The following is a 576,716-nucleotide window of genomic DNA, read 5'->3' as shown; positions in this document are numbered from 1 at the left end:
TTCAGAGGAAAGTCAGCTCACTTTCATCTGAGGTTCTTTCTTATGTGGGAAGGCTCAGGGTAATCTCTTCTGGCCTTCTCTCCAGCCTCTGGGTTCCAACAACTTTCCTCCGGATGATTTCTTTCTGCATCTTCAAAGGCCTGAGCTGAGCTACGTGTGCTGAGATGAGGCATGCCAAGCTGCTTGGGCTGTGCTACGTCGCGCGCTCTCATTTAAGTACCAGCCAATTAAGTCAAACGTCATTCATTGCTGCAGGCATGCCTCCTAGCTGACTGCAGATGTAATCAGCAACAGATGAGGTTCATGTACCATTGGCTCATGTCCACAGCAACAGAACTAGGTGCCTTTACCTGGCCAAGTTGACAACTGAATTTAACTGTCACAATTAGAAAGCTAGATAAGGCTAAGCTTTTGATGGGAGGTAGAATACAGGAAAACTCATGGTTTGCTGGAAGGATTATAGTCTTCTGCAAGCATCCTGGGAAGGAATCTGGCAGTACTTGGTAAAATTAAATATCCACAAACCCTATGAATCAGCAATCCCAGTCCAAGATGTATGGTCCTAAAGTTCTTACACAAGCCCATGCAGGGACATAAACAGGTCATTTTTGCAGTTTTGCTCATAGTATCAGCAGGTTGGATATTGTTTGGTCATCCAAAGCCTTGGTATGGACAGCGACATGGTGGATGCAATGTGGAGTACTATGCAGCAGTACTAGACCATAGACTCAATGTGCACACGTGTCATTTTGACATGATGAGTCAAAAAGTAAAAATAATTAGCTCTAAAGCACAATATTGTTTTTGTAAGCTTCAAAAGCAAAAACAAAACAATTTAATTTTATATGAGTATATAGAAATAGAGGGATACACATCCAAAACATTAGAATAGTTTGCTATTTTGAGAAGATGGGAACAGGTATGGGGAAGGAGGGTAAAATATAGTAAATAATTATATTGGAAAGAGACTAATAGTGATAATTTGTCATGAAGTGAAGTACATGATTAGCTCAGTTTGTGGAAGAAAGAAACACTGAGAGTGAGGGAAATTTATTATGTAAAATATAGAAGAAATTGGTCCCTAAATCCAAAGCTTTTGCAGTCTTATATTGTCCAATGCAGTAATGCTTTGAGTGATCCTTTCCCTGAATATTTTGATACATTGTTTCAATAAATTAATTTTTTACATTCTAATCAACGAAAACTTTTAGAGCCATGTTATGTTAAAATAAATTCTGAAACACTAAAATTCATTGAGAATTTACAAACTGGAAGAAAGGTCAAACTGCCCTGCAGTTGTGTTTCATTTGGCCTGCAAAGTGTTTCTAAATATTACAAATAATTACCATGGCTTATTCACTTAAATTATACATCAAAGTCAATATTTTTGGCTAAGCTTTTGAAACAATCAAAACATACTGGCGACACTGACGCTGGTTTGAAATGATGTATGTATCCTAGAAAAGCCATGTTTTAATCCTAATCTCATTTTGTAAAGGCAGCCATTTCTTCTAATCCCTATTCAGTATTGAATGTTTGAAACTGAAATTAGATCATCTCCCTGGAGGTGTGATTTAATCAAGAGTCCTTAACCTGGCTTAGCTGGAGGCATGGCTCCACCCATTTGGGTGGGTCTTGATTAGTTTCTGAAGTCTTATAAAAGAGGAAACATTTTGAAGAATGGGAGAGATTCTGAGAGAGCAGAGAATGACACAGCCATGAGAAGCAGAGAGTCCACCAGTCAGTGAGCTTTGAAGATGAAGAAAGAAAATGCCTCCCAGGGAACTTCATAAAATAGGAAGCCAGGAGGGAAAACTAGAGGATGATGCTATGTTCGCCATGTGTCCTTCCAGATGAGAGAGAAACCCTGACTGTGTTTGCCATGTGCCTTCTCACTTGAGTGAGAGACCCCAAACTTCATTGGCCTTCTTGAACCAAGGTATCTTCCTGTGGATTCCTTTGATTGGACATTTCTATAGACTTGTCTTAATTGGGACGTTTTCTCTACCTTAGAACTGTAAACTAGCAACCTATTAAATTCCCCTTTTTAGAAGCCATTCCGTTTCTGATATATTGCATTCCAGCAGCTAGCAAACTAGAACAGTGACCTTCTATTATTCATGAAAACACAATGGTAGTTGGGGAGGAGCAGCTGCTGTCTGAAATTGGGCCATGCCTTCTCTAGGCCAGCCTGTCCTTGCCTGAACCACTATATGCATTTGTATAACCTGCCCAGCTCCTGACGGCATTTGAGGTGGTGAGCCCTGAAAGAGTGCATGCTGTAGACCATGCCATAAGGCTTGATAAAGAGGATTATCTTTCCTCACATCCACAGCCATCTCAGGCTTACCTGACACATCACTTGTTTTCATCCTTGCAAGGACAGTTGGGTGTGGCATGGGCACTGAGCCTTTAGGGATAGGACAAATTGGGAGACAAAGGACAATTTTGGAAAATGACACTAAAAATATCTCTTGCTTATGTAAAACTTAGTTGAGCTAAAATTGATGATGCTTATTATATAAAATTATACTTTATGCTGTTGTTTGAAATATGCTCAGTGATTTTTAAATTCCATGGCCCCCATCCTATTTAATTTCCACATCTTTCCACTGCCCTTATTCAGATTGTGTCATTTTTCTCAATGCTTTGAAAGCCCATCTTTCTCTTTTTCCCACCTCCTATAAATGAAAACAATACTATCAGTCAGGCTGGTGGCTAGAAAACACTAGAAACATATTATTATAGTTCAAAGTGTAGTAACACTTGTCTCGCTTTAACATTGGCTAATGCTGTGGCAGTATTTACAAAATGAATGGTCCCTGGCAACATAATCTACTTGTTTTGACTCATTTCATCCATTTAGACGAATACATGATAAATTCACCAGTTGAAGTGGTGTCCTGGAGACTGGATGTGGTCTGTGTTGTTTGTATTCAAAGTATTCTGGTTTCAGCCTTACATTCATGGTATCATCTGTTTATTATGATAATGAAGGTAATCAGGTATTGATTGACTACTCTTTGTTAGGCATTTTTAGTTGTTTTGTGTGTATTCATCCAATTCTTCTGCAAGGTATGTATTGTTACTTTAAGATAAAGAAATAAAGACACTGACAAGAAGCTTTTCGCCCAAGTATACACTAAGAACCAAGCAATTAAGCCCTGACTTTATGATACCAAAAGGCATTCACTTTCTACTTTACTGTAAGAAAATACCATAACTAAATCTAAAGAAAAGACATAGGCTAAAGTCACTTTCACATACCATATAAATATCAGATATCATAATTGCTCCCATGAGTGAAAGTGTTACCCAGAAACCAGCATTGAAATGACAATAATTAGCAAAACCATGGCATGAAGGAGAAGCCACAGCCTGGACACCTTACAGCATGACAACAGCAAACACTAAGCAGAGCACCATTAGGATCAAAGGTTACAGGTCCAATTAAATGAGCGCAAAATGCAGTCTGAGTTGTTATCTGAACATATGTGAGCCCCATGGATAACTAATTTAAACATACAGCTTCTCTTCGATGGCTCAACATCAGCAGATGCAGAGAAGATTTACTTTAAGTAAAGCCACACTGAGGCAATGCTCTGGTGATGCTCCCCAAAGGCAATGCCATCTGAGGAGTTGCTCAGTAGAAACAGGCTCATTCCAAAGAGGGGAAAGATGGCTCTTCCTTATGATGTGCCTCCTGGAAAGATAACATTTGGAAGGTAATATGATACCTGGTTCCAACTGTTAGGAAGGATGTCACCAAGATGAGACCTGTTCAGAGAAGAGAAAGCAAGACAGTTTTTGATTACCGTTCCATATGAGGAATGATTGACTGGATAAAAGGAGATGTAGGCAGTGTTGGATGTGATAGCTGCTTTACAATTTTTGAGGAGCTGCAACATAGAAGAAGAATTAGATTTTTTTCTGAATGGTTCCTAGGAGTACATTTAGGGCAAAAGTACCCAGGAAACAGGCATTATTTATTCAAGAAAGTATGATCTAACAATCTAAGCTACTCAGGGATGAAATGGTCTTCCTTGAAAGTGGTGATATTCAAATGCATCCTTGACAACCACATTCAAGCTATTAGGGTTGCTGGACTGATAATCCTTAAGGCTTCTGCCAAAAATAATGGGATTCCTTGATTATAAGATCTGATGATTGGAAAGGCAGAAAAATGGGAGTCTGGAGGCATGCTACAATGTTTAAATAATTCTAGCAAATGGTGATCAAAGTCCAATTGAGGATTGTTTTTATAGGAATAGAAAAGGGCACAAAAATAATTTTTGACAACCTGATATTTCACTATAGTGGGGAACATAGAGGGCAGAGCAAATTTGTATGACAAGAAAGAGATCAAAATAAGTGGTAGAAATAGGAGGATATCTGAAGAAAGTTGATAACTAAAGTTGCACATAAACTGTTTCCAAGTAAGGAAGAAATGGAATACTTTGACAACAAAAATATGAGAGAAATTTATTCTAGTTTTTCAGAACCTGGGTTCTGGACTCCAATTGCCTCAGTATCTTCACCTATCAAAAATGATTATAATAATATTAAACTCTTAGACTTGTTTTAAGAGAATTAAATGAGTTAATTAATGTCTAGAACCAAGCACACATCTTGTTTACAATAAATATCATAAAATTGAATTTCTCTGACCCTCACTGTATATGACCCTTAAAGTCTTGCTCCATTATTTCTAGAACAACCTTTTATGTTATCTAGGTGCCTTGGGAATAGGTGTTTAGAAAAAAAGATTCCTTCCTACATAGAGTAAAAGAAAAGAAAATTGATGAGATAAAGTACCAGAAGCAGCCAACATAGATGATTCTTTTGAGGAGTCTGGTCATGATGGTTAGAAGAGGATGTGTGTGTTAGCCTCAGGGGAAGTAGGAGGGAAGGTAGAAGAAACCAGAACAGAGATGAATTAAAGTCACAGCCGCGAATAGGAAGTCCAAGGACCTAAATGCTGTAACTCAGCTACTTATTCACTGAATAATTTGAGGAGTTTCTTTCTAACTTCAGTTTTAAGATGATCACGATGAAGATGACACTACCTTCCTTTATATTTCAGGAAAGTGGGCATGTACCCATCTATTAATTAGCTATTGTGTTTGGCTGCATGTAATGGAACCCCAAAACAGAGGCTTAACCAAATTGCCACGTCTTTTCCCACATAACAATTAATCTGGAGAAAGGAATTCCAATTGCTACATCTCTAAAATATCATTAATGACCTAGGCTCTTTCTTTCTGCTCCAAAAAAGTAAGTCTCCAGTAAACTGCATTTAATCTTTTTGTCCAGTACTATGCTACATGGTAACCTCCCTTGCTCTTGGGCTTTCGTTATGTAAATTGCAACCCACAACAAGGTCAGGATTCCTTGGGTGAAAAAAAGGGGCAATGGATATTGGGTAGGCAACTAGCAGTGTCTGTTACACTGACTGACAGGTTAGATACACTGAAGCAAATCACAGATTTATATGAATTTAAAATTTATTATGCAGTTGAAAATAAACATTTTAAAATGATTTCAAGTGTGATTTAATTGATTAAACTCCAGATTATTCAAGCTGTTTCTGATTTACATATGTACTGCCTGTTGTTCAAAGATAATGAACAACAAACTCACAGGGAAGATTCTTTTTATATCATATGAATGTGCACATCTTTCTGGACAAACAATAAAGATCAGTCTGGTATTGTCTGCAACTTCATGCTTTAGGAAAGCAGTCTTAAATTCTGAGTAGTAAGCCAACGAATATACTTCTTAACGTCAAGAGAAAAGTAGTGAGAAGAGAAAGACTCAAGAAAAGATAATAGAAAAGAGAGATTTGAATAAGAGCCAGAAGATTCTAAGATGAAATTAGTATTCCCTTCATCCATTTTAGAGAATTTCTTCCTGATTTAATTTTTAATGCAATTCTATTGAGTTATATTTACATACCATATAATCATACAAAGTGTGCAATCAGTGGTTCACAGTATCATCACAAAGTAGTCCATTCATCATCATCATCAATTTTTGAACATTTTCATTACTCAAAAAATACATATAAAAATTAAAATGAAAATGAAAAAGAACACCCAAAACATCCCATACACATTATTTCACCTATTATTTCTTTGTGGGTTTTTTTGTACTTTTTAAAAACTCTTTTGTCCATACCCTGGATAAAGGGATCATCGATGAAAACGTTTTCACAATCTTATGGTCACACTGTAAAAGCTATATATTTATACAGTTGTCTTCAAGAATCAAGGCTTCTGGAATGCAATTCAACAATTTCAGATATATAGTTCTAGTTACTCTGATTCACTAAAACCTGAAAAAGGATATCTACATAATAAAAAAAATAACCTTCAGAACAACATCTTGGCTCTATTTGAAACAAGACTTTATTATGTTTCATTTCTCTTCCTCTTTTTGGTCAAGAAGACCTTCTCAAGCCCATGATGCTAGGTCCCAGCTCATCCCAAGGAGTCATGTCTGACATTGCCAGGGAGATTTACACTCCTGAGAGTCATGTCCCATGTAGTGGGGAGGGCAGTGAGTTTACCTTCCAAGTTGGCTTAGAGAGAGGGGCCACTTCTGAGCAACAAAGGAGGTTCTCTGGGGGTGACTCTGAGGCAAAATTATAAGTAGACTTTGCTTCTCCTTTGCAGGAATAAGTTTCATAAGGGTAAGCGCCAACATCAAGGACTCAGCCTATTAAATTGGTAGTTCCCAATGCTTGGGAGAATATCAGAAATTCCCCAGGTGGGGAAGTTTAATATTTCCACATTTTCCCCCAGCCCTTTTAGAGGGAATTGCAAAAGGTGGTACATGGGCTGGAAATCAAACCCAGGTCTCCTTCATGTCAGGTGAGCATTCTACCATTGAATTACCCAAGCACCCTGCAAATACTTTTTATTCTCTGCCCAAAATACTCTGGGATGTTCCAGGGCATCACACCAACCTATACAAACCAACAAGATCTTATTCATTATATTCCAGGTTCCATGTAATTATGGCATTAAAATGAAATGACAACATAAGTTAAATCAGATACTGTGTTAAAGTAAAATAAATTTTGCACCAAATAAGCATCTCTTTCTTTGGTCTTATGCAGAAATTGAAGTTTTAAAACACAGTTGATGTCATCCTTTACCCTTTAGACTGATTTACCTTAGTCCTAACCACATCAGTTTCATTCGTATCCCTAATTGAAGTCATCTCTTTTTCAACTTCTTAAATATTTGTTGTGTGGGGTAATGCTAATTTTCATAGCTGCAGAATTCCAGTTCTGAGTCTCAAGTGCAACAGACCTCAACGTTATAGGGACTGACCAGTTTATATACAAAAACCTCAGCATATCAGAATTTAAAAATAACCATTACAACTCAGGAAATAGATGTAAGTGCAGTAAAAACTTGTAATTTATGAGCTTTTACAGTAAGCCTTCTTCTGATAACCTATTCTCTCAGATTCCATTTTCAGAGTTTGCAAATTATAGTTAGTCATATTAGTGGGGTGTTATAATGTTTGTCTTTGTGTTTCTGGCTTATTTCACTCAACATACTGTCCTCAAATTCCATTTACCTAGTCGCATGCCTCACAACTTCATTCCTTCTTGTAGCGCCTCAATATTCCATTATATGTATACACCACAGTTCACCCCTCTGCTCATCAGTTGATGTGCCCTTAGGCCACCTCCATCCGTTGAAAATTGTGAATAATGCCACCATAAGCACCAGTGTGCAGATGTCCATTCATGTCTCTGCTTTCAGTTCTTCCAAGTATATACATAATAATGGGGTTGCAGGACCATATGGCAATCCTATGCTTAGCCTCCTCTGACTAAGTGTGGAGCCCCCACACTGCCCTCCAGAGGGTCTGTACCATTCTACTTCCCTACCGACAGTGGATAGGTACATCCCTCTCCCCGTATTTTCTTCAGTACATATATTTTCTGTTTATTTTTCAAACAGTTTTATTCACACACAATATGATTCATCCTTAGTAAACAAACAATGGTTCTCACTAAAATCACAGTTGCGGATTCACCACCACAATCTATAGGAGGAAATTTCCATTTCTTTCACAAAGAAACGGGAAGAAGATAAAAATGAAGAACAAAAAATTGAAATGAATAAAGATTAGGAACAGCAACATCAGTACCAAGAATCTCGTATCCCTCCCTTAAGTCCCCTCTTATTGACCTTTAGTTACATTTAGCAGAAGCATATTACAATGTTGCTGTTTATTATAGTCTCTAGTTTGCAGTGACTGTATTTTTTTCATATACCATCCCATTTTCAACATCTTGTACTGTTGACATTCGTTTGTTCACCCTCATGTAAAATCTTTCTTATATTTGTACGTTTAATCACCATAATTGCCCACTCTAGGAATTGCTAAGTTATACCCTCCCAGTCCCTATCCTCTATCTTTGTTTTTAGTGTCATATATGCCCTGAGACCTTCTACCTAAATCAGACTCATGTGCAGCTTTGTTGGGTACACATTGTTGGGTGTTGGTATTTGCTACCATCAAATAGTATTGTGCTATCAATTTCTGGATCTTTACAATCAATCCTGTTGAACGTTCTGTACTCCTTCAGCATCAAATGTTCAATCTCTTCCTTCTTTATTTCTCTCCAATAGCCTGTGTTCTCAACTCTGACTTTCAATGTTCACTATATTAATGTTAGTTCATATTAGTGAAACCATACAGTATTTGTCCTTTTCTTTCTGGCTAATTTCACTCAACATAATGTCGTCAATATTCATCCATGTTGTTGCATGCTTCATGACTTTATTCTGATTTATCCTGCTTTTTTCTCTCTTTTACCCTCACTGATAGTCTTCATTTCCACACTCTTCTCCAGACCTCTCTCTATCTTCTTTTCCTATCTGCCTGTAGCGCTCCCTTTAGCGTTTCTTGTAGAGCAGGTCTCTTTTCACACTCTCTCAGTGACTGTTGGTCTGAAAATATTTGAAACTCTCCCTCATTTTGAAGGGCAAAGTTTTGTCAGGTATAGAATTCTTGGTTAGCAGTTTTTTTATTGCAGGATCTTAAATATATCATACCTGTGTCTTCTCATCTCCATGATTTCTGCTGAGAAATCCACATACCATCTTATCATGCTTCCCTTGTATGTGACATATCAGTTTTCTCTTGCTGCTTTTAGAATTCTTTGTCTTTGACATTTGATAATCTGATTAGTAAGTGTCTTAGAATAAGTCTATTCTGGTCTATTCTGTTTGGGGTACACTGCACTTCTTGTATCTGCAATTTTCTGTCTTTCCTAAGAGATGGGAAATTTTCAGTGAATATTTCTTCTATTATTCTGTCTGCCTCTTTTCTCTTCACTTCTTCTTCTGGGACACCCATAATATGTGTACCCATGTGGTTCAAGTTGCCATTCAATTCCCTGAGACCCTGCTCATATTTTCCTGTTTTTTTTTCCCTATTTGCTTTTTTTGGTGAAGGATTTCAGATGTCCTGTCCCCTGACTCACTAATCCATTCTTCTGACTCTTCAAATCTCCTGTTGTAACTCTATATGTGTTTTTAATCTCTTTGATTATGCTTTTCTTTCCCATAAACTCTGCTATTTGTTTTTTTTTCAAGGTTTTGAGTTCTTTTTTATGGTTGCCCAATGTTTTCTTTAAATCCTTAATTTCTTTTGCCATATTGTCCCTCAACTCATTGATTTTATTTTTTAATTGATTTAGCAAGCTTGCTTGAGAATCTTTTACTTAGTTGTTTCAACTTCTGTACCTCGTTTAAAGTATTAATTTTCTCCTTTGACTGGGCCATATCTTCATGTTTTCCTAGTATGACTTGTAATTTTTAGTTTGTGTTTAGGGATTTGATTTCCTTGATAAGTTGATTCTGGAGATTAATTTCATTTTTTTACCTATGCTTCTTTTGTTGGTTCATTTTGTTCTCTATCAGTTAAGCTTCTTCTAGACTTCTAACCTAAATTCTGTTTATCTGGTCAGAATTTATCAGCTCTTGTTTTTCTGGTTCTTGCTCTTCCTACAGGGAACCTTTTCTATGAGAGTCTCTCCAGATATGCTTGAACCAATCAGTTTTTCCCACATAAGGCAGACCCAGGTCTTAGAAGGAGGTTGTAATTAGTATCAAGTTTCCCTGAGGATGAGACCCTGCATACTGTCTGACTTTCCTATGGAGTCTCTAGACTCTTTGCTTTTCGTACGCTTGTCATCCCACAGTTCCCCACTGGCTGTAAAATAAAGGCAGAGCTTTTAATCCTCAGCCTGCCAGGGTTGTGGTTGAGACAGAGGCTGAAATGGATGGCAAGTTTAAGGTGCTTCAAATTCCCAATCAGTGGGGTCTGAAGTATCTGAAGGAGAGCTGCAACTTTAGCTGGACCCTGCCCCTCCCCTTTCTTGGGAAAAATATGCTGTTTAGCAAAATATCTCCTTAACTTGACTTGTTGCTTTTTCTCTCAGATCTATCTTAACTCTGCTCTTCCCTGGGTCAGCCCTGACAATTGAAAATGCCTAAGGTTTTCTCTAATGAGCTACTTAAAAAAACTTTAGAAAAGGGAAAAATAGAGACAAAATGAAATAAAATCCCTTTTCAGAGTCAGTCCCTGGCTCACAAGATTTGCCTGTTAAGAGCCAGGGTTGGTAGCTGGCGTCACGTGACCCTTTTCTTTGGGCATAACCTTTTTCTCATTTTTCTGGATTTGGCCAACTCCAAAATTCCCAGGTTTTGTTTTGTTTTTCACTCGTTCTTGTGTCAGCCCTATTTCCTCTGTGCTAGGAGAGACCTCCTGCTTTCTCTGGGTTTTTCTGTGTTACAAGGTTGTATTCAGCATCCAATTTTATTAATTAAAACCACAATTGTGCCATGCACCAAAAAACACAAACAAAACAAAACAAAACAAAAATACAGTTGGATCTCAGTTGAGCTACCTTCCTTTGCTCCTGGTAGAGAGGGCTTCTTCTTCCCGTGGGAGCTGTCTCTAAGACCCTACTATGCCAGTGTTGAAGGGGCATCAGCCGCCAGAGTTTGGGATCTCTACTCGCAGTTCTGCATTGTGATCTAAGACCTTCTACCCGTTCCAGGCTGGTGTACAACATGTGTCTGGTGATGGATGTCCCCCAATCAATTGTTCCAGATAACACCTGGCTATAAATTAGTCACTCTAGAGGATTAGATAAATTCCATCCTCTCTATGCCAACATCCTGCCCCACCTCATCCTTGATTTGATTTTATGAGTTTAATCTCTTTGGCAAAGCATGAACTTTCTCACTGCCTGCCACGCTTTTTCTTCAATTATTAAAAAGAAAGATTTTACCTACAATTTAGGTAAAATAAGTGCAACAACAAGCCATATGATCCTTGTGTGATGTCCACTTCCTCCAGTCTTAGACAAGATATGGTCAGTTCTCAATCCCACCTGGCCTAAAGTACAGATTTTGTAGCTCATCCCTCTCTCTCATAGGGGTCCAAAAGTCACCTTTGGGCTTACATAGGACCTTGGGCCATTTCAGGATGGTTTCCTCACTGGTTACTCAAAAGTTAGTGGAACAGGAGGTGGGGCAAGATGCAGCACATTGAGGTGTGTAATTATGTTCATCCTCCAAACAGCTAGTAAATAGCCAGGAATGGTATAGAAAAAATGCCGGCAGACATCAATGACTGAACACACAGTGTACACCACTCTGGAACAAGTGGAATGGCTGAGATTCAACACAGAACTGTAAGTTTCTCAAGCTGCATAGGCTTCCCCCCTCCCCATGGGAATGGCAGACTGGTTCCATGAAGGAAAAAGAACAGACTTTACTTATCACAAGGGCATCATTCAATCAAACTCTAATTGGAGAATTAATTAACAAATTCTCACTATTGAAAACAGGCCCCAAGCACAGATAAACCTGGCATAAGTGCTAAAGGAACCAGGAGAGAAAGGGCAGGGATGATGGGAAAAAAACAAACAGAGGCTTTTTGAGTTGGATAACACAGAATACTGGAAAAGGGCAGAACCCCAAGAAAAGGGGGCATATGGAGTCTGGGAACACATAGAGCCATGTACCAACTCAAGCTGTTGATTTGCAAATTCAGGTAGTGGATTTCTGGCTGTGAAAATCCTCTTTTTGTCTTCCTATTTTTTTCTATTTTTTCTTCTTAACATCTCATTAGGTAGAATTGCAAGCACTCTCAGCCTCCAGAACTGCCTCCAGCAAGGGCAGAATTAAGGCATATCTAAGGTACAAGTAATCATAAAATGAAAGGGGTTAAAACGCATATCGTCTCCAAGAAAAATGGGGCAGGGTCAGATCAAGTGGTGGCCTTCCTTTAATGAATTCAGGCCCTGGGGGCTGGAAAACATAAGCAATCAAAACCTGCCTACTACTTCCACCTCTGTCTAAAGCACATCACTGTCCAAAGAAAAGACTACTGAAATTAAAGGCACCTCATAGCTTTACACTAGAGGGAAGCTGCAGGTGGCAAGTGCCACATACTGAGGAGGATAGTAAAAGCACAGAGTCTAGAGGCTTCATAAGAAAGTCTTACAAGACACTGGATATCACCCTCAGGAAATACTGATCTGGCTATTCTCTCCTCCTGAGACACTGTCCTGTCTGGTCAGGGAAAATCTGACTGGGGTCACTAATATCTGAAGAGACCTCCTCAAAAAAAAAGGCTCCATAAAGGAAGGGCAAAAAACAACCAGAAAAACAAGAACTGAAAAATTCTGATCAGTTGAACAGAACCTATGTTAGAGGTCCAGAGCAAGTTGAACTGAATGTCAAAGAACAGATAGAGAACAAAAATCATCTAGCAAAGTAGGCTTAGGTAAAAGAGTGAAAATAACCTCCAGAATAAACTAATTAAGGGAATCAACAAAACATAATGAGTCATACCAGGAACTTCGAAGATACTGCCCAGTTAAAGGAGCAAATCAGCATTTCAAATGAGATACAGGAATTGAAACAACTAACTCAGTGTGTTCAAACAAACATACAAAACTTCATCAAAATCAAATCAATGAGTTGAGGGAAGATATCAGGAAGACATTGGGTGAAGAACTCTAAAGCTTGAAAAAACAAGTTACAGAAATTATGGGAATGAAAGGCACAATAGAAGAGATGATAAAACAATGGAGACCTGCAACAATAGATTTGAAGAGGCAGAAGAAAGGATTAGTCAATTAGAGGACAGGGCATCTGAAATCTGACACTAAAGCTATAAAAGTCAGCATTACCCCATACTGCAATTGTTAAAAAAGTTGAAAAAGTGATCATACTTCAACTAGAGATATGAATGAAGCTGCTTTGGATAGGACTAAGGTATATCAAAATAACAGGGTAAAGGATGATACTATAACTTCTGTATAAGACCAAAGGGAGAGATGTCTGTTTGGTGCACAATATATATTTAGAGTAGTACATTATCTAATTTAACTTGTATGGTCAGTTTATTTGAGCATCATAATTACATGGAATCTTGAATAGGGGGTGAGATCTTGTTGATTTGTACAAGTTACTGTGATGCCCTGATATATCCCAGAGTAATTTGGGCAGAGAATAAAAAAGTATTTGCAAAGTCCACCTAGGGGACTGGGGAGAAAGGAGGAAATATTCAACTTTCCTGTCTGGGGAATTCCTGATATTCTCACATGCAATGGGGACAACCAATTTCACAGGCTGAGCCCTCAATCTTGGGTTTCACCCCTATGAAACTTACCCTCTCAAAGCATAGGCTAAGCCTACTTCAAACTATGCTTAAAAATCACCCCTATACAACCTTTTTTGTTGCTCAGATGTGGCTTCTCTCTCTAAGCCGACATGGCAAGTGAATCCAATGCCCTCCCCACTATAAGGGACATGACTCCCAAGGGTGTAAATCTCCCTGGCAATGTGCAACAGAACTTCTGGGATGAGCCAGGACCTGGCATCAAGGAATTGAGAAAGACTTTTTGACCAAACTAGGGAGAGAGACATGAGAAAAAATAAAGTTTCAGTGGCTGAGAAGTTTCAAACAGAGTTGAGAACTTAACCTGGAGGTTATTCTTGTGCATTATACAGATAACCTTTTATACTTTGTGGTATATTGGAATGACTGGAGGGCAGTATCTGAACCTGTTGAACTGTGTTCCAGTATCCTAGGTTCTTGAAGATGATCGTATGACTATATAGCTTTTAAAATGTGACCATGAGATTGTGAAAACCTTGTGTCTGATGCTTCATTTATCTGAGGTATGGAGAGATGAGTAAAATAAAAAAGGAATAAATAAATAAATGAATAAGAGAGCTAAGGGGTAAAAAAAATGGGTAAATTGAACTATTGATGGTCAGTGAGAGGGAGGGGTTAGGGGCATGAGATGTATGAGTTTTCTTTCTTTGGTCTTATTTCTTTTTATGGAGTGATACAATTGTTCTAAAAATGATCATAGTGATCAATACATTACTACGTGATGATATTGTGAGCCATTGATTGCATACTACATATGGACAGTATGTGTGTGAAGATTTCTCAATAAAAAAACTTAAGATAAAAGGGATAGTGGACCAAAAATTAATAGGTAAAGGCCAGGTTTGAATCCCAAATGCCAACTGACCTTTGAGAAATACCCCCATGTGTTAAAGTGGACATTAGCACTGCAGTGCACAAGTGCAGTGCAGCTGGCTGCTTAGGGCTTCTTTTCTAGTGGGTGGATAGACGATAAGCATGTAAAATGAGAATTTAAAAAAGCAATGCATATTCTGAAGAAAATAAAATAAGTCTTTGCACAAAAATATTATTATAGGGCTGGAGGACATGCACTATTATATGTGGAATTATTAGAGAAGTCTTCTCTAGAGATTGACATTTGATCTGACTTCCAGATGAGGGAAAGGAACTAGCTTGTGATTGCTCTGGCCATAGGGGATGCAAACACAGGAGTGAAATTCCAAGTTTAATATTCCTTAGAAAAGAGGACATTTTAGGGTCACTGTATACGTTATAAAAGGTTATTTTGAGCCCATCCACCTGAAAGTTTGCAAGGTTTCATGACAAAGTTTCAAGTCGTTTAAAGAGAAAATCCCCCATCACAAAACCAGTTATTCCACAGGTAAATTTTAAATTAATGGTATTCACACTTGTTGAAGATTGCTTTGAAAATTATTGCTCTTTTATTTCTTTGCTTTGTATATATGTCATGCTATACAATAAAGAAGTTTTTAAAAATTAATGATATTCAATCTTAGAAAATGCCATTTATTTGGGGGCAGGAGGAGAAAAAGGATAAAGTGTCATTGGGTATTTTCTCCTATTCTCTGTCTTCTCAAAAAGACATGTTTTTCTGTTTTTGTACTTTTCTGAATGAGCAATGAATCTGCATCATGTTTTTACCATTTGTGAATTGTGAACCATGTTAGCCAATGTGTTTATCACAGAAAAGACATACTTGTTACATTCCAACAGACCACGACAGCTTATTGATAGAAGATTGAGAAGCAACCCAGTCACAGGATGATTTTTCTTCTAAAATTTAAGGGAAAAATATAACGCTGTCTCTTTTTAAAAAGCTGTATGTCTTCATTACCTTGGGAAATGCCTGTCTTTAGACTCTCTGTAAACGTATAAATAAACAGGATGACATGGGAGGAGGGGCTACAGGAATGGCTAAATGCTTTTAATGACAATACAGTAAAATGGAAGGAAATAAGAATATGCAGAGCACAAAATAAGCAAAAGTCTTGTCCTTGCCCAACTATTTGAAGCAAACATCTGTAAGTTAAATTTTAGCAAAACATTAGGTCATATGCCATGATTAAATGTCTCTTTAGGGATTACAACTAAGGAATGAGCATAAACCTGATATTTGGGGAAAGTAATCTTTACAGTCCCTGAAACTGCACCAATAAATGAGTATACAGATCTATAAAGTTTCTATGCTGATAAATGCATATAGAAATTGCTAATGCTGCTAAGTTATTTTGCACTGCTTGACTGGCAGCAAGGTTTGCCTCACTACTTTCAATCATGATTCTTGAGGATGGAACATTGAAAACTTTTGAATCTGAGTTATGAATCCATTCACATTGCTGGACCAGGCTGAAAGCTAACTCAAAATCAGGAATTGGGGCAAGAAAAAAATCATATTGATGACCGGGATGCCATTGTATATACATTGGTTGAATGCTGTTATAACATTGTGACAACTGTCTCCAACTCTTTTAAGAACCAAATCATTGTTTACAGTAAATGATCAAAATAATTAAAATAATTTTGAAGCTATATATAAAATTCAAGTGCTTATAAGTATGGTAGGAATAAAAATGATTCTTTCAACATGTTTTTGAGGTTCAAGATTTATTGCAGTGTTGAAAATCACAAAATAATGGTTTTATTTGAGATATGCTAAACATTTTATTTGTAAAATAGAATGTGAAGTAATGAGAGGATATGCAAATTTGCCATCTAATGGGTCAAACACACCCCTCCCAAACTGGTAGTGGTAGGAAACAGACAGAGATCCCAGAGGTATAAATGTAAGCTTTTAGAAATGAAAAAGATAATAGAATTCAATTGATATACTAAATAAATTTCCCTGAAGAAGAGAGATACATAATTGGTTTGTCAAATTCTATACTTGATTTAATTTTACTTTACTAAGCTTGGAGGGAAGTAAATTCGATTTTTTTTAAAGATTAATTTATAATTCACTTTCTTACAGGTTCTCAATTTTTAAGACCCTTTATCTATAAAGATAACGAGAGATTTTCTTAGTTTGTCTGTCGCCTTTGACTATGGTAATGTCGTTCGAAACAGAAGTGTTTCAATTTTACACAGCTGGCTTCATTAATCTTTCTAATTATTCTGATATTTTGGGAAAGCAATTAGACATATAAATGTGCTTTCTTTATAAAGTGATACAACTATGATTTTCAGGGTTGCGATTTTTGTTTTTCATTTTTCACATTTTTTTAAACTAAGGTATGTATCCAATTTTATTTTTTTTTCAAAATGATTCTTCAGTCACCTCAACATCATTTGTCAATTATTTCCTCTGTGACTTGTCACGTTCCACCAATGATTTGTCAGCTTTATCATACATAGAATTCTATATGCATTTAGGTCTAATTCTAGATTTTCTATTTTATTCCATCCCTGTTATTCTTTTTAAAGGCCACGTCTATATTTTCACAAATGAAAAGACTTAATAGTATGTTTTAATATTTCTTAGGATTAGACCCCCGCATTGTTTATTCTTTTCCAAGTGTTGCTTGGATATTCTGGCTTGTTAATTTTTCCATGTGAAAAATTGGAAAGATTCCTTTTATGGTTTTTAATCTTCCAGCTTCAGTTTTCCCAAATATACCCATTTATTAGTACTCAACAGAAAAAGTGACATGAACAGTTCACAAGAATGGAAATGCAAATGGCCCTTAAACATACAAAAATATATTCAATCTAGCTAAAATTAAAGAAAATTATAATAGATGTATCATTTCTTACATTATTGACAGAAGTCTAGAAGTTTGACAAAGTATTCTACTGATGAGGCTGAAGAAAAGTTATTTCAGATATTGCTGGTGGAAATGCAAAATACACCAGCTCTAAAAAAGGTAGTTTGACAGTATATCCCAAAAATGGAGATATAAAGTCTTTGACTTCTCAAGACTCTGATCTGAAAGTTTACATCCACAAATATATAACATATACATAATTTTGTATTGTATACAAATAAAAAAGTATTCATCAACTTTGTTTTGATAAAATATGGTTAGGGGGCCTAACCATCTCTCTCTACTGCAGTCATACTGCAGAGTAGCAAACCACACACATGTCCTGTTGAATAAGGCATAGAACCAGGTAGACCTAAGAAAGCTTATGGACCTTGCTTCTAAATTCCAATCCCCAGCCTTGATTTCCCCTATATAAGAGAACCAGAAGTTATGTTGCTGATTTCTTTCCTACTTACTAGTTGGTTTGATCTCACACTTACAATCTTCAAAATGTGAGGTTGAGGGAAGCAAGAATCTTGTTGCCTGATCTCTTTTCTCTTCCTGACTCTCCTTTGTTCCATTTTCACAATCCACTAGCTAGTTTGAAAGCTGGATCTTTCTTTCCCTTCTAGTGTGTCAGGAATATCCCTTACATTTTTCTTTTTCCCTAAAACAGCATTCAGTTGCCCCAGTTCTCTACAGGGAATGACTACAGCTTCTGGGAAAGGCTGGAGGTTGAGATAAAGATTAACATATAGGCGTTTCTTTTTTCAAAATTTTACTTGAATTGTACACATTTTGAGAAATACTACAGCAAGTAGTACAAGAAGGAAGAGAGTGCTGCCTCTATCTAGCTGAAGAATGATTATTGTTTGCTTTATTCTGCTTCCTAGAATGAGTAATCAATCTTTTATTGCTAAAGTAATGTTCTGTTACGTGGAACTATTACAAAAGTTACAATGGTTACTTCACCCCAGATTAATTGAACTTTTATCTGTAAAACAATTTCCCCTAAATGCAGAGAAGGTTAGGGCTTGAAAGTTTAATCTAAATACTCTTCTCTATTATTTGTGACTTTGAAGTGAAGGAGATATCAGAAATATTTGGCCATCAATAATAAGCAAATGTACTTCAATGATCATAATCCTCATTAAATGAGAAGAAAACAATTTAGAAAATTGTGGTAAAGTGAAGTGGGTACATGGTACTGTTAAAATTGATTGATATACAATTATATACTTTTATACTTTGTGTTATTCTTTAGAAATTTCAGAAAGGGTGTAACAAACACAATTCACAACTCGATAAAGAGATAAGTCTTCCTTGTATATGCTATGTGATCAGCTGTGTATGTGAGGGTCCATTATTTGAGTGGAATGTTGGGCCTTATCATAGTAATGATGAGGATTGCATTTCTGACTTGATTTTGCTGTTATTTCCTCAAAAAAAATCCATGTTTTTAATGTACTGATAGGGTGAGCTTTTTATTTATTTATTTATTATATTTTATTTATTTATGGGCTTTTTATTGAGCTGCCAGCAAATAATTTTAAATCTTCTTAGAATTTTTTTTTAATTGATATACTTTTTTTGTTTTTTTTTTTGTTTTTTGTTTTTTGTGTTATTTTTTTGCATGGGCAGGCACCAGGAATTGAATCCGGATCTCTGGCATGGCAGGTGAGAATTCTGCTACTGAGCCACTGTCGTATCACCCTCCTTAGTAGATTTTCACATCTGTAGTTGATTTGATGACCTAACAAGATATCCAACAAGAGTATATTTAACTTGGAGTGAAAGCATGTTATCAACGTGCTTGAGTGTGAGTATGTGCTTATGCAAGTTCTCCATATAGTAAAAGATAAATTTATTTTTAATAATATATTTTCCTTAAAACACCAAATACCTATTCAAATGAAGTATCTCTAAAAGGATTTATGTTTAACCTGAAAAAATGTACAATAAATATGTTATTTCCCTTAGGCCTATAGTCTTTTTTTGGATACTCTGTAGTGTAAATAGAGTATTTACTTTTGCCCAAATTAATGATTTGACTCCCTTTTATGTCTAGGTAGAAGAGAATTTTCCATTTTCTGATTTTGTCTATTCTAATTTTATTGTACTGTGATCAGAAATGTTCTTTGCAACATTACTATTGATAAAATAAATACTTGAATGTTCAAAAAGTGCCACAATACCTGGCAATTGACTGGCCAATGTAGTCATTATCCTATTTTCTACATTACCTCATATGATGTACATTACTCCATTTCCCTTACTTAATAAATCAGAAACTGAACACTAGACTACTGCTTTAAGCTTACATAATGCAGTAAGATTTGATTTGCTGAGGGGAATACATGATGCAGGATTTGCTTCCTTGGGTCTCTTTTCCCTTGGTTGGGAGAGTTAGCGCTAATGAAGCTATGATTAGAAAATTATCTGCAACCTTAAGTGCACTTGCTGATAAAACCACTAAATCCATAGCTGCCCAACAAAAATCTCTTCACTCCCTTACTTAAGTAGTGTGGGAAACATGAGGGCCTTAAACTACTTATTGGCAGAACAGGGAGGGAGTCTGTGGTGTGGCTGACATCACGTATTGTACCGGGAGAAAGACCTCTGCTATTAGAAGCTCAATTGCACAAAATTCCTGAGCAGACCACCCGGCCATAGAAGGTTCCTGTCTCTGAGTCCTTCGGTCTGCTTAGGAGTAATTGGTTTGGATATTTAGGACTCTAGTTGAGGAGTCTCCTGTAGTCTCTTGGTCTTTTCCACCTTGCTGTCACTGCAGTGGTCTTTCTGGTACCCTGAATTATCTCAAGACTCTAAATACTTTTCCATAGCCACTAACTCCTCAGATGGTGACAAGGTGACTCAAGCAAGAGAGACTAAAAGGGAGACAAAGGATAGATACCACTTAATGAATCTTTGTCACCTGTGACATCTGCAGTGAGACAAAATATGAATAAACCAGTGGTGTCAGAGAATGGAACCAAAGCCAAGTTTTGGTCAATCTCTCAGAACTGGGAGGATAACCTAAAGAAGGTAAATTTTCAAATTCAGGAGGCCAATTTGACAATTTTCATATCAAAAATGAAATTGGTAGCATGTAAGAAATTTTATCCTTCCTTTTTAGCAAAATCCATTGTGGAACTCTTTGCTATATCACTTTGTACTTTTTTGTGAGTACAAAAAAAACTATGTCCCAGTTTCTTAAAAAAGCATACAATCTACTACAGAGGTAAGGTTAAACTACATGACATTTTATTTAACAATAATAAGACTATCAAAACTCAATTATTTCCATAAGATTTGGCTTCAAATGAGCTTTACTAAAAATTGAAAATGAATGAAAGATATGTTGAGTATCCGTTTTGTTCCCCGCCCCTAACCAACCCAAGAGACAATGTGGGTGGACAGAAAGAAGCATAGCAAAGGCTTTGACAACTGAATTGAAGCCATTTTCTGCCTGGGGACATTACTTGTCAGAAGGGAGCCAGGCCAGGGAATAAGCCTAGAGAGGATGTAACTTTCACGAATCCTTGTTTTGCCAAGGCATGATGGGTCCGGCCTCATCTGTTTGGCTAAACTGCTACACAGGCCTTTGCACCCATTTCCTCAAAGGACGTGGAAAGTAAACATTCTCATTGATTTGACATCAACCATGTGCTTTACCTCAAGGCATATATTCTTGTGAAGGAACTTTTCCATCTCTATGACAGTGATTATTGGACCTTGGGAGACATCGCTGGTGAACTTTCCTACTGCTGATCCCACATCTTGTCAGAACCCTAAGTCCCAAGTATTCTTGGGGTTTTCTCCTTCCCCTGAGGTTCTCACCAATTCAATAATCTTCCCTCCAGGAGTTTCCACTTCAAAAATGTCTCCTTGTCCTTTTCTCAACTCTAGTGGTAGCAGTATACTGGTGCTCAATGCTCTTTAATTTGTATGAGGATGTTTGCTTTTCTGCACACAGTGTATCTGCCTTCTTCTCACTTCTGGGGAAAACAATGGGTATTGTTAGAAGTAGTTTTATGGACATAAGGGGGGTGGTGGCTGTAGGCATGTATAAAGAAAGAGGGGTACTGTGACTGCTTAGACAATCAGGAGCCACTCTGTAGGATCTGGTTTGGTTCATTTCCTCCCTTGTAGGGGTTGAAAAATAATCTGTTTGCATGATGATGTTCTTATACCAAGGCTTCCTTCCTGATCGCTTCCAGGTGTTCTCATCTTCATTTACCCCTACTTCTCTTCCTTTTTCCTCTTCTTTTTCAGCAAATCCAAGGCAAGATGGAAAGCCTGGCAGCTAAAGCCCTCATTGACCCCATGCTGCACGTGTTCCTGCAGCACCTCCAGGCTGGGGAAGACCCTGCAGCAGCCCATGCATCGGAAGCCACTGTCCAGGGCCACTAGCCAGTCGGGGGTTTTGGCCCTGGAACTCTCCTCCAGGGCAGGAATCTCTGCTTCGTCAGCCTCTTCTCTTTCCTCTTGGGCTTCTACCTCCAAGTTGGACTCACTCTCAGTTAAGAGTTCTCTGGTAGATACGCAAGAGTGGGTGGCTCCTGTGTGAATTTCTTCAGGACAAGTCATTTCTTCCATTTTTGCCTTCTTAAGGGGAGGCTCCACTTCTTTCTCTGTATTATCCCTTAAGACAGCTACACCCCTTTTCATCTGGACACGCATGTAGTAAATGTTCATGAGTTTTTCCTCTTTTGTCACGTGGATGGATGGCATGCACGTCTTACTGATGGGATGAAAAGGTAAAGTGACATGTGGCAAGGGGGAGGAAGTATCCTCTTGCTCTGAGTCCTGGGGTTGAGGCATCTCAGAAGACCCAAGAGCGAGGCCACCTTGTTGAAACTGACAGATTCCTGGGAAATAAAATTTCAAACATAAGACAAATTGATTACGTGTGAGAAGTGTGTAGGAATAAAGATGGCCTTGAGACTACGTCTGTGAGTATGTGGATAACAAGTACACATGTGTGTGGTATTTTAGAATTCTCTGTGTGGTGTGTGTTATTTGAGGTGTGTGTGTGTTGTATAAATATGTATTGAATGAGTATGTGGTCTGTCTCAAGAAATTGTATGGGTGCACCTGTCTGAGCCAGAAATGCAATGGTTATTGAGTATGTGCATGTGTGATATGTGGTGTGACAGTACCTGTGAGTGAGTGCAGCAGAGGTGTATGTTGTTAGATCATGACACTGTAAGACTTAGAGCATTAGAGAACGAGTATATGAGCTCTCAGAATGCACAGTTCTATGAAGAACAGAAGGCATTGTGGATGAATTAGCACATGGATGAGAAATACTACATATGAAATTGCATTGCTTTTACAGCGTGTGAGGTTTTTAGGGTATGTTCTTGTCTGAGGGAGTTGAAACAAGTCATCTGTGATGTGAGGTGTTTGTGAGAGTAGGATGTAAAAGAGTGAGTCTGAGGAAGAATTGAGGGAATCAGGGCATAAGGGTATACGTGTTTGCTGCCACTAGGGAATAGGAAGTGTGGATCGAGAGTGCAGGGATGAGCATTTGAGAGAATGAGTGGAAAAGAGAAGTAAGGCTATCCCTTGTGGCATGGAGTCTAGATGTGCGAGTGTGTATGCGGGTATGAGTGTGTGCTGATGTGAGGCAGATGGTTGTGATAAAATTCCCACACATTTATCGGCACTCTCCACTGGCTTACCCACAGTTGTGCCAGTGTTCACATGTTGGAATTTTATGCCAAAGAGCTCAGTTCTATTCTTGACAATGCAGTCCCTTTTTTTCCCTCCACAGAGGTCTCAGTTTTAGTTCCTCTGCCATGAAGCTTTTTCCCATTTTGAAGGGAAAGTGAATGAAGTAAGGGTTGGTCTGAGCAGTTCTACAGCATTCTTACTCAAGCTGAGATCACCCACGCCCACCCTGCCCCTCTCCACATCGCCTTACTGTCTTCCTCATTAACTGTGATCTTGCAGGCAGAGGATGAATATTCAGAGTCAGAGTAATTTTCTCTTGCTGTCTGAGTCCACGCTGAGACCATTACTGACCCAGGCTGCAAAGTATCCTCTTGAAACTTCCAGATTTCTGAGGAATTGAATAAAAACACTGAGGTATGTGATATTTGCTGGGTTCTGTGTCCATTCAGGAAATAAATACATATAGAATAGATACCCTGGGCCTGACATTGCTTCCACCCATGGGACTTGCTCTTAAGAGAAAGTAACCTGACTTTCTCAATTAAAACTTCCAAAATATACGTAAACAATAACAGTTATTATGACTGTGCATGTGGAGGTTTTATGAGTAAGACCGGGTATGCTATGTTTATTTCTGAGGATGTATACAAAGTATTGAAGATGGAATACCATTTCTAAAATATACTTTTCAGTCACTAAAAGTTGGACATTATTTTCAGCATAATTTTCCTCATAAGGAATTATGTAAATAGACAATATGCAATGCAGGTTTTATGAAGAATTTTGCATGTATATATAGAGCTACAGATATGCAGGGTAGATGAGATATAGAGATAAATGCAATGATCGTTTTGAGGGGTAGGGTTTCCGCAGTAACTGGGCATAGTACTGGAAGTGTTCAAATGAAACATTCAGACTTTCTACAAATTCCTTCTCTGGTAATGAGTTTCCATATTTATCCTGGATTTTAAATTAGGAGCCTCCCTCAATGGAGACAGAAAATCTTGCATAGATTGGTCAGAGACCCTGGACTAGTCCATGAGAGATAGGGTGATTTTGCCAGTTGCTAAGCAGATGAGCTCAGTTTGATCTCAAGGCTGTCATTCTATCTTATCTTCCCTCCTGGTCCACCATCTTCAGGCCCGCCTGCCCCCCATGCCCTTACTGGTATGGATGAGATTGTCTGCAGAAGAGGCACAGTATCTTGAATTTGAGTCCTTCTCTGCCATCTGCCTGTTGTCTTGGAACAACCCTGAGGGTCCAGGCTCCAGACTTTCTTTAGTCAGGTCTGGGCATTCTTGGAAAGAGAAGGAAAACCACATAAATGTTATTTCTTGCATTCAGTAAACAGTCAAGTTCTCTCAGGTACAACAATGCCTATGACCTTTGTCTTCATGACGATTATAGTCGAGTCCCTATTCAGCGTTCCAAAATCTAAGGATACAAAAACATGTGTTGGAATGGTGTATATTGTGGGGCTGGATTGCAGATGAGTGGACTGTGTTGTTTTGTGCAGTGTATAAGAGGCTCAACATTTTGCCTGACATAGAATTAGGTGCATGTATTATTTGTTATCGCTATTTCTATTTACCTTGAAGAATAAATTTGATGTTTGCCCATAAGTAAAATGCTTCTGTTTGTCAGTTGTCCATTCTTTCATGGAAACCTAAATGCTTCCTGGGGAAGTTAGAATTTTCAGGAAAAAAAATCCACTGACTTTCCATTTTTTGTTCCCAGCTGCCTCCTTCCTCACGCTAAAGCATCTGTACTCAGGGTCTTGTTGGATGCGGGAGTTGTAAGAACTGCTCATTCTGAGCATGGGTAAGAGCCTCCAACAAGATCTCTGAGGTTGGCTCTAGTTTGCACCTCTCAATATTGTCCACATCTTGCCTCTCAGGTGCCCCCCCTACTTCCTCTGGTATAGCTTCACTTGGTCGCATCAGTCACACCATCTTTCTCAGTGTCCCTTGAACACATTGAGCTTGACTCACTTTCTCACCTCTAACTATTATAGTGATAGTTATATCAGTTATTTACTGATCCCCATTGATCAGTAAATTTTAGTTTGTTGTTTTTCCCCAGGACAATTTATATTTTGAATGCATGCTACACTATTATGGATTAAAATATATCATGAAAATCTCCAGTTAGTTGTTCTTATTTCCCTTTCCCAAGGAACTGAACTCATAGGCTTCAGTAAGTGACTAGGTAAATTTATGTTCCTCAAACAACATCCCATAAACACATTAAGCCCCTTCCTCTGTTTGAAAACTTCCTACTCTATGTCAAAACTTTTATTCTCAAAACACATTCAATCTGCATCTGGGTAATTGTAGAGTGTCACTGTAGGATGGGGATGAAGAATTCAGACTTGCCACAAATTCCTTCTTTGGTAATGAGTTTCCATATTTATCTTGGATTTTAAATTAGGAGCCTCTCCCAAAGGAGACAGAAAATCTTACATAGATTGGTCAGAGACCCTGGACTAGTCCTTGAGAGATGGAGTGATTTTGTCAGTTGCTAAGCAAATGAGCTCAATTTCATCTCAAGGCTGTCATTATATCCTACCTTCCCTCCTGGTCCATCTTCAGGCCCGCCTGTCCCCCACCCCCTTACCGGTATGGATGAGATTGTCTGCAGAAGAGGCACAGTATTCTGAATCTGAGTCCTTCTCTTCCATATGCCTGTTGTCTTGGAACAACCCTGAGGGTCCAGGCTCCAGACTTTCTTTAGTCAGATCTGGGCATTCTTGAAAAGAGAAGGAAAACCACATAAATGTTATTTCTTGCATTCAGTAAACAGTCAAGTTCTCTCAGGTACAACAATGCCTATGGCCTTTATCTTCATGACGATTATAGTGCAGTATTGAAAGAATGAAGTTGTGCAAAACCAAATTTGAGGAATGCATATGTTGGGAAATGAGAGTGTGAAGGTTTAGTGTGTGAAGACATTAGCTTATGTGTGTGGTTGGGAATATAAGCAAGGTGAGAGTAAAGGCATGAGTGTTCACAGATGTGAAAATGGAGTAATGGTGCTGAGATTAGTTGGATGTGGCTTTGGGTGTGACAGCTTAAAGATGTGCATTTCAAATCTTTGTCCCTTCCTCATGCATGAAGGAACCTAAGTTGCAGTACTCTGCTCTCCTCCTGAAGACACAGGAGAATCCAGTGGCCCTTCCTTAAATGACTCAGTCTGAGATTTCTGCCCAACAGTATGAGTCCAGACTTTTCTTGAACTTTTCAAACTGCCTGTCAGGACCCTACCCACTTTGTGACCAGCAGAACCCAACCGCTCAGGTTCAGACTGAGTTAGTCTTCTACTGTTTTGCTGACAACTCTGTCATTCCATCGGTTCTCCATCTGCTCAAACATACCCCTATTCTGATATCCTTGCACTCTTAGATATTCAGATTCCCCATGAATACAAAGACTTTGTTTTATTTAGATCCAGTGCACATCTCCCAGGGGAGAAGGGGAAGACTTTGGGTTACTGATGTGGCCTGGACACCAGTTTATTTACAGGGAGTCTCAGCTGGATTTCACACCCAATCTCCCTTTCCCACACCCCACCCCCAACTTCAGTTCAGATATCTCCACTTAGCAGTTTTCTTGTCCCTTAAGGTGATGTAGGGTAAATCTTCTGAGATAGAGAAGATTTTCCTGATCTTATGGGAAATGTGACCAAGCTGTGCAGCATCATTTTGTAGCTGCAAGTTTTCTGTGAAATAGAGTTAACTTAGAGAAATATGTACAATCTTTCACCTGTTTGGTAAGTATTGATTGCTTACTATAATTCAGATATTCATAAGAGACTGTGTCTCCTTCCTCATTGAAGCTTTAAAACATAAGTATCATTAAGTTTTAATTTTGTCTAGGTTTCGAGTTGAAATCTGGGTGGATGCCTGATTTGTATGGTGTCTATAGAGTTTGCTTCTCGTGTGTGTATCTTGGAACAGTGCTGTCACATAAAGTGTGCAGTCAATATACGATAGAAATTTTAATATTTCTTTATTAAACTTGTATTTACCTGATTATACATATGGCATATATATTATATTTCATGGTAGAAAACTGTGACATGTAAATAATGTTTACCGAGAACTTGCAGATGTACCTCACATGATGAAAAGGACTTTGCAGATATGATTAAGGATCTTGACATGGGGAGATGTTCCTGGGTTATCAGGGTAAATCTTAAATCTAATACTAGGGTCCTTTAAGTTGGAGGAAGATGTTCAAAGGCAGGAGAAGGAGATGTGACAAAAGAAGAGGTTGGAGTGATGAGATAAAGTGCCTGTGAGCTGAGGAATCCAGGAAGCCCCCCAAATCTGGACAATACAAATAATAGATTCTTCTCTGGAGCTTCCAGAAGGAAACAGTTCTGACAATACCTTGATTTTAGCACCATAAGATTCATTTTGGCATTATGAACTCTAAAATTGCATATAGTAAATTACTGTTGTTTCAAACTTGTGAAAATATATGAAAGCATCAATAAGATAACAAGTAAGTGAATATATTAAAGTTAAAGTTCTCTATATATTCAGAATTTAACTAGGGTCTTTCCCATGGGTGGAGTTTTAAATTTTAATATTCCGTTTTCCTGAGTGCAGTGTTGCTTGCTTGAGTCAATGGTTTTACTTTCTCTTTGAGGAATATAAAGAAAGATCTTAAGGGTTTAACTCCCAGTCACTCATCGAACTATCTATCTTACATGCTATTTTGATTCAGTGCTTTAGTTACACCTGTTTTGCTTATCATTTCCAAATTAGTAATCATTTTTGGTGTTTCAATCGTCAGAGATTACTCAATGATGGGAATATCATTTTATTAGCTCACCATTTCTTTCTCAGCTGAAGAAAATTGAATTTAATTTTTCTGAGTAGATTATTTCTGAGTACATTTTACATATTCTTTATGGTTTTATCTGAAAAATTTTCATTTCATCCTTGGTATTGTATGATAGTGAATGTTCCTTATCTCTAGCATAGTCTTTTATATTCTTGTCTTTAGGATGCTATAATTGCTGTTTAGAAGTTTTTGCTGCTTGATGAATCGTCATTCTTTTGAAGGTATTCTATCTTTTTCTCTGGTTGCATAAAGCCTTTGTTTTTGGAGTTCGGCATTTTTTCAATATCATGTGTTTGGGTGTGGATTTATTTTTGCCTAATCTGTAATGGATTCATTAAGCTCCCTGATTTTGAAGATTAATATGCTTCATCACTTCTGGAAAATTCTCTGTGATAATCTCCTTTAACATTACCTCACATTTTCTGTTTATTTTCAGAAACCTCAATTTGATATGTGTCCTACTTTCCACATTTTTTCCATATTAACCTGAATCCTTTCTTCATGTTTTACAGTGACTTATCCCTCTGGTTCATATTGCAGTTAGTTTTTTAGTTTTGTCTTCCAGTTCGCTTATTTTCTTATCACTGGTCTATAATCTGCTGTTTAATCCACAGACCTTATTAAAATGTGTTGGAAAAAACACTTCATTTCTAAAAGTTCTACTAAGTTGCTTTTCAAATTGGTTTCCTTTTTTATTCGATATTTCTTTAATTGTGAATCTTTTGTATCATTCATGGTTTTAAATATATTAATCTACCTTTCCTATAAATTGTTCAACTACATTTTCTCCTTGGAGTCAAAACTTGCTATTTGTTATATTTGCAGACTTGGCCTTAAAGCTGTGTTTTGCAATTTTTGATTCTGAGCTCATCTTCAGTAAAGTATCATATATAGCAGATTCATCACATACTTCAATGACCACCTAGACCGTGTTCCCATTGTCTACTGCCAGATATTACTGAGCTGTGATTAGCTACAGTTCTATTTTGTGTTACTTTTTCATTTTTAGATTTAAATGAAATATATTAGTTGTGGAGAATATACCCATGAATTGCACTTCCCTATAAAGGACACTATTATTCCAAATGAATATCCACGGAATTTTCCCCCAACACATACCTGAAAATTAAAAGGATAAAAGTATTTTTGGTGGGTTACTGTTGTTGGATCAGAAAAAGAAATTTAGGCACTGACTGAAAGGAACGGAGATGAAAGTTGGGACTAGGACCTAAGAACACCTTTCTGTCAGTGCCTGAGCAGAGAGGCAGGGCTGGACACATCTCTTCAGACTCCCACAACCTCATCTAACCAGATTTTAGTTCTTCTTCTGTTTCCTTACCAGCACCTGAGGGCATGGGTAAAGATGAGACACAGGAAAAGTATTCTGATACAGAGGATGTATCTGTTTCCTCACAAGCTGAGTTAGTAGTCTTCAAAGGGCAGCCAGATTGTGAAGTATCTCTGCATAAGTTGGTGATTCCTAGAAAATAGAATAGAAGTTGAAGAGATATACAGGGTTTGATCATTCATTCATTCATCCATTTTATCATAAAATATTTCGAGTAGTTATCATGTTCTGAGCTCTGTGGGCAGAAATGTTTCCTGACCTCAAGAGAAATGAATTCTGTATCCTCTTAGAACCCCAACGTGCATGGACACTAAGATTTTGTGTTATCATTGGGTGTGAGGATTTGGATTGGATTGCATTAATGTTATATTCCTGATAGAGTCAGAATTTGTGAAAAAAAATGCTTTCTTTTTATTGCTTTCTTCTATTGTGTCAAATTTTTCTTCTGGAGTACTACTTGCTGGGAGCCTAGTTGTTTCACACTCCAGTCCTTGATTCCCAGGGCATAATTTTATATTCAGAAGAAACACAATTCCTAAGGGAACCACAGACGTTTATTTAGGTTCCCTTAGGAATTACTTCTTATTAAGTAAGTGGATGTATTAACCTTAAAGGTCTCCATACATTCAGTATTTAGCTAGGGGCTTTCCCATGGGTAGGTTTTAATATTTTAATATTCCACATTCCTGAGTGCAGTGTTGCTTGTTTGAGTCAATACTTTTGCTTTATCTTTGAGGAATAAAAACAAAGATCTTTGATGTTTAACTCCCAGTCACTCATCAAAGTATCTTACGTGCTACTTGATTCATTGATATAGATATGCCTATTTTGCTTATCACTTCCAAATTAGTAATTAATTTTGGTGTTTCAATCATCAGAGATTATTCAATCACAGGCTTATCATCTTAGTAGCTCACGTTTCTTTGCCAAACTGAAGAAAATTAAATTTAATTTTTTGAGTAGATTCTTTCTGGGTACTTTTTACATTTTCTCTATAGTTCTACCTGAAAAATTTCATTTCATCCTTGTTATTGTTTGATAGTGATTGTTCCTTATCTCTAGCACAGTCCTTTATATTCTTGTAAAAATTGCTGTTTATAAGTTTTTGCTGCCTGATGAATCCTCATTCTTTTGAAGGTATTCTATCCTTTTCTCTGGTTGCATAAAGTCTTTGCTTTTAGTGTTCAGCATTTTTTCAATATCACGTGTTTGGGTGTGGATTTATTTTTCCCTAATCTGTAATGGATTCATTAAGCTTCCTGATTTTGAAGATTTATGTGTTTCCTCACTTCTGGGAAATTCTCTACCATAATCTCTTTTAGTATTACCTCATATTTTTTTGGTTTTATTTTTCAGATACCTCAATTTGATATACATCCTGCTTTCCACATTTTTTCCTTATTAACCTTTATCCTTTCTTCATGTTTTATAATGATTTATCTCTCTGGTTTATATTGTAGGTAGTTTCTCAGCTCTATCCCCAGTTCACTAATCTTCTTTTCACTGGTCTATAACCTGCTGTGTAATCCACAGCCCTTTTTATAATTTGTTGGAAAAAAACTCTTCAATTCTAAAACTTCAATTGGTTGCCTTTCAGACTGGTTTCCTTTTTTATTTGATAGTTCTTTAATTGTCCATTTTTTGTATCTTTCATAGTTTTGGACATATCGGTCTACCTTCCCTATAAAGTTGTTCAATTATATTATCTCCTTGGGGCTTAAAATGTGCCATTTGTTATATTTGCAGCCTCGGGCTTAGAGTTGTGCTTTTTCAATTTTTGATAGTGAGCTCATCTTCAGCAAAGCATCATATATAGAAGACGCTTCACATAATTGAATGACCACCTAGAGCATTCACCTATTTTCTACTGCCAGGTATTACGGAGCTATTATTAGCCAGAGTTCTATTTTGGGTTAATTTTTCATTTCTAGATATAATTGAAATGTATCAGTTGTGGAGACTGTACCCATGAATGTCCCCACCCTCTAAAGGACACTATTTTTCCTAAAGTATATATCCACAGAATTTGTCCCCAACACATGTGCAAAAATTAAAAGATAAAAGTATTTTTGATGGGTTACTGTTCTGGACCAGAAACAGTCAGTGCCTAGGCACTGACTGAAAGGAAAAAAGAAAGTTGGGACTAGGACGTAAGAACACCTTTCTGTCAGTGCCTGAGCAGAAAGGCAGGGCTGGACACATCTCCTCAGACTCCCACATCCTCATCTAACCAGATTTTAGTCCTTTCTTCTGTTTCCTTACCAACACCAGAGGGCATGGGTAAAGATGAGACACAGGAAAAGTATTCTGATACAGAGGATTTATCTGTTTCCTCACAAGCTGAGTTAGTAGTCTTCATAGGGCAGCCAGATTTTGAAGTATCTCTGCATAAGTTGGTGATTCCTAGAAAATAGAATAGAAGTTGAAGAGATATACAGGGTTTGATCATTCATTCATTCATCCATTTCACCATAAAATATTTTGAGTAGTTATCATGTTCTGAGCTCTGTGGGCAGACATGTTCCCTGACCTCAAGAGAAATGAATTCTGTATCCTCTTAGAACTCCAACGTGCATGGACACATAAAATTTTGTGTTATCATTGGGTGTGAGGATTTGGATAGGATTGCATTAATGTTATATTCCTGATGGAGTCAGAATTTGTGAAAAAAATGGAAAAATTGCTTTCTTCTATTGTGTCAAATTTTTCTTCTGGAGTACTACTTGCTGGGAGCCTAGTTGTCTCACACTTCAGTCCTTGATTCCCAGGGCATAATTTTATATTCAGAAGAAACACAATTCCTAAGGGAACCACAGACGTTTATTTAGGTTCCCTTAGGAATTACTTCTTATTAAGTAAGTGGATGTATTAACCTTAAAGGTCTCCATACATTCAGTATTTAGCTAGGGGCTTTCCCATGGGTAGGTTTTAATATTTTAATATTCCACATTCCTGAGTGCAGTGTTGCTTGTTTGAGTCAATACTTTTGCTTTATCTTTGAGGAATAAAAACAAAGATCTTTGATGTTTAACTCCCAGTCACTCATCAAAGTATCTTACGTGCTACTTGATTCATTGATTTAGATATGCCTATTTTGCTTATCACTTCCAAATTAGTAATTAATTTTGGTGTTTCAATCATCAGAGATTATTCAATCACAGGCTTATCATCTTAGTAGCTCACGTTTCTTTGCCAACCGAAGAAAATTGAATTTAATTTTTTGAGTAGATTCTTTCTGGGTACTTTTTACATTTTCTCTATAGTTCTACCTGAAAAATTTTCATTTCATCCTTGTTATTGTATGATAGTGATTGTTCCTTATCTCTAGCACAGTCTTTTATATTCTTGTAAAAATTGCTGTTTATAAGTTTTTTCTGCCTGACAAATCCTCATTCTTTCGAAGGTATTCTATCCCTTTCTCAGGTTGCATAAAGTCTTTGCTTTTAGTGTTCGGCATTTTTTCAATATCACGTGTTTGGGTGTGAATTTATTTTTGCCTAATCTGTAATGGATTCATTAGGCTTCCTGATTTTGAAGATTTATGTGTTTCCTCACTTCTGGGAGATTCTCTACCATAATCTCTTTTAGTATTACCTCATATTTTCTTGGTTTTATTTTTCAGATACCTCAATTTGATATGCATCCTGCTTTCCACATTTTTTCCTTATTAACCTTTATCCTTTCTTCATGTTTTATAATGATTTATCTCTCTGGTTTATATTGTAGGTAGTTTCTCAGCTCTATCCCCAGTTCACTAATCTTCTTTTCACTGGTCTATAACCTGCTGGGTAATCCCTTTTATAATTTGTTGGAAAAAACTCTTCAATTCTAAAACCTCAATTGGTTGCCTTTCAGACTGGTTTCCTTTTTTATTTGATAGTTCTTTAATTGTCCATCTTTTGTATCTTTCATAGTTTTGGACATATCGGTCTACCTTCCCTATAAAGTTGTTCAATTACATTATCTCCTTGGGGCTTAAAACGTGCCGTTTGTTATATTTGCAGCCTCGGGCTTAGAGTTGTGCTTTTTCAATTTTTGATAGTGAGCTCATCTTCAGCAAAGCATCATATATAGAAGACGCTTCACATAATTGAATGACCACCTAGAGCATTCACCTATTTTCTACTGCCAGGTATTACGGAGCTATTATTAGCCAGAGTTCTATTTTGGGTTAATTTTTCATTTCTAGATATAATTGAAATGTATCAGTTGTAGAGACTGTACCCATAAATGTTCCCACCCTCTAAAGGACACTATTTTTCCTAAAGTATATATCCACAGAATTTTTCCCCAACGCATGTGCAAAAATTACAAGATAAACGTATTTTTGATGGGTTACTGTTCTGGACCAGAAAAGAAATCTAGGTACTGACTGAAAGGAAAGAAGAAAGTTGGGACTAGGACGTAAGAACACCTTTCTGTCAGTGCCTGAGCAGAGAGGCAGGGCTGGACACATCTCCTCAGACTCCCACATCCTCATCTAACCAGATTTTAGTCCTTCTTCTGTTTCCTTACCAGCACCAGAGGGCATGGGTAAAGATGAGACACAGGAAAAGTATTCTGATACAGAGGATTTATCTGTTTCCTCACAAGCTGAGTTAGTAGTCTTCATAGGGCAGCCAGATTTTGAAGTATCTCTGCATAAGTTGGTGATGCCTAGAAAATAGAATAGAAGTTGAAGAGATATACAGGGTTTGATCATTCATTCATTCATCCATTTCACCATAAAATAGTTTGAGTAGCTATCGTGTTCTGAGCTCTGAGAGCAGACACGTTCCCTGACCTCAAGAGAAATAAACTCTGTATCCTCTTACAACCCCAACGTGCATGGACACATAAAATTTTGTGTTATCATTGGGTGTGAAGATTTGGATTGGATTACATTAATGTTATATTCCTGAATGTGTTAGAATTTGTGAAAAAAATGGAACTATTGCTTTATTCTATTTTGTCACTTTTTGTTCTGGAATACTAATTTCAGCGAGACTAGATTGTCTCACTCTTGTTCCCAGGGCATAATTTTATATTCAGAAGCAACACATTTCCTAAGGGAACCACAGAACTTTATTTAGGGGTAGGATATTCTAGCTGCAACCACTGCTTCCATTTCAATTCCTTCTTACTATTTTTCTCCCAAAATTCCCTTCTGAAAACAATATGTATTTTCCTCATCAGTATGTCTCTAACTTGGGCAGAGAACTGGCTTATTTCTTTATTCTCTACTTTCATTTAGAACCTGACTCATAGCTTTTCATATCTATTCACATTCTTTTAGATTTCTGGTATCCTTTGCCTTTCTCTTCATTTTTCACTCTATGGTAACCTCAGCATCCCACCTCCAAGAGATTTACAACCTCAAATGAAACTTCTGGTATATTTATTTTGTTGAAGAAATAAAACATTCTTGATCTCCTTATTTCACTGTCCTTATTTCGAATGTCAATGCTCACTGTTCATGTTTTAACTGTTCAAAATTATTAATTGTCCTTTGACATTCAAGTTTGGGTCTCATAAGAGTAGTATGTCAAAAGTGGAGCAAAATTCTGTATGGTGAGTACAGTGTACTGGATGTGTACAAGCTCATAGCACTTTGGTTAAAACTGGGTTAGGGCATAAAGTATGATTGAGTTGATATTTGTGAGACAAGTATGGGATGAGTTTGGTGCAAGTGCAGATGATATGGTCAATTTGTTTCCATGCTGATTCTGCATATATTTACGTGTGTAGGTTGCAAATTTCATGATTATAGATTGGTGTGTATGTGTTTGGCATGGAATTCTGTGCTTCAGCTACATAATGTAATTAATATGGATATTTTTCAAGATTAGATAAGTTAGTGTATTTGTGAGATCTAAGGAAATAATGAAAAGACATGAGGCTATGAAAATCAGGGTGTAGAGAATATGGAATTGTGAGAAGAGCTAAAGAAGAAGAGAGTAAAAGACTAAGTGAACAGTAGTATCTGATTGAATTAACAAAATGAAAAGATGAAAAAAGTCTGATTTCTGACTAATTAAGATAGAGTATGAATAATGTTGCCTAGCTAAATCTTAGGCATTCATCAACAAAATGTGTCTAAACAGCATATGACATGTAATATGATGTTCAGAAAATCATAACTGGCAATATCCCAGGCTATAACTATTAACCCAGCTAAGGAGAAACAGTAAAGAAATTAATATACATTCATGCAATGAAATATAAACAGAATGAGAATGAACAAACAGCAATTTCATATAACATGGATGAATTTCACAAATGTAATGGTGAATGAAAGGCAGACCCAAAGGATAGAATGTGCACTTCTATAGAGTTCAAAAATAGGGATAACTAATCTAGGGTTTTATAAGTAAGTGGAATCATTATTCTTTGGATGGTAGTGAAAAAAATAGAGCAGAAGGAGGATGCTGAGATCCTAATAATGCCTCTTTATCTGGGTACAAATCTGCTCTTACTTTGTTAAAAATCATCCACAAGTTATACTTGTGATAGCTGCACTTTTCTGTGTACTTTCATATAATTCACATCAAAATAAAAATTAAGGTAAATATATGTATATTTTAGAAGGTAAGTCATGAGAAGAAAATGGGGAATAAAAATATCCATTCAGGAACAGGTATTATTCATCGGTTCATCAAATATTATTTGAATATCTGATATGTACTTGATACTATGTTCTACGTGTTAAAGATAAAGCAGTGGCAAAACTAAAAAAACAAAACAAACAACAACAAAAACAAAAACAACTATCCCCATGAGGTATGCACAAATACAAAACAAATGTAAATTCACTAGAGGGACTCAATCATATAATTAAATTGGTAGAAGATAGAATCAGTAAACTTGTAGATTTAGAACCTTATGCTATCCAAAGAACAGTGAGAAATAAAGAATAAGGATAGTTGAACAAAGTTCCAGAGAACTGTGGCCTATTATTAAGCTCACCAACATATAGGTGATGGGAATCTAAGAAGGCAACGAGAGAAAGAAACAGAAAAAAATATATATTTGAAATGATGGTGAAAACGTCCCATATTTGAAAGAAAGCATTAACTTGTATAAAACTGTGCATACAAGAAGCTTAATAAACTGAGTAGGATAAACAAAAAGAGATCAACACCTAGACATATCATAGCAAGAATACTGAAAAACAAAGATAAAGATAAAATTATAAAAGCAGCAAGAGAAAAATGACTGTTCATGCACAGAGTGACAACTGACTTCTCATCAGCACTTTGAATATTTCATCCCAATGCATGGGATGAAATATTCAAAGTACTGAGTGAAAGTGGGAACAAAAAACCCTCTCAACCAAGAATAGTATATCCAACAAAACCCATCTTACAAAAGATACTGGAAAAATAAGAGCAAACTAAACATAAAACAAGCAGAAGGAAAGAAATAGTAAAAGTTAGCACAGAGATTAATGAAATAGGGAATAGAAAATCAATGAAAGCAGAAATGCATCTTTGACAAACGTTCAGATAATCTGACCAAGGAAAAGAGAAAATGTAAATTACTAGAATTAAAAAAGATATTAACAACCTTATAGAAATAACAAGAATTATAAGCAAATGAGAAGCTGTACAGCAAATTAGATAAGGTACATGAAATAGACACAACTCAAGAAACATACAATTACCAAAACTTGAATCAAGAAATATTGAAAAATCTGAATAAACCTATAACAAAATAAAGAGGTTGAGTTAGTAATCAAAAAGCTTCCAACAAAGAAAAGCCAGGCTGATACAACTTCACTTCTGAATTTTACCATGTCTTTAAATAAGAGTACCAATTCTTCACAAAATCTTCCAAAATTGGAAGAAAAGGAAATATTTCCCTCCTCATTCTATCAGGTCATTATGACCTAACAAAACCAGAGCAAGACATCAGAAAAAATGAAAGCTACAGATAATAGGTCTTCTGATTAGGGACTCAAATATTCTCAGAAAAATACTAGAAACTTATTCCAGTAACATGTAAGAAGGATGATACAGCATGAACATGTGGGATTTCCCCCAGAAATGTAAGTGAACATCTGAAAATCCATCAATGCATCCCACCATAGCAACAAAATTCTGGACAAAAGCTACACAATTATTTAAAGAGATGCAGAGAATGTTTGACAGAATCCAACACCTTTCCTGATAAAACATTCAAAAACCTAGGACAAGAAGGGAACTCCCTCACACTGATAAAGGGAATCTATGGATTACTTATAGCTAACATCTTAATGGTAAAAAAAAAAAAACAAAAAACCCTGGAAGATAAGGAACAAGATAAGAATGTCTACTCTTACCATTTCTATACAATCTGGTACTACAGCTTCTAACCAGTGTAATTGGACACTAAAGTGAAATAAAAGACATCCAGATTTGAAAAGAAAAAGTAAAAATAGAGGATGAGAGACTGAAAAACTGAACAAAGATTTTGGAAGATTCATGGAACAGGAAGAACAAAAACTATAGTTTAGGACTCAGATGAAAATGTAAATAAAACAAAACATTTCTTGCAGTCCCTCACAGAAATAAGTAGTAAAATATTCAGACAGAAAGAAAATGATAATATAAGGAAGCCCAGAAAAAACTAGGATGCAAGAAGAAATGAAAATCAAGGAAAATATGAGTACTTGAACAAATCTAAATTAAAAATAATTTTTAAAAGTGTCGTTCTATATATATAAGGTTACAGTTGTATATAAGATTATACATGCATATATATGTACATACATGTGTATAAGATTAACATGCACAACAGTAATAGCATAATTTGAAGAGGAGATCAAATGAAAGTACACCCTTATAATATCTTTCATAGATGGGACAATGTAGAAGAGTGCATTTTCTTCTCTTTTTTTCTTATGTCTTACATCCTAAAAATGATTAGTGGTGAAAGCTGTAACATCAATTTATTTTCAAGTTATTCTTAAATAGATAGAAAGACAAAATTTTAAAGTTTTATATCTAGGTGAAAAACGAATGATATATGCCTATTTGTGGTATTGTCCCATTAAGTTTTCCACAGATTTTTAATTTTGCAAAATAGAAAATTGGGAAAAGAAAATAAGAGAATAGAAACTGGAGATGCTGCTCATTGACTGCTCTTTTGAGGGGGTTGACTCTATAGGGAAGCAAAAATGGCAAATAAGAATGTGAGTGCATAATGTAACATTTAATAAGCATCTAGATACATGTGGAGTATTGTAAGGAAATGTGAGGAAAGGATATGGATTTCACGGTGGGACTGTGCAGGGATGAGTGTAAGAACATTAGTTACGATGACATATGGACATGATGGGGTGAAGATGCATTTTTTTAACATGGGACACTTTGGGAGCCTAAGTCTGAACAGGTCTTACAATATCTCTCCCTCATTCCAGCCCACTGCCTCAGTTACATTAGAATCCTATGTAAAGAGTCGCATTCTACTCTTGAAGGCAAAGAGGGAGGAAATTGTTTCTTCTGTCTGGGAACCTTGAACTGGGTGTATCTGTTTAGCATCTCATGTCCAACTCTAGGGGATCCCTCCACCTCTGGCCTGTCCTAAGCTGTCAGTACTTTTACTTCTTCCTGACAATATAATATTAATTCTCCTAGATCATATCCATATACTACTCTTATGTTTCTCTGATGAAACTCTCATTCCCTTTGTCCCTTTCCTGCATTTCCTCAAATAGAAACTTGGTCTCCACTGTCGCCTCCAGCTTTCTCCAGGCCTCTCAGGTGTTTATTCCTTGCAATATGTTGCTTCTATTGCTGATCCCCTGAGCATTTACCGTAGAAGATAGAGAAGCATTTTCCATTTCTTCCTGGACTGGGCAGCCTCTATCAGTTGATGACCTGAGCCACTCAGCTTAATTCTAAGCCATGCTTAGATCCCACATTCCCTTCTGCCTCCTCTTTAGTAGGCTCTCCTTACCAGTACCAGTGAATTTATGTTCAAATGAGATGCAGGACAAGGACTGAGAGGAGCAGGAAGTCCCCCGTGCTTTCCTACCTTGGGTTGTGGCCATCTCTTTGTGCTCACACTGCACAGCACATGTCACTTTCAACTTCTCTGGGAAATTAAAAAAAAACAATTAAATAAGAGAGATGTTGTTCATGTGTATCTTTTCATCCATTAAACAACTGTTGAAAGTCTACTTTGGATACATACAGTTAATAACTACGGCTTTCATGTCAATGGATAGTGTAGTCCGGTTCCTATCACTGAAAGTTTTAAAAGTAGAATAATATTTCTTGTGTCAATATGTGTCACAGATGGGTGGATTTGCACAATGAGTCATCTTTGTAAATTGAATTGTCTCCTTTCTCCCCGGATATGCTACCAGATTAGTTTTTTTTTTTTTTATCAACCTCCCTTGTAGATAATTCTGACCATGTGAATAAACTTTCTGCAAGGTGAAATGTGTACAAATGACCTTTGCCATTTCCAGACATAACCATAAAAGCCTCTTCCATGTCCCTCCATGCCTTTTCCTTTTCTAGCTGACTGGGATACTGGTAACCCAGGTGGACCTTGAAAGCTGCACGCCAGTGATCACAGGTCCCCATTAGCTTGGGACCTCATGGAGGAGAATTGCCCTATTCACCTAGACATATACCCTGAATTTTTATGTAAGCAAGAAATACGTGTGTGCAATGGTCACTAAACTAATTTAACTAGTATAGGAAGTGTTGTGATGCGTTTTGAGAAGGAAAGAATTGTACTGATAATTGCAAGTGGCCAATTATGTTAGACATTAATGTTTAACATTCCCTGACTGATTTGTGAGCTATATGTGGTTATGTGTGAAGAGGTGTATGGGCTTCGTATGTCTCATAGCCAACACTCAATACACTCAGTGAGAACTCTAGATTGCATTAACTTTATTGAAGTTATGCCAGGTATGAACCATGATGTCTTATACAACTTTACCCTTGGATTATATCTCTCTTCATACCACCACCTCTTCTTTGCCCCTTCCCCTGTGCAGCAGAGTTTGGTAAGAAGAAGTAAATAACTGCAAACTGTTTTCTCCATCAACCTTTTCTAAAAATTTGGACCCATGAAATGAAGAAGCTTCACTCTCCAGACTTCTTCCAGGGCCCAGTATCAATATGCAAAACAGCCAAACTTTGTTGGAAATCTCAGGGTCTCTTCTGGATTATGAGCCAACATTTATAATTCAGGGCTGGCTCTATTCTCTCTCCACCCACCACTAAGCAATGGTCTTCCATATTAAGGTTACTTGTTTACTCTTAACTTCCTTAGAAACCAGGACTAAATCTTTCCCATGTTTTAGGAAAGGGTCTGACTCAGATCCTCAATTAAACCATTAAATTTTAACTGGGGTTTAACAGTGTTTTCTTTATGTGCACTGTTTCCTGTTTATGTATACGTTGAAACCAAGAAATTAAGATTTAAGTATGATTTTAATTATTGAATCATATTCCTTTTTTATTTTTTACATGGGCAGGCACCGGGAATCAAACATAAGATCTCTGGCATGGCAGGCAGGAATCCTGCCTACTGAGCCACCGTGGCCTGCCTCAGTCTCCTTTTTGCTTTCTGGGGAATTGGAGCAGAAAGAGGGGAATACTTGAAATTTCCTAAACTCTAATTGAGCTGCCCTGATATCGGGAACGATTGTAAAAGCCCTTATCTTGTGGTTTTGTGACTAGGAGCTGTTACTCCTTTTATCTGGTCATTTGCTTACATGGCAAAGGTCCTAATGATCATGAAGCATTTGAAGTCACCATCAACTAGACTCAGCCCCAGATATTTGTAAATCGTATCTGCTAAACTCTACCATTGAAAGGTCACTTGACTCCCTTCCTTTTGGCTTATACCTTTACTACTGAAGTGATAGCTGTCTCCTCTCTTTTCTACTCATGTTCCCCTATTGAAACGACAATGATAACACTGTCTCCTTTCCTGCTTTGAACTTGCTCTTTGAAATGTCCTCATCTCCCCTTGCTAAAATCCTAAAACCTTGACCCTCCTAAACTTGGGGAGACAGATTTTAGGCTGCTAGGCCATCTACCCTCCTACTATGTGCCTAGTAATAAACTCTCTTTGAAACCCTAGCATCTCAAGAATTAGTTATTGAGCACTTTGGGCAAAAGAATCCATGACTTTTGTCCAAGTAACAACATTTCACATAGAAGCCCCATGGTTAACTACTCATAGTATAGGACAATTTTTACTCTTTAGTAAATAAATCCTTTATTAGTTTATATTCTCATCCCTGCATAACCAGATTTTCAGTGTCCTCACTTTACTTCTTAAAAAATTATTCCCTCAGTTCAATGAGCCATACTTTCTTCTTCTTTAAAAGGAGAAAGCATTAGAAAACTTCTAATTAGGACAGCATCATTTGCTTACCTAATGCTCTTAGGCAGAAATAAAATCAAGGGACTTGGGATTTTGAGAGGATTTTGAGAGGTTGATTAATCAACCATTGGGACTATGACAAAGTAACCTGGGCAGACTTCAGAAGGCTAGCACAAGCCCTAAGCCACAGAGAGAGGAGCAGATTCATCTCATCCTTCTCTTTACTCTCAGGCCTTCTGGACCTTCAGGATGACCAGCATCTGCTTCTCTGTATTTCTTACTCTCCCACCCCACCTCTTCACCTCACCCTCAACTACTAGGGTTCCTTTCTCCATCCCTCCTTAGATGCAGTTCCTGTGATGCTATAACAAGAGAATATGTTTCCAACATACTTCGTGATGCCTTGTCAGTTTTTTGGGAGTCTGTGCTTTCCAGATGTTTCCTTTTTTGTTTCCTTTTCATGCTTCAGCTCTTTGGAAAGGACTCGAATTGAGTCCTTTTCTCTCTGAAATTCTGTTCTTCTTAACTCTCAAAGAATCAGCTAATGTTAGCTCAGTATCAAATTTGTGTACTCAAGAGCAACAAATCACTTGAGCAACTGCCACCTCACCAGATCACTGGTGTGGCCAGTGCTCACTCACTCACAGGGCATTATGATGCAAATGATCACCAGTAAGGCAAGATTCTGTGACATCAATGCATTCCAGTGACTCAGCTGGGACTCAGAGGGAGACAGGCTGACCACATCCCAGAGCTGGGGTGTTTCCTCTTACCAGTGGAGACTATCATTAACTTGACTTTTTATATCTCCCATTTTCAAATTGAAATTAGAAGATAGGTAACTAGACTTAAAAGAAATTCTTTCCTGTATCCAAGGTATCTCCCCAGTGATATGACAGTATCTAACAGACTCCACCTAGCTCACAGAAAATAGTCAGTGTTATACCTCATTATTACTATTTAACTCATGTATAAATAAAAGTTTACATAAGTGTGTGTTGGTGTATAGGCATAGACTTGAAAATAGCTCATGATTTCGTAAGACTCAAACATTTATTGAATTCCCACTGCTATAAGGAACAGTCCCCCACATTTTACATGTAGACACCATGTCTTTGGTCATTCTTCTCTTTGTACTTTCCAAGAGAGGCAGTGTTTTGGTGAAGAGGAAAGCTCCTGGCTTCACATCTTCTGCCTCTCATCAGGAATTCCGTTCTTGTCATGACTGAAAGATCTCTCTCTGTGACCCCATTCCTGCCTTCAGACCACATCAGCTATGAATAGCTAGGCCTTATCTAAAGTTTGAATTGTGGGGTCAACTCCAATCTACCACTGAATAGGCCTTTTCTTTTCGGGGTAATATTGGTATACTTTCAACCTTAGCATTATTGGAACTTGGCCATGACCAGCCTCTCTCAATCTCCTTTAACCCTAATATGTACTGTCACTAGATCTTTGCCACACCTACCAATGAGCTCAGCCTCTTAAAAGTCATTCTTTTCCTTTTAAATCCTTTCATATTTATTGTTACAGACCCCATTCCAGTGGGTTTAGAAGCTCAAATAAATCAACAGTTTGATTCCTAAGGAAATAACATCTCTCTAAGAACTCATGGCCCTCTCCTTGTACAAAATATTTACCAACTCTACAATCAAATTTCCCCCTTCAATACTCATCCAAAACTTTAATTATATTTGGTATAATGTGTGGTATAGAGAGTACAGGAAAGTGAAGTATTTGTCAGTGGATGGATTGTGTGAGTGTGCATGTGTATTCTCTGTTTTAAAATTGGGAATAACCTGTGTTATGTCTGTGGTTAAGTGTTAATACTGGATGTATAGAGGTTGTGGGTGTGAGAAATGCTTGTTTTTGTGAGGATAGCTTAAGTGTTATGTCTCTCTGTGTCTCCAGATATTGTCTCTGTTCCCACAAAACCTAGACTCAGGTGTTACATGTGTAAACTGTGTGTCATAGTCTCATGTTGATTGTGACTAATAGTTAGATATATAGTATGAAAAATATGTAATTTTCATGCTATAGTTTAGATATTGTATGTTATCTGTATGAGATTATAGGACTCAAAATGTTTTCTTAAAACTTTGTGACACACACAGGCTTAAGAGAGTATGCATGTGAGAGGAAGATGGTTATAGAGCCATGGAAACATTTGAATATCTAAAAGTGTTAGCAGTTAAGATGGCAGAGAGGTGAATAAGAGATTGTGATGTCTTCATGGATTGTAATTAGAAAAAAATAAGTTCCAAAGTAGTTAAAATAGAGTGTAAGCATACCATATGAATGGCATGCATATAAGTGTGCCAACATATGGTAACAAGAAAAAGTGAATGTAAGAGAGTAAGTATGGTGTTATGCATTGATTCTTGTACCCAAAAGACATATTCAAGACCTAATCCTGGTCCAGTGAGTGTGAACTTGTTTGTAAATAGAATCTAGAGGATGCCAAATGGAATCCACGGTAGGCCCTAATCCAGTAACATAAAAGTCTTTATTAGCAGAGGAAATCTGGCCATAGCAGCAGTAGGAGACTGAAGGGTCCAGATGGCCACATGATGTGGGGAGAGCTTGAGATGTGGATTTCTAGCCAGTCACCAGCAGAACACTGCAGACACCAGAGAATGCATGATCCTGATGATACCCTGATTTTGGACTTCTAGCCTAGAAACCTGTGAAAAAATAAATGTCTGTGGCTTAAGCCAACCAATCCACAAAATTTGTTACAGCATATGGCAAGCTAAAACATATGGGGATAATTCTGTGAGATAAGGAGTAAGCAAACGTGGAAGCTTGAGAAGATATAAGCAAATAACTATGAGTGAAACTATAAAGGAAGGGGAGAAGCCATGGACATGAGGGAAGTGGGTGCTAAACTTTATGACTGTGGCAGAGTGAAAGTGGATAGATTAATACATGTATAAGTGTGTGAAGGTATATGGAACCTTTTCTAAAGTTCTCTATCCTGCCCTCCCACCCCTTACCTATGAAAGCTCTGTACTACATATCTTTGGCTTAGTATCAAAATCAAATCCTGTGTCCATTGGATACTTCTTTGATACATCATTCTGGTATATTCTACTCTGCACCCTCTGTCCAATCTTCTCTGTATCCTCTTCCTTTCAGCTGTTCGTCTCTTCCACCTGCACCAGGATAGTATCAACAGTATTATAGTCTCTTAAAATACCCTTGTATTTTTAGCACAATTCCAGTGGTTCTCAGTTTTTTTAAAAGCTATTTCTGCATTGTTTCATTCATCCCTGCAGCATCCCTTACAGCTTTCATTTGAGATTATTCTAGTTTGTCTTTTTATTCTTATCTCCTCCTTCCTTCTTCCTTTTCTTTCTCCCTTCTTTCCTTCTTCTCTCCCCTCCTTTCAACTTTCCTTCCCTCCTGCCCTCTTCCTTATTTCCTTCCCATATTCCTTTCCTCCCTCCCTTTTTCCATCCACTCTTCCTATCTCCATCCTCTCCTTCTCTCCCCGCCTCCTTTTAGTTCATTTTTCCACAGCCAGCTTCTCTAAGGCATTAAACTGATGACTTTTCCCAGTTTATTCTCTTCTTTTTCTCATTTCCAAGGTATTATTCAGAGTGCAGGATATAGTTTCTAGGGAAAAATGGCAAAACCCCATGACTTCAGACTTTTCCTTCCCTTCTCCATCACTGATAGGGTGTTTCTTGCTTAACTAACGCTCACTCAAATTTTTGGCCTTTATCTTTATATGTAAACAGTTTTAGTTGTGTCTCTCAGGGCCTGTAATTTTATTTGGGGGAATCTTTACAGTAGTAAAAATCACAAGAGCTATAACTTTAAGCCCACATCACTATATAATATGTAACTTTTGTAACATATACATTTGTAATAATTATTTACTTCTGTAGCTAGAGTATCAATCTTTGATTCTCATTGTTAATTTTGTTGGCCTAAGGGACAGAACTTAAAAAAACCTGCCTTTATACCATAAATTAAAGGCATTTCAAATATAATGATGAAATTCAATGCAAGTATCCTCAGGAAAAAGTAAAGAACTATAAATTACATTAAAATCTAAATTATAGGGAGGATAGCTGTGGACATGTTAATATCCACATAACAGGATTTACATGAGGAAAGAAAATTAAGCAGAGGAGAAGACATAGTTATTAAATAATGATGTTGCAGTACCATGCCTGAAAGAAGAACAACTCTGTGGGAACATTGGACTTTTAGAAGTTTGGAGACTTCTCATGGGGATGCTTGCAAACCAGCAATGTGATTGGCCAATCTAGGAACTTGGACTTCTGCCGCTGAGCACTTGGGAAGGAGCTTATTGGAGGCAGGTCCACATCAGATGGTGTCTGCTGGGATTAATAAGATCAGCAATCAGAGACAGAGACTACCAAGAGAGTGCTATTGCTCTAAGACCAAATTAATTTAAATATGAGGGAAACTGGAAAAAAGAAACATAGAACAGCAAAAAGTAATAAGAAATTTAAATGGTAGCAAAATGACAAAATATATCAATATTCAATATTAACTGAACCACTGACAGGCCTTTTTGTTTTTTAGTCACAGCATAGATTGTTCTATCCTGAATAATTTAATAATTAACATACTTAATCTAATGTATGTGGGGGTGTGTACAATTTTATTCCTCAAAGTATCAAATAGACATTCCCCTCAAACTCAAATGGAACATTTATTATACAAAAATAATCATTGATTGGCCCTAAAGGAAGTCTCATTCAATTTCAACATTAAATTGTAATAGTAAGCGTTACACAGCCTAAATTTTCTGACTCAGTACAATGAAGTTAGAGGTTAATAAAGAAACCGTAAATTTAAAGATCCTAATATACTTGGATATTTAAAAATAATGACAGCCAATTTTAACAGAAATAAAACAACTTAGAATGTAATGATTATGAAAATTCTATATATCAATGCTTGTAACATCAAGCAAATGAAGTACTTTAGGTAAATATATAGCATAAACGCCTATAAAAGTAGATGAATTATGAATTAATTAGAACAATGGAAGGTCCAACTTGAAAATGAACAAGTGAGCAAAGAAAAAAAAAACCAAAAAGAATGAAATCTTTAGAAAAAAGAATAGAAGGAATGGATAATAAAAATAAAAGCAAAAAGCAGTGAAATGAAAAGTATGAAAACAGAACATTGATAAAGAATTAATAGTTCGAGGAGACAAAGTAGACAAATATCTGAAATTATGGACTATTTCAAAAACACAGAGACATATCAAACCCAGGTCTCCCACATGGCAGGTGAGAATTCTACCACCTACCCTTGCACCCCCTAAAATATTTTTTGCATAAGAAAGGGGTCATAACTATAGCCACAGACAAGAACAATAAGAAATAAGAAAATGTCATCAACTTTGTGCCAATAAATTTGAAAACTGACATGCAAATTGTTAGAAAATATAACTAACAAAACTAACTAAGGAAGAGCCTGAAAAGCCAATGCCTATAATAAAAATTGAAGAACTATTAATTAGATGAAAAGTGGTCTTGGATAATGGTGAGAGGAGAGAAACAATATTAGAAGTCTGTGGTAAGAACCTTTCCTTCTGGGATAGGAGGAAGTGGCTCCATCAGCAGCTAGAGCATAGACAGTATCTAAGAAATGGCCAGGTAGATTCCCTGCCTGTGTCAAAAAACCAGGAAATGTACTCTGCTTCTTTACCACTACCAGGAGTAATAGGGGCATAAAGGTAGAGAAACCCAGACTAGGCATGTTATTTTGAAAGCTGCACGCAAATTTACAGCTTTGACATAGTGGTTTTCATAGGGCAAAATAACCTGCTCCCGCAAAAGTTAACAGGAATTGTTTCCACTTTTTATTTCTCAAAGGATTACCGTATGCAAGAAGACAGTGGAGTAACAAAAGTCACATTGAACCTGTAATAGAGGATTAAACAATGAAAATCTTAATGGATCTCTTGGATGATTAACACTCAATAAATACATGTCAAGGCTTGGCTATGTGCTCAGCATTTTTGCATAAACTATGCTTATACTAAACTAAAGCTAATTTGTTAAGATATTACAAATCCCATTTATCTTGGAAAGTCAGAGTTTAGCAATAATGATTTGGTAAAACCAATTTGAAAGCATTTGCTTTTAGGACATATTGTGTTGAAATATTTACACATCCTACTTAATTTTAATGATGGAAGTAATTTTAGTCAATTTCCTTTCTTTATGTGTTAGGAGCCCACAGTGACAATTCTCATTTGTCTTTGACAGTCTTATGAAAGAATTGCTTCTCAAAAATTCTCTTGAAAATTGGCATTGTGCTGTTTCAATGAATATGTCTCCCTCCTCTTCATTTAAATGTATTTTAATACAGCTGCTCTAGCATGCAAGATGCAAAAAGTTATATACTTTCTCTGGAATTGGCTGTCTTTTAGTACCTGTGGCATAAAAACTTCCTATGGTGATAAAACGATATTTAACATTTCATTGTATCAAATTACCTTTAGTTAAGTTTCTTTAGAGAAGTTTGTGCACTAGGAAAAGGTAATGTGCTACTTGTTTTTAATAAACTAGCTCAATCACCACAGGAGATAGTTACTAATAGATGGTTTGCAAGTATAAATGTCTTAACAGAGGCATCAGTGCTAACTGCCTAGCGCCAAGATGTGAAATTTGGGGGGATCCATTTTATATTTTACGAAAGTTATTGAACCTTGGTGAAGATAAAGTAGAACTTTGATTTTGCAAGATTCATTGACTTTTAGAGATGAATAATATCTTGAGGACATCAATTTCACTTCCATTATTTAACAGATGGGGAAAGAACATTACTTTGTGTCAAAGAGATCATTATAGACAGAGATAGACGGAGATTCCAAGTCTCCTGATCTCTAACACAATTTCTGCTGCATTCTGATGCTTCTTAACCACTTATATATTAAGTCAATTTATTCATATAGTTGGTGGTTTGACAAAAAAAAAAAGGAAAGGGATAAAAAGGAAAGATTTCTTACTTTTTTTCCCCTCTGTTATAATTTCTTAATTTTCCTGAAACTGCAAATATGACCAAAGTTTCTAGTTCAAGCTATACTCTTCTCTTTGCAAACTATTCTGAAAACTCTCATTTACTTCATAACTCCAGCTGTCACCTCTGTGCAGATGGATCTCAAGTTTATATCTACAGAGCTCACATAGCCCTTGTCCCCTTTAAATTTCAATTTATGTGAGCAAGCACCACTACAGATGTTAATCTGCAAAATAAAATATATAATGTGCTGCAGAAAAAGAAAGTTCAGGCATTAATAAGGAAGGATTTTATCAAGGGGAACTATTGCAATAGGGGGAGGGAGCTTATTGCAGTAGGGCAAGCCTTCCAACAATAAAATCTACAAGTGTTACAAGGTGAGGCAGAAAAGAGCTTTTCTTTTATTAGGAGTAGTAAACAAGGCTAGAGGAAATAGGGTGTGGGGCAGTGGGCTGAGCACGTGCTGTGATCAGACAGTTAAGCAGGAATTCTGTTGGGGGGGGTGGGCGCGGTTAGCATATTTTTTGGAGAGGTTCTTGAGGAGTTGTTCAGCATCCTAATGTTTTCTTATTCTCAGGGTCAATTTGAATTTAGGGACTGGTGCACAGGGGAAAAACCTAACTAACTTTTGGTCGAGTCAGCTTAATAGGCATTTTATAAAGATTGGTCAGTGGGAAGAAAGATTTCAGTGAATCATTTATTAGCCAAAGATTAGGAATTTAGAGGGTCTGTGTCCTGCCTTGTCAGAGACAAGCAGGGTTTCATCTACAAGACTTACCCTAGCAATACAGGGAAAGAGGTCCTTCTCCCCAGGAGACAAAAGGGCAGGGGATTTCTTAACAGTCATTCTTTACCAGGATCAGATGGAGTGCAGCATTGTGAAAACAAATAAAGATTTCCATATGTTATTATTTTATTCATGACATTATTTCTTCTTTGCAATTTCTCCCTTCATGTCAATCATATTAGCAAGAGAGCAGTTCTGCCACCAGCATCCCATTTTTAAGGTGACTGCTCTGGATCAAATAGCACTACAAACTGGTACAGGGGAACCTATCATCCATGATTCGGTTAAGTGACCTGGCTTGCTGACAGGTATATCAAGACAGTTACTCTAACAGCTTGTGAAAACTCTCTTTCTATTCATTATTATCAGTCATCGAACTCTTGAATGCTTACCCTCAAAATAATCCTTTCCATCAAACCTACTGGCATCCATAGAAACTTCCCTGTCTAACTGGATGATATTTCAAACTGAGTAACTCAGATACTCAAATGATTCATCCTCCACCATATCCATTCAATTAATCACTCAGTATTTAATTTTTCTATAGATTTATTTTAATAAATTCATTTTTAAAATAAATACCCTCTTTACATATTTCAAAAATCAAAATAATGTTTTAAAATATTTCCTGACAAGTCTTGCTCCCATCCATGTCCAAACAATTACATTTTCCAACTCTCCTTGAAGTAACCATTTTATTATTTTCTTGGATATCCTTTCAATGTTTCTTATGCAAAATCAAGAAAAAATGCCATTTATTCTAATTTTATCTCCTTTCCCACACAGAAGGTAGTAGTAGTAACAATAACATTATATTCAACTTGCATTTTAACTTGACTATGTTCCGGCATCTTTCCAGAGCAATATATAGAATTTTTTAATATATAGAAACCTTATATGATTTTTTTAAATTGGTGACTATGCATCATAGTTTAGTCATTTCCTTATTTCTGGATCCTCGTGTTGTTTCTTATCTTTTGCTATTTCAAAAAAAAATTGTCTTGGGCTGGTGCAACAGTGGCTCAGTGGCAGAATTCTTGCCTGCCATGTCTGAGACCCAGTTCAATTTCCGGTGCCTGCCCGTGCAAAAAAAAAAAAAAAAATTGCCTCATTTAATACTAAAGACTATGTCATTTCTTACATGTGCAGTCATCTCTGTAAAATAGATTCCTATTAAAGAAACTGCGGATTTAAGAGGACAATATGTTTATAATTTTGAAGGTAAGGGCAAATTCCACTCCCTTCATTTATATCATATTGCGCTCCCAACAGAAACTGGTGTGAAGTGCCAGTGGTCTCAAAGTTTCTCACACAAAATTGGAAAGTTACAAAGTTTCAGATGAATTTTTCAATTTTTCCAATCTGATGGATGAGAAGTGGTATTTAAGTTTAGATTTTATGTGCATTTATTCTACTAAATGAGGTGAAGCAATTTTTCAGTTATTGTCTTGTGAACTATCCAACCATGTGTTCTTTCACCCTTCTTTCTATTGCGTTCTTGGTCATTACTTGTATAAATTCCTAAGAGTTTTTTTTAATAAAAGAGGTAGTCCTTTTCTTCTAAAATGAGTTACAAATAATGTTTCTTGGTTTGTTATTTGCATTTTGACTTTGCTTATATGGTTCTTCTTTTTTCACTATGCAGATGTTTTTGTATTCATGTCATCAAATTTATGAATCTTTTATTTTATGGCTTCTGGATTTTGAATACTAGAAAGAAACAGCTTCCCTTCTCTATGGTTTTATAAGCATTTACCCACATTTTTTTCTAGTATTTTATGACTGAATTTTTAACCTTTAAAAATTGAAATTACTAAGCCTTTAATCTAATTGGATAAAAAATTTGCTACTCAGTTATTCCAACATTATGTATTAAAAAGTCCAACAACATCCTATGACTAAAGTATCAATTTTATAGCAAATTCTCCTCTATATTTTATTCAGAACTTTCTAGTATTTTTTCATCTGTGTGTCTCCACATGTGTAACTGTGTTAATTGAGTCTCAGTGTGTTAATTGAAACTTTTTTGTATCTTTTGAAATCTGAAAGAATTGGTCCCCTCTCATTGTTCTTAATTTTTCTGCTAGCTTGCTCAATATTTTCCTATATGAACTTTAAAATCAGCTAGAAAAGTTTTGGGGGAAGAAATAAAAGAACTCTGTTGGTATACCTCTGAAAAAAAAACTTTGTTGTCAGCTTTACCTTATATTTATAAATTAATTTATGGATAGTTGACATCTTTTTAATCCAAACTCATTCAAACACATTGAGAGCATTTCTATTTTGCCAGGTCTCCTTTGGATTCCTTCAGAAGCATTTTAAATGTTATCACATAGGTTTTACACATTTCTTGCTAACGTAATGCACAGATATTTTATTGCATTTTGCTGATTTAGATGGAGAATTTTTCCTTTTATTTTCTAACTAGAAAATTTTATATGTGAAGATTTTTAATTTATATGAATTATTTTTAGGTTTAGATTAAACTAAAATACTCAGAACTCTAATATATCTTGTCTAATTATGTTGATTAATACCACAAATAAAACTCTAAACAGCAATAGTGTTAATGGACATCTTTGTCTTATTCCTGGTTATAGAAAGAATTTCCCTAACTTTTCCCAATTAATTAAGTTGCAGGCTTTTAAGCCAATATAGCTTTTAAGTTTAATTTTAATTATTTTAAGAATCAAGAATGGATGTTAAATTTTGTCAAATGCTTCTTTAACCTCAGTGAAGAAAATTGTGGTGTCTTGGGGAAATGTACCTCAGAAAAACATGTTTTTAACCAATTTCTAAGTCCAATTGGAGTAATGAAACAGGGAAATAAATTTTTGTTCATTTTGTTCTGGTGTAATATTGTTCATCATTTCATAGGTTTTAGCCATGGGAACTTATTGTAAGTAGGGCCTTCTGAGGAGGTTAATTCAGGTGAGATGTGATGTGGCCCAACTAAAGTAGATGGGTCTCCATGCTATTACAGGAGGCCCTTCTACAGATGCCAGAGAACAACAGCCTGAAGCTGGAGGTCAACGGAACCCAGAAGCGAAAGGAGAAAATGCTGCCATGTGCATTGTCATGTGATGGAAAAGCCAGCGAGCCCCAAAGATTGCCAGCCAGCCTGAAGACACTGACCCTGGGAAGAAGCCCAACTTCTAGCCTCCGAACCTGTGAGCCAATAAATTCCTGTCATGAACCCACTGTATGGTATGTATAATAGTATTTATTTTAGCAGTTGGGAAGCTAAAACAATCATCATAACGAGCTTATTTTTAATTCTAACGTTACGGTGGATTTTACTACTGTATTTCTTAAGATTGAAGAATTCTTGCATTACTGGAATAGAAACCCTTTGGTCATGATGTGTTGTTTTTTTATATGGGACCATTCCTTGACCTAGTTTAGTTCACAGATTTGTTCTTCAGCTGTATTTTTTCTGCAATTCAACCCATTTGTTGAGTTGTGTTATATCAACTTCACCGTTTTTAATACATTTACTAATAACAATTGTCCATTTTCTCTTCTTCTCTTTCATGGAGGCTATGCTAACACATCTTTGGTTTTTCTCTCTGAGTTCACTTTTTCTTGGGTTCATTGGCTACTTTAGCCTAGTATGTTTCTCTGTGTGGAGAGACCAATGGTCAAATACCAGCTTGTAGAGTATGGAAGGTGAAAATGGGGTTGTTTCTCTGGGCAGATAGCCCTGGCACTTCTTTTGTAAAAGTAATCATATTGTTCTTGTGGTACAGTGTTGTTACCCACATTTTCACTTTAATTGAGCAGCTCTAGTAGAGTCCTGATGTTACCTACTACTCCTGACCAGCCCTCAGCTATAAAGTGAATAAACTTTAGAAGAGTAAATGTTGTGACATCAATCCATTAAGGCCCAAAACAGCAAGACCAGAGCACACCTAAAAACCTCTTCCCTACCCTCAGCTACAAATATAATGCTTTATTTTTTAAAGCAGTTTAATTGAGATAGATTTACATACTACACAATCTATCCAAAGTATAAAATCAATGGCTTTTAGTATAATCGCAACTTGTGTATTCATCACTACAATCAATTTTAGAATATTGCCATTACTCCAAAAAGAAAAAATCCATACTTAGCAGTCACCTCTGAATCCCTCTATCCTTCCCCAGCCTTATATAACTACTAATCTAATTGTCTTTATAAATTTATTTATATTTACATTTTATATAAATGGAATCATACAATATGTAGCACCTTGTGCCTGATTTCTCTCACTTAGCATAATGTTTTAAAATTATCATTTTTTTAAATTATAGAGGTTGCATGTTTACAGAAAAGCCATGTAAAAATACAACATTCTCATATAACCCTCCTACTTTTGACACTTTGTATTTGTTTGGTGTACTGGTTTGAAAGGATGTATGCTCCCTAGAAAAGCTGTGTTTTAATCAAAATCCTACTTCATGAAGGTAGAATAATCCCTATGCAATACTGTATGTTTGAAAGTGTAATCAGATCATCTCCCTGGATGATGTGATTTAGTCAAGAGTGGTTGTTAAACTGGATTAGGTGACAACATGTCTCCACCCATTTGGGTGGGTATTGATTGGTTTACTGGAGTCCTACAAAAGAGGAAACATTTTGGAGAATGGGAGATTCAGTGAGAGCAGAGAATGTTGTGGCACATTCTCTGTTTGAAGCAGAGAGTCCACCACTCATTCGAAGCGGAGAGTCTACCAGCCAGCAATCTTTGGAGATAAAGAAGGAAAATGCCTTCCGGGGAGCTTCATGAAACAGGAAGCAAGGAGAAGAAGCTAGCAGATGATGCCATGTTCACCATGTGCCTTTCCAGCCAAGAGAGAAGCCCTGTGTTCACCATGTGCCTTCTCACTTGAGAGAGAAACCCTGAATTTCATTGGCCTTCTTGAATCAAGGTATCTTTCCCCAGATGCCTTTGATTGGTACCGTTTCTAGTATATTGCATTCCGGCAGCTAGCAAACTCAAACATGTGGTATCTTTGTTATAATTGATAAAAGAATTTCCCAGCAGCAGCCATTAACAGGTCAACAAGAAAAGGCAAAAAACAAAACCCAATCCATCAGTGGCACCTCACAGATGAGTTCAGGCACTTCATTGTATTTCTCAATGTTCCTGTCCTTTCTGGTTCCATATTTGTGTGTTCTCATTCTGCTTTCTTTCAGTTGTCGCTATTCTTAGTTGTACCTAGTGATCATCTGGGAGCTTAAAAAATTCTGGTGCCTGGTCCCACCCACTCCTCTGCCCTCCACCTGCCAGACTCTCATTTAATTGGTCTAGAAAGTGGTCTGAACATTGTAGTTTTAAAAAGCTCCCAAGAGGTTTCTACTATGCATTCATGAGTTTAGGGTGGCTAGTCCCTAATTTAGTGGTTTTCTCCCAACCTAGTGAGATCAGATATTGATTCTTCCCTGAGATCAGGACTGGCTACATAATTTTTGAGACCTAATGCAAAATGAAAACACAGGGCCCCCCCTTATTCAAAAATAAAGAATTTCAAGACTGTGGCAGCACAGCATTATGAAGCCAGCTCTGCCTGGCTAAGGGTAATTGTTGAAGTTTGTTGGGGGGGAGGTGGGGTGGCAAGGGGGCTATTTATTGCTTCTATATTTTTCAGTCTCCCTACTTAGTGTCTTTAGTCCGTGTTCTAGTTTGCTAGTTGCTGGAATGCGATACACCAGTGATGGATTGGCTTTTAATAAAAGGGGATTTATTTCATTAGTTCTTCAGAGGAAAGGCAGCTAGCTAACTTTCAACTGAGGTTCTTTCTTAAGCAGGAAGCACAGGGTGATGTCTGCTGGCCTTCTCTCCAGGCCTCTGGGTTCCAACAACTTTCCCTGGAGAGATTTCTTTCTGCATCTCCAAAGGCCTGGGCTGAGCTGCAAGGGCTGAGATGAGGTATGCTAAGCTGCTTGGACTGTGCTAGATTGAACACTCTCATTTAAGCAACCAGCCAATTAAATCAAACATCATTCATTGCAGCAGACATGCCTCCTAACTGATTGCAGATGTAATGAGAAACAAGTGATGTTCACGTACCATTGTCTCATGTCCACAGCAACAGAATTAGGTACATTCACCTGGCCAAGTTGATACCTGAACCTAACTACCACAGTCCATTTGCCAATTCCCCAAATTGCACTTATCCTCCTTTCCCCCCACTTTGGCAAAAAGACATTATATAAAAAGCTACCAAAGTTATGGTAAAACCTTCTTTTTCTTTCCTTGGCCAGCAAATTTTGAAGTGACATTGTTCTCTTTTGCTTACTTCATTGTTGCTGGAAAACTTGCAAATATTTTTGCTATAATTTAACATTTATTTTGAAAGATTTTGGGGGAAATAATATTCTCAGATCTGGCTTTACTAAATTTTTACCAAGAAGATATTTTGTAATTTCAATTTTTTTCTATTTTAATGTAACTTGCTAGATTTAAGAAATGAACTAATTTCAAAATTAAAAGTGTCAAGGACAAAGAGAGTTAAAAAGTTATCCTAAAGCCACCATTTGCCAAGGAATGGGGATTCTTAAAACAATTCTCCTATTTTTGGCTAGAGAAAATTGAGGCATGGTGTAACTGCCAGATGCATTATGAATATATATGATTCTGCATGCCTCTCTGAGATTATTTTCTTCTTGCTAGTCATACCCATTTTGATTATAGCTCTTTCTCCCTCCTAGCACTTCCAAAGATTTTAAGAAGGGAGAATACAAGATTCATCTCTTTAAATAGATTTAAGACTCATAGAAACTTAGTTAATAATAATTATCTCACACTTCCAGAAAAATAAATGCCTTCTTGGCTCTTGGACCCGGATTGCAACTGAATTTCAGGACCTCACATTCCCTTTCCTCAGAAAAGATGGAGCTGTCAGCACCTCTGACAGGACCCTGCATCTAATAATCGGCTGACCTTGTGGCATGCAGTGAATTTACAATGTACAGTGAGTGGGGAAGGAACCAGCATCCCTGTGATATAGTGCTATGTCAAATAAAATGGAGGAATTGCTGCTCAGTCAGGATTTCAGGAAGATTTTAATCCTTGCAAGGCCAGAGTTGAGGTTTATCTGACAAGGAGATGTGAAATCTCCTACAGGGATGCAGCTGCCCAGAGCTCAACAAGAACAAACTGAAAAAGAGAATAAAGACCTATTAATGTGAGATATGCAATAGTGAGTTTAACAGGTTAATCCAATTGGAGTTGGTCTGGGGTGGTTCCCTTGCTGATATACTTTGCTGAAATGTTTCCTTCTTCTTTTTTAACCTACTCTTCCTTACAGATCTTTAAAGATAAGCTCAAATACAACTGCCTAAGTGTTTTCCCTGATAACACTGACACCATTCTTTCCCTCCTGAACTTTTTCCAACTATTGTCTATTCCCTAATTAAAAACATGTATTTTATGTATTCTTATCTGTTGATAAGTTACTCATTTTAATGTCAATACAGAACACACACAAATAACTTAATATATACACATTTTGTCACACCAATGGAAATATCTGCCTCTTACGGACAGTACCTATGGCTATTTTGGTCTTAATAATTCTGAATGCAATGAGACACTATCATCCAAAACTCAGTAAAATTGTATACTGTAGGATATATTTAGAGGCAGAAGCGATTTCTCAATTCTAAAAGAAGTATTAGTTTAAGTAATATATTCCTTGTGAACTTGAAATAAAACTTACTGGAATTTATGTTTTTTCACCAGGTTTGAAGGTGAAAAATAAAATAAAAGGTGAAAAATACAAGGAAAGAAGGAACTAGAAATTAGAAACACTGTTAGCACGATACCGTGTTAGGTGGATGGAAACGTCCTCTTTCCCTTCTATACCAACTGTGTAAGGGCCAAAACCAAGAGCCTATTCTTTCTCTTGAGGTGGTAGGCAAATATTCTCTTAAGGTGGTAGACAAATATTTTAAAGGCCTCTCTGAACAAAGTCTTATAAACAAAGTTATCTTATAAACACAAGGCATATCTTGGGGTGGAGAGTTAAAATGGACACAGTGCACAGTAAACATATCTTTACTGAATGCCATGAATTGAATTTGTTGCAAAACTTTATTGTCCAGGGTAAAAGGGAAGGCCAGGAGATAATCCAATTATTTCCTTAATTTTAACAAGATCACAAATTTAGTGACCTGATTCTAGTTTCTAACAGAGAAAATATACCATTTTAGGTATATTTTCCGCAAGTAAATTGCAGTTTTGGTTGTTTTAATTTTCCCTGAGTATAATTTGTGTTTCTAATTAACTTTGTCGCTACCGTGGATTTAAGTTTATCATGGAAATCCCCAGTTATCTTTTCTTACTTTAAAAATTATACATGGTTTAGCACTCTTTTTCTTTCTTTCAGCCCCAAAATACCAAGGGATCTGGATTCCTATAAATGCTAGAAGCAAGTGCACATTAAATATTACTTTTCTACTAAAATATATCATTTGGTCCTTTGTGTTATCTCTCATCTCCTTTGCACCCTCTAGTGAGGAAGCTAAATCCTCAACTACAGAGCCTCTGAGTAATGAGAGTTGATTGTGTTCATTACTGTGGTGTTCTGACATACACATGTGAAAAGGTTCAGTCATTTTCCTTGCAGGGTAAATTTTCACAAGGCAGTTGATTATCATGTGATTTTTGAGGTGGTCAGGTGGAGAATTTGCCTTAAGCAGACTGCTTCCTCTTTCTTAATTCAAAATGGATTAATCACTTTATTTATCCTAACATAAGGAAATAAAACATAGGAATCATGTAAGAAACTTGTGCTAAAGTTCTGATGGCATAAAGAAAAGAATTACATTACCCTAGGTGAAATTGAAGTCAGATTTGCTCAGAGATTGTTAGGTTTTATATACCTATACATGCAAAACTATAAAGAATAACTTTGTTATTAAACTTTTTGCAAGAGAAAGTAACAACTCTTTTGTTACTGTCAGTCATGAATTTATGCTTCTTAGATGTCTTTTCAATGGGAAAAATACACAAAACATGAAATTTTAGAAATATGATAATTAAATCTATTATTAGATCTATTATTAGATGGATAATGCCTTGCATGGGGTTCAATAAATAGAAGGCTCAATAAATGTTTCTTCCAATATACCTTTCTTCTCCAATGTATGCAGAATGTAAATAGAAAGAAGGAAAAAAAAAACTCGAAGAAGAAAATAATAGTATGAATTTGAGGAGTCCTTTGAATAAAAATGAGGAATATGGAACATCAATAGAAAGTCTGGCTACAGCTCTGTGGTTAAATGTGAAAGATCAGGGGGTTATTTATGTGGTGAGATGTTTCTGAGGAAGCAGTGAGCTATATGGTAATTGACATATAACTAGGGAAATTTTATCTAAATGTATATTATATTTACATCTAGATAATTCCCTCATAGTTTAGGCATTTTCAGTTCAAAATATTCTGACTGTAAACATAATCAATACTGTAGGATATTATTACCACAGCACATTTCTTCTCAGGAGCTAAAATGGCCTTATAGAAAGAAACTGTCACAATCATTCTCTCAGGGAAGAAATCAATGGAAAAAGAGAGCAGCGCTGGGATTAGGGTGAGTGCTGGTTTGAAAGGATGTATGTTCTCTAAAAAAGCCATATTTTAATCAAAATCCATTCCATAAAGGCAGACTAATCCCTATTCAATACTGTATGTTTGTGTGTAATGAGATCATCTCCCTGGAGTTGTGATTTAATTAAGAGTTGTTAAACTGGATTAGGTGATGACATGTCTCCACCCATTTGGGTGGATCTTGATTAGTGTCTGGAGTCCTATAAAAGAGGAAACCTTTTGGAGAATGGGAGATTCAGAGAGAGCAGAGCAGAACGACATAACCACGAGAAGCAGAGTCCACCAGCCAGCGACATTTGGAGATGAAGAAGGAAAATGTCTCCCGGGAAGCTTCATGAAACAGGAAGCCAGGAGAAGTTAGCAGATGATGCCATGCTCGCCATGTGCCCTTCCAGATGAGAGAGAAACTCTGACTGTGTTTGCTATGTACCTTCCACTTGAGAGAGAAACCCTGAACCAAGGTATCTTGAACCAAGATATCTTTCCATGGATGCCTTAGATTGGACATATCTATAGATTTGCTTTAATTGGAACATTTTCTCAGCCTTAGAACTGTAAGCTAGCAATTTATTAAATTCCCCTTTTTAAAAGTCATTCTGTTTCTGGTATATTGCATTCTGGCAGCTAGCAAACTAGAACAGGGTGAGACAACAAGGCTCCTCAGGCCCCAAATTCAAGGATGCATGCATTTTTATAGTCTTGCAAGTACAAATCTTCTTAATTTGTATATGCCTAAGGTGCCTCTTTAGCCTTCCTTTAGTTCTGGCCCTGAAAGAGAGGTATGGAGATAAAAATCTTATTCCATATGAGGTGAGCCAAAAGAGTAACTAAAAGATTAAAAACCAAAGTCATCCACTTTCATTTAGCATATTAACATTGACATGCCACATGCCAAATATCTACAAGTCCCATTCAATTGTAAATTAAGATAATTTCTAGAAAATATAACTGGCCTGAGATGTTGGTCCTAGAACATTTACCCTATCTAGCCTAATGACTCAACTAAATTAGCACTAAGACAAGATAAAAGAAATATGAACCTTCTGACTTCACTAAACCAAAACCATTACGATAATTTTAACTAGAATTACCATAATGCCCACACTATTTCAACCCTGTGAATCTCTACAGAATGCGGGTAGAAGCTCACTTTCTAAGGGCAAATCCCAGGGATGGAATAGACTAAGAATACTAATGGCAAATTTATCGATATAATTTGTGTTAATTTTACCAAAATCTCCTATACCCTCTGGGCCTCAGCCACTTCATTTCTAATTAAAGCATTGAGCAATAATCTCAGATGCATTCTGACTTGAAAGCATTTTGATCTCATGGTTCTTCTTTGTGATTCTTGTCATATGACTGATAAAGCTCCTTTCCCTCAAACTCTCCTTTGGGAAGATACTGTTTATCCAAAGTTGCAACTATAGGGTTAGCTAATGGGCCTTCCAAAGCCATGCCTATGCTAGTATCTCATAGCCCCAGCAATTTTAATTCAAATGTATGCCATCTCTACAATAATCTTTGGCAAGACAAATAATGGAGATGCTGATGTTTCATTGTACTGCTCTATTAATGAAAGGTTTTGAGATATGAGGTATTTGAGAGAAAGGAAAGTAGACAAAATGATTTTAAGTGAGTGTGCTTTATTGGCTGCACTCCCAGGCAGAGCTCACTGAACCCAAGATGGAGTGAGGTGAGTCTGCGCATGGGCTTTGGTGAGTGCAATTTTTAAGGGCAGAGTTTAGGTGATGACATGAAAGGGGCAGCACATTAAACAAAAGGTTATTATGCTAGTGGGTTGAGCAGCAGGTTGTAAAGACCTTGGTTGTAGGATTCACCTCCTGTCCAAAGTAACTTCATGTGCCCAGCCATAGAGCCCTCCCTTATTCCCCTGACGTAACAATTAATCCTTGCTTTGCATGATAGAATTGCTAAATTAAGCTTAGTTTACATTGATTTTTGAATTTAATATTGTTTTCCTGCTTATCCTTTATAATATCCAAATCACTGTTGGAAACATCAGTGAAGATACTGCTAAATACATAAAGTGCTACCTCTTTCAGAAAAGCTTTTCCAAAAATGCAGTCCTATTTTAGAAATAGTATAGTCTCAGCACCACTTAACCTTTGCTCCCACACCTCCAATAAATTCTCCTTAAATTGAAAAGGTGTTTTACAACAGCTGAAAATTGTTAGCCAATTTTCCATGTTAAGCCACCTCAATTTTGCAGTTTTAGCTGAGTCATTGACCCAGTGACTAATGCTAAGAAACATTAGCAACTGCCAAAAAAAAAACCTTCCTTCATGTAGTAAAATCCTTAGAATCCATGATCATAAATAAAGTGCTAAATTTCCAGGAATTTCAAAATGTTTATAAGAGGGAGAAATATTAGTAAACTGAGATAGCATGCCTGTTGGATGCATACTGTTAAAAGGTAAGATAGGTTGTGGATAGATCAGATGTTTCCTAGTCATCTACCATGAACATTCATTTGTGTGTGGGCATAATTTGAACACTCAACTCCATAAAGTATATGGATCCTCCATGGCCCACTAGAGTAGACAGCATAGCTTTCAATAGGGTGTGTAGAAACGTCTAACAAAGGGACAGGCAAACTGTGATGTGGAGTCCAAATCCCTCCAACTCACTGTCTATTTTGTAAATAAAGTTTTATTGGAATATAACCACACTCAATCATTTACTGTTGTCAATGGCTGTGTTCCCATTACAATGGCAGAGTTAACTAGTTGAGACAAACTGTATAGCCTGCAAGGGTGGAAATATTTATCATCTGGCACTCTATAGAAAATTTACTGATTCCTGATATAACACATTAATTCATATTACTTTGGTTGTGGTCCATAGGAATTGCAAAAGTTATTTGGACTGTTAGAAATTTGTAAAGGGTCCCTCCTAACTCAACAGAAATATTCTAGTTCTCTTCTCTGCTTCCTAATTATTTTACTTTTTAAAATTAAGATTCAGTTTGTAGACTATTTTAACTACACACCTTATGATTATGAACTTAATAAAAAAGAAATAGGATCATTAAATAAAAAAAGAGATAATAGCTATTGGTTTCTATGGATGCAGCTAAGTGAGAGATATACCTACCTAAACTAATACAAACTTGACCTTACATTTATTACAGACTGTGTTACAATGAATTCATTTTCTTCTTTAGAATGACAGGAGATAAACTGAATAAGTCCCCTCTTTAAAAGACCAAGATCTTGAGATTAGGTTGGTTTATAAGAATTGTAAACATCATATGACTAATTTGTGGCTGAACGGGGTAGTTTCCACTTATTTATTCATTAATCAACAATTTATCCCTTTAGCATTATCTATTAATAACCTGGAATTGTCTGCTTTGAAATATGCATACAATGTCAGAGATGTTTCTCTTCATTAAACTTCCCTACTGACAAAACTCTTGCTTTCCCCTAGCACCTGTGGGTGATTCATGTGGGGATCAAATGACGTTATTGTCCTTAGTCAAACCAATGTCCATCTCATATAATGCACAAAAAGCAAAGCACTGCTTAAGTAATGTTTTCCAGACCTAGTCCATGCAATTAGAAAGACCTCAGTCTAGTCCTGGCCCTATTTCTCAGCCAGTTAGCTAAACAGTCACCAGTTTAAGGTGAAAAACCTCTTTGTTATCAGTTGACTTTGAACAGAGGGAAAGAGACTTTGGCGATTTTACCAGTCAATAGCATCTAATGTTGTCACTGATAACACTTATGCAAGAGAGAATGTTCCCTCTTTCTGCATTTCCTTCCTCTCTTTCTGCCTCCCTTGATCTTCATATTCCATTAGCATTGCTTTAATCAACACCACACACACAGACCTGGTATTGCCCCCATATTCAAGGATATATAAAATGGTGGCCTCTGCTTTTAGACTGTGCTACCAGCCCATCACAAAATAATTACATAGTTGGCATACGTGGTAAAAGTCCAAGGGATAAAAATAATTTGTGACTAAACACAGACCCCATTTCTTTCCTCCTTCATTAACAAGCAGCAAAAGAAATTATGATGTTAATTTAAATGTTACTATCATGGCTTTATGCAACACTTCTGAAGTCTTCTAGGTCATGGCTTAGTTAATCTGTAAAATATTGTATGTCTAGCTTTATTGTCATGAATGACAAGACAGAGGATTTGGGACAATTTCTGCTCTGAGGAGCACATAAACAATAGTGACCCATAGGTTAGTTACCCACTATGTAATTTGTGTATTGTCTGCAATCTCTGTTATCATGCACATATTTTCAAACCAGAAAGATGCTTCTTGTAAATATACATGACAGATTGTTCATACTGTGCTAAGTCAGCACAGTGCTTTGCCCTCCAGTTCTTTGCAATACTTCCACAAAGAGAATTCTTCCAAGCACAATATTAATTTCTGACCTTTTGGTGAATTCACCTCATGTGGACATTTTCCAGTCTTTAATGTTCTGATTGCTTTTTGCTGCCTAATGATGGAAGGAAAACATAGTCACTAAAGTATTCATTAAAGCAGAATGTTTACTATTCCTCAGCAACATAATTTTTTTTAAGAAAAGAGCTGTCAGTTTTTTTTTTTCTAGGACTATCCCAATCTTAGCACTGAAAGTCCTGTGTCCTGCAAACCTCTCAATACTGGGCAAACTGGGACACTGAGTTTGCAATGAGGTTTAATAGATTTGTATTCCTCCTTTGGTTTTTCTCTAAGATTATTTGTCTACCATGTCATTAGAATCATAGGCATCTGCAAATGGTCAGCATGTTCTTTATTAAGCTGATGAAACTGCAGAAGATAAATATGAGGAGGGGTGGAGAGAGAAAGAGAGGAAAAAAGAGGAAGAAAGGGGAATAAAGATAAAGAGAGTCTTCATTGTACCTGTTATCCCAGGGAAAGTATAATGCTTAATGTATTTATTTATAAATAACAAAGTATATTTATACAGCCATTGTGGGTGTTTTTTATTTTGAATATCTACAAATGGCTAAATTTAAATTATTTTCAATTTCATGTTTCCTCCAGCAAATGCAAGGATTTGTAAGTATTATATGAAGGATACCAATGTGTTTAGAACAAAGAGAAATGCTTCAAGGCAAAAGCAACTCAGCATATTCTGCAAAAAAGAAAACTGAAAGTTTTAGCAGAACAAATCATTGAACAATCCTGTACAAGTGAAAAGTGTTTGAATTATTGCTTCTGTGAGTACTAACATTTTTATTAACTTCCAAATACATGATAATGATGTTTTAGGAAAATTACCATAGGGGAGAAGTTATTCCCTGAGCCCAGCTTCTTTGACTATCAAGGTAATAAAAATTTCCTGCCCATGACAGCATTTCGCTGGCCCAGTGTTCTTTCACCTTCAACTTGACAGACTCAAGGACAGAGTTACAGAGACTGAAGTTTGAAATTCTTCAGTTGATGCTGTAGCAAAAGTGTGTTTGCAATTTATGTTCTCATACATATAAAAGGAAAAAAAGAACAAAAAGCATGTTTTCACTATATATCAAACAATTTCCTCCTTTTCATAATTTTACACAAATAAGAAAAACAATTCAGATGTCTGAGTTAAAAAGTGCTTAATATTATTTATTCAAATGCATATTACTTTATGGGGAAAATAATTGCTTATTCATAGTCACATAATTAGATATAGAGTTAAGATTTAGAGTATACATTCTTTTCTAATCTTCCCCTTGAATTATTGATCACCACAGACAACATAACATCACTTTTCTATGTCTTTTGTTATTTGACAAATTTATGAAAGCAGTGGATAATATTGTCAACAATTAAATACATGGAGATGATTTCCTTTGTTTATGTCTCATCATGGCAAGGGCATCCAGCCCCCTATTCAACTTGGCCTTTCCTTTATTTACTAGTTCTTAAATTCTGAGTGTATCAGAAATATCTAGGATAGTTGAACATAGAGATGTTTTGGCCCAACTCTGGAAATTCTGCATCAATAAAGCCCAGGTATCCTCATTGGCTCTCAGCAAACCCATCCTAATTAAACAATTCTGCATAACTAATTAAATGATGCAAAATAACATTTTTTTCTTCTGATTATAAAAAGTAGAGCATTTTCTATGAAGGAGATGCTTTTCATTTTGAATAAGGAAAACATATCACCTGCCCTTTAGAGCTCCCTAATCACAGGAAGGTCTATTCCTTCACTGGTTGCCTTTGACTTTGAAATGTGCACATTGATTCTGTATGCCATGAATGAGGTAGCAAAGCACTGACCCAAGCCTCCCTGTGTGACAGCTGTACCATGCTAAATAATGCCTGAAAACCATGCCAAATGAATAACAATTAGCACCTGAGAACCCTGTGCTAGGTGTGTGTGTGGGAGGGGGGCAACCAATGTGAATGTGGTCTGGATCTACCTGGAAATGAAATCCACCGAGATCCAAAATTAGGAAATATGCATTTCCATACACCACTCAGACTAAATACTGCTCATAAATGCTCTTTTATTCAAGGCTATCTTTGATATTTTTATGCACAAAATTTTCCTGATTTGTCTTTTTAAAATTATTTTTCCTTGAGGGAACAGTGAGAAGCTGGTACAAATCAGTGAATAATTTCTACATCCTGTCCCCTTCATCAGCATGGTCATGTACCTGTATTGTTCTAGGAAAGATGCCACCTTCACTGGCAAGAGTGATACACAGAGAAGTCTCCCTTTAGTGTAGAAAACTCATTTCTGAATTTTTATTCTCTTTACTAGCAATCCTCCTTTCCCCTCACTCTTTGGCAGCTTCCTTATTTTAGTATCAGAATTATAATTGCCTCTGAAGAAAGATGTAAAAGCTCAAAAAATTACAGAAAGAAAAGCCACTGAAAAAGATGCCTGACATTTATTGCATTGAACATGGAAAGGTTATAGGGATCATCAAATATTTTTATTCCTTCTTAAGACTTCTATAACTTTCAATTTTTGTTAGGCCATTTGGTTAGATATGTAACAGTGGGGAAAGCACATAATCTTTTGTTTGTTTGTTTGTTTGTTTTTTTACATATAATCTTTTTAAAAGAGATTGGAGAGAAAGTTTGCTGCTAAAAATAATTGACAACTATAAAGCTAAAAGTAACAAAAATACAAAAGCAAATAAAGAGGCAAGAACTACTCAAATCATATCCCATGGGCAACATTGCAGAAACAAAATCTCAGGAATGTCCCTTAAGTTTTGTATGGAAAACAAACTTATAAATCTTATAATCCACTGGATTTACTTTAAATTCGAAGCTATTTTGTAATTCAGCTTTTTTTTTCCTTTTTGCACTCCAGTAAAAGTTCTTTTATGATTTGAATTATTTAGATGAATTCCAGTTTGTAAACCTTTAAGGAAAAAGATAAGAAACCATGATTCCCTTTGTGCCAGTTTGAAAAGATTTACGTGCCCTAGAAAAGCCATGTTTTTAAGCCTAATCAATTTTGTGGGAGCAATGGTTTCTTCTAATCCCTATTCAGTATTATAGGTTGGAAAGTTGATTAGGTTATCTCCATGGAGCTGTGACCCAATCAATTGCGGGTATTAAACTTGATTAGATAGAAATGTGTCCCTACCTGCTCTATCTGAGTCTTGATTAGTCTACTGGAATCCTATAAAGGAGAAGATATTTAGGAGAGAGTTCCTTTTTGAGAATGAGGAGAGAGCCACAGAACCATGACAGAAGGAGGAGAGAACCACAGAGTCCACCAGTGAGTGATTTACCTTTAGAGATGAAGAAGGAAAATGCCTTCTGGGACGCTTCATGAAGCAAGAAGCCTGGAGAGAAAGCCAACAGATGACACCATGTTCACCATGTGTGTTTCCAGCTGAGAGAGAAATGCTGAAATTCATCGGCCTTCTTGAACCAAGGTACCTTTCCCTGGATGCTTTAGATTGGACATTTCTATAGCCTTGCTTCAATTTGGACATTGCCATGGCCTTAGAACTGCAAATTAGCAACTTATTAAATTCCCCTTTTTAAAAGCTGTTCTGTTTCTAGTATATTGCATCTCAGCAGGCAGCAAACTAGAGCAGATTTTTCAATTCTGTTATAGAAATTGAACATTTTTCTGACTAAGAAGATTAACACATCATCAGTAGAACTATTGACATGATCAATGTGAAAATTTATAATTTATAAACCTATGAAATTTAATTTAAATATTTTCTAAATTTCAAGCTTCTTATTCAACATGCAGAGTCTAACTGGCATCTCAATAGACATTTAATGAATACGAACAGGTTAATTGATAAACATTAATTCCTAACATAATGGTTTTTTATTTTTTGCATGGGCAGGCACTGGTAATCGAACCCAAGTCTCTGGCATGGCAGGTGAGAATTTTGCCACTTAGCCATTGTCGCACTGTCCCTAACATAATATTTTTAATGACACTCCTTATGGAATAATAGACTTCATTATATGCTTAATAATATGCAAAAAAGAAACTTCCTAAATTAGTACATTACCTAGAGAAAGGAGCTACACTTGGGTAAATTTTCCATAAAAGCACATTTTCTTAAGTAGAACTACCCACCTCCCCATTGGCTTTTTATATAACTGTGAAAAAAAAACTTAGGAAGATTTTTCACATGTGAATGAAATAAAATGTCTTGTGGGGGATAAATCATTTGAAATTAAATTTAATAAGCAAATGATAAAATTTATGGTAGAAAAAGTGCTAAAATATATTTCCTTACTGCAAATATAATTCTTGTAAAGGTCTCAAAAAAGTAGTCCTTTAAATCTCCAGCCAGGACCCTTGTTTTCTGTACCGACCTACCATCTAACATTACTGATAATAGCATTTTTTTCTTCTTTGTAAACTCCCTTTTACCAAATTTTGGTAATATCCTTTAACAAGATAGGAAGTGAAGGGTTAATGTATCAAATCAGTACTTAATGATGAAGGATAAGGAAGTGGTTCTAAGAATGAGTAAGCTGTGTGTTCACTGGTGAGAAGCTAAGCCTAATAACCAATTTAAGGACTGGAATTAAGTGAATATCATTGATTCCTAGTTAGAGGCCATGCATGGGCTGGTAAAACAAAACAAAACAGAAAAAAATACAACAAAGCAAAGAAAACAAAACAAGTCCAACAATAACAATGGCAAAGTCAAAACTGAGTCATGATTTGGAACAGTTCAGGTTTTGACCCAGCCACTTAATTAAATCTCTCTTGATCTTGGGCAATCTGTATCAGTATATAGTATAAAGTTTTATTATTTGTAAAAGGAGAAGTTTGGATTGATGTTTTGTCCAGCTCTAATCTCCATACTCTTCTGACAAGTAATAATTTCAATAAGGTGTGTGAGCAGAACGAAATTCTACTAATAGAGTCTGATTAAATGCTCTCCAATATTGCTGGAGAGAAGCAAGTTGTCATGGAGTTAATGGGAATCATCTTGATGAAGCAGTGACACACAATCACCAATTTCTTGAGTTGTGCTTTGAGAGTCATTAAATAGAATCTGTGTGAAAACACATGAACCATTGGAATCCTACTGAGATTAATATTTTAGTTTTTCTAAAGAGACCTTAGAGATCAGCTATCTAAACTTGTCAACTTAAGAACTAAGAAATGGAGGCCCAGAGATGTAAAGAACTGCCTGAGGACACACAGAGTTAATTGCACAGTTATAGCTCAGATCCTGGTCATTTGGTTACTCTATTGTGACAACTCTCATATCTCCTAAATAAGGAATATCAGAAATTAAATGGTCAAATACTTTTGGTGTTCTAAATTTAACTAATATATTACGTGTAAAGTATACACAAATTGTTCAATAAACATGCAAAACTAGAACTCTGTTTGAATAATTCTACCATTTTAAAGGAACTGATTAAAATCTGTATTTTCTCTGCTCTCTCATGAATTTGCAATCAAGTGATTAAGAACAATAAGGTAAACTGAAAACCAATGAGGGCAAAGAACAAAAGAATGGGTAATCACAGAAATGAAATTTTGGAAGCTGGAAAACAAAAGAATGAATAGTAGATGACTTAGATCTAGAAAGCCAGATCTAAACTGGTCGTGGCAGAAATCCAGAAGCAAACTAATCTGTACCAAAGAATCAAAGAAAAATTAAGGAAAATACCAGAGTTTTGCTCTCTTGAGAGCTTTAACCAAGAGACACAGAATCAGGAAAGCCACAGCCCTGCTGAGTCTGTAGAAACTATATTGAAAACGGGATTGAAGGAAATTCTCATGGGAGATGTCACATCCTTTCTATATCTGAGAACATTGGCAGCCAAAGTTCTTTGACTCTCCAATAAGGTAGCAGACAAGTGTTCTGCTTTTATCTGAGGCTGGTTGGGTTTTTCTTTCTGGAGAACCCAACCAGCCCCAGATAAAAACTTAAAGACACTGAGAATTAGATATTTGACAATAAAATGGTCTTACTTGAATTCTGAAGGCCAGCAATCCACAAGCTACATCTATGCACAGACGTTTTCAATAACCTTTTATAGTGTCTCATGAACTTTTCAAATTAAAAAAAAAAATACTGTCTAGATAAAAGGAAGTTGGAGACAAATATACAACAACAATCAAAGAAAAGTTTTAAAACTGGCTTAATAGATTCAGAAAGATAATACCTATGCAATTGAATAGTACTGGGTGCATGGGTGATTCCCTGATAGAATGCTCACTTTTTGTGTAGAAGACCTGGGTTCGACTCCTGGACCATGCACCCCACCGAAAAAAAAATTAACTACTACTAAGGCTTTAAGAACATCAGATTATGAAAAGAAACTTTGAAAAGTTAAAAATATTGTGTCCAAAATTAAAATTTCCGTAAAGTATGTGGAAGATAAAGTTGAGGAAATCTCTAATTCCTTCCTTCATTTGTTTGTTCAGCACTTCTTAATGAACTCCTACTCTGTGTCAGACGCTAGAGTATAACAGCAAAGAAAAAAGATGCAAATTCCTTATAAGGAGTTTTTATTCTAGTAAGAAACGCATCATCAAAGTAAATAGGTAAAATAGGATACAATGCAACATTAAGTTCTAAAGAGAAAAAAAAATGAAAGGGACATAGGAATTTTGGTGAGAAGATTGAAGCTGTAGATAGAAGAGTCAGGGATGGTTCTTGTGACTTTTAAGGAAAGCCCCGATGGGAGTGGTGCAGTTAGAGATGTTGACATCTGAGGGAAGGGCATATTAGGAAGAAAGAATAGCCAATTCTCTCAAATGAGAACATGCCTGTCCTGGTCCAGGAACACCAAGAGGCCCATGTCCTGGAGCTGAGAGAAAGAAGAGGAGAGGAACAGGAAATCAGGTCAGCAGGATAAAGGAAAGCAAAATCATGGTGTCCCTTGTAAATCAAGGTGAGGTGGGTGCTAAGTAGAGGAGTGACCTGAGACTACCAGGAGTTAAGAGTGAAGTAAAAAATAGCTCACAAAATTGAAGACAAAACTGGAATGGCACACAAAGGAAATAGTGTGCAAAATTAAAAATTTAAATGTAAAATTTTAAATGTAGCTACCTCGCTCGCTTCAGGTCTTCCTTAAAAGTCACAATGAAGGCTTCCCTGGTTATGCTTTCTACAGTTCAATCTTCTCTTTCATTTTTTTTTTGTCCTTAGAATGTAACACTGCAAAATAAAAAAAGATTGAAAGCTCACAAAAGAAGTAGTGTGCAAAAAAGAAACACAACCAACCAAACAAACAAAAACTTAGAAAAGTGATCAGAATGAAACAGAAACAAATAGTAAAAGGATTGGAGAGAAAATTATCAACTTCCAAAAAAGGCAGAGAAAATACAACATATACAAACACCACTCCCCAAATTGAAGCAAAGTGTAAACATACCTTTCCAGAAAAATTAAAAAAAAAATTTTGCAGAAAACAAGAAAGAAAAGACATGAATGCATATATGGAAAAAATACACTACATGCTTGACAAAATTGACTTCTAATGGCCTACACTGAAATATATTCTTCAAAATTTATTGAAATCTAAAGACACAGAATTCTTTAGACCACATGGCAAAAGTTGAGTAGTTCATAAGTGGCAAAATTAGGTGGGCCTCAGATTTCTACACAATACCATTCAATACTGAACAAATACAAAACATGATTCAAGTAGTTTATTTCAGTGGCCTCCCCTTCATATATAAATGCTACAGAAAATTTTGGATATATAAGAACTCATTTTCATGAATTCTTTTTTTTTTTTTTTTTTTGCTCCAAACAGATCATGAATTCTTAAGAAAATGATTAAAGAATAAATTTCAGGCAAGCAAGACTGTCTAGAAGATCATTGCAAAAGGATTACTGTGATTTATGTAAGTGTAGACATAAGTTTAAAGCAAATGTGGTATTGGAAATACAAAATAGAATGTAAATATTTTAAGCTCTGACAATGCATGTTGATAGAATTGACAAGTTGGAAATGAAAGGTTGAAAAATTATTTGAGACAAAATAAGTTTGCCAATTAATTCATCTGTAGTTATTAAAAGTCAAATACATCATTTATAGTTGAAAAAATTTGAAAATATGTGTGTTAATATTCTATCGATATGAAGGAAATCATTATGAAAGGTAATTTTTTTAGGGTGGGAGAGGAGAAGACGCTTACTCATTTTAACATTTCTCAATTTAGAGAAATAATATGTATTGTTAAATACTGTTTAAAGATATAGGCCATTTACACAAAAATGAAAAGAATGTAAAATATGAAACTATGCTTTACCTATAAATCATCAGGATTATAAACTGAATAAGAGTCAAAAATGTAATCATGGGTAATTAGAAAGTCTTATAAAGAAAGAGCAGACTTTCCCAACCAATGTGTCACAGCATATCACTGATACCAATGGTTACAGAGGTGCTGAGATATCAATTGCATCAGGACTTGTGAATTCAGGAAGGGCTTAGTTTAGCAGCACTCCCTAAAGGGTTGTTTTCAGCCTCTTCTTTTTACCCCAATATTTGTAAAATATAATCATTTTAATATAACATAATGTAAAATGTATACATTACAACATAGTACTGCACATGTCTATAAAATAATCCTTCCACCATTTGTTAGTCACTCATTTGTATATAATTTCAGTGTCTGGAAATAAGCTTAAGAAAATTCTGTAAGTCCTAAAGAGAGTTGCAAAGAAACATATTTAGGTAGTAGAAATTTTGAGAGGAAGAAAAATTTGGTAATGGTGATGGAAATGGTTCTGATTAGATATAAAGTAAAAAAATCTGACTTACTGCGTTGTGGACAAATTACTGTAATACTTTAGGGAGATATTTATGAAGAAGAGTGATACCTGTTCTGGTGGTTTGAAGCTGTATGTACCCCAGAGAAACGTTTGAACCTAATTCATTCCTGTGCCTATTGTATGTAGGACCTTTTGACGGGTCTTAATCCCAATATGGAGTCCTTTATAAGGGAATGAAATTCAGACATTGAGAGAAAAGCCATGGAAACAAGAAGCTGAAATTCAGTGGAACCTGAAAAAGAATGAAGAGGTCAGGAGATGCCACCACATGACAAAATAAGGATCAAGAATCCCCAGCAGCCAGCCCCAGGATGCAGAAAGTATCGCCTTGATGATGCCTTGAGTGGACTTTTTCCCAGCCTCAAACCATCAGTAAATAAATTCCCATTGTTTAATCCAACCCTGTTTATGATGGAAAATTGAAACACAAGGAGGTAGGATAAACACTCACTGTTTCTGAGATTCACTTACCTGGTTAGACCTAATGTTGGATCATAAATTTATTTAAATGCTCCTTTGATCTTGCCTTGGTGAAAGCTGTTATACAATCAGCCTATTTAAAAAGAAAAAAAAAAGAAATGACACTTGATGTTCATGAACAAATTCAGGATGCTTCTTATTCAAGGATAGCAAACTTAGCATTCTACCTAGGACGTTTGACTTTCAGGACATTTGACTTTATGGCCCTTAACCATTTTCCTAAATGGCCCCAGTGATATCACTACACAGCCATCTGTGTTCTAGCCCCAAGTTATCCTTCAACCACAGCTTAATAACCTCAGACTGTGGGAGAGAGTATCCCCAAGGTCCCAGGGAGTATTTTGTCAAAGTCGAAAAGCTACAAATGAGAGGACTGGATGATATAAACTGTATGCACTAAAATCTCTGTGAAATCAAGTTTGATATTTCTTCATATTATTTTCAATGAAATAGCTATATTCCAAAATACTTATTATTAGATATGTATTAATTTTAATGAATGAAAATTAATATAATTTTATTATCTTTCCACAAATATGTAGAAAAACATTAAAATATTTTTGGGAATTGAGAGTTCTGATTATCTTTTTCACAGTAGGGGACATCACAGTAATGTAATTACATCATTTTTATTTCTAGTTGATGTTAATTAAGTGCTAAGTCCATTTTCCTCCCTAAAGTGTATGAATTTTTTAAAATTATACATTTATGTCATGGCCATATATTTTTTAAAAAGATTATCTTTCTTTAATATGCTAGACATTATTCTGTAAACAGTATTGACTACCAGCCTTTGTTAGTTTAAAGGCTTATTTAGGGATCTTACAGGAAATATGACAGAAACCTGTTACCTTGGAGTGGAGGTAAAGCATAGGACTTAATTAAGAACCAGGCAACGTGTACATAAGTTAGAATTTTATTTTGTTTCAAATATCATAATCTCAACATTATCAAATAAACAAACCAAAAAGAAGATTTATTAGATCCTGTAATCTGGAAAGACAAGAGTAAAGTTACAAATATGTAGAACAAGTAGCCAGAATCCATTAGGATTCTATTCCATAATATCTTCCCCTGTAACAGGACATGAAATAAAACTATTCTTAATGGTTTGGAATTTTGGTTAAAATCCCAATGTTGAGGACAGTGGGTGCATTCTGTAGTGAGGTCTTTACTACAACCCTTTTGACTTGCTAAAGAGATGTCCAAACTATCCCTTTGACTCTGAACTCTATTACTCACCTTCATGTAATAGAAAACAAATTAATGTTTTGTTAGAAGTCTCTTAATTGGTCCAGCTTTGGTCATGATATCACAGTGGCCTGGAAATGCATGTGTGTGTGGGAGGAACAGTGGGGGAAGTAGGAGGAAAGTCTATTTACAAAAGGAACTTGAAAAGGTACTAGGCTGTGCAAGAAGGCAAAATGGCAATTTTAATGGACAAGTGGTAGAAAATCAGAACAATGCTGAACTGTCTCAGGATTGTCCAGTAATCTACTGTTTCACTGTTTTTTTCAATATCCCTAACTATAGAGAGGGATGATCCAAATGCACAGATTGATGCTAAGTCTACATGTGGGGATCAATATCTTCAGTTTGGATAATCAGAATAATACAGGGTAATACTTCAAAGAGATCATTATGTTCACTTCTTTAAAGACATGAAGAACCAGATTCTTTACCCTGCCTCTAGACTTAGTTCCAATAACTTCTAAGTGAAAGAGCACTTCTTTAAACAAAAGTAAAATAGTTTTGGGGGATGCCAAAATGTTTAATGTAAGTGCAAACCTCTTGGGTGTATTAAACAGTTGGTGAATAAGCCAACTCAAACGAGCAATTCTCAGTGAAATAGGTGACAATCTCTGAGTGTGCTTAATTTCCTTAGACACTGTTTTCTTTTCTTTTTTTTCTTTTGGTGGGGGTCAGTATTAACAATTGGTAATTTTGCTTAAGCTTCACAAGTATAGTTTTGCTCTGGGAGTATGGTTTGCCTTGAAATAACAATACATGTAATCATGACAATTATCATTGTTTTAGTTTTAATTCCCCAAAAGCAGACCACAAAGCATGGTCTTGGACACAGCTAGTTTCTTGGAAACCTGATAAGAAGGAAGCATGAATGAGGAAGTAGAGAAAGATGGGGGAAGACAGAAAAGCCAATACAAGCTTTGATAAGTACTGGATTACCACAGAGAACATAATTGTCTCAGAATCTTTCCATAGGGAAACAAGGAATGCTGTTCCTAACTGGTTGGGTTGGAGGAGAGTTACCTCTAGTCTAAATCTAAATTGTAGGATACCTTCTCACAAACTGATGAAGCTTCTGCAGCAGTGGAGAGAGCCCTAGGCAGAAAAGCAGACTTATGAAGACACTTTCTCCTTTGATATGGAAAAGAGCATGTACGAGGATAGTCCACTACAACTTGAAGTCAGTTCAGAGGTAAACAGAGAAGATACAGAAGAATCACTAGTGCTTGCTACAGTCCATGTCTTGTACTACTCAAATCAATTCATGCTCCACATTGTATATACTTGATTATTGATATGTCAAGCCACTGGTCTGCCAAATCTATAAAAAATTGGAGGCCTAATAAAACAGAGTCCAACTGCAAAAATGATCCCCAAACAGTACTTGATATTCCTCAACTCTGTTCTATCATCTCTACTAGATTTATTTTATCCTTGGTTAGTATTTCTACTAGTCTAGGTGGTTTGTCTAGTGGAATGGGCCAGGTTTAATTTCTGATGGTAATGAGCCTCAAGTTATCTCATGTTACTACAATTGCACATTCACTGTTTCCATTGGTTGTGGGAATATCACAAGGCACTACAATAGCACCACATATATACTCTGCCCTTTCTGAAGTATCTACTAATAATCCCAGGTCCCCAGGTATTCATGATTATCAATATTGACTACATGCAAAGTAGAATAACTGTTTTCCTAGCTTCTGTTTTGGAACAAGCAGAGCTGTATTTTCTAACTATTGGAGACACCACTATATCATGTATTAAAAATGCATTTGGGCTTCTATCCAAGTCTCTCATCCTATGTTCATTCTTTAGCTTTAAGAGACTGTTCTGATACCCCTCAGGCAGCAGCTTCCAGATGATGTGGTAGGACCAGTGGATCTCCTAACCACATGCCCATTGTCACACCTGTTTTAATATAAAATTCGTTCCTAGGTTCAAGTCAATGTTATGATGGGTCACTTTTATGGTAGATATGAAGACAATCTGCTCAAATCTCCTTTCAAAGAATTTTTTTTCTTTGCTATCAAGAGTTCAACCAACAGATAGCACCCAGTTACCAGTCCCAACATCTGCCTAGAGCTCCCCATGTGACCTGATTCTAGAAAAATTTGAGGAGATTGTTGTGAAAAGTTGCTAGCATGTACATAAATGGTCTACAGAAGTTATTCAGAGGTGGGCAAGGCTAATACAGAGTAGGCAAAGTATTTGCTACAATTACATTTTCATTCCATATAAAAAGATAATTCTAAAGAATTGTGTGAACATATTTCATTTCTGCCTGTGCTGTAATTTTCCAGAGTATGTCTAAAGATAAAATAGGTAAGTTCAAATTCACAGTTGATCTATTGTTTATGCCTGACTTTATGATCAATACAATACCAGCAAGGCAAGTCTAAATAAATTATTTGAGCCAGCCCAGAACAAACTAAATGCTCTACAAAATTATTTTTGTTGCAATCCCCCCTATAATTTAACCTAATGCAGTTCTTAGATATACATTCTACTAAAATGAGTTTTGAAAAGAAGCTCTTTTTTATTAAAAGCCCATGCAGAGCAAGAAATGATGATGCAGCTTCATCTACATTATATCTACCTCTCACAACTCATATCAGAATAAGTATTATTCTTATTTTACAAATGAGGAAAGTAAAGCTTAGAGAGACCACATGGCTAATGACTGCACTGTGGGAGAACCAGTTTCATGAACAGGGTCAAAACAGGAGAGGTTTAAAAAAAAGGTATTGGCCAAAGCTACCAACAACCCACTACCATACTAGAATCATATTAATTGCCAGTGTTTGGCATTTATCAACATCTCTGTACATATTTGAACACTGAAGAAAAATCAGTCAGTACAAAACTTTTAAGAAAGATGAAATATGATACATTAATGCTGAAAGTAAACTGACTTCAAAGAATAGCTACTGACTTTCATCCCCTCCTTTTAATTTACAATAAATGAATAAAGACAAAAAAACCCATGCAAAGAAAGTAGGGCAAGATGACAGTAGGAAATTTAGTTAGTCCTCTAGGGCAGCTAGTAAATAGTTAGGAACTGTCTGGAACAACTGTTTTGAAGGCTTTGGTGACTGGATACACATTGTACTCCAGTCTGGAATGGGTGGAAGGGCCTTAATCACAGCAGGGAACTGTAAGTAGAGTCTCCCAAATTAGATATTGGTGTCCTTCCCCCACTGTCATGGCAGGTTATTTTGGAGACACTCACTTCCTTGTGGGAAAAAGAAGAAAGCTCTACTAGGAGCAAGGTAAGGGAGCTCAAGCAGGTTCCATTTTCAGGTTTAATAACATATTTGGACTGCAGAATAAAAGCTCAAGCACAGATAAACCCAGAGCAAGCAGAAAAAGAACACTGAGGTCTCTCCTGGTAGAAAGGAGGCAGGACTGATGAGGAGAAAAGCAACAATGGGTTTTGGAGTCTGCTGAGGTCCAAATACTGGAAAAGGGCTATGCCACAAGAAAAGGGGTATATAGAGCTGCATGCAAACTACAGCCTTTGATTGGTGAACCCAGAGGCTGAGAACCAGTTCTGAAAATATTTTGTTTTTTAACGTAGCAGCCCATAAAAAAAAGAAGCCTTAGATATTTCCAATTGTCAGCACTGATCCAGGCAGAGGAAGAGTTAAGGGATATCTGAAAGACAATGTAACTAGTCTGGTGAAGGAGATGATTCCTTAAGAAGCATATCTTCCCTAAGAAAAGGGGGACAGTGCCTAGCACAAGTGGCAGATATCATTCAGAAAATTCAAACCCCAGGAATTGGAAAAGAAAAACAGCTTAAGTCCACTTTCTACCTCAGCCTCTGTTTCAACCACAACCCTGGCAGGGACAGGGTCTACTGAGAATTAAAGGCACCAAGCCACTTTATGCTGATGGGGAGCTGAAGGCTGACAAACACTGCCAGCTGGGCAGAAAAGGCAGAGAGCAGAGTCAAGAGGCCCCACAAGAAAGACTGGCAATCTGGTGAGTCTCATCTTTAGGGACACTTGATACTGATTGCATCCCCTTCCTAAGACTGGGGACTGCCTTGTTTGGGAATATCTGATTGGAGTTGACCATGTCAGGGGAGATCTTCTTCAAAAAAATTAGCTCCAAATAGGCAGAGATAGAACCATATAAAGAAGAGCTAAAAAATTCTGATCAGTTAAATAGAAGCTTTTCTAGAGGTCTAGAATAAGTAGAACTGAAAGCCAAAGAACAGATAGAGAACAAATCCAACCAATAGGAGAACCCTATGGAAAATAGTGAAAATGACCTCCAGAGTCAATTAATTGAGGAAATCAGATGCTTTTAGACACCAGCAAAAATTAACAAATCATATGAAGAAAAATGAAGATATGGCTCAGTCAAAGAACAAATTAAAACTTCAAATGAGATACAGGAATTGAAACAAATAATTAAAGGGGTTTAAAAAAAAACTAAATCAAATAAAACATGATGTCACCAAATTGAAGGAAGATATGGCAAAACAGATAAAGAATTATAAAGAACACATTGAATGATAATAAAGAACACAAAGGTTTGAACAAACAAATGGAAGAACTTATAGAAATGAAAGACAAACTAGAAGTGTGTTAGTTAGATTCAGTTGTCAACTTGGCCAGGTGAGCATACCCAGTCTTGTTACTGCGAACATAAATCAATGGTACATGAACCTCATCTGTTGCCAATTACATCTGCAGTCAGCTAGGAGGCGTGTCTGCTGCAATGAGTGACATTTGACTTAATTGGCTGGTGCTTAAATGGGAGATCGCAACCGTAGCACAGCTAAGCAGCTCGGCATTCCTCATCTCAGCACTTGCAGCTCAGCCCAGGCCTTTGGAGATGCAGAAAGAAGTCACCCCGGGGAAAGTTGTTGGAACCCAGGGGCCTGGAGAGAAGACCATCAGAGACCATCTTGTGCCTTCCACATAAGAAAGAACCTCAGTGGAAGGTTAGCTGCCTTTCCTCTGAAGAACCAACAAAATAAATCCCCTTTTATTAAAAGCCAATCTGTCTCTGGTGTGTTGCATTCCAGCAGCTAGCAAACTAGAACAAGAAGAAAAGAAAAGCACAAGGGAGATTTACTATAGCAGATCTGAAGAGGCAGAAGAAAGGATTAGTGTATTAGAAGACAGAACTTCTGAAATCGTACACACAAAATAACAGGTAGGGAAAAGAATGGAAAAACATCAGTAGTTTTTCGGGGAATTTAATGACAACATGAAGGGCATGATGATATGTATTATGTGTGTACCAAGATTGGAATAGAAGAGAAAAGAGGCAGAAAGAATAATACAAGAAATAATCACTGAAAATTTGAAATTTTATCTCTTCTGAAAGAGATAAAATTATATATACAAGAAGTGCAGTGTACTCCAAACAGAATAAATCTGAATAGACTTACTCCAAGATGACTACTATTCATACTGTCAAATGTAAAAATCAAGGAGAGAATTCTGAAAGCAATCCATCACATTCAAAGGAAGGTATCTAAGACTACATGAAGATTTCACAGTAGAAACCATGGAGGCAAGAAAGTAGTGGTATGATATATTTAAGACACTGAAAGAGAAAACTGCCAACAAAGAATTCTATACCCAGCAAAACTGTCCTTCAAAATGAGGGAGAATTTTAAATACTTTCAGACTGTTATTGAGAGAGTTTGTGAACAAGAGCCCTGCTGCACAAGAAATACTTAAGGGAGAACTACAGGCAGATAAGAAGACAAGAGAGAGGGGTTTGAAGAGGAGTGTAGAAATGAAGCCTATCAGTAAGGGAAAAAGAGAGAGAAAAAAATATTTGACATAAAAAATCCAAAAGAAAAGATGTAGATGAAAGTACTGCCTTTACAGTAATAATATTACATGTTAATGGATTGAACTCCCAATCAAAAGACATAGACTGACAGAATGGATTATAAAACAGGACTCATCTATATGCTGTCTACAAGACACTCACTTTAGACCCAAGGACAAAAATAGGTTGAAAGTGAAAATTGGAAAATGCTATTTCACATAAACAACAACCAGAAAATAATGGGGCTAGCTTTACTAATATCAGATTTATTAGCCTTCAAATGTAAAACAATTAAAGAGAGACAAAGAAGGACACTATATGTTAATTAAAAGGACAATTCATCAAGAAGACATAACAAGCATAAATATTTATGTACTGAGCCAGAGAATCCTGAAAGACATGACAAATGCTGAAGAACTGAAGGGAGAGGTAGACACCTCTACAATAATAGTTGGAGCCTTCAATAAAACATTCTCATCAATGGATAGAACATCTAGACAGATCACCAATAAGGGAAAAGAGATTTTGAAAAGTGTGATAAATGAACGAGACTCAGAAATTTACAGCACATTAAACCCCACAATAGTAGAATATACATTTTTCTTAAGTGATCATGGATCTTTCTCCAGGATAAACTGCATATTGGGTTAACAAGGCAGAGCTCAATAAATTTAAAATGTTGAAAATATGCAAAACCTTCCTCAGATCACAATGCAATGAAGTTTGAAATCAATAACAGGAAGAAGGCCTGAAAATTCTCAAATATGTGGAGGATGAACAATACCCATTTATTTTTTTTTGCATGGGCAGGCACCAGGAATTGCCAGGTGTCTGGCATGGCAGGTGAGAACTCTACCTGCTGAATCACTGTGGCATGCCCAATGAAAAATACTCTTAAACAACTAGTGGGCCAGGTAAAAAATTACAAGATAAATCAGTAAATATCTTGAAGCAAATGAAAACGAAAACGTGACAGATAAAAATTTATGGGATGCAGCAAAATGGTGCTGAGAGGAAAATACATTGCCCTAAAAGCCTATATTAAAAAAAGAAATAGTAAAAAATCAAAGAATTAATTGTTTACATGGAAAAACTAGAGAAAAAAAGAGCAAATAAACCCCAAAGTAAATAGAAAGAAGGAAATAACAAATATTAGAGCAGAAATAAATGAAATTGAGAATATGAAAAATAATACAGAGAATGGAAGTTGATTCTTTGAGAAAATCAATAAAATGGATGCATCTTTAGCTAGGTGGATAAGAAAACAGGATGCAAATATATAAAGTCAGACATGGCAGAGGCTACTCTTATGCAGGCTTCAGCTAGATATTGATATTTACCATGGTTTGCCAAACCTCAGCAAAACTAATACTGCCAACCCTAATGAGCACCCAAGAGCTCTATCTCAGATTCTACAAGGTTTCCATGTACTGTGTTTACTTTCCAGAAACCTTCAACCTCCACATGTGTTCCTGGACCAGATAATCCCCGAAACCTTGAGGAGCCAGCCTCTCCAGAGCAACAACTAGTTCCATCTCCCTATCCCATACTTTCAACAGCTCATTCCATCATGAAAAACTTTGAATGGGCATAGCCCAAATACTCATAAAGACTGGGAGAAAGATCAAAGAAGAAGGTCAAGTTATAGCAGAGAAGATAGCATTTACCAAATGAGTATGACTGATGAATCATTATATTGATCTTTCTTTTAGTCTCCAGTGTCTTGGAGCAGCAAGAAATAAAAATCTAAAATTGTGAAACTACAGCCCATACCAAACTCTGAAATCTGTTCTATAACTAATTATTTTGGTGTGCTTTGAAATTTATTTCTTTTTTGTATATATATTATTTTTCATAATGAAAAAGTTAAAAAAGTTATCAAAATTTTCTGTTACTATCTTCTTAACTACATATTCTTTCCTTTTGTGATGAAAAGGCATTTCTCTGTGTTCTGAACTGATATTCTATTTAAAAATAAATTCTTTCACTATAGTAATAAAAATGGCATGTTTATATTACTTTGCTTTTATGAAGTAATAAGAAGGAAAAAATTAGAATTCAGAATTTTTTCATTATTTTTTTCAATAAACAGCATAAGAATACAAGTGAAATGGGAAAATACACATTTAAAATTTGGATTAAAAAGAAATTTACATGAGCAAAATAAAACATCTTCTTCCTAAAAATGATATTAATTTACATTAACATAATCTCTGCAAATTTTCACTTCTGTTATTTGTTTGCATATTTCATTCCAATATCCATCAAAACAGTACAAGTCATCTCATACTAAGTTAATCATTGTCTTACATTTGCTTTGCTTCCTTGTTTTTCCCATCCATCTTCCAGTATTTTCATAAAACTAAAATGAGGCCTGCACCATTATCCTCTGGAAAATATTTTAGGTTCTCTGAGGAAATAGAACTGCCAGATTTCTGTAATTATATTTTCATATGAGTTATCTCATGTGACTGTGGGGATGCACCAGTCCAAATTCCATAAGATGGGTTGCAAGCTGAGAATTCTGAGAATTCCCCTGGATGAATTCTCCAGGAGAAACTGGCTGGCTGGCTGCAAAAAAAAATGGAAGTACTCACCTTTGACTGCTGAAAGCACCACCCTTCTTTTAAAGCCTTCAATTGAATGAATGAGACTTCTGTCACTGTTAAGACAAACTCTTCAGATAATTGTAGATGTAATCATCCATAGATGCAGTCAACTTCCTGATGACATAAAAATGACATGCCTGTGATTTTATGAAGTGATAAGATGGAAAAAATTAGAATTCAGAATTTTAGCATTATTTTCTTCAATAAACAGCTTAAGAATACAAGTCAAATGAAAAAATACATATTTAAAATTTGAACAGTTGTCACAGTAACAATTAAGCCAATGCTTGCTTGTCCAAACAACTGGGTACCATATCCTAGCCGAGTTGACGCATGAACTTTACCACCATAGAATAAATAAAAGGAAGGTTTTTTTCCCTTCGTTTCTCAAAAATGCCTCTCATTTTTATGATTCAGTATCTTCTATCAAAGGAAAAGAGAAAAGGGTATTTTGGCTTAAGTGAAAAGTAACAATGGATACTTACCTGGCAGGGGAGATACCATGATCACAAAAGTGGTTTTCCCAGGGCAAGGCTTATCCATTGTTCTCCAGATGTGCTGACCCCTGTGATTTCTCCAAATGTGGGAAACTTGACTGCATAATTTGTGGTAGTGAGGGACTGTATTCATGCTCTCCCCTGAGAAAAAGAAAAGAAAAGAAAAAAAAGTAACAATGGATCAGAGATGATTCATGTTGTCCTTAGAAAAGCACTTAAATTTAATGACAGGTTATAAAGGACTACAAAGTATCTAGAAATATGAAGTGCAAACATTTACAACACAGGCAATTACTCCAAAACCACTTCTATGCTGCTATTATTCCCAACCATCAGTGGTAAATGACTTTGAACCACTCTACACAAACATATCTCTCATAAATCTGATAACAAGGACAATATTAATGATAATGATAGTAGTAATACTAATATAATTTGAAGGGATATATATATATATATATGTTTGTATATACATACGACTATTGTTACTTGTCATAAGAAACATATCACTTCCACGTATAAGATGATGGATTAGACTCAGAAACAGGTGTTGAATTACATTTCCAAAAGCTGGAATTTCTAACTCTAAATCTTCATATAATACTGCCTTCACTCTTACAAGACAGCTTTCTGTTTTTCACTTATGTATCAGTCTCACACTCTTTACTTCATGGCCCCACATACCTAAGCATTTTCTTTCCTTCCTTTAAGAACACCCCACACATTCACCAGTTATCTGTACAGAGTGTTGTCACCACAAAAAGCTTCTGTAGTACAGATTTCCCTTTGGCCCAAGGGGCATAGTGTATTGAACTCAGCTAGATATAACAACATCAACCATTTATTATATTGCTATTTCCATTTATAAAGTTAAAATAAATTCACCTTTGAAGCTTCCCTAATATCATGATAAATTGTTAAATTTGAGACAGGATTATAATGTTTCTTTTCCGAAGCATTTGATTTATTGTTGAACTCTATCCAAAACTTGTTTGCACTAAAGACAATATCAATGCCAGAATAAACAGAATAGAATCTGTTTAGATATTCTTTTGCCAAAATGGATCAGGACTTGTGTTCTGGAGAGGATTGCCAGAATCTTGACATCTGCATCAGCAGCCAGATATCTCTTCTTCTCCTTGCTGCAACAATCGTGTCATTTTTCTGCAACATAAATGCTTGGAGACAAGTGAATAGAGAATAATTCTCACAATTAAAAGTTTGATTTCCTATATGTATATCGTGTTTCTGGTTGCTATTTAAAGGGAAGTTATAGTTACTAGAATTCACTACAAAAATTGGTCCCAGTCCTAGGAAATTTCCCATAAACTTCTCTGAATAATGTATTTATCATCCCAAATTTTGGCACAAATCATCCTCTATGTAATAACTCTGGTTTAGCTTGCCTGTCCATATAGTCTCAGTTATCTACAAACCCACAGGGGCATCTTACAATTCCATAGGAATCATTAATTATGATAACTGCTCGAACCACTCCAACTTTCTTTCCCATCTAACAGGCAAGTATCCTTTGTTTCCATAGAGTTATGCATACAGGTCTTTCTAAAAATGGAAGAATTAAATTTGACACCAGTTTTCTTCTTCCTTAAGTAGTTTTGTAAACCTAGAATCTACTGGACCTGGGAATTCTAAACTTGTACTCAGATTATTTTGGTAAAGTTGGATTGGCCCATGTTAGCGCCCACAGATAAACCTAATAAGTATAAATATGTCCCTGTCCTTCAGCAATTAAAGTTCTATGTCCTATAGTATACATTACCCATTTAGTTATTTTCATCCAGGTTGACATGTCTGGGTTTTATTCTCTTTGAGGGAATCCAAACTGAGGTTCCATCCTCTGCAATGACAAGAGCAAATCCCCTACCCTACACCTTTACCATTCCTGGTTTCCATAAATCATCTCTAACATCTTTCCAATAGATTGGCTGCAGCTGCAGTTCTGTTTAGGTTGTATCATTTTTCTTTTCCAAATTACTAAAATGTTGTTCTGCAGGAGTCTGTGATGACGTATCATAAATGTTTAAAAAATTTAGAGTAAACAGTGCCTTTGGTAATTGATCTCTAGATGTACTTATTTTCCTAACATCTTCCTGATCATCTCCCCCTTTTTGTTTCAAGAGCATAGACTTTAGTGTCCAGTTTGCTCATTTAATAATTCCTTGACCTGAGGGATTATGTGGAATCCCTGTGATATGAACAATATTAAAAGTAGTACAAAATTTATGAAATTGTTTTCCTGTATAAGTAGGACCATTGACCATTTTAATAGATTGAGGGTATCCCATAACAGCAAAAGCATTAAGTAAATGTGATCTAACATGGCAGAAATGCTCTCCAGATTGTGCAGTAGCCCAGATAAAATGAGAACAAGTGTCTATGATAACATGTACGTAGTGCATTTTACCAAAATGTGAAATATGAGTAACATCCATTTGCCATAATTTATTTGCTTTTTGACCTGGAGGATTAACCCCTGATGCAAATGGGAGTGCATTTAAAGGGCCACAGTTTGGACAAGTCTTAACAATGTCCTGAGCTTGCTTGTTTTCCACTGGGGTGACATATGCAGCCTGCCCAGTAAAGGCAATAATAGCTAGCAGGGAAACCCAAACTATTTTAGGCAAAATCCATTGTGTTGTTTTTAAAAATTGTAAAATTTTTGACATAGGCAAATGATTATCAATTTGTCCTTTGAAATCACTTAATGCTATTTTCCAAGAGGTATTGAAAATATATAGACTTTGAACCTCTTCCTTTGTGAGATCACACACTATGCGATTAGGATCCTGACCTCTTCATTGACAATATCTTTGGCAAACTTTGGCTATTAAAGAAATAATTTTTTGCAAATATATATTTAAACATTTTTGCCAATTGTTTGGTAAAAAAATCCATTTTAAAACACCATCTTGCTAAAAATAAGCCTGTGGGAGATTGCAAGGTAAAGAAAATAATAAATCAATAGGCTTTTTTCTAGATCTATTTGAACAAGCTGTCCTTCTTGAATGCATTGTTCAATTAATTGTAACTCTCGTTCAGCTGCAGCTGTTAACTGCCTTTTGCTTAATAAATCAGAATCTTCTTGTAAAATCTCAAACAAGTTCTTTAACATATAATTAAGAATCCCTAAATTGGCAGGTAGCAAAAATGAAAGCAGAGTGTCAATAAGGATGTGTACCCATAGTAAATGACCAGAATTTTTTTTATTGAATTCATTGGTTTGATTGAAAAAGAATGCAAGAATGTGGATTCTTTATAATTGGTTGTACGTTTTTGCTAATTTTAAATTTATTGCATGCAGCTTTTATGAAATTTTCCTACAATACTGGTCAAATTCCAATTTGCTTACATGACAGGGCCTAGTTGGGTCCTCTGGGAACTGGCTAGGGACCAAGAAGAGCTTCCTGGGACTGAGATATCTTTATTAAAGTACACCTCCTTCTAGGAGGATAGCCAGTCCTCCCAGGCAGAGTGCACATTTTAACTGTTTCTTACCAAGGTCATGTGATTGCAACATCAGTTGCATGTAATGGCAACATCAGGTGAACAAAAAAGACTCCACAAGTATATTTTTTCCTTGCATTCAGCCCTCAAATCTGATCTGCTTCCAACATAAGCCATGGTTATTTTGGGGATAAATTTAGTTTATACATATTTAGTTTATATAAAGACTGGACAAAGCATTAAAATATTTTGGCTTAAAGGAATTTAGGTACTTATATGATTCGAATATGACTTAGCCAGTAATAGATCCATTTATAGTAATATTACTTAGATTAATAGATTAAGCCACCTGGTTTAGGGCAAGAAAAGAAGCAGTTTTTGCCAGTATAATGAAACCCAGGAGAAAATCCATATTTTTTATACAGATAATGACATGATAAAAGTTAACGTAAGTTATTTTGATAAAATGCAGACTGTTTGCTTTTTACACTGATTATCTAGAAAAAAATTTTATATCTTTTCATTAAAACAGGCTAAGAGTCCAAGAAAATGTTGTCATTTTAGACTCATAAAATCTTTTTTGATTTTGACCATAATTTCCATTTTTACAAACTCTTAACAATTATTATATTAGTTTGGGCTTTGTCCTATATTTTTTTGATTTTGTAACAGTTATTCATTTTATCTTAAGATAAACTATTGTTTTTCCTATTAATAAAAGTGCATCTTTTAAGTCATTATTTTAAGTAAATATTTTACCACATACAATCACCAACAAAATTAAATTTGTTAGAATAATTAAAATACTCAAGATACTTTAGTTAATGTTTCAAATATGCATTAACTATCAATATATAGTTTTTAACAAGAATTTTTAGTTTTAAAGTTCTTAAAATATATTTCTTTTTAAAATATGAATAGGAGCTAAACTCATGGCTAGTTTCCAAATTGCTGTTTGTTGAGAATCTAACTCAACAAAAGGAGATGGGGCTGCCATTCCCATTCCTTGTCACAAGATTTTATTTGTAGCATAGGTATAATTTCAGTAGAATAATTATTTAGATTAAACCAAGGTAACTTAACAGAACACTTTGAGTCAGAACTACAATCTTGAATTGTGTACCCCTTAGGGGACCAATCTGTTACATTCAACAGGAACCATTAATTAGTACTGACTTTTGTTCGGCATGGCATTGTTTCTATTGAATATTTTCTGACTCAGGTGCATATGAATTTTTACATAAAGGCAGCTCATATTGATGTAAAATTTTTATAATTATGCATCTCATCTTAAGTTATTTATTGGCTGTCCTTTTCCCTTGCCTCAGGTTCACACTGAACCTGAAAAGTGAATGATTGACAGAAAGACTTAAATTATTCCAAACGATAAGTGGTATCAGCAGCAAGCTGCTATTGATCAAGAATGAAGGGTTCTTTGGTAAGTAGACATCCTGGAAATCAAAAAAAGAAGAATAAAAGTAAATTAGCAAAAGTGGCATTTAGTTTTTTCATTCCTTCTCCAATCACCCCTTCTTCAAAAAAGGCCACTTCCTACCTTTCTGTTCACTCATTTTTATGCTTCTTGCTTAAAATTCTAAGGTAATGTGCCTCAAGGCAGAAAAGCAAGCTGAACTCTCAGGGGAAGAAGGGAAAATGTTGCTAACATAATTTGAGGCAGCTAATGAGTGACAGAAAGGGAAATGCGTAAGGAACTGATTTTTCTTCCAGCCTTCTGGTACTCCCAGCTTGATTCCTTCCCACTAAAAAGGCCTTGCTATGGTTCCAGCCAATGAACCCTGAATTCTGAGATAGCACAATAAAGCTTTTCTCATTTCTACATAAAAAGCAAATTTTCCTTTTTTAAATAAAGCTTTTTCTCTTGAATATATGTAGACCCAATGCAACAAGCCTTCATGGAGCAAAAAAAAAGTTTCCATTAGTAAACCAGATTAATAAAACAATAACAGAATCAGCCTAGCATTATGGTAAGGCCATAGGATCTGGACTCTATAGAGGCTTAAGAGAAAAAAGATTTTTGCAGGAGGATGGAAATGACTTTCTCAAGTTCAGAAATCCCACAGCCATTTACTAGTTGACATTTAATATTTAGAGTCATAGGGACAACTTTGAGAAACCTAAGATGGTTTTTACCCTCAGGGAAATTGGATGACCTGGCTTTAATGATTGCTGGAATCAATTAAATAAGTATAATGTTCAATATTCATAAGTAAAATTTCACAGATAAGTTACCAAATAAATGTCTAAATTATCCTGACTGATGTCTGAATTCCCACCCCCTCCAGAATACATCTACTCTGTTGCTTTAAGATTCAGTTACATTTTCAGTGGTTAAATTTTGTTTACAGTTTAATTTGAATAGTGCATTGCAGATCTATCCCCAAAAGTAAGGGTCATAGAGGAAAGAAAAGAAAAGTGAATGATTGAGAGGCTTGGAGAAGTAAGGTGAGGAAAGAACAATGAATCTGAAAAGAGGTGGCTATTTCCCAAGCTACATAAGAGAAAGCCTATGTGGAAGTCACTTCTGTACTTCAATATTGTTTTATTATGCCAGAAATGAACTTGATCCTTCTTAAAAAAAAATGTGTCTGATAGTTTGAGCTATTATGTTTAGGACGGTAGGAGAAAATGTGCTGGGTTTGTGATATGTTGTTATTTATCTTTCCTGAAATCATAAAGAAAATTCCAGAAACATCCTGTCTTATAAAACAGTTAAATATAAGATATGGATCCTAGTTTTATACTGTATCATTTCATGAAACAACTGAAGATATTTTGCACTGTCAATCAGTTTACAAAATGATCTTAAATTCACTTGTCAGTGGAAGTAATTGTTTATTTTACAGAAAGTTTTATTATCAGTATGACCAAATTGGTTTTATAGCAATATCTTTCATTCTAAAAAGTTTACAAGCTACTTTTATAGCCTCTTGAAATTTGTAATTTTAAATGACTTGCAGAGAGGATACAGCACTGAAGTTTTTAAAAGATAAAATTTATCCAGGGAAGCATGCTGCTTATTTGAAATTCTGAGCTATTCACTGGTTATTTTGAAGTCTTTAAGTTAAAATTAGTTAACTTTCAAACAAAGTCTCTGTTTGCAGCTGTGAGATCAACTTTTATCCTGGATTTATGCAATGTAAAAGCAAGACTTCAGAGACAAAGACAACTGCCCTTCTTAAAGTCATGTCCGTCCTTGCATTAAAATCACAGAGGTTATGCTTTTCCTTGTACAGTTTCTTGAGTTTACTTTCAAAAGAGCCTTAGAAAATGTGTCTACCCAGATCTCTCCATCTCCTTTTCTTTCAATTGGAACCTTTAATAATACATTTTAATACTGGGGCTGCATAAGGATTCAGCAACTAAACATATGGGCATTAACTATACATGCCTGGGGAAAAATCAAACTCACGCAATGTGAAAACCATTAAAATTGTGTTTTAGTGCCTTTCTTTCTAATAGCAATAGGTTGGAAGAATGGGAGAGGTGGATATTCATATAGCCGTAGACTGGATTTTCCTCTTATTTATATAGAACTATATGCTAGCCCAGATTCCCTTAAACATCATCAGTCACTTTAGTTCTAACTTGAGGTGTTTTCCTTTATGACCATATTCTTGCATGCTCTGCTCTTATTAAAAAAAAAAACCTGAAGCTATTCCTTCTGAGTTTTTGTACATGCTATTCACTTCTTCCTCTCAATATGAGACCCATTTCTCTCTTCTAGAAAGGGCTAGATATAATTTCCTACGTCAGTACTTTCCAAGATGGTGTTTCATGGTTGCCCTATGCAAATCTGTTTTTTCAATCAGATAAGCTGGAAAATGCTGTATTCTGCATTCTCCTCATAGAGAAGTACAATAGACATACAGGTATTAAAGTCTCTGAGAAGATCTACAGTTAAAAACAAACAGACAAAATTTGTTCATATAAACAGATTTTTTCCCAAAATTTATTTGACCACAAAATGGTTTCTTCCATGACACCCATGATAATCTTAGGGAAAGGCGCAGTAAAGTGAAATATTTTTCTAAATTCTAGTCTCTTAAATAGCTGCAACTCTTGACAATTAACGATTAATATACAAACTATTTAAAAGCCATATTATTAACAGGAATGTAGATGTTAAGGGGCACAAGATGTATTCCAAAGTACAGAGAAAGCTGTGTTTTTAATTCCTTTGTATGTCCTACTGGAATAGTCTGCAGTGGCTAGAGATGACAATAGCCAGAGATATTCTTCCACAAGTACATAATGGTTAATTAAGGCCTTTTAATTCTTTACTTATTTCCTACAGTTAACATAATGGTGCTGGTGTTTTATTTTGTTGGGTATTTTCTATATGAAAATAGAAGAAATTCTAGAAATAACCCACTATAGTGAAAACTAACTGATCCATAGAATTGGACTCTATGAGACTTAACAGGCATTGAGCAAATAAGCTATGTAATAAAAACAATATTGCAAAAAAAAAAAAAGGATATTGTAAAAACATTGTAGAGAAACCTCTGGCTAGACAAAGAACTCTCTGAAATCTGACCCTTAGAAACTCACAGCTAGTTAAAAGACTAATATAAACTGACAGCTCTTCTTCATAAATTGAATTCCCTCTGAGAGAGCTGATTGGAGATTCTAAAGAGAATGTGACAGAAAGCTTGACCTCAGGATCTTCAGGATTCTTCTCCCTTCTCCTGTGGCTTCTTCTATTCTTCCTGAAGGAAACTACAGGAAGAATAGAAGAACTTTCAGGAAAGGTTCCTCCTCAGACTCCAAACTTAGTTTTGGTACCCATTTGTTTATGTTTTCATTGCACATAACACTATGTTTTGTAACATGCATTGAAACTGTAATTAAACCATTTTCTTATAATTCTATGCTTAATGTCTGTCTCCGATCTTATCTAGACTGTTTTTTTTTTCCACCACAGTAAATTCACCATTTTGTCCCAATTCCTAGAACAACTAGTGTGAATCCTTGCAAGAAACTCTGCTGGACCCCACTACTTATCTAAACTTTGCACTAAACTTCCTCAAATTTTAGTGTGGATTCCTAGAAAGTTAAACTATGTCCCTTGGTGGGCCCCTGATCCTATCCCAAGCTCTTACCTAAAATGAGGCAATATTGTTAAACCACAGACTTCTCAGAAAGGCTGCTTGAAACACCCCCTGATCTTTTCCAGACCCCTCTGATAAATGTTCTAGTTCCTCCTTCTCTTCCCTTTTGTGCCCTTTAAAATATACAGCTACCCTTCTCTGGGCTGGTGGGATGTAAGACATGCTGCTGCTGGCTGGGTTTGTTCCTGCCAGGGCAGTTTGAAGGTCTGTCCTGCCACTTAGCTACTGTTCAGAGCTTTTCTTTGACACTATCCCATTGTAAGGTCATAGAACATCTGTTTTTAAAATAAATAACAGAATGTAGTAAACTAGGACATTTTAGTTTTAGCCTAGGTAAACATCTTTTGAAAGATAATTTACTGTAATTTGGATACTTCCTCACTCTCTGCTATTTTCATTTTACCAGGAGTTTTGAGTAATCCACCCATCCTCTTCTTAAACAGATCACTGCAGGTTGCCCAGAGCAGTGTCACCTTCATGTTACTACTTGTCAAATAGTATTTTGACCTCAGAACCCTTTATAGGAAAGAGTAAGCACATAGCATTATACTTCCCTTCTTCTCGTCTCCTAGACAACACTGACAGGAGCTTTTCTCCTCTCCATGAGAACAGACCTTGCTTAGCTTTCAGTTTTTTTCATTTTGCAGTTGGTGTCTAGACATTATACTTGGAGAACTTTGTCCAATGCAGCAAATCTGAAGCCAGGAATGGCTTCTGACTTAAAAGTGCTGTGTAAAGTATAAAGTCCTGTACTGCCAATGGTTTGTATAAATATTTGCATCAATGTAGAAAACACAGACAAAGAAATAGGTAACATTATGCTTCCTTTAGCAACTGAGACAAAATGAAAATAAAAATAAAAAATTAATAATGATTCAGAGGTTCTCATATATTATTAGGGCAAAACCAGGTTATGAAGGGCATACTCATATAATTTGGGGAAGGGCTTTTCTAAGAAAGAATATAAAATTAGATATGAGGGAATACTTTTTAGAAAAAGGACATACATCACAGTAAATTACAACTTTACACAACTTGCAAATGCCACAAACATAATACAAATCTAGAAGACAGCATAATGTTTGTATTAATAGGCTAACCTGATAACCTCTACACTTTTGCTATTTTTGTTTTTCACTTTGTGCTCTTTACTCCATCATCCTCATATGATGATTTGTAATATATTCTAAGGAACTAATAGAAAGATGACTTAGTATTTCCTCTATCATGATTGTTTTAGTTTGTAAGCTGCAGGAATGCAATATATCAGAAATGGAACGGTTTTTAAAAAGGGAATTTATTAAGGCTTTGAAACTGTCCAAATTAAGGCATCCATAGAAAGATACCTTAACTCCAAAGAAAGAGCTGATGAAGTTCTGGGTTTCTCTCTCAGCTGGGAGGGCACATGCCCACATCTAGTAGTTTTCTCTCCTCACTTCCTAAGCTTTCCCCCAGCGGTGTTTTCCTTCTGTATTTCCAAAGGTCTCTGGCTATGTGGGCTCTGTTGACTCTAAAGCTTTTTCCAAAATGGATCCCTTTTAAAGGGCTCCAGTAAGCAACCCCATCTATCTTGAATGGGTGGAGACACATCTCCATGGAAACCATCTAATCAAAAGTTACCACCCACAGTTGAGAGGGTCATCTCCATGGAAACAATAAAAAAGCTTCCACTCAGCAACACTGAATGAGGGTTAAAGAACATGGCTTTTCTGGGGTATATAACAGCTTCAAACTGGCACGATGACCTATACTGAAAGGCTAGTTATGTGATAAGAATTAATTTTCATTTCCCAGGAGCCTCCATATAATTTAAGGGAATCCTTCCTCTCTGGCCATCATAATTGACTTTGGCTCACCATCTGCCAAATAGGATATGTTTATTATCCCAAAGGACTTAAATAACTGAAGTAAAGCTTCAAGTTTCTTTACTAGATTTCTATGGAGGTATCTTTTGCCACATGTTCACTCAACCATTTCAGTTTCTGGAACATTTCAGGGTTTCCCAGAAGGAAGAGATTTCATAAAACAATTGCATTCTGGGGGGACAAAGTGACCATTAGAACATCTAGCCCAGAATTTCTTAAACTCATCTTCTAAGATTCATCTTCACAAATTTTGCCATTTTCGTATACCACTTTCACTATTATCTGCTTACCATTTATTTTCTAATTTTTTGCTTAGTCACCTATGTAATTTGGGTCTGAAGCAATTATATTAATAAAATCACATATTTTAATTTCAAATTCAACTTCTAATATGCCCTAATGTGCACTTATAACTGTAAAAAAAAAAAAAAAAAAAAAAAGAAGAAGAAGGAAATTATCCCTCTGGCCCAGCTAACATTGCCTCATCCCTGCAGGACATTTAATATGCTGTTGCAGATGTTGCAAAAAGCTAAGTTGCAATGGCTGGGAAGAAGACTTTTATTTAGGGAGGCATCCCAGTGATGAAAACTACATGGAAATCTTGTTATTGTCCAAGGGCAAGGTAATTATCCTTTTTATTACAGTGAAGTGATGAAAAAGCTACGTATGCATTTGTTTGTTTCCTCTTCTCTTTAGACTTTTTTTAAAAAATGATGTTGTTCATTAGACTACAGAAATGCCTAGTGCCCTCAAAAGTCATTTTAACCAAGTAAAGCAAAAAAAGTAAATAGAGTAATTAAGAAAGCAAGTAAGGAAGCCAGACATTAGCCAGCACTAGTGAGGAACAGAAAAAAATTCTTGCTTGGGTCACCACCTGTATGGCTTTCTCTCTCACCTTCCTATACAGTCTCTACAGTTAGAAGCAGCTGTTCCATCTTTCATGCTCCACTGTACCTACAAAGGCTCTGTATTTTGTCCTTTCCCTGTTTCTCCTACAATCTCTGAGCTCAGAACAGTTTTATTCCTGTAGGTATTCCTATCAGCTGGTATCATCCTTAAGTACTTGGGTATTTAATATTGTTGACTAAATAGCCAGAAAGGTTTGTACAGATATAACGAAGACATAGAAAAATTTTGTTTCAACACTCATTATTAATAATGCTTAATAAAATGGATAGCAGTTCTTAGATCAGAGCCCCCATGATGAGAATTGAATGAGTACGGATTTAAGGAGAGGAAATGACTAGCAATATTTTAATAAAGTGGAGAAATACTGCTCAGGTTCTCCTGTTTAAAAAAAAAGTGGGTGGAATTGGATTGAAGTCACAGTCACGTCCAAGCAGTACATACCTCTGAATCTTGATAAAAGAAAAAAATTACTCCTGTAAGGTAATTTCCAAGGCATGGTTTTATCCTTCCATTGGCTTAGTTTTCTTTAGTGTGGTTGATATTTCATGTCCTTTAGGACCTATGCCCATATGTGACTTCTGACCAGATTCTTTATAGCCAATTCATCTCTTAAAGCATTTTTACATAAAACCCTATTTGTTTTAGCATTCCGCTAAAATTTGAAGTAGTAACTTTAAAAACTAATTATTTTTGCTATCATAAAAACAGATATCAGCCCTTCTACCATGAAATTTACAGGCAAATTGGTGACAGATTGTAAACAAATAAATATATATCTATATAGATTGCAAATGTGGGCAAATGTCAAGGAGATACCCAAGATGAACTGACAGAAAATAGTTGGGAGGCCTATTTAGGTTGTGTTTTAGTTTCCTGACTACTAAAGCAAATACCATGGAATAGGTTGGACTGAACAATGGGAATTTACTGATTTTGAAGGTAGGAGAAACTTTCTTCCTGTAAACTGTGTCCTATGGAGACTGGTTATTGCTGATCCTTGGTCCTTGGCTTTGCTGTCACATGGCAGTGAACATGATGAAGCCTTCTTCTGGGTTCCAGCTTCTGGCTGCTCCCCTGATTTCTCTCTCCACCTAGACTTTCACTCTACTTATAAAGAACTCCAATACTCTGGATTCAATCCCAACCTAAATCAGTTGGGCCATAACTTAACTGAAGTAACTCCTTGAAGAGATGCTATTTGCAATGTGTCTATACTCATAAGAATTAAGCCAAAGTCAAGAACTTGTCCAAACTGGAATGCACAATTCCATATATATCAGATGGATGGACAAGAAAGGGCTAGAAATATTTGGGAGACCTATTTAGATAGGATGGATATGAAGGGCTTCCTGAAGAAGTAAAGATCAAGCCAAGGTCTGAAAGAACAATCCTTATAAAAATAATGAGACAGAATTCTAGGCAGAAAGAAAAGTATCCGAAGAGGTTCTGAGTTATGAACACACTTAAGTGGATCTAGAAATGAATAGAAGACCAATGAGGCTAATGTTTTTTAAACAGAGGAAAGAAGGGAATGGGATAAGTTTGCAGAAGGAAGAAGATATTACAGGCCCCAGAGAAGAGTTGATTTTCATTCCATGTGTAATACAAAACACACTAAAGGGCTGTAGATGAGGGGCATGCTCTGATTTATGTCTTCAAGAGATTATTTCTACTACTTTGTGAAGAATAAATTAGAGGCAATAGAAAACATGGGAAAACTATAAACAACCTATTAAATTGTTCAAGAGAGAGGTAATAGAATCTTACATTAGGGTGATGGGAGTAAGCATGGATAAAAATGAAGGAATTAGAGATATATTTAGAAAGTGAAAATCAGTAATGAAAGATAGGATTCAAGATGACTTCAAGTTATTGTCTGAACAACTACATATGATACCAATTATTGAGATGAAAGTGTAAACAATTTGGCTGTGAAAACCAAGATTTTAATTTTGAACACATTAAGTTTGAGATGTTTTATAAACTTTAGTGTAGGTGGGAAGTGGGCAGCCACATACACAAGTCTGGAATTTAGAAGATGTTATAAATATGGTGATATACATTTGGATTATATAAATGCAAATTATTTATAAATTTTGGATATAAATTTGTGACCAAAATTTGGCATATACATTTGAGATGTGATATAAATTTGGGAGCAGTCAGCTTGTAATTGATATTTAAAGAACTGGGAATGGGTGAGATCACCTAGAGCATATTGAAGAGAAGAAGTAGAAGGGAATTCAGAGCCAAACTGAGGGTCACCTTAGATAAAATTAAAAGAGAAAGAGCCTGGAAAGGTGACTGAAGGAGTGGGGGAGATATGAGGAGAAGGATGAACTTGTGTTTGACAGACATGACAAGGATGATAAATTGAGTTTCATTATGATCAAAGAATGTTAGGACAGAAAGGATACTGGGTTGGTCATGTGGCTGAAATTAGAGATGTTGATAGGAGTAGAAGAGGGGAAGTGATTTGAAAATTTGTGGTGCAGCAGAGAAGAAAACAGGTATATTCCTGCCTCTTGAAGTTTTTATCTTCATAGAGAAGCTGTTGTTTTGTTTATCTGTTTCAATATGGAAGATATTAGAGCAGTTTTGTGCTAACAGGAATCATCCAGTAGAGGGGGAAATTTATTATTATTGGAAAGAATCAGTGGAAGGAATAGAGGTTGAAAAGATCTTAAGAGAGAAACCCAAAAACTGTTTCCAGATTGGCCTTTGATAGGGAGGGTGTTAGCTTCACGGTTCTTTGAAATGAAAGTTAGTTCAGGGAGGGAAATATTTGCAGTTTCTGTGCCAGGAAAGTGAAGGAGTTTTCTTCTAAAGGTTTTTAAAAATTTATTTTCGGGATTGAGAGATGAGAAAAATATAAATTAGTTGTCACAAAGGGAAGCACAATAAAAGTAACAGACAAATAACAGGTGTCTTCAAATTTCTAAAACCAACTAAATGGATTGGGTATTCAATAAGTAAGGATATCTGGGCGGAATCAGGCTGTGTTGAAAGACCAAGGTGGAATCCTATTCCCACATGAACTGCCTCTGAGAATTAGTGGAGCAATGGGGAGGGAACGGTTTGCAGGGGATCAGAGCTGCATTCAAATGTGCTTATTTCCATAAAATTCACTTTAACAGGCATTATTTTAGTGCTTAAATAATCAGTAGGGATTTTTCTTGTTCTGGTTCTCTCCTTTGCAGCAGAGTTTCTACCAGAGGAATAATAGAAAGAATACAGTCAAGCCTTAGTATGCCTCTTAATATGCCGATTTCTGGAGGCAAACCCCAGATCGCCGTTTATATAATATCCAGAGTTACCTGCAATTGTAATTAGTTCCCAAAATGATTTTTTTTTTTTTTCTGCATGGGAGGCACGGAGACTCGAACGTGGGTCTCCGGCATGGCAGGTGAGAATTCTACCACTGAGCCACCACGGCACTGCCCCCCCCCCCCCAAATGATTTTGATGAAGGTCGTCTATGGACTGTAATTTGAGAAACAAAAAAGGGGTAAACCTACGTGACAGAAGGAAAAAGTGGTATCAAAATTTTATCTATGTGTGATAAACTCAGGGGTCATCATAATAGAAAAGTACAAGCATATAATAGCAGAGAAAAAATATATATCGTTTCTATAAAATATTAGGACATACGAGCATTGCATTAGAGGAGTATTGCTTTCTGATAACAGACAAATTAAAGACACAGATCAATTCTTAATTCTGATAGATCTGTCAGTACCTACTCTTTGACAAAGATGAATTAGCATCAATATTCATTTAAGAAATAAAGCTAAAATTGATTTGAATTTCAACGAAAACTGTACCATCAGAATTAATGTTAAGTGAGCTAAATCATAAAACAAAAACTTTTTTAAAGGGTGCATTATAAACCTACCAAAAAATTCTGAAATACTGCTCCCCACTTTTGTTATAATCTCTTTACAACTATTGCTTTTTTAAAATGATTTTTTTTTTTTTGTCTCTTTGTGTTAAAACAGTTTACCCAATTAGTCTAACAACATGCCAGGAAAAGGCAGGACACAGCAGACAAGTTGAATCCCAGGTCTTGTTGAAATAGAAAATCAGCTATCTTCATGCACACATTTACATTTTCAAAGAGCATCTTCTTGAAATTCCCCCCTTTTTAAAAGGACATTCTATTGTACTAATATATGTAGGTAGACAGGTAGCTCGAAGAGGAGAGATATGTATATGATGCTTACTTTTTTTTTTTTTTTTTTTTTTTTACCCTTTTTAGAATTATTTATTGCAAGGAAAAACTTATTTTCAGTACTCCACTTTTAGGGATTAAAAATCTCAACATCTGCTTTGCTTTCATGGTACATAAGGAAAATAATATCTGCTTAGGAGCCCAGAGTTTGTAGTCAGAATACCTTTGTGACCAAGAGCAAATTATTTCTTTGTGCTTCAGTTTTCACAACTGTAAAAGGCAATTAAACATAGTACTTACATCATAGGTCATTTGAAAGTGGGAAATGAAGTAATATATAAAAAGCACTTAGATCAGGGGCTGGCATATATTAAAAACTCTGTACTCACTGTTACTATTATAATAGTAATATTTTCATATTTAATTAAAAGTTTTAGTGAAGGAATAATTGCAATAAACAAAATTTTTCAAATAGGAAAAGTTTAACAAAGAAATCTTTGCAAAAGGTGATTTTTTTTCCTTATTGACACAAAAATGCACCTTATACTACAAAAGGTAGAAAGTAAGGGGCCTGTATTGTACTCAGTCACTAAAAACAATTAAGACCAACCAGACTTCCCCAAATCACCTGCACCCAGCACCATGTCCAAAAAACTTCTTTACTTTTTGTACTTGTGTGTAAATACCTATTTCACCTCCTGGCTGCCCGACTGGTATGCAAAGGGGGAGGAAAATTTGTATAGAAAAGGTAAGGGAAGAAATTTTGACTTAATCAAATGGAAACGAACAAGTAAAAAAGGGAAGTGCTTTCATGTGACAAAAAGTCTCAAAGTTAAGGAATATTAAACTGGGAATTTCACTCTTGTGTTTGTATTCCCTATGGCCAGAGTACTCCTCTGTAAGGAGTCATATGGATAGTTCTTTTCCATCATCTGGAAGTCAGACTAAATGTCAATCTCTAGAGAAGACTTCTTTAATAATTCCACATATAATAGTGCGTGTTCTCCAGCCCTATCATAATATTTTTGTGCAAATTCTTATTTTATTTTTTTCAGAACATGCATTGCTTTTTTAAATTCTAGTTTTACATGCTTATCATCTATCCACCCACTAGAAAAAAAGCCCTAAGCAGCCAGCTGCACTGCACTTGTGCACTGCAGTGCTAATGTCCACTTTAACACATGGGGGTATTCCTCAAAAGTCAGTTGGCATTTGGGATTGAAAACTGGCCCTAACCTATTAATTTTTGGTCCACTATCTCTTTTATCTTAAATTTTTTTTATTAAGAAATCTTCACACACATACTGTCCATCATAGCATACAATCAGTGGCTCACAATATCATCATGTAGTAGTGTATTGATCACTATGATCATTTTTAGAACAATTGTATCACTCCATAAAAAGGAATAATAAAAAAGAAAGAAAACTCATTCATTTCATACCCCTAACCCCTCCCTCTCATTGACCATCAATAGTTCAATCTATCCATTTTTTTAACCTTTAGCTCCATTATTTATTTATTTATTCCTTTTTTATTTTTTTTACTCATCTCTCCATACCTCAGATAAATGAAGCATCAGACACAAGGTTTTCACAATCTCATGGTCACATTTTAAAAGCTGTATAGTCATATGATCATCTTCAAGCACCTAGGATACTGGAACACAGTTCAACAGGTTCAGATAATGTCCTCCAGCCATTCCGATATACCACAAACTATAAAAGATTATCTATATAATGCACAAGAATAACCTCCAGGTTAATTTCTCAACTCTGTTTGAAACTTCTCAGCCACTGAAACTTTATTTTGTCTCATGTCTCTCTTCTCCAGTTTGGCCACAAAGGCTTTCGGCATTACTTGATGCCAGGTCCTGGCTCATCCCAGAAGTTCTGTTGCACATTGTCAGGGAGATTTACACCCTTGGGAGTCATGTCCCATATAGTGGGAAGGGCAGTGGGTTCATTTGCCATGTTGGCTTAGAAAGAGAAGTCACATCTGAGCAACAAAAGAAGTTGTATGGAGGTGACTTTTAAGCATAATTTGAAGTAGGCTTAGCCTATGCTTTGTGGGGATAATTTTCATAGCAGTGAAACCCAAGATCAAAGGCTCAGCCTATGGAATTGGTTGTCTCCATTGCTTGTGAGAATATTAGGAATTCCCCAGACAGGAAAGTTGAATATTTCCTCCTTTCTCCCCAGTCTCTTAAGTGGACTTGGGAAATACTTTTATTCTCTGCCCAAATTACTCTGGGATATATCAAGGCATCACAGTAACCTGTACAAATCAACAAGATCTCACCCCCTATTTAAGATTCCATGTAATTATGGTGTTCAAATAAACTGATCATACAAGTTAAATTAGATAATGCACTACCCAAAATCTATATTGTGCATCAAATAGACATCTCTGCCTTTGTTCTCACACAGAAGTTGTAGTTTTAAAATATAGATATATAATATCATCTTTTACTCTGTATTTTGATACACCTTAGTCCTATCCAAAGCAGCTTCATTCATATCTCTAGTTGAAGTATGATCACTTTTTCAATTTTTTTAACAATTGCTGTATGGGGTAATGCTGGCTTCTACAGCTTTAGTGTCAGATTTCAAATGTCCTGTCCTCTAATTGACTAATTCTTTCTTCTGCCTCTTCAAATCTGTTGTTGCAGGTCACCATTGTTTTACCATCTCTTCTATTGTGCCTTTCACTCCCATAGTTTCTGTGACTTGTTTTTTCAAGCTTTTGAGTTCTTCACCCAATGTCTTCTTGATATCTTCCCTCAACTCATTGATTTAATTTTTGATGAGGTTTTGTATGTCTGTTTGAACATCCTGAGTTAGTTGTTTCAATTCCTGTATCTCATTTGAAGTGCTGACTTGTTCCTTGAACTGGGCAGTATCTTTGAATTTCCTAGTATGACATATTTTTTGTTGGCCCCTAGGGACTTGATCCCCTTAATTAGTTTATTCTGAAGGTTATTTTCACTCTTTTACCTAGGCCTCCTTTGGTGGATGATTTTGTTCTCTGTTTTTGACATTCAGTTCAACTTGCTCTAGACCTCTAACATAGGTTCTGTTCAACTGATCAGAATTTTTTAGTTCTTGTTTTTCTGGGTTTTTTTTTTTTTTTTTTGCCCTTCCTTTATTGGAGACTTTTTTTTTTGAGGAGGGTCTCTTCAAATACTAGTGACCCCAGTCAGAATTTCCTTGTCCATACAGGACCATGTCTCAGGAGGAGAGAATAATCAGATCAGTAATTCCTGAAGGTGATACCCAGCATCTTGTAAGACTTTCCTATGAAGCCTCTAGATTCTGTGCTTTTACTATGCTGCTCAGCATGTGGCACTTGCCAACCTGCAACTTCCCTGTAGTGTACTTTCAGTAGCTTTTTCTTTGGTGTGGTTGAGACAGAGGTGAAAGTAGTAGGCAGGTTTTGATTGCTTATGTTTTCCAGTCCCAAGGACCTGAATTCGTTGAAGGAGGGCCTCCACTTGATCTGACCCCACTCCTTTTTCTTGGAGAAGATATGCATTTTAACCCCTTTCATTTTACAATTACTTGTCCCTCAGATATGCCTTAATTCTGGTCTTGCCTGAGGCAGTGCTGGAGTCTGAGAGTGCTTGAAATTCTACCTAATGAAATATTAAGAAGAAAAAAGAAAAAAATAACACAAAGAGGATTTTCAGAGCCAGAATTTCACTACATGAATTTGTGAATCAAGAGCTTGAGTTCGTGCATGGCTCTATGTGTTCCCAGACTCCATATACCCCCTTTTCTTGGTGTCCTGCCCTTTTCCAGTATTTCGTGCTGTCCAACTCAAAAAACCTCTGTTTTTTTTCCATCATCCCTGCCCTCTCTCTCCTGGTTCCTTTAGCACTTATGCCAGGTTTATCTGTGTTTGGGGCCTGTTTTCAGTAGTGAGAATTTGTTAATTAATTCTGCATTTGGAGTTTGGTTGGGTGACGTCTTTGTGAGAAGTAAAGTCTGTTCTTCTTCCCTCAGGGAACCAGCCTGCTATTCCCATGGGGAAGGGGACAGCCTCTTCAACTTGAGAAACTTACAGTTCTGTGTTGAATCTCAGCCATTCCACTTATTCCAGAGTGGTGTATGCTGTGTGTCCAGTCACTGATATCCCCCAGCAGTTTTTCTGTACTGTTCCTGGCTATTTACTAGCTGTTTGAAGGATGAACATAATTCCATACCTTACTATGCTATATCTTGCCTCACCTCCTGTTTCACTTACTTTTGGTTAACCAGTGAGGCAACCATCCTGAAATGGACTGAGGTCCCATGTAAGCCCAAAAGTGACTCTTGGACCCCTAAGAGAGAGAGGAGATGAGTTACAAAATCTGTACTTTAGGCCGGTGGGAATGAGAATTGACCATATCTTGGTTAGGACTGGAGAAAGTGGACATCACACAAGGAAATCATATGGCTTGTTGTTACACTTATTTTACCTACATTGTAGGTAAAATACCTACAATGTAGGTAAAATCTTTCTTGTTAATAATTGAAGAAAAAGCATGGCAAACAGTGAGAAAGTTCATGCTTTGCCAAAGAGACTAAACTCATAAAATCAAATCAAGGATGAGGTGGGACAGGATGGTGGCATAGAGAGGGTAGAATTTATCTAATCCTCTAGAGCAACTAGTTTACAGCAAGGTATTTTCTGGAACAATTTACTGGGGGACATCCATGACCAGACACATGTTGTACACCAGTCTGGAATGAGGAGAAGGTCTTAGATCACAACACAGAACTGCGAGTAGAGATCCCAAACTCTGGCGGCTGATGCTCCTTCACCACTGGCATAGTACGGTCTTAGAGACAGCTCCCATGGGAAGAAGCCCCCTCTACTAGGAGCAAAGTAAGGTAGCTCAACTGAGATCCAATTGTATTTTTGTTTTGTTTAGTTTGGTGCATGGTCCAGGAAACGAACCCAATTGTGGTTTTAATTAATAAAATTGGATGCTGAATACAACCTTGTAACATGGAAAAACACAGAGAAATCAGGAGGTCTCTCCCAGCACAGAGGAAATAGGGCTGACACAAGAACAAATAAACAAACAAAACAAAACCTGGGGACTTTGGAGTTGGCTAAACCCAGAAAACTGGGAAAAGGTTACGCCCAAAGAAGAGGGTCACATGAAGACAGGTACCAACTCTGACTCTTAAATGGAAAATCTGTGAGCCAGGGACTGCCTCTGAAAAGGGATTTTATTTCATTTTGTCTCTATTTTTTCTCCTGTTCTAGTGTTTCTAAGTAGCTCATTAGAGAAAACCTTAGGCATTTTCAATTGTCAGGGATAATCCAGGGAAGAGCAGAGTTAAGATAGGTCTGAGAGAAAAAGCAACAAGCCAAGTTAAGGAGATATTTGGCTAAATGGCATATTTTTCCCAAGAAAGGGGGGGGGGGCAGGGTCCAGCTAAAGTTGTAGCTCTCCTTCAGATACTTCAGACCCCACTGATTGGGAATTTGAAGCACCTTAAACTTGCCATCCATTTCAGCCTCTGTCTCAACCACAACCCTGGCACGCTGAGGATTAAAAGCTCTGCCTTTAATTTAAAGCCAGTGGGGAGCTGTGGGATGACAAGGGTAAGAAAAGCAAAGAGTCTAGAGACTCCATAGGAAAGTCAGACAGTATGCAGGGTCTCATCCTCAAGGAAACTTGATACTAATTACAACCTCCTTCTAAGACCTGGGTCTGCCTTATGTGGGAAAAACTGATTAGGGGCAAGCATATTGGGAGAGACTCTCATAGAAAAGATTCCATGGAGGCAGAGCAAGAACCAGAAAAATAAGAGCTGATAAGTTCTGACCAGATAAACAGAATTTAGGTTAGAAGTCCAGAAGAAGCTGAACTGATAGAGAACAAAATGAACCAACAAAAGAAGTGTAGGTAAAAAAAGTGAAAATGATCTCCAGAATCAACTAATCAAGGAAATCAAATGCCTAAACATAAATTAAAAATTACAAGTCATACTAGGAAAACATGAAGATATGGCCCAGTCAAAGGAGCAAACCAATACTTTAAAGGAGGTAAAGAAGTTAAAGGAACTAAGTAAAGATTGTCAAACAAGCTTGCTAAATCAATTAAAAAATCAAATCAATGAGTTGAGGGACAATATGGCAAAAGAGATTAAGGATTTAAAGAAAACATTGGGCAACCATAAAGAACTCAAAAACTTGAAAAAAAATAGCAGCGTTTATGGGAAGGAAAATCATAGTCAAAGAGATTAAAAACACAATATAGACTTACAACAGCAGATTTGAAGAGTCAGAACAAAGGATTAGTGAGCCAGAGGACAGGACAGCTGAAATCCTTCACACAAAAGAGCGGATTGGGAAAAGAAGGGGAAAATATGAGCAGGGTCTCAGGGAATTGAATGACAACATAATCCACATGGGTATACATGTTATGGGTGTCCCAGAAGAAGATGCGAAGAGAAAAGGGGCAGAAAGTATAATAGAAGGAATATTCACTAAAAATTTCCCATCTCTTAGGAAGGGCAAAAAATTACAAATACAGGAAGTGCAGTGTACCCCAAACGGAATAGACCAGAATATACCTATTCTAAGACACTTACTAATCATATTATCAAACATCAAAGACACAGAGAATTCTGAAAGCAGCAAAAGAAAACAGATACATCACATACAAGGGAAGCATGATAAGATGGTGTATGGATTTCTCAGTAGAAACCATGGAGGTGAGAAGGCACAGGTATGATATATTTAAGATACTGCAATAGAAAAACTGCTAACCAAGAATTCTATACCTGACAAAACTTTGCTCTTCAAAATAAGGGAGAGTTTCAAACATTTTCAGACCAACAGTCACTGAGAGAGTGTGAAAAGAGACCTGCTGTACAAGAAATGCTAAAGGGAGCGCTACAGGCAGATAGGAAAAGAAGATAGAGAGAGGTCTGGAGAAGAGTGTGGAAATGAAGACTATCAGTGAGGGTAAAACAGAGAAAAAACCAGGATAAATCAGAATAAAGTCATGAAGCATGCAACAACATGGATGAATATTGACGACATTATGTTGAGTGAAATTAGCCAGAAAGAAAAGGACAAATACTGTATGGTTTCACTAATATGAACTAACATTAATATAGTGAACATTGAAAGTCAGAGTTGAGAACACAGGCTATTGGGGAGAAATAAAGAAGGAAGAGATTGAACATTTGATGCTGAAGGAGTACAGAACGTTCAACAGGATTGATTGTAAAGATCCAGAAATGGATAGCACAATACTATTTGATGGTAGCAAATACCAACACCCAACAACGTGCACCCAACAAAGCTGCACATGAGTCTGATTTAAGTAGACAGTCTCAGGGCATGCATGACACTGAAAAGAAAGATAGAGGATAGGGACTGGGAGGGTATAACTTAGCAATTCCTAGAGTGGGCAATTATGGTGATTAAACGTACAAATATAAGAAAGATTTTACATGAGGGTGAACAAACGAATGTCAACAGTACAAGATGTTGAAAATGGGATGGTATATGAAAAAAATATAGTCACTGCAAACTAGAGACTATAGTTAACAGCAACATCATAATATGCTTCTGCTAAATGTAACTAAATGTCAATAAGAGGAGATTTAAGGGAAGGGTATGAGATTTTTGGTATTGATGTTGTTGTTTCTCATCTTCATTCATTTTAAATTTTTATTCTTCATTTTTATCTTCTTTCTCTTTCTTTCTGAAAGAAGTGGAAATGTCCTCATATAGATTGTGGTGGTGAATCCGTAACTATGTGATTTTAGTGAGAACAATTGTTTGTTTACTAAGGATGAATCATATGGTGTGTGAATAAAACTGCTTAAAAAATAAACAGAAAAATACATGTGCCAAAGAAAATATGGGGAGAGGGGTGTACCTATCCACTATTGGTAGGGAAGTAGAATGGTACAGACCCTCTGGAGGGCAGTGTGGGGGCTCCACACTTAGTCAGAGGAGGCTAAGCATAGGATTGCCATACGGTCCTGCAACCCCATTATTATGTATATACTTGGAAGAACTGAAAGCAGAGACATGAATGGACATCTGCACACTGGTGCTTATGGTGGCATTATTCACAATTTTCAATGGATGGAGGTGGCCTAAGGGCACATCAACTGATGAGCAGAGGGGTGAACTGTGGTGTATACATATAGTGGAATATTGAGGCGCTACAAGAAGGAATGAAGTTGTGAGGCATGCGACTAGGTAAATGGAATTTGAGGACATTATGGTGAGTGAAATAAGCCAGAAACAAAAAGATAAACATTATAACACCACACTAATATGTCTATAATTTGAAAACTCTGAAAATTGAATATGAGAGCATAGGTTATCAGAAGAAGGCTTACTGTAAAAGCTTCTAGACTGCAAGTTTTTACTGCACTCACATCTATTTCCTGAGTTGTAATGCTTATTTTTAAATTCTGATATGCGGAGGTCTTTGTATATAAACCGGTTAGTCCCTATAACTGTGGGGTCTGTCGCACTTGAGACTCAGAACCAGAACTCTGCAGCTATGAAAATTAGCATTACCTCATGTAACAAATATTTAAGAAGTTGAAAAAGAGATGAAATTAGAGATATGAATGAAGCTGATGTGGTAAGGACTAAGGTAAATCAGTCTAAAGGGTAAAGGATGACATCAACTGTGTTTTAAAACTTCAATTTCTGTGTACGACCAAAGAAAGAGATGCTTATTTGGTGCAAAATTTATATTACTTTAACACAGTATCTGATTTAACTTGTGTGGTCATTTTATTTTAACACCGTAATTACATGGAACCTAGAATATAATGAATAACATCTTGTTGGTTTGCATAGGTTGGTGTGATGCTCTGGAACATCCCAGAGTATTTTGGGCAGAGAATAAAAAAGTATTTGCAGGGTGCATGGGTAGTTCAATGGTAGAATGCTCACCTGCTGTGAGGGAGAACTGGGTTTGATTTCCAGCCCATGAACCACCATCCTTAAAAGCAAATAGTGTTTGCAATTCCCTCTAAAAGGACAGGGGCAAAATGTGAAAATATTAAACTTCCCCACCTGGGAAATTTCTGATATTCTCCCAAGCATTGGGATATACCAATTTAATAGGTCAAGCCCTTGACCTTGGGGCTTGCCCTTATGAAACTTATTACTGCAAAGGAGAAGCTAAGCCTACTTATAATTTTGCCTAAGAGTCACCCCCAGAGAACCTCTTTTGTTGCTCAGATGTGACCCCTCTCTCTAAGCCAACCTGGCAGGTGAACTCACCACCCTCCCCACTACATGGGACATGACTCCCAGGTGTGTAAATCTCACTTGCAATGTCAGACATGACTCCTTGGGATGAGCTGGGACCTAGCATCATGGAATTGAGATGGCATTCTTGACCAAAATGAGGAAGAGAAATGAAACATAATAAAGCCTTGTTCTGAATAGAGCCAAGATGTCATTCTGAAGGTTATTCTTTTTTATTATTTAGATATCCTTTTTTTAGGTTTTAGTGTATCAGAGTAGCTAGAACTATATATTTGAAATTATTGAATTGCATTCCAGTAGCCTTGATTCTTGAAGATGACTATGTAGCTTTTACAGTGTGATCATGATTGTGAAAACCCTGTGGTTGATGGTCCCTTTATCCAGGGTATGAACAAATGAGTTTTAAAAAAGTACAAAAAAATTAAGAAATATTAGGTGAAATAATGTGTGTGGGATGTTTTGGGTGTTCTTTTTCATTTTCATTTTAGTTTTTATACATATTTTTTGAGTAATGAAAAATTGATGATGATGAATGGACTACTTTAAGATGATATTGTTAACCACCAATTGCACATTTTGTATGATTATATGGTATGTGAATATACCTCAAAAGAATTGCATTAAAAAATTAAATCAGGAAGAAATTCACAAAGATGGATCAAGGGAATTTCATCTTAGAATCTTCTCACTTTTATTCAAATCTCTGTTTTCTATTATCTTTTCTTGAGGCTTTCTCTTCTCACTACTTTCTCTTGACTTTATGAAATAAGTTCATTGGCTTGCTACTCAGAATTTAAGACTGCTTTCCTAAAGCATGAAGTTGCAGATAATACCAGATTGATCTCTATTGTTTGGCCAGAAAGATGTGCACATTCATATGCTATAAAAAGAATCTTCCCTGTGAGTTTGTTGTTCATTATCTTTGAACAACAGGCAGGACATATGTAAATCAGAAACAGCTTGAATAATCAGGAGTTTAATCAATGAAATCATGCTTGAAACCATTTTAACATGTTTATTTTCAACTGCATAATAAATTTTAAATTCATATATATCTGTGATTTGCTTCAGTGTACCTAGCCTGTCAGTCAGTGTAACAGACACTGCTAGTTGCCTACCCAACATCCATTGCCCCTTTTTTTCACCCAGGGAATCCTGACCTTGTTGTGGGTTGCAATTTACATAACAAAAGCCCAAGAGCAAGGGAGGTTATCATGTAGCATAGTACTGGACAAAAAGATGAAATGCAGTTTACTGGAGATTTACTGTTTTGGAGTAGAAAGAAAGAGCTTAGGTCATTAATGATATTTTAGAGATGTTGCAATTGGACTTCCTTTCCCCAGATTAATTGTTATGTGAGGAAAAATGGCAATTTGGTTAAGCCTCTGTTTTGGGGTTCCATTACATGCAGCCAAACACAATAGCTAATTAATAGATGGGTACATGCCCACTTTTCTGAAAGGAAAAGGAAGGTAGTGTCATCTTCATCATGATCATCTTAAAACTGAATTTAGAAAGAAACTCCACAAATCATTCAGTGAATAAGTAGCTGAGTTACGGCATTTAGGTCCTTGGGCTTCCTTTCCAGGGCTGTGACTTTAATTCATCTCTGTTCTGGTTTCTTCTACCTTCCCTCCTACTTCCCCTGAGGCTAACACACACATCCTCTTCTAACCATCATGACCAGACTCCTCAAAGGAATCATCTATGTTGGCTACTTCTGGAACTTCATCTCATCAGTTTTCTTTTCTTTTACTCTATGTAGGAAGGAATCTTTTTTCTAAACACCTAATCCCAAGGCACCTAGATAACATGAAAGATTGCTCTAGAAATAATGGAGAAACACTTTAAAGGCAGTATACAGTGAGGGTCAGAGAAACTCAATTTTATCTTAATGGTGGTGATAGCAACTGATATTTATTGAAAACAGGTTGTGTACTTTGTTCTAGACATTAATTAACTCGTTTAATTCTCAAAGCAAGTCTAAGAGTTTAATATTATTATAATCATTTTTAATAGGTGAAGATATTGAGGCAGTCTGATTCCAGAGCCCAGGTTCCAAAAAACTGGAATAAATTTCCCTCATATTTTTGTTGCCAAAGTATTTCATTTCCCCCTTACTTGGAAACAGTTTATGTGCAACTTTAGTTATCAACTTTCTTCAGATATCCTCCTATCTTTACCACTTATTTTTATCTCTTTCTTGTCATACAAATTTGCTCTGCCCTCTATGTTCCCCACTATAGTGAAATACCAGATTGTCAAAAATTATTTTTGTGCCCTTTTCTATTCCTATAAAAACAATCCTCAATTGGACTTCGATCACTATTTGCTAGAATTATTTAAACATTGTAGCATGCCTCCCAGACTTCCATTTTTCTGCCTTTCCAATCATCAGATCTTATAATCAAGGAATCCCACTTATTTTTGGCAGGAGCCTTAAGGATTATCAGTCCAGGAACTCTAACAGCTTGAATGTGGTTGTCAAGGATGCATTTGAATATCACCACTTTCAAGGAAGACCATTTCATCCCTGAGTAGCTTAGATTGTTAGATCATACTTTCTTGAATAAATAATGTCTGTTTCCTGGGTACTTTTGCCCTAAATGTACTCCTAGGAATCACTCAGAAAAAAATCTAATTCTTCTTCTATGTTGCAGCTCCTCAAAAATTGTAAAGCAGCTATCACATCCAACACTGCCTACATCTCCTTTTATCCAGTCAATCATTCCTCATATGGAACGGTAATCAAAAACTGTCTTGCTTTCTCTTCTCTGAACAGGTCTCACCTTGGTGACATCCTTCCTAACAGTTGGAACCAGGTATCATATTACCTTCCAAATGTTATCTTTCCAGGAGGCACATCATAAGGAAGAGCCATCTTTCCCCTCTTTGGAATGAGCCTGTTTCTACTGAGCAACTCCTCAGATGGCATTGCCTTTGGGGAGCATCACCAGAGCATTGCCTCAGTGTGGCTTTACTTAAAGTAAATCTTCTCTGCATCTGCTGATGTTGAGCCATCGAAGAGAAGCTGTATGTTTAAATTAGTTATCCATGGGGCTCACATATGTTCAGATAACAACTCAGACTGCATTTTGCGCTCATTTAATTGGACCTGTAACCTTTGATCCTAATGGCGCTCTGCTTAGTGTTTGCTGTTGTCATGCTGTAAGGTGTCCAGGCTGTGGCTTCTCCTTCATGCCATGGTTTTGCTAATTATTGTCATTCCAATGTGATTTCTGGGTAACACTTTCACTCATGGGAGCAATTATGATAACTGATATTTGTATGGTATGTGTAAAGTGACTTTAGCCTATGTCTTTTCTTTAGATTTAATTATAGTATTTTCTTACAGTAAAGTTGAAAGTGAATGCCCTGTGGTGTCATAAAGCCAGGGCTTAATTCCCCGGTTTTTAGTGTATACTTGGGCAAAAAGTTTATTGTCAGTGTCTTTACTTCTTTATCTTAGAGTAACAATACATACTTTGCAGAAAAATTAAATGAAATAATGTGCACAAAACAACTAAAAATGTCTAGCATAGTAGTCAATCAATACATGATTACCTTCATTATCATAATAAACAGATGATGCCATGAACGTAAAACTAAAATCAGAATCCTTTAAATACAAACAACACAGACCACATCCAGTCTCCATAACACCAATTCAACTAGTGAATTCATCATGTATTCATCTAAATGGATGAAATGAGTAAAACAAGTAGATTATACTGCCAGGGTCCATTCATTTTGTAAATACTGCCACAGCATTAGCCAATGTTAAAGTGAGATGTGTTACTACACTTTGAACTATAATATGTCTTTAGTGTTTTCTAGCCACCAGCCTGACTGATAGTATTGTTTTCATTTATAGGAGGTGGGAAAAAGAGAAAGATGGGCTTTCAAAGCATTGAGAGAAATGACACAATCTGAATAAGGGCCATGGAGAGATGTGGAAATTAAATAGGATGGGGGTCATGGAATTTAAAAATCACTGAGCATATTTCAAACAACAGCAAAAAATATAATTTTATATAATAAACATCATCAATTTTAGCTCAACTAAATTTTACATAAATAAGAGATATTTTTAGTGTCATTTTCCAAAATTGCCCTTTGTCTCCCAATTTGTCCTATCCCTAAAGGCTCAGTGCCCATGCCACACCCAACTGTCCTTGCAAGGCTGAAAGCAAGTGATGTGTCAGGTAAGCCTGAGATGGCTGTGGACATGAGGAAAGATAATCCTCTTTATCAAGCCTTATGGCATGGTCTACAGCATGCACTCTTTCAGGGCTCACCACCTCAAATGCCGTCAGGAGCTGGGCAGGTTATACAAATGCATATAGTGGTTCAGGCAAGGACAAGCTGGCCTAGAGAAGGCATGGCCCAATTTCAGACAGCAGCTGCTCCTCCCCAACTACCATTGTGTTCTCATGAATAATAGAACTTCAGTGTTCTAGTTTGCTAGCAGCTGGAATACAATATACCAGAAATGGAATGGTTTTTAAAAAGGGGAATTTAATAAGTTGCTAGTTTACAGTTCTAAGGCTGAGAAAATGTCCCAATTAAAACAAGTCTATAGAAATGCCCAATCAAAGGCATCCAGGGAAAGATACCTTGGTTCAAGAAGGCCGATGAAGTTCAGGGTTTCTCTCTCAAGTGAAAAGGCACATGGCAAACAGAGTCAGGGTTTCTCTCTCATCCAGAAGGATGCATGGCAAGCATGGCACCATCGGCTAGCTTTCTCTCCTGGCTTCCTGTTTCATGAAGCTCCCCAGGAGACATTTCCCTTCTTCATCTTCAAAGCTCACTGACTGGTGGACTCTCTGCTTCTCCTGGCTGTGTCATTCTCTGCTCTCTCAGAATCTCTCCCATTCTTCAAAATGTTTCCTCTTTTATAAGACTTCAGAAACTAATCAAGAACCACCCAAATGGGTGGAGCCATGCCTCCAGCTAAGCCAGTTAAAGGACTCTTGATTAAATCACACCCCCAGGGAGACGATCTAATTTCAGTTTCAAACATTCAATACTGAATAGGGATTAGAAAAAATGGCTGCCTTTACAAAATGGGATTAGGATTAAAACATGGCTTTTCTAGGATACATGTATCATTTCAAACCAGCAGTCAATGTCACCAGTATGTTTTGGTTGTTTAAAAACTTAGCTATAAATGTTGACTTTGATGTATAATTTAAGTGAATAAGCCATAGTAATTATTTGTAATATTTAGAAACACTTTGCATGTCAAATGACACAACTGCAGGGCAATTTGACCTTTCCTCCAGTCTGAAATATCTCAATGAATTTTAATGTTACAGAATTTATTTTAACATAACATGGCTCTAAAAAGTTTTCTTTAATTACAGTGTAAAAAGTTAATTTATTGAAACAATGTATCAAAATATTCAGGGAAAGGATCACTAAAAGCATTACTGCATTGGACAATATGACTGCAAAATCTTTGGATTTAGGGACCAGTTACTTCTATATTTTACATAACAAATTTTCCTCTCTCTCAGTCCTTCTTCCACAAAGCTGAGCTAATCATGCACTTCACTTCATGGCAAATTATCACTATTAGTCTCCTTTCCAACATAATTATTTACTATATTTTACCCTCCTTCCCCATACCTGTTCCCATCTTCTCAAAATAGCAAACTATTCTAATGTTTTGGATGTGTATCCCTCTATTTCTATATACTCATATAAAATTAAATTGTTTTGTTTTTGCTTTTGAAGCTTACAAAAACAATATTGTGCTTTAGAGCTAATTATTTTTACTTTTTGACTCATCATGTCAAAATGACACGCGTGCACATTGAGTCTATGGTCTAGTACTGCTGCATAGTACTCCACATTGCATCCACCATGTGGCTGTCTGAACCAAGGCTATGGATGATCAGACAATATCCAACCTGCTGATATGATGAGTAAAACTGCAAAAATGACCTGTGCATGTCCCTGCATGGGCTTGTGTAAGAACTTTAGGACCATACATCTTGGACTGGGATTGCTGATTCATAGGGTTTGTGGATATTTAATTTTACTGCCAGATTCCTTCCCAGGATGCTTGCAGAAGACTGTAATCCTTCCAGCAAACCATGAGTTTTCCTGTATTCTACCTCCCATCAAAAGCTTAGCCTTATCTAACTTTCTAATTGTGACAGTTAAATTCAGTTGTCAACTTGGCCAGGTAAAGGCACCTAGTTCTGTTGCTGTGGACATGAGCCAATGGTACATGAACCTCATCTGTTGCTGATTACATCTGCAGTCAGCTAGGAGGCATGCCTGCAGCAATGAATGACGTTTGACTTAATTGGCTGGTACTTAAATGAGAGTGCGCGATGTAGCACAGCCCAAGCAGCTTGGCATGCCTCATCTCAGCACACGTAGCTCAGCTCAGGCCTTTGAAGATGCAGAAAGAAATCATCCGGAGGAAAGTTGTTGGAACCCAGAGGCTGGAGAGAAGGCTAGAAGAGATTACCCTGAGCCTTCCTACATAAGAAAGAACCTCAGATGAAAGTTAGCTGCCTTTCCTCTGAAGAACTGATGAAATAAATCCCAATCCATCTCAGGCGTGTTGCATTCTGGCAGCTAGCAAAGTAGACCACTAATGTAACTAAAAGGATCATATCCTTTTCATTTCTCTGTTACTAATGAACATGAGAAATTATGTTAACAAGCTTATTGCTCTTTTAGGCTTCTCGTGTAACCTCTTGGTCCAATTTTCATTTTATATTGAGATTCTTGTTGTTTTATTGATATGTAAGAAGTTCTGCTATAGTTAAAAATAAATTTAGCCTGGGATGGGGCCCAATATTCTACATTTTTATACATACTAGCATAATGCTAAGCTGCTGAACTGTGAATCATTCTTTGAGTAACAAAGGTTAAGATTACACTTGAATATTTGTAGGCCTTTATCTTCCATTTATATTTCAGAGCAAGTTAATCATATTTATCAAGGCATCTAACTGGGACTTGATTGGTATTGAGTAAGTTAATTAATTTGCAAGTTGATTTAAGGAGAATTGGTATTTTAAAAAGTTTTGTCATCCATCCAAAACCAGGAATATTCATCCATTTAATCAGATGCTCTTTTCTGTTCAGAATTTCTTTGATAGAATTCTTGTGTATTCTTGGTTAAGCTAAGTCCTAAACACATTGTTGTTTTTATGACTGTGCTGGTTTGAAGCTTTCTGTACCTAAGTAAAGCCATGTTTTAATCAAATCTTGTTTGGGGCAGACCTATTGCAGAACCTCTTGATTAGGTTGTTTCCAAGAAAATGTGACCCTGTCCATTCAAGGGGGGTCTTAATCCTTTCCCAGGGAACCCTTTATGAGAGGGAACTCAGACCCAGTACAGAGAGCAGAGAGATGAAACCAAGATACAGACATCTGGAAATGCGGAAGAAACTGAGAAAGCTGTTTGAACCCAGAAGCCGGGAGAGAAGGACAGCAGACAATGCTGTGTGACTTCCCATGTGACAAAGAAACCCAGACGCTACTGGCTTTTCTCCAAGTCAAGGGATCTTTCTCTGAATACCTTAGCATGGACATTTTGATGGCCTTAGAAATGTATACTTGTAAATTCATAAATCCCCTTTATAAAAGCCAATCTATTTCCAATATATTGCATTCTGACAGCCTCAGCAAACTAAAACAGTGACTTATCTGAATAGTACTTTGCTATTGCTTATAGTTGATTATAACTGTTATAGAGAGGGATGCTATTGACTTTTTATTTTCATCATTTATCTGACAGTTTTCTTCAATGTGCTTATAAGTTCAAATAGTTTATTTGTTATGACAGCTTTTATTTTTGCTTTCATGTACACATCCTTAAACTAAAAAATCACAATTTTATATTTTCTAATCTTTATGATTCAGACAAATATATAGTAGTGATTAGAGTAGACATCCTAGTGTTTATCTTTTCTTCATGGAAAACCATCTAAAATATATCTAGTAAGTTTAATGCTAATTTTAGATTTGCAGCAATCTTTGTGCTTATTGAAAAAATGTATAAACACATTATATCTTTTTTGCTATATTTTTCTTAGGAATATATTTATGGACATGTGTGTGTATTTTATATTATTCTAGGAAATACACTTACATATATAAAGATTTCATATATAATATGACTAAATGCATATTGATAATAGACATACATTCACATATATGTTAATTCCCATGCATTCCTAATGTATTGAGATGTTATCACAAAAGTTACTAAACGTCTTGTTGATTCTGGGGAGCAGAGAGCTCGCGAGAGGGGCTGGCGCGCCTTCGCTTAGGCATCTGCCGCCGCCGTCCGGAGTCTCCTGGTGCACTCGCGCGCCAGGCCCGCGGCGCCTGGGACTCCTGGTCGCCAGCATGTCCTCCTGGGCCCCCGCTGCGGAGGGAGAGGGAACTCCTTAGCCCGCCTCGGAGAAAGAGCCCGAGGTGCCCGGCAGAGAAGAAAGTGAAGAGGATGAAGAGGAGGAGGAGGAAGAGGAGGAGGAAGAAAAAGAAAAAAGTCTCATCGTGGAAGGCAAGAGAGAGAAAAGAAAAAAGTAGAAAGGTTGACAATGCAAGTCTCTTCCTTACAAAGAGAACCATTTACAATTGCACAAGGGAAGGGGCAGAAACTTTGTGAAATTGAAAGAATACATTTCTTTCTAAGAAGAAAACGGATGAACTTAGAAATCTACACAAACTGCTTTATAATAGACCAGGCACTGTGTCCTCATTAAAGAAGAATGTGGGTCAGTTTAGTGGCTTTCCATTTGAAAAAGGAAGTATCCAATACAAAAAGAAGGAAGAAATGTTAAAAAAAATTTAGAGATGCCATGTTAAAGAGTATCTGCGAGGTTCTTGATTTGGAAAGATCAGGTGTAAATAGTGAACTGGTGAAACGGATCTTGAATTTCTTAATGCATCCAAAGCCCTCTGGCAAACCTTTGCCAAAATCCAAAAAAACTTCTAGCAAAGGCAGCAAAAAAGAACGGAGTAGTTCTGGATTGGCAAGGAAGGCTAAGCGAACTAAATGTCCTGAAATTCTATCAGATGAATCTAGTAGTGATGAAGATGAGAAGAAAAACAAGGAAGAGTCTTCGGATGATGAAGATAAAGAAAGTGAAGACGAGCCACCAAAAAAGACACCTAAAAGAGAAAAGCCTAAACAGAAAGCCACTTCTAAAAGTAAAAAATCTGTAAAAAATGCTAATGTTAAGAAAGCAGATAGCAGCACCACCAAGAAGAATCAAAACAATTCAAAAAAAGAAAGTGAATCTGAGGATAGTTCAGATGACGAACGTTTAATTAAGAAATTGAAGAAACCGCCTACAGATGAAGAATTAAAGGAAACGGTGAAGAAATTATTGGCCAATGCTAATTTGGAGGAAGTCACAATGAAGCAGATTTGCAGAGAGGTTTATGAAAATTATCCTGCTTATGATTTAACTGAACGAAAGAAGTTCATAAAAACAACTGTCAAAGAGCTAATTTCTTGACATAGAGGTTAGAGACAGATGACTTGTTCCCATGGATTTGAAGATCTGATTTATACCATTATACCAGCAAAGAGAATGTATTTCCTTTTCTAAATCCTTGTTAAGCATTGTATTGGTAGAACTTACTGCTAACTTTGGATCTTAAGTGTTACTTAAATTTGAGTTTGCCATTTTAAATTGCATTTCTATGCAGTTTTTAGTTTATAAAATCTTGCATGGCAGTAATTGTTCTTTGCTTTTATAGTTGTGTTTTGTACATTTTGGATTCCTTTATATAAGGTCATAGATTCTTGAACTGTTGTGATTTTTTTAGTGTGCTTAATATTAGCCTGCTTAAGACATAATTTTAATCAAGTAGAATAAAAGCTATTATAACCAGCACCTATACATGCAGAGACTATTACAGTATTTAGTATATGAAATATTTTGAATACACATCCTGTCATTCTGAAAACTCAATGGCAGTGTGTTCAACATATTAAACATATACAAGCTACAGCTGTCCAGATGGCTAAATTTGAACTTTTCTTCTGCATGTGTATATGTCAGATTGTCAGCATGACAGGAGTGACAGATATTTTTGTATTTTTAAAAACAAATTTGTTGTATATAAAGTTTTTTTATTTCTTTTGTGCAGATCAATTTTTAAATTCATATAGGTAGGTATCTTTCCAGTTATAAACTACAAAATGTCAGTGTTCAGCCAGATGATATGATGGAGTAGTGAAATGTCAAAATTCAGTGAAGGTAATACTGAAGGACAGATAGTTCTGCTTTGCCTTGAAAGTGTCATCAGTTTGTAGTTTTAGTGTTTAACTCTGCAAAAAAATAAGTGTAGATACATTTTATATTAAGGACAGATCAACATCAAAATAATTTCAAAAACTTGGGAAAGTTTTTATTGTTTGGCTTATAGTAAATTAAGTGATTTTTATTAACTGCTTTTGCCCACATAAAATGCTGATATTTACAGGAAGCTGGTCACCTTCACAATTATGATAAAAGTACCAGGTGAAATGTCAAAAGAGAATAATGTGCAGGCAGCAGCAGATTTCTCTGACAAAGTGTTTCTCAAAAGTGATAACACTTATTTTCACAATAAAGAAATTTAACGTATTTGTGGAATCAGGATTGTTGGATATTAAATTTTGGTCAGTCGGGATTCTAGATAATCAACCACTCCTTAATGAGACTAATATTGTCTTTTATATTGACTGTCTTAATCAGTTTAAGTAATCTGTCTCAATTTTAAAATAAAACATGCTTCTTAAGAGGAAATTGGACCTTTGATAAACTAAGTTTAAAAAAAAATCTCTGCATCATAGAATAAATGTGTAAAAATATCATAAATTGAATGTTAACAGGTTCTTTAACAGGTTTGGCTTGTTTCCTGATAACTACTAAGACATTAGGGAAGGGGATACTTCATACAAGTGAATGGAATAAGCAACTAAATGAGGCCTCAGAATTGGCCGATTTTAAATATTTAATTTGTTCCTATAAACCTTGTCAATAAAAATAATAAATCAAAAAAAAAGTTACTAAACGTTATCAAATGAGTTTTCTGCATCCACTGATGTCAAATGATTTTTATCCTTGACACCATTAATAAGGTCAGTTATGTTGAAAACTTTTCTGATGTTGAATTATATTTGACTTTTTGCAATAAATGTATTGATCATAATATATTATTAATTTAGCTCTTGCATGATTTCAGATTTCATACTTACAATTTTAATTATAAAGAATGAATAATTTTATTTTCTTGTTTATCTTTATCTTTTGGAAATAGGATTACAGTGACCTCACAAAATGAGTTTAAAGGGTTGCTTTTCTTTTTTTCTTCTATAGTTTGTTCCCATAATTTAACTACTCTTGAAAGTTTGAATTCCCATGAAACTATATGGGCCTTGAATATTTACATCCAGGTGGTCTTGAATACCATTTTAATATTTTTATTACTTGCTAGCCTAGTCAAGATGATTCCCCTTTATTTTAATTTAGGCATTGTGAGTATTTTTAGGAATTTATCATGTCATCCAAATTTCAAATTTATCATATAATTATGTATAATTCTTTCATTAGTGTTTTCCATTAAATGATTTAATAATATTCTGCACTGTATTTCCTAATTTCCTTTCTAATCCAAATTGTTTAAGAATATGCCACTTAATTTCTAAGTATACTGAATTTTTAATGTTGCTATAAGTTAATTTCTAATTGCATTGCACTGCATTACATCATCATTGGAGAACTTATTCTGGATCAATTGATGCTATGAAATTTATTCAGACTTTTTATTGGCCTAGTGCATGCTCTACTTTGGTAAATGTTATAGTTTTGGGGCATAAAAAACTCTATAATTAAAAGTTCAAAAGTTATTCATTATATGCTTCGCATCTCAAATACCTCGAACTAATACTTTCTACTTGATTTGTCAGTCTCTGAGAGGTGTGTGTTAAAATGGCTGATTTAGCAATGGTTTTGACCATTGCATCTATTGTTTTATATTGTTTTTGAGGCTCTGTGTTTACATGCATACATATTCATAACTGTTATATTCTATTTCCATATTGTTGTTTTTAATAGATCATAAATTATTAACAAGTTATTCCTTGGAGGAACTAGATCATTGCTTTGCACACCGTAAACCTTAATAATGTTTCTAATTGAATTGGTGTGAAGCTAAGTTAGATAGTGTAACTGATTTTAAAGAGTAGTTGAATAGGCAATTTGGGAGATGGGCCAATAGATAAATTAGAATCAACAATAATATGTCATCTACTCTTGACACTTTTCTGAAATTGAAGGTATTCATGGGTTCCTATAGCCAATATATTTTTAGATATTTCTGAATCTGTGAAGTCAGGACTAGATCCCAGGTCTTCTAAATTCAGTTAGAAGAACAGACAGAAAAAAAGAAAGAAAACATCAGAGACTCAGAGAGTCATATGCAAGCATGGGTGAGGAAAAGGAATGTTAAAGATTGAGGGAGCAAAAGCAAGCCAGAGATAAAAAGGAAGAATGAAACAGAAACAGAACAGACCAATTCTTTGGCCAATTATTGTGTGTCAGGCAATGTGCTATGCACTTTGACTTCGTATATGTTATTTTGTTAAAGTGCACAAATGTACTCCACAGTGCCATTTCTAACTGACTAGGAGGAGAAGCCTGGCATAGGCTTTTTCCAAATCAGCTTAGGTATTTGTGGCTTGCATTTTTGCCATCAATTCAATCCACAATGATAGTTCTGCATAATCCAAAAGCAGAATCTGTATCTAATTTTTGTTCGAAATAATATAGCAAAACTTCCATCATTGGCTAAGGAATTTTCTTTAATATTTCTACATATATTCTCCAAACCTCATCATAAAACCATGCATAAGTATATAACATAAAGAGTTCACTTGGAAGAAATGCACTATGGAAAGAGAATTCACATCCATTGGTAACAAAAATACTTGATAATCTCTCATATCATCTATTCAATGCTAAAACCATCCATTCAAAGCTATCTAAAATGTAAACAGTGTTCAAACTGATCCACTGAATTTGGACTGTCTACCACATCACATTCTTTACTCATTGGTCTACAGGTTTCTAATCCAGAGTCCACGAAACCTTAAGATATTTTAGTGGCATCTGTTGTTTCCACTTCTACCCTTTGCATTCATCCTATAACTTTTGCTAACAGTCCCTCAATTGTCCTGCCAAAAATCATGCCTTACTCAACCCTCTGGGCTTCAGAGGTTGGCTAGGAATCACACCTAACCAGCAGAACATTCTATCTCCAGTGACCACAGTGATTTGATAAAAGCTTAGCATGTGATTCAGGTCAATGAGGCTGAATTCTGGGATTTTTGCTGGAAAAAGAAGCTGTTTCCAAGGAGGTTGTTAAAAATGCTAAAACTGTAAGTCTAAAACTATAGGTGGCCAACTTGCCCCTCTTAGGGGAATACAAATTAAAAATAGGAAAACAGAGGCAGCAGATTCCTGTTGACACCATTTAAACACATGATTCCAACTTTGTCTGAAATTAGCTTTACCCCTCAACTCAGCTTTTTCTTTAATTAAAGTCAGCTTGAATTGGACTTATATTACTGCAATTGGTGGAATTTCAACTAATAGTTGGGTCATGGAAAGATATAAGGGGTTTATAATAGCTATAAAAATATTTGCCAAACACTCTGTGTGTGTGCATATATGTGGGTAGCAGTGAAAGTATTTTTTATGGGGTGAGGTCTGCTTTGCTGAATGCTATATCAGATCACTGATTTTGCTAATATGATATATTTAAAGCTTCAAAGAAGTTAAACCAAAAAATAATTAAAAGTTATTTTTCAGCTATTTATTGGACATAAATTATTTATGAATGTTGGTTAGAAGACGGGTCAGGAAAGTTTGTTCTTTAGCAGTCAATATTCATGGTTGAATGAAGATGCTTATTACCAAAATTTCATCCTCCATGTAGGGATTCTATCATAACGATGCACAGAAATAATTATTATATGAACTGAATTTATGATATGTGAATATGTCTTTCTTTAATTCAGCATATTTAAGGCATAAAATGAACTTGGATTAAATGTCAAACAAAAACATATATCGGCTCATAAAAAAACTGTCAAATGATTTGTGGATAGGGCATAATTTTTAAGGTTGTCATCTGGAGATAAGAAATAACATTTTGAAGGTTGGTAAATCTCTCTAATTACTTAAAAAGAGATTAGTTCACAAAGGATTTCAATACAAGTTTTATAGTAGTATTTTCTTGAAATATTTATCAATTGTTATACACACAAGAAATAGATATCTGAAGGAATAATAACCTTTTAGAACAATTATTGAAAACTACAGGTACAGAATACTTACCATATCCTTTGAGACTCTTAGGAAGCTATTCCTTTCTATAAATATAAATGTCTTTACATCTGGACATACAAGTGAAATAATATTCATATGTACACATTGAAAATCAGATTTGTTGCTGTTTGTTTCCATTTCTGAAGAAAAATTACTAAAAAGACAAAGCTTGAAGTAGATAAAATAATCCATTTTAGGGTCTTAAGAATTAGTTATAACTCATATGGCCATATCATTTCTGATTCTCGCTGAGACAATTTTAATAATGAAAGGGAATAAGGTTAATAATTTCACTAAGGTAAAAACTGACACTGTCCCAGGTAAGCTGAAATATATAATTGTCCTAGCTGTAAGAGGTTTTGCGTGCCCCAATTTTACTTCCTTTTTCAGGAAAAACAGTTCTGACAGGCCAAGCTTTGAGGCATTCTCTATAGGATAGGTTCAAGATGGCAAACTACAAGTGTCACCTCCCATTGATGAATGCTTGGAGCACTGGATTAATGGAAAGACTGTGTTGGGGCTTCACTGGAAGACATGCCACCATCAAATTTTAGTGGAAGAAGCAGTGGTGCAGGTGTGGAATATTTTCTCATTGTGATGGAGAGTGCTTTGTTTTACTATTATTTACTAGTTGTTTTATTATATTCATTTTTCTACTTTATTGGTTTCTTGTAGAAGCAGTAATAATTAAAATGTACCTGTCAGTTCTCTACATTATCTACATGTATCATTGAATCTTCAAAACCACTTTTATGATAAATCATTACTGTTAGCCTTGTTTTACTAATGAGAAAACTGAGACACTGAGAGTTTTAGAAACTTCCCAAGGCTGCAAATCTCAAAACTGTTAGAGCTAGGATCCACAATCAGGCAGTCTGATTCTATATGCTGTGGATTTAGCAACAGTAGTGCTAAGATACCTGGAATTCTTAGTTATAATGTCCACGACAAGTGAAAAATCAAGTGTATGACTACCGTATATAAATATACCCCTTGAAAATTAATAGATTTATTTGGCCAGAAAGAAATTGGAAGGCGATTTGGAAATATAGGCAAGACCAGACAGTCAGTGTCCTCATAAGAGAAGACTCTAAAATTGTCCAAAATGTTTTATCCATCTTGCTTTAAAGAATCACTTTGTTGAGTGCTGCACCCACAGCAATTAGAATAACATGTCAGACACACTCGTGGTACACAATAAATAATTATAAATTGAATGACTAGAGATCTATAGATAAATGTGTGAGCTTCTTTCTTTTCCCTTATTTCATGCACTGTCCATAAAAGTCAAGGGTGATGCAGAGCACTGGGAGAGTGGTGTTGTTGACGGGCCATTTACATACGCAGGTGGGAGTGGCAGAGGGAAAAGCCGTGGGTGATACCTAGAAAGACACTGCTCTGGGTTAGGGAGGCAGTGCAGTCCATAAGCCGACTCTGCCTCTAAACAGCCGTCTGATCTTAAAATTGGACCAGAAAATAGATGAAATATCTGAGTTTTTTTTTCTTATCTATGAAATAAGAAGAATAAACTAAACTTTTCTAAAGTCCTGTGAGGTTTTATAATTTTAAGAAACTGCTTTCATTCTCACACAAGTGGCCTATTGTTGCTGCGCATTCAAAGGTAACCTGTCAACCATGGGATAATTAAGTTCTTAGAGGTTTTCAGGCTATTCTGTTTTCAATTCTTTCTTCAATCCAATTTCAGAAACTTTTCATCAGTTTTTTTTTTTCTCAACAGCTGGGTTGTTTCTGAATTACTTTGGATTGAGAAAATCTGAGAAGCATGTTTTCTAACCTTTGTATTAAAATATACCAAAGAACAATGAGTGTTTGGCAGCCAAGTAAGAAGGACATTTTTCCTTGAGAGGATTGATGTTGGGTAAGTGACATTAATGGCTATATATTCATGTTTGTAATTTAGAAGGTGCTTTAGTCTCCTTATTACTAAAGCCAAGACCAGGCAATGGGTTGGCTTAAACAATGTGAATTTATTGGCTCACAGTCCAGAGATCAGGAGAAGTCCAAATCAAAGCATCATCAAGGTGATGTTTTCTTTCCAAAGACTGGAATTCTGGGGATGGCTGCAAGTGATTCTTGGTCTTTGGCTCTTACATCACAGCAATGCCCATAGTGGCCTCTGCTGGCCTCTTCCTTCTCTTCTGGGTTCCGTTGACTTTCAGGTTCTTGCTTCCTCCATCTGTCTGAATTTCATTCTACTTATAATGGACTCTAGTAAGAGGATTAAGGCCCATCCTGATTGAGTTGGGACTTAACCTTAACTGAATAACCTCCTCTGAAGGTCTTACTTACAATGGTTTCACACTTATAGAAATTGATGAAGTTTAAGGGCATGTTTTTCCTGTGCTATGTAGCTCTAAACCACCAGAGACTTTGATCTAGCAGGCTGACTACCATTACCATGTTAGAATAAGTTTATGAAAATTAGCAAATGATATACTAAATGGAATCAGTAGATTTTCTTGACTTATAATGATGGCTGTTGAGACTAAACTGTAGACCCTGGGAAGTTATTTCTAATTCACACAAGAGTTCCAGAAAAAAAAATATCCCATGTACTCAGTTGTAAAAATCAAATGTTGTTTACCTAGAGTCAGAGGGAAATTTATACATCCCTGTACTGTTTGACATATTATCATCAAACTTTTATTTTAAAATATAAAATAAAAAAATTTAAAATAAAATTAAATTTATTTTAAATTTTTAAAATGAAGTAAGGTAAATTAGAGGGAAGAAAATTTTTGCTTTTTTAAGATTATTACTAAGTTAGGACTGATAAATGCAAGTTTATTGCTTAATATATAACTTTATAAAACACACAATAAGATAGATACTATTTATATCTCTAATTTACAAGGGAGTAATTTAGAACTAAGACCTTGTAGTTTAACCATTTAAAATCAAGCAGTCTATATGTAGCTTCAGTGAATATCATTTTATTCATATATATTTACATATTTGACAAATAGGAATATTACCGGGATGAAGAATAGCCATGTCTAAGGTTTGCACATTTTAATTTCCAGCATTTTTGACAAGTTGCCCTCCAAAAGTATTATGTCCATTTACACAGCAATCATCAAGGACTGTTTCTTCATTAGTTTATCAACAAAGATTATTAACCTTTTCATTGTTGTTAAACTAAAAGGTGAAATAAGACCTCATTCTTCAAAGTTTCATTTCATTTATTTTATTCTTCATGAAATTGGCAATTCTTTTAAGCGTCTGTTGGCAATTTATAATTTATCGATGAAGATGAATTTCAAGGGCGGAAACAAAATGCATCAAAGATACAAGCAGGGCTTTTTTTATAGAGAGAAAAAGATACTCTGATCTCTCAGAGTGTATTGACAAAATCCTTAACAAAAACTTAAATTCCCTGACTTTCCTAGCCTGTTTTGGTTCTGTGTTTGCACTGTCTTTGAGTGCAAAGCCAGAGATCAGCAGGTGATGCTTGAGTTCTTATGAATGCAGCCCCAGGAATCAGCAATGTCTGAGGGGTTAGCTGTATACCTCACCCAGGAAGAGTGGGCCCTACAAGAACAACTCAAAAAGATTTTTGTAGGTGTAAGGATGGAGACCATCAAACATCTGGTCTCGATGATTGACTCTGTTGACATTTATGTGTTCATTTACTCAACAAGGATCCAGAACAGCTTTTTCTTATGTCATACCACTTTCTGCCTTAACATATTTTTTCCTAACACCTACAATTATCTGGAGGAATCTTCCGGCTTTACCTATTTAATTGCATCTATTTGCACTATATAAACAAAGAATGTAAACTCTTTGACTACGATTTCTTGTTATTTTGATAACCCATAATGATGATGTAAATTCAATATTTGTTAAATACTAAATAAATGCATAAAGTATTTTCTAAGAGTTCTGTTCTAGGTACTATGTTGAGACTTGAGACCACATCAGGGAACATATAGCTATGATCCCTTTCCACATAGAATTTAGATTGTTCTGCTGGAACTGGTTTATTGCATCTTTCAAGAAATGATCGTGTTATGGTGGAAAAATTTAATCATCATTTAAGGTGAAGAACCTTCTATGTATTCAGTGTTCAAGGTAATCTTCATTGGGTTGCCTTTTGGTATTCATATATTTCTTACTCAGTAGCCTGTCATGGACTCAAATATCATTCACTGTTTTCAGCACAGAATTTTAAATCCATGTATCTTTCTTTCCGTATCTATGTCATCAACTCTATGAATCATGTGAGATTTTCCAATTAGATCAAGGAGAGAAATTTGGAGGAAAGAAAGAAAACATCCTCAAAGCACAAGTTCAGGTAGTGTAAATAACCACATAAAATAAGAAATTATATCTGTGCAATATATATACAATAAGGATCCATCTAATTGCATGTCAATGTGGAGATATCACATTGGAGAGGATCCCTTTTAATATATTTATTAAGGGAATTTGTCATTCAACCATACATTGATTCAAGTTGTGTTACCTCACAGTGAAGAAAAACTCTGTAAGTGTAATAAATGTAGGAAACACTTCAGATATAGGAAACATATTTAATAGAACTAGAATTCTCACACTGGAGAGATATCCTAGAATTGTAATGAATGTAGGGAACAAGTTAGAGAGCAAAACTTTGGAAACACCTAAGAACTCAACAGAAGAGAAACCCTTTATACACAGTGAATGTGGGAAATACCTCAGCTGGAGTTCTCACCTTTATTTCCACAAAAAATTTGCACTGGAGAGAAATCATTTATCTGTAACCAGTGTGGAAGAACTTTCATTAATCCTTCCTCCTTCCATCCACATAAATGAATTCATCATAGAGAGGAGCCATATGAAAGTCATGTGTGGGAAAACCTTTAGTCAAAACTCTCATCTTAGACAGCATGAGAGAATTCACCTTTGAGAGAAACCTATTAAAAGTTATAAATGTGAAGACAAATTACTCTGGAACAGCCAGCTTTCTATATACCAAAGAATTGACAAGGGGAAAATCCCAATGTCTGTAATCAGTGTGGTAACACCTTTAGTAATTCTTCACCTTTCAGTCAACATAAACAAATCCACACTAAAGAGAAACCATGTGAGTGTCATCTGTGTGGAAAAGCCTTTAGTCAGAAGTTTGGGCTTTGGACAACATAAAAGAATTCAACATTGCAGAGAAACTATATGACTGCTATCTACATGGGCAAACCCTTACCTATTGTCTTAACCATAGACAACATTAGGGTATTCACACTGGAGAGAAGCCATATTAATATCACTTATATGAAAAAGCTTTTAGTCAAAGCTTTGGCCTTAGTAGACATAAGAAAATTCATTCTGGAGAGAAACAATATGACTGCCATCTATGTAGAAGACTTTAGTCAATGATCTGAAGTTAGATAGAATGAGAGAAATCACACTATATATGTAATTAAGAGAATCTCCAGGCACATCTCTAACCTCTATACAAGGACATTCACACAGGGGATAACATCCATGACTCTAATCAATATGGAAATATCTTAATTTTTAATATATCCTTACAGTACATGTATAAACTCCATATATACATATGGAGTTCTATGTTTGTGATTACCAGTGAAGAAAACTTTATTGAGCTCTAGACTTTGTGGGCAAAAGAAAACTGAGAGTAGGGAAAATCAGTAAAATAGAACATCAAACAGGAAAGTCTTTATCAGAAAGAGGAGATTGTAGGGGAATATCAGATAATTAACCCTGGAAAAGCCATTCAATGAAATAGATGTGAAAAATCCTTACTTAAAATCAATTTTGTTGAGCACATGAGGTTTCACACTGCATAAAAGACTTTCAGTGTAAGTAAAAAGGGGAAGATTCCCAGGATTTCTGCTTCTTTAGTTCACAAATTTTTCACACTGTGGATACACTAGTACTAAAATCAAAATGAAACGCTGGAGTTAGCATCAGAAATCTAAAACTGGGAAAATCCTCTTTTAAGAGTGCTTTACAACAGAATTCAGCTATGAATTCATAATTTTGTACAATGACCTATCATTGAAATAAAGAAAAGTAAGATAAAGATATAAGATAGTTAAATGGTCTGGGAGTTCCCAGTACAGAATTTCATACCAAGTAATAAGTGATGAGATTAATTTTTCAATAGATTAGTGCTTGAAAATACATATAGAGTAAAAGTCGTTGAAAATCTGTTTTTCAATGAAACTCTGTATGTAATTATGATAAATGGGTACAATCCTAAAATAACCTTGTATGCTAACTGAAACACGTAGAAGACAAGTTAATGTGCTATAACTGTTATATACTATTAACATATATACATAGAAATTTATTAATAGAAAATCAATAAATAAAAAGATAATTTGTAAAAAAAAAAAAAAAGACACAGGCAGATTTTTTTCTCTAACTCTGGTAAGACGATTTTATCTGTAGGATTGTATATGCATTGAGTAACTGACTTCATAAATTTTACTGCTAAAATGCAGCACCTAAATATTTCAATGGCAATTGTAGACTAAGTACAGTTAATTGATACTTGAAGAAAAAAACGTCAATTTAATATGAACATTCAAGTCCATAGGTATAGATTTTATTTCTGAAAGGAAACTGACAAAGAAAATTCCCTATATCTCCTCTTTACTTTCCTCTAAATATTATAAAATATGATTCAAGATTCTGACTTCACTTCTGAGGAGGAATAAAATTGTAAGTTAATTAACATTTGTGAGGCTTGATATTCTAATTTTTAAAATGGGAATAATGTTGTTCTTACCTCAGAGGATTGAGATAATGAGTGATAATGCTAGTAAAATGCTCATTACATTGAATATTCTCAATAAAATTGCTATGATTAAAATTAAAAAGCCAATTGATATCATAGAAGGATTATAATGAATCATGTGTACCCAGGATGAAATTTGTCATGAAAGCTAGAACATGCTAAAGTTGAAATAAACCATTTGAATTTAAATAAAAATGGAGGTGCAGTGCTTATCCTTTAAATCATTATTATTCATTCCAGGCCTTTCAGAGTATCTGATTAAAAGTATCAGGGACTGGGCGGGCAACAGTGGTTCAGTGGCAGAGTTCTCACTTGTCATGCCAGAGACATGGGTTTGTTTCCCAGTGCCTGATCATGTAAAAAAAAAAGTTTTTAAGGACCAAGAAATTCTGTTGAGGAAGTACTTTATCATACAATAAAATATTGCAGGGAAAATGTTTAATAATTGGTTCTATAACAGAAAAATGAAAATAATTATAAGCTTTTTTATGAAGTACATTTCATCTTAATTTGATTTTTTCATCCAATCCTTAAAAAAATTAACATTATTTTACCTGTAATAAATCAAATCTATGTTAATTATTAATGCATTTAGGTTATATAAATATGTTTGTTACATTTTTTCCATGGCTACTTTAATATTAATCTAATTGGCAATTGTTTTGGCTTGCTAAAGCTGCTGGAATGCACTATACCAGAAATGGATTGTCCTTTACAAAGGGGATTTATTAGGTTACAGATTTACAGTTCTAAGCTGTGAAAATGTCCAAATTAAGTATCCAGAAAAAGCTATCTTGACTTTGAAGAAAGACCGCTGGCATCTGGAACACCTCTGTCAACTGAGAAGGCACATGGTGTCAACTGCTTCTTGCTCCTTGTTGAGAGCTTTCAGCCCTTGCTTCCAGTGGCCTCTGCTCTGAGCTTCTGCCTGTCTCCAAGCATCTCCAAACATCTGTCACCTGGTCTCAGCCCTCTGCTCTCTATATTGGTTCTGGGCTTTCTCTCCATGTTTTCTGCCTTTTATTCTCTTCATACAGGGCTCCAGTAAAAGAAATAAAACCTACCTTGAATGAGTGGGTCATATCGACATTTATTCAGAAGGTTCCACCCACAACTGGGTGGGTCCCATCTCCATGAAAACAACCTACTCAAAAGGTCCCACCTACAGTAAGTCTGCCCTTAGAAAAATGGATTATAAGAGCATGGCTTTTCTAGGGTGGATAACAATTTCAAATCAACACAGCAATTATGGATAAAAATCTTAAAATAAAATTAATGAGGAGTCTAAAGATATGGAAACCAAAAATAACTCCTAAAGTAAACCTTTAAATGAACTCTAATTGTAAAATGAATGCAAAATTATTCATTGTGAAGCCTAAAACATAATTCAAAATATAATTATAGGGTGGTACGATGATGGCTTAGTAACAAAATTCTTTCCTGCCATTCAGGAGACCCAGGTTCAATTCCCAGTGCCTGCCCATGCAAAAAAAAGGAAAAGGAAAAATACAATTATAGTATATATGTGGAAACAAAATTGATTGGTCTAAAATAAATGTCAAAAGGTTTTTTATTTTTGCCACTTGATAAAAGAAAAATAAACATTTTAAGATGATTATTGACAATCCCAAGAAAGTAAGTCATCTTGTTAGGTGTTTGCAACATAGCACATAACTAAGTGATTTCAGTATAATTATTGATATATAGACAAAGGAGACAGCATCCAAAAAAGACTGTGCATGTACTGCAATTCAATCATAATCACCACCACAAACAATTCTAAAGTTATTCACACAAAAACTGGACTTAAGAGGAAGTTACTCAAGTTAACACAGCAAATAGCAGATGCAAGATACAAACTCATCTCTGTCTGAGATTAAGAGGCATTAGAACATACTATATATTGTGTGTCCCATGTTTACTGTAATATCAGGTACTTAGACATGAAGTTTATACCAAAATTTTATCTAATTCTAAATGAGCTCTTGTAGCCTAATCCTCAAGCCTGGTTCATTCCAGACTTTTATGTGAGCCTCCAACCCACAGAGATTGGATGAAGCTTCACATTCACTCCTGAGATGCGTAATAGTGAAAACAAATGATGGCCTGCATGGTTTCACACTGTTCTGTCAGAACTGATGTCAGCTTCAAACAAGCAAACTTTGTTGTTATAGAGAATAGAAATTGAAGAGAATAGAATAGAAAGTGATGGATGAATATCAGTATTACTTGAAAACATTTTGGACTTTGACTTTTCCTATATTTCCTGTTTGGCACATCTATTCCAGCCCTTCTGTTCACTGGCCAGACTGCACCCCATCCTTTACAACACAGACAAAAAGTGGTGAGGAAATGCGAAGGCACAAGAGGCATTTGCAGGTTTAAAATAACCTGTTGATGCATGTAGAAATATAATTTCCTTGACTTGTGAATTTAATTTAGGAAATTGTTAACAAAAATAGGCATTTAATTGGGAAACTAAGTTTATTAGTTTGAAAGCTGACAGAATGTGATATACTAGAACTGGAACAGCTTTAAAAAGGGGGAATTTAAGAAATTACAAGTTTATAGTTCTAAGCCTATAAAAATGTCCAAACTAAGGCATCCAGAAAAAGATACCTTAATTCAAGGAAGGTCAATGGGTCAGGAACAGCTCTGTCACCTGGGAAGTCACGTGCTGGCATCTGCTGGTCCCTTGCTCCTGGACTCTGTTGCCTTTGTCTTCTGTGGAGGCTCCTCACTTTGCTTCTCCAGGGCTGGCTTTCCTCTCTTGGCTTCCCTTGGCTCTCCAAGGTTCTGGCTTGCTTAACATCTCATGACAATGTGTGCTGGGCTCCAAGCATCTCCAAACATCCATGTCTCTGTTCATCGAGTGTTGGCTTTGGTGTCAGCTCTGTTGTGAAATTTCTGTCTTTTTAAAAAATGTTTCCCCTTTTAAAGACTCTAGTAAACTAATCAAGACCCACCTGGAATGGGTGGAGTCACATCTCCATTTAATCAAATGTCACACCCACAATTGGGTATGTCACATCTCCGGTGGAGATCATCTAATCAAAAGATTTCAGCCTGCAGTATAGAATGAGGATTAAGAGAAATGGCTGCCCCAAGAAGTTTGGATCAGGATTAAAACACAGCTTTTCTGGGATACATAATATTTTCAAACCATCACACTAAAATAGAGACATAGAGACATATTATGATTTTAATAAAACATATCTTAAATTTTGTCTCACTTATACACTGAATAAAGAGAAATGTATTTATTTCCAATATAGGTTTAAGTGATCAAAGCTGGCATCTTCAAAGAAAGAATAAGTATTAACCTACTTCAATAAATATACTGAAATTTGAGATGAAGAAAACATATTCTTACTTGAGGAAATGAATTTGTGATTTTTATACCGAAAATATAGGGATCAGAAATGTTATTTAGTCTGAAAACTTCTGAGGGAGATGGCAGAGTAGGGATGCCAGCACTCAAACCTTCTATCAAAACAGCAATTAAATAGGGAGAAATCAGTTGAAACAACTGTTCAGGGGCTCCAAAAGCCAGCAGAGCATTATACAGCATCCAGGGAAGAGCTGGAGGAAGAGGCTGATAAACTATGGTAAAGCACAGTAAATTATCCTCTTGAACAGTGGCTGCTGGCATTAATCCTCCAATTTTGTGGCAGGATGCCTTGGAGTCCTGTCCCTGGATAACTTGGTGGGAACATAAAATTCCTCTTCCCCAAGAGCAGAGGTGGGCACAGCAATCATTGATTATAGCTTTTAATTAGCAAATTCAGATCACTGGGTCCCAACTCTGAGTTAACCACAGAAAAAGTCTCAATGAATTTAAAAAGATTGAGATCATACAAAGCACTTCTTCTGACCATAATGGAATGAAGCTGGAAACCAACAACAAGTGGAAAACTGGAACACTCACAAATGTATGGAAGTTAAACAACAAAGTCTTAAACAGTGAGTCAAAGAAGAAATTTAAGGACTATCACTAAATATATTTAGACAAAGCAAATGAGAACACTGCCTATCAAAACATATGGAATGCAGTAAAGGTAGCACTGAGAGGGAAATTTAAAATCAAAGATCTAATTTCACACCTGTAAGAGGAAGAAAACGAACAGTACACTAATGCCAAAGCAAGCAGAAAGGAGGAAGTAACAAAGAGTAGAGGAGAAATAAATGAAACTGAGAATTAAAAAAAATGGAGGAATAACAAAACCAAAAGATGAATAAAATTGAAAATCCATTAGCTAGACTGACAAATAAAAAAAGAAAGAAAATGCAAATAATTAAAATCAGAGATGAGAAAGGGACCACCTTACCCCGCAAAAATAAAAAGGATCATAAAAGAATACTATGAACAGTTGTTTGGCAAAAAAAATTAAACAACCTAGATGAAGTGGACAAATTCCTAGAAATATATGAAGAACCTACACTGTATTGTGTAGAAATTGAAGACCACAACAGAGCAATTGCAAATAAGAGATTGCATCAATCATCAAAAACCCCCCAACAAAGAAATGTCAAGGACCAAATGGCTCAACAGGTGAATTTTACCAATATTCCAAGAAGGATTAGTACCAATTCTACTCAAACTCTTTCAAAAATTGAGTAAAGGGAACAGTACTTAATTCATTCTTATAACAAAGCCAGATAAAGATACTGCAAGAAGAGGAAATCAGAGACAAACTTTTCTATTGAATATAGATGAAAAAAAAACTTCAACAAAATACTTTGATGTTGAATCCAACAGCACTTTAAAGGAATTATACATCATGATCAAGTGGGTTTTATCCTAGGTATTCAAGGGTGTTTGAACATAAGAAAACCAATCAATGTAATACAAATCATTAACAAAAGGAAAGGGACAAACCACATGATCATCTTGATTGACATAGAGAAATAATTTGATAAAATCCAGCATCCCTTCTTGATAAAAACACTCTAGAAATAAGAACAAATTAAACTTCCTGAACATGATAAAAAGCATCTATGAAAAACTCAGTACTCAATGGTTAAAGACTGAAAGCTTTCCCTCTAAGATAGGGAACAAAACAAGGATGCCCACTGTCACAACTGTTATTCAGCATTGTGTTGGAAATTCTGGTGAAGGCAGTTAAGCAAGAAAAAGAAATAAAAAACACCCAAATAGGAAAAGAAGAAGTAAAATTACACTATTTGCAGATGACGGTGGCTTCTATACAGAAAGTCCCAGAAAATTTACAACAATGACGCTAGAACTAATAAATGAGTTTGGCAAACTGGTGGGATACAAATTTAACATGCAAAAATCAGCAGGGTTTCTATAAATAGTAATGAGCAGAGGATGAAATCAAGGAAAGTTCACTTATAATAGCAACTAAATGAATCAAATATCTAGAAATAAATTTGACCAAAGATGTAAAGGACGTGTACACAGAAAACAGCAAAGCATTGCTAAAAGAAATCAAAGGACACCTAAATAAATGGAAGGACATCCCATGTTCATGAATTGGATGTCAGCCTACCCAAATTGATTTACAGTTTCTATGCAGTCCTAACCAAAATTCCAACAACCTACTTTTCAGAAATGGAAAAGCCAATAATCAGCTTTATTTGTAAGGGGAAGGGGACCCCAATAGCCAAAACCATCTTGAAATAGAAGAACAAAGTTGGAGGACTCATACTTTCTTACTTTAAAGCATACTACAAAAGTACAGTGGTCAAAACATCCATAAGGATAGATATACTGACCAACAGAATCCAATTGAGAGTTCAGAAATAAACCCTTACATCTACGGCCGAATGATTTTTGAAAATATTTTTACTGAGACATATTCACACATTTGCAGTCAACCATACTATATAATCAATGACTCACAATATCATCATGTAGTTGTGTATTCATCACCATGATAATTTTTAGGACATTTGCATCACTCCGGAAAAAGAAATGAAAAGAAAAAAGAAAAAACTCAAACATCCCATACACCTTATCCCTTCTTCTCATTGGCCGCTAGTATTTGAATCTACCCAACTTTTTACCCTTTATCTTCCCAAATTATTTATTTATCTTTTACCCTTTTTGCTTTTACTCATCTGTTCATACACTGGATAAAAGGTAAGTCAGATACAAGCTTTTTGCCATCACACAGCCACATTGTAAAAGTGACATAGTTAAACAGTCTTCTTCAAGAATCAAGACTATTGGATCACAGCTCTACAGTTTCAGGCATTTCCCTCTAGCCACTACAATACACCATAAACTAAAAAGGGATATCTATAAAATGCATAAGAATAACCTCCAAGATAACTTCTCAACTCTGTTTGTAATCTCTCAGGCACTGAAACCTTATTTTGTCTCATTTCTCTTTTGCTCTTATTGGTCAAGAAGTCTTTCTCAGTCCCATGATGCCAGGTTCCAGCTCATAGTGGCAGTCTGTCCACACTGCCAGGGAGATTTAAACTTCTGGGAGTCATGTCCCATGTAGGAAGGAGAGTTGGTGAGTTCACCTGCCAAGTTGGCCTAGAAAGAAAGGCCATATCTGAGCAACAAAAGAGGCTCTCCGGGGTTGACTCTTAGGCCTGATTGTCAGTAGGCTTAACTTCTCTTTGATAGGAATTAAGCTTCATAGGGGCAAGCTCCAAGATCAAGAGCTCAGCTTAGTGAGTTGGTTGTCCCCACTGCTTGCGAGAATATCAGGAATTCCCCAGATGGGGAAGTTGGATATTTCCTCCTTTCTCTTCAGTTCCCCAAGGGGACTTTGCAGATACTTTGTTTTTCATTCTCTGCCAAAATTACCCTGGGATATATTGGGGCATCACATTAACCTGCACGAACTAACAAGATCTTACACCCTTTTCAAGATTCCATGCAATTGTGAAAATAGAAAAAAAAATAGCTAAATTTATTTGGAAGTGGAGGGTACTCCAAATAGTTAACAATATCTTGAGAAAGAAAAATGAAGTGGGAGGTCTAACACTACCTGAGTTTAAAGCATATTACAAAACTACAGCAGTCAAAACAGTATGGTGCTGGCATAAAGGTAGAAATACTGACCAATGGAATTGAATTGAGTGTTCAGAAATAGACTGTCTCATCTGATGACCTTTTTTTTTTTTTTTTTTTTTTTTTTGCATGGGCAGGTACCGGGAACTGAACCTGGGTCTCTGGCATGGCACGCAAGAATCCTGCCACTGAGCCACCATCACACAGCCTAGACAATTGATCTTTGATAAGTTGGTTAAGTAAACCCACCTAGGACAGAGCAGTCTCTTCAATAAATGGTGTTTGGTAAACTGGATATCCCTATGCAAAGGAATGAAAGAGTATATATATCTCATATCCTTTACAAAAATTAACTCAAAATGTATCAATTACCTAACCATTAGAGTTAAGACCATAAAATTTTTAGAAAAAAATTAGGGGAATGTCTTATAAATCCTGTGATAGGAAGTGGTTTCTTACATATTATACCCAAAGCATAATCAATGAAATAGATAAAGGGGATCTACTCAAAATTAAACACTTTTGTGCATCAAAGAACTATGTCAGGAAAGTAAAAAGGCAGCCTACACATTGGGAGACAATATTTGGAAACCACATATCAGATAAGGGCTTATTACCCAAAATATATAAAGAGGTTCTTCAACTCAACAACAAAAAGACAAACAATCTAATTAAAATATGGGAAAAAGACACGAATAGACAATTTTAAGAACAGGAAATACAAATGGCTAAAAGGCACACGAAAAGATGCCAACTGATTTTTTAAAAAGGCTCCCATGTCCACTCAGCGGTGTAAGAATCGCCTCTTCAAGCAGTGATGTTGGATGAACTGGACATCCAAATGCAAAAGAATGAAAGAGGACTCCTGTCACACATCACATACAAAAGGTAACTCAGAATGGAACAATGACCTAAATATAAGAACTGGGACTATAACACCCCTAGAATAAAATATAAGGAAGTATCTTCAAGATCCTGTGGTAGGCAATGGTTTCTTAGACTTTATGCCCAAAGCACAAGTAACAAAAGAAAATAATGTATAAATGGGGCCTCCTCAAAATTAAAAACTGTTTTGCATCAAAAAAGGTATCATGAAGGTGAAAAGGCAACGTATTCAATGGGAGAAAATATTTGAAAACCACATACCTAATAAGAGTTTAATATCCAGAACGTTCTGCTTTGAAGGGATTATGTACCCTAGAAAAGCCACACCTTAATCTTAAACAATTTTATGTGGCAGCTTTGTAATTTGATACAATGAATGTTAAATATCTTTTATCACCATAGGAAGTTAGGTTTTTATGCCACAAGTACTAAAAGACAGTCAATTCCAGAAAACAGATATAACTTTTTGCATCTTGCTTGGTACAGCACCTGTATTAAAGTACATTTAAATGAAGAGGAGGGAGACATATTCATTGAAACAGCACAATGCCAATTTTCAAGAGAATTTTTGAGAAGCAATTCTTTCATAAGACTGTCAAAGACAAATGAGAATTGTTACTGTGGGCTCCTAAAACATAAAGAAAGGAAATTGCCTAAAATTACTTCCATCATTAAAATTGAGGGTGTGTAAATATTTCAACAGAATATGTGCTAAAAGCAAATGCTTTCAAACTGGTTTTACCCAATCATTATTGCTAAACTCTGGCTTTCCAAGATAAATGGGGTTTGTAATTTCTTAACAAATTAGCTTAAGTTTAGAATAAGCATAGTTTATGCAAAAATGCTGAGCACATAGCCAAGCCTTGACATATATTTATTGAGTGTTCATCATTCAAGAGCTGCATTAAGATTTTCATTGTTTAATCCTCTATTACAGGTTCAATGTGACTTTTGTTACTCCATTATCTTCTTGCATATGGTAAGTATTTGATAAATATAAAGTGGAAACAATTCCTGTTAACTTTTGTGGGAGCAGGTTATTTTGCCCTATGAAAACCATATATGTCAAAGCCTGTAAATTTGCATGCAGCTTTCAAAATAACATGCCTAGTGTGGGTTTCTCTACCTTTATGCCCCTATTACTCCTGGTAGTGGTAAGGAAGCAGAGTACATTTCCTGGCCTTTTGACACAGGCAGGGAATCTTCCTGACCATTTCTTAGATACTGCCTATGCTCTAGCTGCTGATGGAGCCACTTCCTCCTATCCCAGAAGGAAAGGTTCTCACCACAAACTTCTAATATTGTTTCTCTCCTCTCACCATTATCCAAGACCACCTCTCACCTAATTGAATAGTTCTTCAATTTTTATTATAGGCATTGACCGTTCAGGCTTTCTAGCTCTTCTTTAGTTAGTTTTGTCAGTTATATTTTCTAAAAATTTGCATGTCAGTTTTCAAATTTATTGGCACAAAGTTGATGATATTTTCTTATTTCTTATTGTTCTTGTCTGTGGCTATAGTTATGACCCCTTTCTTATGCAAAAAATATTTAAGGGGGTGCAAGGGTAGTTCCGTGGTAGAATTCTCACCTGCCATGTGGGAGACCCGGGTTTGATATGTCTCTGTGTTTTTGAAATAGTCCATAATTTCAGATATTTGTTTACTTTGTCTTCTCAAACTATTAATTCTTTATTGATGTTCTCTTTTCATACTTTTCATTTCAGTGCTTTTTGCTTTTATTCTTATCTTCTATTCCTTCTATTCTTTTTTTTTTTTTTAGATTTTATTCTTTGGTTTTTTTCTTTGCTCACTTGTTCATTTTCAAGTTGGACCTTCCACTACTCTCATTAATTCATAATTCATCTACTTTTATAGGCATTTAAGCAACATATTTGCCTAAAGTACTTCATTTGCTTGATGTTACAAGCATTGATATATAGAATTTTCATAATCATTACATTCTAAGCTGTTTTTATTTCTGTTAAAATTGGCTGTCATTATTTTTAAATATCAAAGTATATTAGGATCTTTAAATTTACTGTTTCTTTATTAACCTCTAACTTCATTGTACTGAGTCAGAAAATTTAGGCTGTGTAACGCTTACTATTACAATTTAATGTTGAAATTGAATGAGATTTCCTTTAGGGCCAATCAATGATTATTTTTGTATAATAAATGTTCCATTTGAGTTTGAGGGGAATGTCTATTTGATATTTTGAGGAATAAAATTGTACACACACCCACATACATTAGATTAAGTATGTTAATTATTAAATTATTCAGGATAGAACAATCTATGCTGTGACTAAAAAAAAAAAAAAAAAAAGGCCTGTCAGTGGTTCAGTTAATATTGAATATTGATATGTTTTGTCATTTTGCTACCATTTAAATTTCTTATTACTTTTTGCTGTTCTATGTTTCTTTTTTCCAATTTCCCTCATATTTAAATTAATTTGGTCTTAGGGCAATAGCACTCTCTTGGTAGTCTCTGTCTCTGATTGTTGATCTTATTAATCCTAGCAGACACCATCTGATGTGGACCTGCCTCCAATAAGCTCCTTCCCAAGTGCTCGGCTGCAGAAGTCCAAGTTCCTAGATTGGCCAATCACATTGCTGGTTTGCAAGCATCCCCATGAGAAGTCTCCAAACTTCTAAAAGTCCAATGTTCCCACAGAGTTGTTCTTCTTTCAGGCATGGTACTGCAACATCATTATTTAATAACTATGTCTTCTCCTCTGCTTAATTTTCTTTCCTCATGTAAATCCTGTTATGTGGATATTAACATGTCCACAGCTATCCTCCCTATAATTTAGATTTTAATATAATTTATAGTTCTTTACTTTTTCCTGAGGATACTTGCATTGAATTTCATCATTATATTTGAAATGCCTTTAATTGATGGTATAAAGGCAGGTTTTTTTAAGTTCTGTCCCTTAGGCCAACAAAATTAACAATGAGAATCAAAGATTGATACTCTAGCTACAGAAGTAAATAATTATTACAAATGCATATGTTACAAAAGTTACATATTGTATAGTGATGTGGGCTTAAAGTTATAGCTCTTGTTGATTTTTACTACTGTAAAGATTCCCCCAAATAAAATTACAGGCCCTGAGAGACACAACTAAAACTGTTTACATATAAAGATAAAGGCCAAAAATTTGAGTGAGCCTTAGTTAAGCAAGAAACACCCTATCAGTGATGGAGAAGGGAAGGAGAAGTGAAGTCATGGGGTTTCGCCATTTTCCCCTAGAAACTATCTCCTGAACTTTGAATAATACCTTGGAAATGAGAAAAAGAAGAGAATAAACTGGGAAAAGTTATCAGTTTAATGCCTTAGAGAAGCTGGCTGTGGAAAAATGAGCTAAAAGGAGGTGGGGAGAGAGGGAGAGGATGGAGATAGGAAGAGTGAATGAAAAAAGGGAGGAAGGAAAGGAATATGGGAAGGAAATAAGGAAAAGGGCAGGAGGGGAGGAAAGTCGAAAGGAGGGGAGAGAAGAAGGAAAGAAGGGAGAAAGAAAAGGAAGAAGGCAGGAGGAAGGAGGAGATAAGAATAAAAAGACAAACTAGAATAATCTCAAAAAAATCTATAAGGGATGCTGCAGGGATGCAATGAAACAATGCAGAAATAGCTTTTAAAAAAACTGAGAACCATTGGAATGGTGCTAAAAATACAAGGGTATTTTAAGAGACTATAATACTGTTGATACTATCCTGGTGCAGGTGGAAGAGACGAACAGCCGAAAGGAAGAGGATACAGAGAAGATTGGACAGAGGGTGCAGAGTAGAATATACCAGAATGATGTATCAAAGAAGGAGCCAATGTACTCAGGATTTGATTTTGATACTAAGCCAAAGATATATAGTACAGAGCTTTCATAGGTAAGGGGTGGGAGGGCAGGATAGAGAACTTTAGAAAAGGTTCCATATACCTTCACACACTTATACACGTATTAATCTATCCACTTTCACTCTGCCACAGTCATAAAGTTTAGCAGCCCCTTCCCTCACGTCCATGGCTTCTCCCCTTCCTTTATAGTTTCACTCATAGTTATTTGCTTATATCTTCTCAAGCCTCCACGTTTGCTTACTCCTTATCTCACAGAATTATCCCCATATGTTTTAGCTTGCCATATGCTGTAACAAATTTTGTGGATTGGTTGGCTTAAGCCACAGACATTTATTTTTCACAGGTTTCTAGGCTAGAAGTCCAAAATCAGGGTATCATCAGGATCATGCATTCTCTGGTGTCTGCAGTGTTCTGCTGGTGACTGGCTAGAAATCCACATCTCAAGCTCTCCCCACATCATGTGGTCATCTGGACCCTTCAGTCTCCTACTGCTGCTATGTCCAGATTTCCTCTGCTAATAAAGACTTTCATGTTACTGGATTAGGGCCTACCGTGGATTCCATTTGGCATCCTCTAGATTCTATTTACAAACAAGTTCACACTCACTGGACCAGGATTAGGTCTTGAACATGTCTTTGTGGGAACAAGAATCAATGCATAACACCATACTTACTCTCTTACATTCACTTTTTCTTGTTACCATATGTTGGCACACTTATATGCATGCCATTCATATGGTATGCTTACACTCTATTTTAACTACTTTGGAACTTATTTTTTTCTAATTACAATCCATGAAGACATCACAATCTCTTATTCACCTTTCTGCCATCTTAACTGCTAACACTTTTAGATATTCAAATGTTTCCATGGCTCAATAACCATCTTCCTCTCACATGCATAATCTCTTAGGCCTGTGAGTGTCACAAAGTTTTAAGAAAACATTTTGAGTCCTATAATCTCATACAGATAACATACAATATCTAAACTATAGCCTGAAAATTACATATTTTTCATACTATATATCTAACTATTAGTCACAATCAACATGAGACTATGACACACAGTTTACACATGTAACACCTGAGTCTAGGTTTTGTGGGAACAGAGAAAATATCTGGAGACACAGAGAGACATAACACTTAAGCTATCCTCACAAAAACAAGCATTTCTCACACCCACAACCTCTATACATCCAGTATTAACACTTAATCACAGACATAACACAGGTTACTCCCAATTTTAAAACAGAGAATACACATGCACACTCACACAATCCATCCACTGACAAATACTTCACTTTCCTGTACTCTCTATACCACACATTATGCCAAATATAATTAAAGTTTTGGATGAGTAATGAAGGGGGAAATTTGATTGTAGAGTTGGTAAATATTTTGTACAAGGAGAGGGCCATGAGTTCTTAGAGAGATGTTATTTCCTTAGGAATCAAAATGTTGATTTATTCGAGCTTCTAAACCCACTGGAATGGGGTCTGTAACAATAAATATGAAAGGATATAAAAGGAAAAGAATGACTTTTAAGAGGCTGAGCTCATTGGTAGGTGGGGCAAAGATCTAGTGACAGTACATATTAGGGGTAAAGGAGATTGAGAGAGTCCTGGTCATTGACAAGTTCCAATAATGCTAAGGTTGAAAGTATACCAATATTACCCCGAAAAGAAAAGGCCTATTCAGTGGTAGATTGGAGTTGACCTCACAATTCAAACTTTAGATAAGGCCTAGCTATTCATAGCTGATGTGGTCTGAAGACTAGAATGGGGTCACAGAGAGAGATCTTTCAGTCATGACAAGAACAGAATTCCTGATGAGAGACAGAAGATGTGAAGCCAGGAGCTTTCCTCTTCACCAAAACACTGCCTCTCTTGGAAAGTACAAAGAGAAGAATGACCAAAGACATGGTGTCTACATGTAAAATGTGTGGGACTGTTCCTTATAGCAGTGGGAATTCAATAAATGTTTGAGTCTTATGAAATCATGAGCTATTTTCAAGTCTATGCCTATACACCATCACACACTTATGTTAAACTTTTATTTATACATGAGTTAAATAGTAATAATGAGGTATAACACTGACTATTTTCTGTGAGCTAGGTGGAGTCTGTTAGATACTGTCATATCACTGGGGAGATACCTTGGATACAGGAAAGAATTTCTTTTAAGTCTAGTTACCTATCTTCTAATTTCAATTTGAAAATGGGAGATATAAAAAGTCAAGTTAATGATAGTCTCCACTGGTAAAAGGAAACACCCTAGCTCTGGGATGTGGTCAGCCTGTCTCCCTCTGAGTCCCAGCTGAGTCACTGGAATGCATTGATGTCACAGAATCTTGCTTTACTGGTGATCATTTGCATCATAACGCCCTGTGAGTGAGTGAGCACTGGCCACACCAGTGATCTGGTGAGGTGGCAGTTGCTCAAGTGATTTGTTGCTCTTGAGTACACAAATTTGATACTGAGCTAACATTAGCTGATTCTTTGAGAGTTAAGAAGAACAGAATTTCAGAGAGAAAAGGACTCAATTCGAGTCCTTTCCAAAGAGCTGAAGCATGAAAAGGAAACAAAAAAGGAAACATCTGGAAAGCACAGACTCCCAAAAAACTGACAAGACATCACGAAGTATGTTGGAAACATATTCTCTTGTTATAGCATCACAGGAACTGCATCTAAGGAGGGATGGAGAAAGGAACCCTAGTAGTTGAGGGTGAGGTGAAGAGGTGGGGTGGGAGAGTAAGAAATACAGAGAAGCAGATGCTGGTCATCCTGAAGGTCCAGAAGGCCTGAGAGTAAAGAGAAGGATGAGTTGAATCTGCTCCTCTCTCTGTGGCTTAGGGCTTGTGCTAGCCTTCTGAAGAGTCTGCCCAGGTTACTTTGTCATAGACCCAATGGTTGATTAATCAACCTCTCAAAATCCTCTCAAAATCCCAAGTCCCTTGATTTTATTTCTGCCTAAGAGCATTAGGTAAGCAAATGATGCTGTCCTAATTAGAAGTTTTCTAATGCTTTCTCCTTTTAAAGAAGAAGAAAGTATGGCTCATTGAACTGAGGGAATAATTTTTTAAGAAGTAAAGTGAGGACACTGAAAATCTGGTTATGCAGGGATGAGAATATAAACTAATAAAGGATTTATTTACTAAAGAGTAAAAATTGTCCTATACTATGAGTAGTTAACCATGGGGCTTCTACGTGAAATGTTGTTACTTGGACAAAAGTCATGGATTCTTTTGCCCAAAGTGCTCAATAACTAATTCTTGAGATGCTAGGGTTTCAAAGAGAGTTTACTACTAGGCACATAGTAGGAGGGTAGATGGCCTAGCAGCCTAAAATCTGTCTCCCCAAGTTTAGGAGGGTCAAGGTTTTAGGATTTTAGCAAGGGGAGATGAGGACATTTCAAAGAGCAAGTTCAAAGCAGGAAAGGAGACAGTGTTATCATTGTCGTTTCAATAGGGGAACATGAGTAGAAAAGAGAGGAGACAGCTATCACTTCAGTAGTAAAGGTATAAGCCAAAAGGAAGGTAGTCAAGTGACCTTTCAACGGTAGAGTTTAGCAGATACGATTTACAAATATCTGGGGCTGAGTCTAGTTGATGGTGACTTCAAATGCTTCATGATCATTAGGACCTTTGCCATGTAAGCAAATGACCAGATAAAAGGAGTAACAGCTCCTAGTCACAAAGTCACAAGATAAGGGCTTTTACAATCATTTCCGATATCAGGGCAGCTGAATTAGAGTTTAGGAATTTTCAGGTATTCCCCTCTGTCTACTCCAATTCCCCAGAAAGCAAAAAGGAGTCTGAGGCAGGCCACGGTGGCTCAGCAGGCAGGATTCCCGCCTGCAATGCCAGAGACCCTATGTTTGATTCCCGGTGCCTGCCTATGTAAAAAATAAAAAAGAAATATGATTCAATAATTAAAATTATCCTTAAATCTTAATTTCTTGATTTCAACGTATACATAAACAGGAAACAGTGCACATAAAGAAAACACTGTTAAACCCCAGTTAAAATTTAATGGTTTAATTGAGGATCAGAGTCAGACCCTTTCCTAAAACATGGGAATGATTTAGTCCTGGTTTCTAAGGAATTTAAGAGTAAACAAGTAACCTTAATATGGAAGACCATTGCTTAGTGGTGGGTGGAGAGAGAATAGAGTCAATCCCAAATTGTAAATGTTGGCTCATAATCCAGAAGAGACCCTGAGATTTCCAACAAAGTTTGCCTGTTTTGCATATTGATACTGGGCCCTGGAAGAAGTCTGGAGAGTGAAGCTTCTTCATTTCATGGGTCCAAATTTTTAGAAAAGGTTGATGGAGAAAACAGTTTGCAGTTATTTACTTCTTCTTACCAAACTCTGCTGCACAGGGGAAGGGGCAAAGAAGAAGTGGTGGTATGAAGAGAGATATCATCCAAGGGTAAAGTTGTATAAGACATCATGGTTCATACCTGGCATAACTTCAATAAAGTTAATGCAATCTAGAGTTCTCACTGAGTGTATTGAGTGTTGGCTATGAGACATACGAAGCCCATACACCTCTTCACACATAACCACATATAGCTCACAAATCAGTCAGGGAATGTTAAACATTAATATCTAACATAATTGGCCACTTGCAATTACCAGTACAATTCTTTGCTTCTCAAAACGCATCGCAACACTTCCTATACTAGTTAAATTAGTATAGTAACCATTGCACAAACCTATTTCTTGCTTACATAAAAATTCAGGGTATATGTCTAGGTGAATAGGGCAATTCTCCTCCATGAGGTCCCAAGCTAATGGGGACCTGTGATCACTGACGTGCAGCTTTCACAATCCACCTGGGTTATCAATATCCCAGTCAGCTAGAAAAGGAAAAGGCATGGAGGGACATGGAAGAGGCTTTTATGGCTATGTCTGGAAATGGCAAAGGTCGTTTGTACACATTTTACCTTGCAGAAAGTTTATTCACATGGTCAGAATTATCTACAAGGGAGGTCGATAAAAAAAAAAAAAAAAACTAATCTGGTAGCATATCCAGGGAGAAAGGAGACAATTCAATTTACAAAGATGACTCATTGTGCAAATCCACCCATCTGTGACACATATTGACACAAGAAATATTATTCTACTTTTAAAACTTTCAGTGATAGGAACCGGACTACACTATCCATTGACATGAAAGCCATAGGTATTAACTGTATGTATCAAAAAGTAGACTTACAACAGTTGTTTAATGGATGAAAAGATGCACATGAACAACATCTCTCTTATTTAATTTTTTTTTTTAATTTCCCAGAGAAGTTGAAAGTGACATGTGCTGTGCAGTGTGAGCACAAAGAGATGGCCACAACCCAAGGTAGGAAAGCACGAGGGACTTCCTGCTCCTCTCAGTCCTTGTCCTGCATCTCATTTGAACATAAATTCACTGGTACTGGTAAGGAGAGCCTACTAAAGAGGATGCAGAAGGGAATGTGGGATCTAAGCATGGCTTAGAATTAAGCTGAGTGGCTCAGGTCATCAACTGATAGAGGCTGCTCAGTCCAGGAAGAAATGGAAAATGCTTCTCTATCTTCTACAGTAAATGCTCAGGAGATCAGCAATAGAAGCAACATATTGCAAGGGATAAACACCTGAGAGACCTGGAGAAAGCTAGAGGCGATCAGTGGAGACCAAGTTTCTATTTGAGGAAATGGCAGGAAAGGGACAAAGGGGATGAGAGTTTCATCAGAGAAACATAAGAGTAGTATATGGATATGAGCTAGGAGAATTAATATTATATTGTCAGGAAGAAGTGAAAGTACTGACAGCTTAGGAAAGGCCAGAGGTGGAGGGATCCCCTAGAGTTGGACATGCGAAGCTAAACAGTTACACCCAGTTCAAGGTTCCCAGGCAGCAAATACAATTTCCTCCCTCTTTGCCTTCAAGAGTAGAATGCGACTCTTTACATAGGACTCTAATGTAACTGAGGCAGTGTGCTGGAATGAGGGAGAGATATTGTAAGACCTGTTCAGACTTAGGCTCCCAAAGTGTCCCATGTTAAAAAAAATGCATCTTCACCCCATCATGTCCATATGTCATCGTAACTAATGTTCTTACACTCATCCCTGCACAGTCCCACCCTGCAATCCATATCCTTTCCTCACATTTCCTTACAATACTCCACATGTATCTAGATGTTTATTAAATGTTACATTATACGCTCACATTCTTATTTGCCATTTTTGCTTCCCTATAGAGTCAACCCCCTCAAAAGAGCAGTCAATGAGCAGCATCTCCAGTTTCTATTCTCTTATTTTCTTTTCCCAATTTTCTATTTAGGAAAATTAAAAATCTGTGGAAAACTTAAAGGGACAATACCACAAATAGGCATATATCATTCGTTTTTCACCTAGATATAAAACTTTAACATTTTGTCTTTCTATCTATTTAAGAATAACTTGAAAATAAATTGATGTTACAGCTTTCACCACTAATCATTTTTAGGATGTAAGACATAAGAAAAAAAGAGAAGAAAATGCACTCTTCTACATTGTCCCATCTACGAAAGATATTATAAGGGTGTACTTTCATTTGATCTCCTCTTCAAATTATGCTATTACTGTTGTGCATGTTAATCTTATACATATGTATGTACATATATATGCATGTATAATCTTATATACAACTGTAACCTTATATATATAGAACGACACTTTTAAAAATTATTTTTAATTTAGATTTGTTCAAGTACTCATATTTTCCTTGATTTTCATTTCTTCTTGCATCCTAGTATTTTCTGGGCTTCCTTATATTATCATTTTCTTTCTGTCTGAATATTTTACTACTTATTTCTGTGAGGGACTGCAAGAAATGTTTTGTTTTATTTACATTTTCATCTGAGTCCTAAACTATAGTTTTTGTTCTTCCTGTTCCATGAATCTTCCAAAATCTTTGTTCAGTTTTTCAGTCTCTCATCCTCTATTTTTACTTTTTCTTTTCAAATCTGGATGTCTTTTATTTTACTTTAGTGTCCAATTACACTGGTTAGAAGCTGTAGTACCAGATTGTATAGAAATGGTAAGAGTAGACATTCTTATCTTGTTCCTTATCTTCCAGGGTTTTCTTTTTTTTTTTTACCATTAAGATGTTAGCTATAAGTAATCCATAGATTCCCTTTATCAGTGTGAGGGAGTTCCCTTCTTGTCCTAGGTTTTTGAATGTTTTATCAGGAAAGGTGTTGGATTCTGTCAAACATTCTCTGCATCTCTTTAAATAATTATGTAGCTTTTGTCCATAATTTTTTGCTATGGTGAGATTCATTGATGGATTTTCAGATGTTCACTTACATTTCTGGGGGAAATCCCACATGTTCATGCTGTATTATCCTTCTTACATGTTACTGGAATAAGTTTCTAGTATTTTTCTGAGAATATTTGAGTCCCTAATCAGAAGACATATTATCTGTAGCTTTCATTTCTTCTGATGTCTTGCTCTGGTTTTCTTAGATCATAATGACCTGATAGAATGAGGAGGGAAATATTTCCTTTTCTTCCAATTTTGGAAGATTTTGTGAAGAATTGGTACTCTTATTTAAAGATATGGTAAAATTCAGAAGTGAAGTTGTATCAGCCTGGTTTTTCTTTGTTGGAAGCTTTTTGATTACTAACTCAACCTCTTTATTTTGTTATAGGTTTATTCAGATTTTTCAATATTTCTTGATTCGAGTTTTGGTAATTGTATGTTTCTTGAGTTGTGTCTATTTCATGTACCTTATCTAATTTGCTGTACAGCTTCTCATTTGCTTATAATTCTTGTTATTTCTAGAGGGTTGTTAATGTCTTTTTTAATTCTAGTAATTTACATTTTCTCTTTTCCTTGGTCAGATTATCTGAACGTTTATCAAAGATGCATTTCTGTTTTCATTGATTTTCTATTCCCTATTTCATTAATCTCTGTGCTAACTTTTACTATTTCTTTCCTTCTGCTTGTTTTATGTTTAGTTTGCTCTTATTTTTCCAGTATCTTTTGTAAGATGGGTTTTGTTGGATATACTCTTCTTGGTTGAGAGGGTTTTTTGGTCCCACTTTCACTCAACACTTTGAATATTTCATCCAATGCATTGGGATGAAATATTCAAAGTGCTGATGAGAAGTCAGTTGTCACTCTGTGCATAAACAGTCATTTTTCTCTTGCTGTTTTTATAATTTTATCTTTATCTTTGTTTTCCAGTATTCTTACTATGATATGTCTAGGTGTTGATCTCTTTTTGTTTATCCTACTCAGTTTATTAAGCTTCTTGTATGCACAGTTTTATACAAGTTAATGCTTTCTTTCAAATATGGGACGTTTTCACCATCATTTCAAATATATATTTTTTCTGTTTCTTTCTCTTTTTGCCTTCTTAGATTCCCATCACCTATATATTGGTGAGCTTAATAATAGACCACAGTTCTCTGGAGCTTGGTTCAACTATCTTTATTCTTTATTTCTCACTGTTCTTTGGATAGCATAAGGTTCTAAATCTACAAGTTTACTGATTCTTTCTTCTACCAATTTAATTATATGATTGAGTCCCTCTAGTGAATTTACATTTGTTTTGTATTTGTACATACCTCATGGGGATAGTTGTTTTTGTTTTTGTTGTTGTTTGTTTTATTTTTTTAGTTTTGCCACTGCTTTATCTTTAACACGTAGAACATAGTATCAGGTACATATCAGATATTCAAATAATATTTGATGAACCGATGAATAATACCTGTTCCTGAATGGATATTTTTATTCCCCATTTTCTTCTCATGACTTACCTTCTAAAATATACATATATTTACCTTAATTTTTATTTTGATGTGAATTATATGAAAGTACACAGAAAAGTGCAGCTATCACAAGTATAACTTGTGGATGATTTTTAACAAAGTATGCGCAGATTTGTACCCAGATAAAGAGGCATTATTAGGATCTCAGCATCCTCCTTCTGCTCTATTTTTTTCACTACCATCCAAAGAATAATGATTACACTTACTTATAAAACCTTAGATTAGTTATCCCTATTTGTGAACTCTATAGAAGTGCACATTCTATCCTTTGGGTCTGCCTTTCATTCACCATTACATTTGTGAGATTCATCCATGTTATATGAAATTGCTGTTTGTTCATTCTCATTCTGTTTATATTTCATTGCATGAATGTATTAATTTCTTTACTGTTTCTCCTTAGCTGGGTTAATAGTTATAGCCTGGGATATTGCCAGTTATGATTTTCTGAACATCATATTACCTGTCATATGCTGTTTAGACACATTTTGTTGATCAATGCCTAAGATTTAGCTAGGCAACATTATTCATATTCTACCTTAATTAGTCAGAAATCAGACTTTTTTCATCTTTTCATTTTGTTAATTCAATCAGATACTACTGTTCACTTAGTCTTTTACTCTCTTCTTCTTTAGCTCTTCTCACAGTTCCATATTCTCTACACCCTGATTTTCATAGCCTCATGTCTTTTCATTATTTCCTTAGATCTCACAAATACACTAACTTATCTAATCTTGAAAAAATATCCATATTAATTACATTATGTAGCTGAAGCACAGAATTCCATACCAAACACATACACACCAATCTATAATCATGAAATGTGCAACCTACACACGTAAATATATGCAGAATCAGCATGGAAACAAATTGACCATATCATCTGCACTTGCACCAAACTCATCCCATACTTATCTCACAAATATCAACTCAATCATACTTTATGCCCTAACCCAGTTTTAACCAAAGTGCTATGAGCTTGTACACATCCAGTACACTGTACTCACCATACAGAATTTTGCTCCACTTTTGGCATAATACTCTTATGAGACCCAAACTTGAGTGTCAAAGGACAATTAATAATTTTGAACAGTTAAAACATGAACAGTGAGCATTGACATTCGAAATAAGGACAGTGAAATAAGGAGATCAAGAATGTTTTATTTCTTCAACAAAATAAATATACCAGAAGTTTCATTTGAGGTTGTAAATCTCTTGGAGGTGGGATGCTGAGGTTACCATAGAGTGAAAAATGAAGAGAAAGGCAAAGGATACCAGAAATTTAAAGAATGTGAGTAGATATGAAAAGCTATGAGTCAGGCTCTCAATGAAAGTAGAGAATAAAGAAATGAGCCAGTTCTCTGCCTAAGTTAGAGACATACTGATGAGGAAAATAAATATTTTTTTCAGAAGGGAATTTTGGGAGAAAAATAGTGAGAAGGAATTGAAATGGAAGCAGTGGTTGCAGCTAGAATATCCTACCCCTAAATAAAGTTTTGTGGTTCCCTTAGGAAATCTGTTGCTTCTGAATATAAAATTATGCCCTGGGAACAAGTGTGAGACAATCTAGGCTTGCTGAAAGTAGTATTCCAGAAAAAAAATGAAAAATAGAATAAAACAACAGTCCCATTCTTTCACAAACTCTGATACAATCAGGAATATAACATTAATGTAATCCAATCCAAATCCTCACACCCAATGATAACACAAAATTTTATCTGTCCATGCACGTTGGGGTTGTAAGAGGATACAGAATTTATTTCTCTTGAGGTCAGGGAACATGTCTGCTCTCAGAGCTCAGAACATGACAGCTACTCAAAATATTTTATGGTGAAATGGATGAATGAATGAATGATCAAACCTTGTATATCTCTTCAATTTCTATTCTATTTTCTAGGGATCACCAACTTATGCAAAGATACTTCACAATCTGGCTGCCCTTTGAAGACTACGAACTCAGCTTGTGAGGAAGAAGATACACCCTCTGTATCAGAATATTTCTCCTGTCTCTCATCTTTACCCATGCCCTCTGAGGCTGGTAAGGAAACAGAAGAAGAACTAAAGTCGGGTTAGATGAGGTTGTGGGAGTTTGAGGAAACATGTCCAACTCTGCCTCTCTGCTCAGGCAATGACAGAAAAATGTTCTTAGGTCCTAGTCCTAAGTTTCTTCTCATTTTCTTTCAGTCAGTGCCTACATTTCTTCTTCTGGTACAACAACAGTAACCTACCAAAAACACTTTTATCTTTTTCATTTTTGTGCATGTGTTGGGGGAAAATTCCAGGGATACACTTTAGGAAAAATAGTGTCCTTTATAGGGTGGGAACATTCATGGGTACAGTCTCCACAACTGATATATTTCAATTATATCTGAAAATGAAAAATTAACACAGAATAAAACAGTAGCTAATAATAGCTCTGTAATATCTGGCAGTAGAAATTAGGAAAATGCTCTAGGTTTTCATTCAATTATGTGAAGAGTCTTCTGTATATGATGCTTTGCTGAAGATAAGTTCAAAATCAAAAATTGCAAAAACACAACTCTAAGGCCGAGGCTGCAAATATAACAAACATATGTTTTAAACCCAAGGAGATAATGTAATTGAACAACTTTATAGGGAAGGTAGACCGATATGTCTAAAACTATGAAAGATACAAAAGATGGGCAATTAAAGAACTATCAAATATAAAAGGAAACCAATCTGAAAAACAACGAATTTAAGTTTTAGAATTGAGTTTTTTCCAACAAATTATAAAAAGGGCTGTGGATTACACAGCAGGTTATAGACCAGTGAAAGGAAGATTAGTGAACTGGAGATATAGCTGAGAAACTACCTACAATATAAACCAGAGGGATAAATAACTGTAAAACATGAAGAAAGGATTCAGGTTAATAAGGAGAAAAAACGTGGAAAGTAGGATGCATATCAAATTGAGGTTTCTGAAAAATAAAACAAAGAAAATATGAGGTAATATTTAAAGAGACTACGGTAGAGAATTTCCCAGAAGTGAGGAAACACAGAAATCTTCAAAATCAGGAAGCCTAATGAATCCATTACAGATTAGGCAAAAATAAATCCACAACCAAATACATGATATTGAAAAAATGCTGAACTCCAAAAACAAAGAGTTTATGCAAGCAGAGAAAAAGATAGAATACCTTCAAAAGAATGATGATTCATCAGGCAGCAAAAACTTATAAACAGCTATTATAGATTCCTTAAGAAAAGAATATAAAAGACTGTGTTAGAGGTAAGGAACAGTCACTATCATACAATAACAAAGATGAAATGAAAAATTTTCAGGTAAAACTATAAAGAAAATGTAAAAAGCACTCAGAAAGAATCTACTCAAAAAATTAAATTCAATTTTCTTCAGTTGGGAAAGAAACGGCAAGCTAATAAGATGATAAGCCTGTGATTGAATAATCTCTGATGATTGGAACACCAAAATTAATTACTAATTTGGAAGTGATAAGCAAAACAGGGGTATACAAATCAATGAATCAAGTAGCATGTCCGATACTTTGATGAGTGACTGGGAGTTAAACATCTAAGATCTTTTTTTATATTCCTTAAAAGAAAGTAAAACCATTGAGTCAAACAAGCAACACTGCACTCAGGAGTGTGGAATATTAAAATATTAAAACCTACCCATGGGAAAGCCCCTAGCTAAATACTGAATATATGGAGACCTTTAAGGTTAATACATCCACTTACTTAATAAGAAGTAATTCCTAAGGGAACCTAAATAACCATCTGTGGTTCCCTTAGGAATTGTGTTTCTTCTAAATATAAAATTCTGCCCTAGGAAGCAAGGATTGGATTGTGAGACATCTAGGCTCCCTGCAAGTAGTACTCCAGATGAAAAATTTGACACAAAAGAAGAAAACAATAGTTCCGTTTTTTTCACAAATTCTGACTCCATCAGGAATATAACATCAATGCAATCCGATCCAAATCCTCACACCCAATGATAACATAAAATCTTAGTGTCCATGCACGTTGGGGTTGTAAGAGGATACAGAATTTATTTCTCTTGAGGTCAGGGAACATGTCTGCTCTCAGATCTCAGTACATGAAAACTACTCAAAATATTTTATGGTGAAATGGATGAATGAATGAATGATTAAACCCTTTATATCTCTTCAATTTCTATTCTATTTTCTAGGGATCACCAACTTATGCAAAGGTACTTCACAATCTGGCTGCCGTTTGAAGACTACGAACTCAGCTTGTGAGGAAGAAGATACATCCTCTGTATCAGAATACTTCTCCTGTGTCTCGTCTTTACTCATGCCCTCTGGTGCTGGTAACGAAACAGAAGAAGAACTAAAGTCTGGTTAGATGAGGTTGTGGGAGTCTGAGGCGATGTGTCCAGCCCTGCCTCTCTGCTCAGGCACTGACAGAAAAGTGTTCTTAGGTCCTAGTCCTAACTTTCTTCTCCTTTCCTTTCAGTCAGTGCCTAGATTTCTTTTTCTGATCCAGAACAGTAACCCATCAAAAATACTTTTATCTTTTAATTTTTGTGCATGCGTTGGGGAAAATTTCTGTGGGTATACTTTAGGAAAAATAGTGTCCTTTAGAGGGTGGGGAAATTCATAGGTACAGTCTCCAGAATTGATACATTTCAATTATATCTAGAAATGAAAAATTAACCCATAATAGAACTCTAGCTAATAATAGCTCCATAATATCAGGCAGTAGAAAATAGGGAAATGCTCTAGGTGGTCATTCAATTATGTGAAGCATCTACTATGTAAGATGCTTTACTGAATATGAGATCACAATCAAAAATTGCAAAACACAACTTTAAGGCCGAGGCTGCAAATATAACAAACGGCAAATTTTAAGCCCCAAGGAGATAATGTAATTGAACAACTTTATAGGGAATGTAGGCCGATATGTCTAAAACTATGAAAGATACAAAAGATGGACAATTAAAGAATTATCAAATAAAAAAGGAAACCAATCAGAAAAACAACAAATTGAAGTTTTAGAATTGAAGAGTTTTTTCCAACAAATTAAAAAAGGGCTGTGGATTACACAGAAGGTTATAGACCAGTGAAAGGAAGATTAGTGAACTGGAGATATAGCTGAGAAACTACCTACAATATAAACCAGAGGGATAAATCACTGTAAAACATGAAGAAAGGATTCAGGTTAATAAGGAAAAAATGCGGAAAGTAGTATCCATATCAAATTGAAGTTTCTGAAAAATAAAACCAAGAAAATATGAGGTAATATTAAAAGAGATTATGGTAGAGAATTTCCCAGAAGTGAGGAAACACATAAATCTTCAAAATCAGGAAGCTTAATGAATCCATTACAGATTAGGCAAAAATAAATCCACACCCAAACACGTGATATTGAAAAAATGCTGAACTCCAAAAAGAAAGGCTTTATGCAACCAGAGAAAAAGACAGAATACCTTCAAAAGAACGATGATTCGTCAGGCATCAAAAACTTATAAACAGCAATTATAGAATCCTTAAGACAAGAATATAAAAGACTGAGCTAGAGATAAGGAACAACCACTATCATACAATAACAAGGATAAAATGAAAATTTTCAGGTAAAACTATAAGAAAATGTAAAAGGCACTCAGAAAGAATCTACTCAAAAAAATTGAATTCAATTTTCTTCAGTTGGGAAAGAAATGGTGAGCTACTAAGATGATAAGCCTGTGATTGAATAATCTCTGATGACTGAAACACCAAAATTAATTACTAATTTGGAAGTTATAAACAAAACAGGGGTATCTAAATCAATGAATCAAGTAGCATGTCCGATACTTTGATGAGTGCCTGGGAGTTAAACGTCTAAGATCTTTTTTATATTCCTCAAAGAGAAAGTAAAACCATTGACTCAAACAAGCAACACTGCACTCAGGAATGTGGAATATTAAAATATTAAAACCTACCCGTGGGAAGGCCCCTAGCTAAATACTGAATATATGGAGATCTTTAAGGTTAATACATTCACTTACTTAATAAGAAGTAATTCCTAAGGGAACCTAAATAAAGGTCTTTGGTTCCCTTAGGAATTGTGTTTCTTCTGAATATAAAATTCTGCCCTGGGAACCAAGGACTGGAGTGTTAGACAACCAGGCTCCCTGCAAGTAATATTCCAGATGAAAAATTTGACACAATAGAAGAAAGCAATAGTTCCATTTTTTTCACAAATTCTGACTCCATCAGGAATATAACATCAATGCAATCCGATCCAAATCCTCACACCCAATGATAACACAAAATTTTAGTGTCCATGCACGTTGGGGTGTAAGAGGATACAGAATTTATTTCTCTTGAGGTCAGGGAACATGTCTGCTCTCAGACCTCAGTACATGAAAACTACTCGAAATATTTCATAGTGAAATGGATGAATGAATGAATGATTAAATCTTGTATATTTCTTCAACTTCTATTCTATTTTCTAGGGATCACCAATTTATGCAAACGTACTTCACAATCTGGCTTCCCTTTGAAGACTACGAACTCAGCTTGTGAGGAAAGAGATACATCCTCTGTATCAGAATACTTCTCCTGTGTCTCATCTTTACCCATGCCCTCAGGTGCTGGTAAGGAAATAGAAGAAGAACTAAAGTCTCGTCAGATGTGGTTGTGGGAGTCTGAGGAGGTGTGTCCAGCTCTGCCTCTCTGCTCAGGCTCTGACAGAAATGTGTTCTTCAGTCCTAGTCCTAACTTTCTTCTCCTTTCCTTTCAGTCAGTGCCTAGATTTCTTTTTCTGGTCCAACAACAGTAACCCATCAAAAATACTTTTATCCTTTTAATTTTCAGGTATGTGTTGGGGGAAAATTCCGTGGATATTCTTTTGGAATAATAGTGTCCTTTATAGGGAAGTGCAATTCATGGGTATATTCTCCACAACTAATATATTTCATTTAAATCTAAAAATGAAAAAGTAACACAAAATTGAACTGCAGCTAATCATAGCTCAGTAATATCTGGCAGTAGAAAACAGGAAAATGCTCTAGGTGGTTATTGAAGTATGTGATGAATCTTCTATATATGATACTTTACTGAAGATGAGCTCACTATCAAAAATTGCAAAACAGAACTCTAAGGCCGACTCTGCAAACATAACAAACAGCAAGTTTAAACTCCGAGGAGAAAATGTAGCTGAACAACTTTATAGGAAAGGTAGATTAATATATAAAACCATGAATGATACAAAAGATTCACATTTGACATTAAAGAAATATCAAATAAAAAAGGAAACCAATTCTAAGCAACTTGGTAGAAGTTTTAGAAATGAACTGTTTTTTCCAACAAATTTTAATAAGGTCTGTGGATTAAACAGCAGATTATAGACCAGTGATAAGAAAATAAGTGAACTGGAAGACAAAGCTGAAAAACTAACTGCAATATGAACCAGAGGGATAAGTCACTGTAAAACATGAAGAAAGGATTCAGGTTAATATGGAAAAAATGTGGAAAGTAGGACACATATCAAATTGAGGTTTCTGAAAATAAAACAAAGAAAATGTGAGGTAATGTTAAAGGAGATTATCGTATAGAATTTTCCAGAAGTGATGAAGCACATTAATCTTCAAAATCCGGGAGCTTAATGAATCCATTACAGATTAGGCAAAAATAAATCCACACCCAAACACATGATATTGAAAAAATGCCGAACTCCAAAAACAAAGGCTTTATGCAACCAGAGAAAAAGATAGAATACCTTCAAAAGAATGATGATTCATCAAGCAGCAAAAACTTCTAAACAGCAATTATAGAATCCTAAAGACAAGAATATAAAAGACTATGCTAGAGATAAGGAACATTCACTATCATACAATACCAAGGATGAAATGAAAATTTTTCAGATAAAACCATAAAGAATATGTAAAATGCACTCAGAAATAATCTACTCAGAAAAATTAAATTCAATTTTCTTCAGCTTAGAAAGAAATGGTGAGCTAATAAGATGATAATCCTAAAACTGAATAATCTCTGATGATTGAAACACCAAAAAGAATTACTAATTTGGAAATGATAAGCAATACAGGTGTAACTAAAGCACTGAATCAAAATAGCATGTAAGACAGATAGTTCGATGAGTGACTGGGAGTTAAACACCTAAGATCTTTGTTTATATTCCTCAAAGAGAAAGTAAAACCATTAACTCAAACAAGCAACACTGCACTCAGGAAAATGGAATATTAAAATTTAAAACTCCACACATGGAAAAGACCCTAGCTAAATTCTGAATATATAGAGAACTTTAACTTTAATATATTCACTTACTTATTATTAACTGTTCTATTATTATCTTATTGATGCTTTCATACATTATCACAAGTTTGAAACAACAGAAATTTACTATATGCAATTTTGGAGGTCAGAAGTCCAAAATGAATCTTATGGTGCTAAAATCAAGGTATTGTCAGAACTGTTTCCCTCTGGAATCTCCAGAGAGGAATCGATTATTTGTATTGTCCAGATTTGTGGGGCTTCCTGGATTCCTCAGCTCACAGGTGCTTTATCTCATCACTCCAACCTCTTCTTTTGTCACATCTCCTTTTCCTGCCTTTGAACATCTTCCTTCAACTTAAAAGACCCTAGTATTAGATTTAGGATTTACCCTGTTAACCCAGGAACATCTCCCCATGTCAAGATCCTTAATCATATCTGCAAAGTCCTTTTCATCATGTGAGGTACATCTGCAAGTTCGTGGTAAACATTATTTACATATCACAGTTTTCTACCATGAAATATAATGTATATGCCATATGTATAATCAGGTAAATACAAGTTTAATAAACAAATATTAAAATTTCTATCGTATATTGACTGCACACTTTATGTGACAGCACTGTTCCAAGATACACACACGAGAAGCAAACTCTATAGACACCATACAAATCAGGCATCCACCCAGATTTCAACTCGAAACCTAGACAAAATTAAAACTTAATGATACTTATGTTTTAAAGCTTCAATGAGGAAGGAGACACAGTCTCTTATGAATATCTGAATTATAGTAAGCAATCAAGATTTACCAAACAGGTGAAAGATTGTACATATTTCTCTAAGTTAACTCTACTTCACAGAAACCTTGCAGCTACAAAAGGATGCTGCACAGCTTGGTCACATTTCCCGTAAGATCAGGAAAATCTTCTCTATCTCAGAAGATTTACCCTACATCACCTTAAGGGACAAGAAAACTGCTAAGTGGAGATATCTGAACTGAAGGTGGGGGTGGGGTGTGGGAAAGGGAGTTTGGCTGTGAAATCCAGCTGAGACTCCCTGTAAATAAACTGGTGTCCAGGCCACATCACTAACCCAAAGTCTTCTCCTTCTCCCCTGGGAGATGTGCACTGGATCTAAATAAAACAAAGTCTTTGTATTCATGGGGAATCTGAATATCTAAGAGTGCAAGGATATCAGAATAGGGGTATGTTTGAGCAGATGGAGAACCGATGGAATGACAGAGTTGTCAGCAAAACAGGAGAAGACTAACTCAGTCTGAACCTGAGTGGTTGGGTTCTGCTGGTCACAAAGTGGATAGGGCCCTGACAGGCAGTTTGAAAAGTTCCAGAAAGGTCTGGACTCATACTGCTGAGCAGAAGTCTCAGACTGAGTCATTTAAGGAAGGGCCACTGGATTCTCCTGTGTCTTCAGGAGGAGAGCAGAGTACTAAAACTTAGGTTCTTCATGCATGAGGAAGGGACAAAGATTTGAAATGCACATCTTTAAGCCGTCACACCCAAAACCACATCCAACTAATCTCAGCACCATTACTCCATTTTCACATCTATGAACACTCATGCCTTTACTCTCACCTTGCCTTATATTCCCAACCACACACATAAGCTAATGTCTTCACACACTAAACCTTCACGCTCTCATTTCCCAACACGTGCATTCCTCAAATTTGGTTTTGCACAACTTCATTCTTTCAAAACTGCACTATAATCATCATGAAGATAAAGGCCATAGGCATTGTTGTACCTGAGAGAACTTGACTTGTTTATCAAGAAATAACATTTATGTGGTTTTCCTTCTCTTTCCAAGAATGCCCAGACCTGACTAAAGAAAGTCTGGAGCCTGGACCCTCAGGGTTGTTCCAAGACAACAGGCATATGGAAGAGAAGGACTCAGATTCAGAATACTGTGCCTCTTCTGCAGACAATCTCATCCATACTGGTAAGGGGGTGGGGGACAGGCGGGCCTGAAGATGGACCAGGAGGGAAGGTAGGATAGAATGACAGCCTTGAGATGAAACTGAGCTCATTTGCTTAGCAACTGGCAAAATCACTCCATCTCTCAAGGACTAGTCCAGGGTCTCTGACCAATCTATGTAAGATTTTCTGTCTCCTTTGGGAGAGGCTCCTAATTTAAAATCCAAGATTTTAAACTCATTACCAGAGAAGGAATTTGTTGCAATTCTGAATTCTTCATCTCCATCCTACAGTGACACTCTACAATGACCCAGATGTAGATTGAATGTGTTTTGAGAATAAAATTTTTGACATAGAGCAGGAAGTTTTCAAACAGAGGAAGGGGCTTAATGTGATTATGAGATGTTGTTTGAGGAACATAAATTTACCTAGTCATTTACTGAAGCCTATGAGTTCAGTTCCTTGGGAAAGGGAAATAAGAACAACTAACTGGAGATTTTCATGATATATTTTAATCCATAATAGTGTAGCATGCATTCAAAATATAAATTGTCCTGGGGAAAAGCAACAAACTAAAATGTACTGATCAATGGGGAAGGGCCTAAGGGAGGTTATCACTATAATAGTTAGAGGTGAGAAACTGAGTCAAGCTCAATGTGGTCAAGGGAAACTGAGAAAGATGGTGTGACTGATGCGGCCAAGTGAAGCTGTACCAGAGGGAGCGGGGGGGGCACCTGAGAGGCGAGATGTGGCCAATATTGGGAGGTGCAAACGAGAGCCAACCTCAGAGCTCTTGTTGGAGGCTCTTACCCATGCTCAGAATGAGCAGTTCTTACAACTCCTGCATCCAACAAGACCCTGAGTACAGATGCTTTAGCGTGAGGAAGGAGGCAGCTGGGAACAAAAAATGGAAAGTCAGTGGATTTTTTTTCCTGAAAATTCTAACTTCCACAGGAAGCATTTAGGTTTCCATGAAAGAATTGACAACTGACAAACAGAAGCATTTTACTTATGGGCAAACATCAAATTTATTCTTCAAGGTAAATAGAAATAGTGATGACAAATAATACATGCACCTAATTCTATGTCAGGCAAAATGTTGAGCCTCTTATACACTGCGCAAAACAACACAGTCCACTCATCTGCAATCCAGCCCCACAATATACACCATTCCAACACATGTTTTTGTATCCTTAGATTTTGGAATGCTGAATAGGGACTCGACTATAATCGTCATGAAGACAAAGGTCATAGGCATTGTTGTACCTGAGAGAACTTGACTGTTTACTGAATGCAAGAAATAACATTTATGTGGTTTTCCTTCTCTTTCCAAGAATGCCCAGACCTGACTAAAGAAAGTCTGGAGCCTGGACCCTCAGGGTTGTTCCAAGACAACAGGCAGATAGCAGAGAAGGACTCAAATTCAAGATACTGTGCCTCTTCTGCAGACAATCTCATCCATACCAGTAAGGGCGTGGGGGGCAGGCGGGCCTGAAGATGGTGGACCAGGAGGGAAGATAAGATAGAATGACAGCCTTGAGATCAAACTGAGCTCATCTGCTTAGCAACTGGCAAAATCATCCTGTCTCTCATGGACTAGTCCAGGGTCTCTGACCAATCTATGCAAGATTTTCTGTCTCCATTGGGGGAGGTTCCTGATTTAAAATCCAGGATAACTATGGAAACTCATTACCAGAGAAGGAATTTGTGGCAAGTCTGAATTTTTAATTTGAACACTTCCAGTACTATGCCCAGTTACTGAGGAAATCCTACCCCTCAAAACGATCATTACCTTTATCTCTATATCTCATCTACTCCATCTCTATCTACATTTATATACCTGCATATCTGTAGCTATATATATATACATGCAAAATTCTTCATAAAGCCTGCATTGCACATTGTCTGTTTACATAATTCCTTATGAGGAATATTATGCTGAAAATAATATTCAACTTTTAGTGACTGAAAAGTATATTTTAGAAATGGTATTCCACCTTCAAAACTTTGTATACATCCTCAGAAATAAACATAACATATCCGGTCTTACTCATAAAACCTCCAAATGCACAGTCATATTAACTGTTATTGTTTACGTATATTTTGGAAGTTTTAATTGAGAAAGTCAGGTTAATTTCTCTTAACAGCAAGTCCCATGGGTGGAAGCAATGTCAGGCCCAGGGTATCTATTCAGTATGCATTTATTTCCTGAATGGACACAGAACCCAGCAAATATCACATACCTCAATGTTTTTATTCAATTCCTCAGAAATCTGGAAGTTTCAAGAGGATACTTTGCAGCCTGGGTCAGTAATGGTCTCAGCGTGGACTCAGACAGCAAGAGAAAATTACTCTGACTCTGAATATTCATCCTCTGCCTGCAAGATCACAGTTAATGAGGAAGACAGTAAGGCGATGTGGAGAGGGGCAGGGTGGGCGTGGGTGATCTCAGCTTGAGTAAGAATGCTGTAGAACTGCTCAGAACAACCCTTACTTCATTCACTTTCCCTTCAAAATGGGAAACAGCTTCATGGCAGAAGAACTAAAACTGAGACCTCTGTGGAGGGAAAAAAAGGGATTGCATTGTCAAGAATAGAACTGAGCTCTTTGGCGTAAAATTCCAAAATGTGAACACTGGTACAACTGTGGGTAAGCCAGTGGAGAGTGCCGATAAATGTGTGGGAATTTTATCACAACCATCTACCTCACATCAGCACACACTCATACCCGCATACACACTCGCACATCTAGACTCCATGCCACAAGGGATAGCCTTACTTCTCTTTTCCACTCATTCTCTCAAATGCTCATCCCTGCACTCTCTATCCACACCTCCTATTCCCTAGTGGCAGCAAACAGGTATACCCTTATGCCCTGATTCCCTCAATTCTTCCTCAGACTCACTCTTTTACATCCTACTCTCACAAACACCTCACATCACAGATGACTTGTTTCAACTCCCTCAGACAAGAACATACCCTAAAAACCTCACACGCTGTAAAAGCAATGCAATTTCATATGCAGTATTTCTCATCCATGTGCTAATTCATCCACAATGCCTTCTGTTCTTCATAGAACTGTGCATTCTGAGAGCTCATATACTCGTTCTCTAATGCTCTAAGTCTTACAGTGTCATGATCTAACAACATACACCTCTGCTGCACTCACTCACAGGTACTGTCACACCACATATCACACATGCACATACTCAATAACCATTGCATTTCTGGCTCGGACAGGAGCACCCATACAATTTCTTGAGACAGACCACATACTCATTTGATACATATTTATACAACACACACACACCTCAAATAACACACACCACACACAGAATTCTAAAATACCACACACATGTGTACTTGTTATCCACATACTCACAGACGTAGTCTCAAGGCCATCTTTATTCCTACACACTTCTCACACTTAATCAATTTGTCTTATGTTTGAAATTTTATTTCCCAGGAATCTGTCAGTTACAACAAGGTGGCCTCGCTCTTGGGTCTTCTGAGATGCCTCAACCCCAGAACTCAGAGCAAGAGGATACTTCCTCCCCCTTGCCACATGTCACTTTGCCTTTTCACCCCATCAGGAAGACGTGCATGCCATCCATCCACGTGACAAAAGAGGAAAAACTCATGAACATTTACTACATGCGTGTCCAAATGAAAAGGGGTGTAGCTGTCTTAAGGGATAATACAGAGAAAGGAGTGGAGCCTCCCCTTAAGAAGACAAAAATGGAAGAAATGACTTGTCCTGAAGAAATTCACACAGGAGCCACCCACTCTTGCGTATCTACCAGAGAACTCTTAACTGAGAGTGAGTCCAACTTGGAGGTAGAAGCCCAAGAGGAAAGAGAAGAGGCTGACGAAGCAGAGATTCCTGCCCTGGAGGAGAGTTCCAGGGCCAAAACCCCCGACTGGCTAGTGGCCCTGGACAGTGGCTTCCGATGCATGGGCTGCTGCAGGGTCTTCCCCAGCCTGGAGGTGCTGCAGGAGCACGTGCAGCATGGGGTCAATGAGGGCTTTAGCTGCCAGGCTTTCCATCTTGCCTTGGATTTGCTGAAAAAGAAGAGGAAAATGGAAGAGAAGTAGGGGTAAATGAAGACGAGAACACCTGGAAGCGATCAGGAAGGAAGCCTTGGTATAAGAACATCATCATGCAAACAGATTATTTTTCAACCCCTTCAAGGGAGGAAATGAACCAAACCAGATCCTACAGAGTGGCTCCTGATTGTCTAAGCAGTCACAGTACCCCTCTTTCTTTATACATGCCTACAACCACCACCCCCCTTATGCCCAGAAAACTACTTTTAACAATACCCATTGTTTTCCCCAGAAGTGAGAAGAAGGCAGATACACTGTGTGCAGAAAAGCAAACATCCTCATACAAATTAAAGAGCATTGAGCACCAGTATAGTGCTACCACTAGAGTTGAGAAAAGGACAAGGAGACATTTTTGAAGTGGAAACTCCTGGAGGGAAGATTATTGAATTGGTGAGAACCTCAGGGGAAGGAGAAAACCCCAAGAATACTTGGGACTTAGGGTTCTGACAAGATGTGGGATCAGCAGTAGGAAAGTTCACCAGCGATGTCTCCCAAGGTCCAATAATCACTGTCATAGAGATGGAAAAGTTCCTTCACAAGAATATATGCCTTGAGGTAAAGCACATGGTTGATGTCAAATCAATGAGAATGTTTACTTTCCACGTCCTTTGAGGAAATGGGTGCAAAGGCCTGTGTAGCAGTTTAGCCAAACAGATGAGGCCGGACCCATCATGCCTTGGCGAAACAAGGATTCGTGAAAGTTACATCCTCTCTAGGCTTATTCCCTGGCCTGGCTCCCTTCTGACAAGTAATGTCCCCAGGCAGAAAATGTCTTCAATTCAGTCATCAAAGCCTTTGCTATGCTTCTTTCTGTCCACCCACATTGTCTCTTGGGTTGGTTAGGGGCGGGGAACAAAACGGATACTCAACATATTTATTCATTTTCAATTTTTAGTAAAGCTCATTTGAAGCCAAATCTTATGGAAATAATTGAGTTTTGATAGTCTTATTATTGTTAAATAAAATGTCATGTAGTTTAACATTACCTCTGTAGTAGATTTTTTGCTTTTTTAAGAAACTGGGACGTAGTTTTTTTTGTACTCACAGAAAAGTACAAAGTGATATATCAAAGAGTTCTACAATGGATTTTGCTAAAAAGGAAGGATAAAATTTCTTACATGCTACCAATTTCATTTTTGATATGAAAATTGTCAAACTGGCCTCCTGAATTTGCAAATTTACCCTCTCTAGGTTATCCTCCCAGTTCTGAGAGATTCACTAAAACTTGGCTTTGGTTCCATTCTCTGACACCACTGGTTTATTCATATTCTGTCTCACTGCAGATGTCACAGGTGACAAAGGTTCATTAAGTGGTATCTATCCTTTGCCTCCCTTTTGTCTCTCTTGCTTGAGTCACCTTGTCACCATCTGATGAGTTAGTGGCTGTGGAAAAGTATTTAGAGTCTTGAGATAATTCAGGATACCAGAAAGACCACTACAGTGACAGCAAGGTGGAAAAGACTAAGAGACTACAGGAGACTCCTCAACTAAAGTCCTAAATTTCCAAACCAATTACTCCTAAGCAGACCGAAGGACTCAGAGACAGGGACCTTCTATGGCCGGGTGGTCTGCTCAGGAATTTTGTGCAATTGAGCTTCTAATAGCAGAGGTCTTTCTCCCGGTACAATACGTGATGTCAGCCACACCACAGACTCCCTCCCTGTTCTGCCAATAAGTAGTTTAAGGCCCTCATGTTTCCCACACTACTTAAGTAAGGGAGTCAAGAGATTTTTGTTGGGCAGCTATGGATTTAGTGGTTTTATCAGCAAGTGCACTTAAGGTTGCAGATAAGTTTCTAATCATAGCTTCATTAGCGCTAACTCTCCCAACCAAGGGAGAAGAGACCAAAGGAAGCAAATCCTGCATCATGCATTCCCCTCAGCAAATCAAATCTTACTGCATTATGTAAGCTTAAAGCAGTAGTCTAGTGTTCAGTTTCTGATTTATTAAGTAAGGAAAATGGAGTAATGTACATTACATGAGGTAATGTAGAAAATAGGATAATGACTACATTGGCCAGTCAATTGCCAGGTATTGCGGCATTTCTTGAACATTCTAGTATTTTATTATTTTATCAATAGTAATGTTGCAAAGAACATTTCTGATCACAATACAATAAAATTAGAATTGACAGCATCAGAAAATGGAAAATTCTCTTCTACCTCGACACAAAAGGGAGTCAAATTATTAATTTGGGGAAAAGTAAACACTCTATTTACACTACAGAGTATCCAAAAAAAGAGTATGGGCCTAGGGGAAATAACGTATTTATTGTACATTTTTTCAGATTAAATAAATCCTTTTTAGGGATACTTCATTTGAATAGGTATTTGGTGGTTTAAGAAAAATATATCATTAAAAATAAATTTATCTTTTACTATATGGAAAACTCGCATAAGCACATACTCACACTCAAGCATGTTGATAACATGCTTTCACTCCAAGTTAAATGAGCTCTTGTTGGATATCTTGTTAGGTCATCAAATCAACTGCAAATGTAAAAATCTACTAAGGAGGGTGGTGCGACAGTGGCTCAGTAGCAGAATTCTCACCTGCCATGCCAGAGATAAAGATTCGATTCCTGATGTCCGCCCATGTAAAAAAAAAAAAAAAAAAAAGAACACACATAGATCAATAAGAAAAAATTCTTCTAAGAAGATTTAAAATTAATTGCTGGCAGCTCAATAAAAAGCCCATAAATAAATAAAATAAAATAAAATAAATAAATAAAAAGCTCAGTTACCCTATCAGTTCATTAAAAACATGGATTTTTTTAAAGGAAATAACAGCAAAATCAAGTCAGAAATGCAATCCTCATCATTACTATGATAAGGCCCAACATTCCACTCAAGTAATGGACCCTCACATACACAGCTGATCACATAGGATATACAAGGAAGACCTTATCCCTTTATCGAGTTGTGAATTGTGTTTGTTACACCCTTTCTGAAATTTCTAAAGAATAACACAAAGTATAAAAGTGTGTAATTGTATATCAATCAATTTTAACAGTACCATGTACCCACTTCACTTTACCAACAATTTTCTAAATTGTTTTTTTCTCATTTAATTAGGATTGTGATCATTGAAGTAGATTTGCTTATTATTGATGGCCAAATATTTCTGATATCTCCTTCACTTTAAAGTCACAAATAATAGAGAAGAGTATTTAGATTAAACTTGCAAGCCCTAACCTTCTCTGCATTTAGGGGAAATTGTTTTACAGATAAAAGTTCAATTAATCTGGGGTGAAGTCACCATGGTAACTTTTTTAATAGTTCCAAGTAACAGAACATTACTTTAGCAATGAAAGATTGATTACTCATTCTAGGAAGCAGAATAAAGCAAACAATGATCATTCTTCAGCTAGATAGAGGCAGCACTCTCTTCCTTCTTGTACTACTTGCTGTAGTATTTCTCAAAATGTGTACAATTCAAGTAAAATTTTGAAAAAAGAAACGCCTATATGTTAATCTTTTTCTCAACCTCCAGCCTTTCCCAGAAGCTATAGTCATTCCCTGTAGAGAACTGGGGCAACTGAATACCATTTTAGGGAAAAAGAAAATGTAAGGGATATTCCTGACACACTAGAAGGGAAAGAAAGATCCAGCTTTCAAACTAGTGAATTGTGAAAATGGAACAAAGGAGAGTCAGGAAGAGAAAAGAGATCAGGCAACAAGATTCTTGCTTCCCTCAACCTCACATTTTGAAGATTCTAAGTGTGAGATCGAACAAACTAGTAAGTAGGGAAGAAATCAGCAACATAACTTCTGTTTCTCTTATATAGGGGAAATCAAGGCTGGGGATTGGAATTTAGAAGCAAGGTCCATAAGCTTTCTTAGGTCTACCTGGTTCTATGCCTTATTCAACAGGACATGTGTGTGGCTTGCTACTCTGCAGTATGACTGCAGTAGAGAGAGATGGTTAGGTCCCCTAACCATATTTTATCAAAACAAAGTTGATAAATATTTTTTTATTTGTATACAATACAAAGTTAGGTCTATGTTATATTTGTGGATGTAAATTTTCAGATCAGAGTCTAGGGAAGTCAAAGACTTTATAAGTATATCTCCATTTTTGGGAGATACTGTCAAACTACCTTTTTTAGAGCTGGTGTATTTTGCATTTCCACCAGCAATATCTGAAATAACTTTTCTTCAGTCTCATCAGTAGAATACTTTGTCAAACTTCTAGACTTCTGCCAATAATGAAGAAATGATACATCTATTATAATTTTCTTTAATCTTAGCTAGATTGAATATATTTTCGTATGTTTAAGGGCCATTTGCATTTCCATTCTTGTGAAATGTTCATGTCACTTTTTCAGTTGAGTACTAATAAATGGGTATGTGTGGGAAAACTGAAGCTGGAAGATTAAAAAATATAAAAGAAATTTTTCCAATTTTTCATATGGAAAAATTAAGAATCCAGAATATCCAAGCAACACTTGGAAAAGAATAAACAATGCAGGGGTCTAATCCTAAGAAATATTAAAACATACTATTAAATCTTTTCATTTGTGAAAATATAGAAGTGGCCTTTAAAAAGAATAACAGGGATGGAATAAAATAGAAAATCTAGAATTAGACCTAAATGCATATAGAATTCTATGTATGATAAAGCTGACAAATCATTGGTGGAACGTGACAAGTCACAGAGGAAATAATTGACAAATGATGGTGAGGTGACTGAAGAATCATTTTGAAAAAAAAAATAAAATTGGATACATACCTTAGTTTAAAAAAATGTGAAAAATGAAAAACAAAAATAGCAATCCTGAAAATCATAGTTGTATCACTTTATAAAGAAAGCACATTTATATGTCTAATTGCTTTCCCAAAATATCAGAATAATTAGAAAGATTAATGAAGCCAGCTGTGTAAAATTGAAACACTTCTGTTTCTAACGACATTACCATAGTCAAAAACGACAGACAAACTAAGAATATCTCTCACTATCTTTATAGATAAAGGGTCTTAAAAATTGAGAACCTGTAAAAAAATGAATTATAAATTAATCTTTAAAAATAAATCAAATTTACTTTCCTCCAAGCTTAGTAAAGTAAAATTAAATCAAGTATAGAATTTGACAAACCAATTAAGTATTTCTCTTCTTCAGGGAAATTTATTCAGTATATCAATTGAATTCTACTATCTTTTTCATTTCTAAAAGCTTGCATTTATACCTCTGGGATCTCTGTCTATTTCCTACCACTACCATTTTGGGAGGGGTGTGTTTGACCCATTAGATGGCAAATTTGCATATCCTCTCATTACTTCACATTCTATTTTACAAATAAAATGTTTAGCATACCTCAAATAAAACTAATATTATGTGATTTTGAACACTTTGCAATAAATCTTGAACCTCAAAAACATGTCAAAAGAATCATTTTTATTCCTACCATACTTATAAGCACTTGAATTTTATATATAGTTTCAAAATTATCTTAATTTTTGAACATTTAGTGGAGACAAAGATTTGATTCTTAAAAGGGTTGGAGACAGTTGTCACAATGTTATAACAGCATTCAACCAATGTGTATTCAACGGTATCCCAGTCATCAATATGATCTTTTCTTGCCCCAATTCCTGATTTTGAGTTAACTTTCAGCCTGGTCCAGCAATGTGAATGGATTCATAACTCAGATTCAAAAGCTTTCAATGTTCATCCTCAAGAATCATGATTGAAATTAGTGAGGCAAACCTTGCTGCCAGTCAAGCAGTGCAAAATAACCTAGCAGCATTAGTAATTTCTATAAGCATTTATCAGCATAGAAACTTTATAGATTGGTATACTCATTTATTGGTGCAATTTCAGGGGCTGTAAAGATTGCTTTCCCCAAATATCAGGTTTATGCTCGTTCCTTAATTGTAATCCTTAAAGAGACATTTGATCAAGGCATATGACCTAATGTTTTGCTAAAATTTAACTTACAGATGTTTGCTTCAAATAATTGGGCAAGGACAAAACTTTTGTTTATTTTGTGCTCTGCACATTCTTATTTCCCTCCATTTTACTGTATTGTCACTAAAAGCATTTAGCCACTCCTGTAGCCCCTCCTCCCATGTCATCTTGTTTATTTATACATTTACAGAGAGTCTAAAGACAGGCATTTCCCAAGGTAATGAAGATATACAGCTTTTAAAAAAGAGCCAGCATTATATCTTTCCTTTGAATTTTACAAGAAAAATCATCCTGTGACCGGGTTGCTTCTCAATCTTCTATCAATAAGCTGTCATGGTCTGTTGGAATGTAACAAGTATGTCTTTTCTGTGATAAAACACATTGGCTAACATGGTACACAATTCATAAATGGTAAAAACATGATACAGATTCATTGCTCATTCAGAAAAGTACAAAAACAGAAAAACAAGTCTTTCTGAGAAAATAGAAAATAAGAGAAAATACGCAATGATATTTTATCCTTTTTCTCCTCCTGCCCCCAAATAAATGACATTTTCTAATATTGAATACCATTAATTTTTTAGAACTTTTTCAGTGTATAGTATGACATACATAGAAAGCAAAGAAATAAAAGAGCAATAACTTTCAAAGCAATCTTCAGCAAGTGTGAATACCATTAATTTTAAACTTATGTGTGGAATAGCTGGTTTTGTGATGGGGGATTTTCTCTTTAAACCACCTGAAACTTTGTCATGAAACCTTTCAAACTTTCAGGTGGATGGGCTCAAAATAACCTTTTATAACATATATAGTGACCCTAAAATCTCTTCTCTTTGATAGAGTTCCAATGAAATCACAGCTGCTTTTTTCCTCACCTTCCAAGTATATATTTTTTTCCACATTTTCTCTGTATATGTGAACTTTAACTTAGATCCTACCTGGAAGCATCATTACGCATCATACTGCTTGCAGCCTTGTCACCATACTGTCATGCCTGTCTGATCATAATGAATTTTCTCTTCTATGGCAGGGTTTTTCATTCTTGGTACTATTGAGATTTTGACCCAGATAATTCTTTATTGGGTGGGGGTACTTGTCCAGTACATTGTAGGATGTTTAGGAGGAATATGGCTTCCATTTACTGCATCTGTGCAATGCAAACAGCCTCATCCTATCTGCCCAGGGCATAATAAAATGTATCTTTTGTTATTTCCAAATAATTTTTCTCCCTGAGGGAGCACATTGTTTAAAAAGAAAAAACTTTGGAAGATACCTTATTAAATTCAGAAAAAAATAAGGATACTTAAATGGGAAAGGAAGAGAAAACCTTCTAATCTGACAATCAATTTAAATCAACTGAAAAACTATTTGAATTGATGATAGTTGACTAAGGTAGCAAAAGGAAGGCACAAATTACAAAGATAAGAAAATCACCAATTCATGTGAACATACAGTAGGAAGTAAAATTCCATTCGCAATTGCACTCTTATCCAGAAACACACAGGGCCCATTTGAGGAATTTGTGTCACAGAAGTACACAACAAGGGATTTGAGCTAATGAAGATAATGTTTGTGCTATTTATTGCTGAAAATGCATGTATTTATAACTCTCCTTAATTTCATTTATAAGTGCAAAACAAATACTAAATCTAGTAAGATTCTTTGAATGAAGGTTGACATGAAAATTCTTAATTTTATGTTGAAGAGACTTAGGAGCTAGAGGGCAAGAGGACTGTTTCTTCACATGTCAAACATACTAACATATTTAATATTAAAAACGTCAAAATCTTCTAATAAAATAGACAGGTTTTACCTAAGTTCAGAAAGATTTTTTTGCTTTTGTTGCTTGTGTGTTGACTCAACTTTGGTTCCCAGGGCACAGGCTGCATCAGAGTCAGCACACAGATTGTTAATTTGGGAATGCCCTTGAGATCTACCCTTGAGGATGGCAAGGAAATGAAACAGAGTTGAACAAACTGAGAAGCAGAGTTGTGATTCAGGCCCAGCAACTGCACAGTGACTCTCCAGAGTTGTCCAGAGCTGGGCAGAAATGGCCGTGAAACTCCCACGTGGATCAGCTATTGAATATAGACCCACAGATAGGGAATGCCCTAGGGAGAGGCCTTCTGTGGCTGAGGCAATCTCTGAAGGGCTGAAGTATGAAGATATCTGAAGACTCTGCAAATGGGGCAGAAAAGTGGTTCCTTGAAGTGGGGTGTGGGAGGCACAGCATACTGCTCCCCATGTAAAGTGAAAGATTGTCTCACTTGCCATTATGACATATACCACACGATGGGTTGGCTTAACAACAGGAATTTACTGCCTCACAGTTTCTGAAGCTGCAAGTCCAAAATTAAGGTGACAGCAAGTGTATGCTTTCTCCCTGAAGTCTGCTGACCAGCTGCAATCCTTGGGGGTCCTTGGTTTACATCTCTGCCTCCTGGTCATCTTTCTTTTGGGTCAGCTCCTCCAATTTCATTGATTTCTGGCTTCTGTACCTCCTGGTAAGTTTTCTTTGACTGTGGCCCAATTTCTTCCCTTATAAAACACTCCAGTAATAAGGATTAAGGCCACCCTAATTTAGTTGGGCCACAACCTCAACTAAATATATATATACCTTCTAAAGGTCTTGTTTACATGACTGCACACTCACAGGAACCAGAAACTCAGATTAAAAACATGTCTTTCTTTGCAGCACCTACTTCAAACTACCACAGAGTGTCATTCGTCAAATTTTTATTATGTACTTTCTTCTCCAGCAAGAAGTATGAAGGCCTTGCCTCCAATGAATGCTCTGTTCAGTGTCTCTTCCTAATACCTTTCACTTTTCTTGCTCTTGGCTCATATTGTGCTTTGAAACATTCAAACATGTAGAGATGTCAGAGAATAAACACAATAGACTTCACTGTCACTGCAGTGCCAACTTTTAAATTGCTTTTTGTTCATAACATTAATACATGTTCCATGAAGAATATTAGAAAATAAATGTCAAAGTAGAAGTCGTCACAAAAGCAAAAATCAGTATACATCCATTGATATGTGCATTATACTAGCTTAGTTTGATATGGTTTGTATTTCCATAATTTTTTCACTTTATAAGAAATTATATTGCATGTCCATAAATATTCTTATTTAACATGATTTTTATTCAACTTCTGCTTTGTGTTCAGTATAAGGAAGTACAATGACATATTTAATAAAATCCTTGTAGACATTTATATTATCATTTTTTCTATAAAATAATGTAGATATAAAGTACACAATCATATGTAAGCATGTTTCCACATATCTCATTATTGCTTTATTTATTACTAAAGAGATTTCCATACTTTCTTTTGTATAAATGGTGTGCTCTTAGTTCACTTCTTAAGAGTGAATAATCCAAAATAGATTTGTACCCAAACACAGGCTCCTGACACAGGCACTTCACAGGGAGGGTGAGAATCTATAAGCAAAAGCATCAGAAACTATACAACATTAACTATGTATTGAGGACACCTAAGGCAACAATGTGTCAATGACAAATAGCAGGAAAACATGAAGGGATGAATGAATTTCAATAAGAGTCAATCCAATAATGAATTTTATGAGTTTGTATAAGATGATTTCTTCAAATTTCTGGCTGATTTGTTTATTCTATACTGAGTGAATCAATACAAGACAAAATAAATAAAGTATATTCAACAATCCTAAGATCTCTTAGGATCTGATTCTGATGTTAGAACTGTACAGAAAGACCTTACATAAATTTTCTGCAAAAAAAAAAAAAAGATGGATGCTAATATATTGTGTAGGGGGTTTCTATTCCAGTGGAAAAGAAAATTAGAAGAGGAATCTCATGGTCTGGAAACCTGTGCATTTTAAATTTCTGAAAATCTGAAAAAACTTTGTCAAAAAATGTAAGTATCAGCAAAGCAGAGAAGAATTTATAACCTTAGAAACTTATTTCTGTGGGAGCCACATCTTTTGTTTTAACCCTCTGAAAAGTATGTGTCTTTCAAAATGTTGATTATTACAGCATGACAATCATGAGTATGGTAAAACTGAAGTATCCTTGCACAGCTTTAAATATGCATTATTTTTGTTTTGTATTAGCACAAAAGTAAAGAAAAGTGTTTCCATTTTCTTTTCATCATTGCAATGCACTATTCAAATCTCTTTTCCCTCTAGTCCTACCATTTTTCACATCTGGTCTGGATTAAATGACTCTAGTCCCTTGGACTTTAAGTCTGACATGCCAAACAGAAATCTAATAACCCGTTCTTTGAATGTTAAATGTGTGAAAGAGAAAGAAAAATATCTAACTTCCCCTAACATTTTTGCAGTCTTGACTCTTCTCTCCACCAAAATGTCACATTTTTCCTGATATTTATTTAAATTACCTATTGCTTAGGTACAAAACTAAATGGTCAGAGTGCTGATGTAACAGTCCTCCCTACAGCAGACATATAAAAATCAGCAGAATATAAACAATTTTACTAAAAAAAAAAACCATGAAATTTATATGGGGATAACAGGAACTGGATTTTATTACCTTTACATCTCAAGGAAAGCAAACTATATAATGGAATTTTTAATGCATTTTGGCAAGAAATCTATCAGCTTGGTTCTTACAAGTCACTGTGCGTAAACTGTTCATCCTTAAGGCAATAACTTAAATTAATCAAAATGGAATAGTGATTCCTTGATGATGATGCAACATAGTTTATGAAATGGCATCATTATTCATTTAGAAATCTGGTTAAATATTTGAGCTTTGATGGCAACAAGCTGTTGCTAAGTTGTTCGCTAAAACCTAGTCAAAAGGAGTGTTACTAGAGATGGGTTGAATTTCTGCACACAGGTTCATAGTGTGGTTTTGGAAATGATGTAGGAAAATTGAGGCACTTGATGTGTTCTTGATATTTTTCTTTGAACACAACACAAAAAAATTGACCCGCACCCTTTGTGATTTCACTTGTACTGCACATATCACTCAATTTCACAGGCTGTCACTTCTCACCAGGAATCTGAGGATTGAGGCATAATTCACGTTCACATGACAAGAAGTACAGGACCTGGACATTTTACTGGGATCAAGGGCCCTGTGCTGCTCTTCAAACTCACCATTCCACTCCTTTGGCTCTCCTTGACCATTTCCCAAGATTCCCTTCCTGATATCTCACACCTATGAAACTTAAGAATGTAATTTCTCTCTCAAGCACATCCATAAAAAACCCCTATGTTTACCAGCCCCTGAAAGTACCTGCAGAGAGTGCAAGTGTGGAAAGGGCTTTTAGGTTCTACCAGGCTCTTCCATTAGCCTGTGTCAATTTTATCCAGCCCCTTAATCCTGAGGAAGCTAGCAGCATTCCCAGTGAAAACACATGAATCTTATTTACTCTGGTTGTAAGACTCAACTGACTAATGAGTATACATTTTTGTTTTCTTTATTCTTAACACTTTTAATAAAATGGGATTAGTAAGAACACTCCTGGCTTTATCATCCACTAGAAACACTGAATTTTATTTTTGATCTGCTATTTGGGGAGAAGTTTTTATTCTAGCTGATATAAAGCTCCCTGCTTTGGTGAGACCATAGGCAGATGAAAAGGTGCCCAAGTTAAATCAGACTTTACACTTTCATCTCCCTAGGACTCAGGGATTTCATCTTTTATGTCAGGTCTGTCTCCAGCAGAAAATAGTGCACTCAGAAAGGGTAACTGAAGAGAGTTTAATACAGCATTATTTAAAACGTTGATGGAACCAACAGGGAAGATGGAAGAAGCCCAGGGCTAGAAATGATGAAAGTTGCTCCTCTCTATATGCCCTATAGGAGTTGTGGCCTTTGAAAATAACACTTTTGCTGGCAATTAGCTGGCTTGGTGGGAAGGGAGCTGGGAAGAATAAACACCCAAATATCTATGTCCCCCCACCCTGTCATCTTTTCACATTGCACAAACATAACAAAGATAAAGGGCAAAAAAAGCTTTCCTTTTGTTGTTGTCTAGGCAGTTTAGAACCTCCTGAGACACAAGGCAAGGTAGAGAAGAATGGAAAGGAAACCTGAAGGAATAAAAGGGGAATAACAAATACATCTGTAAATTAAAGGGATTAGACCTGAAATTCCTTCTGCTTTACAATTCTGCCTTTCTCTCATGTGCAACTATTTGTCCCATATTAATTATATTTACACAATTTCTTACAGGGTCTGATTTTAGTGTATTAGTTATAATTTGTCATTTATATAAAAATTTAGTTAAAATACGTTTTAGAAACCTTTTATATTTGCAAAATTTTCCAGTACTATTATCTTCTGATGTAAATGGGAATATCACAGCACCTTGAATTTTACACAAAGGCTAATTTAGTCAATTTGAATTTAAGTTTTTGCAAGCTTTTCCCTATAGTCAGAGAGTAAATTGAGGATCTGCTTGGTTCTCTTATAGAATTCTTTAGATTGGCACATTGTTATTTCTTTTATTCCAGCAACCTATACCTTGGAGTATAGGCAAGGCTGAGTTCAATTTCTGGGATTCATATGCAGCATTTATTTGTTAGTTTCTAGACAAATATAACACCATGGAAACATACATCAAAGCAACCTGGGATATTGGATAGAGGTATTTTTGTCCCCTTATGATAGATGAGAAGTACCTATAATGACAGTGATTTTTCTGAAAACTTATAAAAAAAAGAATAAACAAAATTGCTGACTATTATTGAAAGTCTTTTTCAGGAACATGTCTTCCCATATTACTAATAAGGATACTTTTGGGAAGTTGGACTTTGACAAAATGACTATTTGGAAATGGATGTGCTGGTTTGGGACTGTTGTGTTCCCCAGAAAAGCCATACTCTTTTCTTCCTAATTCACACTTGTGGGGGCAGATCTGTTGCTTGGGTGGGATCTTTTTTATTAAATGTTTCTATGGAGATGTGACCCACCCAATTGTTGGTGAGGCCTTTTAATTAGGTGATTTCCATGGAGCTGTGTCTCCACCTATTCAAGATGAGCCTTAATCTGCTTACTAGAGTCCTTTAAGAAGGAATCGTCTTAGAAAAAGCTACAGAGCTGACACAGACAAAGACTGTGGAGATGTAGAACCGCCCCCCCAACACACACACACTGCCAGAAGCCAAAGGACCAGCAGATGCCATCCACCTGTTTTCCTAGCTGACAGATGTGTTCCCAACACCATCAGCCTTTCTTGAGTCAAGGTATCTTTTATTCAGTGCCTTAGTTTAGACATTTTTATGGCCTTAGAACTGAAAACTTATTACTTAATAAATTCCCTTTATAAAAGCCAACCTATTTTTCATATATTGCATTTCCAACAACATTAGCAAGCTAAAACAATGGGATAAAAATATGATTGAAATAGCATGAGGTATGAGCAATTATGAAAACAAATGATGTTGGTGATGGAAAACAGTCATAGTATTAAGCCTCTACATTATAACATTATTTTAGAAAGTTTTAATTTTTTTTGGAAATTTTGTTCTAAAATTTATTCCTTGGGGATCATTTTTAAATTACTTGCAATTTATCCTTGAAAACATATATTTTGTCTGAACATTATAATTAGGAAACTATAGAAAAGTAAAGAAAGTAGTCATGACCATCCATTAACCTTTAACCAGATACGACATCTGTTAATTCTGATATATTTCATTTCAGACTTTTTTCTACATATAACCTCTGAAATGTTAAGTTAAACAAAATTAAACTGATTTTTAATTTCAGAATTATTTGGAGTATTTAATCTGCTAATGTGTGTGGGTGATTGCAAAGAAGGAAATCTGTTTCTCAAATTTATTTCAACACTTTTCAATATCGTTTTTTCAATATATATTTTAAATTGCAGTTTAGGATATTATTAACTTGTTGATATCTCCCTATATTCATGCTTCTATTGCCTTTATTCTTATATGTTCCTTCCTATACTTAATTAAATACAAATTGATGAATTTTACCACTGTTTCTGAAAGACCACCATTAGTCCCATATAGCATTTCTCAGCATCTACACAAAAAGCTTGAAAAGAGGACAGTTTCTTTTACACTTTTGAAAAATTTTCCCCATTTTCCAAATAGATATATTTCCTGAGGACACACAATTTTGTAGATGAGCAAAGGACATACATCAGATCCCCTTTACTTTTTTTTTCTTTTTTTCATTTTATTTTTAAAAAAACAAAACTTTCTCATTCTCCTTTCCTCACTTGTCCCTCTGCTAGTAACCTTTGATCTGCTTTCTATCTCTGAAAATTTGCTATTTCTAGTCATCTAAGTGATATCATACAATTTTTGTCCTTCTATGTTTGCTTATTCAACTGAACATGTTCTCAAGCTTCTCCCATGTTGCAACATATCTTGTAACTACATTTTAAAAATAATCAAACAATATTCTACTGTGTATAAATACCACATTTTCTTTTTCCATTCAGTGTTGGTGGAGACTTTTTTTTACAGCTTTTGACTATTGTGAATAATTCTCCTATCAACACAAACTTACAATTCACTAAAGGCTAATGATGCCAAGCATGTTTTCATGTGTTTATTGGCCATTTGTGTATCTTCTTTGGAAATTTCTTTTCCCAGTTTTTGAGTTATGTTTTATTTTGGCATTGTAAAAGTTCTTCAGATCTTCGGATGTGTAAACCCTTATCTGACATATGATTTGAAACTATTTTCTCCTATACCGTAAGTTCTCTTTTCGCTTTCTTGATAATTTCCTTTGATAAATATTTCTGAATTTTAATGAAATCAACTGTATTAATTGTTTCTTATTTTTGCTTATGGTTTTGATGTCATATCTAAGAATTCATTATCAAATCCATTGTTGGGAAGATTTGTCCCTATCTTATCACCTAAGATTTTTATTGTTTTAGTACTTAAATTTAGGTCCTTGATCTATATTGAGTTGATTTTCGTATATAGTATGAAGTAGGGATCTAATTTCATTCTTCTGTATGTGGATATAGTTTTCTCAGTACTATATGTTGAAGAGAATATTCTTTCCCTGCTTTGAGTATTTAATACACTTGTCAAAATCAATTGGCCATAGAAATGTGCACCTATTTCTAGACTTTCAATTGTGATTCAATTCAGTTAAATTCACTGATCCATTTGTGTATCTTTTTACCAATTCCACACTGTTTTGATTACTGTCAGTTTAATATAATTTTAAATCTGAAAGCATAAGTTCTTCAATCTTGCTCTTTCTTTTCAGGATGGTTTCAGTTAGTCAAAATCCCTTACAGTTCTATGTAAATTCAAGGATTAATTTATCAATTTCTGCAAAAGTTTTCTGGAATTTTACTAGGGATTACATTAAGTTCACTCAATATTGCTTTGGGTAAATGCTATATTAACAACATTAACACTTCCAGCCCATTAATATGTGTTGTATTATCATTTACATAGATCATCTCTAATTTCTGTTAGCAGTGACTAGTGGTTTTCAGTATGCAGTATTTTGTATCTTTAATTAAATTTATTTGTAAGCTTTTATCTTTTAGACACTATTATAAATTGAATTATTTCTTAACTTCCTCTTTGAATTGTTCATATAGAAACGCAAATGTGTTATTTGCATTTGCCACTTTAATAAATTCATTTTTTAGCTCTAAAAGTTTTCTTGGAAATTCTTTTAGGTATTCTATGTATATGATCACGTTCTCTGCAAATAAAGATAGTTATACTTCTTCTTTTCCAATTTGGTATATTTTGTTTCTTTTTATTGCTATATTGCTCTAGCAAGAATTGTTACTTTAATATTTAATAGCAGTGGTCAAAGCTGGCATCCTTGTCTCATTCCTGTTCTTAAAAGTGTTATATCTTTCACCATTGAATACAATGTTAACTGTGGGTTTTCATAAATGACCTTCATTATGTTAAGAAAGTTCCCTTCTATTCCTAATTTTCTGAGTGTATTTTATCAAGATTGGGTGCTTGACTTTGTCAAATGCTCTTTCTTCATCTATTAGGATGATCATAGACTTTTTTTCCCTTTCCTTCTATTATTGTAGGATATTACATTGATTTATTATCATATATTAAACCACCCTTGCATTCCTGTGATGAATCCCTCTTGGTTGTGGTGTATTATCTTTTGAATATGCCATAGGATTAAGTTTGCTAGCATTTTGCTAAGAATTTTTGCATCTAAATTCAAAAGGGAAATTATTATGGTAATTTTCTCTTGTTATAATATCTATACGAAGCTTTGTAATCAAAGTAATGGTGGCCTCATAGAATAAATTTGGAAAGATATCCTTCTCTTGGATTCCTTGAAAGAGTTTGAGAAGGATTTGTATTTATAGTTTTTAAAATGTTTGGTTGAGTACTCCCAATACTTTCTAGTATTTGAGGTTTTTATAGAGAAATTGGAGCTAACCTTATTAAGGATATCTTATATATAACCCATCACTTATTTTCTAATGTTTTTAAGATTCTGTCTTTATCTTTAGCATTGGATAGTTTATCATAATGTGTCTCAGTGTAGATGTGTTTAGGGACATCCTGCTTGTGGTTTGCTGAGCATCCTGGGTTTGCATATTCATATCTTTCACAGGCTTTGGAACTTTTCTGTCATTATTCCTTCAAATATTTTTCTGGCCTTTTATATCTCTCTTCTTCTTCTGGTACTCCTTTGATATGTATATAGATACATATGGTGCTTTGAATCTGTATTTACCAAACAAACAAACAAAACAAACGAACAAACTTGTCCTTAAACCTAATGCATTCCTGTGGATGTAAACCCCATTGTAAGGACCATTTGATGGGGATATTTCAGTTAAGACATAACTCACCTGATTAAGGATGGCACTTAGTCCTGTTACTGGAGTCCATTATAAATGGGATGAATACAGAGGAAGAAAGAGAAAAAAATAGAAGCAAGAAATTGAGAGCCAAGAAATCTGGAGAAGGGAGAGACCAGCAGATGTTGTCATGTGGCAGAGGAGTTGTGGATTGCCAGAAGAAAGTCTTTGGGAAGAAAGCATTTCTTGATGATGCCTTAATTTGGACATTTTCCTGGACTCCAACCATGAATGAATAAATTCCAATTGTTTACACCAATCAATTTCATTGTGTTTGTATCATTAGCCTAGCTAAGTAAAACATATTTTGGTACCAGGAGAATGAGATACTGTTATGACAAATACCAAAAATGTGGAAATGGCTTTGGAATTGGGTAATCGGTAGAGGCTAGAAGACTGAGACGCTTGATAGAAAAAGCCTACATTGCTTTGAAGAGACTCTTGCTAGAACTATGAATGCTATAGGTACTTTTGATGAGGACAAAATGATGAATATGTTAGTGGAAACTGGAAGAAAGGTAATTGTTGTTTTAAAGTGGCAAAGAACTTATCAAAATTGAATTCTGATGTCATAAGGAAGGCAGAATTTCAGAGTGATAAGCTTGGATAATTAGCTGTGGAGTTTTCCAAGCTAAATATGGAAACTGCAGCCTGTTTCTCCTTCAGCTTATAAAATGTGAGAGGAAAGGGTTAAGCTGAGAACTGAACTCCTGGGGCACACACAAAACAGAAATTGATTGTTTGGAAAATTCTGAGTTTCTGGAAAGCAAATCCCCAGAGAATAGTGCTCTACATGAGGGTTTAACTGAGCACGAACCCAGTCAGCCATTTCAGTGGAAGCTAGGATTGGGATGCAGTTATTCAGCAAAGATATGGAAGATTCTATGGTCTAATGGTTTTGGCCCCTGTGTAATATATGCAAAACTGGTGTGATGTGTTTTTGTGAAATCTGTATGGATGGAACCACTGCCATCCAGGACTAAAAGGGACATAAAATGGACAGATTGAGGAAACAATTACTTCAAGGATTGTCATCTTACTTTGCTGAAGTTGACAAAATGCAATATACCAGAAATGGAATGGCTTTTAAAAGGAGAATGTATTAAGTTGCAAGTTTATAGTTCTACGGCCATAGAAGTGTCCAAACTAAGGCATCCAGAGAAAGAAAACAGGCCAATGAAGTTCAAGGTTTCTCTCTCAATTGGGAAGGCACATGATGAAATCTGTTAGTTTTCTCTTCGCATTTCGTAAGGCTTTCCCAGGGATGTCTTCCTTCTGCATCTCCAAAGGTCTCTGGCTGTGTGGGCTCTATTGGCTCTAAACTTTAACCAAAAGGGTTCCCTCTTAAAGGGCTCCAGTAAGTAATCCCACCTTGAATGGGTGGAGACACATCTCCATGGAAACCATCTAATCAAAAGTTACTACCCATAATTGGGTGAGTCACATCTCCATAGACGCAATAAAAAAGATCCACCTAGCAATATTGAATGAACATTAAAGAGCATGGCTTTTCTGGGGTGCACGGCAGTTTCCAACTGGCACAAGAACCATGGAAGTTGAACTCTGAACCAAAGACATCTTCTCATGCCAAGAGAGTGGTCCCACTCATATGTGAGGAAAGAATGAGTCTACCCTAGTGCTTGGAGATGGCAGGTCTTTCACCTCATTGTTCAGGAAGAGAGCTCTAGAGGGTTGAGCCTGTGTCTTATGGATTGCAGAGACAATGGGCATCCCCAGTGCTTGAAAAGGGTGGAGTCTTCTCCCCAGTGTTTGCAGGGAGCATAGCTGCCTTCACAAGGACTTGCAAGCATTGGAGCTGTCATCTATTCAGGCCTGGATGACACAGCATCACACTGTGTATGACTCTAATGGAGTCTGCCCTGCAGGGTTCTAAAATTGTTTGAGGCCCATGACCCTTGCTTTCTCTCCATTTCTCCTATGGGAGTGAAAATGTTTATCCTATGCCTGTCCCTCTATTGTATATTGGAAGCAGATGACTTGTTCTCTAGGTTTCACAGGTCCATGAATGGAGGGGACAGACCACATCCATAAAAGATTTTGATGAGACTTTGTGCTAAGCATTGTATCTGAAATAATTTAAGGCTTTGGGGGATATTATGATGGAATGAATGCATTTTGCGTGAACAACCAACATGTCTTTTGGGGGTCCAGAGGAAGATTGTGGTGGCTTGAAGAGATATGTACCCCAGAAAAAAATATTTTTAAATCTAGTTCTATGGGTATAAACCCATTGTAAGTAAGATCTTTTGATGAGGCTACTTCAGTTAGGATGTGGCCCATCTTCTTCAAGATAGGTCTCATTCCTATTAATGGAGTCCTTTATAAACAGGCTGAAATGAAGCAGAGAGGCAGAGAGAAAGTCATGGATGCAAGAAGCTGAAAGCAATGAAACCTGGAGGAGAAGGGAGAGACCAGCAGATGCCGCTATGTGCCTGGAAAGCTGAGGATTGCTGGCAACCTGTCTTCAGGAAGAAAGCATTGCCTTGATGATGCCCTGATCTGGACATTTTCCTGGACTCTAACCATAAGTGGATACATTCTCATTGTTTAAGCCAACCTATTCCATGATATTTGTTTCAGTAGCCTAGGAAACTAAAACAGTATACTTGATGATGACCCACACTCTGCTCATTACTATTTTTCATTCTTTTTCTTTCTATTTCTCAACCTGGATGATTTCAATTATCTTGTCTTCAAGTTCAGGTGAAATAACATCATTCCATGCCCTTGTATGACACATCTATGTTCACAATTCTAGTGCCTCCATGTTGGAGAATATTTGTAAAGTCTTTCAGAATTTTTTTCATACTTCATTCAAACTTTAGCATGTCTTTGAGGAAGAGGCTTCTGCATCATTTCTGGCCTCCTCTTTAGTTTACTCCAAACTCTATTTCAACTGTAAGACAACTTCTGCCTTTGTATAATGAGGCTGGAATTATTTCCTGAATTTCAGTATAGATTTTTAAAATTTTTCTTCATTTTATTCTTCGACATCATTTGATTTAAATAAAGGAAGGTTCACATACATCCATTGACACTAATTCTTTTTATTTTTTAATTCTTATCTCCCGCCTTTTCAACATTACTTGTGATAATTTTCTTAAATATTTATTCTTTATTGCTTGTGATGGAAAATAAATTTAACAAACCTTAGCAATAGTTTGAATCACTTTTTATGAAACCCTGGAGATTATGAGCCCAAAAAGTAAATACCAGTATATCTGTTTTATTTAAGAATTAAATTGGTCAGGGCTGTGGCTATAAATCTGAAGAATTAAATATATGAGAGTAAAGACAAAATTAATACCACAAAAAATTGATAGCTTTGAAATTACTTCATTCTGGGGGCCTGGAAAGACCATCAGGGTAAGTTTCAGAGTTGTAAAATGATAATGAGCTCAATTTTTGAACTACAGTTCTTTTTTCTGGTCTGTGCAATTGACTCTAGGTTGACACAAATACCTAAAACATTGAGCCACAGACTGAGTCCATGTTATTTACAAGAGCGTGATGCTGCATTATAGTACAGGTGGAATTGTGCCACTTACATTTCTGATGGTTTTGGAATTCTCAATGGACATGCCATGTGTAGAGAGGATATGGGTCTAAAGAAAAGGTAATGACAAAATGTTAAAATATATCAGATTTTCCTGGTCATTTCAAACTAATTAGGCTTTCAGTTGAAAATAATGCCCATCCTGCTGCTCTTTTCCAATCAGAAATCCCATCAGAATCACAGTCCGATGAAGACATAATAGGAATTTTTACTGACACATTTTAGCTTTGTTTCTATTAGACCTTAATTTTAAAATAAGCAGATGTCTGCTTTATCAGGCCTCTCACTCTGTAACTCAGGAAACCATCCTATTCTGAATTCTACAATTTGTATTGTTTTGTCAGGCCCTGCTGTGAGATTCTCATACATGAAAAGACGGCAGTTGTTAAGATTTATTTTCAATCTCAATGTACGTTTAGGAGCTGTACCATATGTGAGAAATCAGGTTTTTATGATGAACATGGTATTAGAAGCAAATGCAACTTTTTTTAGACACCCTTTTTAACTTTTAGTTGCCATGTTTAACGATAGTCAGCTGTGCCTGATTATAACAAGCTGTACCAGTTTTTAAAAGTACATACTTGTACGCAGTCTCAACACTAGAGTTCATTTGCATTAACTTCTTTTTTCGTATGTCTTATGTTGGACAGAGTAATATATATATTTTTTGACCATTGACTGAGCTTTTGTCTAGAATTACTGAAATATATTTTTTATATTAAACATAATTACATTTATTATTTAAATGGATCTCCCACTATTAAATTCTCAATGACAGCATTTTTTTCTGTCAGCATTTACTCAGCCTTAATGTAACTGCAAGAAACAAATGAATTGAGTTAAAAACATTATTTTGTTCTCTATTTACAAATACTAAATTGATGAAAGATAAGGAAGATACTGTATAAAATTAAAACAATGTAATTAATATTCAAATAAAGGAACCTATCAATATTTAGAAAATTCTTTAAAAGTATAGATACAACTTTATATTTTTTATAAAAATAACCCACAATTCAAGTTAAGAGTAGGGTTTCTTATGTATTTTTCTTTACCAGTAGTAAAAAAATTGATGGGTGTAAAATTAGGGTAGCCTATCATGATCCAACTTGATAATTTTGCTAATGAGAATTTAAGTGATTAGCTCATGAGGAATGGATAAAAATGGTGCATATACTTTTTCCTAATAATTGTCCAGGTCAAATCCAGAAGTGTAGCTTTTAGTTTGAACCCTACATTTTTCTCCTGTACCTTATTCATTACTTTGATTAACAATACATTAGTTTTATTTATAACTCTCCAGTGGATTTCATCTTTATTATGTTTGAGCTATTTTGGAGTGAAAAATTATAATATGTGAAATTAACCATAATTAAAAGTGTATGTAGATGGATTTCCAGTGCATTTTTCATTGCCAAACTTATGATTTTCTCATTCATGTAAATCTCCTTTCATGTTTCTCTTTACAGTTGTATTGGCTAAGTTCCTTTTGATATATTGCCTTTTCCCAGGGTCTATGCCATACTTGCACTCTTAATAAGTAGATAACTGCCTTGTAAACCTAAAATTGTATTCAGTAACACCACTTTTTCAAAATTATGACAAAGTGTTTCATCAGAAGGCCAATAATCTCTGGGAAGATCCAAATTACAAATCTTAGTAGCAAAAGAAACCATAAAAATAGGACAGCTGCAAGTGGGTTTTCAAATCAATTGGTGATAGCCTTACCTCTTTTCATTTAAATATGAAACTGACTATTTTGGATACATAAAACACTTACTGTAAAATCAATAATGAAGTAACACTGACACTTTTCCAAATTTGTGATTTTATTTGATTTGTGGTCTTTTTATAGATTTAATTGTGCATTTTGTCAAACTGGTAGCTAGCTAAACACTAATAAAGAAAAAGCTAGTGCATCATGAAAAGTTTCCATCTTTATAGGAAAACAAAACTTGGGTCATTAGCCTTTAATGGCTTTTAATGTCTTGGGATATTGAAACAATTACCGCTTGAAGAAAATAATTTAGCTAGCTGTGAAAGCTATTCAGGAGTGGCTAAATACTTACAAATGTTTTACAGATCTGGTCTGTGTGTTTAATGGCCACCTCTGGACAGATGATCAGCCTTGAAATAGGAATTACTCTACGTGGTAAGGAGGCTGTCCTAGAAAGGTCTGGAATTCTTTTGGTGCTCATAACAAACACAAAAATATTTACCAACCTGTCCAACCATCCTCACTCACGTGTGCATATTCAGAATATAGAATGGCTCAGAAACACAATTTTAATTAAGAAAATGAATTGATTCTAATCCCTTGAAAAGCCGGTTTCAACTTTTTCCCTTGATACACGCCTTTTCAAAGTACAGCCATGCAGGTTCAGCAAAAAAACATACCTTATATGTCTTTTACATCCTAGAAAACTATGCCTTCTTACTTCAATTTATCAGACTGATTTGCAGAAAACTTAGAGAATATAGTGCCTTTCTATAATCATTTGTAACACATTGAAAATCATGTGCCTCCAATAGGTTGGGCCACACTTTCCCAGAAGGCTCAGTAACAACGACCACACTCTGCAAACTGTTCCTAAAACAGCCTGAGGACTAGGTGTCTAAACTTTCCTAGTCATCACTAGTCATCTTCCCCCGTCCATTTCCACTGACTACTTTTCTTCCTTTTTTTTCAGTTCATCACTTTTCCTCACAATAAAATTTCTCTAAGATGTTACTGTTTATGCTGGGTTGTTTTGCTTTAAGCCTAGGCACATTCTCTTCCTTAATTCAGAACATGGTTTAGACAAAGCTATAACATTTCACAAAATCTTTTGAAATACTGGGTGTAAGGAAGTTAAAATTCATCAAAGTAAATCCTTAAATTGAACATTATACATGAGCAAATGCAAGATGCTCTGCATGAAGTCAACTGGTTTAGTTTTTCCATAATTTATACTTACGTGGCAAGTTCATTCTACAGCTGCAACACAGAATGCCTTTGAGCTTGGTCCCTCGATTTCAATCTCTTGGAATGTCAAAAGAGTTTTTCATTAGCTTATGATCTAAAGGCCAAACTTCCAGAAGCATACTAGGGCGGTGGTAGGGATTTCTGTGGTCTCACATCATGTGAAATTATTTCTGGGGGAGATATTAAGATGATGGCGATGGAAGCTCCTTCTACCCTCTCTAGGTGCGTACTCTGAGGATTGCTACAAATTGAAATGATTTTATGATGCAATGTAAATAAGGACCTCAGGCAAACAAAGAGTTAAGAATAGTCTTCCAGTAATCATACCAAATATGCATAGTCTTCCATCTTCCTGGGGCTACATCTGAGTTCTGGCCCCTCAAGCTAGAGATGAGGGGAGCCAGGTCTGACTCTTAAAGAGTTGAAAACAGTCCTTTGTCTCCTCCTCATTTGTTCTAAATACCATGTCAGCTTCCACGTGTGTTGAGGATTTGAGAATGGGATTTTCTCCTTACAAAAGTTATTTGACACACTACCATTAACTTTCAGATCCTTATGCAACACAATCATAGTTAGAACTAAATCTTTTGAGGTGGTCCTTAGACTTATTGAAAGTTGGCAATAGGTTAGAGCAAAGGCTTTCTTGAGGCAAGAAAATAGGGTGATTGCATTATAAAAATGTTAACATTAAATGAAATGGATTTTTATTTTATACTTTAAGATGCTCTACAGTACATACTAATTCTACATTCCTATGAAGTACACATTAATTATTTACTGTTTTGAAATTCCCCATTCCAGAAGAAGCTATTGACAGTCTTGGTATAATCAAACATGCATTTAATATCTAGTTTAATTTTATACACACATACATGAATTTTCTCTTGTACTGAGAAACTGTCTTTTTTCCAAGTTAAATCCAAATTTCAATTTAGCACTCTTCTAGCTTTCAAATAAAAACATACAAGAAGATTGTTTTAGCAAGAACACTGTAATACATTGAGTTTTATAAAGAAATGTATTGTACTGACTCAATCATTTAATGTATAAATTTTAATATTAAAGTGATATTGAAAGGCAAGTGAACAAGTTGAATTTTTCCACCACATTTTTATGAATAGAAGTAAAACTTAGCAAAACTTGTAAGAGCTAGATAGTTACCACTAAATATTAAATATAATTTTATTTAAAATGCACCAAAATTCTTCCTTTTCTATAGAAAAAATTGGCTATTATCATTGTCATTTTGAAGATACATATAACAATAAAAAGCTAAAATGTAAAAGTCTAAAGGCCCATCTAAATTTATGTAATAACTTATTCCTACAAGTCACACTTCATTAAATATATGTTTTAGATAATAAATAAGAAAGCATGTTATAATCAAATTGGCAAATTTATTAGGGATTTCTTTCATTAGAAATGGATTTGATATGGATTCTTTATTATTCAAATCAGAGAAAACAAAATACTTGAATCATTAGAAAAATTACAATCTTTATCACATTTCATATAAAAAGTTGATTTTGAGCTAGAGCAATTGTTTTAAGGGTAGTTTTATAGAGGGTCCTTGATTATCAACAGAAGCACACATCTAACCCATATTTCTTTTTAGCTGTGTACAGGCTTTTTCTGTCTTGCATATTCTTGCAAAATATAGATAGAAAAGCACTCTATTTTAGTGATTTTACAAGAAATATTTTAAATCAAATTTAAGTATTTTCCATAAATATATTCTTAGGCTAAATAAATTAAAGCCTTATATTTTGGTTTCTTTTCCAACAACTAAGTGCTGCTATAGGACTACCTTATTTATATTACTCTGCAACTTAAAGATCTTGTAAGCATACTATATTTTGTAGAATATATTGAGGTCAAATTTTATTCTTGGTGTGAGAAATTTAAGTTTAGCTTTCACACAAGATGGCACAGAAAAGGGCCACAAAACGACTCAAACCAGTCTTACAAGTAGGGAAGGAGAGCACCTCTGATGTAAGCCTAGAACTGGCACCAAACAGGTAGAAACAAGTTTAAATAAGTACTGGTCAGGGTCACTGAACTATAAAGTGTAATCAAAAGTGGGAACCTTCCATCAGAAATTTGAATTAGTTAAACTATCCAGATAGGTTGTAACCTCTGGAGTATCCAATCAGTGGAGAAACAGGGTATGGTCTCCAAGCTAAGCACAGGTATAACCAGTTTGGTGTTCTATTGTTGGGTATGCCCACCACCATTTTGTGTTTGGTTGAGTACCCATTGTTGCAAGATCATGAATAAATTCTTTTATTCTCCACAATTGGGTGAGCATTTATTCACCTTTAAGTATGGTGTTTTTTTCTAACATTGATAGTCTTATTTTCTCACTCTACTTTCTGGGAAATCTCATTGATTCCCCTGTTTTCAATTAAAAATTTTCTCCAAGTTAATGTTTGACAAATAGGATAGAATATCTTTTTGCCCTTGAAATTCTTTTTACCCAACATTCTGCTAAATATTGCTACCCTAATACTCCACAAAACTAAAATCAACAATTCCCATGGAGACTTCATATCTTTCTGTCGATGATTTTTTTATTTTTCATCATAATAAATAATAACTGGAGGCCACCCTTGACTATTTTCTCCTGTATAGATAACATTATTAAAATGATGTGAGTTGGATGCAATAACACAGGAGCAGAAAAATATTAGTCATTTTCCTATGTTGAAATTTTAACAGTTAAACTTTTAAAAAGTTGATTTTAAACCAGACACACTTTGAGACAGCATAAATAAAAAGGGAAGGTAATTAATTCATAAGAGAGCTCTACAACTATATATACACATATATATATATATATAATGATAAAAATGTTTGAAAAACTTATTTTGAGCATCATTTGTTTTTAGCTTATTGTATTATAGTATATAATATAATATTAACATATACAAACTATTTGGGTAGATATTTTGATGGATTCGAACTATAGGTACCCCAGAAAAACATGTTCTTGAACTTAATCCCTTCCTATATGTGTAAACCCATTGTCAGTAGGGCTTTTTGATGATGTGATTTCAGTCAAAGTGTGCCCACCTCAGTCAGTATGGATCTTAATCCTACTAGTGGAGTCCTTTTAAAGTTGAATTCAATTTAGAAGACAAAGAGACACAGATACAGGAAGCAAGAAGCTAAAATTCAACAGAACCCAAAAGAAAAGTGAGAGGTCAGGAGAAGTTGCCATTTATATTGCCACGTGCCAGAGGAGCCCAAGCCCAAGCAGCCAACCTCAGTAAGCCATTCTTCAAGAAAAAAGCATCAAGTTGATGATGCCTTGATTTGGACTTGGTCTCAAAACTGTCAGCTAATAAATCCCCAGTCTTTAAGCTGATCTTTTGCGTGGTATTTGCCTGAGAGTCAAGGAACCAAAAACAGGGACAAATGAGAATTTTATATGTAATGAGTTAAAAAAATAAAGCTAAAAGGATGAGAAATTTAGTGACCCATTTTCCTGCTGCAATCACAATTTCTACTGCCATGAGAATTATACAATGTGTCCATTAAAATAATTGTAGATCCCCTAAATACTAAAGAACAGATAGACACATTCAATAAATTTCTGACACCTTTATGAAGTCTATGAAAATGATGTTAATTTGACTAAAACTCCATTGAATGTTACCATTCAATAACACTTTTTATTTTAGGTGCATGGTCTGGGAATTGAACCTGGGTCTCCTGCATGGAAGTCAAGCAGTCTACCACTGAACTACCTGTGCACCCTAAATGACACTTTCATGATGCACAATTTGAAAATAAAACTCCTTATCCTTAATTCAATTAATAAGTTTAGGAAAAATAAAACAATGAAAACACATTAAAATGTAGGAAATGAAAGCAAGCATCTTCCAATGTTATGATTGTTTAATTCAAATAACATCAAATTAAATTTAAATGATTTTCAAATAGAACAGAAAGTCCATGTACTAAGAATACACATTACCATTTATGACCATAATTAAATTATTCCTTTAACAACACCCCAAACATTACAACTTTTTTTGCCTGACATTTTATAAATATGGCCATATTTTGTGGACAAACATCCTTAAGAAGCTGCCAAACTATTGTCTTTTAGATTCCTTGCTGTGATCTATCTCCCTAAAATTATTTTCTGAAAATTATGCAAACTACTGGAAAGTGTTTTCTCTTAGATAGCTATATTTTTTAAAAAAACTGTGATGCCATAATTCATTATGTGATGACTAATTACATTTCTGAAGAAAAGTTCCCAAATCACAAAAGGCATGTCTAAATGTGTGCATATCTTTCCATACATATCTATATGTATATGTGAATGTGAACAGATAGATGATAAATAAGAAGTTTGCCAAAATGTAAATAATATATACCTCTGAATAGAGGAATGAGAGTTGGGTGTGTTGAAATGGGGCTTTAATATTTTCCTTTATATACTTGTACATTACTGAATCATTACATATTTTTTAGTTTCCTAGTTGCTAAAAAAAAAAATGACATGATGGGTTGACTTAAGCAGTGGTAATTTATTGGCTTCTGGTTTCAGAGGTTAGAAAGTTTGCTTTCTCCAGGGGTTGGTGCTTTCTTGCTAGCTAGCAATCTTTGGAGTACCACAGTGTGATGGTTTAGAACTGGATGTATGCAAGAAATAAATGTTCTTAAACTTAAACTATTCCTGTGGGTATGAACCCATTGTAAGTAGGACTTTTGATGAGTTACTTCTGTTAAGGTGTGACTCACCTCAATCAGGATGGGTCTTAATCTTATTACTAGAAGTCCTTAAAAGTATAATGAAATTCAAGTGGCAAGAGAGAGAAAGCCACAGAAGCAAAAAGCTGATATCAATAACCTGAAAAAAGAAGAGAGAGATTATTAGATCTGCAATGTTCCTTGACTAGGTAGAGAGGAACCAAGAATAACCAATAGCCAGTCTTTGGGAAGACAGCATTACTTTCATTTGGACATTTTCCTGGTCTCCCATTGTTTGACCTCTTGCATGGTATTTGCATTGGGCAGCCTAGGAAATCAGAACACTTGGCTTTTCTGTCCCATGGTAATAAACATGGCTACATCTTCTCCTTTCTCTTCCAAGTTCCATCAATTTCTAATTTCTGGCTGCTCCCCATGGCTTCTTCTCTGTGCTCAATTTCTTTTGCTTAAAATAACCTCAGTCATATTGGTTTAAGGCCCACTCTCATTCAGTGTGGACATACCTCAACCAGTAATAGATTCAAGGTTCCTCTTTACAAATACGTTCACACCCACAGGACCAGGAGTTGGGAGTTGAACATGGCTTTTGTGGGGGCATTATTCAATCCCCAACACATATCTTCAAGTTTACCTGTAAGATTTAAAAAGAGAAAATATAGGTTTGGATATTAGGTCTCAAGATCAAGTAAAAGTCAGTTAAAGCTCTGAAGAGATGAGGTGACCTTTTCTCTGAATGTTAAATTATGAGTAGAGTTTTAGTTAGGCAGAAAGTGTAGAGAGAGGCAGAACAATATGAAATAGGGGCATACAGGTATGATTAGTATATTTTGGATTATATCATTTCAGAGAAACATAACTTTGTTTATTGCTAATACAAAGCACATAAAACCATACAATGAGGGGATTACTGAGAGTGGCCAGTACATTACTCTGTCCTGTACTAGTCCATGCTTTTAAGTGAGCTCTTCTTAATAAGTCCATTTTCAAAGTGTAGCAAAATTGCTTTGGAAATTCATTTATTTATCTCCCTTATAATCACATATTTTTATTTCATAAATATCTTCTAAGGTAAATGAGAGTTTCAGTTTAACTAATAAGGGTTACCACCAGTTGAAAATACCCAACCAAAAGAAGGAAAAAAATCCAGATATTACATTTTTTCTTGTTGTACTAAATTTGTTCATTTTTCAAAGAATATGTCCATTTCCTTTGTATTTTCAAATGTAATGGCAAAATTTTGAAATTTATTGAAGTTTGACTTAGGGCTTTTGTCCACCTTTTTGTTTATTTTCTTTCACATATTAAATATAGTTATTTGTAAGTCTTTGACTGTTAACTTTAACTCTTTGTTTCTGCTTGGCTCTGTTTATATTCACTATTTTATCCTCAATTATCAGTTTATTTTCCTTCCATATCTAGATATTTATTATTATTATTATTACTCCTATCACTACTACTACTACTATTTATTGTGTGACAGCAAAGGATGTGAAGTAGAGGCTCTAGATTATGTTATTCTCTTCTAATGTTCATTGAAAGTGATTCTGGAAAGTAAATTGCCATTTACATCCATGGATACTATTAAGGTTGTTTATTTTTACTTTTTGAGTGCTTACTCTCCTTTTTTTTAATTAAACTTTTTTTTTAAATATAACAACATACAAACATGAACATTCTTACCATATGATCATTCCATTCTTGGTATATAATCAATAACTCACAATATCATCACATAGTTGTATATTTATCACCATGATAATTTCTTAGAATGTTGCATCAATTCAGGAAAAGAAATAAAAAGAAAAAAGAAAACAACTCATACCTACACTATACCCCTTACCCTTCCCTCTCATTGACTGCTCATATTTCCATCTACTCAATATATTTTAGCCTTTGTTCCCCCTATTTTTTTTCCATACCCCTTACCACTTCCTTTCTTTGATCATTAGTATTTCAACCTACTAAATTTATTTTAACATTTGTTCCCCTATTATTTATTTATATTTAATCTATATGCTTTATTCATCTGACCATACCATAGATAAAAGAAGCATCAGACTCACGGGTTTCACAATCACACAGTCATATTATGAAAGCTGTATCATTATACAATCATCTTCAAGAAACACAGCTACTGGAACACAGCTCTACATTTTCAGGCTCTTCCCTCCAACCTCTCCTATATACCTTATGTACAAAAGTGATATCTATATAATGCGTAAGAATAACCTCCAGGGTCACCTCGCGACTCTGTTTGAAATCTCTCAGCCATGACATTTTATTGTCTCATTTCTCTCTCCCCCCTTGTGGTTGAGAAGATTTTCTCAATCCCTTGATGCTGAGTCCAGCTCATTCTAGGATTTCTGTCCCACACTGCCAGGAAGGTTTACACCCCTTGGAGTCATGTCCCACATAGAGAGGGGAATCCCTGGGCAGTCAGTTTGCTTTTTGTGTTGTCTGAGAGAGAGAGGCCACATCTGAGCAACAAAACAGGTTCTCTGGGGGTGACTCTTAGGCTTAATTTTAAGTAGGCTTAGCCTATTTTTCGCAGGGTTAAGTTTCATATGAACAACCCCAGATTGAGAGCTCAGCCTATTGCTTTGGTTGTCCCCACTGCTTGTGAGAATATCAGGAATTCTCCACTTGGGGAAGTTGAATTTTCCCCCTTTCTCACCATTCCCTCAAGGGGACTTTGTGAATACTTTTTTATTCACTGTTCAAATCACTCTGGGATTTACTGGGGCATCGCTCTGGACAAACCTACAAAATCTTATGCCCTACTCAAGATTCCATGTACTTATGGCATTCAACTAAACTGTTCCACATAAGTTACATTAGGAAAGGCACTAGTCAATATATAAATTTTGTACCAAATAAACATTTTTGCTCTAGTCTTACATGTAAGTTAAAGTTTTAGAATTTGAGTTACCATCTATTTTCAACATCCTACAATATTGACATTCCTTTGTTCTTCCTCATGCAAAACCAGTTTTATAATTTAACCACTATCATTGTACACTCTAGGCATTCCTAGATTATACCATCTCAGTCTTGATTGTTTTTCTTTCTTTCTGATTTCATTTGTGCCCCCAGCCCTCCTCCCTCTATCATTCTTATATTCAGCTTCATTCAGTGTACTAACATCATGGTATTACAGTTAGGTGGCATTGTGCTATCCATTTTCAAATTTTTATAATCAGTCCTGTTGCACAATCTGTATCCCTTCAGCTCCAATTACCCCATATCTACCCTATTTCTATCTCCTGATGGTCTCTGTTCTTATCTGAAATTCTCCAGGTTCATTCACTAATGTTAGTTCATATCATACAATATTTGTCCTTTTGTTTCTGGCTAATCCCACTCAACATAATGTCCTCAAGGTCTGTCCATGTTGTTACACACCTCATAACTTTATTCTGTCTTACAGCTGCATAATATTTCATCGTATGTATATACCACAGCTTGTTTAGCCACTCATCTGTTGATGGACGTTTTGGCTGTTTCCATTTCTTTTCAATTGTAAATAATGCTGCTATAAACATTGGTGTGCAAATGTCTATTTGTTTCCTTGCCCTCATGTCCTCTGAGTTGATACCTAACAATGGTATTGCCAGATCATCTGGTAATTCTATATATTAAGTATTGTTTAAAATGGATCTATTTCAATTTGACCCTATTGCAAAAACATGTTCCTTAATCCTAAGGCATTGCCTTTATTTTTTCCTAAAATGAATGTCTGGGGTTATTAAGTTTCTCCACTTTAATTATAGCCTGAACTCCGATGTCTCTTCAGCTTCCTATACACCAATACCACACTACCAATTTCTGTAGTTTTTTTTTTTGTTTTTTTTTTTATTTTTTTTTTATTTTTTATTAACGGAAAAAAAAAAAAAGAAATTAACACAACATTTAGAAATCATACCATTCTACATATGCACTCAGTAATTCTTAACATCATCACATAGATGCATGATCATTGTTTCTTAGTACATTTGCATCGGTTTAGAGGAACTAGCAACACACCAGAAAAAGATATAAAATGTTAATATAAAGAAAAGAAATAAAAGTAGTAGTAATAGTAAAAAACAACAACAACAAACAAACCAACAAGCAAACAAAAACAAAAAAAACCCTATAGCTCAGATGCAGCTTCATTCAGTATTTTAACATGATTACTTTACAATTAGGTATTATTGTGCTGTCCATTTTTGAGTTTTTGTATCTAGTCCTGTTGCACAGTCTGTATCCCTTCAGCTTCAATTACCCATTGTCTTACCCTGTTTCTAACTCCTGCTGAACTCTGTTACCAATGACATATTTCAAGTTTATTCTCGAATGTCCGTTCACATCAGTGGGACCATACAGTATTTGTCCTTTAGTTTTTGGCTGGATTCACTCAGCATAATATTCTCTAGGTCCATCCATGTTATTACATGGTTCATAAGTTTATCTTGTCTTAAAGCTGCATAATATTCCATCGTATGTATATACCACAGTTTGTTTAGCCACTCTTCTGTTGATGGAGATTTTGGCTGTTTCCATCTCTTTGCAATTGTAAATAACGCTGCTATAAACATTGGTGTGCAAATGTCCGTTTGTGTCTTTGCCCTTAAGTCCTTTGAGTAGATACCTAGCAATGGTATTGCTGGGTCGTATGGCAATTCTATATTCAGCTTTTTGAGGAACCGCCAAACTGCCTTCCACAGTGGTTGCACCCTTTGACATTCCCACCAACAGTGGATAAGTGTGCCTCTTTCTCCGCATCCTCTCCAGCACTTGTCATTTTCTGTTTTGTTGATAATGGCCATTCTGGTGGGTGTGAGATGATATCTCATTGTGGTTTTGATTTGCATTTCTCTAATGGCCAGGGACATTGAGCATCTCTTCATGTGCCTCTTGGCCATCCGTATTTCTTCTTCTGGTAGGTGTCTGTTTAAGTCTTTTTCCCATTTTGCAATTGGGTTGGCTGTCTTTTTGTTGTTGAGTTGAATAATCTCTTTATAAATTCTGGATACTAGACCTTTATCTGATATGTCGTTTCCAAATATTGTCTCCCATTGTGTAGGCTGTCTTTCTACTTTCTTGATGAAGTTCTCTGATGCACAAAAGTGTTTAATTTTGAGGAGCTCCCATTTATTTATTTCCTTCTTCAGTGCTCTTGCTTTAGGTTTAAGGTCCATAAAACCACCTCCAGTTGTAAGATCCATAAGATATCTCCCAACATTTTCCTCTATCTGTTTTATGGTCTTAGACCTAATGTTTAGATCTTTGATCCATTTTGAGTTAACTTTTGTATAGGGTGTGAGAGATGGGTCTTTTTTCATTCTTTTACATATGGATATCCAGTTCTCTAGGCACCATTTATTGAAGAGACTGCTCTGTCCCAGGTGAGTTGGTTTGACTGCCTTATCAAAGATCAAATGTCCATAGATGAGAGGGTCTATATCTGAGCACTCTATTCGATTCCATTGGTCGATATATCTATCTTTATGCCAATACCATGCTGTTTTGACCACTGTGGCTTCATAGTATGCCTTAAAGTCAGGCAGTGCGAGACCTCCAGCTTCGTTTTTTTTCCTCAAGATATTTTTAGCAATTCGGGGCACCCTGCCCTTCCAGATAAATTTGCTTATTGGTTTTTCTATTTCTGAAAAATAAGTTGTTGGGATTTTGATTGGTATTGCATTGAATCTGTAAATCAATTTAGGTAGGATTGACATCTTAACTATATTTAGTCTTCCAATCCATGAACACGGTATGCCCTTCCATCTATTTAGGTCTTCTGTGATTTCTTTTAACAGTTTTTTGTAGTTTTCTTTATATAGGTTTTTTGTCTCTTTGGTTAAATTTATTCCTAGGTATTTTATTCTTTTAGTTGCGATTGTAAATGGGATTCGTTTCTTGATTTCCGCCTCAGCTTGTTCATTACTAGTGTATAGAAAAGCTACAGATTTTTGAATGTTGATCTTGTATCCTGCTACTTTGCTGTACTCATTTATTAGCTCTAGTAATTTTGTTGTGGATTTTTCTGGGTTTTCTACATATAGTATCATATCGTCTGCAAACAGTGATAGTTTTACTTCTTCCTTTCCTATTTTGATGCCTTGTATTTCTTTTTCTTGCCTAATTGCTCTGGCTAGAACTTCCAACACAATGTTGAATAATAGTGGTGATAGTGGACATCCTTGTCTTGTTCCTGATCTTAGGGGGAAAGTTTTCAATTTTTCCCCATTGAGGATGATATTAGCTGTGGGTTTTTCATATATTCCCTCTATCATTTTAAGGAAGTTCCCTTGTATTCCTATCTTTTGAAGTGTTTTCAGCAGGAAAGGATGTTGAATCTTGTCAAATGCCTTCTCTGCATCAATTGAGATGATCATGTGATTTTTCTGGTTTGATTTGTTGATATGGTGTATTACATTAATTGATTTTCTTATGTTGAACCATCCTTGCATACCTGGGATGAATCCTACTTGGTCATGATGTATAATTCTTTTAATGTGTTGTTGGATACGATTTGCTAGAATTTTATTGAGGATTTTTGCATCTGTATTCATTAGAGAGATTGGTCTGTAGTTTTCTTTTTTTGTAATATCTTTGCCTGGTTTTGGTATGAGGGTGATGTTGGCTTCATAGAATGAATTAGGTAGTTTTCCCTCCACTTCGATTATGTTGAAGAGTTTGAGGAGAGTAGGTACTAATTCTTTCTGGAATGTTTGATAGAATTCACATGTGAAGCCGTCTGGTCCTGGACTTTTCTTTTTAGGGAGCTTTTGAATAACTAATTCAATCTCTTTACTTGTGATTGGTTTGTTGAGGTCGTCTATTTCTTCTTGAGTCAAAGTTGGTTGTTCATGTCTTTCCAGGAACCTGTCCATTTCTTCTAAATTGTTGTATTTATTAGCGTAAAGTTGTTCATAGTATCCTGTTATTACCTCCTTTATTTCTGTGAGGTCAGTAGTTATGTCTCCTCTTTCATTTCTAATCTTATTTATTTGCATCCTCTCTCTTCTTCTTTTTGTCAATCTTGCTAAGGGCCCATCAATCTTGTTGATTTTCTCATAGAACCAACTTCTGGTCTTATTGATTTTCTCTATTGTTTTCATGTTTTCAATTTCATTTATTTCTGCTCTAACCTTTGTTATTTCTTTCCTTTTGCTTGCTTTGGGATTAGTTTGCTGTTCTTTCTCCAGTTCTTCCAAGTGGACAGTTAATTCCTGCATTTTTGCCTTTTCTTCTTTTCTGATAAAGGCATTTAGGGCAATAAATTTCCCTCTTAGCACTGCCTTTGCTGCGTCCCATAAGTTTTGATATGTTGTATCTTCATTTTCATTTGCCTCTAGGTATTTACTAATTTCTCTTGCAATTTCTTCTTTGACCCACTTGTTGTTTAAGAGTGTGTTGTTGAGCCTCCATGTATTTATGAATTTTCTGGCCCTCCGCCTATTATTGATTTCCAACTTCATTCCTTTATGATCCGAGAAAGTGTTGTGTATGATTTCAATATTTTTAAATTTGTTAAGACTTGCTTTGTGACCCAGCATATGGTCTATCTTTGAGAATGATCCATGAGCACTTGAAAAAAAGGTGTATCCTGCTGTTGTGGGATGTAATGTCCTATAAATGTCTGTTAAGTCAAGTTCATTTATAGTAATATTCAGGTTCTCTATTTCTTTATTGATCCTCTGTGTAGATGTTCTGTCCATTGATGAGAGTGGTGAATTGAAGTCTCCAACTATTATGGTATATGTGTCTATTTCCCTCTTCAGTGTTTGCAGTGTATTCCTCACGTATTTTGGGGCATTCTGGTTCGGTGCGTAAATATTTATGATTGTTATGTCTTCTTGCTTAATTGTTCCTTTTAATAGTATATAGTGTCCTTCTTTGTCTCTTTTAACTGTTTTACATTTGAAGTCTAATTTGTTGGATATTAGTATAGCCACTCCTGCTCTTTTCTGGTTGTTGTTTGCATGAAATATCTTTTCCCAACCTTTCACTTTCAACCTATATTTATCTTTGGGTCTAAGATGTGTTTCCTGTAGACAGCATATAGAAGGATCCTGTTTTTTCATCCATTCTGCCAGTCTATGTCTTTTAATTGGGGAATTCAGTCCATTGACATTTAGAGTTATTACTGTTTGGATAATATTTTCCTCTAACATTTTGCCTTTTGTATTATATATATCATATCTGACTTTCCTTCTTTCTACACTTTTCTCCATGTCTCTCTCTTCTTTTTGTATCTGACTCTAGTGCTTCCTTTAGTATTTCTTGCAGAGCTGGTCTCTTGGTCACAAATTCTCTTAGTGACTTTTTGTCTGAGAATGTTTTAATTTCTCCCTCATTTTTGAAGGACAATTTTGCTGGATATAGGAATCTTGGCTGGCAGTTTTTCTCTTTTAGTAACTTAAATATATCATCCCACTGTCTTCTAGCTTCCATGGTTTCTGCTGAGAAATCTACACATAGTCTTATTGGGTTTCCCTTGTATGTGACGGATTGTTTTTCTCTCGCTGCCTTCAAGATCCTCTCTTTCTCTTTGACCTCTGACATTCTAACTAGTAAGTGTCTTGGGGAACGCCTATTTGTGTCTAATCTCTTTGGGGTGCGCTGCACTTCTTGGATCTGTAATTTTAGGTCTTTCATAAGAGTTGGGAAATTTTCAGTGATAATTTCTTCCATTAGTTTTTCTCCTCCTTTTCCTTTCTCTTCTCCTTCTGGGATACCCACTACACGTATATTTGTACGGTTCACATTGTCCTTGAGTTCCCTGATACCTTGTTCAAAATTTTCCATTCTTTTCCGGATAGTTTCTGTTTCTTTTTGGAATTCAGATGTTTCATCCTCCAAATCACTAATTCTATCTTCTGTTTCTTTAAATCTGTCATTGTAGGTATCCATTGTTTTTTCCATCTTTTCTACTTTATCTTTCACTTCCATAAGTTCTGTGATTTGTTTTTTCAGTTTTTCTATTTCTTCTTTATGTTCAGCCCATGTCTTCTTCATGTCCTCCCTCAATTTATCGATTTCGTTTTTGAAGAGGTTTTCCATTTCTGTTCGTATATTCAGCATTAGTTGTTTCAGCTCCTGTATCTCATTTGAACTATTGGTTTCTTCGTTTGACTGGGCCATATGTTCAATTTTCTGAGCGTGATCCGTTATCTTCTGCTGGCGTCTGGGCATTTAGTCAGTTTTCCCCGGGTGTTCGACCCCACAGCTTGAAAGATTTTTCTGCGCAATCTCTGGGTTCTGTTCTTCCTATCCTGCCCAGTAGGTGGCGCTCGTGGCACACGCCTGTCTGTGGGTTCCACCAGCGAAAGTTGCTGTGGGTCCCTCAACTCTGGAAAACTCTCGCCGTAGGGGAGGTTCGGCAACCTAAGCGTCTTGGAAGAATGCCAGCCGGCCCGGGGTTCCAAACGTGGGGAGGGTCGCCGGCCGTCGCAGCACAGGAGAGCGTCCGGCCAAATTAGCCAGTCGGCGTGGGGCACCAAGCGTGGCGGGAGGGCGCCAGCTGTCGCAGCCCGGGAGAGTACACTGTTCCCAGCCGACGGGGGAGTCACGTGTTTGGAAGGGATCCCCCGGTCACTGTTCTCCGCAGTCTGGGGGTTTCCGACCCAACTATCTCAGTTGTTCCTGGGGGCCTCGTGTGGTGGGGGCACCAGCCGCCGCGGCCTAAGGGGACCGCCTGTCCAATTCTACCAGCTGGCCCGGGAAGGTGGAAGGGAGGGACTCCGGTCGCTTGTCGTCCCACCCAGGAAAGCCCGTGCCCCTTGGTGATCTCACCGGAGCTGGTTCTCCCAGATAGTCAGCCGTTCCAGGATGGGGTCCGCTGTCCCTTTTATCTCCGTCGTGGCTCCGGGAGCTGCTCTGTATTATCTCCACTCCCCCAGTAGCTGTTCTGGAGGAGGAAAGGTGAGGGCGGCAAGGCTGTCGAGGCTGGTGGCGGAGGAGCACGGTGAAGGCGGGGAAGAGGGCACCGTGGTGGTTGGAGAGCAGCCGGAGCAGGAGGGGGAAGAGAGGGGAGAAGGAGGTCGGGCGGCTCGGCTGCTGCGGGGCTTGGGCGCCGCGCGGCGGGCCGGCGGAGAAAGAGGGGGGAGAAGGAGGTCGGGCGGCTCGGCTGCTGCGGGGCGTGGGCGCCGCGCGGCGGGCCGGCGGAGAAAGAGGGGGGAGAAGGAGGTCGGGCGGCTCGGCTGCTGCGGGGCGTGGGCGCCGCGCGGCGGGCCGGCGGAGAAAGAGGGGGGAGAAGGAGGTCGGGCGGCTCGGCTGCTGCGGGGCGTGGGCGCCGCGCGGCGGGCCGGCGGAGAAAGAGGGGGGAGAAGGAGGTCGGGCGGCTCGGCTGCTGCGGGGCGTGGGCGCCGCGCGGCGGGCCGGCGGAGAAAGAGGGGGGGAGAAGGAGGTCGGGCGGCTCGGCTGCTGCGGGGCGTGGGCGCCGCGCGGCGGGCCGGCGGAGAAAGGGGGGAGAAGGAGGTCGGGCGGCTCGGCTGCTGCGGGGCGTGGGCGCCGCGCGGCGGGCCGGCGGAGAAAGAGAGGGCTCTGTAGTTTTATAGTAACTCTTGATAAATGGTAGTGAAACACAAAACTTCTTTTTTATTAGTGTCTTGGCTATTCTTTATCTTTTGCATTTCTTTATACATTTTGGGATCAAGTTATGAATTTCCACCAAAACAAAAAAATTCTGAAGGGATTTTGATAATTTATTATGCTGTTCTATAGATTAATTTGGGGAGAATTTATGTCTTTAAAATATTCAATCTTCTAATACTTGGAAATGGCTTACTTTCCACTTATTTGGTTATTCTTTAATTTCTCTTGGTAATATTTATACTTTTCTGTAACACTAATGAAAATATTTTTAAAAATTTATTCTTAGCTGCTTATTTTTTTATGATAGTAAATGAAATGTATTTTTTGTATATTGTATGGTGGGGTTCCCATTTCATGCTTTTTCCTTGTGGCTATCCCTTTTTTGCAGCATCATTTGTTGAATTTTTTTTTTCTGGGGGGGTTGGGAAGTACATAGGTCAGAAATCAAACCTGGGTCTCCTGCATGGCAGGCAAGAATTCTACCACTGAACTACCCTTGCACGCACAATTTTTTTTTTTTTATACGCTGTATAGCAGGGGTCACATTTCATTTTTACCATGTCGGTATCCTGTTTTTGGAGTAGAGTAAATGAAATATTTTTATAATATCATTTAAAATTTTTGCTTAGCTGGTACCTAAAACTAAATTGACATTTACATATTGATTTTTATTTCAGCAACTAAATACTCAATTTAGTTAATTCTAGTTTTTATCTGAGAACTCCTTTTGGTTTTCCAATATACTCAATTCTGCAGCTGTGCACATCAATTTTATTTCTTTCTCTTAACTTTTATGTTTATAATTTTTATTGCTTTGTCTTATACCCCACCAATAGGACCTCCACTGCAATACTGAACATAAGGTATATATTTTTTTCATTTTCAAATTCAAAGAGAAAGCTTTCACTATTTTACCATCAATTAGGTTATATACAGTTTCTGTAAAAAGATAACTTAGTGATCTTAAAAATCATCACTTTTGTGCTAAATATTTTTTTGTTTTGTTCAAATATGCATGGATGTTAAATTATGCTGAAAGCTTTTTTTATAATCAGCATGATTAAATTACTTTCTTGATTTCTTAATATGGTAAATTACATTGATTTTGTAAATTTTAAAGCTGTATTATATGCTTGAAACAAAACAACCTTGGTCATGGTATGATCAGATTTGCTTTGCTAATATATTTTTCTAATTATTTGCATCTTTATGAGGAATATTGGTCTACACTTTTCCTTTCTTCTAAATTATCTTTCATTCATTGGAATCAAGATGATGTCACTTAACAAAAAGAACAGGAAACTTTCCTTTTTATTTCTGACATACAAATTATTTTGATTGATTTGGCTTTTTTCTAAAGAGTGAGGGAAAATACTTGGATGCTTCTTCGTGGGAAAGCTGTTAATCTGATATATTCAATTCATAATTTGTGTCTTTCAAGGTTTTAGACTATTTTATTTATATTTTGAAATATACTGGCATAAAGTTATTCATAAAATGCTCTTTTTAGCTGATTAATATTTGAAATATTTGTAATGATGCCCTCTTTTCATCCCTAGTACTGCCTCTTTGTACATTTGCTGTTTATATGTTGTTCATTTCTGCCAAGAATTTGTCAATTTTATTTACTTTTTCAAAGAAACAACTTTGTGGATTTTCTCTGTGGTAGATGTTTGTTTTATATAACAAATTTCTACTTTTTTTCATATTCCAACTACATTTGAATATATATTATCTTTGTTTTTTAACTGCTTGAGATTTGCCATTAGACTATTGATATTATTCTTTACTAAAATGTGCTTTCAGTCATAAAAATTGTCCTGTAATTACTGCATTAAGGTCTTACCACATATAAATGCTATATTTTTAGTATCATTCAATACAAAATATTTCAATTTCTATTTTGAATTATTGTTTCATAGTTATAGCTTATTTCAAAATGTGTTGTTCAATTTTTAATTATATGAGTACTATCATTTTTTTTTGCTCCTAGCCTAAATACAGTGTGATGAGATGAAAACCTTGGTATATTTTCAGTTCTTTGAACTATGCTAAGACTGATTTTATAGCTGGACATAGTTTATGTTTGTAAATGTTCAAATTGCACATGAAAAAAATGTGCATCCTAAAATTACAGGTTGAGTGTTCCATATATGTTAATTAAAGTAAAATTGTTCGTTGTCTGTTCAAATTATATCTATTGACATAGATATTTTGTCAGCATTGTCTATCAGTTCCTATACAAGGTATATTAAAATATTACAATTGTAGATTTGTCTATTTTTCTTTTTTGTGCTATCACATTTTGCTTTATGTATTTTGAAGCTGTTATTTGGTTCTTACAAATTAAGAATTGTTGTAGGTTCCTGGTACATAGTACTTTTAAAATTATGAAAATGACCGTTTTCCTCTACAATCTTTCTTTCCTTAAAATCTACTTAGAATAGATATTATATTTTATTTAATAATGTTTGTATATAATTTTTCCAACTACTAACATTCTATTTTCTATTTACTAATATTTAAATAAATCTGTTTTAAGAAATACATAGTTACATTTTTAATCTAGTCCATTAACCATTGAAGTTTTTTGGCATATAATTCTCTTCAAATGTAAAGTAATTACTCACGTATATTACTTAAAAATTACCGTAGCCATATTTGTTTTCTATTTGTTACAGTTATTGACTGTTGTTTCCTTCCTTGTTATGCTTTTTATAGGTGTTATCAAGTATTTGTTTATTAATAATCCCTCCAACTAGTTTTTTTTTTTTTTGTCATATATTCTTCATTCCTTGTTTAGTTACCATGGTGTGCTATACACTGAGACAATGGAAATGACTCTTAATGTAGGACTTGTTGTTCAGTTACCAGGACATCTTCAAGCCTTTCTGGGGATTGCTTCAACTGCAAAAAACTGCCTCACCCAAATTTATGCTTCTTTCTCTGAATTCCACAAACAATGTCTGACTGATGAAGAATAAAGGTCTTACCATCTCAGACCAGCTTGGAACAGAAGGGAAAGAGACATTTTGACCTTTAGTCCATTTAAAATACTAAATATGAAAACTGCACAACTACAGATGAGGAACTATTTTTAGTGCACATAACATATGAAGTATTTTATGTCTTGGGATTTAATGTGAACACATATGTTTTGTGCTGTTGAGGAACCTACAGTAGAAGACACTGATACACAAGATGTTATGTGAGCAGAGAAGAAAATCATAGACTAAAATCAGAATTCAAGACATTTTCTAGAGAATTTTTTCTGTGAACTTGGTATTAAAGGACAGATTAGAATTAGCCAGAAACATTCTCCCCTTTCCCTGACACACATCTTCCCATGCTCCCCAACACACACACAGTAGGGGAAGTTTAAAAAATATGGACCAAATTTCAAAGGAAAATCTTTTGAATTAGTGGTGAATTGACAACATTCCTCAATCTAGCAGTCCTTGCATCCCGCAAAGCATGGGAAATCGTGAAGAAAACATATTCCAGTTCTGTAAAAAATCCTCAGAGAAGTTATTTGTATATGCAATCTTTTAAATTACCCTAAATTCAGAAATTATGGCTATGTCCTGGGAAATACAATATATAACTCTAAGACTTTTAATTTGAATTCGTTGTCATGCAAATTTGTTATACTTAAAGCTATATTATTGAAGGCTCTGAATCTTTGTAAAATTTGTTAAACTAGGAAAGATTTTTGGAATTTATATCCTCTTCTTTTGTAACATAAAGATATATTTAATTGCATGCCTCTACGGATTCCTTTATCAAATAAAGAATTTTAGTATCTTAGTCTCATATACATCAATGTTATTTTATCTGATTTCATCAAGTAGCATGATCAGAGATGATTCAAGGGCATACTTTCATTAAATTTAATTTGTATCTTATTTTACTTAACTTATCAAAGCAGGGGAGTCAGGACAAGATTTCAACCTGACATGCGAGACAAAGAATGATACTGTTTCCATCACACACTGACTTCATTTATTGGGACCTGTCATCTATACTGACTTTGTTCACATATTTTCAGAAATAATTTCTTTAACAGACTGTTGCCATTCAGTGAAATCTCTTTACATACTTAAGCTTAACCTATTATCAATCAAATAGATCTCTTAGGTTATAATGCATAATTATAGCAACAACTTAATGATATCTATTATTTGTCAGGAACTTTACAATACTCCGTATATTAAACAACACTTTTTAAAACAATCTCGGAAGGCATGTTAGTGTAATTCACTTTACAGATCAGAATTCTTAGTTCCAAAAGTTAAAGTAACATACTGACAGTGTGCATGTAAACACTACAAATGGAGGTAAAACCTGTTATCTTTCCACCTCTCCACTTTGAAAGGTATCACTGCAAAGAGATCCTTGTTGGACAATGAGTGTGACAAAAAATGGAGTTTTTAATTAAATGTGACAGCTTCTAGTGCCTTTTATATCATGTTCTACTGATGCTGTGACAAACTGAGTAGATTTCAGTAGTTATTTTTTTACTAATCAATCTTAATATGGAACAGTACAGCTTTTTAAAGACTCACTATAAAACATAAATCATAAATCAACAATGGCTTGGCATTAAGGTTATTTCTTTAAATAAATGACCTCTCAGAAATAAACAAACAATGCTTAAATACATGTGTCTGTGTGTGTGCTTGTATGTGTGTGTGTGTGTAATTGTACATGCTATCCTATTAATGTATTGTAAAATTGGAAATGAAGAATAGGCAAAAGATGAGACTAGTATGATTGAGGTACAAGGCAAATCTTAGAGCTTGAAATTTTTATAGGAAACCAAGGAAGGAATTTAAGCAGCAGCATGGCATGGTCATGCTTATATTTTTAATAGATCACACTGCCTATGTTGCAGAATGAGTTGGAATATCTGTTGAGAATATCACAATAATCTAGGTGAGAGATGATAGGAATCTAGAATGTACTAAGTATAGCTGAACACTGTTTACAAGAAGTTTCTATTAAGTTGACATCTGTACCCCGAAAAGAAAACTTCTTGGAGACATTTCTTAGAGAACAGGAAATTTTTGTTCAGCTTTTGCCCAAAGGAAACATAAAAATTGGCCTTGGATATTTTAGATTCTAGTTGCTTTGCTCTTAATTTTGACAGCCTGAAAAAAAATTATCTGTGAATAAGGAAGGCTATGGATCACAGGAAGCTTTGCAATGTTAGTTTGCCAGTTGCCTCCCAGGAGATGCATAGGCAGTAGAACAGATGCAGCACTTGCTTTGCATTGCTACTTGTCCCCCAGGAGCTGGACAGCTGCGTGGTTTCAGTCCACATTTTCATGTCTGCAGCTTATCCCCAGATGCCACCTAATACCCATTACATCCTGGGGGCATCAACATTTGCTTTTATCCACAAGAATGTGATGTTTTACTAAGAGTTCACAGTGATTTCTTATTTTTTCTGATACTTTAGTATATGCTATATTATTTCAGTGCCTTCTGTATTTAGAAGAGAATCCAGGCATAAAAACCAAAAGTATTCTCATTTATTTGATACAGGCATATTTCAACCTCCACAAAAGGAAATAATGTCATAGTGAATACGTGCTTCTGAATAAAAGACAAACACAGCATCTATCGATAACAATGGACAGCTCCAAAGTAAAATGCTACATAATCTGTTCAAACATGCTGCCATTAGAGTATATTTAGTAGATACAATAAGACAAGCAAAATATGGTAGGGATAAGGGACAAAATAGGAGAAACAAGAAATTCTCAGTTAAATATATACAGTATTGTAAAATTATATGAAGTTGAAATCACACTTTCTGCTTTAACATATAACAGGTAGAAAAGCAACTTATATTTTCTATAATGAAATAATAGTTCATATATTAAGATTTAAAGCACACATGCATTACACAGTTGATTTGGCTACTGACTATACCCTAATACCTCTTGCTTACCCAAGCCAATTCCCATACTGATAGCTGAATAAGAAATACCAGGCTTGGGATGTCTGTGGAGGGGTCTAGAAATAAGGCTCAGAATAGTAACAAATATATACTAATATTTTAACTTTCTTCTTGAACAAGAAATTTCTGCTATATTCTTGGTTCAAGTATAATTTGGTTATAATTCTGTAATTCACACTAAAAGGTGTATTCTCTAAAACCTTTATTAATTTACTACTACTATTACTTTTGCCTACTGTGTGTTTCGACATATCTATGTGAGTTTTCTTTTTCTGGAATGTTTGTAGATAGGTCCAACACAAACATATTTAATAAGCTTGCTTGATTTTAATACATTTTTCTTGTCAGAACCCTGTTTGGCTTATGTGCTGCATGAATATGTAATCTCTCTGATACCCTTATTCATTGAAACCTCTGATAAAAGGGTTTAATGATGTTCTTCAAGGTTAAATCTTTGATCACAGGCATTATTAAAATATAAAACATGCTGATCTAATTTTCAAAAATGAATGGTAAATTATGATGGAACACAGTCTCAGGATTCAAAAGACCTTAGCAAGTTAAAGCGATGATTAAAAACTAAAAGGTACAATTTACTATGACTAAGTATGAGAATCTACATTCAGGTTTTAAAAAGCAAATTAAAAAAAAGAGAGCAAGTTTGAATAAATCTGACATAATAGTAGTTAATAGAAAAAAAGCCTTAAGAATTTGTCAGCTTACTGCTAGGTGGTAGTATCATATGAATTCCTGTAGGAATCTTGAGAACACTTTTTCTGTCTGCTGCATCTGACTGTTTACTACCTGCCCTTTAAAATGGTCTTGCACATGGCAGAAAGAGTTGAATAACTAGGTGAGCATTAAAAGGAAAGGAAGGAAAGTTTCATTCTTCAGTTCTGGCTGCAATAGTTGCATAATTTGTCTTTCACAACTTTGAACCTCAATGTCTCTATCTATCAGATGAAGTGCTCACTTAATTGATTAATAAGATTTATATTAGCTTTAATTTCCAATGCTGATTATGAACATATATTAATGCATATGCAAATGACACTGATGTGTCTCAAAAGAAAGTAATCTGGACAGTGTTGGGATTTAGCCTCTCATAAATGATTTGAAGGACTTTCATATATGAATGCTTAGAAAAAGATTATGTACCCCAGAAAAGCCATTTCTTGTAATCCAGATTCAAAACTGTAGGTTGGAAACTTTTTTTTTTTTTTTTATTAATTAAAAAAAGAATTAACAAAACAATTAGAAATCATTCCAATCTACATGTACAATCAGTAATTCTTTATAACATCACATAGTTGCATATTCATCATTTCTTAGTACATTTGCATCGATTTAGAAAAAGAAATAAAAAGACAACAGAATAAGAATTAAAACAATAGAAAGAAAAAAAAACAAAAAAAACAAAAACAAAAAACCTATACCTCACATGCAGCTTCATTCAGTGTTTTAACAAAATTGCATTACAATTGGGTAGTATTGTGCTGTCCATTTCTGAGTTTTTATATCCAGTCCCGTTGTACAGTCTGTATCCCTTCATCTCCAATTATCCCTTCTCTTTTTTTTTTTTTTTTAATTAACGGAAAAAAAGAAATTAACCCAACATTTAGAGATCATACCATTCTACACATGCAATCATTAATTCTTAACATCATCACATAGATGCATGATCATCATTTCTTAGTACATTTGCATTGGTTTAGAAGAACTAGCAACATAACCGAAAAAGATATAGAATGTTAATATAGAGAAAAAAATAAAAGTAATAATAGTAAAATCAAAACAAAACAAAACAAAACAAAAACCTATAGCTCAGATGCAGCTTCATTCAGTATTTTAACATGATTACTTTACAATTAGGTATTATTGTGCTGTCCATTTTTGAGTTTTTGTATCTAGTCCTGTTGCACAGTCTGTATCCCTTCAGCTTCAATTACCCATTGTCTTACCCTGATTCTAACTCCTGCTGAACTCTGTTACCAATGACATATTTCAAGTTTATTCTCGAATGTCCGTTCACATCAGTGGGACCATACAGTATTTGTCCTTTAGTTTTTGGCTGGATTCACTCAGCATAATATTCTCTAGGTCCATCCATGTTATTACATGGTTCATAAGTTTATCTTGTCTTAAAGCTGCATAATATTCCATCGTATGTATATACCACAGTTTGTTTAGCCACTCTTCTGTTGATGGAGATTTTGGCTGTTTCCATCTCTTTGCAATTGTAAATAACGCTGCTATAAACATTGGTGTGCAAATGTCCGTTTGTGTCTTTGCCCTTAAGTCCTTTGAGTAGATACCTAGCAATGGTATTGCTGGGTCGTATGGCAATTCTATATTCAGCTTTTTGAGGAACCGCCAAACTGCCTTCCACAGTGGTTGCACCCTTTGACATTCCCACCAACAGTGGATAAGTGTGCCTCTTTCTCCGCATTCTCTCCAGCACTTGTCATTTTCTGTTTTGTTGATAATGGCCATTCTGGTGGGTGTGAGATGATATCTCATTGTGGTTTTGATTTGCATTTCTCTAATGGCCAGGGACATTGAGCATCTCTTCATGTGCCTCTTGGCCATCCGTATTTCCTCTTCTGAGAGGTGTCTGTTCAAGTCTTTTTCCCATTTTGTAATTGGGTTGGCTGTCTTTTTGTTGTTGAGATGAACAATCTCTTTATAAATTCTGGATACTAGACCTTTATCTGATATATCATTTCCAAATATTGTCTCCCATTGTGAAGGCTGTCTTTCTACTTTCTTGATGGAGTTCTTTGATGCACAAAAGTGTTTAATTTTGAGGAGTTCCCATTTATTTATTTCCTTCTTCAGTGCTCTTGCTTTAGGTTTAAGGTCCATAAAACCGCCTCCAGTTGTAAGATCCATAAGATATCTCCCAACATTTTCCTCTAACTGTTTTATGGTCTTAGACCTAATGTTTAGATCTTTGATCCATTTTGAGTTAACTTTTGTATAGGGTGTGAGAGATGGGTCTTCTTTCATTCTTTTGCATACGGATATCCAGTTCTCTAGGCACCATTTATTGAAGAGACTGCTCTGTCCCAGGTGAGTTGGCTTGACTGCCTTATCAAAGATCAAATGTCCATAGATGAGAGGGTCTATATCTGAGCACTCTATTCGATTCCATTGGTCGATATATCTATCTTTATGCCAATACCATGCTGTTTTGACCACTGTGGCTTCATAGTATGCCTTAAAGTCAGGCAGCGCGAGACCTCCAGCTTCGTTTTTTTTTCCTCAAGATGTTTTTAGCAATTCGGGGCACCCTGCCCTTCCAGATAAATTTGCTTATTGGTTTTCCTATTTCTGAAAAATAAGTTGTTGGGATTTTGATTGGTATTGCATTGAATCTGTAAATCAATTTAGGTAGGATTGACATCTTAACTATATTTAGTCTTCCAATCCATGAACACGGTATGCCCTTCCATCTATTTAGGTCTTCTGTGATTTCTTTTAACAGTTTTTTGTAGTTTTCTTTATATAGGTTTTTTGTCTCTTTAGTTAAATTTATTCCTAGGTATTTTATTCTTTTAGTTGCAATTGTAAATGGGATTCGTTTCTTGATTTCCCCCTCAGCTTGTTCATTACTAGTGTATAGAAATGCTACAGATTTTTGAATGTTGATCTTGTAACCTGCTACTTTGCTGTACTCATTTATTAGCTCTAGTAGTTTTGTTGTGGATTTTTCCGGGTTTTCGACGTATAGTATCATATCGTCTGCAAACAGTGATAGTTTTACTTCTTCCTTTCCAATTTTGATGCCTTGTATTTCTTTTTCTTGTCTAATTGCTCTGGCTAGAACCTCCAACACAATGTTGAATAATAGTGGTGATAGTGGACATCCTTGTCTTGTTCCTGATCTTAGGGGGAAAGTTTTCAATTTTTCCCCATTGAGGATGATATTAGCTGTGGGTTTTTCATATATTCCCTCTATCATTTTAAGGAAGTTCCCTTGTATTCCTATCTTTTGAAGTGTTTTCAACAGGAAAGGATGTTGAATCTTGTCGAATGCCTTCTCTGCATCAATTGAGATGATCATGTGATTTTTCTGGTTTGATTTGTTGATATGGTGTATTACATTAATTGATTTTCTTATGTTGAACCATCCTTGCATACCTGGGATGAATCCTACTTGGTCATGATGTATAATTCTTTTAATGTGTTGTTGGATACGATTTGCTAGAATTTTATTGAGGATTTTTGCATCTGTATTCATTAGAGAGATTGGTCTGTAGTTTTCTTTTTTTGTAATATCTTTGCCTGGTTTTGGTATGAGGGTGATGTTGGCTTCATAGAATGAATTAGGTAGTTTTCCCTCCACTTCGATTTTTTTGAAGAGTTTGAAGAGAATTGGTACTAATTCTTTCTGGAACGTTTGGTAGAATTCACATGTGAAGCCATGTGGTCCTGGACTTTTCTTTTTAGGAAGCTTTTGAATGACTAATTCAATTTCTTTACTTGTGATTGGTTTGTTGAGGTCATCTATGTCTTCTTGAATCAAAGTTGGTTGTTCATGTCTTTCCAGGAACCCGTCCATTTCCTCTAAATTGTTGTATTTATTAGCGTAAAGTTGTTCATAGTATCCTGTTATTACCTCCTTTATTTCTGTGAGGTCAGTAGTTATGTCTCCTCTTCCATTTCTGATCTTATTTATTTGCATCCTCTCTCTTCTTCTTTTTGTCAATCTTGCTAAGGGCCCATCAATCTTATTGATTTTCTCATAGAACCAACTTCTGGCCTTATTGATTTTCTCTATTGTTTTCATGTTTTCAATTTCATTTATTTGTGCTCTAATCTTTGTTATTTCTTTCCTTTTGCTTGCTTTGGGATTAGTTTGCTGTTCTTTCTCCAGTTCTTCCAAATGGATAGTTAATTCCTGAATTTTTGCCTTTTCTTCTTTTCTGATATAGGCATTTAGAGCAATAAATTTCCCTCTTAGCACTGCCTTTGTTGCGTCCCATAAGTTTTGATATGTTGTGTTTTCATTTTCATTCGCCTCGAGGTATTTGCTAATTTCTCTTGCAATTTCTTCTTTGACCCACTCGTTGTTTAGGAGTGTGTTGTTGAGCCTCCACGTATTTGTGAATTTTCTGGCACTCTGCCTATTATTGATTTCCAACATCATTCCTTTATGGTCCGAGAAAGTGTTGTGTAAGATTTCAATCTTTTTAAATTTGTTAAGACTTGCTTTGTGACCCAGCATATGGTCTATCTTTGAGAATGATCCATGAGCACTTGAGAAAAAGGTGTATCCTGCTGTTGTGGGATGTAATGTCCTATAAATGTCTATTAAGTCTAGTTCATTTATAGTAATATTCAGATTCTCTATTTCTTTGTTGATCCTCTGTCTAGATGTTCTGTCCCTTGATGAGAGTGGTGAGTTGAAGTCTCCAACTATTATGGTATATGAGTCTATTTCCCTTTTCAGTGTTTGCAGTATATTCCTCACGTATTTTGGGGCATTCTGATTCGGTGCGTAAATATTTATGATTGTTATGTCTTCTTGTTTAATTGTTCCTTTTATTAGTAGATAGTGTCCTTCTTTGTCTCTTTTAACTGTTTTACATTTGAAGTCTAATTTGTTGGATATTAGTATAGCCACTCCTGCTCTTTTCTGGTTGTTATTTGCATGAAATATCTTTTCCCAACCTTTCACTTTCAACCTATGTTTATCTTTGGGTCTAAGATGTGTTTCCTGTAGACAGCATATAGAAGGATCCTGTTTTTTAATCCATTCTGCCAATCTATGTCTTTTGATTGGGGAATTCAGTCCATTGACATTTAGTGTTATTACTGTTTGGATAATATTTTCCTCTAACATTTTGCCTTTTGTATTATATACATCATATCTGATTTTCCTTCTTTCTACACTCTTTTCCATATCTCTCTCTTCTGTCTTTTTGTATCTGACTCTAGTGCTCCCTTTAGTATTTCTTGCAGAGCTGGTCTCTTGGTCACAAATTCTTTCAGTGACTTTTTGTCTGAGAATGTTTTAATTTCTCCCTCATTTTTGAAGGATAATTTTGCTGGATATAGGAGTCTTGGTTAGCAGTTTTTCTCTTTTAGTATTTTAAATATATCATCCCACTGTCTTCTAGCTTCCATGGTTTCTGCTGAGAAATCTACACAAAGTCTTATTGGGTTTCCCTTGTATGTAATGGATTGTTTTTCTCTTGCTGCTTTCAAGATCTTCTCTTTCTCTTTGACCTCTGACATTCTAACTAGTAAGTGTCTTGGAGAACGCCTATTTGGGTCTAATCTCTTTGGGGTGCGCTGCACTTCTTGGATCTGTAATTTTAGGTCTTTCATAAGAGTTGGGAAATTTTCAGTGATAATTTCTTCCATTAGTTTTTCTCCTCCTTTTCCCTTCTCTTCTCCTTCTGGGACACCCACAACACGTATATTTGTGCGGTTCATATTGTCCTTGAGTTCCCTGATACCCTGTTCAAATTTTTCCATTCTTTTCCCTATAGTTTCTGTTTCTTTTTGGAATTCAGATGTTCCATCCTCCAAATCACTAATTCTATCTTCTGTCTCTTTAAATCTATCATTGTAGCTATCCATTATTTTTTCTATGTTTGCTACTTTATCCTTCACTTCCATAAGTTCTGCGATTTGTTTTTTCAGTTTTTCTATTTCTTCTTTATGTTCAGCCCATGTCCTCTTCATGTCCTCCCTCAATTTATCAATTTCATTTTTGAAGAGGTTTTCCATTTCTGTTCGTATATTCAGCATTAGTTGTCTCAGCTCTTGTGTCTCATTTGAGCTATTGGTTTGTTCCTTTGACTGAGCCATATTCTCAATCTTTTGAGCGTGGACAGTTATCTTCTGCTGCTGGCGTCTGGGCATTTATTCAGATTTCTCTTGGTGTTGGACCCAGCAAGGTTGTAATATTTTTCTGTGAAATCTCTGGGTTCTGCTTTTCTTATCCTGCCCAGTAGGTGGCGCTCGTGGCACACGTTTGTCTGCGGGTCCCACCAGTAAAAGGTGCTGTGGGACCTTAAACTTTGGAAAACTCTCGCCGTCCTGGGGGTTCGCTAGCCGAAGCGGCTTGAGCCGGCCCGGGGTCTGAACGCAGGGAGGGTGTCCGAACGCAGGGAGGGTTGCTGGTCGCCGCAGCCAGGGAAAGAGCCCGTCCGAATTTCCTAGTCGGCCCTGGGCAACAAGCGTGGCGGGAGGGCGCCAGCGGCAGCGGCCCGCCCGAGAGAGTGCCCGTTCCCCGGGAGTCACGGGGTCACCGTTCTCCGCGGCCTGGGGGTTTCCGATCCAATTCTCTCAGTTGGTCCGGGGGCTGCGCGTGGTGTGGGCGCCAGTCGCCTTGGTTTCAGGGGACCACCTCTCCAATTCTCCCAGCCGGCCCGGGAAGGGGGAAGGGAGTAACTCCGGCCGCTTGCCACCCCGCCCGGTAAGGCCCGCGCGCCTCGGCGATCTCACCCGAGCTGCTTCTCTCAGCCAGCCAGCCGTTCCAGGATGGGGTACGCTGTCTTTTTTATCTCTGTTGTGGCTTTGGGCGCTTTCTGTATCGTTTCTACTCCCCTAGTAGGTGTCCTGGAGAAGAAACTAAGATCCGCGCGTCTTACTAAGCCGCCATCTTCCAGGAAGTCTCCGGTTGGAAACTTTTGACTAGATTATGTCCATGGTAATATGACACAAGCAATTGTGGGTGTGATCTTGTGATTAGATGGAGATGTGACTCCACCCATTCCATGTGGGTCTTGATTAGTTTTCTGGAATCCTTTAAGAATGGAAACATTTTGGAAGGAGCCAGAAGTGACAGAGTTGACAGAAACTTCAGAGCAGAGCTGACGCAGATGTCAACTCTTGGAGAAGAGAGACACAGATGTTTAGAGATGCTTAGAGCCTAGCAGATGTTACAATGAGATGTTAAGCAAGCCAGAACCTGGAGAGAGGCAAGGGAAGCCAAGAGATGAAAGCCAGCCCAGGATAACCCACCACAGAAAGAGAAGCTGAAAGCAATAGAGCCCAGGAGCAAGGGACCAGCAGATGCAAGTAGATGACAGCCATTTGACTTCCCAGCTGACAGTTCCCAGCTGACAGAACTGTTCTTGACCCATTAACCTTCCTTGATTAAAGTATTTTAACCTGGATGCTTTAGTCTGGATGATTTTATATGCATGGAACTGTAAACTTGTAACTTAATAAATTTCCCTTTTTAAAAGCCGTTCCACTTCTGGTATATTGCAATCCAGCAGTTTTCAGATTACCATGATATGGTTAAGAAAACAGACACACCATAGAAACCAAAATGTAGATTAGTGGATGAATATTACAGCACTGCAAGTTTTCTTGAAAGAAAAGTAAAGTAAGAATGTTTCATGACAGCCTGCAAACAGCTTGACCACCTACTAGAGAAATTTTAGGGATTTCTATATGTAGTGGGAAGTAGAGGTAAATCCAGGTTTACATTTGAATATCATTTGTATTTTTGAATAGTGAATACAAGCCTTTTGTAAGTAGGATTAGTCATTTGAAATAATTTGAAAAGGTTCAAAATGAATTCTTTTCACATAATTTAACGAATTATACTAAAATACTTTAGAAAACAGAAAAATGCCTTAGTGATAATGCTTTTGACACCAGGAGGTCTTATACTTATGGGAATGCTGTGTAAATGACATAGGCAATTTATCTCATAATTCATTTGACTGCCTTCTCCGTCACGATTGCTTTGTCTCTAGCTAATCATTCTTCATGTCCTATCAATTTCACTGTTGCTACTGTCAGAATTCATTAATCTGATCCATTTTAAATCCATCCAAAAATTCTATTTGTTTTCTGTCTTTCCTTTTTGTAAGGCAGCTTATTTACTGCCACAAGAAAAGTTCATTAGAGTGAGAAACTTACATGTGATTTTGTGGAGAAAAAAAGCTCTAGATGAATGTTCTTGAGTAATCAAGAATGAGTGGGAAATAGTGCCCCTGAGAACTTCTTGACTTACCTCTGCATGCCTAAGCAATGCCCAACAGATGTCAGAAATGCAAGTTAGGAAAATATTTATAGAAATACAAAAGGTATGCTTCTTTCAAGAATTGACTTTGAATTCATTGATAATATTTTTATTTATTTAATGTACTATAAATGTTATTGAAATATTTAAATAGTAATTGTTAGTTCTAATTTATTCAGCATCCATTTTTATAATCTTCAAAATGCGTGTGCATTGCACATAATTATGATCATCTCTGTTTTAAAGAGAGGGAGCCCTCAGAAATTTGGAGTATTGCATCCAACTCAATAAATACTAAGTTTTTGGAGGTGAGATGTAAACTCTCATTTATTTGGCTATAAAGCCTAATCCTTTTGAATATACTATGCCAAATCTCACTTAAGAGCCCACTTTATTACTTTCAAGCATCCTGGAGTAACTAGAAAGTCAAGACTAACGAATATTAGACATCTTAGAAGTCCATTCAAATTAAGCAACATATTAAAATTCAAACAGCTAATTGGCAGTGACGCAGAAAGTCTTGTGGGGTTTTTTTGTCTGAATATTACAGAAATTCTATCACTATATTCCTATACAATTTTATTTTAATGGCCCTGTGATAGAAAATTCTACCTTTGAAAGGCAAAGAATAAATGCTGGTCTAATTAAATACCTGGAAATGGAATTTTCAGATTTTGCTTTTAAATTTTACTGTGTTTACATAATATAGATGTAAAAAGCTCATGTACTATTAATCTTAACGATAGAACTGTTGTAACTCACAAAGTCAGTACTTTCAACTATCCAGAAAAACTGAAAATTAAATTTCTGAAAGACTTACCATGTGACAGGTGGTAGGTAGATTTCTTATTTTACTCATTGAAATATGCAAAGTTTCATCATTTATGTAAATCAAACATATCCCCTCATTTTATGGATGAGAGAATTAGGATGAGGTATTTAAATTCTTGCCCTGGTCATATAGCTATTAAGTGGTCAAGATAATTAAAAAATTAAAAGAATGCAAAGTATGTTGCATTTTTTCAATTCTTTCAATTCTTCACTTTCCTAATACAGTAGAAGTGTGCTTATCCCTATGTGGTCTGGACTAGTAGGGTATTAGCTATCAATGGAGACCCGTGAAAGCAATGCTTATATAGTTAAAGTATCATTTCAACCTACAACACTGGAACTGTGTGTGTGTGTGTGTGTGTGTGTGTGTGTGTGTAAGTCTTCTAATACAGCTGAAACCTCTTTTTGGAATGTGTGTCCTTTTTCATGTCCTTTTAAAAGAGTTCTGAGTTGTCTTTTTAATTTGGCTTTCTTTAAAATGGAAAAAAGTTAAAGATTGATGCAAAGCAATCCATGTGCATATCATGCTTTTATTATGTTACTCCTTGAAAATGTAGAGTTGCCTCTCCCACATGAATTAAAAAAAAAAATTCAAATTTGAAAATAAGTGGATGTCTGCACGTAGCATGTTATTTCAAAGTCATATTGGACACCATTTAATCGGATCCAACCAAGGATTATTTAATTTTTAGGAAAGTATACTTGCATGTGACCTTCTATTTATTATTTGATTAGAATCTAGATACAGTGAAGTTACATGTTACTCTAGAGATTTCTGATAAAAAGTTATGGTTTGAATGCCTTTTAGAATACTAACCCAGGTTTGTAACTAACCTAGCAACCTATTGTAACATTCTTTTTTTTTTGGTGCATGGTCCGGGAATTGAACCTCAGTCTCCCACATGGAAGGTGAACATTCTACCACTGAGCCATCCGTGCACCCCTAAGCCACCCGTGCACCCTCTTTTTTGGATTTATTAAAAAGCATTTTCTCAAATGCTCTTGGAAATAGTCTTATCAACTTGAGTTCCTTTATTAACGAGTTAACATAGTGGCATTTATTTATTTTCTATTTTTATTAAGTCATATTGTAAACTTTTATAAACTTTATACTTCGATATATAATTCAACAAATAGTCTTGTTTTATTTCACTGTTTTAAATAAATTATCTGAGTCTTTTTAAAGCATTTAACTTACTCTCAAACAGCAATTTTTTAAAATTTTCACATTCATTGGATTATGCAAACCTAAATTGAAATTATAATTATAAATCAAACTGGTATAATCAAAGTTGAGTAAATACCTTGCCCAACTATCAGGAAAAGAAAGCTATAAGATAACCTGAGAATAAACTAATAGCATTGAGAAATCTGCATGTTGTAAGCATCAGTGCTTTGCTTTAAAATAAGAACCTTAATCTTAATCTGGTGAATCAGCAATTAGTTGAGAAAGTAAGGGTCTTAACCTGTGACAGTTTCCACCAGACTACTCACATCTGATAGGCTTTCTGCACACTCTCTTTTCAAATCTTTCAAGAAAAGGTCTGATTAATTCATTCGCATGATTGACTTACCATGTGTCAAACCTCTCCACCGCACTGTACATTGTAGCAGCGTGACCTATGAGGTTTATATGTATGGTTGTGTGTAGAGTGTTTGCTTTTTATTTCTTTACCAGTGGAAGCTATTAAAAAGGATTAGTGAAAAATCTGCTTAGCAACCTTTGGGAGAATAAATTGTCACCACTAAGCAGAAGGTATTACTGGAGAAAAAGGATAAGGTAGCCAATTGTGTTTCAAATCTAAGGTTTGGAAGGTGATAATCAAGCCCTATTTTCCAGAAAAAGAAGTTACTAACTCTATGAATTTAAGATATAAAGGAAAAAAAATTGTGGAACTAGAAAAAATTTCAGGTAGCCTTGGTAGCGAATGTAGCTACAAATTTGGTCAGTGAAACTTTGCAGGGGAACTCTGGGATATTGCAACTAATGGTGGATGACTGAGTATTCAACAATAGCATCATACTGTTGTGAGAAAAACATGAACATTTATAGCGGGGTGATAGAGTGCAGGGATCTTGCCTTGGGAGGGAGAATCAATGGACTCATACTTTGTGGCACAATTTCAAGTCCCTGGAGGTTCTCAGGTCACCACGGGGGAGAAGTGATGGCAATGAAATGACCAACAATATCACAGACTCCCTCTTAATCTACCTAGTGAGGGCTAGAGTCAATTTTAAAATTTTTGAGAAAAATAAAGACTGCGACTATATTTACACTTTGACTTTTGGGTAGACTTTCATATACTAACTTGTTACTACAAGACAAAAAGCCTTACACAATGGAAGTCAACAAAAATTTCAGGCACCAAGGAACAAGATACATGCGATTATTTTATGGGGAAGAGATAAATATTGAGTGTTAGGCCCAATCCCAGTACACATAAAATATAGCACAGTTGTCACTGTGAAACATCAGCTTTGCAAATAGTACTACTTGAAACATAATCATATATAAATGTAATTTACATATACACACATATGCATGCATACTTATATGTACATATATACATTACATATAAGATATAATAAATATATAATATATTCTATTATATATAATAAATAATGTATAGCTTATCATGGTGTTAGGAAAGGTGGTAGTGGCTTAGGAAAGGTAAAAAGGTTTCAGAATTTTTTTGTCTCAGAGTGTTTAAGAAATATGTGCAATGACCTTTTAAAGAAAACTCCTTCTGTATTCTAATTAGAATTGTTAAAAAGATTTTGCAAAACCCAGATTAGAAATTGTTCTGCCAACTGCACTGATTTATTGCCCCCAGAAAGAAAGAGATGATGAATCGTTTCCCTTCCACATTACTCTTTTTCAAAATATTTTAGGGATTTTAAACTGACTGCAACTGATTATATCAAAGGCATTAGCACTTTAATGCAGTGATGTTGTTTGCCAACTTCTAAATGCATAACAGAGTGTAGTCTTGAAATGAGGAGACTTCACTTAGGATACCTACTTTGTATGGAAACAAATGTACTAAAGGGCTAAACAAACAGATTTTGTTTCTCCTTCCCATGCATAAGAGATGGGAAATAAAAACCAGCACAGTTAACCAATTTGGTCAATCATCGTGTTTACTATTTTAACTGCATTTCCTAATATACACCAAATGGCAACTAATGTGGGATATATTCTTAAATTTCAGCCAAAATTCTTCTCATTAATAAAATTGTAAAGCCATGTGTTCATGATGTGCAAGGTAAACTGGTCAACAGAGCAATTTTATTACAGATTTAATTTAGCTAACACCAGTGCAACTCTTGTTTGTTTTACTCCCTGTGCTTTCAAACGAACACATTTTCTTTCATAGTACTGCTATATTAAAAATTGTTGATGGGCGGGCCGCGGTGGCTCAGCGGGCAAAGTGCTTGCCTGCTATGCCGGAGGACCTCGGTTCAATTCCCGGCCCCAGCCCATGTAACGAAAACGGAGAAACAAAATACAATAAAACAAGAAAATGTTTAAAAGATGTTTCCCTTTCTTCCTCTCTTCCTTCCTTCTATCCTTCCTTCCTTCTCTCTGTCTTTCCTTTAAAAAAAAAAAAAAAAAAAAAAAAAAAAAATTGTTGAAATAAATTAGGTTATGTATTTTTCTAACAGCACAGAATGATGGCTATCCAGGCAGGAAAATAAATTTTTTAAATAGATAATGCTGCCTTGTTCACGTTTGTCAAAGTTTAATGGCAAAAGCAGCAGACCTTGAAAGAAGCTTGGTCTTCAGGGAATTTCCTTAAATTGGAATCAAAATCCAACTTAAACTTGTGAAGGGATGCACTGATCTGTAGGCTACCTAATAGTATGTTGACAGTCCATGCATTCGGTGGTGAGAGAGAAAAAAAAGGTAGTATTTTATTGATTATTTACAACTAATTATCAATAATTCTCAATTAACTCCTAGAGACAGGAAATTCAGAAGAAAAAGGATTCCACATAATACTTACGTCATGCAATATTATAGTATATCATACCCGAGAGCATTGCTTAAAATAAGGCATATTTTTACTGTTGCTTAGCAGTGATGCCATTTTTCCTTTTACTCCTTAACTATGAAGACTGTAACTTTAGCATGCATGGATTTGAATTATAACCTCATACAATTCTAGGTCAATTCTCCTAAAGTATGGTTTAAAAAATAAGAAATTGCACCAGACGCTGTAGCAGTCTCTGACCTGTTTTTCGTAACCCCGGAGCCTACCATCACTTTCCAGGGCAACTCTCCCCCTGATGAGGTTGCAAAAATTTCCATTTCTCTTTTCTCTCATCTTCAAAATCCCCACCTACACATCTTATGGATAAAGTTCTTGTTCTTAACAGCTCCAGCTAGACCAGCTTTAATTGGCTTTAACTACCAAGAAATGTGCAATTAAAAAGAAGGTTAACCTAGGAGAGAACTTTGCCTAATTATAATAATAGCAAAAAACACACGCACTTAGCTGTAACCTAGATGCCTTGTTTTGCTGATGCTACATTTTGAAACTGCACCCTATAGCCGGACAATAACAAGACAACTTGAAACAGGCCCCATTTGTATTCCCTTTACTCATTAATATGAGTCAGCCCATTACTAAATACCCCAAATTCCTAAACCATCTTGCTGAGCCAAGCTAGACCTAAAAGAGGTTAGCACATCTGACATGCACAGTAGCCTAAGTATGTAAAGACTCCATACTTATTCAGTAATTTGAGTATCTCTGACCTCATCATCTCAAACTGTCTTATTATTCTAAGCCTGCTGCCTTTGCTTGAATGCTATAGAACACTGACAGTATCTCCATTTTAGGGAGACAGATTTGAGGACTGTCCTCCTGATTTTGTGACGGAAATCTTTGTTAAATAAACATTTTCCTCTTCTCATAATCCTGGTGTCTGCTGATTGACTCTGTGTGCATTGGAGGACCCACTTTTGAGCTGCAACATTGTTACAGAGGCAGAGATGGCTTTATTCAAGAACTGTTGCACAGGAAACAGAGTAGAAACCAAAGGCCTCCATGCAGAGAACAGCAGAGTTATTAAGGGGTAGGGTGTGCCAGTGGGAAAGTACTGGACAACATTGAGGGGGCTTGAACACAGGGACGGGTGACTAATTTACTGAGCATGTAATCAGGGCCATTTGGTGCAGCATGTTTTCTATTGCTGTCATTAGGGTGTCTGGAAATAGCAAGGGGGAGACAGGCAACCACCTGGTTAGCTGCTTCTCAGGCACTTGGATGATGTAAAGGCAAGTGTGATGATAGCACAAGCATGTGGGTTTACAATAGAAAGGCCCACCTGATCTGGCATTGCAAAGAAGAAATATGTTTCTCAGAATGAAGATGATTTATTGCAAGTCACTTACAAGGAACTGGAGGAATCTTTGATAATGATTACAATTCAACAACTTCAGGTATTTTCTTCTTGCTATTTTAAAACACTAGATACTAAAAGAAATATCTATATAATGAATCAGCAGTCGTAGTCATTTGTTAACTCTTAATTTCTCAGTTACACCTTTTTCCTCCATTGGATCTTTCTTTCAATCTTCAGGCATATCTGGGCATTGATCATTTTATCTTCTTCACGCTGAAAAATGGGTGTTGACCTTATGGGTTGAGAATGAAACTGATTATTGTTCTTGGAGAGGCTGGTACCTCTGGGTTTCAAGACATTTGGGCCTAGGATCGATCTGAAAAAATAAACTTCGTAAGAGAAACTTTTATAGAGACTTAGATAAAGCCCAGATCACACCCTAGGGTTTTCAGGAACATTGTTGATTGGGATATAGCATTCTGTGATACTTTAAAATATCTGGCTAAAGCTTGCAAAAGAGTAACCTCCAGAATGACCTCTTGACTCCATTTGAAATCTCTTAGCCACTGAAACTTTATTTTGTTCAGTTTTTTTTTCCTATTTTGGTCGAGAAGGCATTCTCAATCACATGATGCCAGGGCCAGGCTCAACACTGGCAGTCATGCCCCATATTTTCAGAGAGACTTACACCCTTGTTAGTCATGTCTCATGTGTGTGTTATGTGTGTGGCTGTGTCAAAGTTTAATGACAAAAGCAGCAGACTTTGAAAGAATGCTTGATCTTTTGCATTCTTTCTTGGTTGTGAGGTTATTTGAAGATTGGCTTAAAGAGACAGGCAACATCTGAGCAACAAAAGAGACTCTTTGGGACGACTCTTAGGTATAATCATATGCAGTAATAGCCTAATCATTGTAGAAAAAATTTTCATAAGGGCAATACTCAAGATTGAGGTCTTGACTTACTAACTTTGGGAGTCTCTAATGCCTGAGAGAATGTCAGAAATTTGCCAAGTGAATAAGTTTAATAGTTTTACCTTATTCTCCAGTACATCACAGTGATTTTGCAAATATGCTTTTATTTTCTGTCCAAAATGCTCTATAATGTACCTAAATATTACATTCACCTGTACATAATAATAAGATCTCATTCAGTATTCTAGGTTCCATGTAATTAGGTCATTTAAATGAACCAACCACACAATTAAAATAGTGTACTATAGAAAATTCAAATTTTGGAGCAAACAAACATTTCTTTCTTTGGTCTCACATAGAAGTTGAAGTTTTAAAACACAGACAATAACATCCTTTACCCTGTATTCTGATTTACCTTAATCCTAACCATGTCCATTTCATTCATTCTCCAATTGGAGTCTGATCTCTTTCTCACCTTCTTTAACATTTGTAATCCTTAATCATCGATTGCCCATTCTCTGCCCAGCTTCTATATCTTGCTAACCTATGCACTCAAATTCAATTCTCAGAGTTTCCTCATTATAGTTAGTTCATATTAGTAAGAACATATATTATTTGTCCTTTTATTTCTTGCTTAATTCACTCAACATAATATCCTCATAGTTCATCCGCCTCATTACACACCATACAAATTTATTCTTTCCTGCAGCCACTCAATATTCCATGTATTGTATACACCATGTTTTACCCTTCTGTTCATCAGTCAATGTACTCTTAGGCCACCCCCATTCATTGCAAATTGTGAATAATGCCAACATAAGCACCAATGTGCAAATGCCTATTCATGTCCTTGCTTTCAGTTTTTCTAAGTCTTTGTCTAATAATCGGGTTACAGGATTATGTGGCAACCCTATACATAGCCTCTTGTGGAACCTCCACACTGCCTTCCAGAGGGATTGCACTACTCTACAGTCATATGGTTTAAGCACATAGTTATCCCTATGGTATAATAATATAGTTATGCATTCACCACCCCTGTCTATATGAGAACATTACCATTTATTCCCAGAAGAGAAAAGAAGAGAAAATAAAAAAGGAAAGAAAAAGAAAAAGAGAAACAACAACAACAAGAATCCCATACCTTTCCATTATATCCTGACTGACATTCATCTTTGGTATTTTGCTGCTGTTACAATTCATTGAAGAACACTATAATGTCACTGTTGACCAAAGACCCTATTTGCATTAATTATATTTTTCTATATGCTATCCCATTTTTAACACCTTACAGTGATGGCCTTCGATTGTTCTTAAGTAAAATTTTTCTTACATTTGTACATTTAATCACCATCACTGTCCACTGTATGTTCTGTGGTGTGTTATGCAGTTACAGTTTTTATCCTCTATTCTTCCTTCTGGTTAACATACAGGCCCCTGTCATTCCTTTTCCAACCATACTCACTTTTAGCTTTGTTCCTTATACTTATAATATTGCACACCCATCAGATAGTATGCTCCCCATTTCTGGATCTTTATAATCAATCCTGTTGAACGCTGTGTATTGCCTTAACATCAAATATCCAAATTCTACTTTATTTCTATCTCCTGATAGCCTGTGTTCGGAACTTTACCTCTCAGAATTTGCTCCATATAGTTGGATCATATTAGTGAGGCCGTACAGTATTTGTCCTTTTGTTCCTGGCTTATTTTGCTCAACATAATGTCCTCAAAGTTCATTCATGTTGTTGCATGTTTCATGACTTTATTATGTTTTATAGCTGGGTAATACTCCATTGTATGTATATACCACAGTTTGTTTATCCATTTTCTGTTGATGGACATTTGGGATGTGTCCATCTCTTGGCAATCTTCAATAATGCTGCTAAAACATGGGTGTCCAAATGTCTGTTTGTGGCCTTGCTTTCAGTTCTTCCAAATACATACCTAGTAATGAGATCACTGGAATATATGGCAATTATTGGCTTCCTGAGAAACTATGAAACTGATTTCCAGATCAGTTGCACCATTTTATATCCCCACCAACAGTGGGTGACTGTAACTATTTATCCACATCCTCACCAGTACTCGAAAATTCTGTTTTTGTTTTTTTTTTAAATAATGAACATTCTGGAGGTATGAGATGATATCTCATTGTGTCTTTGATCTGCATTTCTCTAATAGCTAATAAAGTTGAGCATATATTTATATGTTTTTGAGCCATTTAATTTTCTTCTTGGAAAATTTTCCATGTCTTTTGCCTGTTTTTTTAAAATTGTTTTTTCTTTTTGTTGTTGAATTGTAGAATCTCTTTATATATTCTAGATATTAAACCTTTATCTGATATATGGTTTCCAAATATTGTATATCATTGCATAGGCTGCCTTTTTACTTTCCTGATCAAATCTTTGATGTGCAAATGTGTTCAATTTTGAGGACATTCCATTTATCTATTTCTTTTTTCATTGCCTTCAGTTTTGGCATAAGGTCTAGGAAACCACCTCCTCTATACAAGGCCCCTATATATTTTTGAAAAATATGGTCTTAGCTCTAAAGTTTAGGTCTTTGATCCATTTTGAGTTAATTTTTGTATAAGGTGTGAGATATGGACCCTCTTTCATTATTTTGGATATGGATATCCACTTCTCCAAGTACTATTTGTTGAAGAGGCTGCTCTCTTCCAGTTGAGTCAACTTGACCATTTTATCAATTGGCAATAGATGGGAGGGTCCATCTCTGAATACTCAATCCAATTCCATTGGTCAGTACATCTATCTTTATGTTAGTACAATGCAGAATTGAAATATGCGTTAAAGTCAGGCAGTACCAGACCTCCCACTTCATTTTTCTTTCTCAAGATATTTTTGGTTATTTGGGGGCATTCTGCCCTTTCAAATAAATTTGATTACTTGTTTTTCTATTTCTGCAGGTGAAACTGTGGAGACTTCAATTTGTATTGCATTGAATCTATAAATCAATTTGGGTAGAATTGATATCTTAACTATATTTAGTCTTCCAATCCATGAACACAGTACATCTTTCCATTTATTTAGATCTCCTTTGATTTCTTTTAGCAGTGTTTTATTGTTTTCTGTGTATAGGTCTTTTATGTCCTTGGTTAAATTTATTCCTAAATATTTGATTCTTTTGGTCACTATTATAATGAATTTTTTTCCTGATTTCCTCCTTAGATTGTTCATTGCTTGTGTATGAAAACACTACTGATTTTGCATGTTGATGTTTTATCCTCCCACTTTACTGACTCATTCATCAGTAGTTGTGCTGTAGACTTTTCTGGATTTTCTACATATAGCATCATGTCATCTGTAAATAGATAAAGTTTTACTTCTTCCTTTCCAATTTGGATGCATTTTCTTTTTCTTGCCTAATTGCTCTAACTAGAACTACCAGCACGATGTTGAATAGCATCGTGACAGTGGGACATCTTTGTCTTGTTCTTGACATTAGAGGGAAATTTTTCAGTATTTCCCCGAGTATGATGTTAGCTGTGGGCTTTTCATATATTCCCTTTATCATCCTGAAGAAATTTCCTTCTATTCCAGTCCTTTGCAGTGTTTTCATTAATAAAAGATGCTGAATTTTGTCAAATGCCCTTTATGTAACAATCAAAATGATTATGTATTTTTCCTCTTTAATTTATTGATGTGTAGTATTACATTAATTGATTTTCTTGTGTTGAACCACCCTTGTAAACCTGGAATGAAACCACTTGATCATTGTGTACAATTCCTGTAATGTGCCACTGGATTGGATTTGCAAGTATTTTGTTGAGAATTTTTGCATTTATCTTCATTAAAGAGATTGGTCTGTAATTTCTTTTTCTTGTAGTATCTTTGTCTGGTTTTTGGTATGAGGGTGATATTGGCTTTAAGAAGGTGTCAGATAGCTTTTCCCTCCTCTTCAATGTGTTTTTTTTTTTTTTTTGAAGAGTTCAAGTAGGATTGGTACCATTTCTTTCTTGAATGCCTGGTAGAATTCACGGTGAGGCCATCTGGTCCTGGACTTTTCATTTTGGGGAGTTTTTTTTGATGACTGATTTAATCTTTTCACTTGTGCTTGGTTTGTTGAGGAGTTCTATTTCCTCTAGAGTCAATGTTGGTTGTTCATGCTTTTGTAGATAGTTGTCCATTTTGTCTAGGCTGTCTAGTTTGTTAGCATATAGTTGTTCATAATATCCTCTCATTATCACCTTTATTTCAGTGGGGTCAGTAGTTATGTCCTCCTTACCATTTGCGATTCAAATATTTGAGTTCTCTCTTTTTTTTCTTTGCCAGCTTTGCTACCATTCTATCAATTTTATTGATTTTCTCCAAGAAATATTTCCCAGTTTTATTGATTGTTTTCAATTTCATTTATTCCTAATTTAGTCTTTGGTATGTTTCTTTTATTCACTTTAGGATTAGTTTGCTGTTCTTCCTCTATTTATTCCAGGTGAGCAGTTAAGTCCTCAATTTTTGCTCTTTCCTATTTTTTAAAATAGGCTTTAGGGCAAAAATTTTCCCTCTCAGCAGGGTTTTGCTGCATCCTATAAGTTTTGATATGCCGTGTTCTCATTTTCATTTGCCTCAAGATATTTACTGATTTCTCTTGTAATTTCCTCCTTGGCCCACCATTTGTTTAAGAGTGTATAGTTTATATACACTCTTATATACACTTCATATATTTGTGAACTTTTCAGTCTTCTGCCTTTACTGATCTCTAACTTCATTACATTATGATCCAAGAAAGTACTTTATATAATGTTGGCCTTTTCAAATTTATTGAGACATGCTGTGTGACATCTTATGTGGTCTATCCTTGAGAATCTTCCATGTGAGAAAAACATGTATTTTGGTGTTGTTGGATGCAATGTTCTGTAAATGTTTATTAAGTCTAGCTCATTTATCATATTTTTCAAAATCTTTTTCCTTATTGGTACTCTGTCTAGATGTTCTATCCATTCATGAGAGTAGTTTATTGAAGTGTGCAACTATTATTGCAGAGGCACCTACTTCTCTGTTCAGTGTTTGCATCATGTATTTTGGAGCACTCTGGCTCATTACATAGTATTTATTATTGGTGGATTGTCCCTTTTATTAATACATAGTGTTCTTTTAATTATTTTATATTTGAAGCCTACTTTGTCTGATATTAATAATGACTCTCCATTCTTTTCTGATTGTTGTTTGCAGGAAATATCTTTTTCCAAACTTTTACTTCCAATCTGTTTTTGTTGTTGAGACTTAAGTGAGTCTCTTGTGGACAGCATATAGATGGATCTTGTTTTGTTATCCATTCTGCCAATCTATGGCTTTTGACTGGGAAATTTAATCTATTAACATTTAATATTATTACTATAAAGACAGTACTTTCTTCAACCATTATTTCTTTCTGATTTTGCCTGTCATATCTTATTTTTTCTTTCCCCCTTTTTACTGTTGCTGTTCATCTTCATTTCTATAGTATTCTCCAAACCTCCTTCTCCTACATTTTCTTATGTGCCTCTAGCACTCACTTTAGTATTTATTGTAGAGCAGTTCTTTTGTTCACAAACTCTCTCAAGGTCTGTTTATCTAAAGATTTTAAAGTCTCCTTTATTTTTGAAAGACAGGTTTGCCAGATATAGAATTCTTGGTTGACAATTTTTCTCTTTCAGTTTCTTAAACATATCATACCACTGCCTTCTAACCTCCATCAGTTCTTCTGAGAGATCTGCAAATATTCTTATTGAGTTTCCTCTATATGTAATGACTCACTTCTCTTTTGCTGCATTCAGAATTCTCTCTTTGCTGTGACATTTAACAATTTGATTCATAAGTATCCTACAGTAAGTATATGTGGGTCTATTCTGTTTGGGATATGAAGCCCTTCTTGGACCTGCAATTTTGTGTCTTTCATAAGAGTTTGGAAATTCTCAGGGATTATTTCTTCCATTATTCTTTCTGTCCCTTTCTCTTCTCTTCTTCTTCTAGGAAAGCTATAGCATGCATATTCATGTGCTTCATGTTGTCATTCAGTTCCAAGGTCCTGCTCAAATTTTTCCATTATTTTCCTCATTTGTTCTTTCGTGTATAGAATTTCAAATATCCTGACTTCTAGTTCACTAGTCCTGTCTTTTGCGTCTTCAAATCTGCTATTATATGTCTACAGTGTGACATACATTTTCTATATCTTCTACTTTGCCTTTCATTCCCAGAAGTTCTGCCATTTGTTTTTTCCAAGCTTTTGAGTTATTCTCTATGGACATCCTGTGTCTTCTTTATACCCTTCATTTCTTTTTCCAAATTTTCCCTCAACTCAAATTTGTTTGAACATTTAATTTAATTTGTTTCACATTCTGCATCTTAATTGAGGTGTTACTTTGTTCCTTTGGTTGAACCATCTTTTCCTGCTTCCGAGGATAAGTTATGATATTTTGCTGGTTATCAAGGCATCTGATTTTCTTAGTCTAGAAGTCATTTTCTCTCTTTTGCTTAGGGCCTTCTTGTTGGGTGGCTTTGTTATCTATCTGTTCATCTGTCAAACTGACCAGTAGTCATATTGTCTCCTCCAGTCTCCCCCCAAAACCAGATGTCCAGAGCAGTCTATCTCAAGGGTAGGGTTAGGCACTGGACACCATAGCAAGGTCTCTGTTTGTGGGTAAAACAAGTTTCTGTCTCCCAGGTGTGCTCTGTTTTTCACTAGCCACTGAGACTTGGATTTGTATGAGGCACTGCTTTAACAGTTGGGTCGTCTGTATTTCTCAGCCAAAACAGGGCTGGATTCCTATCCACAAGGTCTAGCCCAGCTCCTATAAGCTTAGAATATATTCTGGAGAGTCTCTGCAATGTCCTTCAATTCCCTTGCATTTTCTAGTCTGCCCAGCAGATGGTGGTCTTCAGTGACTTAGTCATCCTCCTAAGAATCTGTTTGCCTTTGGAGCCCTGGCTGCATCTGACCAAATGCAGATTTGCCATCCATCGCTGGGCTGGAACTGCAGAGTTACTGTGTGTTCACTTTCCTGGCTCAAATCTGACTCAGTGTAGGGTTATGTCTCCCACCTGGCCTGTAACAGAGGACTTCCCCAGCCATCCCAGTTTTCAGCCAAACTCCAGGCAAAGATCAAGCTGTCCACTGCTGTTTTTCTCAGGGTGAGGGAAGCACTTTTGGACCCAAGGCTGGAAACTCAGTCACTGTTTCACTTTCTTAGACTCTAACTGACCTGGGCCTGGAAATGTCATCCCCTGTCCAAAAGGTGGGTTCTGTCTCACTGCTCTGATAGAATTTTTACTCTGTTTCCCCTGTGGAAGGGATCCCACTATATTTTTCTGTGGCCCTCACCCTCTGTGTGAGATCAATCATGGGGGAGGGGAGAGGACTGACTGGTCCAGGATGGCAGTTTCTTACCTGATATTTTTCCCTTTCTTCAATTTGGCATTTGTAGGGTCCTTCTTCATTCTATATCTTCCTGCAGAGTTCTGAAAAATTTAGAACAGTCTTCTTTTTTCTCTTTTCTTTTTTTTTTTTTTTTTTTGCTGGGGGTGGGGTGCGAGGTACACGGTCCAGCAATTGAACCTGGGTCTGCTCACATAGAAGATGCACATTCTACCACGGAACCACCCATGCACCCTAGAACAGTACTTTTTTGCATTGAATCTCTATGGTGAAATTTTCAATAGCTGTTTATATTACCACGTTGATGACGTCACCCCACAGGGTGTTCTTGGTGCTGTTCTATTATCTTATTCCTATAAACAGAACTGAGAAGTTCTAGTTAAAGTAATTCTGGGAACTAAGCAAAAATACAATTTAGCTAAGCCAAAGGGAATTCAAGGCTGTCTTGTTCAGTATCCCCAAGAGCAAACAATAATAACAAAAAGTTTAAAAACTGCCCCAGATCAAAGTCTTCAAAAGACCATAGTAAGAGAAGTGTAAACTCTAAACATGAAGTCAAAGGAATGTATTCACTTCTCACAATTCAACTGAGATAGGTCCAATAAATATTGTCATGCTAGAGATGAAGCAACTTAGGCAAAGAGGGGACTAATGAGTTTCCCAAGGCCCCACCACTAGAAATGGGCAAAACTGAGACTTAAATCCAACCATCCTTGTTTTAGCTCTCATGCATTGACCACTGCAATGAACTTCAGATACTTGATTGAAAAGGCATTGCATGTGGAATACTATACTAAGTTAAAGAACCTTTCAGGTAAATTGCAGAGCTGATATATTTTTAGATATCTAAATACTGTGTTAATTCACTGTCCAAGAACTGCTTGAAAACATTTTCTTCAGACTGTATTATGACAAGATGAAAATATGGTTACAAGTAGAAGTTATGAAAAAAATTTGTTATGCAAATATGCCAGTTAATATAAATGGTGAAATGTAAATAACTGTTGATTGCAAAAATAAAACAAGTACATCAAGGAAAATAAACAATTCAAGGTGAAGTTAAAAATACAAAGCAAACAAATAACAACAGCAGGCTAGTATCATTTCTATATATAAAAGGAAATAATTGGTGATTTCAAAGAAATAACAATATAGTATCATTCTTTCTTCCAGTTTGGGAAGGTAGAAGTTTTGGAGGAGGATAAATATACACCAGCCACCCCAGGGTTTATCACATAAGGCAGTATTGGTAAAGTCTCCACATAGTCAAGAACTTAAGTTTCCAAGGAATGGATATGCCTACATTACAGAAACTATTGTGGCACAAAGGAAAAGAGAGAGAGCATTAAAAATCATTTTATAAGGTGACTTTACATGCCACTAAAACCATGCAAAGATAAACCAGTAAAACAAAACTGTAGGCAAATGTCAATCATGATGGAAGGATGCAAAACCCTTACATACATATTTCCCACTTGGAATGTCTTCACATATACCCAAGGTATGTAGACATCAGTTTAAAAGCTAAAAGCAAAGAAACTCATGTATTATAGTGCCACTGAAAATACTGGTTAAAATATTAGTTTCATTTGTGAATTCACATCTATGATAATGAAAATAGAAATTTCTTAAAGGGCAGAAATGATAAGAAAGAACACATAGAAGCGTATCCATAAAAAATGAATACTGAAGCCTATTTTGGCTCAAGGGGCAATCTGCCCTGAATTATAGGCTGAGTTTTAATAAAGCCTGGGATTCAAGTGGTTTGGGGAGGATTTTAAATTTTAGATGCTTGAGAAAACTGGAATCTCAGAGAAGCAATCTGCTCTTTGTATGTACTAGAAAACCTCTCCTGCAGAGGGTAATTATAAAGATATGTTCCTGAATTAGTATTGAATTCAGTAAGCATGGAGCAGAAAAATAAACAAATAAATAAACCAAAAAAATAAATTATCTCTTGAATTCTTAACCATAAAGCCAAACTGCTTAAGTAATCACAGAATTCCCATTTCAAAACTGTAGTATGATTGTTTCCAATTTGTTAACACCATCCATGTCAAGAGTTTGGCAGAGGGAAAGCATCTCCTCACTTAAAGAACTTAACTAAAGCTCAGGTTACAACATTTTACCAAATATAGAGTTACAGAGAACCCAACCTCCAGTGTGCCTGGTGATTCAATGGTAGAAGGCTCACCTTTCCATTGCCAGACCATGCATCACCACCTCCCAAAAGAGAAAGAACCCAACCTTTCAATTATATATATATACATGCATACATACATAAAAAATAGTATTAAATATATAGTGGTATACTTATAGTGATATACATACAGTTTTATGCACATTGGTATCTATCTATCTATATAAAGATAAGAGCAAATATAAGAGTCAATAGAAATATAAATAATTATGCACATGAAGACTGCAGATAACAGAATTAACTGAATACAAAGTAGTAAAAAGAAAATGTGATATTCAGTTTATTTAGACGCATACAAAAAAAAAAACTGATAATAAATATGATGAAGCAAGGGTCTATCAAAATAATTAGACAAACTTGAGGATGAACCAAAGAGAAAATTTAGATATGAGAGTTCCAGACACAGGTTTTAAAAGGAAAAGTTAAGGGGCTATATTTGAAGAGAATTTTCCAGAATTAATGAAAGGCATCAATGTCAGACTTAGAAAACACAATTAAACCCAAAATATTTAGCTAAAACATATGGGCACAGGAATGCTAAAAGCCAATAGATGAAAAAGTTTTCTCAAGAAATACCAACCAAAGGAAAACTATTGTAGCTGTATGGGCCAGTTTGAAACTGTTGGGTACCTCAGAAAAGCCATGTTCTCAAATCCTTATCAAATATTGTTGAGTGGGATCATTTTTGATTAAGTTATTTCCATGGAGACGTGTCTCCACCCATTCAAGGTGGGGTTGCTTACTGGACCCGTTAAGAGGAAACCATTTTGAAAAAAGCTTTAGAGCTGCCACAAACAACGACCTTTGAGGTACGGAAAGAAAACACCCCCTGGGAAGTCATTTGAAATGAGAAGCCAGGAGAGAAAACTAGCAGTCATCACCATATGCCTCAACATCATTGGCTGTTGATTGAGTCAAAGTATTTTTCTCAGAAACTTTAGTTTGGACATCTTTTTTATGGTCTTAGAACTTCAAACTTGTAGCTTAATAAATTCACTTTATAAAAACCAACCAATTTCTGGTATATGGCATTTCCAGCAGCATTAACAAACTAAAACTAGCAATCAAAAATAAACTGTAATACAAAAGGCATTACTTCTGATAAGGAAATTTTCATATAAAAAGAAATTACTTGCCATGGAAGATATAGCAATTATTACTTACTTTAATCTAACAAAACAGTTTTAAAATATACAAAGCAGAAATTACAAGGGATTTTGGCAATCTACCATCATTGTGGCATATAAAAAAATCTCAGTATTAAACAAATAAAGCACATAAAAATCAGTAATGTTTTATCAAATTTGAACAACACAATATTTTTATTACAGCATACCCAACAGTATGACAATAGCTTTCTTTTTAATCAAATAAGATCATCTAAAAAATCAATTATAAACAGCAAAAATACACAGGAAATCACAAATATTATTTATCACAGATAACAATATCTCCAAACAAAATGAAATTAAGTTAGAATACAATAGGGCAGAGACTTGAAAAATTAAAAAAAAACACTATTATATGATTTGTATATCAAAGAAAAACTAATACAAATAAATAAATACTTAAACTGAATTAAAATAAAGCTATAACATAATAAGCTATCTAAAGTAGCTCATAGAGAGAAATTTATAACCCTAAACACCCATATTAACACAAAAGAGATGGCAAAATTAATGAGAGAAGTTACCTTAAGAAAGTAGAAAAGGAAGCAACACAATAAATCCTAAGAAGGTAAGATAATTAATGAAATAATAATCAAAGAAACATTACAGAAGTACAATGATGTCAAAGATTTATTTGTTCTTTGAAAAGATTAATAAAATTACTTTCAGGAATGATTAATTCATACATGTAATTGTGTGTGTGTGAGAGAGAGAGAGAGAGGGAGAGAGACAAAATGCAAATAATATCAAGTCTAGAAAAGAGAGCATAAAATCTGAAAGAATGATAGAGCAGAAAATAGGTATAATAACAGCACTTCCACTTTGAATTCTGACATGTAAAAAGTGTGGAAATCTTTATTCCCAGCCTTACAAAAAGAGAAAATTGAACAAACTGAAAATTCAATAACTTTTCTTGAACCCTTCAGAGAACTGAGGTGTCAGGGTAAATAAACCATTTCATCTTCCAAAAATCAAGAGAAGTGAACCCAGAGAGTCACAAGTCAAGATCTGCTTACCAGGAGCAAAAGCGAAAAAGGCCATAAACTACTTGAAACACTTAAATGGTAATTTTGACAAACTGCTGGAGGCTGAAAGGTAGAGAGTAAGAGGGTAACATACTCCTGGGGGCCACAAAGTGTGAGAGGGCTTGACACTTTCTCCATCAAGTACTCAAGGAGAAGATCAGAAGACACAAGAAAGATCCTTTTGTAGCTCTGGCAGGGGGGAATCAAGTAAAATACCCCCAGATCGCTTTCCATAACAAAGCCCTCATCCTTGTGGGAATATATTACCAGAGCCTTATCCCTCCTGTGGTAAGAACATGTCTACATTCCAGTTCCTTTTAAATTTCTTTTCTCATCTAAGGGGGATGAAAAGCTATATTACTGGATCAATACTGGTGAAGGTCAGAATCTCAAGAGACAAGCCTATTAAAATTAGCATATTTAATTGTAAAATTTTGGAATACTTCCTCTCACCAACACCGCAACAATACTGCTTCAATATTATGACAGTGCAGTGAAAAATCCTGCAAGACACAGACTCTTTCTATGGAGGAGTACTTGGGAAAGCTTAAAGTGAAGGTGAGGGGAGAAAAAAGACAAGGATACTACAAGAACTTGCAGTAACATGAAACATTAAACCTAGCCCAACTCTTTGCCAGATTAACAAAAGTCCTCCCAATGAAAGCCTGTTACCTCAGTTTCTATTACCTAAATGAACATATCTGGCTTTCAACTAAAAAGGCAATCTGAGGATTCAAAGCAAATATCAGAGCCAGATTCAGATATGACACAGGTGTCAGAATTATCAGAGAATTAAAAATAACTGTGATTATTAAGACAAAAGGAAATGTTAGACATGAGAAACACCGTAAGTGAAATGATGAATTTCACTTTGATGGCCTCAACAGTAAATTGTACACAAAGAAAGAATCATGACTTAAAAGATAGATGAATAGAAAATTCCAAAACTGTGGTTAAAGATAAAACAAAACAACACAACATTCAAGAATTGTGGGAAAATGTTTAATAGTTTAATATATATATATTTTTCTTTCTTCTCCTTCTAATATTCCATATATATATATATATACATATATATATACTTTTTCTTCTCCTTCTAATATTCCATATATATGGAATATATATGGAATATTAGGAGAAGAAAGAAAAAATATATATATTAAACTTTTATATATATTAAACTTTATATATACAAAATATATATATGTTAAACTTCTAATATTTCATATTATATATATACTTTCTTTCTTCTTCTTCTAATATTCCATATGTATATGGAATATATATATATGGAATATTAGAAGGAGAAGAAAAAGTATATATATATATGTATATGGAATATTAGAAGGAGAAGAAAGAAAGAACAACAGGAAACAACAAATGAATATATATTAATGTTGCAGAACACAAGGTTAATATACAATTTTTCAATTCAATTTTTCCTATTCTCAGGCAATAACCAATTAAAATATGAAATTATAAAACAGCAATAATACTATTTATAAAAGTACCTCCAAAATAAAATATTTAAGTATAAATCTAACAAAATATCTATGGTTTAATGGGATAGGCAGATATCTCCCTAAAGACACTATCATCCTAATCCCTGGAACATGTTAAAATGTGAGTTTACATGACAAAGGAGAATTTAATTATCTGATGAAATTAAGCGTGCTAATAAGATGAATTCAAAATATCTAAGGGGGTCTAATGCAATCACAAGGGTTGAAGGATGCAGAAAATGAAGTCAAGTATAACAGCATGATAAGTACTTCACTAGCTGTAGCTGGCTTTGATAATGGAGGAAAGAGAGCACAAGCCAAGGAATCCAACAGCCTCAGAACTTGGAAAAGACAAGGAAATAGATGCTCACCTGGAGCTTTCAGAAAGGAACATAACCAATGCTGTGATTTTAGGTTATTAAAACCTGTGTCAGATTTCTGACCCCCAGAACTGTAAGATAATATATGTTTGTTGTTTTAAGTCACTTGTTTCATGTTGATTTGTTACAAAAGTCATTTAAAAATGCAATCTATATTTGGAAAAATACAAAACACTGATGAAAAAATAGAATACCTAGATTTCTATTTATTCTATGTTCATGCATTGGAAGACAGTATTATTAAGACATCAATTTCTCCTTCCTTTTGATCTATAGATTCAATACAATTCCAATCAAAATTCAAACCAGTTATTTTGTAGATGCACAGAGAACTGGAGACTGTCCAGCTACTGCAAAGAACTTAACGTGCCACTTTCCAGATGGAATCCCAGAGTCTCAGGAATGCACAGACAGTGAAATGGGGGCTGGAAAGCCCCAATCTATGCCTATACTTCCACTGCAATCCATCACTGCACCGTTGTTCTCCATCTGATGTCCCACATTCTGTTCCACATCCATACTACAAATACTAAGCTTTAATCTACTGAAGGAAACCAACTTCCAAAGTAACCCATCAGTATATCTACATGCCTCAAAGAAAACAGAAAACAGAAGATCAACAACCATATCAAGATGTAGACAGATGTAGTCCAGCCTAATAATGAAATTAAAAAACCCAAGGAGACACAGACTTTGTAACAACTAATCAAAGAAATTCATATAATTCTGCTAAATTAAAAACAATGTGATGGCTAATGACATAATGGGGATCAAAAAGACATTTGAAGAGCATACAGAGGAATTTGAAAGAATAAATAGAAAAGTAGTAGATATCACAGAGATTAAAGATGCTGTAGACCAAATAAAAGTATACTAGAGACACACAATAGCAGATTTGAAGAGGCAGGATGAAGAATAAGTGAACTAGAGGACAGGACAACTGATTTCAAACATGCAAAACAGCAAATGGTAAAAAAGATGGAAAAATTTGAATTGGATCTCAAGGAAATGATAGACAAAACAAAGGGCAGAAATATAATAATCACTGGTATCCCAGAAGGAGAAGAGAGGAGTAAAGGGCTGGGAAGAGTAGTTGAGGAGATAATGGGGGAAAACTTCCCAAACCATACAAAGGACATAAATATACAAGTCAAAGAAGCCCAACAAACTCCAAACAGAGTAAATCCAAATAGGCCTTCCACAAGGCACATACTAATCAGTCTGTCAAATGTTGAAGAGAAGCAGAAGTCCTGAAAGTGGCAAGAGAAAACAAACTACTACATTCAAGAGAAACCATATAAGACTGAGTTCAGACTATTCAATTGGCACTATGGAGGTGAGATGGCAGTAGTATATATTTAATATCCTGAAAGAGAAACACTTCCAGCCAAGCATTCTGTACCAGACAATTGTCATTCAAAACTGAAGCAGAGTTTAAAAATTTCACAGACAAACAAATGCTGAAAGAATATATCAAAAAGAGACCAGCTGTACAAGAAATACTAAAGGGAGTTCTTCAGCTGAAAAAAAAAAAAAAAGACAGGAGAGGGAGGTCTGGAAGAGGGCATAGAATTGAAGAGAACCGTAAGGGTAACTTTAAGGATAAAAAGAGAAAGATAGAAAATAATATATAGATCTGACAAATAAAATTCAAAGGATAAGATGGTGGATTCAAGAAATGCCTTTACAGTAACAGCTTTGAATGTTAATAGAATAAGCTTATCAATTAAAAAAAAGTTGGCAGAATGGATTAAGAAATACAATCCAGCTATATGCTGCTTACAAGATACTCACTTTAGACATGTGGACACAAACAAATTGAAAGTGAAAGGATAGAAGAAGACTATCCACACAAGTTGTAACCAAAAGAAAGCAAGAGTAGCTATACTAATATCAGAAAAAAAAAAAAGACTTTAAATATAAAAACATCATAAGAGGCAAAGATGGGCATTATATATTAATAAAAGGGACTATTCATCAAGAAGAAATAGCAATCCTAAGTGTTTATGCTTCCAACCAAAGAGTTCCAAAGTACAGGAGACAGACATTGGCAAAGTTGAAAGGAGTGTACAGTAGGAAACTTCAATACACCACTCTCCTCCATGGATAGAACAACCAGAAGAGGATCAGCAAGGAAATAGAGAAGTTAAACAATTTGATAAATGAATTAGACCTAAGAGACATAATATATCATTACACCCCCAAATACCAGAATATACATTCTTCTCTGGTGCTCATGGAACATTCTCCAAGATAGATCATATGCTAAGGCACAAAATGGCCTTTATAAATTTAAAAACATTGAAATTACTCAAAGAACTTTCTCTAATCACAGTGGAATAGAGCTGGATATCAATAACCATCAAAGAATGAGAACTTTCACAAATATATGGAGATTAAATAACAAACTCTTAAACAGCCAATGGGTCAGAGAAGAAATTGTTAGAGAAATCAGTACCTACCTGGAGACTAATGAAAATGTGAAAACAACATATCTGAGCTTATAGGATGCAGCAAAGGTTGTGCTGGGAGGGAAATTTGTTGCTCTAAATGCCTATATTGAAAAAGAATAAATATTCAGGGTGTTGAAAACAGATGGTATATGGGAAAAAGTACAATCAATGTAAGCTAGGGTCTACAGTCAACAGTAACATCGTAACATGCATCCACTGAATATAGCAAAAGCATTTTGCCAAAACAAAATGTCAGCAGGCAGGGGAATTGGGAAAGGGGTATAGATTTTGTGTGGAAGAAAAGGAAATGTCTTCAGATAGAGTATGGTGGTGAAGTCATGTCTACACAATTAGACTGGATTGTATCATGTGTGAATAAAACTGTTAAAAAATTAACAGAGAGAAACCAGTGCCAGATAAAATGTAGAGAAAGAGATGTACCTACTCACTGCTGGTAGTGAAATAACAGATCTAGCCTCTAGGAGGGCAGTGTGGTGGTACCAAAAGAGGCTAAGGGTGGGTTTGCCATAGGATCCTGAAATCCCATTGCTCAGTATATGTCTGGAGGAACTGAAAGTGGGGCCAAGAATGGACATTTGCACACTGGCGTTTATGGCAGCAATGTTCCTGATCCATAATGAAAGGAGGTGGCCTAAGGGTACAATACTTGAGAAATGGAAGGGGGAACTATGCTGTATACTTATAATGGACTACTGAGCAGCTGCAAGAAGGAATGAAATTGTGAGGCATGCAACTAGGTGAATGAACCTTAAGAGCTGTATGTTGAATGAAATGTCAGGAACAAAAAAACAAATATTATCATGCTTCGATCATATGTACTAACAATAATATAAGAATTCGGTGAACTAAAGTCAAGAACATAGGTTATCAGGTTGATGCTTATCGTAAAGGGTCCTAGATTGTAAGCTCTTACAGCAGTCCTATATATTCAGGACATGTAACTTAATTCTAAATTCTGAGATACTGGACTGTGAGTATATAACATGGTCTCTCCTAGAAACTTCAAGTATATATGTGACACCTGAGATGCAAAATTAGAGCTCTGAAACTAAAATTCAGCAGTATACATGCAGGAACTGTTTAGAAAGTTGAAAAAGTGATCAGACATTGAGTAGAGATATGAATGAAATTGATCTGGATAGGACTAAGCTATATCAGAAAACTGGGTAAAAGATGATATTGTCCACATTTTAAACTTCAATTTCTGTGTGAGACTAAAGCAAGAGATGTTTATTTGGTGCAGAATTTATATTTTGGGCATTACCTAATACAACTGGTATGGTCAGTCTAGTTGAACACCGTGAGTACATGGAATCTTGAATAGGGAGTGAGATTTTGTTGGTTTGCCCAAGGTTAATGTGTTGCATTAATAAATCCCAGAGTGATTTGTGCAGTGAATGAAGTACTTCCAATGTCCTCTTGGGGTAATGGAGAGAAAGGAGGAAAGATTCAGCTTCCATATTTGTAGAACTTCTGAAGTTCTCGTAAGTAGTCGGGACAACTAAATCAATAGGGTGAGCCCTAGATCTTGACTTTCATCCCTATGAAACTTATTCCTGCAAAGTTTAGGTGAAGCTCACTTAAGATTAGGCCTACGAGTAACCTCCCGAGAACCTCAGATGTGGCTCCTCTCTCTCAGCCAACTCAGCAGATAAACTCACTGCTCTCCTCCCTACATGAGACATGACTCCCATGGGTGTAAATGTCCCTGGAAATGTGGGACAGAAAGCCCAGGATAAGCCAAGACCCTGCATAAAGAGATTGAGGAAGTTTTCTTGTCCATAAGGGTAAGGAGAGAAATGAAAAAGAATAAAGATTCAATGGTGAGAGATTTCAAACAGAGTCTAGAGGTTATTCTTATGAATTATACAGATATCAATTTTTAGCTTTGGGTGTACTGGAGTGGCTAGAGAGAAGTACATGAAACTGTTGAGTTGTGTTCCAATAGCCTAGATTCTTGAATATGATTATATAAAAATATAACATTTACAATGTGACTGTGTGATTGTGAAAACTTTGTGTCTGGTGCTCCTTATGTCCAGGGCATGGACAGATGAGTAAAAAATGGATTGGAAATAAGTAAATAAATCATTGGGGGAGGGCAAACAGTAAAATAAGCTGGGTATATGGAAATACTAGTGGTCAATGAAAGGGAGAGGTAAAGTATATGGTATGCATGTGTCAGGTGCAGATGAGACAGAGCTCACATGCTCGTTGCAGAGATATAGCAAAGCTGTCTCGGTGGGAATAGGCAGCTGATGTCCTAAAAAGACTAAAGTGATGCAAAGCTGCTTGAGTCTGGGGCAGAAGGAGGCCTTGGGAAACATGTGTAACTTTTGACTCATCTGGCCACAAGGAAGCAGATGGTTCCAGTTGTGCTTCCTCTTCCCCCATTCTTTAGTTACATTTTTTACTTTCTCTTGCAGCCTTATAAAATAAACAGTGCTGAACCTCACGGGGTCCTTGAGTCTCCCTCTGAACTCACAGTCCCACCTGGTTCCAGCTTTAACTATATCTTGTCTCGTGTTTCTTTTTCAATTCCCCTTTGCCTCCCTCAGTCCTGACCCTAGCCATGCTGTCACGGCATGCATGATATTTCCTTTTTTCTTTTTCTGGAGAGATGCAAATGTTCTAAAAAATGATCATGGTGATGAGTACACAACTATGTGATGATAGTGTGAGCCAACAATTGTACACCATGCATAAAATATGTGTGTGAAGATTTCTCAATAAAAAAACAAAACAAAACAAAAGAATAGAGAACAAAAATCAAGGACTTAACTGCTCACCTGAAGGAACTTGATAAAGAACAGCAAACTAACCCCAAAGCAAATAGAAGAAGGGATACAACAAAGATTAAAGCAGAGTTAAATGAATGGGAGAACAACAACAACCACAAAAACAATAGAAAAAATAAATAAAAACAAAAATTGGTTCTTTGAGAAAATCAATGAAATCGATGGACCACTAGCAAGGCTGACAAAGGAAAAAAGAGAAAGGCTGCAAATAAACAAAATCAGAACTGAGAGGGGGTTCATTACCACAGACCGTAAAGAAATAAAAGAAATCATAGGAAGATATTATGGACAACTATACACCAACAAACTAGACAACTTAACAAAATGGAGAAATTCCTGGAAACACACATATAAGCTACACTGACTCAGGAAGCAAGAGAAGATCTCAACAAACCAGTCACAAGTAAACAGATTCCATCAGTCCTCAAAAATCTTCCTACATAGAACAGCCCAGGCCAGATGGCTTCAGACGGGGATTTTATTAAATATTCCAAAAAGAACTAATACTAATCCTCCTCAAACTTTTCCAAAAAATTGAGGAAAAAGGAACACTACCTAATTCATTTTGTGGAGCTAACTTCCACTTTAATACCAAAACCAGGTAAGGATACTATCAGAAAGGAAAACTACAGGCCAAACTCCCTAATGAGTGTAGATGCAAAAATTCTCAACAAAATACTAACAAATCAAATCCAACAACACATTAAAAGAATTAAACACCATGACCAAGTGGGGTTTATACCAGGAATGCAAGGATGGTTCAACACAAGAAAATCAATTAAAGTAATATAGCATATTAAATTGAAAGTGAAAAAAAATAACATGATCATCTCGACTGATACTAAAAAAGCATTTGACACAATTCAACATCTTTTTCTGATTAAAAAAAACACTTCAAAAGAGAAAAATCAAAGGTAACTTCCTCAATATGATAAAATATATATATGAAAAACCAATAGCCAGAATTGTACTCAATGGAGAGAGACTGGAAGCTTTCCCCCAAAGATAGAACAAGAGAAGGATACCCTCTGTCACCACTATTATTCAACATTATACTAGAAGTTCTAGATAGAGCAATGAAGCAGGACAAAGAAATAAATGGCATCCAAATTGGTAAGGAAGATGTAAGAATTTCATTATTTGCAGATCACATGATACTCTTCTTGGAAAATCCTGAGAAAGCTACAACAAAGTTACTTTAGCTAATAAACAAATTCAGTAGAGTCACAGTATACAAAATTAATGTGCAAAAATCAGTAATGTTTCTATAAATAAGCAACTACCTAACTGAGGAGACAGTTAAGGAAAAATTCCATTCAAAACAGCAACTAAAAGAACCAAGCTTCAAGGAGTGAACTTAACTAGGGACATTAAAGGACTTGTACACAGAAAACTATATAACATTGCTAAAATAAATCAAAGAGATTTAAATAGGTGAAAAGACATTCTCTGATCATAGATAAGAAGGTTGAATATAGTTAAGATGTCAATTCTACCCAAAATGATCCACAGATGCCACAAAGCACCATTCAAAATTCCAACAACCTACTTTAAAGACTTGTAAAAATCAGTAACAAAACTCAACTGGATGGAAAGAAATCCTGAATAGCTAAACACATCCTAAAAAAGAAGAACAAAGTAGGAGGATTAACCCTTCCTGATTTTAAAACATATTATAAAGTCACAGTGGTCAAAACAGTATGGTACTGGCACAAAGATAGAAGTACTGACAAATAGAATCAAATCAAGAGTATAGAAATAGAACACCAAATCTATGGCCAACTGATTTTTGACTAGGCCCCCAAATTCACTGACTTGGAAAAATAGTGTTTTCGATAAATGGGCTTGGGAGAACCGGATATCAATAGCCAAAAGAATGAAAGAAGGCCCTTACCTTACACCCTATTCAAAAATCCACTCAAAGTAGATCAAACATCTAAATATAAGACCTAGTACCATAAAGCTCCTAGAAGAAAATGTATGGAAACAGCTTCAAGACCTAGTAATAGGAGGTAGCTTCCTAAACTTTACACCCGAAGCATAAGCAACAAAAGAAAAAAATAGACAAATAGGAATGCCTCAAAATCAAATGCTTTTGAGCCTCAAAAGACTTTGTTAGAAAGGTGAAGAAGCAGTGAACTCAGTGGGAAAAAATATTTAGGAATCATAAATCAAAGATTTGATATCCTGCATAAGACTACAATGAGATACCACCTCACACCAATAAGAATGGTGCTGTTAAACAAACAGGAAACTACAAACGTCAGAGAGGATGTGGAGAAATTAGGACACTTATGCACTGCTGGTATGAATGTATAATGGTACAGCCACTATGAAAGACAGTTTGGTCGTTCCTTAGGAAACTAACTGTTCTGTTGCCCTATGCCCTAGCAATAGCACTAGTTGGTATATACCCAGAAAAACTGAAAACAATGACACAAACAAACATTTGCATGCCAATGTTCACAGCAGCATTATTCACAATCACCAAAAGATGGAAACAATCCAAGTGCCTATCAATGGACAAGTGGATTTAAAAAAATGTGATATATACATACAACGGAATGTAATGCAGCAGTAAGATGAAATGACATTCTGGAATACATGACAAGATCGATGAGCCTTGAGGATATTATGCTGAGTGAAATAAGCCAGAAACAAAAGGATAAATACTATGTGACTTCACTTTTATGACCATGGTAAAGCCTAGTAGTTCCCTGGAACTTAAAGTGTCTGTGTTACACCTGAGACTCAGATTTGGTTCTCCAGTTCTGAAAGTTAGCATAGGTCCATACAGCAACTGTTTAAAAAAAAACTGAAATAGATCAAACTCCAATTAAAGATGTGATGAATCTAATCTGGTTAAAATGAAGGTATTGGTTACTGAGCATGTTGGGTAAAACAATCCATGGACTTGTCTGGTCACAGCAGGAGATGCCAGGAGCTGAGGGTTCCAACAGAAGCTAGACAGGAACCAGAGGCCAGCAGACATCACCATGTGTCTTTCCAAGAGATGGTAAGCTAAAAGATGAAACCCAGAGTTTTACCCCAGAGCAGCTAAATCAGATCCACAAATGGTTAGAGAGGAAGTAAGTGGAATCAGCAGCACAAAGCAACCAACCAAGAACAAGGATCTCAGATGCCAGCCATGTACCTTCCCAACTGCTAGAGGTGTTCTGGATGCCATTGGCCTTTCTTGAATCAATATATGTTTATCTGGATGCCTTAGTTTGGACATTTTTATGACCTTGGAACTATAAACTTATAACTTAATAAATGCACTTTATAAAGGCCAAAAAGAAAATCCTATAATTTATGAGATAAGTAGGTGCCAAGATGAAATGTACTTATTTGCATTTGTGTTATAGATAGACCAATAGATATAGAAATCCATAAAGATAGGCATTGTTTCCTATATTTCTTAGAACTTCTTAAATACAATGATACCTAGTCACAATAAATATTCCTAATATCTAGATATTCTTGGCCAAAATTGGCTAGGCTGCTTGAAAACTGAGAGATTCCATAGCTGGAGAAAGCAATATATAAGATATACCTAACCTAGAACATTGTGAGTTATAAAAAAATAGGTAAGTATTCAAAGAAAGATGGACCATGGCCAACAAAACAAAACAAAAGGAAAACAAGCAACCAAAAAACCAACACAGTAGCCAGCTTGAAGGGACAATCTGCAGATTAATTTCTGACAAATTGTACATCAAACAAATAATGATAATAGTAGTTTAGATGTCATTGAATAAAATAACAGTCCAGATGTCTATGATAGCCATGAATAAATTAATAACAAATAAAAAGTGGAAGATGGAAACCCCTTCCTTTGAGCAGAATTTCAACTTAAAAATGGAGAAAAAAGGATGGAACTAGAAAATTAGTATCTGGTATCCACCCCTGCAATAGCTTCAGGCAGAAATCAACAATGGGCATTCAAGCTATCCTGAACTGAAATAGTATACGCACAGCCAAGAAAAAAATTAGTAACTTCATAGTGAGAAATGTAGAAAACACTCTTTAGCCAAGTGATAATAGTTGGCATCACTATTAATAAGCAAATGTGCTTCCTAATAGAATGCCCTGATAGGATGCAGCACCACCGCTGTGGTAGCCTATCAAAGATGAATTACCTGAATCTAATCAAGAGGAAACTTTTGGCAAACCCAAATTAAAGTCTTTACTCTTTATAAGTCCCTTCAAATTAAATTCCTTCAAGAAGAAAAGCAAAACAAGATAAAACAAAACTATGGTTGAGGAACTTTTCCAGATTAAAAGATATTAAAGAGAGATGACAATTAAATTCAAGAGGTGATCCTGGACTGGAAACTAGAACAGATTTTTCTTTCCTTTGCTATGAAGGATGTTGATGAAAGAATTGATAACATTTGAATAAAGTCTGTAAATGGATTTGACTTGGCAAATGCCAGCTTGTAGCCCAAATCTGGCCACACCCACTCATTTGTGCATGGCTACTGCTGTTGCTGACCTACAAAGGCAGAGTCAGGAAGTTATGACAGATGAAATGTGGTGTATAAAACCAAAAATACTTTACTATCTGCCCAATTTATAGAAAAAGGTGGCTGACTCCTGGATAAGATGGTGGCAATTTGTGTCAATTCCCTGATTTTGATCATTGTACTGTATAACAATCAAGAGAATGTCCTTGATTTTATGAAATACACAATAAAATATTTACAGACTGAAGGACATTATGTCTTCAATATAATCTCCAACAGTTTTGAGAAAGAGAAGTAATATTTTTGAGAAGTTGGAAGGAAGGAAGGAAAAGGAAAAAAAAGAGGGAAGGAGAGAAAGAATTATAAAGCCAAATGTGATAAACATTCTAAAAATGTTACCACTAAGGATATATGGAATTTTGGCACTATTTTGCACTTTGTCTTGAACCATTTCAAACTCAAAAGTAAAAAAAATAGGCTTTTTCAGAAAGGATTACATGATAGGAGTTACTAAAATTATAATATAAACTTACAGAATTCCTGCGCCTCATCTCTGGAGATCACTAAAGTGTGTGAGGTCGAGGTTGTCGTATTGTATAAAAGAAGCCCAAAGGCACTGATCTCAAATTAAATCACAAAACATAACAAGCCTGGCTCAGGGGAAAGCAGTTTCATTCAAGGATGCCGCACTAAAATTTTTAGGTATAAAACACCATTCAGTAGGGAAGAAGAAGTAAAATGTTCAGGGTTCCTATTTGGAATGATGGAAACGTTGTGGTGATTGATGGTGATGGTGGTAGCACAACATTGTGAACACAAAGCACTGAAATATATATCTGTATTTGTGTGTTAAACTGCTGGAATGCAATATACCATAAATGGAATGGCTTTTAGAAAGGGAACTTAAGGCGGGCCATGGTGGCTCAGCAGGCAGAGTTCTCGCCTGCCATGCCGGAGACCCAGGGTTTGAGTCCCAGTGCCTGCCCATGCAGAAAAACAAAAAAAAAAGGGAATTTAATAAGTTACAAGTTTACAATTATAAGCGTATGAAAATTTCTCAATTAAGGCATCCAGAGAGGATACCTTTAGTTAATACAGGTCTATGGGTCTGGAATAACATCTGTCATCTGGGAAGGCATGTGGCATCTGCTGGGGTCTTTGGTTTCTGATTTCAAATGGCTCCCCCAGGGTGTTTTCTTTCTTCATCTCCAAAGGTCTCTGGTGGTATGGGCTCTGTCCCTTCTGCTCTCCAAGTTGGCTGCATAGGCTCAGCTCTGAGCTCTCTCCAAAATGTTTCTTCTTTTAAAGGACGCCAGTAGACAAATCAAGACGCACTTGCAATGGGTGGAGTCACATCTCCATCTAATCAAAACATCACACCCACAACTGGGTGTGCCATCTTGTGGATATAATATAATCAAAAGCTTCCAACAAACAATATTGAGTCAAAATTCAAAGGAAAGGCTGCTCCCACAAGATGGATCGGGATTTAAACATGGCTTTTCTGAGGTATATAATAGATTCAAACCAGCACAATATCTGAATGTGATTAAAAGGGGATATGTCAGATGCTATATTTGACAACTGTGCTGGTTTGGAACTGTTATGTACCCCAGAAAAGCCATGCTCTTTTAGTCCAGTCTAGTGGATGCAGAGTAATTATGGGGGGCTGGGCAACTTTTGATAGATTGTTCCCATGTGGATATGTCCCTGTCCATTCAAGGACAATCTTAATCCACTTACTGGAGTCCTTTAACAGAGGAACATTTTGAAGAGGACACAGATGTTTGAAGATGCAGAAGGAAAATGCCTGCAGGACCCTCAAGAGGTGGGAGACCCTTTTGAAAGCAGAAATGAGGAGAGAAGCACAGCAGACCACACCATATGCCTTCCCATGTGATAGGGAACCCAGAGGCCAGCTACCTTTCCTCCTAGAAAGTGTCCTCTTGTTGGTATAATAATTTGGACATTTTCATGGCCTTAGAATTGTAACTTGTAATTTAATACATCCCTTTTATAAAAGCCAAGCCATTTCTGGTATATTACATTCCAGCAGCTTTAGCAAACTGAAATAGTAACAGAATAAAAAAAAATAAAAAATCTATGGAACTGTACTATACAGCAAAGCCTGAATTAAAACATGGACTTTAATTATAGTATGATTATAAAAATGTGTTATCATCAATCATAGCAAATGTTCCACACCAATGCAGGGTGGTGGGGTGGTGTATGAAAATCCTGTACTTTAAGCATAATTATGTAAACCACAGTTTCTCTAGTAAAGAAGAAAGAAACAACTGTCCTTAGAGATCCACAGTGCATCTCATAAGCAAATTTTATTCTGTCCCAATATAAAAAGGTCTCACTAAGTCAGTGTAAAATAAATAAATAAATAAATAAATATATAACATATATATATATATATATATATATATATATATATATACGCATAAATAAATAACACTGCTTAATGGCATTTTCTCAAGTATTTCCATGTTTGTAATAAGATTTGCATGGTAAGACATGAGAGGACAATTTTGGGTGTTGACTCATGCCTCCACAAAAGGCCAGTTCATGTTCCACCCCTGAGCCTGTTGATATGAAGCCAATTATAAACAGGACCTCTAGATATGTCATTAGTTAAGGTGTGCCCAAATGGAATGAGGGTGGGCCTTAATTCATTGTGGCTGAAGTTCTTATAAGCAAAGGAAATTGGACCCATAAGGAGAAAGCCACAGGGAGCAGCCAGAAGCTGGAAGGAACGCAGGAGAAAAAGGAGATTATTCAACCATGTGCACTGCCATGTGATAGAAAAGGCAAGCAACCCCTCAGACTGCTGGTCAACCATAAGAGAACTACCTAGAAGATAACTATGCCTGGAGGAAGCAAGCCTTCTACCCCTGAAACCATGGGCCCATAAATTCCTGTGGTTAATCAAACTCATTGTATAGTATTTGTCTTAGCAGCTACAAAACTAAAACAGTCAATATGTTCCAACTCATGCTTTTTACTTTGCACTTTTCTGTGTGTCATATAATAACTTTTTTTAAACTCTCACTAGTGGCAGTATTGTTGATGGTCTTTGTATAAGAGCAAGGATTCATCCAGACATTAAGGTCTCAATTTTAACAAAGTGCAAGATGGACAGTGTCTGGGATACAAGAGTTTTTATCTGCAGATCTTTTCCTGCACTTACAATTGATTGTTAACCCTCATATTTCTGTCGTGTGCTTCAGATGGTGAAGGATACTCAGGTGAATAGCTGCTATGCTTATCAGTGACATCTCACCAGAGGAACGCCATAGAACAAGACGGCATTCATAATACCACTCAGGCTGAAGCCTTCTGCTTGCATTCACCCTGATGTCCTACCCCTACCTCTTTCTCTAGGGAAGTCAGGAGAGCATGCTAAGTGGCAATCCTGAGCCTTCTGCACCCCCACCTCCTATTCTATTGTGTGTGGTTCCACGACCAGAGTTGTTATGTCTAATGAAAAGATTCAGTCAGACCTTAAACCTGGAAAGTGGGAATTAGGAGCCCCAGATGCTTATCAGAATAGGAATTCTCAGTGGCAGGATCTTCTCCTTTCAAAATGGATAAAAACCCACACTCAAGCAATATAGATGGATCTCTCCTCCTTTGAAAAGTGGTGTGGGCGGAGCTGCATCTACAAACCCTGAGCTGGAATGGTTTGGGTCACCCCGGGAGACTGACAGTGATGGAGCCTCTTCCCCTGCTCTTTTTGGACTCTTTGTGCTCTGTAAATGACCAGTAAATCATTTGCCCTTTCTGGACTCTTTATACTGTGCAAGGAATAAAGGGATCATTTGCTGTAAGTTTCTGTTGTGCCCTAAACCTATGTTGCCACATCATTCCACACTTTCCTTCCCTGAGCTAAGGTTTTAAAAATTATCTTCCATATGCTGAGTCATTTAAGGGTTAGAACAGACATTTTTCAGTGACACGGGGTATGAATTGAGAATTAAAAAGAGCGTGACCTTTTGAAAAAGGAGCAAGCAGAGGGAGATTTGTTCTGCAGCACACCAGGGCAAGAGAAGGAACTCAGTTCAAATGCTTAAGTAAGATTTTCAAGTACCCTACCTGCCATTGCTGTCAATGGTCAAAAAAAACACCTTGGGTAAACAAGCAAGGATGATTAATTGTTATGAATGTGGATTTAGAAGCACTTTATATCAGAAATGAAGAGATTTAGTGTCACATGGATCACCTCTGAAGTCTAAGACAAAAATAAAGTCTTGGAATGAGTTTGTGGCCCTTTTGTCACCTTAAAAGACTGAAAACTGGAGATGACCTAACCCTCATCACTTGGAAGGATGATGATGATTCTGCAAGTCTTGCCGAAAGACATCTGTGCTCAGCAATAACTGAGCCATCTTAGAGATACTAATTTTAAAATTCTAAAATGTTTTATATACACAGTTGCATATGTTAGAGTATAAGTAAATCCTATTTTGGTACATTTTAAAGACTAACAATGAATGAATATTCTCTACATCTGATATCCAGTTTAAGAAATAGAATTTAGAAGATTTCTGAGCCCCTTTCATCAATCCATACTTCTTCCTTCTACCGCAGCATTAAAACACTTTTGTGAATTTTGTGTTCATCATCCCTCGGTAGTTATTATAGCTTATCACATAAATATGATCAGGCAATGTGGGACATGTTTTTTCCCTTTAAATACCATGCTTTGGAGATAAATCTATGTTGATGTTTCCAGCTGCGACTCATTCACTTTCAGTCTTTTATGCAAATTGTTTATGCACTATTCTCCTTATGGGGAATGGGGTTGTTTCCAGCTTTAGAATATAACATTTTGCTGCTATGAACATTCTTATGCAAGTCTCATGATTCACATTTGAAAGAGTTTCTCTAATCTGTGGAACTGCTGAGTCACAATGCATGAACATTCCCAACTTTATGATATAATATAAAATTGATTTCCAAAGTGGCTTTAATGATTTATATTCCCACCAGCAGAGTTTAAGGTATTCAGTTGCAACAATTTCTTAGACAGTAGCTTGTGCTCTCAAACTCTGGGAGCTGGAAGTTTAATTAGTGGAAGCAGAGTAGATTACTTATATAAATTACTTATATATTACTTTATAAGTCATAACATCTTAGCTCAGAGATAGTATATGTTTCTCCCAGGTCACACCACCAGGCAGTATTCCACTTGAAAAAGGAGTTCTGGTCCCCTGACTTTGCAAATAATACAGTTTCATTAAAGCACTTGGATTATCAACTTCTTCACACTAAAGATGAGTTTCCAAGAAGCAGAGGGAATCAATTAGGAATAACCGGATTTTTAATTTAGCCGCCGTGAAGAAGTTATTATTTCTCTTAAAACCATGAATAAAGGTAGAATTTTTTTATTACACTGAAGTATATAAACCAAAGAGGGTAGACTATGTTTAAACACCACTGAGTACTGAAACTCCACAATGCTTAAAATAGGTCAGAATGTCTTCAGTACTTGCTAAACTGAAGATTAGAACAGTACCGAAAAAAGAAAAAAAGAATAGTGAAGAAAGATAGGTGAATCTGATCAAATAAAGGAGCTCTAGCTAAATTTCCATGCTCAAAATAGTGGATTTAAGAAACATGTTACTAGTTCTATTCCTAATATTTAGACTATGACTTGTGAGAAATCAAGGGTTCATGCAGCAGGTTATTTTATATATTTCAACAAGTAACTTTACTACACAAGTTATCAAACTCTTTCCCTGACAAAATGGTTTTTCTTCTACATTATTTCTATTATGCACATATATAAGCATATGTATTTCTACACTGTGTGTGTATTTCTACACTGCGTGTCTATATATATCTATACATACACATACATATATATTTGTGTGTAATATGTACACATTTTTTCTTTAACCTCAGAGAGAAATCCCATATTGGAATTTGATTGTGATTGAGATTTGTACAGAATCACATTTAAATTCAGTTGTGGCCTTAGGATGATTGATTTTAAATTTTCTAGTGCTGAATTTATTTCCAACTAGGTTTAAGTTATTTGAAAGAAGAGAGAAGATTTGGAGTTTCGAGAAATCACTAAGAAAATCACAAACGTTGGAGAAACTGCATTTGGAAACAAGAATATTCATTAAAGTTTATGGGAAGGACTTAGTATTTACTGAGCATTTATATGTTTCCAGATTCTCTGCCAAGCACTTTTCATAAATTTTCTCATTATGATAATATTTTGTGTGGCATGTTATTCTCAAACAGATTAAACAATTTATTGTGGTCACAAATTTATAATTGGCAGATTCTTGAAGGTGACTACAGAAAAATCATTTTATATAAGCAAATCAGTCATTTGTGACTTACATCATTGTAACTTAAAATCAAAATCACAGGGTTTTATTTTGTATTGTTTCATTGTTTATTTTTTAATATCTTGGAATTTGGTCATTAAGCTTGTGGAAACATTGCTAGCCCCCAAATTTCTTATTCTTTTCAAATTGAAAATATTTTTCTTGTAGAATTTCTATACTTTTTATTTGCATTACTGCTCATGTTTCCAGTTAACTTACATAGTCTGATTGGATTTTTTATACTTGTAATATTTTTTTAACTTGCAGAAAGTAATAAAAATCAAGTGTGTCTACATCCATTTTAACTGTATTTAAAAAGCATACTTTGTGATGTAAAGTGTCCCAGTGTTCAATCAAGATAGAAACTTGATACACCTGTGGGCATTGCCAGTGCTCTAAAATTTGTGAAGAAATTAAATAATTCACTCTTGAAACTGGCTTTTTTGTAAAGAAACTGCTGGTTGTCTGCTGTTTAAAGTTCATAAGGATTGTGCAACTCTCGACGCTTTGTCAGTTATAAAGTGCTAAATCAGTAGCACTCATCCAGTAGCTTTTCATCTTGCCAAAATATGTATTGAATTTCTCACTCACTCATAGTCTTTCTTTTTTTTTCGTGATCTTTGTGATTTTTTATACCTTGTTTTTTAAGTGTCTTTACAGAAGTCTTAGCAGGAATAGGTAAAAGCATGTCTGCTCAGTCCATCATACTTACTGTATGTATTAAATATTATTAAAAATTTAATAATATTTAAAATGCTTTGCAAATGTAGTAAATTGTACCTCATTGTTTTAATCAGCATCTTTCGGATTACAGGAAAACAGTATATTTTACATACATATAATTATTGTGTAAATTATTTGTTTATGTGCTCTGTCAGATGATGATTTTAAGTTTTTTATACTCTCATAAATCTGAACATATGGACGCTCATTTTATTTTAATTATGTGTCCAATTCTTTCTCCAGCAAATGCTATTTAAATTTGCAGAAAGTCATGAGGAAGGCCACTAAATATAGTTCCTTACTCCTACATGAAAAACGTAATTTAACAAAATTTTTTTGCCGTTTATTATTCTTTTCTAATTTTCTACCTGAACAGCCAGTTATTTAGTATTAATGTTACTCAACATCTAAGGATCCTGCCAGATTTATTTTTCTTGACTGTGTTATTTCCACTCTACCTAGCCAGCAATAAAATTTATTATTACATTTCAGGGAGGTTTAATATAACTCAGTGAAGTGAAACTACATTAATGTTTTCATTGTGATAATATTTATAAATTTAATTGAATAGTAACATTAGACCAAAAGGATGACCAATGCCAAAGGAATGACTAAACCGGGATGTAGGCAGCGTTCCATGATGTTGGTATAATATTTTCATGTGTAATAGAGGTGTTTTGTTACACCTCATCTGTTTTGCCTAAAACACATGGAGAGGTTCATACTACATCCTGGATCCAGATTGTCTCAATACTGATTAATTGTGTGACGCTGGGTAAATTGTATTTCTTCTATGTTCCTCAACTTCTTTATGTCTAAATGGAAGTAACAATAATAGTAGCAGCTTCATAATATACATTACATTTTAGAAAAGTGTCTAGTAGATAATAAAGACTATGTAAGTAATAGCTGTTATTATTTTGTACTATTATTACCTTTTGACTCTGAAAAATTTCAAAGCTATGTAATTCCAACCCTTATAAATATTTTGTAACTAAAATTGGTGTTTTAGATCTAAATATTTGAATGACTAAATGCCATATAATTTTGATCATGGCTTGTCGTCAATTTTCATCTCTTCTTTCCAAGTGGAACTGAACACAAGTCTGGAAAGTATTTACATGTGTGTGGAAGTTGGGTTCAGGTGTCAGCTTGGCCAGGTGTTATGCCATGTTGTTCTGTTTCTGAGAACATAAATAATCAGTATTTGAAATTCATCTATGGCTGATTTCATTCAAGATTGGCTAAGGGGAGTACCTTCCACAATAGGTGAGGTTTAATTTAATTAGCTGGAGGCTTAAAAGAGAAAGGTCAGAAGAAACCTTAGCAGCCCAGCATACCTCTCTCAGCACTCAGAGCTCAGCCCAAACATTTGGAGATGCAGAAAGGAATCACCCCTGGGAAAGCTGTTGGTGCTCAGAAGCCAGGAGAGAAGGCCAGCAGTCATTGCCTTATGCCTTCCCATACCACAGAGAAACTCAGATGAAAGCTAGCTGCCTTTCCTCTGAAGAACTGCAAATTTGTAACCAAATAAAGCCCCTTATTAAAAGCTGACCCATCTCTGGTGTATTGCATTCTGGAAGTTTGCAGACTGAAACACCTTTGTAGTAAGCCAATGGCAACAAAGAAAAGCATGAAAAGTTGCCAAGCACTCAGACTGAATGGCCAAGAATACGTGTCTCTCCTGGTAAAAGGGCTTTTTTAGTACATATGAGATCTCAATAATAGCCCCATCAGCAATGATTTATGCAAGTGAATTTAAACCTAACCACTGAAGCCAGTTCGACTTCCAGGAACACAGATAAACAGTGACATAATTATATTCTAAGGAACATTACCCACTCTAGTGTAGACACCATGGGACCAAATAACACTTTCTTATTCACTCTCACAGGCAGTGGATTCGGAAACTTTTTATGTTCATTCAGTATACATTTTAATTAGATATTAAGAAAACAGTGGTAAATAGGACAGAAAGAGCCCCGTTCTCTCCTGAACCTTACATTTCAGATGGTGGGAGAGGACAATAAGTATATAAATGAATAAACACAAAATAAGCAGGTAGAAATAAGCGATATGGAGGAAGTTTATAAATATAAGATAATGTGATGGTCTCAGTATTGGAAGGTCAGAAAGTCTCTCCCAGCAGGCGTTATGCAAGCTAATATCAGATGAGTCTGAGATCCAGATCCAAAACTTTAAAGGTTTGCTCTCTATGAAGTCATACAGGGATAAATGCTAAGAACCTTTTTCTATATAAACCCCATTTTTTTTTCTCCTTTGGAAAAATGAGTTAGTGGATTTAGTTAGTTACAACTTATCATTGCTTCCAACTATATTCAGTATGGGTCTGACCTGCATCAATGAAATGGATTATTTCCTTCCTCAGAGAGGAAATCCACACAAGGCATTGCCCATGCTATAAGGTGGTTAACCATCAGTCTGAGAGCTGGGTATTTTCATTTCCCTCGTGCGATCTCAAGTTGTTCTTCACTTAACCAATTCCTTCACACCTTACACAAATGTAATTGAGCCTGGGAGCATCCCATGTTACATTGGAGAGATATTTAATCCACTTAGTCAACACAGAAGCCAGGTAAAAATAATATAATACTTTAATAATGGTTATCAAACCTGATTGAAAATTCAAGTTACCTGGGAGTGCATTTATAAAATATAAATAACCAGGCTGCACACTAGGCTAATTAAATTGGAATCTCAAGATAAGGCACAGGCTTCAGGGTTATTTATTTATTTATTTTAAATCTCTCTGTTTTTTTGTTTTTTGTTTTTTTTTTTTTGTATGGGCAGGCTCAGGGAATTGAATCTGGATCTCTGGCATGGCAGGCAAGAATTCTGCCACTGAGCCACCATTGTACCAGGTTTTAAGGTATTTTTTAGGTGATTATGATATGCAGCCAGAATTAATAGACAATATTTATTAATAAATTAATTAATAGTTTAGAGGGCTTCATTCAAAAGTTATGTTACACGTGTTTATAATCCCACCAAATCCTCCTTTCTGTATAGCAATGCATAATAATACAGCAAAATTTATGAGAACCATTGGCGGATGTATATTATGTACCAGAAAATGTTTAAAAGAACTAATGTGTGACAGCAAATCAAATGCCCATCAACTAGTGAATGGATAAACAAAATAAGGTATATCTATAAGATAGAATCTTATTTGGCAATAAAAGGGAATAAAACACTCACATGTATTACGACATGGATGAAACTTGAACACATTATGTTCAAAGAAGACGGTCGCAAAAGGCCCTATATTCTGTGACTGCATTTATATGAAAGGCCCAGAAAAAGCAAATCTGTAGAGACAGATATTAAATTGTGATCGCCTGGGGCTGTCAATAGGAATGACTGTAAATGGGCATAGAGGACATTTTGGGTTAATAAATGTTCCAAAATGAGTGTCGATGATAATTGCATAATTCTGTTAATTTACTCAAAATAACTGAATTGAACACTTTAAAACAGTTTATTTTCTATAGCTAAATTATACTACAATAAAGTATAATGCTAAAAATGATTATGTGTTCTACCATTTCCAGAGATACTTGATTTGTTATATTAACTTAACTTCAGAACATTATATTTTTCAGGCATAAAAATTATGCCTTTATGTTTAAACAATAAATATTTTAAATAAGATAATTTTTTATATAATTTATTTTGGTTGAAATTAGTTTTTCTCTTTTTTATTTTTTGCGTGGGCAGGCACTGGTAATCAAACCCGGGTCTCTGGCATGGCAGGTGAGAGCTATGTGAAATTAGTTTTTATAACAAACTTGTTTCTTCCACAACATAAGTATTATTGTAAAATTTTTAGGAATACTTTGCATTTTATTATTGTTGTATTTTCTTTTTCATTAAAAAAATCTAAAAGTAAAATAGCAAAAATTGTGAAACAAGGATATTATTACCTATGCAAATTTAAAAGTCCATATCATTATATAGTACTACTATCAACAATGATGAAGACAGAAAATAAATATAAGGTAGCTACGCTCTCATATATAATAGTTTGAAAAAATCACAGGATTTTTCTTTTTCATATATGTTAATTTTCCAAATTCGAGATTGTGAGATGAATATTCTAAATTTACATATACATGATGGGGTTATGAATATTCAGATTTCATTCTACTATCAATTGTTCAAACACAAAAAAATAAGCATCAGCTCAGAAAGATATTAAACTTAATGTCCAAATTAGATTGGTTTATTAGTTTGTCATCCATTAAAGCAGCAGTGTATTTTAAAAAATATTTTGCAAGATTTATCTGAATTTTTCAGGGCATAGTTACATATGAATCAAGGTGATAATGAAAGCGAGCATATTATATGCTCTAAAAGGGCAGAAATACAAAATGGCTGTAAAGGTGTACTTTAGTAAATACAATAAATTTTAAAGCATCTTCACTGATGTTACCCATTCACTTGTAGGCAAATACTGATATAGACCATATGAAAAATCAGCATTGTCCCAACTCTTAGCCAAATTAAATTCAGAGATATGTGAGGATCTCCTTGACTTTGGCTATGGAAGAATACATGAATTTCTCAGCGCCGAGAAACATTTGTGATAATGACACTGGGAAGCAGGAGTGGGAGGAAGTTCCAAATGTTATATTAAGAAAATCGTGCATAAAATTTTCCTGGGCACTAATGTCTTCTGTGAAATATACATTCAGATGTCACCTACAGCAAATATGTAATGATTAGGAAGCTTGCAAAGCCATTTTATATAGATAGTTCATATTCTGATTATATCAAAGCTTATTTCCCTGGAAGTTGAGGGCAATGATGAGTTTAAATCAAGTCACATATGTTGCCAGGCTTGGATTATGGGAAAATTCCTGATTTTTCCAGTTGTTGATCTTAAATATATGATGATATATTTTTTATGTGAACAGTTTTTGTTCATACTTCAGAATTTATCTAATTTAAGAATAGTCTTCTAGTAAAACTGTTTCTATATTTGCAAGGGTTTGTACTTCCTCTAGTGAAATAGTTTTCTATTTCATCTGTTGCTAATTACATATGCAGTCGGCTAGGAGGTGTGCCTGCTGCAATGAATGATGTTTGATTTAATTGGTTGATGCTTAAATGAGAGAGCACAATGTAGCACAGCCTAGCAGCTCAGCATTTCTCATCTCAGCACTCACAGCTCAGTCCAGGCCTTTGGAGATGCAGAAAGGAATTACCCTGGGGAAAGCTGTTGGAACCCAGGGGCCTGGAGAGAAGGCCAGCAGAGACCATCCTGTGCCTTCCACGTAAGAGAGAACCTCAATGGGAAGTTAGCTGCCTTTCCTCTGAAGAACTAACAAAATAAATCCCTTTTTATTGAAGGCCAATCTGTCGCTGATGTGTAGCATTTCAGCAGCTAGCAAACCAGAACACATGGCTAGAAGAACATGGACTTTTGACTTGTAGGAAAATGTGTATGTGTGTGATTCTGTGTAGATGCGTGTGGTCCAGTACAGATTAGAGGTCAATCACATGGGCATAGAGTTTGAGCTTCAGACATCTGAGTATGCTAATGAATCTCTTCAACTCTGAATTTCTTCATTTGTAAAATGGGATGAAATTAGTATGTATATTGTGGGATTATTATGTGTTAATTGAGGTCATTTACATAGAACACTCAACACAAGGGGCATATTAAGCACTCAGTAAAATTTAGCTATTATATATTCTAAATTATTACATTTATGCTTAAAAATTAAGGAACTTTTTAAAAGAAAAATTTTAATTAAATTTACAAATAATATTTTAAATCACTATTGCTTTTATTAACAGAGTAAAGGGTAGTTTTGATTAACACATTTTTTAAATTAAATACTTCATTCTGATTAAAAATATATAATGTGGTTATATAACAGTATGCTATGTAGATATATACAGCTTTGCATGTATATGTGTAGACACACATGTACACATTATAAAAATAGTAAAGCAAATACCCAGCTTAAGAAAGTGAATATTACCAATGTTATTGAAACTAGATCTGTGTCATATAAGGTGACCACTGCTTAGATTCATGCTTATCATTCCCTTGCCTTTCAAAACATTTTGCTACATATAAGTTTAATCAGAAACAATATATCTTAGTTTTGTATATCTTAGATCTTATATAAATGAGATCACATTGTAAATTTGCAGCTCACATTTGCATGAAGAATTATATTCTTGATAGTTACTCATTTTGTTAACATATGTCGGTAGTAAATTTCTCCAGCTCTTATTTGTCTGAAAATGGAGATGACATTCATTTCTGAAAGATTGCTTCATGAAGTGTATGCTTCTGTACTGAAAGCTACATTCAAGAGACTCTTGACTTTTTACAATATTATGGAAAATCTGCTATCAACTTTATTGACAATTTTGGGAGTTATGTGTCTTTTCTGTCTGATAGTATTTAATGTTTTCTTTCTACAATAAAAGTTGGCAGTTCAGCTTCAATTTTTCAGAGTTTTTCATCTCTTTGTATTATCTCATTTGGAATTTATTGCATTTGCCAATAATTGATGGGTGTCTTTCAGCAATTCTTAACATTTTTCAGCTATGAGCATTCTAAATACTGCCTTTCCACATTCTATTTTCCCTTCTGACAACTCAATTAGACTTATATTAGAATATTTAACACTTTCCCTTAGATCTATTACCCTCTCTTATTAAGTTTCATTTCTTTCTTTATGTAGATATTTGGATGATATTTTTCAGATTTACCAACCAATTCACAAGTATTCTATTTAGTTATTTCTCTTCTACTACTATTATGTATTTTAATTTACAAGTACTACTGGATTTTTTCACAAATTGCCTGTTTCATATTGTTGCTCATGATATATTTTGACTTCTTAGTTATTTTAACATATTTTAAATCCCTATTTCATATTTATAACCAATATTTAGATATCTGCAGCTTCCTAAGTACAAATCTGATATTTATTGTCTTTGCTAACTTTGTGTAATTGAGCTATTTTTCTTCATGTCTTTATTAATTTTAACAGTTTTTGAGTTCATGATCTTTGAACTTATATCAGGACTGGATTTAGTGCCTATTTCACCAGATACGATCTGCATTTGCTGGAATCTTACCAACATGGACCAATTTAAAATAGTTTCATCCTTTTTGGTTTTGCTTTTGTTATTTTGGTCTGTTTTAATATACATGGAGTAAATTTTAACTCTATTTAACAGGCATGAGAGCATTTTTCTGGTGGGTTTTTCTCAGGAAAGAATTTTTTTTCTTTTGTTCTTCTCCATCAGAGCTAGGTCATACCCATTAGCTGTGAATCAAGATTTCCTTTCACTCAGTGAAACAGACACTCTTGTAGGTGTGTGCTTCATAGTGTATTTCTTGACTAACAAACTTCCTTGGATATCCCCACCTTTGTGGCCTGGATCCTGATGAACTTTCAGAGATATTAAATCCTAACTCTAGATCCCTTGGAATGAATGCTAGCTCCACTGTTCTTTTAAATTCATGTTTTCTAATGGTTTCTGTCTTCTAGTGTTGCTTTGATTTGTCATTACTAAAAAATTTCTATGGGAAGCTGGAGAGGGGGAAATTGCACATATAGTGCAGTAAAGAGCATAACATTAACTAGATATTTTTATTCTCCAAAGTCCATTTGTACTAGTCTCCCACTTCTCTCGCTTCCAGCTTCCAGCTTCATTTGTTCTCCTCTTTCTACACCACTTCCACTACCAATATTTTGGCTTAGGGGTAGTGGATTTTATAGTTCATCTTTAGGAATAAATCTTTGCAATGTCTTATTTGTTCTAAAGAGATATTCTGCTTTTTTCAGGTAAACATATTCTTCAATTCTAACGTGACATTGATGGTAAAACACAATATAAATTAACATTAGCCCTGGGGTTGTACAAATAAAAGGAGCACTTTGTTCACTCAGTAAAGAAGGAAATATTAGAATCTGTGTCAATTTTTAGTTTGGTAAAAAGTGAGAAGCTTACCTCTTAGCATGTAAGAATCCATACACTCATACTGTGCCAAACTGTGTATTTCATTTCTTCTCACAGCACACTTACGAGGTACACACTGTTATACCTGAATAAAATGAACCATAAAAGAAGTTATTCCTTATAAGAGTCGGAAGCTCAGAAAAAGCTCAAGGTCAAGGTCACATAACTTCAAAGTGACAGTCACTCAACTATGCAAAGCTGCCTTCTTTAGTACACATATATCTCCAAATCAAACAAATTCCTTTTAAAGTCTTCTCAAAGGACCTATCATTATAAATATTGTATGGATAGAAAATATGGTGCATGGGAATTGAATCTTTGGAAGTAAAATATGCATAGTAATGTGACTGTTACCTCATTTTTAGTTCCTTATTTACATCTAGTATAGATTCTTGAAGCAGTAAGTACTTAAAACTTCAATTTCCATTTTAAATATTTATCCAAATATACTGGATTAAAAATGAGTTATGATAGCTGTTATCAGACCTTATATCATCAAGTGAGGCATAAAACAGGGTTAAACTCATCAATTGTCAAGAAAATGAACAAATACATATATATTGCTATATTATGATAATTTTAAAGAGAAAATTTGCCTGACTAGCTTTAGCATGGCAGCCAGCAATGTGGAGACAATGTCAATAATCTAAATATAACGAATTTGAATGTGCATTGTTCCAGAAAATAATGAGCTTACTATAACATATGAAAGTTATAGTGAGGGTTTGGGAGAGATCATTTAAATTAATAATCTAAATATAGATCCATATACTAGAAAGGAGGATATGAACATTTTTGATGGATAGTGCTATTTGAATTAAATGATTCTTTACAGAGGCATTTGTTGAAGTCAGAAAGAAAAGCTCTGCTTTATCTTAGACTGGTCTTAAATTTCTAATAGAAGTGTGAGGAAGGTAAAAAAAAAATATGAACCTTATTTCCAGAAATTTATTTATATTCAGAACTATTTTATATGTTATAGCAATATAGAGGAACTCAATTACTTAAAATACTCTTCATTTGGATTTTGGTATTTTAACTAAGGACCAAGGAAATCTTTGTCAGTATTCAGAATTGCCCTAAAATATTTTAAGAAAAACATTTCTAAATATATATTTTAATGTGCATACAAATTAGAATTTTCATTTCTGGAATTTATTCTGTGAAGATAATTAAAGGTGCATATAAATGTATAAATACAGTATATAATAAAGAATAAATTATATACTTATTTGTTTTCATAATTGCTATTACTATTTAAATTGAAATTGTATTAAACGTGCAACAAAGCAGAGTTGTGAAAATTCAATGAAGTTTAAATATTTGTGCTTGATTAAAATCTAGAAGTATTTTGTTGCAACATATTATTGATCAAGTATAAAACAAATGTAAATTAAGACATTAGAAATGAATCTAAATGGATAGTAGAGAAAATAGTATTATACTGATAGAGAAAACTGATTATCTCAGGTGGAAAAACTGTGAGCCCATTCATTAGCATGTTTTATACATTTTATAATTTCATTTTGCATGTTTTATACCTTTTGTAAAACTAATATGCATAACTCATGTAAGATAAATATTTTTAAAAATAAAAACATAATGAAAAGAGAAATCCTATAGGGACATCAGAGTTAGAGAAAGGCAAAAAAGTGAGAAGCAATGTTTATTAGACATCTAATTAGAGGTAGTAGACAGTACTACAAACAGCATTATATATGCACTCACAGTTAACTTTTTCGGACACTATTTTTATATCCATTTTACTGAGATAGCCTGAGTTTCAGGGAGGTTTAAAATATGCCAGATTACATACATGTGAGAGGCAGAGCTCACGAACTATCCCTCACATATAGCTACCTTTAGGTTTTGTTCTTTTAAATGCAAAATTGTGCTTTTAAACAAAGGGGTCTCTGTGACATAAATAAAGAAGCTATGTTTTGTAACTGAATAGTGAAGTTATTAAAATGTGCCATTATTCACTGTGAATTAAGCCATAGAAATGTATTGCTGAGTCTCAGCTAAGTATTGTGTGGAATTAACTAACATTGGCCAAAGATAAGGCAGGAGGGGATAATAAGAAGATGTAAAGTAAATTTCATGCAGACATAGGCCTTGTATAGAAATAACTTATGTTCCTTATTCCTTCAGAGACAAAAGTGAACCTTTCACACAAAGCATGGAAGCCTGAGTGTCTGAAGGTTTTTATCTGTGAGCATTAAGATTGGGTTTAGAGATATATCAGAAAATTAACTCTATTGCTTTGCTATGGGTTCCTCGACTACTGAAGATTTGAAAATACTATGTATATTTCAAATCCCCACGTATTTAATAAAATATGGGAACCTTATAGACAAAAATTTGAGATTTCTTGTCATGGTTCTTGAGCATATGCAACTAAAGGCATAAAAGAGAGTCCAAATACACATTATCATAGGATACCATTTTTAAAGAGTAATGTCACAAAACTGTACAAGGATCAAATGTAGATTCAAGATGATGACCATGTCATCATGTTAACAGGAAAAATATATTCCAGAATTTAATCTAATTCCATTTTTGCAAAGAAGATATTAGCTCATGGGAGTATTTCATATTTTTCCAAAGACATTTTCCAGGTGTCCAATATCTTCTGTTGACAGAATACACGACAATTACTTTAAACCAGCCCTAGAGGCCATTTAAAGACATAGATTAGGGAATTCCTTTGGCATTAAGTAAATAACAAGTGGTGAGGTCTGACTGATTAAGTGGCAGCTTCTCAACCACTTACTCTTGTTATTTACTAAGAACGGCAAGGACTGTGTAACTCTCCATCTGTAGATGGGATCCCTTTTCCTGCACTGACAGGGAACAGCTTGCTGCTGTAGCTAAATGGCAAAGCCAGTGGAGCAGTGTCTCACCAAGTCTCCATAACATTCTGCATCTCCTTGCCTGGATCAGTGTTGCTTTTTTCTAAAGATGGGCATGGACAGAAGCAGAGGCTCTTCACATGCTTGGAATGGTTTGCTGGAACATCTGATAGCCACGAGTAAGGTCATCTTACCTCCAGAGACATCAGGAGGAGGATGCCCCAGTGCAGGGAAGCCATGAGGATTTTGTCTTCACATTTATCAAGAAACAGTTTCAGTAACAGAGTGTAAATGTATATATGAAGTATTGTGTATAGTGTATTGTATATATGGAGGATTGTTGCTAAAAATTGATTGCAACCCAAACATAGATTTTTTTGTAAAACGAATCGCTGCCTGTGTCACAGTTTTAGACAGGGAAAATGAAATACAAATTTTGAACTAACTTGAATTGTTTTTAGTTAGAACAGCACTATACACAAGTTTAGATAATGTAGATAAGTGTTTGTTTTAAATGAGACTATATGTTAGGCCAATTTTATATTGCAATCCTTCAACTACATAGATTTTAGGTATAATAAATTACAAATTTAGTTCAGTTGAATGAAAATATAGTCTAGTTTATACAACTTTTTGAACAAAAATAATGTTACGAGTAGCCGCTCATTTAAATAAGACACACACACATATCCAATTTAGGATCATATTATAAATTTTTAAACCGAATAAATGTAGCTGTAGTGTAATTAGTTTGTCAATTTATTTAGTTCAAGATGCTAGTGCAAAAGTATTTAAAAGAGCTTGAAGAAATTTTTTATCTTTATACATATGAATATACTAAATTAATGGGAAGAGATTACCACACATCAATCTGGCTGTCAGGAACTCTATGGCCTTAGCCTATCCCATCACTGCACTGTTGCAAAGCTTTTCCCAAAATAAGATGTAGGTGATATTGTCACACTTTTCCCTGCACATGTCATGCATGGTCCCATCTTTGCATTTTGGTGATATCTTGTCTCCCCAGGCATTCTTTGGCTACACAATCTTGAATGTCCAATTCTAATTCCTCCTCTTAAATGAATCTTCCTTATACACTATAGAACACAATCATCTATCCTCTCAATCCCAAATTAAAGTCTGTGTCCAATCCAAACCCTTACTAACATACTTCTTTCTGTCCTTATAGGATCAACGTGTCATTGTGTCTCTACCTTACCGAGCCTGCAATATCTTTAAGGCTAGACAGTGTTTTTATTCCCTCTTTGTTCTGCAGATTCCTTTAAATTAAACATTTAGAAAGCAATCGTAGAACCAAACTGATTTAAGGATAATAAAGCCTATATCTTAACATAGGTCTTGCCTGCACTTCCAATTGAGACTATCTTTTTATAAATCATGGATCTGGATCCTGAGTAAAAATATGTGTATATTCCTCATGACTACCAGAATTAAAAAAAAAAAAAAGCCTGAAAATGTAAGTTCCATTGATAATGAGTCAATTGCATTATCTGGGACAGAAAAGTTCATTAGATATTAGTATTAGTTTCATTATTGCTTGCTTATTTCTTCTCTGGATGCTCTTTGTTTATTTGGCTGGGCCAAGGTCTTATTTCCTAATTATGTGCAAGCATGAAGCTCAGCCTTTGACCTGAAGTTATTTTTGTTCTAATTACTCTCCCTAAGCAAGCAGATCATGTATTAGGCTCAGATGTTACACTATGTTGAGAAGCCCCTACCTCTAACCTGAAAAGATGATTCCACATCTATGCTTTCCCGCAGAACATCTGGACAGCAATACACTGCAGCTAGTTCAAACTATTCATTCCAAAATTTAAGTAGTTTTTTTCTTCATCTAACTTGTCTCTCACAAGTTATATTTTCAGCAAGTACATAATCACTTTGCTAATTATTTGGCTTTCAAAGTTTGAAACCTACTTTGATTCCTTCTTACCCTTTAGTCTTTATCTCAACACATAAGTAGTAGGTCTTAGAGAAGCAAATGCAAAGATATACTGACTGGACAACAAGAATTTTGTAGAGAAGAGATAGGAGGCAGTATAAATACTTCATAAAAATTAATGACATGCAGAGTTCACATTCAATCATATTTCCAAGGCTATCGTGAAGAAAAAGGGTCAAGCTACCATTTTTTAAGCATTATTTGAGTTTATCTTCTCAAGTAGACTTAATTAACCTGACATTATAAAGCAATTTTAATCACATGTGCAAATTATTTAATATTTATAAGTTCCTAACTTCTTAAAATTAATTAATCTCCTTGAAGAAAGAATAGCAACACGCACATAAGTTATGTTTATTAATAAAACAGAAATAAATAAAGATCACTAGGGTGGAATTTGGCTTAGTTCTTAGACTTGCTTTGACATGAATAGAAGCAAATCAGGCAATTTTTGGTATCCTTTTGTCTTTTTTTATTGGTTATTGTAAAACTAGCTGTCAACTGGAAAGCATAGATAGAATGTGCACAAATTTAAACTGAATTATGTCATATCTATAATGCTCAATTAAATCTGTGTAATCATTTCACCAACTTGTCTTCTCAGCAGCAAACAAAAAAGTACATCCCCAAATATGTTAAGGTTATAGACTTTCTTTATGAGGCGACGGCAAATCTCATAAATTACCAATGGGCATAATTCATAAACAAGCTAGAAATTTTAAGATGATCTGATCTGAACACATTTGCAGTGCTTCCTTATTTCAAGTTTGAACTGCATTCTCTTTTGTGATATTGAAAAGTGTCTTTAACATAAATTTCATAAATTTGGCCTTGCCTTGAGGTTAAAATGCACTTGAATGCAAGAAATTAATAAATTTTAAGGAGACATGTATGGAATGGGTCTACACACGTAGGAATCATTAAGAACACCTATTCCCTATGATTACTTGGAGATAAATCGAAATTAGAGTAAAATACTGTTATTGTTGTCCAGCATTAACTTTTTCATGAATTTAACTGTTATCATGGACTTTGGGCATAAGTTGCCAAGAAAAACAAGATGGCCCTATTTAAAGGAAATGCCTATAGAAAAATATTTAGGAAGATTGGGAATGATAAAGATAAATACAAGAAAATTAAGTCAAATAACAGGACTTGCATGACTTTTTAATTTGCTTTGTTTTTATTTAATTTTTTAAAAATTACTATGGACTACTGATATATTTCTCTGTGGCTTCTAGAGAGACCTCAGGTTTAAACTAAAAATAGAAACAGCCCTAATGGACAAGTTACTCCCAAAATTGGTCATGATTTTTTCAGAGACTTCTATGTGCTTTGCCTAGGATTTGATCAACTAAACCCAAGGAGTTGTCAGAACACAGACAGGATGCTTCGCTCATGTCCAAACCCTAATCAAGGGAGGGAGCACAAAGGAATGGAGAAGCATTAGCTCATTTTGTGAAGTGATGGGATCAATGAATTTGCAGTTCTACTCTAGAGCCTTTTGTTATAAAACTCTTTCAAATAAGAATTTTAAAGTCTTTTCACCAGGGCTGAAAACAAAGTAGATTAAATAGAAAAGAATGTGTTCCAGTCTTCATTCCTACTTCATTTGGTATCACACTTCTCTCAACAATACGCTTTTTCCCCATACTGGTTCTGTAAGTTCCTAAGATAACACAAAGGGTTGAATTGTCAAATACGACCCTTAAGAATCAGAGAATTAGTGCAGTATTTTTCAACATTCAAGTAATTTTTAAAAGAAAATCCTGTGTACAATAAAATAAATGCAAATTGGAATAAGATTTAATTTTACAGCCACTGGTCTGACAAGAAATAAAAATTTGTGAGAATAGAGGGAAATAGGCACACTCAAAAACTGTTGGTGAAAATAGAAATCTGATACAAAATTTGGGGGTAAATTTACCATGTCTTTACAATTTTAAAATGTGCATACTTTCTGATACAAAAATTCTCACATACAAATCCATATCGTAAATATACATGCACTGGCAGTGGGTATACAAATATATTTTTAAAAATATAAAAATAGAAACCTAAATAATACTTCAATGTATGCATTAAAAGGATAGTTAAATCAATTAGAATACTGTCATAAATTGAATTCTGAGCAAGAGTTATAAACAAAGATATATATATAAACACACATATATAATAAAAATATATGTATGCATATATATATTATTGATGAGATTTAATTTTTAAAATGTAACACAAATTATGTATGATAAAATGCTATTTGTTTAAGCACTTGTATTGTGCGTACATTTATATATTCCTAGAAATTTTCTAAAAGGCTAAACCAAAAAGATAGTTACTTCAAATGTAAGACTAAAATAGAGTCAAGAATAGTAGTTTGAAGGGAAAGGTGGATCAGGGCCAATATGGTATTCTATACTCTCATATTTTCACCATAAGAATATATTCTTTTATTTTATTTTGGGGGGCCTGCATGGTCTGGGAATTGAACCAAGGTCTCCTGCATGGAAAGTGGGCATTCTACCACTGAAGTACCTGTGCACCCTGGATTATATTCATTTTAAAATCGTATTTTTAGGAAAGTATTTACAAAAAAGAAACTAGCATTTACTTAAATGAAGAATTTAGAAAAAAATGAAAACAGAAGGAAGAAATTTAAAAAAAATCCAAATGTAATGAATCGGAAAAGCAGTGAAAATGAAAAGTCAAAGAGTCATTACTTTGAAAAGACCAGAAAATGGGCAAAAGTAGCTTCAAACACAAATAAACAAAATTCAGCATGATGCTGTCATAAGAGAAAAGAATAAAATAAACCCACGTATATTGATTTGTAGCCACAAAAATACTGCACTCACATCTGTAAATGTTATTTTGTGTTTGTTTAGAATGCCTAGAGAATGTTCTCCTTTATTGACAATATCCCTCTGCTATGTAGCACATAAACTTCTTTAATAGTGAAAAATCAGTAATGCAAAAATTGAATAGTTTAAGTGTACTAAAGTTCAGAATTGCAAAACCAGTACCTGAAATTAGGCTTTGACTTTGAGGCAGAGGCAGACTGTCTGCAGTTGAGTTCATGAAGATCCAAATCATCCTGAAACTAGTATTACATAAATTTCAGCAATTTCTGAGTCATATGTAAGTAGAACATGCCAGAGAAGAAAAAATTTTAGGACAGATTCTTGCCTTTTGTTCCATTTATAATGAATATAGCCATCAATCCACACATCCTTATATCTGTTCTGGCATTATCCTATGCTCAGCTGAGCAAACTAATACTACGTCGGTGAGTTGCAATCTGAACAGTTTCTTTATGTAACCCAGATGGTCAGGTCTCAGGCAGATTCTCTGGCTGGGACACTGAAGACAGATGTGACTAGATCCACCTGGGCTCACCTCAGCTGTTGGCACAAATCTAACAACTGGAATATACTTTCCAAAGGTGGCATAGGTCTGGATCAAGTTGAGCAGAGTAAAAGATAATAAAAATACTTCCTAGGAGCTACCTGATTTAGTTTGGATAACTGTTTGACTTTTTAAAAAATGCTTAATTGTAAAGCAGTGCTATAGCCAGTTAATTAAGGGGCCACTTGGTTTTGTTTTTTTTTTTTTCCATTTTCAACAAGACAAGGTCCCCAGGTTTTTGAGTGAGTAGCTTCTTTATTATTGGTCCACATGATAAGATTTGGAGGAGCTCAATCTGTGTATAATCTAAGCCAGAGAAGACTTCTAATAAGAGACTGTGCAGGAAAAAATAGAGGAAACTTGGAAATCTGATGTCAGTGTAAACTTTAATTGTTCTGGTTTCCTTTGGGCCACCTGGCCACGCACTATATGGAAGAAGTACAGTTGTTGAGAATCAGGGCAGTCTTCCCTGAGAGGATTTCTAGGATGGGGCTTAAATATTTTACCTATCAAAGTCTCAAACAGGAAAATATAATTGAGTGTTATTACAACCAATCTATCACCAAGATTAATTCTCTGCTACTCCAAGGACCTCTATCATTGCTAGGAACCTCTTAGAAATGCAGACTCTCAGGTTCAATCCCAGACCTGCTAAATCAGAATCCAAAATACTCAGATTTGCCCAGGTGATTTGTACACTTACCCAAGTTGGAGAAGTATGGTCTTCATCCAACTAGCACACAGCAAATATTTGACCCACACAATTAAAGAGATTTTGAAGCATTTGCTGTTTAGTCTTGTCATTTGCCAACAAACACTCAAATCTCTAAGCACAAAGTAGTCTGCAAAGATTCTAGTAATTAGTAATAGCACAGTCAGAGCACTCTTTTTAACACCTGCCTTTCCAAACTATGTAGATGGGATCATCATCTGAATTAGTTGATTTCTTTGGCCCATTTTACAACTGGTAATGATAGTGAATTAAGACATGTATGCACTTCGATTTGCGGCAATGGTATTTTTTCTGCCCAACAGTAAGAAAAAGGGATGTTCTGCTTGTGTGCAAAATACTTAGCAATGAGATATGTGTGTCCAATTTCCTTATCACTGTTGTAAAAGTGACTTTCCAGAAAATTTGGTATGGTCTGATTCAGCAAGGGTTGAGGGGTTTTAAAATATGCTCCGTCACCAGAAACCAGTGTGTCAGATTGCATGTGGTGTCTTTATTGTGTGAGATCTTCGGGAAAGGAAACCTTGACCTGTAGCGATAAGGCAAGGCATAAGACCTTGACAATACACGGCTATTTTATTGGTGATACATGCACCCGAAAGTTGTCAAAGGTTATGGGGCAAGGCAAGCAACTTCTTCAGCCTGTCCATGATTATTTTGTAACATTGTAAACCAGTTTCTCTATGTGATATGACCCTCATACTCTTTGGGTCAAAAGCTATTCTTCAGGACATTTTAAATTTGTGTCAGTTTTGTCACATTGTACTTTAACATCCCATTCCTTTTATAAATGTCTTCCAAACTTTGAGAGTGATGATTACAGTGTAGAAATTTGTTATATAAACTTTTTCTATATCATTTACTATCTGAACTATGAGTAAGCACCCTCTTACTGAAAGTGGAAACAGGGCATTTAAATGAGGAATTAATTCATTCAAAAGTTTCTGTTATTATTGTTCGAGTTTTTGCTTTTAGTAGCAGCAATAAATTCTTTTTTTTAAAAGTGGTCTTTAATAAACTCAGAAAATCTGCATACATTTGATCCATAATACTCATATCCATTTACTTTAGGAATTTAAACAAAATCCATTTCTAAGTTTAGGAAAGGCACTAAGAAGTGGAAGTTGTTGCCACAAATGATGGCGTAAACTATAGTTTTATGCTAGATAATTAGCTCTTTAGGAAAAAAAAAGCACGCATTTGTAATGTGTAGTGTTTGCTAATTTTTGTGCTGTAAATACTCTTACCATAGCTGATTCAAGTGATCAATGGTTTAACAACCATCTTGCAAAATTCCTGTAAGTTTAACAATCAACTCATGTAAGCTGGTAGGAACTTGCACTCATACAGCCTTTTTTTTTTTACAAAATTATGAAAATATTTAATGACCCAATATTAGATATTATCTCCTTAAAAAAAGAGAGAGAGAGAAAATATTCTTTTTGGTAGAGTACCACGACAAGTTTCACAGGATTTTAAATCAGGATAGTGTTTCTTCAACCATAACAAGCAACTTTCTATCAAAAATAAGTACAATTTATTTATAATGTACCAAATAACAGTCCTTCTAAGTTGAGGTAAGAAGTTAGTCTATCTAGTTTGGGCTTTCAGATAATATGAAAGAGGAACCAATATTAAACTGATACTATTTAGCTACTTCCATCATTAGTTAGATCAAGAGTAACCTGTTCTTTGACTAATTTTTGTAAAGTGGTAACCATAAAATTTTTCCCAAACATTAATGTTTATGTCTCCAGTGAGTGGAAGGCATGGATAAGTTTGATTATTGCCACAGCCAACTGTGTATTGACCATGTACTGAATTGAAAGCCATAAGCTAGATGTTATTAGGCAAAATAAAGTACCCATGATTCAGGCTCTAACTTGAAGGGATTTGCAATCTTCCTGATGATCTTGGGATGTAGCTAAAAATACAATTCAAACACGATAATGAGAAATACCAGTCACTAACTGATGTTATATTTATTATAAGGGAGATGCATTACAAAGTGTTTATTTTTGTCCTTTTAATTTTAATTGTGAAAAATATGCAACATAAAATTTTCCATTTCAACAACTTGGCATTATTTGTATTAATTAAGTGAAATTAATATTCAAAATGTTGTGCTAACATGACAATTATTGATTACCAAAAATTTTCTCACACCCCAAACTGAAATTCTGGTGCCATTAAGCATTTACTCCCTACCCTGGTAACCTGTTATCCACTTTCTATCTTAGCAGTAGTTTCCTATCTGCTAAAAAAAAAAAAAAAAAAAAAAAAAATCATACAATGGGTTGGACTAAACAATGGGAATTTCTTGACTCCTGGTTTTGGGGCTAGAAGAAGTCCAAAGTCAAGGCATCAGTCAGCAAAGCAATGCCTTGTCCTTCAAGTCTCTGAAATCCTAGGCTTGGCTGCCAGCAATCCCTGGTCCTTTGTTTTATTGTCACTTGGTAACATACATGGCAGTGTCTTCTCCTTTCTCTTCCAGGTCCCATTGACTTCCAGCTTCTGGCTGCTCCTGGTGGCTTCTTCTTTGTGTCCGATTTCTTTTGCTTATAAGGACAGTTATATTGGATTAAGACTCACCTTCATTCTGTGGGGGCACACCTTAACTAAGCCTGTCTTCAAAGGTCAATATATAAAGGGGTTCACATCCGCCTGCATAATCCATTGTATGTATACACCACAATTTGTTTATCCATTCATCTATTGATGAATACTTGTTTGCTTTCATCTGTTAGCTATTATGAATAATACTACTACCAACATTGGTGTGCAAATATCTGTTCTAGTCTCTGCTTTCACTTCTTTTGTGTGTATACCTAGAAGTAGGATTGTTGGGTCTCATGGTAATTTTATGTTTAACTTTTCAAGGGACTGCCAAATGATTTTCCACAGTGGTTTCGTCATTTTACCTTCCCAGCAACAATGTACAAGGTTTCTTATTTCTCTGCACCCTTGACAACATTTATTTTGTTTTTGTTTTTTTATTGTCTTTTAAATAATAGTCAGTCTAGTGTGTGTGAAATGAAATCTTCTTGTGATTTTGATCATTTGCATTTCCCTGATGGCAAATGATATCAAACATCTTTTTATTTGCTTCTTGTCCATTTGTATACCTTCTCTGGAGAAATGTCTATTCAAATCCCTTGCCCATTTTTAATTAGATAATTCTTATTTATCTTGTTGAGCAGTAGGATTTCTTTATATATTAAGGATATTAGACTTTTATCAGACAGATGGTTTACAGATATTTCCTCCCATTCCGCAGGTTGTCTTTTCATTTTGTTGATGGTATCTTTTATATCACAAAAGTTTTTAATTTTGATGATGCTTGATTTATTTTTTCTTTTGTTCCTTGTGCTTTTCGTATAAAGTCTAATGCAAGATCTTGAGGACATTTCCCTATGTTTTCTTCTAAGAGTTTTATAGTTTTAGCTCTTATGTTTAGGTCACTGATAAATATGAAGTTACTTTTGTTTATGATGTGAGGTAGAGGTCCATTTTCATTCTTTTGTATGTGGATATTCGGTTTTCCTAGCATCATTTTTGAAGAGACTATTCTTTTCCCATTGAGTAAATTGATATCTTTGTCAAAAATTAATTTGCCATGGATTTATGGGTTTATATCTAAATTCTACATTTTATTTCATTGTTGTATATGTCTGTCCCTGAGCTGGTACCATACTGTTTGATTATCATAGCTTTGTAGTACATTTTCAAATCAGGAAGTGTGAGTTCTCCAACTTTGTTCTTTTCTTACAAGTAAGTTGTGGCTATTCGGGGTCCCTATATAGTGTTCATTTTTTGAGGAATTGTAATACAGTTTTCCCTCTCATATTTATTTAATAAATAAAATTGAAGACATTGACTTAGCATTTGAGACACTCTTATAGCTAATCTTATTTCACTTTTTACCTTGACTATTAGAAATTTAAGACCCAAATATGTGGCCAGCTTTTAATAAGAATATGATATACTGTCTTATAATTTTTGAGTTGTATACTCGATACCTGCATCTACCTTATTTCCAAATCTTTCCTTTGCGTGTTCCTGCCTGTGTGTCTGTATTCACTCAATACCTAATTTCAGAATACTTTCTAAACACTTTTTGTTACTTGAAATCAACTTTCTTACTCATTTTAAGTAAATTTATCAGGCTGCATTGTTTCTGTATTTTCAATAATAATTTTTAAATCAATATGGAGTTAAAAATAAGTGAATAAGTTAAACCAGTAATGATAAGGAAACCCCATTTTCACAGTATTCACACTTTAAAGTTGTTGAAACAAATAACATCTTATTAGCTGACTTGTCCAATGTCACATGGTATATAATAGGGTCTGGGTCAGAGGTTGAAAAAAATTGGATACAGTCACAATATGATGTGAATTTGGACAAAGTCTAAGTGGGAAATGGGACTCAGAAATAGCCATCTAGTTGTTTGGAGACAACTTTGCTAGTCATGTGTAATTTAGTAATATATGCCCCCAAATAACACCACAATCACACCCTGACCTCAGCCAATTATTTTTCTGCTTTACTGAACCATGCATGCAAACTTTAAGATCAATATTTATTTTAGTATCATCTATTATTAATCAGCTATTCTTTAGAATGCAGGATTTACATTAATTTTCAAGGTAAGTTATTATAGAGTCAAAATTATATATTTTATCAATATTATATAGTATTTGATTTTCAGCCTTTCCTCCAAAATTGAATGGGTTTATATAATGAATTATTGAACATCTGTATGGCTGCACAAATACAAACATGTTAAGGTTTTCATGAATTGATGTGCAATTTAAATCCAAGTGCTATTTTCAAAACGTCCTAGGTTTTGTTTTTTTTTAATGAAACGCAAGCTGTCTTTTGAGGTGTTTGTTGAGAGCTTAAACTAAAATTGACAAACTGACAGCCTATTTTCTTTGATACATCTTCTTGTGACCCATTACCCACCCCCGCAACCACAAAAAAATGGCAGATAAATGTTGAGCATCTGATTTTTCTTTATGGTTACTAGCTTATAAAATGACATTATCAATATTGCTATCATGGGAAAATATGTGTTTGCAAAATGAAAGGTGATCTGAATACTGCATCCTACTTTCATCAGGTCTACTTATTAGTAGCTATGCCATGCAAAGCTTTGCTTCTATTTCAAATCTGTCTGCAGTTTATGTAGATTTCAGCAATATTCTCAGCTCACCAACATCTCTCAGAAATAAGTCTTTCTGACTCTCCTTCCTATCTTTCTCTCAGAATTAACATCTACCAAATGAAAGTGAAGCTGCAGAGTTTATAGGTGGCTTTTGATCACAAATCTTTTCACATTTTGTTAGTAGTTTCCAACAGCAGTAATTCTGCCTGGATGCCTCAGGGATGAATGTACAGCTATTGCAAAGAATCAAGTCAGGAAGCTTAAATTGATGAGAACCCTTTAGTCAAATCATTTGACACTTTGTAAATAAGATGATTATAGCACTTCACTTTATTTTTATCCTATGTACATATTCAAGGAAATTGTCAATTTAAAAGGGCACATAACCTGCAAGATAACATGAGTTGAAGTTATGAATTAAAAAAATCAATGACCATACAAAATGAAATGCAGAGTGACACTTAAAAATCATGCCATAATGACCCATATGCTTTGAGGTAAAGGCCAAAAATTAGGCTTTTTCATTCCAAGAGACAATCAAATAAAGAGAAAACTGTCTAAACATATAAGCCACAGAGTCTATAATATATAAATAAATTAATTGCTTAAAATTATTCCTATCTGTTGTTCTAAGAATGAAGGGAGTTTGTCTTGGCGACCTGCATAAAGAAAATGTGTTGGAATGAAATCAAGGACAATACTCACATAGTATATTCAAGTACTAATTGCATAGGGCCATTTCTCTTTCTGATGCTCAGCATGAGCTGGTGGCATAACATTGAAGTGGAATTAGTCTATGTCATGCTTCAGGCGGCTGAGACCATGTCAGCCTCTCCTTCATGATGCTCTGAGTAAGTGAAAGGGGAGGTGCTTCCAGCCATCCACTTTAAGTGCTGTTTCTCTCAACTGAGCCTTGGAAAAGATGGGATGACTATTGATTAGAGAACAGTTCTTCTGTTGACTAAATAATCACATCCTCAACAATCTCTTGACTTGAGTTGAGATGAATAATCTCTCATGAAAACTGAGAAGACTTTGCTGAATTGAAGACTATGTCAGCTATATGCAGAGGTGGAAAGGTATTCCTTTTAGATAATTGCTTAGAATCTGCTTCAATGCACCAGATGAAATCCTGATAAAAGCTGTAAATTCTACCAAATAACATGGCCAGGAGTATTTTCAATCTGGAGAAAATATTAAAGTTGTTAAAGCCATACATCTGCCTCAACTAAACTTCCATAGAAAACCTGTCAAAAAGGCTAATTCTTGTCACCCATATTGGATAAATTGCATGCAAGATATATACCATGGCATTCACAAAATCAAAGAGGAGATTGGTTGAATAGGATTAATATACTTTAGACCACTTTATTATTAGGGGGCATCTACTAGAAAATATCAGCTAAGTTTTGCGATAGTTTGTCTGTGTTCCTTCTTTGTGAAATAATTATCTGGCAGGACTCAGCTTAAACTATTGCTTCATCAAGTAAATTATACCATCATCTGTTAATAAAAGGCATGTTTATGTTTTCTTCTCTCAGTGATCAGGGAGGGGTGGAGGGTTTCTACTTTTCTTATCGAAGAAGTAGTTTTTGAATTATGAAGAGAAAAAATGAAAAGTACAGGGCACATTAATGAGGTTTAGAAGAATTGAATGCCATTAACAATCTATTTTAAAAGCTATTTTAATGCAAACATCAAGTTATTATTCATTTGTCATCAACACAATAAAGAAAACATTGTTCCTCTTAGACAGTGCTTATTAGATATTCAAGATTTAAGACATTAAATGTTTGGTTATTTTGAAGGGTATAAATATTATATTGGAATTAATTTTTTACTTAAAGTGTAGTGTGTTTAGTCAGCTAGCAGAGTGAATGGCCCTAATGACCTTGAATCCTTTTCAGTTTAATCCAACACATCTTTATCAAGATTCCAGATTCAAGGTACTGTCCTCTCAGCAAGTGAGTCCATATGGAATAGTGGTTCAGATAAAAGACCCTCAAATCAGACGGCCTGGTTTCAACCTTCTTCCAATTGGCATTTTGATTTTGGCCACATTAGTTTATGGCTATTTGTTTTAACATCTTCATCAAAAAAACTGAAAATAATATTTATAATAATACCCTCTAATAAGGTTATTGTGCTAGTTTGAGAGTGTTGGGTACCCCAGAAAAGCCATGTCCTTTAATCCTGATTCAATATTGTAGGGTGGAAAACACTTCGATTAGATTATCTCCATGGAGATGTGATGTTCCCAGTTGTAGGTTTGACCTTTTGGTTAGAAAGAGATGTGACTCCACCCATTCAAGGTGAGTCTTGATTACTTTACTGGAGTCCTTTGAAAGCGGAACCATTTTGAAGAAACCTCAGATGCAGACACTTGGAGAACAGTTGCTTCAGAGCTGACAGAGACAGAGATGTCTGTAGATGCTTGGAGTACCAACAGAAAGAGATGCCCAGACATAGACAGAGCCCAGCAGATGTCACCACGTGCCTTCCCATGAGATGCTAAGGAAGCCAGAACCCAAAGTTGTGTCCCGGAGGAGGTAAGTGAAGGCCCACAGACATGAAGTGAAGAATTCCCATGGAAAACAGAGACTGAAAACAACAGAGTACAGGAGCAAGGGACCAATAGAAGCCAGCCACATGCCTTCCCAGTGGAAATAGACGTTCCAAATATCAGCAGCCTTTCTTGAGTGAAGGTAACTTCTTGTTGATGCCTTACTTTGGACATTTTCATGGCCTTAGAACTGTAAACTTGTAACTATTAAACTCCCCTTTTAAAAACATTCTGTATATTGCATTTCAGTTGTTTAACAAACCAAAGCAGTTGTTACTAGGATTAAATGAGATGATCTCGTAATGTACTTAGTACCCAATAATGTTGATTGTTTATTTTTACTATTTTTTTTAGAATTAACATTTTACAACCAGAACCTCTTTCGTCACTTGTGAATGGTACACCCCTGTATAATTATTATAGGATCTAGTCTTTCAAAAGTACATACCCAGCAAACAGGCATTCCATCAATAGAGATGACTTTTTTGGATCTCCTGGGAAAGCACAGCTGACTATTTATAAAGATTCACAACAGTGGTGACATGTTTTTGGTTTTGGCTCACAACCTATGTATATCTGTAAAGCATTTTCCCAGAAATCAAATCACAAAAACCAATTCAGGAATTACTAAGGAAATAAAGTATCTTTTCACAATTTGCAATGAGAAGTACAATTGTCAAACAGGCAGTAATACCAGTTTTGCATGATCAATATCTTAGACCATAGGAAGTCAAATAAATTAAACTGCAGCCTTGATGAAAACTGTTTGTTTGAAAATTGGGGGGCTTCATGACTGTAAATTTAAATAGAAAGTAGTTGAAAAAGGTAATCACTTTGTCAATGAGATGGCAATATCCAAAGCGCTTTCTTCTAGACTGCGACTAAATAGACGTTGCCATTATTTGCTCCAATCACTGAATTCTTTCTGATATTCCTTAAATCATTATTTCTCTCCCTGCTTCCCATTCCCCAAAGTAATCCACCTTCCAGTAAGATTAACTGTATAAAATTATACCTGTTAATGCATATAGTTAAGCTATGCACACACATGTTTCCTTATAGATTAAATAATTCAGTGTGATTTTTTTAAAGCCTAATAGTATTTCAGAAAGAGCACTACTTTCAATCTCACTTAGTTGTTTTCATGCTGGCATGATGTTAATCATAGGTGATGAATCCATAAGGGGTTTAAACTAATAAGATTTCTATTTAGTTTGCTTTATAAATTTGGAGATAAGAAAATGTTTTTGACAGTATATGAGAAACAAAATCATAAGAAATAAAATCTTTGGAATAATTAGAAATGCAGTCTAGATTTTCATTATTTTATAACAAAAATTGTTTTCCTATTGCATTCAGAGAACATAAAAGAATGTTTATGAAGAAGCAATTATAATGAAGATCTTTTAAAACATAAAGATTGTGAAATTTCATATTATTGAGCCTAGAAAAATAGATATGTTTTAAAGTCAAGTCCGCAAAATGAATTACAATTAGTTCTGAAATTTTCACTTTTATCTTTTCTGTTTGGGATTATTTATGAAAATATGTGTGTCTATTTGACTACATACACACACTGATGAGAATGTATGCAAAACACAAAAAATATATATAAACCTTTTGGTTCATTTAGAGCCCCCATTTAAAAATCTTTTTCTTTTTTTTTTGCATGGGCAGGCTCTGGGAATCGAACCTGGGTCTACGACATGGCAGGGGAGAACTCTGCCACTGAGCCACCGTTGCCAATCCAAAAATCGTTTTAAATGTAAAAACCTGTTGATTATATTTAGTAGGATTACTATAATTTCGATATTGATCAAATTTTTCCATGTTAGGGTAAAAGTCCCATATCAGAATCTTCATCTATAATTGTTTATTTGGATATTTGAACAGTTAATCATACTTGTAGGTGGAAAAATCAACCAGCCACCTGGGGAAGACCTTAACCTATACAAAATTATAGACTCTACTGATCCTACACAATGTCCTATTTTCTTCTATATACTTTCTATATAGAAAATAGAAAGTAGTACTTTCCATTTAAATAATTAAAAAGCCTTCATTATAATAAAAGGCCTATAATATAATAATATTGTATTATAATAGGTAACTTTTATAGGAATATCTTATGTACCAGGTACTTTTCTAAGTATTTTTTGCAGTCATTAGCTTATTAAATTTTCTCAATAATCTTATGATAAAAATTACTCCATTACCCTTATTTAGAGATGAAGAATTCAACGCACAGAGATGGCCAGCAATTTTCCCAAGGCAACACAGCTACTTGGTGACAGAATATTGACCATGTATCCCAGAAGACATGATTAGTCACTCGCACGATGCCTTTATTAGTAGTGGAGATAAGAAGAAAAGAAGAAAGAGAATCTAAGTGTTTTGAAGGCTTACCCTGTGCCAGTATCCAAGCCAGACACTGCAATTATGTTTGCATATGATAATGATTTCAAGCCTTAGAACTTGAGTCTTTTATTTATACCCATGTGACCTGGGGAAATTCTTTAATTGCCAAGGTCTAAGCAGTCTCATCTAGAAATTAGGGTGTTGAACTACATGATTTCCAAAATTCCTTCTAGTTCCGATGTTCTGTTTGTATGCTTACTTATAAAATAAACACTATTTCTTTTTTATTTAACTATATTTGGCCCTGTCAGCTTTTTCAAAAAAAATCTCCATAGATTAGAACATTTATATTCTGATTTTGGAGAATAACACTCTATGTGCATCAGTTCATGTGTTATGATACAACTCTCTCACCTCAGTTTTGTAAAATAAATCTGTAAAGAAAAATAGTACCTTGTGTACAAAACCAAATCACTCACTAGACTACACCTCTGCGATTTATTTTTTAAATTTAAGGATCAACAGTATGTTTTAACCTGACAAGAGGTTATTGTGTTTTAACTTCCAACTCTGATATACTGCAAACATCGTAAAGAAAAATGTTTTTCATGCTGCAAAATAAATTCTCAAAAGCTGCTGAGTCTAAATCTAATCACAGGGTTTAATGAAGTTTATCCAGAGGAGAGCTGGGTAGATTTTGACCTCAATTTTCCAGTGAGAATTTAATACTCAAGCCGTCTCTTAGGAACATTAACAGGATAATACTAAAAGCAATGAAATAACTCCCAGCAGGAACAAGTATCTCTCCCTATAAACCTTGTCTCATACCTAAGGTCAAAGCATTTTTGAACTTTTATTTTCCCAATAATTATATCCTTGTGTGAGTGAGCAGTTCTTCAACAATTTTTTTCCCAGAGAGTTTCTTTGTTTTTCTCTGAATATTAAATATACAAGCCATTAAAAAATGACAGGCAACATTTATTGACTACTGATATGGTTAAAACACTGGGCCTGGGCCTGTGGATAAATAGGACTGTTTCTCATGGAGACAGCAAATGCCTTCTGGGATACCAAAATTTAGTTGGAAAATAAACTTGAGCATGTGGAAAGTTTTAAAATATTCCACAAAAGTGATAAAACTGTCATAAACAATACAATAAATGTCATAAGACAGTGCCACAAGTAAAAGACTGTTTTCTAATGGATGATGCATTTGATCTGGTATTGCCGAATTTGAAAGATATGAATAGGGACAATCAATCTGATGGACAGATAGTGAGAACTCACTTTTCATTCATAAACTCAATAATCTTTATATCAGAAAGACAGCTGAGACTATTTTGATTCCATATGACTTATGTGTCAGATCACAACACAGTAAAATGCATCACTCATCCATCTTGCTGTCCATGGCCAAAGCTTTTCACAACGATTTCTGTGCACAAAAGGACTCTCAAGGAGCACAAAGCAACGGACATGCAAACACACAACCAAATTAATGTGACAAGTACTAAGAGATGTGTGTACAAATTGTCCCTGAAGCACAGACGCAGGAGAATCCCAGAAGTTTTCCCAGAGGACATCATATTTGAATGATCCACTTTGATAACGTCTTACTCAGTCTGCTCTGCCTGCCAAGATGGATACAGGTCAAACAATGTTGAAATAAATGAATGAAATCAACTCATGGCTTCGGTTAAACCCTTCCAACAAGTTCCAGAATTTCAGTCCATAAACTAAACTCTGAGTCATATCATAACTTCCATTTATGTCTCAACATTCTCAAAATTTTGTGAATTTCAGTTATCCACTTTCAGCGTCCATGTGGGTTGCAACCTCATTATCAATACTGAAAAAGTTTTTTTAATGCAAGAAAGTAAGTTCTTCCTTTTAGACTCTTCTGTATACATGAAATGAAATATTTCACCACTTACTGAAGTATTGTATTACTAGAGAAAGTACAGTGTTTGTTACTTTTTTATCTCTGAAATTAATCTTCTTCATAAAAATAATGAATAATGAAATATATATGACACATGGGAGTCTTTTTTTACTTAATTGCCAACATTGGTTCAAATAAAGCACAGAGATACTTTGGATGGCATCATTCTGAAATTATTTTTTTAAGTTCTGATTTGATTGTATAATCTACCTTCATGAATTGAGTGCATCTAGCCAGAATTTTGCATTATATAAATACTATTATTTCAAATATGTATGCCATTTTAGTCATGTTTTCCCATTATCAGATAAAAGTAACATATCAAAAAATTAAAATTAGTTTTATTCCATTTTAAATAATATTATAAAGTAATTTTCTTTAATTTTCAATTCATAGTTGTTATATGTTAACCCCTTTCATTAATCCCTGGATAGGTTTCTATCAAATTGTACTGCATATATTAAATCTCAAGTATTTCTTAATAAAAACAACTCTAAAGCATAATAATAATAATGCCTAACATATATTTCTAAATGTTACATTCCTAATCATTGATAATTTATTAATATAAGTAGTCTTTTCTATTTCATATAATTTTATCTATTTGATACATTAAAAATATTGCTTTAGGGCAGGCCATGGTTGCTCAGGAGGCAAGTTCTCACCTGCCATGCCAGAAACCTGGGTTTGTTTCCTGGTGTCTGCCCATGCAAAAAATATATATATATATTGTTTTATTTGGAATTAACAGTTTCTCTCAAATCATATTGTACATAAAATACTTTAGGATTTCAGAACTATCAAGAACTCCTTATATGGAGAACTAGTAGAGGTTACTTTATGAGCAAGTGCATCCAATCTATGGTCTTCAAAGTTCATTTTGAAAAAAACATCACCCATCTATATGTTGTCTGCAAAAGACTCACCTTAAAGTCAAAGATACAGGTAAGTTGAGGGTAAAAGCCAGGAGAAAAGTATACAATGCAAGTAGAAACCAAGAGAGATGGGATAGCAATACCAATCTTGAATAAAATGGACTTTGAGTCACAAACCATTATAAGGGACACAAATGGCCATTAAATATGATAAAGGGGACAATTAAATAGGAAGATGTAAAATTATAAATATGTATGCACCTGACAGCAGAGCCCCAAAATATATGAAGCAAATTCTCATAGATTTAAAGGGAGAAATTGATGATTCTACATTAGCAGTAGATTCAATACACCACTCTCAATAATGGATGGAACAACAAGTCAGAAGTTAATAAGAAGTACAAGACTTGAATGATACACTATACCAAACAGATCTAACAGATATATGTGTAACACTGCACCTACATTAATAGAATGAAAACAGAACACACATTCTGACAAATAGTCAGAAAACACATGAAAAGATGCTCAACATCAACAGACATCTGGGAAATGCAAATCAAAACAAGGAGATACCATTTCACACCCATTACAATGGCTGCTATTAAAAACATAGGAAATAACACATGTTGGAGAGGATGTGTAGAAATAGGAACACTCATTCATTGCTGGCAGCAGTGTAAAATAGTACAGTCACTCTGGAAGACAGTTTAGCAGTTCCCCAGAAAGCTAAGTATAGAACCACTATCTGATCCAGCAATCCCATACTTGAGTATATATTCAGTATATACCCCAGAGAATTGAAAGCAGATTTTCAAACAGACATTTGCACACCAATGTTCATAGCAGCATTAACTGCCAAATGATGGAAGAAATGCAAGGGTCTATCAACTGATGAATGGATAAATAAAATGTGGTATGGAATATTATTCAGCTGTAAAAAGGAATGAAGTCTCGATATATCGTATCAGCATGGATGAAGCTTGAAGACACCATGTTGAGTGAAAACAGTCAGACACAAAAGAACAAATACTATATGATCTCACCGATTTGAAACAATTAGAATAAGCACACTCACAGAGTCAGAATCTAGAATAAAACTTTCAAGGGGATGGGGTGGGGATGGGGAATGGGAAGTTATGGCTTCAAATGTACAGATTTCCTATTTGGAGTGATGGATGGTGGCAATGGCAGCACAATATTGTGAATATAATTAACAGCACTGAATTATATACCTGAATATGATTCAAGGAAAATGTTAGATTGTACATATAGTAACAGAGTAAAAATTTTTAAAAATACATGGAACTACAGACAAAAACATTGAGCCCTAAGTTAAACCATAGACTTTACTTAACAGTACAGTTTTTAAAATAATGTTATCAATGTTTGGGTCCAGACCCATGCAAAGCACAACCTGTTGCTGCTACAAGACCGAAAAACACACTAGGAACAAAAGCAGACATAGACCTGTTGGAACTTGCAAACAGGAGAGAATCACAAATGCCAGCGGTCCAGAGAAGTAGTGCGCCACAGAGGGCCAGGAGCACAGTATGTATGTGATTTTAGAAAACAGACATTCTATATGGTATGAGGACATCGGGCCTCTAGTATAATCATTAATGGAGCTTAAGATCTGATGTTTTACTAAGATGAATGTTTAAGACTGAGGTATAATCAGTGCTGATTTACAGCCATGATTACAATTTTGTCCCTCCAGGAAAATTGTTTACTTTCTCTACCATTTTTCCCAGTTAAAGCAAACGATATGAGGTCTTATTCTTGTTTAAGAGGGGGCCGGGTGCCTAGACCAAAACAATCCACCCCACATAACAGATTACATTGACCATAGGAAAGGCATTATGCCCATATACCACAACAACAATATACAAAACAACGAAATAGTAATAATCCAACACGTAGAACAGATAACCTTACAGAGAAATGCTGCCAAGGCTGAGTAAGGGAATCAAACCTGGTAAAAAGGGGTTTGGTAGATAATTGATTGAGATTGCATAGGTGCACCTATATATGATTTAAAGGTTGTGAAATATGTGAGCAATCAGGAATATATGTACAACATTGTATGCTTATAAGGATACAGGTTCCACCTTGTGCCACAGATAAAATGTCTAAAGTCATTGTATTTTATAAGTCTACTTTTCATGGCTGGGTGGTCTTATCATTTAACAACGATACTGTAGCTTAGATTCATTATGTGCATGAACTATATTATTAGCTAAGGCTGTTATGCATTAACCATCACAGCTCCCCCTGGGGCAAAAATAGCTGAAAAATAAAAGCACCATGGCTTCACCAGACATCTAATCATTTCCCAATTGCTAGGAGTGTGTGGCAAAGAATTTCATAATGCAGGGACATACACGGGTCCCTATGTACAGCATCCTGTCCAATTGTAAGGTAAATAGGACCAGCCATATGGCCCACAGGTCCATAGCCATCCCACAGGGAGGTATATGCTCTGAATCTTTGAGAGGCATTTTGCCACTGGGAAAGCTCTCATTTTGTAAATTAAAGGTAAAAATTACACACTTCTGAGGGTAACAACCACATATATCGGCTCCCATTAAGCTGTTCCATGTAGACAGAGGCAAAATGGTCTAAGGTTATTGCTTCTACTGTTAGCCATCCTATCCCATCATATACAGCATACCCTAATATAAGTTAGGGCTTATTTACTTGTTCCCTCATAAGGAAAAAATATATAAGCTTGACTCTCATTAAAAGATGGTAATTGTATTTCATTCTTAAAAGAGAAAGTCTCACTCCAGATTTGTTTGTGTGTTGAGTTCTGCCATGTCAGCAGGGCATTCCATGGAGTCCAATTAGAAGGAACTATGGTCCAGAGACGGTTGGAAGTATCTGAAGATGGGAAGTTCATGCAAACCCAACATTGGGTTTGATTGCAGGCATGAGTTATTGCTGAAGTCCACTGTGGAAAGGTGTTTACTAGGAATGATGGGCAAAAAGAAAGGCATTTATGGGAAACAATAAGGGGTAAATTTTGTTGATCTAGTACGTACATGCAAGAGTTCCTGCGGTTGATAGTAAGGTACCAGGCAGAGGGACACTGTGAGAAGGTTTTAAATACCAGATATTCTCCTCCTGTAACTTTAGAGAGTCCTCCACTGTCATGGTCAGGTTCATGTGTCAACTTGGCCAAGTGGTGTCACCTGTTTGTCTGGCTGGGCAAGTGCTGGCCTGTCTGTTGCAATGAGGACATTTCATAGAATTAAATCATGATCACGTCAACTGCATCCACAGTTGATTCCATTGTAATCAGCCAAGGGGAATGTCTTCTGCAATAAGTGTTGCTTAATCTAATCACTGAAAGCCTTTTAAGGAGGATTCAGAAGAGACAGGCTCTCTTCCTTCCTGCTTTGACTGGTGAGCCTCTCCTGTGGAGTTCATCCAGACCCTCCATCGGAATTGTCAGCTTCGCAGCCTGCCCTGTAGATTTTGGACTCTGCATTCCCACAGTTACATAAGACATTTTTATAAATTTTATATTTGCAAGGGTTTCCTGTTGATTCTGTTTCTCTAGAGAACCCTAACTAATACATTCACCATGACATCAATCATTAGTCTAGGGATAAGAAGAGCCCACATTGTTATACACAAAGTACCTGTGAGAATAAGAGGCCCTGGATTGGTGACAATGATTAAGGTGACTTCTACTGCCCATGGACTTAAGAGCTGTCAGAGGCCAGTGTAGAGTTATATGGGTTAGGGTCTGATATAACCTTTTAGTCCTATATGGTAAAGGGACTTCTTATCACTTTTCAACTTTTCCTTTAAGATGCCATTCATTCTTTCTATAAGGCCTGTTATCTGTGGTGCAGGGTGGATGAAAAGTCCACAATACATCATAACCCATAGCCATGGTTGGGTCATTTGTCCAGTGAAAGGGATTCACTTATCACTAGCCATCTGGAGGGGAAGCCGATGTGGTTTTCACAGGGAGCACAGTGGGTATGTCCATTTGATATCTAAATGTTGTTGGCATGTGTTGGGTAGCTGGAATTGCTGTATGAAAATTCCACAAAGTTTGCTACCCTTAGTGTCTGCTCTTTTAATGAAGCCTTTCAGCCACTTCTTGGGTGTGCTGGTTTGAATCTGTTATGTACCACAGAAAAGACTATGTTCTTTTAATCCATTCTTATGGAGGCAGACCTGTTGTGGGTGGGACTTTTTGCTTAGTTTTGTTTCCATGCATATGTGACCCAGCCCATTCAAGATGGGTCTTAATCCTTTAAGAGAGCTCAAGGAGAGTGCAAGCTTAGGAAAAAAAATGCCTTGGAAGAAGCTAAGAGAGAAATGTCCAGAGACATTTGGGAGACAAATATTGGCAGATATCACCATGTGACTTCCTATGCAACAGAGGAACATTGAAAGCTAGCAACCTTCTGAGAGAAGGTATATTCCTCTTGATGCCTTAATATGGACATTTTCATGGCCTTAAAACTGTAAATTTGTAACCTAATAAATTCCCTTTGTAAAAGCCAACCCATATCTGGCATATTGCATTCTGGCAGCTTTGGAAAACTGAAACACTTTTGATATCAGAGAAATAGGATACTGATTTTCCAAATACAAAAAATAGAACAGCTTTATAAATGGATAAGTGGGATATTCTTGAAGGATTGTGAGGAGCTTGATAGGAAAAGAACAGATTGCTTTGAAGAGACTGTTGGTAGAAATATGGATTAGAAAGATACTTCTGATGAGGTCTTAGATAGAAATATTGACTATGTAGTAGCAAACTGGAAAGAAGAAAGTCCTTATTTTAAAGTGGCAGAGAATTTGGCAAAGTTGAGTACTGGTGTTAGATGAAAGAGAATTTGAAAGCAATGAGCAGGGATACTTAGCTGAAGAGATTTTCAAATTAAATGTAGAAAATGCAGCCTGGCTTCTCCTTACAATTCATAGTAAAATGCAAGAGTAAAGGGATAAGCTGAAAACTGAAATCCTGGATACAAAAAAAAAAAAAGAGAAATCAATGGATTGGAAAATTCTGAGTTTCCAGAAGGCAATCCCCTGAAGAATAGAGCACTATGTGAGGATTCAACTAGTCAAACTTGTCAGGACAAGCCAGCATAGAAATAGAGTTATCCAGAAAGGATTTGTGTAGAGTCCTTTGGTCTGATGGTTGGGAACACTGTATGCTGCATGATAAACTGTCATGATTTTTTGCAAGATCTGGGTAAACAGAGCCACTTCCATTTTGGACTAAAAGGGATAGAAAAGGGACAGATTAAAGGAAAAATTACTTCAAGGCAGAACCACGGAACCCAAGGTCTGTAGCTAAGACACCTCAGGCCAGGAGAGCAGACCCACCCATGCATGTGGAAAGGGTGAGTTTGCCCTGGAGTTTGCTTTCTGCCCCATTGTTCGTGAAGACTGTTGCTGTCCTAGGCCTCAAAGAGGGTGGAGCACATTCCCAGGGTATTGGGAAGAGGCTTGTTCTGACACTACTGATCAAAGGCATGGACCTGTGCCCTAGAGATGGCAGAGATTCCAGTTGTCACGCAGATTCTTGACAAGGGTGAATAAGAGAACAAGGTGGTCTCCCAAATGCTCTCCAATGTTGCAACCCTCACCCCAGTGTTTTGATAGAGCAGGGCTGCTGCATAAGCCCTTGAAAAGTGTGTGTCTGAAGCTCTATCAAGCCCCAAATATAAAATGCCATTCTATAAATGATTCTCAAATCTTAAAATCTAATAGAATTTGATTAACCTGCAGGTCTCAGAATTGTTTGGGTCTGATGACTCCTATTTTCCTTTAAAATTTTACCTATGGCAATGGAAACAATTATCCTATGATTATCCTTCCTTCGTATATTGAAAGCAGACAAATTGTTCTATATTTCAAAGGTCCACAGCCAGAGTAGAGCCTTGCCTTAGACAAACCATGCCTGTAACTGATTTTGATAAGACTTTGTACTTATCTATTATTTCTGAAATGATTTAAGCTTTTGTGATACTGTGATAGAAAGAATGTATTTGTATATGGAAAAAAATGTGTCTTTTGGGAGTCTAGAGGGTTTAATGCGCTAGTTTGAATCTGTTGTGTGCCTCAGAAAAGTCTCTGTTCTTTTAATCCATTCTTGTGGGAGCAGACCTATTGTGGATGGAACTTTTGCTTAGATGGTTTCCATAGATATGTGAACAAGCTTATTCAAGGTGGGTTTTAATCCTTTACCGGAGTCTTTTAAGAGAACTCATGGACAGAGAGAGCATAGAAAGAAAATCCCCAAGGAGAAGTTAAGAGAGAAACACTCAGAGACATTTTGGACCAGCAAACATTATTGCATGCCTTCCTATGTGACAGAGGAAACCCAGATTCCAGCGGCTTTTTCTGAGAGAAAGTATCTTCCTCTTGATGCCTTAATTTGGACATTTTCTTAGCTTTAGAATTGTAAACTTATAGCCTAATAAATCCCCTTTGTAAAAGCCACCCTATTGCTGGTATATTTTATTCTGGCAGCCTTAGCAAACTGAAACATCAGATTTCAATAGTATGGCTCCAGACTCCAGCAAGAGTATCTGCCTCAACAATCCCAGGTAACGTCTTAGGAGTGTGGGCAAGGACATGATAGATAGTTACCTTTTGTCACTGGCAAGCATCCCAGATGTCTTGCCATAGTTCTATGATTCAGCTCTTGACCCAGTTTACAGACTTGTGATTGTCTATTTTTCTTGTTTCCAGGTCATGAGCCTTTGTAAACAGCCCAGCTGTCAGAACAAATAGTTAGCATGTCTCCTGGTTCTGCCCCATAACTGTTCATATGGCTCTTAATTCAGCCCCCTGACTGCTTTGCATAGCACCAGTCTCCTACTGTTCTAGTTTGCTAGGTGCCAAAATGCAATATACCAGAAACAGAATGGCTTTTAAAAAGGGGAATTTAATAAGTTGCTAGTTTACAGTTCTAAGGCCGAGAAAATGTCCCAATTAAAACAAGTCTATAGAAATGTCCAATCAAAGTCATCCAGGGAAAGATGCTTTAGTTCAAGAAGACCAATGAAGTTCAGGGTTTCTCTCTAGAGTGAGAAGGCACATAGTGACCACAGTCAGAGTTTCTCTCTCATCTGGAAAGGCACATGGTGAACACAGTCAGGGTTCTTCTCTCATCTGGAAGGGCACATGGCAAACATGCGTCATCTGCTAGCTTCTTCTCCTGGCTTCCCATTTCATGAAGCTCCCTGGGAGGCATTTTCCTTCTTCATCTCCAAAGGTTGCTGGCTGGTGGACTCTGCTTCTCATGGCTGTGTCATTCTGCTCTGCGCTCTCTGAATCTCTTTCTTCTCCAAAATGTTTCCTCTTTTATAGGACTCCAGAAACATATCAAGATCCAGCCCAAATGGGTGGAGACATGTCACCTAATCCAGCTTAACAACCACTCTTGGTTAAATCACATCTCCAGGTAGATAATCTAATTACAGATTCAAACATATAGTATTGAATAGGGATTATTCTGCCTTTACAAAATGGGATTTTGATTAAAACATGGCTTTTCTAAGGGACATACATCTTTTCAAACCAGCACTCCTACCATATAGTGTCAGTACAGAATTGTATTGCCATGACTGTCCATGCAGAAAGCTGCCTACTAGCAGTTCTATCAGTATGTTCAATGGACACAGGAATTGTTCCTGTGCCCTCTATAGTGAGTAGTTCAATAGTTATTTCAGGTGTGACAATTTTGGCTGCAGAATTTTCTATGTATGACACTGGTCATAAAATCTTGTGTACCTTGGAACTAAGAAGGGTAGTATTGAAAACACTGCATTGCAACAAGCAAGCTTTCCACTTTGTTAAGGTACTTTATTGAGCACTTTCAGAGTGTGGCTTGATAACTGTATTCCACACCTTTATAGGGAAGGTAATCCTCAAGGTGATGGGACATTGCTATGTCAGAACTTCCACTTGTAATAGAGCATAATATGCAGCACACAGTTGCTTTTCTCAGGGACTATATCTTAATTCTGCCCCTTTCCATAACTGTGACCAGACTCCTAGGGACACTCATTTAGAATGTTGCCTTTGCCACAAACCCCACCTCAATCCAATGTTGGAGCTATCACATCCAATCCACAGAAAAATTCACCCCCTAGTGCTTGTGCTTCTGCTATTTCCCTTTTCACTTTATCTAAAACAGTCTGCTGGGGATCAGCCCATTCTTAAATGTGATCTTTTCTAATTAGCATGTACAATGGTTTTAATAGTTAAGCCAAATGGGGAATGAAAGTTCTCCAATATCACAGTAGTCATGGAAAGGCCATTAATTGCTTTCACACATGCAGCATAGAAAAACACTATACCTTATAATTACTGCAGAAGGAATAGTTTTTGTCTTACCTGATCATAAAACATCCAAAGATTTGACAAAGCACCCATGGCTTTGTAGTTTGTCATGGTTAATGGCTCATTCTGGCTTTCAAGATGGGATATTAAGATTTCTACCTCCTCTTTTAGCTTTGAAATAAAATCACCGGTTTACATAATATCATCAATAAAATGAAATACAGTCACAAATTTGAGTTTCTCCCAATTAGCAAGTTTTTTTACCACTTGAGCAAGCTGTGAGTGTCCCTTTCTAATTTTAATTCCTCTTCTAAATTGTGGGGCTTTGTTTTTCTGCTTGTTCTGCCTCTGTGGTCATATGTAGGGCATCTAAAAAGGACCAGGCTGTGGATGCCAATACTTGGCCTTCTCTTTACTTTTTGCTAAGATTTCGTTGCCCTGCTATCTGCTGTAAAACAGATAGCAACTCCACTGGAGTTTTTAGGGTGCCCCCATATGCCCTAAGTGGTCCCCATTATCCAAGGAGTTCAGCCACCCCTCCTAACATGGATGATGTAGGCCAATCTGGGATTTCCCCTGACAAATCTCCCTTTCCTGGACCCATGCCTATGCAGCCACTGACATCTAGGTCTCCCGGCTGGCTCACCAATTGTTTGGACCCAGACTGAATTCGTGCAAAGCACTGGCTGATGTTGCTGAGAGACCGAAAAATACACCAGGCACTGAAGCAGAAATAGATTTATTGGTACCTACAAACAGGAGAGGGTCTCCAGTGGAAGGTGGTCCAGAGCGGTAGTGCCCCACAAACAAGTAGGAGAGCAAGGGTTCTATGTCTATGATTTTAGAACAAAGACATACCATATAATATGAGGACTCAAGTACAATCACTAAAGGGGCTTAAGACCTGATGTTTTACCAAGATTAATGTTAAGACTAAGATGCAATCAGTGCCATTTTACATCCTGTGATTACATTCTTCTCCTTCTGAGGAGATTGTTTATTTTTTTAGCCTTTGTCCTGGATTAAAGCTGTTTTATTATGTGTTTGAAGTCTTATTCCCATTTAGGAGGGAGCCCCAGCCTTAGGCTACCACAATCATCTATTGTAACAAATGTTCCACACCTATGCAAGGTACTGTTGGTGGGTGGTGTATAGGAACCCTATATTTTATGTGTGATTGTTCTGTAAATCCAGAACTTCTCTAAAAATAAAAAATTGTCCCTGCATTTTCCTCTGCTGGCCAGGGTTATTTCAGTAAATTTCTGATGCTGGTAAGAAACATCACAGGGTCTGTGTTTTTCCTGTTGTTTGTTCAAGGCCATTATTTACATTTTTATTAAAATTCTTACCTAACTTCATGGTAATTTTTTTGTGACTCGACACTTAATCCTAATCCACTTGGCTGGTAGGACAATTTCCTTTTCCTACCAAAATGAATGAGAGCAATTCAGAGAGAGCAGAGAATGCTGCAGCACCATAAAGCAGAGTCCACGAGCCAGCAACCTTTGGAGACAAAGAAAGAAAACGCCTCCCAGGGAGCTTCATGAAACCAGAAGCCAGGAGAGAAAGCTAGCAGATGACAAGATGCTCACCATGTGCCCTTCCAGCTTAGAGAGAAGCCCTGATTGTGTTCACTGTGTGCCTTCTCACTTGAGAGAGAAACCCTGAAATTCATCAGCCTTCTTGAACCAAGGTATCCTTCCCTGGATGCCTTAGATTGGGCATTTCTATAGACTTTTTAAATTGGGACATTTTCTGGGCCTTAGAACTGTAAACTAGCAATTTATTAAATTCCCCTTTTTAAAAGCCATTCCATTTCTGGTATATTGCATTCAGGCAGCTAGCAAACTAGAACAGAAGTGGAGGGCCTACCAAGCTTCTATCCATTGACCCTGCCCCAAGCATTTTATTCTTCCCAGGATCCTAACCAGCAGATTTCTTCCCCTACTCTTTTGAACCCTTTGTGCTGTGTGATTAATAAAGCTGTCATTTGGTGAATGTTTCTGTGCTGCCTAAACCTGTGTTCCCATGACATACCACACAGCAACTCACTACACAAACATCCATTATTAGATTTCAATATGGACAAAGGAAACAGATATGATCAGTTGATAATAATAGGATTAAAAAAAACTTTTTTTAATGCCAAAGATGTAGGCTACTGTAAAGAGCTAATTGAGCCAAAGGCACAGTTATTACCCACATTTTGTGCTTCTATTCCCATCAACCATTTTGCTATTGTTGTGAAGTTGGTGGTGGTGTAGCTTTCACCAATTTTGCCTCTACCTTCCAATGTTTTTATCTAAGAGCTATTTGATGCCATTTTACAAAACCATTCTAGCCCCCTTCTTTTCCACTTTAGCATGTATTTATCCACTGTGGTGCTACTCCACAGAATTACCTCTTCTGAAAGCCTTTTTTCTCATTTTTAAGAGAAAGTGTTGCCAAAGCAGAGTGACAAAGCTGGGAGCTAGTCAGGGTACTGTGACAGTTACTGTGTTTGAGTGATAGAGAATATAATTCTGAATGGGGATAGGGAACATCAACCAGGTTAATTAAGGTGAGCCCTCATAAATGGAGAGTCTGCAGAGAGAAATGACTCTTTAGGCTGCTCGTCAGGAATAATAGCACATTGCATTCTCAAATACATGTGAGAAAATTTTATTTGCACAGTCTATAAAGATAGATGCCATCTTTAGAAATATCCTTTTGTGGTTCACTTCCAGGGTATATTGTATTTTGTTACTCTATTGAAACAACTTTTTTCTTTTTAGCCAACTTATGATATACAACAACATATGTCAGAAGATAGGCCAATAAACATGAATTCATTTACTCTTTGAAAAACCCTGAATGGAGTACCAGGTTCTAGGCATTGCTAACTCAATCCTTGAAATGATTCAGCCTCTCCGTTCAAGGATTTCACTTTAATGAAGGAGACAAACTCATAAATAACACAATATACAATATTAAGTGCTCTAATAGTATTTTGCAAAGTGGTTTTCATCTTCTTTTTCTACAGTCCACTAGTCCTTCTGCTCAGTTTATACGTATTAGCTCTCTACTTACTTGAACAGTATAGAGATGTATGGATGCATGTATAATATTATTTACAGGAGTGGCTGTATGTCCAATAGGATGGGGTCTCTTGTGAGACTACAAAGGCAAATGGTTAAGGATGTTTGAGCCTAAGATTTTCCTTCAGTGTTTATGCTAGCAAGAGTAAGAAATAAGAACCAACTCAGAATATTCAGAAGTGGAGATGCAAGATGAGTGAAGCACAGTACAATCAGAATTTTTGCTAAAGTCCTCCATACTATAATTCATCTTTGAAGCAAAATTAAAATGAGAAAAAGTGGACGTTGGCTTTATTAGTTTACCCAGTCTCATTTTCTGAATCAAACCATGCTTGTGCGTGTTGCACATTTTCCATCTATAATTGTGTGCTGGTTTGAACGTATTATGTACTCCAGAAAAGCCATATTTTAATCCTGATCCAATCTTATGGGTGCAGTTATTTCTTTTAATCCCAATTCAATATTGAAGGGCAGACACTCTGATTAAATTATCTCCATGGAGATGAAGCACATCCAATTGTGGATGTGATCTTTTGATTAGATGGAGATGTAACTCTGCCCATTCAAGGTGGGCCTTGATTAGTTTACTGGAGTCTTTTAAAAGAGGAAACATTTTGGAGAGAGATTAGAAATGACAGAGCCAACAGAAACTTCAGAGCAGAGTTGACATAGATGCCAACACTTGGAGAACAAAGACATGGATGTTAGGAGACGCTTGGAGGCCAGTGGATATCACCATGAGATGTTAAGCAAGCCCAACCTGGAGAGAGACAAGGAGAGCCAAAAGATGAAAGCCAGCCCCAGAGAAACAAAATGAGCTCCCATAGGAACAGAGGCTGAAAGCATGGAGCCCACAAGCAAAGGACCAACAAGGGACCAGCATACCTTCCCAGCTGACAGAGGTGTTCCAGACAATGGACTGTTCTTGAGTGAAAGTAACCTTTTGTTGGTGCCTTAGTCTGGACAATTTTATAGGCTTAGAACTGTAAACTTGTAACTTATCAAATTCTCCTTTTTAAAAGCCATTCCAGTTCTGGTATATCACATTCCTGCAACTTGCAAACTAATACAATTGCTAATTAATATTCCTGAGAATTCTCATCTCTCATAAACATACACTTTGATTAATCACAATCCTTGATTCACTGTCATTGGTGTTCCAAAGTTGACCTATTTTATTTATTGTGTGTGTGTGTATTTAGCTATTTTCTTTTATATAAAAAATACAAGTGAATCCACTATACAACAATTCAACCTGCATCTAGCCATCCATTCTTGGTCATTTCATTACTTTGCTTTTCCCCACTTGACATAATATTATCTTTCTGAAACCTGTGCCCATCATTCACGTGCTTTCCCTTTTATATTGTTTTGTACATCTAAATATTTCCCCCAAAATATGGTTTCTATTTTAGTTATTTTCACTTTATTAAAAGGCTTCATGTTTCATATGGTCTCAGGGTTCTGATGTTTTTCATTTAATATTATATCACTATGATTCATTCATGTCATTGCACTTTACCATAATTTATTCATTTTGACAGCTTGAAGATGTTTTATTTTGTGTGTACCACAGTTTATTTAGAATCTCCTCTTGAGGAATATCTGGGTTGTTTTAAGTTTTCCTTTCTATTTTATACAGTAGTGCTGTGAATATTCTTGTACAGGCCTATCATATATGTGCAAGAGTTTCTCTCAATATAAATTTAGAAGTAAAAATACTCTTTTGTATGATATACTTGGATGCTAAACTGTTTTGAAAATGTTTTTGTCCATTTGATATACTTGTAATAGAATCATCTATGAAATTCTATATGACCATATCCTCTCTATCATTTAGTGTCAGACATTTTTTTGTTCATGGAGTATTGTAAAATGATATCTCATTTTGATACTGATTTAAATGTCTCTGATTATTTTTGGGGGGATGCTGCATGGTCCTGGAATCAAACCTGGATCTCCCACATGAAAGGCAGGCATTCTAACCACTGAACTACCCATGAATGCTAAATGTCTCTGATTTTTAATGATTTTGTTTCTTATGTTTCTTCTTCAGTAAAATGCCTATTTGTATATTTTGCCATTTTTTTTCCATTGGGAATGTTGAGCTTTCCTTACTGATTTGTAGTGAGACTTTATATATATTTGGTACTATTTCTTCATTGGCTATGAGAAATGTGAATATCTTCCCCTATGTTTCATGTCTTATTACTTTATTTTAGGTTTCTTTTGATGAATGACGTTTAGTTTTGATGTAGTAGACAGTTCTGTGCTTAGTGTTAAATGAATTTGATTTTAAAAAATAACTTACCCCTCTCCACCCTAAAGTCCAAAAATATTAACCCAAATTTTCTACTGGGATTTGAAAGTTTCATTTCTTTGATTAACATTCTTGATTGATCTAGAGTTGAATTATGTATATAATATATAATATATAATTTGGATCCATTTTTACCATATGAATAATCTATTTTTATTCTTAATTTTGTCAATAGTCACTCACTTTTCCAATGACCTCTTGTGCAACTGTTGTCATATGTTTCATAAATATATTATTCTAGTTTTGGACTACCTCTTCTACTTCACTAATCAGCTTGTCTTCCCTGTGCTGATACCACACTGTCTGAATTTCCATTCCTTCTTAAATCCTCTCATGTGTAAAAGAAAGTCCTGTCTCTCAATATTTCTTCAGAATTATTCATCATTTTTTTATTATTTAACATTTTATTTAAATTTTAGAATTATCTTATAACATTACACATAAAACCACGTTGAGTCATTAATTGGAATCGCACTGAGTATTTAGATTATTATTGGGTTAATTGACATTTGTGGTATTATGCATTTTTATCTATAAATAAAATATTTTTATTTTTATTTCATTTTTTATTTTATTTTTAAAAATAAAAAAGGGAAAACTCTTTATTTAGGTCTTCTCTAATACGTTATAATTAGGATTTTGAATTTTCCCTGTAGAAAATCTCATGCTTTCTTAGATTTCTTCCTAATAGACAATATTTTTCCTGATAACATTTTAAATGGTGTTTTCTCTTTAATTTAATTTCTAGTAGTTTGCTGCTGCATAAAATGAAAGTGATTTTTTTTACATTAACCGCACAACCAGCCTGCTTGCTAAATGCTCCTAAAAATGAATTTGTAGTGCTTCTTTTAGTCCTTCAAAGTCTCTGGAGAGACTTTCCCTATTCCCCAATGTTGAAAAGGAGATTTCTCTTCTTGAAACGTGGAAAGAAATACAAAAATTACTTAGATTTGTATTATGAGCAAATACTCCATATAGAATACGTTTGGGAGTGAAAGAACTTGCCCTATGAAGGGGGTGTTCTAGTTTGCTAGCTGCCAGAATGCAATATACCAAAAACGGAATGGCTTTTAAAAAGGGGAATTTAATAAGTTGCTAGTTTACAGTTCTATGGCTGAGAAAATGTCCCAGTTAAAACAAGTCTTTAGAAATGTCCAATCTAAGGCATCCAGGGAAGGATACCTTGGTTCAAGAAGGCCAATGAAGTTCAGGGTTTCTCTCTCAAGTGGAAGGACACATGGCGAACATAGAGATTCTCTCTCATCTGGTAAGGCACACGGTGAACATGGTCAGGTTTCTCTCTCATCTGGAAGGGCACATGGTGAATACAGCATCATCTGCTAGCTTCTTCTCCTGGCTTCCTGTTTCATGAAGCTTCCCGGGAGACATTTTCCTTCTTCATCTCCAAAGGTGTCTGGCTGGTGGACTCTGCTTCTCGTGGCTATGCCGTTTTACTCTGTTCTCTCTGAATTGCTCTCTGAATCTCCTATTCTCCAAAATGTTTCCTCTTTTATAGGGCTTCAGAAACTAATCAAGACCCATCCTAATGGATGGAGACATTTCATCACCTAATCCAGTTTAACAACCACTTTCGATTACATCACACCTCCAGGGAGATGATCTAATTACAGTTTCAAACATACAATGCTGAACAAGGATTAGAAGAAATGGCTGTCTTTACAAAATGGGATTAGGATTAAAACATGGCTTTTTTAGGGAACATACATCCTTTCAAACCAGCACAGGGGGTCATTAAACTCTTTTCATGAAAACCTCCAGCTACACACATGCTTCAAATATCCAAGACTTTGGAACTTTACACAATATACCATGTGTTTGATTTTTTATAGGCTACTCTGAAAATTACATTAATAGAAAATATAAAATTATATTGTTAATCTGTAGTCTCATTATGTGCAATTCAACAATTTCAGTGGATAGAAATTTGATTTTTTAACATTCCACAGAAATACTGGCTCAGTTCCCCACCACATCCCTGATTAAAGAATGATTTCACATTGTTCTCAAGATGCAGCAAGCAATAATCATCAAGTCATCTAATTCTTGTGCTTGCTGAAAAAATGTCTTTTATTTGGGGACAAAGGAAATTACGCGACATGTTTGAAAATCAGATGAGCAGAGGAAATATAATTTCTTTATTTTGTCTCCATCCAATCTTTCTTCAACCCTATATTCTGGTTAGTAGGAAAAAAAAATTGACTTAAAAAGTCTAATTTGATTTAAAGCCTACATAACTATGAAAAGCAAAATTGAGCTTTTTTTGCTTATGATTCTGTTCGGATAAAAATGCTCAGTTCATCAGAAAACCAGTCAGCCATTCTTCTTTTCCTCAGATCCCTTTTTACCTGATATTAGAAAAGCAAAGAAGGGCTGGAATTCCCTTCTGCATTTTATAACCTTTGGGACAATACTACATATTGTTCTGGATTCTGCAGGCCTTGCCGACATTTGTAGATGATGTTTGACCTGTTATAACACACCCCATGTTCTTTACTGCCCAGCAAGCAAAGGCTGACTAAGGCTGCCTTCTCCTCCCCAGGCACCTTCCATATCTGGCTTGACTTCCATTCGACCCCCACTCTTCTGATCTTCTCTGCAGCACTAGTCACAAAGCCAGCTTACCCTCAGCATAGCAGTCCCTTCTGTCAGGATTTCCTGATGGTTGACTACTTCTGAGAATATTTTATATCGCTTAAGAAATTAGGGAGAAAAGTCAACCTTGAAACCTCATTTTCCTGACCACTTTGCACTTACATGGCTGCTTCCAGAGATGATTTGGAGAAGCCATATTGTTTCCTCCTGTGGGAGAATCAAGTAGGGGTGGGCAAGTTCAAGAGCTTCTCTTTGCCTTAATTAAACTCATTTATCTTTAAAGTTATCTTATCTGAACTCAAAAGAAGGGAAATTGGGTTGTGAACTCAATAAAATGGCTGTGCGCCACTCCTTTTGCCACTCTTCTTACAATTCCTTTTGGGCCAAAAGAGGGCAAGATCCCAGGCTCCTCTTTCATCTGGTTATTCCTTACATAAAACTGAGTGATGGAACTTTCAAAGCTTCAGCCTTGATGTGATAAAAGTATTTAGAAAATCTCTTCTCAATAAAACCATATTAATTGCAACATCACTTGTATTTTCATCTCTTCTGTAATGTGCCTTATCCCACCCTCTCCCTTCTGTAAGGCAGATAAATACCCCAAGATCATAAATTCAAAAAGGCAAAAGAGGCAAAACACATTATGATTTTCAAAAGGTGTGGTCACGTTAACCAAGATTTCAACAGGAAAAGTTTCTAAGAATTTTTGGTATTTTAGGACATCCAAGTTTTACCTCAACAGGCAAAGCAAATTATTGAAACTTTCATATGTTCTCGGATACAGATCTTTGTGAATCAGAGTTTCCAGGATTCATTGCCATTTTAAAAATCAACTAGATATCAAACTATTCTTCTAGTCAGCTTTTTATATACTTCAAACATGAATATAATTCTCCTGGGAATTTGCTTCTAAAAAAGTCACTCAACTCTTCATAGAACCAATTTTATTTTAGGATTTTGTGATAGAGCACACATGATTCTATAAGCAACTAGTGAAGGAGCCTAAACTTCACAAAGAAATGATAAATACTGTCAATTTAAAAAAATGAATCTTGCACTCTTTCACACATCATTCACGAAAACATCACTTCTAGGAAGGTTATAGAACTAAATGTGAAAGGTCTAAATTATACCCCAGAATACTATATAACAATGCAAATAAACCAACTATTGTATAAGCAATAGCTTAGATGTATCTCTCAAAAATAGTAATTAGTAGAACATAAAGATGGAAAAGAATATACATAGTGCGAATATTAATAAAGAGTTTAAAATAGGCAAAATTAATCTAGGATATGAGTTCAAGATAATGGTACTTCTAAGCAGGAAAAAATGGAAGCAATGACTGCAAGAAGCCATAAAAAGGATTTCTGGGTGGCAGAGTATTTTTCTGTTTTTTAAACCTTGATGGCATACAAATGTCACTCTGTGATAATTCATTGACATGTACACTGATGATTCGCTTACTTTTCATTACATGTGTTACACTTCATTAGAAAGGTTACTTAAAAGTAGACGTTTTTTCAACTTAATAATAGCTCTTTTAAATTTTAATCTTATTTAAGAAAGTGTGAGAAGTAAGGAGTCTGTGAGGGAAAGCATAATGGTTTTAGAACAACCTGTTGTAACATATACAAAAATTTTTCTTTAATGCTTTAGGTTTTTTAAAGTACATTTTCTTTACTTTTTAAGGTACATTAATGTAGGAAGTAATTTTATCTAACTGGTTTTATGGGATAACACCTATGAAACATGTAAAGAACAGATTGTAGAAATTATTTTACATTTATGTATTTTTGCTGAACATTTGTTGAAAGCTTATTTTGATCTCATAATAGCACTATAAATTTGCTTTGGCTTGTTTCATAGAAATGCAAACTGAGAGAAATGCATTCATTTATTCATCAATTCTCAGGTGTGGATTCAGGGTTTGAACTAGCTTCCTGTACAGAACGCCTTTCAATTCCCAAATTTTAGTACTTTATGTAGATCTTTCTTTCTTCATTTATCACATGTTGTCTTGAATTATGATTTTGAAACTCCATGACTTTCCTTTCTAACCTCAGAGTTCTTTGGCTGCAGAGAACACATCACAATAACTTCACTATAAAATAGGTGTTCAGAGATATTTGCTGGATTAATAGTAGGTATATTAAATTTTCATTAACACATACATACATATGCATGCACATATGCAAACACACATTATTCTTCCTTTCACTGATGAAAACCAATTTAATCACAAAATCTTTCCAAGTTCTAAATATAAAGTTAAGCTTGCCATCATCTTTAGACAGAGCTATCTTCATAGTTTTAGAACTTATGGTATTATTTTATTTTATTTCAAAATTTTAAATGTTATTTTTCACCATTCAATTAATTTTCAACTATCAGTATTTTTCAAGTCCAGAGTCCTCTTAATTTGTTTTCTTATTAATATTCACTAATTATTTTATCACATAAAAGTAAATATAGGTCTAATATATTAAAATAAGTGAAAGGATTAGAATTTATTTGGTTTCTTTTTGCTGTCTTTGTTAAATTGTTTTGCTTCATTTTTGTTTTCAGAGAGCTATGCCCATTTGGGTGGCCAGCATTCTCTATTATCATGATCCAAGCATATTTGCAAAGGAAGTACGATTGTTGTCAGGATATCACTATCTCTAATTAAAAATAAATCATAGGAATCAAGTGAAATGAGCTATTTATTTTAACTAATAAAATGTGTCTCTGTTTTCTAGATGTCTGCTCCCATAAGTGTTAGAGCTGCAGTAAAATGGATTAAAACACCTTAACTATAAATATTAGGAAATATTCATAACAGTGCCATTTCTTACATAGTGTGTTGAAATATTGACCTGCCATATTCATTGGCAAGTGGGGAGTTGTCTTATGAATCACTTATCCAGTACTTTCTGTTGGTTTCAAAAGAGAAGAAAGAAACCTTTTTTGTCAGAAAAGTAAAACAAAACAAATAGAGTCATATACTTCAGCTCACTCCTTTAAATTCAATCTGGGCTTACAGCTCAGTCAGGTTTTGAAAATGAGTTTTGTCTAGTGTTTTTCCCCTGAGTAGAGCCTTAAAGCAAAGCAGAAAGCTACTCACATGTGGCTTTTATACAGACATTTTTCCCCAAGAATTTCAAATGATTCTGAAAAAGAAAGCAAGCTCATAATATTATCCACAGGCACCATCAGAGCTCATAATTTTTATTTTTATTTTATGGATCCAGAAGATCCCAATATTTGTGAAGTCAATCCAATGCATATTTATACCTTGCCTTAGGCTATAGATACACAAAAAAGTATAATCACTGTCATCAACACGTTTCCTTTAGACAGTTTAAGTAGTATTGGGATATAGGTCTCAAAGAATAACTCAAAATTGCAAAAGACAAATAAAGGGAAGTAAGACGTGCAAAGTCATTTTCTAAAATCATTGGTTAGAAACTTAGAATTAGTATAAATTGGGGGATAGTCTCCTGGCAAATTAGACATAAACATACAGGGAAAACAAAAAAAACATACTCTTTCCTATTCCAGTCCATACCAACATATGTACCAAGCTGGGCTGTAATCCCTTTTTTTCTGAAATCCAGATAGTACACTCTTTCTTCCTCTCTATAGCTGAAGCCCTTTTCCAGCTTTTAGAATTCCAAAATGATTATATACTGAGAAAGAATTTGTCCCTAGCTCACCCTTTGACATCTCTGTCCCAGAGAATTAAAAAAAAGAAAGAAGGGAAAGAGGGTGGGTGGGAGGGAGAGATGGAAAAGGGGAGAGAGGTAAAAGGGAAGAAGGAAGAGCTTTTTTTTTTCCATTTTAGTGATTCTACTATTATTGCAGAGAATCATTTAATGAATGACAAAAATAAATATATTATGCATATGGTATAAAAATTTCCATAAACCTTCAAGAGTCTTCATTGTAATTATTTCTTGGTTTATAATTTTTGAAATTTCTTTTTAGGAATACCTTCTCTCTATCACTGGGTCACCACCCCTTCAGTCATTATTTGGTCCTGGAATAATCTTCAAGACATTTAGCACTTAACAACTGCTCTCTTCTGGATATCCGCGACTCAGAACAGGTACCCACTGTAAACAATAGTGGGTGGTTCCTCCTGGGGCATGCAAGTTTGATGGAAGTAAACAGACATTTACATACTCTCCAGAGGGAGTTAGCTCTGTCTCAATACATATCTTCGTTCATGAGAAAAAGATCACCCACAGACTTCTAAAGTTAAGATAGATTCAAACTGGCATTATGCTAGGTGTTAATATATTTGTATTAATGTTTCACGTACTGTTATTCTATTCCAGGCTTGGAAAATTTCTTCTTCATGCTTCTTCTTTATCATCAATCTCACCAGCCCAGAGGTCTCTCTTCCCCGTTTGTCAAGAAAGTTAGGGTAGAGGAAGTGGGAAGAGCCTGTTGGTATGTTTTTCTGTGCAGAGTTTCATCTTTAAGGTCAGTGAAGAATAAAGTAGAATGAATGCTTTTCAAATAACCTAATCCTACTCCGAAAATGCAAATATTCATTACTAACCAATGCTGTTGAACGAGACACCCTTCGAAGTGTTGGAGGGAGCATATCTTTGGCTTTAACAATCTTTGATTGAGAAGAATAGCTTACAATATATATAAAATGCCTATAGCATTTGAGAAAGAATCCAAAATGCCTGTAATATTTGAGAAAGGTGAGAGTGATAGGATCACGAATCAAATCATCTGAAGGAAAAATGAAATGAAAAAGATCCGCATTGTCTCAGTGGATGAGAATACCAGAGCAACCCACAAAATAACAACAAAATTAAAATCAAGGCCTCAGAGACTAATGGAGATTTTATGTCGATGGGACTGTATCTCTTATCTCTACCAGTTTTTACTGGATTTTGTTTTGTACATAAGGCTTCTACATACTATGAGAAGAAAATAACTGATGAGAACTTAAAAATTCAAGAAAGAGGGAATCATTTCTTCCATTTTCATTTCAAAAAGATTTTGGAAGGACCTTCCATTGACCTAGTCAAGGTTACATGTTTAGCTCTGGAGGGGAGGCATGTGCAACACTGAAGGTGAAAGTGCTTCTGAAATACATGGAATAAGGGATAGGTTTCCCAAGAGATAGTCAATGACCTTACAATAAGAAAGAACATTAATAAAGTATCCTACTATGTGTATAAGTGTGTCAACAGGCATACACAAAGTGCAATTATGCACCCCTGAATACCTTATATAAAGCTAAATGTCCCCCGTGGGAACTGGCCAAAATAGATGTAGTGCGGGAATCATCATCCAATTCCAAGCTTGAGTCGTGTTTTAGTCTCTTTAACTGCTCAAGCAAATACTATGCAATGGACTGACTTAAATAATAGGAATTTTATTAGATCACAGTTTTGAGGCTAGGAAATATTCCAAATCAAGGTATCATCAAAGCAATGCCTCCTTCTTGAACACTGGTGTGCTTGGGCTGGCTGCCAATGATTCTTGATCTGGGTTCCTCTGACACAAAGCAATGCGTGTGGTGGCTTCTCCTGCCTCTCTCTTCTCTTCCACGTTCCGTTGACCTTCAGCTTCTTGCTTGCTTGGCTTTCTCTCTCTCTCCATCTGAATTTCATTCTGCTTATAAATGACTCTAGTAATAAGATTAAGACCCTTCCTGACTTGGTTGATCCACGCCTTAACTGAGGTGACCTCATCTAAAGGTCCTACTTACAATTGGTTCACACCCCCAGGGGATGGATTATGTTTAAGAACGTGTTTTTCTCTAGTACATAGCTCCAAGCTACTCTACCCTATATCAGAACAAACATTATTAATCTAAAAATATAGCGACTATTAATCTATTAATCTAAAAATATAGCGACTGAAGCCATGTTTCACTTTGAACCAATATTAGCTCTGATGAGAATTTATATTCTTTTGGTGACAATAGAACTAATCAGTGCTTTCATTAAATTCCAGATGCATCATCACTTTGATGATAGTACTGTGACACAGAAGTAGTGAGATGGAAAGGGGGACATGCAACAAAATTTCTAGAAAATGCTCCTCTGTTCTTGACAGTATGGCAGCTATGGTGAAAACTTCTACCTCTTGGTGAAGCAGACTTTGTTTAATGGGTTGAATTAGCAGAAAATACACAAGTAAATTTTGTTCCAATCATAGAACATCAAGTGTGTACAAGTATATCTGTTTGCATTTATGAAGATGTGTGTTTTTTGGCATTTTACACTCTCCCTGGATGGGAAGGCGTATCATGTAAACATAGATTCTACCACATCTCTAAATGGGAAGACTTTCTCTCCAATTCAATTCCATATGTACATAATATTACACTTGAACACACAATATTGTAGGGCAAACAAAACTGAAGAAGTCCCTATCCTACAGGAACTCATAATCTCATATGGAAGCACCTACCAGCACATTTAGAGTGCTTAGGAGGCAATACTGAAATATTAACAAAACATCGTGTGTGTATGTATGTGTGTGTGTGTACAGGGACTATCTGGGAGAACTTTCAAAAGAAAAGGGGGATATGTGATATGTATACTGAACGATTTTTATGCATTTCTGAATCTCTTCCCTTCTCTAGCCTGTCTGGTGACTTTCTACTTAATAGAACGTGAAGATGAGATTCGAAAGAAAACTTTAAGAGGAGAAAGTCCAAACTCAGGCAAAAGCTAAACAGAGAGCTGAGTGAGAAACTGAAGTTTTATAAGTCAGATTAAATGTAGGAATGCCCACCAAAAGTGAAAGCACCAGAAGCAGCTATTAAGGTATGCAGTAGAACTTCAGGAATTTTCAATTGTGGAAAACCAGCAGACAGAGAGTTAAGTGTGGGCTTGAGCTGGCTTAGAAGAAGGGTGGGCAGTGTTCACTTGTATGTCTGAGCACGTGGCTCTGCTGTGGGGCTCAGTGGCTGTGTTCATCGAGCAGCAGAGGGCTTAGCCATGAAACGCATCTGTCTCGGATAGACTGCTCTCTGTTCTTCAATCACAGATTAGAGAAATAGGCCTCACATTTATGACTGACTCTGATATATCATGCAATGTCTTGCCATTCTTAAGAATTGTAAAAAGAAGCTACTATAGACTTCTAAATTTGAACAAAATAAATATATGAGATTGATACTATGCCAATGTAGATTCACTTAATTTAGATAAGTATATCACATAATTCTTGCATCAGAAGATTCAGTATTTTATGAAAATGGGAGATATGAAAAGTAAGAAAACTTTGAATAGCTGGACAGAAGTGCAAAGTGGGTGGTACAAAACAAGGAGAAGATAAAAATAAGATCTGTCACAATAATAATAAACATAGTCCACTGGAGTTTATAATGAAGAATCAGGTCAAGGATGGTCAAACACAGAGGAACCTGATTGAGGAAAAAATCTCAGTCAAACACTGGAACTTGTTGGTAACCGATTATTAAAATATAAGATCACAATTTTATTAAGTAGAGAAAATTATCGAAATAGTGTGCTTTTGATTAGATACAATGTACTCATGACTATAAGCAAACAAAGCCATAGCCCCAAGATGGGTGTTAAGTCAGAGCCTCTGCTGCAACTATGGGCTTCTTATACGCATTCTGCACCATACTTTTTGTAGTTGTTTTTGTTATTGCTGTTTCTGCTATTTATTAAAGAAACTTTTGGTTCACTGTTATTTCCTACATATTGGTATTAAGTTCCAAGAATTTTTACCCAGTTTGAGGAGTTTGTGATTCTCAAATTATCCCAGTTGCTAGGATTCATTGTAACCTGTGTGCAATCTTGGAGTATCTTAATAGTCTCGTACATAATTGGGGGTAGGAAAAATGTTCCAAAGTGATTAAATTCAGCAGATGATAAGAAAAGAAACTCAAATAACTCAATGATTCCCAAGGTAAATAGGTTATACAGGCTTTTAGCTGGACCACGTGTATCTTCTTTGAGGCCACAGAACATTTTTCACCCTGGGGGCAACAAGGCTGTGACTGGCCTGAGAAGTTCCTGTTGGACCACAGGTAGACCAGGCACTCTCAAGAGCCATCGTGGAGTTTTCTTACATCCTTTCTACTTGCAAATAGTTTTCCAGGAGGGCTGAGGAGGCTGCAGAAGAACAAAGCTGGTGAGAATAACACTGTCCAGGGACTAAGGGGGAAGCTGTACGGGGCCTACTATTAAGCGTAGCAATAATGTCAGTGAGCATCAGGTGAGACTCCACTTCTAGGCGTTTCTGCTACAATCAGGTCACATGAGACCATTCCTGGCCCCTGTCCTCTCTTTACTTCTGTGGTCTAGCTCTAGGGATTAAAAAACATATTTTACAAGCTGAGGGAGGAGGTTAGAATCACTCAGGATAGGGGTGGAAGCAAAAAAGAATTTCATGACTCGTTTCCCTCCTGAGAGTTGGTTTTTGAAGCTAGAAGAGCTAAGATGTTTGACTTAGTTTGTGGTTGTGATTATTATACCCGACTAGATATTCATTTCTCCAATAATATTTATTTTTACATGACTGGAGGAGTTGTCCTGATTGTTTGGGGGCTGTTTTTCTTATTTTTTAAAGATTTAGAGTAAACAGATGGATGTACATGAAATTTTATTCAGAGGCAAAGTGTGACCTCTCAAAAACAATTTAGGCGATAACTGAGAAAAAAAAGATGCTTCCTTATTCCACCTTTAAAATCACAATACACATGCACTCTTGCAAAACAGAATTTTGAAGTAAGTCTGATTTTGTACAGCAACTTAAAGGATTAAAAATTATAAACAATAAAAATGTTGTCTATATTTACGTAACAATGTAATTTCCAAGGTGCTCCAGGTATGTTTCCAAACTCTTTATTTTTATCTATCTGGTGCTACATAGTCTGTACTCTGCCCATCACTCCATTTTGAACCCTCTAAGGGCAGGTCCTTCGCACATATTTTTATTCTTTCTGCAATCCTGTTGCCCATTCTCTTTACATGGTTATCACCTCATTCTTCAAGGATCAGTTGAAAAGGCATTTCGTTAGAGGCCTTTCCTTAATCGTCAATCTTAGTAAGGTTTTCGTGTCAGTCTGTATCAACCTTGTGATTCCTTTTTTCACGGCTCTTACCAAGATTAGTGATCAGTTTGCTTCCATGTTTGTTTTTGTTTTCTTTTCTTTTCCTGCTACTTTACATAGCATGCATTTTCCATTTGGAGAGAGATAATACTAATTTGTTGATTGTTGTGTGCCTGACACACCGGAGGTGATCCAGAGATATTGAATGAATGAACCATTCATTAAGAACCTGGCCTTTTCTGTACACTTGGGCACTTTTTTGCTCTGAAAACATATTTTTATATGACATGTCTAGTGCTTCTGTTTTCTTTGTTCTTATGATTCATAGAGTGTGCCTGTATTTCTCAGATTGCCTTTCCCTTCACCATAAATAATATTGTTTCTCATTTTTCCTGGACTTATTTACTCTTGTTTTTCTGCAGTCTAGATGTAAGTTATGTAAGTTTTTCTACCCATTAAGCGTGTATTTCAATTGTATTACAGCATTCTTTGCTTTGTTTCTTCCATTTTCATTGTGGTCTTTCTTTGTAGCTGCATAACTTTTTCATCTTTTTATATTGTTCTCTGATATTGTTCATTCTTTTCTTACAGCTTTCTGCCAGTTTTATGATAGAGGTTACTCCTTACTGCATTCAGTTTCTGATTCCAAACAGTATTTTCATAGGTTTTACCTGTTTGTTTTGGACTGAGTCAGTAAATCATTTAGAAATAAAGGCTTTCTTTAATTCTTCCGCAAAAACGATTCTTTTGCTTGACCCGTCAAAATTTTTTTGTGTGACGAGCTTTGACTTATTTTTTTTAATAATATGCCCATCTTCAGATGAGGTGAACAATACCAAGATTTGGTGATTTTTAATATTTAAAGTATAAATATACCCAGACTGGCTGGGGTGCTCCTCTCACTTTCTACTTGGCTGACACTTGAGATATACTTTGCTGTTGATGGCTGAAACACAGCAGTTTTCCTTTGTCTAGCAGAGTCTATTCTACTGGCTCACTAGTGGACTAAGGATCTAAGTTTCTGTGCTAGTTTGCAAGTGCCAGAATGCGATATACCAGAAGTGGGCTTTTAGAAAAGGAATTTAATAAGTTACAAGTTTACAGCTCTAAGCCTGTGAAAATATCCAAACTAAGGCATCCAGGGAAAGATACCTTAACTCAAGAAAGGTCGATGAGTCAGGAACCCCTCTGTCAGCTGGGTAGTCCCATGGCTGGCATCTGCTGGTCCCTTGCTCCTGGGCTCTGTTGTTTTCAGCCTCTGTCCCTGTGGGGGTTCCTCCCTTTGCTTCTCTGGGGCAGGCTTTCATCTCTTGGCTTCCCTTGGCTCTTTCCAGGTTCTGGCTTACTTAACATCTCATGGTGACATCTTCTGGGCTCCAAGCATCTCCAAACATCTGTGTCTCTGTTCTCTGGCTCAGCTCTGCTCTGAAGTTTCTGTAAGCGCTGTTGTTTCTGACTCTCTCTCCAAACTGTTTCCTCTGTTAAAGATTCCAGTAAACTAATCAAGACTCACCTGGAAAGGAGGGAGGCTTAACCGCATCTAATCAAAAGGCCACATCTACATTTAGGTGTGTCACATCTCCATGGAGACAATCCAATCAAAAGGTTCTTTCCTACAGGATTGAATAAGGATTAAAAGAAATAGCTGCCCTCACAAGATTGGGTCAGGATTAAAGTATGGCTTTTCTGGGGTACAAAATACTTTCAAACTAGCATCACTTTTTTGCATCCATTTTCTGATTCTGTATTTTTTGATGTACTAGATGAAATTTACAGTCTCTAGAATGTACTAATATAGGGTTTTTCTTTTCTGCATTTCTGGAAACCATTCTATTTGGAAAGCTAGATTTCAGGATGAAGTATATCCCATTAGTGTTCTATAGCTTTAAGGGACTCATTTATTAATATGTTTATTAATAAAGGTTAATGGGAGGAGATGAGAGTAGAATGGTGTAGAGCCCTTTAGTCACAAAAATGAACATTTCAGTGGAAGTGCTAAGGGTGGCCAATGCATTTGCCATTGTCCTTTCTAAACGATGGAATTGCTATTTTTCATGAGACAGTGTATAGGTGAGGTATGGATTATTTTTAAATGATTACTATCATCCTCAGAGAAAGTGAACTTTCTCCTAGATTCTGGTAAAGGGATTTTTGTTTATCTTATTTTTCAATGTTACTACTTTAAAGTATTTATTTATTTGTGTTTTGTTTTGTTTTGTTGCACAGGAATCCAAGTAGTTGAGAGAAGCTGATTGTGATTTTGTTACCGAGATGCACAGTTTTCATGCCCCCCCAAAAAACCCTCAGATAATATTAGACTGTTTTATTTTATCTGATTAATGATATAATGTGTAATACTTGCATTTTTATGTCTCTTCTCATAGTTAGCTAATATAGATTATATACCATTTTTGCAGCTAAAAACACTATAAAACAAAAGCTATTCTCACAATTTTGGGAAATTATGTAATGTCTATTATTTGTCTTGACAGTGGTTTTGACTTATGCTCCATCTTATAATTTGAAGGGCAAAAGCAAATTGAATTTTTGTGACAGTTAAAGGTAAATTATGGTCTCAAAATATTAATAGGGAGTTTATGAATATACATTATTATGGCTTAAATATATTATAGCATAATATCTCTACTCTGTTTTGATGAAAAATGCTTTTAAGTGTGATATTCAAGGAAGGTCAATGCTATTAAGTAAGTGCTGCTACACTAATTGGTATTAATACTTTTAAACTATATCTCATTATTTTCTCTGAAAGTTGGTGGATGACCTACACTGAGTAATCCCTCTGAACAGAAAAAGATCAACATTGGGTCAACTCATAAGTAAGGAATTAATTAGGTCATCTTTCTCCAAATTACAAGGTGCTCGGTGATTTTGAGGATAATACCGAATTGTCTATTCCAAGGTAAAACAATTACAGTGATTTTTCTGACAATCCTAAGAGTAATTACTGATGTTCTTAAAAAGGTTATAGGCTTTTTCCAATTAAGAGTATGCTAAGGAAAAAATAACTATAGAAAATGCTACAATCTTCTTTAAGAAACCTGAAGAACATAAAAATACCTGAGGCCCAGTTGTTTGTTAATTTCATTTCACTATGTACAGTTTTGCCTACATGCACTATTTTTATATTAGCTTTGTTTTTCACTCTCACAAGGAAAATTCTCCAAGCTATTAGCAATGGTGTGGCAGTGGTTGAGCAATTTTTCATCTAAGTGAGATGAGGTAAAACCAGACCTTGAAGCACAAAATATGTAGCTCTCTGAAAACTGCTGTATTTGCAAGTATCTGCCTTACAGGGTATAATCTTGAGTCAAAATGTTGTTTACTTCCATTTGTTAACAGAGAAAAGTTGTAAATTATTGTAAAACAACTGGTCTATTTGATGTTATTCTCTAGCATGCTCTTCTATAAATTCTGTTGGTAAATAGTGAAAATTTTGGCCACTTAGAGAAAATAACCTATTGAGCCCAAAATCAAGATCTAATGAGGTGTCAAAACAAAGTGCATACTATCTAAGATTCATGATCTCAACAGACTCTTGAAATAAAAAAACCCTAAGACTTTAGGTCCAAAGAAAAGATAAAGGGAGAAAAATAATTACTTTGAGATTTAATGCATCTCCTGTGACTTCCAAGATATAGTTGGAAATGCTGGAGGAATGTGGGCTCTGGAGAAAAATATCAGGGTGTTTCCCAGGTCGCATCTGAGAATTACATATGCCAAATATCAGGATTCTTATACCATGACACGTTAAAGGCAACATTTGAGTTTCTGCGGAATATGTACTGCAAAGTTCTTAGGAAGAATATACTAAAATATGATAACGTTTCCAAATTATATATGATCCAAAATGGGTATTACATTAATGCATGTAGGAACAAGGATATTGCGGTATCCTGAAGAAAATACTCTATTGCTAGTTAAGATAAGAATTCTGCACATGCACAAATTTTTAAATTTCCAAGGGGGTTTTAAATTTAGGAACCTCACATATCTCGTTAGAAGATGAAAGCTTTACACATGCCTCTGAATGTTTCATGTGCATTTGGAAGGAATGTGTATATTGGTTCCAGGGAGCTCAAGATGTCAAATAAGTCAAGTTGTTCAATATTGTCTATTCAAATCACCACCATTCAACCTTTACCATGTAATTCATCTTTACATATGCTGAAAACCCAATTATCATATTTTCATTTTTTTTACCTTAAAACATCAGTAGTTTTTAAAGAGAATTTTTAAGATTCTTTATATTTATCAACATATTTAGTCATTCTGGTGTTCTTCATTTCTTCCCACAGAACTGGATTTCTAATGATTTATTTTCCTTCAGCTTAAAAATTGATTTTAGTATTTCTTGCATTGTAAGTCTTTTTCAGTACTCACATATCTTCATGAAATCTTATTTTTTTGAAGACTGATATTGCTAGATATAGAATTCTTAGTTGACAAGAATATTTTTTCTGTCAACTCTTCAAAGATTTAAGTCCATTGTTTTCTTACCTCCATTAGTTTTAGATGAGGTCAACCATAATTTTTAAAGTTGTTTAACTGAATCTAGTATTCTTTCTCTCCTTTTCTGGTGCTTTCAAGGTTTTCACTTTATTTAGTTTTCAGCAGTTGGACTATCCTGGGCTAAGTATGATTTCCTTTGGATTTATCTTCCTAAAGAGATAGGAGCTTCTTGGTTATATAGTTTGATATATTTTATTAATTTATTATATCTTCAATATTTCTTCTGCCTCATTCTCATTCTTCAAAAATTATACATTTGTTAGAATGATTTATTTTGTCTTGCAGATCTTTGAATTCTGTTCTATTTTTGACATTTTTTCTCATTATGTTTCAGTTTGAATGATCTCTATGAACATGTGCTAAAGTTCACTGATTATTTTCTCTTTTATGCCTAGTCTGTTCATTAATATGGCCATCAAAAAACTGTGCTTCATTGATATTAAAATTGCATATCTAATATACTATTTGGCTCTTTTATATGGTTTCTATTTTCATAACTAAATATCTCATCTTGTGGGCCAATTTTTCCACTAGTCAATTTAAAGTCGTGTTCTAAGAGTTCTAACATCTGGGCCATCTCTGAGCCTGGTTGTTTTGCCTATTTCCTCTATTAACAATAGGTCACTTTTTCTTCTTGCTATTTTTTGTGAGACTTACACTATTTTTATTGACTATCAGACATTGTATATAGAATAACAATAGAGGCTGAGGTAAATAATACTTATGCACCAAAAAGGGCAGCCAATTCTCTTTTTAGGCCATTAGAGTTGGTTATTGAGTCAATTTACTATGTAATTTAGCTGGGTCTGACTTCTGTACTATAATTATATTCAGTTTACACAGACTATAAATTATTTTTGACAACCAAATGACAAGCTTCCCTTATCAGGGTTTGAACTTTGAGGGTTGGAATTTTTTTTCTTAGATCTTCCGCCCTATTCTCCTACTTTACCATGACCATGTGTCTGCACCACAGTTCTCCAGTCTCTCCTCCAGTGGTAGAAAGTATTGCAAGAGACCCTGGGGGGAATTACCCAAAGCCTGTGCCAACAGATTATCCCCCAACCAAGAAATTACTGGATGGGTTCTGTGGTGTCTCACCCACTAGCACTCATTTCACTAGCTGTTGGGAATGTTAATAGTTGACCCTGTGAGTTCAGTACCCCCTCCTGAAAATTTTCTAAGGACACAATCTTGCCAGAGATAGTATGTATCTAATGACTTGATCAGGTGGTATAAAACCTTGGTCCTAATATCATAATTTGGAAAAATCTGTAAGACATTCTTAGTTCCAGACTTCCTGATGGACTAACAGAAATTTTTGCATAGACCACTTTTTCCCTCTCCCCAACCCTTCATTTCCTCAGGATTTTGCACCTGGAGTCACTCCATCATAAACTTCCTACATGCATTTCCCTATCACAGTACGCTTCCTAAGGCATCATAATTGTGGCTGTGACAAAGGACTTAAAGAATATGCAAAGACTTATATCTTGCTCAGAAAAAGACAGACCACAGCTAATTAGGAAAATGAGCAATAGACTTGAAAAGGCAATTCATAAAATAGCCGTCTAATGGACAGTGAAATTTCTCAGTGTTTTTAGTTGTCAGAGAAATGAAAATTAAACAATGATAGGATAGTCCCGCCACATATCATCAACATGACTAATAAGAAAAAGAAAATTAGAACAATATTACAGAATATGTGGACCCAGTAGTACTCTCATATACTGTTGGAAAGATATAAAGTGGTGCAATTATTTTGGAAAACTATCTGGTAGCATTTACTAAAATTAAAACCCAGCAATTGTTCTTTCAGAATGATCTCAGCAGAACTATGAACAATGAAAGAAATAGTCAATTAAAGGGAGTCATATCAACATCACGCATAATAGCAAATCTCAGAAATGCAAATTTGGAGAAGAATAGATAAATAATATGGAATATTTTAAAACAGCTGCATACCATATATCAATGAAAATATTTAAATTATGCTATATGCAATGATATGAATTAACCAGACACAAAATAATAATTCTGTGTTTATATTTATATAAAGCTCAAAAACAGGCAGAACTAATTGTTAATTGTTTTAGTTTTCTAGATGTTAAAAAATAATAATAATACAATAGGTAGGCTTAACAACAGCAATTTACTGCTTCAGGGTTTCCAAGGTTTCAAGGCTTACTTCCTCCAGAAATTAATACCTACTGCCTGGCGAGCAATCTTTGGGGTTCCTTGTCTTTTCCATAACATGCAATGTGCATGATGATGTCTTCTCTTTTCTCCTCCAGGTTCTACTGATTTCCAGCCTCTGGCTGCTACCTGAGGCTTCTGTTCCCATTTGGCTTTCATTCTTCTTATAAAGGACTTCTGTAATCCATACTAAAGCTCAACCTCACATGCTTGGGCCACATCTTAGCTGAGCGTACATGTTGAAGAAATCTTCTCTACAATGGGCCCTCACCCACCAGGTTGTGTACCAACACAGTGAACGTGTCCAATCTGGGGTACACAATTCAACCCACTAATCTATAAAGCTAGGAGTTAATAGACAAACATTTTATCTGCTGTGTATGCTCTCTCAAGCCACATATCCTAAAATGAAAATCCATAGCTTTACTGCCATAAGAGGTGGGATTAATATGGAGTGGAGAAACTCATCATGGCTTTCATTGTCAGTAAAAATAGCAAACTGCTTAGGGAAGGAACAAGGAAAACAGGCAGCTTTGCTAGGATGGCCATGGTCCCAGTTCAAGCAAGTAACATATCACACAAGATTGAATAGGGTTGCTCTGGGAACGAGAGAATGACTAAAGGCCAGATCATGTCTTCTCAGATACTTGTCTGACTGGGAAACTATGCACATTTGCAAGGGAGAAATGAGGGCCTGGCAGAAAGTAAAAGCTGAGAGAGATCTAACAACAGGCTAAACTCAGTGTACTCTCCAAACCATTCAGAAATCCAGCAGCAGAGAGTAGACACCCTACAGGCTCAAGGTGTTAGAAGATAAATTCTACCCAAAGGATTGTTGGACCACCAATCAGTGCAGATACAGGTGTAGTGCTTGGTAAGCCAAGAAAAAAAAATACACCAAGAATTTAAGAAACACAGCATAGATATCAGCAACCATACACACCAAGAAGAAGGCAGATTCCATAAAGTCAGTCCAGGAAATATGATTTTTTTAATAGAAAAATAAAAAAATAAAAATCCAGAACTGTTACAATATATTATCTAAAATGTGCAGTTTTTGACAAAAACAAGACTTGCAAAGAAAGAGGAAAATGTGACCCACACTCAAGAAATCTGAACAGAAATAGAGACTCTCCCATCCTAACAATAAGAACAAGATGAATTACCTCAAAACCATGCTTATTTTATGCCCATCAGAGAGCAAAGTTCACAAAGGATTCTCATAAACTAAAATCTAATAGGTGTTGTCCCCCATAGCTGTGATGGCCAGTTGCTAACTTCTTTAACGGAACAGGAAAAGGAGGAAGAAGCTGCCACAAATCAGAAATGCTGACAAATGATGATGTTTCAATGAATTAAAAAATATTGAGTGTGATACCCCTTGATGGTTCAGAATCCCTGGTGCCCCAGTTACAAAGGGAGTTAGCATATACCTGCCAACTCTTTTTCATAGGCTTTGCTGAATGCTCTAAAATTGTGGGAATGGCAATAGAACTGAGCAAGATCCCCTTTGAGGCACAGTTGCACCAGGCATGATATAGTCTGAGAGTGGAACAGGAAAACCAGGGAATGTTTATGCATTCAGAGCACTGCAGGGCAACTGAGAGAATCCTATTCTGAGATCCAGGCAAGCAGCACCTTCTGTGTGTAGTATGAAGGCAAAATAAGAACACAGAGGATCACAGCACATTCCAGGTCTTATACTGCATATAAGGCAGCAGCCATCTGAAATGAGAAGGGTCCACCAACCTGTGATGTTTGAGTGACAACTGTCTTCCATAAGTTCCTTTTGTTGTTTACCTTTCACATTTAGATCTAGAATCCATCTTGAATTGATCTTAGCATATGGGTGTGAGTTACAAGTCAAGATTCATTTCTCTAAATGATTATCCAATTGACCCAGAACAACTTACTGAAAAAATGCTTTTACCACTCACTGTTCTACCTTTGTCATAAATCAAATATTTGTATAGACATGTTATTTTTCTTTTATTCTGGACATTCTATTTTGATCTGTCATCCTGTTTGTCTTTACTTTTGCTTATTCTATGGTAATTCACATACAGTAGCCTTATAAAATATCTGGATATCTGCAATGTTTGATAATTCAATTCAATATGTGAATGTTGATATGATTCTGATTCGAATAATGAAGTATAAAAGGCGTTTTGCAGGCAACTGTGGTGATTGGAATACGGATTATGCATTAGATGGTTTTAGAAAACACGGTTCATGCAGATGATAATCAAAGAAGTAATGCAAGATAATGTCCTTATTTTTAGCACAGGCATACTGAAATGTTTAGGAATATCACAAGATCTCTTATTTTCAATTTTTTCAGCAAAGGGATATGTATAGGTAAATAAAAACTAAACAGAACATGTTACCAATGATCAAATTAAGATGGCAAGTATATATGGGTTCATATGTTTTATTCAATTTCAATTTTCACAGAATTTCAGTAGGTATGGACCTTATTTTTATTAAATTATATACGTTATTTCAGCACTAATCATACCATGATAAATTATCAGTATGTAACTGTTATTTTAAATATGAGATCCCATGTGCTAAACTAATTTAATATATAATATAGCAATGTTTTCCTTAAGATATAAAAGATTTCAAACAGAGTACCAAACTGTATTTGAGCATAATTAATTGGATATATTTGGAAATGGTTCCTTAGTTTATCAATATATTTATTTTTGCCAAAATTGATTGCAGGTAGGAAGCATAGCTTTCAAATTTAAAATTTACTCATAAATATTTAAGGAATACACTGTTACAAGAAATACAAACCCCAAATAATGGCCATCTATATAGGGAGTAAGATATTGGTAAATGTATTCAACAAAACATAAAGAATTTAGTTTCCATAAAGGCAAAGCATAATTATTTTCATATTGTTCTATGTAAGTAGCTAGGAGTCCCTAACTATTGTGGTTAAGTTTTGAATTTTATATTATCTTATGTACAATTTGATTGAGCATAATTATGCTAATTATGCTCAACGTCAACATATTTGAGATATAACTATGTTTATGTCAATTTGTGTAACTTCACAGAGTGACTCTGTCTGATACTGGTATTTGTAAGAAGTAAATGATGTATTACCTTCAAAGCATTGCTGGTGGAAGAGCAGCCTTTTTCTAACTCATTAGGAAGCTGGGAGTCTGTGCTTCTAGTGGTCCTGGTGATACTATTATGCCAGCATCCACTGACCAGACTTCCACCAGGATGAATGCAGTGCTTGGAAACAAGGCTTCATCCACAATCCTGTGTAGCAATCTAATACCACCTCAGCTTGTGCATGGTATGCTCCATTATCTCACTATAAACAGTAAATAAATACAAAATTAACAAACACAGGCCCTATAGACCTGCCTGTCAATATATGGTGAGAGACAAAGTCATGGCCTTCTTTGGGCTTTAGAACTCCTGCCCATAAAGTCTTGGACGGTTCATCTGGTCAATTTCAATCTGTTTCTGCACAGATCATTGCCCTCCAATTTCCAAAGGTGTGGTCAGGGAAGGTGCACCTGTTTCAGTAAAGTTTTACAAATCTACTTTGCAATGTGTCTAGAAAGTGTGTATCCCCTTTGCTGTTAAGAAGTAAAGGTATAATAAACCAGATATAGGCCTGTAGGCATTTTTGCTAACCATTATTGTGTCCTACTCTTAAGTATAATTTTATCCACTCTAAGCAATACATACAATTACTAAGGCATATGACTAGAACTTCTTCATTGGAAAAATAATAATGCAAATTAACAAATACATCTCAAAAGAATGGATGCCCCCCCCATGCTACACACACACACACACACACACACACTGAGACTAGAAAACCAGGATAACTCTCTTTATAATATCAGACAATGTGCAGTAAACCAGCCATGCAGTATCTTCCTCAGGATTGTGTCATTTTCCTTCTGTATCATATCTTTGGGTACAGGAACATGTTGAGAGAATAAAGCCTTTCTGCTCTCAAGCAGTCAACTCCTTGCACCAGAAACGCTGCCAGTCCTAAAGGATTCTGTTTTAGTTTCCTGGCTGCTAAAACAAATAACACGCAGTAGATTGGTGTAACAACAGAAATTTATTGACTCATGGTTTCAGAGGCTAGAGGACTTGCTTCATCCTGGGGTAAGTATCTTCCTGGGAGAAGCCACCAATCTTTGGATTTCCTTGGCTTTTGTGCCATATGGCAATGCACCTGAAGGTGTCTTCTTTATCTATCAGATTCCGGTGACCTCCAGCTTCTTGCTTCTCCTGTGGCCTCTTTTTCTGTGTGTCTGAATTTCATTCCGTTATAAATCACTCCAATAATCTACACTTTAATTGAATAAACTTATCAAAAGATTCTATTTACAATGGGTTTGTGTACATAACTCCCAGCCACCAAAAAGTCTTTTCCTATTTTGTGGCCTGACCCCAGAAATTGTAACATTTAAAGACAACTGATTAGTTGATTGCTTTAGGAAAAAAATGTCTGAGAATGAGTAATGTCTATAGCCTTGCTGGCAACATTAGCCAAAGTAGTAATTATATATTGTAAATTTCACAGTAGAAGATAACACAAGAATAATGTTTGTAATTATTCATGGTCATTAATTGTCCAGATTAAAAATGATCATAGTACAAATACTAACAGATTTTGAAATGCCATCTACGTGAGTGAGAGCAGAAGTTTCAAAACCTATTCACATCATCAACAAATTAGTTCAGTATTTTGTTATTCCAAACACTGAAGTATATTGGAGATTTTTAAAAAATTTATAATTTAACAGTAAGAATAATAAATCAAAATTTATGTTGGAGTTTTTATTAGAAAAATGTGACATCTAAAAACTTTATTTGGATTATACAAATACACGAGCTTTGAAATCTAAATTGCTTTTGTTGTTGTCTTGTTTTGGGGAAAAATATCTGCTTTTCTGGTCAATGTTATCAATATGTAAATTATAGAATCATATTTATCACTAGCTGCCATTATCTCTTTTAATTACATGTAATATATCACTGGTACAGATGAGCTACACCGTATTTCATAACATTTATCTCAATATTTATTCTCGTCAAGTTGGATTTTATTCCCTAGATTAAAATTTTTATATTAGACCTTGTAGCTCTCAGTACAATAGCAAGGAAGCATAGTAAATACAAATAGTATTTGTTCTTTGAGACTACTGTTAAATTATTTAAGCTATCTGTGATTACAGATCCCTTAAATTACCAAAAATCTTGTTGTAAAAATTTATGCTTATCCCATTAAGGTGGTAATTATTACTGGGCTTTATTAAAGATAATGTAATGAAAGTATTAAGTCATTACATGAACCTGCTATCACAGAGCAAAGCATACATAGGTATAAATAAAAAACACAGGAAATGCATCATATATACTGCTATACTTCTTAAAACCCGTTTCTTTTTTTTCCCTACATTTCCTCTTTATTAGAGAAGTTGTGGGCTTACAGAACAATCATGCATAAAATGCAGGATTCCCGTATACCACCTATACAACACGGCATTTGTGTGGAACATTTGTAAAATCCATTTCTTAAAATAAGTGAAAGTTAATACGTTTTTGAAATATTTGATGAGATAAGGCATCTGAACATGACTTATGTGGCAAGCCACTGAGGGATCTCGCATGTTTGTGAGAAAGATTAGCACATTAAAAGTGTGGTTTTCAACTTTCCCATTTCAAAGTCCAGAAACCTTGGAGTTATATTTCTCATTAAATTCTGTCACTTCCCTCATCATATACAGTGGGATTCCAGGGCAGCTGCTAGCAGCTATCCATGCACTGAGTTTCGCCTCCTCTAATATCTAAAGCACTTTAATGCCGACTAATCCCTCTACAACACCACTTTCCCTGTGCTAATCTTCCCCACAAGCCTGCAAGATTCCCCAGTGGTTTGCCATATTGAATTCATGTTCTTATGCCTTATCTTATCAAATAATTCAAAACATGTACTCCTAACTTTTATTTTTGCACTCCATCCTCTCGGAATTCTCAGAAGACTATTGTCTGAACTCATTTTAAAATAGAATGAGGTTAAGGAGGAGTGAACTATGGAGTTAGAGACAAGGAGAAAAAATGGTAAAAGGAAGATAAATACAAGAAAAAGAGAGAAAGGTAGGAAGGAAAGAAGGAAGGAAGGGAGGGAGGGAGGGAGGAAGGAAAGGATGGAAGGAAGGAGACAAAGGGGGAAGGAAAGGATGAAACAAAGGAGGAATAACCTCATACCAGGTAATTCAACTGACAAAGTGGTGAGAATGGAAGAGGAACCCTATTCCCATGGGACTTTGTTGAGGCAGTGGGAATGGCTGTCCTGAAGCAGTTAGGGCACAGGTGATGGTGAGGTGATCTAGGAAGCAGCATAGCTGGGGCAAAAAGTGTATGTGAGAAAGTTCTTGATTTGAAAGTAAGATAATTCTGGGTTTTGAAAGATTTTATGAAGGATTTTAGCTATCTTTGGTAGGATCAAATTTGCATTAGATCAACCTTATTGTTTGTTTAGGTGAACTTGAGTTAAAACTTAAATTCTTATTTCCATTGTTCTTTGAAAGTGGCATTGTTCTAGGACTAAACCCTGTGACTCTGGGTTAACATCCATACTAGTGCATTTGTTCTAACCAATTTTTCACAGTGAAGAAACATCAGGAAGAATGTCTATGGTCACATCACCAGTGCCTTTAGACTTACCTCAGAATTCCTCCCAGGAAATCCTTCAAAATTTCAACCTAAGTGATCTAATTAACTAGCTGCCAGAATGTGATACACCAGAAATGGAATGGCTTTTAAAAGGGGAATTTATTAACTTGCAAGTTTACATTTCTAAGGCAATGAAAAAAACCCCAAGAGGTTACCTTTACTCAAGATAGGTCGATGGGTCAGGAACACCTCTGTCAGCTAGGCAGTCACGTGGCTGGCATCTGCTGGTCCCTTGTTCCTGGGCTCCATTGCTTTCAGCCTCTGTTCCAGTGGGGGTTCCTCACTTTACTTCTCCAGGGCTGGTCTTCATCTCTTGGCTTCCCTTGGCTCTCTCCAGGTTCTGGCTTGCTTAATATCTCATGTGACATCTGCTGGGCTCCAATCATCTCCAGATATCTGTGTATCTGTTCTCTGTTGTCATCTAAGTCAGCTCTGCTGTGAAGTTTCTCTTGTTTGTGTCACTTCTGTAGGCTCTATCATTTCTCTCCAAAACGTTTCCTCTTTTAAAAGATTCCAGCAAACTTATCAAAACCTGCCTGGAATGGGTGTGTCACATCTCCATGGAGACAATCTAATCAAGTTTCCGACCTACAGTGCTGACTAGGGATTAAAAGAAATAGTTGCTCCCACAAGACTGGATCAGGATTAAAATTTGGCTTTTCTGAGGTAAACCAGCACACCAAGTTTCCTCTAGAAAGAGATCATTAGCCAATCAATTGCACATTAAGCATGTTATAAACTAAAATAACTGTTAACTACTTGTTTGTTTCCTTTCCATTAGACCTGAAGCTCTTGTGATTGAAGACTATATTTTAAATTTTAATCATTAGTGCCTACCTAGCACACAACTGCCCCACAGGAGGGCACCCCCCATAATAATGAGATACACCAATTACATATTAAGGGCACCCTGTGCTGTACATATGTATTTGATGCTCTCTCTATATATTAAGAGTTGAAAGCAATGAACAAATAAACTAAAGTCCTTGGTTTTACTGAGTTTGTATTATAATTAGTAGAGATATTAAGACATGGATAAATGAAGACAAAATATCTGTAGTGGCAATAAGTGATATGAGAAAAAATTGTAAAGAATAAGGGAATAAAGAATGATTTGGAAGGGGATGCCCTTTCAGGAAAATAAATCAATTAAATCTTCTCAAATGAGGTGATGGCATATATACTTCAAGAAGTATGGGAATAAGGTATATGAAAGTCAAGGACCAGTATTGTAGGCATAGAAAATTTTGTTCCATGTAAATTTTGTTCCAAGAAAAAAGGTGGAATGATCAAAGGGAGGATAATCATAATAGGAAATAAAGTTAGAGAAATAGAGCTGGGGAAGATTGCATAGAACCAGTAGAGCGTTCTACAGATTTGTCCCTTTTTTCTGACTGAGATGCATATACTAATTTATGGTTCTTGATTCAGGCTACACATTATTGTCATTTGTTGAGTTTCAAAAAATATTGATGTCCAGATTCAGCTATAGTAAAGAGCTATAAAGAGTGTTGCTTCCACCCCTTACAATAATAAATCAAATCTGGGCAAACTGAAAAGGCACGACTTTTATTGAACCCCTAAGAGAACCAAGGGCATTGAGAAAATAATATGGGAAGAGAGAGGAGGCTATAATGAGAAAAAGGAACTCAAGCTTTTCTTAGCTGGGGAAGATACTGCAGGAAGCCAGGTAAGCTGGGAAAAAGATTCAGCTAAATGTTTTTTAAAAAAGTTAAATGCTGTCTGTGGATTAGTATAATAGTGTGAAACCCCTGGGACCACAGGCATAGAGGAGTTTGAACCCTCTTATAAACTTTTTTTCCACAAATCCCCCCAGACCCTCACAGAGAGAAAGCTTCCTTTGTGATACTAGCTGGGAGGGGACCAGCAGCCACTGCGAAAACTCCATCCACACTATATTCCCTACGGAACAAAAAAAAAAAAACACCTTAATCTGCAGGGGAAATGCAACAAAAACAGTACTTCGGGAACGGAGGAAGGAAACAAATTCTCTACCACTGGTAGAGAATATTCCGAGGGTTAGGAATATATATTAAGCACAGCATTACTGCTGGATAAGGGGTAGAGGCACTTGTGAACGGCAAACTCCATTGAAACCAGGTTAATAGTAGCCACCTAAAACTGAGGTTCAATCGGAATATCAGAGCCCCCAACCCCCCACCATAGAAGTGAGCTTTGAGGTGAGAATAACACTGCAGTACATTGAGCGAACGCCAGGGGATAGTTTTTCTCTGGGGAGCATCACAGAGGGAAGAACCAGCTTAAAATGGGGAGTAGCCATTGACAGGAAACCACTGGAAAATGAGGCGACACCTGGAAAGTAAGGTATCACCAGGGCAATGTGAAAGCTGCAGCATACTGAGTGCAAACATAACAACAAACTTTGACCCTAGTCCAACTCATGACTAAATTATTATGAACATTTGTAATAAAGGCCTAGAAGAAGGAAAGTTGTGCTCATTTTCGAGCATAAAACATATTTACCTCAGTATTTCCTATCCTACACAATTTGTCCAGCTTAGAATGGGGCATTAAAAAAAGTCAGTAAAAACCAGTCTGAAGAGAAAGGAATCATCAAAAAGAGATTCGGATAAGATACAGACATTGGAATCCTCAGAAAATTTAAAATGATCATCATCAATCTTTTAAGAGCTATTTACATTCAAACTAGAGAGCATTTAAAATCAGATTGAGACATTCAGCATATATATATATATATATATATATATATATATATATATATATAGGATAAGAAACAAACAAATGTAAGTGCTAGAAATCAAAAGCTTAGTAGCTGAGACAAAGAATGCCTTTCATAGTCTTAGCTATAAACTGCACACAAACAGAAAAAATAACTGAATTTAAAGATATGTCAGCAGAAATTACCCAAAGTATAATGTAGAAAGAAAACAAAAGCATGTTAAACAGACAAAAAAAAAAAAAAAAAAAACAGAACAGAGCACCCAAGAGTTATGGGACAATATTAAATGGTCTAGCATACATTTAGTTGGACTTCCAAAAAGAGAAAAAAAATGTAGAAAAAGCAATATATGAAGAAATAATGGTTAAATATCTCCAAATTAATTTCCAAAATTAATGAGAAACACCACAGATCCAAGATCAGAGAACATAAGGCAAGGAGAAAACAAAAACGAAAACAAAAGAACAAGCCATAATTATATTCAAACTACATAAAATCAGAAATTCTTAAAAGTAACCAAAAAGAAGAAAAACAAATCGTCTACAGAATAATAGGGATAAGAATTACAAAAGATGCCTTATCAGGAATATTCAAGCAAGAAGATAGTAGAATGATATCTATAACCTCTCAGGATTGGGAGTTAGTCATTCCAGAATTCTACCTCCAGGGCAAATATCCTTCAAAAAAAAAAAAGGAAAAAGTGTGTGTGGCAACTTTCTGTACCATTTTTCCAGCTCTTCCGTGAATCTAATATTGCTTTGAAGTAAAAAATCAAAGATTTTTCTCAAACAAAATAAAGGCAATGTATTTCCAGCAGACCAACTCTTCAAGAAATGTTAGAAGAAATTCTTTAAGAAAACAGAATATAATGTAGCTCAGAAACCTGTGTCAACTCAAAAAAAAGAAGAGTATTGGAAGTAAAATAAACACTTTTAAAATGAATTCTATTGTCCCTCATTTTTAATCACTCTAAATACAATTGACTGTGTGTGTTTATAGCATATGTAGAGTAAACTATATGACAACAATTCCACAACGGATAGGAGAGAGGAACTGGGAACAATTTTTCAAGATCCTTATTTTGAGCATGAAGTACTAGTCTATTATTTGAAAGTGGGCACATCTTATTTAATTGTATATCACAAACACTATGATAGGCACTAAAATACTTTTAAAGAGGTTAAATGGAAGAGATAGAGTCAATAGGAAATATAGAATGAAATCATAAAACATACAAAGATATAGAAGAAAGAAAATATGGGGAAAAAAAGAAACAGACAACAAATGGAACAAATAGAAAGTGGCTAATGGGATGGAGATTTTCATTCTAATGAAAATCAAAACTAATCTTGAGTAGCTATATTAATTTCAAACAAAGTAGACACCATAAGAAAGAAGTTATCAGGGATAAAGAGAAACATTACTCAATAATAGAGGGATCAGTTTTTGAAAAAAAATTGATTAATTCAAATGCATATGTATCTAACAATAGTGCTTCATATTCTATGTGACAAAACAGATAGATCTTAATGGGAAATAGACAAACCTACACTACAGATATATACTTTAGCACACTTTTTCTCAGTAATTCATAGAATAAGTAAAGTTATAGAAAATGAGTAAGGCTATAGGTGACCTGAACAGCACTGTCAACCAACTATACCTAATTGTCATTTATGCAACAATCAACCCCAAAAGAGCAGAATAAATATTCTTCTCAAGCACATGTGGAATATTCACCAAGGTATAGGCCACATTTTGGCTAATAGAATAAACCTTAAGAATTTTAAAAGAATTGAAATTATGTGAAGTTGGTTCTTCGATACTCTGATTAGCTAAGTTGGATTTTAAATTTGGGTCCAGGAGGAGTACAGATGGGACAAATTGGAAACCAAGGCCACACCACATGAGGAAAGATCACTGTTTCATGTACAGGTCCCAGAGAGAGAGGGGGGTGACATGAGGTGTCAGTGGGAAGTGTGCAGGCTCAGGTGGCTTAACCAGCAAGTGGGGAGCATGGAGGCAGAGCAGGGGTACCCATGGGCTTGAGCCTTTATATGTGGTCCAGAGGTGGGGATCAGTTGATTACCCTCAAGAGTCAAGGATTGGCTAGTTTAAAACAAACATACTTGGAAAAGGGAATTGGGGTTTGGAGGTGGTTGGTTTGTAAATCTGCACCAACAGTGGGGTTTGGGTGCAGAGTGTGGGTGGTATGGGTGATGGCCTCACATGTGGGTTTGGGCTCTGGGAGGGTTTTATGCTCCAGGGTTGGAAAGATATTGATTGACCAGGCCAAAGTTCGGGGTTGAGGCAAGTGGGCTTAGCCAAAATAAGGTGGACACTGAGGCAGCACAAAAAAAAATTTCTAAAAGTTTATAACATTGGACAGTAACATAATTTATTAGAAATAAAAAATAGAAATAAGAAAGTTTCCCAAATAAATATACATTAAACAGCATACTAGTAGAAAAACAATGTGTCAAAAATATGTCTTAAGGGAAATTAAAATATATTCTGAACTTAATGAGAATGAAAAAATCATCATATTCCGGTACACATTGAACAATTACAATCTGAAACTTTAGAGTATCAATTATAATACTAACAAACAAAATTAAATACTTAATATAAATTTAACAGTATGTGTGCAGAATTTGTATGCTGAGATTAACACAAAACTGATGAACAAAGCAAAAGAGATCCAAATAAAAAAGTACTGTTTTGGAACTGAAAATCTCAATATGTTAAATGTCATGTCTCCCCATTTTGATCTATAGATTCAACACAATTGCAATCAAACTAAATAGAAAGTTTTAAAATCGATATCAACAGGTTATTTTTAAAGTTTGTCTAGAAAGGCAAAGGAACTAAAATAACCAAAACAATTATAAAAAAAGAAAGAAAAACTTGCTAGAATAACATGTTTCTTTAAATCATAAATGATTTAAAGACGTGTTATAATTTTAAAGTAAATGATATGGCATTAATGAATTTTCGGAGACACAGATCAACGGAACAGCATGATGAGCCCACAAATAGACCCATACAAATACTTTCAACCCTTACCAGTCCCCAATGACCAAAGCTAGAGCCATCTGAGAAAAAGATACTGGATTATATCCAAAGGATAAAAATAGTATCTACGAATCCATACGGATAAAAAAGATTGAATAAATAAATGGGGGGAAGAATTCTAAATAATAAATTGTAGAAGGAATGAGGGAAATAGAAAATCACTCTTCAACACTACAGATAAAAACTGTTCCAGGAAATGCTAAAATGAAGGGGAAAAAGGATATTTGCCACAATACTTTCCTCAAGATTAATTACTGTGGTGATTTTAGCTTATGCCCATAATTTCTTAGACACTCCTCTTTTAAGGAGATGGAGATTATCACTTGTTCATGCCTTTTTATAGACTTGTGAATGCTGTCCAGTTATCTTAATTTGCCGGGGGCACTATAACAAATATCACATTTGGTTTAAACAACAAAGAATTTCATGTCTCACCACTTTGGAGGCTAAAAGCCCAACTTCAGAGTATTACCAGGTCTTGCTTTACCCTAGCTTCTGTAGCATTCTGGTGATGAATTCTACATGTTCTGTCACATGCAATCTCTCTCCTTATTTCTCCCTCTGGCTTCCACTAACTGTCCGAGATTTCTCTGTCTATAAGGACTTCAGCCATATTGGATTAAGACCCACCCTGATGTAATTGGCTTTACCCAAATAGCATCTTTGAAGACCCTATTTGCAAATTAGTTCTATCCAAAAGATGAAGGTTTAAGATATGAACTTGTCTTTGTGAAGAACATGATTCAATTCACCTCCCCAGTTTATTATGAATAATAAAGCTGCAATAGAACATATTTGTGTAAGTCTTTCTGTGGTCATATGCTTTATTTACTCTTTAATAAGCAGGAGTGAAATTTTTGGGTGGCATGGTATATATATAATATATATATATATATATTATATATATATGTATTTATGTTAAGCCTTTAGAAGAAACTGTTAAATTCTTTTTGATATTAGTTTTAATACTTCCACCAGCAAGTCCTGGAAATTTCAGGTGCTCCATATGGTAGGTAATACTTAATACTGTCATACTTTTACAATGTAACCAACCATTCTCAGGGAATATGCAGTGGCGTCTCATTGCGATTTTAATTTGCATTTTTGTTGTGAGTTATATGATGGAGCACATTTTCATGTGTTTTTTGGCCTTTCATCTATCTTCTTTTGTAAAATCAATTTAAACCTTTTCATAATTTTGTAAATAGGATCATTATATTCTTATTATTGAAGTGTCAGCATTTTTAAAATATTTTCTGGATACAAATATTTGATCAAATATGCATTGGAAATATTTCCTTTCAGTCTATGGCTTGTATTTTTTTTTCACATGGGCAGGCACCATGAATCAAACCCGGGTCTCTGGCATGGCAGGTGAGAACTCTGCCACTAAGCCACCATTGCACCACCCTATGGCTTATCTTTCAATTTTCTTAAGACATATTTTCTTCAAAAAGTACAAGGGTTTTATTTGAATGAAACCTAATTTGTTAATTTTTTCAGTGGTTAGTGCTATTAAGCCCAAGAAATATTTACCTAATATTTGCAAAGAAGCTTTCCATGTTTTAGTCCATACATTTTTTTAAAAAGACAGCATGATATATTATTTGGTAATAAAAAGGAATTAAGTACTGATACATGCTACAGCCGGAGTGAATCCTGACAAAGTGTTAAATCCATACAGCCAGAAAGTAAATTAATGGTGGCTTTGGGCGAGGTTGTACTTGGGGGAAAAGAAGGATAATTTTAATGGGTAGGAAGTTTCTTTCTTGGGGTGATAAAAATGTTCTAAAATTGACTGTAGTGATGAGTCAATATACCCCAAACCATTTAATTGGTTGACTGGATGAATTGTATGCCATGTGAATTCTTTCTTTTTTAAAAAACATTTTTATCTAGAAATCTTCACACACTTACAATCTATCTATAATACCCAATCAATGGCGCACAATATCATCAAATTGTTGTGTGTTCATCACCATGATCACTTTTTAGAACATTTGCATCACTCCAGAAAAAGAAATAAACTCATATATCTCATACCCCTTACCCCTCCCTCTCATTGACTACTAGTATTTCAATCTACCCAATTGCTTTTTACCCCTTATCAGCCCCCCGTTATTGATTCATTATTATTTTATACTTATTTCTGTACTCACCTGTCCATATCCTGGATAAAAGGAGAATCAGACACAAGGTTTTCACAATCACAAGGTCACATTTCAAAAGCTATAGAGTTATACAATCATTATTCCATATATTTTATAGAGCTGAATATATAGTTTATGAAACTGATACTATTTTCCCCATAGTATGGCTACCTGAATAGAAACACTGTCTAATTTAAAACTCCATCCTCTTGTGATCAAATTAGCATAAATTATACTAACTCTATCTCCTCTGCTCTCTCAGAGGTTGTATAAAAAGTCAGGTACTAGGAACTGCTGCAAAGGATGACACAAAATGCATCTGCGGACCTCTGGAGGTTGGGACTTCAGCTTACTCATAAACCATACCATCACTGAAAAATACATGACTATTTAAAGTCATTGTGGGATGGATGTTAACCTTCTAAAGGGCATACATTAGAATTAAACTTGTTTTAAAGTTCAAAAAGCCCACCCTAGAATCGTCCATATCTGATTAACGTACGACAAACTCATCCAGCAATCTCCTATTGCTCCCAAGTGTTTCATTGTGTTAAATTACTAGTTTTGGTGGTTTTGATGCATGCTATCCATTTTGATCTTGTGTGCTTCCTTTGTAGTGATGCCAAGAGGGTAAGGCACTGAAGATTGAATGAGATTGAAGCCTCTAACCCACAGAACCTGCTGTTTTCTCTGGGGAGCTTATTGAGAGCATGCTCCTAAATCTGGGAGTTTTTAGTTTTTAGTAAACACAACTCACAGAGGAGCACAACATTCCTAGGATGTCGTTCATTTAGCAGACAGTGGTGGGCATCAGTGTCTTGCCAACCACATATATTTCCTAGGGAACTGAGGAACTCACATGTGGGTTTTTATGAGCCCATGGTGTTCCTGAGCAGGGTACAATCAACTTTGTTAATGCAATATCAGAATATAAATTACTTTATGAGTTAATATAAATCTAATATAAAAGTTTGCCAGGTACATTAATGTTGAATTTTCGTGCCATGGTTGAAGACTGAATGCTAGTCAATCTGTAGGGATTATGTCTTATGCTTTAATTTATGTCTTTTTTTTGTATATATGTAATTATTTGCAAATTTATTTTATTTGTGTGTATATATATATATATGTCTGGCATATATAATATATATTGTGTGTGTGTATATGTATAGGTATATGAGATTTCTTTTTTAAAAAATTAGAAGGTGATTGAGGAGAAAAGAGAAGTTAAGACAATCATGATGAATTGCACTTTTTCTCCAAACAGCTATATTATTTATGCTATGCACCACATGATTCAGCATTTACTTATGCAATATCAGATTATTTGCTTGTTGGGTTAATTATCTTCTCAGATAGACTCTATAATATACTTTTTTTTTTTTTTTTTTGCATGGGCAGGCACTGGAAATTGAACCCGAGTTTCCAGCATGGCAGGCAAGAACTCTGCCACTGAGCCACTGTTGTCTGCCCTATAATGTACTTTTTACATACTAATTATGACCATACAACTCACTTGCCTTATCCACCCATCCTGATTCTCTTTTCATTATCCTTGCCTTTGGTGACAAAACAATATTTCAGTTAGGATATTTTTACAATTGCTCTTATGGGGTGAATTTTGACCCTCAAAAAAACAACGTATTGAAGTCCTATATCTCAGTACCTCAGAAGACAGACTTTTTTGGAAATAGAATTATTACACATGAAATCAGGTAAGTTAAAATGAGGCTTTACGGGAGTAGAGTGAGCCCTTAATTAAATACGACTGGTGTCCTTTTTAGAAGTGGAGAATTGGACACAGTAATATACACAAAGGGAAGATGGACATGTGACAGCTAAGGTAGCAATTGAAGCCAAGGATTGCTGGCAGACCAACAGAAGTTAAAAGAAGCAAGGACAGATTCCCTTAAGAGGTTTCAGACTTCTAGCCTCCAGAAGTGTGAGAATAAATTTCTGCTGTTTAAAGCCATCTACTTTGTGATACTTTGTTGTGACAGCCCTAGGAAATGAAGACATTAATCAAAGTGGAAATATAAATTATTTGAAGGAATTTAAGCATCTCACAAAAAACTAGAGAACTAGTCTAGAAAAACACGCAAGAGCCAAGAGCTCAATCAAGAAGCACAGTCACGGTCAGTCCTCGTGACTGGTCCGGGTTAAGAAATCACTCAAAACAAAAAATGCCAATGCTTTTGGAGTCCTGATCACTTCTAAACTCTTTGTGCATTTCTTTTTTATTTCCCAAAGAGGCGCAGTCCCCCAAATAGCCTCTTACTGTCTAAGACTTGGCCAATCTCTGCATTCTCATTGCCAAGGGATAGTTAAGGAGAAGGAATACATAACCTTTTCAGCTTCTATCATGGAAAGAAGAAATTCCTTCCCACCAAGACATATCCAATAGTGATTTTATCAAATAAGAAAAGTATTTGAATGACAGAAAACCACTTGAGATAGCAATGTTGTACACACATAAAACGAAAAAAAAAATGAAAGGAAAATATTCCAAAAGCTGAAAAGAGGATGCATTCTTGATAAAGACCTCTCACAGGTAGTGAATAAATAAGAAAATAATCAATTGGATACCGAAAGTCATCAATAAAATAATTTGTTAGTACTGTGCAAGAAAACAAATATTCTGTTTTACTTAATATTTGAGCATCAAAAGAAGAAACCCATGGGTGAAGATCTCTAGAGAACTTTACAAAGCTTTCTTAATATTAGGACAAAACAACTGGAATTTGGAGATTGTGTCCTCTTGCCATAATTTACCCAAGTGACTTTCTTATAATGCTTGATTTCCATTTTTTTCTAGTTACAGCTACTCCTTTGATGTCTGAAATTAACTTAGCTTATATTTGTATGCACATATTTTCTAACATTATGTGGAAATAAAAATGTAAATAGATTATCGTCATGAGATAATTAAAAATATATATTCTTGTTATTGCCTATTACTCATCTCTGCTCCCATTCCCACTTCAGGATTATTCTCTTGACTTACAATTCCATTTGTCATAATTGTAAAAATGGAAAAATCCCCGTGGTTGTCATGTACTTTTGTCTCTCAGTAAAGTAAACATCATCTCTAAAGTTTTCCAATCATGTGCAAACTCCCCACAGCCCTTTGGGCAGCACTTTGTCAATATAAGGTGGTGAGAAGAATGTGATACAGCCACCCCGAGATGCAGAGCTGGAGGAAGAAAGCCTCACTGGGCAGGCTTGGAGTTCCTGGAGAATGAGTAAAGCATAGCGGTGATGAAGCACAATTATGAGAACTTCAGACATAAGGGTCAAAAGGTCAATATATGCCCTTTTCTCCTCTGTTTTTATTTCCTCCATAAAACAATTGCTATTTCTATAGTCCTCTGAGTTCTTGATAATAGTTGGTTTTTCAATCACAAGTGCATATGCAACTTCATTTTAGTATGTTTTTGTGAGAAAATATTTGAAACTTTCTAGTACTGTGCTTACCATTTATGAGAAATTCATCTTCTAACATATTATCAATATCTAACACAGAATAAATTTGCATAATTTATCTTCATAATCATTCTCCCCACCCCACAACACCTGTGTTACTAAACTTAGGCCAGTGCCAGGCAAGTGGTAAGCACAATAAGTGCGTGCTGAATGAGTGAATGTTTCTCCATTCTTTTCCTTTCTTCGCTTCCCATCTTCCTTTTAATTTCTTCATTGCCCCCTTTCCTTTTCAAGGCACTAGCTATCAAGTTGTCAAACCACTGGTAGACAGACAACATAGCTTGAAAGGAAAATAGATATCAAACAACAAGCATGGAAAGATGGAAGTATGTTCTCTTGGATCATAGGCAAATAAAGAATTCTTATCATCAAAGGGAAAACTGCTATTTTCCATCATATAGATGAAAGAATTAAGATCAAGAGAATAAGAAGCACAAGTAATTCCTCATCTACTGGTTTCAGTATTTTCCCCTAAAAAATTCTTTATCAGAGTAGCTAAAATATGTAAAACTTAACTAATATTAGTTCACTTTGAGCCTTTCACTCTTCCCCCATTAAACCATTACCAAGATGGGGGCTAATTAAAGGTAATGAGGCAGAAATTATCCATAAAACTAATGACACTAGAATAACTGCTTCCCCCCCAAAAAAAACTGCCTATAATTTATTGTCCTTTCTCAATGTTAACTTTGGAGGAATATAATTTTCCAAATTGAGCAAATTTAATATAGTAAATTCCTTTTTAAATATTATACAGATATTGAAACATAAGAGAAACAATCAGAATATGTGGCATTTTAATTGTTTTAAAGTAAATTTCTTGATTGTGCATATGTGTAGGTTGGAAGCAAGTGTTAATGAACACCCACTTTTAAATTACATGTGTGTGGAAATGGGTATGCATTTGTTTATGAGTGTGAATGGTTGGACAGTGGTGTATTTCTGATACCTAGGAAATTAAGGAAGTAGATAATGGAGAGATGGGATATAGGATTGAATCAACTAATGTATTTTCTCTTTTGGTCATAGGCAATAAGTATTATGCCCATATACAAGATCATATTTTTGCCAATTAACCTTTTATTTTTAGCACTACTCAAAATCAGAACCACATGTTAATAACTAGAAGAAGCAGTTGTAAAAAAGCATCTCAATTTGTAACTACAATGATATTTCTGCGGGTCACAAATCGTCCCCTAATTTCAAAAGCATTACAGAGAAAACACGATCAAAGCAGCAGAGCTGCCTAGTTTCAAAAAATGTCTTTCCATTACCTACTTTCAGACAAAAAGAAGAGCAAAAAGTCTTCAGCTTCAAATCCTATAAGTATGAGCAGCTTCCCTTTATCAACAGTTGTATAGCAACTCTTAGTCACAACCTATCATCCTGAATCTTTTCATAAAAGAAATAGGCTTTTTGTTATAATGGGAAGAACTGGATAAGAAAATTGCCTGGAGGCCAGGCACTTCTCACACATCAATACCATCAGGACAAACAAAACAACGAAATATCAATAGTATATTTGAAGCATATGCCCTCTTGATGTGTATTCTGGGTAGCCAACAGAGACATATAATCATTACTGGATTACTGGGCCTATGTATTTTCCTCACATGCCATTGAGGATTTGTTTGTTTGTTTTAACCATAAAATATCTTTCCAAGTTTGTAATTTGGTGAAGCACTCAGTCCATTCTGACTTCTTGAAAAATATTTCTAATTAATACAATTATTGGAGCATAAAGAAACGACATGCAATTTTTAGTGTTCTTTTTATTTCCACAATATACACCATGAGAAGATCAGCAAAATCACAGTGGCTTACCATCTGAGAGACAGTTCTGGACATTTGATCAATGTATTTGTTCTACAGTGATAAGAGATCTTTAAGGTACCAAGAATATTTTATTTCTTGAAGTTTTGGGAACTGTCATCTGGCTTAAACTCCCTTTTAATATCCAGGTAAGTCCTAAAACATTATCATCTTTAGAACTCTTATCTTCTTATGAATATCTAAATTGTCAATAAGGTGCAGAGAGGTTTTATATAAAGCTAATGAAAGTATTTGTGGGATTTTTTTAATACGTACTTTCTTTAAATACTATGTCTTACAAATTCTATTAGCTATAATAGATGAAGCAGGCAATGTTTTTCCAATATGTGTGCGCATGAAGTCATGTAAGAAAACTGACTTACCAGTGATTGGGATGAATAATCAAAAGGCTTCCTAAATCACAACATATCATCATGTGATTTAAAAAAAAATACAGAAAAACAACAAAAACTAACTTCTTTAAAATATTGATGATATACTATCTTTCTATGCATCAGAGTTATGGAAAACAAAACAAGTATTTGCTATGTAAATATTAAACCCAGGAACCGTGACACTGTCAATGTAGAACAATTTCCAGAATTTATCATTTGACAAGATTTTATTATGAGTGAGGGAAGATTTTTAGATACTGATTTTGGTTTCAAAAGGGAAGAAAGTAAGTAATAAAGTCAGTATCCAAAACTCACGTCACTTTCTACCTATCAGATTTCTATTTCAGATGACTTTCAAAGGAATTTCTAAAATAAATACAGCATTTGATATTTTACATAGCTTAATTCAACCAGGAACATTTTTTTAAGTGACAGATAAATAGAGAGATAGAAGGAATAGAGAGAAAGAGAGACAGAGCTAGAACTAGATAAATAAGTAAACACCAATGAATTGATAGACAGATAGCTAATACATTGTATACTGCATAATAATGTATACATTTTGGGTTGCATAAAAAATTATCTAAATGCTTTTAAAATGGATCTTTTGAAATGCTTACAGCTGTAATCTATGTAAAAAAGCAGATGATGAATCTAGGTTATAATGTCTTAAAAATTACTAGTGGCATTGCATATGCAGATCTATCATTCCAGACTCCCAGGACAAACATCTTGGGACGCTCGAAACTGATTTTCAAAGAATAATTTATTAGCATAATATATTTTCTTACGAATTGACAAATTGGTCTAGACTAAAATTGAGATCATACATAAACCCAAATCAAGCCAGGAATTAACATTAAATAAACAAAGAAGTCTATTTAGAAGAAAGACTGGTTATGAAGGTCTCAAAGCCCATTAATATCTTTTATTAATAAATTTAAAACATGAATATGTTTCCATGTAGTTGCTGCACAATAAAGGATATTGTACTGTAGGGTTGCTAAGTGAAATCAGAATATTATTTTAGTATTAGTGGTTCTACCAAAAATTCTGCTCAAATATTTGGAACAAAAGGCAGCACATATCTGTGTACATGATTTAGAAGACTTTTTGCTCCAAATGTATTTCTCAACTCATGCTCAGGTAATTAGTTTTACTCGTGTGTTTCAAAATTGATGACCACCTATGCAATTTTTACACAGTTTTCAAAAATTTTCTAATTATATGTTTTAAAATGTTGGCTAAGCAGAAGACTTGTTTTGTTATTCTATCTTTAAATAGAGGTAATGTGCATCTTTGTTGTCTGGTTTTCATTGCAATTTCCAAATAACTTATAAAGTCATTCTGGTTTGTAGGGTCTTTATTGAATATAAAATATTCATTGTTATTCTAGAATAGTCTAAGGTTCTAATGAATTAAAGATCCAAACATTATGAACCATACGGTATTATTTATGATCATAGTGATTCTAAAACTATTTGTTTGAGTGATTTATATAGAATATTTTGCAAAGAATTTTTCAAAACAGAACAGTGGGATATTTATTGGATAAAATGTTTAAACTTCCGTGGTAAGAGAGTAGTTCTTGTCACTATAGAAGGCTGGACATAAACATTTCTTGACCAAGCAATTTGAAACTTCACTGGAGAAGATAAAATGAAAAGACCGATTTAATAATACATTTTTGTTTACATTTTAAAGAATGGCTAATATTTGTCCATTTTCTTTTACCTATTTTGACAATAGCTTATTTTGGAAGTTTAATAAACCTGTATCATACCTAATATGAAATACTCTAACTTTTTTTTTTTTTTTTATTAACGGAAAGAAAAAAAAAAAAAAGAAATTAACACAACATTTAGAAATCATACCATTCTACATATGCACTCAGTAATTCTTAACATCATCACATAGATGCATGATCATTGTTTCTTAGTACATTTGCATCGGTTTAGAGGAACTAGCAAGACAACAGAAAAAAATATAAAATGTTAATATAAAGAAAAGAAATAAAAGTAGTAGTAATAGTAAAAAACAACAACAACAAACAAACCAACAAGCAAACAAAAACAAAAAAAACCCTATAGCTCAGATGCAGCTTCATTCAGTATTTTAACATGATTACTTTACAATTAGGTATTATTGTGCTGTCCATTTTTGAGTTTTTGTATCTAGTCCTGTTGGACAGTCTGTATCCCTTCAGCTTCAATTACCCATTGTCTTACCCTGTTTCTAACTCCTGCTGAACTCTGTTACCAATGACATATTTCAAGTTTATTCTCGAATGTCCGTTCACATCAGTGGGACCATACAGTATTTGTTCTTTAGTTTTTGGCTGGATTCACTCAGCATAATATTCTCTAGGTCCATCCATGTTATTACATGGTTCATAAGTTTATCTTGTCTTAAAGCTGCATAATATTCCATCGTATGTATATACCACAGTTTGTTTAGCCACTCTTCTGTTGATGGAGATTTTGGCTGTTTCCATCTCTTTGCAATTGTAAATAATGCTGCTATAAACATTGGTGTGCAAATGTCCGTTTGTGTCTTTGCCCTTAAGTCCTTTGAGTAGATACCTAGCAATGGTATTGCTGGGTCGTATGGCAATTCTATATTCAGCTTTTTGAGGAACCGCCAAACTGCCTTCCACAGTGGTTGCACCCTTTGACATTCCCACCAACAGTGGATAAGTGTGCCTCTTTCTCCACATCCTCTCCAGCACTTGTCATTTTCTGTTTTGTTGATAATGGCCATTCTGGTGGGTGTGAGATGATATCTCACTGTGGTTTTGATTTGCATTTCTCTAATGGCCAGGGACATTGAGCATCTCTTCATGTGCCTCTTGGCCATCCGTATTTCTTCTTCTGGTAGGTGTCTGTTTAAGTCTTTTTCCCATTTTGTAATTGGGTTGGCTGTCTTTTTGTTGTTGAGTTGAATAATCTCTTTATAAATTCTGGATACTAGACCTTTATCTGATATGTTGTTTCCAAATATTGTCTCCCATTGTGTAGGCTGTCTTTCTACTTTCTTGATGAAGTTCTCTGATGCACAAAAGTGTTTAATTTTGAGGAGCTCCCATTTATTTATTTCCTTCTTCAGTGTTCTTGCTTTAGGTTTAAGGTCCATAAAACCGCCTCCAGTTGTAAGATCCATAAGATATCTCCCAACATTTTCCTCTAACTGTTTTATGGTCTTAGACCTAATGTTTAGATCTTAACTTTTTAATCATAAGATTTTTTTTCAAAATATTATTTGATTAATTCGAACTGCTCAAAATGAAGGTATTATAAGTAATTTTGATTTGAACCGAGGATATTTACTGAAGGCTAAGGTTTATTCTGGTTCCATACGATACTATTTCTCTCCAGTCCCAACTACAGGGTACAAATCACAGAGATTTTAGGGTTGCAAATGCCATGTAGATATCATTATTACTGTCTTTCTTCTCCCAGATAGAAATTATTTGTGCATAAAAATGGAATTTTGGCACATTTAATCTTCATTTGTTTAATTCTGTGAAAAGGATTATATGAGCTAGTTATTATCTATAAAGATATGACTTGTGAACAGTTCCATTTTTCTCAAAGTTAAGCCCAGTTTACACTAGGATATTTAGGAGAAGAGTTTTATTATGTTCTCAGTTCCATGATTATACTGAATAACCAAAAAGTAATCATCTGAATTAGCAGTTCTCAAAAAGAATATCAATTATTAAAACTCATCTTCAAAACTCTGAAGAACTTGATTAAACTCAATCTCTAAGGCGTCACATCAGCATCTCTGTGTTAGCATGTTATCATATGGGAGAACCTGGCTAGTCATAGTTAGTTGTAATGGTTGATTATCGGTCATAGATAAACTATTTTCACAAAGTATCATTTAACCTAGCAACAATATTCACAGCCAATTGATACATCTTCTGCATAAATGAGTAACTTGTGAGATTTTGCCTATCACATATGATTAATTTGTCTAATCTTAGTTAAGAAAGTTTGATTTCATAAAAGAAATTGCAAACCGAGATATTGTATTTCAAAATAATTGGGCATTTATAATTTATGTCTCATAGAGATATAAATAAAAGAAGGTTGGGCATTTACCTACTTGGTATCTAGCATTCTTTTATGAAACTGCCTATAAATATCTACTTCTTAAATACTCTTTGAACCACTTTTAACATCTTACTGATTGACTCATAAATTAGTGATTTGAATAAAACCTTTGACATGCAGTCATTTTATATATGCACGAAAGTCATGATTTTACCTTTTGAAAGTTATATTTAGGGAGGGCCATAGTGGCTCAGCAGGCAGAGTTCTTGCCTGCCATGCTGAAGACCTGGGTTCGATTCCCAGTGCCTGTCCATGCAAAAAAAATTATATTTAATTTTTATCCACTAAAATAATCAATTCGGACATATTTCATGAAAATACAATGCATTCTTATGTAATATTATTCTATTCTTATTACCAAATTTCAGCACCTTATTCTTATCAAGAGTTTTTGAGTTTTGACCTAAAGAAATGCTGACTACAATTAAAAGATTCATTTTAAAGGTTTATTTTAAAACAGACAAATAAAATATCTATTCTAATAGCTAAGTTCAGTTGAGTTTCAGCTCTCATCCAAAAAGTGTTACTGGAATAAAAATCAAAATAATGCTTTCCCAGAAAAAATAAATTTTGAATTGTTAGTTCTAGAAAACAAAAACTTATTAAGATGGCATCAGTTTCAAACTAAGATGTGTTTACCATCGTGGCTTTTATTTAGAAATATTATATTTAGTTCTTCGCCATTTTGGTAAATATTTTAGCATGTGTAAGTGTACATTTAGTTATATAAATATTTATTGATGTTTCACTGTTGTAATTACCACCAGTCTGAATGATAATAACAATAATTGTTTTGCCTTATGTTCTAGTTTGTAAGCTGCTGGAATGCAATATACTAGAAATGGAATGACTTTTAAAAACAGGAATTTATTAAGTTTCAAGTTTACAGTTCTAAAGCCATGAAAATGTCTAAATTAAAGCAAGTCTATAGAAGTGTTCAATCTAAGGCATCCAGGGAAAGACACCTTGGTTGAGGAAGGCTGATGATGTTCAGCATTTCTCTCTTAACTAGAAAAGCACATGGTGAACGTGAAGATGTCTGCGAGCTTTCTCTCCAGGCTTCTTGTTTCATGAAGTTCCCCCAGGGCATTTTCCTTCTTCATCTCCAAAGGTCTTTGGCTGTGTGGGCTTGCATGACTCTGAAGCTTTTTCTAAAATATTTCCTCTTTTAAAGGATTCTAGTAAACTAATGAAGAACCATCTCAAATGGGGAAGTTACATCTACCTCTATTCAAAGGTTAATATGTACAATTGGGTATATCACATCTCTGTGGAGATAATTTAATCAAGTTTCCAACCTATAGTCCTGAATCGGGATTAAAAGAAAGGCTACCTCCACAAGCTGGATCAGGATTAAAATGTGGCTTTTCTAGGGTGCATAATCCTTTCAAACTAGCACACCTCAATATGTTAGGTACACTGCATATTCTGTTGGTAGTCAATATGAAATGAGGATTAGGATACTCAGTTAATAAACATGGAAACTAAGACTTAAAGAAGTCACATGATCCATAAGAAGTCTCATCTGGAAAGTGGGAGAGCTGAGTGTGAAAATGTAAATTGCCTCTAAAGCCTTCCTTCTACATTGATATACTGCCCTTCTCAAAGAAAAGTGAAGATAAGCCAAAGTCAATCAGTGTTTCCCACACCATCCGCCACTAATCAAATACCCAAGCATCACTTTGTCTCCAATATCTCTTCAAATCATTATTGGACAAAAGCCTTCCATCCCATGAGATGGCTTGAAGATGGTCTAAGGTGCACCCTAGTCTTGTACTGTTAGTAACTCTGTCCTTTTCCTTCCATTGACCCAATTTCAGGAATTTGTCTTATTATTTACTTTGTCTTTCATTTATTATAGCTGAGAATACAAAAGAACAAAGGGTCACTTTACCCTGAGGAGAAGAGGGATAATCATATTTGTGTTGATTAAGAGAGTATACTGCAGCAGTGAAGAGAAGTCCAAGAAGAGTGTTTGGGAGACATCCTCCTCCTGACAGTACTTTTGAAGAGTTCTTAAGCACTGTATTATGCACAGCAAGTTGTAATAAAAGTAGTTTTCTTCCCCATTTATCATGTTATTCAGACCTTACTAAATTAGATGAAATTTCTTGGTTCATGTAAACTAGTAATGTTTATCAGTTAACGAATTACCATTTTTCAAATACTATGTTTATATTTTAATTGAGGGCTTCTGAAAAGTATAACACTTTAGGTAGAATGAATATCTGTTTGTGTGAAGGATAAACTTGATTGCAGGTCAGCAGGGGCCAAGGCTATTCTGCTATTAATTGGCCCCATCACACCATATAATTCGCTAGCCATGCTGATTGAGGTGAAGAAAAGTAAGTCCCATTCCCAGGACTGAAACATAAGGTAGTATAACTTCCTTCACCACTTTCAGGGCTTGTAATATTTTAGTGCTTGATGACTACAGTTCATGCATCTTCACAAATATTGAATATTCCTTTAAGCTATTTGTTTTGCAGTGATTTACAACCTATTGTGCAGTGATAAAACTTTGCAGACCCACAGGTGAACTATCATCTGCCCCTGCCTCTTCATCCTGGAGGGCTAAAAAATAAAGCTATTATGTTTGCAATATTTTACCACAATTGTAATGTTTAATATTTTGGAGCATATATATTGGGCTTATAATGCTTTTAATAACTAGTTTTATAGTCCTAAATAAGATGCTATTATGTGCCACCCACTGTATAGTGTGGAGGAAATCTTCATTTTTTTGTGTGTTAAAGTTGCATAATTGATATCAACTTGTGATGCCACAATGCTTATATTCGTCTATGTGAAAAGGTGATTGACTTGCTTTGTTTTTTCATGTTCTTCTCCTGTATGATGTTTGGTTAATAGGGCCCTGGTCTCACATACACACACACACAAAGGTAGCCAAAGTAGCAAAGCAAGAGCTCTGCTGCATATATCGCATTTTAAGTAGAATCAATTTGCCTTCAGAAAGAATATATTTGAGGTGATCATTAAAATTGCCATGATCATTAGTTCATAAATAAAGGTGTAATTGATGGTACATGAGTGCACACTTTTATAATCTATTTTTATGTTACCAAAACACTGGCTTTTATGGGGTAAAAAATGGAACTCTGTAAATTCTATATACAGGAATGCAGCTTAATGGTGATGATTTGGTGTATAGCCTTCGTGAGGAAAGAATTGGAAAGACAGGGATATGTAAAGGATTGTCAAGCAGTGCTGGTGGTATTCCTGATGATACTGCTGAGGCTGGGGAACATAAATTTTTGTGGCACTAATTCCAGCTATTGTGTAATTTTCTCTGGCAGTGTGCAGCAAGCTAGGTTTACATGCCTAATTATATTAACAAGGAACAATGTAATCAAGAGTTAATTTCATTTGTAAATAAAATGGTGAATTCTGTTCTGATTAAGTCACTTCTCCATATGAATACCATATTTGCTCTCCATTGTTTGCTGAATAAAATTTCAAGTCCTTAATTTGGTATTCAGTGCACACAATCCCTCCACCATGCACGCACATTTTTTTTCCATCCCATTCTCTCTTAGCAACAACTATTTTCAATACTGTTTGTTATTCTCTAACTGCATGGAGTTCCTCACTATGCCACAGAAAAACCATTGTTTTCTAGCCCTTATGTCTTTACTCATGTTTTCCTCTTCTAACTTCCACCTCTTCCTCTATTACCAAGACACCATAATTGATTTCCCCAGATAAGAGGAAGTCACCACTCTTATGAAAGTCATTAGGATTATTATTGTCACTCAAGGCTGGTATGTTTCCAAATTAGGGGAATTTAATACCTGTAGAAGAGTCACTATGCATGAATGACTAGGCCATTTTCCAAATTCTGTTGTAAATGATTAAACAGAAGTTCAAAGTGATCACATTATTTGTCAAGGATATCATGCGTCTTATGTTACGTCAAATCAGTGTATTTGGAACTGCATTTTCTAGACTTCTAATGTATGTTGGAATCAAGGTAAATTTGTGGTAATAGAGACAAGTCTATGGTTCTGCCTTACACAGCTAACAAACCTAATAAAAAAAGTATGCAACAGTTCTTTTCAACCATGAACAACAGGCTTTTCAGAACAGTGATTCCTCAGAGAAGGGATGCATATGGGGTCTGCTCTGCAACGGACTCAGCTGACCTCCTAGGGGAGAGTTTCAGGCCACAGCATAGGGATAGGGAACTCAGAGTTCAGGTGTCTTCTTGAGAAGAATGTATGGAGGTGAAGATCAGGGAGGCAAAGCAGCTAGAATCTGCAGGGAAGGTTACTGGAGAAGAGAAAGCTGCACAGCATAGAGGAAGGTCTGGAAAAGTGCAAAGTTCTCTTAAAAGTCTTCATCTGGGTAATGATTAGTAAATTTGCATGAGTTAACTACATGATGCAGAGAAACAAATTGCCAGAAAAGAGTTAGTGGAACAATCCATGGAGTGCAAACAGGCTAGTAATAGTTTTTGCTTCCTATCACCTGGAGTGAAAGAAGTTCCTAATACTTGGGATAGCACAGTCAGAAGTGTTGTCTTAATAATGACATATTATTAATAAAATTAGCACTAGAGGTATTAACTGCTCGCAGGTCCTGGACGGGGCAGAATTCCCTGGTTTGAGCTTTTTTCATGGGCAGCAGTGGAGTGTTCCAATGGAGAGTTGCATGGTCGGATGATTCGGTGTGCTTCTAACCGCACCAAGTGGCTTTGAATCCCTTCCAGAGCCTTTTGAGGGATCAGATACTGTCGCACTGCCACGAGGACAGCTACTAGGAGAGTAGAAACGATACAGAACAGCTCCCAAAGCCACGACAGAGATAAAAAAGACAGCGTACCCCATCCTGGAACGGCTGGCTGGCTGAGAGAACCCGCTCGGGTGAGATCGCCGAGGGGCACGGGCTTCACCGGGCGGGGCGGCAAGCAGCCGGAGTCACTCCCTTCCCCCTTCCCGGGCCGGCTGGGAGAATTGGACAGGTGGTCCCCTCAAACCGCGGCAGCTGGCGCCCACACCACGTGCGGCCTCCCGGACCAACTGAGAGAATTGGATCGGAAATCCCCAGGCCACGGAGAACGGTAACGGGGGGGGCCCTCCAAACCCGTGACTCCCCGGGAACGTGCACTCTCCCAGGTGGACCGCTGTCGCTGGCGCCCTCCCGCCACGCTTGTCACCCCGGGCCAACTAGGAAATTCGGATGGGCGCTTTCCCAGGCTGCGGCGGCCAGCGACCCTCCCCACGTTCAGACCCCGGCCCGGCTCGCACTCTTCCAAGCCGCTTCGGCTAGCGAAACTCCCGGAAGGCGAGAGTTTTCCAAAGTTAAGGACCCACAGCACCTTTTACTGGTGGGACCCGCAGACAAACGTGTGCCATGAGCGCCACCTACTGGGAAGGATAATAAAAACAGAACCCAGAGATTTCACAGAAAAATCTTCCAAACTTTGGGATACAATACCCAGGGAAATCTGTCTAAATGCGCAGACGCCAACAGAAGATAACGGATCACGCACAAAAAATTGAAAATATGGCCCAGTCAAAGGAACAAACCAATAGTTCAAATGAGATACAGGAGCTGAGACAACTAATGCTGAATATACGAACAGAAATGGAAAACCTCTTCAAAAACGAAATCAATAAATTGAGGGAAGACATGAAGAAGACATGGGCTGAACATAAAGAAGAAATAGAAAAACTGAAAAAACAAATGACAGAACTTATGGAAGTGAAGGACAAAGTAGAAAAGATAGAAAAAACAATGGATACCTACAATGATAGATTCAAAGAGACAGAAGATAGAATTAGTGATTTGGAGGATGGAACATCCGAATTCCAAAAACAAACAGAAACTATGGGGAAAAGAATGGAAAAATTTGAACAGGGTATCAGGGAATTCAAGGACAATATGAAGCACACAAATATACGTGTTGTGGGTGTCCCAGAAGGAGAAGAGAAAGGAAAAGGAGGAGAAAAACTAATGGAGGAAATTATCACTGAAAATTTCCCAACTCTTATGAAAGACCTAAAATTACAGATCCAAGAAGTGCAGCGCACCCCAAAGAGATTAGACACAAATAGCCATTCTCCAAGACACTTACTAGTTCAAATGTCAGAGGTCAAAGAGAAAGAGAGGATCTTGAAAGCAGCAAGAGAAAAACAATTCATCACATACAAGGGAAACCCAATAAGACTATGTGCAGATTTCTCAGCAGAAACCATGGAGGCTAGAAGACAGTGGGATGATATATTTAAATTACTAAAAGAGAAAAACTGCCAACCAAGACTCCTATATCCAGCAAAATTGTCCTTCAAAAATGAGGGAGAAATTAAAACATTCCCAGACAAAAAGTCACTGAGAGAATTTGTGACCAAGAGACCAGCTCTGCAAGAAATACTAAAGGGAGCACTAGAGTCAGATACAAAAAGACAGAAGAGAGAGGTATGGAGAAGAGTGTAGAAAGAAGGAAAATCAGATATGATATATATAATACAAAAGGCAAAATGTTAGAGGAAAATATTATCTAAACAGTAATAACACTAAATGTTAATGGACTGAATTCCCCAATCAAAAGACATAGAATGGCGGAATAGATTAAAAAACAAGACCTTCTATATGCTGTCTACAGGAAACACATCTTAGACCCAAAGATAAACATAGGTTGAAAGTGAAAGGTTGGGAAAAGATATTTCATGCAAATAACAACTAGAAAATAGCAGGAGTGGCTATACTAATATCCAACAAGTTAGACTTCAAATGTAAAACAGTTAAAAGAGATAAAGAAGGACACTATATACTAATAAAAGGAACAATTAAACAAGAAGACATAACAATCATAAATATTTACGCACCGAACCAGAATGCCCCAAAATACGTGAGGAATACACTGCAAACACTGAAAAGGGAAATAGACACAAATACCATAATAGTTGGAGACTTCAATTCCCCACTCTCATCAATGGACAGAACATCTAGACAGAGAATCAATAAAGAAATAGAGAATCTGAATATTACTATAAAGGAGCTAGACTTAACAGACATTTATAGGACATTAAATCCCACAACAGCAGGATACACCTTTTTCTCAAGTACTCATGGATCATTCTCAAAGATAGACCACATGCTGGGTCACAAAGCAAGTCTTAACAAATTAAAAAAGATTGAAATCATACACAACACTTTCTCGGATCATAAAGGAATGAAGTTGGAAATCAATAATAGGCGGAATGCCAGAAAATTCACAAATACATGGAGGCTCAACAACACACTCTTAAACAACGAGTGAGTCAAAGAAGAAATTGCAAGAGAAATTAGTAAATACCTCAAGGCGAATGAAAATGAAAACACAACATATCAAAACTTATGGGATGCAGCAAAGGCAGTGCTAAGAGGGAAATTTATTGCCCTAAATACCTATATCAGAAAAGAAGAAAAGGCAAAAATGCAGGAATTAACTGTTCACTTGGAAGAACTGGAGAAAGAATAGCAAACTAATCCCAAAGCAAGCAAAAGGAAAGAAATAACAAAGATCAGAGCAGAAATAAATGAAATTGAAAACATGAAAACAATAGAGAAATCAATAAGACCAGAAGTTGGTTCTATGAGAAAATCAATAAGATTGATGGGCCCTTAGCAAGATTGACAAAAAGAAGAAGAGAGAGGATGCAAATAAATAAGATCAGAAATGGAAGAGGAGACATAACCACTGACCTCACAGAAATAAAGGAGGTAATAACAGGATACTATGAACAACTTTACGCTAATAAATACAACAATTTAGATGAAATGGACGGGTTCCTGGAAAGACATGAACAACCAACTTTGACTCAAGAAGAAATAGATGACCTCAACAAACCAATCACAAGTAAAGAAATTGAATTAGTCATTCAAAATCTTCCTAAAAAGAAAAGTCCAGGACCAGATGGCTTCACATGTGAATTCTACCAAACGTTCCAGAAAGAATTAGTACCAACTCTCCTCAAACTCTTCCAAAAAATCGAAGTGGAGGGAAAACTACCTAATTCATTCTATGAAGCCAATATCACTCTCATACCAAAACCAGGCAAAGATATCACAAAAAAAGAAAACTACAGACCAATCTCTCTAATGAATATAGATGCAAAAATTCTCAATAAAATTCTAGCAAATCGTATCCAACAACACATTAAAAGAATTATACATCATGACCAAGTAGGATTCATCCCAGGTATGCAAGGATGGTTCAACATAAGAAAATCAATTAATGTAATGCACCATATCAACAAATCAAAGCATAAAAATCACATGATCATCTCAATTGATGCAGAGAAGGCATTTGACAAGATTCAACATCCTTTCCTGTTGAAAACACTTCAAAAGATAGGAATACAAGGGAACTTCCTTAAAATGATAGAGGGAATATATGAAAAACCCACAGCTAATATCATCCTCAATGGGGAAAAATTGACAACTTTCCCCCTATTATCAGGAACAAGACAAGGATGTCCACTATCACCACTATTATTCAACATTGTGTTGGAGGTTCTAGCCAGAGCAATTAGACAAGAAAAAGAAATACAAGGCATCAAAATTGGAAAGGAAGAAGTAAAACTATCACTGTTTGCAGATGATATGATACTATACGTCGAAAACCCGGAAAAATCCACAACAAAACTACTAGAGCTAATAAATGAGTACAGCAAAGTAGCAGGTTACAAGATCAACATTCAAAAATCTGTAGCATTTCTATAGACTAGTAATGAACAAGCTGAGGGGGAAATCAAGAAACGAATCCCATTTACAATTGCAACTAAAAGAATAAAATACCTAGGAATAAATTTAACTAAAGAGACAAAAAACCTATATAAAGAAAACTACAAAAAGCTGTTAAAAGAAATCACAGAAGACCTAAATAGATGGAAGGGCATACCGTGTTCATGGATTGGAAGACTAAATATAGTTAAGATGTCAATCCTACCTAAATTGATTTACAGATTCAATGCAATACCAATCAAAATCCCAACAACTTATTTTTCAGAAATAGAAAAACCAATAAGCAAATTTATCTGGAAGGGCAGGGTGCCCCAAATTGCTAAAAACATCTTGAGGAAAAAAAACAAAGCTGGAGGTCTCGCGCTGCCTGACTTTAAGGCATATTATGAAGCCACAGTGGTCAAAACAGCATGGTATTGGCATAAAGATAGATATATCGACCAATGGAATCGAATAGAGTGCTCAGATATAGACCCTCTTATCTATGGACATTTGGTCTTTGATAAGGCAGTCAAGCCAACTCACCTGGGACAGAACAGTCTCTTCAATAAATGGTGCCTAGAGAACTGGATATCCATATGCAAAAGAATGAAAGAAGACCCATGTCTCACACCCTATACAAAAGTTAACTCAAAATGGATCAAAGATCTAAACATTAGGTCTAAGACCATAAAACAGTTAGAGGAAAATGAATCTTACAACTGGAGGCGGTTTTATGGACCTTAAACCTAAAGCAAGAACACTGAGAAGGAAATAAATAAATGGGAGCACCTCAAAATTAAACACTTTTGTGCATCAAAGAACTTCATCAAGAAAGTAGAAAGACAGCCTACACAATGGGAGACAATATTTGGAAATGATATATCAGATAAAGGTCTAGTATCCAGAATTTATAAAGAGATTGTTCATCTCAACAACAAAAAGACAGCCAACCCAATTACAAAATGGGAAAAAGACTTGAACAGACACCTATCAGAAGAGGAAATACAAATAGCCAAAAGGCACATGAAGAGATGCTCAATGTCCCTGGCCATTAGAGAAATGCAAATCAAAACCACAATGAGATATCATCTCACACCCACCAGAATGGCCATTATCAACAAAACAGAAAATGACAAGTGCTGGAGAGGATGTGGAGAAAGAGGCACACTTATCCACTGTTGGTGGGAATGTCAAATGGTGCAACCACTGTGGAAGGCAGTTTGGCTGTTCCTCAAAAAGCTGAATATAGAATTGCCATACGACCCAGCAATACCATTGCTGGGAATCTACTCAAAGGACTTAAGGGCAAAGACACAAATGGACATTTGCACACCAATGTTTATAGCAGCGTTATTTACAGTTGCAAAGAGATGGAAACAGCCAAAATCTCCATCAACAGAAGAGTGGCTAAACAAACTGTGGTATATACATACGATGGAATACTATGCAGCTTTAAGACAGGATAAACTTATGAAGCATGTAATAACATGGATGGACCTAGAGAACATTATGCTGAGGGAGTCTAGCCAAAAACTAAAAGACAAATACTGTATGGTCCCACTGATGTGAACAGACATTCGAGAATAAATTTGGAATATGTCATTGGTAACAGAGTCCAGCAGGAGGTAGAAACAGGGTAAGATAATGGGCTATTGGAGTTGAAGGGATACAGACGGTGCAATAGGACTAGATACAAAAACTCAAAAATGGACAGCACAGTAATACCTAATTGTAAAGTAATCATGTTAAAACACTGAATGAAGCTGCATCTGAGCTATAGGTTTTTGTTTTGTTTTGTTTTTACTATTATTACTTTTATTTTTTTCTCTATATTAACATTCTATATCTTTTTCGGTTATGTTGCTAGTTCTTCTAAACCGATGCAAATGTACTAAGAAATGATGATCATGCATCTATGTGATGATGTTAAGAATTACTGATTGCATATGTAGAATGGTATGATTTCTAAATGTTGGGTTAATTTCTTTTTTTCCATTAATTAAAAAAAAAAAAAGAGAAGTGGTAATTGGAGCTGAAGGGATACAGACTGTACAACAGGACTGGATATAAAAACTCAGAAATGGACAGCACAATACTACCTAATTGTAATGCAATTATGTTAAAACATTGAATGAAGCTGCATGTGAGGTATAGGTTTTTTTTTTCTCTCTATTATCGTTTTAATTCTTATTCTGTTGTCTTTTTATTTCTTTTTCTAAATCGATGCAAATGTACTAAGAAATGATGAATACACAACTATGTGATGATATTAAGAATTACCGATTGTACATGTAGAATGGAATGATTTCTAAATGTTTTGTTAATTTTTTTTAATTAATAAAAAAATTTTGAAAAAGTAAAAAAAAAAAAATTAGCACTAGACTAAGGCTACTTCAATAGAGGTTTTAAACAAATCTTGAAAAGATAAAACTCTTTTCAAGCAATTTAACTTCATTCCAGAACAAAGTTCAAGGAAAACTTGAGGAATACAAAAATACCCAGGACCCAATAAGGTAAATTCCAGAGTATTTGACATCCATTCGAAAACATTAACAAAGCAGGAAAAGACAACCATAATGATAACAAAATTTACAAATAAAAACTGACCAGGAATAATGCAGATGATAGATTTAGTAGAGGACTAACTAATAGAGGTAGAAATTAAACAAGCACCCTAAAAGTTATCATAATTACTATACCCCATATTTTTAAAAGGTAGAGGAAAGTCTGAGCATGTTAAAGGGACATGGAAGATAGGGAAAAAAAAGAAGGCTTAACTTGAAATTCTAGAGATGAAATGAATCGACTAAGAGGAAAAATATATTGTATGGGATTAACAGCTAGAAAGATGCTAAAGAAGAAAACACAAGTAAACTTGATACATATAACAGAAAATATTCTAAATAAAACACAAAGGGAGCAGTGTGATGGTGGTTCAGTGGCAGAATTCTCGTCTGCAATGGCGGAGACCTGGGTTTGATTCCTGGTGCCTGCCCATGCAAAAGCAAACACACACACACACACACACACACACACACAAAGTAAAGAAAAAACTGAAAAAAAAAAGAACTTAGTGTGATACTTTGAAAAGTGAGCACAAACTATTTGATTCTCCTCCCCTGGAACGTGGGAGAATTCTCCTCTCATTGAGTGTGGGCTGTACTCAGTGATTTGCTTCTAGTGAATAGAGTGTGGCATAAGTGTTGGTGTATGAAATCCAAGGCTAGAACATGAAAGCCATTTTATGATTTCCTCCTTACTCTCACTCTGAGATCATTTGCTCTGAGGGAAACTAGCTGTCTGCCATAAAAATAATAGAATTAGTATCTACTCTGCTATGTGGAGAGGTCAGCATTGTAAGTAGGTAAGTCCTGCTACAAAAACTAACACTAAATTGTCATGCATATGAGTAAGCCAAATTGGAAGCATGTCATCCAGCCCCAGTCAAGCTTTCAGATGACTGCAACCCAATGTTATATCACCTGCAATTCATAAGCCAGAAGCACTGAGATAAATTGCTCCCAAATTCTTGACATCCAGAGATTTTCAATTTTACCTTGTCAGGTTGCTCTATATTTTTGCATTCCTATAAATATTCTTAAGACTTCTTCTGAGATGCAGTAACCTTACGTGAAGTAGTTTGACCTTTTGGATTTTACTTTCAAAATTTATTAGGAAGACACAAAGCAATGTTATTTTCTTAGGGCTATATTTTCCACTATTGAGAAAGGACCCACCTAAGAACCGCAAAAAATGCCACATGCATTTCCTAGGTGGGAATGATTGCATATATTTGTGAAAACTCACAGAACTGTATATCCTTTTATTTTATGTAAATTATATTAAAAATATTATTAAAGAACAAATGAAAAAGACACTTTTTTAAAAAACATAGTATCATAATACGATACAACTGTGTAGTCACAACAATAGACATAACTAAAAATCTGGATGTTACCAAATAATCTTGAAAATGATAAGAAACAAAAGCCTTCAAACACAGCTGTTGGGAGTGTAAATTACTAGAAAGTCTTCGGAAAACTCATTGAAAATTTGTGCTAAAGCTGAACATATACAGATCTTTGACCCAAAAATTCCATTCCCATGAATAAGATCAACCAAAATACATATGTATTCACTAACAGACCTATACTTAGACCTATGCTAGAATGTTCAGAGCAGTGCTACCCAAATAGCCCCAACTGACCAACAATAGAATAATGGGTAAAAAATTATATTTTATTCCCATAATGAAAAATTGCATAGAAATGAGAATGAAAAACTTCAATATCACTCAACAATATGGTTGAATCCTACAACAGTATGGAACAAAATCAGCCAGACATAATTCAGTCCATTTATATCAAGTTCAAAAAATGGACAAAACTGAGTGCACAGGTAGTTCAGTGGTTAGAATGCCTGCCTTTCATGTGGGAGACCCGAGTTCGATTCCTGGACCATGAACCCCCACAAAAATAGAACTAATTTATTTTATTAGAAGTCAGGGCAGTGGTAAATTCTGTGGGGTAAGAGAGTTAGATAGTGAGTGAATGTGAGCATAAAAAGGGCTTCTAGGATGCTGATTTTTTTTTCTTTATCTAAGTTCTGGTTACATAGATGTGTTCACTTTCTGCAAATTCATTAACCTTCACACTATGGTATGTGCACTTTTCTATAGATATATATGTATTATTATTCTTCAATAAAAAATAAAAAAGTACACGAAGAAACAAATCAATACATTGGTAAGGTAGATTATGAAGAACTGAGAATGGAATTGGGAATAGGTACAAAACATAATGAAGAATGAGATAAATGAATGAATAAAACACAGGAGGGATCATTTGAATACCAGGCCATAAATTAAAGAGAATGTCTAACTTAAAGTTCTTTACTTTTTATTTAAAAAAAATTAAAGACAGAGAAGTAACAGAAAACCATCTAAAATAACCTTCCAAAATTACATTCATTGGTGTTAGCAAAAACCATTCCAAATATCTTTTTCTATATAAAGCTATATTCAGATAAGTATTAGTTTTAGTTTTTCCAGAGGAGCTTGTTAGATAAGAATTCAAAAGCAGGTAGTCAGTTTGGGAATGCAAAAATGCTCAGCAGGGGAGTGGGAACGTGATTCAGGAAAGAAAAATCAACTAATAAAGTAGTGCTGTGAAGCCACCAGTGCAGAAGAGTGGAACTCAGCCTCTTGGGGAAAACTCTGGGAGAAGATGGAAACATATGTGTCTGGCTGATAGCACCTGGGGATGAGAGCTGGGATATTTATATACCGACTTCCATCAAGCATTAGTTGAAGGCTCCTCTGGGAGATGCTCATTCTCCGAAACACACAGCCTGCTTTGCATGCAGACAGAAGCATCTTCTGTAAGGGACAGTCCTCAGGAGGAGGGACAGTTGGATGAATTTATACTGAGGTAGTAAAGCCCACAGAATATGGCCAAGATACTGGCCGAATGACCAAAAGAAAAAAGAAAAAAGGTATAAATTTGTATACATTTAAATGATGTTATAATACACACGTTAGTTCATTGAGGTTACCAAATTTATTTTTCCTTGAATTTAATGAAGAGCAGTAAAATTGAATGAATAGGAAAGAATTGCTAATATTGAAAGACATTTTTCTTCACTCTGAGTGCTATTAGTTACTAAAAATCCCTCTAATGTTAGGGGAAATGTGAAAACTGTAACGAGTATGTGTTACTTTCTAACTCCATATCTCAATGTTCAATGGTATTAACTGCCTGTTAGTTAAGACATATGAGAAAATTAGTCCTGTCACACTTTATTTGTTCTTTATATAATGATTTATATTTTGTAAAGCATTATAACACCTAAATTTGGTTCTTTAATTATAATTACCGCAGTTGCTTAGATTTTCTACTATATTTAAAGCAATTCTAGATTTACTGAAAGGTTTCATTTATACTAAACATTTAATATTTATCTTTTACTTGGTTGATTCAGTTTCACTGTGATTTATCCTCTCTCCCCAAAAGGACTTATGGGTACCCTTGTCCCTGGGTTTGTTCTTTTTTGAATCAACAAATATTTACCATACATTAGACACTATTTGGGGCAGTAGAGATTATGCCAGTGAATTTTTCAGGTCCTTGCTCTAATGAAACTTGTATTCTTGAAAGCTGGACATCTACAGTGCCAGTGAAAACAATACATAAGCATTGAATATAGTGACAAGTGTTATAAAGACAATGAAACAAAATGTCAGGATCAATTGGGGGTGGTCTTTGGCTCTACTTTAAACGGAATGGCCAAGGAAAGGCTCCGAAGAGGAGGCATTGCAGCAGAGACCTAAAGGATGACAGGAATCCATGTGGCAGGGAACATACTGATATGCAGCTAGCTGCCGTAATATAATCAAGATCAATCCAGGGTTAGACATGAATCAGTATGACTCCTGAATCTATGCTTTTGATGGAAATGCAAGACTACCTTTTTTCTAAAATGATTGCTTCTATTATGCGTACATATGAAAGTGAAGTTCCCATCCAACACAGAGAGCAGCACAGCCCACGCCCTGTGAAGAGAAGTCCAGTTTGGCACAGCTGAGGAAGAGAGGAGGTATGGGTGTCTGCATACAACGAGCAGGGAATGTTGTATGGGATGAGTTGGTACCAAGGTGCAGGGGTCAAATTACCTAAAATCCAAAGAGGATAAAACGGAAGAAGGTAATGAAAAGAGACATTAAAATACTAAGGAATTAATTCGAGTCCCCAGTAAACAAAAAAAAAAACGGAAGAAAAACAAAAAGATTTGTGACTGCAAGGAACAGAATGGACTTGGAAAAAAAAAGTAAATTCCTAGGAGAAAAGGCTAAGGTGATCACAGTCTATTCATCGTAAGTAAAATGGGGATGGGGTTAGAAGATTGAAAATGTCAGTCTGTCTTAAGAATAATTAGTGTCCCTGGATTACACAACCAAGAAATAAAACAGGAAAAACATCAAAAATCAAAAAAAAAAAAATAGAAGTAAATTTGACTAAAAGTTTCATTGAGCCTATGAATAACAAGGTTCCACATGTTGCTCTGGGTATAGCTGTAAAAATTAAGCAACATTTAGATGTACCCTGAACAAATTTGGAAATATTAAAACTATCGTTTAAATATTCCTGATTTTACACGAATTTTATTTATTCAAGCACATACAAATACACGGAATTCCCTTGTTAAAATCTTGCTTTTTCGTACCTTTTGGGTTGCCCTCCTCCAAGTATGTTTATAGACTTATTACTTTATAAATAAACATTACTATTATTATAACTTTTACTGCCAACAATAATAGCTACAGTAATAATATCAGTAATAACAATATCAACAATAATAATAGAGACCACATCTTGAACAAATATTATGTGCCAACCATGGTTTTAAACACACTAATAGGATGCTCACCACTACATGAGGTGAGTAGATTTTGCAGACGAGAGCACTGATGCTCAGTTAGCTGCATCATTTAATCAAGGTCAATTCAAGGTTAAAAATGAATCAGTACGACTCCGGAATCCATGCTTTTGATGGAAATGCAACACCACCTTTCTTCTAAAATGATCGCTTCTATTATGAGTACATATGCTAGTGAAGCTCCTGTTTATAATTTTCAAAGCACGTCATTTTATTGGTTCTCACTAAATAGGAAACTATGGCTCAGAGAGTTTTCCTTGTTTGTGTATGAGGAACACAAAGCCAGGCAGTGACAACTATTTGCTAAGTAGGATGGACATTTACTCCTATGATTGAATCTATTGCGCTTTTCACAAAAATGACAATAGCTATCAACTATTTTAGCAACATGTCTTTCCTTCAAGTGAGCCTTATACCTTAGCGGAATCTCCAAGGAAAACAGTTTGAAAAAAGCTACATGTACTATACATAAAAAACAAATTCTACCTCTTGGTTTTAGAAATATATACTTCGATTATCCAACATATAAACCATACATATATCATTGGAATCTATATGAAAAAATACAATTAAAAGAGAATGTGTTTAACCCATCATCATTTATATCATTACCATGAAGACATATTTACAATTTAATGAAATGAGAATAATTACATTAGTATTATGATAATCAGTAATACATTATATATATATATATATATATATATATATATATATATATCAGTATAAAGAATAAACAAACATTGAAAATTCTCTGGGATGTTTAACACACATTTATCATTTTTAGAGGAATGCTCATCATTCTGGTTCTTTGAGGAAAAAACTGACTTATTTTTCTGTGTTTTCCCCTTCCATTAAATCAAAATTCTTTGTCTACTTTCAGGTTGGAATTGTGAACAGGATATGAGGCTGAATAGGATTTTCCTACTTCTATGAAGTTTCCCACAAACATAATGATAATAAATATCTAAAACTAGAATCTTAAAATCAATCTCTGGCTAGAACTAGATTCACTATGAAAATATGAAGATGTAGATCATAATGGGAGCTGGAACAGAAATATGTTTGATAAAGTTTTTTAGGTGGTGTGGACCTGAAAACTGGAGAATGGTAAGGACTCACAAGAGAACAAACCATATAGTGAATCACTGCAGATGTGTAAGTCTGTCAAGGTCTTACCTCACATTCCTTTGTAAAAATTAATCGCAGATAAGGGTGTGCAATGGTAGTTCAGTGGTAGAATTCTTACCTGCAATGCAAGAGACCCGGGTTTGATTCCCTCTCCATGCACTTCCCAAACAAACAAACAAACAAACAAAAACAACCCAAACAAAACCTCAACAAATGGTGTTGCAATAAGGGGATGGATACTCACATAGAAAAAGAATGAATTGTGACTTTCACCATACTGCATACTAAACTAAACTAAAACAAATAAATGTCCCAGAGTTTAAGGAAATCAATATGCAGTAATATGTATATATAAATATATAAATTATATAGATGATTATGTAATATTACATCTTGTATCACAGGTAACAATATATTATCTTCATTAAACATTATACACAATACATATATAGAGGCAAAGAGAAAGACAGAGCTAAAATAAAAAATCCTGAGAGAAAAGAATTAATATCATTCCTGCTCAAACTTTTTCAAAGAACTAAAGGACAGGAAACACTACCTAATGCATTCCATGAAGCAAAATCACCCTAATACCAAAGCAAAATGAAAAAACTACAAGGAAAGAAAATGTCAGACCAATCTTTCTAATGAATTTGATGCAAAACTTCTCAATAAAATGCATGCAAATCACATCCAACAGCATGTTATAAGACCTATACACCATAACTGTACTGATTTGAAACCAGAAAAGCCAGGTTCTTTTAAACCAATCATATGGGGGCAAACCTGGTGTGGTGGGTAGGACTTTTTTTTACATGGGCAGGCACTGGGAACTGAACTCAGATCTCTGGCCTGGCAGGTAAGAACACTGCCACTGAGTCGCCATTGCCCCCCCAAGTGGGACCTTTAGATTAGGTTGTCTCCATGGAGATGTGACCCTCCGATTGTGGGTGGGATTTTTCTATTAGAGAGTTCCCATGGAGATGTGACCTCACCATTCAAGGGGGTTCTTATTCTGCTTACCAGAGTCCTTTAACAGAGGAACAGTTTGGAGAGAACACAGATGTTTGGAAACGTAAAAGGAAAATGCCATAGGAGATGCTGGAAGCTGAGAGAGCTGTTTGAAACCAGAAGCCTGGAGAGAAGGACAGCATATGTCACCATGTGCCTTCCCATGTGACAGAGAAACCCTGGACATGATTGGCATTTCTTGAGTGAAAGTATTCTTATTGATGACTTAATTTGGATATTTTCATGGCCTTAGAACTGTAAATTTGTAACCTAATAAATCCCCCTTGTAAAAGGCAAACTATTTCTGATGCATTCCAGCAGCATTAGAAAATCAAAATAATGACCAAGTGGGTTTTATTCCAAGAATGCAAGGGTTGTTCAATGCAAGAAAAGCAATTAAGGCAATGCACCAAATGAAAAAATCAAAAGAAAATAAACCACATGATCATCTCAATTGACACAGAAAAGGCATCTGAAAAACTTCAGCACCCTTTCATAATAAAAACACTTCAAATAGTAGGAATCAAAGGAAACTTCCTCAACATGATAAATATTATATATATATATATACATATAAACCTACTGCTAATATCATACTCAACAGTGAGAGACTGAATACTCTCCCTCTAAGATTGAGAACAATACAAGGAAGGATGCCCCCTGTCCCCACTGTTATTCAACACTATGTTAGAAGTTCTAACTCAAGCAATTAGGAAAGAAAAAGAAATAAAAAGCATCTAAATTGGAAAGGCAGAAGTAAAGCTGTCACTATTTATAGATGACATGATCCTTTACTTGGTAAATTCTGAAAAAAAATGACAAAAAAACTATCTGAGATAAGAAATGAGTTCAGCAAAGTGGCAAGACACAAGATCAGCCCTCAAAAATCAATGATGTTGGGTGCACGGGTAGTGCAGAGGTTAGAATGCCTGCCTTTCATGCAGGAGACCTGGGTTTGATTCCTGGACCATGCACCTCCCCTCCCCCCAAAAAAGCAAAACAAACAAACAAAAAATCAATGATGTTTCTATACACTAGTAATGAGCTATCCAAAGTGGTAGTCAAGAAAAAAATTCCATTTACAATAGCAATTAAAAGAATCAGATATCTAGGGATAAAATTAACCAAGAATGTGAATGACTTGTACACAGAAAACCACAAAACATTGCTAAAAGAAATCAAAGAAGCCCTAAATAAATGGAAAGACATTCTGTGTTCATGGATTGGAAGGCTAAATTTCAAGATGTCAATTCTACTCAAATTGACAAAGTCCAACAGACTAATTTGCAGAAATGGAAAAGCTAATTATCAGATTTATTTGGAAAGAAAGGGACCCTGAATAGTCAAAAGCATCTTGAAAAAGAAGAATGAAGTGGGAGGTTTCATACTTCCTGACTTTAAAGTGTATTATAAAGCCTCAGTGGTCAAATAGCACAGTAGTGGTATACAGATGCACATACTGACCATGGGAATTGAATTGAGAGTTCAAAACTTGACCTTTGGAGCCATGGTCTATTGAGAAAATATTTGCAAACATATAACTTGATAGGAAAAATCTCCCAAATTGAAATTTCATGTTACATAAATTCATGTAAATTAATTAGAAAAAGTCAAGCCAATAGAAAAAATAAATACAATCAAAAGGCTTGAAAATATGACTACTAAACTTTTTGGATTAAGATATTCAGATATAACTGTAAATCATTATCTCAGTTATCCATTGAACTATTTATTCCACTTTCATGAATTTATCTAAGAGAAATATTCATGTATCTGTAAAATTGTATACACATGTATGGGTGTTTACTGAAGCATTTTTGTGGTAATCGTTACATTGTATATTCTTATGCACATGTATATTGGGCACTGCAGATGTGTTATTAAAAGGACTGAAGTACAGACACTAAACAGCCTGTGAACAGATGCATTCAGTTACCAGAGAGCTATGTTATTTTCTTTTTTCACATTGGTAATGGATCCATACATTATTTGTGCAATTAAAAGAAAAGACCAAAAAAAAAAAAAATCAGGAGAGTGAATGAGTTAAATAATACTTCCTTGGTTCCAGTTAAATAGAAAATAGGAAACAGCTTGGAAATAATAAGATTTTGCCATCATTAATTTAGGGCCTCCTATTTGCTAAGCACTATGCTGAACCTATTACACAAATTATTTATTTAAATTCATCCAAGGCAATGAGTAAATGCTACTGTTTAAGTTTCAGTGACGAGTACACTGAGATATATGGGATTAAGAAATGCATTCAAGGTCAGAAAATCCTAAGTGAGTTAATTAGGAGTCTAATCTAGGATTTTTTCAGCCTAGGGAGGTAACCACAAAACTCAAACATATAGGAAAAGTTGCACAGAACTGAGCAGAACAAGAAGGAAAACAAACCACGCACTATTATTGCAGAAATCCAGACCAAGGCCGTCCAAGGTTCTGTCAATAGATGAGAATAACTTACAACAATTGTGTGTTTCAGCACACAACAGAACACTATCTTCACCTTCAGAGGTAGATGAAAGCATAAATCAGGTTTAAAAAGCACTGAGAATGTAGGAATGGACTAATGAGATAATTTACACTTAAAAAGTGTAAAGAAAAGCAGGGATTAAAACTTCATAGAGATGGAAGAATAAGTCAGGTAAATTCTCTTAAAAGCTCTTCTTTGATGTGGTTTTCTTTCCTCTAATACTAATATGCAAGTGAAGAAGGCAAATGACAAGGTAGCTGATTATTCCATCTGACTCCATTATTCTGCATTTCTTAGTATCGATCACCTTGTTTTCTTTCTGCCAGTCAATTTCACTGATTCACACTGTGAATGGAAAAATAATTATCTTTAACAATAGAATGGCTGATTAAAATATCCATTGAAATATTTTAATACCAGTTATGGTTTTCATAATTCTTCCTTTTCTATGTTCACATCAAAATTTTCTTCCATTTCTGTAATAATTGTTGAGCTTATATAATAAAAGCAGAACCCTATCCGTGCTAACTCTTTTGCAGGAACTAGATTTTCCATTTGTGGATACAAGTTCTCAAATTGTCATGACTCTGATTGTTTCCATAAAATGAGGAAGCTGAATTTTAGAATTAATTTTCATGAGCTAGAGGGAGCACATTAAACATTTGTCATAATTACTGAAGCAAAATACTGTAATTTAGAATTATGTATTTAACTGCTTGGAGACCAGTAGCTTCAGAGCTGACAGACACGTGGATATTTGGTGATGCTTGGAATGCCAACAGAAAGAGCAGATGCCTAGACACAGAATGAGCCCAGAAGACATTGCCATGTGCCTTCTCATGAGATGCTAAGCAAGTCAGAACCTGGAGTTGTGTCCTGGAGGAGTTCAGTGAAGGCCCACAGATGCTTAGAGAGGAAACCACTAGCGCCAGAAGCTGGAAGCAATGGAGCCAGGAACAAGGACCAGCAGATGCCAGCCATGTGCCTTCCCCGCTGGTAGAGGTGTTCTGGACAACATCAGCCTTCCTTGAGAGAAGGTAACCTCTTATTGGTGCCTTAATTTGGTCATTTTCATGGCCTTAGAACTGTAAAGATGTAACTTCTTAAATTCTCATTTTAAAAGCCATTCCAGGGCAGGTCACAGTGGCTCAGCAGGCAGAGTTCTCACCTGCCATGCCGGAGACCAGGGTTCAATTCCCAGTGCCTGCCCATGAAAAAAAAAAAAAAGCCATTCCATTTCTGGTATATTGCATTCTAGCAGCTTTAGCAAACTAATCCAAGACATATTTGATGCCTTGGGAAAATACATTTTAATTAAAATTAAGAATAGTAATTTTGAAGAATATTTTCCTGCAAAGTCTTACTTGGATTTTAAGATGTCTATGAAATAAATCTCAAACAAAAAATGTGTTTTTAAATAAAACTCCAGGAAACCTTAAAACTACTGAGAGATTACATAAATCATTCTGAATACATCATTAAATTATATTTATATGACATTCAATTGTATTTGTTTTTAAACCAAAATAATCCAAATGACAAGGTTATTTTCATTCAACAATCCCTCAAAAGATTCACTTCACACAACGTAGTCAGTTGGGCATCTCAAATTATGATACTCATTTGATTTATGTGCTAATTTTGTTATAGCACTGAGGCAACTCTAGCGTAATTAAAAAATTAGGTCTTGACACTTTTTTATTATAATATTTTAATGAACCAATTCAAAATATTAAGTGCTACATATGCTTTTTTCTTTCTGTCTTTCTTTTTTCTTTCGCATGGGCAAAGATCAATAGCTGTTTAACAACAATGAGAGAAGCATAAGGAACCTCAGGCAGGAGTAGTGAAGAAGGTCCTTTTAAGTTTGAAACTATAATATCCAGTGGTTTTGTATCCGGGCTTGACTTTTTTGTGACACTTTTAGAAAGAGCAGCCTTGGATCTAAGAAAATAGTCTTTCAAATAGTACAGATGAGTGAAGGGGTCTCTGTGGTGGTTGCACTCCATGGTGTGGGCCCAACCACCGTGGCCATCTGCACCCCCCGCCCCCACTGGGTATGCATCAAAAAGTCCATGAAGGGGGGTGACAGAGGGTCCTCAGGGCTTCCACAGGGTTTCAGCTTAGCCCTCCAAAGCAAAACCAGCAACAGGGCATCAGTCCGAAGACTTAACTGTAACTGAGCCAGGAGCTCAAGTGGAGAAAACGCTGGAGCCTCTGCCCAGGCCCTGGAAAATGTGGTTTCCTGGGACCTCCAAGCATTCACAGATGGAAAAGGCACATTGTCCATGCTTCTGCCTCCACGTCCTCAAAACACAACCTTCCCTGTAGTATCATATGTTTTTCCCAGAGAACTCTGTACTCTCAGGTAAATTTGCAGCTCAGCGTTTGCTTTTCAGCATTTTTGACAAGGTGGGCCCAGGGGAATAGTGCCACTATGCTGGTTTGAGACTGTCATGTGCCCCAGAAAAGCCATGCTCTTTTAATCCAATCTTGTGGGTATAGACCCATTGTTGAGTGGGACCTTTTGATTAGGTTGTTCCCATGAAGACGCAACCCTCCCATTCAAGTTTGGTATTAACCTGCTTACTGGAGTCTTTTGAGAGCAAGGCATTTTGGGGAAATGCTCAAAAGCTTGGATAAAGAAAAATGCTCCAGGAAAAGTCAGAAGGACCCACAAAAACTGAGAGAGACATTTTGAAACCAACTCAGTAGAGAAAGGAGTTCATTTTATGAGACCAGCAAAACATCATTTTATTTCTATAATAACTAATGTAGGACAAGGACTCCAAAGAATGGAAATTTAGAGACCAATCCCTACAAAAACTCTAAATTAGTTGTTAAAATAAAACATCCACTACTATGTAACATAGCCTAACCACCAAGCGGAGTCCATTCCAAGAATATAAGGATCATTTAGTATTCAAAATTTAGTCAAGATAATTTAATTTTAATTGACATTTAAAAGACATTTAAATATTCTGATATGTGGTGAAAACATTTCATAAAATATACCAAATAATGGTTTTTTAGTTATCACAGCACATTAAAAATAGATGCCCTTATTTAGCTCATAAACAGTATCCATAACTTTAAAAATTGAATTAAAAGGAAACAAAATCAGAAACTAGGAAAATGATTCAATTGATATATTAAGATTTTGAAAGGAATAAGAATTCTACAATGTAAATCAGGACAATAGATTTGGAAACTTAATGAACTGCAAAAAATAAATTAGGAACTGATGACTGATGTGATTTTGAAAGTATGTATGATGTACCTATTTGTATTGATTTTTCTAAAACACATAATTTATAGACTGCAGCTGCATTAAAAACAGAGACAAGGACATTCATAAATCTAGATTCTAGATGGATAGCAAGATATTTAAGCTAAGGAACCCGGACTTTGCAGGTTCACTATTGCCAGGGCAAACGCGCATACCAGCTCTCATTTCCCTAAACTAAATTGAGTCTCATGCAGTGACTGGTGCATGGAGAGTGCCTGGGGGTCCCAGGTCTCACAACACCGCGGTTCTGTTACTATTGTTATCCCTGTTCTGTGCACTTCTCAAAGCTAAGAAATATTGGTTCTGAGTAATACTATCATGTTTTTGAAAGTTTAACTGACAGTACGAATTTAAAATCCACTGTGGTCTTGGAATTATCAAACAGGCATTTGCTAGAGTCAAGATTCATTCCTAAAAATGGTTCTTGTTAAATTATAAAGGCATGGGGGGGTGCAAGGTTTTTCAGTGATAGAATTCTTGCCTCCCAGGTGGGAGACCTGGATTCCATTCAGCGTCCATGCACTTCCCAAAAAACAGACAAAAAAGCAAAGCAAAAAGCAAAAACAAGCAAAAATTCAATAAATGATGCTGCAAAAACAGGATACTCACATGGAAAAATAATGAAATGTGACCCCCACCATGCAGCATACAAAAAAAAAAATTATGAAGGCAGTTTATGTCAAGTAATAACCAAAATAATTTATTAACAAAAGATAAAGTATTTAGGTACTTTAGTTAATGTGTTGTGTAAAATAAAGATTGCCAATGATACTTGATATCGGTATGGTAATTTTAGTAAATGCAATAATACAAATAAAAATGGGATATATGAATATTAAAAAATGACAAAATGTTTATTATCTGCATATCATTCACCAAGTAACTCACTACTAGGAATGTGTACCAACAAAATAAATACCATTTAAATAGATTCATATGTATTTATTTTTGCATCACATAATTATTAAAAATAAGAAAATATCAAAGCATATTGAACAGCAACAGAGTTCTGATTAAAAATCAGGACCTATGTCATGTAGACTATTGAAAATATTTTACAGTTATTCAAAACCCTCAGTGTGATGACTATATATTCACAAAAATATGCAACCATTATATTTTTAAATAAAAAAGCCCACAGAATAAAATTACTATCACTGATAGCAAATATAAGTAATATGTAAGCAGTGGCTTTGGAGCTCACGCAATCAGAGTTGTGGGTTTTTTATTCACCTGATATTTCTTTTACTGTAGTTTGTAAACAGAATAATTAATAGCTAATAAAAATAATGCAAGTATGTAAACATAAAGAAAGTCAAGTTTTTTCAGAGTGGCTCAATCTACCTTTTCCACTAAAACTTAAAGGGGAATAAAAAAATTTAATTAAATTTTTGATTCATGTATTTTAGGAGCTTTCTTTCCAACTAGAATCCTTAGTTTTCTGATTTTACATTGATTGTGTTCAGTGGGTTCGTCTCCACTCCACTGGGCAGCTACTCAACCAGGTCAAATTTCAAAGGATGAAATTGATCATGAAATTGATCACTTGTAGCATGAAATGATCATCCTGAGATGGATAACTAAAGTTGTCTAGAACTATAATTTATAAAAACATTTGACATTGAGAAATTTACAGCTTTTACTCAGTGGTGCATGATACCCTTACAGAAGCAATGGCAGGGCTGTTGGGAGACAAAAATGAACATGATTTACTGCCAAGGGGACCCATTTATTGAGACTCAGTAGAAATGGTTTCTTGATATTTAAATAAGCTTTTCTTTTTAAAAGTTTCAGTAGAATAAATTTTTTCCCTAAATTTAAAATGAGATGCTCATGTTTTTTTTTTTTTTTTTTTTTTTTTTTTTTTTTTTTTAAAGGAAAGACAGAGAGAAGGAAGGAAGGATAGAAGGAAGAAAGGGAAACATTTTTAAACATTTTCTTGTTTTTTATTGTATTCTGTTTCTCCGTTTTTGTTACATGGGCTGGGGCCGGGAATCGAACCGAGGTCCTCCGGCATAGCAGGCAAGCACTTTGCCCGCTGAGCCACCGCGGCCCGCCCGAGATGCTCATGTTTTAATTTCATGCCTACTAAATGCAATACCATGAAATGGAGTGACTTAACATCAGGAATTGATTGGCTCACAGTTTTGAGGTTAGGAGAAGTCCAAAACCCAAGCATCAGCAAGGTGACTTTGGCATTCTGGGGCTGGAAACCTGTGATTTAGGTCCCTGTGATTTGGGACTTGGCCCCTCTGTGTGCATGGCGATGCACATGGTATGTTTTCTCCTTTCTCATCCAGGTTCTGCTGGCTTCCAGCTTCTTTCTCTGTGACTTTTTCCCTGCGTCCTTCTATATAAGGCTTCCCATAGTAGGATTGAGACCCGTCCTGATTCACATAACCACATTTTTAATTAAAAATAACAACTTTTGAAGGTCCTATTTATAAGTTTCCACCCCACAGGACCAAGGCTGGGACCTGAACTAGCCTATTATAGGATACATGATTGACTCCCCAACATTCATGAATACATGTCAAGGACAATGATACAATAGGTAAGAAATCCTTTAACAGTTTCCTATTGATTCTATGAGATTTAACAAAGTAGAACAATGAACATAAAAGAATAAAGGAAGTCAGACAAATGTGTTAAAAGAAACCTAACAACTAGAAATTTGTTAAACCAATTACCATATTAAGTATTTGGGGAGAACACATAGCAGTAAAAACATCATACATTTTTTTAGCAGCCTGCTGTTTACCAACAGAAGAGGAAAGTGCTAAAGGAATGCATTTAACAAGTTGATTTTATTGATTTGAACAAGCTCCAAGTAAATGCTCTTCTGCTAAGTCACCAGAGCAAATGCCCAGTGGAATTCAAAGGACTCAGCCAACACCAGTGTTGAACTGTTACTGCAAAATCATATTGTTAGGTCTCAGAGCAGAGAACCCTGTTTCCCCACCTCCTTCAGTTTCTTTGACTGCTCCAGGAATGCAGAAATCAATGAACTACCTGTACAGGCTGGTGCTTTTGTCCTGCAAATGATGAAAGCAGACCTACATTCAACATAACTAGAAATACGGTCAAAATCTATTTCTGCTGACAACACCCTACCCTAACAGTGCTTCACTCTGCCTGATACCTGCAGGTGCACAGCAAAGAACAGTGCTCCCATACCCCAACAATCTATCATTCCCTAAGTCAAGAAGCCCCTTTGTTAGTGCAGTCTTGTTGGCGTGATATTTTCTTTAAAAGGCAGCCCCCTAAGGGGGGGGGGGGGCAAGACCACTTTCCTAAATCCCACAGCCCTCTGTGTTGGTGGCTTCCCTCTGCTTCGTCCCTGATAAATCTGTCTTCTTACTTTGACTCTCTGTCCCATGTGGAATCCTTACTGACTCTAGGCCTAACACATTATCTATTTATCTTTCCCAACCAGCAAATATATTTTAGTCAGCAAAGGAAGAATACGAGAGATGTCTCGCTTTTGTTTTTGTTTGCAGGGGTTGTTGCTTAAAAGGTAACAGGGTCAGCAATTTCAGTGATCCAACAATTATGTCTCCCTTGATTGTATCGATCTGCTGAATCCCCATCAGTAACAGCCTCCAAATCAATATTAGGTCCTTTATGAGAGTCATAACTGATGGTGTACTATTGTCAAAGCTTTCAGAGACATAAATTTCACAGACAAAATGTTTAGATGTCCTACTTGCTAGGATTTGACACTTGTGACAGTAGTAGTAGACAGTAAATTGCAACTATAAGAAAACTGCATTGATAGATGATACTCTTTTGAAAACTTTTATTTTTATCAAAAATCTTCAGCTCATTTTGTAAAGATCCAATGAAAGCAAATAACAAACATCAATTTTTTAATAACCCACTAGGTCCCATCGTTGTGAATCAAGATTGACATACTGAGAAGTGAAAAAGGCATTTGTTCATTTCATCTAAATGCCTTCAGTAATCAATTTTGGGGTGCCCTGGTAGTTTCCAAGAACCTTTCAAACAAACAACTCCTTAAGGGTGATGGTAACAGATGATGACTCCTTGGAAAAAATTCCCTACCTGATGCGTTTAAGGAACTACAAAACAATAGTCTCTAACAACCAATGGTATTAGAAAAGAAAAAAGAAAAGCAGATTCAGAACTCTGGGTTTAGAGCAAGCGTAGGATAAAAATAAGCATTTCTTTTTCTTTGCTATGTTAAAGGACTTTACTACTGTTTAGTGGAACAGCAAAAGCCTTCATTTTAAAATTCAGATCAATTATTTTTTGTCGCATATTTCTTTTATATTTTGTTACATATAAATCTTAACGTTATTAATGATAAATCTGACTCTGATGAGAGTCTGAACAACTCTTGGTGCATTGAGAACATTCTCCACGGCAGACCACCAGACATGTGGCAGATTGACACAGAAGGATCACCACCTTATGTGACCCTGTGTGGCCTTCTCTAGTGTACCTCTTCTGGCCTTTTCTAAGGTTGACCTAGTTTAGAGCGCTTTCTTCCTCAAAATCCAACCCTATACTTTGACTCTCATTTCTTTGCAGAAAATTATCCAAAATCATTCACAAGATGAATCAGGAGAGAAAAATGCAAATTGGCAGAGATGTTATTTATTTGTCTATAGTATTTACAAATTACTAGTTGAATATCCCCTTTCTATTTAAAAAAAAAAAAAGAATTACAAGTCTAAATAGAGTTGACCCAATTTATTAAATGGCTGCCCAAAAAGATTTCTGAATGTTACTTCAACTTAAATGAGGAAGGAAAATAAAATTCAATACTTAAGAAAATCCAGATCAACATTTATGTATCTGTATATAGATAGGAGAACTATGTACATTAATGTTCACTCAATTTGATACAGTTATGATGTAGAAAAACCTCTTAATTTTCATACATAAAATTCAAATCTATCACTTCTTCCCAAGTAACAAACCATTGTCTTGTTTTAGAGGCATTTCATTTAGATGACTAAAGACAATTAAATGTTCAGAAGCAGTATGCAACGAAAAAAAAAATCAAGCCATTTGCTCTATCATATATTCTCTCTTTTGAGCAGAAAAAGGCTTTCTGCTCCAAGGGAAAAGTCAGAAAAATAGGCCATTATATATTTTTTCCATAATAAAATAGACAGTTATAAGAGATCTCATTGTAAAAAGAGAAATTGGATGTTGGCTTGCACATATTCATTCAAAAAGACAGGAGACTGTTTCTTACTATAAGAGAACCTGTCTACTTCTGATTCTTTTGAATTTTCACTTGTAGGTAACACCGATTTAGTTAGTTTCATCACGAGCTAATTCGTACTCCCCATTATTTACTTCCCATGCCTATTTTATGCAAAAAATAACTCTGGAAGGCTGATGCTTTTCTCTGCTTGTTTTGTCCATAAGTTTATACTATCTGTGGCATATGCCTGATGCTCAGGCTGTAACTTCAGCAGTTGTATTGTAGCTGGAATCTGAATTCTCCAAAGCAATTTCTTCTAGCTCCTCATCTGTTGTCTCTGGGAAACTGATCTTTGGCTTTACCATTTCACCATTACCTTCTTCAAGAAGCAACATTTCCAAAGGCCATATGTTTTTCCTAACACAGTTTGCCACAGTCTCAATGTTCCACCTTCACAGCTGCTGGTGTAGAGTTCTCCATCGGGACTAAATTTCACCCAATGAATAGGACCAAAGTGTCCTTTATTGGATTCTAGTTTTTCTCCACAATGATAATCATAAGTATAAAGTTTGAATCTTTACCATCTGCAACAAGAAATTCTTTCTTAGGATGAAGAGATACAGAATTGATGGTTGAAAGGGCTTCAAAGGATTTAGCTGGCTCCCAATTTCTGCACTATGAAAAGTAATAGATTATCTATAAGTTATTAGCAAAATCTGCCTCAGGAACATATTCCATACTACTAAAAACATAGTAATTGTAATATTTAGAGACTTAGTTTCTGTCATAGTAGCTTGATCCCAAAGGCAAACAGTTTTATCATCAGCTGATAGAATCTTTTTACCATCATTACAGAGTAGACCTTTTTGTAAAAGGCAGTTTAACTGAGATATATTTATACACCACACAATCCACCCAAAATATACAATCAATGGCTCATAATATCATCACGTACTTGTGCATTCATCACTACAATAAATTTTAGAACATTCTCATTCCTCAAAAGCAAAAACAGGGAAAACCCAAACATGCCATACTTCTTATCCTCCCCTATTATTGACCCTTTAGTGTGGTACATTTGTTACTGTTGATGAAAGAATATTTAGATGTGTCTGTTAACTATATGCCATAGTTTGTAATAGGTGTGTTTTCCCCATATACCACTCTGTTGTTAACTCTTTGTAATAGTTTTGTTCATTTGTTCATGGAAGAATTTTTTATATTTGTACTGTTAATCACAGTTGTCCTCCAGCACAAAATTTACTGCATTATACAGTCCCATGCTTTGACCTCTGGCTTTCTTTCTGGTGGCATATTTGAATCTAAGTTTACCCTATCAACCTCATGCACCCACCATCAAGCAATTATATTCACAATAATGAGCTACCATCACCTTTATCCATCGCCACACATTTAAATTCAAACCTAGTTAAAAATTCTGCACATATCAAGTAGCTGCTCTCCATTCTCTAGCCTCATTCTATCTTTTGGAACTTATATTCTAGATTCTATGAGTTTACACATTATGATCAGCCCATATTAGTGAGATCATACAATATTTGGCTTTTGTGTCTGACTTATTCACTCAACATAATGTCCTCAAGTTCCATCATTGCATACTTCAGAACTTCATTCCTTCTTATCGCTGAATCATATTCCATCCTGCGTATGTACCACATTTTGTTTATCCATTCATTGGTAGATAGGAAACAACAACAAAAAGGTTGTTGTTTCCACCTTTTGGATATTGTGAAGAATGCTGTTATGAATATTGGTGTGCAAATGTCTGCCTGCAGCCCGATTTCAGTTCTTCTGGGTATATATCAAGTAGCATGATTGCCAGATCGTTGGGCAACTCCCTAATTAGTTTCCTGAGCAAACACCAAACCATCTTCCACAGCGGCTGTACCATTTTCCATTCTCACCAGCAGGGAAGAAGTGTTCCTATTTCTCAAGATCCTCTCCAAAAGTTGTAGCTTCCTGTTTGTTCAATAATGGCCATTCTAGCAGATATGATATCTCATTATGCTTTTGATTTGCATTTCCCTAAAAGCTAGTGAAACTGAGCATCTTTTCATGTGCTTTTCAACCATTTGTAGTTCCTCTTTGGAAAAATGTCTACTCATGTGTTTTTCCATCTTGTAACTGGATTGTTTGTCTTCTCATTGTTGAGTTGTATGATTCTTTGTATATTCTGAATAGCAAACTCTTGTTAGATATGTCACTTCCAAATATTTTTTCCCATTGAGTAGGCTGTCTTTTCACCTTTTTGACATAGTCCTTGAATCATAGAAGTATTCAGTTTTGAAGAGTTTCCATTTACTTAATTTTTCTTTTATGGTTTATGCTTCAGGTGTGAAGTCTAGGAAACTAACACCTATCACTAGATTTTGAAGATATTTCCCTACATTTTCCTTTAGAAGTTTTATGGTATTGGGTCTTATATTTAGGTGTTGATCCCTCCTGAGTTAATTTTTTATATGGCTAGAGACATTTTAATGCCAGAGTTGTGATCACTGTTTTCCTTAGGTTCTGCTTCAAGTTTGTTAAACTCATACTTATGTAACTGGGGTTTATCCTGCACCACAGTTAACAAATAACTACTGTACACACTGAAATCCACAGATGTGAAAATGTGTTTATGAGCCAGGGTCATCAATGCATCTCCTGAGACACCTTCCTACACTTTGGCTGTGAAATCTGCAGGGGCTGTAGCTGCTTTGGTGTCATCGTTATTCAATATTGCACCCCAAACAGCCCTCTTATGAATCCAAAAATATTTCAATTCAGTCTCTTGTATCTCCATGATTTAGTATAGGTTTTCTATCTCCGCAAGTGTCAATCAAGAAATAGCCATAAGGCCTGATGGCACTGAAGGCCAAGTCAACTACGGACCTTGGTGTGGCCTGAGCAAGTGAGCTGTGGCTGCCTTAATGCCTGACTCACTGCCCAGACACTGGTGCTGGGCCTGGAAACAGGAAGAGGAGGCCAATCCTGCACATACCTTTTTTAAAATCATGAACGGCAAGTTCATTCCTCTATTTTACGTGGCTAGTTGGTGGAGGACAGATTGTTTTAGTTTCCTTCATATTCAAATCAGAGATATAGAGGGTGAAGTATAATAACATGTATTTATTCCAAATGCTATGTTCAAAATTATTAGTAGATAAAAGAAAAGATGCATTACAAATAGAGAAAGACAAGAAAGTAAAATAAAAAGCATAAAAAAGACTAAAGCCCAGATTTAGTGTGCATGACAATGTTACATATTAATGTTAGAATCTGAAGTAAAAAAAAACTCAAATCTGGTTCACAAACCAATTAGCCTATTGAGTGTCTATGAGGCACATGTAAAAATGTAAAGACACAGATAAAAATAACCAATAAAATATATAAAAGAAACATATAAAGGTAAATGGGAATTACAATTCTAATAGAAACTTTAACCACAATCAAAATTTGCTACATTATACCATAGGATATAGTATTATAAAAAAATACATAATGTCTAATTCATTATGACATTTATGCATCAAAATACCAAATTACATAAAATGGCTAAGTAATTATACTTACAATTCAAAAGGTTATTCAAACCAGATTTATTGTAAAAGTTAATCATTTCCCTGTCTTTGCTATGAAATTTACCAAATATTAGCTTTTGTTTTATTGGTATTATTACCAGTAGCATTGATAGTATTGTTGATTAATAATTTGACATTACATTTTATGTCCAAAGAGGAGATAAACTTTCCTGATAGCTTCTGGCCAGGGAATTAGAAAGAAAACGCTAAGATATGACATTTTTAGTAAGTCAAGATTCCATTTCAGAGAACCAAATATATTCTGGCTAGTTTAAGCAGGAAGAGTTATATTTGCTATATACTAAATGCTAAATTATTGGTGAGATATGGGCGGGCAATGGTGGCTCAGTGGCAGGGTTCTCGCCTTTCATGCCAGAGACCCAGGTTCAATTCCTGGTGCCTGTCCATGCATAAAAAACATTCTGTTAAATAAATAAATGATGAGATGTGAAGGAACAGATGGACTTTTAAGAATGGTCCCCAAAGTCACATGTTAGCTCTGAGCCATTGAGGAACAGCATCCTCTTCTATGATCAGGAATCTGCCTTACTAACTGGGAAGTTTCAGCAACAGCTGCTGGAACTAGAATCAAGCTGCCATTTCTGAAAGCAAGAGGCTGCCAAAGTCAGAAATTGGCTAGGAGAGCAGTTACCATTTGAACAATTACATGCCTGCCTCATCCACACCAGCAAGTCATGAATCTACCGGTAGTCTACTGTAGCATGGTTAATGTTTCCCTAGGAAAAATAATGCCTTCCAGATCTTATTTGTCAGTGACAATAGCAGCCGAAGTACAATCTGTTTCTCCCTTTTGCTTCCAAATTTGGAGTAGATATGACTGGATGATCCCCAATCCTTTCAAGTTAAAACTTAGGCTTCAGATGGGTCTAGAAATGTAGTTTTTAGCATCCCAGCCTCTGTGAATGATGCTTTCCTATTAAAAGCGTGCTGGGATGGATGGCTAGCAAATGTACTACAGCCACTGAGGTGTTTGGACTGGGCCTTAAAAAACAAATGAGAATGCACCGGAAGAGAAAATTGGGACCAGGCCACAGGCAAAAGAAATGATTGCCACGATAAAAAGAGAAAATAAATAAAAAGGCCCTGGAGTTTCTATGGGTGAAGCAGGAACAGAAAGAAGATGGTTCAGATGGATGGGAAGTGGCGACAGAGAGATTTTTAGTTACTTTCTATCTTAACTGGATTTTTCCTTAGGAGAATTGGGAAGTTGATAAGGACTCTGAAAGGAAAATGTTCTCTAACTCCACTTAAAAGCATCAACAATGAAGAAACTCAATTATGATGACATTAAAGAGCAAAGGGCAATTCAGGAGATTTTAATGCATTGCCTATAGGAGATTTTGATGTCCTCATGTGTTTTTCAGCTCCCTAGTATGCAATCCACACCTTGCAAAAAGTGCTCATGGCCTGGATGTTATAGCAACTAAAATAAAATCTAACAAGCAAAACCATAGAAACTGATTGTAGGTCTATTGATTATGGTATGATGTTTAACTTTCTGTTAAACTCAGAAAAGAGACTCATAAGCCAATTAGAAAAAATCCTTAGGAAAATAAATTTGGGAAAGATCAAGTTAAACACATTCTCATGGTTTATTACAGAATGTTCAGATTTTATAAGCTAATGTGCAATTTCAATGTTCAGGTAGATGATATGCAGTATTTCTCACAAATTATTTGGCAAGAGAAATCTATTTTCCTATGGGAATAGAGTTTGGATATACTGACCTAAAGTCATTGAATTTCTTAATTATTTCCAGACTCCTTGGTAAATAGCATCTTTTAAAAAACCTGGGCTAAGTCATCATTTAGTTTGTCTCTGGATATTTGTATTCATTTTTAATGTGCTTCCCTTAAGCATTTACAAAACTAGGCAGTTCTTAATTTTACTTGTCAGCTGGAAGGGAAAGATAGCATGGATGATTAAATTAATAGATTATTTTTAAAGCATATTTTATCCATTTGCTTTATAACCCTTTACACAATAAACATCTACTTCTAAGAAATGTTAACAATTTGTAAAATGCCAGTATATATTCCCCCTTTTTATGCTTAAATTCTAGGATAAATGAAGCTGAGCTGTTAAACAGTTGAAAGGAAACTAGACAACTGAAACAAAAATCTTGAAAACTCAGGAGTGGAAACTTATCCTAATGATTTCAAATGATTAAGAATGCTAATTTAACTATAGGGAAAATAAGAAAAATATGTAAAATTGATGTTTTAGCAGAATAGAGCCAGAGAAGTGGGATGTGAAATTTTGTGGAAGATTTCACAGTCTTAAGTTTGAAACATATGCATTGCCACTTATACCATTGGTGGGAGAACATATCTTCTCATGAACTAAATTGTAACAATAATTTTCTCCCTCTCTCTTTCTCTCCAAAGGACTGAAAAGCAAAGCAAAAAGGAATGTTCTAGTTGCACGGGTGGTTCAGTGGTAGAATGCTCACCTTCTATGCGGGAGACCCGGGTTCAACTCCCGGACCATGCACTCCCCCTCCCCCCCCCAAAATAGAATGTGCTTTATGCCCCTCCTTTAATATTGCTCTCTGAAAAAAAGTCCAAGAACTACCATAATCCTAAAACTCCCACCTTAAAAGAGAAACAACCAAACACCATTGTATGACACTTTTATATTTTGTTAAATAATGTGCTCCCAGTGGAAAGAGAGTACACACACATACACAAATTAATAATTTTTCTTCTATTATTTAATTCTAGCTTTCCAGACCTAATCATAGTAACAAATGAGGCACATTTTATGACTCTTTCTACCTTCCTTAGTCACTCCCTCTAGCCTAAATAGTGCTGGGACTGTCTGGGGTGTCTCATGTATACTCACTGGCAACTCTGATGAGACATCTCGTGGCATATTTTCAATAATACTTCTGCCATTGAGCTCCACGCTAACCTCTGCAGAATCTCAAGTGGAAATGAATATAGATAAAGTATCTGTCCTCCACAAACATGCCTATTACACTGTGTTGATTTTTTCTTAATTTTAATTTTTTTATTAGAGAACTTGAGGGTTTAAAGAATAATCATGCACAAAATACAGGATTGCATTACACCACATCACCAACAACCATGCTACAATTGGAAATTTGCTACAATTGATTAGAGCCCATTTTAATATATAATTGTACTATTAATTAAAATCAATGGTTTAACTTAGGGTTCACTGTTTGTATAATGTAGTTCCGTGGACTTTTTAAAATACTTTTTTATTCTGTTACCATATATACAATATAACATTTCCCCCAATTACATGTTCAGATATATATTTTAGTACTGCTTATTGCATCCACAATGTTGTGCTATCACCATCCATTACCATAACATTTCCACCATCCCAAATAGGACCCCTGTACATTTTGAGCCTTAACTTCCTATTCTTTATGCTACCCTATCCCTCTGTAAACTATATTCGAGATATTGACTCTAGGAATTCGTTTATTCTAACTTTTTCAATCAGTGAGATCATACAATAGTTATCCTTCTGTGTCTGGCTTATTTCACTTAACATGACATCTTCAAGTTGCATCCATACTGTCACATGTATCAGGACTTCACTCCATTTTACATCTGAATAATATTCCATTGTATATACAAACCACATTTTATTTAGCCATTCATTGGTTAATTGACACTTGGGTTTCTCTCATCTTTTAGCATCCGTGAATACTACTACTGTGAGTATCGGTGTGCAAATGTTCAAGTCTCGATTTCCATTTTTGGGGGGTATATACCTAGTAGTGGGATTGCCAGGTCATATGGAAATTGTATACCTGGCTTTCTGAAGAAACATCAAATTTTCTTCAACAGTAGTGGCACCATTTTTCATTGCAACTAGCAACAAAGTGAGTATTCCTGTTTCTCTGCATACTCTCCAACACATGTTATATTCTGTTTCATTAATAGCAACCATTTTAATGAATGCAAAATTGTATCTCATTGTTCCCTTGATTGGCATTTTCCTGATGGCTAATGATTATGTGCTTTCTGGACATTTGCATTTCTTTTTTAGTGTGATGTCTACTCAAGTCCTTTGCCCATTTTTTAATGGGCTGTTTGTCTTTTGATTGCTAGGTTGAAGGATTTTCTTATATTCTGGATATTAATCCTTTATCAGATATATGGTTTTGAAATATTTCTTCCTTTGCATAGGTTGTCATTTTACTTTCATTCATCTCTGCTATGATCTCTGATATTTCCTTCCTGCCCGCTTTTGGTTTAGTTTGCTCTTCTTTTTCTAGTTTTTCCAGGATTGAAGTTAGTTCTTTGATTTGAAATTTTTTCTTCATTTTTAATGTAAGCATTTAGAGGTCTAGATTTCCCTCTCAGCATTGCCTTCGCTGCATCCCATAAGTTTAGGTATGCTATATTTTCATTCCCTCCATCTCAAGTTATTTCCTAATTTTGCTTTTGATTTCCTCTTGAACCCATTGGTTGTTTAAGAGTATGTCATTTAATTCCACATATTTGAAAATTTTCCATTTCTCCATCAGTTATTGTTTCAAGCTTTATTCCAGTGTGGCCATAGAATATACATTGTATGATTTCAGTATTTTTTAATTTATTGAGAATTGACTTGTGAACCAATATATATCTATCCTGGAGAATTATCCATATGCACTCAAGAAGAACGTGAATTCTGTTTTCGTTGGATGAAGTGTTCTATATATGTCTGTTAGGTTTAGTTGGTTTAGAGTATTATCCACGTTTTGTACTTCCTTACTGATCTTCTCACTAGATATTCTATCCATTATTGGGAGAAGTAAGTGAAGTCTCCTACTATTAATGTAGAACCATCAAGTTCTCCCTTCAGATGTGTCAGCATTTGTTTCTTATATTCTGGGGCTCTGCTGTTAGGTGCATATGTATTTATAATTGTTGCATCTTTCTTTTCAATTGTCCCTTTTATCAGTATATAACAACCATTTTGACTCTTAGAACTTTTTTGACTTAAAGTCTATTTTATCTGATATTAGTACAGCCAGTCCAACTCTCTCTTGGTTAGTATTTGCATGGTATAAATGTTTTTTCCACCCTTGTACCCTCAACCTCCTTAATCTTTGAATTTACGGTGAGTCTCTTGCAGACAGCCTATAGTTGGGTCATGCTTTTGTATCCATTCTGCAAAGTTCTTCCTTTGACTAGAGAGCTCATCCATTTACATTTAAAGTCATTATTGATAATATGCGACTTTCTTCTCCCATTTTGCTATTTAACTATTGTAAGTCATATCATTTTTTTATCTCTTCACTTTCATCAATGCCTACTTTTATATTATTTGATTTTTTTGTGTGCTGTACCATATCGAGTGTCCTCTCATTTCCCTCTGGATATATATATTTCCCCCTTTGGATATATTTTTGATCTAGTTTATTTGGTTACAATGGGGTTAAAATTAACATCCTAAATCTATAACAACCATTTTCATTTCATACCAACCTAACTTCAATAGCATGCACTTATATTTTTCTAAACCTTTCTGTCTTCCACCATTTTTTTTGTACATTGTATGTCTAAAACATAGATTCATCATTGCTGTCTAGGTATTTGCACTTTGGCACCTGTAGGAAGGAAGAAGTAGAGCTACCTGCCAAACTACATACTGCAATAATATCGACATTAATAATTACCCAAGTTGTTACATTTACCACAGGTCTTTATTTTTTTACACCAGTTTGAACCAATGTCTAGTCTCCTTTCCTTTCAGCCTGAAAAGCCTTGCTTGTTGGGCAGGTCTAGTGGTGCTATACTCAGTTTTGTTTATCTGAGAATGTCTTAGTCTCTATCTCATTTTTGAAAGAATACCTTACTGGATATAAAATTTTTGGGTAGCAGTTGTTTTCTTTCTGCACTTTTAAGTATTTCAGCCCACGTACTTCTTGCCTCCATGGTTTCTGATGAGAAATCTGAAGTCAATCTAATTGGGACACCCTTGTATGTAACATGTTGTTTTCATTTGCAACTTTCAGAACTCTCTCCCTGGCCTTTGTATTCAATGATGTGATTAATATTTATGGGGTGTATTTTTCTTCATCTGTATACTGTTTGGTTGAGGCTTTGTTAAGTATGTCCACATTCTGACCTTCTTTATTGGCGTTTTCTGGATTTTCATCCTCTCCATTTGGATGGATCATTATTTCCTATTTCTTTGTTTGTGTTGTATTCTTTTTTACACACTGTACATTTAAATATTTTAAAATGTTAACTCTGGAATTTATTCCCTGAGATGTCTGTTTGATGGTTTTGAACAAGCTTGTAATAAGACAGACATTTTCTTGGGCTTCAGTTCTCTTATCAGGAAGTTCTGCCCAAGGTAAATGCAATATGCAGGGTTTCCCCTGTATTTCTGGGCCTCGGTCTTATCATGGGCTATTGCTTGCTTGTTGTTTTGGGGTCCCCCTTGTGTCAGTTTGGTAAGCTGCCAGAATGCAATATGCCAGAAATGGAATGGCTTTTAAAAAGGGAATTTAATAAGTTACAAGTTTTTTCAGTTCTAAGGCCATAAAGATGTCTCAACTCAGGCATCCAGAGAAAGATACCTTAATTCAAGAAAGGCTGATGTCTGGAACATCTCTGTCTGCTGGGATGGCATGGAGCTGGCATCTGCTAGGGACTTTGGTTTCTGGACACCTGTCAGCTAGGAAGGCACATGGTGACATTTGCTGGCTTTCTCTTTCAGCTTCTCATTTCATAAGTCTTCCTTGGGTATATTTCTCTCCTGCATTTCCAAAGATCTCTGGGTATGTGGGTTTACTGTCACTTCTGTACCCCAAAGCATCTACTTTGGCTCTGTTCTTTCCAAAGTGTTTCCTATTTTAAAGGACTCCTGTAAGCCAATCAAACCCCATATGGAACGGGTGGACTCATGTCTCCATTTAATCAAAAGATCACACCAATTGGGCATGTCACATCTCTATGGAGATAATCTAATCAGATGTTTCTGCCCTACAATATTGAATTAGGATTAAAAGAAATGGCTGCCCCAAAACGTTAGATTAGGATTGAAATATGGCTCTTCTGGAGTACATAATACGTCAAACCAGTACATTACACCCTCTGCATACCACAAACAGCATGTTTTTTCCATATACAAAATGCATGCAATTCCAGCACAATATCACAAAGCCTTAAACCATTTTGGCAACAATACAAATACAATACAGATTCAAAAGCAGCACGAAATCTCATCCAAGCCCGGTACAGGCATGGTCTGTTCTAGGCAAAATTCTTTTCTGGCTCTGGACCTATGAAACTCAGAACAAATTATCTGCTGCCAATATACAAAGAAAGGACAGTCTTAGGATATATGTTTACATTGCCATAGGGAGAAATCAAAATCCAAAAGGTTAAAAGGGCCACCCAACCCAAACTATTCGGAAAACCTGCAAGGCAAACTCCATTGGATTTCAAATTCTGAGAGTCACTTATTCAGAAATGCAAAAATCATATTCCAAGGGTTTATGCAGCAGCCCTGCTCTCTGCAAATTCTTGGGTGTCAGTTGCAACATTGAGGGGTTTTTTCTTGACTTCACCCTCTCCAAGCTTCAAGGCAGCACCCAGGATCTCTGCCATCTCTGAACACATACTCAACCACTCCAGAACAGTAAGGTGGCAGCCAACCTCCCACAATTCCCAAGGAATGTGCTCCACCCTCTCCAAAGCCTGGGGCACCATAACTCTTTCATAATATCTAGGTGGAAGGTCTTCCTTCTGCCTTTGAGGCAAGCCCACCTTTTCCAAGTGTATGCATGTGTCTTCTCTCCTGGCGTGAGATTTCCTGGATTCAGACCTTTGCTTCTATGGTTCTGCCTCTGAAGTCATTTTTCCTTCAATTTGTCCTTTTTCTGTCCCTTTTAGTCCAGACTGACAGTGGTTCCATTTATACAGATCCTGGAACACTCTTCTTTGTTTTCTATGCAGTATGCAGGATCATAACCATCAGTCAAAATGACTGTTCACAAATCCTTTCTGAATAACTCGATCTCTAATGCTGGCTTTTTCTGAAATGGATGACTGCTTCCATGCTTGCTTAAATCCTCATGTGGGGCCTTGTTCACTGATGTCTCACTTTCTGGAAGCACAGAATTTTCCAGACCATCAATTTCTGTTTTTTATTGTACCCAAAAGTTCAGTTCTCAACTTATCTCTTTCCCCTAACATTTTACTATAAGCTGCAACGAGCAGCCAGACTGTGTATTCCACATTTAGTTGGAAAATTCCTCTGCTAAATATCCAAGTTTATTATTCTCAAATTCTGTCTTCTATCCATAAAGAATGCCTTCTGCCAGTTTGCAAAGACACATTCATCATTTCTGTCTAATGCCTTATCTAAGTATCTTTAGAGTCCACATTTCTACCAATGGTCTCTTCGAAGCGTTTTAAGCATTCTTTATTAAGATCCTCACAACTCTTCCCAAATCTTCCCCTTATCCATTTAAAAAGCCATTCCAACAAGTTTGGTATTTGCAAACCACAGCAGCACTTCATGTCTCCAGTACTAAATTCTATTATTACTTTGTTAAGCTGCTGGAATGCAATATAGTAGAAATGGAATGACTTTTAAAAATGAAATTTAATAAATTACAAGTTTACAGTTCTAAGGCTATAAGAATATCCAAATTCAGGCATCCAGTGAAAGATACCTTAATTCAAGAAAGGCAGATGCTGTCTAGAACACCTCTGTCAGCTGGGAAGGCACATGGGAACATCTGCTAGCTTTCTCTCCTGGCTTCTCCTTCTATAAGGCTTCCTTGGGAGCGTTTTCCTTCTGTATCTCCAAAAATCTCTGGCTCTGTGTGCTCTGTCACTTCTCTCCAAGCATCTGCATCAGCTTTGCTCTTTTGAAAATGTTTCCTCTTTTAAAGGGCATTAGTAACCAATCAAAACCCACTTGGAATGGGTGGAATCACATCTCCATCTAATCAAAAGTTCACACCTATAATTGGGCGTGTCACAACTTTGTGGAGATAATCTAATCAAAAGTTTACCTCTATGATATTGTGTCAGGATTAAAAGGAATGGCTGCTCACACAAGATTGGGTCAAGATTGGGTCAGGATTAAAACATAGCTTTTCTAGGGTACATAATAATTTCACACTGCCACACTCTGTTTATAGTAGTTATGTTGTCCCCAGTTTCCTTGGCACAGACCTCCCCCTCCTGGGTGCTTGAAGCTGGCAAGTCTTTGTCCCAGACTCTCTACCTCTATAGTTCATTGTGCTTATTTCATTGTTTCAAGCTGCTTCTGCTTGGATAACATATTCTCCAAAGAGAGCACCACGAGAGGACTTTCCATAGTCAGTCTTTCCCAGCCAAAACAGGGCCAGTGACCCAAGGAGGTGGTGTAGATTGGTTCCAAAGTGCCCTAGTGAGGGTTACAGAAAGGATGCCAAGAGCATCACCAATGTTTTCCTAAAGCTTAGCTTTCCTGGGCTGCTAAGCTAATGCAGCCATTCAGCTAATTGACCCATGCACCTTGAGGAAACACAGTATTTTTGAGTTTCCAACACCACTTCTTCTATCCTGGTTGGCTTGAAACAATAGCTGCCACTGCTTTTGTTGCAGTGGGTTAAAAGAATGGCTGCCCATTGGGTGCACAGGTGGTTCAGTAGTAGAACGCTCACCTTCCATGCAGGAGACTCAGGTTTGATTCCCAGACCATGCACCTTACCCCAAAAAAATGAATGGATGCCCTCAGAACTGGGTCCTCAGTGATCCAAATTTGCTAATCAAAATCCATGATCAGTGATCAGCCATGCCCACTCATGGTCTTGAGGAAGAAGACTTAAGTGTCTCTTTTTGTCCCCAGTGAGCTTTCCAAGATCTGGACCCCACGGTGATCTGCAGTAAGAGTCGGGGATGGTTCATTTCCTGGTGCGTGACCATGCAAAAAAAGAGTGGGGGATGGACACCAGTGGTCACCATGTGGAGAAAGCAGTTTATTATCCTTTATCGTAATGTATCAGCCTCTTCTTCCTTCTTTTCCCTAGATGCAGTACAGTGTTCTTCTGGCCTCAGAAGTTTCAAACTAGTTGTTTCAGCAAGTTCCTGGCTGTTTAATAGTTGTTTTGATGGAAGGACTGAATCCTGAAGCTACCACTCTGCCATCTTTCCATAATCTTTCCTCTATTGTTTCTTTTGACATATTTGTTCCATAAATGTTTTGCATAAATAAACAATAGAATTTTGCATGTCCTTATATAGTGATACTGTCTTCACTTTAAATGTAGGTTACTTTTACAGGAGGTGTCTTTTAATTCTTGATTTATTTTCTGTTTTTCCTAAAATTCTGGAAAATTCATTCATGATAAGAAAGTCAGACAGTAAGGAAGGTATCAAATCCAAGAAATCCAGGTTCAGCTTTTTAAAAAATCTGAAACTCAATTACTATGGGCAACTACTTGACTATTCTGAATCTGTTACCTCATCTGAAAATGCAGCTAATATTGGCTTCTTCAAAGGGTTGTTGCAAGAACTGAACAGCATAAAAAAGATGAACCTGTTGGATGTTGTGTCTGGGACATAATGAGCACTTACAGTGTTGATTATGCTCCTCTCTTATTCAAATTCTCCCAAATTAAGGCTGGCTATTTACATATCAGAATCAGATAAAATGGATGTAAGAAAACTGGTACAATTTTTATAAGACTATCCTTACCACATTTGAGTCTTTCTACTTCTTTAGTTCTTACAGTACTTAAATTTTGAGTAGAACACTTATCAAACTGCCTTCTAGCCTGATTTTTGCTTTCTTGTCTCATGCCTCCTATTATATTATGAAAGCCTTGATGGTTATAAATACATCAGCCTCTCCTCTTTGTTCTGAAGACTGTTCTTGTAAAGGATTTTCCCAAAATACATGCCTAATAAGTGGTTTGTATTTTTTTTAATTTTTATATATAGCCCTCTTAGTCCAAATAGTTTTCACCAAAAATATATTGTGTGAAATGAAAGTAGGCCTTGTCTTAATAGTTTTTCAGGAAGAATTGAGCATATTCACCTTTAAAAGAAATTCCCATGCTTTATTTTCTTCAATTTCACTTTTAATTGCCAGTATTTCCAAATACATGCAAGCATAAATCTCATTTCTTTCTGTATCCCCAGGTATCTCTTAAACATATTGCTTCTATTGTAAGGGACAACAAAGAAAAATTGGATTGTATTATTATGCATGGCAGAGTAACAGAACACCACTGGGCCCGATTCTCTACATTTCTGCATCTTTTATGAGCTTCCACAAATATGAGCAGGGATGTATCCTAACCATATAAATTTTCTCTACCCATTTAAGTGGTGCATAGGTTTGTCACATGCCGTGTTCATTGACCATGTGTCTTGGATACATATACTACCAAGAAGATCAATTTGGCAAAGATTTTACTTCAATAAGTAACAGCACCCACAGAGGAGAAATTCTAAAAAATTTCTAAACATGCCAGATACATATCAGAACAGTCAGGAAAAATCATAAGCAGTGAATCCCTTTGCTCTATTTTATTTCAATCTAGTCAAATAGAAAACTCTTTTTGAAAACAAGGAAAGCTTTTGGCATCAGGAGTCCTGGTTCCATTTTCAATTCTCTTCCTGACCTAGAAGGTCATTTCAACAAGTTATTTAATGATTTTATACCCTTTTAATCCTTTCCAGCAAACCAGGATGGAGAATCAGATATCTTTACCAAACGAACAGGAAAGCAATGGGGAAGAAATGGGGTTTTAGTGCCCCATGTAAAAAGTCACTAATAAGATGAATGGCACATAAATTTAAACCTCTAGTCCTGTGATCTAAAAGGATTGAGGGATGAGGTAATTTGAAAAGAGGAGTAATTTGATGTCTAAATATGCCATTAGGAAAGGTATGATTGATAAAACTGACGTGGCTGATTGCTTCACAATTTCTATTACTATTTTCAATCCTTCCCATATATTAACCATATCCATCCAATCTTCCAGCAACTGGGGGCTATAGGATTATCCCAAAAATGGGGAAATGGGAGAGAGAGTAAGAAAAGAGCTTTATTCATTAGATTTGTGGTTTGATTGTGACAGTTCTCTACAATTGAACATTAGGCCAGGTATTTCCTAGTTTAGAGGCAACTGAAATTGAGGATGTACTGATTTTGATGGTTGGCTCTTATGTAACTTTTTTGCTGCTGCTTGAGTAGCTGCTGCACTTCCAAGGATGCCTCAAACACATGACTGATGATAATTCACATTTATACATTGATATCATTACATTCTATTGTTCTCATTACCCTTATGTAGTTTTATCATTTTTCCAATTTTACAAATGAGAAATCTAAGGCTACAAATTTAAGACATTTTCAAAGTCACGTGCCACACTTTTAGACAGAAAACTCACTTCTTTAGATACTTAAACCCCAATCTCCCTAACTTTGTATAATAGCTTTGGTTATTTTTTTCAACTCATTGAATATATAAAGATATAACTCTAAATTAAGGGATATTATTTAGATCACTATATACAATATCTGTCAAAAGCTGAACTTAGCTAAAGAGAGCAAAGTTGAGCTTCTAGGTGTTGAAAATATTTAACTATATCAAACAAAACAAAAGTAACACTCAAGCCTCTGATTATTTATTATAATAATAAAGACAAGAGACTAACTCAGAGAAAGTGTCAGCTTCTCCTCTATGTTAGTGTCTTGTGTATATTATTTGATTTTTCTCCCTGGATTGGTGCAGCCACGTGAAGGTCGGATGGATCAGAGCAGACATAGGGGCTGCCAAAGGAGTGAACAACAACAAAAAAATTCTGCAGTTTTATGGACCCAGGGGCTGGTAGTAGAGGGAAGCTGGGATTGGAAAAGTTCTGAGCACTGAGTCAGAGTGTAGAAAAGAATCTGTAAGTCCTCCCTCTCCTCCCAGATAAGGAAGTCTCAGGAGAGGTACTTAAAAAAGGTCTTGGGCTAGGAATTTAGGTATATGTAAGACCACGACCAGCCAGAGGGGCTAAGTCCTTGACTGTAACCCCCCTTAGGGATTGCAGTGCCCTGGCTGTGCAGCTGTGGGGGAGAGCAGCTTTTCCCTCGAGGACTGACAGGGAAAGGCTTTGTAATTTTCTATTGGTGGGCTTGAAAAATCACATACAGGCTTTTGGCCAGGTTTCAGGCTCCTCAATGTATTAACTGCTCCCTTTCATAAAAGAATGGGAACCAGTGTACTTTGTATCAAAGCTCTTTATTTAAAAGGTAAACATAAAAACTTGAGACATGGTTGTCAACAAATGCCTAAAGTATTTATTGAAGTAGTGCATTAACTTTAATTTTTAGTTTTCTAAAAATAATAAATCAAACTCTTCGGTTGCGTAGAAGAAAACATGCAAACTCACACATAAAGAAATTTGTCTTCCTGATAGGAAGTTAAAAGAGGAATTTTTTGTTTTATTCTTTATAGAGAAAACATTGAAGGCAAGCAAAAAATGTCATCAACTACAATTTTGCCAAAAGATACGTTGTTGCAATGCATGTTTCCTTTTTGTCTACACATAGTAATGAAGAGACTAGTGATAAATTAAATCAGGGAAGCCAGTTCCTTTTCTTCTTGAGAAACTAGGATAAAGTGTTATCATTATACTTCCACATTTCTTCTGATGTGCTTCAGGAAAACCATTTTTGCAGTATGATTATTGTTTATTGATTATAGAGCTTCCCAAGGCAAATAAGATTGGAAATTCTAGGTCAGGATAAATAGCTTTACCTACTTCAGTGTGATCAAATCCTTAATTTTGACAGATTTTTCCAAGATTGTTTGATCATACAGATATTTATCATAGAACACCTTTTGGGAACTCATTCTATGTTGGTCTAATTTAATTCTGCGATAGAGCTGAGATAATCTAGGGAGTCAGCAACATGTCCACTGGACACACTTCTCCAGGGAGGCAATCCTGTTCAATGCTTAGTGTCATCACCCTACTTCTCACTAACCATTTTACAGTATTTTTTATCTGACAGCAAAATTTTGCAGTTACTTTCACTCTTTTCTATATTTCATGAGAGTTTTCTTTTTTTTTTTTTTGCCATTCTTACACACTTGTTTCTCTTTACCAATTTCTGAGTAATCTGGATATTATCACTAAAACATCCTGTGAACCTTGGCTGTAATTGCAGTAATATTACAGATTATTTCAGGAAAATTTATGCATTTGCCATTTTCTGTATGTACGTCCATTCCATTCATCTCACACTATACTTAATAACACTAATAATTACAATAGTCCTAGGAGATTAAAGAAAACATTTTAAGGTAATAAATGGTCAAGAATATATTGGACCTTATGAATACCGTCAGCTGAATACCGTCAGCACGTGCTCCTCAGGTCTCCTGTCATGGGGGTCATAATTGATTAAGCTCACGTGCACACTTTTGGAGTCACCACTGCTTTCACACTTAGAACAAGTCTCATATAGGCAGACTGCAGCCAGTGACTGAGCACGGCAGGGATATTAAGCAGGATCATTCTGACAAGGTGTGGAACACCTCCACAGTTGACTTAGGCATGAGGACTCCCTACTGCACTGACTATTTTGTTAAATGTGTTACTGCAGTCTGAGACTTTTTCTACCCAATCCTTTCCTTCCCCTCTCTCTTTCTGCAGGTGTCACACCTGCATCATGGTCTAAAGGTTCTCTGCTTTCTCCAACTCCCTTCCCTAGTAAATCACTTGCACATTTAATCACATCCCAGCATCTACTTTTAATAATGCAGACCTGAATGTGGTGGAGATAAGTCATTCATTTTTAAGACTGCCACTATTATTGTCTCTAGGCAATACAAAGTCCCTTGTGAAGTCTATAAGGTTATCTTGGAATATACATTTGATTCTTTGAAAATTAACTTAAACCCAAGTTAAGGCCACGATGTGAATATTTAGTTTGGTAAAACTTGAAAGCAGTTCAATTTTCCAACTTGCTCCATTTCTCAATTGCATTCCACATAGCATTTATATTAGATATACATGGGCATATCATTTAATGTTTGGATGTAAAAAATGGTTGCTTCCTAGGTTTGATGTTATCTCCAAAGTCAAAATCAAGAAAATAAGTAACATAAGCAGAGTAGGTAGAAACAGACAATTCTAAATGAAAAGGTATTTCAGAATAATCAGAGTCCCATAATTAAAACATGCAAAAAGGTAACTTCTGTTAAGAAGTTACCCTACTGCTAAACATTATATATATTATACATTCTTAAAATAGTATGAATATATCACATCTGTAATACAGATCAGTGGAAAGTCATTTTAGACAGAAAAGAAAATGTATCTTTTCCCTACATGTAATACGCATATATAGCTATAGTCACTATTGCATAAATATGCATGCAAGCTTAAAGTCTATAACTGTCATCCACCATTAACATAAACGGCTTAAATAACTGGAAGAATCTTTAAGATACTGCCACTATGCCAATAGAGAAGTCTTTTTTATTTTTGTCCCACTTTCTACTGGGGAATTTTATAAAGATCCTAGCTAATCAATGTGGCTAACTGACTTTGTTAACAAATGCTCCCTTGGAACTATCATTTACCCTGACTTTGTTGCAATTGAGCTAACTACTTGTCAGGACTCTCTGCTAAGATTAATGTGGCCTGCCTTTCTTGGACAAGTTTATAGAACAAAGAAATGGAAAGGGGAAAACAAAAAGCAAACAGATTGTTAGAAAACAATCAATGTTGATATTATTAGGAGTTACAATTATCCTCTTTAGAACTGATCTCAATATTTTACTATTTATGTTACAGATTTTTTTTATGAATTTCACTGCTCTATTATCTTCATGGCATTATAATAATTCATTTGATTCACACAAAGTATGTATATGAGAAATTCAGATTTCTTTCTGACCATCTCTATATTTGGAAAAACAACAAATATAACATGAAAAAAAAGGAATAAAATGCCACTAAGTAATAGTATCAAAAGTGGAAATATGAATGAGAATAACATTATTTTAAAATAAATGAAACTAAAGAAATAATAAGTAGAAAAATATTAGATTCAAGAGAAATTGCAAATCATAGTTTAATAAAATAATCTTGATACAATACTGTAAAAGCAATATTGTGAATTATTTCCTAGTAAGCAAATCTAAAAAGGCATCAATTCTGTTTTCCAGATGTCAGTTAAATGTGCTGAAGCACACCCATTATGCTATTCTTATTCTATTTTGGAATAATTACAAACTATTCTATTTGAGATAATTAGGGACTTTGGAACAAAATCATCTCATATAAATAAGAGAAAATTAGAAAAACATTCCTGCCATTATGTCTGCTATTGAATATATTTGATTATTTTGATTATTTGGAAATTAAAGAAATATAAGTGAATGGGGATATAACAGAAAATTATATTTTAGTGAATCTACTTTTGTACCCTTAACTTTTCAATTTAAAATTTTTACAATAAAATTATTGCACCTAAAACAGATGTACGAAATTCTCACAGGCCATTTCATTTTGTGGTCCCCCTTAACCCACTGAAATTAATTTGTGCTATAGGAGAAAAGAACAAGAGTTACTTTGTGGCTTCGCTTGAACCACTCTACTTAGTTATGTACATAACAAGTTTTTCAGATGACCAACATTCTTTAACTCATATCATTCCTGCATGCTTGAATATACTGAAGAAGTCAAACAAGCTTAAACTTTATCACATATCATTGCTTTAGAAAGAATAAGAAGCTGCTGAGGACATTATACATATTGATTTTTCTTTGCTTTCTGGAGCAATGAAAATGTTCTCAAATTGATTGTGGGATGAATGCACAAATCTGTGATTATACTGAAAGCCACATTGCTTTATTTGTTTTGGGGGCCTTTTCTTTAATTTTGCCAAATTTATGATAGAATTTTGAGAAAAGGAGAAGACAAGACTCAGTAAGGAGAGAAAGGACTGCATTGTTTCTACTAGCACGTGTTCATATTTTAACACTAAACTCTAGGAAATCCTGCTAGCAGTTGGAAAAATAGTGCACAGTGAGACACAACAGAAAATGGTGTGTTTTGTATTGCTTTTATGCTGCTTCCATTTTATTATTTATTGACTAGATGTAGTACTGCTGGGAGGAAAGCAGTATGGACTAATTGCATCATTTCAGGTGTGAAGTAACATGTGCATTTTCCTCCCTCACTCTGCCCTCTGTTCTTTTTTGTTGGTTGGTTTTTAGTATCACAAGTTATAATTTTATAGAGTTATGAATCTCTCTCTCCTTCAAGTTTCAGATAAACATTTCTAAAGTTATATCAGTATTCTCCAAAATATTCTTATTCTTATCCTAATCATAAAACAGGATTGAATAAGGAGAGCTCAGCTGTTTTGTTAAACACATATGCACACATAAATGCACCCCGCAAAACAGGACAAAAACAGTGGAGGTCCAGAAACTGATTTGCATCAGATCTTAAAATGTATGAAATGATTGGGCAAAGAGTCTTCGGCTACTCAGACGGCATGTGCACAGCATACAGATATAAAGGCTCAATGTTGAACACATCTTGACAGGTTTGTAATGTTTGGTATAGGATAATAAACTTGATTCTTTAAAAGTTACCTCTCTGGCGGGCTACGGTGGCTCAGCAGGTAAGAATGCTTGCCTGCCAAGCCTGAGGACCCGGGTTTGATTCCCGGTGCCTGCCCATGTGGAAAAAAAAAAAGTTACCTCTCTTTTATTGTCCCTGTGTGTTTGGGTGTTCGGAATGTGTGTGTCTCTGTGTACATAGAGTATAAATTTAATTTAAAATAGAATTTGTGGATTCAAATAATGATACTCAAGTATAATGACAACTGTTTATATAATGAAAGGCTTTCACTAAACCTAAGCCCTGACTTTCTTCACCCCTTTACAATCTGGTCATATATTTCCTAGGCATTGGAACAAATTACTGGTCTTAATTAGACAGGGATCTTGGCTTCCCTTGAATTATAGTTTCTGTTCCTTTTCGTGATTTTATTTTCTACATTTATTCTACAATACAAGGCTTCTCTGTCTATTCCAGCTCTCTTAAGGTAATGGATAGAATGTTGACAAGGCAATCCTGGTACTTAGTAGACCTTAGTTTATTAGGAAAACAGAAATAAGTGAGGATGACAATGTAGTGTGATGAGTACTCTCATTTGGTTATAGACATATTGCTATGGGAAAGCAAATTCACATAACATGTTAGGTTAAGAGAAAGTCATTCCAGATGAAGGTACATATCACCTGAGCTCTGAAAGAGAAGGGCACAACCACAACACAAATGTATAGGAATTTAGGGGTTGGGGCTAAGTGAATGAAAAACAATTCCAAGTCATGTGCACACAATATATTATTCACTCATTGTTTATTGTGTGTTGGTTGTAATTACCCAATGGGAATATAATTCACCTATGAAGTAACAATGACGTCCCCATCCTCCTTGGTATCTCCCACCCATAGGAACAGGCACCATAGCAAGAGCTTTAAGAGTTACTCAATTGATTAATTTAGGACCACTCAGATTTTTGCTTCAGACTGTGATCATATTTCATATTATCTCATGGCTTTTAATTGGGGATTGAAACATTATTCATATGAATGCAACAAATATGGCTTTCGGGATCTCTATTTTATGTTTTTATCTGTAATCATTGATTTAAGAAAACATAACTTCTGAAAGTTGTTTATTTTAGATGACAGTACTCTGCTAGGTATGTTACAAGTCTAAAACCATTTTAAAGGCAGCTGTATGACTTTTCCACTTACTCTGGTTTATCATTTTTACATAATGGCTTTGGAGTCAGACTGACTGAGTTCAATTAAGATAGATGCATAGACACAATAAAAAGGCACACATTTATATTATTTAAAGTAACTTATTTAACCTCTCTTAACCATATATTTTTGTATCTAAATGGGTAGTTAAATTTATACTTACAGGATTCTGAGAATTATGTGAGATAATATTCTTTGTACTATGCCTGGTGTAAAATAAAGGCTTATCATTATTATTATTACTATTGATTGTTACATTGAATAAACCCCTCCAGTTTATAATGCAAGATTTAATGAGCATCCATGATGTTTTTGAAATTCTGATTCAATATTCATATTTCTTCTCTCATTGTGATGCTAAATTCATACAGATATTTATTCTTATAGTAATTCATCAACAATATAGAAAAACAACAATACGCAAGATTTCTATAGATGCTAGTGATGCAGAGATGAATAACCAATATTCTTTGCCCAGGAGTCACTGAAGAGCTACAAGGCAAGGCAGATATTTGGACTATAAAATGCAATTGACTCTGGTAAATGTTTTAATGAAGCCACTGGCATGGTACAATGGAGGAACTGAGAAGCTTTGCTTCAAGAAGAAAAAAGACAAGGAAGGCCCCCTGGAGTAAAAAATTCTTGATCTAAGTTTCAAAAAAGTAATAGGAATTTGCCATGGGAACATACAATGCAATGCATTCCAAGCAGAAGAAAAATGTACAAAACAATAAGTGGCATGATGATTTGTAAATGCAAGTATTTTGATATGAATAAATACTGAATTTAGACATTATTTTCTGATCTAGAAAATATCAACGTTTTCTCTCCTTATTGTTGTAGAAACCAACGTAAAGAGAAGAGCACATGGCAGAATTGCGTTAAAACAATTATTCTGCTCAGTCATATTCTACCCCTTCTCTTTTTAGCCTCTTTCTTTAAAACAGCATCCATATTCAAAATAGCTAAAAAATAATACTTTGCAAAATGCAAGACAATGAAATTCTGGATGAATTTCCATGGCAACAGTTGCTCCTCTTCTTTCCTGTGTTCACAATGTGCATTTTGACAGCCTGGGGGATGGGTGGTGGCCAAGGAAGGAAAAGATGTCCCCCTCTACTGTTGTATAATAGGCATGAATGGAAATGGGAAAGTAGTGAAATCAATATTTCAGAATTTAAGTGAAATAAAAAGAGTGATGTTCACTTTACATTGTTATAAACAAACAAACAGCTGGAGAAAGAAATTCTTGCCTTTTAAAATAAAGATGAGTGTCATTGTAAGAACAGATAACATAATTCTTACTGGGCTGATTCTTAAAACCAGCATTTTATCATAGTCCCATAAAAGATAGTTTGTTGCCAATGAAGGCATTACAGTAATATATGATCGCTTTCCCCTGCCCTCTCCCCAGAAAGCAAGGAGAAACTTCTGCATGTCAGAGATAACTACTCTTATCATCTATACTATAATTAATGTAACTCAAAAACAGAACAACATTAAGCACATTTAGAGATAGCATAAAGAGCTTATGACTTGAACCTTGAAAGTATAACAGTCTTTATTTGATATAGTTGACATAGAAGTTAAACATTTGATATGTTCTGGTAATATAAATTAAAGCCATTAGTGTTCTTTCAAGGTAATTCAAGGGGTAAGAATGATAACAGGTAATCTATGACTAAATTTTAACCCTGATCTATGTACCAAATTAACTTTAAACTGCAGAATGTCACTAATCAAAGAAATTAACAAGTAAACCTGAGTTTGTGCCTTTATCTTTGTTACACACAATTAATCATTTATATAAAACAATCAAAACGTCTGTAAATAGTTTTACTTCTTGCTTCCCAAATTTCCAATCTGGGTACCTTTTATTTCTTTTCTTTTTTTCTTTTTCTTTCTTCTTCTGTGCTTTTTGCCCCCCCCCCCCCCCCCCCCCCCCCCCCCCCCCCCACTATATACAACCTTCAGAACGATATTGAACAGGATTGGTGAAAGCAGACATCCTGTCTTGCTGCTATCAGGAAAAAAATATCCAACCTTCCACCATTAAATACAAAGGTAAGTAACTGTCAGTTCTTTGAAGATGCCATTTATCAGACTGAAGAAGTCCCCTTCTAATCTTAATTTGCTGAGAGGTTTCATTAAGAACGGAAGTTGGATTCTGTCAGATTTTGTCTAATGCTATTTCTGCACCTATTGCAATGTTTGCATGGTCTTATTTTTCAATTTGTTAATATGGTGAATTACATTGATTGGTGTTAAATGTTAAGCCAAATGCACATTCCTGGGAGAAATTTCATTTGGTCACAGTGAATTTTATTTTTTATATGTTATTGAGTTCAATTTGCTAACATTTTGATATGAATTTGTGCATCCATGTTCATGAAGGATATTGGTCTGCAGTTTTCTTTTCTGGAATATACCTTTGTCTTATTTTGGAAACAAGATAGGGCTGACTTTTTATAGTTAGTTGAGAAATATCCCCTCCTTTTTAATTTTCTGGAAGAGTTTATGTAGAATTTTAGTATTTCTTCCTTAAATATTTGGAAGAATTCACTAACGAAGTCATTTTTCCTGGAGTTCTTTTAGACGACAGTTGCCTATTTACTACCGTTATGAATTTAAAAATAGACTGTCATTGGTAAAATTCAATGCACTGAAGTTATATGGATTTGCATAAAATATTTTAGAGTCATGACCAGATCTGCATACTTGGTATATGAGTTCAACAAAATGTGGAGCTAAATCCCTAAGCCTTTAGGAATAGTACCCAAGTCTGGTCTTATACACAGTCATCAGCTTTGGATTTCAGTTTGACTGAGACTGACTGAGTAACCATGCTCTGCCTCTGGAATGTCGTGTTTGAGTCAGCAAATCCTCACACAAAGCTGGTATGTCAGCAACTGAAAAGACGGATGTAGAAACATCATTTAGCATACAGAAAGGCTGAGCAAACTGCTTTATTTACAGTTGTTTAATAAATATCCATGTATGATGGAATTGATATTAGTTTGCCTTAACTAAGAACCAGAAGTGAAATTGTGGGGAAGAAGGTAACTCAGACTCACTTTGAATTATTATTTTTTTCATGTGGTTACCATCAAGTATCAAAAAGAATCTAAGGGAGGGAACTGCCTGAAAATGTGGAACTGTGTTCCAGTAGTCATGTTTCTTGAAGATGATTGTATAATGATATAGCTTTCACAATGTGACTGTGTGATTGTGAAAACCTTGTCTGATGCTCCTTTTATCTACCTCGTCAACAGATGAGTAGAACATATGGAATAAAAATAAATAATAAGGGGAACAAGCGTTAAAATAAATTTAGTTTGACATGTTAGTGATCAATGAAAGGGAGGGGTAAGGGGTATGGCATGTATAAATTTTTTTTCTGTTTTCATTTTATTTCTTTTTCTGAATAGATGCAAATGTTCCAAGAAATGATTATGATAATGAATATGCAACTATGTGATGATATTGTGAATTACTGATTATATATGTAGAACGGAATGATCAAAATAGGAATGTTTGCAATTTCTTTGTGGTTTTTGGTATTCAAAAAAAATAAAATAAAAAAAAGAATCTAAGGGTTGTCTAATACCAACTTGTCCAAGCCTATATAATAACCTTATTTGGTGGTCTGATATTAGTAAAATAAGAATGACTATGGACTACAACTAAAAGAAATGACATTCATGATTATTACAACAGCCATTTTTCTGAACATTATACATATGTTCTGGTAAAGGAAAAGAAAATACCCTGAGGAGAACCATAGTAGGTGTCAAATCTGCAAATACCATATTATGCCAAGAAGATCAGGAAATATTTTCACTTGCTTTGCCAAAGACACATGCCTTTAGGAAAACTTACTGAATTTTCATTTTCATATTAAGATTAAAAAATCTTTTTTTCTAAATTTAAAGTTAAGGCATAGAAGTTCACAAAGCTTATTTAGTCATTTTATTACACTAAAACTTGCCAGAAAATTATAAAAGTCATGATAAAGAAAGCAGAGACATTTCCTTTAAAGATATGAAGTATTATTATTATTAATGAATAACAATTCTCAATCAGAGATAACCAGCCCATATTTAAAGGTTAACATATGCAAGTCTAATATGCATGTCTTCATCTGTTTTTATGTCCTTGAATACGCCCTCTACTCAATTTTAGCAAAAGATACATTGTTGTGATTTAATTAATCCACTTACAACTTGATTTGATCCTCATTTAATCAACAATTTTCCTTGGATTGGCCTGACAGCCAGTATGAATACAACCTTTCTATGAAACAAAACTATTAAATGCAGCCATCTCAAAATTCCTCACATAGTACATTTTGTCTAACCAATCAGTCAAACTTATTCTTCTAATTTTTTATGGTATAGAATGAAACAACAGTGAGAGTATTAAGGAAGTAAATTAGGAGTCAAGAGACTTGAGAGTTGGTGCCTCCCTTCTCACCTATTAGCCACTAAAAACCTCAGCACTTATTGTCCTCACTGGGAAAGGATTTTTTACATTTGTTAAATAATAATAATACTAACTATCCATTCTGCTGTGGCTCTAGGTATATGTGCAAGACCTCAAAAGACTGCTAAACATCTTGAAAATAAGGCTGAGGACATAAAATAATGTATTAGATAATGTAAAGAGCTTGCTTGATTTCTCCTGAACCTCCTACATACATGGGTGAGTGGATTAGCACTTTGGTGCTTGTGCTGGTATGAAAGTGTTGTGCACCCCAAAAAAGCCACGGCCTTTCATTCTGATCCAACATTGTAGGGCAGAACTCCCTTTGATCACATTATTTCCACACAGGTATGATGCTTCAAGTTATGGGTGTGCCCTTTTGATGAGATTATCTTCACAGAGATATGGTGTATCTAATACCGGTGTGACCTTTTGGTTAGATGGAGATGTAATTCCATCTATTCAGGGTGAGTTCTGATTAGTTTACTGGATTCCTTTAAAAGGGAAACATTGTGGAGAAAGCGCAGAGCAGATGCAGATGCTTGGAGAACAGTTGCTTCAGAGCTGACAGAGACATGGATGTTTGGACATGCTTGGAGTGCTTATAGAGAAGGCAGATGTTTGTAGCCAAGTGGACATTGTCAAACACCTTCCCATGAGATGCTAAGCAAGCCAGAACCAGAGGAGCTACCCCAAGGTAGTTTATTTTTTCCATTTATCACTTATTATCTGAAATCCCACAGATGCTTAGAGGTGAGACCACTGGCATCAGAAGCTGGAAGTAATGGAACTGAGACCAAGGAACAGCAAATGCCAGCCATGTGCCTTTCCACCTGACAGAGGAGTTCTGGATGGTATCAGCCTTTCTTGAGTGAAGGAAGCCTGTTGTTGGTGCCTTAATTTGGACATTTTCACAGCCTTAGAACTGTAAACTGTAATTATTAAATTACCTTTTTTTTAAAACCCATTCCATTTCTGGTATATTGCATTCTGGCAGCTTAACAAACTAATATAGGGCTTATGGGATATTCATTAGACCTTGATGCAGAAAATTACATGGCAGAGAAATGTTGAACTTTTTACATTCAGTTATAGATCCTGCATGACATGGCCACCCTCAGCCTTATTTGGAGCTTGGAAAAGTTAAGATCCAATAGGACACAGCATTTTATTCCGTATAAAAAAAAATTATTTGGGGTAGGCCATTTGTTCTAGCGTCTCTCTTCAGGGAACTATACAAACAAGCTTAATTCTGTAAGAAGCTATGTAAAGCAACTTGTGTCTTGCCACCAAGACTAAACATGACACACCTTTTCACTATTAGACATTTTAGAAAAACCTTTCCTAATGCCAAAACTTTTTTTGGCACATTTATCTCTTCCTTTTGTGCCACAGAAACTCCATGTTAATGGCTCTACACACTTGCTGATATCCAGACTTCTGTGCAAAATCACCCTTAAATTTCACCCACAAGTAATTGTTGAATTACTCTTTTTTCTTCTGTTTCCTGAAATCACAGAAGGTCTTCGATTACATCTTCTACCCTACTTTCATTTGAATACCTCAGCCTACAGTGACTTTCTGTCATCTGACCCCATGGTAGCTTGTTTTTTCCATTTATCACTTATTATCTGAAATTCCTGCATTTTCAATATCTTAATATATGTCTTATCTGCACAATTCAATTGCAAGAACTTAAACTCATTTTTATTCACTCAATGAGTAGCTGTGAGTCTCAAGAATGAGAATGCTTGATAATTATTAATTGATCTAATAACAAGGGAATTGCTGAATGCAAAATGAACAATTTAGAGATATATTATGTCAATAACTAGAATATCAGATTATTGTCTAGAGATGTCATATTTAAATTAAAGATCATTTGTAGTTTAGTTTTTTAATTAAGAATTTTTTATTAGAGAAATTGTGGGCTTATAGAACAATCATGCATAAAATACAGGATTCCCACACACCTCCCCACCATCAACACTTGTATTGGTGAGGAAAATTTGTAACAACTGATGATAGCACTTCTATGTAATCTTATTATTTTTTAACACTCGTTACATTTGTTACCACTGAAACATTAACATAGTACTATTAACTATTGTCTATAGTTTATGTAGTGCTATTTTTACCCATTTTCCAATCTACTTTTTTTCATGCATGCCTTTATTACTCATGTACCTATATACTGGATAAAGGAAGTGTCAGTCCCAAGGTTTTTACAATTACGTGGGCACAGAATGAAAGCCATATAGTTATTCAATCATTATCAAAGATCAAGGCTACTGGATTACAGCTCAACAATTTCAGGTGTTTCTTTCTGGCTATTCTAATACTCTAGAAAGTAAAAGAAATAGCTAAATAAAATGAGTCAATAGTCATAATCATTTGTCAAATTCTAACTTCTCAGTTACAACTCCTCCCTCTTATTTGATCTTTCCCCCAGTCTTCAGGGGTATCTGGCCAATGACCATTCCAACTTCTAGTTGAAAAGGGATGTCGAGTTTATAAGGCAGAGGAATGAAACTAGTTGGTATTCTTAGAGAGCCTGGTACCTCTGGGTTTCAGGGTTATCTGACATAGGTGCAATCTGGAGCTGTGTATTTCTATAAAATAAACTTCATAGGTCAAACATTTATAGAGTCTTAGATAAAGCCCATGTATTTTCAGAGTTTTCAGGAAAACCATTGGTTGGGATTTGACATATTGTGTGTATTAGTATGCTAGCTGCCAGAATGTGATATACCATTACTGGAATAGATTTTATAATAAATTACATGTTTACAGTTGTAAGCCTTTGGAAATGTCCAAAGTAAGGTCTCAAGGGAAAGTTACCTTAATTGAAGAAAGGCTAATACATCTGGAATACCCTTGTCAGCTGGGAAGTCATGCTTGTCCCTTGCTTCTGGGCTCCATTGCTTTCAGCCTCTGTTCCTGTGGGGATTCCTCACTTTGCTTCTCTGGGGATGGAGAATATCCTAGGAGAAGCCAAGCATCCCTTGGCTTCCCTTGGCTCTCCCCAGGTTCTGGCTTGCTTAACATCTCATTGTAACATCTGCCAGGTTCCAAGCATCTCCAAATACCTGTGTCTCTGTTCTTTGCCTGTCAGCTGTACTATGAAATTTCTGTATGCTCTGTCAGTTTCTGTCTCTCTCCAAAATGTTTCCTCTTTTAAAGGATTCCAGTAAACAAATCAAGACCCACCTGGAATTAGCAGAATCACATCGCCCCCCAATCAAAAGTCACACCTACAAATAGACGAGTAATATCTCCATGGAGATAACATATCAATAATAATTTCTACATAGAATTGAATCAGGATTAAAAGATATTGCTCCTACAAGATTGGATCAGGATTAAAACATGCGTTTTCTGGGGTACATAATATTTTCAAACTGGTACACTGGAAATTCAGAATATCTGGCTAAAGCATGCATAAACTTAATCTCCAAAATGACCTCTCAACTCTGTTTGAAATCTGTTAACCATTGAAACTTTATTTTGTTTCCCTTCTCTTCCCCCTTTTAATAAAGAAGGTGTTGTCAATCCCATGATGCCAGGGAAAGTCTTATTCTTGAGACTCCTTTCCCACATTGCCAGGCAGAGCTATAACCCCCAAGGCGGGGGGGCAGGGGGCGATGGTAGTGAGTTTATTTGAAGAGTTTGGCTTAGAGAGAGAAGCCACATAGGAGTTACAAGGTGGTTCTTTGCAGGTGAATTTTAGGCATAATTATAAGTATGCTTAGTTTTACCATTATAGAAATAAGTTTCATAAGGGCAAGCCTCAAAATTGAGGATCAGTAATTTGGAAGTCCCTAATGCTTGAGAGAATATCAGGAATTCCTCATCTGTGGAAGTCTAATAGTACCACATTTTTCTCCCTTTTCTTAAGTGACTTTGCAAATACATTTTTATTTTCTGCCCCAAATACTCTGGAAGGTATCAGGGTATTAAAATAACTTGTATGGAATAAACATCTCATTCACTTTCTAGGTTCCATACAATTAGGTTGCTTAAATAAACTAATCAGACAGGATAAATTAGATAGTGTGCTACATAAAGTTTAAATTTGGGATTGAATAAATATTTCTTCCTTTGGTCTAACACAGAAGTTGAAGTTTTATTTTTTTTAATTTATTTATTTTTATTTTCCATGGGCAGGCACTGGGAATCAAACCCAGGTCTCTGAAATGGCAGGCAAGAACTCTGCCTGCTGAGCCATGGTGGCCTGCCCCAAAGTTGAAGTTTAAAATACAGACGATATTATCCTTTACCCGGTTACCTAGCCAGATTAGCTTCATTCATATCTTTAATTGAAATCTGATCTCTTTTAAGCCTTCTTTAACAGTTGCAGTATGGAGTAATGCTGACTTTCAGAGCTACAGAACTCTAACTCTGCATTTCATGTGTCACTCGGATAACTGAAGTTCCAGGGAACTGCCAGGTTATACACAAAGAGCACAGCATCTCAGAATTTAGACCAAACAGTTAATACTCAAGAACAAATGTGACTGGTGGAAGAGTTCATAATCCAGGAACTCATACAGTGAGCCCTACTGAACATTCTGTCCTCCTTTATCATCAATTGCTCAATTTCTGCCCACTTTCTTACTTCTGATAACCTATGCAACTCTGAGAATTGGCTCATTTTATTTCGTTTATATTGGTGAGGCCATACAATATTTGTCCTTTCTTTTCTGTCTTATTTTGCTCAACATAATGTTCTCAAGGTGCATTCACCTTGTGGCATGCCTTGTGGCTTCATTCCTTTCTGTAGCCACACAACATACCATTGTATGTATGCACCACAGTTCACCTTCACCTTCCTGTTTTACAGTCATTGTAGGCTTAGCTACCTCCATCTGCAATCATGAATAATATCATCATAAACACCAGCAAGAAAATGTATTTTCAGGTCCCTGCTTTCAGTGCTTTTGAGTATATACCTAGCAAATGGATTGCAGGATCATATGGCAACCCTGTGAATCGCCACACTGCCCTCCAGAGGGGCTGCACTATTCTATTTCCTTACCAACAGTGAATGGGTATATTTCACTCTCCACATCTTCTCTAACACTTGTATCTTTCTGGGGTTTTTTTCAATTTTATTGAGATATTTTTACATGCCACACAAATCATCAAAAGTATACAATCACAGATCAAAGTATCATCACATAGTTGTGCATATATTGCCCTGATCAATTTTAGATAATTCTCATTACTCCAGAACAGAAACAAGTATAAAAAATTAAACCCACATCTCCCCAAATCCCTTATGTCCCAAATTACTGACACATGGTATTGGTGTAGTAAATTTTGTTGAAAGAATATTAAAATTACTCTTAATTGTAGTCCATAGTTTGTAATACCTATGTTTTTTTATTTTACCATATGCTCACTATTATTATTATTTTACATTTGTAGTTGCTCATGCAGGAAGTTTTTTAGATACATGAATTTAAACAACCACTTTCAATTAAATTCACCTATAATACATTACTATTACTTATAATCCCAATAACAAGCTATCACGCACTCTCTTCATTCCTAAACATTTAATTTCAACCTCATTAAAATTCTGTACATACTAGGTAACCACTCCCCCTTCTCTATCATCTGTCTGTCTCTAGGTACCCTACATTCTACATTTTAAGAGTATGAGTTTATGTGTTATAGTTAGCTCATATTACTGAAGTCATACAATGTCTATTCTTTTGTGTCAAGCTGACTTTACTCAGCATTATGTCCTCAAGTTTCATCCATACTGTCTTATGCTTCAGGACCTCATTCCTTTTTACTGCTGAACAATATTCCATTATATGTATATACCACATTTTGTTTATCCATATATCTTTTGATGGACTCTTGGATTGTTTCAATCTTTTGACAACTGTGAATAATGCCACTGTTAACATAGGTGTGCAAATGACTCTTTGTGTCACTGCTTTCAGATTTTCTGGGTATATACCAAGTGGCAGAATTGCTGGGTCATAGGGCAACTCAGTATTTAGTTTTCTTAATTACCTTGAATTAATTTTTTTACAGGGCATATGGTAGCAGTCTTCTTTTATTTTTTTGGATATGCATATCCAGTTCTCCCAATACCATTTATTGAAAAGATTATTCTGTCACAGTTCAGTGGATTTGGGGGCCTTGTCAAAACTCAAATGACCACAGATTTGGGAGTCAATTTCTGAACTCTTAATTTGATTCTCTTGATCAATATATCTATCTTTATGCCAAAACCATGCTGTTTCGGCAACTGTGGCTTTATAATAAGCTTTAAAGTTAGGAAGCATAAGTCCTCCCAATTTGTTTTTCTTTTTTAGGATGCTTATAGCTATTTGAAGGCCTTTTCCCTCCCAAATAAATTTAATACCTAACTTTTCAAAGTCTACAAAGTAAGAGTTTTGGAATTTTGATTGGTATTCATTGAATCTGTAGATCAGTTTGGGTAGAATTGACATTTTAATGACATTTAGCCTTTACATCCATGAACATGGAATGCCTTTCCACCTATTTAAGTATTTTTTATTTATTTTAGCAATGCTTTCACAGTTTTCTGTTTATAGATCCTTTACATCCTCGGTTAAGTTTATTCCAAGGTACTTGATTTCTTTAGTTGCTATAGTGATTGGAATTTTTTCTTTATACCCTCCTAAGTTATGTCATTATTAGTGTATAGAAACACTACTGACTTTTGCATATAAATCCTGCTACCACAATGTTGAATAACAGTGACGAGAGTGGATATCCTTGTCTCTTTCTTAATCTTAAAGGTAAGACTTACAGTCTCTCATCACTGAGTTCGTTAATGCTGCTGGAATTGGATTGGCTTTTTAAGGGTATGTCGTAAGTTATAAGTTTACAGTTCAAAGGCCATAAAAATATCCAAACTAAGGCATCCAGATAAAGATACCTTGATTCAAGACAGATTGATCTGGGAAGGCATGTGGCTATGTCTGCTGGTCCTTTGGCTACTGGTTTCAAATGGCTTCCCTGGAGATGTTTTCTTTCTGCATCTGCAAACATCTCTCTATATTGGCTCTAAAGCTTTTTCCAAAAATGGATCGCTTTTAAAGGACTCTAATAAATGATGCACCTTGAATGGGTGGAGACATTTCTCCGTGGACCCCACCCTATCAAATGGTCCCACCCACAATTGAGTTTCTTTTTTTCATTTTTTGGGGGGGATGGGGTTGATTTCATGGTCCAGGAATTGAACCTGGGTCTCCAACATGAAAGGCAAATATTCCACCACTGAATGACCTATTTCACTCAATTTCTCTATTATTTTTATGTTCTCCAATTCATTTATTTACATTCTAATCTTTGTTATTTATTTTTTTTTATTTGGTTTAGGGTTAGTTTTCTGCTCTTTCTCTAGTTCTTCAGTTGTTTGATTAGGTCTTTGGTTTTCATTCTTTCTTCCTTTTCTATAGAGACTTAAATCTATAGATTTCCCTCTCAGTACCATCTTCATTGTTACCTATAAATTATGATAAAATCCTATTTTCTTTCATCTTCAGACATTTACTGATTTCTCTTGCAATTTCTTCCTTGAGTCACTGGTTGTTAAGATTGTACGGTTTAAACTCCATATATTTGTGAAAGATCTGGTTCTTCAATGGTTATTGATTTCCAACTTCATTACATTTTGATCAGAGAAAGTACTTTGAATAATTTCAATCCATTTGAAATTAGTAAAACCTATTTTGTGCTCCAGTAGATCTATCCTGGAAAACGTTCCATTAACAATTGAATAGAATTTATATCCTTGTGTTTGGGGGTGCAACAATCTAAATCTGTTTGTTAGGTCTAATTCATTTATCATGTTGTTCCAGCTTGCTAACAGCTTTAAGATTATATTCAAAAGATTAGTGTTAAAATTTCCCCCTTAAAACAAAATCTATTTCCAATCTTTGGAATTTGGCTGTTTTTGTTCTGGCTGCTTCAGGCTGGATTGGGATGTAGTTAGGGAGTTGTTGGTGAAATTTCTGACACATAACTTGCAGATATTGTTGATTTACTTCAGGGAAGAATGGATCACTCTTGGCAGAAGTTCAGTCCCGATGGTTGGAGAGAAGTGACTGCTGTCTGTCTCACCAAATAATGTTGCTGGATTTCAGCTTGCAGCGTCTTCACCATACCATGAAACAGAATTCAAGGGCACAGCTCAAAGAGTAAGCAGGTAGAAAATTTATTGAAAACACATTTAAGAGGACATGTGGGCACTCTCACAAAGACACAGTTGAGGAAGGTGAGATGACTCAATTACTCTTATATTTGTGTGCTTCGTGTTTATCATTTCCTTGAGATCCGTTTATTTGCTCTTTTGAGTATGAATTCCATTGCTCTGGCTTCTAGCTTGCTTTTTCTTTCTTCTGTCTCTTCAAATCTGTGGTTGATTCTCTAGTGTATTTTTAATTTGATCTACAGTATCTTTCATTTCTATAATATCTGCTATTTTTCTATTTATTCTTTCAGATTCTTCCTTATGCTATTTTAATGCTTGTTGATATCCTTTATGTCTTTAGCCAACCCACTGAATTTATTTCAGAGATTTGTTTGAACATCTTTGATTAGTTATTCCAAATTCTGTGTCTTTCGCATCTTTTCAATTTCGTCATATCTTCTTGCATTTTCATACTCTGTGATTTTTTTTGTTGATTTCTCAGCTTCGATTATCTTCGTAAGGTTATTTTGAAAGTTGATTTCCATTGCTTGTCTAAGATTTTGTAGTTTGCATTGAAGGTCTCCTTTGGCATTTGGTTCTTTATTTAACTCTCAGACAAACTGGGGCCAAGTCCTCACACAGGAGGTGCATTCCTTTTTGAAAGTCTGTTAAGGGCTGAGCAGACAAGAAGTTTGCCCTACACTTTCCCTGTCTTCCCAGAAGATGGTGTTCTCTTCCCCACAACCCTGCCTCACCCCTACTGTGGCATTCTGCTGGGCTGGGACTCACCCAGGCAACAATCCAGTCAAGGCCACCACTCTCCATGTGCACTGGGAACCACCAACTCTGGGGTACGAGATGGGCATTGTGCATCTTGCCTGTGATGCACTGTGGGCATAATGTATCTGGTGATTCCCAGGCTACTCCATGGAAAAACCTTGGCTTGGGGGACTGAGAGGTTCAATTTTCCCAGCCAGCAGCAAGTCCATGGGTACTCTAACTTTCACCAGTCAGCAAGACATGGGTTTGCTTTAGGGTACTGCTTTGACAGTTGGGTCATCCATATTTCTAAGCCAAAACTGGACTGGGTTCCCATGCAAGGGGTATAGACCACCTTTGATGGGTCTGGAATAGGATCTGGAGAGGTTCTAAAGAGCCCTGCAATTCCCTTGTACTTTCCAGACTGCCCAGTAGATAGTACTGTTCAGGGACTTAAACAGAAGCTGTTTACCAACTTGTGCCCAGGACATATCTGACTGGGCAGGGCTGAAACTGTGGGGTTCCTATGCTCTCACTTTGCTGGCCAAAATCTGGCTTGATGTGGGGCTGTGTTCCCTACTCTGCTTGTGGCAGAGGACCACCTAGTTGCCCCAGTCTGCAGCTGTCTCCCAGGAAAAGATCAGGCCTCCAGCTGCCATTTTCCTCATGGGTAGGGATGGGCATCAGGGCTGGAAATACAGTCTTTGTCCACATTTTCTCAGACTCTTTGTCCCCTCACTGATCTGGGCCTTGAAATGTCCCCCTTCCCCCCATCCCCCAGGTCCCTAAACAGTTGATTTGGGTAGTTTTTGCCTGATACTTTGATGCTTTTAGGAAAGAGTTTGTGGTTCCCCCCCAATACCCTATTTTGGAAAATCGTCCTTGTTGCCCTTTTGTATTTCACCCTCCCCCATGGCTTAAACCCTGCCATGGGACTCTGTGGGTTTGGGTTGCTGTGTCTGGATATAGGTGGGGAGCTGTCTCACTGCAATGAGAGATTTTATAGTCTGTGCCCCTGATAAGAGGGCTCCCAGCTCCTGCCTCCGTGCACTTCCCAAGTTGTTTGAGACCGAGTGGGGGAAGGGAAGAGGACCAGACTGTCTGGGCTGGAAATTTCCTACCTGATGTTTATCACTTTATTTGATTCACCAATTGTGGGATCTTTTTCTAATCTATACCTTTGTCTAGAGCTGTGAACAAGTAAGAATTGCCTCTTTGTTTTTTTTTTTCACTGAATCTCTGTGAAGAGCTTTTCAGTAATTGTTTATGTCACCACGTTGATGATGTCACTTTCTGTAGTTCAGTGTTGTATCTGCATTTTTCAATAGTTATTCCCTCTGTCATTCTTATATTTCAGTATTTCAAAACTATCAAAAAAAATTTTAAAAGGTGTAGTACCATTTATTTGGAATTGATTTCCTAATAGGATATAATTTCCAGAGCAAGACAGCAATAGATTAGTAATTGATAGATTTTATTTTTCTATTCTCCAAAAGAATAATAATTTATAAACAAATAGAAATGTTAGCAATGAGCCACATCTCCTAGCATATGAAACTTAAAACAGATTACTTTTCAAATATAAGTAGGGAATAAAGTAAATAGAAAAGAAATGTATGTACTATCATGTCTTCCAACATCTCCTAACTACGAATTATTTTTATAGTATTATTAAGTGCATTCTATGTTACAGGCTGCTCTTGGTGCTTGGAATACAGAAGTCAACAGAAGCCCCTACCTTAAGTTTATAATCTAGATCAGTGACAAGCAACAAACTGTATACATAGTATAATATTTAGGAATGATGATGGCTGAATATAATACTTCAACTATATTAACATTCACATTAATTTCTATATTAATATTAACTCTGACTAAAGTTAACTCTAAGTTAACTATGAAAAAAGTTAAAGTAAGGCATAGCAGTAGAAAGTGACAGCAATGGAAAGAAAGCAACATTTGAGTAAATGCATGCATGAAATGAGGGAGAGACACACAAAGGATCAGAGGGAAGAGTCTTTGAAGCAGGGAGAAAATCAAAAGAGGGAATGAGTATGGAGGAAAATAAGAGGGCAGGTGTGGTTAAATTTAAATGAGCAGGATAAGGATGTTGTAGCCATATATTTAAGGTTTATCAGTTTATAAAGGGATGGGCGCTATTTTTTAATGGGATAGCAAGCAGGTGGATAATTTGGAGTGTACCAGTGGCAAATAGATGCTTTTGAGGTCTCTATACTCTCCAGCTTTCTTTTCAACTGAGGAAGTCTCCACCTACCCATCAAGGTAGGCATAGCCAGAGAGTTGGATGGCTTTGAGAGGCAAGAACTGGCTCATAGGTCCCGCTTGCTCTGTACATATGCCTACTGACCAACTGTCTAGTTGAATAATTTGGCTGGTTGCATGGCATTACCTATATCAGTTAGTTCCCATATAGTTCAAATACATTATTTGATTTATTATACCTCTCTGGATTTAGAGGACAACTAAAAATTGTGATGATTGGTTAATGAGCAAGATCTCTTTGCTAAAAGAGGAGTGAGAAATCCTTAGGACTACTGGAGTTTAAAGCTCCCTAAACAATTGAGTCAAATACCCATGATGATTGAGGACAGAGTAAAAGGGAATAAGCAGAAATGCCTCTTCTTCTTCTCTAATATACAACTTCTCCCTTGGACTGACTGAGAATGCACTAAGGCTGAGATCTATAGTACCATTTCTTTTTCCTGGACCAGCCTGCTACAAAGCTACTTCGGTTTCAATATTTTGTTGATCATCATTAGTTATAGAGTGTAAACAAATATTTTTATGGCATCCAATATTTCTGTTGTATATTGTTTTATTGATAGTCACCTTATCTTGCATGAATTTCAATATATCATCTCTATAGCCTTGATAGGTACTTTCACTGTGTGTGCGGTTAAGCAAGATGAAATGCTCTTCATTCTATTACAACCTATCTTTGGGAGGTGTATTTTATGACTGCAATGAAATGATGTTGTTACTGAAATGATTGTGGCGAACCCCAATGTTTTAGGACGGTAAAGGCAGGACTTTATTTTAGAGGTACTTTTATGATTCTGGTGCCTAAATGTGATGAAAGGTGGAAATAAATATTGCATTAATTGGTATTATACAGTTGGATTCACTTAAGTTTTCTTAAATCGACCATTACATTTTTCGCCAAGTCAAAACCCATGTAGAAGCAGACTCTGTCTCTGGGCCTATTCTTCAGTAACCAACATTCCCAAATTCATCAACCTGAGCAGCGTTGTGCTATAGAGATCCCCACACACATGAACATCTACCAATATTTTGCCCTTTTCTTCAGGAAATTGTTCTCCTAACAGAGCATAGGAATCAGCACTTCTAATTTGTTAGCTATCTCTTCAACCAAAATGTACTTTAACTTCCTGATGAACAAAACAAGTGTAAGAAGAGCCAGGGAGGCAGAGTGGGTGAAGGTTGTTATTATTTTAGCATAAATGCACACATGTGCTCTGTTAAAAAATTCTTAGGAATTTTTCATGCACTTCTTTTCTTTTCATTTTTTCATGCACGCAATTCTTAGAGATCTATAATGATGTCTTAAGGAGGCCAGGGTGAAAATACTGTTTGTAAGAGGCAATTCCTACACATTTGCTCTAGAAAGTAGTATATTGGTGGGAGAGAGTGGAAGAATAGTAAGGAGACAATTGTAGTAAGAATTTGAATGTCTCAACTACATCTGGTAGCAGTGAGTGTAGTGAGAAGCTATTACATACTGGACATGTTTTGAAGGTAGGGCCAACAGGATTTCCTGTCAGACTGCAAGTGGTATTAAAAAAAAAGAGGGTAAATTGTAAATTCAAAGTTCTTAGAAAAAAGAAAGATGGTACTGCCATGGACTGAGAGCAAGAAGTTTCTTAAAAAGTTAAGCTTCAGGTATCTAGTCACCATTTGAGTGGAAATGTTGAGAAGGTTATTGTATATATATGAGTCTAGAGAGCTAATTAGAAAGATATATACTGGAGTTACACACTTTTTAGTAGTTGTCATATAAACCATATCTCAAGACTGGATAAAAAATAAATGATAGGAATGAATTTAAATAGAACAGAGTATTAAGGACTGAGTCCTGGGGTACTCTCATATAAGGAGGTCTGTTAGAGTCAGAATAAAATATACTTGATCTGGGTATCTTTGCATTGAACATTTACTTCAAAATGAATTAAGGAAGAGAAAAGATGGTGAATGGATAACCAGAGAACTCTAAACAATTTTTTCCACAATATACTTTTCAGTTAGGAACAAGATGAATTTCTACCCCCAGATAACAAGAGCTCTGCAGCTCTGAAATAATTTTAATGATTTTATAATGTTTTGAAAATATTTTATTGACTTTATAAGTAGAGAAATAGAAATTTACATTTTTAGAAAATAATTTATATATTCTCCAGAGAACATCTGGAAATAGGAAAATGATTTAACTCCAAAACCTACTATTCTAATTAACGAAATTTTAAAATGATATCGAAAGTTAAATATGTCATTTGTGTTTTTTTTTTTTTGTTTATCATACTATTATAAATTCATTTCAGGCATTGTTCAGTTATTGCATTATTTTTGATGAATACATTTCAATTATTTTATTACCACTTCAGACAAAGTACAACCTTGGAAATACATGCTGATTGTAAGATTTTCTATCTTCTGTAATTCTATAAGGTAAGAAAAATTTGGAAACTCTCAATTATACAATGAAATAATGTGTTCTGGATATTTTTTATTTATATCCTACTTTAGCACTAATTAAAACTTAACACAATTGTGTAACTGCAAATCAGAATTTGCTCTCACTCAAGGGTTGTCATGGGAATAAGCATAGCTGTGTATATATGTCTATGTGTGTGCCTGTTTGTAGTATATGCATGTTTACCATTTTTTCAGGTTATTCTTCATAAAGTAGTCATAAATTCTTATAAATCATGCAAAACTCCATATATACTGATCATCAGTTATAAGCCATGTATATAGTCAGAGTTCCCCAGAGAAACAGAACTGACAGGAGGTATATAGGTATATGTGTATATCTATATTTATATATGTACATATATATTTGAATGATATGAGATTTATTATAGGAATTGAGTCACACAATTGCAGGGATTAGCCAGTCAGAATTTTATAGGACAGCCCACAAGACGGGAACTCCAGTGAAGATTTTGACTAATTCACAAGGAGAAAGTGATTGGCTGAAACAGAGACAGAAATTCTTCATCCTGACTGCTGGAATGTCAGTTCAGCCTTTAAGGTTTTAACTGATTAGATAAGACTTCTCTCAATGCTGAGGACAACCTCCTAGTTGATTGCAGATGTCTTGTAGATGTAATCAACCACAGATGCCTATGGATGATTTCAGTTCAGAAATACCCTTCTAAGGTATTGTAAAGTATTGTCACTGTAATAACAATCAGGGTGATGCTTCCCTGATCAAACAACTGGACTCCAAAACCTGGCCAATTTGACACATGAACTCAACCATTACACCACGTATCAAGTAGGCAACAAATACACACACGTAAAGCAAGGCATAGTAATGTTAAAAACTGCTAGCTTATCTTTTTCAAAGTTAAAAAAAAAAACACACCATGAATTGTATCTGTAAATTTGCTAAGTCCACAGACTCTATCTTTAGGGACCTCACAGCTGAGTGAACTAAATTCTCATCAAACACAGTTATGATCCAGTGTTAAAAGTGAAGCAGTGGGAAAAACAAATAAACTAACTAAAAACCAAAAACAAAAGAAAAAAGTGAACTAGTAGAAAGGGATCAGCTGACACACAAAGGGAATGATTAACTTTATCAGGCGCCATAGGGAAGGTCTACATATGGTAGTGGCACTTACGGCACATCTGGAAAACTATCGAAGACCCCTAAGTTCTCACTTAGGATCCCTTTTCTCTTCACTGACTGCTCACCATCCACCAAGCCTCCTGTCATTTCAGGGTAGCCTTGCCTTATACCTCTAGCTTATTCATGTACCTTTTATACGTGTTTGCCTCTGTGTTACACCGGGTTCTCTAGAGAAACAGAACCAGCAGGAGAAATCAGTAAATATGAGATTTACAAAGGTGTCTCACGCAACAGTGGAAATGGAAGAATCCAAACTCCATAGGGCACACTGTGGGGCTGGCAGCTCTGATGAAGGGTCTGGATGGACTCCACAGGAGAGGCTCGCTGCCTGCAGAAGCAGTGAAAGAGTCTCTCTTCTTCCTCAAAAGCCCTCAAATGACTGGATTATCTCATTGTGGGAGGCATGCCTTAATTGCTCATGGATGTAATCAGCCACAGATACAATCAACTGACTGATGATTTAATCAGCCAGCCATGAAATAACTTTGCAGCAATGATCAGGCCAGTGCTCACCTGACCAGACACTTGGGTATCATCATGTGGCCAAGCTGACATCAGAACCTATTACAGCCTCCTAGCAAAGATATTATTTTCTTTAACTTGTAATAAAATACATTAATTAGTGAAATAATTTGCCTGTCTTTCCCTGGTTATCCATTCACCAATTAGGAGTCCCATGAATGAATGCATGACACTTTCAATTTGGTCACCTTTGTATCTCTTTATATCCCCTGTACCTAGCTTTAGCACCTGGCCTGGTCAAAGGAAGAAACTTATTGTTTACTTATGGGATGAAGAATTAAAGGGGGAAGAAAAACATTGAACTTTCAGGTGCCTCTGGGAAATCGTATGTTTGCATCCTTATCAAGTCCTTAAATAACTAATTGACATTTTCAGGTCCCTCTGTATTGATTCTATTTAACTAGAATGACAACTTGTGTTACTGAATTGTTAGATATTGGACTTTACATGTGCACTTATTATTCTTTTGGCTTTCTAGTAAGTTTAAATATTGTTTTTAATAATTCATGGATTCTTGCTCTCTTCAAAGTCCTCTCAAAATTTACATCTTATGCACTTCAGCATCTTCAGATGGCCATCAGAAATATTATGTTCCAGATGCTTTTCTTGTTCATTTTGTTAACATTAACTTCCTCCCATCCCCAAACACACCATAATGACTTGCCACTAATTATGTCTTCCATAATGATTAAGTTACATTTGCAAAATTGACACTGATTATAATATATGGTTCTTTCTGCATTTAAAAGTGATATTAATTTTAAACATATTCAATGTGTGAGACTATAATGTCAAAAAGATGAAATCTGTTTCACCTTTGTAATGTTCTAACCAAAGGAAATATCTCTAATTAAATGTATTATTTTCCTCGAAGTACTCAGTCATTTTGACTATTATTACATATAATACAAACTATTATTACTTAGACTCAGTTAAAGCTAATAAGTATCCCTTGTATCAGATAGAAATGAGAAAACCTAGGATTCATTGCATTTTAAAAGCCCTCTACTTACTGTCAGTTTTTCCTGAATGATTACAGTATTTTCTTTTATCACATAGGAAAGATGTAAGTTGGCATCAAAAGGAAATAATCTTCAGTGTTTTATGAAAGGCCAAATTCAGAAAAATAATATTAAACCTCAGGGAATTTCTGCCCATTAATTTAAGAAACATATATATTTATGGAAATAGTGTAACACATACATTTTAGAAAATAAAGTGACCAAACCTACACATAGGTAGCAAACTTTCTGTTCTCATTGAAAGGAATTTTAGGAGGTAAAGGCCTCCGGCCAACCACCATATAATTTTCCCTGTTTCTTCTTTGAAACTTCCCCTCTTTAATAAAATAATCCTTTGAATCAGAGACATGTTTTTGGCAATTTATTTCTGAACATAGCTCACTGGTGGTACATATTAAAGAAATGAACAAGGACTGTATATTGATTAGTCAACTAATCAAACATCAGGAAAACAAGGGGAGAGGATATTTTTAATTAAATAAAAAATGTAAATGTTATGCTGTAAAGACTGTGGATTCTGCTGTATTCCTTGGAAGAATGTTGAAGCTTTTGTTTCATCAGACAGACATTAATTTGGTTAGACTCAACTGTCTATTTGGGTGCCAGGTCAAATTTCAATTCCATTCTTTTATTTCCAGCTGGTCTACCTGGAGGATCACCTGGTGATGTATAGCTCTGGCTTACTCAGAGATTAGGGCACAAGTTTTATATAGAAGTTTGAGCAACCCCTCTCTGATTCTCTTTTTGGGGTTTCCCCTATTCTCCATCAACTCTGGATGTCTCAAATTCTGTTCACCAGTTCCTTGGGCCAGAAATAATAAAATTTTCCATTTGAGTTTAAGCAGCCTTTCATGATCCAATTTGGTACTGGTCTTAATCCAAGGCACAGGAGGGTGAAATTCTCCCAGGGCCAATTCTGCCTGTTCCTGGACAATTTCTAGCATGTTCAGAAAGTTACTTTCTGCATTCTGTTCTGAGGTTAAAGTTGCTTCTGTGAGAGGGTTGCTCCTGGAGTACCTTTTTTTCACCAGAAATGTGCTTTTAAAATCAAAGTTATTAATTCATTTTAGTCTTTTCAAAGTATCCTCTATTTATCAGGAATACTATATGACTTCTTTTCAAATGCATTTTATAAAGCTTGAAATTTATGAACCAAAATTTAAAGATTAAAAAATCATTCCATAAGTTTTGAAAGCCCCACATCTCTCCTTATTTTTTTCGTATTTTGATTGACAGATCTTCACACCCATAAGTCTATACATGGTGTACAATCAGCGGCTCACAATGTCATCACACAGTTCTGTATTCATCACCATGATCATCTTTAGAACATTTCTATCACTCCGGAAAGAGAAATAAAAGTAATTTTGTCATTAGTACTTAGTAATTAAAGCCATTATGAAATTCACAGTGAAAGCTTTTTCTTTAAGCTGTAGCTTTTAGGAAAGTGAAATATGATGCCAGCATATGTTAAGCATTACATGTTTTATCTTTTTTCTTTTGTAAATCATCAGATTTTATATTGTATTAGACCTGTTTATCTGGGCTAGGTATACTTTGAAAGCATATATAATGAGAGAGAAAAATTTTGGCTAATTAATTACCAAAGTTTTCCAAGAGAGGGGGAAACAGAAAGTAAAGGGGCAAAAAAACTTAAATGATTGAGAGCTGCTTATGATGTGATATTAGTGGTTGAGTCAGAGAAAAGGTCTGAGTGGTCTTAGAAATCTTTACTACATACTTAGGTCTGTGATTCTGAGGGGAAAGTACACATGTCATGGCACTCTTTACATTGGACAAATAGGTCCTGTTTATACTAAGCAATTGTTTCTGAGCTTTATTAAAGACAATTTTTGATAGTTGTCTTTGTGGTTTTACAGGTTTCTTTGGAACATAGGTATTACAATTGCCTTCAAAACTTGGTCATAATTTGTCAGAGGCTTCTGGTTTCCTTTTTCTGTTTTTCTATTTCTTCGTATAGTTTATCTTTGTCTTTTTGCACCACCAGTGAACTTCTTATATTTAATACTGACACCAATTTCACTTTCTGAATGACTACACCAAAAAACTGACCAATTGGAAGAGGTAAGGGAGGCCTAGAAGGACAAATCTTCAATAAATTTTCCTTTTCATCCTGGGCTTTGGGATGTCCTTAGCCATGGCACAGAGAAAGGAACTCAGCAAGGTTTAAAGTTTTTATATAAAGAAGCACATTGGGGGCGGGCCGCGGTGGCTCAGCGGGCAAAGTGCTTGCCTGCCATGCCGGAGGACCTCGGTTCGATTCCCGGCCCCAGCCCATGTAAAAAACAAACAAACAAACAAAATACAATAAAACAAGAAAATGTTTAAAAGATGTTTCCCTTTCTTCTATCCTTCCTTCCTTCTCTCTGTCTTTCCTTCCCTTCCTCCCTCTCTCTTTAAAAAAAAAAAAAAAAAAAAGAAGCACATTGGTCCTTTATAAGAAAATTATCATTTTAATTGTTATTGAAATAGTATCAATAGTTAGAAGAAGGAACTGAAGGGAAATGTAAGGAGACCAAGAAGCAATGTGGAACGGACTTTGGATTAATCCACAAATGGGACCATCTTAAGCTTCTCCCATTAAAAATAGTTTTAGCTGAATATAATTTAGGGAGATGATTTCAAAATTCAAATTCCATATTATTTAAAAATGCAGACCACTGGATAATCAAGAACTTGTTTTCTTTTTGTTATAATGTACCTCTCAAATAATCTCATTCATGTCAAAAAGTGTGGCAAAGCTGCCACTTTAATTTAAAATTTTTTCAGTAAAATTATGCCAGTGCATAGAGATATAGGGACATGAGTTAGCATTACAGTCTGAAAAGATGTTTGGTCCAGAGATAGCACAGGATTACACTGACAAGGCCCAGTGTTAAACTTTAATGGTTGGTAGGAATGGTGAGTGGACAATGCCATGTTTCCAGTATCTGGCCAAGTTTGCAGAGCATATCAAAGACTTTCAGAGATGCAAACTATTACTGAGTTGAGGAAACTGGATATGATGAGTTTGTTAGTCAAGTTCTCCAGAGAAAGAGAACGGACATATATTGTGTGTGGGGGTGTACGTGTATAAATATTAAAGATTGGGAGATTTATTATAAGAATTGGCTTACACAATTGTGGGGATTTGGTAAGGTTAAATTTCATGGGACAGGCTGTAAGTTAGAAACTCTGATTAAGGTGAAGGTACATTTCTCAGAAGAAGCTGGCTGTCTAAAATAAAGAAAGTAATTCTTTCTGACATCCTCATTTCTGGCTTTAAGACCTCCAACTGAGTGGGTGAAGAGACTTCCACTTGCTGAAGGCAATCTCCTTTGTTGATTCCAAATGCTATCATCTCTATATTCAATCAACTGACTTTAGATACAAATCCATCTAAGAAATACCCTCACATTAACAAGTAGCCCAGTGCTTTTTTTAAGAAAGAACTGGACACCATCACCTGCAATATGAATCAAAAGTTTTCTGGAACTGACATTTTCATAGTTCTAGGAGGAATAACAAAAAAACAAAACCAAAAACATGGTTTCTGAAATTAAAAAAAAAAGAAATGCCTTGATTAGAAAAGTTTGGAAAACATATCACATGTAATTTATTTTTAGCCTTCTGATGTATCAAGAAATATTCTGAAAACACTGTTGTGGGAATATAATAATTAGGCAGGGACACAACTTCCCCTCCTGTAGCTCACAATCTAAAATGGTGATGAAATAATACGCAATAACTTAATTAAGGAACAATTAGATTAAGAATATGATCACTTAGCTAGAAAATATTTTCATTTTAATATATTTTGAAATAGAATCATTTCAGATATACATAATTCTATGAATTAAAGATAAAATAATACTGTTAACTCACTAGGACCCACCATCCAGATTAATTAAGATAACACTGAGAGAATAGATGAAGTGCCCTTTAAGATTTTAATACCATACTTTTCCTTCCCTTATTAGGTTCATCACAATTCATTATATATTTACTATTTACCTATACTGCAAAAGTTCTTTGTCAAATATATCTAGTTCTTGTGTTAAAATGTAGTATGTGACTTCTGCATCTGCTCAGGATGTAGAAAACTGAAAAGAATGTTGCTCCCACACCAATGAGAAAAAGTTACATAAATTATGAAATCACAACTTTTCTTGAACCCATCAGGTAACAGAGTTTGCAACCCATGAAATAATTTTAATGCCAAATAGGGATAAGCACCCCCAAGGAGAGACAGGAGACACAAAGTGTCTCACCTTTTTCAGAGAATGGGCACAAGAGGCAACATGCAGCTGCAACAAAAAGGGTAAGAAAAATTAGGCTAAAAAATTTAAAGAATCGCCAAAAGTCAAGAATGCTCTCATGTGTCAGCTTTAAGTAGCTGGGATAACTGACCAACAGGGAGTCACTCACAAGCTATTTTCCACAGGTTTCCATAGATAGTCATGAGAAAAATGAGGTTCAGGATGGGATATGAGTGAGCCAATGTGGATGGGCAAGTATGCAGAGGGTGCCTGGGGCTGATGGGAGAAATTCAGAGTCTCGTCTACCTCCGCATCTGTTCTTTTCTACAAAGCTAAAGCTTTAAGCCATCAGAAAAAGCTTTCAAAGCCCTTGCCCAATGGTACAGTCAAAGTGTAGAGGGAAGGGCAAAAGAAAACACTCTACTCACGGGCTATGGACAGGTAACTATCCTTGGCTGAAGATCCTATACTGATAATAGATTGTGTTTTTTTCTGCTGGGGGAGAAAGAGAGAACTAACTAGGCCCTACCAGCAACATTAAATGCCAATTGAGGGTTGGCTACCACAGGATGGAGCACAGGCAGGAGGAGGGATAGTGTGGTGGTTTGATATTGTTATATACCCCAGAAATGCCATGTTATTTCCATCCTAATCCAATCTTGTGGGGTCAGAACCATTGCTTGGGTGAGACCATTTGATCAGATTATTGCCATGAAGATATGGACCCACCCTTTCAAAGTGAGACTTAATTAGTTTACTGAAGTCCTTAAGAGAGCAGATACAGAGAGCAGATGCCTAGATACAGACATTTGGAGATGCTTGGAGAGCTGACATAGAAAGCCACTGGAATCAGAAGCTAAAAGCAGCTTTGCTTTCAGGCACAAAGGACCAGGAGATAGCAACCATGTGACTTCCCAGCTGACATATACTCCAGATGTGATCAACCTTTCTTGAGTGAAGGTATCCTCTTGTTGATGCATTTGGACATTTTCATGGCCTTAGAGCTGTAAACTTGTAACTTAATAAATCCCCTTTATAAAAGTCAATTCATTTCTGGTATATTGCATTCAGGCAGCATCAGCAAACCAAAACAGGTAGGAATGCTGAAAAAGCCCCATTTCTGATGCTCAGGTCAAGAGGGTCTTTTCCAGATTGTGGCCAGGTCAGAGCAACGACTGCTTGGCCCACTATGAGCCCAGCACCAAGTATCAAGGGACATGTTCTAATGCTGAGAGGGGCAAGAATGTGGAGAAAACACATTCACCATGTGGAGTAGAGTAAAAATAAAAAGGTGAGAAAAAAATGAACTTGAAGATAAGTCAACAGAAATTATCTAAACTGAAAACAAAAAGAAAATGGAATTAGCAAAATGAAAAGAACATATCATCACTCAAGATTATGAAAATTATCAGTTTAACACAGGAGCAGTTAGAGTCCCAGGAGAAAACAGGAAAAAGAAAGGATAGAGGAAATATTTGAAGAAATATTTGAAGAAGTAATTTGTAAGAATACTCCAGAAATAATGAAAGATAGTTATATTAAAAAGGGTGTATACAAAAAAGAACAGCAAAGGACAAGATAGTTCTTTGAAAAAATTAACAAAATAAGCCTTGGATGTGACTTGAGAGAGAAAGAGAAGGGAGAGGGGAGACAGGAAAGGGGAAAGATTGGAGCGCACAGATTATATTAGGGATAAATAATAAAGAAAAACAAATATAAATGGAGGAACATTTTAAAAATACAATGAGAGAACATCATGAAAAATGTTCTGCCAATAAATTTGAAAACTTACATGGAACAAGAAGGAATGAATCAAGAAGAAATAAAAAAGAGGTACTATGCTCATGAATCAATTGAAACAGCAATTGGAAATCTTCCCCCAAAACCACACTAAGTTTAAATGGTTTTATAGGCAATAGCTATCATATTCTAAATAATATATAACTTCACTTTCATTTTAAAAAGTCTGGAGAATAGAAAAAAGCTCTGAATATTCAACTCATTGAATGATACCTTGATACCAAAGCCAAAAATAGCAGTGCAAAAAAGAAAAATCCAAGCAAGTATTATTCATGAATAAATCACAATCAATTTTTGGCAAACAATGTGTAGCGATCTGACCAAGGTAATTTTAAAATAGGAAACTAGGGTTGTTGGATGGTAGACAACACAGTACTGTCTAGTTATATTAGGCTAAACGGCATTTTTATTACATTTCATTAAATAGCTACAAAGACAATGTCTATGCAAAAGAAGTTTCAGGAAAACACTAAGAGCAAAACTAGACTTGCAAGAATGCTGATGTGACCGCAGTCACCAGTCCTGAATCAAGGTCCAAATGCTTTAGCATATGAGAAGAAAGAAGGAAAAAATATGACCTTTTCAATATATGCATAAAAAGCATTTTAAAAATAAGTAACCCTATCTCCTAGCAAACTAGCTGTAGAAAATACTTTCATGTGTACAATAAAAGGAATTTGCAAAAAAAGAGAAATTAAATTTAAAAAATGTTGGAACTAATAAAAAGGGAGTCTAAATAAAATGCTAATTAGGATTTAAACCTATAAACTGTATTTTAAAGGCTATTTGCCATTACCTTGTACATTTAACATGTGAATATGAATTGGCATAGCACTTTATTCCCTAGTGATAATATCTAGATGTACTCTCATGTACATATATTGGCAGACATGTACAAGAATATTCATAACAGAATAATTTGAAGTATAAAATTCTATTTTAGAAGAAATATACTCTCCATATGAGGGTAATTAAATACATTATGATATAAATGATGCAGTTTTAACCAACAATTGCTAAAGAATTACCTATTGGTATCCACATCAAGGATACGAATCTCAGCAACATAGTATTAAACATAAAAGCAAATCATAAAATCATACAAACAATGATGCTTGATAAAGATGAAAACACATAAAATTAATCAATATTTTGTTAATTATATATATACTCGATACTAAAACTATAATAAAAATGGAGAGATTTTGGAAAAATAAGTGGTGATTCTTAGACAGGAAGAAGAAATTCAAAATGTTTAAGAATGGGAATACATGGAATATATGGACTTTAAGGTTTTTGTAAAAATGCTTCTTTTTAGCTAGAAGATGAGTACTTGGGTACTATTTAGTTATCTGTAATTACTGAAAGCAGAAAAGCACTAGAAAAGGTTAAGGTATTCAGAAAAAAATATATAATTACATATATGTTCTAAAACATTAAGTCCATGTATATACAAAGATCAACATTGGTCATGCTAGGTAAAAAAATTTCAGGGTGAAAGTAAATGCTATTTCACCTATGCTGAACAAAGAATGCATCTTGAATCAAGGGAAAATTTGAATAGAGATCTTCATAAATTCAGGGAACATGTTACATAGATGCAGACAACTATGGAAAGACCATTCTAGGCAGTCAGAGAAGTACATATGCAAAAGCGAATATTTTCTGTATGAATTTGCATTTATGGATACATAACTTTCTTCCTGGACAAAGATGGCAGGGATGAGAGGGAAATTAAAGTTAATGAAGAGAAACAAAGGGAAACTGTAATGGGGTTCTTTCAATTTGAGGCTATTCATATTTGAGGCAAGATTTAATCAACAGAAACCTTATTCTGCAGCCACCCCAAACGGCATCACTCAAAAATTAAAGGGCTTATCAAATTATTGAACTTTCTGAACCTGTGGAAGTCTGGGGTATATTGGGATATCCCCTCTAAACTAAAAGATAAGGTGATGTCAGAAAGAAGTACACATCTACATGCCTTTTGGATTTTGTAGAAACCATTCACCACTTTTGGCTGTTTTTTTTTTTTTTTGACAGTTTTGGGATAACTGAAAGGCTGACAGTTTTGAAAGGAGTCAAAGCAAAACAGTCCTCCAGCTGATCCAGACATATTGCAAGGAATTCTCACAATTAGATCATATGACCCAACCAAAACAGTTTATTCAAAATTAATCTGTTGATGACAGATTCAATATTGTGTTTAGTCCTCAGAAAACCCTGATTGAATTATAGCAGAGTATCCTGGGTTTGGGGAGTAAAGCAACTCATCTTTGCTGAAGAATTGGGAGGATGGCTGTTAACAGTGATTGAATCCAATGTAGACTTACAAATAAGAAAAATAACTGATTATAAGACAGTGACTTTGGAGGAAGATCAGGTCAGGACAGAAAATCAAAGAAGACTTCAATTTTCAATGCTAAATGTGTTGTGAGTAAATTTCAACATAGCTTCATCTTGGACTGAATGTGAGTATTGCTGAGTATGAAAGAAATCAAACAAGAATACATGCAAAATGGAAAAGGACATTAATAAATTGAAAAATATGCTAATAACCATGCATATGTAAGTTGACTAAATAAGTATTGTATTTACATGTGGAAGAATAATGTTACTTAGCTACTATTACTTTTAGATGTTTTATTTTCTCAAATGGCTTTTCAGATAACAGTATAAATTGATTATGAAGTAGGAAACTGAGGTACTCAGTGATGGTAACTGATTCGATATCATCCTGAACCAGGGATTGTAAGAATGGGTAGGAAGGAAAATAATGATAATGATAGTAATAATAGTGTTAATAGGCTATTCAATGTACCAGTGATAGACTTTCTTCCAGAAGACCATGGCATTCAAGGACTAAGTGCCAGTGATTCTGGGTCTTTGGTGTTTCTGGGACAAGATAGTGCAGCTCGTGGCATCTTCTCCTTTCTCTTCTGAGATCCATTGACCTCCAGCTTCTGGCTGTATCTCACTGCTTCTTCCTCTATCTGACTTTCGCTCATTTATATAGGACTCCAGTGATCTGGATTAAAGCCCAGCCTAATTCACATGGGCCACACCTTAGCTGGAGTGACATCTTGAAGAGAGTTTATTTACAATGGGTTCAACCCACCAGAATGTGGACCAAGACAGAAGCATGTCCAAACTGGGTTGCACATTTCAATCTATCACAGTCCAATCTCTGAGCCTACCAAAGACATGTTTTCCACAAATGCAAAATACATTCATTCCATCACAACATTCCTAAAGCCTTAAATCATTTGAATATCAATGCTAAGTACAAAGTCTCATCAAAATCAGTTATAGGTGTAATCTGTCCTAGAGAAAATTTCCTTCTATGGACCTTTGAAATCTAGAAAACAAGTTATCTGCTTCTAATATGCAAGGGTGGGTCAGGAATAGGGTAGATATTCCCATGTGAGAAGGGAGAAATTGGAGATAAAAAAAGAAAAAAAAAATAGGGATTGTGGGTCCAAAACTAGTTTGAAACCTAGCAGGGCAAACCCCATGAATTTAAGATCTTAGAGTCATTTATGGATCATGGTTTTGTCCTCCAGGCCTGAAGCAGTGGCAGTCCCACCTCTTTCAAGGGCTTGTGTAGTGGCCAAGTTCTCCGTGGACATTAGGATGAAGGATTCACCTTCCCTGAACATCAGGATGACAGCCAGTCTCTCTGCAAATGCTAAGGCGCAGGCCCCACCATCTCTCTGAACATTGGGTGGCAGCATTCTCTCCAAATGACAGAGCAAAAGGCATTGCCCTTTCCAAGTACTAGGGTAGATGGCCTGTTCCCCCCATGACCAGGTGCAGATGCACCCTTTATAGACATGGGTGAACCCCTCTCTTGGCTTGAGGAGATCATTTCAACTCAGACTTTGCTTCTATGGTTCTGCTCTTGAAGTCCTCTTCCTTCAATTCATCCCTTCTCTTTTCAGCCATTGATTCTGTTCATAGGAATTTTTAAAAAATATCTTGTTGGCTTTGTATGCAGTTTGGAGGGTTCAAACTGACAGATAATATAATGTTCTAAATATTCTTCCTGGATAATTGCATTTCCAATCTTGACTTCCTCTAAAATGGCTTCAAGAACCATGTTGCCTCCTTAGCAAAGAGTTGCTCAGTTGTTCACACAGAGCTTTTACTCTAGCAACCCACTTCCCAAAAGCTCAGGAAGGTCCTAATAAGGCCATTTCTGGATCTAGTCTCAGAAAACACTATCAGAATAGGCTGAGAATTTTCTAAACCATCAATATCTGGATTCTTTGTGCTTAAGAGCTCAGTTCTCAGTTTATTCCTTTGTCCTTCCTTAATATAAAGGTGCAAGAAGGCCAGGCTGTACTTCTCATACTAATTCTGAAAATCTTTCCAGCTAAATATCAAGTTCACTGTTTTGGCTTGTAGTAGTCTCCAAACTCATGACGTGGATAAGCCCTGAAGGAAAGAACTTGCATATGTCAATCTGCAAAAATGGGGGACTTCTTTTCCCTTCTTTCATTTTTTTGGTTAGCTCCTAGCTTTCAAGCAAAGCTCTGGATACAGCTTAAAGAACAAATGTCTCTGGGTTTAAGTTCCTGTGATAACACATTAAAATATCAAAAGGTTGAGGTTCCCACAAAAGACTACATAACATTCAAAGAGACAGGAATTGGTGGCCCAGATAAAGGTTAAGATTAAATAATCAGAAAACATCAATGAGGATGATTAAATCTAGGATATACCAGCAAAGACTCAAAAATTGTCCTAGATATGCTCAAAGAGAAAGGAAAACATGGACAGAGAATTAAAGGAAATCAGGAAAATGATAGATTAATATAAAGAGTATATCAATAGAGACAGAAATTATGAACAGAGACCAAACAGAGCTGAAAACCATGTTAGCAGAAATTAAAAATTCTCTAGAAGGGTTCAACAGCAGATTAGAGCTAGTAGAAGGAAGAATAAGTGAAACTGAAGATAAGAATATTGAAATCATTCAGTCTGAGGAGTAGAAAGAAGAAAGAACAAAGAAAAGAGAATGGCTAAAAACTTCCTAAATTTAACAAAGGACATGACTATACACTTTTAAGATAATCAACAAACTCCAAATTGATAAACCTAAATAGACTCACACTTTAGCATATTATAATCAAACCATTGAATTCCAAAGATAATGCAAGAATTCTGGAAGCCACAAGAGAGAGTAGCATATTATATATAAGGGAGAATCAATAAGATTGTGTCAATTTCTCATCAGAAAATTTAGAGGCAAGAAGGCAGTGGGATGACAAATTAAAAGTGCTGAAAAAATAAAACTGCCAACAAAGAATTCTATATCTGGGAAAATTATCTTTCAGAGATTAAAACATTCCCAGATAAACAAAAGCTGAATAAGTTCTTCACCACCACACCAGCCTTAAATGAGGTGGTAAAGAGAGTTTTCAGGGTGAAAGGAAGGGCAATAGATAATAGATTGAAATTGCAAAGCTGTATGAAGAAATAAAGTTCTTCAGTAAAAGTAATAACTGAGGTAAATATAAATGCCAGTACTTTCATATTTTTGGTTCCTAGCTCTATTTTTTATTTCATACAGGGTCTTAAAGGCAAATGCATGACATGCAATGAAAATTCAGTGGTTTTGGACTCACAATTTATACACATATAATTTGTGATAAGAACTACTTAAAGATAGGGAGAAGGAGAGGGATAGGAATATAGTTTGTGTATAGTATCGAAGTTAAGTTGGTATCAAAGCAAATGAAACTGTTAACAAACTTAGAGATGTTAAATTTAAACCCCATAGAATTATAAAGAAAATACTGGAGAATATTGAAGAACATGAGGACAGAAATTAGAGTGCAGGTTGCCAAGGAAAGTGGATGGGGGATGGGGAATTAATGCCAAAGGGATATAGGGTTTCTATTTGGGGGAATGGGAAAGTTTCAGTACTCAAAGCTGGAGAGGGAACCACAATATTTTGAATGTGTTTGATCCCATTAAATGGTGTGTTTGGCAGTGCTTGAGATGGAAAAGTTTACATTGTATATATGTTCCCACAATTGAAAAAGAAGAAAAGAACTAAAGCGACAATGAAAATAAATGCAATATGATCCTGGAGGTATCTAACAAGGGAGGAGGGGGGCTCAAAAGGACATTATTGGGTGCACAGGTAGTTCAGTGGTTAGAATGCCCGCCATCCATGTGGGAGACATGGGTTTGATTCTCGGACCATACACCACCACCACCCCCAAAAAGGGCATTATTGGGACATATGAAAAAATTGGAATATAGACTGTATGCTCTTTATCAATGTTAAATTTCTTGAATTCCATTACTGCACTTGGAGTGGTTACTTATGTGAACATCCTTTTCCTACATGAACGTAATAAGTGTTCAAGGAGTATCATGTATATGTCATATACTCAAATATTCAGTTTGATAAATAGACAGATAGGTAGACAAACAGACAGAGATGGATGGATAGATTGTCTGATAGATTTACAGAGAGATGATTAGAATATGGCAAATGTGGCAAAATGTTAAAATTGGTTGTGCTGGTTTGAAAGGATGTATGTCCCCTAGAAAAGCCACATTTTAATCAAAATCCCATTTCATAAAGGTAGAATAATCCCTATTCAACACTGCATGTTTGAAACTGTAATCAGAGCATCTCCTTGGAGATGTAATTTAATCAAGAGTGATTGTCCCCATCCATTTGAGTGGGTCTTGATTAGTTTCTGAAGTCCTATAAAAGAGGAGACATTTTGGAGAATGAGAGAGATTGAGAGAGAGCAGAGAAGAACATAGCCACGAGAAGCAGGGAGCCCACAAGACAGTGACCTTTGGAGATAAAGAAGGAAAACGCCTTCCAGGAAGCTTCATGAAACAAGAAGCCAGAAGAGAAAGTAGCAGATGATGCCATATTCACCATATGCCTTAACAGTTGAGGGAGAAATTGTGAGTGTGTTCGCCAGGTTTCTTTCCAGATGAGAGAGAAACGCTGAACAGCATCAGCCCTCTTGAACCAAGGTATCTTTCCCTGGATGCATTTGACAGGACATTTCTATAGACTTGTTTTAATTGGGACATTTCCTCGGCCTCAGAACTGTAAACTAGCAACTTACTAAATTCCCCTTTTAAAAGCCGTTCTGTTTCTGGTATATTGCATTCAGGCAGCTAGCAAACTAGAACATTGGTGGATCTGCATATCTGCAGGAAAAGAGGTATTTTGGAGTTCTCTATAGGGGAGTTACATTATTTTTGGAACTCTCCTGTAACTTTGAAAGTATTTTAAAACAGAAATTTGAAAATTACAAATAAGTGACTAAGTAAGTAAAGCGCCATGGCCCTTCACATCCTGCTAGAAGCTGCTTGAGGCCAGAAGCCACTGTTACCAAGGGGGCCCCAGCAGAAGCCAGAGTCCACACTGGCTTCAGGGGTATCTGCCTATCTACAGTAAAACCACACAAAAAGAAAATAACACAAAAAAAAGCTGTAGTGGCTGGTTTCTTCCCAGTTGCTGGGGCAGGGCTGGAGACAGCTGCTTCCCAGAGGGCAGAAACTGAAGCTAGTGTGTGCATTTGGCCCTTGGGGATCCTCTAGACCAAACTTGACCTCTAACCACAATTTGGGAACATGAGGTTCCCTCTACATGACCAGGCCCTGAACAAGCCCTGAGCAGGCCCTGACCAGGACTTGATTCCCTGTCAGCACCATTTCCACAGCCGCCACTCTGGGGTTGTGGAAGGCGTGCTGGTCACTGGTTTGTGCTCTTTCACTTACAAAAGTTGTCGGTCTGTTTTGATCAATTGCGTCAATAAATGTCTCCCCACTAATACGTTTTTGGCAAATATGTCTCTATTCAACAAACACATTGGCTATTTGCTCTAGTTTGCTGGTGTGGAGGACCAGGAGTAATCAATCAGGCCCAAGCAGGAAAAAGCCCCATAACATTGGGGCGGTATGTCCCCAAGAGTTAAACATAACTGATGTTAGAGAACTGAGGGAATGGGATGTGTTTTGGTAACAGCTAATGGCATTTTTTTGCTTCTATGAGCATGCTTGCTTGCTAGCAACTGCAAAACCATGATATGATTTTAGCCTTTATAAGCACACCTTGAAAACCTCTGGCTGCTGCTCTCTGAATCTTCCTTCTTGGAGGTTTCTGAGGCAGTCGCCGGCCAGTTAATAAAGGTTCCAAATTGGCTGAAGTTTTGAATTGTGTGGTCTCTCTTTCGGTGTGCCCCACAACACTGGAATGCAATATACTAGAAACGAATGGCTTTTAAAAAGGGGATTTTAATAAGTTGCTACTGTATAGTTCTAAGGCTGAGAAAATGTCCCAATTAAACAAGTCTATAGAAATGTCCAATCAAAGGCATCCAGGGAAAGATATCTTGGTTCAGGGTTTCTCTTTCAATTGAGAAAGCACATGGCGAACACAGTCAGGGTTTCTCTCTCGGCTGGAAGGGCATGTGGCAAGCATGGTGTCATCTGCTAGCTTCCTCTCCTGGCTTCTTGGTTCATGAAGATCCCCGGAAGGAATTTTCCTTCTTCATCTCCAAAGGTTGCTGGCTGGTGGGCTTTCTGCTTCTCATGGCCACATCATTCTGCTCTCTCAGAATCTCTTTCATTCTCCAAAATGTTTCCTCTTTTATAGGACTTCAGAAACTAATCAAGACCCAGCCAAATGGGTGGAGACACATCTCCACCTAATCCAGGTTAACAACCACTGTTGATTAAATCACATCTCAAGGGAGATGATCTAATTACAGTTTCAAACATACAATACTGAATAAGGATTAGAAGAAATGGCTACCTTTACAGAATGGGATTAGGGCTTTTCTAGGGTACACACATCATTTCAAACCAGTACAATATTTAAGACATTTTAGCTAGAATTTTATATTGTTGTCTATATGATACTTTTTCCCTCAGGATATTCATTCAATTCTTGCAGCCATTTTTGATTATATACTAATACGCCATCTTATGTGTTAGGTGTTGTTTATATATTGGTGAGAAAAATAAGAAGGGTAATTGTTCTCATGTAGCACAAGCATGCATTAAGGATTGTGACATTTAATCTTGATATTTGCACTTTTTCTAAAGTGCATCACTTATAAACAAATTTAAATCATGAGAAATAGTGTGACAGATGCATATTCTACTCATATGCATCTACTTTGTAACTCCTATTTTAGATGGACTAACTACATATATAAATATATATATAGCAGAATTTACAATTATTATTGCCTTAAAATAGAAGAAACTTGAAATAATTGTCATATTCTATTCAGAACGAGAATATATTAACATATTAACTATATTTCAAAGGTCCTTTATCTGTTGTTGAAGAAATGCCTTATGCCCTTTATAATTAATAAAAAGTTAACCAAACTTATCTGCCTGCTTTGTGGATTGATAAACTTACATTGTTTCATAAATAACCTAGAATCAGGCAAAGGGATGCTGAATAATTTTTGCCTTTAGCATTCTCCTCAGTGTAGTTTTCAGACTATGAATGTTTAAATTATTGTCTCTTTTCATGGTCTTCAGTGAGACAAAATTGAAGATCAATTTAAAACAATGCAAAATAAAATCAACTTAAGGACCAAAGGGAATGATGAAGTAAAACCATTAGTGACAGAGTCTTAGCAAATACACCAGAAATCCTACTTTAAAATTATTCATTTTAATCTGCAGTGCACAGTTAAATAGACTACAAGGCTAAACTGGAAATTTGGACTGATTTATGTAAATCTGACTCAGCCACATACGTAAGAAATGTGGCTTAAGCCAGTTATTGACTTGTGGACTTTTCTTGACTTCCTCTGGGTTTACTTAAATGAAATGGATATTGAGTGAAAGTACCAGGAAATATATTGTTTTACTTAAAGGATTACTAAGACTTTACATAATTTAATGACTGAAATTTGCTAAGTTATTGAAATTGAGGGGGGAGGAGCATTAAAAAGCAATACATTTGAGTTAGCTAGCATATAATCTGTAATATTTCCCTTGATTTCCTTAGCAGAAAGTGCTGGAAACAGAATATTGAGGGATTGAGAATAGAATTCTAAAGCATAGATATAATTTTGTATAGCAATAAACATGAACAATTTATACCAAATGCAAAACAAAATCTTGGACTATGTTGAACAGCAGTAAAAGAGTTGTCAGAAGACATGCTTTTTTAAAAGAAATATTTTTTATTTATAAAGCAGCATACAAACATACAAATATTCTTAACATATAAACATTCCACACATGGTTTACAATCAGTGGATCACAATATCATCACATAATTGTATATTTATTCCCATGATAATTTTTTTCAAATTTTGCATCACTCCAGAAAAAGAAATAAAAAGAAAAAAGAAAAAAACTCATACATACAATATCCCTTACCTCTCCTTCTCATTGACAACTAGTATTTCCATCTACTCAATTTATTTTAACCTTTGTTCCGCCTATTTTTTGTTTCTTTTTTATCCCCATTTTTTTCTTTGTGCCACACCCTAGATAAGAGGAGCATCAGACACAAGGTTTTCACAATCACACTGTAAAAACTATATCATTATACAATCACCTTCTTGGGGCCATTATATTTCTTTGATAACAATGAATTTCAGTGGCTCGTCAATGTTCTCATCCCATGTCTTCTCCACTCCATGCCCACTAGCTCTTTCCTGCTGTTTACATATGTCAAGCTCAGCTCACATGTGTGGCTTTTATACATCCTTTATTCTCCTTACTTCCTCATTTGCTTCATTTCTCTGTTCATTTCTCTCCACCCATCACTGAGGTCTTTCTTAACAACCAGTAGAATAATAAACCCCATACAGATCCTAAACCTCACCAGCCCCAATATCATGACCTCAAACACCATTGTTTACACCCCTGCATTTTCATCATGGCCATTCCAGCTCCAGACCAAGCCCTGCCCCAGCCCCGTGCCACGAGTACTACCACCATAACTGCCTACCCTCTCTGAAACAAATCTTTTGCTCATTTTTCAATTGACTTCCCCTATTTTTAATTATTTATTTGAATGAGATTTGTATATATTCTGAGTAAAAATCCTTTGTCCAATATATGTATTGCAAATTTCTTCTCCCATTGTATGGTTTTCCTCATCACTCTTTCAATTGCATCTTTTGATGAATGGTTTTTAATTCCATTAAGTTCAATTTACCCCAGTTTCCCCATATTGTAAATGTTTCTTGTGTCATCAATCAGAAAGCTTTACATACCCCAAGAATAACCAAGGTATTCTTCTCTTTCACTTTCTAGAAGATTTATGTTTATCTTTTCTATCTTGGTTAATACCATCCAAAACTTATTGTTGTGTGTAGTGAGATATTGGAGTCAAAGGTCACTTTTTCCTAAAAGCTATCTAATTGAGCCAGCACCAATTATTCAAAGGATTTTGATTTTGCTCACTGAATCACAAGAGAACCTTCATCCTAAATCAAGGAACTGGATAAATGTGAGTCTGTTTCCGAATTCTCATATTGTGCAATGTCTTTTGTCTATTCTTGTCTCAAAACAGTATTTTATATACTGTAACCTTATAATGAGTCTTAATATTTGGTAGTTTAATTCCTCCACATATTTTATTCCACTATAAGTCTGTCATATTCTTGGTCCTTTGCATTTCCATATAAATTTAAAATAAGTTTGTGAATTCTCCCCACACATACATATCAAAAACAAAAACACAAAGAACTTCAATGATTTGATTGGTCTTACTTAAAATAGTTGGGTTTATGAAAAATTCAAATGTATACCATATTAAGTCTTCCAACCCACTAACATGTTATATTTTTATATTTACTTAGTTAAGTTTATTTTGATTTTTAAATAATGCTTTATGAATTTCAATGAAGAGGTCTTTTGTTAACATCTATTTCTAAGTATTTGATCTTTTGATGTTCTTGCAAATGACATCATTTCTAAGTTACAATTTATATTATTTTTAAGTAATGTATGAAATAATTCATTTTGTATATTGACTTCCAATGACCAAACTTAATGCTTTTATTGATTCTACAGTGTCTTTAAATTTTCTATTTATACAATCATGCTATCTGTGAATAATGGGTGTTTACTACATTCTTTCCAAACTCCATATTTTTTATTACTCTGCCTTATTAGACTGAGCTGGACTACCAATAGAATGCTGCTAAGAAGACATGATAGTAGACATCTTGTCCTTTGCAAGAAAACTTCAGCATCGTTTTCACTCTAATTAAATAAATTTTCTTATATTTTTAATTTAGTAATAATTTAAAATCATGAGTGATTTTGAAATACACCAAATTATTTTGCTGCATCTATTTAGGTGACTATGTTATATATCTCTCTTTTTTTAATGTGATGAATTATGTTTCTTTTCTTTTTGAATATTAAAGCAATCTTACATTCCTGGAATAAACACCACTTAGTCTCTTTGCATAGATTTTTCTGTGTATTACTGAGAAATTTTATATGCTGATGTTTAAGTTTAGTGTTAGCTACTAAAACATCTGGAAGAAGTTATTGCCAAATCTCTCGGGATGATTTTAAATTTATCTCAATTATATACACATATTTAATTACCCATACACTATTTATATTTTCTGTTTCTTCCTAGATCAATTGATTTATTATTATCAGTATCTTTAAAAATGTTAACATAAAGCTGTCCATAATATTCTCATATAGTTTTGCTATTGTCAGTAGGATTTGTAGGGAATTAACCATCATTTCTGATATTTGTCAATAGTAATTTCTACTTTTTATTCTTGATTAATTTTTCTATAGCTTTATCAAATTTATGTATTAAACTCTTCATTAACCAACTTTGGCTTCATTGATTTTTCTCTATTCTACATCTGTTTTCTAATTCAATTATTCCTGCTCTTATTTTTCTTTACCTTTTCTTTGAGTTTAATTCACTGTTTCACTTCTAGGCCCTTGAGACAAATATTTGAAGATTTCATTCAAATATTTCTTTTTAAAAATCAATATTTGTATTTAAGTTTATACACTTCCCTCTAAGTACTGTTTTAGTTGCTTCCCACAAGTTTATATATACCATAATTTTGTTTTCATTCCATTTAAAATATTTTCTAACTTCTATTTTGATTTTTTTAAATGCCATGGGTTATTCAGATGGTATTGTTTAATTTCTTAAAAATTGGGGATTTTTAAATTATCATTCTTGTTACTGATTTTTCACCTAAATCCAGTGAAGCCAGAGAAAACACTCTCTATAATTTCAATCACTTGAAATATGTTCAGACTTTTCCTATTTATCTGTATGTGGCCAGTGTTTATAATTATTCTTTGCACTCTTGAAAACCCGTGATTTTGTGCAGTCAGTGAGTGCAGGCAGAGCAGTACGCGCAGTCATTATGTCAATTTTGTTAATCAAGTTGTTCAAATCTTCTATGTCATTAGTACTTTTTTCTATCAAATACCTAATAAAAGTAAGTAAAAGAAAAACACCTTCCAGTATGAGTGTGGGTTCTTCTCCTACACATTTTGCCAACTTGACATTTTATTTTAAAGGTAGGTTTTTGCATGCCTACAAATTATTTTTATAACTCCCTGTGGAATTGATCCATGTTTTTCATAAAGAAATGCCCTTCTGTCTCTCTAGTTATGCTTTGAAACCTGCTTTGTTTGATATTAGAAGAGTTAATTAAAATTTCTTAGTGTTTTCATAGTGCATATTCCTCAAACATTTTTTCCCCAAACTTTCAGGGTCCGTATTTTTAAGCTTAAATGGTGGTTGTTTTTGTTATTGTTTTAATCTAATCTAGCAATCTTTGTCTTAACAGAATTTATAGCCCATGTTCATTTCAGGTGCTTGCTGAGATTTCACTTTAAATCTACCAACTGAATGTATTTTTCTGTTTGTACTACATTTCCTTGTTTTCCTATATTTCTTCTATTATTTTTTCCTTTAGTATGATTTTATTACCTTTCATTCTAATAACCTGTTAGCGGCACATTGTTTAATACTCCTTGACTTATTATATTCTAAACTAAATTATGCCTTTACCATATCATGAACAATCTGAGGATCTTACAATGCTGAAACTCCATATGCTTCTTTCACAAAATATGTTTTTGCATTATTGGCGTCATTGTTTTAATGCTCAATGTATTTTAAATTTCAATTTCCATTAATTTGTCATTTCAAACACTCAGTATGCATTTTGGTGCTCTTTATTCTTTCCTTCATAGCTGAACCAACATCAGAAATGAGGTTTCTTCTGGCTAAAGATCAAATGTTCTTTCATCTCAGTCTGTGGGCAGTAATATTCTATGTATGCCATTATTTCCTCTCAGAAATTTGAAGGTGTCACTCAGTGGTTTTCTAGATTACATTGTTATCTCTGAGTTTTATATATATTTTATTTTAAAAAATTAATATAGGGTGGTATGATGGTGGCTCAATGGCCGAATTCTCGCCTGCCATGCCAGAGACCCAGGTTCGATTCCCGGTGCCTGTCCATGCCATAAATGAATAAATAAATAAATAAACATACATATAATATATATAACATTTATTTGTGAAAAACATACTTAAAGGTACTTTTTAAAATTTTAAACAGAGCCATTAGTACAATACTTGGTTGGAAGGTAAACCTAAGTAAGTTAAAAAACAAATTGGAAGTCAGATAGAGCATAGCTTACCCTTTCGGTTAGAGTCTTCATTTGTGGCAATTGGGGCAGAAGACATTCCATGGAGCAAAAAAAAAAGGCACTTGAAAACAAAACATTTACATAAACATGCTAGACGATATAGCAAACCTTGCATTCAACTTAACGATCTATATACTTTAAGTGCTCTTTCCAGATTTTTCTCTTCTGAAAGTGTCATATTTTTCTGGCCTAGCACTTATTGTATACGGAATATTCAACTACACTGAGGAAAAGAAATTTCTCTCCATTGTAGAGTAGTGTGCAGGGTGAATCTGATTAGTAAAAAGAAGGAGGGAGGAAGAGACAAAAGGAAAAGACATACTAAAGAACATATAGGGAAAACCCTGGAGTTGTGAGAAACTCCCAATAATAAAGTCAGAGAAATTTAATTTGATTATCATCAGCTGATTCTAGCTACATGAACTTTATAAGCCATTTAATATTTCAGTGCCTCAATTTTCTCTTTTTAAGCAGAAACTACCTCAAAAATTTGTTAGGAAGATTATAGAAGAGGCAGTCTATGCAAAAAAGTTTCATAGAGGATAATACAAATATAACAATGCATCTACTTAGGCTGACATAAATATAGTTTTAGACACCCAGAGCTTTCACTTTTCACTTGAAGCGAAGAAAAAGGAACAATAGCTGTTTGAGTTTAAATCCACTACCATATGGAAGTAAACCGTATTGAACTCATTAGCACAGTTAGAGTGAATTTAATATCTTTGTTTATCACCAATATTATGAAAAAATAGTTCATTGCCAAAAGTATATTTCTTCAAGTGAAATCTCTTTTGAGTCTTAAAATGGATTTTGAGTTTTATCCGCATTTTATTTCCACTTTCCCACTATTCTACCCTCTGCATTCTGCCTAAGTAAACATACTAAATGCTTTAAAAGTAAGTTGGAGGAATCGATGATGGAAAATTAAGTGACCATGAGCCAATATCAAGCTGAAAAAACAAGAACCCATAATTTCCACATGAGATGAAACAATGTGGAAAGAAAAAGGCTTTAATGGGTTTGGAATAAAGTAGTAAAACCCCGATGGATAAAGTCAAAATCAACAAGATTCAAGTCTTAAATCAGCAAAAGAAAAATAGATTAAAGGCATTTGGTTTCATTAACAGGGAAGCCAATTTTAAATCAAAGGCAAAAATATAAGTCCTTTTACTATAGAAGTGGTATGGAATTAACTGTGTAAAAAAAATCTCTTAGTGCTTTCAAAGGGCTTCAATAAGCAATGACATTTATCTTGGACCAGGTTAAAATCATAAAGATATCAAAATTCAAGAAGGAAGCTAATTGCCTCACAGGGTCATGAAGTTTGGGAATTCAAACTCACCTATTTTCTTGTATTCATAAGAAATGAAATGTGCTCTTTTATTTTGCTTCCCAAGCATATAGCAATACTGCAACTTTTGCCAAGTGGGGAAGACAAATATTTGGATTTCCTTGGGTAAGACTTTCTCTTTATTTTTCTTCTTAAGAGCAACCATACTGTCCATTTTTCTGTAATGCTAAAAATATTTCACTTGATTTTTATTCTCTACATTTCATCTTGAAATTCTATATCATTAAATTGTTTAAATATTTCTAAAATCCATATTCTTTAGTTACATTGCAAACAATTTATGCTTTAGTTTATTCTCTTATACACTGTAAATTAGTGCTTTAATTTCTGATCCTAATTACTAAGTTCTTATTTTTAAATTAAAATTAAAACTTTCCTTTTCAACTCTTTGATTCACATATTTGATTTTCATTTATATGATAGTGCACCATCCTTCCTATTATTCTTTATCTTCCTGCTTTAATATTTTATCCTAATGAAATATTATAGATAATATTATTGAAAAATATTCAATAAAAATACTTTTCACAAGACTTTCATTCATGTATACCTTGGGAAAAAATACTCGTTTTTCCTGTTGAGGAGAAAATATCAACAAATCATATTTTACAGCCTGTATGGGGCACCAATTCCATACCAGTTCCTTTATTTATATTACAGCCAGTTCTAACAATGTAAGATGATTATTAATTAAGCTAATCAAATAGATGAGAAAACCAAAGATCACAGAAGCTACGTAACAAAGTCACACAGTTATTGAGTGGTGGAATCATAATTTGAGCCCACATTTTATGCCAAATTTATGTTTATTCCCACTATACCATGGTGTCTGTGGAGAAGAATTTTAAAAATCAAAGAAACGGGACCGGTGCAACAGTGGCTCCATGGCAGAATTTTCGCCTGGCCATGCCAAAAATAAATAATAAATAATTAAAGAAATGGCTGTAGCACTTTTGTAGTTTTTCTTTATTTCATTGTTTTCAGTTTTGTTGCTGGTGCCATTTGTGTTCTATCTGTTCCTTACTATTTACACCGTCAGACTAACAAGTTGCACAGTGACTGCACAGAATTTTAGAAGTCAAAGTGTTTTATACACCATCATTTCTGTTACATATTGCTATCTATTTCTGTTAGTTATTCAGAGAAACAAGAACCAAAAAGATTTACACCATGAAAAACAATATGTGTTCATGGCTTTCTCTTGGAAGTATGATTACAGGTAAATTTTGGTTTCTTCTTCATCTTAATCCATGTCTTCTAAATTGTCTACAATGAATACATATTTTTATACACAGTTTTTATAAACAATAACCATGACAAATATAAAAGGGTACTTAAGGGGGTGAAGGGGAGTTAAGTGGTAGAATTCTGACTTGCCAGGCAAGAGACCCGGGTTCGATTTCCATCCATGCATTTCCCAAAAAACAAACAAACAAATAAAATAAACAAACAAAAAGCAAAGAAACAAAAACTCAACAAATGGTGCTACAATAACTGGATACTCACATGAAAAAATAATGAAATGTGACCCTGCCATAAGGCATACCAAAAAAAGAGGTACTTAAACAAATTACTTCTATTCAATGAATACCATTATTCTACAAATTCTGAAAAGTGAGAATAACAGTGTAAAGTTGAAAATCAGTCCTAGGTTTAAATTCCATCTTCACTGCCTACTATTTAACTCCTAGAGTTACAAGGATGTTTAAAGAAACACAAAATTCAAGCACTTAGTGCAATGGGCAGCACACACTAAGTGCTCAATTAAACGAATCATTTCACAAAGTAAAATTTTATCAACTGTATAAGGGACCAAGGTGTACTCTTATTTCTAACCTTGGCTGTTGGGACACCTTAGAGTGAGACATTCGGGGGATGGAATGATAAGGAGAACATGGGAGGTATGGAGTATAGGTAACTTAATTTTACCACAAACACCATGTAAATTGTCTAAACGATGCTCTGACGACTCAGAAACCAGGAGTAAAGGCACAATTTTCTGAATTTTCTTTGTGTTGGGAGGTTATGAAATGTGATAAAGGAAGATATCATCTTGGTGAACTCTTCAGCTTATCTAGTAGGTGTTATTCACTTCTCAGGGTAGAGTCTGCGGATATGTGCAATCCCATCGCTCCAGGAACTTCTAAATTCTCTCTAGAAGATTTTCAAAATGCTGATCAGATCACACTGTCTCAAGGAACGCCTTCCTATAAATTTTTTCCCAAATCTTTATTGTGTTTCAAATAAAACTCATATATCTAACTTTGTTTCCAATTGTTTTATATATGAGATTCTCCTAAGATAAACCATAAATTCTACAGAAAGAAGTTATGCAACTTCAATCTATAAGTGGCATAAACTCACTTCAAAAATTATCCAGCATTTATCGAGTGTCTGGAGAATGTCTTGCAGTTGACTTTAAATAAGTCCATTGTCATTTTATTCATGCCAAGTAACTAGAATAATAAGAAGTTTGGCAGGGGGTGAAACAAATGTTTGAATAATTGAAATTTTCTTCAATAATTCAAAGGAACTAAAAAAACACTGTTCTTGGAAAGCAACTTAAGACATTTCTTGAACCATCTGTGTAAATAACATGCCAATTGATACAGCTTTAAAGTTTTCAAAGACAATAAAGCATTCAGCTTTTTCCTAAATTAATAAAATGTAATAGGAACACCATCTATCTGTAGTACATAATTAAACTGTAATCCAAAGGCATAAATAATAAAATTCTGCTCAAGTTAATACGTGGCTTTCATTTTTAATGATCACTAAGATGTAGCTTTGAAATAAACAGCAAATGAATCCAATGTCAGACTTTTCCAGTACTATACTTTTTTTCTGAAATTTTGGTTTTCCTTCAGTGGCACTTATATATTCAATATGATCATATTACATCTACAAATACCTTCTTTACAAATACGAAAGGACGATTTTGGGTGAAATTATGAGGCTTGGGTAAGGAGTTAATATTCCCAGTAAATCCTGAATTTTCCTTTTTTTTTTTTTTTTAGAAATAATTGATAATGTTAGGAGAATGGAAGGAGAAGAAGAAACAAAGATGAAAGTCTCAAACATTTTGTTAATTAGCACAAAAAGAAATAGAGCTTAGAAGCTCTCTATTAAGCCGGTTTATATAACTTTTATAATGATTTTCTAAACAACTAGATCATCATAAGCTCCACCTGTTTGCTCAGCAAAATATTTTCAACTCCTGCAGATCAAGTCTTGTCATTGATTTCTACAGTTAGGAATTTCAATTAAAGATTAGTCCTTTCCAACATATGCAGGGTAACTGAAAACTTTAGACAAAAGGGCTGCTCTGTTGGCTTTTAATTATACTTGTGACTTCCAGCCTTAGAGATGTCTGGGTGATGGCAATGGGATAGATGCTTTGCATAAGTGTGGTAGAAAGAAGCTAGAATTAAAAATAATGTCTCCACATCAAACACTTTTAATGTGTTTTCCATGTCATCTAATTTGATTTAGGGTCCAATATCATAACTTATTTGAACTTTATAGCAAGTATTTTTGTTTTTATTAGCTTTTCTTCCTAAATCATGTGCTGGATATATCTGCCCCAAACTACCTGTATTGCATATTTCATATGTCTAATGTGAACTGACTCTAAATAAAATAAAATATTTGCAAACTTATCTGTAACAATTACAAGGAAATAGTTGTGTACAGAAATAACAGACGTTTATATAATAAGAAATGCAACCTTTATCATCCTCACAAACAGCACATAACCTTCTTTTTAATAACCAAATTTTTAATTGCAAATCAACACACTAGCAAACTTCTAAGAAATACCCAATAGCTATAAAAGTGCAAGTTTTAAAGACATCAATATCTGAAACCTTATTTCAATATGTAAAACAACTTTAAAATCAAAAAATAGAAGACAAGTCTGATAAATTACAGTATATCTTTATCATGGAATATCATAAAGAGACTAAAATGACTGTAGTAAAACTGACATGAAGTGGGACAAAAATTGATTGTAATAAGTGACCAGTAAACATAAAAGAAAGAGTGAGTCACCGAATGGCTTGTGAAGAATGATGCTAATGTATAGAATGTCACTTTGAAGTGAATGCTCTAACATTTTAAATGATGTTTTAATTTTACTTTATATAATTTATCCTCTGTATCTTTCTATTTGTGTTATTGTTTTGTCATATCCTGAAGGAAGTTTTACTTCTAGAATAGTTCATTTTAAATAATTATAAATAATCACATTTGAAATACCAAGCAATATGGTGAATATACAGGTTTACTCTTGACATAGTTAAATGTCTATTTCTACACTCAGGCCAATATAAGAGCTATAATCAAATGACTTTTAAAATTCAAAACAGAAATAATAGATTCAAATACATTGATGTTTTTCTCATAACTCTATACCTTGATATCCTTATGACAAAAAAGGCACTGACATTAAGAATAAAAATATTTTGTGCCTTAAGTATAGAATAATTGTTGGTAGATAAGTCATAATAATATTATTTATAACATTTAACATTTTTTAAGTTGTCAGAAGTTCATAATGTATATTATTATCTCATATGAGCCTCATGGCAGATTGTAAATCATGGATGAATTTAATACAATGTTAATGAAAATTACACAAAATTCCCGAATTTCAGAAACTTAAACATATAAGACATATACCAAAGGTTGCACTTAAACCTGTATTGCAAATATAATCTGAAATAAACTTTAGAAAATGTATATTACTTTTTAAAAACATCCATTAACTTTTTAATGCTTATACAATGAATTTTTTAAATGCAATTTTATTGAGATATATTATATATTCACATACCATATAATCATCCAAATTGTACAGTCAATATATCACAACATCATCATTTACCTGTGCATTCATCACTCACAATCAATTTTTGAACATTTTCATTATTCCAAAAAAAATTACAAATAAGAATAAAAGTAAAAATAAAAGTGAAAAACAAAAACAAAAACAAAAACATCCAAACATCCCAGACCCTTTCCCCACTATTATTTATTTATTTTTTGTCTTTTTAATCTTTTACTCATCTGTCTGTATACTGATAAAGGGAGCATCAATTACAAGGTTTTCACAATCACACAGTCATATATTCAAAGCTTTACAACTAATCATCTTCAAGAATCAAGGCTATTGGATTACAGTTCAACAGTGTCAGATATTTCCCTCTAGCCAATCCAATACACCAAAAAGTAAAAGGGGATGTCTACATATTACCTAAGAAAAACCTCCAGAATGATATCTCAACTCCATTTGAAATCTCTCAGCCACTGAAACTTTCTTTGATTTCAATTCTTTTTTCCCTTTTAGTCAAGAAGAGAAATCACTCCCACAATACCAGGCCAGGATCATCCCTGGGTATCTTGTCCCACATTGCCAGGGAGATTTACACTCCTGGGAGTCAAAGACATAATCTTTTTAATAATGCCAAGAAGTTGTTCAAATAAGTATGTGGGTCTCCATAAAAGTCATTTAAAATAATAAAAACCCTAAACCCTGTGATTGTTTCCATCTAATTGGATTGATTTAATATGATGCAGTTTTTTCTCAAAAATAAATTCTTCACAATACAAACTTGGAGCATGAACAAATAGTAAACACAGCAAATATGCATCCTATAATAAATCCAAATATTGTTATTCATCACAAGACTAATTACCTAAGATTAAAGATCCAATAATTGTTAATATTGTATTTAGCGTTTATTTCAAATACATTTAAGTTTTATGTCAAATTAATTATAATACATTTTGCCTTACTGATTTCACATTTATTACAGCATTGAATTAAATTATATTAAACCAAAATTTCTTTCTGCTTAATGTTTCAATCTCATGTTTTCTAACTTTCGTAGAATGCAGGTGTGAAAAGTTTATCATTGAAAATATACTAGAAACTGCTTCATACTCTCCAAACATATCTCAGACCCTGCCAAAATTACTGTTGTAAAATAAAAAATACCTTTAAAAAGACACACTGAGTTAATGAGAGTTGTACGAAGATATCATAACTAAATTTCTTACAAACAATACTCAATCAAAATATAAAACTTAAGTAATTTTTGTATGTATTTGTATTAATTGCACAGTATTCAGATCCTGTATTTTTTTACTTTGTTCTTTCTTTTATCCAGGGGTCTCCTTTTCTCTGATATACCTCTCCAAGTTAATTTTATCCTAAGACGATGTATACCAAAACCACTGAGCTATGTCATGAAATTGTTCTTGTTGTGCAATTGACTGATGACAAACAGGAGGAACACAGAGTTCTAGCCTCTATCCAGCAGCTAGAGACCCAGTTTATGAGCTTCTGTAGATGATGGCAAACTACCTCTCATGGCTTTGAGTGCATGCATATTTTGTATCCACTTTCATCCATGAGAATCGGGCCCAAAGTTCGGACAAAATGACAGAAAAAAAAATCACATTTTTTTTTCTGATTGCCACAAAGGAGTCCAAGACTAACTTTAAACTGAACCAGAATTCTGATTCCATTAAAATACTGAATTGGTATTGTTCCCTGAATCCATGAGATTACTCCACACATTTGGTTCATGTTCTAGTTTGCTAGCTGCCAGAATGCAATATACCAGAAACAGAATGTTTCTTTTAAAAGGGGAATTTAATGAGTTGCTAGTTTACAGTTCTAAGGCTGAGAAAATGTCCCAAATAAAACAAGTCTATAGAAATGTCCAATCAAAGCATCCAGGGAAAGATACCTTGGTTCAAGAAGGCCGATGAAGTTCAGGGTTTCTCTCTCAAGAGAGGAGGCACATGGTGAACAGGGTCAGGGTTTCTCTCTCATCTGGAAAGGCATGTGGCGAACACAGCATCATCTGCTAGCTTTCTCTCTCCTGGCTTTCCTTCATGAAGTTCCCCAGGAGGCATTTTCCTTCTTCATTTCCAAAGATCACTGCCTAATGGATTCTGCTTCTAGTGGCTATGTTGTTCGGCTCCCTCTGAATCTCCTCATTCTTCAAAATGTTTCCTTTTTATAGGACTCCAGTAAACCAATGAAGACCGACCCAAATGGGTGGAGACACGTCTCCCCTAATCCAGTTTAACAACCACTCTTGATTGGGTTACATCTCCAGGGAGATTATCTGATTAAATACAGTATTGAATAGGGATTATTCTGCTTTTACAAAATGGGATTGTAATTAAAACATGGCTTTTCAAGGGTACATACATTCTTTCAAACCAGCGCAGTTCACTACCAAGAAAACTATCTGGATAGTGTAGTCATCTGAAACAAAGCTAATTAGAGGAAAAGGGGAACTCATAAATTCATCCAGGTCATAAAAATCAGTAGGGCCAATGAATATATATTATAAGGAAGAAACCCAGAAATTTAAAGTAACATTTCTTAAACTGTGCTTTGTGGGAAAAAAAATGTATTAAAAAGAGATGTGGACTAAAATTATAAATCACTTGAGAAAAAAATTAGAAGAACCATGATGTTGAAGAAGACAAAGATTTCTTAAACTCTCAAGAAAAGCTTTATGAAACAAACATCTATAATTGGAATTTATTAAAGTTTGAAAACTCTTTTTCATCTAAGGATATCATTTATAGAATGAAAAGTAGCATATATATGGCAAATGTCTGAAATATAGACATCTGGCAAAAGACCCACAACTAGAATATATAAGTGTGTGTCAATAACATAGAAAACTCAGTAGAACGAGTTACAAAAGAATTGAGTGGCATCTTGTAAAAGATGGTAAACATAAGAATCTTAACACGTTTAGTCATTAGGAGAATGTATATTAAAACCACCATGTGAGACCTCTAAAATCCCAGCCAAATGCCTATCATTAAAAGGTGACAGTAAGTGTGAAGTGCTGGTAAAGATTGTAACACTGGAACAATTTACCTCAGTTTGGTAAAGAACATCCATCTAAAAAAACTGCATTTAGCATCACACCTGCAGTGATTTTTGAAATTGTAAGTACCGGAGAAAAACATGCTTTCAAATTTAATCTATTCCAGTGGCTGTGGACCCATTGTAAGTAGGATCTTTTCATAAGGCTACTTCAGTTAGGGGGTGACCCACCTCAATCTGTGTGGGTTTTACTCCTCTTTCTGGAGTCCTTTATAAGAGAATGGAATTCAGACAAGAAAGAAAGACACAGAAGCAAGAAACTGAGGTCAATGAAACCCAGAAGAGAAGGGAGAGAACAGGGCCTGCCGCCATGTACCTTGCTGTGTAGCAGAAGAGTCAAGGATTGCCAGTTGCCAATCTTTGGAAAGAAAGCATTTTCTCAGTCTGAAAATTGTAAGCTAATAAATTCCCGCCATTTAAACTATTTATACCATTTCATGGTATCTTCTGTGAGCAGCCTAGGAAACTGAAACAACATCAAGTGATAGTCTGCTGTCATGACTTTCATCAGCATAGTACAGTGTTTAAGTTGGTAAAGGTGGCAAAATGCAATATATCACAAATGGGCTGACTTATACAATGGGGATTCATTAACTTACAATTTACACTTTTTAGGCTGCGAAAATGTCCAATTCAAGGCAAAATAGGATGACACCTGGCCTCTGAAGACAGGCTTCTGGCATCCAGGGCACCTCTGTCACATGGGAAGGCATGGCCCATGTCTGCAGGTCCTTCACTCCCAGGTTTCATTGCTTTCACCTTCTGGCCCAGTGGCTTCCTCTCTGAGTTTCTGTGGATCCTTTCTTAGCTTCTCTGTGGCTTTTCTCTATGAGATACTTTTATTTCATCTCTTGGCTTCTCTGAAGCTCCTCTGAACTCTCTGGGTTTCACTGCTTTTAAAAGTCTCCAGTAAAAGAATAAAGGCACACCTTAGGACTACTCCTCAATTGAAATAACCTAATCAAAAGTTCCCATCTACAATAAGTCTGAACCCAAAGTGAACATGATGTTTATGTTATGTACACATGATGTTTTATGTTATGTACCTAACAGCTTCAAAACACCACATTCAGGAAATTCTAGCCAGCTAATAAGACAAGAAAAATAAATAAAAGATAAATTCTGTAAAGGAAGAAATAAATTGTCCCTATTTGTAGATGGTATGATTGTCTGCAGAAAATATTCCTAGTAATCTATGAAAATAATAATTTAAAAAAACTCCTAGAAGTAGTAAGAGCATTCAGCAAGATCACAGCATACGAGGCGAACAGACAAAAATCAAACACATTTCAATACACTAAGAACAGACCTGAAGTGAAATTCAAAATACAATGCTACTTATGATTACTTCAAAGAAAATAAAATATTTATAAAATAATAAAGTATACACAAAATCTACATGCTGACAATTACAAAATGCTGATGAAACAAATTTTTAAAAGATGTAAGTAATTTGAGGTACATACCATCAGAATTTCTAAAATAAAAAAAATAATGATAATACTAAATATGGCAAGCATGTTAAAACTGGATCACTCATACAATATTGATGGGAATTTGAAATGATGCAGATATAGAAAGTAGTTTCTTTGGGGAAAATACAAACAAAACAAAAGAAAAAATTAAAAATACGCTTACCAGATGATCTGGCAATTGCACTATTTGGCATTTATTCCAGAGAAATAACTCACGCTAACATGAAAACATGTATATGAAACACTATTCATAGTAACCAAACAGTGTAAACAACTCAAATTACTTCAATGAGTGAATGTTAACTAAATTTGGATATGTCCATACCATGGAACACTATTCAGCAATTAAAAGTAACAAACTATTCATACATGCAGGAATGTGTCACCAAACAACACCAAGTGACAAAAGTGAATCTTAGAACTTGCATACTATATGACTCCATCTATATAATATTTTTGAAATAACAAGTTTAAGGAGTTTGTGAATAGATTAGTTTCCCAGGGTTAAAAATGGGGATATAAAGGTGGGAGGGACTGTGACAATCAAAGGATGGCATGAGGAGTCCTTGTGATGCCAGAACAGTTTTGGACCTTGACTGTGTTGTTTATTACATGAATACAGATAAGTGATGAAATTACATAGAACTAAACGCACACAGGCACTAACTAATGTATGTAGAACATTAAATCTTAATTAGCTTGGTAAATTGTATCAATGTCAATTTCCCATTTATCATGTTGTACTATAGTTATGCAGAATTGCCGGAAACAGAGTGAAGGGTATATCTGATGTCTCTGCACTACTTCTCAGAACTGACTGTGAATCCCTACCCTAAAATGTTTTGGAAACAGTGAAATTCACAATAAAAGTTAAAGACTCACGATCCAAATTAGCAATAATAAAAGCTCTGATAAATTCAATGTAAAGAGACTAGCTTAACCTCCCCTCCTCCATTTTATAAAGCAAGTAAATTCTGTAAACATTAGGATCACCAAATCATTTGAAAAATACCTGTTACATATGTTTTTATATAGTATTCCATGTAACCATTTGGGAAAGGCTGAATTATTGAATCAAGAAGGCTATGGGTGAGCAAATCTCTGGAAGATTTTTGAGACCAGATTTCTGCAAAACCTCTAAGACAGGGCCTAAAGAAACTCATATTGAATCAGTTTAAGGGATTAGATCTCTTAGTTATTTCATTGCCTTCCTTTAGATATAGGTAGTTCTTGACTAGAGAAAGATTATAACCAACCTACTTAATTTCATTACTGATATTAATCATACATAAAGATCTAGAGGGAAAATTACTTTGGGATTTGGGATAGTCTGTGGATTTCAGTTTCACTTTATCTGCTCTCCAATTAGGTGAGAAATTATCTGTAAAATATAGAACATGAGGATGGGTTGGGGAAATAATTCTATGACAAATGACAGGAGATATGTCTTAAAAATAAAGTAGTTTCACCTGAAATAAAACAATCAATTATAAATGAATTTGGAACATAGAAATATCAAGTGCTGACTTTATATGGTTACATTTAAACATTAGAATGGGTGGGGGTGTAATAATCTACAGGGAAATAACAATTAAAAACATGGTTATTGGGTAGGAAAATTGTCATGCTTACTACTCTATATAACTCTCCTGACTCCACTATAGATTCCAGGTCTTATGCCCCAAATTCTTTCTAATATATTTGCTGAGAGGACCTAACAATCAATAGTCTATTGTGAAGCAAGAATACACTAACATAGAAGTAGGTGGGGCCGAGTTAGACATTCTTCATTAAGATTAAACCTAAAAACACAACAGTACACAGTCCTCTTTTCTGTTTACTACCTTTCCTGTAAATATATTAAATTTTAACTTATGCTTGTTAAAGCTCTGTAAATATTGCTATTTGGGATGATGATTTATCTGGCATATTGATTTGCATTTTTCCAAGGTAAATTTCATTTTCTCATGTTTCTGACTACACTTATAACCTCTCTAGGTTGATTTATTTCTCTTTTTATTGTTTTCTTGGGTACATCTACTAAATTTATTATCACTCACACATTCTGATAATGTGCAGTTTGCTTCCCTTTCTAGATCATTAACGCTAAAGAAGATTATAACTCATGCGCAGTTTTCATCTTGATACTTTTCACATCCCACTCAATGACACATTTAATTATTCTTTCTTTAGAGATTCTGGGCCAGTTTTCAATCTATAAAATTGTTTGGCTCCAAATATATTTAAGCTAATTTTACAAATATTATTTTATGGCATGTTGTTAAGTACTTCCTAAACAGATAATATATGGCACAGGATAATACATACAATATCTAGACTCTCTGACTCTTTGCATCAGGAAGTAATCTATGAATAAATATGGTCACCTGTATTTTAAAACTGTTAACCTTAATAGTCATTTTGCAATGTTGAATAAGCTTGGGTTATAAGTAGCTCTTTATAACTTTAGCCCATAAATATATATATTTATATCTTCTATTTAATAACCCTCAGTAGTACCAAATGTAGTACCAAAACAATTTTGTTCCCAATTCAGAAATATATCCTGGATCAAGAACAGCATGAACTGAGCCTATTTTTGGTACTTTGCAAATCTATTGAAGTTATGGAATTATTCAGAATACAAGATATTTCTAATTTCTTCAAGTTCACTTAAATATTATAAGACATACTGTATAAGAAGTTTTCTTATAACTTCTACCGTAATACTCAAACACCTCCAAAAAAGTTTAGGTAGTAATTGGTGCTCTTGTTTTTCACACATAAACAAATAAGAAAGTTTCTATATTAGTATTTTCTGACCAAGTTAAGTTGGTGAACAATCTAAACTTTTTATATAATTCAAAAATACTTTAACACCTATGACTTTTTCAGACATGAATCTAGAGGCTAAAGACATATCAGGAAATTAATATAAATTCCTTCATTTTATGAGCATGACAAGACTAACATTTTTAGGTTAGTACGAAGAGGAATTATATAAACCTACTTTATAATTATGCTGGTTTGTTTTTATGAGGCACTTTGTCAATTGTGGTCATGTTGAATAGTGATTGAAAAAAAACATTTTTTGCAATTATCAGAACTGTAGGAACTGTAGGAAATAAACATGGTGCTTCCATCCATATAGAAAGAATCCCATTTTATTGCTCAATCTTCATTCTATTTTTCTTTTATTCGTTATTGAAACCATACATTGTTTGGTATTTCATCAAGAATGAGAATTTGGCTTTATGCCCTTTTTCTACCTTTGTATGTCCTTTCTAATCTCATAGCATATACAATCATTCTTCTTTGGAATAAAATATTCATTCAGTCAGAGATCACAAGTTTTCTCATTTTTCACTGGGTGACTACAGCAAACCATGTATGTATATAAATACAATTATTTATTGTTTTAAATTTAATTATCCCTCTGATAAATTAGTCACATTCATAGCAACTTCTATTCTGTCACACTTATGCTCTCACAATTCCTGTTTTCTTGTACCCTCAGGCATTATATAGGAAAATAAATGGATTTCAAGTCACTCAATTTTCCATTTTTTATCAACGTTTGGAAATTAATTTGGGGATTGGAAATTTTAAGAAAAGCCAAGTTTCTGTATAACTTATAGGTAGGTCTGAACTTCAATTTGTCCTCATAAAATAGAAATTTTTAAAAAGAAATCATAAATGTGCTTATTAATCTCGGGACCAAATTTTACATTTGGCATAGCACTTAGGGTGCACATTACTTTGAGGAACTCACAAAAATGCTGTGATTTCATTCTAAATCAGAAGAAAAAATGAACTTATAGAACAAAATGTGTGAATATATAATATTAATACATATTTTTATAACAATATAGCTGTAAATATTATGTCAATGTGTCTTATTATATACAATATTAACATATTCATTTTTATACCAATGTAGCTGTAAATATAATGTTAATATGTGGATGTGTGTGTGGTATTTTTTAATGGAAGAAAGGATCATGGAAGGCAAAAGTGACTAGGACCCTTAAAAATCATAAAATAACCCTGACTGATTCTGGTTCTCTTTGTTGAGACATGTGAGGAGCTATAGAATTATTGGGAAATCTAGCCAATAAACACATTCGGAAGACTTTGCTCTACAAACACATTCACGTGTACTGTTTTGCATATATTTAATGAAAAAAATTTCAGGTGTTTGAAATGCCATAGAAATAAAAATAATCCATGAATTATTTATGAAAATTAGTTTTTAAATGTGCTTACACAGAAAAGCATTTTACAAATCTTTTTAATCCATTTATTCTCTTATGTTAAATGCTCTTTCACACACAAAAGTATTTTATAAATACGTCTAATCCTCTTATTTCTTTATTTTTTTAAAAAATTGATTTTGAAGGAAATACAGTAGAATGGGAAGGCTGATTTTGCATAGAGAAAAAACTCTAAAATAAACTCTAAGTTATGCAAATTTAGTAATAAATAAATCTAGAAATAGTACATGGAGAAAAAGAATTGCCCAAGCCTACAAGGCAATTTAATAATTAGCATTCTCTATATGCAGGTAGTGTAATCCCAAAAATGTAAAAATAAATACATAAACTTCATCTCAGTGATCTTCTCTGTAGTTTGGAGACAAAATGTGTACAAAAGCATCTCAAAACACAGCCCGAGGGTCCTTAGTGAGTGCTATAGTTCAGTTCTTAAGGTTAAGTTAACAAAATAAAAATTGTGAATAAAATTGCTAATTTCTTTATAATATAATGCAAAGACTAAAATCCTTATAATTTGGATCTCAATCCCAGTTAGTTTATGTTGTCATAAATCTTACATGGTCATTATAAAAGTATCTTCATTAATCAATAATATGGCAGAACTGTTTCTATCCTTCATTCAACAATCTTTCCTTCAGAATCAGTTTTAAGAATAATGATATTGTAAACCACAATTCAGCTTTCTAAATGAAATGTATGCAACTGAATCACAGTGAAGATGGTGTAGAAGCATTCACAAACATGCTGATTTTTAATTTTCTAAAATTATGAAGCAAAAGCATAAGAAGTTAAACCTAGGTTTTAAATTGTGTAATTTAGTCCATCAAAGAGAAGCAAGAAACCTCACTCTGCCATACATTTTTCTTTCAATTCATCCACTGGAATTGCTCTGAACTGTACTTTCTCAGAAGAAGTCTCAGTAGTTCCCATTTGGGATAGGGCCTTCTTCTAGAAATAAACTATTGCTCGAGTTATCTGGGTTCTACTACTACTAAAACCTTCCTGCACTCCCTATTCTGTGCATCTACATTCAGAATCATAGCACCTGTACGGGTGCTGTTCCTGGCTCTACTAGTCTCAGATATTTTTATGTTTACCCTTAAATGTAAACTGACATTTATAGTTTTCTGTATCTTCTAGTTATGCTGTAGCAGTAGGTGCGATGGTTAGGTTCTAGTGTTAACTTGGCCAAGTGTTGATGCCCAGTTGTCTGGTCAGGCAAACACTGGCCTGACCATTGCTGCAAGGATATTTCATGGCTGGATGATGGACTAGAAGGTTGAAGTATCAAATCATCAGTCAGTTGATTTCATCTGCAATCAAGTAAGGCATGTTCCCCACAATGAGATAATCCAAGCAGATAATTGGACTTTAAGGGAGAAGAGAGACTTTTTCACTGCTCCTCTAGCCAGTGAGCCTCTCCCATGGAGTTCATTCAGAACCTTTATCAGAGCCACCAGCTTCACAGCCTATCCTGTGGATTCTGGACTCTTCTATTCTCACGGTTGCATGGGACTCCTTTATAAATCTTATATTTACAGATCTTTCCTGTTGGTTCTGTTTCTTTAGAAGAGCCTAACTAACACAGTAGGTTATGTTGATTTTCGCTCTTTGTTTCACAGTATGTATTTTCAGAGGTGTGGGTAAAATTTGATCCAGGCAGAAGTCTCTCTCTGCAAACCAGAAATCCCAAGTCAGAGAACCCAATGTGGCCACAAAGACTAAGTTTCAGCAAGGGAAGACAAATATGAAAAGGCCCAACAGGCTTACTCTGGGGTGGGGGGTGGGATAGGGGTAAAGGAGAAATCTGATCAGAGAATAACAACAGATTTTCCTGTTAACCTGAAATAATATAGATGATGACATAGCTCCTTTTAATATTGGAATAAATATCTCTTTATGGTTTGTACCCAAGCAATGCCTAGAAGAAATATGAGAAGCAAATGTGGCCTTTAATGTATCAATACTTCTTCACAGGGATTTGCTGTGAGGTATAAAGCCTAAGTCTTAGAAAAAAATTGCACTAGGTTCCTTGGAAGAATAGGGCATGGTGAACAAGTTAGAAGTGTGATTCTGGGAAATAATAATATAAAATTGAGGAAGTAGAAGGAGAAATATTTTTTTTTAATTTCTCCTATGTGTTTAGCAAAGTGAGATAGGGCAAAGTTCAAATTGTTCCTTAATACCTGTTTTGTTTAATTGGGCAATGGGGTTGAGGATATATATATATGTATATAATGTGTCTTTTACTACTGTGTGCCTGATCTGCAGAAGGGAAATACCAGTGTTGCTACTAATGTCATAGCTACCAATTTTTGAATGCTTAGATCTCTATTTTGTTACAATTATACTAATATTACATTCATTTGTTTTAGTTTGCTAAAGCTGACAGAATGCAATATACCAGAAATGGAACCACTTTTAAAAGGTGGAATTTATTAATTTGCAAGTTAACAGTTCCAAAGCTTTGATAATGTTAAAACTAAGGCATCCAGGGAAAGATACCTTGATTCAAGAAAGGCTGATTGGTTCAGAACACCTCTGTCAGCTAGAAAGGCACATGGTGATGTCTGCTAACTTTCTCTCCTGGCTTCTCATTTCATAAAGATTCCTTGGGGAAGTTCTTCTTCTATATCTCCAAAGGTTTCTGGCTCTGTGGATTCTCCTGGCTCTGTTGATGTTAAATTTTTTTCCAAAATGGTTCCCTCTAAAATGGCTCCAGTAAGCAACCACACCCTGAATGTGTGGAGACACCTCTCCATGGAAATCACCTAATCAAAAGTTACCACCCACAAATGGGTGGGTCAATGATAAATCCCAGAGTGATTTGAACAGTGAATAAAGAAGTATTTGCAAAGTCCCCTTGGGGCAGTTGGGAGAAAGGGGGTAAAATTCAACTTCCCCATTTAAAGAATTCCTGATATTCTTGCAGGCGGGGGCGGGGGGGCAACAAAATCAATAGGCCAAGCCCTCAATCTTAATCTATGAAATTATCCCTCCAAAGGATAGGCTAAACCTACTGCAAATTAGGCTAAAAGTCATGCCCGGAGAACCTCATTTGTTGCTCAGATGTGGCCTCTCTCTCTCTAAGACAACATGGCAATGAATTCACTGCCTCCGCCCCCCCCCCCCCCCCAATGTGGGACATGACTACCAGGTATGTAAACCTCCCTGGCAATGTGGGACAGAAATCCTGGAATGAGCTGGGACTTGGCATGAAGGGACTGAAAAAACCTTCTCAACCAAAATAGGGAAGAGAGAAATGAGACAAAATAAAATGTAAGTGGCTGAGAAACTTCAAACAGAGTTGAGAGACTATTCTGAAGGTTATTCTTATGCATTATATAGATATCCCCTCTTTAGTTTATGGTGTATTAAAATGGCTAGAGGGAAGTACCTGAAACTGTAGAGCTGTGTTCCAGTAGCCATGTTTCTTGAAGATGATTGTATTATGATATAGCTTTCACAAGGTGACTGTATGATTGTGAAAACCTTGTGTCTGACGCTCCTTTTATCTATGGTATGGACAGATGAGTAAAAGCTATGGATAAGAAATAAGTAAATAATAGGGGAACAAAGGTTAAAATAAATTGAGTAGATTGAAATACCAGTAGTCAATGAAAGGGAGTGGTAAGGGGTATGGCATGTATGAGTTTTTTCTTTTTTCTTTCTTTTGCTGAGGAAAAGCAGACATTCAAAAAAATGATCATAGTGATAAATCCACAACTATGTGATGATATTGTAAGCCATTGATTGTACACCACATATTAAATGTTTGTATGTCAAGGAGGTTTGTATGTTTGTTTGTTGAGGTTTCCAATAAAAATATAAAATAAGAACATTGGATGGGTCGCATCTCCATGGAAACAATAAAAATAGATGCCACCCAACAAGATTAAAAGAGGGTCCAAGGACATGGCTTTTCTGGGGTACATAATAGCTTCAAACCAGTACATCATTTATATATGAGTAAAATGTGTATCAAAAAAGTAAAGTATTCAAGATCAAACCATGGGTAAAGACTTCTTTCTAAGTGGCTACAAAGCTAATATCCTTAATTTCTACATCAAACTGCCTCAAGAAAGACAGAAGCAATTTTATATAGTTCTGAAAGCCTATAGTGTGGAATTACCAAGTCAGGGAAATTTTCTAAGGGGGCAGCCAGTTGTCTTCCTTTCAAAGAAGTTCTTTCCTTAATGGCTTTGGCTCCTGGTACTGACATTGCACAGCAGCTGCTGCCAATATGGAAATCATCATAGAGAATGGCTAGTAAAAGTCTGAAGGGAAAAATAACGACTTAGGGACTGACAGACTTTGAGAGAGATAGAATGATAAAGAAAGTTGAAATCTCAACTGGATGAATGACCCATGAATGTTTTAGACCTTTAAAGTAGAAATAAATGTAGTAGCAATATACCTCAATGTTGTATATGAATATGTCCTTTCAAATTCTAGGTTTAAGACGTAATGTTTTATATCTTTCAACATACTAAAGAATTAATCACATCCTCTTTGCTTCTAATTATTTGCAGCATTTGAAATCTGTCTTCATATGACTTTATTGATACTATCTCTCATTGTAGTGCATGTGCTGTTTTTTTAAGGTGCTGTTATTTAGTAAATGGTCTATTTTAGTTCAAACACAGGTAGTTAATATTAATAGTTTTTTAAATGTCCATATATTCCCTTCAATTCTAGTTAAACTAAGCTAAGGAAAGTTGGAGCAGTGTTCACATTTTTAATCACGAAAAGAATGTGTAAAATATAGATATTACCATATATTTCCCTTATAGAAAATGTTTTTTTACTCTACAACAAAATTAGGTACAATCTGGGACTAACATGTTTTCCAAAATTTAAACAAATGTGCTATAGCAAATACGACAGAACAGATAAACTTAAATAGGGCAATTTTTTATTTTCTAAACTAATAATCTCAAGCATCTATTGTATGACATAATAGGTTGCTTAGTTAATAGCAGTATAATGTAGGCTTAATGGTTGTCATTTTTCAGACGTTTGGATTTAAAATTGCTTTCTTTTCAGCTTCATTAACACAATGGCAAATCTTCAGTCATTCCAATTTTAAGCAAAAAGCATTCCTGTAACTTTTTGGTTTCAAGAATATGTGCTATAAAATGAAGATGTCACATAAATTCAGGCTTTCATACTTCTCACCACATTTCATAGTAGATAAAATAGGCATCTATTGTTTGGTTTTTCCAGCAACTTTTCCCCCTTAATCTGATAAAACAAAGACTTTTTTTTTACTCTGGAAATCACCACTCCCCAGCTCCATCTCTTCCAGAAAGTACTGTCTATCAGGGGTTGCAGTGTGCCTTCCCATGTAACAGAGAACCTCAGATAGAAGTTAGCTGCCTTTCCTCTGAAGAACTATATGTTTTTAATGAAATAAATCTCCTTTTATTTAAATTAAAGGATATAAGAGAATAGTAGAGATTATTAAAGTATTATATAAATCAATGGAAAAATATCTGGAATATTGTCTAAGATGTTGAGTATATCATTGTTTTTATTCATTGTTTTCCTCTTACTTGGCAATATTTTCTAACTATGCTGTGTTTCCACACATTCTTTTGGATACTCTTTTGGATGCTTTTTTTTTCCTTTTTCACCCTAACACAAACTCACATATTAATTTAAAAATTGCACACACAAAAACCCACATTAGCTTAGTTACACAGTTAGCAATTTTAATCTTAGAGAATTATAAAAAAATTAACATATAGAACATATGATTTAAGAGCCAAAGAAAAACAGTAAGGAACATATTGCACTAAAAGTGTTATAGAAGAGAGAGTACAACAGTATATCAATCCTATTAAGCCTCTCATACAGAGATATGAATTCTGAGAATGAGGAGCAACGCTGATAAAGGACAAGTGATGTCTATCTTGATTAGCAATACTTCCAAAGTCATTCTAAAAATCCTAATTTAGCCAAACTTATAACAAGAACACATTGTCTTGGTTTTAAAACAACAAACAATGAGAAAAGTGTAAAATAAAAGATAAATCTCTCTATCCTTCCTCCTCATTCCCCACAGGAGGCAAATGTGTTTAGGAGTCTACATTCTATTATTTCAGTAACTACAAATAATGCAAGTCTTTATTAAATTCAGTCTGTATCAATTCATCTGCCACTGAAATGGAAAGTACATAATTGAATGACCTCCCAATATAGGTCCTTTCATATTTTTAGATATTCTAGCTTCTCTCAAATAGTTTTCCTTCAGGTTATGTTCTTTATCCTTTGTATATATATATATATATATATATATACAATATATATATATATATTCATCTCTCTCTCTCTCTCTATCTATCTATCTATATATCTATATATACACACACATACACATACACACACACACACACAGTTTTGCTATAGGGTATTTCTGGATTTGCCTTGCATTTCACATTATTATTTTATTATTTAAAGACTTGATATGGGCAACCCTGCTCAGTTCTTCCATTTTCTCTGATATAATTTGGATATAAACCTCGTGGCCCATTTGTTCCTTCCAATTTCTCCCTATGGAATGGAAGCAAGTATCACTATGACTCTTCCTCCTTGATATATTGGCAGCAGATAACTTGTTCTGAGTTTTACAGGTCCAGAGTCAGAGGAGAGTTTTGCCTTAGGACAGACCATGCCTATAGCTGACTTCGATGAGATTCTGTACTATTTCTGACTTTGTATTGTATTTGTATTGTTACTGAAATGGTTTAAAGCTTTGTGATGTTGTGATAGAATGAATGTGTTTTGCATTTTGAAAGAACATGTCTTTTAGGGGTCCAAAGGGTAGAATGTACCAGTTTGAAGCTATTATGTATCCCAGAAAAGCCATGTCCTTTAATCCTCATTGAATATTGCTGGGTGGGACCTTTTTATTGTTTCCATGGAGATGTGACCCACCCAATTGTGCACGGTAACATTTGATAGATGGTTTCCATGGAGATGTGTCTCCACCCATTCAAGATGGGGTTGCTTACTAGAGACGTTTAGGAGGAAACCATTTTGGAAAAAGCTTCAGAGCAACTAGAAACAACAGAGTCCACACAGTCAGAGACTTTGAAGACGAAAAAGAAAAATGCCCCCAGAGGAGCTTCATGAAACAAGTAGCTGGGAGAGAAGGCCAGCAGACTTCATCCTCTGCCCTCCCAGCTGAGAGAGAAACTCTGAACATCATCTGTCTTAAGATACCAGGATATTGTTCCCTGAATGCCTTACATTTACATAGCCCTGTCTTAATTTTGACATTTTCATGGTCTTAGAATGGTAAACTTACAACTTAATAAAATCCCCTTTTTAAAAGCTGTTCTGTTTCTAGTATATCACATTCTGGCAGGTTACTAACTAAAACACATACCTTCCAGAAGTATGACATTGTAGATTTGGGAGAATGTGGGCACTTCTTGTTAGCATTCCACAGTGAACTTTGCCCTGTGCCCAAATCTTCTGTCTATGCCCTTTACATGACAAAGTGAACCAACCTTACTAAATATAGATATATGCATATATATATTTATAAAATGCACTTTAAAAATTCTACATTCACTAAGCTTAAGGGGCTAGTGCTACCAACAATGAAAAAATATATAATAGAAATTCTGCAATCTAAGAAAATGAAATATATAAACAAATAATTATAAAACCTAACAGTATATATTAATTATTCTATGAATCCGATAAACAATAGCTGCCATAGAATTTCAGGATGAAAAGACTACTTAGAGGAGTCATCCAAAATATTTTAAACCTTTTTGTTTTTTTCAAAGATATTTTATATTGACAATCCTGTATTCTGGCCTGCTTTATGTTTTCAACCAAGAAGCAAATTCAAAAGAATTGGTCCTCTGGAGAAAGTCAAAGGCTAGTCATCTGTGAAGAGGTGCTTTCTTCACATTTCACACCTGTTTATGCTTCAGGCTACCCTCGGGAGCCAGAATGTTCTAGTTTTGTTTTAACTCTTACAATTGTACATTTTGGAGCAGGTATCACTTTACACCTCCTTTAGGTTTTGATATTGCTTTGTGATAAGCTTAAAATAACAATCAAATAATTACCCTGGAAAGTGTAAATGCAAATAAACAACTGCCAATTATGTCTGATTTGTCAAATTTACAACAGAAGCTAAGAAGAAAATGTGGCCTTGTCAATGTCCCCATTTTATCACATCTTCTACTTGGAATTTCCTCAAGTTCAGCATAGGGATGGAGTGGAATTATAAGGGTTAAGTGCCTCTAATTTTTATTAAATGCTTTTGTTTAAGAGGTCCAATTACACATATGAATTCACTCATTCAGCAAATAAATGCTTATTCAATGAACTTATCATTGCCTATACAAAGTTAGACATACAAAGTTTACAGTTTAGCAGGGTTGACAGGCTGTAGACATTTTAAACAAATAAATATACAATTAAAATCATTATAATACTATCAAGGAAAATACAGTCAAGGAGATTCATGGGAGGAATAAATTTAGATTGTCACTCAGCGTTGGTTTCTCTGTGGAAGACACTTCAACTAAGGTTTGAATAATGGATAGGAGCGGCCCAGATGAAGAGTGGACATACCAGCATGCATGAAGAAAGAAGATGCAGAATTTGGAGGATCAGAGGAACAGAACAGAAGTAAACCTGTCTAGAAAAACAAAGAGAACAAGGAGTAGGAGATCCATTAGAAAAGTAGGTGAGGGCCAGACAATACAAGGCCTTGCTGGCCATATATTGATTTTGAATACTTAATACAATTTTACTTCTAGAATAAGTGAAATATTTGTGAACTTTTAATTGTTCTCCTCTCCCTTCCTGTTTTAACTTAAACACTCAGGCTCTGTCCTGTTTTGTCCTTGGAAGTGCAAGATTGATAGGCTCTTTCTTAAAAGTCCGTATTCCCCCAATTGATAACTTATTTGCCAAAACCTTTCTTCATCCAACCTATTTCAGATTAAACCTATTTCCTTTCATTTGAACTCTTACGAAGAGTTCATTTGTAAATTTTCTAAGATGTCAAAAATTAGCAAACAACCTAATATGTTGTTCCATTCATTTACTATTTCAATTCATGTTGCTTTTGAAAATGCTAACATAAAGGAATGGAAAATGTGAGACTTTCAACAAATTGCCAGTGGAAATGAAGGTGATATTGCAGTTGAGAAAAGTTTGGCTTTATCCAATGATCTATCTGTGACCATATCTTAATCCCTAAATGTAAGTGTGTGACCAGTGACTTTTTAAGCAAAGCTCATTTTAAGCAAAGTACAAACACTTCTTTCAGAAGCAGGAATCAAATAAATGTTTCAGGTCTAGGCACTAGGAATAAATGGCTTTTAGCTTAATTTCTTCTCCAAGTCAAGCATTTTAAGGTGGAATTGCTTGGACCATAGGTTATAGGCCAAAAGAAAAGAATGAACAGTAGGACAGGGAATATCATTATTTCCTAATTACTGGTGAGGAAACTGAGGTCTAGTGAGGTCAGAAATCTTATTTAGGTAAACTTCAGTCCCACACTTGTAAGTCCCAAATCCAAGTCCTTGTATTATTTTGTGTTACATACTTGAAAAACAATTTTCTTATAATTCATTGTCCAATATATACATTATCATACAGGATTTATAGATAGTTGAGATGAATGAATTTAAAGAGGATCACTTTTCCTCCCACTTCTCCCTCCTCTGTATGTTAAGTTACATAGAACCTCTTTGCTTTTAACTTTGCCGTGCCTCCCATCATGGGTGGAGTATTCTCTCCCACTACGCTGAATCCTAGGTTCAGCCTTCTGATTTTTTTGGCCAACGATATGTTAGTGGATGTGAAGCTACTACAGGCATTCGACTTTCTTACATACTTTAGCTTTCCCTATGGCCCTGCTGAGCTCCACCATGAGAAGACCCTGGGTACACTAGTTCAAGAATAATGTAGGTGCAAATAGAGCTGGCCTCAAACTACCCTGTGACCTAGAACCAATCAAATCCATCCCCAGCTAATCCCAGCTGATCCACAGATTCATAACAGTGAGTCAATGTTAGTTTTTTTAAAACACTGAGATGTTAAGATTACATAGCAAAAACTAACAAATGCATGATTTCCCAATTTGCCAAACAGTAACAGGGAAAAATAAAAAAGAGATTTTCATATCACAAACTACTGACATTCCACATATAACCATCTTGAATTTTGGTAATTACAAATATATGTATGCTTTGTAATATTCCTCACTTTTACGATAACATTTTATATAAAAGTTAACTTTCTTTTTATAGCATACATATGAAAACAGGTTTCAATACGTATTTAGATGAAATCATGTTTACTCATGATATTCTAATAATATCTACCATTTATTGTGTGCTACTATTATGTGGAAAGCATACTTTATGAGTATTTTATCTATCTTAATCCATACTCCTAACTACCATTTTTAAATTAAAAACTGAGATTCTTATATTTAGTAAATAATAGAAACTGGATTTGAAATAAGAACTCTTTAACTCTAATTCCATGTTTTCTGGTAGGTACTCATAGGTATAAATGGAATCCTTATTCAATGTTACTATCATAAAAAGAAATAGAAATTGAACATTGACTTATGATTTACAGCACTAACAAAAACTATCAGAGAGTAATTTCCTTTTTGTCCAAACAAAACTTACGTTTTTACCAATATTTTCCTTCCTTTCTGGACATGGATTCCATTCTTTCTTACCTTTTCAAATAACCTTCTCATTCACCATACCTTTCCATATTAATCATTTATCCTTCTACATAGCCACCTCAGTTCTTCCTTGTCTTTCCAGCAAATTTCTCAGGTCCCATTGACTCTGAACCCATTCTGGCTGTTTCTTCACCTATTCACTGTAACTGCTCTCTTTAGATGCCCTCATTCAGTTACATGGAGCTAAACATCTCCTTATATTAATTCCACACCCAAAACTCCAAACTCTTCCCTGGGATCTACAAATCAATGTTGCATAGTGACCTCTAAACCAAAATGTTCAATAACCCCCTTGAAACAAAACTGTCAACATACTGTGTCCTTAAGAGGGGGAAAAAACAACTAGAGACAGAAATCTGATTTTTTTTTTAACAGTTATTTATTTATTTATTCATCACATGGGTAGGCACCAGGAAGCGAACCCGGGTCTCCAGCATGCCAGGCAAGAACTCTGCCACTGAGCCACTGTGACCTGCTCAGAAATCTGATTTTTAAACTCCTTTAGTGATAATGATGGACAACAACATGTATAAGAACTGGCATATAATTTGAACAGAATTCTATTTCCATGGCAATATTGGTCTACTTAAGAAAAATAAGGACTATATAAGAAAACTTAACAAAACAAAAATGCCTATTTCATATTGCCGTAATTGTGAGGGATTTAAGTTTCTGTCCCTCATCGAAAAAGTGAAAAGCGTAATGCTATAATTCTATACTTGGTTTATATATAGATATATCTCTTTCTATGCACAAAGTATTTGAGCTTTTATTAGCCATAGAGACAATTAGTCCAGTTCTCTCAATCCTCTCCAACCCCATAAAATGACAGGACTACTTCGATTTCATCTAGATATTTTTCCATCTGGGAAAAGAAAACGTCTACTTGTGCAACTTATTAACTAAACTGGTATTATTGCTGTATATATAATTATGATTTGCCTGTGATATATGACTGATAACATTTAAAATTTTGTTCTGCATGCAAAACAAAGATAATTGGCTTTACAGAATAGTATGTGCTTTGGCCAAGAAAATTATATGACCTTAGTGCATATGCTGTGAAGAGGAGCTGAACAGACGGATAATATAATTATATTAATAATTTCAGTTTCACAGACAGTCATAAGAGGATAACATTGACTAGCATTTTGTTGGTCAGTTGTGACTTTCAACACATTTTATATATCATCTGGACACATTTTTCTACATTGTGGAAATTGTATTTCTTTTTCAATATTTTGTGATACTGGAAATCCTATATAAATTTAGAATATTATGTTTTTGACATTATTGTTGGCCTTTTTTGTTTCATTTGACTTTTAATTCTGTTGTTTTCTTTCTTTTATAAGTGGTTTGAATTTGATGTGCACCAAATAGTTCATTTTCCTTATGACTTCATACTTTGTTAAGAATGTTTCTGTTCAACGTGAAATTATTTATGTGTTCACAATACATTTAAAATGAGTCATCCATGTAAATTTTAGTTTTTGGTGATTTCATTTTTTTTTCCATTTAATTGCTTGGTGCTTCTGGACTTTGTTTTATTATATGGGGGAAGCTGAACCTTACCTTTGAATTTTTTCCTAACAAGTATCCATTCTTCCCTCACAGTGTGAATTTTCCCCATGTTTTAGTTATTTTTATTTGTATATATTATATACATATATATGTATATGCTTATTTCTATCTATAAATCTCAATGATCTGTTGGCCACTTTTCCTCTAATTGTAATTTTATTATATGTCTTAAGATCTAATAGACACATATATTTTTTCAAAATGTTAGCTCCTTACTCTTTCATTCTTTCAGAAGGAATTCAGGATTATTTCATCAAGATCAAAATAAAATGCAATTAGAATTTTGTTTGAGATTACATTATTTCACCAATATGCATATTTGCTTTTTCTTTAACTTAGATTCCTTTTCTAAATTGAGGCATATCCTTTGATTTCAAGTCTTTTAAGGCACTTAATGGGACAATCTCTTGAATACCAAAGGATCTTGCTGAGATAATATCACAGAGTTTCTTACATACCAATGGATGCGATATGGCTTATAGTTCAAATTGATTTTTTTTATTTGTCATTGGCAGCACATTTCAAACTGTGATCTGATCAGCCTTAGAGAAAACTGAAAGGGCTTCCAGGGCCAATACATTTGTAAAGAGAAGGCAGGAAAGGGAGACTAAAAGATGGCCAAAAAAAAGCTCCAGACCCCTGCTTGAAGCAGAGTTTCATCTTTAATCCGTTTTAGGTACCTGAGGGATTTTTATATTTGCAAAGTCTGTGAGCTTCACTTTTAATTTGTGGCAAACATAGGACTACATTAATAGTTAGTTTGAATATTTGATTATTGCTAGCATCTTAAAATTAATTTTGCATCCTTGAGTGTTATTGGTGATTTTGAAACAGTAGATATGGCACAAGAATTTCCTGCTCACTTAAAATTTAAAGGTAATATTTAAGATTAAAAAATGTATTTAAAAATATCAAGGTATTATTCTGATGTAGTTAGTCTTTGCACAAATTTTTAATATCACTTTGATAGCTTCTATTGTCCTTTAAATTACATTTTTGGAGACATTCAAGTTATTAATATAAAAGTGAATATTCAGTTCCCAATTTCTGCTTATTAAAATCTCCCTTTTCAATTATAATTAAAATTCCATTAGGTTTAATTTATTTTCCCTAATTCTAGAATTGAACACTTATTTCACAGGTTTTCTTATTTTATGTAAGTTTGTTTCATAAATACATATTTTTAGAGCCATGCATATTTTTGTGTTATTATCATTTTAGTTGTTTACAAATACTTTGTAATTGTAGCCTTTTATTTTTGTAAGAATAATTTTTGGTAGGTACTTCAAATTTCTGATTTGGAGGGGTTTTTTTAGCCTTTGTTATAATTTCTAATTTTGTTCCACTGTGATTAGAAAATGAGATTCTTACCATGTATAATTTAGAAAATTAATGGACATTTTCTTTATAGCAAAACGAGTTACTAAGCTCAGGTTCCTCACTTTATTCAATCGTAATCTAAAGAACTTTCTTCTATATAGCCTCAAAATTGTCTTAATCTTTACCGCAAAGGTATTCTTCAGTAAACCAGGCAATCACTCCAAGTCGTACATGAAATGGAATGTCATCCTTCACATGTCTTAATTTTAAAGACATATAAAAGGAAAACAGAAAGAAAGAGAAGAAAAATTTATAAAAGAAAAAGCACTCATCCACCCAAGTTGTAATCTGAAAACTAGCCTGTTTGGCGAAATTAGTTTTCTTTTCAGTATATTGATTCTTCTTTTATATAGATGGTTTTATGCCTCTGTAATGGTAATTAAAGACCCATGAGAGTAAAGTAGTATGCACTATTATTCTTAGCATCATAAAATACCATCCTATTGAATTAGTGCCAGCTATAGGAGTTATTACCTTTATTTACTCTCATTTACTACGTTGAGGTTTTAAAAGCAGTTTTCTGCTTACTTTCCTTGACAGGATATCATGCAAATCAATGTCTTCTCTGACCTGTTGGATGTATTCTACATTCACATATATTTCTGGAAGCAAATGAGTGCTTATATATTGAAGAATGGAAGGACTTCCACCTCCCACATTATGGAAGGAAAATATTTCTGTATTCATTCTAGCTCCGGCCGTATTGTCCCAGACCATTCAATCTGGAGAGTCAGACTATCCAATACTCAAAAATTCCTAAACCAAGGAACATGAGAGCCTGAAAGAGCAACTGTTTTGCAAATGTTACTAAAGATTATGACTTGTAAAATTTATTTTTTCTAGGAACAGCATTTATGTATTTCATCTAAAGATATATACTGCCCAAAATAAAATTTTAAGAAATAAATTGAATTTCTTCTAACATATTGACGATGTGTTAGAAGGCTGTGGGAGTATTTCTATACTTTTTCCCCCCCATTTATGGAGTTGAAAATAGGATGAGGTAGAGTAGTAATGGTTAAACTATGTCCCTGTACTCTAGGAAATTTGTCCAACCTCTTCTAGCATTTGCTTAATCTATGACTCGAAGTGGATCATGGCCCAAATGGGAGCTAGCATTTTTGGTTATCTCAGTGTATGCCCATTTTCTAAGCAGACATAAACAACCAAAGTGTTTTTACTTCATTCTTCTTATTCTATCCCATAGCAAAGAGAAGAGGTGGAATATGTCAGATTGTTGAGCATGAACAGGGCAAAGTCCTGAGTTACAGGGGACTAATACAGTCATATCCTTTACTACATTTATTATTTTTCTAAAAGCAGCTGTCTCTATTCACACATTCCACAATAATACTCAACTGTCTTGCATATAACCAGAAATGCACTAAATCTCTCCAGAATAGGGTACAAGTCCTTGGGTAACAGTCCCTCTTAAACTTGATATCCTATAACTTAAATACTATACCATGAACAATAAATCTTATGTCATATGATAAGGGTATAAGAAAAGAAAACAAGATATTTGCCTTATGTACAAATATAAAAATATTCATAACAAAGCAAGGAAGAAATATCCATACCATTAGAGTCCTCCTTTCTGTAACTAGTCACATAGTCATAGTTTATATTTCTCACTACCTTCTTCCACTACCCATTCCATGTTCCCTTTACCCTCAGCAAGCATTTCAGCTGGCCATGATTCTTTGCCTGGTGGGGTGACCCAAATCTTCACACCTGAATTCTCTGGGCCATTGGTAGTGCTGCCTGGATTGGGCTGCTGCAGTTTCCCTTGCCTTTAATCAGAGGGCATAGTAGTACTAAGAGATCCCCTAGGGGATCTCCTGTATTCCAGGAAAACTCTTCTTTACCTCCATTGCATAGTTGCGGTCCTACTTCTCTCTTTCTTCCCTGTTGATTTAGAGGTATGAGAAGTCCAAAGTGGCCAGTTGGAAGCCTTAACTTCCAGTTTGATGGAATCATTGCTGTGTCTCCTGGTAGGAACACTCCTTTTGGATCTAAGATGTGTAGACCAGAAAAGCTTAAGGTTTCAGGGATAGGAAGCAAAAATTTTTCTAGTGGATCACTAGGGATGATAGTGAGTGGTGCCACTCCCATTTCCACCCCTTGATTCCTGAACCCATGAATCCTGGCTATGGAAGAAATAGCACCATACAGCGGACGCCAATTTAAAGCATGTACAGCTTCCTGAAGAACATGTACCACCCTACTGTTAACATCATATAATAGTGGGTACATTTGTTCTAGTTCATGAAAGAACATCCTTATATTTGTGCTATTAACCACAGTCATCATCCACAATAAGGTTCACTATGTTAAACAGTCCCATATTTTATCCTCTAGTTTTCCTTCTAGTTACATACACAACCATAAAATTCCCTGTTCAACCACATTCACACACATAATTCAGCACTATAAATTATACACACAATAATGTGCTATCATCTCCCCAGTCCCTCTCCAAACATTTATAATCAACCTAATAAAAAATTATGCACACATTAAACCAGAGCTCCCCTTCTTCTACTCTCATTCAATCTCCTAATGACGTAAATTCTAGATTTTAACTAGTTTGCTTATTATAATTAAATCTATTAGTGAGGTCACATGATATCTGTTCTTTATGTCTGGCTTATTTCACTTAATATCATATCCTCAAAATATATTCATGTTGTGGCATGCATCAGGGACTTCATTCCTTCTTACAACTGAATAATATTCCATCATAGGTATATACCATGTTTTGTTTATCCATTCATTGGCTGATGGATACTTGCGTTGCTCCCATCTTTTGGCAATTGTAAATAATGCCATTATGAACATTGGTGTGCAAATGTCTGTTCTCATTTGTGCTTTCAGTTCTTCTGGATGTAAATCCAGCAGTGGGATTATCAGGTCATATGGCAATTCTATACTCAGTTTCCTAACCACCAAACTGTCTTCCACAATGGCTACACCATTTTAGATTCCCTCCAGCAGGAATGAATGTTCCTGTTTTTCCACATCCTGTCTAACACTTGCAGTTTTCTGTTTTTTAAATAGTGATTCCTTCTAGTAGGTGTGAGATGGTATCTCATTGTGGTTTTGATTTGCATTTCCCTAATAACTAGTGATGTTGAGCATATTTTCATGTGTATTTTAGCCATTTGTAGTTCCTCTTTGGAGAAATGTTTTTAAAGTCTTTTGTTTGGTTGGTTGTCTTTTTCTAATTGATTTGTAGGATTTCTTTATATATTTTGGATATTAATCCCTGATCAGATATGTGGTTCCCAAATATTTACTCCCATTGAGTAGGTTGTTTTTTCACTTTTTTAAAAAGTCCTTTGAAGCACAAAAGTATTGAATTTTGAGGAGGCCCCATTTGTGTATTTTTGTTGTTGTTGCTTATGTTCTGGATATGAAGTCTAAGAAAGCATTGGCTACCACAAGGAAAATGCTTCTCTACAATTTCTTCTAGGTGTTTTATGCTCCTGGCTTTTATATTTACAGCAATTCTGCAATAACAGCCCATTCCCAGCAAGCTTAAAATGGTACGTCTTTCAACATAGTGGAAAGATATAATTCTCATAGCTTATTAGTCCCTTAGTTAATGAATTAATAATTGTGCCAATAAGATATTTTAACTGAAATATGGTACAATAGGTGATCTAACAGAAATAGATACTGACTTCCAGGAGAATGGTAACAGTTACACAGTGACTATATAGGACCTTAGAGTATATATTCAATATAAGAATCATAGTAGATGGACGTAAAGAGCAAATATGCATATAACTTTAAAGTTTTTAGAAAGAAACAATATCAACATTTTAAGGAGGAAATATTAAGATCCCTGTTCTAGTTTGAAAGGATTTACGTACCATAGAAAATTCATAGTTTAATCCTAATCCCTCCTGTGGAGGCAATCTTTCTTTTAATCCCTGTTAAATACTATAGGTTGGAACCGTGATTAGATTATCTCCATGGAGACGTGATGCACCCAATTGTGGGTATTAATTACAAGGAGATGTGACTCCACCCATTCCAGGTGGGTCTTGATTAATTTGTGGGAATCCTTTAAAAGAAGCAATCATTTTTGAAAGAGCCATGAAACTGAGAATGACAAGATTCTGAGAACAGTAGAGCCATGAGGCCAAGAGTCCACACAGCCAGAGACCTCTGGAGATGAAGAAGGAAAATGCCCCTGGGGGGCTTCATGAAACAAGACATCTGGAGTTAAAGCTAGCAGACATCATCACGTTCACCATGTGCCTTTCCAGTTGAGAGAGAAATCCTGAACTTCAACGGCCTTTCTTGAGTGAAAGTGACCTCTTGTTGGTACCTTAATTTGGACATTTTTATAGACTGCTTTAATTGGGACATTTTCACAGCCTTAGAACTGTCAACTAGCAATTTATTCAATTCCCCTTTTTAGAAAAGCCATGGTATATTGCATTCTGGTGGCTAGCAAACTAGAACAATCCCTTAAAAGCAACATATAAATTTTGTGTATTTATTTATAGTTCAAAAATACAACATTTAAGTTCCACAATGCACCAACCACTGTCTTAGGTGCCAGGAATACAATGATTAATGTTTCTGTGCTTGCCTTCAAAGAACACTTATTCTCTTGGGGAAAATTTGACGTTAAAAATATAATTACAATTCAATTTCAAATGCGATACAGATAAGGATCAGAGAGGATGAGTTTAGGAACTCTGAGGGAGTCAAGAAAAATTTTACAGAGGGATAAACTTGTATGAGAAGGCAAAAGGGGATTTGGGGTTCACAAGTCAGAAAAAGAAATTCCAGAGAAATGCATGGAGTTTTGAAAGAACAAGACTTACACAATCAAAAACCTGGTAGTTCATATGACTAATGTAGAGAATAAACGGAAGAAGTTGGAGGAGTAGTTAACACTCTCTGCAGTGATAAATCACAGTAATGATCTTGGGGATCCTTGTTAATAGTTCTCAAGTTCCAGTTTACTAACGCACACAATCCTTTTATATTTTTTGATGTGGCCTTTGGTTAGATATCATTTACAAAATAAGGATATAAACCTTTATTCTTAAATTGCTAACGAATTTTAGGCTTATATAGAAATCATATCAAATCCTTCCTGGGCACCTATCAAGATGATCTTATGATTTTTCTTCTCTTTCTACTATCATAGAGTATATTAAAAGATTTCTGAAGATTGTTGATATAAAACATTACATTTTTAGGGTAGACCAAGATGGCTCAGCAGGCAGAGTTCTCGCCTGCCATGCTGGAGACCCGGGTTCAATTCCTGGTGCCTGCCCATGAAAATATATATATATATTACATTTCTGAAATAAACTAAATAAACTATATTATTCATAAGTATTTAATGCTTATGTGTGTGCTGATATTCATGCAACTATTTAGGATTTTTCATCCATGTGCATAAAGCAAAGTTGACTCACACTTCATATTTTCTGCTTAATATTTACTGATTTTGGAAAAAAGGGAAGAGATCAACTTGGAATCAGATCCTTCAGCCCCAGCTACCCTAGCAGATAGTATGTGGCTCAAACATGAACAACCCAAAAATCATTGTATGATTCCACTGCATGGAACCAAAGCACCAAAAGACAAGGGTAAAGTTGCCCCAGGGATTGGAAAGCTGTCAGAACTCTCTCTCTACCTTTTTCACCTATCAGAAACCACCTTCCCTGGGAACTCTGGATTTGCATTCTTAAAAGTCGTCATCACTTCAGGAAAGGAAATTTACCCATTCCCCTCAATGACAACTGGAAGCATTAGAGGAATGACCCAGAGTGGGTCCCTTTGGGCTCTGAATCAGGGTGATGAGGAATCCGAACTCACAGCGTATGAAGGCCTAGACCTCTTTAAGTCAGAGATTTGTGATTCCAGTAAGAAATACCCAGCTGTAGTGCAGGAGGCCATATTCACAAGAGGAACATGGTCATTTAAAAAAGGAAATTTGTATCTACTAAAACCAACCCATAGGTGTCTGGGTGGTTCAGTGGTAGAATACTCACCTTCCATGCAGGAGACCTGGGTTTGATTCCCAGACCATGCACCCCTCAAAAAAACAAAACCAATCCATCTATTTTTTACAGTAAAAAAATAATGATTATTTCAATAGATACCTATCATGAGACTGGATGAAGGCATAGAAGATTATGAGAGCTTTTTCTTGGTCTTATTCCTCATCCCCCAGGAGCTAAAGTATTCATCTAACTAAATGTTGGTGCCATGATCCAGTCCTCTCTCTTCACTGTTTGGACATTTCAATGTTATTTACTTTCCATCCTATTTTACTCATGAAATATTTAGTAAGTTTAGTACAAAGAATAGCATATCCAGTTATAATACTTCAGAGTAAGTTTAGTGACTTAGTCTGGCTACTCACAACAATTCATTCTTTCCATCCGCTCTGCACATGAAAACAATCAACTGCCACATTCAATGTGAATTTTCCCCTACTCTAATGAAAGCCAAAAGGGAATACATTTACATGTGTGAATTATATACTAACAGAGAATAAATACAGAGCATATTTTAAAATAAGAATCATTTTAATTTAGCCAAGGCCAAAGTACCATATGATTTATTGTGGGGAAAAAACAAAACTTTAATTTACATTAGAGTAAAAGAAAATGTACAATTCCAAGTTTCTTGGTGCGGCCAGAAAGATGTAGCATTCAATACATTTTTTTTCCCACAGGTTCATAAATGCAAAGCATTTTCCTCTTTTTTTGCTGTTGTAATTATTCCATGCAGATCATTATTAGAAATCCTCCAAGAAAAAAGACTGCAACATCATTTACTTTTTCTGGACAAAGTATGCTAATGATCTGAAACGAAATCGATGATGTTTGTGTAGGAAAAAATGTAAAACTCTAAATTAAAAAATGGAAAATAGAACCTTCCTTATTGCCTTCATAATATCTTAAAGCCTTTTTTATGTATAGTTAAACAGTGGAAGGAAGAAAACAAACTTCAGATGACATCTAGAGCAACAAATGTTTCAGTCACAACACATTTTTAAGAACGTCAATAAAAATAGTTTCTACTTAACTCATTTCTGCTCATATACAAATTACTCAAACTGAGTCTCTCTAATCTTGCTTTGAGATGATGAGATATTATAATTTGGGGAAAATTGAATATAATAAAGATGTCTTTTGTTGTAAGAGGAATGAAAATTCATTACTTTTTCTTTTAAAAGTCCTCTTATGTATCAATATATTTTTATTTGCTTGGTGCTATCTTTATATTCTACTGGGCTCCCAGAAGCAATTACTGGTATTTGAAATCATGTTTTTCTTCTTCAAGGCACACATAACATATATAAAATTATTTATTACATATATAATTGGAAGTCAAAACAGATTCCAATTCATAAGAGACCAATAAAATCCCGCTTCTGATTTTATAACCATTTTCCTTTTGAAAAGACAATAAAAATTTTGTGAGCAATTTGTGTATTATATTCAGTGATATAATCCTAAATAATGAAATTTTTTAGTTGTTCCTCAGATGGGATGACAGCATACTCAATGAAAAAATACCTATTGTTATATTAAGTATATGAGGAAGTAAATGACAGTAACATTTTACCTGAAGATTTTTTCTTGTTTTTTTAATTTGGCATAATTCTGGCATAGAGTCAAGCTGAAGGATTTTGTTTTGTAAGCCAAAAAGTCATAACTTGGATACAAAGTAGAAAACAGAAGTTTTGAGTCATTATTATTATATGCCACTGAATATTAAATCAGAATGTTAAATCAGTTTGATCTAATCTTCTTGTGTAGACAAAACCTCAAAGTTTCATCACCCACTGGCAATTAATGAAAGTTCCAGTTGATTCACGTTGTAGTCAAAACTTGGTATTACCAATGCCTTAATTTTAACCATTCTGATGGTATATAGTAGTATCACACTGTAATTTTTAATTTGTATTTCTCTAATGAGTATGTTCACGAAAATTGTTTTATATGCATATTGGAAATTTGTATGTCTTCTATTATGAAGTCCAATATTTAGTCCATTTTATTTTTACAAAATACAGCTTAGTTTTCTTTTCCAATTCTTATTTTAAGGTGCTCAGAAGATGTTATTTACACCAAGTGTTCTGGTTTGCTAGCTGCTGGAATGCAACACACCAGAGACAGACTGGCTTTTAGTAAAAGGGGATTTATTTTGTTAGTTCTTCAGAGGAAAGGCAGCTAACTTTCCACTGAAGTTTTTTCTTATGTGGGAAGGCACAAGATGGTCTCTGCTGGCCTTCTCTCCAGGCCCCTGGGTTCCAACAACTCTCCCCGGGGTGACTTCTTTCTGCATCTCCAAAGGCCTGGGCTGAGCTGCGAGTGCTGAGATGAGGAATGCTGAGCTGCTTAGGCTGTGCTGAGTTGCGCTTTCTCATTTAAGCACCAGCCAATTAAGTCAAATGTCATTCATTACAGCAGGCACACCTCCTAGCCGACTGCAGATGTAAATCGGCAACAGATGAGGTTCACGTACCATTGGCTCATGGCCACAGCAACAGAACTAGGTGCCTTCACCTGCCCAAGTTGACAACTGAATCTAACTACCACACCAAGGAAACAATTTTTTTGTCTATATTGTCTTCTAAGAGTTTTATAATTTTAGCTTTTACATTTAGATCTATGATCCATCTCAAATTAATTTTATGTGTGGAGTGATTGATTTTTTTATCCTTACAGATATCCAGTTATCTATGAATAATACATTGAAAATGCATTATTTTCCCCATTGATGCCTTGGCATCTTTGTTAAATATCAATCATCCATATACAGATAGATTTATTTTGGACTCTATTCTGCTTCATTGATCTACATGTCTACCCTTTTACCAAAACCACATCTTTGATTAATATAACTTTATAATAAATCTTAAAATCAGCTGTATGCCTTCCAAATTTGTTCTTCTCTTTAATATTATTTTGACTATATTAGTCTGTTTTCATTTACAAATAAATTTTAGAAAAAGTCTGCTAGAATTTTTATTGTGATTGCATTGAATATATCAGCCAATTTGAGAATTGGCCTCTGTATTAGGTTTCCCAGAGATATGGAACCAATAAAATGTGTGTGTGCATGAATGTAAATTTTCAGAGATTTATTATAGGAATTGGCTCACACTATCTTGGGGATGGCAAGTCTGAATTCCATATGCCAGACTGCAAGTTGTAAACTCAAAGGTGAAGTTGAATTTCTCAGGAGAAGATGACAGGCTGAAGTAGAGGCAGAAATTCTTCTGACTTCTGAAATACTGAAATCTAGCTTCAACTTATTGGATGAGTAGTCCCTACTTGTTGAGGACAGTCTTATAATTATTGTAGATGCAATCAGCCATAGATGCAGTCAATTGATGTAAACCCTTCTACAAAATACCCTTACAATAACACTCAGGCCAGGGTTTGCTTGATTAAACAACTGGGTACCATAAGCTAAGTTAACGCACGATATTAGTCATCACAGCATCTTAACACCATCCAGGTTTCTTATCCATGAACATAGAAACTCTCCTTTTATGTAGTTCTTCTTTAATATTTTTCAGCAAGGTGGTATAAATTTCAGCTTAGCTATTTGGATACTTTTTAAAAATTTATTTCTGTTGTATAGTTTTACCTCATACTATAAGGAAACTGATTTTTAATTAAATATGCAAATTTATCTGATAATATAAAAAATAAAATTGATCTTTGTATTAACGTTATGTTCTGAAACTTTCTTATTAGTTTGCTAAGGCTGCCAGAATTCAATACACCAGTGATGGATTGGCTTTTATAAAGGAGATTTATTTAGTTACAAATTTATAGTTCCTTGGAGGAAAGGCAGCTGACTTCCTTCTGGTTTCTCTGTCACATAGGAAGGCACATGATGACATCTGATGGCATTCTCTCCAAGTTTCTAGGTTCAAATAGCTTTCTTATCTCCAAATGTCTGGGTCTGAGCTCAAGGCTCTGAACTGAGGTGTGCCGAGCTCGGCTGGGCTGCACTAAACTAAGCTACTTCTCTCTCTTCTCACTCTCTTTTTAAACCTCTAGCTAATCAAATTAAACATCACTCATTGTGGAAGGCACTCCCCTTAGCTAAATGCAGATGTAGTTGGCCATAGATGAAATCCACATGCTGTGGATTTAAGTCCACAGCAACAGAATAACTGGACAACATCACCAGGCCAAGTTGACACCTGAATCTAACTACCACTCCTTCAAAATTTACTTTGTATTTCAGGTAATATTTTGTAGACTCCTCCACGCTTTTTAACTAAAGAATTGTGTCTTCTAAAAGCAGTGAAAATTCTATTCCATCTGTGGTACCTTGGAGCTATTATGTACCCCAGAAAAGGCCATGTTCTTTTAATCCATTCCCCTGAGTGTAAACCTTTTGGTTAGGTTATTTCAAATGAGATGTGACCCATCCTATTCAAGGTGGGTCTTTTTACTGGAGTCCTTTATGAGAGAATAAAAGATACAGAAAATCCCTGGAGGAACTAGGAGTGAGCCCACAGGAGCTCAGAGAGGAAGGCATTAGAACCAGAAGATGAAAGCAACAAAACCCAGGAGCAAAGGACCAACAGACGCCAGCCACGTGCCTGCCTTCCCAAGTGACAGAGGTGTCACAGATGCTAGCAGCCTTTCTTCAGAGTCCTGTTGATGCCTTAAGTTGAACATTTTCATGGCCTAAGAAAACTTTAAATTGTAGGTTAATAAAACCCCATTGTAAAAGCAAACCCATGTCTAGTATATTGCATTCTGGCAGCTTTAACAAAACAAAAACCTTCCTTTCTGGATTTTGTGCATTTTATTTTATTTTATTTTATTACTTTTATTTCAAAGGTTAGCTCCTTCATACAATGTCAAACAGAAGTGATGAAAAATAACATCTCTTCTTGTTAATGTTTTTAAAAACAGATTTCAATAGTTTAACAGCAAAAGTTAAGCTAGTTATGGGTTATTTATAATCTTTGTCATTTTAAGAAAGTCTATTTCTAGGTTGATTTCTTCTAATGAATAGGGATTGAATTTTTTCAAGTGACATTTTTTTCTAATTCTATTGAAAGGATCATGAGTTTCTCCTTTATTCACTGGTATATATCGATTTTCAAATGTTACAGAAACCTTGCATTCTAGGGATAAACCTGTTTGGTCACAAAGTATATCTTTTTTCATATATTTCTGGATATGACTTGTTAAAAATTTTTGCATCTTGTTTATTATTTCTGATGTACATGGTGTACAGTTTTCTTTTTATTATAATTTGAGGGGTTTTTCTTCATAAAATTAGTTTGAGGGGTTCCTTCCTCTATTACCTTCTGAAAAAATTCAGAATTGCATTATTTTTTTCTTTAGGTGTTTTTTTAATAACCTACCATTATGACATCTAGTTCTGGAACTCTCTTTGTGGGAATGCTTCAAACTAGAAATTCAGTTTATTTAATAGATATAGACTATTCACGTTATTTGCTTCTTATCTGAGGTTTAGTAGTTTGAATCTTTCAATAATTTGACCATTCTACCTTATTTGTCAGTTGTGTTGGCAAAAATTCTGTTCTTTCATTTTCCATTTATGTCTCAGTAGAATGTGTATTGATATCCCTTCTTTCATTCCTGATACTGGTTAGTGTTTTGTAATTTTTTTTTCCCTTGGCTAGTTTAATAATGGTTCAACAACTTTAATATTTGTTAACAACCAGTTTTGGCTTTAAGTTTTTCTATTGCCTATTTTCTTTGTAGCTTTTTAATCTTAATCTTTATTAATTCCTCCTTTGGGCATACTCTGAATTTATGTTACTGCAATTTACCTAGCTTCTTGTGGGATAATCTTAGGTATTTGATTTTAAGTATTTCTTCTTTGTTAATATAAGTATTTAATGGTATAAATTTTCCACTCAATAATACTTTAGCTGCATATTATGTTATGTAGAATTTCCACATTCATTTAATTTTTAATTTTTTTTTTGCCTGATGTGTTAAGAAGCATATTAATTTTAAAGAATTTTGAATTTTCCTAGATATCTTATTGTTATTAGTTCCTATTTTTTTCTTTGGTTCTAGAGTATTCTCTGTATAATTTCATTCCATTTAAATATTAAGAATTGTTTTATGGCCCAGCATATGGTCTAACATAATGGTTTTGTTTGGTTCCTTGGTTGATATTTGGAATTAACTTTTCTTGCATAAGAATTTTCCAAGTCAATTAGGCAATTTTGTGCATATGTGTATATCCTATAAAAAAAAGAATAGCTTAATTTGCATGTATAAGGTTTTGACCAAGGGATAAGTAGAACAAGATAAGATATGATTTTTATGTAACCAAGAAACGCACTGTCAAAAGTATTTTGAAACTAGCAATATTATGGTTTTTCTGAGCATTTTGGATGAAATAAAATGCCTATAAGTGAAAGAGTATCAAATAAATTTGGTGATTATTGCTAGTTTCTGGATTTACTTCCCTCAATTTGAGAAAATTTGATACTAATTCCAACAAGAAAATCATTCCAATCATCAAGTGATTGATAATCGTTTGTTTTTCATCCAAACTGAAGGAGGAACTACTTAATTTGTCAATTGATAAGATTATTGGAAATAATTGTGTTGAGAGATTTCCAGGTGATGTTGACATACAAATAGGAAGAAATCTGAATAATTAAATGACATTTTGATAACAAAAATCATATTCTTATTTAATGTTATATGGAAACATTTTACTGGACTTCTGCTAATCTTAAAAATGGATGGGATGGGATTAGAAAGGGTGCATTTTAATGTCCATACCTACACTGTGGGGTAGTCATTATTGGTTTACCAGTTGTGAACATTATAAAACACTAACTGGAGAGACAGAGATTCTTGGTGGGACTCCTATTTCTTGCTTGGATTGACAAAGTTGGCCACAGCTTACGAGTATATCTATGTTCGGACATATGGAGTAAGGAAATGACAGTGGTATCATGGAAGTAAAACATGTGGCAGTACAAACTAATTCCACTCTCCCAGAAGAGGTAGCATTACTCAAAGACTGAAAAAATTAAAAGCAAAGTAAAGGCATACTACTGGAGAATAGCATGTGTTCTAGTTTGCTAGCTGCCGGAATGCAACACACCAGAAACGGATTGGCTTTTAATAAAAGGGGATTTATTTTGTTAGTTCTTCAGAGGAAAGGCAGCTAACTTTCCACTGAGGTTCTTTCTTACGTGGAAGGCACAGGATGGTCTCTCCTGGTCTTCTCTCCAGGCCCCTGGGTTCCAACAACTCTCCCCAGGGTGACTTCTTTCTGCATCTCCAAAGGCCTGGACTGAGCTGCGAGTGCGGAGATGAGGAATGCTGAGCTGCTTAGGCTGTGCTGCTTTGCGCTCTCTCATTTAAGCACCAGCCAATTAAGTCAAACGTCACTCATTGCAGGAGACACGCCTCCTAGCTGACTGCAGATGCAATTAGCAACAGATGAGGTTCATATACCGTTGGCTTATGTCCGCAGCAACAAGACTAGGTATGCTCACCTGGCCAAGTTGACAACAGAATCTAACTAACACAGCATGTAGCAAATGGAAAAGTCTATGTGAATCCGAAGGCATGGAAATTTTATCAGTGACAATTTCCGTCCAGGAATCTGCTTAGGCTATCTCATCTCAGCACATATATTAATAATAAAAACATGCAGACATTACCCTATAAAAGAGAAAGCCCCTTATCTTTTACAATTTAGTTGTATCAGTATTCAGGGTGAAATTTTCTGTCCTAATCTTCCATGATATCATGTAAGCAATATTTTCTTGGGACAAATTTTGCACCCTACCACTCATCCACACAGCAAAACTAACTTGTCTTATTGAGGAATTTAAAATAATTTGGGGACAGTTTTATTCTAAACTAAAGGATCCCACTCACTGCACACAAATTTTCCCTATCAGTAATAGCTCCTTTACTATATTAATCAATATAATTTCATAAATTTTTATTAGTTTTGAGTTATTAAAATTTTTCATTGCAGTTAAGACATAGTACTGAGTTTATTTTAAATTTTCAAACTAAAATTTGGCATAAAGCTTTCTTCATATCTATCCCCTACCGGTGAGTGGCTTTCTTGGTTTGGCATGGTTGGGGGGGGATGCATTTAAGATAAAGAGAAAAACTATAGATATTTGCCTGCATGACAAAGTGGTTAAAGTAATCGTCTTATGCCAACACCCATACAGTTTGCCTGTTTCAATTACACAAACTTATAGGCTATGGAGTTCATGGAGTTGACACCACATGTCATGTCTCACTCCAAAGCAGTTGCTTTGGCAATGGTATTTCTTTGCAAGATTAGCTACAGTTTGGGGCTCTTCTCCAACAAGTAGTATTATACTCTATTCTGCTGGAGTACATCTTCCTTGCCTTCTATATTACAGTCATCCCCTCAAGATTGCTGCCTCAATTTTGAATCAGTTATGCAAGTGGACATGTCTGGAATCCATCCGGTCTAACTTTAGGGAACTGGTCTTCTTCACCCATATTCCAATAGCAGCTGCCCAATTGCTGTGTGAAATACCAACACTCCCTTGCATGGATGCCCCAGTGTATATGTTAAAAGCACTTCTATTGGAACCAATTCCAAGGAAAGGAGAAGCACCCCCCCTTCTCTCTTGCATTAGAAACAATGTACTTCTTTCCATGACAAAATTATTTTTCACAAGGTCCACTTATCACTTGTATCACCTGGGGGTAAATGAGTGCTGGCAGAGCTGGCTCTCACACAGCTCCCCAAGCCTGGAAGAGAGGAAGCTTGTCATAGTTGTTGGCCAGTGCCTGAACTTAGATTGCAGGTTCCTATTGCCTTTTAGACACAAGGATCATGAGTATCTTGTTGAATAGTAGCAAAACCACACCACACACACACACACACACACACACACACACACACACCAAATACACACCTGAATCTCAGCAGCTCTGCCTTGTTCCCCAGCACCTCAGCAGTTACAACTGGGGACGGGGCAGCAACAACTTCTGACTGCTACAATTTCCAGCCAAGAAGATAATCTGACTATCCACTGCATGTATATGAGAATACGGGATAGATTCGGGCACAAGAAGGAATTTTGGATTTGTCACTGTTATTAGATGAAATATCAGCTTTGTTTAAGGGCAAACACTGAAAACTTCACAATTTTGTCTGAAATCTTAGAATTTATCTGTGTACAAATACAAACCATTTCCAAGGAATACTTCATATCTTGCCAGACCCTGGAGACAAGAATTGAAAAGGCCCTGTAATCCTTCCAATTCAGTGGAATGTGTTCTAAAGCACATTGTTTTCTATATCAAGAGGCTTTTCAGAAACCTCACTGTTTTCAAGGAAGAAAAAAAAATGTCTAATCAAAACAAAATGTAAAATGAGAGCTCTGGGCCCTTATATATTTAACTGTGTCTGAAACTTTCTGATCTGAGTTTGCTTGTGATATTCTTTTCATTATCACCAACCTGCTCTGTACTTCTTTTTTTTTTTTGCATGGGCAGGCACCGGGAATCGAACCCGGGTCTCCGGCATGGCAGGTGAGAACTCTACCTGATGAGCCGCCATGGCCCACCCCTGTACTTCATTTTTAACAATAACAATAAAAAAGAGAGGCAAAATTCTAAACTACTTTCATGTCATTTCACATTGCCCTATGCTATATCTAATCTTGCCTTTCTCTGACCCTGCAGACCCACAGTAGAGCAAGTATTCATTGCAGTGATTTCCTACCTCTTTATAGGGACCAAGATAGATTCCAGAGCATAGCCTTTAGAAATACATTAGAAGTTATGTCACATCAGGAATCCTGTCCTTCATTTTTAAATTCTCTTTATTTTCCCATTAGCATGTATGAGATTTTTGTGTTTTACTTCGCAGCTATTTATTAAGGATAGCAGGTTAGGTCATATTTTTTGCCCACATTGTCCCCCAATTTTCAGACAAAGAAAGAATTGTCAGTTAGCATGGCTTTATCTTTCCCTAAGAGTTCCTGTCTACTAAGAGACACATGGCACCCAAGAATCAACGCACCCATTTATATCAACCCAGGAATGATGAACAGTGAGTGATACTCAGTTCTTATGGATCAAGGACTGTATCATGGTTTACTGAATCATAATCCCTTTGGTTATCACTTCCATGGATAATGATTTCCTGCCTTGATTAATTTTTGGGAAATTGCCTAGCAAAGCAACTGACTCATTACAGATTCTCTTATAATTCTATATTCCAGGATCTATAAAGATATCTTGGGGAAAGTAGCGAAGTCAATATTCATTTTGTTTATTTTGCATTCTTCATTATTTTTTATACCAAAGCCAAGAGTTCCACTTCCATTAAAATCTATAATTGAAGCATTAGTGTATGTCATATACAGTATTAAACAATTAAAACATACATGATATTTTCTCATTAGTTTGGTCCATATCTTTTCATTTGTTTGGCCTCCATCTCGGCAATTTCCTCATATTATTTTCATTCCATGGTAGAATGAATGGAATGACTGTCCTGCTGCAGTCCTTAAGGTGTCAGTGCCAAGATAGAAGTGATAAAACTAGAAAGCAAGTGGGCCCCTCAGCCCCACAGGTATTTCTAAATGTACCTTAAATATACAGACACAATATTCTCATCCTTTAATAAGAGTAGCATATAGTTTATTGTTCAAATTAGGACAGTTTTGAGGGGGGAAGGGGTATATCATTAATACTTATTCCAAAGCATGAATAAACAAGTACTGTCTTAGGTATACTAGAAATAGGTTCACGAGCTCTCTTAGTTTGTCAGACTGCTGGGGTTGGCTTAAACAATGGAAATTTATAGGCTTAAAAAAGTTTTTAACTAGGAGAAGTCCAAATATGAGGCACTAATGAGGTGATGCTTTCTCCCCTCATCTCCTTGGAGTTCCTTGGCTATCCCTGCCACACATCACATGGAGATCTCTTCTTTCTCTTCCAGTTCTACCGACTTCCAACTTCTGGCTCCTCCCTGTGATTTTCTCTATGTTTGAATTTCTGTTGCTTATAAAGGACTCCAGCAATAGAGATTAAGGCTCATCTTCATTCAGCTGGGGCACACCTTAACTAAAATAACATCAAGCGAGAACCCTATTTATAAGACTCATACTCACAGTAGTGTGGATTGAGAACGTGTCTAAACTGGGCTACATAATTCAATCTACCACAGTGGCCTGAAGCCTACCTCATCATTTCTTACATTATTGACTGCCTTACTTGTGGTCAGTCCTGAGATTCAGAGCCAGAGAAAGCCCCTCTTCTTTTTAAAAGCCTATTAAAACATAACATATCTCTCTTTCTTTGTTGAATAAACTCTTCTACTCCCAGAAAGGTTTTTGTGAAATATATCCATGAAGAAGTCTTCTTTATCCTCTCCCCGCCCAGCCAAGTTCAGTGACCCATCACTCTGCTCCTTTGGCAATCCTTTACCTAACAGTTCAGTGACAAGTTGCAGTGACTCCCTTCCACATCAAATACTTGTAAATTCTCCCAGAACTCAGCACATAGTACAGCACATATTAAGTGCTGGAAAATTTGGTGAACCTTATATAGAAGAACTACTATTGTCATAATGTCAAATTGAAAGAAAGGGTAGATAATCATGTAGTTAAAAAAAATTAGTGGAAAATTAAGAGAAAGATGTGTAAAAGTTACAGATTATTAATAAGACCAAGATTTATAAAATTTGCAAACATATTTTTTTAAACATGAGTCAGAGCCACTGTGCTGGTTTGAAAGGAAGCATGCCCCCTAAGAAAAGCCATGCTTAAATATAAATTCCAGTTCATAAAGGTAGAATAATCTCTATTCAATATTGTATGTTTGAAACTGCAATGAGATCATCTCCCTGGTTGATGTGATTTAGTTAAGAATGGTTGTTAAACTGGATTAGGGGATGACATGTCTCCACCCATTTGAGTGGGTCTTGATTAGTTTCTGAAGTCCTATGAAAGAGGAAACATTTTGGAGAATGAGAGATTCAGAGAGATTCAGAGAGAGCAACACTACAAAGCAGAGAGTCCACCAGCCAGCGACCTTTGGAGATGAAGAAGGAAGACACCTCCCAGGGAGCTTCATGAAATAGGAAGCCAGGAGAGAAAGCTAGCAGATGATGCCATGTTCGCCATGTGCCCTTCCAGCTGAGAGAGAAGCCCTGACTGTGTTTGCCATGTGCCTTCTCACTTGAGAGAGAAACCCTGAACTTCATCGGCCTTCCTAAACCAAGGTATCTTTCCCCAGATGCCTTAAATTGGACATGTCTATAGACTTGTTTTAATTGGGACATTTTCTCGGCCTTAGAACTATAAACTAGCAACTTATTAAATCCCTCTTTTTAAAAGCCATTCCGTTTCTGGTATATTGCATTCCAGCAGCTAGCAAACTAGAACAGCCACCATGATTAATAAATCATTGACTATGCAGTGCAAATTAGCCAGAGTTGACTACATGTTACAGCTGCTGATATGGACCACATCTCCTCCTATGGTTAAAACTCCCCTTTAGCCATTGATCATACCTTATTGTAAACAATAATCAGATCAGTAGTGAGCATTAGTAGGTACTCCAAAATTATCTGTCAATTCACTTAATAGTCTTGGTAATACATATTTTTAATATGGACAGAAAATTAATCCTAAATCTAGACAGAATTCAGTCCTAATGAATTAATTCCATAGCTGAATTCAACTAAAATATGCACATATCTTGCAAAAGGCCACTTGAATATGAATTTTAAAAATACCAAGCATGTATAAAGTTAAATAATTAAAAAAACATTATCAGATATGAATAAAACATTTAGGACTTGAAAATGTTAGTCTTGGGCATGTGAAAGGCAGAGAGAGCAAGAAAACTACTGTTCATTCTGATTAAGGCAGATGTGCTCTGATTTCTAAAATGTGAACAAATATAAAATTCCCTGGAGTGTAGAAATTTGGGTTTATGTACCAGAAAAAATAAAATACACCCGTTTTGAGAATTTGTTTTCCAGCATAAGAGTGGAAGTAATGAACATCCTGGAGATTTTGCAGATTTGAAGACATTAATGAAGATCATGAATTTGTAAATGAGTATGTACATAAAGCATATTTACAGAAAACTTAAGTTTAAGCCTGAAAGAAAAAATAAAAGGCAAATATCTCAGTCAGCTCATTTATAATGTATCCGCCACATACCAGACAACTTGCTCTGCACAGAAAACCTTGAAATGAATAAAATTCAGAATTTAATCTCAAGTCTTTACAGCTAGTATTGCTGACATTTCACATTTTACCAAATAGTCATTCTTTCCTTACCTCCTAAACCCTCTGCAAAGAAAAGTTTCCTAGTAACTAACTTTTTTCAAAAACAAAAGGTTCTTTTCACTACTGATTTCTAGCTATACTGAAGTGTGACAGTTACATGTTGTGAATGGCAAATATTATTGGCATTTTGGAGACCAGTGTTCTAGTTTGCTAGCTGCCAGAATGCAACACACCAGAGACGGATTGGCTTTCAATAAGGGAATTTATTCAGCTAACATATAGTTCTTCAGAGGAAAGGCAGCCAACTTTCAAGTGAGGTTCTTTCTTATGTGGGAAGGCACAGGGTGATCTCTGTGGGCCTTCTCTCCAGGCTTCTGGGTTCCAACAACTTTCACCAGGGTGATTCCTTTCTGCATCTCCAAAGACCTAGGCTAAGCTGCGAGTGCTGAGGTGAGGTATGCTGAGCTGCTTGGGCTGTGCTATGTTAAGCTCTCTCATTTAAGCACTAGCCAATGAAATCGAACATCATTCACTGCAGCAGGCATGCCTCCTAGACGACTGTAGATGTAATCAGCAACAGATGAGATTCACATGCCATTGGCGCATGTCCACAGCAATAGAAGTAGGCACCTTCAGCTGGCCAAGTCAAGTTGACACCTGAACCTAACTCCCACAACTAGGTAGAGTTAATCCCACAGAAATGATTACAAAAATGTAAAGTGAAAGTAAGTTGTGGCTAGGAAAACCAAAGGAATATCGCACATATCCAGGAAAATAGAACCAAAGCATGAAGGTGGAAATCAAAACTACCATCCAACTCTGCCCTAAGACAGGTCATACAATGCACAATCATATTTCCTTTTTTTGGGTAGGTAGAGTCAGTCATTGTCCCTCTCTCCAGGACTGCAATGATTGACATTATTTTGCAAACCAGAAGTCCATTTTCCACTACTCAAGAAAAATATCATTGTGCTGAGATGCATCTGTTTGGGAAATACCTTTAAAATAACCACCGTCAGTATACAACCTTGATTTTAGAAAAATTTCACCTATAATAGAAAGAAAAGTACATGCATGTAGGGACAAGGCTTTGTCCTCTTTGCACTATGCACTGAAGATTAGTATTATGGCAGCCACAAGACATTTAGAGGCTCCTTTTTCATCCCAACAGGACAGGGTAGAAAATGACTCATTTCTTTATGCATAAAATAATTTGCTATGAAGAAATCAATATTTATTTCTCCTGAATCATCTCTAATTCAGGTAGACATACATTTGTTGAACATATAGTTCAAAGTAGTGAAGGTTTCTTGCTATGTCTTATGTAAGAGTGACTTTATCTGGTTCTTTGATAACCACATTGAGGCCTGCTAAGAGATAGATACACTAGGATATACAAAAACTATGTCAAAATATAATAATAATCACAATAATCAAATTTAAACGTGTAATATGATGTTTGTTTCTATGACAGTGCTCTCTGCAGTTAGTAAGTTCTCAAGGTAGAAGCATAAAAATGGATACAATTCTAAACTATAATACTGTACATATTTTTGGGTGATTCAGAAGCCTAATTTCCATGAGATCTTTCCCATGGAAAGGAACTACCTGGAATAAGAGCAGTATTCTGAAATGAATCAGAGGTTCCCCAAATTCCACAGTGACTTATGTTTGTATAACATTTCACCATCTTCAGTGCTCACATATTATACCCAAATGATCCTGACAGTCAAGAAATATTGACAAAGTAATTACTGCCACATGAATTTTATTCAGACAAAATGGAAGCCCAAGAATTTGTCTTAAAATAATATTAATAGGTAATATCCACTGACCTCTGTGATTGTCTTTATTCCCAGAAATAGAACTTGAGGAAAACATTTATGTGCTAGTATATTACTGAGGGGGAGAAAAGCACAAACACAGAGTTCGATGAACATTAGCAATTAATATCATTCAAAGGAATATTACAAAATACCTATAATAAATAATGAAAAGGAGAATACATCATTCAAAAACTCTCTGAACACAATGAAAGTAATGCCTAAAGTATATGTGTGCTTTTATAGGATATGTGCATATACTATAGTATATGTGTGCATAGTGCATGTATGATTTTATGATATTTATGTGCTTTTAAAGTATATATATGCTTTTATTCTTTATTAAAGAAATAAAAGCAAAAATGAAGTAACAGTACTCATAAAAATATATAACAGCAAAAACAATGTCCTTCTACTACGGAACTAATCATAACAAAATCTCAAATTAATAAAATAGAAGCAAAATAGTTAAAAAAATAATACTTTCAATTGCTGTTTTTAAATGCTTTTTTTAAGCAACTTTTAAAACAATAAAACCTCTGCTAGCCAAACTGAAAAGAGAGAGAGAAAGAGAGAGAGAGAGACAAAGACAGAAAAAATATACAAGACTAGAAATTGGGTAAGTCACAGACACCTGAGAAACCATCTCTCAGTCCTCGCCTATCCCTCTCCCATTTTCCCCCTCTTATTTGTTTGCTTGCCAGTCTTTAGTGTGTTTCCATTTTTGCTTGCTTGCATGCAAGTGTTTGGTATGTTTCCATTCCGCAAGCAACGGTAGGCAGTGTGTGGGGGGGTGGAATGTTAAATTTTAACCAGCTCCACCAAAACAGGAGTTACTTGAATGCTTTCTGCTCATCAGTTGGAACCCTCCTTCTGGGATGTTTAAAAACCCAACACAGTTAGCACAAATATCCCTCATCTCCAATGTGAAGTGAATCATGAGAAGTTACTGACCCTGAGCTGAGCAGCTGGCCTCCCCAGGAGACTGGCCATGATGGGATCTCTTCCCCTGCTCTCTTGGATCCGTTGTTCTGTAAGTAATAAAGCAGTTATTTGCTGCTGAAACTGAGTTCCTACCAACACACTATATAGTAACCCACTCCATAATTAGGAGAAAGAAAATGGAAATAGGAATAACTATTTATAAGTAAATGAGTTATAAATTACTATTATATCTGTATGTATGATCAAAAATTTTAGGAAATTGATTATTTCCCAGAAAAATATAAATAATATAAAATTAGTTCAAAGATATTTTAAACAAACAATTAACAGAGTAAAGATTGGGAAAGTAATAAGATATCTAGCGTTGAAAAGCAGCAGAATAGATGGGTTCACAACTGCATTTTTTCTATATTTAATGCAGTAATAATTTCAGTGGAGAGTAAACTATTTCATATTATGCAAATACATAGACAGATCCTAAATTGGTCTTATGAAGCCACTATTCTTCATTCTAATATCTCTCAATATACAAAAAAAGATAGAAACAGAAGATAATAGCTCTCTCACTGATACAATTCAACACAATTTTAAAACTTTAAACCATTATTCCTTAAAACAATAGTTCAGTCTCAAGAAATTACTTGACATGATCTATCTTATGGATATACTAAAAGAAAAATTTTAATTATATTCATAGATGCTAAAAAGTATGTGATAAAATAGAAATTCCAAATAAAAATAAAATTGCTGCATAAAATGTAATAGAGTGAAGTTGCTACAATTTCATTTTTAAACCATTATTTATCAAAAATAACCCTATGTACTAAACCAATAAAATAATATGTTAAAAATGGAATAATCAGGAATGTCCACTGCTAAAATTCTTGCTCAATATCATATTAGAGATTTTAGAAAATAAAACATTAGACAAAAACTAAATAGCTCATATTTTCTTTGTAAAAAAATACAACTATCTTATTTGCTGTTGGCATGATTGTTCAGCTACATAATCAAGAGGCTCTAGTGTAAGGTTCTATTCTCAAGTCTATTTTTATTTTATTCACAAAAATAAAAATAAATGGCAAAAATACTCCATTTATGAAATTACAAAAGCTCTAATAAACTTACGAATAACCTTAACGGAAATAGATGGGCTCCATGTCAAGAGAAATTAAACTACAAACCACAATTACTAATGCATTAAGATCTTGTATGCCAGGTAGTATTTTAAGCATTTAAAATATATTTTCAAAGATAAAACAATCCATATGGAATTAAGTAGGCATTCTTATTTGCCCTATTTCTGCAGATGAGGAAACTGAGGCACAGATTTTTCTGGTAAGTTGCTTAAGATCACTTGGATATTAAAGGGCAGAAACAGACATATTGGCTCCAGGATCTATGTTATCAATTGCCATGATTCTACTAAATGTTATTGATAGACATCAGAAGAAATAGTAAAATATACAGTGGCTTTGAATGGTGTTTCAGTTTGCTACAGCTGCTAGAATCACTATACCAGAAATGGATTGGCTTTTACAAAGGGGATTTATTAAGTTGCAAATTTATAGTTCTAAGGCCATGAATGTTCAAATTAAGGCATCAACTAGAGAATATCTTCTTTGAGGAAAAACTGCTGGCATCTGGGATTCCTCTGTCACATGGAAATGCACACAGCAGCATCTGCTGGTCCTTCTCTCTGGGTTCTGGTTTCAAAACTAGCTTTCTCCGCTCCTGTGGGTCCTTCTGACTTCTCCTGGGGCTTTCTCCTTCTCTTTTAACATCTCTGGCTCCCTTTCATAAAGGGCTCCTGGAAAGGATCAAGACCCACCTTGAATTGGGTGGGCCACATCTCCATGGAAACAATCTAATCAAAAGGTCCTACCCACAACAGGTCTGCACCAACAAGAAGGGATTAATAGAATACAGCTTTTCTGGGGTACATAATTGTTTCAAACCAGTATAGATAGAAAGACAATATTATAAAATATCAATTTTATAAAAATTAGCATATGAATTTAATGTACCACCTATTAGTTTGAGCAGTGATTCAAATAGGAAGAATGTAAATTCAAAGTATGGTATATCATAGTAGATAAAAGTACAGTATAGATTTTGTGTAAGATAATCCTAAATTAAAATTTCTGCTCTCCCAATATCAGTGGAATAACAAAAGGCAAATTACTCAAACTTTCTGAATGCCAACTTGATTTTTGAGGATTAACTGCAATAGCATAGCAATAGCTTTGTGTGGTGCATGACACAAGGAAAGGCTGAATAAATGGTAGCTATTATTATTACTAACAAACCTCTAAGCATTTAATACTACAAGCATTATAATCTTAGGTGAAATTATGCATTTGTAGTAAATGCCTCCAGTAATACATTCTTGTCATAAAAAGATCACTTGACTTTCCATAACTAACTTGAAAACCATGCATTTAGGAATTTACCAAAATTTAGGAAGATAATTCACATTAACAATGATAACACGTGCACCCCAAATTTTCACTCTATTTGCACTTTTTACATGTAATTAAGAGATGAGAGTATTAAAAAAATAACACCTAAAATTTATGAAGTGGTCAAATTGAGGTATATCTGTTTTACCAGACTTCCAATTAAGTAAGTAGAACTTTTCCCAAGACTATTACAAATAATGAGAACACATGCAGGTTTTAAAGGTGAAATATCAGCAACAGAGAAGTTAGCAATGCTTATCCTATTTCTATCCACAAGACATGCAGCAAGGAGAAAGAATAGTCCAATTTTTTTGAAATATCATTCTTTGTTTAAAGGTTTCCTCTCATTTTAAATAATGAGGAAAGTATTATGAGTAATGGAATCCCTAAACTCTAATTATGTTCTGCAAATGAAAATTAGGTTAGATTTTATGCCAGATATAAATAGTCAAACAAATGTGCCCAGAAATCTTGAAAATGAAGACAAATTTTATTAATTGTAACATCTGTTTTAAGAAATTCTATTCTATTACAACCAAACATGCTCCCAAAAGATAGAATTCCACAGGAGGTAGAACTTTGATTGCAACTTAAAACTAATTAAATACACTAGAAAAATAGAAATGAGTAATATTTCAGAGAATGCTTTTATTTGAAGTATGTATGCTTTGAAGTTACTTCTTAATAAAATCCTTCAATTGTGCTCATCATTTTCCTTGCCTGACTTAGCAAACTGACTTCTCATCATCGCAAAGCCCATCTGCTCAAGCTTATTATTTTAATTGGTGACTCCACTGAACTTATTAGGAAACAAAATAGCATAATCAAGTCGATCACTTTAAAGAAAGTAAATTTGGTTACTTTTGGTTGGATTTGCTTTTTCTTTTTGTAATTTAAGCTGAAAAATATTTCTCAAAATAGTCTAATAGAACAAAAATAGCTTACAAATATTGAGATAATATAGCCTATTTTTGCTTATGTGAATAGATGGAGATGTATACGTCCTAATCTATTGAATCCACAAGCAACCAGTTATTTAGTTAAAGCATAGGTCACCTAATTGATGGGGTGGGAGGGAAGGAAGGGATGGTTGTCACATCTCGAAGTTAAAACTTTCATACTTACAAGTGCATGTATACATTGTATTTTACGATTGCATTACTTTACAATTACACTTCTTTTTAGACTTAAATGTGCAAGCATCTATTTGTGTACTACTCTTCAAGTCCACTATTAAGGCTGGTCTCAGCTGGACTCATAAATCCATGGTGAGAAGCAGGTTAGCTGGGGACAAAACGTTAGATCTCTTGAAACAGATTCACACTGGCACAGTTTCACTTCTACTACATCCTCTAGGTCAAATAAAAATCACAGGGTCAGCATAAGAGGTGGGAAAATAAACATGACCTCTTGATGGCAATATCCATAAAATTATTGGAAAGGACGAAAGTGCAGGGAAAGAAATAACCATGACCATTTTTGCAAATAGTATATCACAAATAGGTTTTGCAAATTAAATTATACATATACATAACTAATATTTCAAACAGTACAGGAAGATTTTTTTTAATTAAAAATTCTCAACCTTTTTTGGAACCACAATATAACTCTGAAGTTTCTTAAGTGTCATCCCCACAAATTTTACGAACATATATATATTTGTGTCAGTTCTGATTCTGGGGGTAGTAAAGTAAAGCACAATCCCTCCAGACTCTATCACTGAATGCAACTATAGAGTCTGGAGGAATGCAGGGAATAGCTATTTGAGGACTATGAAAAGAAACAATAGAAGGCAGAGAGGGGAAGAGCAAGCATCAGAATTTGGAGTACCTCTGAACCAATGGTGAATCTAGAATTTTTGCTTTTTTTTCTTCTCCTGCAGTATCTCCCAGTCTGAACTCAATGCAGCCAGAAAACTGGATGCAGAGACAGCTCTGCTAGATATTATATTGCTCTGACTTGGCGTTAATGCTCTGGAGAGCGTGAAAATTCACCATTTTTTCTCTTTCTCTGTTCACTATTTCTCTAACCACCAGGCAAATTCCATGGGCTGTAGCAACTGGGAAAAACTGGAAGAATGAAAAAAATTGAATGGAAACCTCTTTTCCACTCAATAGAACGGCATTTCTAAGACCGTGAGGTCATTCACATTTTTTTTTTCTTTCTCTCCATTCTCCCTTTACCTGGTTCCAGATATAGATACAATAGTGTGAGGACACAGAAGAGTAGGATAACTAGAGTCTCAAGATTCTGGCTGAAGGATAGAAAGGAGAGCCCCATAGAACAGGAAAGAAATGTGGAGACCGTGGAAGGGAGCAAGTTCAGGAAAGAGACCCTGTGAAGTTGTTTATTAACTCCTGGCTCTCCCCCAAGTTGAACATGCACAGGTATGTTTTCAATTAGCATATAAAAAACTTTGAGAACTGAACAAATGGACTGGCCACAGGGTGACACACACTTGGGATGGATCCAAAATCCATGGCAGTTTTGGAAAAATAAACTGACAATGGGACCGAACCTGTATGGCCTGGCCCGGTGGCCTCTGGCTGGAAGGTCCCCACCCAAACTAAAACCGTGAACATCCGGGCATACAGCTGTTCAAATTCAGCCAATCAGGACCTGCCCTGACAAACAAAGGACCCCCACTGCACACGGCCCGTGGCTATGCCCCCGGCCCTAAAGCATGCGAAACTTTCAACCTACCACAGGAGGCCCCGTAGGCCTTGTCAGCACCCCCCACTAGCTAGCCTATATCTAACCCCACCGCTCCTAGGGGGGCGCAACTTCCCCGGCCCGCACCCTGAGCACCCGGACCCGGGCCATCCAGTCTATAGTTTACTACTATTTACATTTAGAGAACATTCCCAAGAACAACAGAAAAATGCATTGTCTTTACACATGCATATAAAATATTCACCAAGACAAAGCATATTTTGCATTAGAAAGAAATTGAGAAGTTTAAGAGAATCAAAATCATATAATGTATACTCTCAGGTCATATTGAAATTTAATTGGAAATTGATAACACTAAAAAAACAGCAACATGCCAAAACCCTGGAAATGAAAAAAAAAAAAAAAACTTTTAAATAATTCATGGATCAAAGAGAAAGTCCTAAGATAAATTAGATAATATTGTGAACTAAATGAAAATAAAAATGCAATATATTAAATTTTGTTGGATTCGGTTAAAGAAAGTAGTACTTAGAGATTGGTAGAATGGATAAAAAAGCATGATCCAACTGTATGTTGCTTATAAGAGACTCATTTTACATCCAAACATACAAGTAGGTTGGCAGTGAAAGAATGGAAAAAGTATTCAACTAGACAATGTGACAAGTACATTTATGTACACAATACTACACCAATATATGTGAAGCAAAAATTGATAGAAATGAAGGGAGAAATAGACAGTTCTACAATATTATACAAAGATTTCAATACACCAGTTTCAACGGTGGATAGAACATTTAAGATAGGGGATCAATAAGGAAATAGAGGATTTGTCCAATTCTAAAAGTCAACAAGATCTAAGAGATATATATGGAACATATCACCAAACAACAGCAGAATACCCATTCTTTTCAAGTGCATAGGGATCATTCTCTAAGGCAGCCCTATACTAGAGCCCAAGAGGAATCTCAATAAATTTTAAAATGCTGAATTTATACAAAGTAATTTCTCCAACCAGAACAGAATGAGGTTAGAAAACAAACAACAGTGGAAATTGGAAAACATAGCAATATATGGAATTAAACAGCACACCTCTACAACAACTAATGAGTTAAAGAAGAAATCACAAGGAAAATAAGAAAATACTCAGATACAAAGGAAAATAACAAAATATACCAAACCTTATTAGATACAGAGAAGGCAGTGCTGAGAGGAAAATTTTAAGCTATGAACAGAAGAAAGATCTCAAATAAATAATCTAACTTCACATATTGGGGAACTAGAAAGAGAAGGGAGAAGTAAATAGAAATTTAGAAGAAGGAAGAAAGTAATTAAGATTAGAGTGGAGGTAATTGAAATAATAGAAAAAAAATTGAGAGAACCAACAAAACTGAAAGTTGAGTCTTTGAAAAATATTACTTATATTGACAAACCTTTGCCTAGACTAACAAAAAAAAGAAAAGATGCAAATAACTAAAATCAGAAATGAAAACTGTATCATCATTAGTGATGTTACAGAAATAACCAGGATTATAAGAGAACACTAGGAACAACTGCATTCCAAAAAATTAGATAATCTAGATGAAATGCAAAAATCCTGGAAACACATATTACCTGAACTGACTCAGGAGGAAACAGAAATCCTCAGCAATGTATTACAAATATAGAGATTGAATCAATAATCAAAACCTTACATCAAATAAAAGTCCAAGACCAAATGGCTTCACTGGGTTTTTTGTTGTTGTTTGTTTGTTTGCTTGCATGGACAGGCACCAGAAATTGAACTTGGGTCTCCAGCATGGCAGGCAAGGACTCTGCCTGCTGAGCCATCATGGCCCACCCTTCACTGGTTAATTTTAGAAAGCAATTAAAGAATTAACATCAATCCTTCTCAAACTCTTGTAAAAATTCAAAAGGAGGGAACTCTTCCTAATACATTCTATGAGGTCAGCTTTATCCTGATACCAAAGCCTGATAAAGACATTACAAGAAAATTGCAAATAAAACATCCTTATGAGTATAGATGCAACAATTCTTAACAAAATATTAGCAAACCAAATCCAACAACCTATTTAAAAGATTATACATCTTGATCAAATGGCTATTTATCTCAGGAATGCAAGGGTGTTTCAAAATATAAAAATCAAATAAAGCAATACACTATATAAAGAGAATGAAAGGAAAAATCACCCATGATTTATTCAATAAATACAGAAAAGGCACTTGACAAAATAGTAAAGTTGACTCAAAATGGAACAAGAACCTAAGCATAAGAGCTAAAACTATAAATCTTCTAGAAGATAGCAAAGGGACAAATTGTCATGATGAGAATTTGGCAATAAATTCTTACAAAATCATAAGCAACAAAGCAAAAATTGATAAATTGGGCTTCATCAATTAACTTTTGTACATCAGTGGACATTATCAAGAAAGTGAAAACATTACCTACAAATTGGGAGAAAAGAACCCCAAATGATATATCTGATAAGCGCTTAAAATCCAGAACATATAAGGTACATTTGTAACACAATAAAAAAAATAGAAACAACCCAATTTAAAATGGGCAAAGAACTGGAACAGATATGTTTCCAAAGACAATATACAAATGGCCAATAAACACACAAAAGGATGCTCTACACATCATTAGCAATTAGGGAAATGCAAATCAAAACCGAAACAAGATACCACTTCACACAATTAAAGATGGCTAATTTTTTTAATGGAAAATGATGCATTGGAAAGGGTTCAGAGAAACTGGCATTCTAGTGCACTGCTGGTGAGAATGTAAATTGGTACAGCCTCTGTGGAAAGCAATATGGCAGTTCCTCAAAAAGTTAAATTTAGGATTAGCTAATCCTTTGGATATATGCCCAAAGAAAGCAGCTATTTATACACCAATGTTATAGTCATATTTACAAAAGTCAAAAGGTAGAAAACATCGCTACTGTCCATCAACAAATGAATGAATAAACAAAATGCTGTATACATACACAATGGAACATTATTCAGCCATTAGAAGAAATGAAATTCTGAGATAAGCTGCAAACTGGAAAAGCCTGATAACATAGGTTTATTATCATGTTGCTTATTTCATTCAGCATAACATGCTGAATGAAATAAGCAAGGCACATAAGGACTAATATTGTATAATATTACCTATATGATATCTCTAGAAATATATCTCTAGAAAAATATCTCTAGAAAGTATATATATATACTGTGATCATGTGGCATTATCCCAGGAATTGAAGGCTGATTCAATATTCAAACATCAATCAATGTAATATACCATATTAACATTCTAAAGAAGGAAAACCCCATAAGCATATCAGTTGATTTAGAGAAGATATTTAACAAATTTCATCCTCCATTCATGGTAAACTCTCTTGGCCATCTACAGATAGAAATTAAATGCCCCCAACTTGTTTGAGGGTATTTAAAAGTAAAACCTTCAGTTGACACCATACTTAATGGTAAGGAGACAATTCAATAATATTGAAACAATGGACACGCATATGAAAAAAAAGTCAACATGAAACTCAGGCACGATTTTAGATTTAGCATTTAATCATTACACGGTATAGGGTTCCAATCATAAACACTGCTCCTATATGTGAAACATTTACATGTGCATATTCTCACATAAAAGTTAAATATTTGAGGAGAAATCTCAGTAAATCACATAACAATATTGTCTTTTTAGCTAAGGTGGACAAAACCCATTTTAAGTTTCAGTAGGTACATAGTATGTAACTTTAAAAATTTTGTTTGGTCAATGAAACAAATCCAATATAATCTTTTTTCTTCGTTTTCATCAGGTGTTAGTGAGAAAGTAATTTAATCTGTAAAATACATTATTTTTGTCAAGGTTGGTCTAATCTTTTAGTCCACTCAACTTGCTAGTGCCTTTTTAATGGCTCAACTGACATAGTTTTGCATGAACAAAATACAGCTCAGAACTGATTAGTTTTAGAAGTAAGAAGGCTAATTACTCTAAGTTGTTCTTTGAGTCATATGAACAGATGGCATACATGTTATATACCAGATTTTGGTAAAAAGAGGAACTAATTAGTCTGCTTCTCAATAACAAATTGTTTTGTTAGACATCTAGTGAATAGAGTTCTTTTTAATGTAAATATGTATAATCCTTCGGAGACTTGTATTTGAATTGTATCATGTTTTAGAAATTGGAAAAGAATGGTGTTCAAACTATACTTAACTAAATGCAAGCCATATAAAAATTTTAACATGATTACTACAACTGTGTTGGCTATAAATCGCATTTTTAGGAAAAAAATTATTTGAATTTAGGTGACAGACATTTGAAGAAGTTATAAAAGTGCAGGTAGCTAAATGACATGTTCAAATGACAATAAGATGACATGTATGTCTCTGGTGGAAATTCTGGCTGGAAAGGAAGTGGAGTATAATCTGAGGCTCCATCAATAAAAGTCTGGAATGTCCAATTAAAGAACAAGATTTGGAACAGAGACAATGATAAAATGATTGTTAATCTTTCAAAGTGTAAACAATATGGAATAGAAATTCTAACTTCTGAAGACAGCATTTATTCAACTAGCTTACTTTAACCTCGTGTGCTTCTAAAGATCACACAGTTCGATAAACCAAAAATTTGCAATTTGTTTCTGACCAAAAATTCAATTTCAATTAAAAAGAGATACTAGCACTTATTTATTTATTTATTTATTTATTTATTTATTTATTTTTGTTTTCTTTTAAACAGCTTTATTAAGGTATAATTATCATATAATAAATGGCAATTATTTATTTATTTATTTTTAAACTGTATATATTTAAAGTTTTATTTTAATGAGTTTTGGCCTCTGGATACACTCATGTAACCATCATCACAATAAAGATCATGAACAACTTTCATTCCCCCCATTAAATTGCCTTGTGCCCCTTGGTAATCTTTTCCTCCCTCCTCTGTTGGTACCGTGTTCCCAGGTAGCTGATGTTTTGCTTTCTGCCAATATAGCTTAGATTGCATTTTCTAGAATTTTATATACATGGACTCATAGTCTTTTATGTCTGCTTCCTTCCACTCAGCATAATTATTTGTAGATTTATACATGATTTTTTATTTATTAAAGAAAAAAAAGAAATTAACACAACATTTAGAAATCATTCCATTCTACATACGCAATCAGTAATTCTTAACATCATCACATAGATGCATGATCATCATTTCTTAGTACATTTGCGTCGATTTAGGAAAAGAACTAGCAAAACAACAGAAAAAAATATAGAACGTTAATATAGAGAAAAAAATAAAAATAATAACAACAGTAAAAAAAAAAAGACACAAACAGACAAACAAACAAAAAAAAACCTATAGCTCAGATGCAGCTTCATTCAGTGTTTTAACATTTACAATTAGGTATTATTGTGCTGTCCATTTTTGAGTTTTTGTATCTAGTCCTGTTGCACAGTCTGTATCCCTTCAGCTCCAATTACCCATTATCTTACCCTGTTTCTAACTCCTGCTGGTCTCTGTTACCAATGACATATTCCAAGTTTATTCTCGAATGTCGGTTCACATCAGTGGGACCATACAGTATTTGTCCTTTAGTTTTTGGCTAGACTCACTCAACATAATGTTCTCTAGGTCCATCCATGTTATGACATGCTTCATAAGTTTATTCTGTCTTAAAGCTGCATAATATTCCATCGTATGTATATACCACAGTTTGTTTATCCACTCATCTGTTGATGGACATTTTGGCTGTTTCCATCTCTTTGCAATTGTAAATAACACTGCTATAAACATTGGTGTGCAAATGTCCGTTTGTGTCTTTGCCCTTAAGTCCTTTGAGTAGATACCTACCAATGGTATTGCTGGGTCGTATGGCAATTCTATATTCAGCTTTTTGAGGAACCGCCAAACTGCCTTCCACAGTGGTTGCACCATTTGACATTCCCACCAACAGTGGATAAGTGTGCCTCTTTCTTTGCATCCTCTCCAGCACTTGTCATTTTCTGTTTTGTTGATAATGGCCATTCTGGTGGGTGTGAGATGATATCTCATTGCGGTTTTAATTTGAATTTCTCTAATGGCCAGGGACATTGAGCATCTCTTCATGTGCCTTTTGGCCATTTGTATTTCCTCTTCTGATAGGAGTCTGTTCAAGTCTTTTTCCCATTTTGTAATTGGGTTGGCTGTCTTTTTGTTGTTGAGTTGAACAATCTCTTTATAAATTCTGGATACTAGACCTTTATCTGATATGTCGTTTCCAAATATTGTCTCCCATTGTGTAGGCTGTCTTTCTACTTTCTTGATGAAGTTCTTTGATGCACAAAAGTGTTTAATTTTTAGGAGCTCCCATTTATTTATTTCTTTCTTCAGTGCTCTTGCTTTAGCTTTAAGGTCCATAAAACCGTCTCCAATTGTAAGTTTCATAAGATATCTCCCTACATTTTCCTCTAACTGTTTTATGGTCTTAGACCTAATGTTTAGATCTTTGATCCATTTTGAGTTAACTTTTGTATAGGGTGTGAGATACAGCTCCTCTTTCATTCTTTGCATATGGATATCCAGTTCTCTAGGCACCATTTATTGAAGAGACTGTTCTGTCCCAGGTGAGTTGGCTTGACTGCCTTATCAAAGATCAAATGTCCATAGATGAGAGAGTCTATATCTGAGCACTCTATTCGATTCCATTGGTCGATATATCTATCTTTATGCCAATACCATGCTGTTTTGACAACTGTGGCTTCATAATATGCCTTAAAGTCTGGCAGCGTGAGACCTCCAGCTTCGTTTTTTTTCCTCAAGATACTTTTAGCAATTCGGGGAACCCTGCCCTTCCAGATGAATTTGCTTATTGGTTTTTCTATTTCTGAAAAATAAGTTGTTGGGATTTTGATTGGTATTGCATTGAATCTGTAAATCAATTTAGGTAGGATTGACATCTTAACTATATTTAGTCTTACAATCCATGAACACGGTATGCCCTTCCATCTATTTAGGTCTTCTGTGATTTCTTTTAACAGTTTTTTGTAGTTTTCTTTGTAAAGGTTTTTTGCATCTTTAGTTAAATTTATTCCTAGCTATTTTATTCTTTTAGTTGCAATTGTAAATGGGATTCGTTTCTTGATTTCCCCCTCAGCTTGTTCATTACTAGTGTATAGAAATGCTACAGATTTTTGAATGTTGATCTTGTAACCTGCTACTTTGCTGTATTCATTTATTAGCTCTAGTAGTTTTGTTGTGGATTTTTCCGGGTTTTCGACGTATAGTATCATATCATCTGCAAACAGTGATAGTTTTACTTCTTCCTTTCCAATTTTGATGCCTTGTATTTCTTTTTCTTGTCTAATTGCTCTGGCTAGAACCTCCAACACGATGTTGAATAATAGTGGTGATAATGGACATCCTTGTCTTGTTCCTGATCTTAGGGGGAAAGTTTTCAATTTTTCCCCATTGAGGATGATATTAGCTGTGGGTTTTTCATACATTCCCTCTATCATTTTAAGGAAGTTCCCTTGTATTCCTATCTTTTGAAGTGTTTTCAACAGGAAAGGATGTTGAAACTTGTCAAATGCCTTCTCTGCATCAATTGGGATGATCATGTGATTTTCTGCTTTGATTTGTTGATATGGTGTATTACATTAATTGATTTTCTTATGTTGAACCATCCTTGCATACCGGGATGAATCCTACTTGGTCATGATGTATAATTCTTTTAATGTGTTGTTGGATACGATTTGCTAGAATTTTGTTGAGGAATTTTGCATCTATATTCATTAGAGAGATTGGTCTGTAGTTTTCTTTTTTTGTAATATCTTTGCCTGGTTTTGGTATAACGGTGATGTTGGCTTCATAGAATGAATTAGGTAGCTTACCCTCCACTCTGATTTTTTTGAAGAGTTTGAGCAGAGTTGGTACTAATTCTTTCTGGAATGTTTGATAGAATTCACATGGGAAGCCGTCTGGTCCTGGACTTTTCTTTTTAGGAAGCTTTTGAATGACTGATTCAATTTCTTTACTTGTGATTGGTTTGTTGAGGTCATCTATTTCTTCTTGAGTCAAAGTTGGTTGTTCATGTCTTTCCAGGAACCCTTCCATTTCATCTAAATTGTTGTATTTATTAGCGTAAAGTTGTTCATAGTATCCTGTTATTACCTCCTTTATTTCTGTGAGGTCAGTAGTTATGTCTCCTCTTCCATTTCTGATCTTATTTATTTGCATCTTCTCTCTTCTTCTTTTTGTCAATCTTGCTAAGGGCCCACCAATCTTATTGATTTTCTCATAGAACCAACTTCTGGCCTTATTGATTTTCTCTATTGTTTTCCTGTTTTCAATTTCATTTATTTCTGCTCTAATCTTTGTTATTTCTTTCCTTTTGCTTGCTTTGGGGTTAGTTTGCTGTTCTTTCTCCAGTTCTTCCAAGTGGACAGTTAATTCCTGAATTTTTGCCTTTTCTTCTTTTCTGATATAGGCATTTAGGGCAATAAATTTCCCTCTTAGCACTGTTTTTGCTACATCCCATAGGTTTTGATATGTTGTGTTTTCGTTTTCATTCGCCTCGAGGTATTTACTAATTTCTCTTGAATTTCTTCTTTGACCCACTCGTTGTTTAAGAGTGTGGTGTTGAGCCTCCATGTGTTTGTGAACTTTCTGGCACTCCATCTATTATTGATTTCCAACTTTATTCCTTTCTGATCCAAGAAAGTGTTGTGTATGATTTCAATCTTTTTAAATTTGTTAAGACTTGCTTTGTGACCCATCATATGGTCTATCTTTGAGAATGATCCATGAGCACTTGAGAAAAAGGTGTATCCTGCTGTTGTGGGATTTAATGTCCTATAAATGTCTGTTAAGTCTAGCTCCTTTATAGTAATATTCAGATTCTCTATTTCTTTATTGATCCTCTGTCTAGATGTTCTGTCCATTGATGAGAGTGGTGAATTGAAGTCTCCAACTATTATGGTATTTGTGTCTATTTCCCTTTTCAGTGTTTGCAGTGTATTCCTCACATATTTTGGGGCATTTTGGTTCGGTGTGTAAATATTTATGATTGTTATGTCTTCTTGTTTAATTGTTCCTTTTATTAGTAGATAGTGTCCTTCTTTGTCTTTTTTAACTGTTTTACATTTGAAGTCTAATTTGTTGGATATTAGTATAGCCACTCCTGCTCTTTTCTGGTTGTTATTTGCATGAAATATCTTTTCCCAACCTTTCACTTTCAACCTATGTTTATCTTTGGGTCTAAGATGTGTTTCCTGTAGACAGCATATAGAAGGATCCTGTTTTTTAATCCATTCTGCCAGTCTATGTCTTTTGATTGGGGAATTCAGTCCATTGACATTTAGTGTTATTACTGTTTGGATAATATTTTCCTCTAACATTTTGCCTTTTGTATTATATATATCATATCTGATTTTCCTTCTTTCTACACTCTTCTCCATACCTCTCTATTCTGTCTTTTGGTATCTGACTCTAGTGCTCCCTTTAGTATTTCTTGCAGAGCTGGTCTCTTGGTCACAAATTCTCTCAGTGACTTTTTGTCTGAGAATGTTTTAATTTCTCCCTCATTTTTGAAGGACAATTTTGCTGGATATAGGAGTCTTGGTTGGCAGTTTTTCTCTTTTAGTAATTAAATATATCATCTCACTCTCTTCTAGCTTCCATGGTTTCTGCTGAGAAATCTACACATAGTCTTATTGGGTTTCCCTTGTATGTGATGGATTGTTTTTCTCTTGCTGCTTTCAAGATCCTCTCTTTCTCTTTGACCTCTGACATTCTAACTAGTAAGTGTCTTGGAGAATGCCTATTTGGGTCTATTCTCTTGGGGTGTGCTGCACTTCTTGGATCTGTAATTTTATGTCTTTCATAAGAGTTGGGAAAATTTCAGTGATAATTTCTTCCATTAGTTTTTCTCCTCCTTTTCCTTTCTCTTCTCCTTCTGGGACACCCACAACACGTATATTTGTGTGCTTCATATTGTCATTCAGTTCCCTGATCCCCTGTTCAAATTTTTCCATTCTTTTCCCTATAGTTTCTGTTTCTTTTTGGAATTCAGATGTTCCATCCTGCAATTCACTAATTCTAGCTTCTGTCTCTTTAAATTTACCATTGTAGGTATCCATTGTTTTTTCCAGCTTTTCTACTTTGTCCTTCACTCCCAGAAGTTCTGTGACTTTTTTTTTCAGTTTTTCTATTTCTTCTTTTTGTTCAGCCCATGTCTTCTTCATGTCCTCCCTCAATTTATCGATTTGGTTTTTGAAGAGGTTTTCCATTTCTGTTCGTATATTCAGCATTAGTTGTCTCAGCTCTTGTATCTCATTTGAACTATTGGCTTTTTCCATTGACTGGGCCATATTTTCAATTTTCTGAGCATGTTCCGTTATCTTCTGCTGGCGTCTGGGCATTTAATCAGATTTCCATGGGTGTAAGACCCCGCAGGTTGAAAGATTTTTCTGTGAAATCTCTGGGCTCTGTTTTTCTTATCCTGCCCAGTAGGTGGCGCTCGTGGCGCTCATCTGTCTGCGGGTCCCACCAGTAAAAGATGCTGTGGCTCCTTTAACTTGGGAAAACTCTCGCTGTAGGGTGGGGTCGCCAGCCGCCGCGGCTTGGGGGAGTGCCTATCCACCGTTCCCAGCCAGACCGGGAAGCGACGTGTTTGGATGGGACCCCGGTCGCCATTCTCCGCGGCTTGGGGATCTCCAATCCAATTCTCCCAGCTTGTCTGGGGGGCCGCGCGTGGGGGGGGGCGCCAGCCGCCGCGGCTTGAGGGGACCGCCTTTCCAATTCTCCCAGCCAGCCAGGGAAGGAGGGAGGGAGGGACTCCGGCTGCCTGCTGCCCTGGCCCGGGGAAGCCCGTGCCCCTCGGCTATCTCACCGGAGCAGGTTCTCCCAGCCAGTCAGCTGTTCCAGAATGGGGTACGCTGTCCTCTTGGTCTCTGTCGTGGCTCCGGGAGCTGTTGTGTATCATTTCTACTTCTCTAATAGCTGTTCTGGAGGAGGAACTAAGACCCGCATGTCTTACTAAGCTGCCATCTTCTCCGGAAGTACCTTATTTATTTTTTTAAACTTTTTTTTTAGAGAATATGTGAGTTTACGTAACAATCATATATAAAATAAAGAATTCCCAAACACCACCCCACCACCACCACCTTACACTGGTGTGGAACACTTGCTGTAACTGATGATAGCACTTTTTTGCAATTGTATTTTTTAAAATATTTTTATAATAAACAACGAAAAAACATACAAACATTCTTGACATGGTTACAATCAATGGCTCACAATATCGCTGAATAATTTAGCAGATCACTCCATGATAATAAGAAAATAAAGATTTTTATAAATCAAATAACTCTTTGTTATGTAAAAACGAATATAGGGGGTGCAAGGGTAGGTCAGTGGTAGAATTCTCACCTGTCATGTGGGAGACCCAACTTCGATTCCCAGCCCATGAACTTCCAAAAAAACAGACAAGAAAACAAACAAAGATTCAACAGATGGTGCTGTAATGGTGGGATGTTCACATGGAAAAAGAATGAAACATGACCCCGCCATACAGCATACAAAAAAAAAGAACAAGACACAAAAATGCAAAACTCCCTCTTTGTCCTTAAAACATTAGCTATCTTATTTATTCAGATTAAAGCGTTAAACACAATTAACTGCATATGCAACTGCATTTTCTTTCCTATATATATAGGATATAATCACAAAACCCAAACTTTTTATAATAAATTATAGAAAATCTATTTATTTGACTAACTAATTTGATATGTGGAAAATATTTAAAATGGTGATAAAATGTATTACTATAGTTCCAAAACTCATTAAAATACATCTTAGTATCACTTTAAAAAATTTTTTTTCAGTTATGAAAGATTTTCAAATACATAAAAGTGACATAATATAAAAACCTAAATATAGCAACTATAGCATATTGGCATATTTGACTCAGTTTTTTTAAAATACAGTATTGCAGTAATTTGAAATTTTTCTGCTCATTCTATATAGTCCTCTATCCCCTTTTTCTGCTTAAGTTCATATATCTTCTTCCATGTTTCACATAAATTTTCAACATATATTATGGCTCCATCAGCATCCATATTATATTAATTATAATTTATATAATTATAGCTTGCTTTTTTCCCTCAGCATAACGCTTTCAGGATTTATAACTTGATATATGTAGAGCCAGTTTGTCCATTTTGATTGTATTATAACTAATAAATATCAAATGCATTAAAATACTGGTATTTGTTAACCCTTTCCTCTATAGTTGGACATTTAGCTTGTTTCCAAATTTTTCTTACTACAAATGAAGTAAAAATGCTTGTGCATGTTTACTTGTGCATAAATGCAAAGCTTCACTTTAACTATTAATTATTTTTACTTTAACTATTTTTGAACTATGGTTTCATAGGATATATTCATTTTTAACTTTACAAAACCTTTCCAAAGAATTTCCAGAGACATCTATCTAACATACCTCACAGTCTTGTTAAAAATTGATAGTAACAAACCTTTCAAATTTAGAAGAAGTAAAATGTTTTGAGACTATTTATTTGAGAATGAGCCATGTTTATAGTTTTGTAGATAGACAGGCTTTCTCTTATGTGCTATTTATATTTCTAGAATATTATATATGTGGAATGTGCAACTTATTCCTTTCTTGTGTTCACTCAGGAAGTCCAATGCTATTAGAATTCGAAACCTCTCATTTTATCTTTCAATGCACACAAAAAGCGTTCTTTATAATTACAATTTCCAAGTTAGTATAAGCTTTTAGGGAAAATGATAACCACAATTTTTAATCAAGGCAACCCATGTAAATCTACATCTGAATTTCATTTAGCTTTTACTCAGCAAAATAGATAGATAACTTACCCATAGCCACATAATTTTGCCCTAATATTAAATTAAAGGTGAGGCAGAATGTTGTAATTCAAATCTAAATATTTAATTTTGATTTGTCCAAAGGTAAGTTTTCCAGTTCATTATTAATTAAAAAGTTTTCTATTCATTATTCTTATCTGTAATTTCACCTTTTATTTAAAAGAATGAGTCATACATTGTACCCTATTCCTCCAGCCCCTGCCCCTATCTCTTGCCCATCCTCATATCTAATAACCGAGGCCAAAGAAGCATAGGCAGAAAAATGACTGAATTATCACATGAGGCCCTGCTGACACATTAAAATCTTAGTATGTGCCCTGCCAAAAAATGATTTTCATATTTTTGCATTGCAACATAATTCAATATTCAAAGAGGTAGTTCCACCATTTCCACAGCAATTTTCCCCTTTGAAATACAGTAACAAAAGCTCAAAGGGTAGGATATAAATCATAGTAGAATGATTCTACGAGATTGGTTTAAAATGAACCTCTTGATGCTACCTTAGTTACAGCCTTTGCAATTCCAATGATTTTCAGCAAAAGAGAGTATGAGAAACTTCCATGCTAACACTGTAAGATCACATGTACAAAAAGTATTGAAGTCTTGTTCCGATAAACTTGAGTCCTCAAAGACTTTGTTCCTAACTCTTCTGACTGATTCTAGGTAATCTAAGACTTGACTAAATTGCTGGGATGGTGTACACTGAGATGGTGAAGTGCCTCCGGACAGAAATAAAGAAATGTACCAGGCTAGCATGTTGAATGAGATGACAGAAAGACCAGAATTTTTGACATCGTGCTGAATTTTGGAAAAAAATCTCAGCTTTATGGCTATTAGAGAACTCGTTCTCCAGCTATGCACCCTAAAGAACTGCTGGCAGATACAGTGTAAAATATGAGTGATGAATGTAACATCTTCTTTGGAATTAAAATTTTCCTTTTGTTATCTCAGTATCTGAGTTAGTCATAAGGTTGAATATACTTCGGACACAAATTCTGTAGGTGAATCTCAGACTTGTAACAAGTTTAAATTTTAAAAAATGATAAAATAACAACTTGAAAGAGTATGTAGATGGTCAGTAAATTTGTTTAAAGGCTTTAAATGATTCTTAATTTGATCTTGAACTTTTTTCCATATATTTTTAGTGCTTTATGTTACAGACTTGGCATGCTACAAAATGGAAGTTGCCTTAAGTATCTAAATAAGAATTCATTCGCTAGCTGATTTCTGGGACTTTATTCGTATCTTTTTTAAAAAAGGATAAGCTGATTATTTATGGCATAATAAAATAAGTAAAATACATAATAATTGGGAATGTGTACATATTTTCCTTATTATGAACATCAATTTCACAGACTGTTATAAAAATATTAGAAATTATAAATAAGAAGACTAGATAGGTATTTGGGTACATGTGTAAAAATAAAAATGCCTGAAAAAAATGACAATTGTATTTACACTGTGATTGAACCTGGTTGAAAATTGGAAGTCATAGATGTGTTAAGGTTGAGAGACTGTAATATTTTGAATTATTTAAAAAAACCATCTGCTCCTAATGCCTCAGTAACATTGCAAAGTATATTTGTATAAACCTCAAATTTCTTTATTTTACTTTTCATTTAAAAATGTTGAAAAATACAATTTCATGGAATTTTTATGCACAGGTGGGAGATATTGAACAACTGGGATAGAATCAACTGGTCAAGAAAGTTTTGTGGGTCTTTGCCTTCTAGGCATATGAGAATTGCAGAAAGTCCTTTATTTCAATAAAAACTTCTTTTGTTGTTTACCGCACATTTTCTACTTTAAGCAAAATATGCAGTGTTTCTTGGTCAGTTATGGAGCATGGATCCCTAAATGAGGTTCCCAAGAAACATAAAAGGATGTATTTTTCCATAATCAATGTGAAAGGATAATACATAAACACATTGTTTTCTCTGCAGAAGCAGTAAGAAAGCAGAATGCAGAAATAGTAAGAATAATGAATCCTAGAATTTTTACAACATTAGGCCACGAAGAATAAAACACTAGTAATATATGGGGAGAAGGTCATAATAAAAAGGATAGTTTTAAGTTTTTAGCTTAATTGACCATTTTATTCTAAAGCAAAATAATCATGGACAATGGCCTATAATATGAAATTAGTGAAAAACCTATGTAGGATTTAACAAAATATATTGATTAAAATGATTTGCTGTATTCAGAATATATATTAAAATTATTTTTCTGTCAGTGAAAAGAAAAATAAAAGATGTTCAAGATATCTTCAAGTAAATAAATATTAAATCTGAGATTCCATGCAGGAAAAAAGGTAGAACAAAATACATTTTACTTTGATTTCATATACCTCTTGTAGTCAAAGCTTTCTTGTCAAAACTTTAAGGAGATAAAATTTTATATTAATTTTTACAGAACAGTATCTAGTTATTGGAAAAAAGAAAATTTCTCAAAAAATTAATGACGTCTTAGAGGAACAACTTGAATTAGACACTTCAGACATTGGTACCTAGTCCTGTCTAGTCTACCAAACTTTTAAAAATTAGATTTTATTACTTTGCTAAGGATATAAAATGTTACAATAAGTACTGCCTTTGGGGTAATAAATTAAAAATTAAAACAATAAGTTGAATGAATTCAGTGGTGAAAATAATAAAAAACTATATGTAAATGTAACCAGAATTCTGTTTTCCCTATTTCTATTTTGTTCATGTATACATTCATACTTGTTCAAGGTTCTGGGTGTAATTTCATTTCATATGATGTGAAATAATTAGAATCATCTGAATATTCATAGGGAATCCAGCTTAAGACTCAGTTTTGGTTTCCTAGGCTGCTTAAAGCAGTACTATGACATGTATTGGCATAAATAATGGAAACGTATTCACTTACTGTTGAGTCTGGGAAAATGTCCAAATCCAGGTGTCATCAATGTGGTGCTTTCTACCTGAAGGCCTGCTGCCAGTGATCTTTGGCTCCTCTGTCTCATGGTAAGGCACATGGTGGCATCTGTTGGTCTTTCCTTCTCTTCTGGATTTCACTGATTTCAGATTCTTGCTGTCATGTCTTTCTCTCTTTCACTGTGTTCACTCCTTTCATACATAACACACCTTAAATGCCTTAATTGTATCAAAACCCTTTTTACAATGGGTTTATATCCACAAGAATGGATAAGATTTAATAACATGTTTTTCTGGAGTACATACAGCTTCAAACCACCATATTCCACCCCTCTGGACCACAAAAAGATAAGTTTCTTCTACATGCAAAATGCATTCCTTCCATCACAATATCCCCAAATACAAAGTCTCAACAATATCAGGTATAGGTATGGTCTGCCTTGGGGCACAATCCCCTCCATCTACACACCTGTGAAACCTAGAGGACAAGTTATCAGCTTCCAACATACAAAGGTGGGACAGCCATAGGATAAACATTCCCATTCCCACAGTCATAAACTGGAAGGAAAACAGAGGTCAGGGGTCCTAAACAATGTGGAAAGCCTGTGGGGCATACTCTAATTAATTTCAAGGTCTATCTCTCTCACTGCTTAACAGGGTCATGGTGTATACTCTGCTCCCTGAGTCCTTATCCAAAGCCTATAGTGATTACCATGAATCTTTTCATTCTCTCCTACCACCAAAGCTCTTCTGTCTGTATGATTACTTCTGCCTTTTGCAGAGTCATTCCCAAATACGACACCTACCACGTTAACATTTACTACTTTGGAAGTTCTGACTTCTCCTTATCAGGAAATTAATAAACTTCTTTAGATGATTTTTTATTTTAAATAAATTTCTATCAGATTGAGATTTGCAATTCAAATGGTTCAATGTTATTAAGAAACAATCACTAACATCCACTGTATTTGGAGTTGTCGAGATTCGGAATGCTGTATTTTGCCCTGGCTACCACAATGCAAATGAAACATGTAAAAATGGAATTTGTTAGGGAACAATAATAAGATTAATAACGAAAGTCAAAATAAATTTTACGGTAAATTACAAGGAGTGTAAGACATACATGAAATCTACATGAGAGTAGATTTATTTAGTTGAGCCTGAAAATTAGAAGAACCATCCATAGAAGTTATAAGGAGATAATATTAGGCTCTGTATCAGGAATATTCACTGAAGTTTATAATTGGCTCAAAGATATCTGACTTAGGTTAAAAAGAGATCTCCATCTAATAAATTAAGAAATACTATATTAGGTATTTTGGTGGGCTGCTTTGAGCACCTGTATAGTTATTAACTAAGCAATGTAAGTAGCCAATTGCACATAGAGAGCTGATATAAGCAGCTTAGCACATATTGTCTTCCATACAATCCAGATAAAGCATTTATGTTAATTGGATGCCCCTTTGAGGCATCTGAGTTGGATTTAAGGATGGGGAAAACTGCCACAGAAATGTACAACAGTGATATGCAACTATTGAAGTATTCTATTTATTTTTATATTTTTTATAATTCATTTCAAGTCCCTAGGTCATAGTATAAAAAATAAATTGGCATTTAAAAATTATTTGCCTGTTCTCAATTAAGTTGGTTTCTTTCAGTATTGTTTGGATAAATATTTAAGTTTCAAGGTACAAATTCTACATAAAGACTAATTTTCTTGTTGCAAACATTTCCCCCTGCATTTTTCTTCTCCAACACAGGGTTTAGAGATAAGAAAACACCATAGGAAATTGTGCCCAAGCTGAAAAATCCCTTTGAGGGTCCTCTGATCCCTCACTGGCTTTCATGGAGATGATTTTTTTTCCACATAGACTGGATGTCCTCTTAGAGTTCACTCCTCAAGTCCAAAGCTGGCAGGAGATCACAGTGTGATCTCTCATCCCAAAAGAAGTGAAGTGCCCCTCTCTCCACTCACTCAGTCCCACATCAACTCTGGCTTACTCTGCAGGTCTTCTGAATCCCATTCACATTCTCCATTTGGTAGCCAACTTAGCTATCAAGTTCTGCCATCTGTAAGGGCATTGCCTCATCTCTTATTCCTTGTTGTTGCTGTCCTATTCCAGTTCATTTTATGCCAAATCACATTTGCCCTTCCAATTGGAAAACAGAAGAAATCTCTGAACCCCTAGCATAACAAAACAGAGCTGCTTCTAACTCTCTATCTACTTTTCTGTAGCTACTACTATTGGGGTGAAACTTCATGTTAGGTCTCAAACAGAGTTTTGAAAAAGAAGCATAACAATACTCCCTTGTATTTCTGTTTCCACTTGAATTGAGAGTGAAGGATGAAGCAAGACCTCTTACCTCACTTCAGTCTCATCCTTCCTACTTCTGCTTTCTATCCAGCAAGATTATCTTATATCACATCCTTAGTTCTTTGTATAAAAAGTTTGATGAGGTGTCAAGATCTAAGTCTTCAAATACTGTGTCCTGTTTTAGAAAAGGAGCTTCTATAATTTACAGAAAAAATCGTGACTTATCTGTATAAAAAAATGCCTGGATCAATACTTCATCTTTTTCAATGTAACCCACTGTCATGGTTAGGGACATGTGTCAACTTGGCCAAGTTGTGGTACCTGTTTATCTGGTTGGGCAAGTGCTGGCCTGTCTGTTGCAATGAGGACATTTCATAGAATTAGATCATGATCACGTCAGTTGCATCCACAGCTGATTCCATTTGTAATCAGCTGAAGAGGAGTGTCTTCTACAATGAGTGATGCTTAATCTAATCATGGGAAGCCTTTTAAGGAGGATTCAGAGGAGACAGGTTCCATTCCTGCTTTGGCTGGTGAACCTTTCCTGTGGAGTTCATCCAGACCCTCCATTGGAGTCCTCGGCTTCACAGCCTGCCTTGCGGATTTTGGACTCTGCACTCCTGTGGTCACGTGAGGCATTTTTATAAATTTTATATTTGCAAGTGTTCCCTGTTGATTCTGTTTCTCTAGAGAACCCTAACCAATACACCCACTGTATTTACAAACTGAGGGGGGAAATCACATGATCATATCAGTTGATACAAAACAAAATAAATTGACAAAATTCATCATCTATTTATGATTACTACACATAAAAAGATGTTAGTTCTCTCCAAACTGATATACAAGTTTAATGCAATTTCTATCAAAATCTCAGCAAGATTTTTTTGTAAAGACAAGATTATTCAAAATTTATATGGACACAAAAAGGAACTGGAATAGATCAAGGAAATTTGAAAGAGAAAAAAGTGGGAGGACTCAGTCTACCTACTTTCATATAAATACAGTAATAAAGACTGTGCAGTGATAGTAGAGAGATATAGACATATAGATCAATAGAACAGAATAAAGCACCTAGAAATAGGCCTACATAAATATGCTCAGCTACTTACTGACAGAGATGCAGAAGTAACTCAGTGGAGGAGAGAGCCTTTTCAACTAATTGTGCTAGCATAAGTAGATAACCATAGGCAAAACAAAAAGACTTCATCTAATATTTCATATCTTCTACATAAATGAGCTCAAAGTAGAACACAGATTTTAAAGTAAAAATGAAACTATAAGGCTTTTAAGGATAAAAAAAAACATGGTAGAAAAATCTTTGATATCTAAGGCTAGGCGGACACTTAGACTTGGCAGAAAAAACATGATCCAATGTAAGGAAAAATTGATAAGCCGGACTTCATCAAAATTAAAATATTTTCCCTCTAAAACATCCTACAAAGAAGATGTAAAAAAAAAAGAAAGAAAGAAAGAAAACCTTGAAAGGTAAGATCTATTGCAGGAAAAATATCTGCAAACCACATATCCAATAAAGAACTAGTATCTAGAATAAATATATTAAAAAAAACTTTCAAACCTCAACAGTAAAAAACCAAATCCAATGATAAAATAGTCAAAACACGCGAAAAGACGTTTCACTGAAGAGGATATACAGATGCCAAATAAACACAGAAAGTAATATTCAATGTCATCAGTCATTAGAGAAATGAGAATTAAAATCAAAATGAGATATCGCTACACACCCATCAGAATAGATAAATTTTTGGTTTAAAAGTGAGAACACCAAATGCTGAACAGGATGCAGAGAAGCTGGATCACTAGCACATTGCTGGTGGGCATGTAAAATGGAAGAGTTACTCTGGAAAATAGTTTGGCAGTTTCTTCAGAAATTAAATATGCAGCTACTAACTGACCCCGCAATTGCACTCCTGGGCATTTTTTCCAGGAAAAAAAAAAGGAAAACTTATGTGCATATACACTCAAACCAGTACATGAATATTTACAGCACCTTTATTTATAATAGCCCAAAACTAGCAACCACCTATAATGCCTTCAGTGGGCACATTTAAACACAACAGTAACAAAATACTATGGTATGCACACACCATGGAATGTTACTCAAAGATATTGACTGAACTGTTACATGCTGATACATGCAGCAAACTGGATGAAGCATCAGAGAATTATGCTGAGTCAAACAAAAAGCTATTCCCAAAATATTACATACTGAATGATTGCATTTATATAATATTCTTACATGAGAAAAGAATAGATAATACTGGTCTTCAAGGGTTAAGGAACAGGAGAAGCAGGAGAGAAGCAGTGTGTGCTCTAAAAGGGGAACATAAGGAGCCCTTGTGGTAACAGAAATATTCTGTATTTTGACTGTATCAATGCTGGTATTGTGCTGGTGATATTGCACTACAGGTTTGGAAGATATAACCATTGGGGGAAATTGGATACACGGTAAATGGGATTTCTCTCTATTATTTCATAGAGTAGCAGGTGAAGCTACAATGATCTCAAAATAAAAACTTTAATTAAAAAAAGGTAAAATACTCAAGTGTCCATCAACCCAACCAATGCATGGATAAAAAATGTACACACTTACAATAGAGTATATTCAGCCATAAGAAGGAATAAAGTTCAGATACATGTGATGACATGAAGGAACCTTGAAGGCATCATGTTGAGTGAAACAGCCAGAAACAAAAGGACAAATATCATATGATCTCACCATATGAAGTAATTGGAATAAGCAAATTCAGAGAGTCAGAAACTGGAATATTGCGGAGTTAATGCTTAATTGAACAGAGTATACAGAGTTTCTATTGGGGTGATGGAGAAGTTTTATTAATGGATGGTGGAGATAATAGCACAACATCATGAATGTAATTTACAGCACTGAAAGTATTTGAATGTAGATAAAAAGGTAAATTTTAGATTGAAGTGTATAGGTTACTAGAATAAAAATTAAAAACAAAAGAAAATATAAGTGTACAATACAAACAGTGAACCCGAATGAAAATCATGGTGTATAGTTAATAGTATAAATATAACCTTTTTCATCTATTGTAATGGATGTATCACACTAATTCCATCGTGTTAATAATGGGTGTGTTTATGAGAACTCTGTATTTTATGCATGAAATTTCTGTAAACCTACAATGTCTCTAATATAATAAGGTAAAATAAATCCATATTCAAATAAAAACTATGTCTTATCCAGGTTACCCTCAGAATAAATTGAAGGTGATATTTTCGAGATAAAACTATTATCTAATGTGCTGTTTTATCAGGTAAATTTCCAGATCATTTGTAAAACAGATTCTCTTATTTCAGGATAGAATAGAAGAAGATTCAATCACTATCTCCCATTGGAAGGACTCAACTTCAGTACAAATGGTCATTAGAATGCCATGGATAATTGGAAATTTGAAACTTTACGAGTTCCTGAATAATCTAAATGGAAGACATATTGGGTTCCTACTTCTAATCTCCCCATTACTGGTTATAATTATTGTTAAAATAATTTAATAATCTATTTATTAACAGTTTCAACATTCAATATGTTAAATAACAAAGAAAACGTCATCAACAACATGAGTGTTGCACTTTAATTTTACTATGAAATATTCTACTTCTTTATATCTTTGCTAATTTCTAAATCTTTGTTAATTTCTAAATGTTAATAATTTTCCTTAAAAACAATACAGTCTCAAGGTATAATCTGTGGGAACACTATAATTAAAGATAAGAGAATTTAATATGATATTAAGTGAAATAATGATTAGTACATTTCCTTCTAAAATTATAGTTTGATCATGTAACAGATTTGCAAGGCTTTATGCTCTCTTAGTTCATTAATAAATTATCTAGAAGTAATTTAAATGATTAAATTTATAAATCTGTTACACTACTAAGGAATTAATAAAAAGCTCAGAAATCACCATTTATTAATTTTACATTTGCTAAAAGCAGTTTATCAGAAGAGAAGATCAAAAGACAAATTAAAACTTAAGTCCCATTATATTGATATGATGCAATTAGCCTTGTCACAAAAGATGTCTAAAAGCTTCAAAGTATCAAACATACTAGGAAGTCTGTTACTTGCATGCATTTGGAGATATTAAAATGCACTTGAGAAATCTAGTACATATGTTCTAGAGTAAAGAGGCCCAGTATGAGAAAAATTTAGCTGGTCTTCTGGGATTTTAATTTTATTATAATAGACCTAGTTGAATTTTATACTATTCTATTAGGTATTTGAGACAAAGTTGTATCATTTGAAACAAGGATATCTGAGCAGGCATCTGTCATGTACTGAACTGTCACCTTAAGGAAAATACCTTCACATACTAATTTCCGGTCTGTGAATGTGATTCAGTTTGAGCAGACCTTTAAAGACATTATTAAGATAAGACCAAATTGGAACAGTGTAGGCATTAATCCAATATGACCAGGTGTATGGAGAAGGGGAAGAAATTTTGATGCAGAGAGTAGGAGACAGAGAAAATATGGCCAGGTGTTAGACACAGACATTGAGTTATGCAGTGGGTTTCTGGCAGGCCAGTCCCAGACTCTTACACACCTCCGAGAAAGTCTGGCCCGGTTTTCATCTTGACTTCAGACTTCTAGCCTCCAAAACCATGAGATAATAAAATGATGTTGTTTTCAGCCATCCTGTTTGTGATACACTGTTACATATGCTCCAAAAAACTAAGACACTTTCCATCTGCTGAATACATAGGCACTTTTAGACTTATTACATATTGTTCTCAAAGTATGACTGACAGTGCAGACACATTTTAGAGAGAAATGATTTTTAAGGCACGGATGTCTGTGCTTTTCTCTCTCACACACACTGTTTCAGCATATTTACTGAAATACAGAAAGAACTTTCAACAGTCATTTTTTGTTTTGTACATTTGTTTTGGTCTGGATTTTTAGCAAGCTTTCAAAATGTCACGGTTTCTTTTATTTTTAACAACCAGTGATTTGTAACATTTGTAAAGACAGATTTTTGGTGGGATCCATCAAAAGCTGAAGAAAATAGGCACATACAAATATGAGTATTTACATACAACTTTAGGGGTTTCAAAGATGACACTGTACCAACCTGTGTCCACTGATGCAATCACTGAAACCACCCATGGACCTACTCTTCAAGTTTAAAGGTCTTTAACATTAAATTTGCACCTTACAAGACATTTTTATACACATTGTCTCACTTAATTCATACTAATGCACATAAGAGATACTGTCTTCAATTCCATATAACAAGGAAACTGCCTCACATCATGCAAGATGTGAGATAAAAATCTTAGTGCTATAATTGGAACCCATATATATATATATTTTTTTTTTAATCTTTTTTTTTTTACATGGGCAGGCACCAGGAATCCAACCTGTATCTCCAGAATGGCAGGTGAGAACTCTGCCTGCTGAGCCCATGGCCTGCCCAGAACCCAACTATTTTAATACTGATTCATGATTGTTATTGTTGAGTGTTGTTTTCACAGTCCTATATTTTATCATTTAATTTTTATTCCAATGACATATATACAACATAAAATTTCCTCTCTTAACCACATTCACATATATAATTTATGCTAATTACACTCACAATATTGTGCTACCATCACCACCACCCATTTCCAAAACTTTACCATCAAGCTAAATAGAAATTCCCTACAAATTAAGCATTAACTCCCAATTCCCTATCCCCTGGTAACCTATATTCCAGATTCATTCTAACTCCATAAATTTGCTTATTCTAATTATTTCATATCAGTGAGGACATACAATATTTGTTCTTTTATTTTTGGATTATTTCACTGAACATGATCTCCTTCAAGGGTCTTCCATATTGTCACATGTATCAAGACTTCGTTCTTCTTACAGCTGAATAATATACTATTTTATGTATATACTATATTTTATTTACCCATTTATTGATTCATGGACCCCTGGATTGCTTCCGTTTTTGACAATTGTGAATAATGCCACTGTGAACATTAATGTGAAAATATTTGTTCTACTCCTTGCTTTCACTTCTTTTACCTAGTAAAGGAATTGCTGGTTCATATGGTAATTCTGTACTCAACTTTCTGAGGAACTGCCAAACTGTCTTCCAAAGCAGCTACACCACTTTACAATCCCACCAGCAGTGTGTTCTCCTATTTCTCCACACCTCCTCAACATTTGTAATTATCTGGATTTTTAGTAGTAGCCACTGTAGTGAGTGTAAAATATCTCACTGGGGCTTTGATTTGCATTTCCCTAATAGATACTGGGGTGGGTCATCTTTTCATGTGCTCTTTTGCCGTTTGTATTTATGCTTTGGAGAAATGTCTATTCATGCTCTTTGTCCATATTTTACTGGGTTGTCTTTTTATTATTTCATTATTATTGCATTGCAGGGTTTTTTTTATATATTATGGACATTAAACCTTTATTGGATATGAGATTTCCAAATATTTTCTCCCATTGAGAAGGCTGTCATTTCACTTGTGTGATAAAGTCCTCTGATGTGCAAAAGTTTTCATTTTGATGAGGCCCTGTTTATGCACTGCTTCTTTTGTGGCTTGCCCTTTGGGTGTAAAATCTAAGAAACCATTGCCTAACACAAGATCCTGAAGATTCATCTCTACGTTTTCTTCTAGGAATTTTACATCCTTCATACTTATACTTAAGTCTTTGATCCAGTTTGAGCTAATTTTTGTGTAGTGTGTGAGATAGGTGTCTTCCTTTATTCCTTTGCAAATAAATAACCAGTTGTCCCAGCACCAACAGTTGAAGAGACTATTTTTTCCCAATTGAGTGACCTTAGCAGTCTTGTCAAAAATCCATTGGTCTACCTGACACCCTTCTGCTGAAAGGAAAAGACGCCAGTTGAAGGAGGGCGGCTCTGATTACAGAGGCTGAAGAACTGAGAAGCAGAGAACTGGAGCCTAACGTGGAAGCCTGGAGCCCTCAGGAGTGCACAGACAGGGAGATGGGGATTAGAAAGTAAGCCAAATCGCGTTCCTTGAATGTGTTACCCTCACCAGCTCAGCCCCATGACCCACAACTCACCCCATACCTCAAACACCTGAACTCTGTCAACTGCCCCCCTCCCCATACTTCAGGCACTCCTGCCCTGCCAAATACTCTTGCACATACTCCCCCCACACTCCCACCCCAAGTGCAGCCCAATCCACCTTTCCTGTACTCCTCCAGGGCACTACCTTCCTGTGCTCCCTGCAGGCTGTTGCCAGCTTCCTGCAGGCTGTCCCTGCTCCCTGCAGGTGTTGTCAGCACATAAAGGCTGCAGGCACTTACCGGCATACTCAGGCCACACCTGCCCCCAGCCCATACAGTCACACAGCCTCCCCCCACCTCCCCGAGCTCTGCACACAGGTACATCAGTTTACAGTACTCCTAGACCTTGCACACACATGGCATCCAGTCATGCCCCCCAGCTCCGGGAAAGTGCTGACCTGCACAGTCAGGTCACATCTGCTCCCAGGCCATGCAGGCTTAATGCTGACCAGCTGCCATAGCTCTGCACAAGTGCAAAAAGGGCCCCACACCTAGACCAGTGCACACAAGGGCCATGACCCCCAGACCCGTGCGCCTGCACAGCCACATCCTTCCCAGCTGCTAGGCACACACGTCCACAAGCACCAATGTAGCATCCTCAACCTGTGCTTATACCTGTGCTGCACTGCATCACCAACTGTTGTGCCCCACCCCATGCCCTGCATTCTGCTACACATCGATCCCTCAAACACAAGGCTTTAGACTACTGAAGGGAAACAACTTCCAATGTAAATCAGTTAAGACATTAACATGTGAAGAAAATAAAAGATCACTAAGCATATCACAATACAGACAGATATGTTGGAACAGCTAGTTAAAGATGTTCATAAAACTGTACTAAATAAATTAAGTGGGATGGCTAATGACATAAAGGGGATCAAGAAGACACTAGAAAAGCATAAAGAAGAAGTTGAAAGAATAAACAGAAAAATAGCAGATACCCCAGAGATTAAAGATGCTGAAGACCAAATAAAAACATACTAGAGACAAACAACGGCAGATCTGAAGAGGCAGAGGAAAGAATAAGTGAACTAGAGGACAGGATAAGTGATTTCAAACACTCAGAACAGGAAATGGCAAAAAAGATGGAAAAATTTGAATTGGATCTTAGAGAAATGAAGGACAAAACAAAGCACACAAATATAAGAATCACTGGGATCCCAGAAGGAGAAGAAAAGAGCAAAGGGATAGGAAGAGTAGTTGAGGATATAATGGGGGAAAGCTTCCCAACTGTTAAAAAGGACATAAATATACAAGTCAAAAAAGCTCAACAAATGCCAAATAGAATAACTCCAAATAGACCTTCCCCAAGGCACATACTAATCAGTCTGTCAAATTTTGAAGAGAATTGGAAAATTCTGCAAGTATCAAGAGAAAAACAATCTACTGCATACAAGGAAAAACACATAAAACTGAATTCAGACTACTTAACTGGCACCATGGAAGTGAGAAAGCAGTGGAATGATATATTTAAGATCCTGAAAGAGAAAGACTTCCAGCCAAGCTTTCTGTACCCAGCCAAATTGTCCTTTAAAACTAAGGAAGATATTCAAATTTTCACAGACAAACAAATACTTAAAGAATTTGTCAACAAGAGACTGACCCTACAAGAAATACTAAAGGAACTTCTGGCAGTTGAAAAAAAAAAGGACAGGAGAAGGAGGTCTGGAGGAGGGCACAGAATTTGAGAGTATCAGTAACGGTAACTTAAAGGATTAAAAGAGGAAGAGGGAAAAGAACATATCAATCTTATAAATAAAATCCAAAAGATAAGATGGTGGATTCAAGAAACCCCTTTTCAGTAATAGCTTTGAATGTTAACAGACTAAACTTACCAATTAAACTTACCAATCTACCAAAAAGATTGGCAGAATGGATAAAGAAATATAATCCAGCTATATGCTGCTTACAAGTGACTCATCTTAAATACAAGGATACAAACAGATTGAAAAGAAAGGACGGAAAAAGGTTTTCCATGCAAGTTGTAAGCAAAAGAAGGCAGGAGTAGCTATACTAGTATTGGACAAAATAGACTTTAAACATAAAGACATCATAAGAAACAAAGAAGGAGACTGTACATTAATTAAAGAGACAATTCACCAAGAAGAAAAAACAATCATAAATGTTTATGCTCCCAATCAAGGAGCTCCAAAGTACATGAAACAGACATTGGCAAAACTGAAGGGAACAGTAAATATTTCAACAATAATAGCAGGAGACTTCAATGAATGACTCTTCTCAATACAGAACACCCAGACAGAAGATCAACAAGGAAATAAAGAAGTAAAACAACTTGCTAAATGAATTAGATCTAACAGATATATATATAGATCTAATATATATATAGGTCACTTCACACCAAAACAGCAGAGCATTCTTCTCTAGTGCTCAAGGAACATTCTCCAGGATAGATCATATGCTGAGGAACAAACAGGTCTTTGTAAATTTAAAAACAATGAAATTATTCAAAGCACTTTCTTTGCTCACAATGGAATGAAGCCAGATATCAATAACCACCAAAGAAAGAGAACACTCACAAATATGTGGAGATTAGACAACACACTCCTAAACAATCAGTGGGTCAAAGAAGACATTGCTAGAGAAATGAGTAGCTATCTGGAGATGAATGAAAATGAGAATACAAATGATCAGAACTTATGAGATGTGACATAGCCTGTGCTGAGAGGGAAATTTATTGCTCTAAATGCCTATATTAAAAAACAACAAAGAGCAAAAATTGAGGGCTTAACTGCTCACCTGGAAGAACTTGAGAAAGAACAGAAAACTAGCCCCAAAGCTAACAGAAGAAGAAAAATAAGAAAGATTAAAGCAGAGTTAAATGAATGGGAGAACAAAAGAAAAATAGAAAGTACCAATGAAATCAAAAGTTGGTTCTTTGAGAAAATCAATAAAATTGACAGGCTACTAGCAAGACTGACAAAAAAAAAGAGAGAGGATGCAAATATAACAAAATCAGACATGAGAAGGGATGTATTACCACAGATCATGAAGAAATAAAAGAAATCATAAGAGGATCCTATGGAAAACAATAGCCAACAAACTAGACAACTTAGATGAAGTGGACAAATTCATGGAAACACACAAACAAGCTACACTGTCTCAGGAAGAAATAGAAGATCTCAACAAACTAATCACATGTAAAGAGATCCAATCAGTCATCAAAAATCTTCCATCGAAGAAAAGCCCAGGGCCAGATGGCATCACAGGGCAATTCTATCAAACATTCCACAAAGAACTAACACTAATCCTGCTGAAACTTTTCCAAAAATTGAAGGAATAAAAGAACTCTACCTAACTAATTTTATGAAATTATGAAGCTATCTGATTTTAATACTAAAACCAGGTAAAGATGCCATAAGAAAGGAAAACTACAGGCCAATCTCCCTAATGAACACAGATGCAAAAATTTTCAAAAAATATTAGCAAATCAAATCCAACAAAACATTAAAAGAATTATACACCATGACCAAATGGGGTTTATACTAGGAACACAAGTGTTCTAGTTTGCTAGCTGCCAGAAGACAATATACCAGAAACAGAATGGCTTTAAAAAGGGGAATTCAGTTAGTTGCTAGTTTACAGTTCTAAGGCTCAGAAAATGTCCCAGCTAAAGCAAGTCTATAGAAATGTCCAATCTAAGGCATCCAGGAAAAGATACCTTGATTCAAGGAGGTCGATGAAGGTCAGGGTTTCTCTCTCAAGTGGAAGGGCACATGGCAAAAAGAAAAAACATTGATTGCAATGATAGAAAAAGTTTATTCCTTCTAACTTCCTATGTTATGGAGCAGCTAGAAGGAAAAATCTGAGAGGATCATATGGTAGTCCAGGACAAACTCCGGGATCTGTCCTGTAACTACTTGTTAAAGAGCATTGCTTTTTCTTTCTTTGCTTTGTATATACGTTATATTATGCAATAAAAAAGTTTAAAAAAATCTATTGATCTATATATCTATCCTTGTACCAGTACCATGTTTGCTGGTACTTTGAAATAAGCTTTCGAATCAGGAAGAATGAGACCTCCAACTTCTTTTTTTCTCAAGATGTCTTTGGCTATTTGGGGCCCCTTACTGTTCCAAGTAAATTAGATAATTAGCTTTTTCATTTCTGCAAAGTAGGCCATTGTAATTTTTATTGGGATTGCATTGATTCTGAAAATCAATTTGGGTAGAATTAACATCTTAACGATATTTAGCTTTCATTTCATGAACATGGATCTTAAGGTAAATCTAAACTGCTCATTGCTAGTGAGTAACTGGTTTTTGCATGTTTAGTTTGTATCCTGCCACTCTGCTGAATTTATTTATTAGTGTGATTGCTTTCTTGTAGATTTTTCAGATCTCTCTCTGTATAAGATCATGTCATCTACAAATAGTGAAAGTTTGACTTCTTCCTTGTGAATTTGGATGACTTTTTCTTTCTCTTGCTTAACTGCTCTGGCTGGAACTAAAAACACAATGCTGAACAACAATATGTCAGTGGGCATCTTTGTCTTGTTTACAATATGAAGGGGGACGCTTTCAATTTTTCACCATTGAGTAGGATGTTAGCTGTGGGTTTTTTGAATATGCCCTCTATTATACTGAGGGCATTTCTTTCTATTCCTATTTTTGCAGTGTGTTTTTGATCAAGAAAATATGCTGGATTTTCTCAAAGCTCTTTTCTGCATCAGTTAAGATGATCATGTGATTTCTCCCCATTGATTTGTTAATGTGGAGTATTAAATTCATAATTTTCTTATGTTGAACCATCATTGCATACCTGGGATTAAAACTACTCGATAGTGGTATATAATTCTTCTAATGTGCTGTTGGTTCTTATTTGTAAGTATTTTCTTAAAGATTTTTACATCTATATTTATTAGATGTGTCTGTGATTTTCTTTTCTTGTGGTATACTTATCAGACTTTGGTATTAGGTTATGTTGGTCTCATAGACTGAGCTAGGTAGTACCCCCTTGTGTTCAATTTTTTGGAAATGTCTGAGCAGAACTGGTATTAATTCTTCTTGGAACGTTTGGCAGAATTCACCTGTGAATCCATCTGGCCTTGGACTTTTATCTGTTGGGTAGGTGGCAACAATGATTCAATTTCTTTATTTTTAATTGGTCTGTTTAGATCTTCTATTTCTTCTAGAGTCAGTCATTATAGGTTGCTTACGTGTTTCTAGGAATTTGTCCATTTCATCTGGGTTGCCTAATTTGTTGGCATTCAGTTGTTTATAGTATCCTCTTATGGTGGTTTTTCAAAATTTTTATTTTTATTAAAACTGACTACACCCAAAGTTATCAAAATTTTAATCCCTGAACACTATTTAACCTAGCTTCCTATTCTATATATTATTGATTGAATGTGTCCAAAATTTAGCTCTATATTTATCGAAGCACAAAGTATTCTAAATCACCACAAACTGAGTTTTAGTTAAAATAATTGAGGTACATACATAGAGTAGAACACATGCAGTCATTAAATCCTAAGTAGATAGACATTTTACACATGGAAAAGTGCCCATCATATAATAAATAAGCATACATGATTCACAGCATAACAGGAATAGCAGAAAACTAATCTCAATATTACTTAGAAAAATCTACAAAAAACAAACAACTAACATCATACTTAATGTGGAAATGCTGAATATTTTCCTCATAGGATCAGAAATACACAGGCAACTATTCTCTTCGGTTTTATTCAGCATTGTATTGGAAGTCTTCGCCAATGCAATAAAATAGGAAAAAGAAATATAAGGCAAAGAATTGAAAGGAGAGATTTTTTTTTTCCTTAAGTGATGTGCAATTTAAACTCCAAAGTATTTTGCCTAATTCCAACATTCTGGTAGTTGATAAATATGCATTAGTCTCAGGATAAATATATTTCACAAATGTATAAGTTTGAATAATTTTTTCTGAGTCCTTGAATTTTCAGAATTTTTTTTTTCTTTTTTATCATATGGTAGTTGTGGTAGTTAGGTTCAGGTGTTAACTTGGCCAGGTGAAGGTGCCTAGTTCTATTGCTGTGGACATAAACCAATGGCATGTGAACCTCATCTGTTGCTGATTACATCTGCTGTCGTCTAGGCGGTGTGCCTGCTGCAATGAATGATGTTTAATTGGCTGGAAGCTTAAATGAGAGAGGTCAACATAGCACAGCCCAAGCAGCTCAGCATACCTGATCTCAGCACTTGCAGCTCAGCCCAGGCCTTTGGAAATGCAGAAAGGAATCATAGGGGAAAAGTTGTTGGAACCCAGAGTCCTGGAAAGAAGGCCAGCAGAGATCACCCTGTGCCTTCCCATGTAAGAGAGAACCTCAGTTGAAAGTTAGCTGTCTTTCCTCTGAAGAACTGTAGCTAAATAACCCCCCTTTTGTTAAAAGCCAATCCATCTCTGGTGTGTTGCATTCCAGCAGTTAGAAAACTAGAACAGTAGTTTAAATTATCCTTATTGGAAGCTTTACAAGTTCCACAGCATGTTCCAGTACATATTTCTCCCAAAACACATACAGAATTCCAACCATAAGTTTGCTTTACCTTAAATAATGGAAACAGATTATTACATAAACACATCAAATGAGAAAATAAATCTGAGGCCACAGCACATAAAAGTTAGAAAGAGGAATATTAATACCTAATGTACACCCATCAGTAATGGCATTCCTTTAGTTAATTTTTTGCATTTCCACTTTGCCAATCCTTCTAATAATATTGGAATCAAACTTCTGCTTGATAGATTCTTTCAGTAGTCATGCATTTCAACAGAGCTTTATTGAAAGCAACAATGTAGAAATGCTTCTGACATTACCCACTTCCAAAAACATTTCTTAATTTGTTTCCATCATTCCTCACTATATTACTAGGCACATTTTTATTCTTCTTTCCTTGCTTATGCCTTGGACTAGCTTTTGAAAGTAGTTCCTTATTTCATCTTTTAATAGGATATATATATCAAACTTGAGTATATGATTTATCATATATTTCAATTCAAGGTTTTTAAATAATTTCTCGCTACATCTTCCTCAACCTTCATCAGTTAGTTCACCAATTTATGATTCCACTGTGCTCAAATATAAATGCAGAATTGAAAACAGGGCCTCACAGTGGTATTGCAAACTACAGTTTCTTCTCATGACTGTATAATATGAAACATCTTAAATATATTCCAATATTTGAGAATTTTAGAGAGGAAATTTATTGAAAAACTTAAAGTTAAGTCATGTCTCTAACTGCCCTTTCAATTGGTAAATTATTCATTTCAAGTCTTTCTGATTATTTTTTAAATGTTTCCCTTATATCTTGGTTTGCACAAAGGTAACTTATTAGAATCTAGTCCTGATATCTAACTCCCTGACTTCATAAATGAGAAACATAATGTCAATGACTTCCAAATTAATACATAGTTTGCATTGCTCAAAGAATTTGCACCAGTATAGGATATTATTCCCAAATCCCCAGGTTTTAGAGGAGGAGCAAGTTCACTGAGGTGGGGTAACATCTTCAAAGAAATGAAAGACAGTCAATGAAGAATTCTATGTACAACTAAACTTGCCTTCCAGCACAAAGTACAAATTATGATATTTGCAGAACTAAGACAGAGAGATCTGTGATTAGCAGACCTGCTTCAGAAGAAATAGAAACTAGCATTCTTCTTCCTGTTGAAATGAAATGATACTGGATGATAACTTCTATCCACATGAAGAAATAAATAACATGCTCTCTTAGATTCCTGGATGCTATGATGAATATCACACAATGGGTTGGTTTAAACAATGGGAAATTAGTTCACAGTTTTAGAGATGAGAAGACTTGCTTCCTGCAGGATTCACAGAATTCTAGCTGACTGACAGTTCTTGGATTACATGGTTTATCCATCACATGGTACTGTCCTCTTTCTCTTCTGGGTTCTGTTGACTTCAAGCTTTACCTCTGCCTCATGGAGGAGGTAGACTTCTCTATAAGGCCTCCAGTAATAGCATTAAGGCCACCCTAATTCAGATGGCCACAACTTAACTAAAAATAATATCTTCAAAAAGTCCTATTTACAATGGGTTCACACCTACAGGAATGGATTAAGATTGAGAACATATTTTTCTCTGGGGTACATAACTCTGTTTGCCACAACCAGTAAAGGTAACTACATAGCTATTACAAAAGACAGCACATCTTATTTTTGTTTATAACACATTTCCTCTCCAATATTTCTTAAACAGCAATTGCATAAAGCAACAACATTCAAGCCATGTTGACTGGATTTAAACTATGAAGATGTAATTATTGTAACAGAATAGTACAAAGGAGGAAGGAGGCAACAATGATATGTTGGAGCAAAGTTTTGGTATACTACTAAAATTACATTAGCATCAATCCAAACTATATTATTTTCAGTTAAGATGTTATTTGCAATCCCCTGGACAACTAATTAAGAACTCACTCAAACAAAGAGTATCAAAATATATATATAATAGAATAGTTCTCACTTGCCATACCAGAGACCCAGGTTTTATTCCTCGTGCCTGCATGCAGAAAAAAAAAACAAAAAACTGGAACTAACAAACAAGTACAATGATGAAGCAAGATATAAAGGTACATGGAAAATTCAATTGCATTTCTATTCACTAGCATGAACAATTCAAAATCAAAATTAAGAAAAAAGCCCAATCATAATCACACGGAAAAGGATAAGATGCCTAGCAGTAAGTTTAACAAAAGAAATGTCTACTTGTACACTGAAACTACAAAATGTTTAAAGAAATTAAGGAAGATCTAAAAAGACATCACATGTTCATGGATCATAAGATGAATTGTTAAGATGGCAATACTCCCAAATTGAACTATAGATTCAGAGCAATACCTATCAAAATTCACCTTTTGCATAAATTGACAATCTTACCTAAAATATATGTAGAAATAGCAAAAATATCTTGGAAAAAAGTAAAAAAGACAAACTTAGAACACTTATATTTCCCCAATTTCAAAACTTACTAAGAAGCTACAGTGATCAAGATGGTGCAATACTGGCACAAAGACAGGGATATAGATCAACGTAAATGATCTATAATTAATGCAAAGCAGTGTAAACTATATATAATATCTCTATAATTGACAGTCCACTTATTATCAATGGATTTTTGGCCAAAGAATCTATAGAATTCAATGGGGAAATACATAGTGCTGGGACAACTGGATATCCATATGCAAAAGAATGAAGTTATACTTCTACCTCACATCATAAAGAAAATTAACTCAAAATAGGTCAAACAACTAAATGTAAGAATTAATACCACAAAATTCCTAGTAGAAAACATAGAAGTAAAGCTCTTATTTAATTTTCCAATGGTTTCTTAGATACAAAAACCAAAACATGAACAATAAAAATAAATTGAGAAGAGAGAACAAGATGGAGAAGCTGAGAAAAGAAAGCCACAGAAAATAGAGAAACCACTGAAGCCAGAAGGTGGAAGCACAGAAACCTGGAATAGAAGGGAGAGACCAGTAGACGACATGTGCCTTGCCACCTGACAGAGGAGTCCAGACATTCTCTGATGATACTTTGATTTGGACATATTCATGACTTCAAAACAGATCTGCACTGCTTGATTTTAAAAAATATCTGAAACTGGTGATGTCATCAACATGGCGATAAAAATAGCTACTGAAAAACTCTCGCCGAGATTCAACATAAAAAAAGGATAATTCTGAATCGTTCAGAACTCTGGAGGAAGATAAAGACTGGAGAAGGACCCTACAAATGTAGGATTGAAGAAAGATAAAAATACCAGGCAGGAAATGTCAGTTCTGGACCAGCCAGTCTTCATGCCTCCTATACATTATAGCAGGGGCATAGAATTAGCAGCCAGGATCCCTACCACCAGGGACACAGAATATAAATTCTATCACAGCATTGAGACAGACCCCCACCATTTGGAGACCCAGGGGACAGGGGATGGTATTTCAAAGTCCAGGTCATCAGGGGCAAAGAGTTTGTAAAAACATGTGTTTCCAGGCCTGGAATTGAAAGCCCTCCCCACACCCATAAGGGAAATAGCGGCAGATGGCCTGATCCTTGCTGGGGTTTGGCTAGAGATCAGAATGGCTGCGGAGTCCTCTGCCACAAATAAAGTGGTGTACACAGCCCCACACTGAGCCAGATTTTACCCTGCAAAGCGAGGGAACCAGAACTCTACAGTTTCAGCCCCACCCAATCACACACAGCCGGGGCACCAAATGTAAACAGTTTCTGAGGACAATTAAGTTACTAAACAGCACCATCTGCTGGGAAGACCAGAATGTGCAAGGGAATTGAAGGGCTCTAAAGAGACTATCCAGAACTAGGACCATGAGAGCTGATCTACACCCCATGCACAGGAATCTGCCCTAACTGTTAAAGCAATGCCCCAAAACAAACCACGATTTTGCTGGCTGGTGAAAAACAGAACACCACTGGGAGCCAGCAGACTTGTTTACTGACAAACAGACACCTTGCTGTGGTTCCCAGTGCCTCACTCTCAACTCTGACACAGGCTACTGTGGGTGCTTGGGTTATGGGGCGAGACTGGGACAGAGCCAACAGAGATGAACAAATAGAGAACAAAGCCAACCAACATGAAAACCCTAGGTGAAAGAGATAAAATAACCCCCAGAATAAACTCAGCAAGAAAACAAGATGCCTGGACAGTAAAAAATATCATGACTCATACTAGGAACCATGAAGATATGACCCAAGCAAAGAAACAAACACCTCAACTGAGATACAGGAGTTGAAACAACTAATTAAAGATCATCAAAGAAATCCCCTAAATCAATTCAATTCAATGGAGGAAAATGTGTAAAAAGAGATGAAGGATATAAAAAGAACACAGGGTGCCCATACAGAAGAACTTGAAGCTTGAGAATACAAATGGCAGAATTTATGGGAACGAAAGGCGCAATGGAAGAGATGAAAAATGCAATGGCGAAATAGAATAACGGATTTGAATAGGCAGAAGAAAGGATTAGTGGACTAGAAAACAAGATCTAAAATTCTATACACAAAAGAAAAAATCAGGAAAGGAATGGAAAAATTTTAGCAGGGTCTCAGGTACTGAATGACAACATGAAATGCAAAAAATATGTGTGTTATGGGTGCCCTAGAAGGGAAAGGGGACAGAAAGAATAGTGGAGAAAATAATCACTGAAAACTTCTCAACTCTTAATGAAAGACATAAAATTACACATCTAAGAAGCATAGCATACCCCAAACAGAATAGGTACAAATAAACCTACTTCAACATACTTACTAATCAGATTGTCAACTGTCAAGGATAAAGAAAGAATTCTGAAAGCAGCAGAGAAAAGCAGTCTATCACAAGGAAAGCTTAATAAGAATAAGTGCAGCTCTCATTGCAGAACCTGTGGAGGCGAGAAGGCAGTGGTATGATATATTTTCGTTACTGAAATAGAAAAACTGCCAACCAATAAATCTTTATTCAGCAAAACTGTCCTTCAAAAATAAGGGGAAGTTTAAAATGTTTGCAGATACTGAGAGTTCATAAACAAGAGATCAACTCTACAAGAAATTCTAAAGGAAGCACGTAGGTAGATAGGAAAAGACAAGACAGAGAGGTTGGAGAAGAGTGTAGAAGTGAAAATGAGGAGTAAGGGTAACTAACAGAGTCAAAAGAGAGATTAAAAAAAAAGACAGATAAAATTCAAAAGAAACAAAGTTTAAGAAAATACTGCCTTATAGTAATTACATTAAATATTAATGGATTAAACTCCCTGTCCTGGTTTGAAAATATTATGTACTCCAGAAAAGCCATGTTTTAATTGTAATCCAATCTTGTGGGGGGATCCATTTCTTTTAATCCTGATTCAATACTATAGGTGGAAATTTTTTATTAGATAATCTCTACGGAGATGTGGCAGGCCTAAATGTGGGTGTGACCTTTTGATTATATGGAGATGTCACTCCATCTATTCCAGGTAGGTCTTGATCAGTTAACTGGAGTCCTTTAAAAGAAGAAACATTCTGGGGAGAGAAGAGCTGACACAGATGCTGACACTTGGAGAACAAAGACACAGATGTTTGAGATGCTTCTAGTACTGCAGATGTTTCCATGAGATGTAAGCAAGCCAGAATCTGGAGAGAGCCAAGGGAAGCCAAAAGATGAAAATCAACCCTGGAGAAGCAAAGGGAGAATGCCTCAGAGGAAAAGAGGCTGAAAGCATGGAGCCAAAAAGCAAGGGACTAGCAGATGCAAGGGGCCAGCAGATGCTTGCCACATGATTTTCCAGCTGACAGAGATGTTCAAAAGATGAGACAACGAACAAGACATCAGTGTGGTAGTTAGGTTCAGGTGTCAATTTGGCCAGGTGATGAGTCCCTATTGGAATTAAATCATCAATATGTGACATTCATCTATGACTGATTACTTTTGCGGTCTGCTAAGGGGAATGCATTCTGCAATGAATAAAGTTCAATTTAATTAGCTGGAGGCATAAAAGAGAGTGGTCTGAAGGGAGTTCAACACAGCTCAACAAACCTCATCTCAGACCAGATGTTTGGAGACGCAGAAGGGAATCGCCTTGGGGAAAGCCATTGGAACCCAGAAGCCAGGAGAGAAGGTCAACAGACATCGCTGTGTATTTCCAATGTATTAGAAAGCCTTGATGAAAGTTAGCTGCCTTTCCTCTGAGGAACTATAAATTTTAACTAAAAAGATCCCCTTATTAAAAACCAGTCCATCTGTGGTGTGTTGCATTCTGGATGCTTTAGCAAACCAAGTAACTGGCCTTCCTTGAATTAAGGTATCTTTCCATGGATGTCTTTGTTTGCACATTTTTATAAGCTTAGAGCTGTATACTTGCAACTTATTAAATTCCCTTTTTAAAAAGCTGTTCCATTTCTGGTGCACTGCATTCCAGAAGCTTACAAACTAATATTCTCCCCAATAAAAAGATATAAATTGGCAAAAGGATATAAAAAACAGGATCCAACTTTAAGCTGTCTACAAAAGACTCACTTAAGACCCAAGGACAAAAACGGGTTGAAAGTGAAAGGTTGGGAAAAGGTATTTCATGAAAACAACGAGAAAAGAGTGGTGGTAGTTATATAAATATCAGACAAAGTAGACTTCAAATGTAAAACAATTAAAAGGACAAAGAAGGACACTATATATAAATAAAAAGGAGAATCCATAAAGAAGACAGAACAATCATGAATATTTATGCACAAAGCCAAAAAAAAAAAAAACCAAAATACATGAGGCAAACACTGGCAGCACTGAAGGGAGCAGTAGACACCTCTACAATAGTAAGACACTTCAATACACCACTCTCATCAATAGATAAAACACCTAGAGAAAGAATTAATAAAGAAACAGAGGTTTTGAATAAAATGATAAATGAATTAGGCTTAACAAACATTTACAGAACATTGAACACAGAAACAGCAGGATAGACATTTTTCTCATGTGCTCATGGATCATTCTCAAGGACAGTCCACATGTTTCACAAAGCAGGTCTCATTTAATTTAAAAAGATCAAAATTATACAAAGCACTTTCTCCAATCATAATGGAATGAAATTGGAAATCAATAACAGGCAGAAAATTCACAAATATATGGACACTAAACAACACACTCTTAAACAACCAGTGGGTCAAGGAAGAAATTGCAAGAGAAATCAATAAATGTCTTGAAGCAAATGAAAATAAAAACACAAATTTTTTTTGTGTCAAAATTTACAGTATAGAGCAAAGGCAGTGTTGAGAGGGAAATTTATTGCCCTAACGACCTATATTAAAAAATAAGAGAGATAAAAAATCAAGGAATTAACTGTTTATCTGGAGGAATTAAAGAAAGGCCAATAAACTAACCCTAGAGCAAACAGGAGAGAAATAACATAGATTAGAGGAGAAATAAATGAAATTGAGAACATGAAAACAATAGAGAGAATCAATAAAACCAGAAGCTGGTTCTTTGAGAAAATCAATAAAATCAATGAACCCTTGGCAAGACTGACAAAGGAAAAAATAGAGAGGATAGAAATAAATAAATGGGAGGGGGCACATAACTACTGACACCACATAAATAAATGAGATAATGAGAGGATATTATGAGCAACTACATACTAACAAACTGAATAACTTTAGACGAAACAGACAACTTCTTAGAAAAGCATGAACAACCAACATTGACTCAAGAAGAAACAGAAGACTTCAACAAACCAACCACAAGAAATGGAATTAGTCATCAAAAACTCCCCCAAAAGGAGCTTCATGAAACACGAAGCCAGGAGAGAAAGCTAGCAGACATCACCATATGCCCTCCCAGCTGAGAGAGAAACCCCAAACATCATCAACTTTTCTTAAGTGAAGGTAACCTCTTGTTGGTGCCTTACTTTGGACATTTTCACAGCCTTAGAATTGTAAACTTGCAATTTAATAAACTCCCTTTTTAAAAGTCAAAAAAAAAAAGTCCCCAAAAAGAAAAGTCCAAGACAAGATTGTTTCACATGTGAATTCTACCAAGCATTCAAGAAAGATTTAGGACCAATCCTGCACCAACTCTTCAAATAAAATGACGAGGAGGAAAAGCAAACTAACTCATTCTATGGAGCCAACATCACCCTAATATTAAAGGTAAGCAAAGATACTACAAGAAAAGAAAATTACAGACCAATCTCTAATGAATATAGTAGCAAAAATCCTCAACAGTATACTTGCAAATGAATCCAGTAGCACAATAATAAAAGTATATGCCATGGCCATGTGGATTTTATTCCAGGTATTTAAGGGTGGTTCAACACAAGAAAATCAATTAATGTAATATACCACATCAATAAATTAAAGAGGAAAAACCACTTATCATCTCAATTGACGCAGAAAAGGCACTTGACAAAATTCAACATCCTTTCTTCTTGAAAATGCTTCAAAGGATAGGAATAGAAGGAAACTTCTTCAATATAATGAAGGGAATAGATGAATAACCCACAGCTAACATTATCCACAGTGGGAAAGACTAAAGGTTTTCAACCTCTAAGACCAGGAACAAGACAAGGATGCTCACTGTCACAATCGTTATTCAACATTCTGCTGGAAGTTCTAGCTAGGGGAATTAGGCAAAAAATAAATAAATAAAAGGCATCCATATTAGAAAGGAAGAAGGAAAGCATTCAGTGTTTGCAGATTATACAATCCTATATGTAGAAAATCCTGAAAAATGTACAGTTAAAACTACTAGAGCAAAAAATGAGTACTGCAAAGTGGTAGGATAGAAGATAAACATGCAGAAATCAGTAGTTTTTATGCACCAGCAATGTGAGAAGGAAATCAAGAAAAAAATCCATTTATAATAGCAACCTAAAAAATCAAATATTTAGTAATAAATATAACCCAGGACATAAAAGACCTATACACAGAAAGCTATTAAACACTACTAGGAGAAATCAAGAAGACCTAAATAAATGGAAGTCATACTTTGTTCAGGGATTGGAAGAGTACATATGGTTAAGATGTCAATTCTACTCAAATTGATTTATAGATTTAATACAATACCAATTAAAATCTCACAACTTCCTTTGCAGATATTAAAAAAAACACTAATCAGATTTATTTGTAAGGACACTATGGCCCCAAACAACCAAAAATATCTAGAGAAAGAAAAATGAAGTGGGAAGTCTGGCACTATATGACTTTAAAGCATATTACAAAGCTGCAGTGGTCAAAACGGCATAGTACTGGTGTAAAGAGACACACTGACCAAGGAATTGAATTGAGCATTCAGAGGTGGACCCTCCCATCTATGGCCAATTAATCTTTGCTGAAGTGGTCAAGTCAAGTCAACTGGGACAGAGCAACCTTCATGGACAACTAGACATCCATATTCCAAAGAATGAAAGAGGACCCCATCTCACACTTTACACAAAAATTAGCTCAAAATGAATCAAAGACCCAAACATTAAACCTAAAAACATAAAACATTTAGGGGAAAATATAGGGAAATACCTTACGGATCTTGAGATAGGTGGTGGTTTCCTAGAGCTTACATGCAAAGTGCAAGTAATGAAAAAAGAAAAAGATAAATGGGGCTCCTCGAAACTGAATACTTTTTCACATCAAAAGACCTTGTCAGGAATGTAAAAAGACAGCCTACACAATGGGAAAAATATTTGAAAACCACATATCAGATAAGGGTTTATTAACCAGAATATATAAAGAGATACTACACCTCAACAACAAAGAGACCAATATTCCAGTTTTAAGTTGGGCAAATGACACGGATAGACACTTTTCCAAAGAGGAAATACAAATGGCTCAAAAACTTATGAAAAGATGCTCAACTTCACTAGTGACTAGGGAAATGCAAATCCAAATGAAATATCATATCACACCTAGTAGAATGGCCATTATGAAAAAAAAACAAACAGAAAACTACAAGTGCTGAAGGATGTGGAGATAGAGGTACTCTCAATCACTGTTGGTGGAAATGCAGAATGGTACAACCACTCTGGAAGGTGGTTTGGCAATTCCTCAGGAAGCTAAATACAGAACTGCCATATTATCCTCCAATCCCATTACTAGGTATATATTTGGAAGAGCTGAAGGCAGGGCATGGAATGGACATTTGCACACCAATGCTACCACAGCATTTTTCATGATTGCCAAGAGATGTAAACAGCCTAAGTGTCCATCAATGGATCAGTGGATAAACAAATTGTAGTCTATACGTACAATGGAATATTACACAGCTGTAGGACAGAATAAAGTCATGAAGCATGCAACAATGTGAACAACCTTGAGGACATTATGTTGATGAAATAAACCAGAAACAAAAGGACAAATATTGTCTGGTTTCACAAATAAGAATCAACTATAATGAGAAAATTCTGAGAGGTAAAGTTGAGAATAGAGGTTATTAAGAGATAGAAAGAGGGTAGAGTTTGAACACTTGATGCTGAAGGAGTACAGAACATGCACAGGATTGTTTTGTAAAGATTGAGAAATGGATACCACAATACTATGTGAATGTTGCAAAATATTGTATGTATAATGAAGATAAGTGAAGGCAAGTAAAGTTGAAAAAGGAAGGCTAGGAGCATTTATGACACCAGAAGGAAGGAAGGGGGATAAAAACCGGGTCTGTATAGCATAGAAAAATCTAGACTAGACAATGATAGTGATTAAAAGTACAATTTTTATTGTAAGAATATTTTTACTTGAGGGAGAACAATTGAATGCCACCATTTAAGATGTTAAAAATGGATGGTATGCAGAAAAAGTACAATTAATGTAAACTGTGGTCTATGGTTAATAATAATTTGTAGTGTTTTTCCATTAACTGTAAAAAAGGCAATATAATGCTAAATGTCAATAAGAGGTGGATATAATGGAGGGGTAAGGGATTCTTGTTTCTTTCTTTTTTTCTTTTCTCCTCTTCTCTCTTGTGGAATAAATGGAAATGTACTCATACATACTGAGGTGGTAGATGCATTACTATGTGATTATACCTGGAGCCTTTGATTGTACACTTAGGATGGATTGTATGGTGTGTGAATAAAACTGTTTAAAAATAAACAGAAGGATACAAGAAGAGGAGAAGATATGAAGCGAGAGAACCTATTCACTGTTTGTTGGAAAGTAGAATGGTGCAGATCTTCGGGAGGGCAGTGTAATGGTTCCATAGGAGGCTAAGTATAGGGTTGTCATATGATCCTATAACCCCATTATTAAACAGAGACTTGGAAAAACTGAAAGAAGGAACATGAATAGATATTTTCACACTGGTGTTTATGGTTGCATTATTTATGATTTGTAATGGATGGAGGTCACCTAAGAGTATGTTGGCTGATGAACCAAAGGGCGAATTGTGGTGTATACATACAATGGACTACTGAGTTGCCTCAGGAAGGAATGAAGTTGGGTGGCATGCAACTAGATGAATCAACCTTGAAGACATCATGTTGACTGAAATAAGCCAGAAACAAAAGGACAAAAAAAATATGGTATTGTTAATATGAACTAGCTATAATGAAAAAACTCTGATAATTAAATTTGAGCGCATAGGTTATCTGGGGGTAGAAGATGGGCAGAAATTTTGGCAATCAATGTTTAAGGAGTACAAAATGTTCAATTAGCTCATTGTAAAGTTTCCTAGATTGTAAGGTCTTATAGCAGTCACATCTATACCTGAGTTTCAACTGCTACTTATAAATTCTGAGATTCTGTGCTTTGTGTATATAATATGGTAGCTCCTTGGAACACTGGGTATTTGTGTGACACCTGAGACTCAGAGTTAGAGTCTGCAGCTCTGAAAGTCTTCATTACCCCATACAGCAACTGTGAAAGAAGCTGAAAAAGAGATCAGTCTCCAATTAGAGATATGAATGAAGCAGATCTGATTAGGATTAAGGTAAACAGTAAAGGATGATAAAGATTATGTTTTAAAACTTGAACTTCTGTGTGAGACCTAAGGAAGAGATGTTTATTTTGTCCACAATTTAAATTTTCTATAGCACACTATCTAATTTAACCTGTCTGGTCAGTTTACTTAAGCAACCTAACTACAAGGAATGAACTCTTATTGTTCTGTACAAGTTAATTTAATGCCCAGATACATTCTAGAGTATTTTGGGAAGAAAATTTTTTAAAAAATGTATTTTCAAAGCTACTTTGAGGGACTGGGGAAGATTGTGGAACAATTAAACTTCCCCACCTGGGGATTTCCTGATATTCTCTCAGGCATTAGGGAATCCAAATTTAATAAGCCAAACCCTCAATCTTGAGGCTTGCTCTTATGAAACCTATTTCTGCAACAGTAAAGTTAGGCCTACATATAATCATGCCTCAAGAATCAACCCCAGAGAACCTCTTGTGTTGCTTAGATGTGGTCTCTCTTTAAGCCAACTCTGCAAATAAACTCATTACCCACCCCCTTACATTGAACATGACTCCCACGGGTGCAAGTCTTCCTGGCCACATAGGAAATGACTGCCAGAGATCAGCCTGGCACTGGAATCTTGGGATTAAGAATGCCTTCTTGATTTAAAGGGGGGAAGCAGCTAAGATATTTCAAATACAGCAAGAAGTCATTCTGGAAGTTATTCTTAGGCAAGCTTTAGCCAGATATTGCAAATTACCACAGTATACCATGCCCCAATAACAGTATTCCTGAAGACCCTAGGGAGTGCTCTGGGCTATATCTAAGTTTCTATAAAAGTTTTTCTCAGTAAGTTTTTTTTTTCAAAAACATAAGCCTCTAAGCCAGATAAGTCTTGAAACCCAGAGGTATCTGTCTCGCCAAAAACATCAACCATTTTCATTCCTCCGTCCCATAAGGTTAACTCTCATTTCCAGCATGATGAAGTTACAATGGTCATTTCCCGGTTATCCCTGAAGATTGAAAGAAAGATCAAATGAGAGGAAGAAAGTGCAGCTGTGAAACTAGGATTGAACAAATGACTGTAACTACTGATTTATCATTTAGATATTTCTTTTTAGTGTCTAGGGTTTTAGAATAGCCGAATGGAAACATCTGAAGTTTTTGAACTATAATCCTGTAGCCCTGATCTTTGATAAAAATTATATAACTGCAAAAACAAGTCAGTTGCCCATGCTTGTATGGCTCTACTTCTGGATATATATATATATATATATATATATATATATCAATATATATTTATGTGTCAATACTACACTGTCTTAGTTAATCTACCTCTATGATAAGGCTTAAAATTGGGTTGACTGCAATGCTAGTGGTTAATAAAAGGGATAGGTAAGGGGTATGGGATACAAGATGTTTGAGGTTTTCTTTTTATTTCTTTTTCTGGAGCAATGCAAATGTCCTAAAAATGATTATGGTGATGAATGCACGACTATGATGATACTGTGTAACCAGTGATTGTACACTTTGGATGGATTATATGGTATGTGAATATATCTCAGTGAAACTGCATTAAAAATAAATTGAAATATTTATCAAAATTAAGTACATCCATGGACACAATCAAGAAAGTGGAAACAACCCATACTATGGGAAAAATATATTTTCAACTCATGTATCTGACAAGGGATTTGTATTCAGAAACACAAAAATACTCTTATACCTCAACAGCAAGAAGGCATTAACCCAAATAAAAATGGACAAAGGATTTGAATAGATATTTCTCAAAAGAACATATACTAATGGCCAATAAATATAAGAGATGCTCAACAGCATTAGTTATTAGGGAAATGCAAATTAAAAAACACTGAGATCACTTCACACTCACTAGGAAGTCTAAAATCAAATAGATACACAATAACAAGAATTGGCAAAGAGGTGGAGATTTTGAAACCCTCCCTCAAAAACTGCTTGGGGAAATGTAAATTGGTGCATCAACTTTGGAAAACAGTATAGCAGTCCCTGAAAATAGTAAACATAAAGTAACCACATGACCCTGAAATTCCACTACTAGGTATATAAACAAAAGAAAACATATCTACATAATTTATACATGAATAGTCACAGCAACATTATTCATAATGGTAAAAAGTATGCAAACAACTCAAACAGCTGTGAACTATTAAAGGGATTAAAGATGTCTATCCAAACCATGGAATATTATACAGCCATAAAAATGTATGAAGTACTAACACGTGCTATAACATAGATTAAGCTTGAAAGCATTATGCTAAGTGAAAGAAGTCAGTCTCAAAAAAACACCTGTTAAAAAAAATAACACCGTTATATGATTCCATTTCAAAGAAATGATCAGTATAGGCAAATCTATAAAGACAGACAAAGTAAATTAGTGATTACCTTAAGCAAGCATGTACAGGAGGTGATGGTGGTGGTGGGAAAGGAAAGGTATTGGGCATGATGGGGGGCAGCAGCAGAAGGGAATGGGCTATAACTGCTAATGTATTTATTTGGAGGGTTCTTTCTCCAATGATAGAATGTTCTAAAACTACATCTTAGTGATGGATGCATATGGAAGGAAAGGATATGGACAGAGTGGGAAACAGGTTGGAGGGGGAAGTGAGGGGACAAAAGTGGGGGTGAAAGATTTCCCACATAAGTTGAAGACTTATAGTTTCATGACATAAACATAGGTGACATGAGAAAACTCATACTGGACGGAAACCATTTGTCTGACATCTAGGTGGAAAAACTTTAGACACTATTCTGTCATTAGACAACATCAGAGAACTCATTAAATATGTTGTGCATGTGGAGAAGCCTTCAGCCACAATTCTCATTTTTAACCAAAATGAAAGAGCTCACAGAGGAATGTAATTCCCTGTCAACGTAATCAATGTGTAAAAGCTTTATTTAAAATCTATCTTTAAACAACAGGATTGTTGTCTGTAATTACCTGTAATTGATTTCAGATGAGCACACCAAAATGCCTCTCCTATAGATGATGCCCTGAGAAACAGCATGGAATTACACCTCTGCTGATCTGGTTTGTTTCTCTAGGGAATCCTAACACAGGTTGCTACCAAGAGTGAGGTGGTTCTTGAGAAACAGAATCTTAAAAATGGGTTTTCACAATAGGGTTTCTACTCTGATTCAACTCAGAGGTTCTTATGATTCTGTTTCCAATAATCAAGATGACACTGATAGTCCATTGGAGATAAGCAAACTATCACTATTAAATTCTTCAAATTGTGTGCTTATATGAGGTAAGGCTCTAGGTGAAAGTGTTTTTGACACCTTTATGGAGTTTTGTGGAATTAGAAGGTATAATCATGTTGGCTAGTTGTTAGTTACACTGGATACAATCATGAGGGAAAGGGATGAACTGAAGACTTCTAATTTGCAGCTTCAGCTTCATACCAATGATGTAAAAGTTTCCATGTTTGCCCTGAAAGAAAATCTTATTTCCTGTGGTTGCAGACTTGAGATGTCTGAAAACCAGACAGAGATTCATTGTGTGTATAGCAAATTTAAAATGTTAAGTAAACTCTGAACCTTGCTGTGTCTGCTGTTAAAAAAAAAAAAAGTGGGGGATGAATTGTGGAGCAAGAGGTGAGAAGGGGAAAAAGAAATTAAAAGAACGGGGGGGGAGAGGGAAATTAATGGGTAGATGAAAAAATAAATAAATAAGATGCTTCACGACTTTCTCAATTCAGTAATAGGATCCATTCCTCATGCCTTCAGACCCAGAAGTGGTGAATGCTAGTTCAAGTTTAATGCACATGCCTTTTGGTTCTTCTAACATGTTTGTTAATATTCAGTGTGTACATAAAAGCTCCTTACAAGTTTTCAATTTTTAGGGTGACATGAGTTTTCTGTTGGACCCCAAATGATATACAATATAATGATTCATGAGTGAAGAGGGTAAAAGGACAGGATTTTATTAACATAGCAGGATCAATAAATCAAGGTACTTTTGAGAACTAGGACACTAAATAATATTTTTCTAAGCCTCTATTTAAACTACATGAAGTAAAATGGATTTATGAATCAGTTTGTATATTAAAATTGCATCGTATTTCATTGATTCTATTGTCTCATCCATTACTTGAACAAGTTTCACTGACTTGCATTTGTATCAAGAGGATATATTTTGTTGTCATATAAACTGAGAAAGTTCTATTGTATACAATCAGAACTTCCACCTGAGCACTGTTGCCAATGTAGCCAATTTAAAGTATGATATATAGGTACCAGTGAATACATGGCAGAGACAATAAGTAGATAAAGGAAAACCCTGCTCTGGAAGAGGGAGACAGAGACATATGGGGATTTAACAGTAACTGTTTGGGTCAACATCATCCAAACATAGTTTGTTCACATATCTTCTATATTTTAACACATCTCTTGAGCAATTACTTGATTATTTTCCTTATATTGGATTCAGCCTTTTCAAAGTCAACCAAGAGCAAGATTACTTTTTCATTGAACCATTCAAAGTATGTGACCTAATGCCTTTAATAGACTCCTTAACAGATAGTCAAGAAAAAAAAAACTTTCTTGGTAAATAAATAATAGTTCATAGACCATTTTCTCGAAGATAATGATTCATTCATAAGAACTGGAAATTTCAGGGAGCCTATAAAAATTTGTCCTTCATTTGAGCTAGCCTAGTTAATAATTGATTCCATCTCCTGGGGACATAACAAACAAGTTAATATTTATTAACCTAAGGAGTTATAAAACAAGAGTAGTCTTAGATTTCCTTTGACCAATAAGAAGGTATCTGTGCCAGGGCTAGCACTTCATTTGTTCCTCTATCAACCTCACAAGTGAGATGGAATCCATATGGACAGGGAGAAGCTAGAAACATTTAACATGGCAAAATTTTTGATATTTTTTTATTGCTTAGATCAGAATATACTACAATAGGGTTCTGGAATGCCTTCCATTTCATTTCCTTCTCATAATATCTTTAGTAATATCTATTGTTTCACAGTTGTTCAATAATATTGTTCAGAGTCCTAAGTGCTTCTTTGCACTCACTGTCCTGTCAGGTAATTTCATAAATGTTTAATGCTAGTCAACAGTGAAACTGAAAATGAGACCTATTCAAATGAAACTTCATCTTCAAGGGATTCAGCAAAAATGGTGACGATTTGACAACCTTTGTAGGGCCCTCCTGTAGCTTTGGCACTGAGGATGAACAGAAGTTCCCACATTGTCAAGAAATGACTGATTATTCTATAGCTGTAGTAAAAAGAAGCCATCAGAACCAGTTTTTATCTTGCCAATCAATAAATGACCCCTTACTGGAGCCATGGGAACATGTAACCTTGAGAACTGGAATTTAACAATTGAACTTAGCCCAGTGAATGCCACTGCAAGTTCCTTGCAGTGAAAGCACCTTTCTTTAACTCCAGTCAATCAAGAAAGAACTTCACTGCACAGCCACCTTCATGGATGTGTAACCAGCACAGCTGCACATGAACTTGCACTCAGAAGGGCTGCCATACTTGGGGTTAATACTCTATGGTTACCATTTTAATTTACACTTGAATTTCTGTTTCATAAGTCAAGTCTTATGAGACAACGATGTGTTGGAATGGGGTTTGAATACCTGGGTTGCGCTTGGTCCTACCTCCCTCTGCCTCCCCAACATCTCTGAAATGGATTTAAAGGGAGATCATGGAAGAAAAGATCTTTTTCCTGATTTTTGAAAAAGCCCCCCCTTTTCATTTTGCATTGGGAGAGACAAAATTTTTTTAAAAAGCACTATGGTATTAAAAAATGATAATGTATTTGGAATTCCTAAATATGTGGAAAAGGCCTTAATCGACTAGAAGACATAAATAAGTATACAAGAAAGCTAAGAAATAGGGTTTGTTGGAAATATAAGATAAAGTCAAGGGCCAATATGACTTTGCCCCAAATAAAGCTTCTACTCTGCCTTATTTTCTTGAGCTTATCAATCCACCACAACCATTTCTTAGGTGATCAGAAGTATTGAGAAATTCCTTTTGAAATGAATGTTATACATAGGCAATGATTTATATGTTCCGGTTCAGAGAAAAAGAATACAAAATAGAGAAAATATTTTGAGGATTTTATATAGAAAACAAATTCATATTTACCTATTAACTGTTTATAAGCTGAGAGGACAAGTAATTGATACTGTATATTAAATTTTGTTTTGCAGCACTATTAATATAAAAAAAAGTTGAGATATTTTTTATACCTAGAATATGATGAAAACTTACTACTCTTCACTTTCCTTATTTTATTATAAACCTGGGAAATAACCAGGAATAATAACGATACAAAGTGAATGGGATTGTTTCAATGACTAAGAAAACAACTGAATTCTTTCTATTGGGACAGCCATAAAATTTCAGATTTATAGAGCAGAACTTTTCCGCCTAGCAGTGGATGCCAAATATTTGATCCTAATCTAATAAAATACTAGAAATACTAGAGAAAATAAATGAAACTGAGCATTATACCTTAAAAATAAATATTCCATCTTTTATTAAGGAAAAATATTTAGTACTCTTTTAGAACATTTTACCAAGGGCATTACTTTTAACTAAAATGAAGTTTTACTAAACACAATTCCAATTTCATATTTATAGGTGAGATATATCAATAGGATGCAGGGCCTCTGGCATGCCTTCCTTAAAGAAAAAACATGCTTCTCAGAGTGAAAAAAAAAGTTTCTTCTTATTCCATCTATTTATGAGGCTTAGAAAATCAGCTAACTAATAACATTTGCAGAGACAAATTCTAGAAAGTATGGGCTTCACCCCTAATTTTCTATCTTGCCTTGAAACTGGAAAAAAAACCAAAACACTTCAATTAAAGTATGTCTCTACTTCAATGGGATAAATAGCCAGTGTTACAATATCAGGGCTCAGAAAATGCATGGGATCAGCAAAGAATGCTGAGGAAGGATGAAAAAAATCTAGCACACCAAAATGCCTCTCCTATAGATGATGCCCTGAGAAACAGCATGGAATTACACCTCTGCTGATCTGGTTTGCTAGAAGAGGTAAAGGGAGTACGTTGATTGAGGCCCATGTAGGATGGCATGTTATTCATGGCAGTGTTTCAGCTTAGCAATTGATTTCAGTGCTCTCTGAAGCAACAGGAGGGTGCCAGAGGTTGCCAAAATAGGAGAGACCTTTGTAGTTATCTCAACTAATGTCCCTTATTTCAATAAATTCAAAATGAAGCTTGCTTCTGTCATTTACATTTTAGAATTATCTCATAGGGAGAATTTTCAAGAGAAAGTAAATTTCTATGAAAACTTTAAAAATAAAAATAAAAATATTAAAGGCATATCTTAATGGTTGGCATAAAAACAAGGTGAAAATTATTGCCAAGAAATAATTTGATGCATGTTTTGCTGCTTATCTTTCAAACTTTCTATCTGGTCCTTATTTCACAACTTTACTGCATTTTCTTCTACCCCATGTTTCTTGATGTTATGTGAATCTGGTTAGCTCATCAGTCTTTCCTTGATATTTTCCCAAATCTCTTTTTTTTTCTGCTCAGAAGGGAGTGGAGAATTACCCAGTTTCCCTTACCAGGGGCATGAAGACTTGTATGTTCTTAAACAGCGAATCACAAAAAGGAGGATGTTTTATCAACAGCTACTGTGAAACTGTGGACTTGTAGGACACTCTAATAATCAAACCTGATACACATGGCCCATTGGGGTAGGCTGAATTACATTCTCCAAAACACACATGTTCTTGGTCTTAAATCTGTGTTCTTGTGGGTATGAGTCCATTGTAAATGGGATCTCTTGAAAATGTTGTTTCAGTTCCATATTTCTCAGCTGCAGGAGGCTGGGCCTTAGTCTGGTCACTAGAGTCCTTTATAACTGGAAAAATGCAGACAAAGTAAGAGAAAGCCACAGGATGATTGTGAAAACCTTGTGGCTGACGTTCCCTTTATCACTATGGACAAATGAGTAAAAAAATAAAGGCAAAAAATAAATAATGGGGGAGGATAAAGGGTAAAAAAAAAAAGATTGGGTACACTGCAATATTAGCGGACAGTGAGGGGATGGGGTAGGAAGTATGGGATGGATGGGCTTTGTCTTTTTTCTGTTTCTTTCTTTTTCTTCCCTTTTCTTTCTTTTTCTGGAGTGATGGAAATGTTCTAAAAATTATCATTGTGATGAAAACACAACTGTGTGATGATAGCTAAGCCACTGGCTTTACACTTTATATAGACTGTATAATGCAAGAAGATATCTCGACAAAAATATTTTTTAAGAAAGAGAGAAGGCCTCGGGGAGGAACTAGAAGCCAAAGGCAGCAGAACCCAGAAGAGAAAGAAGAAGACACTGACATACGACCGGATAACTGAGGAACTTGAAGGATTGCTGGCCAGCCAGACAGCACCAGCTCTGCGGGGAAGCAAGCTTCCTAGCCCATGCCTCGATCTGGACTTCTGGCCTCTGAATTGGGAGCCAATAAATTCCCATTGCTTAAGCCAAAACATTGTATGTATAGTATTTGTCATATCAATCAGGGAAATTAACACACCCATCTAGGAGGATCTGAAAAGCAGAGAAAAGAAAATCATCAGAAAAAATAAAACTGACTTGTCAATAGAAAATACAACGGTCATAGTACTGGAGGAGACATATAATAACTTTAAAGAAACTAATAAAAGCAAAATATAAGGCATTCTGGATCTAAAAATTAAAGATCAATTCTTTTCTAATTAACAATGTAGTATATGAAATGAAAAAATGCCTAGTCACTATTGAAACCTGATTTAATTAATCTAAAGGACCAAATGTAAAAATATAATTTGAAGTCAGATTAAAGCTATAAAGAAATAGAAATCATCAGGAATAAGGACAGAAAAGAAAAGCTACTATTCCATGAGAACTACTGGGTGACAGACGGCAAGCAGGGTAAAAAGGGTGAGTGTCCACATGGGTGGACTGCCCCGTGTGGGTCACTGGGACCTGAGAGGCATGAAGAGGGCATCCACATAGAAGGGCTTCCCTTTGTGGAGCAGAGCTTAGATTGCATGAGGAGGATATTCCTGTTGCTAGAAGCCAGCCCAGCATGGAGGGTTATATTCCGAGCCAGGAAGGAAGAAACTCTCCCAGCATAGGGTACCAGAGCCCAAACAGGAGGACGAAACTTTTCATGAGAGGTACAGACAGCCCGTGTGTGGTATTGGGAAGCGAGATGAATGAAGAGGTATTCTTGTATGTGGGCTATGTGGCCCAAGCAAAACAAAAGCATGATGCAGGGTCTTTTTATTTTTTGTTTCCGTTTTTGGGGTGCATGGCTCGTGAATTGAATCCAGGTCTCCCACATGAAAGGAGACCCTACCACTGAACCACCTGTGCACCCAGACACAGGGTTTTGAAGCTGGGGCCTAGCATAGGTTTCTATACTGGAGGTGCAAGAGCAAGGTTTCTTGTAGGGTGATGAGTATTTGGAGGAGGGAGATTGGTATATTCAAGCATTAGTCAAATAAATATATTAAAAATAACAGAACTCAAGTTTCTTATTTCAGGATAAGGGAGATTTCAACATGCAGAGAGCTACAATGAGCATGCTGGTGTTGTGTTGGAGATATTTGGAGTGTATTCAGGGCTTTCAATATAAATAGATATAGAAATATTTTTAGATGTAATATTTGTGTTTTGTATGCATGTGTACATATTTTTTTATAGACAAATCAATTTCTACCTTCCGTCCATTAAGAGAACCTGGGAACAGAACACTCCAAGAACAATCAGCATTCTTGACACCCACCTAAATATCTTTTTCTCTAAGAATAACTAGGACAAGATTTCAAGCACTGAAAAGATAACAAATTCTATTTCTCCCCACTCTTTACCCAATACCCCTCCACACGAAACTGTAAAATAACTGTAAGGAGATTCAGAACAGTTCTAGTTTCCTTTTCAAAAAAATAATTTCTTCCCCCCTCCTTAAAATGTCAAATAACTTAATAATGCAAAAGAAAAAGTTGCCCTATTTTGCTGATGCACTAAGCACTGGGTCTGGATAAACTTGAACTGGATAAACAATCTCTGGATGTAGGTTAAGAGATTGTCTCATTTTAATTCCACTTGTAAAACTTATTTATTTACCTAAACGATCTGAGTGTTCCATTATGCACTTGACCTCTATTAGTGTGTCCTTGGAAAAGAAGCTATCGCAGGTTTAAGTATTTTCAAATATTTACATACACAAGAGTGAAGTGAATTAGAAACATAAATGCAGTTTATCCAAGTGGAACATGAAGTCCAAATAAGAGTAAAACTTGCAGAAACAACTCTCTGGCTGCCCCTGTTGTGAGGATCTTGCTCATAAAAATAACTTAATGGTGGAATAAGATACAAAAAATTATTGGCATTAATTAAGAATAAAGCAATGGATAATATGGGGAGAATTTTGACAATGGACAGTATGGGGAGGGTTTTGACTGGGGATGATGGATGAAATCACAGTGGATTAGTCACAGATGATAAAATTTGCTCAAGTTTCAACCTGGAGAACTCACACATTGCAGATTTACATCTTACTCACTAATCTGAGCACTGTCAGGACAAATGTGTTGGGTATGAAAGCTCTGTGTTCTACCTTGAGCTCTTGCTATCTGGGCAGAATCACCAAGCCTGGGGACAGAAAAGCACCTTCTCCAGGTGGATATTGTGACTTGGTTTGAGCAACAGACTGCACAGCTGCTTGCTTCACTGATTAATTTCTACCCACTGCCTTGCCACCAAGAAGCAGTGAGTGATCATAAAAGCATTAAGATTTCCAAAGTTCGAATGATACAATAGTAATAACAATACTAATACCACAGCGACAACCATAAAAACTAACTTGGTAGCAAACAGTACTGAGGGATACATATGTATTTTTTCACACCATCTTCAAGGCAATTATATAGTATCCATATTATTATCATCATCTTTTGAAAGTGAATAAACCAAGGTTCTTAAATATTAAGAAATACAGCCAAGATCACAGAGCTAGTAAACGGTGGAGGTTTAAAAGTAAGCTTAATCAAAAAGTGTGAAGTGAATTTTAGGCACTTAAATAGAAGTAACAGAGAGACTGGATTTTTATAATGGGAGGCAGAGGAACACTTATGTCCCTCATAACACAACTATGGACGTAGCTTCTATTCAGTCTAAATACTTTACCAGTACTGGAACTATTGTAGCATGCAAAGCTTAAGTCAAAAAACAAGAGACTCTATCCATATGTAACAGAAAATAATATGCTTGTGTTTCCTGTAAAAAATCCACTATGTTTATAGCAAAAGTTTGGAATTGTTTCATATTTTTGCACATACCAAGCTGTGCCTTCACAACATAGGTAGGGCCTTAGGCTTTTGAAAGCTGCCTAGGGTTGAAAAATCCTTGGTCTGTCTCAGACTGTGTTTGTTCATTTTTGAGAATTCACATAAACAAACATGTAATTTTCCATCTGTTTGGTTTGTCATTTACCATTTCCATTAAATACATAGTTTGGAACTCTGACAGTATAAGCTTAGAACCATGAAGAGTCAACCTGGCCCAGTTGGAGCTTTACCCGCTGGACAAAATCAGTGAGGGGGAAAATGAGAATTTGGCTTACAAATCCCAGTATATTTGGGAGCTTAGATCAGCATGCAAAAGAAATGATTGTCACAAGAAAATCCAACATTTTAAAAAGTGTGCTTCTTAGAATTTGTTCAATTTTAATGAGACTTACATTTATTGTACTGCATAATTCTACAGTTAGAGCTTATCTTCTCATGAATTCTTCTGGCAATACTCAGGAATGTCAACCAAAGTTCAATTATACAGGGACTAAACCAAGCCACCAAGCAAGACTTTCTACTCAATCTTACAATATCTGTTTGTTTCTGTGGGTTTCTTTTTTACTCTGTTTTCCAGCTACAGTGCTAGAGGATATCCTCAGATTGGTTCAGTTTGAAGATCAAAACCCATAGGAAAATAGCTCAGTAGTCATCTAAATGTACACTTTACCTACTATTACTGATTTCTTCCTTCAGAAAAATGACTCTTAACTTTAAAACAAGAAATATGAATCCTTAGGTGATTCCAAACTTGGGTAACAGGGAAAGTTGTTTTTGGTTTTGGTTTGTTTTTTAAAGATGCAATAAAAGCACTGTTGTCTCAATGACAAGAAAGGACAGTGTTCACTCACATTATACTGTTTAATTACCATTTCGAACACATTTATATGTCCTATTCGGTCATTAATCCTATGTCTGAAACCAAATAGGGTTTTATAGAGCCCTGATTATATGGAGTAGATAACCAAAGCATATTGAGGAAGACACAAAACCTATGGCTCAAGAAGGAAACACATTTTAATGAACACTTGCATGAATATCAGGAAACAAACCAACAGACAGTTACAAAGAGTAAAAATTCCTTCTACAGAGAGAGGTATCTTTCACTCACTTATTCAGTAGCATATGACTGGGATGGGTGTCAAAAACGCCAAGTGAGAGAAAAAGATAAAAGGTATAAGAAAAACAAAGCAGAATAGCAACATGATAAAAACAGAACAACAGAGGCAGTGACGTTTGTACTTCGTACATGAAGAAACGTTTAAAAAGCCCCTTCTGCTATTAAAAGCCTCATTGCCAATCAATTTCAGATATACTTAAATTAACCAGAAAATGTGTCATTAGCTATTACTATAGCTCTTCTCAAATCGTTTTGCTTCAATTAAAAGTTAAAGGGGGTGGGCCATGGTGGCTCAGCAGGCAAAGTTCTTGCCTACCGTGCTGGAGACCCGGGTTCTTTTCCCGGTGCCTGCCCATGCAAAAAGAAAAAAAAAAAGTTAAAAGAAATTCATGCAAACGTTACTTAGTAATACCAACAATCTTGTCATGATTCTGTTGCCCAGGAAACACCCTTGATTATCTAGTGGACCATGATTTAAAAGCATTCTCAGGACCTGTTTCTGGTTTCGGTATGCTTATAGGCTATACGTGTCAGACATGCATTATGACTTGTGCATGACAGTCACAAAAACACTTGGCATTTTCAATACTAAGTAGAGAGAGAGGGTGATGCAGAGCATAACAATTCCTAGATTGTTTCATTGAATCTTCATATATATTTGCAAGAAGTTAAATGTGATTTATTTATTTCACTATTACTTATAATCCTTATTCTAAAATATACTTCAGGAATATTCCAAAACTGAAAACTGATTCAAATTAAAATAGAAATGTTGAAACTAGGGGCCGTTTTAAGATTTTATGACTGCTAGTTAGGTACATCACATTCACCCTCTCTTACTAGCCTTTGAAATACATACAGAAACACAGAACATGATGCAAAATAAGAACAGCACTGGAAACTAAGTTACATTAAATATAATTATGCTAAACTCTGAAAAGAATTTTTAACATGGGTACAGACAAGCCTTTCTTTTTTTGCACGGGCAGGCACCAGGAATCAAATCAAACCCAGGTCTCCAGCACGGCAGATGAGAACTCTGCTTGCTAAGCCACAGTGGCCCGCCCCAGATGAGCCATTTTTAAAAATAACTGGAAACCCTCTCAGAACCTGATCTTTGAAACACAGAAGCATGGCCTAATAAGCAGGAAATATTAGAAAGTTTATACACACCACCCTCCTGGGGAAGTTTAGGTTTTCTCCATTTACCAAAAAAAATCCTGTCTTTTACTTTCTCATGGACGTTCTTCGTGAGAAAACATGAATGACTTCATCCCTTTCCATCCCTCTAGCATTATCTCTATTTTATGTGCATTCAGAAGCAATAAGTCCTGGGAGGGCAACGTGGCACAGGTGAAAGAGGAAGGTAAGTGTGCATCTCTTTGTTTTTACCTTGAGTTGTGAAGACAAGTGCACATCAAGGTGGAATAAAAACGAAGAACACTGAAAAGAAGTGTACTCTGGGAATTGTACATTTTCTGAGGAAAGTATGACAGGTTCTTTAAAATTACACCCCAAAAAACCCTACTTTTCTTATAGCCTCTGTACTGGACAAAGAAAAAAGGAGAAATTTTTCAGACCACTATGACGTAGATATTGATGTTTAGCTAGCTGTTGACAGTTTCATTTGCAGAGGTGTAAGATTTGAAATTACAATTAAATAATAATTTCTGTTCCACCCCCTCAAAAAAAGTAAGCATTTACTTTAAGTCTATAAGCATTTTATTGCTATACACAGGAAAAGATAAAAGTGTCTCTACTTCCTTATTAAATCTTGAAACACCCCCAAATCAATATGACAAACGTAGCAGTGATAGAAAAATAACGTCTGAGATCATCTTTTAGGAGATACTGAATGATCAAGTATATTATGTTTATAAGCACATTCATGAAATAAGTAACTATAAAAAAAGAGAAAAATGAGCACGAACTCAATTTCAAACTGATGGTTTCTCACCTTTACCTCATATTGGCAGTTTCTTTAAAAATATACATTAATATGTTAACAATTATTGAGTGCCAGCCCACACTTCTACCATAACTGTTCACCTACCCATATTACCAGGTGCATGTGAGACTTACCTTCTGGCAATAAATCTTCCTCCTGCCCCAGGGGCTGCGCAGTACTTTCCAACCCAGGTTCTGGAGACCTTCCTGGATATCGACTCCCCCTAGTGGAAAATGACAGTCTCACTTAGTACCCAGGCTTAGCCCAGACACATCCCTAAAGCTACAGATTTGAAACTGAGGGAGAAATAGAAACCACAAAAGCTACAGTTTCCTCTATCATGGAAGCAGGGGGTCTCCCACATTACAATAAATGTCCCCCAGTAAGGGCTTTACCTTAGACAAACATGTAATAGAAACAGTATTTTAAAAATACTTCCTTCCCTTATAAGCATACTGGTATGCCAGTGTTTTGTTGTTGTTATTGTTTATCTTTCCTGTTCCTGACAGGCACTGAGGAAAAGCTAAGAAAGTTCCTAACCTGGAGAGAAAGAGGATGTGACACAGAGGGAGTTCTGGACAAAGACTACGAGGCCTAATTCGTGATCTTAGGCGTGAAAATGGAAGAATTTAGCTGTCATGGCGTCTTCCACATCTCTGCGCCATCAAGGCTCCCTCACCCAGCCTGGAGGTGTTGTAGAAGGAAGCGGACAGTAAGTAAGAGGACACTTGGAGCTCTAGTCTGCTTCTCCGGAGAGTAACAACAGGAAGGATTCAGGCGCTAGGGGAACTGCCATCCTTCCTGACACCACCTCCCCGGGAACGCAGGTCTGTGCTCGCAGGATCGGGAGGTGACAAGACGGCTACACTCACGCGCTGGTCCCCTCTCCTTGCTCCGCATTCTGGATTTCCCCTTTGCTTTGGCTGGGGGGGAAATACATAGGAATTGAATGACCTCCTAAACCAGTGGAAGATTTGGATGAGGGCAAAGAGGTTCCACTTTCCAAGGGGCTTCTGACAGGAAGGCCGCGCGGCCGGGCATGGATTTCAGCAGTAAGTCCTGGCAGGAGGCCGGCAAAGGCCGGAGGAGGGCAGCTGCTCCCTTACCGAGTCAAGATCAGCCGCCCCACTCAGAAACAGCCACGACTGGGACCAGGAAGCAGCGTCCCCTAGATAATTACTCAGGGAAAACTCCCCTGGCCCTTTGAGCTCTGCCTGCTTTCAGAAACAAAGTGCAGGTGACGAAAACGGTAGCAGCTGCTTGACCGGTTCTGCTCAGAATAACGACCGGGCGCGGTGACCAACGGGACCGCGTGCAAACGTGCCGAGTGCAGAAAGATGGCAACAGAGCTTCAAGAGAAAATAGTACCGCCTGCAAAAGGGCCGAGTGCAGAAACCAAGATGGCAACAGAGCTCCAAGAGAAAATAGTACCGGCTGCAAAAGGGCCGAGTGCAGAAACCAAGAGGCAACAGGGCTCCGAAAGAAAACAGTACCGAGTGCAAAAGCGCCGAATGCAAAGACAGACCATTTGCACACGCCCAAGCAGTGCCCCGCCCCCTACTCCCCTGCACACCTCCATTCTGGGAGAAGGTGCTACATGGGGCATAAACCCCCTCTTCTCCGTTCCTTGTTCAGAGAATAAAGTCTATGCTCTGCTTTACTGGATCTAGTCTCATTCAGTTGGCCCACAGCAAGGGAGGGGACACTGGTAGATAACAAGAACAGTTTGTGGATCTAGGAATATTTCTTCCATCACCATAAAAATGTGTCCATCTCCCGTTACTTCCAGATGCCCTCTCAGGGAGGAATGCAGGTGGGACAACAGGAAATCTAAAAGACAAGCATTCTCCTCCAAAAGGATGAGTCGTCTAAAGAAGATTCATAAAGAAAAAGAGACAGAGGTACTATTACTGGTCAATGCAAAGGTGTTTCCAATACTGTTTTCCCAAATATCCTATATATCTAGGAACTTGAGAGGAAGATTGCATAAGTAATAAACAAATTAAAAGCTGCATTTTCTTTGTACATCCAAGATGTCGTATAATTCATTGGTGATTTATCTATACAATGGAAGGTCTAATGTCAAATAATATTTAACAGCTTGAAAAAACTCTGAGGTGTGGCAAGTTTTTCTCTGCCCTTTTTTTTTTGTATCTTGTATGGCGGGGTCATATTTCATTATTTTTCCAAGTTACTGCAGCACCATTTGTTGAATTTTTGTTTGTTTTGCTTATTTTTGTTTTTTATTTTGAGGAAGTGCATGGACTGAGAATCAAATGCGGGTCTCCTGCATGGCATGCCAGAATTCTACCACTGCACTGCCCTTGCATCCCCTTTTTCTCTGCTTTTAAATACAATTGCTCCATTCAGGTTCTGCAGAGCTGGGCAATGTCATGTCTTTGTCAGCCTAAATGTTCCACTGCAGATGCAGGCAGAAGTTGGAATAGCTAGATAACTAATTTAGATATAATTTTACACTGTTAAAGAAAGTTCCATAATTTTATATAGAGAGATAGTTACCTATCTAGATTTGGTCTCTAGCCACCGTTATTGTAAGTTCTGTTAACTTTAGCACTCATTCAGCAAAAGTGTGTTAAACTTACAGTGCAATGAACATGTACTATGAAATCACAGTATAACATACATGGAATTTTTACAAAGTTTCTTCTTATCCTCTTCAATAAACAGGTGGCTGGATCCTCTGGAAAGTTACTAAAATACTACAAGGAATGGAATTCCAACGCAAGTCAACAGACTGCCTGGGCCAAACTGTTAACTGTGATGATCCTTCCACCTCTGAAACAGTTACCTTGATGTGCTGCGTGCTTCAATAATTCTAGAAATATATGTGTCAGCTACTCCATCTGTTAACTCAGCTCCAACTCTTGAAAGTAATACTGACTAAGCAGAGGCAAAAACTCTTATTTTTTCCCCCCAACACCTCCACCCTGCATTATGGATACCTAAAAAAATTATTATAGTCACTTGGGGTTTGAAAAATCCTGAAAACCTTATAATTAAATTTCCTTCACATAAAGCATGGTGGTTTAAGAGATCTCTATACCTCTTTCCAGAAATAGGGAGAAGCGTATTTAATGGCTGAAAGTTCTTTGTTTAATATTAGATATCATGCTTCCCTGCTTTTTTATATTTCTATTATAACTAAGGGTAGAGTTTATTCCCTTGCATTCCAAACAAATAAATAGAAACATATGATTGGATATCACATGCTCCCAAATAACTACCAAAAGGAAGATAATAAAGGAGTCAGAGATCTCACTGATCTCCAATTCTCATTGCCTTATCTGTCTCCCCATCATCCTGCAGGAGCCAGGCTGAAAGCTGAGAGAAAAATCCAATTGGGTTCACCCCACTATGACCTCCAGCACACTGGCCCACAGGTTAAGGGTGGTAAGCTCTGAAGTCTCATCTCTGGCAGACAGCAAAAAATACTGTGGGCAAAATTGCAAAGGGGATAAAGGCAAAGTAAAATCCAATCATTGGCCCTTGGCATATGGAAAACTTCATTTATTTACAATCAGACCTTCAAAGAATCATCAATTCTAGACAGAAGAGGCATCCTTAAGTTTGGAAATACATTTTCAATTATTTATTATAAAAACATCTAAAATCATCTGCCAAGGAGAACAACATCCCTAGATTTTGGAGACTCTATATCACTGAGGGCTAATCAAATGCAAATACACAGTCACTTTCATACAGTAGGTGTTGCTGCCTCCCAGGTGGCCTCATCTCCCTGATGCATAGTGAATCACCAGGATATTGAGAAGAGAAAGAGTTTATTGTATAGTCAACCAACAAGAAAACCAAAGGAAATGCCTCAGATCAGTCTCCCTGAACAAAATGGGACCTGGGGGTTTACACTGACCGGGGAAGGTAGACTAAAGAGAGTGGTTAAGGATGGGGTGAGATGATGTGGGCTAATCCAGTTTAGGCAGTTAGGCTAAAAGGAGGGTTTAGTAGAGCATGCTCAGTTGTAAATCACACGTGGTCCTAAAACAGAGGCTTAGCATGCTCAGTGGTAGAACTGGTCAGAGCTAGCCTTAGCAGGTATTGCAGAGGGAAAAGAAACAGAAACTTTGCAACAGGAGGAGGTGGGAGCTCAAACTTCCAGAACTATCTCTTGACTCCATTTGAAATCTCTTTACCATAGAAACTACTTTTTTTAACTTTCTAAATAAGTTTTGAGAGAAATTCACATACCATACAATCCATCTAAGATGTACAATCAGTGTCTTCTGGTATATTTACAGATTTCTGCATTCATCACCAAATCAATTCTAAAATATTTTCACCCTGAAGAGGTTCACTATGTTATAAAGTCCCATGTTTCATCCTCTGGTTTTCCTTCTAGTGACATCCATGACCCTAAACTTTCCCTTTCAACCATAATTGCACCCATATATCATCACTGTGAGTTACACTCACTATCATGTGCTCCCATCACCTCTAGACATTTCTGAACATTTACAATAAAAATTATAATCAAAGTTACTACCTATTCTTTATAAATTAAGCATCAGTTCCCCATTCTCTGCCCTCATTCTATCTTCTGGTGACCTCTGTTTTAGATATTAACACCATGAGCTAGTTATATTAGTTCATATTAGTGAAGTCATATGGCATTTATCCTTTTGTTTCTGACCTATTTCACTCAACATAATGTCCTCAAGGTTCATCCATGTAGTCATGTTGCATATACATACCACATTTTGTTTATTCATTCATCAGTTGGTGGACACCTGGGTTGTTTCTATCTTTTGGCAATTGAGCATGATGCTGCTATGAACATTGTTGTGTAAATGTCTGTTCAAGTCCCTGCTTTCTGTTCTTCTGACATACCTAATAACACGATTTCCAGATCATATGAAAATTCTATGCTTAGCTTTCTGAGGAACTGCCAAATTGTCTTCCACAGCAGCCGCACCATTCTATATTCCCACCAACAATGAGTAAGTATTCCTCTTTCTCCACATCCTTTCTAATGCTTGCTATGTTCTCTGCTTGTTTTCCCTTTAATAGTGGCCATTCTAGTAGGTATGAAATAATAGCTCATTGTGGCTTTGATTTGCATGTCCCTAATAGCTAATGATGTTGAACACCTTTTCACGTACTTTTTAGTCATTTGTATATCCTTTTTTGGAAATATGTCTATTCATGTCCCTTGCCCATTTTTTAATTGGGTTGTTTGTCTTTTTATCATTGAGTTGTAGGACGTTTTATGTACCCTGGTTATTAAAACCTTATTGGATATGTTTTTTCTGAATATTTTCTCTCATTAAGTAGACTGCTTTTTTACCCTTTTGACAAAGACCTTTGATGTACTGAAGTATTCAATGTTGAGGAGACTCCGTTCATCTATTTTTTCTTTCATTGCTGTGCTTTGGGAGTAAAGTCTAACCACCTCCCACCACATGATCTTAAAGATATTGCTCTACCTTTCTTCTAGGAGTTTATGGTTCTTGTTTTTCTGTTTATATATTTGATCCGTTTTGAGTTAATTTTTGTATACAATATAAGATAAAAGTCCTTTTTTATTCTTTTAGGTATAGATGTCCTGTTCTCCCAGCACTATTTGTTGAAGAGACTGCTCTGTCCCAGTTGGGTAGACGTGGAAGATTAATCACACACAAAAAGATCAATAAAAGAAAAAAATAAATTGACCTTAAATGTGAGGGTCTATATTTGAACTCTCAATTTTATTCCATTGGCCAATATGTCTGTCTTTACTCAAATATCACACTGTTTTTATCACTGTAGCTTTCTAATATGCTTTAAAGTCAGGAAGTAAGAGTCCTTTAACTTTATTTTTCTTTTCAAGAGGTTTTTGGCTTTTCAGAGTCCCTTACTTTTCCAAATAAACTTGGTAATTGACTTTTCCAGTTCTGCAAAGTAGGCTGTTGGAATTTTCATTGGGATTGCATTAAATGTGTAAAAAAATTTGGGTAGAATTGATGTCTTAACATATTTAGGCTTCCAATCCATGAACATGGAATATCTTTCCATTTATTTATGTCTTTTAAAATTTCTTTTAGTATTGCTTTGTAGTATTCTGAATACTGGTCCTTTACAGCCTGGTTAAGTCTGATTCTTTAATTGCTATTGTAAATGGATTTTTTTTCCTTGATTTCCTCCTCAGACTTTTCATTACTAGTGAATCAAAACATTTCTGATATATGTGTTAATCTTGTATCCTACCACTTTGCTGAAATCGTGTATTATATCTAGTAGTGTTGTAAATTTATGGGATTTTCTAGGTCATAGAATTATATAATCTGCAAATAGTGAAAGTTGCACTTTTTCACTTCTTATTTGGATGCCATTTATTTCTTTTTCTTGCCTAATTGCTCTACCTAGAACTTCTCATACAATGGTGAATAACAGTGGTGTCACTGGACATACAAGTCTTATTCCTGATCTCAACAGGAAGGCTTTCAGTATTTAACCATTGAATACAATGTTAGCTGTGGGTTTTATTTTATTTTAACATCTCCACCTTTTTGATCAAGATCCTTCTCTGAAAGCATCATTGATCAACATTTGGTATTAAACCCTTGATGCCACAAAAGCTCATTCCTGGGAGTCTTGTCCCATGTAGGGGAAAAGGTACTGAATTTATTTGTGAATCTGGATTAGAGAGAGAGAGAGAGAGAGCAAGACTTTAGTAACAAGTAGGCTTTCCTGGGGTACCTCTCAGGCATTAATTATAATTAAACTTAGTTTCATCATTACTGAAATATATTTCATAAGTACAACCTTCAGGGTCAAGGGCTTGATTTATCAGCATAATTCTTTTTATGAGGCATGGCCATATATTCCAGAATCTATTTTCATAGGTCTCCTTATTTTATAAGTTTGAATAGGGATAATTTATGTTTTCCAAAATAAGTATATCTTATATTTAGACCTTGCAAAGTTCCTTGATTAGTTTCAGTAAATCAGGGACCACTGTTGCTTAAGAGAATAGCAGGAATTCCCCAGGTAGGGAAGTTTAATAGTTCCAAGCTTTCCTTCCCCAGTTCAAACCTTGTAAATATTTTTTCATTGTATACCCTCAATACTCAGAAATGCATTAGGGTGTTATATCAACCTGTAAAGAATACCAAGATCTTATTCTCTATTCTAAATTCCATATGTGAGTTTGGTTGTCCAAGTAAACTGACTAGATAGGTATTAGAAAGAATGCCGTACCTGAAGGAGAACAAATGAACATCCGATTGTGGACGAATTTATTCATAATCTTGCAAGATTGTGGACGAATTTATTCATAATCTTGCAAGATTGTGGAAGAATTTATTCATAATCTTGCAAGAATGGGTGCCTAGCTGAGCACAAAATGGTGGCTGGTTGGCACACCAAACAAGAGAACGCTGAGACTATTATATCTGTGCCTAACCTGCAGGCCCTCCCCTGTTTCTCTGCTGATTGGATACTCCAGAGATTACAGCCTATCTGGGAAATCTAACTAATTTGAATTTCCCGCCAAAGGTTCCCCCTTTGATTATGTTTTACATTTTCAGTGACCCTGGCCATTAAGGATTTGGTGTCAGTTCTAAGCTTGCATCAGAGGCTCTTCCCTTTCCTTGCCTGCTCCACCTTTACGAGAGCTAAACTTAGTTTGATTCTTACACAGGTTAAATCAGATAGGGTGCCACAGAAAACTTAAATTTTAGACAAACTAACTCTCTCCTCCTTTGGTCTTATGCAAGCATTAAAGTCCTAAAATACAGACAATAACATCCTTTACCCATATTTTGATTCAGCTTAGTCCTAACTAGCTCTGCCCCAATCATATCCCCAAGTGAAGACTGATTCCATTTTTAGCTTCTTCAACAATTGCTCTTTGGAATAATGCTGCTTGTTCAGCACCCCCAGAGCTGGAGAACTACAACTCTGAGCCTCAGATGTGACATAAACACCCAAAGTTCCAGGGAACAACCAGTTAACGTACATACACATGGAACAAAGCATCTCAAAATTTAGAAATAAAAACAAATGCCCAGTGTACGGGTAGTTCAGTGGTTAGAATGCCTGCCTTCCATGAGGGAGACCCAGGTTCAATTCCCGGACCATGCACCAAAAAAAAAAAAAAAATGCCCAAGAATGAATGTGACTACTGCAAGTGTCTACAATAATCTAGGCCCTAATTTCCTTAAGTGCATTTTCAGAAATAAAAACATTTTATAATTAACATTTGATAATTAACATATATTGAGGTTATCAGCCACAGACCATAGGAAAAGTTTCCTATCTCACCTTTACACTCTTACCAAGGTTATGGTAATTAACAGGTAGAATATAAATTAAATATTTGCCTTGCTTCTCTTTTAAAGTCCCTCATTTTTGAAAATGAAGCTTTGACCTGTAGCTGACAGCATGCATTTTTAGAGAAGCATCAGAGAACAACAATGTCACTGACAAGGAAATTCGATGGTTCTTGTGACATGTAGCATTTTCTAAGAATAACTAAAATGATGATTAGTAACATACTGTTGTTTAATATCATTCAGATTAGGGTCAGGACATAGCATGAATAGTGAGAACATTCCCAAATCTTTAAGAATTCTATACAATTTTAAAATATTTTTAAGAATAATATCTTATCCATACAAATTTCAACCTACAAAAGGTTAGATAATTTTTTGTTTTGATACTTCCCAATCAACTCGTAACATAGCAAATGAATTTAACCATTTCTAGCATGATTTTTTACAAGGTGAAAGAAAAAAATCCTCCACTAGTTTCCAGTGGCCCAACAGAAAATCCCAAAGACAGCTTGAATATATTAAAAAAACATTCTTTAAGGTTTGGCCTTGAGAAGACAGAATGCCAAAAGTTGTCGGGTTTTGACATTATGTTTAACAGGAAAGTGGGTCACTGTGAAAGAATATTTGATTCTTTATTTAACCAAGGTTAAGAAGAGACTCATCTGCTCCCTTTTCAAAGAACTGTGTTTTCTAAAACAATAAAGGATGATAAGGTCAATATAAACATCAACAAGAATATTATCTGATATGACATACAATATTTTTCTTCTAGGCAGAATACCAGATGGAAAAAGAAATCCTTTAAAATTTCTTACCAACAGCAGACTAGTAATTCAAGGAAACCTCATCATTTTAACAGAAAGAACACTAAACTCTAGTTTTTGCATGAATTTACTGTTTGATATGAAAGCTTTTAAAAATTATATATAATCTTATCAAATATCATTTAACACTGACTGTGACAAAATTCCTTTCCACAAAATTTCTATAGCTTTCTATATCCATTCAGGTTTCATCCTACACATTCCTGTTTCTCAGTTTCGGAAAACCAATCATTTCACCTTAGGACTGAACTACAGTCCTTTCCCTTAACAAAGCACGTTCTTCCATAGTTTACAAACCTCTTATCTGCCTACTTTTAAGTTACCAAAGAGGTATCTCAATTGTCTTCAAATATCCTACATAGCATAATTATTCTTAAAATAAAGGTTGTCAAAGTAATAATCCAATTTTGTTAAGCACAAATTTACATCTTGCATCATTTTAAAGATCTAATAATTATAATGTTATCTTACTTTGTTAGTAAACCTATGTAAATTTTGGGAGAACATACCCAAGCAAACTAAAATGTAGATTTTCATTGTATGTAGCATTAATAGCTCAGAAAACAAAGTTGTTTCAGGGGATGGTTTTCAGAAATAATGTTCCTCAGTTAACATTTTATCAGTCTTCCATTGAGATATATTATGAATAATTGCCAAAACAGCTTTCTGGAGGCAAGTAGTGAGGTCTGGTTTTATTGTTAAGGCTAAACTGTGATTTAATTGCAGGTTTATAAAAGCAGCCAGCATTTTTCTACTTTCTCCTCCATTGCAGGTTAAAAACCTCTTTGTCTTTATAACATTTCAAAATTACAAATAACCAATCTCAAAAGAATACCAACAACTACGGGAAATATATTATAATTGCTTATTTTTTCTTAAGCATAGGCCAAGAAAAAAGTTTTATAACTCTTAAGGACATTTTTCTTTACTTACTGGACATTTTGAAATTTGTCAATGTATTCAATTAATTACCCCTATCCCAAGGCTATAAATATACTTTAATAATGATTTGCCTACAGTGGCTACCATCACAAAATTACTAGAGGAAAAAATAATTCCAAACTGGAAAAGTACCTTGGTGCTCCATAGTAAGTAATGAGCCCATTTTACAGGACCAATTATGCAAAATATGGCTTACTTTGCAGTATTTACGTTGTGCATATCACCTTCAATCCTCAGGATTAGAAAGAGATTCAAACTAAATCGGTATCTCCTCCATTCATCCTTTCCTCGATACACCCACCATTTGAATAGTTTCTAGACGCCAGGGATTCAAACTCACGACCATAATCCAGTAATCAAAACCTAGAACGACAGTTTCCGCTCAAGAGTTGGCACTTTAGCAAAGTTGCTCACCCAGAGGACATCTTTACCCAGAACCATCTCTTTTCTCGAAATGAATGCCAAAGAGCCAGTGACACTGGCAGGTACAGGAGAAAGCCCTGGTCATCGAGCCTCTAGACTAACAGGTCCAGGCAGCTGCTCAGGGTGGTAACGGGAAAGTTACATCCCGCAGGGGCCATGGAGCCTCCGGCAGGGGTCTCTAAGACCCTCCCGCCCGAGTCGCGAAATTGCTACTGCCCAGGTGGGCCCATCTGCCTGATGCGCATGTGAGACAACGCAGCAGCGCCAAGATTTTAAGAAGAAAAAGAGTTTATTGCATAGCTGACCAGCAAGAAGACCAGAAGAAAAGCGTGTGATCAGTCTCCCTGAATGAAATGGATCCTGAGGTTTATACTTTCTGGGGAAAGGTGGGCTAAAAAGAGTGGCTGAGGACGGGGAAAGATGACGTAGGCTAATCAATTGGAACACACAGGCTAAAGGGTGGCATTTAGCAGAGCATGTTCTCTTGCAAATCATGCTCAGTCCTTAAATGGAGGCTTATGCATGTTCAGTCGTAGAAATGGCCAGAGTTGGCCTTAGCAGGTGCTGCGAGGGAAAGAAAATAGTAATTTTCCTTGCAGTGAAGCAAGCATCTTCAGAATAAACACGAGGAGATGGGAGCTCAAATAAAAGAACTGGAAACTTTTTCAAATAAATAGGGGAGGGGCTACTTCAATGAAAAAAAAGTGTTGGTAAGTGGTGGTTTCAGTGCTCAATAAATGTTCACTGAATGGATAAATAAGTGAAGTAGTTAAAACAATTAAGCTAGAATAATAGATTTCCTTTAAGAAGTACATGCAAATGCACTGTAATTTGCAAATCCATATGTAAACAGGTTATCTAACTTAGAAGCGTAGTCTTTAAAGTATATAATATTATTCATTGTTGCTTTGCCTTTGCCTGTGAAATTTAATTTAGGCAATGTATTCTCAAAGTACTGTGCACACATCACTAGTAACATGAAATAATATTAGATAGCACACTTAAATTTTTAATTTAATAAATTTCTGCTTGTTTCAATGAATAACAGAAAAAGAGTTAACTATCCCAAATGCATGATTTCTGATATGTTATTTACAGTAAAGCTAACTATCTTTCAGAATGAAGCTTGAAAAAAGTTACTTAAAGATCTTTTATTTATGTCATGTAAAGAAAAATGTTACCAGTTTGTCACAAACCTACAAAAGGGCTTATTAACTGCATAATAAAGCATAGGCCAAAGGCCCCTTAATACATTTTTTACAACTTCAGCTTCTTCGCTGTACCATCTTGCAGCTATGTGAAGAAACATTTTTGAACGTTGGAGAAAGATAAAAGGATAAGGGTGCACAAGCTTTCAACTTGGCGTTTTTGAATTTATTTTCCCCAGGCTTATCAAAGAGGAACAGGGACAGATGTTGGTAATTTTTATGAGTCTCCCACAGTAAGTGGCAAAGCAGGCGGTTGTAGCCATAGCCTGGTCTAGGCTCATATCCCAAGTTTCTATTTGGGGGTTACTCCTCTGAATTTGAACACAAAACTAATTTCTGACGGGTCCCTTCCCTAGACTTTCAGTGGCAAATTTTTTGGTGTTGATAAAATAATCCAATGTACATCACACTCTAATAAAATTTACATATTTAGTCTGCTGTGCATCAGGCTGAACATTTACCTCACAGTGTATACATAATGTACTTTTTGTCATTGATGATCAGTACTTAAGGTTTGTTCTGCCAATATGATAGGTTAAATATACATAACCTACTAAAAAGAGCAAAGTCTTTTTACTGATAGGAGAAAATTAAATGACTCTTATAAAGGAAAATTCAGAAGACTCACCAAGAGTCACAGGCAGAATATTTGGCATTAGATATCAATAGGGAAAATATAGAAAATAAGTTATTTCAATACCTTAAATGCAATTATACATGAAAATTCATAAGACAGAATTTGAGTCCTTTTGCAAGATTTATTTGAGTCCTTTTGCAACTCAAAAGGATTTATTTGCGTTCTTTTGCAAGATTTATACAGTTGTGAAAAGTTGTAAATTAGTATAATCTGTTGCATTTTGAGATAAAGTTACCCGTGTTATTCACTGTACAGAATCCTACTCTATCCATCAGTAGAATTTAAATGCATGAGGAATTTCTTTCGCTTCTTCGGCATCTTTCATGCTTTCGCCTGTGACCTTGTGCTTCAACTGGCAGAGCTTAGAATTGAGTTTTCAGCAACTGTCAGAATATATATGCTGGTCCTCCTGGAAAGAGAAGCTCACATCTCTGTTTATGCTTTAGATGCCATTTAATAGTACGTATTCCACAGCATTGCAGATGAAATGGTGACATATGTTAATGCTCTGAGACTAATATCATGTTCATTTTGTTTCACAATAACACAGTAAAATTGTAAGGAAACAAAATCAGTTTCTATTTCCAAATTATATATCAGCAGTTTTTATTCCACATTTTATTTAATTCCAGGAGAAAAAAATCTAATCATATACTCTTCCAAAAGTCTCATGTTTTCCTCTCAACAACTTTTTCTTTTAAATACAGTGTGTTCTGCACATTAATATTTAATGTCTTAGTTTACCAACATTATCCCAGGAACATGTTCAACGATATAGATAGATGACAGATAAATAGATTTTTTTCTGGAAACATTATTGAAAAATCAAAGGGCTGGTCCTGGAACAGCATAATAACATCCCTGTGAACCACTGTTCACAAAAACAACAATGTCAATAGGCCATCCTGAATTTAAAGGATGAGGAAAGAGACTAAACCTGATGGGAAGAGCTGCAGTCACATAACAAAGGAGCATGGATCTTTTAAAAGCACCAAATATCCACAAGCAAAAGAATTAAGATGAATCCCTTCTTACACGATACACACACAAGAAAAAATTCAACGTGGATCATGTACCTAAATGTAAGGGCCAAAACTATAAAATCTTTAAGAGAAAAAGTAAAGGTTCATGAGTTTGGGTTAGGCAATGATTTTTTAGATACCACATTAAAGGAGAGAGTGAGAGAGAAAGGAGGGGAAAGGAGAGAAAATTAGATAAATAGATCATCAAAATGTTTTCAATTATCAATTCAAAGGACATCATCAAGAGAGCAAAAGGAAAATCCACAGAATGGGAGAAAATAGTTGTAGCTCCAATCTGATAAAGAGCTTGTATCCATAATATATAAATAATTATTGCAACTCCGCAATATAGTTTTCAAATTTACAAAGGATTTTCATGATATTTTGATAAAAAAGATATAAAATTTCCCAATAAGAACAAAAAAAGAAGCTCAACATCATTAGTCACAATGCAATGTCATTTCATACCGGCTAGGACATCTAAAATAGTTTAGAAGTTGACAATAATGAGTGATGGTGAAGATATGGAAAAAATTGGAACCTTCATATATTGCTGGTAGGAATGCAAAATGGTGTAGCCACTTTTAAAAATAGTTTGGTGGGCGGTCCACAGTGGCTCAGTTCTTGCCTGCCATGCCCCAGACCCGGGTTCGGTTCCTGGTGACTGCCCATGTAAAAAAAAAAAAAAAATTAATTTGGCATTTCCTCAAAATCTTAAGCACAGAGGTATCATTAAACCAGCTATTCCACTACTAGGTAGATACTCAAGAGAAATGGAAAGATATTACATACAAATACCTGTACATACATTTTTGTAGCAGCATTACTTAAAATAGTCAAAAAGTGAAAGCAACCCAAATATCCAACAACTGAAGAACAGAAAAAGAAAATGTGGTAAATGTCCTTACCATGAAATATTATTCGGCATTGAAAACAATGTTTGATACATGATACAACACAGGTGAACCTTGAAAACACTGTGTTAAAATGAAAGAAGTCAGTCACATAAGATCAGATATTGTAGGATTCTACTTATGTGAAATGTCCAGATTAGGTAAATCTATTAAGATAGCAGTTGTCTGGGACCAGGAAAGAAGGGTAGGTGACAACAGAGAAGGAATGGGATATGACTGTTAATGGGGACGGTACTTCTTTCTTGATGGTAAGGAGCATTTTAAATGTCTTGCAATTAGGGCAGGCCATGGTGGTTCAGCAGGCAGAGTTCTTGCCTGCCATGTTGGAAGACCTGGGTTCGATTCCTGGTGCCTGCCCATGCAAAAAATCTGCAATTAGATTGTGGTGTTGCTTGCATACCACTAAATAGATGAAAAACCATTGAACCACACACTTTAAATGTGAGAATTATATGGTTTGTGAATTATACCTCATATTTTAAAAGAATGAAGGGCCAGAAGGTAGCAAATATTTTACTCTACTCCTGGGCATCAGAATTTTACCTAAGACATTTCAAAAATGTAACTTCTGCTTTCTTAAAATAATCTGGATATCTTAAGAATTGTTTTGGCAGACTGTCACAGGAACTCAAAATCTATATCATAACACCTTAAATATACAAATTACTCTACAGCAATGAATTCTACAAATAACTAGTAGAATAATCATCCCTAAAGCATTGATTTCATCAGTTCCCACCCCTCACCCCCCACGGTGTTTAGGACACTACTGTTGGTTCTTATTGCCAAACCTTTTCATCTAAACTCTCTCTTCAAAAATTTCAGTCACCCTTAATGTCAGTCCTCTCCATAATATTAGATTTTAGCTTCTTCCCCCAAACACCTTATTATCTTTAAGATTATAATTCTCATTATGATGCTTCCATAAAATTTGTGATTGTGAATAACAGACAATCCAACTTCAAAAAGCTGAAAGAATAAGAGCTTTCATGATCTCACATAATTAGAAATCTGTAACAGGACAGTGTTGAGGGTTGCTTAATACACTGTCTCAGTATTTTCATCAAGGAACCAAGTACCTTCAGATTTTCTATCCTCTGTATGTTATCTTCAGCCTCGCTCCCCTCCTGGTCTTGGAAGATGGTGAAAATTTTATATGTAATATGCTATCATGTCAAAACAAGCTGCAAAAGAGAGACTCTTTAAAACCATCTATATAAGATTTATAAAACTTCCTAAAACTCAAGAAAACCTTTCCCCAAGCCTTCCAGTAGACTCCTTACCCTACAGCAGATCATCTGAAACGACATCATATACCTACTCTAAACCACACAAAATTCACCCCCTGGGAATGGAGAGGGGTCTAAGCCTCAGGAGAACAAAGAGAGTGACTAACTAAAGGAAATTAGAGAATTCAGTTAGCTCAAGGAAGGGGTAGAACGACTGCTAATTATAACGGGAAAAAAGATTATCTGCTATACACAATCACCCATTTTTATTTACACTCTATCCATTAATTAAAATGTAGCCTTATTTCCTGCTATTCTATATCCTTTAATTTCTTCAGTTCCAGCACATTCACTATTTGTAGAAAAAATTAAAATCCTGCCTAACTATTTCCGAACACCCACTCCTGTTCAGTATTTCCGTTTTCTATGGTAGTTTCCAATCGCTCCCTCCCTCCTTCTCTCCTTTTCTCCCTTCCTCTCCCCTTCCCTCTCACAAAGCACAGAGCATTTTAGGCATAATGGTGGTGGGCAATTTAAAGACCATTTATCTAACTCTAATCTTCTGAAAGTGGGAGACCAAAGTAAAGAAAAAGAAAAACTGAAGGGAAGGATAAAGGAGAGCAGCATAAAAGAAGTGGGAGGAAATAGGCAATAGGGAGAAGGATGGAGATAAGAGAAAGAAGAAAGAGATGGAAGAAGTGGAGAAAATAGAGGGAAAATAAAAGAACGAGATAGAGGGAGATAAGAAAGGAGGAATGATAAGAAGAAGAGGGGAAATATGAGAAGATAGGAAGAAGTGGGGGGGGGATGGAAAGGGGAAAGCAAACACAGAAGACACTGCAACAGGAAATGCAGCATTTGTCCACACAATAACAAGCCCATCGAACTTATAACCACATAGTAAAAAATGCAATAAGCAAAGTCACCTGAATGTTAATAGAAAAGAGACCTTACCTGGCAAAATTGAGGCTGACTGCTTATGATACTGGTATCTAGGATCAGGCCTAGAAAGTGAGCTACAAACAATGAATGGATTCCTCTTGAAACAGTTGGCCACCATGAAAACAAGAACCAAATACTGAATGCCAACAAGCAGCAATGCTATCATTGTAATATATAATCTATTTACTGTGAGTTGTCCTCTGACTCAGGAAGTTTTCTGTATATAACCCAAACTGGAGCCTAGACTTTCAGAGCCTTTTGAAGGGTCAGTTTCTTAATTTTAATTAACTGGGCAATTTGTGATTATTGCAATTGTTATCATCATCATCATTATTTACCAGAACTTTATCAAAGTTATTTTAGCAGTTCTATTAATTCTACCAATTGCAGAAAGCTTATGCTGCAGTAACTAAGAAACATTTATTATTATATGTGTAAAAATAAAGGAATAGAATTTTGCACAAAGAGCTAGAAGATTATAAGAACAAATTACAATATAAAAAACTGTGCCAAAATTATAGTTATATTTTATGCAACCAAAATAATTTCAAACAGAAAATGCTTAAAGTTCAAGAGTTAAATTTATATTAGAGGTATGAAAAGAATGACAAGAATTTAATTCTAAATAATATTTAAATATGATTGCTAGATCTTCAAAATTTTGAATTCTCTGATTATTATTAGTACTAAAAGCATAAATATATCTAGGTTGAATACAATGGAAAAGTTTAATTTGAATTAACTTGATTGTCTATTTAAATGCCTCTAATATTTGAGTTAAAGTTGTCCTCATTCTAAAGAAAAGTCATACAATTTTATTTAGATTCATTTTAAGTTAAATGTAAAACTTTATTTTTTAATTTTATTAAAAAAATTTTACTTTATTTTATTTTATTAAAAAATTTAATTTTATTTAAAAAATCTAAACAAACGAATAAACCATTTTTTGTAATTAATTTTCTTAACTTATTTTTGAGCTCACCTAGTACTAAATTATAATATAATACTTGAGGCCTGGATCACAGATTTTGATTGGCATCTGTTTATCATAAGAATTCCAAGAAAAGATTTAAATGGAATTAATTACAGAATTGTTTCAAATAAATCTTCAGTATTCTAATCACATATGACTATTTCAATAGGTTAAATAAATTATTATAAATTACTACTTAAAACTTGTGGTATTTGGTAAAAGAATTATATTAGTTACATACAAACACAACAGATTTTCTCTTAAATTTACTATTTGAATAATAAAAAATAGACTAGGAGAGTCTATTGGCACAATCTGGGGAACAGGATAAAAAATGTATAAAAAAAGAACAAATTACAAGACATGTAAAGATGGAAAACATGACCCTTAGGTAGAAAAGAGACTCAGTCAAGTCTTCTCTCATCATGTCTCATAACAGAAAAAAAAAGTCACAAATGAAGCTTTTGCTTTCTTAAAATCTATATTAAAAATTAAAAACAGCCAGTCAATCTACTAAATAGGTATATGTGAAGAGGTATTTCTGTTTTTTGAATTACAAAATTAAGACGTGTTTCTTACAGCAATAAGCAATTATAAATGTTTCTAAATACAACTAAAATATTTCCATTCATATCCAGTTGCACATACTAAATATACAATCTTCCAAACTTTGTTTTGCTTTTCCACATACATATATGTTTATATGCAAAGTCAGTTTACTAAAAATGCATACTTATAGCTCTGTAACTTGTTTTAATCTTATGAACTTATTTTAGAAATCCATCCAAATCAGAAAATAAATATCCCCATTATTCTTTTCATATCTGCATTGCACTCAACAATGCAGATGTAGAATTTACTTAAGCATTGCATATTAAACAAGTAAAGATTTCAGCTTTTATCAAGCCCTTACTCTTGAATACTCATATACACAAGTGTGTGTATGTTCAGCAGTTATGACTATACCTATTTTAATGCACCCTTTAAGTAATGCCAGTGTATACTTCTCCAAAATATGCAAATTACCTATCAAATATCATATAAAAATCTAAACAACTATCAATCCAAAGCCTTCTTTTCCAATGACAACATTCTATCTACTCCAATAAAATATCAATCTGAAATGCTCTGCTTCCTTAAAGAATGTAGAAATCCATAAAGAATGCTGTTCCTTTCTTAACAGCAAAGAAAAGGTAGATAATGTACAAAATTAAAACTATTTTAAAAACCATCAGAAAGCTGAGGTCATAAAACAGCTAGGTACTCTGAATTTCAAAGCTCCTGTTACCAATTCCTATTAGAAAGATAAGACACATGAACTGTTTTTCCCAGGGAAAAGCAAAAGAGAAACAAGTTGCATGCATACGAGAATGTAAAATAAAACATCTAAATTACTAATGAATTTATAGCAGCTGAGTGTGGATTAGTATGAGGCAGTTTAGATTCTCTAAGAATCCAAGAAGAGTTCACAGTCACTCACCAGCTACTTTTCAAGGACCTCAGTGTGCTAACAAAAGGTTTAATACAGGGCAGAAAGCATGATGGCACAGATGAGCAGGACATGATCGATGCTGCTGGTAGACAGGCATGAAACCTGCACCCTTATTTCATACAAATTGAAAGTTTTCAGCCATGAGAGAGAGCGCAAAAACCCCTTTTCAATCTTAACCTAAGCAAGGTTGCACTCGGGTTGCGCAGAAATCAAAGCCAACCTCCAATGAACGGGTGGCAGGAAATCCACTTAATGGTCTTAAACTAACACAAGTCAAAAGACTACTGCCACTGTGTAGAGGGAAGGGAACATGCTTACTTCAAACTCCCAACAATTACAAGGCAATGCATAACTGCCACAAGAGAGGAGAGGAAAAGAAATGCTTTTTTAAAATGGCCATTAAAGTTTATGAGCAAAGGCATCATTAAGACAGAAGTTGTACCAAAAATAACTGAAAACACCTCTGATCGCACAACGAGCATTGCACTGACTTGCATACAAGAGCAATCTGTGACTAGAGCAGGGATAAAGGTACAGAGAGAGACTGGCACTGTAGAACAGGCAAACTAAGCCTGCAGAAACCTAAGAACAAATCAGTAACATTGAGACTATCTCTATGATTCCAGGCCTCACTTCAAGCATAATGTAGCAACAGTCAACCATTGTAGGACAGAGAATTGAAGATAATTAAGAACAACAATAAAACCCCAAACCAGCTCACCTACTGCTACTTAGAACAGCCAAGAGGCTGAAACAAGAAATGTCATGCTCAATTTGTGGTACAAATTTTATTTCAGTCTTTATTAATGTTTTACTAATGATGTTTAGCACACACTCAAAATTACAAACACATAATACAAGCAAAGTAATAAAACATTTTTAAATGGAAAAATGAGTCAACTAAATTGGACACAGAGATGGCCAGGATTTTGGAATTATCAAAGACTGAGTATAACTGTGATTAACATGCTTAAAAATCTGATGCCAAGGAGGAAGAAAATGCTGACCAAGAGGGAAACTGCAACAGAGCGATGGGAAACAATTTTAAAAAGGCAAATGGAGAGAACAGAAATGTGAGAAAATAGCAGAGAAGAATTCCTTCAAATAGCTTATCGGGAAATTGTTCAGGACAGAGAAAAAACAACTGACATGAGTACTGCTCAATAGAAACTATTTATCAAAAAACATAGCGCCAATCTTTACAAAAAAAAAAAACAAGTTTCCAAGAGATATGACGCAATATCAAACATTTAATATGTCTGTAATAAGTGTACTAGAAGAAGGAGAGAGAGAAGAATGGACAAGGGAATACTTGAGGAATAATGGCTGAGTACATTATGAAATTAATGAAAGACAACACTCCACAGATACAAGGCATTAAGAGAGCACAAAAAGGATAAATGCAAACAAAAGCATACCTAGTAACATGCTGTGAAAATTAAGTCACATAAAGAGAATATCTTGACGGCAGAAAACACAGATAAAGTAAAAGACATAGATAAAGAATGATAGAAGACTCTATCAAACACTATGCAAACTAGAATAAAATGAAGTGGCACATTTAGGGAAAGAAAAAAAATAATCACAACACAGAATTCATAGTCAGTGAAAATATATGCTTAAAAACAAACAGAAAATCCACAAAGTCACTACCGGTTTCATTTAAGACATATAGAGATCTTGGAAATCATCACTCCTACCTTTACAGTGAGAACAAAGCTGAACAAAGTCAGTCGGTTACTTTGCTGAGACCCATAAAAGAATCAAAGTAAAAAAGAAAACTGCTATGCTGAAATCTGGAGAGTTGGCTGCATACAAAGGATCATACCAGGTAGAGCCCACCTGTGAGCCATCTGGCCCTGGGCTCTTTGTTGGAAGGCTTTTGAGTCAATCTCTTTACTTAGAATTGGTCCGTTGAGGTCTTCTAGTTCTTCTAGAGTGAGTGTGGATTGTTCGCCTGTTTCTAGGAATTTGTCCGTTTCATCTACGCTGTCTAATCTCTTGGCATACAGTTGTTCATAGTATCCTCCTATGATCAGTATAATGGCCCCCCTTTCATTTATGATTTTATTTATTGGTATCTTCTTTTTTTCTTTGGCAGTCTAGCTAAGGGTTTGTCAATTTTATTGATTCTCTCAAAGAATCAACTTTTGGTCTTTTGCTAATTCTATCATTTTTTTATTCTCCATTTCATTTATTTCTGCTCTAATCTTTATTTCTTGCCTTCTGCTTCTGTTAGTTTGCTGTTCTAATTCTATTTCCTCCAGGTGTTCAGTTAGGTGTTTCTTTTTTAGCTCTTTAGCTCTTCTTTTTTTAATGAACGTGTTTAAGGCTATAAATTTCCCCTTCAGCACTGCCTTCGCTGTATCCCATATGTTTTGATATGTTGTGTTCTCAATTTCATTTGTCTCAAGATATTTAATGATTTCTCTTGCAATTTCACCTCTGTCCCACTGATTAAGAGTATGTTAACTTTCATATATTTGTGATTTTTTTTCAATTCTCCATCTGTTATTGATTTCCAGCTTCATTCCTGGTTATCATGGTTAGAAAAAATACTTTGTATAATTTCAGTTGATTTAAGTTTATCAAGACTTGTTTTGTGACCCAACTTGTAGTCTATCCTGGAAAATGACCCATGAGCACTTGAAAAGAATGTATTTCCTGCTGTTTCAGGGTACAATGTTCTGTATAGGTCTAGTTATCATATTCAAGTTCAGTTTCTTTATAGATCGTCTGTCCAGATGTTCTATTTATTGATGAAAGTAGTGTATTGAAATCCCCAACTATTATTGTAGAGGCATCCCATTAGTTTTTGCATTGTTTGCTTTGCGTATTTTGGGACACCCTGGTTAAGTGCATAAATTTTTATGATTTTTATTTCTTCTTGGAGGCTGACCCTTTATATTAACATATAATATCATTCTTTTTCGCTTTTAACAGTTTTTCAGTTAAAGTCTATTTTTTCCGTTATTAATACAGCTACCTTAACTCTTTTTTTTATTATTGTTTGTATGGAATATCTTTTTTCAACCTTTTTTTCTGACTTTGGGTCTAAAATGAGTCTCTCGTAGATAGAACATAGATGAATCATATTTTTTAAATTCATTCTGACAATCTGTGTCTTCAGATTGGGGCACTTAATTCATTAACATTCAATATTATTACTATAAATTCTGTACTTCAACTATTTAATCTTTTGGTTTTTACATCATATCTTATTTTTGCCTCTCTTTTTATCCTTTTAGTTACACTCATTGATAATCTTCATTTCTACATTCTGTTCCAAGCTACTCTCTTTTGTCCTTTCCCTTAAGTTTGAAGAAATTCTTTCAGTATTTCTTGTAGGGCAGGTATTTTGTTGATAAACACTCTTACTTTTTGTTTATCTGTGAATATTTGAAGCACCCCTATTTTTGAAGCACTGTTTTGCCAGATAACTATTGGCTTGCAGTTTTTTTTTTCAGTACTTTAAATATATCAGACCACTACCTTCTCACCTCAACAGTTTATGATGAAAAATAAGAACTCAGTCTGACTTAGGATCCTTCATATCTGATGAATCACTTTTCTCTTTCTGCTTTCAGGAGTCTCTCTTTATCTTTTGACATTTGACATTCTGATTATATGTGTGTCAGAATCAGTCTATTAGGATTTATTCTGATTCAAGTACATTTTGCTTCTTGGACATGTATATTTATGTCTTTCATAAGAGCTGGAAAATTTGGGGTCATTATTTCCTCAAATAGTCTTTCTGCCTCTTTTCTCTTCCCTCCTCCTTCTGGAACACCAATTACATGTATGCTTGTACATTTTATAATGCCATTCAATTACCTGAGACACTGTGCAATTTTTTCCCATTCTTTTCTCTCTGCTCTCTGTCTGTAAGATTTTCATTGTCCTAGCTTCTAGTTTACTAACATTTTCTTTTGCATGTTCAAATCTGCTGCTTTATGTCTCTAGTGTATTTAATCTATTCTATTGTGCCTTTCATTTCCATAATTGCCTTTCTTTCCTCTACTTTGTTATGTTATTTTTCTATATTTTCAAATTCCTATTTATGCTCACCCAGTGTCTTCTTAATTTCCTCTATCTCTTTAGTCATACTTTCCTTCATCTCTTTGACTTGATTTAGGAGATTTATTTGAACCTCATTGATTAGGTTCTTTCAAATTCTGTGCCTCCTCCAAAGTTTAAATTTGTTCCTTTGACTGGACTATATCTTCCTGTTTCTTAGTATGGTTTGTAACTCTTTGCTACTGCTGAAGCATCTGATTATCTTGATGACTTTACTCTGAAGGTTAGTTTCTCTCTCTTGCCTACAGTTTTATTGTTGATTGACTTTGTGTTAAGGCTCTTCTTTGATGCTTGGTTCAACTTATTCTAGATCAATATCATTGTCTGTGTTTGATCAGATTTTCCCATCTCTTCTTCATCTGATTTTGCCTTGGATATGCAGTACAATTTTTAAGTCTGCATTTTTTGTGAAATTGTTTCATCCCCAGGGGAAAGCTTATCCTTCCCTTTGTTTCTTCTCTGGGAATATTGATCTATTCTGTTTGTTTTTGTTTTGCCTCTTGTGCCAGTTTCAAAGTATTATGTACCTCAGAAAAGCCATGTTTAATCCCAATCAAACCTTGTAGGAGCAGCTGTTTCTTTTAATACTGATTCAATACTGTAGGTTGGAATCTTTTGATTAGATTCTCTCCACAGAAATGTGACACACCCAATTGTGTGTGTGACCTTTGATTCGATGGAGATGTGACTCCACCCATTCTAGGTGGGTTTTGATTAGTTTAACAGGAATCATTTAAAAGAGAAAACATTTTGGAGAGAGTCAGAAATGACAGAGCTGACAGAAACTTCAGAGGAAAGCAGAAAAGCAGAGAACAGAAACACAGATATTTGGAGATGCTTGGAGCCCAACAGACATCACTATGAGATGTTAAGCAAGCCAGAACCTGGAGGGAACCAAGGGAGGCCAAGAGATTAAAGCCAGACTTGGAGAAGCAAAGTGAAGAACCCCCACAGGAACAGAGGCTGAAAGCTACAGAGCCCAGGAGCAAGGGACCAACAGATGCAAGCCACATGACTTTCCAGCTGACAGAGGTGTTCCTTGGCCTTTCTTGAGTGAAGGTAACCTCTTGTTGATGCCATAATTTGGACACATTCACTTCTTAAAACTGTAAACTTCTAACTTATTAAATTCCCTTTTTAAAAGCCATTCCATTTCGGGTAGAACACATTCTGGCATCCTATAAATTAACACACCTCTACAGCTTTTATTCTTGTTAAGAAACCCTCCCTTGGTGGGGGGGGTTTAACCTGGGGAAGGACTTTCCCAGAGCAGTATTTCCCAGCCCAATCAGGTCCATGGACACACAAAGAACACAGACCAACTCCAGAGGGCCCTGGGATCAGGGCTACTGCCAGAAGCCTTTTCCATGTTTCCCCTAAGCTGTGCCTTCACAGCCTGCATAGCAGATTGCACTCTTCACAAACAGTTCCCTGCAGCCCCTAAGAAGTACTGTGTCTATAAACCTCCACCATCTCTGCCCCTATCAGGGATGGGGTTGAAACAGTGGCCGTGGATAGGGTGGGCTAAAGCAGCAGCTCAGAGCCAGGACCCAGTGATACAAATTCACCAATCAAAAGCCGTTATCAGGGCTTGAGCCCCCACCTCTGTTCTTGGGAAGAGGCCTTCCACATCCCTCTCCATTCACGGTCACCTTAAGAGAGGGACATGGAACACCAGGAGCTGCTTCCGGGAGAGCTATTCTCAGTTCTTTACTGCAGTTTCTCAGCCTCCTCTTCCTGTACTTCCCTTAATTTTGCACTTCCCTGGTCTCTAGGGCCCCAAAACAATTGTTTCGACAGTCCCTACTAGTCTACTAGCTATTCTGGAGGAAGAATGAGTCCTGGCACTCTCTAGGTCACCGTCTTCCCCAGAAGTTCCCCTCCCTACTTCTGTAATAAGTTTTAAGACCAGGAAGTCAAGTCCTCCAACTTCTTCCTCTTTTTCAAGATGGCTTTAGCAATTTGAGACCACTTACCCTTCCCTAAAATTTTTTTTCATGAGCAGGCACCAGGAATCAAACCTAGATCTCTGGCATGGCAGGCTAGAACTCTGCCACTGCACCACCATTGCCTGCCCATCTAAATTTAATAATTGGATTTTCCATTTGTGCAAAACAGGTCATTGGAATTTTGATTGAAATTGTATCGATTCTTTAAATTGCTTTGGGAACATCTTAGTGATATGTAGCCTTCCAATCCATGAATACAAGATATCCTTCCATGTATTTAGATTTTCTTTAATTTCTTTCAATAACGTTTTGCAGTTTTCTGTGAACAAGTCCTTTACATTCTTGGTTGTATATATATTCCTAGATATTTGATTCCTTTGGTTGCTATTTGAATTAATTTTTTCTTTGTTTCTCCTTCCAATTGTTCATCGCTTCTGAATAGAATCACTACTGATTTGCAGGTATTGATTTTGAACCCTACCACTTTGCTGAATTTATTTATTAGCTCTGGAAGTTTTGTTGTGAATTTTTTCAGGATTTCCTACATACAGGATCATGTCATTTACCGAGGGAAGGTTTCACTTCTTCATTTTCAATTTGGATGACTTCCTTTTCTTGTCTAATTGCTCTGGCAAGACCTTCCACTGCAATGTTGAATAATCATGGTGATAGTAGGCATCCTTGTCACGTTCTGATCTCAGAGGAAAGGCTTCCAGTCTTTTATCATTAAGTAGGATATTAACCATGAGCTTTTCACATATGCCCTTTATCATGTTGAGGAAGTTTTCTTCTATTCCCAGGCTTCCAAGTGTTTTTAATATGAAGTTCCTGTATTTTGTCAAGTCCCTTTCTGCAGCAATTGAGATGATCATGTGGCTCTTTCCTTCATGTGTTAATATGCCATATTGTATTAATTGATTTTCTTAGGCTGAACCAATCTTACATACTAAAGATAAATCCCATTTTACCATGGTGTGTAATTCTTTTAATATACTATTGGATTCAGTTTGCTATTATTTTGTTAAGGATTTTTAAAACTATATTCATAGAGATATTTGTCTTTAGTTTTCTTGCTGTATCTTTATCTGGCTTTGGTATTAGGACTTGTACAAAGAATTAGGGTGTGTTCCCTCCCCTTCAATTTTTGGGAGAGTTTGAGCAGAATTTGGGTTAAGTCTTCCTAGAACATTTGGGAAAATTTCCCTGTGAAGTTCTGGGGTTTTCTTCGCTGGCATGTTTTTGATGACTTGATTCAATCTCATTACTAGTAATTGGTTTGTTGATCTCTATTTCTTCTTCAGTGTAGTTAGTTTACGTGTTTCTAAGAATGTCCTTTTCATCCAGGTATCTAACGTATTTTTTTATAGTTGTTCATTGTATCCTAGTAGAGTCCCTTTATTTCAGCAGGTTCAGTAGTAACATCCCACTTTTCATTTCTGATTTTTCTTATTTGTTATCTTCTCTTTTTCTTTTCTTTGTTGGTCCAGCTAAAAGTTTGTCAATGTTATTGATATTTTCAATGAATCAATTTTTTATTGCATTGATTCTATTTTTTTGTTTTTGTTTTTCTGTCATTGATCTCCACTGTATTTTTCATTATTTCATTCCTTCTGCTTGCTTTAGGGTTAGCTTACTCTTCTTTTTCCAATTCTTCCAGTTTTAAGATAAGGTCTCTGATTTTGAAGTCTTTCTTCTTTTTTAATGTCAGTATTTAGAGGTCTAAGTTTCCCTCTCAGCACTGCCTTCACTGCATCCCATAAGTTATGTTGCATTTTCATTTTCATTTGCCTCAAAATGTTTCCTAATTTCACTTGTGGTTTCCTCTTTAACCTATTGGGTGTTTAAGAATATTTGTTTCATTTTCACATTTCAGAATTTTCCATTTCTCCCTCTTATTTATTTATTTATTTGGTATGCTGTATGGAGAGGTCACATTTCATTATTTTTCCATGTGAGTATCCTGTTATTGCAGCACCATTTGTTGATTTTTTTGGTAGCTAGCAAATGACTCTGTGCTCACCATGTGCCCTTCCAGCTAAGAGAGAAACCCTGACTGTGTTCACCATGTGCCTTCTCAGATGAGAGAGAGACCCTGAATTTCATCAGCTTTCTTGAACCAAGGTGTTTTTTCCTGGATACCTTTGACTGGACATTTCTATAGACTTGCTTTAATTGGGACATTATCTTGGCCTTAGAACTGTAAACTAGCAAGGGGAATTATTAAAATTCCCCTTTTTAAAAGCCATTTCATTTCTGGTATATTGAATTCAGGCAGCTAGCAAACTAGAACAGTTGGTTTTTGTTTGCTTGTTTGTTTTTTGGGGGAAGTGCATGGGCCGGGAATCGAACCTGGGTCTCTCACATGACAGGTGAGAATTCTACCACTGAACTACCCTTGCACACCCATTTCTCCTTCTTATTGGCTTCAAGCTTTATTCTGTTGTAGTTGGAGAATGTACATTGTATGATTTCAATGTGTTTTTAATATAAGCCTTGTTATTTGACCCAACATATGGTCTATCCTTGAGATAGATCCTTGAGTGCATGATCCACATGCACTCAAGAAGAATGTGTATTCTGTTGTTGAAATAGTCTATATACATCTGTTTGTCTAGTTGGTTTAGAATATCATTCAATCCTTACACTTCATTATTGATTTTCTGACTAAGTGTTCTATCCATTATTGAGATTGATGTGTTAAAGTCTGACTATTAATGTAAAACCATCAATTTTTCCCTTCAAATCTATCAGTATTTGCTTCATATATTTTTAGACTCAACTGTTGGGTGCATTAATATTCATAATTGTTACATCTTCCTATTGAATTGTCCCGTTTATAAGTACATAAATATTATCTTTGTCTTTTATAATGTTTTTAATTAAAGTCTACTTTATCTAATATTAGTATAGCCACCTTAGCTCTCCTTTGGTTATTACTTGCATGGTATATTTCCTCCTATTCTTTCATCTTCAACCTTCTTGTATCTGGTTTTAAGGTGTGTCTTTTGAAGATAGCATATAGTTGAGCTATGCTCTTTTATCGATTGTACCTACCAATCTCTTTCTTTTAACTGGAGTGTTGGATCCATTTACACTTAAAGTTGCTACTGATAATATAGGACTTTTTCTGTCATTTTGTTATTTACTCCATGTATGTCTTATACCTTTTTTATCCCTCAATTCTTCCATTAATAACTACTTTTATTTTTGTGTTATTCCATATTATGGGCCTTTTCTTTTCTATCTGGATATATTTTTCATCTGTTTTCCTTGTGGTTACCATAGGGTTAAAATTTAAGATACTAAATACACAACAATCATATCTGGTTTGATAGCAACTTAACTTCAATAGCATACGCTACCTTTTTTCTTTTACTTGTTGCCACTTATCTTTGCACAATTTGCCCAAAACCATAAATTTTCCATTATTTTAAGCATTTTCATTGTAGCACCTGTAGGAATTAAGAAGTGGAATTACATACCAAACAAAAACCTATAACAATGCTGGCATT

General features: G+C 35.4%; 2 protein-coding genes, 4 long non-coding RNA genes, 3 other non-coding genes and 2 pseudogenes across 31 annotated transcripts; 6 read left to right on the top strand and 5 right to left on the bottom strand.

Annotated features, from left to right (window-relative positions):
* Window positions 1–20,701: 20,701 nt before the first annotated feature.
* On the bottom strand, window positions 20,702–86,866 carry LOC143665447 (uncharacterized). Of its 11 annotated transcripts, none has more exons than XM_077138844.1 (16): window positions 83,815–86,866; window positions 82,918–83,070; window positions 82,421–82,569; window positions 72,765–72,846; window positions 72,342–72,525; window positions 70,560–70,667; window positions 49,453–49,522; window positions 45,837–46,009; window positions 39,342–39,401; window positions 33,861–34,001; window positions 31,608–31,748; window positions 29,337–29,477; window positions 25,764–25,895; window positions 24,313–24,444; window positions 23,398–23,535; window positions 20,702–22,339 (listed from the first exon to the last, which is right to left on the bottom strand). In XM_077138844.1, exons 8-16 carry the CDS (start codon window positions 45,898–45,900, stop codon window positions 21,711–21,713), a joined length of 1,578 nt encoding a protein of 525 aa, XP_076994959.1. In that variant the 5' UTR covers window positions 45,901–46,009; window positions 49,453–49,522; window positions 70,560–70,667; window positions 72,342–72,525; window positions 72,765–72,846; window positions 82,421–82,569; window positions 82,918–83,070; window positions 83,815–86,866; the 3' UTR covers window positions 20,702–21,710. The 11 variants fall into 11 exon arrangements, with proteins under 11 accessions (XP_076994959.1, XP_076994962.1, XP_076994963.1 ...); XM_077138847.1 differs by having other exon boundaries at window positions 82,421–82,546; XM_077138848.1 differs by having other exon boundaries at window positions 72,342–72,846.
* On the top strand, window positions 82,910–83,073 carry LOC143665878 (U1 spliceosomal RNA). Its single transcript, XR_013167273.1, has one exon. It is a non-coding gene; the product is annotated as a U1 spliceosomal RNA (small nuclear RNA).
* Window positions 86,867–116,101: 29,235 nt separating the features above from the next.
* Window positions 116,102–117,677, top strand: LOC143665446 (protein DEK pseudogene; annotated as a pseudogene).
* A 21,582-nt stretch (window positions 117,678–139,259) lies between these two features.
* On the top strand, window positions 139,260–164,563 carry LOC143665440 (uncharacterized). Of its 2 annotated transcripts, none has more exons than XM_077138842.1 (9): window positions 139,260–139,425; window positions 145,874–145,933; window positions 151,267–151,407; window positions 153,538–153,678; window positions 155,806–155,946; window positions 159,407–159,538; window positions 160,848–160,979; window positions 161,783–161,920; window positions 162,979–164,563. In XM_077138842.1, exons 1-9 carry the CDS (start codon window positions 139,362–139,364, stop codon window positions 163,605–163,607), a joined length of 1,578 nt encoding a protein of 525 aa, XP_076994957.1. In that variant the 5' UTR covers window positions 139,260–139,361; the 3' UTR covers window positions 163,608–164,563. The 2 variants fall into 2 exon arrangements, with proteins under 2 accessions (XP_076994957.1, XP_076994956.1); XM_077138841.1 differs by lacking the exon at window positions 139,260–139,425 and adding an exon at window positions 142,959–143,217 and having other exon boundaries at window positions 162,979–164,560.
* Window positions 162,074–187,829, bottom strand: LOC143665442 (uncharacterized). Of its 5 annotated transcripts, none has more exons than XR_013166965.1 (6): window positions 187,749–187,829; window positions 186,869–186,933; window positions 183,904–183,960; window positions 170,465–170,574; window positions 166,030–166,200; window positions 162,074–163,574 (listed from the first exon to the last, which is right to left on the bottom strand). It is a non-coding gene; the product is annotated as an uncharacterized LOC143665442 (long non-coding RNA). The 5 variants fall into 5 exon arrangements; XR_013166967.1 differs by having other exon boundaries at window positions 166,172–166,200; XR_013166966.1 differs by lacking the exon at window positions 170,465–170,574.
* On the top strand, window positions 171,847–205,810 carry LOC143665445 (uncharacterized). The gene is made up of 2 exons (XR_013166971.1): window positions 171,847–172,030; window positions 205,053–205,810. It is a non-coding gene; the product is annotated as an uncharacterized LOC143665445 (long non-coding RNA).
* On the bottom strand, window positions 189,820–549,732 carry LOC143665441 (uncharacterized). 7 transcript variants are annotated; one of them, XR_013166962.1, is made up of 9 exons: window positions 549,391–549,732; window positions 548,419–548,507; window positions 485,173–485,249; window positions 358,503–358,572; window positions 281,613–281,739; window positions 262,705–262,798; window positions 231,623–231,693; window positions 192,105–192,232; window positions 189,820–191,740 (listed from the first exon to the last, which is right to left on the bottom strand). It is a non-coding gene; the product is annotated as an uncharacterized LOC143665441 (long non-coding RNA). The 7 variants fall into 7 exon arrangements; XR_013166958.1 differs by lacking the exon at window positions 231,623–231,693 and having other exon boundaries at window positions 189,820–190,043; window positions 191,632–191,740; window positions 549,391–549,728; XR_013166960.1 differs by lacking the exon at window positions 231,623–231,693 and having other exon boundaries at window positions 190,824–191,740; window positions 281,643–281,739; window positions 549,391–549,726.
* LOC143665742 (serine-threonine kinase receptor-associated protein pseudogene) lies at window positions 370,231–412,189 on the bottom strand (annotated as a pseudogene).
* TRNAR-UCU (transfer RNA arginine (anticodon UCU)) lies at window positions 376,434–376,504 on the top strand. The gene has a single exon. It is a non-coding gene; the product is annotated as a tRNA-Arg (tRNA).
* On the top strand, window positions 546,924–551,305 carry LOC143665443 (uncharacterized). 2 transcript variants are annotated; one of them, XR_013166969.1, is made up of 4 exons: window positions 546,924–547,702; window positions 548,794–549,336; window positions 550,074–550,185; window positions 550,973–551,305. It is a non-coding gene; the product is annotated as an uncharacterized LOC143665443 (long non-coding RNA). The 2 variants fall into 2 exon arrangements; XR_013166970.1 differs by having other exon boundaries at window positions 548,794–549,874.
* Window positions 551,306–575,532: 24,227 nt separating this feature from the next.
* On the bottom strand, window positions 575,533–575,603 carry TRNAD-GUC (transfer RNA aspartic acid (anticodon GUC)). The gene has a single exon. It is a non-coding gene; the product is annotated as a tRNA-Asp (tRNA).
* Window positions 575,604–576,716: the final 1,113 nt, after the last annotated feature.

The sequence above is a fragment of the Tamandua tetradactyla genome, chromosome 21, assembly GCF_023851605.1.
Source record: "Tamandua tetradactyla isolate mTamTet1 chromosome 21, mTamTet1.pri, whole genome shotgun sequence".
NCBI lineage: Eukaryota > Metazoa > Chordata > Mammalia > Pilosa > Myrmecophagidae > Tamandua > Tamandua tetradactyla.
The sequence above is the reverse complement of the archived record's forward strand: the minus strand, read 5'-3'. Positions and strand labels throughout refer to the sequence as shown.

Excerpts from the sequence above, each read along its gene's own strand:
- LOC143665447 (XM_077138843.1), bottom strand. The coding sequence starts at position 42,122 with ATGAAAAGGAAACAAAAAAGGAAACATCTGGAAAGCACAGACTCCCAA. Across the intron at positions 31,749-33,860 it reads ACCCATGCCCTCTGGTGCTG|GAATCACCAACTTATGCAGA; the intron begins GTAAGGAAACAG and ends TCTATTTTCTAG. Across the intron at positions 23,536-24,312 it reads AGACAATCTCATCCATACCA|AAATCTGGAAGTTTCAAGAG; the intron begins GTAAGGGCATGG and ends TCAATTCCTCAG.
- LOC143665440 (XM_077138841.1), top strand. The coding sequence starts at position 143,148 with ATGAAAAGGAAACAAAAAAGGAAACATCTGGAAAGCACAGACTCCCAA. Across the intron at positions 155,947-159,406 it reads ACCCATGCCCTCAGGTGCTG|AATGCCCAGACCTGACTAAA; the intron begins GTAAGGAAATAG and ends TCTCTTTCCAAG. Across the intron at positions 161,921-162,978 it reads CACAGTTAATGAGGAAGACA|GAATCTGTCAGTTACAACAA; the intron begins GTAAGGCGATGT and ends TTTATTTCCCAG.